The sequence below is a fragment of the Sciurus vulgaris genome (assembly GCF_902686455.1).
Source record: "Sciurus vulgaris genome assembly, chromosome: 13".
NCBI classification, from domain to species: domain Eukaryota; kingdom Metazoa; phylum Chordata; class Mammalia; order Rodentia; family Sciuridae; genus Sciurus; species Sciurus vulgaris.
Genome location: NC_136474.1, coordinates 62632717 through 63209432, shown reverse-complemented (window position 1 = coordinate 63209432; position 576716 = coordinate 62632717). Strand labels below are relative to the sequence as shown.

The following is a 576716-nucleotide window of genomic DNA, read 5'->3' as shown; positions in this document are numbered from 1 at the left end:
CTAGGCATTATTTCCCAGATCAGTCTGTTCAGTTATGTTCATATCTTCACTTATGGAATTTCCATATTCCCACGCAGCTTCTCTTGCAGAGTGACTGCATGGGCAAGGTGAATTTGTCTAACATTTCAACCAGAGTCAGTGAGTGGAATTCTGCATATAAAATTCTTATTACCCTCTGAAATTCTCCAGACTCCATCAGCCCTGCCACAGGTTCCTCTCTACAGGTGTTTGTGGACATGATAGACAGTCATGTGCTCCGAAGCTCCTCCTAGGAGGCCTGGGCCCTCTTTTGGCTTCAGGATGACCTGAAACACCCAAGAGGTTCAGTGCCACATACACCTGTCTGTTCCTAAGGATACTGGAGCCCAAGTCTAAAAACATTGAGCTCTGTACTAGGTCAGGGTAGTAGAACCCCAGTGCTCAGAAACAGATACTAAAAGTGCTACCTGAAGCTGCATTGGAAGAAGGACAGTGGCCCAATGGTAGAACTGGACCTTAGCTGGATAGACCATGCAGTGAGAAGCATGGTTGGATTCTGGATGCAGTGCTTAAAAGAGATGTTGGAAAATGTGAGAGTGTTGCAGAGAAGATGCACTGGCCCTTGAGCAGAGTCTTTAAAAGCAGACTGTATGTAGAGAGCTGTTTCTGCTCAAATTTGATCCCCTGCTGGGCCACTCACAAGCTGGCTGAACTTGAGTAAATCAGTCAACTTCTTAAGTTTTGATTCCCTCAAGATAACCTGGAATTATAAAAGCAACCTCAGAGAATCATTACACAGATGCACTTAACTGGGTGCCTGACATGGTGTTTTCCATAAAGTGTGGCTATAAAAATAGAGATTAGATAGATAGATAGACAGGTGCCCAGCAGAAGAGAAAGGGACAGAGAATCATACAACAGAGAATAAAAACATACACACAGAACATCTGTGCATATATGAACATGCTTATTATACATACTTACACATGCATGTACAATGTATGTGAGGCTCACACACTTGCACATATAAGTACCTTGTGAGCATCTACACCCATTCCCACAAGCATGCACACAAACACGTACACACAAGCTTACTTGGACATTCTGAACTTCAGAATTAATTTTGGTCTCCAAGCTCTGTGTAGCCAATAGTTTCCTGCTTCACTATGTCCCCTTCCTCATGACCTCATCAAGTACAGCTGCCTCCCCTGTGCCCAGTCTCACACTCTGGAAGAAGAAATATAAAATGATGACCTTATTGGGAAAGAAAAACTTCACCCTCCCTCCACTCCAATGTGGCAGACATAGCTGACTCCCTGACCACATGATCTCATAGGAATGGATTTTGCTGCTTGTATATAAAATACTGTCGTTCCCCCCACTCCCAGCAAGCATCCAGAGGTACTTAGTAAAGACAGTAAATTATTATTGGTTGAAAGGCCCTGATGCCCTGGAGTAATCAAATTCTCCTTCCTCACTCACTAACTTCAGATGCTGAACAAACCATGTGTTATGAATTCTATGGCCAGATGAGTTACTGTTTATTCCCACAAAACATGAGGGTGTATGAAAGAGTCTGTAACCAAATGGCATACCAGGACACAGGGAATTCACTACAGTGTGTAAGAACCAAGACAGGCAATTCAACAAGGACATGCAGTACTAAAATCCTGGAGTACTGAAATCCACAAGAAAAAGAAGCATAATAGTTACCTATAGGAGATGTTCAACCTATGCCAATAAAAATCAAACTAGTAATTGGATACTACTTACTCCTGCTGTACCCATTATGAGTGCTTACCATGTACTTGGCTCCATATTGAGGATTTTGACATATTGCTTAACTGGATTCTTACAGTAAGGCCAGGTTAAATAAATTCTGTACCCCTATTTACAGGTGAGAAAGCTGAGAATTTGAGGTTTAACTCACTTGCTCTAGGTTCTACAACTTGATCAAAAGATACCAATGTTCCAGAACAGTACTGGAGTCAAACTTCCACCTGAGAATGACTGATTTAGAGTCAGCATAATCCAATTGATCCCTTCCAAGCCAGCTCACTCCTTGTCTCCATCATGAATCTACAATCCTCCTTCTCTGACATCCTACTTAAACTTTGTCTAACAGGATTAAGTCCTTTTTCTCCAACTGGCCTGTATGTTATGTGTACCTTATGTCAGAAGAGAGTTAATAGTAGCTGCTGCTATTAATATTAGTGGGATTAGCCGTTGTGGAGAAGGTGCCATATATTTGAAGTAACCAGATAATAAAGCAGCAATTGTCTTGTCCCTCGATGTAGACCCAGTGCCTGGTCCAGTGTTTGGCACAAGGTGTGCCCAATGAAGCACATCGTCCAAACAGCAAGGCAGTGCTCACAGCATGGGTTGGGGAGAGGAGGAGGAGGTGTGGAGAAAAACAAATTCAATACTCCAATTGCCCTGGAGGAATCAACAGCAAATGTGAATCTATGGTGTCCCCTCAATAAATACCATCTATAATGCAAACTAGAGAGTGAGAAGCACAGAAATGAGATCCAGATAAAGGGACAGTGTGGGAACAAACTAGCACCAGAACTTGAAAATGCGTACCGTATTTAATGAATTTATGGCAACTGAATCCTTGGCTGTGGATATTTGTTTTTGCACTTGAAAGTGTCTGCATTGAAAATTAAAACTGATTTGATCTTGAATTTATATATTCCCTAATCATGAAAGGAGGGAGAGGGGATATTATTATTTGACTCTGATGTGATCTGTTTATCCTTCCAAATCTATTTCATTTTTCAAGTCAAACGTATCTTTCTATGGTCATCATGATTTCCCAAATCATAAATGCACCTTGAATGTTCCCTGGGATAGTTGCTCACCAGTGCCTAGGTGGGCCATTGTACTGCCCTTAAAGTCACAGAATCAATATGTCCCCCTTCCAAGGAGACATCTTGGCACTGCTCTCTCCCTTGCATCCCTGGTAGCATGTGGGAAGGGGTCATTTCTCACACTGTGCATGATTGTCTCCTGCCTTTGCCCTTTCTCTTTGCCTTGGTGCAGCCACCTGCCTCTGGCTCTGAGGCTCCCCACTGGGTGCAGCTGGCTTCAGATTTGTCTTCAGTGCGCAAGTCTTTGGCGACAGTCACTACTGCTACTGCCAGTGGCAAGAATCTAAGATTTTGGAGCCTGACTCTGGAATAGTCTCTCTCTCTTTTAATCACAACCAGCCCTTTCAGAAGGTGCCCATGGCTGTACTCTTCCCAGAGAATATCAATCCTCCAGGAACACTGAGTCAAGATAGGTTCAAGCACACAACCAAACTGCTTTCACACAACCAGACTGCATGTTCTGTCCCACCCTGACAGATGTCCCTCTCCTTCTCTCATGGGACCCCTATTTTCCTCTGTGTAATTTACTATTTTTCAGGCAAAAGGGACCATCAACAAGTTATGCCTATGCATTTCTGATCCCCAGATGGTGTGGTTGAGGGACTCCAAACAGACCATGACATTTAGAATGGTTTTGTCTGCCTGGAGCACACAGAGGCCCTCAAGAGGTAGGAGGTGTTACCCACTGCTGCAAGTTTTCCTTTCCTAGTGCCAGAGTACTATTCTGACCAGTTACTCTTGTAGTGGGACAGAAATTTCTGATATGATTGAATTATGAGGTGAACATTTCTTCGTCCTGCTACTAAGTTTTTACCTCAATGCCTAAGATAGCAGTGGGATTCAGTGAACCCTCCCCTATCAAACACAGGCAAGGTAAAATGACATCTGGGTTATTGAGAGGGTGATTGACAGAAAGCATCTAGGTAGTTGCTTTCTTTAATTCAACAATGAAACAAAATATAAACACTTTATTATAGTATTCAGAAATAATCATGATTGTTACGGATACCAATAAAAATAATGAAGTTACTCAATACTTTCTATATGGGTGCATCCTAGGTAAACTATTAGCGTTTTTAAGTAAAATCCTAAATATTTTCATGTGGTTTATCTAACTTGGGAACCGCTATTGCATGTGATCAAGTTCTTTCTTTTAAAGGACTGATGGATGGAGACCTAGGAAAAGATAAGGTCATGGAGTCAAGTCCAGCAGGAGACCACAAAAGTACCTCAGAGAGGAGCACTAAATTCAGTCAGGGAACCACAGAACTGAACTTGCTCAAGGTGGAAGAGCCAGGTCTGGGGTAGATGTAAGGCTAGAATTCCAGTTGATTTGCTGTTCAAATACAGAATGGGTTTGAAAAACACTGAATAAAACTACCCAATAATAGTCTAATATTCTTCATAAATTGTTCTCCAGCTATTGTTTCATGAACAAGAGTCTCTTGGGAATTTCTTGTTAAAATGTAAGCTCTCCATAATCTCCTCATTGCCTGTGAAGCATACTCTGTAGCACCAGAAGCTGGGAATCTATACTTCCCAAGAAATTCCCCTGGTAAACCTAACCTGCAGGTGGATGCAGGGACCAGTCCTCTTAATACTCTCAGTAAATTTGATTCATAGTGTCATTGGTCCAGGTATAGGGATATGAGAACCTAAAGCAAAATATTCCATATTTGTACCACTCTGCTTTGATCTATCATACAGTGAGTCACAACACATCTCCCCCAGTGACCATTGCTGGGTCCTGCTCCTTCTCCTTGGGACTTCAAGAAACCAGAATGTCCTTGGATCCCCTGACCAGGCAAAGCAGCCTTGGCCTTCCTCTGCCATGGCTAGCACCTTGGGTGAACTGTGAATGTCATTTTGGAACTCTTCTGAATGGTTGAAGAAATTGCAGCTGTTATTTTAAGTCTGCATCCATGTATGATATACCAGCTTCTCAACCTGGAGGCTGAGCTACAATCTCCGCCCTCCACCTGCTCCTTCTGGCTTTTCTGGTTTACACTGCTGGTTTCCCTTCTTCACCTGTCCTTCAAATTTCTTTCCCTTAGTTTCTCTGTAGCATGACTACAGATTTACAATAAAGGAGCCAGTAGAGATGCTCCTTTTGTCTTTTCCTTCCTGCCATGCTGCAGAAAGAAAAAAGGACCCAGAACCTCTTCAGACAACCACTCTGCTTCTCTCACCCACAGGAAGCAAAGCCGCAGGGCAGTAGGCAAGGGCTAGCTAGCTCCATGCCACTGGTTACAGTATTCCATTTCTTCCTCTGACCACTAGCCTTGACCCTTAGTAGTGCTTAATTAGTGTTAAAAATACACTATCATGTTTCTTGAGCCAGTATGTCAAAAATATTTGATTTGAAATATTAGGTACAAAAGCATGGAAATCAGTTGTTACATTGAAATTCTCTCATATATCACAATTTCCCTTAGGGATAGTGAAGGCACGAAAGAATTATGACTTGGTCCCTTATCCTCAAACTATCAAACCCCACGCAGTCACATCTACAGCATGCAGCAAATGTGTGTGTTTGCTTTGTCATGGTGTTTCAAACTCCACCCAGCTCCTCAAAAACCTGAAAGCCGAAGTAAAAGCACCTTACATAATTGACACTCATTTGTGCCTCTGCATTGCTTAGTGTTTTGATGATCACACATCATTTGGATCATATGCACTCACACCATATAAACATTTTTGATACAATGCAAGTAAATTGCTTGAATATATGATAAGGCACCCATTATGTTTTCATAGAATCTGTATCATTTAATGTCATCTCAGGATTACATTCACACCCCTGATAGCAACACGGGCTTCCATCTGAAATCCAGGCCCATGCCTCCTTGATTTGGTGTTCCCCCATGGAGACTGTGCACTAGATTTACACTGACTGGATTGACTTGAGCACAAATGTCTCCTTTATGCTTCGGTTCCTTCTCCTTGTACCCAGGTTTCTGACTTTGCCACTGTGATTTCCTATACAAGTTCCAGTTTCTGTCTGCAGGGTTTCTAGTCATGGGGCGCTTGCCTGTTCCTGATCTGTCTCGTTCTGACCTCCAGACCTTAATTCATTCTTCAAGGAAGAATTCAGGAAAGTAGAATGCAGGAGGCCCTGGATTGGGATGTAGGAAAGGGTGCTCAGATCCACCTGGGTTCAAATCTTGTCTCAGAAAATTACTGATCGTATGGTCAGAAAGCTATGGACTTGATAGTATCAACTTCATGGGTGGTTGTAGAAATTAAATGGGATGATATATTTAAGATGAATAGCAATTGGGATCCTAATAAATATTAATTTCTTTCTCTTACCCTTCATGTGTATTTGACATGAGGAATGAGGGCTTGTCTCTTCCTAATGCAGCTAAATGATCCCACCTTGCATTTGTAAAGTACTTTATAAAATGCAAAACATATTCAAAGGCCTTTTGCCCTCAAAGACACTCTGGAAGTGGGTGGAGTGGATGTCATTATTCTCCTCTTTCAGTTGAGGAAATAGGACCTACTGGGGTTAAGTGATTCGCCCAAGTTCCTGTACTGTGACCTCTTGAGTATAGACAATACATCTTCTCAAGGGATTGTTAAGAAACCTGAATGTCTTCTAGAATATCTTCTAGAGGAGCTACTGCTGGCCATTCCATGCTTCCATCAGGCTTGACATCCCTTCCTAAACAAAGCCTTCCATCTGAGTTTGGTGCCTCTGAGGACATGAACACAGCAATCTGACAAGTGAATTCACATGAAGGTGCCAGGGGCTGATAATGACTTACTGCACTCACATTCCATAAGCATTGACATTTTAACAAGGAGAAACTCTGGACAATGCCTCAATGAAGAGAGAACAAATAGATTTCATCTCAAGTGCTAGCTCTGATCAATTAGTAGTGAATTCCCAGCATTTCTTTGTCTGGGCTCAGAGGAAAGCCTGTCGTGATCCATCATCAATGCCTGCTGTAAGTGTGGATGGATCAGGAAAGGCAAGCTTGCCACTCCACTCATCCTCCCCCAGCTCTTACCCCAAATCCCCCAGAGACTGCCTGAAGAGCCCCCCATCTTCCACCCTCCCCATCCTCCCCTAATCCTTCAAAATTAGATCTGTAAGCCAGAGATGGCAAAATGGGGCGAGAAGAGGGTCCCTGCAGGAGTCCTAGCATCTCCTGAGTTTGAGTTTTCTTGTGATGAACACTAATGAGACACTAGATGCAAAAGCTCTTTAAAATTATAAACATTATTTAGACATGATGCAGAATTCCTGTTAGTCCAATCACCATAGCCAGCTGGAGGGGTGAGAGTCTTCCAGTACTGTAGATGTCTCCTAGAAATACAAAGGAAGAGGGTTTGGCTTTCTGGGGTCACCTTATTCTTTGCCTGTCTCATCCCCCCTCCTCTCGACCCTCAGGAGATGAGCCGAACTTGCTGCCCTGGCGGCATTTCCTCCTCCCTCCCCACTGAGTATTGGCATCATTATCTGAATATCAGCAATAACAGATAGGAGCAGCAGATACCGATGTTTCATTACCTTTGGTGCCTCTGGGGATTGCTGCCCGGATATTTGGATTCACGTGGCTTTCTCTCTCCGAGACTGACTTTGAAAAAGTGAATTTGCCTCCACAGGTTAACTACTGCAGACCTGGGGGATAGAGGCCCTCTGGCCTTTGTGCTGCTTTGGATCTCATTCTGGGCCATGCCTAGGATCACCAACTCCACCCTTAGCAATACCTGATGCATATTGACAGAATTACTATATTGCCTGCATCACTAAGAATAAAATTATCAGCCTGGGGTAAAAACCCCTACACCACCCTTACCTGTCTTTCCAAATTATCACATCTTCTCCTTGTCACTCACATTTTACTTCCAGAAAACCAGGCCATGCATCATTCTCCACAGAAGCCTGGTACATCTTTACTTCCACACAAGCCTGTCTGCTGCCCCTGCAATGCCCAGCCTCAGGTTCCACACTCTGTACTTACTTCCACCCTTTGCTCCAAGCCCACCTCAGATGGCACCTTTGCAAGGTCTATTATGATCTCCCATTCTTGGATCATCTTCTCTTCATTTCAAATAAAGATTTATTAATAGCTAACAATAATTACATACATGCACTCTGCTTAACTTCCTATCCACAATCTCAGTTAATTCTCACAATAGCCCTATGATTAGGCATGACTATTAATCCAATTTCATGGATGATGAAACAAGCCAGAGAAATCAAGGGATTTGTTCACAGTAAGGTAGCTGGTAAGTGCAAGAGCTGAGATTTGGGCCCAGCTCTCTGTCTCCAGGACCCAGGCCTGGAACTCCCATACTCCAGGGTTTACTGAGCTCAGCTCTTAGTCCTAGAAGCACCTCTTCTGTTGACACAAATTATATTCTGCTAGACATGAGAACTCATTAGGATCTTGTGTCCATCCCCTCCTTTGAGTAAAAGCTCTTGCATAATCTAGAGGAGCCCAGTCTTCCTCAACTTTGTCTCTCCAGTACATAGGAGTGCTGAGTAATCCGATGCCAGATTATTCCTACGCATCATGTCCTGAACCCACACTCTCTCAAGGTCTAATCTGCTTAGAGCCAGGCCACCCTGCAGCCTCTCCCAGACACCCTATTTCTCCCCCTCCTTCCTTATTTATGCCGTGCCATTTACTCTTTCCATTCTGAATCTCCTCTACCTTTCTAAATCTTCCCCAAACTGCACGACTCTATTCTGAGGGTCCACCTTCTCAGGAATCCTTTCCTAACCATTCTAGTCCACCTTGCTCTCTCCCTCACCCCAACTAGGAACACATTACACTCACCAGCTCCTTGGCTAATGATAATTTGTCATGCCTACCTTGTGCTGAGAATTCCATATTAGGCACCGTGGGATTCCAAAGAGTATGACACCTATGTTGTTCCTGCCATCCCAGTATCAAATATTGGAGATAAGAGTTGCCCATGTTAAAAGCTAATAGAAATGCCCAGTGACTTGTGAGAGTCAAGTGTGCCATTCAGACCAATGTATGCACTGAAGGAACTCAGAGAAGGGTAAGGTGGTATGCATTCTGGTGATTAGGCAGAGGCTAGCTGGAAGAGGTAGGGCTTGGAGGATGAGTGCCATCAGAGCAAGCAGAAAGGAAAGGGCAAGTGTTTCAGGAGGGGCAATAATGCAAGCTCTTGATGAGAATATGAGGCAAGAGCAAATTGTGGAGCAGGTGATAAGGAGACAGGCTACACAGTGGGACAGAGAAAAGCAAAGGTAATGAATGCACACCTGGAAGTCAAGCCTCCCCGTAAGATCATGGATGACAAAGACATTTCTGAGAAATAGCACATCTTAGTGTTGTGACCACAGGGCTTAAGGTCAAGAAGTCCCTGCCAACAGCCTGGTGGCTGCTGTGGCCAGGTTACTTTAACTTATTGGCGCTTGAATTTCTTCATCTACTGAGGGTGGGTGAATTGGAGAAGACAAGAAAGCTGAAGGTTATAACCAAATTCCAGGATCATGGTAACATTTACTGAGATGGTGCTCTTCTAACACTTAGCCAGTGTCTACCGCATAGCAAATTCTCAACATAAATTACTTTTTAGATGAAACGTGAATGTGATAATGCTTCTCCCAAAGGGATATGCAGTCTATGCAATTAAATAACAAAGAAACCAACACCAAGAGTTTCAGGGAGCAGGAGTCTATTCCAACTGGAATCTACAGTGCCAACACAGTGCCTGCCTGCCAGCCAGCCACAAAGTGTAACTCCTACACTATCTAGCCCAGGGCACAATTCATCGTAGATATTTAATCAAGGTTTCTGAGCTGAATGGATTTAAATTGGATAAAATTTAATTGGATCCTTTGTTTAAATTTTAAAAGTCTACCTCTGAGAAGAGGCTGAATGGAACACTTCTTGAGTTTGCAGATTTTTAATTCCAATGATCAGACTTGACCTGTCATTCATTTATTGATAATTCCTGACAGAATGCCCTTACTGTGTTTTCTGCTCAGAGTTGATTGAACATGAAATCCACAGCTGTGGTTGGGGTTTTCTGGGGGCCATTGTCAACAGTTACCTCCATGGAAACCAGATCCCCCCATCCACCTTGAAAAGAAGACAATCAGCCTCAGGATGTCAGGAGAGCCCCACTTCCCACCTACATTAAATCCAAAATTTTGCATTCAAAGGAAAGCTAAAAGGTATTTTTCCCAGGTGAAATCACTAACTCAGACCCCATATCATCAGGCAACACATATGCATATTTTTAGAACCACCAGTGGGTTCATTTATACATTGGTATATATCCCTTTTCACCTACAGAAACACATATCAGCATGCATGCTTAAATAAACATCCACACATGCACATAGTCAGCATTTCAAAAGAATCACTTACCATCTTTAAAAAATTTCTATAATCAGAGATAGCTATAGGCATACAATAAATGCCCTAAGACTCCTTTTCTCTTTTTTCAAATGTCATAGACCAAAGAAATTTTAACCACTGGAGAGTCCTAAGAAACCCTCCTTCCCCTCATTTAAAATAAAGGAATGCAGTTCAGAAAGGTGGAGTGACTTGTCTGAGATGGTCCAGTCAGTTAGACACAAAACAGAGCCTCACCTTCTGAGGTCCCTAATCACTATTCCAATGACCCTGTCCCAACTCATTGTACCACAGTCTGCCATCCAACTTCTAGGGACTTGACTGGGAGGCTCACTCTCTCCAGACAAGGTTGTATTTTCTAGACCACTCGACATATTCTCCCAGTGTACCTTGAGCTGATAGTCTGACCCATTTCCACCCCACTGTACTTCCCTCTTGTTCCAGGGGCTGAGAATCTGGAAACCATATCATTCAGAGTCTGTGGCCAGCTGCTACTAAGAGGTATTCAGTGGCAACTGGAAGGCAGAAGGTTGGGGGAAGCCATGCTTCTCCTGGCTCTCCCAGCAACCACAGGGAATTGCCAGCAACTCAATTCTCTGGCAATGTCACTGAGGATTTAGCCATTAGGGATGTGAGCTTGTGGGTTCCTGCTGACAGCAGAGGACAGTGATCCAGTGGCAGAAGCATTTGGAGCTTCAGCCTCATCAGTATTATAGTGCATGCTTTTGTGTACAATGTAAAACCACACTATCATCTTTGTCCTCCAGCCATTTTAACATATATGTAATGCATGTGTAACTGAGTACCTGTATTAAATCCTTATCTAGGGAAATGCCTAGATTTTTCTGTGTTTTCATCACTGTACACTTATTAACACAACAGAGAAAATCTATTCTCAATTAGTAAAAGTTATCAAAATAAATTTTCATTAAGCTATTAATGAGTAATGAAAAATAATTTAGAACTTCTGAGAAGGCTTTTTTGTAGACCGGAAGGAAAGTGTCTCTGAAGGTAAAAGGATTTCCTTCAAAATGAATCATGATGGGGGTTGTTTTAGCCCTTGTCGACCCCCTTTATCTGGGACAACCAGGAAAGAAACAGCCTTCTGTACAAACAGCACAAATGACCAGCAGTAAAATGAATGGTTAGCTGTTAAGAGGGCACCCTGAGCCATGGCCACACGCGTGCAGATCATGAGATGGAAAGGGAGGAGGCAAGGAAAGTTCTATAGCCTATTCTGTCAACGCTCAAAGCCAGACGAGGGAGGGGCTCAACCATCTTAGCACTACCTGACCTCTGAGGCAAGTAGGAGCCAAAGAAAGAGAGGATGGGTCTATCCCTGAGCCAAGGCTACCTCTGAGGCTGAGATAAGCACAATGCCAGAACCAACTTTAAGCACACGGTCCAGACCAATTCTGATGCAATTCATGGAAAGAAACTTCGTCACTAAACCAGAAAACTGCCCTGCCCGGGCCTCTACTTCCTTAGCAAAGCAGGACTTCAATATGTACTGGAGGTGCCTCGAAGGTAAAACTGCAGATCTTAGCAAGATCACAGTTTTAAAACGATGTGTACTTTAAAGTTATTGCTTTTTGCTTTGTTTTGTGTTCAGAGAGAAAAAAATAACAACAACAACAACAACAAATCCAAACCTTTAAGAAATCTAATTACATGTCTGAGTTATAGACTGGTTTTTAACAACAACAAAAAAAATTAACAAAAAAGGGGGCTCATTAAGAGTCTTTTGTCTCCAAAACAAGTGTGTTTTCGTAAGCCATAGAGCAAGCAAATTCTAATTGCTGGCTTCATTATACAGAAAAATCTAAGTGTAACAATCAGAAGCCTTATTACACATACATAATTGAGTTTCATTGCAACTTATGAAAACATAAACCTCTCTTAAACACACTTGCAGAAAATGTCACATCATCAAATCAACACTTTTATTATACAAAAGTAATTGTGTTTAAAGACACCAAACATATGTTACTTATACAAAAAAAATGAGTTGTACTATGATTCAGAAGTCTAAATCTTAAATCTGAGAGCAATGTTTTGTTTGCAAATGCAGGGCAAAAATAAAAGGCAAATTTTATTAATAAAATGTAACAGAGCTTTTCCTGGAAATATTCAACTTCGGAATTTCTGAATTCTTAAATTATTTTTTCAGGGGAAGTTTTCCATGAGCCTATTTGTTTCTGTGCCTGGCTCCTTCTAAATCTGTTTCTCAACTTGCATTTTCACATTTTTCCTTTTTCCATCCAGCCTAATCTCCAATTGTTTGAATTTTTATTTTTGGCCAGTTCCAGTAGTTCCTTTGTCCCTGGAAAGTTCTGACAGTCTCACCTTGTTGCTTTCCTGCCTTCCTAAATCCCACTGTCTACTTCCTACACTCCTGCCTCTGGGCAGATGGACCCTCCTGGAGGATCCCATCCTGTTCTATCTATCAGGAATGTGTCAGCTGTGTTTTAGCTGGTCCTTAAGCCTCTCAGCAGGTCCCTCACTTCTCCAGGTGACTCACCTTCCCAAGGTAGGCTACAGAATTTGTGGCTCCCAATATGAAAATGTTAATGCAGCTTCACCTGTTCAAACGGCAGGGTAAGGGCCTTTTAAATGTTTGCACATTCTCTTTATTTACTATTGAATACCTTGCTGTATCAACCACAGGGAGCCATTCAATAGCAATTCAGTGAAGAAAAGAATATGTCTTAGAATGAAGTGTCAGTCTTTTTCTTCTGTGTGGGAAGAGTGGAGATGTGTGCTCTTAATTCACATACACCCCCACCACCAACATCAACAACAAAATCAGTCCAACAAATTTAAAAAAGGGGAAACAAACAAAAATCACAACAGGTACCATTTTGTGAGCCAGCACAGTCTAAATGTTCACCTTTCTTCCCTTCAGTGCTGTGGTTCTTAATATCACAGTGCATGCCTCTGCCATTCCTTTCTTCCTCTCAGAGATGTCTGCCCCTATTTTTGGCGGGTAGGAACTTTGTAACTAATGGATCCTGTATTATTGGTTGATGCTTTTCCTCTGTGACCTCTACCCAACCCAAAACGCTGCTGTCCCACCTGTTTCTCAGAATTCTCCATCCTTGGTTGCTTGGGACTCATTCTACTTTGCCTCCTAGGTCACACCTGGAACGGTGGTGTCTCCAAGCCCCATCACTCCTCTTCGCCTGCTCTTCTGCATGACTCTCCATTATTTATAGGTATCTCATATGTATAATCCCATACTGAAAAAAAGTAAGAACCAACACTAAACCTGATATAAATCAGACACTGATTTTGTGTCCTCTCCCTTAATCCTCACCAGCTCTTCAAAATAATAGGACTAAGAAATCTGAAGTGCATGACATCTAAGTAGCCAAAACTCAGTCAGGTCTGACTGACTCTAAGTTCATCTTCCACTGCTGCCCAAGCACCATTGACTCTCTGACATGTCTGTCAAATTTCATGTGTACATTTCTGACCTAAGATTTATTTCATATACCTCGAATTATAGATATGGAAGTTTCACTAAAGTTCTGAACCCCTGAATGTTCTATCTTGGTTAATAGGATTTATATTTTAACTTGCTGTTCTATTCATTTGTTCAAAATTCCTCCAGACTCTCTAATTACCTTGGATAAAGTTGAATGTTTTCTATAGGACCTACAAAGTCCTTCATTGCCTGGCGCTTGTCTAGAAGTATGCTCTTCTTTATCTGTGTTTTCTGAAATCATTCAGGTCTACCATTTTCTTGTAACATCTCTGTGAGACACAGTTTGTGTTCACCCAGACAAATAATTTTCTATTTAATGCCTACTATGTGCTGGGCTCCATTCTGGCTACCCTAGGCTGTATCAGCGGACAAAATAGCAAAGGTCTCACCACCTCCCCGAGCTTACAGTCTAGTGCAGGCAAAAAGGCAGACAACAAAAGAGAAAACACAGTAATTTATAATATATATATATATATATATACACACATACATACATACATACACACACACATGCAAAGGATTAAAATATAGAAGGAAAAAGAAGGGTAAAGAGGAATTATGAGGGATTTCATGGTTTACAATTAAATAGCATCCTCGGTTGTACCTCATTGAAAAGGAAACCTTTGAGCAGAGACATGAAAGAGTTGAGTGTGGGATCCATCCTTATATCTGGGAGAAGCCTGTCCTAAGAAAAAGGAACAGATACTACAAGGACCCTAAGATTGGAGTTGGATTCAAAGAAGGCCAGTCATGACTGAAGTCACAAAGACTCAGCAAATAGAACAAGTAATAGCAGAGAAGTTTATAAAGGATAAAGGGTCACTTCTTGCAAGATCTTGGGATATTATGATGACTTTCACTTCACCCTTAGTGAAATGGGAAACTCTTGTAGAGAGTTGTAGAGAGGGCCTGCATGTAACATATTTTCGAAGAACTGCTCTGGCCACAGAGAAGAAATACACCATATTCAGGTAATACCTGAACAGAAGCAGGGGGCCAGACTACTGCAGTGAGCCTGGCAAAAGATGATGGTGAATTTTAAAAAGGTTAAGAAGCTGTGGCAACAAAGGTAATAAGAAGTGGTCCAAACATTAGCACATGATGTTCCACTGGTCTAGAATGTTCTTCTCCTACCATCCACACAGGTGGCAGAAACACCTGACCTTCAAAAGTATCCCCATATCTTAAAGTCTTCTCAAAACTGATATCCTTGGCTAAATTGAAATAGTTTTTTCTTTCCTTAGTTCTCCCTTTCATTTTCCATAGTACTTCAACCATTTCATTTTTAGAGTACTTATCATTCTATGTCAAAATTACTTATGTTATTGTCTGTCTCCCCACCAGAATGTGGTTGCCTTAAGACCAAGCTGCTTTACATTGCTTTGTATGTTCAGGTTGCAGTTTTCATAAATGCTCAATAAAAACATAGTGATTGAATAAATGACACAAAAGTTCACAGTAAGCTTCACTATCTGTCACCATACAGACATCAGATCAGTGTCAAGAAATACAGGCAGTGGTCAGTTCTCAGAAAAATGCTCAGAAGCAATCATCTGCACAAGAGTCATGCCCATTGGGGAGGGCTAACAAGACCAAGAGGGAAGCCCCTCCATCCTTTCCTCCACCCCTGGGTTAAGAAAAATCAGGACAGTCAGCAAGTGAAGTGTAAAGTAACTGGAAAGAAAGACACTTAGATTCTTGTTGCCTTTGGTTCATCCTATAGGTCAGCAAGAGATGCCTCATACTCAGTAACAAGAGATGGCCAAAAACATATCATCCACACAGACAAATTAGATTGTCCATCCTGGGGGAAGAGTATGCCACATGCCATCACACAGGGCCACTCAGGGAATGCATTCAGGAATAGAGAGAACAAGCAGGGACTGTGGAAGGCAAGTTTTACAGCAACAAAAGGATAAGATACCCCTGAGTTTCCCCCAGGTAGATGTAATTGGCTTGTTGGAATAATTTCATAAGTTGGACACCAGGTTTGAAAACCTGGTAGAGAATAGCTGTCCCTTCTGATAAGGGAACTAGTGGAATAGGGAGTCTTTTCCATTAAGTGGTGGTCATATCTAGAGAAAGCAGGAGAATCCAGAGTTAGACTTTGGAATTCTGTGAGGCTCAGAGATGTGAAGGCAGCATTTAATATTGCACCTCAATTCCAGATCTTAAATTATAATATGGAAGCAGAAGAGATGTTCAGACCTAAGACTGAAAGAGGAAGGATATATGTGAAGACAAGTTTAGGGATGATTTGCATCTTGGGGACAGCATTGGGATAAGTATTTTTCATTGATAAAGGATCCAGAATCTGACTAATATCAAGAGATAATATAATGACTACACAGATGATGAGTGTGTGTTGTCCACAATTCCAAGTCTAGATGGATGAACTAATTCTAAAACACCCTGGATAGCTACTTCAGGGAAGCTTGCAAATATATTCCCTGTCTTAGTCTGAAATTTCCTGAAAATCTGAGTGAAGCTGAGTTGGCAGTAGGGTAAAATGTGTGAATCCAGCTGAGTGGCTGACACAGGGATGCCTAGAGAAAATTTGTTATGTATTTTAATAATATGTTTAGAGCAATATTCACAGAACACTCAGAACTCCCACTGCCAATGCACTGATGATATCACCAATGCTTCCCCATTTCCTGAACAATAAACTATGAATTCCCCAGTCTGTTGGTGAATGCCTGATGAAAGCCAATTCTACTCACTTGTCCTCAGTTTTTATATCTCTCCTACAAGCTCCATTTTTGTTAAGTCCAACCTCCTTTGGGAAAGCCTACCAAAGTAGGCTCATAGTGATGACTTTTGGTAATTAATCTCCAGCTGTAAGAAATATTTACTGGGTACCAACTCAACGCCAATACTATGCTGTTAGTTTAGGATATGAAGAGATACAAGATAAGCTCTTGTCTTAAAAGGGCTACAAATCAAACTTGAAAGAGGATGCAATCTTAAATTAGAACAACTCACTTGGAACAAGTAATGCAGGATGAAGAGTAAGAAGTAAAAAGAAGAGAGATTGCTATATGATGTATTTGTAATGTATTTGGTTGTGGGGGTAAAGTGACCTAGGTTTTGCCTGTTTAGCTCATTATGTATGATATAAAAACAGAGGCACCACCTTCTACTTTTCCACAGCCAGGGCCTAACATTATTTCTTAGGTGGCTGACTGATTCACTGCACAATTAACTGATACATTGATGTTTGCTTGCCCCTTTGGAATCTTTCAGATATGCCTATTTCTGTTCCCTCATATCAGTAAATTTCAAATTAACTCATCTTAAAGGGTCTTATCACCCTTGGGAAATTTAGTATTACTAACTTAATATCTACCTTCTCATGCTGGGAGGTAGGTATTATTACTGCCATAATTAAGACCATATTAATTAGATTTTTTCAATCGCCTGGCTTTCATCAGACTCCAACACCAGGGGTGGTTTAACTGTCTATGTTATGGGATATGAAAGGCATGGGAGAAACCTCTGTGACCCCCCTAATATTGTTCACAGTGGGACTCCTATAATGGCTAACACTAGAAATCAACATAGTCAGATAATACAATGCTTGCCCATGCAGCAATTGTTTTTGAAATGACTGCCTATGGTACAGATGAATCTAAGTCAATAAGTACATAGGGATTTGAGGTTTTGTTTGTGACCTTGTTTAAGAGTTTCTCCAGTGTACCAGATGTTGTGCTAGGCATTTTGGGGATCAAGTGCTGGTCAAGCTTGATCTCTTCTTTTAAGTACATCACTATCTGGTTAGTTGGAAGAGGTCTGCAGTTACCTGGCCTTGCAGTGACTATTTATAGGGCAATAATGAATAATTAAATGACAATTGTAAAGTAATTGTGTAAAGAGGACTTGCTGAGGAAGAGCTAGAATATTTGTCATTAAGAAAATGTCTGTCTTTGGGTACTGTTTTCTCCCAAAGATTTGCCCTGGTTCTAATGCCCTTGGCTTCCCCTGGGTGATCTTCAGCTACAGAAGATTTTTCAGAATGTCCTCAGTGACATCAGAGATCAGAGCCTAGCACAGTGCCTGACACACAGTCAGTGTCATTATCTTAGCTCACAACTCTGTACTAATCCAGCCCAGAAGTTGAGATAAGTACCTCCTAGAGCAGGATGGGCAAAAGAACAAAAGAAAACTGGAATGTCTACAAGAACTTTGAAGAGAAAGAGGAGCATAAGATGGACTTTAAGGGGAAAGTAGGATTTTTATAAGGAACAGGATGGGGAGGACACAATAAGTGGAGTAAGAGTGAAGAGAAAGACATTAACCTTGCTTTAAATGATCATCAGACATGGCTGTTTGAATGCAATGACTTAAACTACTTTGAGGGGACATTAGCAATCATGTTATTAGAAATGATGACTTATAGATGAAACCTGTGTCATTACAGTCAAACCCTGCTTTCCATGATTGATTATACCCCTGTTTGCTAATTCACATAGAAGTAGAGGGTTTGCTGTGAAAGTCCAACAATGCATTGAAACTCTGGGATATTGATCTCTTGCCCCAGTCTATCCCTGTGGTTCATTGGCTCCTATTATGTGTGACGGTTCAGCTTAAGCTTGAGGAATCTCTTGGGACTCAGACCACAAAGACTCTCTATGAGAAAAACCATAGCCCTTAGCCACTGGACTCAGGTCTTTGTTGTTGTCTTATTGTCAATTTTATTGATTGTTTTTCAAAAAGAGATATATGCCAGAGGTAGAGACAGATTGTTCTGTGAGCATCTCCCATACCTGATGTCCTACTTGTGGTACCTCATCTAACTTCTGATGGAACCCCAGGATATAAGCATTGGACTATTCTACAGATGAGGAAATCTATGCTCTATGAGGTTAAATAACTCACCCAGGTTCCCAGCTAGGAAGTAACTGGACCAGGACTTGAGCACTACAAACAGAGCCAGGTATAGGTAAGGCAAGTGAAGAATACAAAATACAAAGTTGTAGGAGATCCTGACTCTCAGTCCTGGCCCTGCTCTCAAGGTTACTGACTCCTAAGCCCAAACTCTTTATCTTACACCACACATACGTTCTCCACAGCCAGTTTGTCAACAGTCATTCTAACCTCTTAGGAGTCCACAGAGAGAAATGATTCCTGGGCAAACCCAGCCCTAAGAATCCTAGTTCCCAAGTGCCTACTAACCACAATCCCAGATGATTCTTAGACAAAGCAGAAAAGAAAAATAAAGATGAATAAATCATCGTCAGCCAGAACTGCTCCTGGAGGTGCATGTAAGATTCACGTCAAGAGACTCTTAAGTGTGACAAAGCCTCTCCCAGAGGTAGAGGGGGATGCAGGAGCAGTAGCTCTGAATAGATCAACTTTTAGAGCATCAGAATGTCTGTAAAAGCAGTTGTGCTCTCCAATGACCCACAGACACCCTGTCCTTTTGACTTGCATAGATACTACAGCAGCATTCCCTAGGGGAAATGACCCATTGGGTCAGAAAGCTGTTAAAAGTCTCATGCAGAATGGCCACCGAACCCCAACCCAGATCCACTGCAGAAACCGTCATAGCAATCATGCCCATTCTTTCAGCATTTGAGACAAAGAGAAACTCATGTACCAAACAGCAAGTTATGGATTTTAAGTCAGACAGGAGGGTCATAAAGCCAACATTGAAGGGTTATACTTAAAAAGCAAAGCAACTCTCTTGAGGACAGCAGTAAGTCTCTGTCAACACTGACACCCAGTTGAGCAAAACATGGAGATCCAAAATGCTGACAACAGCCATGTTCAGATTCTCTAAAGAAAAAAAAAAAAAAAGACATAGAAGAGAAATGCCTTTGTTCTTTGGATACTACACATGTCTACCTGATCTCAACCCATTTCCTTCCATACTATTCTTTCCCCCATTCTCCTGATCCTGTTTCATTCCAAATCAAATCACCCATCTCACCCTCTCTTGTTCTTATTCCACTCCAATGAATCTCACTTTAGTCTATTTGATGACGACTACTTTGCTCAATATTATCTCATATTCCACAATTCTATTCAACCTGAAACTAACTAACTTATTAAGTAACTCAATGTACAGAAATCATTTTACTGCTCTTTCATGACTGATGTTCTTATGGAAAAAGAATACTCATGAATACAGATAACTTCGTACAACATGGAGAATGCCAAACCCACCTACCATGTTACATTAATGGATAAGATCAATATTAGGGTGATTTCTAATGGTTTCATTCTTAGTCTTCCTCACTTTGACATTTTTAATGACACATGAGCTGGAAGTATAGAGAGGAGATAAGGATAGGGGATAATATTTGCCAAATGTCTTCTTTCTGTTATGAGTTAAGACTTGCCTTGCAAACAGTATGACACCTTGTTCTTACTAAAACCTTAAAAGGTATTGTTGGACCCATTTTACAAATAACTAAATTCAAGGTTAAGAAACCTTGGCCAAGTTACACAGCCAAGAAGTGGTTTTAAATCCGATTATACTGACCACAGGGGGCCCGTGATCTTTCCCAAACTTCTATCTTGTGGGCTGATGATACTAGTGCCTGATGCTTGTGATCAGAGCAGTGGCAGTGTCAGCATCAATTCTAAATGCTGTCATCATCATACAAATCCTTTCCCCGTTGTTGTGGATGACATAAAACATGGAGCAAATATGGAGACTGATGTACAAAGCCGATGAAATAGCAAAGCACATTAGATGAAAAACTGGCTTGCCCATCTCTGCCTATCACCTGTTTTATTTTGTTCATGCATTACTCATTTATATGTTGATAATCTCCCTCTTTCAACTTCAAAAGAAATTTCAAGAGGGAAAGCACTTTGTTTTGTTTTGTTCACTGCCCTATACTCAGTCTTTTAAAGAGTGTCTGGGTATGTGGCAGTAAAGATGTTGCTCAAATATTATGTTAAATGACTAAATGAACAGTATAACATTTCTAGAGGAAGTTCTTGATATTTGAACAATAAGAAAAAGATGAGTTCTGATAGAGAAGTTGTCCTACACAAATATAAAATGAGAAATATATGACCTCATTCCATTTAAACTGCTAAAGCATAAATATGCTAACATAAGAAGAGAAACACCCACACTCAAGTGCTGGTCAGAGTTCACTAGCATTCTGAGGCTCAGTGAGAGACTGGAGGGTGTGTCAAGAGAGTGCTCAGGTTGGCAAGGAGATTCAGGACATTTTCCTTGAGGCATAAGAGTATTTTGTACCAGAATACTTGAATACCTCCCATTTAGGAAGGGTCACAGTCATTGTAGGCACAATTCCAAAGACAGAACAAGGGCCTGGAGTCACATAATGGTTTATAAAGGGGACGACAATTAGATCATTCTGAAGTGTCCAAAAATGAAATCGCTTAATTCTCCCTAGAAACTCTTTCACATTCTGAAGAATACTGAATCAGAGGATAAACCATCACTATATATCAGTTTTCCTGGTTGCAATTCAGACATTAGGGGGAGATTGGACTATATGAACTCTAAGATGCTTGTCAGTTGTGAACTGTGGTAGTTCTGTGATTCTCTTGCTCATGATCACTTGGGAATCTACAGAAGCATCCAGAAGAATCATCAGTGAGTCTCAGGTTTTACATCAAAGTTATCCAGTCTTGGCCATCTCCTTAAAATGTCCTGACTCTCACTTCTGCTGTGGACGCTTGAAGTACCCTGTTAAACCTTCTCTCTGCAGACTCTCACCACAAATAGCCTTCTCCTGAATCATCTTTGCCTCCTCCAGTTCGTCTATAAATGTCCTGAGTCTCTATTCCCCAGAGCTGCTCTATGCTGCATGCCCACTAATTATTTATAAAGGAAATCAATCTCTGTTCATGTGTCAGTGAATATAGACAGAATGCCTCACCCCAGTGAAAATGCACACATTTCTTGAAGGACATTTATTATAAAGTAAGCCTCAAAGAATCTCAGGTATCATCAAAACCTGTAAGGAAATATGATAAAGGGCAGTAGAAACCACAGTAAGAGTTGGGGGTTGTAATTCTGTTAGAAGAGGGTAATAGAAGAGGGTCCAGTTTTGAAATTCCAACTGCCTTGCAAGAATTCTGATTTCACTTATAATTTCTATCGACTGGCAGTAACTTTAGATATAGTCTGTGGAGATAATAGACACTATGTCTCTATGCCTAATCTTGGTGTTCCAACAGATTTGGGAGTGGGGAAAACGGATGACCCTCAATTCCTATGATCTTAAGAATATGATCAGGGTACTGCAGTGAAAGACAAGTCAGAAAGAAAAGATTAATCATGGAGCAGACATGAGCAAATACACAATAGAAAGTACCACTAAAACATTTCTTCTTCCTCAGTGAATTCCTCTTTCAAAAGTGTGAGTGACATGAATTTAGGAGTAACCAGTTGGACTATGTTGAAGAAAATGGGCACAGCTGGAAGGACTCAGTATGCAGGACTCCAAGAGTGCTCAGTGTTTCAGAAGTGAAATAATATAATCATTATTATGACTACGAGAATTATTATTTTATAATTATTTTTACCTAACTGAAACATTTGTAAGTTAGAGAAATAATTGACACATTTTCTCAGGAACCAGTGGAAATTGGCTGTGTTTTATAGGTTGTATTGTTCATTCACATCACACACAGGCTGGAGAAGGCCAGGGAGTTGCTCCAGGGCCCTAGTGGCATAGCCACCCAGTTACGCCATGGCTCAGATGGCTCTATAAACACAATGATCAGGAATGCAGGAACTCATACCACGTGAGGAAGATCAGCTTCCTGTTGAAATTTGAAACAAAAATGCAGATGTTCCCCTGGGTCAAAGAAAGAGGGGACAAGGGAAAAACCAGGTGGTCTGTGTATTCACCCCTAAATTCAAGGCTACACAGGTTAATAGGAACTGAGGTAAACTCAGGTGCCTATGAATAGAAGAATGGATTAAGAAATTGTGATATATATATATATTGCATGTACATATATGTGATATATATATGCATACACACACAGTGGAGTTCTGCTCGACTATTAAAAAAATGAAATTATGACATTTGCCAGTAAATGCATGGAAATGGAGAATATCATGCTAAGTGAAATAAAACAAACACAGAAACTCAAAGGTCAAATGCTTTCTTTCATATGCAAAAGCTAGAGTACAATAAATGAAAGGGGAAGAGAAGGCTAGGACACCAAAAATCTGGGGAAATCAGTAATGTAGAAGAAGGAGATCAAGAGGCAGAATAGAGGGATGGGTAAGGAGAAACAATGCAAAAAGAATTCATTCTTAAAAAATCATGATATGTGCATGTATAAATATATCACAGGGAATTTCACCTTTATGCTTAAGTAAAAAGACACAATTAAATATAAATAATACATGAGTGAAAGGAAGTCTAGTAGCATACAGGAAGGGGAACAGAAGAGGGGAGGGAGGACGAAGGGAAAGGGGGAGAGTATGGAGGACCATGAACTGAAATAAAATTCCATGAATATATGAGTTTGTCAGGTGAATACAACTACTATGTATTAACTGTAAAGTTCTAATAAAAAAGAGAAAGGAAAAATGGGGGCACTGAGGAAGGAAGCAGATGAGGCCTCTTTGAGGCCATAGTCCTCTCCTAATACCAGCTGATCTCAGACCCTTACCCAAGCTTCTTCAGGAAGTAGCTCAGTTCCCCTTCTCCCCCTGTTCTTTGTCAAAACATCCTGCTAGGTTCTAAGTCCTCAACATTGTTTTGATGGATGGTCAGTGATTGACAGAGGGATGCAAATTAGATGAAACAGATGATACTAAACAAATTTACGATTTGGCAAGCATTTATTAAGGACCTCCTAGGTACCCACCACAATTTTTTTTTTTTTTTTTGCTTTCATTAGGTTCTGCTATTTTGATAGCAGAATAGCAAATAAATTTCCTCTCAAAATCTATTCCTTGTAAACGTAGGGATCTTACTGATGAAGCCTGGGGGTAAGAACAAGAGGTCATCTGCAGTGTTTGGGGACCACCTTTGACACCATCCCAACCTGCTGCCATTATCACTGCTCTCATGGGAATATATATATTTTCATATTTAGAAAACTCACTACCCATTCTTGTTCTATGCCAGACAGAAGCAAGGGACTAGAGAGCTAAAACAAGCTGGTCCACAGACCTGAACCTTTGTTAACCATCCTTTAAGTCCCCTTGTTTTTGTTTTTGTTTTAACATTACACTTAATGAACCAGTTTTCAAATCTTCCTAGCTGGACTAGTCTAGTTGTAAAGCTGAGACACCCTTCCTCCCAACTCAGGGGCTTTCAACTCTACTGATTGAGTTGCATGATTCACTTTAATAAATCAGGAGAATTTGCAATGGGTTTTAGATACTTTCATTAGGGAAGATATATGTGGTATGGCAACTGTTTGGTCATGTGTTTAATTAAATTAATGAATTAATGTCTTTGGTGGTGAAAATTCCAGGCTATGCATAGACCCCTCTTATTCTTTAGCCCCTAGGCTTCACTCAGTAAGAATCCTAAGTTTAGCACTAATATATTTTGAGAAAACAGCTGAGACTTACTGCTATTCTGCCACCAAAAGAATAAGACCTAGGAACTCCAGAATCGAGGAATTCTGTCAGTTGCAACTTTTGAAATGAAATTTACACAACCACCCACTCCGTGCAGTCCCCTGACTGCATGGACCCTCCTACACCTCTTCCTTACTTCAGAACACCGTCTTTCACATCCTCATTCCTACTAAGGAGATCATTCATACTACAACTCGATCAAGGAGCCCTCCCAGTAAGAGGGCATTTCAATAAGTATTTAACCTAAGGGATGAATGGATATTACAGTCATCCCTCAGTATCCACAAGAGATTGATTCAGGAGCCCCAAGAATATCCAAATATGCAGATTCTCAAGTCCCTTCTATAAAATCATGTAATATTTGCCTATAATATATGTTCACCCTCCCCTATACTTTAAGTCATCTCTAGATTGCTTATAAATATATATAAAGTAAATGCTATGTAAATAGCTGTTCTGCTGTATTGTTTAGGAAATAATAGTCTTTACATGTTCAGTATAGATGCAATGTTTTTAAATATTTTCAAAACATCTGTGGTTGATTGAATCCCTGGATGTGGAGCCCATGGATACACAAGGTCAACTGTATGTTAAAGCGCATGTTACACGTAATAAGTACGTACAATTTTATCTGTCAACTAAAAATAAATTTTTAAAAAACTAAAGGAAGAAACACCAACATTAGTGTTTCAGATCCCATGCAGCAGGAAAAGAATATGTTCAGTGTGGGGACAGAATCCCATCCCCATAGCCACTGAGGACTCCCTTTGCCAATGTTGAGGGGCAATGAAAGGAGGGGCAGGCCCACAGGGCTGGCCTGCCTGATAGCCCCACTGACTCCACCACTGCTTGCTGGAGTCCATTACTCATGTTTTCTGTGGCTGTAACTGGTTCTGGAGTTTTGCATAAAGCAAATGAAGCTGCAATCAAGGTCTTTGTCATCTCCCACATTTGCATGGAGTAAGTGCAGCAGTTTAGGGACAGCTCATCAGTCCTCAGTTTGCTCGGAAAGTGTCTTTTTAAAAGGAAAAGAAGGAAAATAACTTAAAAAGGACCCTAAGCATTTTGAGACTCTATGATTTTAGAGACATAGAGGACAAAAATATTCTCAATCCTCCTTAGTTTACCTTGCATAATGTATTGGTCCAAACAAACTGAAGACTGGACTCACCAGCAGTGAGAGGGCATCTCTGTTTGCAATGCTACTCAGCTGCTTCACAGCTGGATTCAGGAGGAGCAGCTCCCTGAACAGTGCATACAGTTCCACAGGCAAGATGAGGGTCTTGAAATCCAGCTCCAGCAGTCATTCATGAGCCAGAGGAGGGTCCTGAAGTCATGGAGAAGTTTTGGGCCATGATGCACCACATAGGGAGGTATCAGTTTAGTCTATAAGGATTAGCTTCAGGCTTAGGGTACAATGTTGTAGAATCACCAATGTTCTGTCCATGTGGTTAGTATATTTCATAGTTTTCAAATTCTTTCTGTAGTATCACTTGTGTTTTCCAAAGGAAATATTACAAAGAATCCCTGCATACTAGTCATATGAAGAGGAAACAAAGGGAGGATCTGGGGTCTCCCCAACTGTGAGCAAAGCCCTTTCCATATCCCCCCTGTAACATCCCTATGGAACACAATATCAGTCAGCTTTGCAATACTACAATAAAATGCCTGAGATAACTAACTTAATAAAAATAAAGCTTATTTAGTTCACAGTTTAGCAGGTTCAATGGCTTGGATTCTGCATCAACTCTGTGCTGGTGAAGACCCTCCTGGCTACAGTCACATCATGGTAGAGGCATATAGGTAGAAGAACTTACATTATAAAACCGCAAGTTAGAGAAAAACTTTGATCCTACAATCTGTTCTGAGGGTGTTCCCCAAAGACCTAAAGACTTTACACCAGACCCCACCTCCCATAGTTTCTGCCACTTCCCAATAGTACTACCTTGGGGGTGGGGGGAGAAGTCTTTAATGACAACGGAACCTTTGGGGACACAATTAAACCACATTCAAAATGTAGAAGAAACTCTCTTAGGTACTTTCCGAGTCATTATGCAAGTCCCCAGATTAGCTGGAAAGGAATGTTCCTTCTAATCACACCTGACTGTATCTGGAGTAAGGAAATAATTAAAGTGGAATGAGGTTGTAAGGGTGGGGCCCTGATCTGATAGGATTAGTGTGTCTATAAGAAGAGACAACAGAAAGTTCACTCTGCCTTTTGCTGTGTGCAAGTACTAAAAAAGCCACCTGAGGACACAGTAGAAGGTAACTAGGTGCCTGTAAGTCAGGAAAAGGGCCCTCATCAGAAACCAACTCTGCCAGATTTGACCTAGAGCTTCTAGCCTTAAGAATTTTGAGAAAATAAATTTCTGTTTTTAAACTACCCCGCATGGGGTACGTTATACTGGGTAGTCCAAGTAGACAATACAGAGGGAGAAATATAATTCTAGGCTAAGTATCCAGGTTGATCTTTTGAAGAAGGCAGTATTTGCTCTGGTCTTGAGGGAAGAAGTTGAGAGCAGTTATTCATGCCATTTCCTTTACATATATTATCAATTTTTATTTTTTTATTTTAGTTTTAATTTTTTATTAACTCATAATGATTGACACATTTATTTATGAGGTATAATGTTACAGTCAGGATGAATAAGTACTTGTGTTCTATGGCATAATTGGTTGAACATAGTGAATAATAATGCATCATATATCTCAAAATAGCTAAAAGAGAAGAGTTTGAATGTAATCACCAAGAAGAAATCATAAGTTTAAATGATGGATATGCTAATTGTCTTGATTTGGCTATTATCCAATGTACACATGAATCAAAACATCACATTCTTTTCACTTTCAGTGACTCTACAAGATAAGAACGATTGTCCCTTATTGCAAATGAGGCCTGGGGAGGTAGAGAGTAGAAGGTACACCAGATCTTCAGATTGCCCTGCCTTCCTCCACCTGTCAGTGCAGATTGGATGGTGCTTGACTGGCAGAAGGGCAGGAGAGCTCTAGATGTGTGTGAGATTGCATTTTTCAGAGGCAGAATAGGAAAATGCACCTGAATGGGATCAAGAAAGATTATCTGGAAGCACTGGGAGATATACATTGTGGTAGGAAGGATGGGTGAGTTTAGATTCTACTCATCTACTAGATTCTTTATTCCATTATAGGAAGAGAGATGGAAGAATACCTATAACAATATCGAAATTACCCAAATTTTAAAATCAGACCTTGAAATTATTTCTGGACATCAGTAGGCCCTATGATCAGATATGTTTTTTTCTTGTTATCAGAAAATTGATCCAAGTCACATGCAAAGTTGTCCTCTGAAACCCTCTCCTGTTTTTCAATCTGATTTATTTCATCATCTGAACACAGCCTTGGGATCTCATCCAAGGAAAAGCAGGACTTTACATTGACTGCTTTCATATAGTCAATCTAAAGTGGTGAGGGGGGAGGATGTATGAACCTCCTTATTGTCCAAAATTATTAACCACAAAAATAAGAAAACTTTAGTGATCCTGACTAAGCCTTCTCCAGTGCTTTGATGTGTTAGAGCTGTGCATTGCCTCTACCCAGCAGCTGGCTCAGCCTCCTCTCCTGCTGCTTTAACAACCCTTTAGGTAATAACCTCTTTTATTAAGACAAAGCCCCAACTCCAGTAAGTCCCACAAGAAATGGGTTAAAATGAGACACTCCAGGTCACCATGGTAAGCTACTGAAACTTCTACACCCCATTGTCCTTTCTGTCCTGCCCTAGGCCAGGAGTTCCTGACCTGAAGACTACCCAGCAATATCAGTGGTCCATTAGCTCTCAAAATTCATGCAAAATATTGGGTAAATATTCATTTTTTCCAGTGAGAAGGTCTACAACAAAATATCACTAAATATCACATTCTAAAGTGGTCTATGTCTGCATAAAGAGTCACAGCTTGAAGGAGTACTTACCCTAAGACCACTAGAGTCCAGAGATCCAAAGTAGCTCTGGAGAAAAGGTGATGAATGTGGGTTCAAACTCTGGCTTCACCATGATAATCTATGATCTAGTCAAGGTATTGCAACATTTCAAGTTCAGTTGGTTCATGCAAGCTTCACACTCCTTTCTGTGTAGAGTTAAAGATTAGAGATAAAGTCTATAGCACTCAGTAAAACTGTCCCCACTGTAGCACACCTATCCAAGCTGGGACAAAGCAACATCATTTACTCTGAAAGCCATCTCCATGCAACTCGAAAAAAAAATATTTCAGTGTACAGTTCAGTGAGCTCTGTGGTGTGCATCTGTGGTGGTTAGGGACCACCACTCAGTGGAGAGTCTAATAGGCACCCATCATCCAGGAGGGAAAACCAAAGGAGATAGCAATGCAGTGATGGATTCATAAGCAGGCAAAGATCCACCTTATGTTCTCAAGAAATGCTGGGGAAACCAATGTTATAGGAGCTGCTATGTCCAGATTCTAGCATGAGCTGCGCATCCATGCCCTTTGAGAAGTCTTTTGATTGGTAAACTTTCTCTCTCCAGTTAAATGAGAAAAATAATACCTGCCTTGCTGTTTACATAGGATCATGATGAAGACAAAAGAGAATCTTATATGATATGAAATTCAATGATTATGGAACAATTCTGCAAATCCCAAGGGCTCCAAAAGTAAGGAATGGTCGCCAGAAACCATATTATTTTCATCATTGATCCACAAAGACATCTTCACAGGACAAAGAAGCAAACTGGGTTAGAGGCAAGAGACTAGGTTTGCCCAGATAAGCAAAATGGTCTGGCCTTAGACAGTGGGAGGCAAGCCATCTGTTCCCTTTCTCCTTTTAATTTTCCCCAAGACATAGAAGGAAATGTCATATGATTCTGTCTGTGGGCTCTCATCTCTATGACCAGTGTGCGCTGATTTCTTTGTTTTATATATACATAAAATGGCAACAATTAACAAGCTCCTTATATCTTTCCAACAGTGAAAGCCTCCTCCTCCTGCTCCTGCCTGTCTCTACTACATGCATTCCCAGGTTTCCTTGACTATCCATGATTTTTCACCTCCTCCTACCCACAGTGATACTTGGGCCCATCCTTTAACACAATCTCTGCTCATCCTTCCAGGTCTAGTTCAGATGTCACCTTATATAGCCCAGCCCATAATAGTCTCTCTATCCCCAAGAGTGCTGACCATGAAATTTGTCATGCAAACGAGAACAACTTTGAGACCCAAAGAGATAGCTATTAAGAATACCACCAGGACAATAGATATAAACAGATGTGATCATGGGGAAACTAGAATGGCATAGTGACTCTAGAGTCTGGGCTACAAATGCCGTTGCCTTGCCTTGGTGTTTCTGATAGTACTATTTTACTACTCCTTGTAGAAGTCTGCTCTCTCTAGCTAGATTCCAATGGGTCAAGATTCATCTTGCTTCTCTACCACCACTCCACTTCCATCTAGAAGATAGTCTTTAACTTGATTTCATGGGGAAACTTTCTGAAATGGACATTTACATTAGAAAGTCTATCAGTACATGCTCCCAAGAAGTCACCCTGGGATGGAAGCAGGAAGGGCGCAGAGAAATTAAACTTTGATATAAACAAAGGCTTAGGTCATCCTATAGGCAGCTCAATACTAAAATGGCCTTTCAGATTTGTCTCAAAAACAGACAAAGGGTCTAGATTTTGTATTCCTGTGTCACTCAGTCATCAGATGCAGGTTGCACTCAAGGAGAGGATATAATTTGGCTGAGACAGCTTTTTCCAATCCAAGATGATTTTTGGAGAAAGATATGGTTCTGAGCACTTCAGGCAGCTGGGGAAGTAAGAGACTTGGACCCTGTGTTAGTTTTCTATTGATGCATAAACAGTTGTTGATGCACAAACATAAGAGTATATACTTATTAGCTTACAGTCAATTGGGTCTTGTTAGCTTCTTGTGAGACTTCTTAGAGTCTCACAAGGTCAAAGTGTCAGCTGGGCTACACTCTCATCTGAAGGCCCTGGGAATGCTCTGCTTTCAAGCTCACTCAGGTTGTTGGCAGAGTTCAGGTCCTCATGGTAGGTCTGAAGTCTCTGTATCCTGCTGTTACACAGGCACAACAGGCATCTCCCAAAGACTGTCTGCATTCCTTAGAGCATGACCACCTCTAGCAGTGGGCACTTTCCGTTGGGTTGAATCCTCCATATTTTGAATCTGACTTTCTCTGTCAGTGACTAGATTTAAGGGCTCATGTAATAGGGTTAGACTCAACTAGCTGATCTCCACAACCTGATTTTAAATCTAATTACGTCTGCAAAATCCACTTACATCAGCACCCAGACTGACATTTGATTGAATAACTGGGACAAGTTATGTGTACACCAAGAAATCCTTGAAATCTTCCTAAAAATTTGCTCACCATAGATCTTAAGGAGGAGTATTGGTGCACCAAAAAATTCACTGTAACCAGTTATTATGTACCTTAGTTTCTTTTTGCTGGTACTATCACAGAATACTACTGACTGGGTAAATTATAAATGATAGAAGTTTATTTGGCTCACAGTTTAAAAGTTGGGAAGTTCAAGTTTGAGGATCCACTTCTGATGAGGGCCTTCTTGTTGCATCATAACATGCTGGAAGGGGAAGCTAGTTTGCTTGAGACAGAGAAGAAATTAGGCCAATCTCATTCTTTTTATCAGGAACCCAATCCCTTGGTAACTAACCCACTTCTGTGATAAGGGCATTAATCCATTCATGAGGGCAGTACCCTCGTGAACTAATCATCTCTTAAGGCCTCACCTCTTAATCCTATTACAATGGCAGTTAAATTCCAATGTGAATTCTGAAGACAATTTCCAACTAAAACACTGCCAACAAATTAACTTCCAAGTTAGAGGAAACTCAGGTAGGACTGCCTGTTCTCTTCACTTCATTTGACTCTCACCTGTGGGATCTTGTCTTTCATTTGTTCCACAAGAGCAGTTTAGAACCCAAGTTCTCATAAGGACTCTAAACCAACAGAGTACTTACCACACTCATACCTACTCACCTCCCTCCCCTGGAGAGCCAGACACAGATGAAGGCAAATACTCACTCCCTCAAGACAAGTTTGGTATGTTCTGACATGTTACTCAAAAATTAAAATAAAATATTGCATTCCCTAAATTAGGAATACTTTCAATAGGCTGATTTCTTACCTTAGAGTAAGAGCTAGGTGGTCAGGCCCTGGAAGAGGTCAGTCTGTGCTCAGAGCCTGGTCCACCATTCACTGTGTTTATTTGGGCAAATCATTGAAGCTCTTCAGGCCACAATTTCCTCATCTATAAGGTAGGTATGAAAATACTCCACTGGTGGGATTTCCATGAAGATGGGAGAAGGCATGAATGTGGACTAGTTCTCATTCCCCCAAGGTCACAGCAGCTATTTAATAATGTCCCTCTGCATAGCCACCTCCTTCTAGGACCAAGTAGTTGCCCTCTACCTGTCCTTCTTTGGGTTAAAGGTGGCAACTTCCTGTTACTCTACCCTGGAACATTGCACCATCCTGTGTTGTTTCCCTGCATTCTGTCCACACTTGTGTAAATTGACCCTATAGTTAGTTTTACTTATTCCTTCTCAAACATGTATAATTCTGGCTCATAGCCAACATTTGTTAACTACTAATTCTAACAACAGTGGAATTATTGGTCACAGGATGATTTGGTTTGTAGAAATTCCCTTGGCCATAGGTTACCATCCCTCTGCCTCAGCACCAGCTCATTAAACACAGCTCTGCACACAAGGTCAAATAGGGCCAGGACCCTTCATGACATTTGGAGATGTCCCTAGTATATGTCACAGGCCCTGCTAAGGTTTCCATACCACACAAAGATAACTTCCAAGAACCCTAGGTTCTTTTATATGTCCCTGTGGGCCACTTACAAATTCTTGTCCCCTATATGAGAAAATCCTTATCTGGTCTCCAGAGAACCCAGATCTTGGTTGGTAGTCCTTTCCTTCTCTTCTCTCACAGGTTATCTGTGCCCTGTCCTCAACCTACTTCTCCCTTTTCTCTGTGTCTTCCAAAACATAGTCATTAAATTTAATAGCCACTGTCTTAGTCTATTTGAGCTACTGTAATGAAGTATCATAGATTAAGTGGCTTAAAATTAAGAGAAGTTTTTCCCCTCACGGTTCTGGAGGCTGGAAGTGTGAGATCGGCATGCCAGAATGGTTGAATTCTAGTGAAGGCCATCTCCCAGGTCACAGATGCTGACTCTACACATATCAAAGAGCAAAAGAGCTCTTGGGTTACTTTTATAAGGGTAAAAATCCAATCCTTCATTAGGTCTTTACCCCCACAATCTAATTACCTCCTAAATTTCCTACCTTCAATAGCATCACATTAGGGTTGAGATTAGGGTTAGGATTTCAACATATTCATTTTATAGGCTCACATTCAGTTCCTCACAATTTACCAAGGATATTTAGGCAGTCTTGAAAACATACACAGTAAAGTCCCCAAGGCCAGTATCAAGACTGAGTTATACAAGGCTGAAAGATAGAAGAGAAGACAGATCAAACTGAACCCACAACCCTCCTTGGGCAGACTGAGAATGCCAAAGACAAGCAGAAAGAACAAAATAGGAGATGGGAGACTTGGCCCCAACAAGAGCCTATACACCCTGGCCCAACCCCAACCCCTATGGAGACAATGACCCCACTGTGCCCAAAGTCCACAGGTTTATAACACAAAGGGCCTTTTCACAGTGCATCATATCAGCCAGTGGACATATTAAGCAGGAAATCACATGTATGCATTGGGTCAGCAGTGTATCCATTAATGAAAACATGGGTTTTCTGAAAAAATGAAAATCATTAATTTACCCTGAAATTTTACTAAGAGAAATTCTGTTGTATTTGAATACAGATGGGAGATAAAAGTTGCTAGAGCACTCCATTCTTCCTTTTATTAATGAAGTAGGATACATAAAAAGCCCATTAAAATTACATAGAAGCCTCATAAGCATCTTGCACATCTTACTCAGTCACTTTCATGTCTTGAGAGCAGCATTTCTGTGACAAGGTGTTAGCCACTCATGCTCACACGCACACAGTCTGTTATTCATCCACTTGTTTATTCATTTATTACTTCAATAGATAGATCCTGAGATTGAGGGTGGGCCAGGATTTGTCCTACTTACTGATATCCTAAGCATGAATATATTGTGTCCTCCTCTGAAGTGCTGACAGTTTAATGGGGAGAATAAAAGGGAAAATAGGCAACTAGGATCCGAAGGTTCATGGGTCCTGGAAGTTCAGGTAAGGAAAATTTAACTCAGATGCAGGACAAGAGGATTGTAGAAGGTTCATTAAGACCTAAAAGGGAAAGTAGTACTTCTCCAGTGAAGAGGGGAAAGAGGAAGACAAAGATAGAGACAAAGAGAGAAGGGAGTGAGCAAGCTGTTGCAGACCAAGAAGGAGCATCCCAAGAGGATCAGGAAAGCTCTTAGTCCTTCAGTAAGACTGAATCAAAGTGTTTTAAGGGAGCAGAAGGAGGTTGGAGGATGAGGGAAAGGCTCCAGGGAAACAATGTTAAGCCATGAGACTAGAAGGGAGAGTCCAAGGCTAAAATGAGAAACCTTCCTGCAGGTGGCGAATTTTGACCTGGGAGTTGAAAGCTGTAGTTATGCCGGATCCATGCTAAGGTACAGTGCAGGTAGCTGCAGGCCCAGTAAGATGCATTCACAGCAAATCATTTATTCTACAGTTCATTCACTTGCTCATTTTTATGGTTTGGATGTGAGGTGTCCCCCAAAAGCTCATGTGTGAGACAATGCAAGAAGATTTAGAAGTGAAGTGATTGGGTTCTGAGAACCTTAAACGAATCAGTGCATTAATCCCCTCTTAGGGATTAACTGGGTGGTGACTTTAGGCAGGTAGAGTATGTCTGGAAGAGGAGGGTCACTGGGGGTGTGACTTTGGGGTATGTGTTCTGTGAGCTGAACTTAGTCCCTCTGCTTCTGGGTACCATGCCCCCAGAAGCTTTCCTCTGACACACACTTGTGCCATGATATTCCATCTCGCCTCAGGCTCTGAAGAATGGAATCATTCATCTATGAACTGAGACCTCTTAAACACTGTGACCCTGCCCCCAAACAAACTTTTCCTCCTCTAATTGTTCTTGTCAGGTCTTTCAATCACAAAAGCAGAAAAGTTGAGTAAAAGACTCATCTATCCATCCATCAAATTTTAATTGATCCTCTAGTGTATGACAATACTATATGCTAGGCCCAGCAGGGATCTAAGAGGAATCAGACATGAATCCATACCTTTGACTTATATTTAAGCCCAAAGTCAACCTTCACAGTTTTCTAAGTTTTGAAAACTGCACTGTGATTGGAGGGCAGGATGAGGGGATAGTAGGTGGGCAGACTTCTTGGAAGCACTCAAAAGCTCTCACACTCTGGAAATAGTCTGGCCTATCTACTAACCACAAGATGATCATGATCCAAAGACTAAGCCACTGCTCCATCCCCCTCTTCACACTGGAGCTCCTGCTTAGTCACACACTCCAGCCCGCAGGCAGACAGTACAGGACATTCCTGTCTTTATGTGGGTCCAGGGTTCAAATTCCTTATGTAACACTCATGGGCTGTTTGACTTCAATGTGGTAGATTAACCACTCTGACCCTCCACTGTTTTGGTTTCCAAAATGGGAATGGTAATAACCACATTGCAAGACTGTTGAAATCAAGCTTGATAAATGATTACATGTTTGTAATAATTTTTTAAAAAGAAAAAGGAAAATGTTGTACAGTGTGTGCCGAGAGTTTTGTGTAAATCCTAGTGGAGTAGATGTGAATGAACCAAGCCAAGGAAGAATTTTAGAAGAAGGCAGTTCTTTGCTGGGCCTTGAAAGTCATCAAAAGGGAGAGTCTCTTTAGGGATTGGCATACAGGGTGGAGTCTTTCCAGGCAATAATTTACATATTCTTTTAACAAATAAGAACCATCCTTGTGTTTGCTTTGACTGATTCCATTATCTAGACTCTCTCATCTTATCTTCCAACATTTCTTCTTCAATCCAATCCATCTTCCGGCACCAAACATAATTTCCCTGACCCCCACAATAGCATCACTTGCCCACCCATTTCCCTATCTCTGTAGCATGGGCAAACTGCAGCATTCAGAGACTTCACATTACACTGAGATTATTTCCTTTTTGCATATCTGACTCTGCCTGGAAAGCAATCTCTTTGACAGCAGGGATCATGTCTGCTTTTTACATCCCCAGCAATAGTTGAAGTCTAATAAATGTTTGTTGAACCAAGTATGTGTGGTGCTTTGTAGTTTATAAAAGGATCTGTGTTCATCATCTCAGGAAATTTAAGGTGCTCCTCTGAACAATCCTTACAGTAGGCTGGAAAGATCTATATTTTAAATACATTTTGGAAATTTGGAACCAAAATGAAATGTGTGTAAACTTCAGTTGCTTCCAGGAGTGAAGGTTATTAACTTATGCTGTGGGCAAGTCCCTGACCCTGCACACTGAGAGAGGCCAAGTCCACAACCTTGCATGCTGGGAAAGGCAAGGAAGGTTGGACAAGGGGAAAGTGCATAATTCATAAGAAATGAAAAAACACATGGAATGTATTTCAGATGGATCTTTAACAAGAATTCATGGAGAAAGAGAAAGCAGGGGTTTGGGTCTAAAAAAAAAGAGAGAGAGAGAGATTCTGACTCTCCATGCCATTTAGGAGAGAAAAGAGAGAGAAAGTTGACCAACCTCAAGGAGTATCTTTCCTCATTTACAAAATGAGGACAGTAGCACCTCCTTGTATTATTGTGAAGATAAATTGTAAAATATATTAAAAAGATACGAAGAATGTTTCCAAGCAAATATTCAGTAAATAGTAGCCCCCTTCCTCCAACCCTCCCTTGGAGCTACGAAGTGAGGCATCATCACACTGGAAGAGAAATAGTAAAACTTTGTGAAGTAGACACCATGTACACTGAATGTCCCCGGTCAATCCAGAAGAGATGGGAATAAGAGATACTTCTGGAGAAAAGAATGGGCTGAGAAAACCTGAGAAGACAGGGAATTATAAAGGTATGGCCCAAAAAAAGCAAAATGAGTGGATTTGTTTGCATCTGAGTATATGTGCATTTGGGTGCCTGTGTATGGTGTGTGTAAGGGTTTGTACATGTTTATATGTGCACGTGCATGTGTTTAATATATATGTTTCTGTGTATGTAAAGCAAAAACGTGAGAAAATAAATCTGGAATCATGGAGTGAGACTAGGGACCCCAGCCTGGACATAACTCACAGAACTGGGGGCTCATTCAGAATCATGCAGGGACCTTGGGGGTGAATGGTTAGTCAGAGAGGAGTTAGCACTTCTTCTAGATGTGAGGCAGAGTCACTGGTGGAATGGTGTGCCACAGAGGGATTTAGAGATCACAGGGACATGAAATGGCCAAGGCCAGTAGTCTACCAGGCTTTTTGGTTTGGGGGCAGAGGGAGGGAATTCTTTTAAAGCTATATATTGAAGTTGAAATCCTCACTTTAGAAAAAGTCCCTCTTGAGCATTCTAGCATCAGAACTTTATTCCAAAGTTCTTCAAGCCTCCTTAGTTCTTCAGAGAACTTTCGTTTGAAGGCAAAATACCAGGGAGAGGTAACACCTTGTCCTTAGCTAACCAATGGCCCAGGGAGGAGGAAATGCTCATTAGTCATCAGACCAGAAAGCTCTCAGAGGAGAACAGGCCCCTACAGAGAGGGACTGGTGTGAGAGCCATAAGAAAGATGCAAGCAACATGCGACAGTGCTCTGGGGGCGGCAGAGGAACCATCAGTGCCACTGGGCAATCAGAGACATCCCCATGAGGTCTAAGCATTTAATCTGGGGCAGAGGAGGGCTGAAAGAGGAGGAAGGGGGGTGTGCATGATGGATATTGCCAAGGACCAACCTGAGCACATCAGGGACCAACAAGAAAGCAATTCCCTTAATTCTCAGCACATTCCAAAGAGACATAAATATGGTTAAGACTTTAAGCTCTTGCTGTGATAGAGAGGCACTATCTTACTTTCCCAGAGTAAACTAGGCAGCCCCTGCATCTATTATGCCTCTTACAATCCCCCAACCTGCCAGATCATACACATCAATGTTGACACAGCACTTCGGATGATGGATCTCTATTTCTTTCATACCTTCACATAAGAGGGAAGCTAACAGTCCCCCAGGCTAGGTTCTATGAACTCAATTTGGGTGTACCCCAGTAAAACTCTCAACTGAAAGCCCTATACAGATCAGTAAATGCAAGGCTTTTGCTGATGACCATCACCATTTCCCACTCTAATTTCTCCCAGTGGGGTTGTAATTTTGTTACAAAACATGTATAATTGTAGGACCTTTAGACTCAGTTCACCATTCCCAGTTGAAAATCAAAACTCCACCATGTAAAGCACAATATCATGATTAGGACTCAGTTGGTTTTATCCTGTTGTCACATATTAGGCCTCAGTACATACAAAGTACTTTGATAAACAAGCATCCATAGAAGAGGTATGGTCTCAGTTCTTCCAGTGGGAGTGGATAAACTCATAGTTATTTATTCTGGGTTCTAAATAGTTCCACAATTTTACCTGGAGAATACTTACTTTGCATTTTTATTTTATGTTATATGGAGTGATATTGATTTTTTTCCAGCTGAAATTTTATTGACATCTATTATGAGCCAATAATAATTTTAACTGCTATGCAAGCTCATGCCAGTATTGGGCAAAACTATAAAAGAAGCAAAAGACACACAACAATGCATAGAATGGCAAATTAAGAGGGCTAGAAAGGAACTTAGTACTCTTTAGAACCTTCTGTAGCCCGTCCAAGTCATCCCCAAACTCAACTGCCACAACCTAGGACAAGTACCGTGTTCTTTCAGTAACAGTGCAAGATACTTTCAGGTAGTAGGACTCAAAAAGTTCTTCCATGGCCACTTAGAACTTCTCCAAAATTCTCTGGGCTTTTTCAATCTGGAAGAGAATATATTTTTAAAATAATATTTTAAAAGACCTAGTTTCTCTTACATTAGAGGGTAGCAACTATTACTATAACTATTCTATAACTTCTCTGGTCTCCCTAGTCTTACTGATTTCATGTTAAACAGCTACCTATACTTTCAATTTGCCCCATGGTGGAAATGCATCTAAAAGTATAAGAATAAGTCCAAAAATTTCATCTATACAAAACTGGTAGTAATGAACCATGACTTCTAATCCCAGTGAAGCCAATAGGATCTATTGTCTATAAGTGATTCTAAGTTGACAAAAAGATTCAGAGCCTAGGAGAGCCAAAAGCCTCATTCAACTCATATGTCTTTAGTTCTTGTGCCCTTTCAGCCATTTCCTCTGTGTTTCTAGAATTGGGCACAAGTACCAATATGATGTGTATATTGGGCACAAGTACCAATATGATGTGTATCTTTCTGGGGTTTTTTGTTGTTTGTTTTGGTTTTGTTTTGTTTTGTTTTGTTTTTGTTTTGTTTTTTTTTTTTTTTTTTTTTTTTCTTTGTATTATGCAATTATATATCATGTCATACTCTGCTTTATAGTACAATAGCAAAAAGAAAAAGAGGTTAGGTTGATGTCTATCTTTGTCAACTCAAGGTGCTATAACAAAACTCCATAGCCTGGACGACTTATAAACAACAGAAATTTATTTCTCACAATTCTGGAGTCCAAGATCAGTTTCAGCATGGTTGGGTGCTGGTTAGATATCTGTTCCAAGTTGCATACTGCAGAGATGTCTCCTTGTATAGAAAGAGAGAAAGGACTCTTCCTTTTAAAAGGGCACTCATGTTATTCAGAATTTCATCATTGTGATCAAAATGCCAAGAACAATTTAGAGGAGGAAAAATTTATTTTGAGTTCAAGGTTTCAGGGGTTCAGTTCATGGTTGGTCACCTCTACAGCTTTGGGACCAAGATGAGGTGGAGCAATATGGCAGAAGAGGATGGTGGAGTAAAGCTATTCAGTTCCAGGCAGCTGGGAAACAGAAATAGAGAGGGAGGAGCAAGGGACAAAATAAAATCCCCAAGGACATACACACAATGACCTACCTCCTCTGGCCACACCCTACCTGCCAGGAGTTACCACCCTGTATTCCAGTCAAATTATTAATCCAGCAAATAGATTAATCCACTGATTAGGTTATAGTATTCATAATCTAATCATTTCACCTCTTGTATTAACACAAGGACTTTTGGGAGACACCTCATATCCAAACCATAACCGTGTTAATCCCATTCATGAAGGTTCCACCTCATGATCTAATTATCTCTTAAATAATTAGATCACTTTGGGAATTAGGAATTTAATATATGAATTTGGAGGACTTACAAACATTCAGTCCTAACAGTGGTAAAATGCACCTGTTAGCTGAACTCATCTATCATTGTTCTATGACACAGACATTGCTCTATAATCAAACTTCACACATAAACTTTCCTTTCATTTGCTGATTTCTCACCTCAAGTTTTAATCATTATTCACTGAAGAGTTTTATGTCCTCTGATCAGTAGCAACAGCTTCACAATGATTATAGGAAGAGGCATCAAGTCTTCAAGATAATTGTGTTTGTTTGGAAACTTTTGAAGACTTTTCAGAGCAGGTGGTACTTTAATTTTGACAGAATGTTTATGATCGGGTTCATCAGAACTGGTCATTGAAACAGGAGAAAGTTGAGAAATGAACTTGGATAGGAACGATGAACTCACATTCTGGAAAAACTATAATATGTGAATGATATAGAAAATGAGTCTTAAGAGCAAAGATGAGGATGTATTGTATAGGAATACATAATGGGCAGGTCCTGGGCAGGACATGTCCGCTTGCAGTGGACAAGCTAAGAGTTTGACTGAGGGCTTTCACCAACATGCAGACATACTGTGAGAAGAGCCCCAGCAGACAAGGGAAAGGCTGGGGTTATCAATGGGACTTAGAGACCAACCCTATATGGAGTATAGGAGGAGATGGCAGTTAGCCTTGACCCAGTTGGCATAGATGTAGATAACTGATAGCAAGGCAAACTGATAGAAACATGTCTTCATTTGCTGAGGTTCCAAAAAGCATGTATATACAGAGGGCATCCAGAGGCAGGCTGGAAAACAAGGCCATAGACCATCCATACTTGAATAGTGTGTTCCTTTGCTTAAAAAAGAAAAACTACTCTACCATAATATATTAGTGCAAAAATAAACAAACAAAATATAATTTATAGCATCAAAAATATTACATTGTATGGTAAAGAGAAAGTGGTATATTCACAGATGTTTACAAAACCAGGCAGCATGTAAAGGATGCATACCCTCATGCAAAATGCCCATGAAGGACTTGGGTTTTAGCTCAGTGGTAGAGCACCTGTCTAGCATGTGCACGACACTGGGTTCAATCCTCAGCACCACTAAAAAAATTAAAAATAAAGGTATTGTGTCCGTCTACAACTAGAATTTTTTTTCAAATGCCCATGAAGCTGCAGTGAAGCAGATAGCTCTGGTCTTGGAGGTACATGGAACTGTTAGCTGCTGCCCCAACAAGAAATGCCGGTATAATATGATGGTAATGTTATCATTTTCTGGATGAAAACAAAGGAAAAATCTCTTGAGGAAAGAGAGGAAGCATGAAGATCAGATTTGTGGGATGATCAGGGATACAAGTCAGCGTTCACAAGTGAGGTATAAAAAGCAAGTCACAATGTTGCCAGTGCCAGTCTGCCTAACAGATCCATCCAACCTCTCCTGGAGGCAGAGGTCAAGAGTTGCACAGAAAGCTAACTAAACCTTTGAAATCTGGGACCTGTCCACCAGGAAATACAACCCAATTGCTCCAGACCCAGTTCATGATTGGGTTATTTCTTCTTTCTTGCTGGAGAAGAAGGAGCTAGGAAGGAACTGGCAGGACTAGGCAGGCTTTATGTGGGATGAAGGACGGAAAGATGGAGGCATTTTCTCCTCTATACTAAGCGTCTTTTAATGTCTGATAACATCCTGCCTCTGTAAAGTCTTGAAAATCCTCATACTTATCCTAAAGTAGAAAAGAGCTTCAGTTATTCTCTTATGTTACTATTTTCCATTTTTGTCCCGTTTTGTGTAGTTGGAGTATATTTGTTAATTCCCTCACCTATATCATAATTTGCTTGGAGCCTATTTATCCTCAAACCTCCTTCTTCATGGCACTTTGTGTCAGACATATCCGGTAATGACAAAAAGTGAACCCCGGGAAGAGCCTCACTACTTTACTGGACTTTCACACATTGCAACTTGGAAAGGATAGAGGCTCACATAGAGGGAAAAATTAGGAAAGACAACTCAGAAGGAGAAAAGGTGCTCTATCTGGCTGTCAAGCAATTAAAGTTGGAAGATACAAAAATTCTGCATCTTTAGTTAGGGAGAGTGAGAGCTATCACCTGCCTTTGCACTTGGGGACAAATTCTACACCCCTGAACTTGGCATGCAACTTCAGGTAAGAATAAGGGAGTGAAAAGTAGGGCAGTTAGAGGGACTGAAGAGATTGAAAATGATCTGAAAGTTCTGTTGGCAGGTGAAGAATAACAGGATTGAAAAGAATTTGCCCTATTCCATGGGGGAAAATTTTCTCACACATTCGTCATCGTACCCCTAGAATTTAACATAGTAACTGCCACTAATGAAAGTGATCTGACTGATCTGTGAATCATTGGGGAATCAATTGATGGATACCACAGATGGATGAATGACTTCCATTTGTGACCAGCATAGACACAGGCAGGCTTAAAGCAGAAAAACAGAGAGAAGGAGTCCTAATCACCTTGCATTTGTTCAGCCACTTTCCTAGCTCAGGAGGCAAAGCAAGAACCCAGTGCTCAACCTCTGCCATAATAAAAGAAAAGAGCCAGGCTGTGAGAGAGCTTCCTTTGGCCTTATTTCTTGGGAGAATGGCCCATTTGGGCAAAATAAAATGAAATTTATTTTATATTTTCTTTTTCTTTGCAGTGCTGGGTGTAAGGTCTCATGCATGCCAGGCAAGTATTCTACCATGGCTACGTGAAAATTCTTAAGATGGACCTCAGATCTCAGCATACATTTGAATTGAAGAGGGTGGAATGGAATGACCAAAGTCAAATTGCAAGACTGAACAGAACAGGCACAGAACAAAGTGAGCTAAAGAGATGAGATGTCTAGCCAGAAGTCAGCTTTGGCCCAGTTGGAACCAGGAGTCATAGAGATGCATTGAAATCCTCTGCAGTTTCTGTAATCCTGGAAGGCACATGACCTCAGATAAAACAGGATCCCCAGAGTCAGCTTCTTCCTGCCGTGGCCTGCAGTTCCCTCTGGTCATGTGTTATCTCAATGTGCCAAGTGCTGTTCTCTGTTTTATGTGTGAACTTCTGGAGGAAAGACATCATATTGTGTAGAAAAAATAAAAAATATCTCTCTCTCTCTCTCTCTCTCTCTCTCTCTCTCTCTCTCTCTCTCTCTCCTCTCTCTCTCTCTCTCTCTCTCTCTTTCTCTCTTCTCTTCTCTTCTTTTGGGCTCCTTGAGGGACATAACGCTTTATAGAACTAAGACAAATATTCAGAAATGGAGATGTAGTGATAACACAGAAACCCAGAGCATGCTTAAGCTCCCCTATGATCACAGGTTAAGGCTGAGGTCTTCAGGCCCAAAGATAGGTCAGGTGGAAAGCAGGAAGTAATTTAAGCAAGGGCTGGAAGAGGGGAGAGCCAGGTGGTGAGGTAGAAGTGCTGAGGAATCCTGTTCCAGGAACACGTTTGTCCTTCCCTTCTGATGGGCTATAATTACCAGGGGATTGAGCTGATGAGGCACAGAGGACCTTTTCCAATTATGTTGGCATCTTTCCTCCATAATCATCTCTGAGAAAAACATTAACTTAGGGATGGATAAATGACTGGGAAACTTAGATCATCTGCACAGTGAGTGTGGAGTCCTTGCCACTGGGCCGAGTTTAGATAAAACCTCTCTCACCATTAAAAAATCTGCCTGTTGTGTGTGCACTTCTCTCCGTACTGGGACTTTTCTCTGAGAGAAAAGATGGCAACCCCCAGCGACTGTCCCCAGACCCTACTTGGAATGCGCCCTCTTTTAGAACACAGATAGACAACATGAAACTACTTATGAAAATGTTATGGCACCCACTCAAAATAGGTTTGGGAGAAATACATCTCTCCATGAAGAAGTCATCATGGTTTGTGGGTGGGGGCAGTGCTCAGCTTCTAGTTTCACAAAAACGTGGAGATCATTGTGTCTTGTAGCAGTAGGGACAAGCTCCCTGGAATAGTTAGGACTTCCTCTGTGCCTTAAAGACTAAAAAGGAAGGAATGGAACTGGGTCTTCCAGGTGATGAGCATCACGTACTGCCTTCCACTGAGGTTGTTAGCCTAATTTAATTTTCTTACTAGACTCTAAACTGCATCATGTCTGATAATGCACCTCCCCCATACTAGAAATTTAGTATAGGTTATTTGATTTGTTAATGAGTGAAAGAAGGTCTGTTTGGACCACTTGGTAGGTAGAGGTCTGCCTGCCCACAGCTGATCTAATTTAGGTCCAGAAACTTGAAAACCTGGTGATATGAAGAAGACTAATTGCTACAGAGCCTGGCTGCTCAGCACCCTCATACAGTGAGTTTCTTCTGTTTTTCTGTCTTTTGTAGACTGAGCCTAGACCTACCTGTTCTAGCCTTCTTACTGCATTCACAGAAAATTTCCACCTATGCTCCAGAACTCATCCCCAAGCACAAACAAATGCAGGATTATTTGGTGAAATATCTTAAGAACCCAAGTTATGGCTTGGCAGTAACTTAAATATAAGTCTTTGTTGTAATATATGGAGATTTAAAAAAAAATAGAGAACAGGAGTTTCATGGTCCCAGCATTAAGGAATCATCCAAGTAAAGTTCATGGTATATTCTGTATTTATTTTTTATTCATTTCCTGTTATAGAATATTTTTCTGCCACTCTCAGCTGGCCTCAGTTGGACATGCTCCATTTGAGCCACCAACTCCATTCGACCCTCTGTGTTACCCCAGGTAACTTCCATGGGTGGAATCACCCCGTTCTTCACCGTCTGGTTTCATGAGGCCATGGCAAGAGATTGGGGTAGAAGGACAGAGCAGTTGAGACTCTGTTCTGTGAGCTTATACCTGTCAGCTCTGTGGCCTGGTGGCAGCTCTGATTCTTCACTAAAGTCTCCTCTTCCACAAAGACAGCAGCAAATCTCTGGGTCCAGCATCTGTCTTGCCCTTTCAGGTTTGAGCATTCCTCTCCCCAGGTAAGACTCCCCGCTCCCATAATCCTCACCTTCCATCTTGTGCAAGCTCACTCTCCAGTGGCTGACTTCAAGTGCACACTATTCAGTGTGTTCAGCTGTTAGAACAGCTCATCCATTTATTCCTATTGGCGCTGGGTCCATAGACCTCCAGAGGCAGGTCCCTTGCCCTTTGGGTCACCTAGACAAAGAACGAGACAAGAGGAAGATGGGGGTGGTTTAAGAAGTAGTACCCTTTTAAAGGCAATACACAAATTCAGATTATTAAAACCATCATTAACAGACAACCCTAAGAATATTGGTGATGATGGTGATTTTTAACCATCCTTCAGAAAGCACTCTTCCCTTCTTCCCTTTATAGTGCACAGGCTGGCCCTCACAATGGTGGCCTAAAACCTAAACACCTATGGAATCCTGGAAAAAAGCTCACTGGATTTCCCTGAGCTTCTGGTAAAGTGCACAAAAGGGGTGTGTTGGTGGGTGGGTGCATGCATTCAGGCAGTAGACTGATTGTCTTATGTCTCCAACAGGAAATGACTCCAAGGTAAGGCACAGAGGGAGGCTTTGCTGGCTGCAAGCTCCTGGGGTGTAGCCATAACCATAAGGGTTGAGAGTTTGGGGAAAATCTATCGCAGTATGGGAGATGTTCCTGCATTTGAGGGGAGCATTTCTTCAGGCCATTGTGGACCAATAAACAGTTCAATTTTTTCATTGTTCTAATTAATTTAATTAAGTTAACTTCCAAGGTGTGTTAAGAAGCAATGCCTTGGGTGATTAACTGTTCCCATATCAAGGTGTTTTCACAAACACATTTACCCTGATTAGTGTACACATTATTATGTAATTAAATACCTCACACAGAGGAATTTATTAGTGCCTCCTTGTCTCCTAACAAATAAAGCAGCCTCAAAATCTCTTGGAAAAGACAATTCCAGTTGCTAAGCAAGAGGGACAGACAGATGTGGAGACAACCAGAGATCTAGACTGGGAAAGAAGTCCCCTGAACTCCCACAACTGCCTCCATCACACTCTGCTGCCACTTCCAGGGAAGTGCCACCTCCCAGGGGGCTGCAGCCTGCCTGCTCTAAACTCTTTGCACATGTGCATGATCCAGAAAGTCCATGTGAACTACCAGAATGTCTCCCTTCACAAGAAGGGTAAAGAGCATGTCTTTGCATAGAAGGAACACACACTCTCCCTTCATCCAGGCACACACCTCCATGCTGCCTTCAGAAAATTCAGAGTTCACAAAGTCTCATTAGCTCCCTCCACCTCCTATGTCATCCACCATGCACCACATCCTGTGCAACCCGTTTTTGTAGGACCCCCCCTCCCTGTTGCATGGGAGGGGCACTCCCATATTTTGAAATATGAAAGTGAGTGAATGCTGGGGTTTCTAGAACAGCTGGAAGAGTAGTTCTTTCTGGAAAAGCCACCATTCTAAAACCTTTCCTCTCACGGGCACCAACTGTATTGTCTGTATGGTCAACCCTATGAATTCTAAGTGTGCTAAGTACTTCTGTTCTTCACCAAATTTAATCCTACAGCTCCAGGAAGTAGGTGTCTTTACTATCACTTTTTAACAGATGAGGACATTGAGGCACAAGGTACAAGCTAGGAAGTAACAGTCCTGGAAACACACATGGTCATCTGACTTGAAAGTCCCCGCCTCTGGCCCCTGCTCCAGTCCCTGCCTCAGACTCATTGCTGAAAGCCAGAACCAGAGCACAGTGCACCCTGATTTTCAGGTCTCGGGGCCTCCAGGTCCACGCCTTTGGGGTAAGAAGCCAAACACTTTTTTGTGCTTGCCTGCTCCATTTGATGCAGGGAGGCCCAGGAAACGTAGCCATCCCAGAGAGGATAAATTAAGTGACATTTCTGGGGAATGTAGAAAATACTACTGAAGGCCAAGTGAATCAATGCTGAACGCAGAACAAAACAGTTCCCACCACTGGGATCAGACTGTTCAGGTTGGTGGCAGGGAGAGAGAATTATGTGAACCAGGGGCTAGCTCCTCAGGGAGCAGAGATTGATTCTGTATGATTGATGACGCGGGGACAGAATGCCAAGTCATCAATTGCCTCAGCTCATGCCATGGACGGCATCAAGATCACTTTTCCCAGGTGCCCGGCCTGGAAGATTTCTCTTCTGTTTGTTTGTTTGGCCTAGGGCAGGAGCCTGCCGGGCTCAGCTGTGTAACATTACCAAGGCCTTCCAAGAAAAGACAGGTGACAACATCTGGCAGGAGGGCACAAAACTTGAAGGAGGAGTGAGGTAGGAGTGTGGGGGTGGGGCCAATAGTTCAAGGGGAAAAATCTTCATTCCAGTTCCATATGTGTCCGTATGTAATATTCGACTGAGAAATTTTATCTGACAAAATGTCTTCCCACGATGATCCCAGTGGTAGGAACTGCTTTGTTCTACACTCAGCATTGATTGACTTGGCCTTCAGTAGTATTTTCTATGTTCCCCAATGGCATTCCTTCTATCTCATTGGGATATTAGGAAAAGGCAACTCTCTTCACAATTTGCCCATGTTTTCCTTGACCTTTATCATGATTTCTTGGAAAAATGTATAATTTACCTTATACAGCGTCATAATTGCAGCCTTCAATTGCATACTGTTGGATGTCCCACTCTGGCTTTCTCTATGAAACAGCTACCTTCCATTAAAATGGGTGCTTTCTGAGGATAGAGACAATCACAAGCCTAATTCTCCTGATCAGTTATATGATATTATACTATATAACCCATGTCACATATATAACACACATCATGTACAAGCTTATGCATATATAAAATACATGATTATAAACTTATGCCTACTAAGCATTTGTCTATAGATTATAAATCACAAGAACCCACATAATTGGTACCAGAAAGACTGCAGCTCAAAATAGAGTCAAGATGTTAAAAATTTCCACAAAATTATAACAAGTGTGATTTTGGGAGACCTAGGGGAGTATAAGCCTATGGTCTTTTGAGGAGTAATAACAAGTTAAGAGATAGTAGTAAGAAATTTTAGTCCTTCACTTTCTATTTTACTGTTTCCTCTGACAAATAGTAATAAACTAGCTTGACAGGTAGAATAATAAGGTTAGGAGGGAATTAAACCCCAACTTAAGTGAAAGGGTGGTGGGTAAAGCACATATCCACTTTTTTAAAATCCCTCTGTCTCTTACAACACAGGTAATTCATATATTTAATAAAGCAGTTGGGAAAAAAAGAGAAAGCGGCGAAAGATAAAATAATAAATATCCATGAATCACCATTCAGTGATGATCATTATTAAGTACTAGTCTTATTTTCTCCATCTGTGGGCTTGTGTATATGTGTGCATTTAATTGGAAATTTTATGATGTAACCCCTTTAAATTAGTTTAGGTCTTCAGACTCAGGCTACATTCTACTCTAGGGTGAAGAAAGCATTGGAATTTCCTATATCACAAACAATTGCAGACAGCAAGGAAGAGTTAATGAAAGAATAAAGACAGAAAGAAAGGGAAAGAGCAAAACTGTTTCATTTCTTCTTACACTAAAACATATGTTAATTTTTGTGAATGAATTACAAAATATCTTATGATATGAAGAAAAGATGGAGAAACAGAAGCCAGCATATAGTCTAGGGATACAGGAAAGCAGATTCATGATGGAACGTGTTGACCACCTCTGCTCTCCTTGACCTAGGCATTCATTCATCTGTCTGTTCATACCCTTCAACGATTACTCACTGAGGGCCTTCCCTGCTCACACACAGTCCTCAGACTGCGAGGAGATCTTGAAGCCTAAGATACAGCCAACAGTGTGAATTCACACCAAAGTGATCTCCTCAGGTGTCTGCCTGAGCTGATTCTAGCAAGGTACAGCTAGGATGAATAACAGAATCCTAAGCCAAAGACACAAGCCGACAATGGACAACACTGGGATTAGCAGGGTTTCCGTGTAAGTTTTAAAAATCAATGTTTAGGGGACGGGGTTGGAGAAGAGATTTGAGAGCTATTTACATAAAGAAAGAACATGTGCAACCCTAACAGCTGGGTGCATATACCAACACAGTCCTGGGCTAGTGCAGTGTGACCCTTCCATCCACACATGTGGAATGCCCAGGTCTGGGCACTCATGGCATTGCACTCTTTCTGGGCTGGAAACTTTAGAAAGGATCTTAATAGGCCAGATGTGTATATTCCAATGTGACACAGAGTAAGAGACTTAGAAACCACTCAGGAGAGGAAAATAGAACCCTGAGATGTTTAACTAGAATAGAAAAGCCATCTATTGATGGGAGTATGTAGCAGAGGGGGACAACATGGGTAGTTCCCTATAACCCCCTTGGGAGACCATTTCATGGGAATGACAGATTAAGGCTGCAAACCAGGAGAGCAGGTGGAAATTGCTGAGATCTTGGAAGTTTAAAGTTATCACAAGGAAGGATTTTTACTTATGCAAGATACCCCATAATTTGGCTAGTTTTGATAGTGAGACAGTAAGCTCCCCCTTGTTAATCAAAAAATTGGAGGGAAGCCATTGTTTTGATAGAATCCTGAACTTCTGCACTGGGCCCCATCAAACAAGAACAAGTCAGAATGGGATTGCTTATCCCATGTGCCACTGCATTAACCTGAACTTCAAAAGGGACTAGTTGAAAAAAAATAGGAGATGCAAGCGATGAGTTGAGAGGCCCACTTCACCTGAATAGGCATGACAGGGAAGTCTGTGTTTCAGTCCTATAAAGAAGTACCTTGGAAAAGACCAATCAGTTTTTATTCATTGTTTTTGCTTTCTTCAGTTCTTTTCTACCTACAGAGCCAGACTCCTCTGTTCGGCTCATGGGAGCCCCTGTTCTGTTTTACACATTGAAATATTGCCTTAACTTATGAGGCACTGATAATAGCCAAGTCGATATTTCAACTAAATTGGGTGAATTTTTGTCTCTTTTTGTTTTGTTTTATTTTGTTTTGTTTTGTTTGCAGTGCTGGGGACTGAACCCAGGGTCTTGCTCATGCTAAGCAAGCACCTTATCTCTGAATTACAGCCCCAACCTGAAATTTTGTCTTTTGATTACTTCTCTCTTTCAAGAGTATATGCAAAACCAGGATTACTAACTGTATTATTTTGTTCAGAGATTGAAGTTCATGCCTTAGTGGGCCTTTCTGTTAGTGAATCTGTGGTTCTGTGATTGCTGCAATTTGGCTATATAGTGGGAACTAAAAAAGTTTTTGCAACTTTCAGTTCTTTCCCAAACCCAATATATACTACTGGCTCAAGAATCCTTGACAAAACTTTTTCTCATTTACTCAATAAGTGAAAAGTGTGTGTGTGTGTGTGTGCACTGTCTAGGGAATCATCCACAAGGCCATCAACAAACAATGGGGTTAAAAACTAACACCTATAATCCCAACTTCAGCTGATGGAATGCCAATTATTAGACATAAGCGGGCAGGATTATTTGCCTTGTGGTGCAGTTAGGACTTCCTGAAATCTAGGCTGCACCTATGGTTAAACTGAGCATAGCAGAAATACAACTTGTGTTATCAAATCTCTTGTGACTGTAACATCTGCCCTCTTACCATTAGGCTTTTTTTTAATTAAAAATCATAAATTTACATAGGGCAATGTTGTTTTGATTCATTCTGTTATTTTTTCCCTTCCCCCCACCCCTCCCACCCCTCTTTCCCTCTATACAGTCCTTCCTTCCTCCATTCTTACCACCCTCCTTATCCCTAACCCTAACGCTAACCCCTCCTACCCCCCATTATATGTCCTCATCCGCTTATCAGCGAGATCATTCGTCCTTTAGTTTTTTGAGATTGGCTTATCTCACTTAGCATGATATCCTCCAATTTCATCCATTTGCCTGCAAATGCCATAATTTTGTCATTCTTCATGGCAGAGTATTATTCCATTGCATATGTATGCCACAGATTCTTTATCCATTCATCAACTGAAGGGCATCTAGGGTGGTTCCACAATCTGGCTATGGTGAATTGAGCAGCTATGACACTGATGTGGCTGTATGTCTGTAGTATGCTGATTTTTAAGTCCTTTGGGTATAGGCCAAGGAGTGGGATAGCTGGGTCAAATGGTGGTTCCATTCCAAGCTTTCTTAGGAATCTCCATACTGCTTTCCAGAATGGCTGCCCTAATTTGCAACCCCACCAGCAATGTAGGAGTGTACCTTTTTCCCCACATCCTCCCCAACACCTATTGTTGCTTGTGTTCTTGATAATTGCCATTCTAATTGGGGTGAGATGAAATCTTAGGGTAGTTTTGATTTGCATTTCTCTTATTACTAGAGATGTTGAACATTTTTTCACATATCTGTTTATTGCTTGTACATCTTCTTCTGTGAAGTGTCTGTTCATTTCCTTAGCCCATTTGTTGATTGGATTATTTGTATTCTTGGTGTAGAGTTTTTTGAGTTCTTTATAGATTCTGGAAATTAGTGCTCTATCTGAAGTATGAGTGGAAAAGATATTCTCCCACTCTGTATGCTCTCTCTTCACATTACTGATAGTTTCCTTTGCTGAGAGACAGCTTTTTAGTTTGAATCTATCCCAGTTGTTGATTCTTGCTTTTATTTCTTGTGCTATGGGAGTCCTGTTAAGGAAGTCTGATCCTAAGCCAACAAGTTGAAGGTTTGGACCTACTTTTTCTTCTATAAGATGCAGGGTCTCTGGTCTGATTCCGAGGTCCTTGATCCATTTTGAGTTGAGTTTAGTGCAGGGTGAGAGATAGGGGTTTAATTTCATTCCTTTGGCTTTTCAGGTCATCTCCAAACTCTGAAGCCCCATTGCTTTTCTGATACTCAATCAGGTAATCCCCACCTGGCCTCTAATGATGAATTCAGTTGAGGAAAGAATAACATCTGTTTCCGAGCAGTGGTACAGCCAAATGTGGTGCTCACACTTAGTTTGAAAACCTAAAGCCATGGAGTAATAAAATGAAAGAGATCAATCAGTGTGATCTTTCTTTAACTCCTCAGATAGGGCATTAATATCCAGGATATAAAAAGAACTCAAAAAACTGAACACCAAATAACCCAATCAATAAATGGGCAAAGGAACTAAATGGACAGTTCTCAAAAGAAGAAATAAAAATAGTTAACAAATATATTTAAAAATATTCAATATCTCTAGCAATTAAAGAAATGCAAATTATAACTGTATTGGGATTTCATCTCACTCCTGTCATAATGTCAATTATCAAGAATACAAGTAAATAGTCAGGAATGGTGGCACATGCCTATAATCCCAACAGCTCGGGGGGCTGGGGAAGAAGGATTGAAATTCAAAGCCAGCCTCAGTAACTTGCCCGAGTTGACAGCTAATTAGCAGTGGACATAGGGTCAGTCTCCTGACCAGCACAGTAGTCATATTCTACCCATGTATATGGTCACACTAAGAGAATTGGAAAGACATATCACACACCTAAAATGAGGCGTTTTCTTCTTAACACATCTTTATTAAGCAGATCAGGAATTAGTTACCTCTCTTCCCCAAAACATAGTCCATCGTGGTGAAAATGAAAAAAAGAAAAAACAATTGGGTATAAGAGGAGGAAAAAATTCTGCTTTGGCAGACACAAATGCATATATTTTGCAAATTTGCTTCCAGGCATGAATTTGGCTTTTTCTTTTTTCCCCAGGAATGTCAGCATTTTTAGTCTCAAGAACAGCTTTCTCAGCAAAATAATAGATTTTGGTCCATGAAAGTTGCCCTCCCCCCCGCCAAAACAGAAGTTTGAAACTCAATGAAAAATTGAGCATCTGTACCATCTCCTCTCTCTGTCCTGGGTTTCGTTGTCCCAAACAGGCTTTGCACCAGGTTTTGTAAAGCAGAGGTCTGTATCCAAAAGCAGGAGAGGATTCCCTCTGCAACTCCAAATGGTCCAACACAGTGGCTGTCTGCCTGTATGTTTTCTGTGATCCAGAGTTCAGATACCAGATGAGATACCGTAGGAGAAGAGTCATTCCATTCTCCCCAGACCCTGCCTAGGTGTCCCCCAGTCCATAAAATCTCTGCCTCGTGTCTTAATGCACTGCTGCATCAATTATTCAAAACTTACCCTCATCTCTTTTTATTTTCTGAACTGTCTTCACAATTGATTTTCAGTTCCCTGAACAAGAAAAAGTTTTAAATATTCCGTATAATCGATCACAGGGCTGAGTACATAGTTAACACACATAGAACAATACACAAATACTTTAAAAACCAATTAAGGTCAAGGTCACCACACTGCCACTACCATACTTCCTCATCTTTGTTCACCTCTTCCTCTCCTCTTTCTCTGAAACAGTGTGTACAACTTTGGGCAAGTGATCTCCTCTGAGCCTTCTTTCTCCAACAGCACATGAGCGTGAATATAGTCCAACCACAGGCTCCTTGTGAAATGAAATAAGATGATGTAAAAGAGCAGGGAAAACAATCCACAAATGTTCCTTTCCTTCATCTCTCTGAGATACATGTCAGTAGAGTTACATATAAAGGCTTGCACTTGTCCAGTTTAGTGAGTAAATATTTGTCTCCCCTTGACAAGATATATGTCCTTGTACTCCTTGCTGTGTCTTCACAGAGGTGTCTGTTTAACAGAACACTAAGCATTCAAGCCTTAGGAGTTGGTGAAGGGAGTAGGTGGAGAGACACAAAGGCCAGGAAAGTCTTACTAACGTACAACCCAGGCACCATTTGTGGCTATTGCTTCAAAGGAACAAGTATGGAGTTGGAATCCACCAAACCATGCACTCAAAGAAATAGAGCTCAGGACAGCGTTATGTCAGGCCTATGAAGACATGTTATTTTTTTTAAAAGTGCTGAAAGTACAACTATTGGAGGAAAAAGTGGTTGGAGCACTGAACATTCTTCAAGAACTAAGGGAGCATATGCAGCCAGAGAAGGGAAACCCTGAGTTAGCACAGATGGCCATCCTTTGGATAAGCCCGGCACCCTCTGAAACAGGTCTTAACCCCCTCCCATACATGGAGCATCTTTAACCAGGCTCAGCTAATCATAGCTGTTCACCAGCCTGGTCACATCAGCCCATGTTTATTATTGTCTGTAAATGCTCTTCATCATCCCAAATAACCATATGAGAGAGATTCTAGTATTAGAATTATACTATTATTTAATCCTATTCAGGGTCTCACAGTGCCTATGTAGCATGCACCCAAAGAGGACTGTTCCAAGTTTTTCCCTGAAATATTTCCAGATTAGATGTTATGGTTTGAATATGAGGTATCCCCCTAGAAAGTTCACATGTGAAACAATGAAAGAATGCTCAGAATGGGAATGATTAGATTATGAAAGCTAAAATCCACTTAGTGGATTAATCCACTTGCATGAATTAACTGGGTAGTAACTCTAGGTCAATAGGGTGTGACTAGGGTAGGTAGTTCATTGTCACTGGAGGCATGCTTTGGGGGTTTATACTTTGTCCCTGGCACCTTCTCATGAACTGAGCAGCTTTTCTTTGTCGTACCCTTCTGCCCTTCTGCCATGATGTTCTGCCTCACCTTGGGCTCAGAGATATAGAGTCCATGTACTCCATAACTATGCTTACCATGGACTGAACCTTTGAAACTGTGAGCCAAAATACACTTTTTCTTCTCTAAATTGTTCTTGTTGTGTACATTGGTCATTGACACAAAGGTGACTAATATGGAAGTTGGTACATAGAAGTGGGGTCATTATTGTGACTAACTTGACTGTGTGCTCTGAAATATTTTGGAACTGGTTTGGGGGAGGAGTTTGGAAATGCAGGCTGGAAAAACTGTGGAATGTTGAAAGCAGAGTTTAATGAGTGATTCCGGTGGGAACTCAAGATCAAAATGCCAATAGAGTAAATACTTGGCTCATGAGGTTTGGGAAGTTGGAGTAGGGTCATTCATGTTACATTCTGGCAAAGAAGTTGTCTACATTCCCTCCATGTCCTTAGACTTTCTGTGAGGTTGAATTTAAGGTGATGGACTAATTAATCTGTCAGGGAAAATTTCAAGGCAGCACAGCATTTGGGCAGTGGCAAGAATATTACTTGTGACTCTCAGCCAAGTTTACTGTGATAAGCAGGAGCAGAAAGCAGAGCAGAAAGATTTGAAATCCTTGCAGTATGGTTAGAAAAATGTCAGTAAAACAGGTGCCAGGGAAGCTGTGTTTACTAAAGAGATTATAGCCACCAAAGAGATGCTAAGCACATTATCCAGAGACAATAGGAACAATGACTTGAGGGCATCTCAGGAATTGGCAAGACAATATCCATTACAAGCTCAAGGGTGTAAGAGTAAAATTCCTTTGAAAAGAGACCATGAGGGTACTCTGCTTGCATGGAAGCGGTAGGGGGTGCTAGAAAGTTGTCTCACCATGTTCAGGTGCCCCAGACACTCAGAGGCTATTTCAGCAGTGGTCCCAGAAGGCCTGGATACTGCTTGAGATAGTAGCAGTCTTTGGCATCATCGACATGATGCTCATTCTGCAGGGATGCAGGATGCTAGAACTATGGAGTTAGGGAGGTTTCCACTGAAATTTCAAAGGAAGGCTTGGAAAGCCAAAGTGTAGCTGGGTTGGAGTCCCACAAGAAGCCCCTGAGAGGGCAAAGCTTGAAAATGTAAGAAGGAAGCCAGAATTGCTGTGGAGAAACTTGAGATTAGAGATGCCAGTATTGAAAGACATCTGCTGGGGAAAACTGCAAAAACAAGCCAAGATAGAGGCCATGTAAATTGCAAACAGCAAGGTCATAGGGGCAGAGCTACACAAGTCCTTTGAAGAGAACATTATGATGCCATATACCCCAGATGCTGGACATGGGGTATAGGATTTGTTTGCCAACTGGATTTTAGTCATACCTTGGAGCCATCCATTCTTCCTGTGCATATTTATACTTTTCGGAATGGAAATATTTACTTTGTGCCATTGTATATGGATATATGTGACTTGCTTTTTTTTTTTTGGTACCAGAGATTGAACCCAGGGGTACTTAACCACTGAGCCACATCTCTAGCCTTTTTTAATGTTTTATTTTGAGACAGGGTCTTGCTAAGTTGCTTAGGGCCTTGCTAAATTGCTGAGGTTGGCTTTGAACTTGCAATCCTCCTGCCTCAGTCTTCCCAGTCACTGGAATTACAGGCATGCACCACCACATCTGGCCTGTAGCTTGCTTTTGATCTTTACAGGAGCTTATAGTCAAAAGTTTGCTTTGGTCTTAGATGAGAATTTGCAGTTGAACTTTTGGCACTTCCAGAACTATTAAGACTATGAGGACTCAAGGAAATGGACTAAAGGTATTTTGCATTGTAAGATGGGCATGAACTTCGAGGGGCTATAGGTGGAATGTCATGGATTGGATACAGCATCCCTCAAAGTCTAATATATGAGACAATACAAGAACACATGGAGCTGAAATGGTTAGATTACAACCAAAATCAGCAGATTAATCCACTTAAATGGATTAACTGAGTCATATCTGAAGGCAGGTGGAATGTAACTTGATGCATAACTTTGGGGTTTATATTTTGCCCCTGACACCTCCCACCCCTCCTTCCTGTCATGTACTAAGTTGCTTTCTTCCACCACACCCATTCAACAGTAGGCCTCACCTTGGGCCCAGAGCTATGGAGTCAGTTGACCATAGACCAAACTTCTGAAATTGTGAACAAAATAAATTTTTCCTCCTCTAAGTTGTTCTTGCTGACTATATTGGTCACAGAAATACAAAGTTGACTAATACTTTAGATAAGGGAAAGGAAATTGTGTGTGATGCACTGCCCAATGCAGGGAGTACCATTGGGACAAATGGTACCTTTCTCTTCCTTTTCTGCTAGTCAATCCTGCATGATGCAAGTCAGTATCTACCTCATGCTATAGTTCTTACCCTTAGAGAAAACTTTTTGGGCATCAACCAAAACTAGAGAAAATGGAGAGCCCCAAAATGGTCTGACCCCAGGAACTACCATTCCTGAGGTGGGGTCTCTGTTCCAAGCTTGCCTTTCTTTGTAGTCTGGTGATATAAGCCAAAAGAGGCATAAGTCCCCTTCCCTATATACATATTTTATTGTTGACAGATGCTGATTTGAGTTATTTGAGATGCTGATTTTCTGTCATTTGAAAACAGAATCCTAATGATTGCAGGAACTCAGAGCTCTCAGACTCTAACTCAGCCATTGTTAGCCCCCTCGCTGGTTACACACATTCAGGGTGAAGAATAACCTGAAAACCTACCTGGCATCTGAAAACAGTAGACTGAGTGATGTGTAGGGGGCTAGGGAAGACTTCCTATAGGGGAACCACACTGGGAAGTATCTCTGACAACTAGGAAGGAAGCAAAGGACCAGAGTAGAACCTTTCTTGTGGATGGCCCCATTCATTCCCTCACACATACCTGCTCCAGATTCCTTCTCACCACTAACATCATATTTATAACCAGAACACCCACAAGTACTTTTTGATTGAAGACCCATGGGCACTTTACATTTGAAGGAATTTAAAGTTCCAGGCTATCTAGAATGAGTTCACTCAAAGCAAGAATCCCTGCTCTGGCATCTGTGATAAAGGGTGATTCCACTGTTTTTTTTTTTTTTTTTTTTTTTTCCTCTTTGAAATTTCTACAACTTATTCATTCACTACCTCTTTATCCAAATTGTGATATATTTCAGAGAAAAATATTTTTATTCTTCACCATCCAGGTCTACTATATGTTAATATCTTGACATATTTTCTTCACATCATTCTTTGTCTGAAAAAAATAGATGACTGCTGATACAGCTAAAGTTCATTTTATGCTTCCTTCTAACCCCAGTTACCCAAATGTATCCCTAGATATAACCAGATCACCCTCTGGGACTTGACTTTTACTACATGTGCATAACGAAAGAAACATATCATTTGCAAGCTCGCCATCTGTATGTATGCAATACAAGGTGGTCCATTGTATTCAGATTGCCTGATCCATTTGACTGCAATTGCTATAGAGATGAATAGGTGAACATACAATTTATGAAAAATATACAATTTATTTATCCACTCTTACATTGGTAGACCCATATATTTCAATCCAATTTGCTACCACAAACCATGATAGAAATAAACATCTTTGTAGACATCTACTTTGGCATATGGATCTGAGTCTTTCTGGAATATACGCTACAGAATAGAGTTGGGAGGTCATAAGATTTAACATTCTCAACTTTAAAGTACACTGCTAAATTACTCTCCAAAATCATCATTACCAATCTATTCCCCTTGTCAACAGTGCATAAAAATCTGTCTCTCTAGATCTTTACCAGGACTTCAAATTATTCAACTTTTTGCCTGCCAAGTGAAGAAAAATTTGTTTCAAAATGTGTTTTATTACATCTGATGCATTTCAGCTCCTGTTCATATGTACTAGCTATCGGAGCATCCTATTCTATGAATTAACGGTTAGTTCATTTTCCCATTAAATTATTCATCTTTCACTACAGGTTTGTAGAACTTTATAGTTTCTATAACTATAAAGAACTTTATAGTTTCATTCCTTTGCTGAATAAAGTTATTGCAAACATCTTCATATTGATGGCTTGTCTTTAAAATTTATATATGGTCAATTGAATATTTATGATTCAATGTTACAAATATAAAAAAAAGTTCTATTATTTCTATTTTTAATCAAGTGCAAAAACCACATTATTTTAATTAGTATAACTCTATACTAACTTCTAATCTCTGAAGGGCAAAATTCACAAATTCTTTTTAAATAAGAATAAACGTGATTATTTCCATATAAATTTTAAGAGCACCTTGTCAAGTTCCATGAAATAAAACTTCCAAAATTAAAATTGAAATGGATTTGATTCTGGAAAATTGGAGAGAATATTGATGTCTGTATGATACAGACTTTCTATGAATGTCTTCTATTTTCATTTGATTAAAGTTTTGATAAAATTGCTTCCATAAAAGTCTAAAGTTAGTATCGCTTAAGAATTATAATTACTTAGTATTTGCTTAGAATCTCTTTTTGCATTGTTTAGTTTTGATTATTTTTGTTTATTTATATTTAAATAAGATCTACTTTCCTGATACTTGAAAGTATATCTGAAATTGTGTCTTCCTACTAAATCTAGTTGTATCTGTTTTTAATAAATTACAGATGATCAGTATACTCCCCACTTATCTTCATCTTATAATTGATTTTAAATCTATTTGTAAAATATAATTATGACTAAGTTCTAGTTTATTTCTTTCATTCTTTTTGTATTTTTTACATGACAATCTTTTCTAGTAAGATTTCTTTTTACTTTAACTACCTTCTACTATATGATTCTGAGTATTTTTTTTTTTTACCATCAGGAGGTATTAATGTTTTATCTAGTCATTTAAAATATATGATTTCTATACTCAAATTTTTACCATAATAATTTCAACTGGTAAAATTTTTAATATTAATCTAGCCTTTCATTTCTGGTATGGCCCATACTTGGTCAAAGATGGTTATCCTTTATGTATTTTGTAATATTTTATTTGTCAATATTTTGTCAAAACTTTTTTGGGTCTATATTCCTTAAGAACATTAGTCTGCAGTTTTTGTTTTTCATAATGTTCTTCCTTGATTAATTTTTTTAGCAGAGTTATATTGTCCTCCTTAAATGAATTAGAAATTGTTTGCTTCTACTTTCTAAAAGTTTGTAAAAGTTCTTTAAAGTATGATACAGGTTATCAGAAAAGTCACTAAGCCCAGAATCTTCTTGTTTTGCATTTGTTTTTCTTTGCTTATTCTTAAAATAGTCTTTGTTTTCTAGAACAGTTTTAGGTTCACAGTAGAATTGAAAGGAAGGAACAGAGATTTTCCATATTCTCCACCGCTACACATGCATAGCTTTCCTCAGGATCAAGATCCTCCACCAGCTCAGCACATTTGTTACAACTGATAAACCTACACTGACATGTCTATAGCACTCAACATCCATGGTTTTTGTTAGGGTTTATTCTTAGTGTTTTACATTTTAAAGAGTTGAATAAATGTATAACAACATATATCCATCATTATTGTATCATAAAGAGTAGTTTAACTATTTCAAATATCCTCTGTTTATTCCTGCCTTCTGGTTAACCTACAACCCCTGATCTTCTTACTGTCCCCTTCACAGAATGTCATGTAGTTGGAATCACACAACCTTTTCAGACTGGCTTCTTAGTAATTTGCATTTACGTTTCCTCCACTACTAATCATGGTTTGATAGATTACTTGGTTTTAGCGCTGAATGACATTCTGTTGTCTGGATGTGCCACTGTTCATCTATCCATTCATCTACTGAAATAAATCTTGGTGGCTTCCTAGTTTGTTCAATTATTTTTAAAAAATGCTATAATCATCCATGTGCAAAGTTTTTTGTAGAGAAAAATATTTCAACTCCTTTTGGTAAATACCAAGGAGTGCAATTGCTAGGTCATAAGGTAAAAGCATGTTTGGCTTTTTTATCCCTTTTAATTTACATTTTATAATAGTACTGTACATCACCCTCTTGTTAACTATCATCACCCTACTCTACAAGGTTAGTTTTACAAGAAACTGCCAAGCTGTCATCCAAAGTAGCAGTACTATCGTGTAGTCCCACCAGTGATGAATGAGAGTTCCTGTCACTCCAAATCCTCACTAGTATTTAATGTTGTCAATGTTCTATATTTTGGCAGTTCTAAAATATATAGTGGTGTCTCATTATTGTTTTAATTTGCCCAATGATGTTGTAGCACTTATATGCTTATTTTCTGTCTGTAGATCTTTGGTGAGTTTCTGCCAAGGTCTTTGACCTAACTCAGGTAGGATAGAAGAAATGAGGATTGACAGAAAGGATACAAACAGGAAAGGAAAAAGGGATTGTGGCTTTAAATCTAAAAACTCCTTGAACACCTTCACTTTTGCTCCCAAATCTGTTTTCCTTCAGCCCTAAATTCTTAAAAGTTACAATAAAACTTAAGAGTATTCTAAGTCCAGTTAGTTGGTGTCTATATACCTCGTTAGCTTACAAAATATATTTTTAGATGGTTTGAAGGAAGCCTGCAGAGAAATCGTTAGAGACCCACCGTATGGGTACAGTCCAAGCACTGTATATTAACTAGATGACATCAACCTAAAGATTCTGAGAAGAACCAGATCACCATGGCACCCGTTATACTCCATGATCCAAAGAATCTGAGCTCATTAAGCTGACACCACCCCACAGACCTCTCATTCTCACCATTTGCAAAGTTTCCCTTAAAAGAAGAAGAGTAAGACCCCCAAAGGAAGACCCCACTCTCAAGCACCTACACTCCCTCTCCCTGAAGGCCATATCCTGCTCTATTGCTTACTCTCCTGAATAAATTTTTTGTTTTTTTGTCCTTCTTTTTATGTTCTGGAAATGTCTTTAAGTCAAGAACCTACCAGGGCAGAATCAAGATCTTCAGTTCACTTCCGGGCACCTCCTCTAGTGACACACCTTTTAATCAAGCTGGTTTTTCTTTTTATTCCTTACTGTTGAGTACTAAGCCTTCCTTGGTTTATACCCAGAGGACTTAATATTAGCATACTACAGTAATGCAGCCACATCAATGTTTATAGCAGCTCAATTCACAATAGCTAGATTGTGGAACCAACCTAGATGCATGCCCTTCAACAGATGAATGGATAAAGAAACTGTGGTATATATAATACACAATGGAATATTATTCAGCCATAAAGAAGAATAAAATGATGGTGTTTGCAAGTAAATGGATGGAATTGGAGAATATCATGCTAAGTGAAAAACAAACCAAAGGCCAAATGTTTTCCTTGATAAGTGGATGATGATACATAATGGGGGTGGAGGGATGAGGGTAAGAGAAGAATGGAGGAAATTTAAATTATGTAGAGGAAAATGAGAGTGATGAGGGGGCAGGGGCATGAAAGATGGTGGAAGGAGACAGACATCATTACTCTATATACATGTATGATTACATGAATGTTGTGAATCTACATCATGTACAACCATAAAAGCAAAAAGTTATAAACCATTTGTGTACAGTGAATCAAAATGCAGTCGGTAAAAATTTTTAAAAATTATTTGTCTACTTTGGATAATAATCTTCAAGTCAACATGCCTTTTGCAAATATTTCCTCCTAGTCTGTGGTTTGTCTTTTCATTCTCTTGATGTGGAAAAATTTTTATTTACAAATTGTAAATATTTTCATTATTTAAAATACAAATAATATTTTTAAAAAGAAAAATAATATTTTAAAATTGTAAATGAAATGTTTATTTTTTTACAAAATAAAAATGATAGTTCAGACCTTTAAGGTCCTCTTATGCTAGCTTTTAAAATTATGGTTTTCAGGGCGAGGTATGTAGCTCAGTGGTAGAGTGCTTGCTGAGCAAGTGCTGGGTTAGATCCTCGTACTGCCAATAAAAAGAAGTTATGGTTTTCAATGAATTTATCTAAGTTGTAAACATTGTTGGCATAATACAATTCAAACTGTCTAATTTTTTTAAATATTTGTGGAAACTATTAATTTCCTTTTATTCCTAATATTGGTGATTCATATTTTCCTTCTTGAACAGTCTTGCTATAGTATTATAAAGTTTACAAAACCTTTTATGGAATCCAATTTTGTTCATTTTCTGTCTTATTTGTTCATTTGCACTTTGTTGATATTCATTTTTATCATTCTTCTATTGACTTTGGTTGTAATTTGCTTTTCTTTTTCTAGTTTCTTAAAATGGAACGATAAGAAACTGCTTCTTACACAGTTCTTTGTCTCTAATACAGACATTAGACTTACAAATATCTTTTAATGCTATTTAAGCTATATCTCACTTATTTTGAGGTATCAAATTTTTATTGTCAAAATATTTTTTTAATTTTTTGAGATTTATTCTTGAACCTATGAATTGTTTAAAAGTATGTCATTTAATTTCTAAATACTTGCCTGTCTAGATATCTTTATGTTATTGACTTATAATTTAATGTGTGGCCTTCAGAGAACACATTCTGCCTGATTTCAATTCTTTGAAATTTATTGAGACTTGTTTAATTAGTTAGAACTTGGTCATGCCTGGTATATAGTTCATCTGTGATTGAAAGAATACATAATCTATTGTCTGCTTCAGGGTTCTATAAAAAGTACATTAAACCAAATATTTGACAATGTTACCCAAATTATATCATTAATGCTTTCTTTCTATTGATTTATCCTGTCACTTTTTCTGACTATGCATTTGTCTTTTCATCAATTCAGTTCTGTTCATTTTTGTTTCATGTATTTCCTAGGTTTTTTTTTTGTTTTTTTGTTTTTTTGTTTGTTTGTTTTTTTTTTTTTTTTTTTTGAGATATACACATTTGACGAACTGACCTTTTTAAAATTATGAAGTTTTTTTCTGTGTCAGTGGTATTAGAATTTTCATCTGGAAGTCTATTTGGGGATAATATCTTGTTTAAGACCATTTTCAACTGGTCTTCTAATAAGATGGCCAGAGTAGTTTTAGTTTTGTTTTTGTCGTTTGGGATTGCTTTGTTGGTTTGGATTTTACTTGATGCTTTTTTGCTATATAGTCTCCATTCTTTTACTTTCAACCTGTCAGTGACTTTATATTTAAAGTGTTCTTATTACACAACTTATTGCTAGGTCTTTTTCAGCCATGCAGTATGACAATCTCTGTACTTTTACTAGGATTACTCCATTTCTAATTAATATAATCATTGTGTCTAAATTTAATTCCATTTTTTGTTCTTTTCTTCTATTTCTGTCATCTGATCTTCAACTCCTCTTTTGCTTGTTTCTTGTTAATTCAATGTTTTAGAATTCTATTTTATTTCCTTCACTAATGTTTTAGTTATGTTTCTTTATGTGTGTGTGTCTGTGAGTATCTGTGTTAATGGTTGCTCTACAGATTCATTACTTATCTTTTACTAGTCGGAGCCTACATTAATAAAATATTCTACTTCTTCATGAAAAGTTAAGAATAAAGTTACATTATTTATTTATCATACTCCTGCCTTTCATTAACTTGGTGTGATATATTTTATTTCTATATATGACTGTCCACTGGACCCATTAATTTCTTCTACTCCATAATTATTCTTCTTTAATTTTTTCCTCTCTCTTCTGAATCTTCACTTTTTATTTCTATTGGATCTTTCTCATTAGAACACAAACATGGTATTGCTTGTTCCACCATTTTAAAAAAAAGGTTTTGACACCATATCCACCTCTATGTTTTACATTATTTCTCTGCTCTCCTTTGCAATAATACTTCTTGAAAACTTTCTGTCAAGTATTTTCTCTCATTTGTGTGAGTATACAATAGTTAAGATTTTACCAATTCTTGGAAAAATGCTTTTAAGTATACCAGTGATGTCTGCTTTATCAAACACAACAAATGTATGGTTAATTCTCAGTTCTTATCTTAGTTGATCCACCAGCAGAACTAGACATACTCCCTCCTCGTTGGAGTATTTTCTCCTCATGGTTTTCTTGTAGATTAATTTCTACCTCACTTACTTCACTTTCTCATTATCTTTTTTCCAGTTTCTCCTGAATTCTATGCTCCACCTTGAGTTACCTCTCTTACTTATTTATAATCATTATCTTGATGATCTCACCTATTCTAGTGGCTAAATTCCTAATTTACATCTGCATTCTAGAACTCTTGACTGAATTCCAATTTCATGCACATAACCAACTCCTTGACATCTTCTCCTTGATGCTAAAAAGATGTTTTAAAATAAAAAGGACATAACTGAACTCTTAATAATTCTCCAAAGTCCTCCAAATGTACTTCTTCTACACTTTTGTTCCATATCAGTAAATGAAAATTTCATTCATCATTTTGTTCAACTCAGAAAACTTGGGATCATCCTTGTCTCCTCTTTTTCATTTATACACCATATAGTCAGAGAATACTGCTGATTCTACCTTCAAACTATATTCAGACTATGGCTACTTTTCACTATCTTCACTTTGTCTGTCACCATCTTAGTCAGAACTATCATCATCTCACCAGTTTCAATCTCCAGACCTGTCTACCTAATCGTATCCTTTTTACCCTCCAATCTATTCTCAGTTTTGAAGCCCAAGTGATCTTGTAAAATCATTCACTTACTCAAAATTCAATAGTTTCCTACCTTACTCAAGGTAAAATCCAATGTCCTTATAATGACCCTGTGTGATATTGACTCCTGATACTTCTGTGAACCCCATTTTATTGCTCTTCTCCTTACCCATCCCAATTCATTTTTATTGACTTCTTCATTGCTCCTTTGGTGTGAAAGATATATTTCTATTTCTGAATCTTTACACTTGCTCTTCTATCAGCGTTGTTTGTTGTTGTTGTTTTTTCTGATATTTTCTTGGATCATTCCCTCACTTCCTTCAGGTATTTGTTTACAAGTTTCCTTCTCAGGGAGATCTTTCCTCAATACCTCATCTATTCCCACACATTCTCACTTCTTCCTATATCTGTCCCTGTCTGTATTCATCAGGGATCTGCCGAGAAGAGAAACAATAGGATGGATGGATGGATGGATGGATGGATGGATGGATGGATGGATAGATGGATGTTTAGATAGATACATATAGATAGATGATGGATGGGTAGATAGATAGAGAAATGATAGATAAATTGATTGATAAAGACGATATCTTTGTGAAGATTGGATCATGGGATTATGGGGGCTGAAATGTCCCATGATAAGTTATCTATAAGCCAGAGTACTAGGTAACTTGGTAACATACCTCAGTCTGGTTCTGAAGCCCTATACATCAAGGAATTCAAAGGAATAACTCAAAGCTCAAGGTTGAGAGCCAGAGCAACCAGAGGGCTACTAGAGCAATTCCCAGAGCCCAAAGGCTACAGAACCTGGAGTTCTGATGTTCAAAGCCAGATAAAGAAGGCTATTACTAGATCCAGAAAGAGAGTTAACTTACCTTTTCTCTGCGTTTTTCTATCCAGGTCCTCACCTGACTGGATGGTGCCTTCCCCTATTAGGTGGAACTTCCTTACTCAGTCCACTGATTCAAATGCCAATTACTTCTGTAAATACCCTCACAGACATATTTAGGAACAATGCTTTACAAGCTATCTTGGTATCCCTTTTTTAAGTTGACACCTAAAATTAATCATCACACTTCCCTTATTTCCTCCCCACATAATTGATTATGCATTGTCATCTCTCTCAAGAATGTAAATGCTAGGAAAGCAAGAATTTTTTTACCTGATTAGTCCATTGCTGCACTTCCAAGGCCAAGAGTGTACCTGGTAGATGATGGACATTGACAGACACGACCTTAATCCCTGTGCATGCTTCACCTTGGTCAGTTTGGCTTCAAGTTAAATAACTATATACATATATTCAAGTTAATAACTATATACATCCTTTCTTTCTTTAGTGGCCAACCCAAGACCTTTACATAAATGTTACTCCAGGGAAAAAAATGAGTTCATTCAACAAATGGTCTACTATCTACTATGGGTAGTGTCTACTATGTATCAGATATTGTGTTAGATGCTTATGACCCGATGAATGGTGAATTATACAAGGTTCCTTCTTTAATTAGTAAATAGACATATAGCATCTCTCCAAAGACTGAACAAGTAATTAACAGAATAAACATGGTTCAGAAGTAAGTTGTCAGTGAGTAATCAAGAAAATAAAATATTTCATTTAGAAATGTTATTCAATGGATCATATTATAAAATGATCAAAATGAGTCCTGTGACTCAATCAATAAATTTATAAAATTTAATCTATATGTAAGGTCCTTTTCTAAATGTTTTAAAACTTTGACCACCCTTTGCTTAGTCTTGAAATCAACCATATAGCACCAAATCATCATGTCCTTATAAATGACAATCCAGAGAACATGAAGCTGACACCCCTCCTATGAGTCCTAAGCACCTACTTTGGGGGTGGGAGGATGGATGCCATAGTTTGGATCTTAATGTCCCCCAAAGCCCATGCATTAAAGGCTTGATCTGCACAGAGTGCTTCTGGGAGATAGTGGAGTCTTTGAGATTTTATGGGAGGTCCTTAGGTCATTGGGGACATGACCCCAAAAGGGATTGTGGGATTCCCAACTTGTTCCCTCTTTTCTTCTTGGTCACAAGGTGAACAGTTTTGCTCTGTCACATCCTCCTGATATGATGTGCTGCCTTGCCACAGGCCCAAAGCCATGGGGCCAGTCAATCTTGGATTGGAACCTCCAAAAGAACAAACCAAAATAAATCTTTTCTCTTTATAAGTTAATTATGTCAGATCTTTTAGTATGGTGACAGAAAACTAACAAACAAGATGTCAACACTTTACACCTATTTTATTTTGATTCATTTACCCCACACTGCTGACATAAGGAAGCATTCTGAATCTCATTTCAGAGCAAGTCACAACGTATCAGAAAATAGTCTTGCTTCTAGAAATTAAGTGAGGATTCAAATACATTATAGTCATTTTCCAAACCCCACCCCTTCAACAAGTCTAAAAATCTCCTGCCACAAATTTCCTAGGCTCATGTGTTTTTTTTTCTCATCAGAACTAGGCTGTCAGGCTCCACAAGGAACATTACAAGTCCTAAGGACTTAATACTCAGCATGAGTGCGAAGTCTAGAAATTTGTTTCTCTATTCTCTCCTCTTTCCTGCCCCCACCCAATCTCCTGCCATCCTCCTTACCTTTCCCTATCAATATCTGTTCCCTGCAGTCTTTCTTTCTCTCTAAAATACGGAGACTGACAACAACTGAAAATCCAGTTTCCTTAAAGGAAGGATTGGATGTGCTTCAGAATCTTAAGCTAACATGAAACAAGTAAATAAAATTTACTTATTCACCTGCTGCATGAGAAATGCCCAAGTATTGACTAAGCTTTCCCAGTAGTTCCTAAAATAATTCCTCAAGAGAAATGTGGCACTGGAATGGACTCCTAAGAAGCTCTAAAAGAGCTCTCTGATAGCAGTACTGTGGCAGGGATCCCTGTTATCCCACCTCTTCTCCCTGCAGTTTGGCAAGACGCAAACAGGCCCTCAGTCCATAGCCCTCTAGTCAGTGTTTTCCATATCTGAAGTCTTAAATGAGTCATTGTGAGAATTTAGAGGTGGTTTCTACAAAATACTCGCACATAATAGGCACTGTATAAATGGAAGTTGCTTCACGGTTTTCTCTACTTCCCCTAACTAAGGTTTTTGGGTCTCCTGGTCCTTCTTTGAACCTGCTTAATAAAGCCAAGGAACCCTTTGAATTAAAAATGGTGTTGGAGTGTATTGCCTAATTAACTAGGCTAGTAATTAAGTTGCAATGGAAACAGCCTATATGCACTTAACTAGACATTTATTATAGCTTAATAAGGTAACGACTGTATGATAAATACCACTTGATTACAAGGAATAGATAAATTCTTTGTGTACTAACAAATGCTGGTGACAAGCTAAAAGTATTACAAAGTTTGTGAAGTTTTTTTTTAAGAAAGAAGCGCATTAATTCCCTTACCTACTTCTTCAGTTTCTTCCTATTAGAAATGTTCAATTGGTTAAACAAAAATGATGAAATAATCTGTTAATCTGTTTTGCCACAGCTCATAGTTTTGTGGTTTTGTGATCGAGCACAGTTGGAGTCAGATGCCACATGGAGAGGTAAAAACGTATCAGAAATGGGAGTGCCCTCGGAAGACAGCTGGTTCACTCCTTCATAAGAAATCTGAGGCCAATGAAGAGGCATGCCTTGCCTGAGGTCATACAGTCAAGAGGCTCAGGACACAAGCCCTGCCCTCCAGGATGTCTTCTCACCTGTTCTTCTCACCCTGAAATGTGGAAATGGACTTGTGGAAATCATTCTTCTCGTCTTCCATGATATGTCTACCTGCTCATTCACAGAAAAAGTCATGTTTTTCTTCCACAGTGGAAAAGTACATTCTCTAAAATGGGGAACTAAGAGACAGAAGTTCACAGAAAAGTATAAATGACTGATGAAAAATCTTATTCAGACCGTGGTTTTTTGACATAGATGGTAGGAAAAAAAAAACAGACAGCATTAGGGCCAGTGGTGTGCTAGAGTCAGCTCCCACCAGATCAGATTACAGGAGCTGAAATTGCATATCTTCCCTTGCTTCATGAAGAGTTCAAGTTGGCCACCTGAAATCAACCCTTGTGTGGTATTTACACCATGGATTAACAAAATACTATAACTTGGTTAGGGCTTTGGGTGTTGGAAGGGAGTAGGTAACAAGGACTGAGGGAGCAAGTAGGAGGTTGAGTGGGGTTGTATTTGATGAAGGCCAACAGGGACCATTTTCCAGTTTTGCCAACAGTTGTTCCTGGATACAGCTTCCATCCCTGGAATCCTTCTGATCCAAATCCATGTGCACAGACATTTTTTAATTAAAAGGAACTGAACCCACAAAGGAAATAAATAGGGCTACAGAAGAAGATAATTCGGAGTACACTCTTAATTGATTAAAGTGATTGGCATTCCAGATAGAGATAAAGATATATCTGAAAAAGATTCTCCATTGACTGGGTATAAACATAACTTTTTCTAAAAAAAAAAAAATCCTTATAGAATATTTTAAGCTTTGTAAAACTTGGGTATAAAATGCTAAAATCATGGCTCTCATAATCACCTGTCACTTAATTAAAATCTAATAATGGCCTTATTATATCAAAGAAAATCCTTCCTGAATGCATACAGCAGACAAAAGAAACTGAACTCAATATTTTTTTATTGAAATTATACCATCTGGTTCTTTGTTATACTACAAGATGAAAGAACATAATAGTAGCATTATCCCAATCATGTGAGCCAGCATTGCAGGGTAGGAATTGGAAATTAAAGGAATATTTTATCAAATAAGAAATCATGTTTAAATCAATTACTTACCCAACCTTGTTGCTAATACACATTGAAGCAAAGGAGATTTAGAGAGCATTCAGCACTGTTTTTCCTTCATATTATTTTCAGGCTATGTTTGAAGGTGAGTTCCTTGGAGGTTGAAGCAGCTTCTCCGCCTCCTATGGCTCTACAATGAGATTTACTCCTAAAACAGACCTGGGAGGTGGTGGCCAACCAATTCTAGAGCCCTAGACCATGATTCTTCTGTAGAAAACAGTGTGATGAGCAATTCCTCAGGAGAATCTAAAATCTCCAGTTAACTTTAATGTGTAGCCAGAGCTATGAACCACTGCTCCTCGCCATTATCATTCTCATCCTGTCTCGCCTCTCTTCCAGGGTGAGTAGGCCTCCCCTTACTATCATCAATACACAGAATAGCACAGTTGTCTCCTCCTTTTTTTACCACAACATTTACCTACTAAATGTTCTTTATCATATGTCCCATTATCTCAGTCCAACCTCAAAATCAATCTTCCAAGTAGGTATTATTGCTCCTTTCTTATTATAAAGAAGGTGAACTGTTTTACTCACACTTCTGGTGAAATGTGTTTGCTTTTTGCACTAAACAATTCTCCAATTCTTCAGACACAAACTGAGTGTCTTACAATCAATTCAATTCTGACATTAACTCCCTGGAGTTAGTACACACCCTATGAGTAAAGGGCTCAATCCCATGAGACCAACCCCTCTTCAGATACCAGTTGCACATCCAGGTTTTCCACCTGTACTCTAATTGTCTATAGTACCAGTTATAGTACCAGTTTATCCACTGGCTATAATTGCCGCATTATATAATTCTATGTTTAAATTTTTGAGAAATTCATATACTTTCTTTTACAGTGGTTGCACAATTTTATATTCCCCAAAGCAATAACAAGGGTTCCAATTTCCTCCTCATATTTGATAATGTATTAGAACAGTTCACAGAACTAAAGAAGGCACTTTACTTTTTATAACTGAACAGCCAAATGGAGGAGATGCAAGAGCAAGGTATGAGGGATAGGATATGAGCTACCATAACCTCTCAGCTCCTCAGCGTGTTCACCAACTTGGAGTCCCATCACTTAAGGTATTTATAAAGGTTTTATTACATAGGCATGATTGACCATTGGTAACTGAACTCAATTTCCCACTCTTCTTCCCTCCCTAGAGGTTTAGGGATAGGACTAAAATGTCCAGTCTTCTAATCACATGGTTATTTCCTCTGACAATCACCCCCAGCCTGAAGTTTTCTTGAGATTCTTCAAGAGTCTTCTCATTAATGTAAACTCAACTACTATTGAAACAGGATTCTCCTGGATTACAAAAATTTTCTCATAATCCCTATCTCTTAGGAAATTCCAAGAAATCTAGAAGTTCTGCATCAAAACCCTAGAGCTGAGACCATATATATATATATATATAAAATGCTGATGCCTGGGCCTCAATCTCTAAGATTTAAAATTATTGGTAGGTCCCAAACACCACTCTTTTTCTTAATAGTTTCAAGGGAGATTTTAATAGACAACCACCACTGATAAGCATTCGATTGGAGAATATAGTCAAAACATGGATAAACCCAATGAGTACATGGAAAGATGATCAACATTCCTAACCATTAAAGAAATTAAACTCAAAACCATAATGAGACATAGCTTCACATTGTTGGGATAGCTATTATCAAAATTAAAAAAAAAAACAGGTGTTCACAAGGATATGAAGAAATTGGAATCTTGTACATCACTGGAGGGAATATAAAATAGAATACTATATATAGAGAGTCTATGTCTACGTGTATACATCTATAGTCAAAATAATATGATGGTTAATAATTAAACTTAGACTGATATAATCCAACAATCCCATTTCTTATATATACCCAAAAGAATTAAAAGCGGACTCAAGATATTTGTACACACATGTTCTTAGCAACATTATTCACCAGAGACTAAAGAAGAAAACCACCCAAGTGTTCACTGACAGATGAATAGAAAAACAAAAGATAGCATATACCTACACACAATGTTTTTCAACCTTAAAACATTTTTGTGGCACATGCTACAACATGGATAAACCTTGAACACTTATGTTGTGAAATTAACCAGTTACAATGATAAATATTGCATGATTCCACTTACAGGAGGTAACTACATTTGTCAAATTTACAGAGGCAGAGAGGAGAAGGGTAATTTCCAGCAAAAGGAAAATAGCCCAGCTGACTCCTCCCAAGAGAAGGATCCAAGAAAGCTCTTGCCCTCCTACAGGGAGCTAGGTAAAATCACAGGGCCTTGGCCAGCTGCAGCATGGTTATGCTTTAGATATGAGTTGTCCCCCCAAAAGGTCATGTGTGAGATAATGCAGGAAAGCTTAGAGGTGAAATTATTGGGTTATGAGAGTCTTAACCTAATCAGTTCATTAATCCCCTAATGGGGACTCACTGGGTGGTAGAGTGTGCCTAGAGGAGGGTCCTTGGGAGCATGCCTTTGGGGTTTATATGTTGTTGTGCTGAGGAGAGCTCTCTCTCTCTCTCTCTCTCTCTCTCTCTCTCTCTCTCTCTCTCTCTCTCTCTCTCTCTCTCTCTCGTTACCAAGTTCCCAGTTGTTTTCCTCTGCCACACTCTTCTGCCATGATATTCTGCCTCACTTAAGATCCCAAAGAATGGAGTCAGCCATCTATGGATTGAGATCTCTGAAACCATGAATCCCCAAATAAATGTTTCCTTCTCTAAAATTGTTCTTGTCAGGTCTTTTGGTCACAGTAGTGAAAAAAATAACTGAAACAAAAATCGACCCACGTGGCCCCCTTAAGAGGTGTACCAGCCAAGGCTGAGTACTGGAGGGCCTTGATGAAGAGCCATGGCCTGTGTTCTGTGTTCTTGGAATCTGCAGTGGTCCAGGTCAGAATGTTTTGACTGATGAGAACATCCGTAATTGTTTTTCTCATGTGAATTCCTAGAATCTTAGAAACAAAGGATTAGTTTAAATTCAGTCAATTGGGGCTTTGGGTCAGAATTTGGTTAGGGTTTTCTTTTAAAAATCAGCACATAGCCTTTTTCCAGGTCTGTCCTGGGACTCCCACTATCAAACTAGGGAAGCCTCCACACTTCCTGCCAGGGATTCTGTCTGAGGTTCCTCCCCTACCCTCTCTGTCCAACAACAAATCCAGGAATTCAGAGGAGCTCAAATGTGTCCTTTAGCCAGAAAGGAGGCTAATTACACAACCTTATAGACACCCCTTCCTTAAAGCCTTTCTCTTCCAAATGCAAACGATATATGAAGGTTAAAACAGTTCCCAAAACAGTTCCCTACAGGCCTGTTTCATAACTCTGAGGACTTCTGACCAAACAAAATATCCAGGTTGAAAGGGGATATAAGTTCTAATGAATTTTCTAGAATTTTCCTCAAGAAATGCTTCAAAAATTGTACTGTAACCCCCAGGTGCAGCGGAGTGGGATCCAACATACCCTGGCTGTAGCTTTCCCCTCACTAGGCTGGACGGCCCTGATCAAGTCCAATTACTGCACTGAGCCTGTTTCCCTTCAGACAAAACAGGTTAGAAAGTCCTTATCAATCCCAAAGGAAAGTCTGTATGTTATTAAACAAATGTATCTTGTGAAGGTATCTGGAAAAATCTCACACACTGTCCCAATGAAAAGTGTTTTCACATTTTTGGTACTTGTATTGCCTTTCATGTAGTCACCCTGTCTGTCCTAGGGGGGAGGGGGAGTGAAGAGTGGCTTGTGGCATTTGGTAACAATTTACACCACAGATAAATACACCCACCTTGACATTTTCAAAGCCTGGCTCAGAAGAAAAAGTCCCTTTTTTCTCTGAAACATTAAGAGAAAATGTGCATGATTATCATCTGTCTGAAAAAAAAAAATGGGGAAAGGAAAGAGGGAGGGAAAAGGAATACAGCTGAACTGACACTGAGAAACTCACCATTTCATTCTGCACAATTGAACTTCATTAATCATAGAAAATCAGAGATGGAAAAGACCTATTAGGTCACCCCATCTATCCCTCTGAAAGCATTAAAAGCTTTCAAATGAGACAGAAATCGGAGGTCCTGATTGCTGATGGTCATTAAAGATGGTTTTTGTGAAGAAAAATGTTAACCTTTGCGTCCCTGACAAATTACACTCTTGGTGGTTACGGCTGCCTTTGCCAGAGCGCCCCAGTTCTGGGGTTGAAGGTCACCACCCCTTAGCATGAGTGCTGCTAAGTGGCTTCATCAGGGGCCCCTATTCAATAACCACCACTCGCTGATGGAGGGGCCCCACAGGAGAGGAGCTTGGCCTAGTTCCCTGTTCTTCCCCTGTTCTCCCTGTGGAGAGGAAGAATGCAGTTTCCCCTCTAAAGACATCATCTTCCCTTCAACTTCCGCTTTTGCCAAGGAGCCTTCTCAATTGTGTGCCCACCCCAGCACACACACACAGTGTGATCCCCTTGGCTGAGCCTCACACCTATAAGTTCTGGGCTTCACAGGGCAGCCCTCACCCACAGGAGGAGCACCTGCTGTTTCAGACTTCTTTGCCCCTTCCTCTGGTAAAAGCCTCCACTCTTACCCCATTTTAGAGAGTTTTCTTTTTGCCATTCTGTGTGGTTATAGCGGGGTAGGACCAAAACTTCCAAAGAGGTCACATACCCAGGACTTCCCATAATGGTAGCTAAAGCCTCCAGTTGGCATATGATCCAAGCACATGATCCAAGTCACACTAATCTAGGTCTTTTGCTGGAATTTTACATCAACACTGGAAGAAAGGTGCTTTCTCTTTCCTCTGAGGTCTCTAAGGTTGTATGGTACAAACCCAAAATTGCAGTAGCAGGCACCATATTAAAGGGAAGTAGCTCACCTAATCAGGATAAATTTATGCCAGTGACTCCTGTTTCTCTCAGTTGCATAGACAATAAATTGAGTTTCTTCATTTAAGCACTGTGAGTTTAGTTTCTTTTCCCAGGAACCCATGGAGTCTTGACTACTAAATGCCACCAGGTTCAGTCATCCTATGCTTGTTCATGCATGAGAGCCCTGACTCCCCTGCAGAATGACAGATCCAGAGGGGCAGAAATCATGCCTTCTCCTCTTCAGTGCTATGGCCCAAGCCCCAATCAGCTGGTCATTAAACATTTAATTGGCTTGGAAACAAATGCCTTTGCCAACAGGAGCTTGCCTTCACTTTTCTTCAGGGACTACTGGTAACTGAGAAGCATCATGAGTCATACCCCCCAGGTTGACGGGTTGAGTGACCCCCCCAAGACGTGCATCCTTCTCCAAGGATGTGATCACCGTGACTAGGCTGACCAAAATGTCCCCGCCCATCACTTCCTTCACAGCATCCCCTTCCCTGGGGTTACTGATGCTGGGGGATTTGGTTGTGGGCTCTGCATTTTACATATTAAATGTGATTCATACTCATGAAAGACAGATTCCTTTATTGCCTTTCTGTCACCTCTTCTTGCTGTCATGGTCATCAATCGGGCCCAGTTTGGGAATGTGACCTTCAGGACTAAGGACAGAGTTTGGGGGGCATGGATTTTAATAAAAGCCAAGAGGGCAACTGTCATCAACAAACCTTCTGCCCAAAGGCAGAAAGTGACAAGAAAAAATATAGAATGTGGCAAGAAAAAATGAGTCTCAGTAAAGAAATAACTGAAGTGAAGACCTTAAACAAAATCACAAAACTTGCATTCCTTCCTCCTCCTCTGCAGCATCAGTCTCTGTCTGAACACTTCTGCAGTGTCCCACCTCCAAATGGTCACCTTCTTCGTGTGTCCTAGAGAGTCCCAAAACTTTCATGCAGCCAACTCAGATAAATATCAAGAAAGTACCTAATAAATGACAGTTTTTATTAATCATCCCAGGGGTGAGCTGTATGTTTAACATGTGTTTTTTAACATTGAGTCCAGTGAGAGTGATTGCAACACACATGTATAAAGCATCTCCTGGAGGCCAGGCACTGTTCTGCTTTACAAAGATTAACCCATTTCATCTTCAGAAAATCCTTAGAGACAGGAACACTATAAGCATCAGGGAGGCTGGGAAATTTGCTCACATTCACATGGCTGATAAATGACAGGGCCAGAATTGTTTTTTACAAGAAAATATCTATGGTCAACAGAATTAAAAATATGCATTATTTTAAATTGGAGATGAGTTGGGGTATTGACAATTCAGTAATAGGATATGTAGGAGAAATGGGAAATGACAGTTAGAAAGATAAATCACAAAGGGCAAGTGATTGGGACGCATCTTGTAGAAGTGAACAACCATAGAGAATTTGGAGAGGCAGTTGGAGGTTGAGAAATTTGGAGGCAAATGATACTAGTGCCAAAGTATCCAGCAAGTCCATTGCTAGGCAATCAGCCCCGGGCACAGCAGCACAGACACTGGATACTCCTCCTAGGTGTTACATCCTCAGGATGACCCTGGGTAGCCACGAGGGTGGTTGATCCCACCAAGAAAGGCTCAGACAGGAAATAGAGACATCTATCCAAGCTCCAATAGCTAGAATTCTTCTGGACTGGAACTTTGTCTCTATAGAGAAATAGAATCTGAGTTTCAAATAGTAATGTGTGTAATTGAATGTGGGAGATCTACATATTATAATAATAAATTATTTTGATAATTTTAATTATTCTTAGTAAAACAAGTGATTTATATTTAATTGCTTTACTGTAATGAAATTAAGTGATTGCAACTATAATTTTTATATATAAATAAAATTTGCACTCTAAAACAATTCTATTATAATAAACAAATACATGAATTAGTTAACAGTTGCACATTGCAGATGTTTGACCTGAAGGGCTTTACCATTTGTTTTTTTTACCTCCAGGTTGATTCTAAGGTTTCTGAGATGAAAGTCTATTTTGTAAAATTCTGTACTCAATTGTCAAATCAGAATGGACATAGTCCATCCTGAGTGATAACTATGTTGACTATCATACCAGCTTCAACTGAGAAAAAGCTTACCACCATTTTAAAGCAACTTTATTAAGCTATAATATACCCATGATGGACTGCACCCATTTTAACTGTGAAATTCAATACACTTTTGACAAATTTGTGCATCCATTTAATTATCACTAGTGAATTGAGTATGAAGAAATGCAAATAGGTACAATTACAGACAGTGAAGTTTCCTGATAAGGAATGGGATAAAGAAATTCTATGCAAATCAACACAGAGTTGTTGATAATGGGTTCACAAATACTTAATGCAATGATGGCACATTAGGCTCAATATAAAAAAAAAACAGAGTAAGTCATCAACTATTCAAGAAGAGATATAGGACTCTGCCAGAAAGGAATGGGAAACCAAGTAGACTTTACACTGATTTTGAAAATTTTGCTCCAGATAACCCTAACAGTCAAAGTGTTGGAACAGAACAAGTGTGGGATAGACCATGTATAGTTAAGTCTAATAAATCAATTAAGAAGCTTTGCCTCAATCATTCTACATGTGATCATTCTCCATCACTGACTGAGAACTCTCTCCAAGTGAAAGCTCTCTGCATGTGTTATCCAGCTTTCCATCACTGTGAGAAGATACATGAAATAAGTAACTTATAAAAGGAAAAGCTTTATTTGGCTCACAATTTCAGAGGTTTCAGTCCATGATGGCTTAGCCTTGTTGCTTTGGGCCTGTGGCAGCACAGTACATCATGGCAACAGTACATGGCAGAAGAGAATTGTTCATCTCACAGCAGCCTGAAGCAAGGAGAGGGAGGAGCATGGTTCTAATATCTCCATCAAGGACAAGTTCCCAGTGACCTAACTTCCTTTTACTATACTCTACCTTAGAAAGGTTTCATAGCCTCCAATTTTACCACCAAAGGCTGATAACCAAGTCTTTTTTTCCCAAGGGCCTCTGAGGGACACTGTAGATTCAAAATATAGCACTTCACAACCTCTCATTACTTTATCATGGATTTAACCTCTGGATTCTCAGAGGTTAAATCTTCTCTGCCATCACCAACGTGACTGCAAAAGAAACCCAAATTGTTGAGTACAGTGGGATTAAATGTCTATTAGCCTCATGCATTCGATTCTTTTTCTCAGTACTCTTCAATTATGGGAAAATCTTAACCCTGTGGTTAGGGTTATTTTAGGAGCCAAGGACATTTCCTGCCAAAGACCAAGAGTGATATGTACCATTAGGATCCTACAGTTGAGTGCAGCTGTTTTCTGAGAATGTGTTTCCTACAAGATGAAAAAACAAGCTGCCTCTCTCAGAAACCCTGGTGCAAAAAGGGCAAGAGGGTGATGGGCAGTTCAGGCAGCAAGCTGAGATGCTGGAATCGCAGGTCCACTTAAGGCCATTCAGACACCCTCAGAGCCTGAAGAACCATGAAATTTCTTTCCTTTAGTCAAGCCAACTCCACGTTTCCACTCTTTAAGCTGTCACCTCCAAGTTTAACTCCCTGTCTCTCAGAAAGACTGAAACCATTTTAAACAAATAAGTCAAAGTGCATTTGTTCCTCCAATGTACACTGGCACCCTGCTCTTAAGAAATGGACATTTCATTTGGAGAAAAACAAGGCATACCTTAATGAAAATATAGGCAATGAATGATGGGGTCCAGCCAGGACTGAAGGAATGCCAAGGTAGGTAGTATTATGAGTGGAAAATTTATTTTCTTTTTAATATTGGATTTTGGAATGAGTTTAGGATAAGACTTCCTATCTCCTTATAGTGAAGAGAAATTTAAACTTTTTATACCCTACTCAAATTTCTCATGCTTTAATTTTCCTTCATAGGGCCCTCCATGGGCATGGCAAACAGCCAATCACCAACCATCTCATAAAGTTCACGAATCACTAGGAATGAACTTTCCTTTAGAAAAGAAAGAAACACACTTTTTAAATGATCCTTCACTGTTGTTTTTTTAAACTCCTCTTTGTATCCTTAGTCCCTAAATGTGGATTTCTTCAAGGTTGTTGTGCTCTATACACTTTGCTTACTCTTTTCTGGAATTCTCCAAACACTCTTACAATGTTAAAAGGATAAAAGATCTTACAGTTCTATGGAGGTGTGAGACCATACTGTGTTGCTGGACACCAAACTGAGACCCATAAAGAAAACTGACTTTCTGAGACCATATCACAGCTTAATAAAATATCTGCCTATAATAGTAAAAATCAAACAAGAAAACTGACTTATATAGGTTTTCACTGCTTTAACTGAATTGGTTGATAGGATGTTTTAGGATTATAGAGACACATACTCAGTGCTCTATCCCTGTACTGTTATAAGCAAGTTTAGTACAGTGATCAGATGTTCAAAGATGAGTATCTGCTTCCAGAAGAACATATTTCTTCTTGGGTCATCTAAGATCAGCACCTCTGAAAATATACTTTTGGAGTTCTTTCATTAATAAGGAATACCTTCTTTGGCTCACAATGTCAAACATAAATCCTCTGTCTGTTCCTTTCTTTTTGCAGTGAACTAAGAAGAACAATATATTTGTCAAATTAAAGAAAAACATATTGCCCTGCGTTTTCTCTCCCTTTTGCTTCCTTCACCTTCTCAGACAATGCCAAGATCCTTTGAGAGTGGATAAGAGATCTGAAAATGAAAAATGCCACTAGACTAGTCATTTTACCCATTATTAACTCACTAACTATGTAACCATTTTCAGTCCACCTAACCCTCAGGATTAATCATCAAACACACCCCTTCTGCCTACAGTGGTCATTCTTTCTAAGCCAAATACCTTCATATATATGTTAAGCCAAATACCCCCATGGGTGATATGGTGCCTCTTTCCTTCTTCAGCTTTCATAACAGATGTTACCTTTATTTACTCGGGTATTAAAGACAGTGTTTTAGTCAGTTTTTCACTGCCGTGATCAAAAGACCTGACAAGAACACTTTTAGAGGAGAAAAAACTTTTTTAGAGGCTCATGGTTTCAGACTTCTCCATCCATAGGAGGCCAACTTTGTTCCTCAGGGCTCACGGTGAGACTTAACATCATGGCAGAAGGGTGTAGAGGAGGAAAGCAGCTAAGAACATGGCACCAGGAAGCACAGAGAGAGAGCTCCCTCAACAAGGACAAAATATAAAGCCCAAAGACATAACCCCAATGATGCCTCCTCCAGCCACACCCTATCTGCCTACAGTTATCATCCAGTTAATCTCTATCAGTGGACTAACACACTGATTAGGTTAAGGCTCTCATAACCCACTCATTTCACCTCTAAAACCTTTCATCTTGACTCACACATGGCTTTTGGGGGTTGCCTCATATCTAAATCTTAATAGACAGAAGAACCGGAATTCATCTTAAACAAGTCCCAAAATCTATTCTGAGAACCTATTTGATTCTTCTTCCATGATATGTTGTTAAGTCTTGGTCCTCTTTACCCATTTTTCCTAATTTAGACTTTTTCATGATTAATCTGTATTACTCCAGTGGTTTCCAGTTGGTCTTTGGAGCTCCCTCCCTCCTATCTTGAACAGTCAATTTATTCTCCACTATTACCAAAATAATGTTTCTAAAATTTAATCTGATTATATCATCATGTAGTTATTATCCATCAATTGCATTGCCTTTATAAAAATATTCACAGTATTGGGTAACATTAAAACACCTTCACAACCTTGCTTGTGCTGATTCTTCTGCCTGAATTTTTTGCTTTGTTCCTTCTTTCACTCTGCCCTTTCTCACCCCACATCCTCACAGACTCTATTTTCCCAACATTGTTCTTATGGCACAATATCCCTACTGTACTTGCCAAAATAGGTATACATTCTTCACATTCCCAGGGTAGTGTGTGTCAAGAACTATGAATGATCTGAAATGTTATCCTAACAAACTAACAAATTAACTACCTCAGTTTTGTGGATGCTGGTAGAAGACATAAGATGCTTGAGTTAAGATATGAGGGACAAGTCAGGCACAGTGGCAAATGCTTGTAATCCTAGAGGCTTGGGAGGCTGAGGCAAGAGGATCATGAGTTCAAAGCCAGCCTCAGCAAAAGTGAGGTACTAAGCAACTCAGTGAGACCCTGGCTCTAAATAAAATACAAAATAAGTCTGAGGATGTGACTCAGTGGTCAAGTGCCCCTGTATTCAATCTCCAGTATTCCCACCACCACCAAAAAAAAAAGATATGAGGGACAAGTTATTTCTTATAGTATTGCAGAAGTCAAAGTATTATCATGTATTCTAGTTCCCATTTCCTACAAGATAAATCAAAGAGGACTAGAAGGCATCTTTAAACATAGTGGGTGATGCTATTGGACAGGTACTCTGAGTTAGGGAAGCCAGTCTTTTATAATGGGCAATAATCCCACCTGCCCTCTACACAAGAAGAAATTATCTACAGCTTTTAAGATTGACTGTTACACTAACATCTTTGAAAAGATAGTCCAAAACAAGGAACAATTAGCACCTCACTAAAAACATGTGCACAAAATTAGAGATCCATGGAGAACTGTCTTCCAACACACTGAACATTATGCAATCACAGTTTTTGTAACACTGAGTTTTTTTACCCGTATAACAGTCAATCTTCATCACTAGATTTTGAACTTCTTGACAGTAGAGACTGAGCCTTGTTATTCTGGGCCTTGTATAGTGTGTGTTTTAGTCAGCTTTTTTGCTGCTGTGACTAAAGGATCTGACCAGCACAGTAATAGAGGAGGAAATGTTTATTTGTGGGCTCACAGTTTCAGAGATCTTAGTCCATAGAACACTGACTTCATTCCTTGGGGTTCAATGTAAGGCAGAACATCATGGTGGAAGAGCATGGCAGAGGAAAGCAGCTTGCATCATCAGGAAGCAGAGAGAGAGAGGGAGAGAGAGAGACTCCACTCTCCAGATACAAAACATATACCTCATAGATACCCCCCAATTCCCACCTCTTCCAGCCACACACTACCACTTCAGTTAATCCCATCAGGGATTAATTCATTGATTGGGTTAAGACTCTTACAACCCAATCATTTCTCCTCTAAACCTTCCTGTATTGTCTCACTTGGGAGCTTTTGAGGGACACCTCGCATTCAAACCATAACTGTGTGACACATAGTTGGGATCTCAAATACACTATTTGAATTATGTCAGAATTTGATCAAGGAAAGAAATCTTAGATGCCCATTATTTTGTGTACCCATAAACAGAATTTGTATAATTTCAATTGGATAAAATGATGTTGTCTACAAGGTTATAATGAAATATAAAAAGTTGTTTTAACAAGTCTTGATATGGCTTTTCTCAAAATGACTTTTTTTTCTTGTTTTCAAAGTGGGGTAGTTGAATTCTAGTGTACATTTATTATTTAAAGCCTGACCTATGGGTCTCCATTTTCTTGAATATCTTGGAACAATTCCTAATGGAAAACATACCCCCAAACCCTCCATCTTCACAAAAAGATTTCTGATCAAACTGGTGATTATTTCTACTTCCATGAACTCCCCTCGGTAAAGGGAACACACATACATACCCATACACACAAACCCCACAAAAGAACACAAGGAAATATCTGGAGGTGATGCATATGTTTATTACCTTGATTAGGGTGTTGACATCATGGATTTTTTTACATATATGCAAACTTATCAAAACTTATATATGTGAAATAGGTTTAAGTTTATATATAAATTATACCTCAATGAAGTTTTGAAAACTTGATTGTTTTTTAAAAAACTCCTATTTAACTTCCATACAAAGACTCAAGACCCATGTTTGAGTTAGCTTTTTCGTCACTGTGACCAAAAGACCTGACAAGAACAATTTAAAGGAGAAAACGTTTATTTGGCTCACTGTTTCAGAGATTTAGTTGAAGGTCTACTCTCCCCTGATAAGGCAGAACATCATGGTGGAATGGCATAGCAGAGGAAAACAGCTCAGGTCATGAGAGTCAGGAGGCAAAGAGACAAAGCTCTGCTCACCAGGAACAAAATAACCCAAAACGCAGGTGATCTACTCCCTCTGGCCACACCCTCCCTACCTGACTATATTTACCACCCACTTAATCAATTCAAGTAGATTAATCCACTGGTTAAGCTATAGCTCTCAAATCTGATCATTTCACCTTGAACATTCCTGCATTGTTGCACACGTGGACTTTCAGAGACACCTCATATCCAAACTGAGCAACCTCTCTAGCCAGATCCTCCAGGTCTGATTTCTCCATCTCTTCCCATACACAGCCATTCTAGAAAGTTCTTTCTTCCTGATATCCAAGAAAGGGTGGTATTGTTCCCTGATGGCCAGGCCCATGAATGGATCTAGAATTCTCTAAAAGAAATGAAGATGTTATTCTGGATGTGTAGAGAATCAGGGTGAGGAAAGGTGGTTTGGAGATTGGTGCAACACTAAAAATAATTTCTCTTAAACTTCCCAAGAGTGACCAAGCTCAGAAACAGCTCTATCTGCAGGAAATACAGTTTTTGGTATAGCCTAAATGGTTAAAACTGAGCTGTTATTTTCTACTTGTCTCAATACTTGGCCCATTCATGATTTAATAGGTCAGCTATGCTATCTCAAGAATATCATTGTGACAGCACAAATATAATTCAAAGGGAAGAAGGAAATAAGGGGAAAAGGGCTCACCTGTAATGGTCTTTTGCATTTGCACATCATTAAAACATATATGAGTTTTATTTTATTTTATTATCTTAAATGGGAAAAATTTAAGCATTTATATTTATTGCCATAATTGATGTCCTTAGGCTTTAGCACTTTATTTTATAAGACTTTTTTTGGCATTTCTTTAATTTTTGTCTTTTGCTGAATTATGTTTCAGCTCCTTTTATTTTCTCTAGTTATTTGGAAAGTTATAAATTCATACTTTTAATTGCATTAATGGATTATTTTAAATAGTTTTTTTAAGAATAATACATACCAAGAGGGGGTACTATGTATATCTCATATTTTCAAAAATACAAATCTATGAAAACAACAAACATCGAGAAACAGATAATTGCTCATATTTCAGAAACAACCCCACCCTTGTCCTCCATTTTAGTCTCTGGTGCTCCAAGCATAACTGCTCCCCTGATTTTTAAGAGCATAGATTGGGTCTGCACTTTATATAGATAGAACCACCCAGCATGTATTCCTTCATGACTGGCTTCCCTAGCTCAACATTATACTTATGAGTTATATCCATAGTGTCTTAGGAAGTCAGAGTGCCTTCATTCTCATTGCTACCTATCAGACCTCTGGGTGAATATGCCACTGTGTATTTGACTTGTAATGAACATTTTGGTAACTTCCAATTTGGGAGTATTAAGAATAGTGCTACTTCTGGCTTCTGCAGGGGAAGTAGGAAACTAGAGAGAGCATCTTTCCCAGTCTTGCAGCAAAAATCCTGTACAACCCACAGATTCATGACTTCACTTGAACCCAGCAGAGATCTGAGCTTGCAAAACAAACAAATCTGAAATATAAGTAAACACAAGTGTCTACAAAGAGAGAACACGAGCACTTGCTTACCTAAGACAGATGCTGCCAGACTCTGGAAAGAAGTCAGCTAAAATTGGTATTGAACCATTTGGGCCAAGTGATGGATCTCAAGAGAATGGAGAATGCCTGAGGGTTCGGATAAGACAGGAATTTGCACCTGCTGGCTGGTTTGTCTATATGCACCTCACTGGTGATCAGAAAAGATTGGTGAGAGTTCTGAAGGTATAGCACCTTATATTGCAAGCCTGGAGGAAGAGACCAGCAGCTGTAACGGAAAATTATAAAACTCCACCCACATTCTCCTTGTCTACTCCTCTTCAAAATAAAAGCAAGGGGAAGTCCCACAAGCTAGTCTCACATGTGGGTGATTGTGAAAGCCTACTGCCCTGGGGGAAGAGAATAGGAAGCATTTGTTGGAAAACCCTACTCTAGACAGTGTCGGGAATAGGAACTAGGCTGAGGATTGCCCCCAGGAGAGAAGCAGGAGCACTGAGAAGACCACAGCCCTGTATCCTAGACACAGTACCTGGATGAGGCGGATGCTTAATTTGGAAAGAAGAGAGTACACCTGCTCCCCCCCACAGGGCTCAGAAGCATCACATAAAAAGTAACAGCTATTAGAGGGACAAGATCAAGAACTCAGCCTCCAACACTCCATGCAATGCAAGGTGTGTGTCTTTCAACAATAACTTACAAGGCATAGCCATAAACAATAAGAACCAAGGGCAGAAGAAAAACTACTGCAAGACAATGCCATCAAGAGAACCACATGACATATGTTGAAACTGTCAGACAGGGAATTCAACACTTGACATGTTAAAGGTGGTAATGAAAAGGAAAACGTTCGGCCTCCCTGATAAGTGAATGATGATATATAACGGGGGAGGTCGGGTAGGGGTGAGAGAAGAACCGGGGAACTTTAGATTATGTAGAGGGAAATGAGAGGGAGGGGGTATGGAAAATGGTGGAATGAGACAGACATCATTACCTATGTACATATATGATTACACGACTGGTATGAATCTACATTGTGCACAACCATAGAAATGAAATGATATACCCCATTTGTGTAAAACGAATCAAACTGCAGTCTATAAAAAATAAAAGAAGTCTAAAACTGAGTTTTCAAACATTAAATTATATTCAATATTAAAAAGAAACAATGAGCACCATGGCATATCAGATAGATAATTTTAACAAAAAATAAATAAATAAATAAATAAATAAATAAATAAATAAATAAAAGCTAAGAAAAAAAAAAAAAAAGAATCAGATGGAAATCCTAGAAATGAAAACAGTAACCAACATGGATGGAGACACTGTCCCTGGTCTCAACAGTAGACTCAATGCAGCTGGGGACAGAAGCAATGGACTTGAAAACAGATCCATAGAAATGACCGAAACTGAAACAGAAAGAAAAGGAAATAGCAGGAGGAGAGCAATAAAAGAGAGCACACCAGGCCAGGAGACAAGCAAAAGTACAGTGGACATTCAGAAGTTGAAGAGAGAGAAAGACACAGAAGAGGGGCTGGAATTGTGGTTCAGTGGTAGAGCAGCTTGCCTAGTGTGAGGACTGGGTTCAATTGTCAGCACCACATTGTAAAAAAATAAATAAAACAAAGGGGTTGTGTCCATCTACAACTAAAAATATTTTTAAAAAAAAGAGACAAAAGAAATACTTGGGGAAATGAGGGTTGAGAATTTAAAAAAAAAAATAATAACCATCATTATGACACCAAGCAGGACAGAAATAAAATTGAAAAACTGGGTACATTATATTCAAAATGCTTGAAAACAAAGACAAGGAAAAATCTTGAGGTCACCAGACAAAAATGATGCCTTACCTATAGAGAAACAAAGATAAGAATCATAGTAAGCATCTCAGCTGAATCATGCACACCAGAAAAAAGTGAGATGGCATTTTGAACTATGGGAAGAAAAATATCTGTCAATTCAGAATTCTAGACCCAACAAAAAAAAAAAAAATGGTCTTTAAAAAGCAAATGAAAAAATACTTCATCATACAAAGAAGAACTAAGAAAACTCACTGTCAGAAAACCTCTACTACAAAATACACCAGATAGACCATGCAGAATCTGATTCTTGAGAAAATGACAAGGAGCCGGGCATGGTGGCACATGCCTGTAATACCAGTGGCTCAGGAGGCTGAGGCAGGAGGATCGCAAGTTCAAAGTCAGCCTCAGTAATATGTAGTGAGGCCCTAAGCAACTCAGCAGACCCTATTTTTAAATAAAATATTTAAAAAGGGGCTGGGGATATGGCTCAGTTGTTAAGTGCCCCCGGGTTCAATCCCCAGTACCAAAAAGGAGAGAGAGAGAGAGAGAAATGACATGACCTGGTAAGGGATGGAAGCTGCATTAATGAAGGTAATGTAAAATTTCCTTTATTTTTTTTTTTGTAATGGCTCTAAAAGATAACTGTCTGCAGAAAAAAATAGTTGCAATGCATTGTATTTATAACCTACATAAGGGTAAAATGTACAATAAAAATAATAGAGGGTATAAAAGAGAAATTGAACATTTATATCAATTAGCAGTGTCTGCTATATTTACCAAAAACTTTAACTCCATACTTTCTCATCTATATATGGGATTTCTAGGGTGGCCAGAAGTTCACTGAACATGGAAAGACAGCTGGGAGACTCCCTGACCCCATCAGTGCCCAGAGAAGACAGGTGAAAACCTGATGAATCCCAACAAGTGAAGAGAACAGAGATCCCTTTAGAGTAAGTTTTAGCAGAAAGGAAGACCAGCTAATTTTATGTATTTCTGCTGTATACTTTTCTTTAAACCCTGGCAGATTTTTCAGTCACTTGAAGAAAGAACCTATTCATACCTTCTCTCCTGGTTATAATTCACTTTCTGTTTATTCTATTCTATTCTATTCTATTCTATTCTATTCTATTCTATTCTATTCTATTCTATTCTATTCCTGTTCTTGGGACAAAAAGACTCTTTCTGTGGCAATGAAAGTCTTCAGGCCACACTGACAGTGGAAAAAACAGTTCCCTTGTGCCCCACCCCGCTTCTCGTGCTCTCTCCTACCAAACCAAAGGAGCCCACTTAGAAGCAAATTTACAACACAAGCTGAAAATCCAATCTCTCAGGCAAGAAAAAGCTGGATTTTATAATAACTCAGGAAGGTAGAATTTGAGAAAGGAATCACTACACTTTTGATGGTGTGTCAAATCCGCAACGGCTGAGCGAACTCCAGGAGAGGCCCGGTGCTGCCCAGCTCTCGGGCTCCGAGCTGAGCTAAAGAGGTTGGCAGGTGGTGATGGAGACAGGGCAGGCCTGGCGTAGGCAGCTGCTGACAGGAGCAGGGGGCAGGCTGGGGATCTGACACAGACCCAGCTCCACCTCCATGCTGCCTGCACCATTCTATCATGATCCAATAACGTGTGAACCTGGAAAAGCCACCATTTGTAAGCAATAAGCAGTTACTTGTGTAAGATCTGAACTGGAAACACACAGCAGACCCAACTATCTAACCTTGAACATGCAGCTCAATAGTTAGAATCCCCAAGCCCATTAAGAACCCCCATACATTGTCTAATGCTTCTGTGCCAGTCTCAAGGGAAAACATCTTCTGTTCAGGCAAACTTAATCATTCTTTAAGGTCAATGTTTTCCTCCACCACAAAGCTTCTCTGATCATGTCCTATAAGGACTTTGTCTAATGCTTAGATCTGACATTTTACCTAACAAATCAGGATAGAAGTGCCTAGTCCTGGAAAAACTGAAGGGAAAGAAGGCATTCACACATGGACTTGGTGGGTATTCACAGGTTCATTCTCTGAAGACCAGGTCAGTGATGTGTATCAAATGGAGACGAGATACATCCCTGGCCTTGGAGTTCCTCTTCTAAGAATTTTAACAATGGGGAACATGTGTGTACAAGGGTGTCCATTGAAAGCCAATTCACATAAGGTGAATCTGAAGGCGTATTTCCTTACTCTGATTCCTGGTTCTGCCACATTGAAGCTCCAGAGCTTTCTGACTTTAACTTTTTATATCTGCAAAATGGCTTCACATGGGGCTGTTGTGAAGATAGGAAGATAAAATGCATGCAACCAACTCGGAGAATAATGAAACCCAGTAACTTTCCATTTTCCTTACTTTATTACATAATTTTATTACTTACATAACCATCAGTAGTATTTGATTAGATATGTTATGATAAATACTTGCAATAGAATATTGTACAAGCTTTTAAAAGAATAAAAGTTCTTGAAACATTGAATCAAAACAAAAAAATCGGATTTCAGAAGAGCTTGTATATGTGTTTGTCTGCCACTTTGTGTGTGAGTCCTGTGTTTTCTGTACTGGCAGTATACACGTGTTTGAGCTCCATGTGTAACCCTGCATGGTGTGTCTGTCTGTGGTGTGTGTGTGTGTGAGGCATGTGTGCATCTCTGCAGTGTATCTGCAGTGAGTTCTGCAGGTGTACATGGGGAAAGCATGTGAGTTGAGTGCATGTGTGATATATTTGCATGTGAGTTCTGTGTGTGTCTCTGGGTATGTGCATCTTTGAATGTAGCCAGTATCCAAAGATAAATAAGAACTTAGGCTCTGAATGAGGGAAGCCTGAGTTTGCTTCCTGCCCTATATTTCACCCTGCAAAAGTTACCTCTTGATTTATTAAAAACCATCACTTGCTTCCTAATGGACAAATGAAAATCAGCTGACCAAATGTATGGGAAGCATAGTCCTTGGTCTGGCACATAGCAGGTATCCAATAAAGTTTAACAATCATTCATCACTGTCACGTTTACAGAGAGGTGTTAGAAAGGATGTCATCTGACATCTTAACCCAGGGATAAAAATTATCGTGCTTACAATTTTCCTTTATAATTGTCTATTTTGTTTGACTTTTCGCATGCATATATATTGTCTCTGTAATTTGAAAATTCAATGTGTTCTTTGCAACAAAGGCCTGGCACTGTCATCCCCAGTACAAACACCCCTCATCTCCCGCTCCAGTGCCATGTAGCGCTATCTTTCAGAATTCATCTCCCTCTTCTCCCCAGACTTTCCATCCTCCTTGTAGCAATTCTGGATTAAAAGTTGAGACTGTGATGTTATGTCCAGAAAGCCCTGCTTTAAATTCCCATGATACCTGGGATTGGTGAGTTATTGGGGCCACTTTCTATCTTAATCCCACTGGAATTGATTTCTTCAATCAGATTAACTTGTTACTTTGGACGGTTGTGGTGGTAAAGGGCAGAGGTGTCAGTTGCTGTCAGAGCATGAGGAGGGGGAGCCCAGAGTGATGCAGATAAGTCCTCAGCTGGAGAGGGACTTCAGAGGACACAGATGGCATCATGAGTTAGGGTTTGGTGGAGGGTTGGAAGCTCAGCATGAGTGGGGAGTCCATGGTCAAAGCAGACTAACGGGAAAAAAAAAAAAAAACCTGCTTTCTTTACAATTTGGCTCAGGTCAGGTTTTCCCCAAGAGCAGAGTTCCCATTCATCGTGTTTGCAAGAATCACCTTGGAAGCTTCTTAAAAATACAGGTTCCAGGCAAGATATCCCTGTTCCCTAAGAGATCCTGATAAAGGGGTGAGGGGGACAAGGGGTGGACATAGGCTTTCCAGGTGAGAACTAGACTCATTACTGTGAAGCAATGATGAAGGTCCTCAGGGTCAAAATCTCACTGTTAAAGGTCAGGTGCTCTGCCACTTTCATAGCTGTGTGGCTTCAGTTTAATTACTCAACTTCTCTGGGCTCTTCATGCCAGTGAGATAAGGGCGATGATCCAGAACAAAATGATGATGAAGCTATTAAGGTCCGACGTTTTCTAAGTGCAGAGAGAAGCTCGTTTGTCTGAAGCTAATGCACAACCCTCCCGTTCTCTGAGAGGAGACCCAGTGAGGGTGATTTTTGACCCTAGGGTCGCGCCTGGCGCTTCCCCTGCCTCAGAAGCTTCTGCAGACACTCAGGTCCTGCAGCGCGGCAGCCTGCGAGTGTGCTCCACTGCCCCCTGGTGGTCCTATCCGGGAAGGCGAGTCACGTCTCCGATGTTCAGCTTGATTCAGGCCCCTGAGCAAAGACACACTCAGCCTCCAGGTCAGAGGAAGAGAGCCCCAGCCACTTGGAGGGTTTCTGAGACTGCGGGACCTCAGAATGAAGGAAAGGGCTCTTCTCCTGACCACCGCCTGCCTGCTGGTGCTTCCCCTGGGTGGAGGTGGCTGCTGCAGCTCAAGGGTCTCCTCAGCCTTTCTGGACAGGGAGACAGGGGAAGGGGATTCACCTGTTGCTTTTGGAGCTCAGAGGTAAGTGTGGTTCACGAGATAATTATACGTGGAGTTGAGGTAAGAACTAAAGAAATAAGAACTAAAAGGATCGCAACACCAGCCTCAGAGAGCACACTGTGCCCTGGTATCATTCAGCTTCAGCCTTTAGAAGGATCCTTCTTTAGAAGGATCCAAAGGCTGAATGAGAACCCATCTGAACTGAAGGTGGTTCCAGCAAACGTCTAACCCTCAGGGAGGCTCTGCCATCTGCAGGGCTGCACTGGCCAAAAATGGACAACAAAATCGAACAATAATCTCACCCTCCCCCGCAACCCCGGGAGCCCCAGTGCCACAAGGCCAACCCTTCTGACTTTCATTTTCAGGCCTTAGGCTGCCCCACACCAGAGGCCAGGCCTACCAGCAAGCCCTCCCCCACTTCTCCTTGCAATGAAACACCCGACCTGTCCCCCAAACACACCCCTGGGAGAGGCCTTTGGGCCGGGGCATCCCAACTTGCAGCTTCTCAAGGCAGAGCCCTACCTTGGTTATCTGATTCCTTAGTGGCACTGCTAGCATCAAGGATTTGAGACTGAGCTAGGGAAGAGGCCATCAAGGACCGAGCACCACCCCCTAACTAAAAAGCACCTTGTCCAGACCTAAACCAGTCACAAGAAACAGGTATTTTGGGATGTCCACCATGGCACCATGTCCCTGTGTTCTAGCACAGGCACTGGGGCTTGAAGGCTGGCAAGCTCCTGGGCTCAGGTCACTTATCGGGGTGTCAGCATGGACAGAAGGCCGAGCTGGGCTCCCAGACCTCCTCACCTGGCAGTCAGCCTCAAAGAGCATCAGGAGGGAAAGAGAGAGAGAACATAATTTCTGAGCCACCTTCTCGCACTTGAGGAAATGAACTAGATCTGCGAAGAAAGCTGCTCCGACTTTGGACCCCACTGTTCTTTCCATCAGCAGGCTACCTGGAGGGATGGATTAGGAGCTGGTCTTCTTCAGCGAGGAGCTGTGTAGGGCGCCCACTGCAGTCATACAGCTCCCCAGGAGGATGGAGCTCGTCTGCGTCATCACCGGCACCCTTGTGCTAAAAGCAATCTTCCTGGGTTGCAGTCGCCTTCCTTGTTTTGCTCTTAAATTCTCAGAACACCCACCAACCATAGACCACTTCCTCTGTTCCTTATATTTTTCCCCCTGGAGAAAACAAGCCCCATGTCTGTTTTAATTTAAATAGAGAGATAGCAAAAATTAAAAACATGAAAATGAACACATTGTACTTTTAAAATGAACCAGTCTCCATAAATTGTTTTTAACAAAACTGAGCCCATTTAGCTCTTACAGAAGCCCAGATGAGACAGGGATATACCCAGTTTTAGAGACAAAGAGACAAAGGTTCAGAGAGGCAGAACGAGGAAGTCGCAGAAGCTAGATCTGATCCCCATTCCTGACCTAAGTGTCCTTACTTAACAGGAAGGTGCTGGTCTTCTCATGCTGTGATTCCCAGTGGGGTTTCTTTGCCTCCCCAGAGGACCTGATGCCATTTCCCCTCTGCTCTTTCACTCTGGAGGAGGGGCATGTATAGACAGGGCCACATGGGACCTCATTACTAGATGCTGGCAGCCCAGGGAGCAAGGAGTACCCACCTCATCCTGTTCAGATGGCCTGTTCTGTACTCAACTATCAGTGTTTCCAATACCCCAGTCTCCCTCTTCCCCGCACCCCAACCCCGCATCCATACCTGCTCATGACATGGCAGTGTCGGTCCTCATAGGGATTAAGGCTCAGACCAACAACTCTCTGCTTCTCTCCCGTCCCTCTAAATCCTGCTCCAAGTTCCAGTGGAAACATACTGAACAGGCTGACAGATCCCAGGAATAGTTCTTCAATGTGACTGTCAGCATGCCAGGCCCCTCATTTCCCGCTGCCTCTCTGTCCTCCCAGTCTTCTCCTGTGCTGGTCCTTCCAACCTGCAAACTTATCAGGACCCAGGGCTCAGTCCCTTCTCTTTGTCTGTTTTTCCTCATTCTCTCAGGATATCACTCAGCCAAGGGGACCTCTATTATCATGTACATCCCCCTGAAAACTCCTATTCTAACTACATATGACATCTCCACTTGGTGTCAAGCAAGCACATCCAAGGTGACATAGATAAAACCAAGCTCTTCATTTCTTCCCACACCTGGCACCTACTGGCACCTCAGCAGAGGCAACTGTGTCTTCTAGCTTCTCAGAACACAGTCATGCTTGACTCCTTTCTCTCAGGCCATCCATCCAATCTTCTAGTAAATTCTGTCTGTCCCACAGTTGATGTGTACCTAAAATCCAGGCACTCCTCCCACCTCTACTGCCCCTTTTTCTCCTGCCTGGATTGTTGCAGTCACAACCTGACTTGTCTTCCTGCTCCTGTCCTTGCAAAAGACAGTAGCTTGGTGATCCCACTAAAACCTAGGTCAGACCGTACTTAGTCCCCCATACCTGGCCCAGAAGTTCCAAGGCACCTCAGCCACTTACAGGGAGAGCCAGCCCCCCTCACTGACCTTCATGAAGGTAACCATGCACCCCAGCCTATAGGGGGTTCTGTGGTTTCTGCCTTTCTAGGATAATTACTGAAAGCACTCCTTCCACTAGCAAAGACCCCTGACCATGCTGTGTGTCACGCTCGAATGCATTGCCCTATGGCATCCTCATCCTCTGTGCCCCCCCATGCTCCTTCTCTCCCATCTGTTATATATTGTACCCCCACTACCAGCCATGATCTCTGCCTCTATCTGGATCACTCCCCCTACAGAAAGCCTGTCTCCTTGCTCATTTCCTTTGAATGTTCAATGTCACCTTATCTGCTTACCCAACAATGTCTCCCCATGTCCCCTCTCGGGACAACATGCTGATCACTCTCTGCCAGGACCCTGCTGATCCTTCCTCACAGCAGGCATCCCACTTGGTGGCTGTACCTTCCTTGTGTTACTCTTCTCAGTAGAACATAGTTTTCTGACCCCAGGGACTTTGTCTTGCTGTCCAGAGCTCCAACTCCAGGGCCTGGAATAGCCCCTCACACATGGGAGGTGCTCCATAATTATTTGTCAAAAGAATGAGTGAGTGACTGGCCAGGTTCAAACAGAGTCACAAAATGTGGAGCTTTTCTTTTCCTGCAAACCTTGAAAACCTGTTACGTCCAGTTCCAGTGCATACAAAGGGCAGCTTGGATCAATGGAAACTAAATAAATGTTAGGAATCTATGTCAGTAACTCGCACGCTGGTCAGAGGTTTGGAAGACTTGGCGTTTGGTTTGGACTGCATCACTTTGCAAGGCCTCCCAGAGCTTCAGTTTCTTCATTTTAGAATGCAACAATGTCTACAACTCCATGTCTTAGGTCCCAGAAAGGTGCAAAGCCACAAAACCTGAATTATCAGGAGAACAAGTACACTACTGCCTTTCTACCCCCGCCAGGGACCCCCAGTACCACCCACCATCTCACACACTTACCCACCTCATGCCTGCACTGTAAGCTCTGGGGCTCAGACAGACACATGGACAAGGATGTGCTGCCCTATAGATTGCTGTCCTACCAGAAGGCACTGACCTCGGAATACTAATCGGCAACTATCTATTCAACTACCTGTCAGCAATGTGCCTCAGCCCTTTTGTGCACTTTAGCTGCTCCATGACCAACTAGAGAGCTCAAGTTGTAGAAGAAACAGGAAAATCAGAAGAAATGCATTTGGGGGAGCAGGGAACACAAAGTGGCCTTCATGGGACCATTGATAGGCTCCATGAGAATAGAAGCAGGCTTTGGACTGCACCCTGACTCACAGCCTGCCTCCCTAGACCAGAGACTCCTTCCACTGTGAGCAACACTTGAGTGGATACCAGAAGCAGCTCACAGAATCAGGTGGGAATTCGGAAGATCAGCCCCAGATTTGGTCAGCCAGGATTCATCTCTTCAATTTCCTTGATAAAGAAGCCCTGTTCTCAGGGTAGCTCTTATTCTCAACAGCCATCAGCCCTGTCCAGTGCCTTGACTGTGATGGGCACATAATAAATATATGCTGAGCAAATTAGTTTGCTAAATGAATGAAACACACACACACACATACACACACTTACTCTCCTATATCTTATACCCTCAGAACCTAAACTCTGCCTTGGGTTACTCTCTGCCAGTTCGTCTTCTCAGAGATTTGGGGGCAAGGCTGACTCTGTATAGTATCAGGTTATGGAAATAATTCTGAGGTCAGCATTCTGTTAAAAAATTATTTCCCACCGGGGCTCCTCACCCTCGGTCACCAGCACACTCCGTCTCCAAGCTCTGGTTCACAGCATTACACATAAACTGAGTTTGTAATCAGAATCTAGCAGAATCTATTTTAAATACATGGGGACTACAGTACATATGAATATGCTAATCAACTAAGCTTAATAGTCCTCGTTTGTATTAATGCAAATTAGGCAGCTGCATTTCCCACCAAATATTTTCCTTGGTATTTACTGACGAAATCAAGGTCCTTCTAATAAGTTCTAATATTTAATCTAAAAGCTCTAAAGAAGGTGCTTTAGTTGAGTATAATCTAATTTCGCTGAACAAAATTGCATCTAAAAGCAATATAAAGTTACAATTTGTTCCTTGTCAAATAGTAAAAATGGCCTTTAAATTTTACATGGTTTTGACCTTTGGTTTTTGCATTTCAATTAAACTTCCCTCAGAGCCCAGAGGATCAAATGTTCCCTGAGTGTGAATTAGGTCCTAGCAAGAGAGGTGGCTACCAGCTCTCTGTTTCTTTCCTTTTCAAACTGATGCCTGTCCCCCTTTTGACACAGAGCAGAAATGTTCTCCCTCAATGCCTGGAATGGAGGTAAACAGAAACACAAGGCCAGACCAATATCTTATCTTCAGACACTTGAAATTTCTATTGGTCAATCTTCAAAATTCATTCCCGCAGACCATTCCGCCAGACTCCTTGCAACCAGACTGAGGATGACCCCACCTCTCCTCCACTTCATTTTAGAGCAAGGGTTTTACCTTTGCAACACCCATTGGCATCTTTCATTTCACTCATGCATCATAAAAACCAAGGACCCAGAGGTGAGGTTATCATTTGATTTCTGACAGAATCATGTGCTCAGGTTTGAGAGGATGTAACACCACTCCGTATCCATTTTTCCCTTCTTTCTTGATAATGGAGTTATATTTTAGTTCAGGTTAATGATGCCCCCGGCTAAATAATATGTTGACCAGTCTCCTTGCAAATAGTAAAATGAAAAGATTGTAGAACCACCGTATTATCTCTGGCTAGTACCTCCAAGCATCTTTAGGAAGAAGTCAAATGTGTTTTTCTGTTGCATGCCTCTGCATCTAATCTTAATTATTGTGAGATTCAACTGTGTACCACAGTTACTGGCACAAAGGTGCAAAATACATTATAGCGATTAGTCAAGCATCAGATGGATGATTGGTCCAGATGACACATCATGAAAACCAACAAAACACAGAGAGAGAGAGACAAAGGAGAGGGAGAGGGAGAAGGGAAGGGAAGGAGAAAGGAGAGGAGAGGAGGGGAGGGGATGGGAGTGGATAGAGAGGAGAGGAGAAGAAGAGAAAGCATTTTAATATCTTCAAAGACAGAGCATATATTGAATATTATATATATCACTATCCTAGTAGATTTTGTGTTGCTGTAACAAAACACCTGACACTTGGTACTTTGTAAAGAAAATAAATGTATTTAGTTCACAGTTTTAGAAGCTAAGAAGTTCAACCTTGGGTGGTTACATCTGCTGAGAGTCTCATGCTGTGTTCACAGCATAGTAGATGGCTTCACATGGCAGGAGTTCATACAAGAGCAGCAAGTGACATTTGTGGAAGAGAGTAAACACAGGGTGTCTTACTCTATGACAACTCTATAACATTTTATGACAACCCACTCTTGAGGTACCTAATCCATTTCCACAAGCCCTGACCCACTCCCTCCAGATGGGTATTCATACCTTCCAGGGATGGTGTGCCCATGACCTAATTGACTCCCATTAGACCTTACCTCTTAAAGGCTCCATCACCTCTCAGCATGGTTACTTTAGGGACCAAGTTTTCAGCACATGAACCTTTGGGAGACAGAACATAACAAAACCATTGCAATTACTTAATTAAGGAAGAATAGTATTTACTGAATTTCTAGGCACCAAGCACTCTTCTAAATATATCTAATTCCTCTGTATTACCAGCACTAACAAAATTGTGAGTCCCCAGTAAATGGGTGTTAGAGATACAGGACACAAAATCTACATTTTGCTCATCTGAACCTAAGCCTGCCTTACTAATTCTTCTGGGCATGATCCAGGTCAAGTGACACCCAAATTCTTTGGCCCAGAGATAATATATCTCTGTGTCCATGATATTCCCAAGGTCAGTATCATTTATCTTCAACTTACTGGGTAATCCTTCTGTGCAAGGATCATGTCTCTGTCCTCAAAGAAGAAATTTCATCAATACATCTCCATCCTGGGATTTGCAAATTTATTGTACTTTTAAAGAATTTGCCATCTCCCTGACCCAGGTAGTCACGGGATGAAGATTTTGACAGGGCTCAGTACTGAACATGGAAGGGTTGTCTGCTGTATCATAGATCAAGGCCCAAGCAGAGAATTCTGAAATTTCTATAACAAAGCACTAAGAATCAAACATCTGCACAGTTCATCTTTATAATGGGTTCATGAGCCCATGGGTTCCAATACTACTTCAGGCAAAGCACACTAAGAATCACTTCCTCCATCATTTAAACTTACTGAACACCTACTATGTGTCAGACATTAACTTAGGGGACTATAAGAAGAAATATGGCATATTATGATAGACATAAAAATAAGTAAAAATCATGCATGTGACTCATGATACTGTAATGAAAGTGAATATCAGATAGTCTAACTAGTCACAAGGAATGTGCTATCAGAGTGGGGCAGACGGGAAGCCAGGGGAAGGCACTCTAGGAAGAGCTTAGTGAAACAAAAGGTGCTAAGAAAGCTGCATCTGGAGTCACTGGAGCTCCAGTATGATGGTTTCGTTTGTGTTAACTTACTGTGGTAGGCGGAACTCCCTTTCCCAAAATTTCCTTTCTTGTGTTTCTAGTAAGGAAAGCGACAAAGGAGATTATTGAAAAGAAAGTGGAACACAGAGAGGCAGAAATGAAGCAGCAGCCATTTTATAGCACACACATGTTGATTGGCTGATTCACTCCAGTGGTATGAAGCCGTCATGGAGTGGACAGTTTCTCTCCCTTTCCTTGGGTGTCTTTCCTTTCCTCTGGCTCTTGGGCTAGGTGTGTATGTTTAGCTCCATGGTGGAGGGTCCCAGCTTCTATAGGATAACCTGTCACCAAGGTGAGAGGCAGCAGGCATGAACACAGGTTTCAGGTTGTGTCCCTGGAGTGCCAACTGGTGCTTATAGATTCCTGCCTACTCCTGATCTCCCCTTCCCAACCGCCTACATTTGGACTCCTACCTTGAGTCTCAACCACATCTAATTTAGGCCTTGAGTCAATTACAAAGGAGAAGTACATGAACATGGGGAGGCCAAGGTTGAATTATGAAGACTGAATAGTTGCATCCCTTCCAATTACCTGTTGAAAGTCTAATCCCAGTGTGATGGTATTTGGAGAGAACCTTTTGGAAGTGCTTAGATCACCTAGGGATAGGACTAATGCCCTTATAAAAGAGGCCTCATAGGGATCCCTCACTCCATCCACCATATAAGGCCATGGTGAATCAGGACACGGTCCCTCACCAGTCATTGAGTCCACTGGTGCCTTAATCTTGGACTTACCTATTTCCATAATTGTGAGAAATAAATTTCTGTTGTTTACAAGGCACCCAGGCTATAGTTCTTCATTACAGTAGCCTAAGTGGGATAAGACAGGCCCTATACGTCTCAGTGTTCCAAGTTTAGCAACGGGTAAAAGAGATTTTTTTGTGGTTGGAGTCCTTGGTGGGAGAATCAGGCTGAATGATCAGTTAAAGCAGACAGCAGACTTTAGCTCTGAAGTGAGAAGGGCCTACTTCAGGGCAGCTCCTGACTTGGCCTTACACTCTCTTTTGATTGATTCCAAGGCAAAGGATGACTCTAGTACTGCCATGCAACTAATCTAACCATAGCAGAGATAAGGGACCTCCACAGTGGAAGCAGGCCCTTTCTGTGCCAGTGGAGATCACCGTAGTGGAAGCCAAGCCTGGGCATTTTGATAGAAAGTCTCTTATGTCATAGAGTTTGGGTTTCCTTTTTTTTTTTTCTTTTTTAACCTTCCGGAAAAAAAAAAAAAAAAAGTAGTCAAGAGGCTGTCAGGCAGCTCAGCATCTCCATTAGAATTCAGAGTATTCCACGGTAATTACAAAACAGCTGTAATGGAAAATTGGTAGTCAAACCCATTTTCCAGCGACTAGAACGGTGAATGGGCTCCATTATGTTCCTAATTCTCATTAACTTAATTTGCATAGGAAACAATGAAGGAATACAAAATGAGGTACAGTGGGCCAGCAGCCCAGCCCTCAACCCCACAGTGCTGGGTTCAACTCACAATGACCCACCCCAAAGGAGGAGAGACCAAGAGCACACTCTGGGATGGAGCCCATTCAGGGATCTGAGGCTCACAGCCGAAGCTAGTGCAGATCGGGACTTGGTAGAGGACGACTGCATGCCTGGTGCTGATCCAGGATCCTCTTGCCTCAGTGCACACAGTGCAAGTCCCATTTCTTCTCCTCATCCCACCCCGTTGCTTCTGGTAAGGCTGAGGAAGTAGAGCAGAAGGAGGGGGGTCTTGCGTTGGGGTAAGCAATTCCAAGCTTAGCTGTGTGTGCATGCCTGATTCTTCCTAAAAATCTGGTTTTAATTATAATTGGTCCTGGAAAAAGGATTAGATCAGCAGCTGGGAGCTGGGTAGGGTCAGGGCACAGGGCTGAGTCTAGACTGGGCCCTGGGTTCCCTTTGGGAGATAAAGAGAGTAAGGCCTAGTCCCAATTTTCACCCACTAAGCAGTGGTGACCATGTCCGACTCTATAGACCTCTGCTAGGAGAGGAATGGAAGGGAAGAGAAAGTAGGGATAGATCACAGTCAAACTCAAAGCTCAACAGCTAATTCCTAACTCTTTCTACCAAAATGTGGGAGCAGTGAAAAGTCAGAAGTTGCTTGCACTCTCGACTTAGCACAGAAAATTACTGCACTTCTCCCAAACAAGAGTGACATATTCAACTCACAGTTTGGAGTATCAATATATAGGACACTCTACTGGACTGTTTCAATGAATCTTTATAGCAAAACTATGAGGAAAAAAATACCTATTTTGCTCATGAGAAAACTGAAGTTCAAATAATTTGATATGCTAAGCAAAACTAAGGCTGATCATAGCACACACAGAAAATGTTATTATTTCTATGGTACTTGGAATAATAAAGAGGGAACCTGAAGCCTGGAGAAAGCTGCTCCATCCCCCAATTCAGTAAAACCACATGGATTGGAAAATTCAGGTCTAATCCATTAAAATTTTTTTTTTAATTTAAAAACATAATAATAGTGCTGCCCTTGTAGGAAAATCCAAGAACTACCAGGAAAGTGACTATCCCAACAGTGTCTCACTTGATGAGACAGAAATGTCTGAAATGTCACTATTAGTCGAGTTAACCCATTGCTCTCCCCATATTCCTCTTATCAAATACATAATCTTTGTGGATGATATATAACATTCATTCCATAAAGAAACACAATGCAAGAAGCATTTAATTTAAAGACCTGGATTTGATTCCTAAATTTTCCACTTAACAGTTCAAAGACCTTGTGCAATTCGATTTAAGGAAGTTGGACCAGTGAATGATGCTTATTTTAAAACTCTGTAAATGTATCCATCTTAGGCATCCCTCTTGAGATGGGAATGGGCCAGTAGTACACACATGCTAAACAAAGAAGGAAACAGGCAGAGTGAAGGAACAGTAGCCAACCATGCTATACCAACTCTATCAATCCCGCCATCTCCAACAGCAATTTTCTGAGGACCTTCTGTTTTAGTTATCACATATATGTATGTTCACCATGCATTTAACAGCACTGTGACATGGGTTTCATTATCACCATTAGATGAGACCCTTTCATGACAAGAGGATAAAGCTAGAAGTTTTGGTATTTGGCAAGATCTGCGTGTCCAGCTCTATCTCATCTACCAGCTTGGGTCCTCTTCATTTTCCACAACAACCTGCTACTTTTCCTTTAGCAAAACTCACTCTGTACCTAACATGGAGGGCCTGATCTTCAGCATTTTGGTGAACTCTCTAAACTCAGGGTAAATTTGGGAATTCAGTCATGTCCCATTTCATTTGATCCGCAGATGTGTCCTCAGAGAGTCTGTCTATATCCAAGAGACCTGAGACCATCTAAGCAAAACTCTTGATGGACTGGACCAATTGGATTGGTTCTTCAGGTGTCCTGAATGTGCAGCCCAGATTACAGCACCCTTGAGAACCAGCACAATAATCTCTTGCATGCAAGACCAAGGAAAATAGCTAGTTCACATTCACATAGACAGAGCTTCTACCTTGCTGTTTGTACCCACCAGAAACAAATTCATGCAGTGCTTAGTCTACGTTGATGAACAGATTGACTTATTGCCTTTTTAAGTAACAGGGAAATATTTAATAAGTACCTAATATATGTCATCATACCAAGAGTTGTAAATAATTTTGCACTTCACCATTTTGTAAAACACATTCAGATTTTCTATCTAAATCTTACTATTATTCCTCAAAACTGCTTGGTTGGACTAGACACTGAGAGATGTTCATCCTTCTAGATGCTAACATCATGACTTAAGAGTATGTTATAGAATGTGACACACAGGAGACCAAGAAACAAAACCCAGTGTTCTATGGTGTCTGTCTTTTCCCCTTATTTTAAGGACAAATAACAGCTGGCCTATTTAACCAAGCATCAATTTCAAAGCAATCCCCATTCTCAATTTAGATTGGTTTTCCTGTATGTTCTCCTAGTAGTTTCTCATTTCTGCCTAGACAAGAGAAACGTTGAGGACATGCTAGGAAAATTTGAGGCTGGATTGTTTGTTCCTTTCCTGGGCTCACTCAATGGTACTTACACACTGACAAAAACCCACTTGTGGCTGAAGTTTCCCACGCAGAGTCTCAGGCACTCCGAGTTCTCTCGGTAAAGTGCGTGTTGCTGCATTCCCAGGAACCAGAACCGCACCACACAGCTCTGCCAACTGCATCACTTTTAGATTCTGGCTTTGAAACCAAATAAAAATTGATATGTGTGTAATCACATTTGTTTAATTAAAGTAACACATCTGTGCAGTAAATATTCCAGCACGAGCTGGTCAATAGCAAATCCTCGGCATGTACAGTAATAATTGACTAATGTAATTAAATGCATGTCAGAGTTTTAAAAGAAAATATAATGAGATTTCATCATTTTATATGTACAGGTAATTAGTTCTTAGGAATGTGAGTAAAAGCAAATTATCTACAGATTTGAACTATCAGCAGATAATTCAAATGACCTAGTTTGAGAGAAAATGCTATCTAAAAACTAGAGAAATTCAAACCAAAACAAATGTTTTTTGCTATTAAATCTGAAAGCTGTGTTAAGAAATGAGCATACTTAATTTTGCTCAACCTGTTTCCATCAAGCTTTCCTTTTGGATGAGGGAGGGTTCCAGGTAGAAGTGAGTCCCTCCCAGCTCACACTCCTCCTCCAGCTGTCTAGGTGTCCAGAAACTTTCTAGCACCAAGCTCCAGGTCACTGAACAAATATTATGTTTGCTTTGCATTCAAGGTGCCCCACATCCTGCTTCTTAGCAGTTCCTGTTTCATCTGAACATTCTCATCCTAAATTTTGGACAGCATGCTCCCAGTCAGAGATGCAGGAAGGACGTTCCAAGAGTAGGGAACAATATATGCAGATGCAAGGAAGCGGGAAAACACATAGCCTGTTTGGGAGGCAGCAAGAAGCTCAGTGTGACTGGAGAAGATCCCAGGAGAAGAGAAGATGCGGCTGTCAAAATGGGCTGGGATATGATGGGCAGAATTTTGAATATCAGCCAAGTAGTTTCAGCATCACTCTCTGAAAGCAATACAGAGTTGCTGAAGATGTTGTTTTTTGCTACTTTACTCAACACTAATCATGCCAAATGCTTCAAAAATTCCAGCATTCAAATATAAAGCAGCTGCTGACCAAGACAGTTGAGTGGCTATCACACAAGCTTGGCTATTCTGAGATTAGGGTCCTTTCTCTGCAGGATGGAGCTATCCAGAAGCATCTCTTACCCTCAGGGTGATGCCTCCACTTCATTCCCTTCTTTAAACTCCTACAAGTGATGAAACTAGCCACCTTAATGGCCCAGGTTGGTGACCATGGCCCTGGATTGCATTTGCTGTCTTACGTGAGTCTTATTACCATAACCAGACCAAGGGTAGGCAGGGAGAGTGTCATCCTGATCCCTGAATATAATTATATTTTTATGTGTATACCAGGCGGTTTGATTTCACCTTTGCTGCCATGATCCTGTGCCATGAAACAGCAGTGAGAGGACAGAATGAACATGACAAACAAACACTTCAGCATCGTTTGATATGCAAGTGATATGTTCCTCACTAATTGGAGAGCAGAAGCTTTCCCTAGTGGCAGGGACTATACTGAGAGACACCTTCACCTACTCCGTGGCTTATGTCCTTCATGATCAGAGCCTTCCTTTTGTAGGAGAGTTTGTGCTGGTACATCAGTGGCCAGAACTAAAGGTAAGCATGGCCCCACATTTAGGGCTTAGTAGTTGACGATTAGTAGTTTCTAAAATAGAAACAAAAAATACAAAACCAATAATAATAAAGGTGAAACTTATAAATTAAAAGAGATAGACATATATTATTTAACAATAACAAAGTTCCTATTTAACAAGCAATAAAGAACTTATTTGGTTCAAACAAATTGGAAGTAGCTATATAAAGCAATTGAAGAAATATGAACATGTGCTAGATATTTGTGCACAGGGAATTTTTGTTTAGTTTTAGATGTGATAATTGTATCATGGTTATATCATGATCTTTTTCAAAATAGCCCTTAAGTTTTAGAGACGCAGACCAAAAATACATACAGATAATGTGATATGACAAGTTCTATATTTCCTTCATAATAATCCAGGAGAGAGAAAAAAAGTAAATAAGGATATGAATGAAATAAGATGACCACATAATTGCTGGATTTGAGAGACAAGTACATAGGGCTAGTTTCTTGACAACTGCATTTAAATTCAAATATTTAAATTTTTCATCTTACAAAGGCAGAAATTTTCTGCTGCTGGTTTGTTAGCTCATGGCCAGAGTTTGAATTTGGACTGAAGCTGTAGCTCTGAGTTCCATTTATGACTAGGGCTATACCTTTATAATTTTTCAGGTGTGGAGCAATCTATGAACAAGAAAAAAGGTCAGAAGTAGTCAGAACAAGGTAGAAACTGTATGGTCATGGCTATGGAGTAACTTTGGATCTGGATTTAGAATCAATCTGTGGCCAGCTTTAGGGAAGTTGGAATTAAGAAGAAATTATCTTAACTTTAAGCCTGTTGATATGGTGAATGACATTTATTGTTTTCCCGATGTTGAACCAACCTTGCATCCCTGGGATTAAAACCCACTTGATCATGGTGCACTATCTTTTTAATATATTTTTGTATGTGATTTGCTAAATTTTGTTGAGAATTTTTGCGTCGATGTTTATTTAGGATATTGGTCTGAAATTTTCTTTCCTCGAAGTGTCTCTGTCTGGTTCAGGTATCAGGGTGATATTGGCTTCATAGAATGAGTTTGGGAGGGTTCCCTCCTCTTCTATTTCATGGAATACTTTGAGGAGTATTGGAATGAGTTCTTCTTTAAAGGTTTTGTAGAACTCGGCTGAGAACCCATCTGGTCCCGGACTTTTCTTTGTTGGTAGGCTTTTGATAACCTCTTCTATTTCATTGCTTGAAATTGATTTATTTAAGTTGTGTATGTCCTCCTCGTTCAGTTTAGGTAACTCATATGTCTTTAGAAACTTGTTGATGTCTTTGAGGTTTTCTGTTTTGTTGGAGTATAGATTTTCAAAATAGCTTCTAATTATGTTTTGTATTTCACTCGTGTCTGTTGTGACATTTCCTTGATCATTCCAAATTTTAGTAATTAGAGTTTTCTCCCTCTTTCTCTTTGTTAGTGTGGCTAAGGGTTTATCAATTTTGTTTATTTTTTTCAAAGAACCAACTATTTATTTTGTTAATTTTTCCGATTGTTTCTTTTGTTTCAATTTCGTTGATTTCAGCTCTGATTTTAACTATTTCCTTTCTTCTACTACTTTTGGTGTTGGTCTGCTCTTCTTTTTCTAGGGCTTTGAGCTGTAGTGTTAAGTCGTTTACATTCCTTAACATTGTAAAGGCCATCTACGCTAAGCCCATTGCCAATATCATTCTAAATGGTGAAAAACTGAAAGCATTCCCCCTAAAAACTGAAACAAGGCAGGGATGCCCTCTTTCACCACTTCTATTCAACATCGTCCTTGAGACTCTAGCCAAAGCAATTAGACAAACCAAAGAAATTAAAGGGATATGAATTGGAAAAGAAGAACTCAAACTATCCCTGTTCGCTGATGACATGATTATATATTTAGAGGAATCTGGAAATTCCACCAGAAAACTCTTAGAACTCATAAGTGAATTCAGTAAAGTAGCAGGTTACAAGATCAATGCTCATAAATCCAATGCATTTTTATACATAAGTGATGAATCTTCAGAAAGAGAAGTTAGGAAAACTACCCCATTCACAATAGCATTGAAAAAAATAAAATACTTGGGAATCAATCTCACAAAAGAGGTGAAAGACCTCTACAATGAGAACTGCAGAACACTAAAGAAAGAAATTAAAGAAAACCTTAGAAGATGGAAAGATCTCCCATGTTCTTGGATAGGCAGAATTAATATTGTCAAAATGGCCATACTACCTAAAGTGCTATACAGATTCAATGCAATTCCAATTAAAATCCCAATGATGTACTTTACAGAAATAGAGCAAGCAATTATGAAATTCATCTGGAAGAATAAAAAACCCAGAATAGCTAAAGCAATCCTCAGTAGAAAGAGAGAAGCAGGGGGTATTGCAATACCAGATCTTCAACTCTATTACAAAGCAATAGTAACAAAAACGGCATGGTATTGGTACCAAAATAGACAGGTAGATAAATGGTACAGAATTGAGGACATGGACACAAACCCAAATAAATACAATTTTCTCATACTAGATAAAGGGGCCAAAAATATGCAATGGAGAAAAGATAGCCTCTTCAACAAATGGTGCTGGGAAAACTGGAAAATCATATGCAACAGAATGAAATTAAACCCCTATCTCTCACCCTGCACAAAACTCAACTCAAAATGGATCAAGGACCTCGGAATCAGACCAGACACCCTGCATCTTATAGAAGAAAAAGTAGGTCCAAATCTTCACCTTATTGGCTTAGGATCAGACTTCCTTAACAGGACTCCCATAGCACAAGAAATAAAAGCAAGAATCAATAACTGGGATAGATTCAAACTAAGAAGCTTTCTCTCAGCAAGGGAAACTATCAGTAATGTGAAGAGAAAGCCTACAGAGTGGGAGAATATCTTTGCCACTCATACTTCAGATAGAGCACTAATTTCCAGAATCTATAAAGAACTCAAAAAGCTCTACACCAAGAATACAAATAATCCAATCAACAAATGGGCTAAGGAAATGAACAGACACTTCACAGAAGAAGATGTACAAGCAATCAACAGATATATGAAAAAATGTTCAACATCTCTAGTAATAAGAGAAATGCAAATCAAAACTACCCTAAGATTTCATCTCACCCCAATTAGAATGGCGATTAACAATAGGTGTTGGTGAGGATGTGGGGAAAAAGGTACACTCATACATTGCTGGTGGGGTTGCAGATTAGTGCAGCCACTCTGGAAAGCAGTATGGAGATTCCTCAGAAAGCTTGGAATGGAACCATCATTTGACCCAGCTATCCCACTCCTTGGCCTATACCCAAAGGACTTAAAATCAGCATTCTACAGAGATACAGCCACATCAATGTTCATAGCTGCTCAATTCACCATAGCCAGATTGTGGAACCAACCTAGATGCCCTTCAGTTGATGAATGGATAAAGAAACTGTGGCATATATATACAATGGAATATTACTCTGCCATGAAGAATGATAAAATTATGGCATTTGCAGGCAAATGGATGAAATTGGAGAATATCATGCTAAGTGAGATAAGCCAATCTCAAAAAACTAAAGGACGAATGATCTTGCTGATAAGCGGATGAGGACACATAATGGGGGGTAGGAGGGGTTAGCGTTAGAGTTAGGGTTAAGTTTAGGGTTAGGGATAAGGAGAGTGGTAAGAATGGAGGAAGGAAGGACTGTATAGAGGGAAAAGAGGGGTGGGAGGGGTGGGGGGGAAGGGAAAAAATAACAGAATGAATCAAACAACATTGCCCTATGTAAATTTATGATTACACAAATGGTATGCCTTGACTCCATGTACAAATAGAGAAACAACATGTATCCCATTTGTTTAAATAATAAAAAAAAAAAGAAGCCTAATATAACAAATACAAGTAAAGGAAGAACCACAAAAAAAAAAAAAAAAAAAAAAAAGAAAGAAATTATCTGTAGTCAAGATGGAAGGTAATTTTTTTTTTTTTTTTTGAGATGAAGATGGTCTTTGCTCTCACTTAGGAATGTGTGTATTTCCAGAGCGAAAACTCAAATCGATGAGCAAATGGTGAAGTTTTGGGTACACTGTGTGGCAATATGAGGTGGATGGCATGTTTAATCTGCTTGGGCATCATATCAACAAATAAGAACTAGAAACCAGCATGTGGTTGAAGTCAGGATCAATAAGCACTGAATGGTTTCAGGAGCTTGTTTATCGGAAGAATTAAGACACTCCACAACTTCAGTTCTCCTAAAAATTAGGAGGAAGTTTTGTGCCCTAGACTGTAAGTCAAGGTTTCCTATGGGGAGTGGAGATAACAAATGCCAGTATCCAGGCCCCAGCTGAACCCACTGATCCTGGAACCAGGGTGGGAAGCACTGAGTTAGGGTTTACCAGACCAAAGGACTGTTTACTGCACTAAGGGTTCATTTGTATCTGAAGTTCAATGTGTTCTGTGACTGTAGTCCCAAGTATAAGGGATCAGACTGTAGCTAGATAATAAACAAAAGGAACATGGGCCTCCATGACTTTGGTGCAGCAAATTTATTTTATTAGCTCTGTGTTCTAACTTAAATGGTGGAAGGAGGAGAAAAGCTGGGATGGATCTCCCAACTTCTCTTTAATCCATAGATACTTCCTTGAAGGGGTAACATACCGCAATTCAGTACTCTGTTCTGTATTTTATTTGATGGGTCAAGGACACCCATCAAATAGATGGTATACCTACTCTTTGTGCCTGAAAATGTGTCTAAGTTATGATCTTGTTCAGAAGAGGCTTGCAGTGTAGGATAGCAGGAGCTTAGGATCAGCTAGTCAGAGAAGACATGGGAAATAGCCAGGCCACAACAACTAGTGTTGTAGGGTAGATGACCCCTGTCTGCTTTAACAGCTACTCCAACATCCTACCTAGAAAAGCCAGTCAATATTTCCCTCTTTAAGGGTCTCTGGTACATGGAACTTGTCAGAATGTCTCTTTCTCTGTTCTTTGACCACATACAGGTGTTGTAAAACTCCTTTGAAGTGGCCTATGCTCTGTTGAGATCTTGACCTGGGTTCTGGACACATGGGAGAGCACAGAGATGAAGCCTAATTGGGATGAAATGTTCTAGAAGGAGGATCTCAAAGAAGTGGGAGGTAAGGAAGGTTTACCAGCATTACAGGGGTTGGTAGACACTGTAGTTGCCTATCAAATGCTAAAGTTTTTCCTTCCTACATACAGAATCCAAATGTAATTCAGGGAGAAAATGTGTCCAATTTTAAAGACCATTTCCTGGCATTCCTTGCTATTAGAGATGATCAAATGACACAATGTAACTAACGAGATATTAGTAAAATTCTCCTGGAGGAATACATAAAACACCTCTTCTTTGTTTACTCATACTTTCCAAGTTCTAAACAATTATTTTCTTGCACAAAGGATAAAATTTTGAAATTATCATTTCATGTAAAATAACATCTGTAGTCCTGTCCCAAAATTGAATACATTCTTCTGAATCATTCTTCCCCAGCTATGGACAAGAGAAGAAACCCATTTTATGTAGAAACCTGTCTTAGTCCATTTGGGTGGCCATAACAAAATAACATAAACTGAATAACTTTTAAGCACTAGAAACCAATAGAAACCCATGCTTTGTGGTTCTGGAGGCTAAGAAGTCCAACATCAAAGTACCAGAAGATTCATTGTCTTGCAGAGGACCTCCTTTTTAGATGTGGCATCTTCTCATTCTACCTCGTTGACCTTTTTTATGAGCGCACTAATCTCATTTGTTTATTATCTAATCATCTCCAAAAGATCCCACCTTTTCTTACTATCCCTTTGAGGGTTATGATTTCAGACTGTGAATTTTGAGTAAACACAAATATTCATACCAAAACAGTAATTAGTAAGCCCATGCTGGAGTCTGGGGTGGTGCTGTGGCCATCTCATTCTAGAAAAGGCCACGGTTCATTTCCATCCAGGCAGTTTCTACAAGAGGGCTGACAGTCAGAAACATCATATTGCCCCATCGCTTCCCTAACCACAGCAACACCAGGAAATTGTCCTGAGCGACCCATGCCTCACCTCACCTGTGAACTTGTCACAGTGGAAAGGTGAAAGTGTGCACAGATTATCTGTAAGAGTTTCTTTGGAATGGCAATGGCAAGAGCTAGGACATCCTGGGTTCTGGATTTTGAACAAAACTCTTCCATCTTCTTTTTGAATCAGGTGATTCACCCACAGTAGACTAACAGGGTCTAGAAGTCATAGCTAGACTCAGAGCATGTGACAATGTCTAATGACATTCACCAGACCATAAGATTAAAAGATAGACCATATACCCTAAAAGCGTCTTCTTCAGTCACCCAAGGGGAGTTAATCCAGCATGGGATAAAACTAGACCTCAGATTACCAAGGTTGGACTCAGAGAAAAGCTTTCTGTTTCTCTTTCCTAAATAAGCAGGAGCCAAAAACTCTCATCCAAGCTGGGTCACTTGGAAAGAAGAACTAGGAATGGAGAAAACCAGGTGACCTCTGATAGTGAGAAACAGAGCAAATGGAAATGAAGTCTGCCATTTTAAAGGGTAATTAAGACCAGCTGAGTAAGGACAATAAAGTCCAAATGAGGAAGGAAGAATGAGACACTCCACAGACCAGGGGCCCCATCAGAGAGCAAGCAAGGTGGAAGACTAGGTTCCCAAGGAGGGAGCATTTCCTAGACTTGGTTGGGAAGATACTGTAACAGTCAGGTTCTAACAACAACCACCTCATGTAACCAGGATTATTTTTACTTGACAAGTATCATTATTACTATCCATTAATGCAGATGAGGAAGCTAAAGATCTGCAAGATATAGTCAGGCACACAATAAATGGCAGAAAGAAGATCAAAGCTGGATCTTAAACTCCAAAGCCTGAATTATTCTCTTTATTCTTTTGTGGTCTTGATTGCATGATGAAACAAATTCAATGTGTGTGTGTGTGTGTGTGTGTGTGTGTGTGTGTGTGTGTATAGGTGCACACACAAAGAGAAGGCAGAGGGTAAGCCAGAGGAAAATGATGATAATAATGGAAAGTCCTGAAGGCCTAACTGAGAGATTTTCAGTTGATTTGACAGTAAAGAAGATCCATTCTAACGTCTTGAACCAGGGCACAAACCATAAAAATGGTGTTTGGGGATGCTCACTCTTGCAAGGAGAATTGAAAGATAAAAGCTTTGGGAGCAAGGCAGTCAGGCTTCAAGGATCAGGGTTACCCACGTTCCCCTCCTTGGACACTGAGTCACAAGTAACTAACTAGTTTCCTTGTCAATTTCTCCCTTCAGGCTTGTTTTCCATTTCTAAGAGGAAGTGGAGGTCAGCATCTAGGATTGTTGTGTTGGGATTTGCACCCCTGAGAACTGTTTTCTCCTTAACAACACAACAATATGTTTAACCCTCAGTGTCCTCATTTCATATAAAAGAAAAAATGTCACCAGCATCGCACCTCATCAGCTGCCTTCTGGGGCTGAGAGGAAACTCTTAACAGGGGAAACCCCTGTCAACAAAGTCAAGCATAGCAGGTAATTCTGTGTCCTAAAAGACAGGACTTTTTTGGATAGGAATTTGGAATTGATGCTGCCAGAGACTCCTCCAATTTTGTGACTTTATGAGGATGAGATTCTAATTTTTAAAAATGTGTCAGGTCCAGCCTTCTGCCTTTCAGCAGACCTGCACTCCTGGAGGAAGCTCAATTCCTGGAGCTTGCCAAGCCTTCTGCATTCCAGGGACTTGGCACTTGCCGTTTCCTCTTCCTGGATGGCTCTTCCTCTTGCTCTTTGCAAAGCTGGCTCATTCTCTTCCTCCAGGTATTTGTTTTAAATGTCTTTTGCTCACAGAGGGCTTTCTCAAACACCTACTTAAGAGGATTGCCTTGGTTATTGTTTTCTCATCTTGGAATCCTGGTTATTTTTTTACATGAATCTTACCACACTCTGTTAGCTTTACATATTTGTTTGCTTTATTGATACTTTTCTCCCCAACTAGAATAGTAAGTCCACAGATATTTTTGACTACTGAATCGCCGGCATATAGGAAGCTTTGTGTCTGGCAAACAGTGGGTACACAAGAAATACTGGATAGATAGAAGGATGCTTGGATATTTGAATGAATGGATGGATGGATAGATGGATGGATGGTTGGATGAATGGACAGATGGTAGATGGATGGAAGAATGAAAAATATATTAAGTATGCCATGGGAAAAAAGTTCTGAGGTCAAATGGGTTGGAAAAATGTCTTCTTTTCCTTTCTTGGAACTTCACATGGTTCATTAGCATTTAAAATGGTATGAAAATTCCCCAGTAAGAAAAAAACTTACTTAAGTTCATTTAACCCAGCGTTTCCTAAACTTAATTTAACTCAAAATATTCGTCTTCATGGTATGCTTACTTAACATCCTGCCAAAGAATGTTCCTTGAAACACCAGTTTGGAAAATCTGCTCCTTTATAACCATTGCCACATTGAATAGTAATTATTTTTTCAACTCTCCTTCCAGGTTGTGTGGTCCCTAAGTATATAGACTGAGACTTACTCATCTTCATATCTTCTGTATATAGCACAGGATCAGACATAGAGCAAACACTCAGAAATAACTGAGTACCTGAGAAGGAAGGAAAACTGAACGAAGCAAGGGAGAAAGTGGAGAGAGGAGGAAGGAAGAATATAGTTGGGTAAGTCAGTGAATAACTATTTTCTGATATGAACTTCTATTGACTTTGAGACATACAGTAAAATCTTAGTGATTATCTTACTATGTCAGAACTCAGGATGGCATAAATTCTAAATTAACAATTGACCTAGGGTTCTCATTAGATTAATTTACAATAAATGCCTCCCAACCCCTTGCCCCCTAATATCATACACATAACACACAGAATTCTCATGCCGATCTCTCTCCTATGTCTGAGGATCAGATAATTCCTATTTTTAGAGAGTTTTAGTAACCATATTACCTACTGGTTAAAAGTATAAGTTCTGAAGTCAAACCCAGACTCTACCACTTACTCGCTGTGTGAACTTAAAGCATTTAACCTTCTGGAGCTCAGTTTCCTCCTCTGTAAAATGCAAATAGTGTATAATTACAGAGCTGTGAATATTAAATAAGTGTGCTATGGGCTTAGGACTCTGCCTGGCATGAAGCAAGAAATTATTAACTACTACTACCTTGTGGGTAAGGACTCCCTTTCTGATGATAACTTCAGGAGTTAAGGCATTTCACCCCCTGGGTGAATTGCCTTTAGAATACCTACAGAACTGCTTAACTCAGAAGAGCAGAGTTCTGATTGTAAGATTTCAGGACCATAGAAGGACAATTTCAGGGGATATGGCTCTTCAAATCTCATGCCAAGATTCTATCTTCCCTTTGAACACCTTGTAAAATTGCACACAATCCGGTTGCATCTAGCACTTCGTAGATGCTCTCTGCACCACAAGACTGGTGGGAAACCAAAAATAAGCAGATTTTCTCTAGAGAAATTTCAACCCACATCGGCTTGTAGAAATGCACCTGGAACCAGATTTGTCCCTCATTTTCCTTATCATCATGTAGGATTCATTTCTTTTTTTCTCCACTTCTCTTCAGGGTTTGTGAATTACAAACACAGATAACTTCTCTCTGCACAATGTTTATGTATATACACAGAGATGGGAGGGTTGGGAGGGACCACAAGAGGCATGGTCTTGGCCTGAGATGGAATGGTGGAGGGGCAGACTGGGAAGCAGGTGTAGTCAAAAACTTGCAAGTACCCAGAGTTGAACACAAAATAAATACATGCAAAGATTCAGAAATGTATTTAATACAAGAATGCCACCCAAGAATTGTTATATTAAAAAGGATTTAGATTCAAAATAAATACAAGTCTCCCCTTCTGACTTCAAATGTACTCCAGTTATGGCCCCAATAGAAAAGTTACATTCTCAAAAAACTGAAAGGAACTCAGAGCATACTATAATCCCCCTACCACTGAACAAGATTCACCTGAAATCAGTTCAAATGGTCTTTACCTCTCTTTTAAATAAACTTGAACTCATCTGAATAATCTCAGACTCTTAGAGGTGGGAGAGAATTCTTCCTGAAATCCAACATCTTTGACAGATGGCTGTACAGGCTTGGAGGGAGGAGGGGGTGAGTTCAAGAGCTGCATCCCACATCTCTAATCTTTAGAAAGTTAGTTCTCGTGTCAAGCTGAAATCTGCTCCACTGTAACTTCCATCTGCTGTTCAAGTTCTGCCATTTGGAGCCACACAGGACAGGTCTGCTCTCTTCCACTTGACATGCTTTCATTTCTGACCCCCACCTCCCACCATCTCCCTTTGCACTAAACATGCTCTTCTCATTGAATGTCCCCAACATGCTGTGGTTTCCTTATCACTTACCATAATGGGGACCTTCCGATGAAGCCAAGGTTTGCTTATTCTGTCTTACAATATGCCTTCTACAACTGACTCCAATGTCCTAGTTTTGTTGAAGCCACAGAGAACACTGAGACACTCAATGGTCAAGAAGAACTTCGGCAGTCAAGGTAAACTCTCTGAACCTAAGTTTCTCCATCCATAAAACAGACATAATTGTAAGGCTTTCTAGAGCCTTAAACGTGTAATAAAGCATTAGGCACAATACTTGGTACATGTTTAGCACAAAAAATGTGGTAACCACAATGAATGTTGCTGCTATTATTGGCCATGATATTCTATGACTTGTTTAAAAATTTAACAAGTATTCGAACTGCTAATTCACAAGTCGAACAAAATATACTTTTTCCACAAATTATTATCAAGCTAATATCTCCCCTACCTTGTATTTGTGCAATTTATAATGTGAATCCAAATTCAGAATTTGTCTGTAGCTGTGCTTATCTTCTGACTGATTTCCCCAACACACAGATATCTTTTATAGGTTAGAAAAACCCTAAAAGACCCTCCCTTATCCACAGACTACAGGACTCGACTGCACACAAAATCTATGAGCATTTCAAACATAAGTGAAACCCCCATGTAGTTATGTTCATATTTCTTCATGTTCACTTTCCCCACCTGGGACTGATGAGTCCAAATTTTCACCATTAGGAATTTAACCTAAGAGTTTATTCTATAAGTAAATGCATGTTTGGTATATGTCCTCTCTGTGACAAATGTCTTCTCTTGGCTGGGGCTTTGTAGTGGATGAAATAGGCAAGAGCCCTTCTCCTGTTGAATATGCATTCGAGAAGGGGAGATGGACAAGAACAAAGTGTTTGAGTTGATTTTCATTCCTGTGACCAAAATATCCAACAAGAACAACTTCAAAAGAGAATGTTTATTGGAGGTTCACAGATTCAAAGGCCTCAATCCATAGAGAGCCAACTCCATTGCTTTGGGCCCAAGGTGAGGCAGCACATCATGGTGGAAGGGCCCAGTGAAGAAAAGCTGCTCAGCTCATAACTGGATGAGGAAGCAGCGAAAGAGAGAGCAGGAGGAGGGAAGAGGCTGAAGAGAAGATGCATGCTTCCTGGACAACTTGGGGTGACTTCCCCACCTCCCAGCCATGCACATCATGCCTACAGTTATCACCTAGTCATTCAAACCAAAGGGACTGAGTAAGTTATGGCTCTCATAATCCAATCACTTTATCTCTAAACATTGCTTCTTTTAACACAGGAGCTTTTGTGGGGACGCCTCACCTCAAAACCTTAACACCACCAGATAATTGTAGACTATGGTAAATGTTATAAAGAAATAAGGAAGATAGCAAGAGTGTAAGGAATGTGGGCCTGGCACAGTGGCACATACCTGTAATCCCAGTGATTTAGGAGGCTGAGGCAGGAGGATCACAAGTTCAAAGCCAGCCTTAGCAACTTAGCGAGGCCCTAAAGCAAATTAAATAATTTTTTTTAAAAAGGGTTGGGGAAGTGGTTCAACGATTAAGCACCCCTGGCTTCAATCCCAGGTACAAAAAAAAAAAAAAAAAAAAAAAAAAAAAAAAAAAGAAAGAAAAGAAAAAAAAGAAAAAGAAAGAAAGAAAATGATGTGGGGTGAAAGAGCACCATTAGACCCACCACCTAAAGCAAGGCTACAAACTGACAGACAGCAAATGCCTAAGTCAGCATGTCCCTGGTCTGTTCTGTAGTTCCTGTCTTATAAACATGAATGACACCAGCATGCATATCATACAAGGTAGTAAATTACTCTGTCTTCCAAACTTCTAAAAGCCTGGCTCAGGTTTCTATCCGCAGCAAGTTCCTTGGGCTCATGAGACAGAGCCTCCTTTGCAGTTGCCAGGAACGACAGCAGTTTAGTGTGGTAATCTGGAAATCACACGCTTTTCGGAAGTTATGGGAGCAGTTAAGATGGGAAAACATGTTCTTACTAAATTGGCTCACTTGGGAAACAAAATCTTATGGAATCCCTAAGAAGCTGGTTACAGAAGGCTGACTTGGGAGAATCATTTCTCTCAATTTCAGAGCACAACGATCCCAAGCCCATTCTCTGAAATCTCTCTAGTTCAGTGTCAGAACACCACTCACATCAAAAATCAGATTTCTAATAAAAAGAGGACTTCTTTCTTGTCAAAAAATTAGAGGTACACTGGGGAAGGACTTGTTAATTAAGCTACAATTTCCTGGGGTTCCAGATGACATGCCCATTCATTTCAGATTGTTCTACTTTCTATCTAAGATAGCCTTTTGCTGTTTAAGTACAAGACTTCCCTTTTCCCAATGCCCCATTGACAAAACTGGAAAATTCAACAGCACCAAGTAATGGATACTCTTTGATCAGACTCTGGGGAGAGTCTCCACTAGTTCCATGAGCTAAAGTGGGGATTAAGTGGGCAGGTGAGCCTGGTGAGGAGAATAAGGCCACAAATTCAAGATGGTTTCATGTTTTCCTGTAGAGAAGGTCCTCCTCATTAGACATCAGCCTACTTGCCTGCTGCTGCAAAAGGGGTTTCTTTTTGAGGTGACCAGTTTGCGCTGAACTTCTCCCCAAACTCACCTCCAAAACTTATTACTCATGCCTTCAGTATATATTCTCAGATTACTCTTTTCCTGTAATAATGCTTTATGCCATTTAGTTGTTAAGTATAGAGGTTTTTCAACTTATGGTGAGGTTGTCTTGATAAACACATTGTAAACTGAAAATAATCTAAGTTGAAAAAATTTTAATACACTTAACTAGCCAAACATCATTACCTAACTTAACTTAAATATTCTCAGAACACTTACCTATAAGTGTTGCCTATAGTTGGGCAAAACCATTCAATACAAAGTCAATTGTATAATTAAGTGTTGAGTACCTTCTGTAAATTACTGAAAGTGAAAACAGAATGGTTATGTGGATACATTTCACACAATAATAGAGTTGAATAATCATGAGTTGAAACATAGTCAGGAACTATTTGTATATGTATATATTCACAGAAAAATTTCTGTAAAAATTTATATAAAATGTTCACAATAGTTATCTCTTGGGAGAGAGTTTGAATTCAGGAAGGGGTCAGCAAAGAGAGTTTTTTAAAAATCTGTATGGTGTCAATATTCAGAGAGAAGACATTTTCAGGAATTACCTGAACAATGGAAATTAATAGTGCAAAGAAAAAAATCACTACCAAAATCTAGGTAGAAATGAACCAGAAAGATTATAAGGTACATATTTTTATAAAATTAAAAAAAAACAGGCTTAAATTTCTACACAGCACTAAATATGAGAAGACACAGAAGTATAGAGTATTTTTAAGAAAATTCTATAAATAACCAAGTGATTATTATAGGAAAACTATACGAAAAAACATATCTTTAGAATAAAATTGCCCCTGAACATGTCAGTTAATCTAATAATGAATTGTGGTAAATAATTTAATAAAAAAGATCAGGGTTCAAAAGGAATAGTGGTGCATACCAAAAGCATTTAAACATAGAATTAAGTCTAAATGGTTGAAGGAAATGTGGATTCAAAACAAATGAAAACATTTTTAGTTGAATGAATACACATAATGTAAGAATAATTAATTATTAATAATGCAGTTCTGAAATTCCCAAGTAACCACAAAAAACAGGAAGTGAATGGATAGCTAAAAGCATGCCATGAAGTGAAACTGTACTAATACCTTCTCCTGCAGAGTAGACAACTGACAGTTTCTCCTTTACTTGGACAAGTTTCTTCAGCTTTCTGAATTTCTGAGTCTTGCAGTGAAAACTAAATGAATGAACATATATATACATTGTTGAGCACAGTAGCAAGACATACATGAGAGGCTCAATAAGCTCTATATTGATACTGATACTTCTAAAACTACAGGCTTACATATATACTAAGCTACTCAATCTTCAGTAAAATTAAAAATCAGATGCATAATTAGCAATTCATAAAAGAAGCAAAAGCACATAAAATATGGGAAAAAAATACAAAACATGAAAGAGTTTAAAAATGAACATATTGTGTTAGTTAGGTTCTCTGCTACAAGTAACTGAAACCCTGATTTAAATTGACTTAAACAATAAATAACTGCCTAATCTTATGTAACAGGAACATAAGATGTAGGACAGCCTCAGGGCCATTTTTTCACAAGATCAGGGAAATCGTCAGGAGACCTGATTTTTTTCCCCAACTGTTTGCTTGACTATCCATGTGACTTCATCCATAAGCAGGCAGCAAGATGGTACCTATCACATTGCCAGATTCCAGTTCTGAGACTCAGCAGAAGACAAACCACTCTTTCCAATGGTTTCTGTAAGGGCAAAACAATTTTCTCCAGAAATGTCCCAAATCCATTTCCCTTCTCAGTATTTTATCTGAAATTAAATTCCCTGCCCATTTTTAGCCAATCACTGGTACAAAGTAGCATTATACTTAAACTAATCCCCCCACCCTGGAAGCCGAGCTGGAGTTAAGTTCTCCTGATGTTTCAAGAGTGAATTCCTGCAAATGCTGGTTTCCCTTAAGACAAAGTAGGAGGGAAAAGTTTTGGGGCAAGGAAGAGCAGTGTCCACTACAAGCATCAGTTTTGAGAAGCACCATCCGTGTAATTAACTCCCTCATTAATAGACAAAGGCTTTTTATGTTTGGTCAAAATACAAAATACACAAGCTACACTCAAACAAGGTCAGAAATAAGGGTTAAATGCTTAGCCAAGATGTATGCACACAAAAAGGAAACTGGGATAAAAATTGCAAACAAAGCATTAAATAGGCCAAGAGGGGCATTTTAGATTGATTACAAGTGTAATCCACGATTAAGATACAACAAATGCGCACCCTCATCTAACATTATAACAAAGTCTCTGACAAACAAGAGAAAACTGAAAGCCATACAGTAGTCACAGAAAATTGGAACAGATTTCTTCCAGGTTTGGGCTGATCGTATTATAAGAAAAGCATATAGGATGCTGAATAATATAATTAATAATGTTATTTTAAATATTTCTAATTTAAATGTCTTCTAATCTGGTTAGTCTTGCCTAAAATAAAATTCAGTGAATGGCTCCAATTATGACCATTGCAAGCACCCACCTGACCAGACCCACAATAAAATGCTCAAAGTGCCTCCCTGATGTTCTTCACTGTCCCTAGGGCCCCTCAGGTGCAAGCCTGCCTCATCAACACCAAGGACCAGGCCCACAGCCTCTGCTCATCCGCTCCCACTGCTTGGGAGAGAACCTGGTGAAGGTCAGCTCAGGTGCCAACTTGCCGTAGCAGAGGACTCATTCCCCTCTCTGCACAGGTTTAGAAGAGACCTTTCTCTTAAGTACCAGAGCAGGCAACCATCTTTGGCTAAAGAATTCATAGAGTGAAAGTGAAAACAAATTATTTTTTCAACAGATGCACCCACTTCCAGCAGTTCCAGACCCAGGCCAGCCCTGGTGCCCCTCCAGCCACCCTCTTTAACTGTACTTACTCGATCCCCAGGAGTCACCTCCCTGCCCAATCCTGCCCTGGTGTCCTCTCCAAACAAAGCTTGTCCTCCCAGGCCTTGACCCCTATTCCAGGCACTGACTGACAGAGGGAAGGCCCCTCAATTAGATGGAACCCTCTCCTTCTCCAGTGACTATACCAGTGACTGTTCCCACCAGTGACATTGGACAGATTTTGTCCTCTGTTGTTTTTAAAACTCTTAAGGCTAAATTTCATCTTGAGAATCTCTTCACAAACATATACCTCACTACAGATAGTACCAACAGAGAATTCTATATCTTTTCAAACACACAGGAAGCAATACAAACTGCATTCTAGGCTAAGCCAGAATACAGATCTGAATAAATTGCAAACAGGATAACCTTTGTAAATGAATAGCAAAGAGCAGAAACAATAAAACACAACCACTTGAAAAATTAAAAGGTATTTCAAAATCACACCATGATTAAATCTTTTAAAATAACTTTTTAAATGACTTTTTAGAAATTATAACAAATAGAAAATGATATTTAAAAATTTTATGTTAACACCAAGATGTTTTCAGTATAAATCTAAAGACTTACTCACCTATAAAATTTTAAATGCAATACAAAAAGAAATGAACAAATTATCCAAATTGGTTATCAGAAGAAAAATTAAAATGTGAATTAGAAATGAGGAAATTGGTAAATCCTAGAAATAGGTCTTTAAAAGAAAAAGTCAATTAGCTAAATATCTAGCAAGTATATTAAAGTAAGTAATAAAAAAGACACAATTACAAAAAATTAGACATGAAGAAGCAAATATATGCACAAGCTCTTTTTAAAAACTATACAATGATAAAATTTAGGAAAAGAAAATCAAAACTTAATCATGAAGAGAAATATTATCTAAACTAATCAAAAACACTGAGAAAACTCTCAAAATGTAGATATTACCTCAATATAAATGGCACAGATAAATACAGGAGTTCTTTAAAATGCTCAAGGAATAGAAAATTTCCATTTTACATAAAATGTACTGAAGTTCATTTTATAATGGACATTTCTGGGTTGTTTTCCACATATATATACCAAATTTATGAAGATAATTCACTTTTAAAAAACACAAACACATACACACAAATTTACAAACATCTCCAGATACTACTTACTGACAACCCAAATGCAAAAATTCCAAATAAAATATCAACACAAATGCAAATCCCATAGACACTGAAAATGTACATCAACATACATAATCAGGTAAATGTAATTTCAGAAATTCAAGGTTGGCTTTGGTTTCAACAATCTATAAATAATCTACCGATTATTAAAAGAAAACTATTTTGATTAAAATATTAAGAAACATTCCTAGTTAGAATTTTAATTATTCATATAATTATATAATTAATGTGTGTATAAATAAATCATATACAATATCATATATTATACATAATTATATAATTAAATATATCATGCAATTATTTTATTTAGTATATAATTAATATATAATAATGATGTATTAATATATAATACTGATATATCACTTATATAATGATATAAGTATTAAATATATAATAAAGTTTTTTTTTTCCTGTTCAATAATGAATTCTTAAATCTGGACATTTATTTAAATGATGAAACACTGGAGAAATATGCATTACAGTGAACTTCAATACAAATCATGCAGAGCATCACTGTTTTTTATATAATACTTTGAAAGTCCTAACTAATGCAACAAACAAGAAAAGTAAATAAATTTTATATATTTGAATAAGGAGGCAAAAGGAAAAATTAAAAGAAGTAACAAAAATATTATTGGCCAAATACAAAATAACACACACACCCACATACACACCCCACTATGGTTTTCCCCAAAGAATACCTGCACATATATGTACTATCTAACAATAGATAAAGCACTTGATGAAAAGAACTGTTATTTTACTAAAGGACATAATACAGCCTTAAGTAGAAACAAACAATATTCTTGAACAGGAAGAATTTTTTTTTCAAAAGAAATTAGAATTGTCAATGTATAGTTTCCTCCAAAATAATCCATATGTTTCAGTTAATTTTTATTAAGGTGACAATATTCCCTTGAAAAGGAATAAAAATTCCACATGAAAGAATAAAAGAGAAGCCCCTCCATCCCCACCCCCATGAAAGAATACCCAAAAGAAGACTAATGCTACCAGATAATAGCATTTACTACTTTATACAACTCAGTAATTAAAGCTATGCGTTGCTGGAGAAAAATTGTCAAATGGATCAATGTTTCCAGAAATAGACTCTAATACAAATTAAAGTTCAACATTTGACCAAGATCACATTTAAAATCAAGGGAGAAAGAAGAGAATATTTAATAAATGGTTCTTAGACAACTGATTACATATTTGAAAAGAAAAATGTTAGATTTCCTTCCTGCACCATACCCAGAGGTACTGACCCACTAATTATAAAATGAGAGAAAGGAGGAAAGGGAGAGAGGAAGAACAAAGCAGAAGAAAGTTGATCTGAACCTTAAAACAAAATGAGAAATCATTAAAGGATAGCTAAATTTTAGACACAAATATCAGACCTTTCTGTTTGTAGGGGGAGAAATCATTAATTTTTTTAAAAAAAGAAAATATCTGGGGAAAGTATAGCTTATATCGGAACTCTACAAAAAATAAGAAAAAAGTATTTACAGATCATTAGGAAATAGGCAAGAATATGAGCAGGCAATTCACACAGGGGAAACAAAAAATAAGCAATAATAACAAGCATATATTTAGTATTTCATGCAAATTAAAGGAACAGTGTGATTTCTTTTTTGCGTGTTTAATCAAAATAATACTTTTCCTTTTTTCTTTAAATTACCTTGTTCAATGTTAACAACACTGCAGTAGAAATATGTACCTCCAAATATCATAAATGGGAGATTAAACTGATTTAGACTTTCTGGAGTATATATAAATATATGTATCAAACTATTTAATATTTTTAAAAAATCAACACTTAGCGATATTTCTAAGAAAATAATTTGAAATGGGCCCCAAGATATGTGTATTAATATGCCCACAAATGCTGTATATTTAATTTTATAACTAATAAAGAACAACTTTTGTGACTTAGAAACAGGGTTAATATGCTTCTAAAAGTTTAACAAAGTTACTTATGATGTCATATATTAATTGAAAAAGAAAAAGTATAATTTTATCATATATAATAATGTGAATGTGAATTTAATTTTGTAAGACAAAATAAAAATAAATGAGGGAGAAAAAAAGAGATAAAGAGAATAAATTCACCAATTGTGAGCTAAGTGGTAGGGATACAGATATTTTTTTTCTGTTTTCTTATATATTCCTGGGAGTTTGTTTTCCAATTTAATGAATAAGCATTCCTTTTAATGAGAAATATGATGTCATTTTAAAAGTAGACGTCATTGCCATCAGAATCCTTATTTAGTTGGATGTATTTAGACCAGAGTCAAGTCTCTTTGGACTCCATTTATGCCTTAAATATTTTATCCACAAATGATCGTCACCATCTTCATCCTCATGAAAATGCTTCTTCTAAACCCCTCTTCATTTCAGGCAAGTGGTGTGTACTAGAGACACAGCCACATAGTGAATTCACCAGCTTCAGGGAGTTCGAAGTCCAGATTGGCCTTGTTTGTAGAACCGATCCACATTGAAGATTTAACTTATTTTGTACTTCTTTTATATTTCTTTGTCTGGACTAAAAGTAGTCTTAGTCTGCCTTTGGAGGATAAATCATAACTGAGGTGCAAAGATGATTCTTTCCTTTGCAGTGGCCAAAGAGCATATCATCAAGGCACAGTCTAGACATGGACCACTTGCATCTATGCTTCTAACAAAGAGGATGTGCCTCATCCCTTGGTGGTCCTGGAAACAAGATTCCGTGCTGACAACATAGCAGGAGCCTCAGCCCACAGTGAGGAATGGGACCAAACCAGGAAGTAAAAGAACTGAGGCCCAAGGAACTACATCAAGAAGAAATCTTGACTTAATTCCCCACAAAAGATTCTGGTGTAAGACTAGAACCCTCCAGAGTAAATTGAGAAAGAAAAGTATGATCATCTTAACATACTATGTGAAAAAGACTGATGTATAACTTTATCATGTATAACATGATTAGGAGCTTAAACTAGCAAAACAACAAATTTCCCTCTGTACCATAAGTGAACCTAACTAAGGAAGGGCTTTCAACAACATTGAACTGCGACAGGAAGAAATTGCAGGACCAGCAGAGTAGCCTAATTCAGAACCAGCACACTTCCCACATAGCTCATCCTTTAAGGATGACACCTCCTCCCTTTGAATTTTGTAAACCCTTGGGATTTCATTTTCTTAAAATGTAAATGTATACTCAAAGAATGGAGAAGAAATCCCAGCAAAGAACTACATAAGCAAAAGTGAAAAACTGGTAATACTATTGTATCTGTAAGAAGCAATAAAGACTGCATTTTCTTTCAATGTGTATATTTACAGTTTGTGTCTGCTATAAGTTTAAACATTGTGGATCACTCTTCACATCAGGGTGTATCTAAAAAAAAGACATAAATTGCATTTACCCCACTGGATTTGTCAACACAGAAATCATTTTTTTCCTTCTTTCCTTTGTTTTACTTGAGATATTTGGTCCTCCCACTTGAATCCCAAATGGTAGAAAATAATAATCAACGATTGATTTATTTGTGTGGACAAAATGATTTGATGCTGCTTCTTGTCATTGACAGAATGATCTGAGTGGAATTGCATTCCATTGATAAAAAACTGTGATGAAATGTTATTCGTTGGATGAACAAAGTTAGAAGTCAAGAGAAATTGCTTTGGCTCACATGATATTTTTTCAGCTGTCAGTCATTTCTTGGCATTTGATCATATCATTGTCTCTGTTCCCATCATATTGACTTCGTTGTCTGTTATTAATTGAAGCATGACTTTTCTTTCAAAACTACAACCAAAGCACAAACTCTAAAAATGGAATAAGTTTCACTTTTACTTTTCCTGGCTTCTTGACTATTTAGTTCTTCCCTGCATAATTCACCTTCCTTATTGGTACACTTCAAATATCACAAACAGGTATGTCCTGCTTTCAAAGATGTACTCTATAAAAGAAAACTTCCTATGAGTTGACTTTATTTAGCACATCTTCAAATGGCCCCGTGAAGATACAAAATTTACAATAAAACTCCACATGGCACTGAGAAATAAAGAACTGATAATGCAAAACAGCATGCTGCATCTCCCAAGCATGGTGTTGAATGAAAGAAGCCAGGCACAAAGGAAGCATACTGTAAGAGTCCATTTATATAAGGTTCAAATTCAGACTAGACTAATCACTGGTGTTAGAAGTCAAGAGAATGATTACCCTTGGGGTCAGTGGCACATATGTGGCAGGTAGGGTGGATTTTTTTAACTGGATGGTAGTTACAGAGATATAGACTACTTCAGGGGGAAAAAAATCCCAAAATAGAGCCCAATTATGCACTTCCTGCATGTATGTAATACTTCAATAAAAATTGACTAGCTATAAAAATAGGTACTCTAAAAAGGGGGATTTTGGTTATTAACTGGTCAGATATGAATTTGAAAGAAAATGAGACTGCAGGTTGGCCTTTGAGTTTCTTTCAGGCACTGATTAGTGGGTGAGGAGATAGACAAACACAGAGAATAGAGTAGAAGGTCTTTTGTTGTTGTTGTTGTTGTTGTTGGGGTGTTGGTTCTGAGAAGTCCTGCTGGTCAGGACTCCCAATCTGAACTCAGAATGGACAACAGAGAATGCATTTAGGAGTTAACAGTACAGAAACAGTAACTACAGGGTGTGAGGGGATGGGATTGCTGGGGGAAAAAGAGAAGAGAAGGTCTGAGGGAAAAGTAGGAAGAGGCTCTTGGGCTATATATTTTCACCCCAGGGGACATGGGCAGGATGGACTTCCTGGACATTAAACTTCCATGGACCTGGCCTCCACCTAAGGCCCATCCCACTCAACAGGAAGTGGGGCAAATCGAGTGCCAGTTCCTTTCCACAGTGACCCAACTCACTTTGACCTCCACTTTCCATATCCATACACCCAAGCTTCTTGCACATGTTTGATGAACGAATGAATGTTTCATAGACAAGTCCTAAATCATAGCACCATAGGCTAGCTTTGCTGATAGACACCTCAAGTGAATGAAACTACTATGTGTGTATCCATAAGATGAGGGGTGCAGTTTTTGCACATAACAGAATGGGAATCAGAGAGCATAGATAGAAAAGTTTCATGTCAAGTTTGAACAGAGCAGCAGGAGTTGAGATAGGGATAATTATTAGCAATTCTCTCACTTATAATTCCCTGTATACTTCCCCCAGTTAAGTTCAATAAAGATACCCATAAAGTAAGTTCTCTTCCTTTCTATCAGGAATCAATATTATTTGACAACAAGCAGGTCAGCAAAAATGTCAGTTCTATCTGCAATATGGAAATTACCAAAGAAAACCATTGTTTGTTTTGAAATAAATGCCTCTTGAAATCAATAATACATTGGAAAATTGATATTGACTACACTGTGTTTGTGGGTGGCTTTCAACAGGGATGGAAGGTCCAATAGCTCCCTTTTTACCACAGTAGTTAAGTTAGCAAGTTACTGTTATAGAAGTTACAAGATTTCTGCCCATCCCATGCTTATAAAATATACCCAAGACCAAACAAAAGTTTAGGGAATATTTGCACTTATTTATCAATTGGTGTTTGGGTATTATGGTTGTCATTTGTTGGTTGAAAAAAAAAATTACCATGAATTAACAACATTAACTCTATGAAGAATTTAGTGCATATTTCAATGCTTGCCTTGGGTTCAGTTTTGTGCTATAGACTCTAAAGAAATTAATAAATAAAGCAAAGTCCCTCTCAAGGTTAGAATCTAACTTAATCTTAACTAAAAGGGTGTGAACAGCATTTATGCCAATGATTTTGTTTTTCAGATGAGGAAATTAAGACTCTAAAAAATAAAGAACCAAGTGTAGAACAGTTATGCTGAATCTCAGCTTCAGGTACACTTTAGAATCCAGTCTCTTCTGTACTTGGAGTTTTCATGGCTGCATCAGAAAAAAACACAAGAAAAAAATTACAGCTATAAAAAAAACTAATGTATTCATAGTTTATGGTTCATGCTTTGCTGGTGACAGTGTTCAGACAGGGGAGGAACCTCAGAGTCAGTGTGATATAGTGGAAAAGGGTGGTGTTAAAGGGTCATGGGTTCAAATCCCAGCTCTGCCACCTGCTAGAAGGATGGCCTGAGGTAAGCCACCTAACTCCCACGAACTTCTTTAAAATGAAGATAAAATGCCTACCTTAGAGGTGGCTCTCAGGAAAAAATAAAATAATGCATGGAAAACAACTAACAATGCACCTGGCACAGTAGACAACATATGTTAACTTCCTCCCTTTTGGCGTTCCTGTATACAAAGTAGGGTACACACAACACTCACACACAGAGCTTCACACAAGAACATACACTCAAGTTCTGCCCACACATATGCACACACATACCTTCACAGAAAGACCACCACAACTTTGCACATCCCCGGGTCTACCCAGGTATGTACACCCCTCTCTTCTTTCTCTGCTTGCAACACCCATAGAAGGATAGTTGGGCTCTAGAATCAGAACAGAATTTGCATTCCTGTTCTAACTTCTTCCACTCAAGAGCCATGGACCATGGGCCAGTCATTCAACCTTGTAAACCTCTTTGCTCATCTGCAAAATGGGAGTAATAATGGTTTCTACCTCGTAGGCTTCTTGTGAGGTTTAAACGGGATAATGTATTTGAAGTACTTGGCATACTGCCTGCCAAACAGTTAATGTTCCATAAATGATGTACGTAGGTATTATAGCCCCACAATCCCATATTCACAGTCTCCAAAAAAGATTTTAAAACCAAAAGACTTTTCATAGCCTGACCTGAACTGACGTAAGGCTTGCCATCAAGCTAATTCATTCGTCTAGCTTCAATACTTAAGTTTTGCAACTGAACTCTTGGTGGGTTTGGTTAGGATACTGTCCCAGTTGCTCCCAGGGTTTTGCTTTATAAGCAAAATTTATCACTTTACCTTTGGGATATCTGAAAAATTCCGATTTAAAACAAGTCTGGTCCCAAGATTTGAACAAATAATTGTAGACCAGTATTACTATCAATAATATCATTAATTTCTATATTAAAAATAAGAATAAATGGTATGTAATAATAGCCACCACAGTATGATTAGATTGTAATGAAATACTAGCTCTTGTTTCATCTTTGCACCTATCCTCTCTGACTCTTTAGCACATACAACCAAGTGCAAGCCATGGTAGTGAGTTCACTAATGGGCCCATCTTCCTTTCTTTCTCAGACACCAAACCACTTTATCCTTGCATCATTTCTCCAGTTCAGGAAAGAAAAGCTTCTCACTCTGCCAGAAGAATGGGCATTTGGGACACCAGGGCAGCAGTCTTGCTCCTGGCCAAAGTCTTCCTTGGTTATTACAGCACATACCAAGTTGTCTTCCCAGCTCTACCACCTCACACGTGACTGGACTCTCAAGTACCCAGTCCAGGGTTCAGTGGAGACAGTGAGTGTTTCAGAGATGACTAGGCTGGGGAGGAGGTAACATCTACCCATAGAAGTACTATGAGCCCCTAGAGAACAGAGGTCTCCTATCTTACTTCCTTGAGCCTCCCACACCTAAGGACCAAGACAATCAGAAATAATTAGTAGATACCAGTGCAACTGAAACTCTTAATTGGTTTTTCTTCCCTCTCAGAACCTGGAGCACACTCAATGATGGTTGGCTTTCTCTAAGTCCCTGTGAGATGAGACCTCAGGTCAGACCTGCAGCCTTCTGCCCTGGTGGCTCTGAGGCCCTGGTCCTCAACCTGGAATATTCCTTAGATACACCTGGGGAGAGTTTTTTAAAATTCCTGTAGGTAAACTGGTCGAGGTGGTCCATGCCTGTAATCCCAGCAGCTGGGGAGATTGAGGCAGGAGAATTGCAAGTTCAAAGCCAGCTTCAGCAAAAGCAAAGTGCAGAGCAACTCAGTGAGGCCCTGTCTCTAAATAAAATACAAAATAGGGTTGGGATGTGGTTCAGTTTTTGAGTGCCCCTGAGTTCAGTCCCCGATACTCCCCCGCAAAATTCCAGTAAGTGGACTATACCCCAAACCAATTAATTCTGAACCTCTGGGCTTGAGAGTCAGGCTACAGTGTATTTCCTTTGAAGCTTTCCAGATATTTCCGATGTGCAACCAGCACGAAGAATTACTGCTCTCTGGGCCTCTGGAAGGAAAACCACACCAGTATATGATATTAAGTCCCACCACAAGATGTTCCCTGTGTGATCCTGAGAGCCAGGGTGTCTGGGCTAAGTATTATGAGGAGGAGAATCTTCTCCCAAGAAGCCTTGCGTGGTCTGCCCTGGAAAAGGAATCAGGAGACAAAGCAGCACCTGACTCCTGAAAGACAGAAGACAGCCCTGGAACCAGAGCTCTGCTTAAAGACTGTGAAAGTTAGGGTTGCCAGGTAAAATACAGGGCACTCAGCTAACTTTGAATCCCAAATAAACAACAAATAATTATTTCAGTTAAGTACCAAATATTGCATAGGATATACTTGTGATAAAAAAAAATTATTCTTTATCTCAAATTAAAATAATCTACACATTCTGTATTTTTATGAGTAAAATCTGTCAATGTTGGGAGGTGTGTCATGAAAGATTGTTTATGCAAAAAAGAGGGAAAGCAGTCATATTACTCCAGACAACATCCACTCCACTTGCCAAATAAATAGAATTTTCACTTTCTTTCTAAAAAAATAAAATTAAAATAAAAATAAAGCTTGTTCAGGTGTCCTTTTCTTTTTCTTTCAGAAATATGGTCCTTCATATTAGGTTAGCCCTTCTAATCTATAACACAGGGAATTCTGGGATGTAGGCCCTTTCTGTCTCCATTGCTTACAGACAGAATTGTGTATTCCCCTGGCTGAAATCCTCTCAACTGCCTCCCACCTCTCTGTATTCTCCATGCTCCCCACAGAAGAATCCTGGGTTCAGGGTTCTTGTCTGCCCTAGCCTGCAGAACTTCACTCAGAGAAGGAAGGGCAGAAGGACCTGGGTGACAGCAGAGACAGTGCTAATTGGAGCAGAAAGATTTCACCTAATGGAAATAGTAGCTGTGGGCAAGCTCAGATCTGATGAGCCCTGTGACACAGGAAGCTCTTGCCTCTAGCCTGCTTCCCATGGGGAGGACAAGACTAAATCCCCATTGAGGCAAGACAGAAAAGGCTTAAAATGAACTGATAAAAAAAATAAGAAAATAAACATCTGTATTTTTACCTTATGTCTCTTTGTGAATGCTATAATCTTATTCTAAGAGGAGAAATATTTGCTCCAGAACCTCAGGACCTGCTGGTTGGGTTGGTTCAAGCTTTACCGTTGAAAGGCTCATCAAGGATGGACTTGGCCAGAAGCTCTCACCTTGCTTTCTGCAGCCCGTTGGAGCTGTGTTAACCGCTGAGGTAAGGAATTTGCGGATTCCTCTGTTAGATCCATCTGCTTCAAAATTCCACATTTTCCCAATCTCAGGAGTCTCCCAGACAAAATTACAACCCACCTCTGAACCCCACTACACACTGCTACACCCCTCTCATGTAATCCAGCACCTTCTAACCAGCATTATTTGTATGTATCAACCATACCAGGTGCAAGAGGTAGAAGGACAGAAAATGTACACCCCACTGTCCTGTTAACCAGGCAGTGACTACTCTAGTACTTGACTGTGAAATATTTGTTGGATAAAAGAATGCAAAATAAATTAGGAATGGCAGATACCTCCCTGTTAAATATGAATGGTGGATATCTTCATCTTTCCAGTCACCTCATAAAGCCAGAAGGGCTACAGTTATTAAGCTTATTGCTAATCTAGAAAACAAGATTTGGGAAAGAAAAAAAAAAAAAAACTTTCCAAAATGTGTTGCAACTCTTCCGTGGCAAAGCCAGAGTAGGTGTTCCCACCCGAGAGGTCCTGTCTCAGGGCAAGTTGGGTCACCATGCCCCTGGTCAGCATGGCACTTCCTCTTCACCATGCTGCTGAAGGAAGGGTACGTGCAGGATACAAATCTCTGAAAACTTGAGCGTTATCAACAAAGACATGAAAACCAGATGGGATCCATCTCTTCTTTTATAGATAAATAAATAATTAGAATGTATAAAAATATTAGAGGAAGGACAGAAACAACCATGTACATAATTTTTATTTGTTCTTATTATTTATACATGATGTAGACTGTATTTTGACATATTATACATATATGTAGTATAATTCCCATTCTTCTGGTTGTACATGATGTGGAATTACATTGACTGTGTATTCATATATGCATATAGAAAAGTAATGTCTGATTCATTCTACTATCTTTTCTATTCCCATTCCCCCTCCCTTCCCTTCATTCCCCCATGTTTATCTGGGTCAAAAGTACAGACTGAGTCCTTTGGAATAAAAATTGTCATCAGCTAGGACTCCTTTCCAAGGAAGGAAATCAAAAAATTTCAAATCAAGCAGCATCTCTTTCAGGGTCCCTCATTTATGTACTCATTAAATAAATACTCACTGAGTGCCTACTCTTCACTAGTCTTAGGGGCTGGACTCTAATGGGGAAGTGAGGCAGAAAGGCTTTCTGCCCTTGAGAAGCCCACATGCAAGTGGGGAAAATAGACAATAAAAAATAAACCAAACAAACAAGCCTCATGGCACCAGGGTCTGATAAGGTCTGTGAAGAAGCTAAAGCAGGGTGGTATAACAGAAGGTAGTTGAGGGGCTGCATTACACTGGGTGTTAAGAGAGTCTCTTGGAGGAGGTGACATTTAACGGAGACCTGCCCAAAGGAAACAGTCATCTTTGCAGAGGTGTAGGGCAGGGCCACCCCAAGTAGAGGAAGCAGCCAATGAGAGGAACCAAGGTAGGGTCCAACTTGGGGCTTCTGGGTCACCAAAGGTAGAGTAGGGTAAGCATGGAGGCAGCAGGGTAAGCTGACATCAGAGAAGTGGATAATGGCCAAACCCCAGGAAGCCCGACTATGAGACAACTTTGAGGGCCAGGGTCAGGTGTCTGGGCTTTATTCTCAATGTGAGATACTGTGGGGTTCTAAGCAGAGGGGTGCATGATTTCATTTATATTCCAAAAAATCTCATTTGGCTTTGTGAAGAATGGATATAGGTAACAGGTGGAGGAAAGGAGAAAAGTTAAAAGAAAGATGTTAGGATATTCTCAATTGTGAATATTATGAATTGTTATGGGTTGAAAGAGAAAAATTTAAAGGGACATAGAATGTATTTTTAGGCAAAGTCAGTAGGATTTTCCAAAGAAAGATATCCAGGGTCTCAAGGAATGAGATAAATTAGGATTAGATTTCTGCTTGATGTAGGCAATTAGATATATGGTAGTGCCACTTACTGAGACTTGAGAAGTAAAAAAGAAAGAGAGAGAGAGAGAGAGGAAATCAAGATGTTACAGGTCTGAGATCCTATTAGATCATCAAAAGGAAATGGATAGAGTTGGATCCATGAGTCAAGATCATGGGGAAAGCCAGGCCTACACACTTGAATTTTGGAGTCTTTGACCTGGGGTTAATAATTAAAACCACAGGTGAAGAAATTTCCCTGAATTGAAAGTGTAATTGAAGAAGAAAAGAAGACCTAGGCTGATGCCTCGAATATGGCAAGATTAAGGCAGGTAAGTAGAGCCACAATGGTGATGAGATGTGGATGGTGAGGCAGGAGGTGAATCAGGAGAGTGAGGGTCTGAGAGTACTGCCGCCCAGAGTCATCATGAGAACCCTCCTGGGGTGATTTGTGTTTAAGCCCAGACTTGGAGCTGGGTGGGATGTAGACCCATGTAAGCAAAGACCTGGACTGGAGTCAGCAGTGAGGGCCTGTGGAGATGAGGGGAAAAGGAGAAGTGGCAATAATACTAGGACCATATACTGGAGGCCATAAGGTTAAGCTAAAGCAGGTTCTGTGTGAAAGCAGGAGGGAACCAGAGCTGCCCACGCCTTCCATGGCCCATTGCCTCACCTGGGCTCCATACACCTCAGATACACCAGGGGTCAGTCCCCAGTAAACAGCACTCTTCCCCCCACCAGCAAAGGTCATCAGAAGGGTTGTCCAGGACCCAAGGCCCTTTTTTCACCATGCAACCAGCCCATCAGCTGCCCTGGATCAAACCCGTCTTTTTACTGCTATCTGCTTTATGAGAAGGAAGCCTTGGGGAGTCTTTAACCCAAGAATTCAAGAATTCAGGAAATTAGCTCCACTTTAAGTTCCACTCTCTTCAGCCAACTTTCTGCAAACCCCTGTCTGCCTCAAATTAAGGTAGTTGCTTAATTAAGGTCATCTCCCAGTCCCTCTGTGAGTGAAGGTACCTTGTTTCCCAACTATCCTCCTCACCTGCTTCTAAAAGTTTGGTAGACAGTCTCACTTTCTCTAGATTCCTCTCATTTTGTAGAAAACATATATTCTACCCAGACAAGAAATCTGGGTTCCAGCCTGGGCAAAGCAGACCCATCTGCGTGTCTCCTAACACCTGTCAAAACGCTTCTCATCCGGAGGCCAAAAGCAAGAAAGAGTCTAGAGCTGGGCAGGAGATCCAGATCTTCTGAAGGGGAACCTATTCCCAGCAGGGAAAGCCTGCCAGGCAAGCAATGAGAGGGGGCTGCTTTGGTTCATAGGAAAAGCTTTCTGGAATAAGAGAGAATGGATTGGATGATCTTCACATGGACATCTTCAACTTCATCCCAGCATAGAGGAAATCTCCACAAGTGTGTGTGTACACACACACAAATATGCACACACTGCACACACACTCATGTTCATAAGTCATGAATCTGTGTACACCCTTGTGATGCTGTCAGAGGACATTCAGACATGTCCCCTTGATGATACTCACAGTTTCACACATTGTGCACACAGTTGTATAGTATTCACTTTCACCTGCTTTCAAGAAGGAGGGCACTGAATTCCTAATATCTAATAGCTACAATGTGCCTGAGGCTGCCCAGAGCTACTCCTGTCCTCACTGCCTCCTGACTTGTCTGTGGCTGAGGGGCTGACTCCACGTGTTCAGAACATCCTGCTCTCAGCTCTGCCTCTTTGTCCTGTCTCCTGGCTCCAGCTATTCAACTGTAACCATTTGCACATGCTAATGTCTTATTTGTGTCTGTTCTTAGGCCTTTTAAATATGTATGCGTGTCCTAAATACTGGCCCTTGGCAGAAACCACATCTCTCAAATTAGGCCAGGAGGCCTGGGGCTCCCCAGGGTACAGATTGTTTGTCTTCCCCCAGACTTGAGACACCTGGTGACGATGTGCTTGTCAACCCATTTAAGCCGGAGGCTGCTCAAGAGCTGGGGCCTTCACTTCTCTTTCACTAGGGCCATCTGACTCAGTTCAGGGATCAGCACACAGAGCATGCTCTGCAGATGGCACGAAACTGTCTGAGGCTAGTAGAGAAATGGGCCCACTTCCTCCTAAGCACCAGTATACTGGTCAGTCCTCTTTTCAATCAGGGTGCACAGCAGGACATTTTTCAGAATGACCCAACTTGTGGTACTCTACAACCAGGTCTGAAGGCACAGGGCTATGAGTCCTTTGTGTGCATAGGAGCACTTTCAGGAGCATCAGAAAGACTCCATGTATGTTCCTACATCTCACCCATCTGTGGGTTTGTTCCCACTTTCTCTCCATCAATGGTGATAAGACATAAAGGACCAGTCTCCTTCAGAAGATGACATGTTGACACTGACATTATTCCCTCTTATAGGTAAGCATCTGATTCTGAAGGCTCTTTAAGGGAAGGGCTAAATATGAGAGCCCTAGAAGTGTAACCATGGTGATAGTATAGAGGAAGTGGCCTCCAGAGAAGGAAGGTGGAAAAACACAAGAGAGATGCAAACTGAATTCTCATGTTAGTCTGCACTATTTAGGGATCTCAGGAGAAATGGAACCCATAGGAGATGGCAAAATGGATGGTGAGAGAGAGAGAGAGAGAGAGAGAGAGAGAGAGAAGGATTTTTATGAGAATTGGCTTATGCAATAATGAAGACTGAGGAGTTCCACAATACACCACCTGCAAGGTAGAGAACTAGAGAAGCTGATGGTGTAACTCTCGGTTTTGAGACCAAGACCTGAGAAACTAGGGGAAGGTTGATATAAGTCCAAGCGTCCAAAGACCTAAGAAACTGGACTCCAAAGGCAACATATCAGAGAGAACAAATTCACCCTTTCTCTGCCTTTTTGTTCTATTCAACACTTGGTGGATTAGCTCACTCATAATAGTAAGAGAAGATCTTATTTGCTCAGCCCACTGATTCAAATGTTATTTTTTCCAAAAAAAAAAATTCACAGATGTATTCAGAGGCATTTTCATCAGCTCTCTAGGCATCCCCTAACCCAGTCAAGTTGACATCTAAAATTATCACAATTTTCCTAACTACCTTAATTTTTACACTTTTCTCCATGTTGTTTCTCCTCTACTCACATCTTTCCCCACCTAAAGTGTAATAAAGAGTATCTAGAAGATGCAAGATTGTGAAGGAGAGCAAGAACACCTGCTTTTTTTAAAAGGTGCTCATACTCTAGGAAAGACTGATAAGAAAGCTCAGGAAATATAGAGCAGTCACCTTGGCTAACTCCTGCAGCCAGAGCATCAGCATCCCCTCTTAGGTCCTCCCACCCGACTCTAATCATCCTGCAGTTACAATAGCTAAAACAGGGCATTGGAGTTGGCTGTTGACCCTTGGCACCTCCAATGGGTGACAAACAACTTGAATTAGAAACTAAGTCTTATTTGCCTTCAAATTTCAGGCACTTAGTACAGAGCCCAACATTATAAGCACTCAGTAAGTGCTAACAGAATAAATATGAAGATGGGAGAAACTGTCATAGATTGAGTTCCCCAGAAAGCAGATTCTAAATAAAGCTGGACACATAGAGGTTTAATGGGAGAGTCCTTGGAATCCATCTCCTGTGGGGAAATGGAAAAAACAGGATTGGGAAAAGAGAGGAGCTGGACTGTGAGGTAGTCACTCTAGGGAGTTCTGGATCTGAGAGAACCCTTCAGAGTTATCCTGTCTTTATACACCATCATCTAACAGTCTCTGCATGAGGACTGCCCCTGCACACCCACACTCCTAGCAGCTGGAGAAGGAGTACTTCAGAACTGAATGAGGAATCAGGGGCACCGAAGCACACCAACCATGGAAACCCTGATGCAGTATCAACATTTAGGGAAAGGACAGAAATGCCCTAGAAGAAGTGCCATGGGACCCAAATCAGGAGCCACAGACTCTGGTCCACACAGGTCTTCTGATCTTGGACAAGTCATTGAACCTCTCTAGTGAATAGTTTCTGTATTTAGAGAATTAGGATGTAGATTGCATTCGTGTTTATGATGTGCTGGTTGCATGTTAAAATTTCCTGAATTTTAAAATATCACCCAATTGTTGTTCACCCTTCATACCAATTGAGTCAGAGCCTCAAAATGTGAGGATCCAGACATCAGTGTTTATGAAAACAGGGACTTGTAGAAGCCTGCTGTCCATGAAGCCTGCCTGATTGACAGTATTGGCCATTTATTCTATCTTATTTTACCAAAAGCTCCCATCTCAACAAATAAACAGAGAGTATTTGCTAGTCTGGGCTTGAGCTGAATGTTCCTGAACAAATATTCCTAAATTCCCCTCAAAGGGAGGGTATCTTAGTCCATCTTCTGTTGCTATGAAGGAATGCCATAGTTGGGGTACTTACAGAGGAATGAAATTGGTTTCTCTCCATTCTGGAGGCTGGGAAGTCTGAAGAAGTCCTTCTTGCTGCATCATAACATGGCAGAAAGGTGATGAGCACACACAAGAGAAAAAAACTCAGGTCAAACTTATTTTATCAGGATTTCACTTTTGAGGTAACTAACCCACAATAATAGTTTTAATCCTTACCTGAAGCTGGTGTTCTGGTCACTAAACAGCTTAAGAGATCCCACCTCTTTATAGCACTACAATAGAATCCAACTTCAACATGAATTTTGAAGGGGCATTCACACCAAAGCAGAGGTCAATTGCTTTAAGTGTTTAAAAAGCAAAGAATAAAAGGAACTTCTGACCAGTTTTCTACCATAGGTAAATACGGTTTCCAGCTCATTCCCTCAATGACCTGAAACGTCCTGTGAGTGCAGCACTGTATTTCCTAGGAGAGTTTCCCATGGGAATGCAGACTCCTAGTCCACTGTTTTGCACAGACAGGAAAAAAATATGAAAAATAAAAATGTTCTAAGCAGCAGATACAATTATTTTAGCTTCTTTTCTACAGGAAGAATAAAAAATCATCCTGCTATAATTTTCTCTTTACTTCACTTCCTCATTCTCTTCTCCTCTTCTCCCACTGTTTAATGAGTCCCAGAATGTTTCTCCAGAGAACTTTTCCCCAGCATATCACACAGCTTGGGAAATAAAAACTGGCTCCAGTTGTGTGGCCTGAAAGAATTGGGTGGGCGAAAGGAACTGTGTTCACCATAAGGGAGCAGAGCAAGTCTGCATCAGAAAGCCTGGACTGTTTCTACTTTATATCCATTCCCTTGTTCACGTGGTTCCCACTTAAAGAAAACTTTCTGATACCTACTCTGGGTTCTCCCCTAGTATTTGGCCAACAGAGAACATAGAAAGGGAGCGTTTTCAATGCCCTGGGCCTCAGTACTGTTAGCTTTAGATAATGTGAACCAGCCCTTGAGCCCAGGAACTCTGATCCTGGCCTAGATTCTGGCTATTACCATCTTGCTTGTTCCTGTGTGTGGACCCTGTCTTCATCATCAACACTAGGAAGTGGCTGATCTTGCTTCCAGACCACAGCTACCACCATGGAGGCAGCCCTGCTGTTGACTAACCCTGTGCTTGCTGAGTTTTCTTAAACCAGATGACTTCCAGGTTCCTGAGTTTCAGGTGACCTACCCATAAGGCCCCATTCTTCAGAGAAGTAGTAGTAGGATGTTGTTAAGAGCGTGAAATCTCTAGTTAACTAGAGTGGGGTGGTGTTGATGGCACCAGCTAGGGCTGTCATGGCTACATTCTGACTCTACTTCCTCATCTATAAAAGGAATATGAATATTACCTGAAAGAAGGAAAGGAGTTAACACATGTAGAGAGCTCAGAACAGTGTGGGACACCAGACATATTTAGAGACTATTGGCTTCTTCATAGGTGATTTCTCACCTTAGGTTGCTTGCTGATGGCCACTACCATTAAGAATCAAACTTTCTATCTACCAGGTTGGATTCCTCCTAGTCTCTGTTCCATGTGACCAGGCCAATCTAATTACAGAGCGGACACCCTCCTAAGCCCAGCCATAGCCTCATCTAAAATTAAACAGCTCTGAACACGCAAAGCATTTCAGTCAAAAAGCATTTATTGAGCACTTACTATGTGTTTCAGGCACTATAGTAGATGAGGAGGAATAAAATGAAACAACTTCTATTCTCCTTTCTTTTCAAGGAGCTGAGAGTCAAATACATTCATAGAGTGTCTCTCAAAATCACAATGGAAATTAAATCAAGAAAAGAATTCCTACATTCATCTGAAATGTGACCAGTGCATACAGTTAGATTGCCCCCAAAGTTTACGTCTGTGATTTTTTCATGGCTGAGTTCTCTTGGATGGGATGGGGAGAATTGGGTCACCTATCCTAGTATCCTGTTGAAGACTTACATTATCTGGGTTGTGGACCAAATGGATCTCCAGGGAAGGCCCCTGGAGAGGAGGCCCTTTCTCCAGTTCCTAGTTATAAAGACCTCATTGCCACCAGGAGATGCATCTATAATGGCTAACCTGGGACACAGAATCTGGTTTTGAAATTAGAAACTTGTCAAGTTGATGATCCCTGCCCCTGTTCCAATTCATCCCATCTCTGCACTCCAGGCTTAAATATCCCAGTATGTTCATGTGTGCTCATGCTTATTTTCATCCTTCCCATCAGGCTCAAAGGGTATAGCAGTGAGCATAGTTACCCTGTGGGAGGTCTTTGGATGTGTTTCCTACACTGGGGTCTTCAACCAGCATCAATTGAGGGCTACCTCAGGGTCCCAGTGCAAGGAGTAGGACCTGAACCAGACTTCAGGGTGCTCACAAGCAGGGTGGGCCTGTGAATGTGGTGACTTGGGAAACAACTATAATATGTATAGAGGTGGGAGGCACCAGGGCTGCAGCATCTCAGTCAACAGATCTTAAAGGACTGCCTATTTGGTGCATTAATCATGGTCCCCACAAGGCATCCTGGGAACCCTGAGGCAGGGTGTTGGGGAGCTCAAGAGAACTTCTCAGAAAAAAGCAAATGTGTAAATTAGACTCAAAGAGGTTCCCAAAGAGGGCGATGTTTAACCCAAATGATATAATGTTAAGCCAAGCAAGAAAAGTACCTCAGGCAGACTTCGAGACAGCCATGCTAGAATGATGGGGAGGGACACCAAGCAGAGAGACCTTGCTGGCGGCCCTGAGCCTTGCCACTAGGAGACTGCACTCCAGGGATATTTAAGATGACTCTGCAAACAGAGGTTAGATAAACTGAATGGAAAATCCGAGTACTGGATACTAGATGCACTCCATGAGGTGGATTTCCCAGACCTCAGCCTCCAGGCTTTCCCTGGTGAGTTACAGCCAGGAGTTCCCTTGTGTGGCCCTGGAGGCAAGCTGACCAGCCTGTCTTCCTGCCACACACTCACCACTTTCTCCAACCTGCCCCTCAGTCAGGGGCTTCTATCAGGCAGGGTCCTTGCCTGGGTCTACTCCAGGATGTGTTTTCAGGAGGCAACAGAGGGGACTGAGACTTCAGAGCTTCATCCTGCCCCCACCCCCCTTTATCTTTTAATGTCACATTAAAATACATCTGTCCCCAGGAAGCCTATTTATGCAACATCAGCATCAAAAAGCCATTTTCCCACTTCCCTAATGCTTTTTCCTGAGACACACCGTAACTCACAGGGAGGAGAGCCAAAGCTTTTCCTCCTGCTTTCTGTGACTTGTGTATCTTCATGTCATCAGCACCACACCGCAGAGACCAACTACAGCATGGAGTCCCTTCCAGGGTCCCTTCCAGGAGCCCCAAAGCTCCCCCAGCCCACCTGCACACACCACAGACTCTCCTGAGGGCCTCTCAAATGTGTTCTTCCTCCCTTTTTTTCCTTCTTTCCTCCCCCGCTTCCTCTTTCTCAACACCCTTCTCTATTGACTGTCACCCTCATCATAGGTATGAAAAGTATCCGTTTCAATGGAAGGCTCCCCCTACACCTATCTCAAGACCTGCAAGCTGCACAGAGGCAGGCATATAGTTGCTCAATAAATACCAATTACTTCTTTCCTTCAATCACTCTTCTTCTCAAAGAAGTCTTGTTTTCTGAACACACCCAATCCAATCTCATCACTCCAGCCCTCTAAAGCCTCATAGGAATTACTTAGACAGTTTATTCCTTTCACAAAGTGCCTCACTGTGTCTTTCTTCCCCTTTGGTCTTGACCTGCCTTTATCCAGCACTCCTTATATAATTCTGCATGTAAGGATGCTCAGGTAGGCTGATGGCACTTGCAAAAGTCATTTGGATGTTTTTCTTTAAAAGCATGACTACATTTTTGTCCTCTCCACCTCCTCACATCTTACCTACCCCTGTCCCAGATCATCCTCCCTCCTAGAGATGGCGCTCCCCCTTCCCACCCATTTTCTGTCCTCCCACAGTATTGCCTGAGACTCAGCAACCACACCCTGAGAGCCTGATTATTACAGTTCTGGGTATAAGGAGCTGTTTTCCTGTACCTAAGGGCCCCTGAGGTAGGTACAGTGTTGACTTCCCTATCCAAACCCCCAAAAGGAGGTGTGCTGGGTTCCTTATGTACTCCAAAAGTACTGGTTGGTCTGACTTGAATCAAAACTGCGGTTTCCTTCACAGAGGCCACTACAAGGGTGCCACTCCTGATATCTGAGAGCTCTGACCCTTGGTCCTTGACAACCACAGGCCCTCCCCAGCAAAGACCTTAATCAGAACCAAAGTCAACTGAGAAAGTCATTGCAGAGCAGCTGGGCTCCACCCAAGCAAGAACTCAGTCTGGTTGGACACATACAAGTCTTACCTTCATTCTGCCCAAACTGTAACGTAACCAGATTCAGGAATAATAGAAGGAGAAGAAGCTAAGAGGTCATGCTCCTGGATAGTCTGACAAACTCAGATGGTAGTTAGGGGCAGCAGAGCTCAGGGTTGGAACATGACCTGTGACTCCATAACACAGGCTAATTCAAGTGCACAGAGACGCCTTCATGCTCCCTGCAAGAAGGCAAAGCCTGATAGCCCCAACCCACCAAAACTCCCGTTTCCTGCAGAGGATCTACTTTGCTGCAGTCAACACTGGAAACCACTGTGCCCTACAAAGGGCATCCAGGGTGTGTCTTGCCCTATGACCTCGAGGAACCCCCTAAATAATATAATAATCAATAAGCCAAACATTATCTAAGACATAGGAGAATGTCATATATTATTTTTTTCATTTTATAATTTTCAATAAAAAGAATATTGTTTCTCTCCCACTACTCCATCAATAGAGATTACAGGTAAATCCAAATTACATGAGGACAAGCTCTACCATGTGAATTTAATTTGAAAAAGGAATTTGAGGTCACTGGGCAGGAGACTGACCATGACAAAGTGACAGAACCAATAGGATGCCCTAGTTAGTCTAGTTAACTGATTCAGGCAGATGTGCTAACAGACTGGGACCAGGGAGCCTCCCATCCTTCACAGCAGCATCTGGATAGGTGAGAGGCCATCTGGAGGCCATCTTCGGCTGATCTGAGAGCAGAGGGAAGCACCAGCTGGTCTAGACCCCAGGTCCCCTTGGCTGGAACACACAGGGTTAGCCTTGGAGCCCTAGAGGAAGACTCAGGGCAAACTATATAGGAAGGACCTCTTACTCCTCCCACTTTACACATGTGACACATGGATGAAAGTCAAGGGCAGCTTGATCAACACAACTGCGAGTCTGTACGGTAGCTCAGACGTAGAAGAGGGGATATCCCAGGTGGGGAGAAGTGCTAGACAAGGGTCTGTGGGGTGGAATGATTGCATTTTGTTCTGGGGCAAGAGGAGAAATCAGCTGATTGGGAGAAAAATGATTATTAGGACAAAGAAGATTGAAGTTTGTTTTTTGTGTTCAATTTTTTCCCATATCTTTTTTTTTTTTTTTTAAGAAACTAAATAGAGTTCACTAACCTCCCACAAAGAGAGCCAGTCCTTCCCTTGGAGAACTTAAACTCTATTAATGGGTAGAAGATAACATTTTTAATGCAAGTCTGAACACAAAAACACCACTGGACTTGAACTTGGACTTGGAGGGGATAGTTTCTAGGGACATCAGGAAACACCACCTCTTAAGAGGGTCTTGATGTCATGATCACATCAAAAACACTTGCCCAGAACTTGAGACTGCTGTTCCAGGGAATAGCTCCTCTGTGTTTGGTGCCCAAAGCTCCATGTGTTTTGGAGGAAGCAGGGACCCCGTTTGGGGGAAAGATATGCCAGCAGTCACTGCTTCAGTAATTGTGCAGGTGGGGACTCATATTTTTCCTGTCTCGGTGATTTATAATAAATACTGGGGGTGCCTGGAGCCATCTCTCTGCATCACTAAGTGTGTGGTTCATGGCTCTTTGGGGAGCTATGGGATGGCGATCCAGGCTTCCAGCCCATACAAGAGAGTGGGCGGGGGCTGTGAGCTACACAGGATAAGACTGGAAAGAGCTTTTTCCTCTCAGTTGCCAGTCTCTTCCCTTCATATCCCTCTTTTGCTGCCCTCTGAAGACCCCGCACCCCAGACTTGTCCTCCCTAGTCAGGGAAACAGGAGAAATGGGTGATGAAGGAGAGGTGGGGTTCAATTTCCTGACACCCTCCTGCTGTGAAGTGAAAGAATAAAAGCTTGAGCCTGTATTCTACTCAGCCAGGAACAGGACCTGCCTGGGTTGGATGCCACAGAGACCCCCCATCCTGAAGAGGAACAGTGCTCAAAGCTGAGTCTTGTAAGTTAGCAGTATGGCTGAGACTGAGATTCTTTGTCCTTTTCAGAGGTCTGTTGTGCCCTAGGTGTCTGTCTTATTGGTTTTCAAGGATGCTCAATGACTTGAACTCCTACATGAGAGTGCCTTCCCTACCTACTCCAATCCCTCTTCCTGTAACCAGTCAGTGCTCAACCCTCAGGGACCACTGGCAGAGACATCTGGACATGCAAAGACCTTTGTGATCCCACAGATAGATATTGTGTCAGGTGACTGTTCTGCATTGACCTTTGGGGACCCAGGGCAAATGTCTACATTTTTCTCAGCCTATTTTCTCATCTGAAAGATGGATATCAGAGTGCCTCTCTTTCCAGATAATTTGAATGATTGGAATTGGGCACACAAAGCCTTTAATTGGTATATACAAATATACCAAGGTGAATTTCACCTTTATGTATATCCATAATGCAATATTTTAAAAATAAACTATAAATAAATAGTAGAAAGCCCAGTAAAGTAGGGGAAAAGGAACAGGAGAAGGGAAGAGAGTAGGTAAAAGGGAGGTACTGAGGACCAAATTGGAACAAATGATATTCCACATTTGTATAATTATGTTTAAATGAACCCAATATTATGTATAATCATGATGCACTAAAAAAAAGCTTTGTGAGAAAAAAATAACTAATTGATAAAATTAGATCTTCCTTGACACCATTTTCCAAAATAAAACCAAAATAAGTAAGACTCATACTTTTAAAAAAATGGAAGGAAATATTAGAAAATGTGTTTATGATGTTGCAGATCAGGAAAGTCTGCTCATAAATAGAATACAAAAGCAAAAATTATCAAGAAACAAGATGGTGTAAGTGGGCTAAATAAAAACTAGCACAGGCAAATGACAAAAAGCAAACGACAAAGGGGAAAAGTATCATCACTAAATATAGCACATGAAGGATTATTATGTGTGTATGTTTTAAAACTCAAAAAATATTAAGAAAAAAGAAAGATGACTCCATAAAACAATAGGCAACAAATACAAACAGTTAATTCACAAAAAAGAAACACAAATGACCAACAAGCACATACAAAGGCTTGACTTTATTAGGAATGAGGAAAATTCGTTTTAAAAATCGATGAGCCTCCACATACATACGTGATTACACAAATGGTATGAATCTACATTATGTACAACCATGGAAACGAAATGATGTACCCCATTTGTGTACAATGAATCAAAATGCAGTCTGTAAAAACTAAAATAAAAATTAATTCATTAATTTTTTTTAAAAAATTGATGAAGCAGACACAGTGTCACATGCCTATGATCCCAGCGGCTCCAGAGGCTGAGACAGGAGGATCTCGAGTTCAAACCAGCTTCAGCAAAAGCAAGGCACTAAGCAACTCAGTGAGACCCTGTCTCTAAATAAAATACAAAATAGGGCTGGGGATGTAGCTCAGAGGTTGAGTGCTCCTGCGTACAATCCCTGGTTGCCTCCCACCCAAAAATATCAATGAAATTCTGCAACTTTTCATGCCACTTGGATTGGAAAAATTGGAGTTTGGAAATATGAAAAGATGGTGAGGGACAGCAAAACATATTATCTGTACATAATTGATGGAAGTGTAAGTGTATACAACAACCACTTCACAAAACAGGCAAAGTGACACCCTTAAGACAGACACCTTTGAGATGTATCCATACATTGAATTACCTTCAGGAATCTTGATGGCAGCACTGTTTGTGGTCAGGGGACATTTTAAACAATGACTAAATTAAATGTGATATCCCTGTAATATGAAATAGTAAAAAAATCAGAAAATGAAGATAGTACACTTCCCTATCATGAAATGAAATAATCTCTAGAAGATGTTGAATGAAAAAGATACACATATACTAGATAGATTGATACACAGATATATATATAAACTCTATTCTTTTCTATGACAATATATGTATGCATGTGTGTGTGTGTCTATATATGTATACATATATTTCTTTTTAAAAATTAAAAATTATAATCAGTAGTATACCAAACTGAAAACTGATAAATGCTGGAAAGAGGTTGGGAATGGGGTAGTCAAAATGGAATGTAGCTTTCAGTGTAATGTTTTAATTTTTTACAAGGAGAATGTATTCATGAATTTCTTAGTAATTAGAATTAATTTTTAATTGAACAAATAAAATGCAATAAAACCTATGCCTCATCATAAACTTGAAATTCTGATCTGAGGGCTGTATTGTAACTGCTGGTGTTAATTGAGAGACTATCAAATACCAGACAGGCCCTGTTTTTAGTGATCTCTATTTATAATTTGTATGTTCACATGTAATTACACTTTCTGTTTTCATTTTTATCCTCAGAACACAACCACGAGGAGGGACTGATCTCATCCCTCCTGCAGAACGAAGATGTTGGAACAACAGGAAGATGAAATGATCTCCTAAGGTCATCACCCCCCAGTAGTTACAGAATTGGAATTTGCCCACTGCCCTGGTTGGAGGAACCTGCTCTGCAGGTCCCTGCAGAGTCTGGCCCCAGGGGATGGGCAGCCCTCACAGCTCAAGGCCCTAGTCTCTATTCTCCAAAACAAAACAAAACACAGTTGGCCTTCACACAGCTGTCCACGCTGGGAAGATAGTTTGCTGGGTATCCACAGAGGAGGGTGACAAGGGTGGACGTGAAGAGTAAGGAAAACTGCAGAGTCAGTACAGACACCTGGGACAAAGAGCAAAGGTAGCCCAGAAGGCCTGAGTCAAACATCTGTGGCAACAAAGAGAGGCTGGGGCAGGGCAACCTCCCAACAGCCTGGCCTCTGCCTCCTGAGAAACCAGGCCTTCACTTGTGGATTTTCTGCAGCAGGAGAGCATGCCATATTTAATCTTTCTAAATAGCACAGGAATTATTCAAAGAAATTTAAAAAGAAGAAGAAACCTTCTCTTCTAGTAAATGTAACTCTTATGGACTCTAATATCTGGTGATTAAGAAGGGCCAAAATGAAGCACTTGTCACAAGCAAGAACAATAAGTGAAGCAATTCTATTGAGACAATTTCAGTCCTGACTGGAGCCTGAGGTCACCAAACACCAGGCATTTCTCCAGATTGCTGCCCACTCTTCAGCCAGAGGTAGACCCCTGATGAAGTTTGCTAATGAAGGTCTCCTCCCAAGAGCAAACCTTTGCACAACTGAGCCGAGGCAGCAGCATACATGTGATTCAAGAGCCACCATGATGCACAGCCAGTCCCAAATACACCCCCACACTCAAAGCTTCTGTGATTGTTAAGTCTCCAGATAGAACCCCACAAGGGTTGAAGTCACCATTTCAGGAAGACCCATGAAAGGGTCCCCAGCTTGGAGACCAGAGAAAGTGGTTGCCCTGGGCCATTCCTTAGAGAAGTTTCTGGACTAGTGATTCTTCGAATGCCTACCTCAGACTAATATTGGGTGGCACTTGAGCACTGAGTGTCTGCTAAGCGTTATATGCTTTACACGTATTACCTAATTTAACCCTTACTGCACTATATAAGACAGCTATGAAAGACACTGAGGCAAAGAAATTGGGCAACTTCCAAAGTTTGGGTAATTAATTTGCAGGTTCCAGAAGAGGGATTGGAACCTGGGGGACCTGATACTGGATCCGAGTATGCCCTGTTTCCTCTAATTATGTAGTATTGAAGCAGAAACTCTAGAGAGGGAACCAGGGAATCTGCATTTTAATAAGCTCCTCAAGTGATTCTTGTGCACCCAAATTAGAACTTCAAAATATCATGTGCCTCAGATAAGCTAATTCCTTCTTTGGCCCTATCTCTTTTACTACCTTATCTCACCAGATAGATTTTGTCTTCCTTGGAAGAGTAATACTTTTCCTACTTGACACTTTTAACAGGTATGAAATTCAGTAAGCACTTACAAGTCCACGGAGAAAGTTCTGGACCCAGAGTCTGGAAGCCAAAGCTTGTGCTCCAACTCTGCCATTAAATTAGCACGGGTGGTCTCTGCAACAAACTCAGCCTCAGTATTACCATCTGGTCAATGGAAATAATGTCAAAAAAGAGATTTTCAAGTGATAATAATGTTTTTAAAGGAACTATGTTTTATTAAGTTCTCATTCTGTGATGAGTTCTATGCTAGGATCTTCGGCATATGTTGACTGTGATCCTCAGGATTCTGCAAGGTAAGTATCAACATTCCTGTGTCACAGATAAACAGGGTTTCAGAGATGAGGCTAATTGGTTAAGACCACACAGTCCACCAGCAGTGATGGGAAAAGCCTTCTTACGCAGGTACCTTTGATTTCACATCACTCGCTCTTTCCCCAACACTCCCCAGCGTGATCAGCCTTTTCTCTGTCCCATGGATGTAATGAGTCAAATGAGATCACAGATCTATCAGTCAGGATGGACCAGGCTACACTGTGATTAAAAAACAGCTCCAAATCTCATTGGCTTCAAACAGCAATAGTTTATTTCTTCTTCTTGCCACATATCCCTCAGGAGTCAGCAGGGCGTTTCTGTGCAGCTCAATTACTCAGGGACCTGGATGGAGCAGCTGCCACCCTGAGTGTGGCTCAAGAGAAGCAGGGACAAACCACACAGGCACAGTGAGAGCTTCTGCTCAGTTAGATGAGCTGCAAGTCACATCCACTCCTATTTCCCTGACCAGAGAAAGTCTTGACCAAACCCAGAGTTCATGGGGTGAGAAGGCATTCCAGGGCAGAGAGGAAAAACAATAATTGGGAACAAATCTGCATGGAAGACATGGGTGTAAAGAATGCTCTGGAAGGTGCTCAAGTGAAACAGCATGAAGGATGCTTCTCCCCATGGAGGATTGGTGGCACACCCGTGCTCCAAGCTGAGCCTCCACATGCTGAAATCCATGAGGATCTCTTCTGTTATCAGGAATCTAATTATTACTCTGCTTTCTGCTCAATTATTAAAGACAAGGCAGTGAAGAGCCATAGAAGAGGGGGAAAGTCTGTTTTGCAGCAATGACAAACCATATTTCATATGCATAAAGGGGAGAAATAAAAGAGCATTGCTTTTACTCTTATAATTGCAATTTCCTGCTCGTTTCCTTTTCAAATTAGTGAATGTAATTGTTTGGTAATAAAATATCAGCATAATATATTAGAGGCAGAGAACAGACGGGCTTAAGGGACAGTTGCCAAGAACAGGAGGGAAAGAGAAGATTGAAAAGAATCAGAATGTACAGACCTTGTGGGTCTTCTGCAAAGTATACATTAGGCTCTTTTCTGGCTCTCTCCTTGCCCTTCCTTCTTGGCTTTTAACTGAAGCGAACGGAGGTCCACCAAATCAGTATTCTCAGCCCAGCTTAAAATTCATGTCAGGCCCAAGTTCAAACCAGAAAAAAACAAGAGAGAGAAAGTGAGCAAGAGAGAGAATTCAGTAGTGGCAGAATGACTATGGTATAGGACAAGAGTCTGTCGCTCACACTTGGGTTTAAAAACCAGTTTCACAATAATAGGCTGAGGCACCTTGGGAAGATCATTGCCCTTTCTGAGTCTGCATTCATTCATTTGTGAAATTTAAATTAAAAATACTTTTGTCTCAGGAGGCAGTGTTCTATAAAGAGTAGATATTCACATTGCTAGTAAATTAGAGTAAAGCTTTAAAATTCTGCAGAAGGAACTGTGATGTCCACAGGGGTCACCTTTGGCAAAAATGTCAAAATTAGGAAAGATCTATGTTGACTCCAATTCTACCATCACCTTCCCTTTCCTTTCTTCCAGCATTCTTCTCCCTTAACTGCCACTACTGAATTCTCTCTCTTGCTCACTTTCTCTCTCGTTTTTTTCTGGTTTGAACTTGGGCCTGACATGAATTTTAAGCTGGGTTGAGAATACTGATTTGGTGGACCTCAAGGCCTAACCCATGTCCCCATGTTGCTCACAGGTCAATGTTACCTCATGTTGCCGTGATATTAATGACAACCAAGGTGTTGTCTGATAAAGAAATTCTAAAAGAGACCTCGTGGAGGAACGAAAGACTCTTAGATTGGGGACATGCTGCCACCTCTCACAACAACTGTAAAAGCAGCCACTCTCTTTAATGTCTGCCCTAATTGAGTGGTTGGACCCCATAGGCGAGCCCTAAATTGGGAGCCATGGGAGGTTAGAAATTAAACAGTAGATTCAGTCTATAACCTCAGGAATCTCACAGAAGGATGGAGGAAGGAAAAGAAACCAAGACCAGCATGGAGGTTCTGTGCCCTGCTATTTGCTGGCATGAGCACACTGGGAAGTCACCTGGCACTGTGAGTTTGGGGATCTGGGAATCCTACACCAAGGGAAAACTTCTCCAGGTCCTCACAGGAACTCACCACAATCAATGTGCTGTATAGTTTCTTTATACAGATATGGCTTGCTCCATGAAAGTACCCTCCATGGACCCTGGATTTCACTTCCTGATTCCAAGGGGAGGAAGAAGCTGACCAACCTTCCAGGTGAGGAAGGTCACAGTGAAGGGAAGCATAATGCAGGATGCTGAGGAGAACTTCCTGGTCCCACCCCGAGAGTGCTCCCTGGGGAGGTGAGTCACACCAGAAAAGAGGTCCGGTAGGAAGCAGAACAAGGAAGGGAGAAAATGACCCTCAGTTCCAGCTAGAGAAATTTAGCATGCACTTAAGGTGGAAACTTCTGGCAATTAAGAACCAAGACTGTGAAGTTGAGAATTCTCTGTCACTCTAGCCCCAAGGCCACCTGAATGCAAATTGCCCCTCATGGCAGCCTGATGGGACTTCTAAAGCAAAGATTGACATTTGCCTCTAGAGGAAGAGAGGCTATGAAATAAATCCCTCAAAGAAAGCCCTTAAGATAATAACTGCAAAAGGGATATTTGGGGGAAAGTGCCCAGAGTGATATTTGGGGGAAATGTCCCAGGGGACCTGGGGCTTGAGGAGCATTTCTGTTCTATTAGGAACAAAACTTGGCTCCGTCTTCCCTGACATAGCCTCCTGGGCCCACCCCAGTCAGGATGAAAGCAAGAGGTACCTTGTATCAGCATGACCCCAGCAGTTCCTTTCCAGGTTCTCATTCAATGCACCCACCAATCCCTAGAGAAGACCTACTATGTGTCAGGACACATGCTAGACATAAGATGATAAACCTAGCATTAAAATTTGGAAAGTACTAGACTTCTCAGGTGTAGGAAGTGATGTTTCAGAAGCCCTTTCAGAGTTTTGGGACCCTGGACCCTTCCAACAGCATCTCACATGATCAAGATCAATACCTATACCTTCAGGGTAGCAGGTGCCAGGGAACCAGTTCTTAGAGAGGTAATGAAGTTTAGGGTGAGACAATGTTTGATTCTCAATTTCCTGTGACGTTTTCCTGAACTACAACAGCAGGAAGTCATCTTTTCTTTTGACTAGGTATTCTGGTCTTCACACTCAGATATGTTCTTACCCTGTCCCCAGTGGTAAGTATAGTAAGTATATCAGCCATGTGCCTCTCATGAGTTGAGCTGAGAGATTTTCCTGTCTCTCATAAGACCTGAAATAGTCTTGAGTGATATGATGCATGGTATATATATTAACATATTGAATATATTTATATATTAAAGGAACAAATGATTGGATGTCTAAATGTATCTGCAAAATGAATTCTATTGATCCAAATGTGTTTCTTCTCCCATTAATGAGTATCTCAGGAGGTTTCTGGAATTGGCCAAAAACACATGAAGGCTAATAGAACAAGGTTCATATGCATAAGATGCTTAATGTAAGTGCTGAATTTCATCATCCTTAGCCCCTCCCTTCAGGAGTTGCCTGGACCCTAGATGCATTTTCTTAGCCAGTCATTCCCAGCCAGGAAAATCCTCGAAGCTTGGCTCATCATCTCAGAATGTTTGAATCTTGAATTTCAAGCAGGAAAGCAGTAGACTGCAAGAAGATTAAAATTGAATGTTTTGAACACACACACTTAGGACTCCATCCCTTTTCCCCCTTTCCACTAGCCACCAAAACCCTAATCTGCCCACAGTGTTAATTATCTGTATAACTGGGGATCAGGGATAATTGGCTTTGAAGATCCATTTTGTTGTTCTTTAACCTTTTGATTACTTTGCTTGATCACTCCTATAAACAGTAAGGCCCTTGTGAGAGGGAAACATGTGCCACAAGATGGGACACTTCCTGCTTCATTTTCAACCCTTCCCTACCCCTTTATGCAGACTTTACAAAGGAAAAGGGATTAAATAGATTCAACTTTGGGATCCATTGGTTCACTGAAGAGTTTAGGGAGAGTGGAAAAAATGCTATCTTCTCTCCCTCAGGTCTAATGAGGAGTTCTTCAACAGGAGGATTTGCAGAAATTTGAAATGTATTTTTGCACTTTGAAGACACAAAGGACTCTCACCTGACCCACACCTGAAAATGTTAAGGGGGCTGGAACCAGGAATCTGACCCCTTCCTGGAAATCTAGAGTAGGGCCAGAGTCGTCATCAACTGCTCAATATTGAGTACTGCTTCACCAGCACTGGACTTCACTCCTGTATACAGCAAGAGACACATAAGTGTTTTCATTGGACCAGACATGCAACAAGTGGAGAGAGACTACCCATGACCTATTTGAGCCCCAGCCAATGAAAGGAACTGGGCTTACACCACTGGATGCCCATGGTGTGCTCTCTAAGACTGCTGATGGGGTACACAGTTGCCCTTCCATGCTGGATCCTTCCTACAGAAACTTCCCCTCCCTTGGCCAAAGTGTCTCCCCAGGATCACCATGTTCAGTGCCCCCAGACAAGCCTCTCAGTAATCCTATATCATTTTAGTTTTGTCTTCTGAGAGTCTCAGCTAGCCTGAGAATGGAGCCCTGTGTAACAAATATTTTCAGGAAAAACTATCCTGCCTTGACCTGAACAGAAAAAGAAAATCTTCAAAAACCAAACCAATCAACCAAGCTAAGAAAGAGGTTGTCAAAATAGTCTGTCATTTGGTCTGTTTTGACATTACCACCACCAGCAATAGCAAAGCAGTTATTAAATAATTATTTTTAAATTTTCTTTTTGTCATTTTTGACATTGTAAGAACCCAATCTGAAGTCACAGTTAATAGAGTAGCCTTTCCCTGCTCTTAGCATTAGTTTCAAAGGCTGTCCCCTTGTAATCCTTCCTCAGATACCAAATCCTCCTTACCACCCCACTCAAGATTCACTTTACACACAAGAAGATGAGATTCGCACGCACAGGGGATTTGTGCAGTAAGTCACTATAACTCAATTTCCCTGACACTCATGCGAAAGAAAAAGAAAAGGAAGAAAACGAAATGACCAAAAGAAAAAAAAAAAAAAAAAAAAAAAGCCCAATGAAGTTGGCAACTTTAAAGAGAAATTCAATCAATTGACTCAGAAGTTGAGGGAATCGGAGGCTCTATAACTAAATGCAAATAGACTTTCAGTAGAGGAACGTGTGTGGGAAGCACTGTAGGAGTGGAGAGAGGAAGGAAGACAGAGATTTCTTTGGTACTTACCTGTATGGCATCGACTTCAAGTCGTCTTTAAGTGGAACTGACGGTATTACAAACACAATAAGCACTTCTAGACAAACTGGAATAGCAATCACTTCAGGAGCCAGGAAGCATTCACAATTTTGCTGTTGTCAACGCTTTCAGTGGCTTTAATTTTCAATGGTAAGCACAACTTCTATATAGTGTTGTCAAAACCGCAATGAAGTTATGTCATTGAATATTAAAGGCCCAGCCTGCGGAATGCCAACACACAGATTTGAATTTCATGCTCGCTCCTAAACATCAAGACAAATATGTCTAATTTCATAAAAACCTGGCCAGCCCCAGGGAGGCTGACAATCATATCTATTGTTACCCAAGTTCACTGGAATAAAACCTGGCCCTGCTCAATGTGTGAGGCCAAAAAAGAGGAGGAAAAGGAAAGTAAGAGAGAGGGGGAAAAAAAAAAGAATTATAAGATAAACAATGAGAGCAGACTGACTTTCTATGGCTATTGTCAAATATGCAGATTCCCTGGACAGTTGATGCCAGCAAGTCTCATTCTGCAGGTCTGGATCTACACTTAATGAGCATCTTTTCTTAATTTTTTTTTTTAGCTGTCAGTAAACTTTTATTTTATTTATTAAATGCAGTGCCGAGAATCAAACCTGGCCCCTCACAAGTTAGGCAAGTGCTCTACCACTGAGCTACAACCCCAGCCTTTAATTGGCATCTTTAGGAAATCATATGGTTAGATTATGGAGTGGATATAGGGAAACTTGCAGGAAGTAGGAAAACTGGAAGGGACAAGGAAGTAGATAGTCAGGGGCCTTCCATTACATGTCAAAGCACTTGGACTCTATCCTGAAGGCAGTAGTAATCCCAGTAGGATTTTAATCATAAGTAAAGTCATACTTGTTTCCTAGAAAGATTACTTTAGTTTCAAAGGAAAAATTGGATCAAGGGAGGTAAAGCTGGAAACAAATAGAACAGTTAAGAATCAAATGCCTGGTGAGTCTCTGAACTGGGGTAGTGCTCAAGAAAACAACAAGAAAATGGGCAGCTCTGAGAGGTAATCAGAAGATCAGGATCCTTGGCACTGGACTCAATGAGGCGGGGAAGAAGGAGCAATATGGGATGACAACTAGGTTTCTTGCTCCAACAATTGAATGGATAACAATTCATGTTTGTGAAGTGTTAACTATGTGCTAAGCACTAATTCAGTGTGGAGGCACAGCAAGTATAATATGGTAAGATGCCAAATTATGAAGTGGTAACTCCAAGATTTAAAAGCTCACACCCATGTCAACAGGGTCTAGAGTTCACTCTTCCAACCACTGCACCATACTGATGGCAGAGCTTGCTCTGTGATTAAAAGAATGAGTCTGAGTTTGGAAGCTTAATTAGGGAAAGAGCAGAGGAAGGACAGAGAGTGGATGAGATATGGAGAGTGGTTAGAAAGAAAGAATAAGAAACCACAGAGAAAGTGTAGTGCTAGAGGCTGCAAGAGGAAAGATATTTACCAGATCTTGCAGGAAGAAGATGTTGATGCCATAAGTTGCAGAAAGCAAGAGGAGAACTGGAAAACCCTACGGGTTCAGTCATCTAGAGGTCATTGGAGAATTCACCTGGATTCCATGAATTGGAAGGAAGAATGCAGGGACTTAGTATGGAAATCAATGAGAGGAGTGAGAATCTTCAGCATGAAAGGCAATATAAAGGAAGACAGATGAATTGTTCAGATGCTGAGGGTACAGAGGCAGCTAGATATTGAAGAAACTAGTTGGGGAATGATGGAGAAGGTGGTAAGGATATTTGAAAGATGGAGGTAGGTGATTGACTCAGAGGTGGCAGTGGGCAGCAAATGTCTAAAGAAGAGTACACTAAGGGTATGCAATGCCTTCTTTAAGAATGTGGGAGTATCCGGAACATACCAAGGGGTGGGCCAGGTAATGCAGAGGCCCTGGTGAGATTGTGGCTCCACCATTAGTGCAGGTGTGGTGCCCACCAGACTAGGAACAAGTATATAGCAGGGTCCACAGCTGAATATTTGCAGGACAGTTTTATGTGGATGTATGATTAGGAAGGACAAGAGAACAGTGGACAGATGCATGAATCCAAGTAAATGACTGGAGAAGTGGGTGACTAGAGAGATGGATGACAAGTTCTTATGCTTGACCCCAGAGAAACTGTTCCCATCAGACCAACATAAAGCAAGGAATGAGGCAAAACAGAAGCTCACAGCCCCCATTCTGAGAGGAAATCCAAGCATGAGCTAATTAAAAGTTTTAAAGAACCTTTAAGTGCAGGCAGCTGTGCCTTAGGAAAGCTAAACTCTGTGACTACACCCTCGATCCTAGCCTAGGGCAGCCCAGACCACCTGAGGGAGAGTTGTGGCTTAAGTGGCCTCTTCTTGACTCAAGTTGGGAGTCATTACTTCTGGAAGCATCCTGCACTACTGTCTGTATCCTCATTTCTCTTTTTCTTTTTCTGCACACATGCTCATTTCTTTCCTTCAAGATGCAGATCAGATCTTGCCTTCTTAATGAAACCTCGCATGTTCCACATCAATCTTCCTGGGTCCAACCTTCTATCCCACATAGTTTAAGCTGTGTCCTATGTGATCCTGGATCATACACATTAACCAGTATGATTATCTGTTTCATAAGTCAGTATAGCATAGCTGAGAGAACTATTGTGGTTGAAGCCAGAAAGATATGGTTTTAAATTCCAGTTTGAAGACTGTGCAGCAGGTCCCTTGGTGACGAGCTTCTTGTCCATAAAGTGAGGGTTATAATGCTTATATCACAAAGTTACAATGAGAATTGGAAATAATCTGCCATACAACCAATTTTCCAATGCCTGACACATATTAGGTGTTCAATAAATAAGAATATTGTTTTCATTGTCATCAGTAATATTGTTTTGCCCACCTGCGTTGCCTCAAGCCTACACAGTGGGCCATTATTGGTAGATGGCTTTTATGTCCATGCCAGAGGGTGACTGTAGTTAAAGTCCTCCAACCAAACTGTAGAGCAGGAAAGGGTAAGGATAGAAACCCTGGGAGATGAGATAATAGAGTTTCCAGACTTATGGCCAAATTCTGTCCCTACAGAGAGAACTGTTCATTAATGAGGGCCCAGAAAGAAATGGAAGGCACCCAAGCTGGAGTTTGGAAAAGAATTTAATGATGAAACTAGCTGCAGGTTTTAAAACGCCAACAGAGATGTCAAGGCACCCAAGGATTAGTACGGCAGAGGGTGTTGCCATTCTAGGCCAGAAGGGGAAAGAGAAAGAAGAAAAAATGGTGTCAACAGAACCTGATGAGAGTTAGAACCCTGGAAAAGGACCCGGCTTTCAGAAGCTGCAGGTGTGGAGAAATTGCCACAGCCACGACTGCTGCTGAAAGTGGGCAGAAAGGAGGAAAGAAAGACCTCGACCTTGCTCTCTTCCCTCTGCCCTGAGAACCCCATCCCCCTTTGGCTGAACCCAACAGGAAGACAAACACAGAGCTGCAGGGATCCTGGCAAATGTGACGTTGCAGGGGGCTGCAGCCCAGGGCAGACAATGGTACAGTAAAATGCAGAAAAGGATGGGACAGGAGTGGCAGATGGAGTGTAATCAGCATGATTAGCAAAGGCAGAGAGGCATGTGTGCAACATATTCATCTGACCAAGAGTTAATATTCTCAGAAAGAACTGGACACCTAACTGGTAAGAGGTGAGCTCTATCACTGATTTTTAGTGGTATTGGGGATAGACTGGAAAACCAAGAGCCTATTCAGACAGAGTAGGAGCAATGCCAGCAACATGCTGGGATCTCCTGACTCTGTATCTTAAGCCAAATTAAGGGATGATCATGAAATCCTCTTAGCCAGTCCTGGTCTCATATCCAGATATTACCTTCATATGGAAATAAAATATAAATAAACTGAGGCCTGGCCTAGGGAAGAGAAGCAGCCCTAACTATGACAGGCCTAAAGACTGATCAAGTAGATATCAATCAACTAAAAGAAAATCCTCCTAAGAATGACAGCAGAGAGTGGTCATCACTCCAGGGTCACTGGTAGCATGACACAGGCAGAGGCCACAGAAGCTCCAATGGCATTGACAAGAGATTCTGATGTAGCTCACAGACCAGCGGTTATTTTCTTCCTGGAAGGGAATGCAGTCTGGGAAATAAGCTATGGTGCTCAGGGGATTAATGGTGCAGCCCCTGCCAGGAGCAGGTGGTAGCTCAGCGGGCTGGAGAGACTGGAGCCCCATATCCCTTCCCTACAACAACTGTGAGTTTTATTAAGAGATGCTCAGATTCCATGAGAATGGGGATTATGCGGAACTCATCTCACCACACATTTGACTCTGTTGATTAAGTTTCTTTCCCTAAGACCTGTGATGTGAGTGCTTAGAAGGCTGATAAGGGGAAAGCCAGTCCCTAAAAACCCCATCTGGGGACAGCAGGTTCACAAGGACTCTAGGCGCTTTCCACCTAGGCCCTGTACCAGTGATGTCCTTGTAAAAACGACATGAGGGAGCGTTTATAGTGGTTTGTGATATAACAAATAAAAAATTTTCTGAAAAGGCAAATATGAGATATTATAAAATGGGCCAAGAAATATATCCTCATATGCAAATGAGACATAAAGCTAAATTTTCCTCTTCAAACTAAAATATGCATATTTATAAGGTACATATATGTATGTAGTACATATTTGTGCAATATATATAATACATAAAAATATTACATATATGTATAAACACAGTATGTATATGTGTGTAATGTGCACACACACACACACACACACACACTACACATGTGTGTGTAGCTAAACCACCTTCCCAATTGGCCCCCTGTTCCAAATACCATCATTTCTCTCCTGGGTTACTGTTTCTGTCTTCTAACTGGTTTCTGAGCTTGTACCCTTGCTCTCTGCAGTTAGTCAATTCCCAACACAGGTCAAGTCGTGTCTGTTCATAATCCATTGCGGATTCCCAATTCAATCACAGGTAAACCAAAGTCCTTCAATGATCATAAGCCCTCATGATGTAGTCCCATCACCTCTCTGAAGTCATCAGCTCAACTCACAGTCTCTCAGTTCAGTCAAACCATACTATGGTCCCCTTGTTCCTCAAACATGTTACATTGAGGAGGTCTCAATACAGGCTGTTCCCTCTTTCTAGATACTCCTCCTACAAATACCCACCTCGTTAACCAACTTCTCTACTTCTTCTCCAGTGTTGTTCTGACCCCCCCCCATTTAAAATTCTTTTCTCCCCAACCCTCACAGTCTCTCTATCCCTTTCTCTGCTCTAATTTTTTCATTGTTTCCACAATGCATAACATTCAGCCATACTATTTCATTTGCTTGTTATGTTTGTTGTCTGTTATCTGTCTCCTCTACAGTGTAAACTCCACATGGACAATGATCCACACATTGTTTACAAATACTTAAAACAGTGCCTGGAATGTACAGAGCTCTCAACAGGTATCTTTTAAACAAATGGACAAATGAATGAAAGGTCTGTGAGATGCCACACTTTAAATTGAAGGTCTTTATTCCACTCTGTGCCTAACATAAATGTTGTCACAATTAATGTTTCATAAGGGCTGATTGATGATATCATATATTCAACCAACATTTATTATGAGCTTATTTTACCTAAAATACCATGGGAGATGCTAAGAAATATAAGATAGCCAAGCTGTCCTCAAAAGTTATTATTTAATTAACAATGAATTTGACATCACAATGGTCTCCAATATCCAATTCTCCTCCTCTTCAGGAAACCTGGAAAACTACATTTTTAATTGCCCTGGCGTTGGGTGAGGTTATGTAACTAACTGGTCAATGACATGAGCAGGAATGATAAGTGTTGCATCAGTGAAAAGCACAACCTACCCCTGGAACAGTGACAAAGATGTCCTGTGCTCCAGAGGAAAGTTCCCGGATGGAGAAGACCTGCTTATCTTACATCCTGAGTCCCCACATTTAGGTCAGTTACTTGGAGAATTACCTTGACCTGTAACTGTAGACTATGTGTATAAAAAATAAATAAAACAGAAGTGCTGAGCAATTGTCACTTAGAGAGTGTTTGCTCCTGCATAACCTAGTCCTTCCTGGTTCACATGGAGACTGGAAGAACCTTGAAACTGGCAAAAAGAATAAGAACCCAAGGAATTGCTTTCATGAAGCCAGACATAGAATGTGACCAGTAAGAGATACAATCACTGGAGGATCCATTAAGAGGCAGGAGTGTTGGAGGACTGTTGGTAGACCCCGTGGAAGAATTGAGGGTGATGGAAGGATGAGTAGGATTTAAATAAGCAGAAGACAGAAAGAACATTTTTGTTGGGCAAGTGGCTTGAAGAAAACATTTTAATGATGATGGCAACCATGACAGTGGCCACTGAGTAGAGCTCGGTCAGAACTGAAGCCAGCTGAGACTGCTGGGACAGGCTTATCAACTTACCAGTCAGTGAAGCCTGCCTCACAGAAGTGTCAGCCTTGGTATGGGTCCCAAACAGGTAGAAGCATGCTTCACAGGAGTAATGTTACTTAAAATTCAATTTACCCTTTTTTGTTGATTTAGGGTGGCTGTTTAATTAGTTTTTAGCATTGCACATTGTTTATGCTCATTGTTTCAGGAGAAGTTAAAAGCAAGAAAGTTTACCTGCCCTTGATTTGTAGACAAAATAACTAACTGTTCCAGATTTCTCTCCTGTCCCCTTGCCACATTGCTGATTTAACAGTGTTTCTGATCTGGCAAATTGCTTCTAAATCATATCACTGGGTTTCCTGAACTTCTGTTCTGTGCAACTTCTCCTGTAAGACACCCTCACCAGAGTTGAGAAAACACATCTCTCAGTGTTTCAAGTGATAGGTTTCTAACATCAAATGCAATAGACCAAAGGAACATTTGTTTTCTGGAAATGGCATCTTCCTCAATAAGGAAACTTTCACAAAAATTTTAAGCTGAGAAGTTCACTTTGGAGTTAATTAAGTGTGGTCCCTGAGCAAGCCTAAGACCAAGCTTGGAAGGGGTGGCATAGAAAGCCATCTTCTCAGTATGGGCCTCTAATTAATAAGCACCTGGTAATCAAATATGGACACTATACTGAGTGCTATGGAAGATGTCATAGGAGACCACAGTCTACCCCACACTACTCATAGCTCTATAAAATGAGCACACATGATCAATTCTCATGGAACTGTAACTAACAGTGGCCTAACTAGGGCCATATTATTCAGGTTGTGTTCCTCCTGCCCCCAGCATCTCAGCCTGCTTGCCCAAGCACTTTCTGTGAGCCTAAAAGAAAAAATTATTTCTGAGAGCATTCAAAACATAGACAACTAACAGAAAGTAAAGATTACCTAAAGTTCTAAAATTGAGACAGAGATGGGGTTGATACAAACATAGCATATGAAGGAATGGTCTATTTTAAGAACATTCCTATTTGTGGGAAGTGCAATAAGTAGTTAGAGAATGTGCTCTTTGAAAAAGAGGTTTTCCTCAAAGCCATCAGGATTCCACTTCTAACTTTTCTTCCTTTACTAACGTGAACCATCTGCCCTCTGTCCTTCCAGGACAGTGTCTCATTGCCCAAACACACACACACACACACACACACACACACACGCACACACACACACACACACATACAGGGGCAGAGGGAGTACAGTGGTTAAAAACTTGAGAGATTGGATGCTGGAACCAGTGTACCTGGTTCAAACCCAGCTTTTCCCTTTGTAGATACCTGAACCAAACCACACAGTCATTCAACCTCTTCGTGCTTTGAGGCCCTTGTCTTATAATGTGACAAATCATGGTGTTTACCTTTAAGGGTACTATGAAGATTCATTGGAATGATATGTGTAAGAAATTAGAACAGCACCCAACTTTCTATTGATGTTCTTATTGTGTGCATTTCAATTCAGTGGGTGGTTAGAGCCGTCTTATGAGATGCTAGCACTATGAATATAAGCAAACTATAAGCATCTGCAAAATACTCCACCCTTGAGTTTGTTCTATTCTGCTTAGGAAGAAGAAACACACATACAGAGACTAACTAGAGACGATTCTAGAACCAAGGGTGCTTGTGGGCCAGATTACAGGTCCTGAGTAGTTACTCACCAGACATATGACCAGCTCTCAGCCCTTACTTTCATGTTTGACTTCCTCCTCACCTGAGTGTAGTGGGTCAAACAAGTAACTGAAGTCAATACATATTGGGGTGCCACAGTCTCCATGGAAACTTGACCTCATCACATATTTCCCTTTCCACAACTTGGTTCTAAGGAGTAAAATTTCCTATGGTGGCCTGTCGTGCCAGCAATGTAGAAAAGAGGGGTTGGCAGGTGCTTTGCTCTGTTCTCTGAGGGACTATTTCTTAGACAGCCAAGAAGCACCTCTTTAAATGCCCTGACTTGCTGCAGCAACTTCTGGCTTAGAATCTGGAGCCAGTTCTCTCTGCAGGAAGACCATAACCCTGCACAGAGGGTCTTGTTTCTCACCCATGCTCAAGTTAGAAGTGAGAAGCAACTCCGCCATTATGTCTGGCATTGTTTGTTAGAATAATAAAGAATTTTAGAAATAGAACAGTAACACTGTCCCATATTTGCTCAAGTGTAAAACAATTCACAGCCCGGGTGGTGGTGGCATAAGTGTAATTCCAGCTACACTGGTGCCCAAGGCAGGAGGATCACAAGTTCAAGGTCAGCCTTGGCAACTTACCAAACCCCATCTTAAAATTTAAAACGTATATATATATATATATATATATATATATATATATATATATACATATATATATGTTTTAGTTGATAGACAAGGTGAGACTGGGATGGACGACCAGCAGAATTTAGCAGATGCTGGAGAAATGGTTCAGATTCATATTCAAGGAGATAGTCAGAAATGCAAAAGTAGTCGGGTGCAGTGACACCTGCCTGTAATCCCAGCTGCTCTGGAGGCTGAGGCAGAAGGATGGAAAGTTCAAAGCCAACCTTTGAACAGCGAGGCACTAAGCAAGTGGGTGAGACCCTGTCTCTAAATAAAATACAAAATAGGTCTGGGGAAGTTGCTCAGTGGTTGAGTCCCCCTGAGCTCAATCCCAGTATCTGCCCAAAAAAATAAAGAAATGGCAAAATTACATTGGGAATAAGAATCTACGAAGTGCAACAACTACAATTGGTGTGGTACCTGCTGAGGACAGTGTTGCCATTACTGCAACACACACATCAGTGTGCAAGTCAGAAATTCACATGTATCTATTTATGTTAGAGGACATGTCTCACTACAAGATATATCCATGTGTGTTGTTTCATTGGATTTTCATAATTAATCTGTTGAATTGGTCAGTTATAATATGATTCTTCACATCACGGAGGAGATTCAAGCTTAGAGAGAAGAAACTTCTTTATTTCTTAAAATTGATAAATGTGGAATTTAGATTTCAATCTGCAAATTCTGATTATATAAGTTTGGTGAGTTTTCCAGATGCCTGCTCCCCTCTGCACTTTCCCCTCCTCTCCTCTTCTTTTTTCTTCTCTTTTCTCCTCTTACTTTCTACCTTTTTCTCTGTCTCTCCATCTCTCATAATCCAATGCTTGGAGAAAGGCTGCATATGTAAATGGAGCACCTAGAATGTGTGAGCTAGCCAAGCCTCTTCCTCCCTTCAGTATTACTCATAAGGAATGAGTAACCTCCCAAAGGTTAGCATGCTTACTGTCTGTATGTGCCATGCCATCTCCCTCCTGCCAGAGGACCAGAGTATCTATTTACATGTTCTCTTACCAAAGGGGAGCAGTGTGAACCCAAGGTGCAAGAGACTTCTTCTCAGAAGTCCCATTGGCTGACTCATGCTGCATCAGGTACTTGATATCTCAGCATAAAAGCATGAAAAGGACAGAAAAATGGGGGAACTGGGACAATAACCAACTTTGAAAGAAAGAAAATGCCTGTATGACTGTCTGGGTTACCTGAACTCAGGAATCTAAATGCATATAGGGAGCTATAGCAACAAACAAAAACAAATAGAGAAAGAATTGAACAGTATGGAGGAAAATGTCAGTTGCATATGTAAAAGTCATTGTCAGAGAGCCATTTCTGGCCAGTCAACTGGCCCAATGATGGATCACAACCCAGAGACTTGACATGTGCAGTAAGACAGCATCTGGTCTCTGAGGTCTTCCTTTTCCAAATGATCTCTAGAAAGTTCCTTGGTTTGGGGTTCCTGTAATAATTCTAAATGCTACTCCAGATGCTCTGCCCTGACATCCCCCCATGCATATATATCTGTACATCCTATCCAGACTTGCATTCATCAAAGAGATCCTGAGCCAATAACCTCTCTTTACTTCAGACTCTGACCTCCTCCAAGATGCTCCCGTGGAAAGATTGATAATCTCATTTCAAGATAAGTGACAATGCCCATGAAAGTGGCTTCCAAATCTTTGTCCTGGTAATAGCCATGGCTTAGTTCACAGAACGTGCCTTCAGAAGAAGCAGACTCTCTGGACTAAAGTGCCTTGTAGAACACACACCTCATTTTTCTCCAGTGCTCAACATGGGGCATGGAGAGCAATGAGAAGCTCTATCCTTGGTTCAGCCTAGGTTTAGAGTGCTAGGGACAGGAATAGAGGGGTCCTAGACTCTGGAATTCCCACTTCAGTTGATACTCCAGAGAGCTGAGATCCTCATGTGCACTCCAGAGGCAGCAGGAAGGAGTACTTTTCCAAGTCAGTGAGCACCAGCAGGCCTCGCCTATCCCAACTTCCTCTCCTGAGCTTTAGATCCTGGCTCCCCAGAGGCCTCAACCCTGAGGAAGGCACACCTGCCCTTCCTGGCTCACCTGCTCTTTGGCATCCTCCCCAGTTCCTGCAGTGAGATCCCTCAGAGCCCTTCTGAGAGTCATCAGAACCTTTGAGTTGGTATTGGTCCCCTTTAGGAGAACAAGTGCCATATGATCATTTCTCTGTCATACAAATTGATTTGTGGTTAAGTCTAGGTATTTGAGAAACAAGTCATTGTTTTTCCTCTCACACTCCTGCCCCATTCCCAACTCAAGTTTATTCATATTTTTTTTCTTACCCTCAAACTTACCTTCTAAATTTTCTGGACTTTCCCCCTCTGTCCCTCCAGGGGACCTGTTGGTGCATAGTTACAAACAACTTTTTCTAGGCCAGTGAGACTGGGACCTCTCTGGTAAGGGGGTGAGGTTTGCTCAAGTGGGACAAAACCAGGAATCAAGATTAGTAAAGACACTGGACAAAATTACCTTATTGAGAGAAGGACCTAGACATCCTGGCCTTGCTTTAGTCAAAGATTTGAGGAGAGAACATGAGATCTGGGAAGAGTTTGCAAAACACAGTGATTGACTAGGAGCTATAAATGAGACCCAGATTTCTAAGTTTTGCCTTGGAACTCTGACTCCATCAGAGAACATTGCATGGGAATGGACTTAATGACTGGAGGTATTTATGGTCAGAACATTAACACTTGCATCTGATCAGACACTGCTTTAAGTTTTAACAATTGCAGATCGCACTCCTCCTTAAAAATTTCACATATGTGAATCTTGTCTTCAAAGAAACTATTAGCTCTCTAGGACAAGAACCAAATCTCCCTTTGCATTGCTCTCTGTCTTTGCCACATCCTTCACCCAAAGTATAGGGATAAATATGCAGTAAGGAGGCCATGTGCTGCCACTTTGGGAAAAGCCACACTTGGATGCAGGAGACCCAGGTTTTCACCTTGGACATGTCTAATTATCTTGTGACTTTGGAAAATTCATTTGAATTCTCTGAACCTTTACTTTCTCACCTGTAAATTGGGGTTAACCACACACTTGTGCTACTCCAGTCTCAAATGACTAATCGGTGTTAAAATGCCTTCAACTAATATATTCAATTCCAATCTTGAAACTTCAGACCCTATCTATCATTCACAGATTCTATTATTACATCTTTATCTACTTGGAAAAGACCTCAAAATCCTATGATGTAACAGAAAGTCCCATTTTGTCAGGATCTGTTGTCCATTCCGGAAAAAATCAGCCCCGTGAGTGAGCCGACCGGCTCCCGGCTGTCCTCCTTCCCAAAGGCAGCACTTCTCCCATTTTCAGGCACCACACCTCATGAGGAATCTGCAGGTGCAGAGCCAGTTATTTGTATCTCTGCACCATAACTTGTTAGAATTCCTCCCGTTACCACCTTCTGCCCACCCTAGTCTATCTGATCTTCCTTGGGCTCTTGCAATCTCTAACTCGTCGGTTTACTTCTGCCATAACCTCGGTGGACTATTCTTAGCACAGCAGTTGGTATGATCCTTGAAAGTCACGAGACACATATAGTGTTTCTTTATTCAAACTCTCCTATGTCTCTCCAATGTCCCCATCAGACCCAGGGCTCTCTGAGGGCAGACTACTGTGCCCAGCACACAGAGGGCACTGCGTAAACATTTGTATAATGAGTCAGTGATCACTGTACTGCGTTTGTAGAGAAAGGGAATGATACATGACTGTTTTTCATGCATTTGAGATTCACAAAAGCCTCAGGATATAATCTCACAGATGTCAAGACTTTCCCACACTACAGTAGTAAATAATCCATACATATTTAATTGTATATGGAAGTGAATTGAACAACACCTAAATCCACATTTCCAGACAATGCTCAGAATAGGTGTACAAATAAATCCATGATTGTGCAATGAAGCATGAGGTTAGCACACAAGCAACCCCAGAGAGGGTGGGGTCACATGAGAGGGTGAGAGCATGACACCCCTCCACAGGCACAGGGAGCCCTCCTGGGCTGGCTGGGGCAGGGCAGTTATCACTGCCTGCAGGGGAGGGGCAATGCACCCGGTGACTTGCTGAGAGAATTCTGTGGAGTATGTTAATTTCTGTGGGACTTCAGAGGCCCCATAACTCTTGGAGATTAATAAGAATCTGGGAAGTATCTGTCTTCGCCGGCTGCTTTCATTTGCGCAGTAATAAAGCTCGCCTTTCTTGTTTAATAAAAACAATGTGGAAACAAATGGTTCTGTGCACAGAGGAACTTTAGAGAAATGAATTCGGTGGCACGGAGGGAAGCGTTTCATCACGCTGCCGGTTCCCCAAATCTAAAGAGAAGCCATGTTTCCTTTTTCTTCCTCCTCCCCACGCTCAAAAATGCCGCCCATGTTTTGGTAGTGCATCTGGACTCGCCCTAGTGCACCAGGCAGGATGGAAAGTGTCTTCACGGACCCTCCACTGTTCTGTAAATAGAGGAGGATGAGATTTGGCTCCTGAGCCCCAGAAGCTGGAAGCAGGTGGGTGGAGGCCCCAGACTGAAAATAATACACCAAGAAAGAACTAGCTTTCCTGTCCTGAGAAACTTTCCCGGGAAGAGGAACAGGCCTAGGAAGGATTCCGGCCATGAATGGCTAACGGACGCCAGGGTAATGTTGGGGTCCCATCTCTCCTTCATTTGTTCATCATGCATAGACAGAGTACCTGAGGAGAGAAGACAGTCTCCACGCAACTGCCTCAGCCCCTGAGCCCAAGCACCAGCTAAAGCCATCAGTGGTCAGAACTTCTTTTCTCAATTGAGGACACTGAACTCCTAGAAGATATGGTATAAAAGCAGCAGGCTTCGCTAGAAATGTTGGGGGGCTTCCTCTTTGGGGTCCTGTGTGACCACCTAGTAAATGACAATAAGACTGGTGAAGACCTAAGAGGCACTTAAATAAGGAGAAAGACTCATGAAGCACCTCCCCACTGCAGGAGAGCTCAGAAAATACAGGATTTATTAACTTCCTACTATGTGCCCTGCCCTGCTGGCCACCATCCCCAGGGGGACATATGAATCACAGTAATGAATTAGAACCTCATTAAATTAGACAAGTCGGGGGTCTGGCCTATCTGCATTAATGAAGATCTGATTTATTAACTATCTTTAAAGAAATGCATTTTTATTACTTTCAAGTATAAGCATTGATTCATATCAAGTGCCAACAAGCATTGCCAAGTGGAGGTCCTGATGGCCCTGCCTTAACGAAAAGATAAGATTAATTTGTAATTAACAGCATCCATTTGCATGGAAACAATTAATGGGCTAAAGCCCTCATAAAAACAGTGCAATCTATTAAGTAGATTAATAATGCCCCCCTTAGAATCTAGGATAACTTATTAGTTTTTTCCAGAAAAGGCAAAGGTCAGATTTCCAGGGGCTTGAGTGCCGTGCTGAGCCCAGAGAAAATTATAAAGATGTCCAAGCTTGTTTGCAGTGTCCCTGGCTCCCTTATCTCTGTTTTATTCTCAGTTTCTTTCAGCAGGCACTTATTAAGGGCAACTGAAAGAATTTTAAAGAAACTAGTATAGGATGACCCTTGACCTCAAGGAAATTCCAGGCTGGCTGGGAAGACAAGACACTCACATGTTAAAAGATTAGGGTGAGATCCACGTACAAGAACAAGGTAATGTATAACTATTAAGTAAGTTCCAACTGTGGTGAACTAGTTGTGCAAGGCACTGTGGGAAATCCTTGAAACTGTATTTGTTAATTCATAAGCAAAGCTCCAAAGCAGTCATTACAACTTCCTTTCCCATTCCACAAACAAAAAAGCAGAGGCACTGTTTGTCCTGTATCTTGCCTCCAATCACACAGCTGATAAGATCTGAGGATGGTTGTCTTCAAAAATGCCCCTGCAATACCTGGATATTTCCCTCCTTAAAAAAAAAAAAAAAAAAAAAATGGTCACATAATGAACCACATCCCCAGTGTTCACACCACTGTGTAGAACTCTCTTCTTGGATTTGGACTGGTTCTCTGACTCACTTTTGACCAAAGTGGAAGGTCAAATCACTGTGGAAGTGATATCCTGTGACTTCTGTGGCTAGATTATGGGAAGCCCCACAGCATCTGCTCAGGCTCTTAGAACACTTGCTTGGGGTAAAACCAGCTGCTGTGTAAGAAATCCACCACCCTGAGACTAGCATTCTGCAAGGAAGCTCACAACTGCCAAATGGAGAAGCTGTGTGAAGAAAGAGGCCTGAACAACTCTACCTACTCTAAACATCTTCACTGAGACACCAGACATTTGAATAAAGACTCCCATTTGAACTTTTCATTGACTTCAACATCAGTTACCAGGTGAATACAAGTGCAAGAAAGATCCCAAACAAAACCTACAACAACCTATATGACTGCAGCCAATCCAAAGAACCATTATTTTGTATGATTCTGTGCAACAAATAACCAGAACTATCTGGTAAGATGCTAATGCTGGAGTTAAAAGCTTAGCCACTGTGCCTTACCAACTGTGGGGTATATAGACCACCACGTGATAAGGACTTGTCTTCCCCCCCTTATCTTCCTTCTTCACACCTTATCCTTCCTTCTTCCCTCAGTTGAATAGCATCAAACAGTCCTGCTCCTTTATTCTGCTCCATGTTCTCTGAAAATGGTATTCAGGTTGTGAGTAGCCTCAGAGAAGCCATAATACTGCCCAGCCTCTGTGGACCAGCATCCATGAGACAGGTGCCAAAACAATGGACAGAGGGCAGAATGTACACATCCCTGAAACACATTTTCATGCCCTACTTGTGGCTGATGTCATGAAGTTCTATCCTGAGTAACCCATTCAACCTATTGCCTTTCTGGTGTGAGTCCTGGGTCCTGGTCTCTGCTTTTAAGCTCATGTGCCCCACCTCCAATGCCCTTCTGCCTTTCTGAATCCACGGAGTTTGTGCTCTTGAACTCTGCCAGTGACTAATTTCACTTGGGAGCTAGGTAGGTATTTTTCTGAATTCAAGTGAACTTGTCCAGCATTTGACAAACCCCTGGATATTGATCAACACTGGTCAATCTCCCAGTAATGAGTTCTTACCTGAGTAAAACACTTGTGACCTATTCTGACTTTGGGGTCTTTTTTCCCCAATACTCCCAACCAAACAAGCTGAGGTCCATAACCAAAAAGGAGGACAAATGTCTATAGCTGCTCAAAATGTGACATTGCTACTGACTACCACCAGGGAAGCTATGTTTTGTCAGTGTTGAGGTCTGTAATTAATAAAACGAAGCTGTTATAAAATTGCTAACAGCCTTACATTGTGGGCTAAATAAATTTCATGAGCTTCTTTTCAAAATCTCCAAACCTCCCATCAAGTCAGATGGTCACTTCTGCCATATACATGGCTGGACCCTTTCACATTTGTTTCTATCCTTGAGATGTTACTTAGGATCCCTTTCATAACTTGGAAATAAACTGGACTTCAACAGGAGGATGAGGCCTCTCCGCTGTCCACACTACTCAGCCCCAAGGACTCTGAAAGAAAGCTCCAGATAAGAAATTTGCCTACCAAAGAGCATGGGACAAGAAAGGACACATCACAAGTGAAGGTGTCTTTCTGGAGACACATCTGACTCTGGCAGAGTCCACTAAGGAGAATGACATGGCAGGTCTCAGGATCCCCAATCTGGAGACAATACCTTCATGTAAACTCGAACTATCTCATTTCCTGACTTTGTGAATGGGAACAAGTTTCTTACCCTCTAAGACTAGTATCCTCCTCTGTAAAATGGGATGATTGGTACTTATTACATAAAATTAGGTTAGAAAATAATTTCAAAACTCTTATATGTAATAATAGTAATATATATATTATCACTAGTCATAAAGATGAGGGTATTCATATTTTTGAGTCAACTTATAATTTTTCAATATTTAGCTTCAAATCATGTCTCCAAACTTAACCTATATGAATAGAGTAAGTTGGTTTTGTATATCATATTTTATTAAATTCTCACAAAACCACTGCCACACAACTTTATAATAAGAATGAGGTATGGAGAAGTGCAGAATCTGAAGTTTAGAATAAGCAAGATTTGGCCAAGGTGGCACAACTCCTTGAAAAGAGAAGACCAGATTTAAACCCTGTCTTGAAACTTTAAATGGACCACCAGGACCTTGGGAATGTAATGATTCACCTGGCCATTGACAGGCACTTGCTTAAGCAGCTACTTTGTACCTGTAATAGAAGAGATATAAGATCAGAAGGGGGAAAAAGTACCCAGGCCTTCTTCAGAAGAGGTCATGATCTAGCAGAAGACACAGAGGAAATATAAGCATTAACATTATTTTTAATAAATAGAAAAAATTCTGTGCCATGATTAAGAACTATAGGAGCTCTAAAACAAAAAGAGAGGCTAGCACCTGGGAGACAAATACAAAAGACTGTCAGGGTCTCTCCAGGAAAGGATGGAACCACTCACTTTTGAAGAAATACATCAGCCCAACCACTGAATACATGCGTATGAGAATCTGGGTTGTGGCAAAGGGAAGCACTCCCCAGAGCTTGCATGCAGAAAGGAGCTCTTATAAGGGAACTGGAAGAATGTGTTTCATACATTTTCTTCTCCCTGGTCTTTATTTTTTGAATCACTGTCTCTCTCTGAAGATTCAGCCTGCAGGGGCCCAGGAGAGTTACATTTCCCTTCAATGAGGGTCTAGTTCCAGGTTTACACTATCACCACCCCTTTATCTTGAACACTAACCCAAGATGTTTATATGACAATCATTGGAGGGATCCTCCACAGGGCAGAAAAGAAAGGGGAGGAACCAAACAAGCAAGGGTTCCAACACACAGTTGAGGCTGATCCAGTCAGCAAATCTGCTGCCCTTTTCACATCTCAGGGATTCCTCTCCCCAAGTCCTAAACTAATAGTTAGAGGGTTAATACTGTCCACTAGCAATGTAACACCACAGAGGCATCCCACCTCATTCACATTTGAGTCAACTTGAGACCTTAACCTGGGGTGTGTCCATTAAACATTGATGGAACAAAGAATGAAAAAAAAAGGGCAAGAATAATAGAAGGAAGAAGGAGTCTCAAATGGTTAACTTCAGGGGACTAATCAGCAAGGATGTCCTTGTTGACCACCTATGGCTCCTCCAGCACATCATAGGACACCATTGAAAGACAGGAAAAAGAACATAATCCAGATAGGGGCAAGACAGTGCCAACAGATGGTCACCAAGTAGAATCAGTAAAGAGCAGAGTGAAATAACACATAACTAGCCATAAATGTGAGAAGTGGATGTTTGAAAAGTGAATATGGTGGAGTGAGTGGATTGAAGTAGGGGTGGTCAACCTGAGTGGCTTGAAGGATAAGATGAACAATGGAGGGAGCTTTCCCAGGTGAAGGGTACAGTTTGGATGAAGGACAGGCGAGCAGAATAAACAAGGTACATGTCCAAAACATTCAGGGTCCAGTATTGCTAACGTGTCTAGTTCACATTACGAATACAGACACATACACACACTCAGGACCACTCAAGGCAGGGGGTATTTGGAGATTATAAAGATTCCATCTCTAGCAGCTACCAGATCAGGGCCAGCTCTGAGGACCTAGGAGGGTGAGAAACCATCTAGACCAACTAGATCTCTCACCCCTTCTGGAAATCCCAGGAATGCTGGCAAACTGGATGCTGCTCCAACATCCCGGAGAAGGGACAACACAGGGTCGCCTTTATCCACTCTTCATAGAAAGTTTATTCTGTAACAACTTAAATCATTCTCACAAAATGTTTTTCTTGTGATCACAATCATCCTTATGTGAATGTGCCTCTCAGTTTCTCCATGTCCTCTCCTTTCTGTGGACTCTTTTCCAGTACACCACAGGATGCCGCAAGGGTGCTGGCGGCATTGCCCTCCTGGGAGGACCCATGTGGATGGCCTCTGCTCTTTCTCTCTCAGCAAAGTGCCCAGGGTCAGGCTGCCGCTTGTTCCCAGAACCCTGGTCTCTGCACCTTGGCCATGAAAGAAGGTCCATCTGAGTCTCCAACCCAACCATGTGGTACACGTTTCTGGACATTAAATGGCAATAACTATCATGAGAAATGTCAAGTTGAATAACACAAGAGACCCCACCCACAACTATTCTCCTTCTCTCCCTATTGACACAATCCTTTGAAATCTGTGGGAAGTAGGAAATTGCTCACTCTGTTTTAATCAAGGACACTCTTTAAGATGCTTAAGTACAATACTATTTAAAAATGGGCAGTTTTATATAAAGGGAAGAAGAAAAAGTACAGCAGGAATATACAGTATATCAGATTGAATTAGTTTTTCATGCCACAACATGTAAACAAATCTGTTTAATTAGAACACCTTGTTTTTATTGCATTCTGAGCAATTTTTCAATGATGAGGAAGAAATAAGACAGTGGGAAAGGGATTCTAAACTTCCTCAGGCACCCTCTTGAGATTTTCTCTACTCCCCTGATGACCTAGACTCCAAGAGTGTTCCCTTGTATTCCCCAAAACTGTCGCTGCCACCCCTTCTTTGTACTCACCCCACTTCTCCACCTGCCTTCAAAGTAATGACCTTCATTTGCAGATTTCAGCAGATTTTATGCACAGAGGGGAAATGAGATAACGTCTCTGACATGACGAAAATGTGATACCTTGAAAAATGGAGGGGGCAGGTCCTGAAAAACCTACAAGTCTCCAGCCAGCAGAGAGAATCAAACTCTGGACCTGAGTCAGAAATCTGGTTTGCCATAGAACTGAAGGCAGGTAGCAGGTTCTGTCCCCTACTCAGGCCTCTGCCTCCTCATAAGGCAAGTTCACATTTTGTAGGTAAGAGCTTGATGGACCCACACTGAGATTCTGACCCTATGCATCAGACTTCAATGGTTCCATACATACCCACCTATGCAGAGAGGCCTGACATGATCTGGGAAGAGTTTATAGGAGGCAGCTTGTTGCCCCTCACCCCACTTAGAGCCAAGAGGAAGCCCTGAACTTGCCCCACATTCCTGTGTTGGCTCTCTCCTCCCCATAGAGAACTCCCTCAGGTAAGTACATGTACCTATTCTTCCCTCCTCACCCCCACCATGGCACTCACACCTGCAGGAGTATATGTTTGTATTTTTGGTTTCTGGTTGGTTTCCTAACAAGCAGAAGATTTAGCTTTTAATCCATCTGTTGGGTGCAAAGCATAATATATTCTGGGAGTGGATTAGGGGACTAAATTTGGGAAATGTGTTGTCAAAATGTGGGTTTGCAATGCAAGCTTGTTGATGAGGGTGTCATTTGGTGTCTGAAGGCCTTTTTGGAGTCGCTGCAAGAAGAGGGTTGAGGACTAGGAGAGCAACAGGTGTGCAGAACTCGCCCTCCTCAGAAGGGTAGAGATGGAAATGTTTCTGTGAGGGATTCTCAATTACTACTGTCTGGGCTCTCCTCTTCCTCTTGCTTCCTCTCTCCTACAGCAGGACTCCTCCATAGTACCACCCTCAGCGCACCAACTTATAATTAGTCACACACAGGAGTGACTACTACTAATAAAACATGAATCTCAATGTCCTTCTTGGATACATGCATTTCAGTGATGATCAACACCCTATGTTCTCATGTGGTGGAACTGTGGGCATCAACCCACAGTTGATTTAGAGATGTCATTGGAATGAAGAAGCAGACTCCCATCTCACAGACCAAGAAACAAGTGCCCACTGGACCTCTCACTTGCGTAACACCCAAGATCAGCATGGCCATTAGGACACAGCTTCCATCGTGAACATGGAAGTGATCAAAAAGCCTTCAGTCTGTTTTCTTCCTGGTACTATTCACTGTAATACTCCCATGAACCCTAGGACCAGACTGAGGCAATAGGCATGTGTAGACTAAAATTCAGGGGTCAGCTGCATATTTGGGACAGTAAAGCGAAAGTCATAAGGTGACAGGGTAAGGTGGTAGGTGGAACTGAGGGATGCACAAATAGTGGAGACCATTCCCTACCCTTCCAGGTAGGGCTGGAGCAGCAAAGAATAACAACAGGCACCTTAGTGAAAGTTGGTAACAATGAGGAGGGCTGTCCAAAGCATTTTGATTAGTCACTACCAGACTCCAATAGATTATCTGCAGCAAGGGAGTGCTCATGGCCTTTCAGAGAGACTGACCACCCTGCTCTGGGCATAGACTGACTATGCAGAGTGGAGAAGACTGACCCCACACCAAGGCAAAAATAGATCAAGAAGATCAGATTCCTGTATCCAAGGATACATTTGATACAACAGTTTGGGACTTCACTGCCCTTTTCCCAACTGACTTGATGATGAGACTGAAAGCTCCTCAGAAAGCTGGCTTTGCTCTTGGCTGACCACACCATCTCCCATCAGTGAATCACCAAGTATTATTGCCACCCTGCTCTAGGCAAATGCTAATGCATTGGAGCATATGAAAAGCACAGTCCTTGGCTTCAGGAAACTCACAGTTCACATGGGGCTGGGGCAAGAACTTCACCTAGAACATAGAGAGCAGTTCCAAATAACCAGGAGTAGGGGGAAGGCCCAGAGTGGAATGTGGATATTAATAAAGTTAAGAAGAACAGAGCAGGATCCTTTAGTGGGAAGCTGCAGACACTGGAGACCCTGTTCCTCCCAATACCACTGCCTATACCTTTGTTTGGAGCAAACAACTTTCATCAGACCTATATTTGTTAAAACTTCCAAAGCTATCCACCAAAATTATCTTCTTCTCCCATGGTCAGTCTTAGTGTGTCTCAATAGGACCTCAGCATTTCAAAATAGAGCTTGTCTATATTACCTCATGGACTAACATCAGGGAATCCAATTTTGCTTCCTCATGGTCATATCTGGGCAGCAAAGGAAATGGTTCAGGGTTTCATATTCAGAAAATAAAAAAATTCCCTGGTCTACCATGCCTGAGTGGAAATGATAGATGACAGGAGAGGAAACACTAATGCTAATTGTGGGACTGAGACTGCCAATGGGACTTGATGCAATCATTGGACAGGAGAAAATCATAATAATGTAATGAATGTCCCAACTGGTGTAAGGAATACCAGGAGTAAAAGCCGGAAAAGCTTCACCAGTTCCTTTGGTGGTTTCCATATCACTGTCCTTTCTCCTTTTCTCCTCTGTATTATCTGTTTTCACTCATATGGATTAGAACCATCAGCACATAAACATACCATTATGTTTACCATTACATAAAGCTTCTTGACCTCATATATCTTTGTAAGTATTGACCTATTTCTTTATTCACCTTGCACAGACCTCTTCAAAGGATCATCTACACTCTAAAATTCATCTCCTTCCTTTCTCACTTGAACCCAGTCCAATTCACTTTCCACCCACACCTCTCAACCTGAAATGTTCTTATCATGAGCCCTAGTGACGTCCACATTTCTGTATTTGCCTATCAATTCCTAATCTTCATTATACCTGACCTATGACCTACCAGCAAGATTCCACAATGTCATCTGCCTTCCAGGATTTCTTTTACTCCTCTCTCTCTCTCTCTCTCTCTCTCTCTCTCTCTCTCTCTCTCTCTCTCTCTCTCTCTCTCTCTCAATATCTCTTCAATTTCCTATTCAATCAACACTCATCTCCTTGCTGATATGATCAGCATCAAAGATTCTAAATACTACCATGGGTTAATAAATCCCAAATTCATATCTTCAGTCTGAATTTTGATCCTGAATTGGAGATGCATTTCTTGGACTGCCTATATGACAATCTCCACTGGGTGTCTGAGTTCTCTCAAATACTTGTCCAAAACTGAAAACCTAACTCTCTACTGCCCCAGTCCTTCTCCACCAACAACCTTTCCCATTTCAGTCACTCAGGCCAAAAATGTTGACTCCTCTTTTCCTGTCATACCCCAAATCTCATCTGCCACTTGATTCTGTTGCCTCTACCTTCAAAACACACCCAAATCTGAGATGCTCACTAGCTCCATCATCACCTTCCAAGCCCAGTGGACCATTACTTCCTCTCTACATTGTTCATACAGCCTCCCTTGCCTATTTAGGGGTGCTCTTAGCACAAGGGCCTAGCAGAAGCTTTGAAATGTGCTTCTTGTCATTTGATATAAGAATCCTGTCATGCATATGTTTAAAACCTTCCATTGCTTCTCTGTTTCACAGAAGCCCTCACAATGTTCTGTAAGACCATCCCTCCCCATGGCCTCTCTGACCTCAACTCCTGTTACCCTTCCCATCACTCACCATCTCCAGTTGTACTTTCATCCTTGCTGCTCTTCAAATATACTCTGCTAACTTAGGGTCTTTACTCTGGAGTTAATGTGTCTAGAATGTTCTCTCCCAAAATGTGCTTGGCTTACTTGATCACTCTTTTCAAGTCTCAACTCTCACTTTCTCAGGAAGGATCACTGACCACCCTATTTAATCCTGCAACCTGCCTGTCTCCATATCCACCTTGCTCCACCCTCTTACTGTGTTCTTTCATAGCACAAAATCAACATACTATATCATTTATTTGCTTTTATGTGCATCTTCCTCTACTAGGATATAGGATCCACATGGGTGAGAATCTTTGCTTTATTCTCATCTATAACCCATGTACCTATGAAAGTGTCTGGTACATAGGTGCTTAATAAATATTTCACAAATTCCCTTGTCAACCACTCAAACATAGCCTGCTTCACTCACTCCTCCAGGCTAAGGTCTCTGTGATGCTGCTCTTTAAGACAACAAGTATCTGAACATCTGAAAAGAGTGCTTACCATAGCTACCACAGCTCGGGTATTGCTTACAAGTTATGCCACCTACCAAGCACATGTGCAGGGCTCACAATGTACCAGATGCCACAGTAAACTCTTAACAAGAACTATCTTTTTAAATTTTTTAATCTTTCAGTAAGATAATATGGCAAAATGCATAATGTGGTAAAAATATTTCACTACCATCTCATCTGCAGCATCCATGCTTTGAGGTGCCCCTGAGTGAGCAAGGAGGTACTTCCTCTCCTCTCCCCTTTCTTTTGAATGTGGTCAATGTTGTATGAGTGGAAATGAAAGCATCAAGTTCCAAACCTAGGCCTGGGAAGCTCTTGCATATTTCCTCCAGCCATCTAGCACTTCCGCCATCCTCTTGAAAAGAACATGCCCGGAGTAGCTCACTGAATCTGGATCAGAGCCACCTCAGCAACACCCAGAGACACCCTTGCTGATCCCTTGCTTGTGAAAATGATGGTTGTTTTAAGCCACTGAGCTTTGAGGTGGTTTACTATACAGCAATGGTTAGGTCTCCCATTTTAAAGATGAGGAAAATGAGGCTAATCAAAAGCAGTCATGCACCTAAGATCTCACAGCTGCTGAGCAATCAAACTAGGGCCTAACTCAGGCCTTGTGACCCCAGTGCCTATAGTTTAACCTATAGGCAAACCACCAGCCCCATGCTTGCCTTTCTTGCTCTTCTGCACAGACATTGCCTGGATACACTCTCAGTATCTCTCCAAATGAATTTAGGTATTCATTCATTTGTTCACTCATATTTTTGAAAAATAAAAAGTCGATTGAGTATCACATTGTGCCAGTAACTTTAACATTGCAGGAAATGCTGAGATAGAATCTGAGCTAGATAAACAGAAATGCAGCAGGAAGGGAGAAAACTGAGAGTTTAGCTGGAGAGAGCTATGCTCAAATGAAGTGGAGAACAATCACAAAATAGACAGTGCTGGTGACAATTGCTGAAAGGGTGCAAGGAGGTAGAGTTTGGTGTGGCTTGGAGCACCCAGCTTTAGGGAAAGGAGCTTGAGATGGCTGGACAGTTTTTACCTGTGTACTCTGTACTCCTGGAGTCCCACTTTCCCTCCTCATGGATACTCCTAACCTCCATGACCTTATGCTCCTTTCTCCTCTTGGAGTAGATAAGAGAACCTAAAATTATTCATTACTGACACTCAATGATAAAAATAGACAAGCCTTATTCAGGCTTCACCAAAACAATATCATGATGAGTCACTTATTTTCAGGATTATGAATATCTAGAGAATATTAAAACGTTCTCAAAAGGGTGAGGTAATTCTCATTGCATGCAAACGTGATTCCTTATAAAATTCTTGGTTTGCCTGGTGCCATGTGGTCAATAGGTGGCATAATTAAAATAAGAGCCAGAGTATTGAAGAATGTAAGGAGAAGAGGGACAGGTCATTCTTTGACCTTGGTTAAGTTAGTTAACATTTCTGAATCTGTTTCTCTATTAATAAATTGAAAGTGAGAAAAATTCATAAGGTGATAGTGAGTTAGGTTAAGAAATGAAGGGTCTAACATGGTGTTTGGCACCAGTCTGCAAGTAGAAATAAAGCACCATGCCATCAGTAAATATTCAGTGAATGATTCCACATGTGCCAGGTTCTGTGCCATACCATGGGAATGTAAAGCTACATAGCATGGCCACATGCCCTCCCTCATGGAGTTCACAAAATAGTAAGAGGGCCAGACAAGTAAAATTGGCAGACGCAGCACAATGAGCCACGTGCTATGTACAGGCGCAAGAGGAATTCTCACCGATTTGCAGTTTCTGACTCAGAGTTCCCAAACCTGAAACCTTGTCAAAACCTCAGAAGAGGTTTCAAATGGTAATGCAAAGAACATTTCATCCCTGTAACAAGATGAGAAGGACCCATTCCCAGCACCCCAATGAAGCAACTGTGGAACACTGACGTCCAACCCAGAGGGAAATGGCCCTGCCCTATAAAAGCCCAATGAAACACACTGAACCGCATCCAACCAAGAGCTATGGCTGTCCTCATTCTGCGTTAATCCCACTCAGACACTGAATGTTTGCTTCACAGCTTCATGTAATCCTCATAACATTCCTAGAAAATGAGTGCTATTATTTATCCCTTTTTCACAGATTAATGAACCGGTGCTTAGAGAAATTCAGTAACTTCAAGGTCACACAGGTGGGAATTGACAGCTAGAAACCCACAGGACTGGGACTTAAATCCAAGAGCTCTTAAGCAGTTAGGGTCCTTCCTTCTTAATAGGTCTGTCTGATAAGGCAAAGGACTCAACAGACATTGTTCAGGGTGCTCTTGCAGACCTAAGCCTATTTATGATTGCTCAGCTGCCAAGAACCACAGGACCAAATTGGGGTTATAAACATAAGGGCTATGGACAATCTTGCAGCGTGAGTTATTAGGAAAGACTGTGAAATAGAGGTAGAACTTCAGTTCGTGCCTGGGTGGAGAATAAAAGCAGCATCCACTCTGTAATTCTTTTGATAAAGATGCATGTTCTGTGCACTGAGCTGCAGTTTATTTCTTATTCATCTGCTTTTGTTCTCTTTCTTAGAACATCTTAGATGCATAAAGAAAGAAAACAACTGAGCTTGCTCTATTACTGTAATTACAGCATGACACAATAGTGATTGGAGAGTAAACCACCTCAGGGGCTGTGGAAAGGAGGGACAAATGCCAAGAGAGCTACCCATGCCTGTAGGAGGGCAGGTCACAGGGCTTGCAGACAAAGAAAGAAACTTCTCGTGACACAGGATTCTTCTCTTCTCCTCCTAGAAAACCCAGCATGACCCTTAGACACGGTATTAGTTCATGATTCTGTTTCACCCTCCCGCTAGGAATAATTCTCTCTTCTCTGACTTCCATAACAGATTAGCTATGCCTCTTTGGGGCATCTGGTCCTTTCCATTTTGTATGAAATTATGTATGTGCTACTTACTTCTTTGCTCAACTTTAATCTCTGTGAGACCAGGGCTCTGTTTTGAGGTATCTTTGGTTCCCTCACAGCCTATACTGTAGCACATGTGCCCATGATACAGTTCATAAATGTTTATTGAGTGTTGAAGATACAGTTTCATTCCCTGAGGAAAAAAATCTCCCACATCACAGGGGCTTTCTTCAACCGTCTGGATAAGAAAAAGGAAACTCCATACAGTTCTCAATTCCTGTCTAAGAATATCTGGCCCTTGGAAAATTCTGTTTTTCTAAGATCAGATGTTGAAGACCATCTAAGATTCAGTTGATGAAGATCATAGCTGAGGCCTGAGAGGAACATCAACTATTCAGATGAGAGACAAAGAGAAGACTGCAGCCCAGGGGGCTCCCTGCTCATCTCCCTGCCACTGTTTGTTCCCATCCTCTGCTCACCTCTCAAAATCATCATCATCATCCCCCACCCTGACCACCACTTCAGGACAGGTCCTCACTACTGTGTCCTCCAATATTTGAGAAAATTCTGACCCCAATCACTCCTTTCTGTTTTCTCACCTGTACAATATCACTGGATTAACTTTCTGAAACTCTTTAATCTCACTTTAATCAGAGTGAGAAATGAATAAGCATTGTGGTTGAAAGCAGAGCTCTGGAAATAGCCAGATTTGGACTCAGTCCCAGCCCTACCACTTATGAGGCCTCAATCATCTCATCTGTAAAATGAGGATAATAATAGTACTGCCTCGTAGTCCGTGGTAAGAATTAAATGAAATATCACGTCCATTTACCAGACTACCTGGCTCCTAGCAAGCCCTCAAAAGATGTTAAGGAACAGGAAAAATAATTTTCCTACTCCCAGACCTGAAATATCTCTCAGTGTCTATGAGTCACCTCCCTTTGCCTGGCCTTCCCAGCCCTCTGGATTGCAAGTGGAATCACCTTGCAGCTCTGACACCCCCAGTCCCCATGAGGAGCCCTCTGCTTCAGCCATCAACATACACACAGGCCAACCTCTCCCTCTGTTGATCTCAATCCTGTCATCCCACATGTGGGCAAATACTTGGGTAGCAATCTTTAAGAGAACTTCACTCAGAACATATTTTCAGATAAGTCCAATTTAATTCAAGAATGAAATTCATGTGTGTATGTAGCGAAGGAGAAACAAGGTTAAATTATCTGTGGTTATTATGGCTAAGGCCTTTCATGCACAAGAACAAAAGAAAAATATACAAATAAAAAAGATTGCTAGATTTGGCCACACAAACACTAAAAAACGTCCCTACATCTAAAAACATGCCATAAACAAAGCTGGGAAACAAAAGACCAAATCAGGGGAAAAAAAAGTTTGCACCATACATGCTAAACAAAAATTAATAATTTAAAAGGGCTGTTACTAATCAATAGGAAAAAAAATACCAATAGGAAAAATAGGCAATGGACTTAAACTAGCAAATCACAGAAAAAGAAACCCAGATGGAAAAGAAACATATGGGAAAATACTAGTCTTCTAATAATTAGATAATATCAGAGTAAAACTGCACTTTGTTTTCTCAAATAGGACATCTTCCTATTGTGGCCAGTAATAATCAATATTGTCAAACCTGCAAATAAACATGTTTCTTACCCTGATGGGACAGTGAGCACAACCTGCCTTAAAGCCACTTAAATGAGATACATAAACTGTTTTATGCATAAAAGATATACACTTTTTCTTTGTACTAGGGATTGAACCCAGGGTGCTTTACCACTGAGCTACAACCCCAGCTCTTTATACCTTTTTATTTTCTACCTAGGCTTTTGCCACCATGCCTGGCAAGATACAAAACTTTTGACCAGTAATTTTGCCTTTAGAATTTAATCATAAAAGAATAATCCTAGATGAGTTCCAAGATTTCTGCATAAATATTTTCTTCATACTGTTTTTGGAATGGAAACAAAAATAATACAGTTTAAATTTTCAACAATAAAAGGTTGAAAAGTAAATAATAGTATATTCACATGCTAGAATGCTATGCAGCCATTCAAGATTATATTTTATACGAATATTTAATAGTTAAAAAATTCAAAAATTTTTGTAAGAAAAAAGTTAGGGAAGATTCCAAATATATAGTTTCCAATATATTCCTGGGGGAAGAAAATCTGGGGGTGGGGGATACATATGGGAATGTTAAGTAGCTGAATTATCCATAATTATAATTTTCTTTATTATCATTTCTTTTCTAGGAGCAGAGAAAATGCATATAAGTTAAACATAACTAAATGCACCCTCCCCAGTCCACAAATGCAGATCAAGGTCCTCCATGAGGTCTGCTCTGACCCTCCAGACATCACTGAACTCTTCATCCTTCTTACTCTTTCTGCCATTAATATCCATGTTATATAATCAACCATTCGATCGATGCTTTACTGTATTGCTGACTACCATAGGCTTGAAAATATTAATCCCTCCCCAAGATTTCATTCAAGACTAACTGACAACTGGATCCACCTTACCAGCGGTAGATTGTATTTCCCAAAAACGCCACAACAAATTCTGTCATCCCACATGCCCTGACAATAATACTTCCCCTATAAAGAGGCAGGGTCTATATTCTCTGCCCTTATATCTGAGTGAGCCCCTACTGTGGCAGAAATGATGCTATGTGACTTCTGAGGCTGAGACATGAAAGAGTTTAGTGTATCCATCTAGCTCCTTGGGGTGCTCTTTCTTGGAACCCAGCTGCCATGCTGTTAGGAAGCCCAGGCCATGTGGAGAGTCCAGGGATGTTCTGGTGTACAACCCTGGCTGAAATCCCAGTCAACAGGCAGCAAGTGGGAAAGACTGTAAGATGACACCAGTCCCACCTACTATGTGCTTCCAAACAAATTAGAGACTGAACAAGAACTGCCTAAGTGAGCACAGTCAATTCCCTGAATTTTGAGAGCTGGTAGCAATAAAATAAATGCTGTATTTATGTCATTACATTTGGGGGTGTTTCCATTTTGCAATTGAAACTGGAAATTACACTTCCATTTTTTCTTCTTAGCTCTACTTCATAGATCTCTCCCCTGGAAAATTTTCAGTCCTTGACCCCTTGGTCTTATAAAAACTAATCCATGTAAGTTTGTTATATAAATGAATGAACGAATGAGAGTTCTAACTTTCACTTCATTCCTTACTTCCAAACTTGTGCATACTAATAAGTCTTCTTAACAATATTTTGACCAAGAGATCCAGCAGAGCAAATTCTTTTTATTCGTATTCTGAACTCTATGTTTCCTTCTGTATAATTCCTTTCAATTGCACCTCTAGCTACTACCCAGCATGCAGATATGTTAGTCACTAAAAAAAGAAGAGTTAATAAAATAAGAAGACCACTAAAGACCTTGACAGCTCTGGGGTTGTACTTTTTTCTGGAAGCAGCTTCTGTCCTGGAATAGTCAGGGGCTCTTTGCTAACCAAACCGTTAATACGATATTATCTTCACACCTTCACTAAATGAGAATGAAAACCACAGAATTACAACCTCGAAGAGCAGGCATACCCTCTGACATTATGCCCATAGCCCTGGCACCAGTGCCACCTATGTGGTGTGAATTGAAGAACAAAGAGCATGTTGCATGCAAATCCACCATTTCAGATCGTCTCCTCGTGGGCTAAGCATTTTCCTCTTCAGGCTCCTTCATTAAAAAGAAAATCCCCTGGGGAGGGAGCAAATGCTCATGGTGTGACAGAATCAGCAGCAGCACTAGCATCATTCTATTCAAACATCACAGAGCGAACGTGTTCATAGGATTTGGTCCCTGAACTGGGGTGGGTAACTGCACAACCAAAGCAAAGGTCTGTGGGTGAGGGTGCCCACAGAAAAGAAAGAATTCAAAGAAGGAAAGTCTAGGGACACTAATACCTAGCTTCTATGTTCTACAACTTCAACAAAATTGTCTGACCTTCTGTTCACTTAATAGGAACTGGTTAAATCTGGCTCATCATTTTTGTGGATGTTTTTGGTAATCTGTGAATTGGAGTTTCCTAGAAATAGTATAGTTCCCCTCTTTCAGTAGGCCTTGGAGGCTGTAACTTGTCCCTTCCTTTTAGGGGTGCCCTCAACATCATAAGCAAGAAGAGTCACCTGGACTGCAAGACTCCTTTGCCTCAGTGCTGGTCATCTTACCAGCTGGACCCAGTGACTCAAAAAGTTAAGAATGTCACGACTCAAAGGATGAAATAGGGAAGAAGCAGGAGCTGTTCCAAGCACAGCTTTATGTGAAATGCTCTTTAAAGGCAGTGGGATCCTCTCCCAGCCTGAGGAAGAGTTTCATGATTGACTTCCTCACCATTTTTCTCTACACACTGTTCAAAGCAGGGATGTGAGGATGATTGGCTCTTCTTATGCCTTTACAAAACATTTTAGAAGTCACTGATTTGTGGCCACCCATATCAGCTTGGGTTTGCACTTCAGTGTGTAATTCTGTGGGCTCGGTGGACACCCCACCAGAAAGCTGCTGACGTGGGATTTAACATACTGGATACCAAGTATTTGGTTCGATAAGAATCAAACACAGGAAAAAGGTATTTTCTTTTCTCCTTTCCCAGAGGCTTATTTGTTTGTTTGTTTCTGCCAATAATCTTTGCCAGACAAGAAGTGAAGTTCAAGTTAAGATTAGTTCCCTACATTTCTCAGCAAATTTCTAAAATCAAGCTGCCTGCCATTGTCATCACCATCACTATTCCCACTCTCACCATGTCGCCACGTATTCCGTCTTTCCTAGCACCTAAACAGGTTGACCTCATTACTTTCACCATCTCCATCACTAGTGCCAATTAATCATCACCATTAACATCATCCGAATAATGGCCTTAGCAAACCCCAACTGGGAGAGGCCTGTTCCCATCGCTGCAGGAATTTCCATATTAAGACTTTCAAGCTCGAAAGCTCTGGAATACACTAATGGAGAGAAAGCGTGTTGGAAAAGACCCCTGGGAGAAACCAGGAGGGAAAGCATGCCCCAGTCGCCTCTCAAAATATCCAGCAAGCAGCCATCGGGGAGCATGTGCCCGTTCTTTGAACTCCCTCAAAGTACCTTTCCTCTGTTCTAAATCCAGGACCGTCTTTCTACAGGGCTTGCTGTTTCTGGATTAATCCTTGGCCCTTGTTCAAGCCCTGGACTGTGTCACGATGTTCACGGACCCCAGCAGGCAAGCCCTGCTAAACGAGCCTTTCCAGCAGGACCCCTTTCCTGTGACACGGATTCCAAGCCCCAGCCCTGAACGTCTGTGCTCCACAGTATGAGAAGGCAGCTGCGTCTCCTTCTCATTTCCACTCCTGTCTTCCTGGAGGAGGACCCCACACCTCCACCGTCACAGTCATCGGCTGCTCGGTCCTTTCCTGAGGCACTCTATTTTCAGCTTCATATCATATCACGGACTCTCCTTCCCCATGGAGCAAGCTGGCAAAACATTTTTCCTTGACTAAGCATTTGCCTCATCTCTGACTCGAATCTCTACGCTGGCAATGAGGGGGTGAGGAAGCCAACAGGGCACCAGGAGGGAGGCCTCTGCAGATACTGCACCTCAGTCCACGAGCAACTTACTGTGTGAGGCTAAGCTTGACACCTCCCTTCTCTGAGCCCCCATCTCACTTCCTGTTGTCGGAGAAAGGGTTTTGCACCATCTGCTTCCTTAGGTGTGGCAGGCGACTAACACAATTTTCCTAAGTGCATTTCCAAAATCAAACACTTTCTCAAGATTTTAATCCACAAAGGAACCTTTATTGAAATATTTTACTTTGTAGTTCTGAACTAGCAGGGCATTCCTTCACATCACTATGGATGTCATCAAACGTTATAGCCTTGAGACTGCAGTCCCCAGGATCTCTTTAATGGTTCCAGATAGTTTTCTAGCTAAAGATGGGTGCTGCATCTGTTGGCAATGTTGACATTATCAAAAATGATATTTCCACTGTGCTTAATGTTTTCCTGCTTCTTTTTGTCTCTGTCTGGTTCCTTGCAGATTTTGATGATGAAGGGAGAGACAGAAGGTGCCACCTAAATGTGAACCTATCTGTTTTGAATGGCCACCATAATCCTTAGACTCTTGCAATCACTGGTTGCCAAGGCAATGCCATCACCCAGCCATTTTAGGAGGTAGACCCAGGGTCTAAGGGCAGGTATGGTGCTGACTTCCCCATTGGTGCCCCTCAGGCACAGGGCTTTAATCTTGCTGGGGTCTAACTGGAATGGCATTGTGGATGTAGTGGGTGTCAGATGAACCTGGATATGAGAAGACCAAGGAAAAGAATACCTTGGCTTCATCAAGCCAAAAGCAGAAAGCTCCCCCTGACATTTGTATAAGGATTTCTTTCCCTCTTCATTGCATTTTCATTTACTGTGTTATCTAAGTCGCAACCAAGTCTGTGAGCATAGCAAAGGGGTGTTATTCCCATTTTATGGATGAGAAACCAGACCCTGCACAGAGGAGTATCTTTTAAGGTCTTGGCTATCTGGATATTTGGAGCTAGAATCCCAGACTGTTGGCACTTAACACTATACTTCCCACCACTTCCCTGGGTAGAATGAAGTCCAAAACAAGCCCGAAAACAGCCAAAGGAAGCAAAAAAATTTATGAATTGATTTTGAAATGGTAGTACACGGAAAAAAGCAACCCTTCAGACCTGTGCCAGTGAGGATACAGAAGGCCCAAAGTCACTCAGAGCCACAGACACCCCAACGAGTCATCGTGCTGAAACAGGACTTGGGGATCAGCTCATGAGACACCTCCTGCTTGTAAATGAGAAGAAGAAATCACTGCAAGGTCACTGGATAGTCAAGGCCACCCCAGGACTCAGCTCATCTGTTTCCAAATGCTTTCGCCTCCGAACTTTTCCCTCTCCTTCCACAAGAAGGACATGACCTCCTCGCAGTGGTAGAGGCTCCAGCATTTCACTGTGAGCCAGGAGAGTTGGCCCTCAGCCATGGACACAGGCAGGGTAACTGAACACCCAGCCAAGGAACTTCAGAGTAACCAGGAGGAGCATGCTATGAAATTGTCTCTTCGGCAGGCTGCCTCAGGGCCTGAGCTAACACCACTGGGTACCTAGTAACATGGAGTATGACATGAAGGACTCTAGTACAAATGTGAAAATACCACACAGTACTGCTGGTACCCAGAGCAAATTTTAGTCATTGATACTGGGGTGTAACTCAATCAAATGTTCAATGGAGGGGGGCAAGGCTCTGAAAAGACAGACCAAACAACAAATGTGTCTTGACAGAAAGAGAAGGGTTCCTGGCCTGAACATGGAGATCTGGCTAAGGAAATCTTAGTCTAAGCTCTGACTTCTCCATCTGGAGACCAGCCTTAGATACTTGGGATCCAGAGGAAGGGAAAAGTGACAAAGACATATGGATAGAGAAACCTACTGAACCAAATAGTCAAACACACACACACACACACACACACACACACACACACACACACACAAACTGGTTATCCTCATCTATTTTGTACTGCTGTAACAGAATGCCTGAGACTGAGTAATATATTAAAAAACAGATTTATTTCTTACAATTTCAGAGGCTGGGAAGCCCAAGGTCGAAGGCTGCATGTTGTAAGAGCCTTCTTGCTGCATTATCCCATAGCAGAAAGTAAAAGGGCCACGTGAATACATGTGCTCATGTGGGGCAGGGAAGAGGGTTAAATTTATCCTTCTATCAGGAACTCACCACCACAATAACTGATCCATGCCTGGGATAATGAACTCACTCCCATAATATCAGCATTAATTTTTATCACCTCTTCAGGATCCCACATCTGAACACTGTTGCATTGGGGATTATGTTTCCAGCAAATGAACATTGGGGGACACATTTGAACCATTTTTTTATAAAAGGAATGTGTTGGCGTACACGTTGAAAGGAGTTCTGGGCCCAGGTCTAACTAGCTCTCTTCTCTGCCTGGCTCTGACTTCCTTCAGTCAGTTGCATTCTCGTCAAAAACAGTAAGAATTGTTCAGGACATCTCCAGACTCACAGACCAGCAGCTTGTCACCTGCAGCACAGAGGTCCTTCTTCATTGAGTACAGGTATGAACTCTGATGGGCCAACCTAAGACCTTAATGCTTCCTAGTTAATCACTGAGCTCTGATTGGTCAGATCTAGACTACAGAGATTTCCAAAGCACCACTGGACTGACAGCTGAAACTGTCAATCAGGAGGCTGGATCAGTCAGGGCAACACTGTCAGCCCACCCATTCCCCATGATATTGCTGTATGATGAAGGTCCTCAGAGACCAGACCCCAATTTGGGATCACCCCTGCTGAGGGACTCCCTGGTACTGCTACTACTGATGCCACAGTGATGGACTCCATGTGCTCCAGGGTCTTGAGACCCACACAAGGGTAAAAATTTCTGGAAGAAAACCCAGGGCATTCCAGGACTGAGTATCACAGTGTCTCCAGAAGGAAAATTATCAAAACATCAACCCAAATCCCATCATGTCTGTCTATTGTTTGTTGATTATCTTCTCCAGTATAGATATTAGCTCTGTGAGATCAGAGACCTTGAATGTGTTCTTGCTTGTTGATTCCCAGCACCAAATATGGGTGGTACCTGGTACAACTTAGGGACTCAATAAACACATTTACATGGCTGGAGCCCAGAACGCTCCTGAGGCTGTCCACTGGGCTTCATCTCTACTCAGTTCTGATACTACTGCTGCCTTTCTGGGTCGCAGGGATGAGTTCTGACCAACCATGAACAGATATCACTTCCATGGATCACCTAAGCACAAGGGAAATTTGCCCAGTATAGCTCTCTCCTTCACATGTTGCCCGTACAGAGGGGACTCCTCCTCCCCCTACTAGGGCCTACAGATGCTTTGCTGAAGTTAAGCCATGGGAATCTGCTCCTAAGATCCTAAGATGATGCCCCTAAGCAGGTAACGGCTGGTCCAGATTACCCAGGTCTGAGTGAGGCAGCAAGATGCCAAAGCTCCAGAGGGATGCTGGGGTCTGCATGGAAGGAAGGCCCACAAGTAGGGCAGGGAGCAAGAGAATAGGAAGGGGACATGGAAAATAGCCTGAGCAAAGCTCTGCTTTCCTTGCCCAGACGTCCCCTTTCCTCTGTCTGTGGGAGATGAGAAGGAGTTGGGGAGGCGGCTGTCATCTTTGTCTTCCTTTCTGCTCAGACACCTGTAATCACAGGCTCCATCAGACTCCCTGTCCCTATGTGGAAGCTGCTCACCACAGCGAGAACCTCAGCCCCAGACTGGAGTTGCCTAGCAACTCGGAGTCCTGAAAAGAAAGCAGAGGAGCCAGACAGTAAAGGGCAGAGGGAATGGGCCTGTCAGAGGCAGGAAATAGGTGCCAACAGCCTTAGGCATAGGCTGCAAACAGAGGGCAGCTTCACAAGACCCAGGGCCCTCTACCCAGCATGCTACTAATCCCTACCCTCAGTTAGGTACAGCATTCCACCCCTGGAGATACTTTTCCTTTCAAACCACTTACTTTCCTTCAAATTGCAGATCCCTGGAGAGGATCTGACTACTGGGCTGTCCCATGGCAGTTTTGCAGGAAGTATATCAGACCCTTCTGAGGAAGGAGAAGGGAAAATGGGAGTTGCATTATAATCCCGCCCTAATTCATCCTAGTCTTTCCACCCTTCTCTTTCTATTCAACCCATTCCATTCTTCTCAGTTCATAATCTGTTCACCAGAATAGGGCAAAAATGTCAGGTTTGGGTGTTTGACAGCCATCTGCATGACACTTAGTGACTGCTTCCTTCAAGGAGCTTCAGCTTTGTCTAAAGTAATCTCCATTCAAGAGTTGTTGTAAAAGTTAAGCAAAATATTGTATTTGAGATATCTGTACAACGTTTGGCATGTAGACAGCACACAGCACATGCTAGTTTCCCTTCCTGCAGATTGAAATCCTAATGCCATAGTCCCTGGGACCCCTGAGGTCGATGAAGCCCCTCCCTCTTTGGTGCAAACTAACCAGACTCTAATTTTGCAAGTGAAATTTAATTCCAAGACTACAGAAATCCCTGGAAGCCAACCTTGACCTCCATCCTTGCCCTTGGAGAATGCATTACTCAGTGGGCAAAGCAGACTCCCGACTGCCAGACAGCAATGGAAAAATGGCACAGTGTGAGACTCCTATGTTAATCAGATGTTCTGTTGACTTTATTTTCCGTCACTATTGGGGCCATTCTTGCATCTAGTTGCCTTTGATGGGTTATTTCATTTACTACATGGTGATACTTATGGCTCAGTCTACCTATCATCATGAGAGTGGAAGCCTAAGACTTTATCTGGAAAAGGGTTCTCTGTCCAGTGTCAGACCTCTGGACAAAATCAGGGGTTCATTGCAGACGCTTGGGTCAGGGTTTGAGATCAAGAATCAACTAGCAAATAGATCTGCTTTGTAAACTAACAATCTTGTGTTTATTCATCCATCTATCCTCTACTTACCAAGTTGGGCTTAGTTCTGCACTAAGTATAAGGGACACGTGGAAAAGAAAGAAAATGCCCCAGACTAGTTTGATGCCCAATAAAAGAAAATTTAAAAATAGCACATTATTAGAATTCAAATAAAACAGTTCCTCTTGTCAGGGCAGGAGTAGTTCAGAGAAATTGCTGGAAATGGCCAGTCAGGAAAAAGTGTTCCTGGGGCAGAGGGCACTTTTTGAAGCTCCCTACTTCCACCCAAACTGGTGAAAAAAAAATTTTCAAAAGTAATTTGGCCTTTTCCAAATTTCACATTCCTAGACCCAACTGAACCCTGGAAAAAAGTATACCTAAGGATGGAGAGAAAAGTGACAGGCAAGCAAGGACCCCAAAGCTTGAGGGATATTAGAACTGATGGCGAATTGACAGGAGAGAAAAGAATAGGGGACAAGTGTGCCCCTGGTGTCATCTCCACAGCTGCCTGTTTGGGTGTCTGATTAACAATCTTATACATCCACTTGGCCTTGAGTCTTCATTCATCCGTTGCTCTCAAATTAGAGCAGTTCTGTCTACCATATTGCCAAGGCTATTTTTTGAGTGTGTAAGTGTGTGTGTGTATGTGTGTGTATGCATCCACGTGTGTATGTTGAGGGGATTTCTGTATGTGCTGCTGAGAGAAGGAAGGAGCACCCACAGTGCATGCAGGTAGAGTACAATTGTATGTATGAGTGAAGCTGTGTGGATTGATGATGGGAAGCATCATGATCTCAAAATAAGAACTGGCTTGAAAGCCTAAAGCCATGGAATTTTTGGAAGTGTCTGACCATTTTATTTCTTTCAGGGTCTCTGTCCAGATTAATTCCTGGAACAAGGTTTTGCAGCAGAGATGATATAAAATAAAACCCCCTTTCTCCCAAGCCACCCAGAATCATCCTGGGGATATCAAGCATCCCGACCCTGGCTCTGATCATACTTTTCTCAAGTAGTCTGATCTGTGTAGGGAGCAAGACAGAAGTCACACACATGGGAATCTAGCTCTCCTAATGGCTAATTCCTCGGAAAAGATGCTGCAGGGAGGGAACACCATTGGCCAACCCTCCTTGATGCTCACTTCTGTCCTGCTTAGGAGGTTCCTTAATATCCACAGAGTATGGCCTCTCCTTCCCACTTCCAGCCTTTGATGCACCATACTCTGCTCCAGGAATACTTTTCCCCTGCTCTGTGACTATTCAACACCTCTGTATCAGTTAAGCCACCACCACACACTTCCTCTACTGTCTCCTCTCATATGTCTGAGTTTTGTCTCCCTAACTGGGGCATCTCTTCTCCAGTCGAAGACCCTGACTTAGAACTGACTCTTAATAAAACCCGCCTCTCCTGAGTTGACTCTGGAGCAGCAATGTCACGAGACTCTGGAAGGGGGTGCATTTTACATGAGCAGAGGACTTCAGTGTTTACACAAAGCCACTTCCTGAGAAAAACACAGTTTGAGACTTATGGTACTCCTTGATGAAGAGCAGGAAAGAGCTTAATATCCCCACATTACAGAAAGGAAAAGAAAGGTTCAGAGAGATTCATGGTTGACTCTAAAGTCATCTAGCCAGACTGGCAAATCCAGGCAGCCAGTCCAATCTACACTCCTCGCCCTGCAGTAGGAGGGGGATGGTCAAGGCAGTTCCTTGATACCAGTCAGATCTTCATTTCAACTGTTTGTTGCCTTAATGCCTTTTAGGTGAAGTGTCCAGCTGCCTTCCAACTACACTTGGTATACAAACCCACCAGCAATGCTAAATCATTAGTCCTATCTCTACCCAGCCATGTCAGAAAGAGGCTTAGAAATTCAATCACTGTTGTTAAAGGTTGATAAGTGATTAAAAAATAAACACTTAAAAGGCAATTTGAGTGAGATGGGTACTAATCCCTTAATCCACTCCCCCAACCCCAATGGCAGAATTTCAGAGGAGGAAGATCATTTGGACCCATACTGTTCAATATGGTGGCACCAGCCACATGGGGCTATTAAGCATTTGAAAGCTAGCTGATCCCAATTATGATATGCTTCCAGTATAAATAAACATGGGCTTTCAAAGAAAAGTTTGTAAAATAGCTCATTAATAATTTTAATAATCACTATGTTACAATTAGTAAATTTTAGATATATGGAGTTAAATTTTTTTAATTAATAAAATAAATTTCACCTGATTCTTCTTACTTATTTTAATGTGACTACTAGAAAACTTTAAATTTTATCTGGCTCATATTTTCAGGTTTTATTATATTCATATTGAACCACATTAATGTGGACAATAAGATCTTTCTGTTACTTCAAAGAACTCCATGCAGGTAGTCATACACTCAGATTATGTTTGAGGTCCTATTATTTGCAGAAATAAGAGTTCAGAGCTGAGTCCTTTAGAAAATGGTAATGTTTCTTCTCCCAAATCACCCCCAGCTGTCAGCTTCCTAAGCTTCCCAAGGCTGATAGCAGCCCCACCATGGAAAGAGTGTCCCCAGCTGAGCCCAGACTCACTGCCCAGCTTGAGAGTTTCTCTAGTATCTTTGTCTTTCACTATACCCTAACCTGGCCCCTAAGGGAGGACCCTAAAGTCATGCCCTAAAGTTCCCCAAGCTTCCATGGGGCACTGAGGAGCTATGCTCTCTAGGGAATCTCAATGTCTTTTGAGAGGTTGCTGGCTTTGATCAAAAGATATAAGGATTAAAGACTGTTTGAATCAAGGTTAATGTCATTTGGTTAGAGTGGAATCCAGGGCCTTCATTGATTGTGTCCTTTGATTGAAGGGAAAAGCTATTGCCCTTAAATAGTATAATCTAAACCTCCCAAGCTGGCCCTGAAGAGAGAATCTATGAAAGGCAACTTCTGCCTAGGGTCTCAACTGTGCCTCCAAAATTCATCTTTGCTCAAAGGTTTAGACATTTGTACCAACACACTGACCCAAGGAAAGCACTACTTCCCCTTTGATACTTGGAGACCATGCTATTAGAAGCAGGATGAGTTCAGGGGCATAGACAATGAAGCTAAAGTCAATGGTCAAGTCCTGGACAAGAAAGACAGTCACTTCTTGTCCATCCTCCATGGGATTGCTCACATGGGCTTTTACACTTCGACCGATGGGGAAAGTCAGGGGGACCATAGCTTGCCTCCAAAGATTCCACACCAAACAAAGAAGGCCACCATCAGAGGCCATAGCTGGCCTTGACTCTTGCAAGAAGCTTTGAGTAAAGCAAAAAAAAGAAACACATCAACAGCCATTTTCCAATAGAGCCAAACCTCGAAACCCCTGAAACATGAATCCACAAAGCTAAGAAAGTCTGAAGATCCCAGGCTGCCCCCTCACTCCATGGGTGGGGTAAGGGACACATAACGATGTCACTTCATATGATTAAAAATATATTGCATAAATAGGACCAAGAAAATAGAATAAAATATAAACTAAAAATAAATGGTTGAGTCAACTCATCTTTAATGCTTTTCCGTGTAACATCTATTTTGTATAATGGAATACGACTTTCATACTCCGACTGCAAATTTAACCTTGGCCACAAGTTATGATGTACATTACAATACACTTTTATTATGTTACACAGTATTGTGGTGGTTTTTTTTAATCTATTGCTAAGCCCCTAACAGTATGTCTGCGTCAGTGAAGCCCATCTGTCACAACCACAGTGGAGACATTATTATGTAAATAGTTCTAGGGCCTCCTTTTGGGGGAATTTAATATACTGTCCTAATATCCCAGCCGGAAAAAAAAATGTTTATGAAAAAAACCTTTTTTTTTTTTTTTTGGTTTGTTTCATTTATAGAGAAAGGCAGGTCGAGTTGCTAAGGGTTGTATTTTTTTAAAGAGTCCAAATCTCTTTTCTTCTGTCTCTCACTCACAATGTCTTTAAAAGCTAATGATATGGCTCCTAATAAAATAAAATAAAATACATGAGAGACTTCTTTTAAACACGCCAGCTGAAGTATAGAACATTAATATCACACAGCCTAGTGCATTAGCCATCTTTTCTATATTACAGTCATATTTCAATAAACTAAGTTTTCTTAGCAGGTGCCATCTTGGATTATTTCTTTATTAGACAGACTTATAAAATATGCAGAAAGGTATGCTGAATTTTTTGTTATTTATTACCGGATTTAAACCTTTGCTAAAATTCATACATCTAAATCTTCCTCCTTAGGGATACAAAGGCAACACCTGGAAGGACAGACAGGCACTTGTGCTTACAGGGTTGAGATCTGGGTGGCAGAGGAGATGAGGGTGGGACTGAATGGAGTGTGTCTGCAAGCAGAAGACATTAGTTTCCCAGACTTCTTGTTGCATCTTAATTAACCAAGATGGGATTTTAGGATAGCTCCGTATCAGCCAGAACCCTGACTTTAGCCTCCTATCACAGGCCAAGTAGTGAGTCACAGGTGCTAATTATACACTCAAGAGCATTCAATCTAGATAAAAGAGAACAACTTAGAGGTAAAGTGGTCCCATGATTATATAGGTAGTTTATACCAGGGGCTATAGGAATCCAATAGGGACAGTTCCCATGCAGGACTGAATTATAAGGGAAGCTTCCTGAGGAGGTGGGGGCGGGGATCAGTTAAGCCTTCAAAGAGCAATCAGTTTGTGTGGTCGGAGTGGAAGGAAGATGCTCCCAGGTATCAACACTCGGCCATGCCTTCATTCTGCTGTCCTCAGCAAGGATTCAGCTAATTCTTCCTGGAAGATGGAGCCTCTTGAAGCTCTGTGCTCCCTGTCCCTGCCTCCCAACAAAGCTAGTTCAAGTCAGAAGGCAAACAGGAGCCCAGATAAAGTGCCAATAGCTATGGTATTCATTCAGTGACTTCCTCACCATAGACATAGCAAGGTTGTCAGGGAACAAGACGAAGAAAGATCCCATCCAAGTCAGCCAGGAACCCCTAGTCCAGTCAGGGGACAAAGTTCAGAAGGATAATCAACGTGCCTGGTTCTTTCTGAGTAGCTTAAGACAGCCCAGGAGAGGAGAGCATTTGAGGAGGAAGAATAGGGGCTTTCCTGGAGACTCTGAGTCTGGCTTTGAAAATTGATAAAAAATTTGACCTGGGATTCATAGGAGGCCCACTGGGAGCAGTGATGTTCTCCCTCCTGTCACTCCCCAGAGCAGTCAGGATTCAAGCATGTCAATTCCCCTTATCCAGGTCCAAGTCTCACGTCTACCTGCCATTTATACTGTGTGATCAAAGGCTATTTTCATAATCTTTCTGAACCCTCGTGTCCTCATTTGTGAAATGGGACAATGAAGCTTACCTGGTAGGATTGTTGTGAGTGAGAGAGGAATTATCAAACAGCACAAAGTAAGTGTTCAACAAATGGTAACCATGCTCCTGCCTTGCAGGTGTTTGGGATTTGTATCCATGAACTCAAGTACATATGTGCGACACCTAATAATATTTCAACTTGTGCTCTCTCCTGGGGATAGCAAATTCCACACTCCAATCCCACCTCCACAGTCTCCCACAGAGGGACCTCCCTCAAGGTTCGGACACACTCTTCTCTCCCAGTTAGAACTTCCTGGGTCATGTGGCAGCTTCATGAGATTAATCTGTCATCTGGGAGGCCATGGGACAGTTGGTGCCCATGGGTGAAAACCAGATGTAGGGGACCCTGGAATGGACTTAGAGATATCTTAGAAGCCAGGAGGACTAAGGACATGCTTTTCCTCCTTGGGCTAGAGAGGTTCTTGTACCTGAAGACATCTGACAAAACCCTCCAGGATGGGGAGCAGTTTAGCGACCCCCTCCTATGGAATCCATCAAAATCCTGAGATGCTGCAGAGAAAGGAAAGACAGGGAGGATAAATAATAGCTTCCTTCTTTCATCTGAACTTTTTGTATACCAACTCAGGAATCAGATAACAAATAATACTAAAATAAGATTGCATTAATTATCTTTTCTTCCCCAATCATCAGGAAAGCACTCCAACTCTTTATTCTACAGATGACAAGATTGACACTCAGGACCAACTTGCTAAGGATCACACACCCTAACCCCCATTTCCATATTCTTTCCTTAGACCCATAGATATTCAGGTAGAGGTCAGGGCAGTGTTGGTGCAGCCAGTCAGCTGCTCCTGATCTGGAGTCATGATACCCAATAGTGAATGCTTCATGCCCCGGCTCACCCCATGGTTGGCCAAGTCCAGAGCTGATTTAGCTGTTGGCACCAGTGGTTGATTAGTAAGAGGAAAAGTAAGCACTGTGGGAGGGGCATAAATGGGCAGCTATTGTTAATGTGTGGGGGGAAGTCCAGGGAAGAGGCAGCTCCATTTGGAAACACCCCCACCAGGATGCAGATGTTCCAGCAGCCGGCTGGGCAGCAGGCCTGGCAGGAAGCTGATCTGGCTCTGACCTCAAAATCCATACCTTGCCCCAGCCCCCTTCTTGCCCTTTCACTCTGCTCTTCTTGTTCCCTCCCCCACTTCCTTCTTCCTTCCCCTTATACCACTCTCTCTTTCTTGCTGCCTTTTCTACCCCTCCACCCTCACACTCATGTCCCTTTCTTTCCCTGTCATTTGTGTTCTCTCTCCCTCTCCCTCTTTCTCTCTCTCTCTCTCTCTCTCTCTCTCTCTCTCTCTCTCTCTCTCTCTCTCTCTCTCTCTCACCACTCTGGTGCTGAGTACCTTATCTGGGAAGATTAGCCAACCCTGCAGTCAGTGTCTTAGTTTCTTTCTTCCGGCCAAAACCAGGGAGTGCAGACACAAGCAAAATGTACCCATGAGGAGAGGAGGAAGGGAAGAATCTTAGGGACATGTTCAATTTCATATTCTCTCTCTATGATGAAAAAAGAGAGAAAGATAATCAGGCTGATAAATACCCAGAACTCAAGAATTCACTGACTGCAGACATGAAATGATTTGCTTCATCCTTAATCTCTGTTTTCAAACAGGCACAGTCAAATCTCCTTCCCCATTCTTAATGACAACCCAAGAGTATCTCATTGCTGTCCAGTCACTTTCAATTATTAAAAAGTACAAATGAGCTAGCTAAACCTTGTTTAGAACTTGAGAACTCCCAAGTTCCTTTTTGGCTTTCAATTCTATGGACATCATACACATTTCTCTCTTCCAATGGAGTATTAGCCATGTCTATGCAGGCAGGGACTCAAATCCCCTTCTGTATCCATCCAAGAGTGTCTATTGAAAGGAGGGGATGAGGGACTCAGTTATCAAAGCCCAATCCTTTTGTGGATTCATCATGTCAATGTCACTCAGGACTTGGCTGCACATCCAAGCTGAACTCTTCCCTGAGCCTAGGAAGAGTGGGGATGGACAACTCAGCATTGCCCAATGCTAGAGACCAGTTACCCAGAACATGCTACACCAAAGACAGCAGGACTACTATCTGGACATCTGGAAACAATAATTTCTTACTGTGATATTTTTGTTTCCTGAAATCACAAACCACACATCAACCACACAAGCCAATTCTAGGAGATGGGTCAAAAATTGCAATATCATTCTCCTACCACATTCTGGGGAATTAAAGAACAGAAAAGGAACTGCTTTTTCTCAAGGTCACACAGTGTCTGGAATCAAAACTCTTTGTCCTGTAATAGGTCTCCTGGCCAAATTGCCTTTAACACACTTTCTCCCACTCCTGGGGCATCCCTTAGGTTCTGCCAGGGACAGAGACAAGAGACATGAGACTTTGGGGGTATCTTTTACTTTGTTCTTTTTCCAAAATGGTCAGATTCTGGGAGCCACTGAGACTCAAGGGAAGAATGCATCTTGGAAGATTTGAATGACAGTAGTTCAATGCATTCTCCACTTTTCCTTGGGTAAAGATAAGGCCCAAGATTCCTGGGATACCAAAAAGAACTCAACAAATGTGTTGGGATTTCCCAAAAAACCCTTGCAAAGAACATGTCAACAGCTTTTTGATGAGTTCAAGGTAAAAGCATCAGAAACAGATGGATTAAGTTTGCCTTCAACTCATATGTGCTGGAGAGTTGCAGCTGAGAAAATGCTTAGACCTGTGCATTTCCAGGGACTGGTCCATTCCAAAAAGAGTGAGATGTTTTGCTGAGTCCCAAACACTGGCTTCTCCTGTCCCTAAAAATAACTGAGCTGTCCAGCTGTTGGATAGGGATTTTCTCTTTTGGTTTTGTTTCATTTGATTTTCTCACAAAGCACCAGGGTGATAAATGACTTCAAAATCTGGTAGAATGTTCTAAGGGAATCAAGCAACCAAAAAAAAAAAAAAAAATACTGTCACAATCACATCATTGCCCTCACCAGACATTCTGTCCCTTGAACATTACCTGTCATTACTTACCCATCTGTCAATGTCAAGCCCAATACCTACTTTCTCTAGGAACATCTCAGGATTATTTTCATCCTTGTAGATACAGAAATCAATCATTGAAACAATGTTTTGAGCACCTATTATGAATCTACAATGTTTTGAGGATTCAGTGACTATGTAAGGCAAGGCCCTTGTCCACAGTGAGTTTACATTCTAATTAAGAAGTTTCTACAAAGTCAGGAAGCTATTAAGAAAGAACAAGAGTACTCATAGGTCAAAATGAAGCATTCAGTGACTAGGAATTCAGAGAACGCTGAAGGTACCATGCATATAAAGAGGCAAGCAACCTTGACAATAACATTCATTGCTGCATTTTAAGGACTTTTACAAATTTTTTTTTTTTTTTTTTTTTTTAGATCTTCACAAAATTTCTTTAACACAGACTGGGATTGATTTTACAAATGGAAAACAGAGACTAGAGAAGATTAAATGTCCTGTTCAAGGTCACACCCCTATTAAGTGGTGAAGTAGGCTAAGAATCCAGACTAGTGGCTTGTAACCTAAGCACCTGTGCCTTATGTCACATCACTTCTTGGAAAGGTGTGTTAAACTCAAATAGGTAGGTAACTGTGACCTTACCTTGAAGGTAACTGGATTCTCCTAGACATTTCTAAATATGTTCAAAGTACACCAGTACCCTCCCACCACCCCATTTTCTTAATGATTTGCGTCATTTGGAAGATTCTCCTCTTCTCTCCTCCTTTAAAGATTCAGTACAAATTTGTCTGTTGGATTTCCCCAGCCTAAATGTTTTCCTCTTTGGAACAAATAGAATTATGTCTCTCACTGGTCAAATAATTATGCATGGGGCTGCATATCACTTCTACCCCTATCTTAGACTTTTACCTAAACAAACTTTGATTATTGTTTAGTACATTAGTGTCTCGTCTTCTGCAAAGATTAACTGCTCCCTGAGGAGACTTTTATACCTTATACATGGTCCCAAGTGTTCTGAGAGAGAGTTCCATGCTATGTTTAGTAATTGTGTGTGGATAGATGTAAAATTCCTGCCCCATGATAGTGACTCCCATATCTGCAGCCTAGCTCCCATAGTGCTATTACTGCATGTTCCACATTCTTCTCAAGTTCATGCGTTGAAAATGCTACCATCTTCCCCTAAAACCAGTTTCTCTTCCAGAGGTTTCTCTTGCCAACAGAAGTAAGTCTAGCTCCAAAAGTGATCATTGGTTTTGATTTTTGATGCCCTCGATGGTTGTTGATTATTCGTCTGAAGTTTCTTATAAGTAAAAGGTGCCCTATCTTGGGCTGGGTGATCTGGAAGAGATAAAAGAAAGAGAAGATTCCTGCAAGAATCCCCTTTCAAAGAAGGGACAAGTTGCACAAGGAGATGACTAGATAGCAATGCAGGCCCCCTGCATGATTGGTTCCCATTGTCAATACCATACTTCAGATGTGGACACCATGAGCTTGGGTTATCGTTAACCCACAGATGCTGCCTGGAAGAGGATTCCAGAGATCTTCAGAGTTTGGAAAAGAAGTGGAAAGCTCTAAAGTCAATCCTGTGGTGATAAATGAGAAGAAAAATGCATCATGGTCTGTGCTCCTAGGCATCAGAAATCCTCCAAAGGGAAGAAAAAGTAAAACTATACAAGGAAATATTTGAAATCCAAACAAGGAATATGTCATGTCCAATTGGACTAGCTCAGGGAGCTAAGAAAAAGATTCCAGAACCACCATTCAGAACCTGGACGTCTTACTGCTCTTCCAGAACAGGGCCTGGTGGAATCTCCCCACGGCAGGATTCTGGGATTATTCTTTCTTGGCCATTGTGAATGCTGTCTGCAAGGACATTGTCAGGAAGGATCAGTATTCAGTGTGACTTCTCCACACCACCTTGAGAACCTTTCCACCTGCCCCCAGAGCCTTACTTGAGGTTCTCCTATAAGCAGGAGCCTCAGATGCTTAGCATCTCTGCTCTCCTCTTTTTCCTTGCTATGGCAGCCATGAGAGTAAAATTCCACCCACACCTGCAACCCATTGGGATTTACTACTTTGGTTTATATTTGTTCCCTTCTGACTCTCCTAAAGGCAGTTGCTCCTGAGAGAGGGATGTTGGAGACATATTCATAGCAGCCATGAAAATGCTGCCATGGCAAAGAAAGAGACTGGCAGAAGCATAAATAACTGAGGACCCCAACTCCTAAGATTTAAAATTCATCACAGCAACTCCCATGCACTGCTCCAAATCCATACCTGAATGAGGCAGGGACACCAGACAAGCCTGTTCCTTTCTGGTGGACTTCAGTTCAGGGACTCCTTGTGGCTTTGTCAACATTCCTTGGACTGAGTAGAAGGCTTCCATGCAATCTTCTTCCTCTCTTCTTCAGATATACATCAGATATACATCAATATCTGATACTTCTTCAGCCTTCCCTCTCTCCCTCCCTTTTCCTTGTCCCAAAGGTAATTTCTACCTAACTTCTCCCTGTGCTTAGAGAACAGGGCAGAAGCATGCCAATGACCTCATTCTCACAGAGGTGCTAAATATTTAATATGTTCCCAACATCCCCCTTTCAGGAACAATTGCCTTTAGGAAAGTTTAGAGAGAACAAATATGAACCCAAGTAGTAAATCCCTGTGGGGTGGCAGGTGTGGGTGGAGATTTCAGATACTCTGACAGGTGGGTGAAGAATTTGCATTCCTTAATTTCCCAAGGCTAAAGGATACCGACTCAGAATTCTCAGCAATCACAGATCTGCCTACATCTACCAGCAGGTAGGTAATATTTTTTAATCCAAGAAAAATGTAGCCCATCAATATCATCATTAATAAGAGATATTTTTAAAATCACAGCCAGAGTTTATTCACTGACTTTAGAGCTCCCAACCCCAAAGAATATTACTTCTTCCACCTCCACAACTGCAGAGACAATCAGAATATGTAGCATACTACATACAGACAAGCCCTGAGGTTTCTAACAATTCCAGTCAGTTCTTTCTTAATGCATGTCTCTCAAAATACTTTTCTTTGGAGAATAAAACAGCAAAATAATAATAATAATGGGGAAAGATGATTTTTTTTTTTACATAAAATAGTTCTAGGAGCTATAGACCTGGATGATGTTCAGGAAGAAGAAGGAAGAAGAGACAGGGAGGAGGAGAAGGAAAAAGAGGAAGAGGAGGAGGAGGAGGAGGAGGAGGAGAGGAAGTAGGGGCAAATATTCTTTGTCTCTCAACTTGGCTCACATCTTTGGTATTACAAAATTATATCACATATCCAGAAAAGGACCTGAAATACAATCGTACACTATAATAAATAACTTTTAAATGAGTCCTTGTATAACCTATACAAGGCAGAGATAAAACATGTTGGGCCTCCTCAAAGCCCTCCCACTGCCCACTCAGTCAACCTCCAAAGGAAATCACTATCATAATCTTAACAGCAATCTCTTGCTTGCTTTTCTTATCTAGTTTGCATTCCTAAACACTATAGTTTATTTTGCCTTCTTTAGAATCTTATATGAAAGGAATCACACATGTTCTTTTAGGTTTTGATCCATTTGCATAATTAATTGTGAAATTTAACCACCTTCTGCCTGTAGCAGCAGTTGGCTTGTTTTGGTTATTGTATAGTATGCCACTAAGTAAATATACCAACTTTTGTTTCACCATTCTACTGATAGTGGATATTTAGGTTATTTCCAGAATGGGCTACCATAAATTATCTCTTGACATATTTGTGCTCAAATTTCTATTGACTGTGTTACAAGTAATGAAACTGGTTAGGTCATAGGGTATGGATGTCCTCACCTGTGGAAGCACAAACTTTTCCAACATTATTGTGTCAATTTACACCATCAACAGTAGTGCATAAGAGCTCTGATTACTCCACAGTCTTATGAAAACTTGTTAAAAACAGACTTTTTAAATTAGCAATTCTGTAGTTATGAAGTATTATCTCATTGTGGATTTAATTTCCATTTTTCTCATGATTACTGATCACTAGTGAAGGTGGACACATTGTCCTAGAAACACATTGTCTTTTTGTAGAAAATCTCTCAATCATTTGCATGTGTTTCCATTGGACTGTCTTTTCTTCCATTGATCTGTAAAAGTTCATTATTCTGGAAGCTAGATTTTTGTGAGTTGCACATATCACAAACATCCTCTCTCACAATTTGCAGAAATCTTTACTCTCTTAATGGTTTAAGTCTAGAAGTTCTGTAATCAAAATTGAATATAGACAAGATATCAATCTTTTTCTTTATTATTAGTATTGTTTCCTGACTTAATTTTTTTTCTCTCTTCTGGTAGTCTGAAGATATTATCTAGATTGTCTTCCATAAGTTTTATGATTTGCCTTTTATAATTATATTCAAAATCTACCTGCAATTGATTTTTTTAATAGTGTCAGGTAGGGATTAAGGTTCATTTAAAATATATTTCTATAAGGAGATCTATGTTGTTCCCTAAGCTAAACAAATCTTTGCCAAGTGCAACATATTTGTCCTACATCAAGTGCCCATATTTCTGTGGGTCTGCTTTTATTAACTTATTGGTAAAATAACACTATTCCGTTTTAATTATTGCAGCTTTAAAAGAAATCTTAATAGTCAATGGAATACATTTTTCCTCATTCTTTTTCAAGAGCGAGTTAACTATTCTTAGCATGATTACATCTTGCACATCTTTTTCTAGATTTATTCTTGGGATTTCATTTTATATTTTTGATGCTATAATAAGTGGTATGTTTTAAAATTTCATTTTCTAATAGTGTATGAGTGGTATTTCAAAATCAATTGTTTTTTTAATACAGAGCTATTTACAGAAAATGTGTTAAACTTACTTGTAAGTGCTAATAATTTATCTTTAGATTTGTTTAGATATTTTCACATACAAAATAATGCAGCGTATGAATAAATACTTATAATTTTATTTCTTGCATTCCAACTTAAATAACATTTATTTTTTCACATTTCTTTCTGCATTTACAAGAATATCTGGTGTAAATATTGAATAGAAATAATGATAGTGGTCACCTTGACATTGATCAGTATCTCAAAGAGTCTGTCAACATTTATACAAAACTGTTATTGAAGACAGAGTTTTTGTAGATACCCTTTATCAGAAATATTTTACTTCATTATAATGAAGTTATATATCTATGACTTGTTTATTCACATATTTTTTATAAATTTTATCAGTTTTCCTGTACCTACTGAAATAATAAAATATTTTATAGCATATTCTATTAATGTGGTGAAATCCAATAATTGATTTTTAAATATTAAACAAATTCTGTTCTCAAAGAATAAACTCACATCAGAAGTGACAAATCACCTTTTCCTATACATTGCTGGACTTGAATTGCTAATACCTTATTTAAGATATTGTTCTAAATGTTTAGGAGAGGCATTGACATAATTTTCCATTCTTTTTTCATAGTTTTAGTATAAGATTTATGCTAGCCTCATAAACAAGCTGGAATATGTTTATTTGTTTATCCCTCTCTAGAAGTTTGGTTAAAATTGGCAATTTTTCTTTGGTATACACGTTGTAAAATCTGTTGCTGAATCTTTGGTTTCTTAAGTTTTCCTGTTATGGAAATTACAAATTAAATTCCTTTATTAATTCCAGAATAATTCAAATTTTCACTTTCTTTTTATGTTACACTTAGCAGGTGTGATTTTTCTAGAAGTTTGTCTATTTCAAATAAACTTTACTTAAGAATGACCCCAAACACAATAATAGTAATGTAGGCAACTCAGATAATGACAAAGAGAAGCTATAAAGTGCTTTAAGTGCAAAGGTGAAAGTAACACTTTTTTAGAGTATATTTTTATAACTTTCGTTTTATTATTAGTTATCACTGTTAATGTCCTACCATGCCTAACTTATAAGTTTAATTTCATCATACGTATGCATGCATAGGAAAAGCTGTGTGCATATGCATGTATATGTGAGTGTGTGTGTGTGTGTGTGTGTGTGTGTGTGTGGTGTATGATTTGTGATTATCCATGATTTCAGACAGTCCCTTAGAGTCTTAAAATATATCCTTCATGAATAAGGGAGACAGCTGTGCTTTTGTTGTTGTTAGGTACAGTGTGCCTAAATAAAGTAAACTTTATTCATTTTTAAAACATATATCTGACCCAATTTTTTGTTCTCTTAGTTAATGAGAGAGGTAAGTTAGTACATACGTATATTGACAGTTGATTTTCCTTTTTTAGATTTCTCCATTTTTACTCATATATTTTAAGGTCATATTTTTAGGTGCATCCGCATTTAAAATTGGTATTTCTTCCTGTACAGCTGAAACCTTTAACAATGAAGAAATCCTTTCTACATTTAGTAATGATCTTGCACTTGTCTTCTCTTGATATTTTTAATATAGTATATTTTTGTCATATTTTACTTTTAGTTTTTATTAGCCTCCTATTGTAGTTGTGAATCTCAAAAAATCTAATGTGATGACCTTTGTCTTTTTGCTAGAGTGTTTAATCCATTTTCATTTATTGCTTAATGTAACCAACATGTTTGTTTAATTTCACCACTTTATTATTTGCTTATCAACTATGTTTAAATGTCATATTATCATGTTTTATACAACCAATGGTCACTTAGATTTAGTTGCACATTTATTTTTTGCTCTTCATTTCTTCTTGCATCATCATTTTTCCATATGAACTTCTTTTTCTTCTACCTGAAGAATGTTCTTCCCTTTCTGTTTAGTGTAAGATTGCTGGTGACAAATTTTCTTTATTTTTTTGTCTAACAATAACTTTGCTTTACCTTCACTCTTGAATGGTATTTTCCCAGGATATAAAAATTTTAGATGGATTGTTATTTTTTTTCAGCATATTACATTATTATTTAGTTTTTTGTTTTCTCTTCTTTATTTCCTATGGGAAAATTAACTATTGATCTAATTGTTACACTTTAAAGATAATCTTTCATTCATAACTTCTTTTTAATTTTTTAAATTTTGAATTCTGAAATTTTAAAATCATGTGAAACCTGGGGTTTAAATTTTTTGCATGTGATTCATGCCAGTTTTAAATCTTGTCTTAATATCTTCTAAAATTTTGTTGGACATTTCTCAAATATTGTATTGTTTCTTCAAATCTCTCTCTCTCTCTCTCTCTCTCTCCCCCCCCCCCCCCCCGCCACCCCTGCACACCTCCCTCCCTCCTTCCATCCATCCCTTCTATTTCTGGGACTTCATTTAAAAAATCATGCTTTCCTCTATTTTCATTACCTCATTTCTGTTTTTCCACCTTTCATTTGATTAGTCTTTCTTTTGGATATTTTCTTTTGACTTGTATTCCAGTTAATTAATTCTCTCTTCAGCTATGTCTAATCTTCAGAGAAATCATTTCATAAAGTTCTTGATTTAAAGTATTATATTTTTATTTCTATAATTTCCATATAACTAGCTTTTTCAAATTTGTTATATCAGTTTATAGATTTTTAATTCTCTATTGAAATTTCCAACTTCTTTTTATTTGCCTGAAAATAGTTCATATAGTTGCTCTAAAGCCTGTGCCAGATATTTTTAACATCTGGAGATTCTGTGGGTATTTCTTGGGGCAAGTTCTTACTCATGTTGTTTTTGTCTCTTTATATGTGTATTTATCTTTGTGTTGCAGGCAACATATTTGAAAAGATATTTATTTATAGAAATAATTTAAAGTATAGAATGATATTATCTTCTAACAGAGGTGATTTTTGCTTGCTGTTGACAAAAAAATCTTAGAACAATAACAATCTTGAATAACCTTGACACAATTTTATATATTGAAAATTTCTGGGTCATGCAATGACTGGAGTCAGGCTGGTGTCTTGAGAGTTCTTTTCTTCTTGTCTGTCCTTATTCCTATGATACAGCCTTCTGGAGTCCCACTCTGGGTTGAGGGTGATTTATCCATGCTCACACCTCTAGATTTGTATGTTCTGAGTAATCTTGACTACTCTACTAGCCTCACAGTGCCTTCGGGCTATCTTTTCTAGTCCTAGGCAGAAAAGTGTTCTGAAATCAGCTAGTCTACCAATTCTGATACCATCCCACATCTGATGCATTCAGTTCTACCTTTTAACTCCAGAGAGACCTCTGCCTGCCCCCGCCACTTCCTAGAGACAAACTGCTAGCAATGGAAATAGAAAGAGTTATAGATTCTTACCAGAGGACTTAGTTTTAATTTGTCTCTGTTCCAGTCTGGCCTTGACTTTGTGCCCTGTAGTATTAAATGGATTAATGTCTTATTTCTGTGACCAAATAATGCCCACTTCAATTCTTGAAAACTCATTATGTCCTTTTCTCTTCGTACCTAAAGAAGGCCCATCTCTATGTAGCCTCCAGGAATGGGAATTTTTCATCTCTTCCTGTGTGGCAGTAGTTGTGTGTAAGCCACATTCCATCACCTGCCAATGTTCCTGTGATGCCACCTGCTGGCCAGGTCATCAGTTGGCAATACCTGATACCCTTCTCTTTTTGAGATACTCTGTGCCCCTCCTAGGACTTCTCTATGACTAATCATTTACCAGGACAACATTAGCATCCTCAGTGAATGCTCCTCAGCACTCGCAATGAGAGTTTCTCCTGAATAGTGAACCTTTTCCCTAACCTTGTTCTTTGGTTTGCCCACCCAGGGCCTTGGTGGCCCTGGCTCCACCAAAACTCATCTCAGCTTCCTTCTTGGCACCTAATCCCACTTGGAGGCAACCTGGCTACAACATGTAGAGAAGGACCTGAATCATAATGAGGAGACTGTACAGCATTCATTCACTCATTCATTCATCCATTGACTCACTAACTTCCTTCTTCATGACCTGGAATTCCAGAGTGAGGGAAAGAGTATAAACCTTGGTAAGAAAGTAAAATATAACTGTAAACACTTAATTGCCAGTATATTAATTACTCAAAAACAATTAGTCTTATTATCAGGTGGACTATTCAACACTCTCTAGATCTAGGAGAATAATTTGTCTAGAACTTGGCTAAAAACTATAAAACCTTATTCCCAGGATAATACCTGTTAGTAATGAACATAGTACTCATTTTTATGTAAAAAAAAATGTTTCTGTGGAAGCCTTTTCTTTATTTATTCATTGATAAAATATTTACTTAGGCAGGCTCTGAGCTGGGAAACAGAGAAAAGGGACCAGAGGCATTGTCCCCAAGGGGTTCCAATCTACTGAAAGATGTTTACATTGCATTGTGCTAAGGGTCATGATGGAGAACAGCATGCACAAAAGGGACTCTGAGCCCGGACAAGGATTAGGAGCAGTGGGGAGGGGTCCTTCCTGAGCATTGGTACTGGCCAGCATGGCAGTCAGCAGCCAGCAGTTTCCTTTCTGACTCTGTTCACTGACTTTACAGATAACATTTTTCAAGCAAAAGCAAAATTCTGCTCTTGTGGGTCTGAGTGATTGCTAACTCTAAATTAGTGGAGTTTGAGTTAATGAGGTTTAAAATGGTCATTTTTCCCCTATAGAGTAAAATGAGTCCATGCTCTGCTCCTGAGGTCCCTAGAAAAAGACTATTTTGTGTCCTCAATTTTTTGTCCCACCTACCCAGTTTCCACATTCAAAAGTCCAATTATAAATATATATTATTACTACTAGACAAACTAGCCTAAAGTCCTCCAAAAGTCCCTATTAGGAGAGCTGGCCAACCCCACCCTCTGTTATGCTTCTCTGTTTATTTATCAAGCATTAAATCAGTAAGTACTTAATAATCTCAAACTGTGTACCTGGTCCTTAGGTGCTATATACTTTTTATATAAATTTCCTATTTTAAATATACTTAGAATCTAGATGAGTTCAAAAAGATATTATTGTGATCATCTAGGCAGTAGGCACTTACTTATTCCACAAATCATCGCTGGATATTGAGGTTGTGCTGAGCATTGTGATAGACATTATAAGCCCTCAGTCAGTAGGACAGGTACACCAGGCAACAGAAAACTACAGTATTAGACACAGGGAGCCATCTAAGATTTCCTCAGTGGCAGCAGGCAGATGACCACAAAATCTGATTGCTATCAGAGTTGCCATCATGTTCAACAGCATATGGGTCAGCCTGAGCTACAGGATGCTTTTCATATTGACCACTGCTTCCAAGGACCTTCCCATGTGGGTCTCTCTATCCTCTACCACATCTGAATGGATGAGATCTGAGGTATACATATTCATTCAAGAAAAAAATCAATCTCTATGTTGACCACCAACCTTTGAAGGGGTAGCCACCCAAAAAGTGACCAAATAGGGACAATGGTAATCAAGTGAATACATCATATTCTCTCTTTTTTTGTGTGGGGATAAAGTGAGACAGTTAATAATAAAAACCACAGAAATTACACCAAAAGTAGTCAGTTTGCAAAGATCTTGAGTCTTCTATTTGCCCAAATGAATAGAAGTTACAAGTAAACAGAAATTCTTAAACCAAACTGAATAGAGGAGGTGGCTGGTCATTAGTGGAAGAAACAATAAGCTCTTTTCTCAAAGGAGACATCAAGAAAACCCAGGCACTAGAATTGGCCTGGATTCTGAAAGCCCTCCCAGGCCCAATTACATCACATCTCACATGGGCTACTCCCCTGAGTTCCTGTTTCTGGGGAATCCAGGCTGTGCCTGGTCTGGCCTCACTTGATAGAAATCCCAGCTCTTGATATTAATGGAACATCTCACTTTCACCTTAAAGATCCTGAATTCTGTGATGGGAAAGGCCCAGTTCCCTCCTGGCAGGGATTCAGAAGGCCACATTTATACATGTCCCTACATCCATGTTTCTTTGACACAGTGTTGTGGGCTGAGTCTCCTCATGCATGCAGGCTGTGCCTACTGCAGGTTGCTGGGGGAGATGTGGATCATCATCGTTAGAAGCAAATTAGTCATAAAAAGGAAGGTGTTGCTGAGAAGGTGCATGTCTGCATGTGAGGGCCACTAAAGTCCTGGGAGAGGAAAAGGAAAGCCTCTCCCTGAGGAAGGAAGGACTTGGACCCTCCTGGATGACCCAGAGGACAGAGCCATTCATTCTCACCTTCCAACCTCTTCCCACGCTCTGGTCCATCAGATCTGGGTCAGGACAAGTGGGTGGGTGAGAAAGAAGAGAGGTGTGAAGTGACAAACCTCAGGTGACAAACAGGGAAAAGGCCACAGGACAGTTTGCTCCTCTAGGGGACACTGCAAACTGTGGCCACACTTTATGCAAATAGGTCCAAATTTATGCAAATACCCCAAAAGTTCTATTAGTTGCCAGAGGCAAAAAGTCAGCTAGAAGGTTTAGGGGAAAAGCTGTTGACTGCCACTCTCATTCAGGTACTCTCTCTTTCCTGGGCTGAAATGCAAAAGCAATATTGGCCTCACTGCCTTCTCTTTGAGTAAAAGGGGTTAAGAAAGAGGCTTCGAAGGTTGATTCTTTAGGAGGCTAACCCAAGTTACAAGCAAAAATGACTTTCTTTCTTTATGATCAGAGTTCCTCTAGGATAGCCAGATTCATGACATTTAGACACCAAACCCAGAAACCCCATGACCTCTGTGTCCCTTGCTGGCTCCATCCTGGTCCAACTTCCTAGTGCTATCTTCCATGCTACCCACCTCCTTCCTTCCCTACTCTCCACCCAACTTACCCTACCTCAGGACCCTCAGAGATGACTAATGCTGACTTGATGCTTATATCATGCTACGACAGTCAAATTCATGCGTATTTCATGAGGTACCTTCAATGCCTTAATCCACAGGGATAAGTATCTCATGAAGGACCTCCAAGCAAATGTTTATTTTGAATAGTGGTGTTATAGTTTGGATGTAAGGTGTCCCAAAAAGCTCACATGTTAGACAATGCAAGAAGAAATGATTGGGTTAGGAGAGACCCTTAATCCAAACAGCGAATTGATCACCTGATGGGATTTATTGAGTGGTAACTAAAGGAAAGTACGGTGTGGCTGGAGGAGGTGGGGCATTCGGGGCATGGCTTTGGAGTATATATTTGTACTTGCAAAATGGAGTCTCTCTCTCTCTCTCTCTCACTCTCTCTCTCTCTCTCTCTCTCTCTCTCTCTCTCTCTCTCTCTCTGTGTGTGTGTGCTTTCTGATCATCGTGTGAGTTGCTTCCCTCTGCCACATTTTTCCACCATGATGTTCTGCCTCACCTTGAGCCTCAAGGAATGGAGCCGGCTATCTATGCACTGAGATCTCTGAAACCATGAGCCCTTAAATAAACTTTTCCTTCTCTACGATTGTGCAGGTTGGGTCTTTTAGTCGCAGCAGCGAAGAAGCTGAATAAAACAAGTAGAAAGTAGAGGTCTCCTTTGGGCTTCCAAAGTCAACAACACAAGCAATCCCTCCCCAAATGCTACTGATGACAATTAGAACTTGACTCCATGCTGAGGCCACCACCTCATGCTGACTCCTTCCTTTCTGGGACTCCCTAATTCTGCATGTTAGTTTCTCTTTCCCAATAGTTATGCCCTCTAAGGTAACTCTTGAAGGAAAGAAAAAGGCTGAGTTTTTAGGAAATAAACTTCCCTGGAGGCATGGCCAGGGCTGGTTTCTGGAATTCATTTTCCAGCTAAGCATTTTAGAACCATGTTCCTTGTGGTTATTAGCACTAGTGACAACAGCCTTTTCCTCCCTGAGCCACGCAGATTAAGGAAACCTAAGACTACATTTCTAAAATTGTTTCCATTTCAACCCACAGAGAATCAATACAAGAGAAGAGCATCGCCTTAAACGCTAATGTTATCCAAACTCAAATTCATTTTTGATGGATTGGTGGCTGTGCTTTCTTAAGGCCAGATCAGGATAAATATACACAATTCTTGAGATTCTTTCTTTTTCTCTCCCCACTCCCATCCCCCATCCATGGCAAGTGTAGTGAATGACACACTTACACCCACCCGTCCCTTCAGGACACAATCTGTATGGGGGAATTGGAAACTATTTCCAGTGAAGAGGTCCTGGGGCTCTGCTGAGGCTGTCAGCCAACACTGACTACATGATTCAGGAGTCCCCAGTCTGATAGGAGTCATAGTACAAACTGCAGATAACCTCCAGCACAGGGATGCAGATGCAGGCATCAGGACTATCTACAGCCAGTGGACCCATCCCCACCCTCCTCTTCCACATGGCTAGTGTCCTTTGACCCCCATCACCTCTGTGTGTGTAATAAATCCCAATTCTGACCCTGGTACTCAGGACCAATCATGACTTGAAACAGGAGGCGTTGACAGAGCCTCAGTTCCATGTTTTCAGGTTTTATATCCAATCATTATTCCTCAGATGACTACCTTTTTCCCTTCCTACTTTCAGAATGTCCCTTCCTCCCCTTCATATTCTTTAGAACTCAGTTCTGGACTACTTCCTCCAGGAAACCCCTCTTCTGTGGCCCCCTCTCTGAGTCAGATATCCTCTTCTGTACCCGCCTTTACGTTCTCAGCACACCTCCACTATAATGTTGGTCACCCAGAACAGCAAGCGGCTGCTTATTTATTTCCCCCACCATAGTGTGACAAACTGAGAACAAGGTCCACATCTGATTCAAGAGAAGATACAACACAATGCCTGATGTGTGGCAAATTGACAGAAGAAGGATAAGGAGGAATGAATGAATGAATGAAGCCCCAGTTAGGCCCTGGAACCCAGTTAGCCAACAGAGCTTCTGTTTTTATTTCCAAGACTATATTGAAAAATGGGGATCCATATTGTTTAGTTGATAATCTATCAGCAAGTGGAATGTTCTGGCCTTTGCTTCAGAGCTCAGCCATATGACTTGCTTTGTTCAATTGAACACTAGCAAGCATGACACAAGCAGTAACTTGGCAAGCTCTTGCTCAATGGAGCATACCCTCTTTTGTGTCCCGGAATCCTCCAAGACCATGAATAAGGCTGGACTTCCTGTAGAAGGTTGAGAGCCTCTCCCAAACCTTGCCATGCTATATTTGGTTGGCACTGTCAACTGAATTCCTATTCATAAGTGTCCCAGGTATCCCATTGCTGGTCCAGCTCTTATTACAGAAGTGTAGGCTCTGATTATTGTACCAGTGGCTCACTGGGCTTCACCCACAGACCTGACTCTCCTTCTAGTACTTTCAGACCTGACTAGGGTAGGTCAGTTCCTCAAGGGCTCCGATCTTACTCCCTTCATTGGCAACTTTATCGCTTGGTTGTGCACTAGGTCTTTCTCATCCCAATGTGCCCAGGCTACACCTGGATAAGTCTTCAGATAAGTTACTAATAGAAAAATAATCCAAAAGAAATTACAAATATGATACACAGATAAACCAGTTCTATACCCAGTAGGTAGGGCTGAGACATTATTGACATTTTTGATACATTGGAGTCATTACAAGCTACCCAAAACTGCAGGTTGGAAAATCACCCAAGCAGTGTTCCAAAGCAAGATAGAAAAATAAATGTACCACCACCCCACCCCAACAACTACCATGAGAAATTGGGGAGTAGCTCAATAAGGTGGGAAGCAGAGGAAACAGTCAAACATTAATCAACAAAGACAAGAGGGGACTTACTATGGGTGAACCCTGAGATCCTCATCTGAAAAATGAAGGTAAATACCAAAAATTAGAATAATCAGCAATTAATAGAAGCTCCCTGTGATGCTGTTCCTGATTACATAGCTTGTATGGGGGAATAAGAGAGGCCAGTGAGATGGGACTATAGCTGGTGGTCAAGGTTTGCCATGAGAAGGATGTAGTTAGGGTGACTGGGTTGGTGGTAAATACCAGAGTGGCCTGACCCAGGATGGGAAGGAAGCAGTGACATGTGGTGTGTGTAAAAGAAGAGAACAGTTCAGAGTGGATCCAGTGGTGGTCCTAAACCCTAATGATAACTAAATATGATTCAACCACAGCTCTTACTCTCTGGGGTAAGGGAAATCTTGGTTTTAACCAAAAGAGAGCTTCCATGCCCCCAACAAATAGAACTTAGGATCAAATCCATGCTGCCCCTGCATTTTCTTACTTGGTAAGATTTCATCTACGAGAAATGTACCCAGCTTTCCTATTTCCCCCAACTCTCCATATTTGGGCTCCATGGACAGTTATGTTCTTGGAAGTTGTCCCACTCAGCCTAAGCATTTTCAATTCAAAACTCCTAAGACCTGCCCTCACCTCCTAGACTGGGACTTTGCCATTTCTTCTCCAATATAGGCCTTGCTGTCTCCACTTCTGTCCTACTGGGTTTTTACTGGATCATAAAATTACCACAAGGTTCAGCACTATCTATTTTATCCCCCTTCTGATCACCAGATAGAGCAGACTGATGTACTGTTACGGTTGTCATCATCATTATGGTGCACGGGAAGTGGTTGCCCTGCCTTTCCAGGCACAGTGGTGACAGTCAGTCTAGGCCATTGGCATGGCCATTTGATGGGTGGGAAAATATTTGAGTGATGACAGTGCAAAATGGAAAGTCACCTTCTTGGGAGTTTGGCAGAAGTTTAAAGATTCCATCTTTCTGGTTGGACAGAAACAGAGAGTGGGAAAAGAACAGATTATGAAAGCATCTTAGTGTTGGTCCCAATCCTAGATTTCTCTTACATGGCTGGCTGGGAGCTGAGCCAAGGAATGGGACTCTTGATTCAAAACATGGCTGGAGCCCAGGGGAAATCTCCAGAATGAAAACCGTCCTGCAGAGGCTGAGAACCCACTGATGGGGACTTTTATATAAGCTATGGGACTGCATTATTCAGTCCCCTCCCAGAGCTTTTGGAGATGGTACAAGCATAAGCCCATAGAACCCCATGGGGACACAGAGTCATGGCATCCCTCCAGGAGATCTTGGTGTTGGTGTTGTCTTGGGAGCCCATTCTCTATCTGACCTTTGGCCTGGTGGAAGGGCTCATGGCCATGGAAATTATTCAAAAGGGTCAGAAATGGCTAATCCTCTTTGTCAGTTTGCTCACCAACTGGAAGATGAACTCTAGGGGCTGTGGCAATGACATTTATTAAGGAAATCAGAGTGATAAGTCTTTTGGGTGACTAATTTTTATGAAAGACTACACCTAAAATTTCTGTTCTCTGAGGGAATTCCTCACAGTTTATATTACAAAATTAACCATTAATTTTATATTCTCAGAGGACAAAGATGACTTCTTTTTGACTTGGTGGTTGCACAGTATCTAGCCATATAAAATGGAAAAATTTGAGTGAGGTTGTGTCAATTTTCCTTAGAGAAAGAGAATAGAAGCATTTATTAGTAATTGAAAAGTAGTATTTGTTGCAAAAATATCCTTTCCTTTCCAGTTTCAAGTTTGTAATAAAGCAATTTTAGTTCCTGAAAAATCAAAACCAGAACCCTAAAGTAGCTCAGCTACTCAAGACATACTCAAGACTGTTTAGGGCTTGTTTATTCATTTATTCCAAACATTTATTAAGCACCAGCTATGTGTAGACAGAGCACTATTCCTGCCCACAAAGTTGGTGGAGGGATTGGGCCAGAGTTAGAAAATTCAGAGATGGATCTTGCTAAAAAATGAATGAAATTAGGCAGTGAGGTGAAAAAAGAAGAGTGAGGATTCTCTCTGCATCAATATCACAACCAGTGAATGTTTCCTTATATTTAACAGGAGCCTGTTCATTCTCCAGTTCCTGTTTTCATTCTCCAGTCACCTATTTTCTCCTTCTGCAATATTAATTCCATACTGTTTATTCTGATATCTAATCATATTAACCTCAACTGAGTGATTCCAAGAGTGAAAATCCAGTGCAGATCTTCACCCCTCCAAAGAGCTAACCTCAAAGTCCTTCAAACCCTGCTTCAGCAATATCTGTGACACATGGTCTAACTCCCAACTACAATTGATCTCTACCATGTTGCATTATTTCCTGAGGAGAATTCTAGGTCCCCAACTACTTCCTCAAGGAACCAGGCCTTAGTGTCTCTGTATAGAATAGAATATACAGTTGTATTAAAAACATTCCCAAATGAGTAAATTAAAGGGTAAATGAGTAGATTACTTATCCTAAACCAGTCAAATTATTGTTTCAGATATTAGAAGACTTGTTTGCTTAGTAACTGAGTCATCTGAAAGTTAATATCTACCAAACTATAAAGGGTTAATATTTAAAACTGTCATTTCTTCCAGATGACATTTGTACTTAGGAAACTTCAGAGTTTTAAACCAAAGAATTATGTTAAGTTGGCCATTAAGGTAGAGGAATATAAGCCAAACTCATGAGGCTGCATCCAGTAACCTATTGGCATGCTCTAGTTTCCCTTCACAAAATCACCACTGTCCCCAGTGGCATCACAAGAAGATGCCTGTTTGTTTAATGAGACCTAAGGTCAGAGGACATATCAGCAGTCCAGTCCCATATTAGCAAACTCTGACTGCCTGGGCACCCAGGTAATGGTGAGAAAGCAACTATCGCCAGTAGCACTACTATCTGCACACACACACATTTTCTCTCTCTCTCTCTCTCTCTCTCTCTCTCTCTCTCTCTCTCTCTCTCTCTCTCTCTCTCTCTCTCTCTCTCTCTCTCTCTCTCTCTCTCTCTCTCTCTCTCTCTCTCTCTCTCTCTCTCTCTCTCTCTCTCTCTCTCTCTCTCTCCCTTGCTCTCACTCTCTCTTTCTTTCTCTCATGCAACCATCCCTGGAAGTCTCACAATTCCCTCAAAGAACTGCTTCTCTCAGGAGAGAGTGGGTTTTTAAGATAAACTCCTTTAAAGGTTGTGTGCCCGCCAGCCACAGATACAAGAAGCATAATTAAGATGGAAAACAACCAAATCCTGCAAGGAGCAGAGGCAGAACAAGACTGGGCCAACTCGGTGAAAAGGCCTCTCTCCCCTGTGGCTCTGTGCTCAAGAGCTCTCCACAAGCAGACAAATAAGTGAGGGTGGAGAGGAACACATGAATAAAACAATAGGTACATTTATGGAGCTTTGTCGGGCAACCTCTACACTGCCCCCTGCTGGCTTGACCCCTAGGGTGACTTTCTAGTCTGAGGCTAGATCACCATGTGTCACTATATTCTTTCCCACTGGCCCTAAATGTTGTATGTTAAATGAATTCAGGTGGGAATCATGCTGAGTGCTCAAGAGCAGGGCAGATGGCAAAGGGAAGAGGCCCAGAGGAGAGATAAGAAAATTGCAAGGACTACTTATCAGTGACCAAGAGCCCCCAAAGAGTTATAGTGAAGTCAGCCTGGGTTCCAGCAGGCCCTGAGAACCCTAGAACCTCAGCTCAGGGCATGGGAGGGACAGCAGCTTGAGCCATATGGCAGGTGTTAATAAATTCAGATGGGAACATCATCATGGTATAGGTATTTGGTTCATTTACAGCCAGAAACCAACATCAGCTTGAGAGGCAAGGAGAAGGTCCAGGTTCACAAAGTCTAGGCAAAAATGTGCCAAAGAATTAAGGCCAAACATAGGTGACCTGGAATTCAAGACAGCATCTGTCCCTTCCAAGGAATTAGATGGCAAGACAGAAAAGAGCAGCAAAAAACCAGTCCTGAGAATTGTACCATTAGGGATTAAGTGAATTCGTTTTGGAATCAAGTAGATGTGGCCTGTAGATCCAATCTGTTCTTCATTTTGAAAAATGGGACACACACCTCCCTATGGAATTGTTATGAAGACTGACTGAAATAATGAATTAAACATGATTAGTGCAGAGCCTGGCATGATGAAAACGGTGCTAATGGCAGAAACGGAAGTGCTGGTGTTGAAGGAAAAGTCATAACAGTGATATCTGGAGTTACAACCACATTGTCTATTTCAGGCTCCACTGGTTTTGGGTCTGAGGCACCTAAAATCTAGCCTGCCAGGATCAATGCAGAAACTGAAGAGCTATAAGCAGAAAGCAGTACAAGCTCCAGTTTGCTGGTAGAACTGGTCCCAAGTTGGGCCCAGGAGCACAGCTCATCTCCACTCCCAGGAATATCACCACTGGCTCAGATTATAAGGTTGAAAGACATGTTAGCAATCAGTCAGCCCATATCAGACAAGTGATCTGCACAAGATTACTCAGCTGGTTTGTAACAGAACAAGAACCACAACTGAGTTCTCCTTAGAGTCTAGTGTTCTTGCCATCCTGCTGGGGCTCCATCCCATGATGATTTGTAGGAAATATCCATACCTAATTCCCTCCTACCCTCACTGGCCCCACTATCTGCAGACATACCTCTCCTTCTAGAGTAGGGTAGCTCTCCCCATAGGAAACAGTGCTAATGAAAACATCAGGCGTAGAGAAGGAACACTTCCCTCTTCTTGGATATGGAAGCCACCTGCTCACTGAGGTACAGGGAACAGGTATGGAAGCCACGGTGAGCACATCATGAAAAAGGCCAGCTTTCAGGAAAGAGATCCTGCCCTCTTTTCTGCCATATCTTTCTTCTTGTAATGAGAAACTGACTAGTGTATTCTAAACATGAGACATGAATCAGAACTAAAACTGTTTCTTAAATTCACAATTAAAAAACAACAGCATTTACATGAGATATTTTTGTCTAGAATACAAGGGTAGCCTATGAATAAAATACACACAGTTGGAGAGGAGAATATTCATCTCATAGCTCTCTGCCAACTCAAAGGCTAGTTGACACCACTAAAAGAAAATCCCGTTGACTTTATCCATATTGTGCAGTTTTTCGGAATAGATACATACACCCTGAAAATCATATATATTAATCATATATGGATCAAGCACACAGTTCTGTCCAACCAGAGTTGTTTAATTATTGTTTAAGATATTGTATCCAGCTCTCACATGAGCAAACTTGGGGTATTAGGTTGATTCAAGGTGGTTAAATTGAAATGAATTAATCTAATTCCATGAATTGCTGGGTAAAAATGAGTTATTTATAGTAAAGTGACATGAAGTGAATCCAGGTTGGTCATTTTTAGATTAGGTTACTGGGTTTTTAACACTGTGCTGGTGGTCAATGGATGTGGGCATGAACTTTAAGTAACTGAGAACTCTGGAAAACTGGCACCTAGACATGACCCCAGGGGATAGACATTGCTGGTTTCTGCAGGGTAGGCCCATTTGGGTGAAGGGAATACAAATCTGACATCAGTGAGTTCACTGTGCATCATCCTAAAGCCCATAGGCCAAGGGAACAAAGGGCCCAAAGGTACTCCACAGCTTGGGCAAGCCTATAAAAAGCCCATCTTGATCATTCCCTTTTGATTTAATGCAATCTTCTCTATTACTATAGAATTCAACTTTTTAATCTCTAAATTAAAAACCATATGGGTGTAGAGCTGCTTAAAAGAAAACCCACTTGGGGTGTACCACACAAACCTAGAGAATATTTTAGGCATTTCCTCTGTGTCTTCTACGTTCCTTTCATGAATCAAATGTGTCCTATATGGTGAATGTTCATGTCTTGTCTTCCCCACCAAGCCCATGATTCTACTTCTATCAATTCTTCCTTCCAACTCCCATTGTTATATAAGCTGAATGTCTTGGAAATAGACATATGTCTTAAAAATAGGCCTCTGTATATGATTTAGCTGTGAATGTGGTATTCAAGCAGTCTCTAACTTAAGAGCAGGCACTGTTCCAAAATTTGAGTGTATGTCAGTTTTCTAGTACTCAAAATGCAATTTCCCATAGAAACCATGTTGTGCATGGTGGTTAGGTCCCCAGCAGCCCACGGAAGCCTGCTGAAGCCTTTGTAAGTAGAGCACAATACTATCCTAATACTATCCCTAGACCCCAACATGTTTCTATGGAGAGCAAACACGGAACTCTAATCTGAGGTTGGTAGAGCATGGGGTGAGAGTAGCCACTCTGACTGCCTCCCGGGAAGGCCTTTCCCCACCACTACCCCTTCCTGGAAGACAGGACAACCTGGTTGGGAGTCTGTCTAATTTCCTGCTTTGCACTGATATATTGTAGAGAAAACATCACTTGAGTGCTAACAGGCAAGATGCGAAAGAAAAAAAGAAGATTGATGAGTTCCAGAGACATTGTTTGAAAATTGAGATGCAGCAGCCATCTCTCTGAGAGTGTGGTGAGATCTGGACACTCCTATAACCAGCAGGAGGCACAGGATCTCCCCAAGTCCTTGGTGATCAGTGTAAAAGGAAAAGGAAAGAGAGGCCCAAAGAGAGTAAGCAGGAGACTCATTTTATTATCTTAAACCCCACTAGTGCCCAGACTATTAAACACATCCAAGAAGCAGCAAATCAGGTTAAGGCAGAAACAGACAAAAAAACTGATGTATGTATGCCCCTTTACACTGACAATCATCTCTGGGTAGAAAGAAAGCAAAACTAGACAGAATGAGAGAGACGCCCAGAGGAGGCGCCCAGTGGGGATCAGGAGCCTATGAAAACTTGTTACTCTCACACCAGACACTGAACTGAAACCCCCTTGAGCTCTCTAGCAAAGTGACTTCTCATTTGCTCCCAACTATAGTTTTTAATTTCACATTTTGTGTTGGGGTTTTAGCGTTTAGCCTGAAGTCATCTATTCAATGAAGAATTTATATAAATAATGTTTGGAGACATAGAATCCTTTCTTTCACTACTACATGAACATCCCTATAGCAGACAACTCATCCTCACAGTTCTCACTAAATTCCTTCTACCCCCAGATTGCTCTGCAGGACTGGAAAATGAAAAATAACTTCATTAGCAAAGTTATCAGAGCTTTTTCTAATTGTCCTGAATTTTCTTTCCCTATGATCTGTGAAAGACCTGACCAGAACAACTGTAGAGGAGGAAAGTTTTATTTAGGGGCTTAAGGTTTCAGAGGTCTCAGTCCATAAGTGGCTGACTCCATTCTTCAGGGCTCAAGGTGAGGAAGGACCACATGGCAGAAGAATGTAGCAGAGGAAAGCAGCTCACATGATGCAGAGAGAGACTCCACTTGCCAGATGCAAATATATACCCCAAAGTCACACCTCCAATGCTTCACCTTTTCCAGCCACACCTCACCTGACTTCAGTTACCAATAGGTTTTTAGTTTATGTTATTAACTCACTGATTGGGTTGGTTAAGGCTCTTGTAACCCAATCATTTCTTCTCTGAACCTTCTTGCATTGTCTCATACATGAGCTTTCGGGGGATACCTCACATCCAAACCATAACTGAAGTCATCACCACTCATCTGTGGGAGAGAAAATTTATTGGTTCTTATTCATCAAGAGATATATGAGGGGTAACTGGGCCCACATGGCATCCCACAATGGCGCCTTTGGGCCTTATCACCTAAATAAATATAGACTTCCACCATTAACACAAGAACCTGGTAAACAAAATGTGGTATGTGTGTATGGGGTAATATTCAGGCCTAAGTATGGAAGTTCTCACCAATGCTATAACATGGATGAACTTTGAAACTTTTGTTCTAAGTGAACTAAGCCAGATATGGGAAGCCCAAACAGAGTGTGACTCCATTATATGAAGTACCTAGACTGGTCAAACTCAAAAAGACAGCAAGTAGTACAAAGATTGTCAGGGGTGAGGAATGGGGTTATGGGAATTTATCTTTTAATGAATTCAGAGAATAAGTTTGGTGTGATAAAAAAAAAAGTTCTAGTAATGAATAGAGGTGTGATTATACAACAACATGCATGGGCTTAATGCCCGCTGAACTTCACAAATAGAAACAGTTAACATATGGAGAATGTCATATATTTTTTAGCAAATAAATATGTATAGACCTTCAGCTTTTGCTCAAACACTCCACCTTATCCCAAAAGCAAGTATCGAGGCATGACTATGTGCCAAGCATTGTTCAAGGTGTTTATTGTGGGGAGGGTTGCAATTTTAAACCTGATCAGAAGAGGACTTTTCACGAAGATGACGTCTGAGCAAAGACTTGAAGTGTAAGAGTGAAGGTGCCATGCCAGTATGTGGAGAGAGCATTCCTGGCAGAAGGATCAGCCAGTACCAAGGCCCTGAGGCACTTTTATGCCTGGACATGTGGGGAACAACAGCATGCTGATGCAACTTCTATGGGTTCATGGTTGTGACTGCAGTAATGCTGGAATTACTAAGTGGAGTCATTTTGCTGACAGGTGAGCTAGATTAATAAGTGGTTAGGAATGTATATAACACATTTAGGTCTCATCCACAAGGGAGTAATGAAGCTGTGACCTAGACCATGAATGATCTTTACTGAACTACTGTTTTCACTAAGACACTACATTCCACTCCTTTTGTAACCAGTCATTTGAGACTCTATGGTGTCACCTATTCGTAAACTAAATTCCCCTTCTGCTGTCATGGTGAAGCTGGGTGCTGGAGGATCTGGGGAGGGGGACAGTGGCAACTCCTCAGTCAGACTTTCAATAAATCCTCTTTTTAGACCACTCCCTTTGAAGCCCAAACCTTTCCCTCACCTTCTTGGAGTCCTGGCATCTTTATTTCCTTTTTATTAAATGAAAAAGAGAATAAGTAAATAAACAGTTTACATCAAGCAACAGAAAATCTGGTGCTAGGGTATATAGTTATGATTCCAGAGGCTCTTGGAAGTCAGATGAGAGAAGAAAATCAGGAAAAATTTGGAAGTATAAATCAGTGTCTAAAGACAGAAACTGCTGCAGATGGGACACATCATGGAGCCAAGGCCAACTGTGGAACATGGGATCGAGTGAGGATCCCTACTGAGAGCTCACTCTAGGAATTGGGGTGAAAATACAGTCTCTCCCTCTCTGCAGTTGTACGTAAGGGTCTCATCAAATTCTAAGACTTTTGTCCTTAAATTCATACTTTCTTGTTAGAGTCCTATTGGAGTAGGAATTCCTAAAAATTTTTGCAAATTCTCTCTACTCTGGTGAGCATTTTTGTTATGTAAAGTTGTATTTGTGCCCAGGCTTTCGAGACATTTTGAGGACATTTCCAAACATTTACTATATTGTGTTTCCAAACCATACCTGACCCTCCTCTTAAAGACCACAGCTGGGCTGGGGTTGTAGTTCCATGGTAGAGTGCTTGCCTAGCATGTGTGAGGTGCTAGGGTTCAATTCTCAGCACTGCATATAAATAAATCAACAAATAAATAAAGGTTCATTGACTACAAAAAAATATTTTAAAAAAAGAATACCATAGCTTCATCAAAGGAATAAGTATGTCATATTCATCTTTGTAGCCCACTTTCTCAACACAGTCTCTAACCCTAACAGGTGTTCAGTATCTGTGGAATATATCAATGACTGGCCATGAGCAGTGTACCCATTATAAAGTTTCAGTTTTGAAATTTGTCTCCATATCCCCATTTTTTCCCTAGTATACTTCGGAAGACCAGTGGGAATGGTTCCATTTTGCAGAACAGAGTCATGAAAGATCGGATAGTTTATTACTGTGTAAAAAAAATTACCCAAAACCTAACAGCTTATAAAGATATGCATTTATTCTTTATTGTTATTCTCTTTTTCTGTGGTCAGGAATCTAGGCATGGCTGAGCTAGGTCTTCTATCTCAACAGATCTTACATGCTGTCCCCTGGACCTACAGACATCTCAAAGTTTAAATGAAACAGGATCCACTTGCAAGCTCATACAATGACTGTTGCAGACATAGCTTCTTCATGGGCTTTTGGGATGGAAGTCTGAATTCCTCGCTGACTAGAGGCTACACAGTTTCTTGCCATGTGGTCTCTCCACCATGACAGCTTGCTTCATTAAAGCCAGTGAACCAAGATGGCAAGAGAAAGAGAGCCAGAAAGATGAAATCCACATTCTTTTATAACTGTTGTGGTTTGCATGTAGTTTGTCCCCTCTAAACTCATGTTAGAGTTTAATCCCAACATTACAAGGTGCTCAATAGTTCTTAATGCCATCTTAAATGATAGAAATTTAATCCAACTAAATCCAACTATGGTATTTAGAAGTGAGGCTTTGGGGTGGTGTTTAGAATTAGATAAGGTCATCAGGGTGATGCTCCTATGATTGAATATGGGTGGCTTTATAACAAGAAAGAGAAACTAAAGGATACATGCATGTCCATCTCTCACACGCATGCCCTGAGTTGTCCCAGAACTCTGCCAGGAGAAACTCATCAAGGAGACATAGCTCCTTGGTCTTAGACTAAAACCATGAGCCAAAATAAACCTCTTTTCGTTATGATTTACCCAGTTTGTGGTGTTTTGTTATTAGCAACAGAAAACAGACTAAGATAATAACCTTATCTCAGAGGCGACAGCCCATCACTTTTGCAACTATGAAAGCATGTCATTGGGTCTAGCTATGCAGGGTATGAACACTGTGGGACAGGGATCACTGGGAGTCATTTCAGAAGCAGCCTACCACAAAGGGTGCTGAAGTTACCAAAGTCCTTCCAGACCATGCAGTGGATCTGTGATCTAGTGGATTTCCACTTCTCTCCCTCCTCCTTTCCATCCTGAATGAGTGTTGTGAGACAGAGCTGGTAGAACATGGACAGGTGGATTAGGAGGGAGGGAAACAGAGGAAGGAGGGAGGGAGCACCAATACATTTACCCAAATTTACTCCAGAAGAGAATTTAAATTTTTCAAGTTATCAAACAGTTGACAAAAATGAGAAGTGACTGCAGGTGTGGATTTATCATCACTAATGCCAAAGCTGTTCCTAATGTTTTAAAGTACTTCTATGTAATATATCTGTTCAGTTTAAATTTGTAATTGGGATCTAGAAAGAAGCACAGCACTTGCTGGTCAGGGAGTACTCAAGTGCTGAGTTTGCCTGGCACTTTATATGTAGGGTTTTCTAGTAGGAATGTTGCTTGCATTGAGTCTGGTCCAGAAAGCATTGCTATCAGGGTCTGCTACTGACAGATCCCTCACTTGACCCCCACCCCTGCCTTCTGATGCTGTTCAGCAGCTTACCATCCACTATGGAAGAAGAGAAAGGGCTTGGGAAATAGCAGTCATGGGCCAGGGGAACCAGGCTTAAGCCAGAGAGGCTTAATTCAGATGATTCTGGACCCAAACATCTTCTCCTCCTCCACCCACAGTGCCCTCTACCTGAGTCCTCCCCACTGCATCCTCAGTTCTCTCCTCCTGGGGGTTTCATTCCCTTCCTTTTTCAAGCCAGGCTTGAACCAGGAAGGCGGAGGCACCTACATACCACCTCTGTATCTATCCAGTGGGTGGGGGGCGATGAATGGGGGAAAGAGAACTGAAAATAGCAGCAATTTCTTCCAATCCCTTTAGAAAGAAATGGAGCATAAAAGGAATGGTTTAGGTGTTGGCAACTGAGAAAGTGAGGGGAGAGGCATGGGGTGGAAGGAATATAGAATTACACACCTGGTACACTTTTTTCCTAAAGTTGGGCTTTCCTGTTTGTTGCCCAAGGAGATAGGTAGCTTACCCCAGGTAGTATCAGTGGATACAGAACACAGTCCCAGTGTCCTGACTGTGTGCTGTGGGATGGGCACACACCAGACACAGCAGTTCATCTTTCTTATGATAGAGAAAGACAAATTACACACATGCATACACACATAGTGCTGTGGTTTGGAAGTGTCCCCCCAAAGGCCCATGTGTTGAGGCTTGGTTGCCAGACTGTGGCACTATCAGGACATACATGAACTTTTAGGAGGAAAGTCTTATGAATGCTGTTGAGTCATCGGGGCATGTACTCTTGAAGGGATATTAGAACCCCAGCCCCTTTCTCCCTCTCTCTCTCTCTCTCTCTCTCTCTCTCTCTCTCTCTCTCTCTCTCACTCCCTCTCTCTCTCTCTCTCTCTCTCTCTCTCTCTCTCTCTCTCTCTCTCTCTCTCTCTCTCTCCCTCTCTCTCTCCCTCTCTCTCTCCTCCCCTACCACCATGAGGTAGAAGTTTCCTTTGTCATGTATTCTCATCATGGTATACTGCTGCCACAGATCCAAAGCAGTAGGGCCAAGCAACCATATAATAAAACCTCTGAAACCATGAGCCAAGCCAAATCTTCCCTTATTGTAAGTTGATTACCTCAGGTATTTTGTCACAGTGATGGAAAGCTAATTAACACACATAGATCCATGTGTGTTTAGATCCATGTATCTATTTCTCTTCTTGTCTCAATTTTTCCAACTATTTTATATCAATGGTTATCATTACAGGAGGCCATTCCCAGGTGTACAATCCTGGAGTGCATCATAAGGAAAGCCTTTCAAGGGACTAGAGTTGAGAAGCAGGACCCTCTCATGGAACCCAGCTTCATTAACCTTCTTCTGTACCACTGTGCTGTGAGCAGAGGACCCCAGACTAGAAATGTGTACTAAAAGTGAGGCCTTAAAAGGACAGAGAATCTTTGAAGCCCTGGAAGAGGCTTGTGATTATTGGGGAGGGAGTCTCCTGAGAAGCTGGAATCTGCCTACCACAGGGCCTCAAGAGACACTTAGGCCAGAGTCTGGTCATGTAGGGACCCCAAGGGAGTAGGTAGCACTACCTCAAGGGAAAGCAGTCTTTCCAGCTCATGGCTTTTTGTCAGGAAGAAGGAGGAATTTTAAGGGGCAGAAGTCAATTATAGCTAGTGTAGTAGAAATAAAAATGTCACCTGGCAAAGGTGTCCCAGGAGGCTCTGACTATATTCCCTTCTGTGGCAGGAGGTATTAAGGTCACTGATGTAAAGAATGTGACTAATCAGTTGACCTCAAACTAGGGAAGCCCTCCTTGATTATGCAGATGGGTCCAACACAATCACAGGGGTCTTGAGAAGAGGAATAAGAAGACCATAGTAGGGCATCAGAGAGATGTGATCTGAGGAAGACTCGGCCAGCCCAGAGTGGCTATAACGATGACAGGGGACTGTCAGCAGAGGAATGTGGGCTGCCTCTCCAAGGTGAAGATGGACACGAAGGAGAGGAGTTCCCCACCAGAACCTCCAGAGGAATGCAGCCTGCCAACTCCCTGGTTGTAGCCCAGTGAGACTTGTGTCAAATTTCTGACCTCCAGAACTGTAAGATAATAAATGTGTCTTTAATAAATTTTAAGCTACTAGGCTTATGTCTATTTTTGAGAGTAGCCATAAGAAACTAAGAGGAAATAGTGCAGGTTTATCCAAGTGCAGAGAGAAAATCTGTGGAGTCCAAAGAAGTGACCCAATCCCTCACCTGATAGGGGCTGGGAGTTGCTGAGAACTTTTCCAGCCCTGCACAGCTTGGCACTCAGAACTCTGAGGGAAAGACTGAGCAGGCTCATTTCCTCTCTCAGTAATCAAGGGCTATGAGGGAGGCCCCCGACACAGCCAGAGGGGCTTTGAGCCCCCTTCTTGGAAACCTCTGGAGTCATCAATTTTAGATAAAATGCAGGAATCACCCAGAGTCACCCAGGGACTCTGTTTCTCCTCACAATCTCTGACCTCTTCACAATCCATGCTGTTTTGTTTATTTTCCCCACAGTGACCGGCAGGTGGACTCTTAAAGGAAAGGACCTTGTGGTTTGTTTTGTGAACAGCAATGACAACCAAAAAGCAAAAGAAAAGGAGATGAATGAAAAGAAGGAGAAGAAGAAGGAGAAGGAGGAGGAGGAGGAGGGAGGAAGTAAGGAAGGAAAGAAAAGAGAAAAGAAAAAAGGAAAAAAGGTGGGAGAGAACTTCTTCATTTTCCCATTTTGCAGTCAGCTGGGGCTGCCGGGAACCTAAGCTAGAGAAACAGGTATTGTCACGAGGGGAGAAGCAGAGACCTGATGCAGCCCTGAGGCAGACAACAAGAGGGAAAAAGCCTGGGAAGGCCATGAGAAGGTCATCCACATAGGCATGGAGCAGGACCAATGAGAGGACGCAGGTGGGTACTTCCCCAGGGAAGCCACTCTGCTTAGGGTGGAGCTGGGCTTGGCATGGAGTTGGCACTCAGCAAACGAAGAATGTTTTTCTCATTATTACTGCTTAATAAGGAGTCTTTTTGAAACAGATTATCAAATTGCCTCTCCATTAAAAAGATGACGCCACATTGCATTCTTTCATGCCAATTATGTTACCTGATTCTTCCATAGCTGTGTTGACATGATAGGACAGGAGGCATATTTCACAAATTTTTAAATGTTAATTTGAAATCCATCCTTGAATGGATTTGGGGAGCGAGGAGCTCAATGAGCAACAAAAGACACCAGGCCAGAGAAGATGGAGACAACGGGAGCAAAAGGGGTGGTCTCAGAGCATCTGGGAGACACACTCCATGACTTTGCTGAACATAGAAAGATTCATCTTCAGATGTTACGGGTGGCCATTGACTTAAACTCCACTCCAAGGTCTTTGTTTAGGTCCCACCACAACTCTGTTCTGAGTTTTCCTAACTGCCTTGCATCCAGCTGAGTGGGTACTGGGCAGTTGAGGGACCAGTCACTTGGCAGAGTCTTCACCCACCGAGACTCAGGGCCACACCTTGGCAAAGCTTTCAGCCATTTTTACCTCCTTCCAGTTCCAAAAGGGAAAAAAAAAAAAATACTGATTGTAAACATCACTTTAAAAGCATGCCATCCCACAGCCGGCTCTGCTGCAATACATCAGCCTGAATTGTACTCATTTATGGTGAAGCATTTTATATTAATGTTTTCATTGCTTATCACAGACACTGGCTTTAAAGTGCTTAAGCCAGCTGTACTGAGTTATTTATTAGGCTTTTCTTTTTTCCAAGTTGCCTTTTCCTTAAATAAAGTGTTTGTTTTACTTTCATACATTTAAGAATCCCTCTTGTCTCCTGCCTTTCTTTTCTGATGGCTGGTGTGCATACACTCCCTATTTCTCTAGAATACACTTAGTACTATTGGAAGTCAGGTGGACTGGGGCTAGTGATACGCATGAAAGCACAAGCTTCTAGCAAGGCAGAGCTGTCTCTGCAGAGCCACTGAGTTTTCCTTCTGCCATGTCTTTCTTTGTCTCAGAAGTTGGATTCTACTGCCACTGAAATATTAAAGATCTTCAATGGTGGCCTAAAGTCAACTGATTTGACATCTGGGCTATCATCAATGCTGTTGATATCCCTCCCTTCCACGTTCTCCTCCTGCCATTCTGACCATTGCTCTGTCCCCTTCATTAACTCTACCTTCCTCATCTTCCATAAATGCAGGTAGTCTAAGAATTAGGCCTCATGTCAGCTCATTTTAGAACCAGCATCTATAAAAGTCAAGTCCACTGAATTGTAAGACATCCACTGCCTTCACCCACTGGGTTCCCAGAAGGTTGACAGCAAGACAAAATGTTGGCAAATTTTTCAATAGAGGACCAAACTTGTGACTCTAGAGTTGTGAGTCCAGAGTTGTGAGTTGAGTAACAAAATTTTAAGCATCCTGTCACTCCCTCAAGGACCATCAAGTAACAAGCCCAGCAATAACCACAGAATCCCAGTCAGCAACATGGTCACTCACTCTAAAATATGAACAAAGAACCAACAGACATTTAAGAAGAACTCTAACCAAAAGAAAAATGGAAATAAGGGACACAGAGAAAGCAAAGGTAAAGCAGGAAGTAAAAGAAACTTAAAAACTACAGTTAGAATTTTCAGAAAGAATTAAGATAGGTATCCATGCAAAAAGAACAGAAACATTGTAACAGAACAATTGGGAATATTTTAAGAGTGTGGTTTTTAAATTTGGGATAACCAAATAATACAAAAAATCACAGACTTCTAGAAGATAAATATAAACAATTTCTTAGGAAGTTGAGGAAAAAAATGATACAATGGAATGTGTGAAAGAAATAATAGAAAAATTAAGGCACCCATCAAGGAGATCCAATGGTCTCTCATAAAAAAATTTTAATGAGAGAGCCAGAAAAAATAAGGAAGGCAATTACAAAAATAAAAATCCCCAAAAGATTTCCAGAACTGAATGGTTTGAAAGTCTAGATTTATAGGGTCCATCAAAAGGTCAAACAAAATTAATGAAAAACAAAAAAACGGGCATTGCAAATTTTTAAAACACCAGGGATGAAGAGTAGGGCTGAACACTATGAAAAGGGAGGAAAAGAGGTCACATACCCAAGAATGAAAATCAGGAAGTCATCAGACTTCTCAGGTGCAACAAAACCTGGAACACTATGGAGCCAAGTCTTCAGAAGCCTGTGGAAAAAAAAAAAAGTATTTCCATCCTGGAGTGTTACATCCAGCCAAATGCTAATTCAAATGTGAAGAATGAACTGAGACATATTAAAATATGCCAGAGTTCTAAAATTTCACCCCCATGCATGTTTTCATGAGAAGCTACTGGATGAGGATCTTGGCTAAAGCAAGGGGGCAAAGCAGAGGGGAGATGAGAGCCAAGAAGGAGGAGATCCATCCAAGGAGAGCAGCTCAAGGGAGACTAAGACAGAGGTATACAGCAGGCCCCCAAAAAGCCTATTAATATCCAATGAAGCAGGAAGGTGAGACCGCAGGAGGGAAAGTTCCAAAGAAAACCAGTGCTGCTCCATCACCCAATGGGCTTGACTAAATCTAATGGATCTTGATAGCTCTGCTAGAGAGTTTGTGAAAGAATCAATGTTAGGTACATATAAAACTGACAAATTTTCAAATTTCCACTTCCCAAGAAATTTTAAGTTTAAGAAAGAAAGTAATCATATTTGCATTCCTTGGTAAAGATTTTCATAGAAATAAAAGTAGGAATCCTAAAAGTTCAATTAACATAAAAATGAAATATACTCCATCAGATGGATAGAAGGAAGAGAAAGAATGGTATGTTAGCCTAAAAAAAAAAGAAAGATTAAACTTCTGTGAACAAAAGTTAAAAAGTAATGTCCTCAATATACAGCAATATTATAGCATAACTTAGAAATATGAAAGTAAATGACAGAAAAAAGTTCAAAAGTTGAAAATGGTCTTTCTGGGCACTGAGACTCAGAGTTGAGGAAGGGTGAGCAAAGAATTGCTATTTTTTTCTAAGTCTATAGGAAATTTGGATTTTGTATACAGGTACCAGAAGAAATTTGGCAAAAAGTGAACATTTAAGTGTATAAACTTAAAGGTTTATCCATAGTTATGTGTTATGGGAAAGGCAAGTGTCCAGTCTGAGCAAGTGTACAATGGTGGATGCAGAAAAGACATGCTCCCTGCCCTCTTGGGACTCTCTCTAGACATGGCATGCTGTATTTACCTCTGGACCCTTTATGTAGTTTTTCCAAGACCACTTGGCTCTCTGGAAAGGCTGATTCATTTATTAAGGCATCTTTTACAACTTTCTCAACACCCCCAGGCAACCAACCTTCTCCTGGGGCCTACTGCCCTTTGGGCAAACCTCCAGTGCAGCAATCCTATCATTGGATTGTGTCCATTTATTGGCAGGACTGTCTCTTAACTAGTCCATATGTTTCTGAAATGCAAGGACTTCATTTTACCCTTAGCATGTCCTTAGGGCCTAGTACAGTGTCCAACTCCACATCAAAATCCACTAAGTACTTGTCAAATAAGCACAGGCATGATGCTTGCATAGATGGATCTGTGGAGAGCCAGGTTGTATTTCCTTGTCACCCCTTGAAAGGAACACTAATACTGGATGGTTAAATAAACAAAGAAGTCTGAGAGAACAGGAAATATCTAGGGAATTGATTGTACCATCATCCCTGGGCCAGCATATAGATTGCCCAGCAGGAGCCCCTAGCTCTTCAGTGGAAACTAAAGTACTATATGATTGCTTCCAGAGTACTTGGGACCTATGGTAATCCAAAACAATGTGCATGACACAAGAAGAAAGAAAGGCAGTAGTATGGAAAGGGAAGGCTAAGCCCTAAAGACACACTGTCTTTACTTGAGATTTCTAGCGAGATGATCAAAGAGCTCTCAGGTTTGCCAAAGGTTGCTCTCAGATAAGTGCCCATGAAGGAAGAAACCAGGGCACCATCCAGTAATGACATGCCATGTCTAATACAAGGGACAAGATGGGTAGCTGGAGCACAAGCCTCTAGGTGCCATCAACACTGTCTACACAAACCTTTTTCATTCTTTCCACAGAGATTCCTAAGAAAGATACCCCATCTCTGCCCCATCCCAGACTGCCATTGCCTGAACTGGGTGTCCCTACTTCATAGTCTGAGTCTGAAGGGGAAGGGCCCTTACCAAAGACTCAGAGGGCACTTCAAAAGACCTACTGATTCCACTTCCTCCCCACCAAAAGGATCTTTAGCAATTGAAAGTGAAAATGAATTTCTCACACATTCATCCAGGCCAAAAGGGTTGCTGGTCAGCTTTGTGGCATGGTTTAAGTGTAGACTAAAAAGACCACATCGCCTCAAAATATCTCCCCACTGGCCTGAAATTTATTCCACTTCATAACTATGCCTAAAATTCCACCAATTAGAAATTCATTTACAAGCCCCTCTTGTAAAATGTGCAAGAGTGATTAGCTTTATTTGCTGCTGCTCTAGAATCTAAAATTAGGACCAAAGCCTGGGCCTAATAAAGAAAAATTGATGGGCTTTCGTTTGACTGAAAAGCATCTTGTCAGTTCTTGCTCTTCATCAGGGGACTGGCAACTCCCAATGAATAACAGATAGATGATATGTAAGGCAAAATCTTCTCCTTCTTGGACAGCTCTAAAGGGGTAGAAAGTTCTTACTTCCAGTAGATTAAAATTTGTTTCCTGAAACTCTCAATGGTTTGCCCTAAACCTGCCCTCAGCAACACAAAGTTGAAACATTTGCCCATGTCAGATATTCTAAGCCAGGTTTCCTCTCCCTGGAAACTCCTGCAGTCCTTCCCCCATGTGTAACAACTGGGTACTGTATGTACATGATATGATTAAATAAGGCAGAGCTTTAGAATTCATTGTCTGCCCCCCAGAAAATGGTCATTAGTTGTTTAGAAGTCGTAGGGTATCTGTAACATGCAATAATACCTTCATGTTTTCTGCTTTGCACTGACTAAGCACTCTGGCATATACAAGGGCATTTGGGGCTGGAGCCATGACATAGGTACTATGATACCAGTCATGCATCAGGTCATAGGCAGGGGAGTCAAGTAAAAGAGAGGGACTCAAGAAGGTAACTCCACCTGGACTTGTGGTTCTGGAAAGACTTGTACTACGGTGCAAGAGACCTAGGCAGTGCACTTTGAAAAAGCCAGGGGCTCTTTACTTTGTACTTAATTCTTGAAGGCTCAATACCTGGCTCTTTGTCCTACATCAGCCTCTCACCAATGAAACTTTGAGCAGGCTTATCAACTGCCTGTTTTCTCCATCTACTAAATGAGAACTTTTCTATCTGGTCACCTCATAGTTTTGTGACAATGAGATGAGATGATGAACTTGAGAATGCTTTGAAGACTGTACAGCCAGGAGTGGAGACCAGGGTTGACTGGGTTTGTGGGGAAGGCCCAGGTCTCCTTCTGGGAATTATGGCCAGAAGGAACACCAGCAGGCTGAATGAAGCACATTTCTAATTAAGGCAGAATCCAAGGGCCAAGTATTCCAGAAGCATAATCATCAATTTATGGCCTCCTGTGCCTTTTTATAACAAAACAATATCTGATGAGGCAACAAAACAATATCTGATGAAACTTTCTGCATAGTTTTATCTTTTTCCCATATTTACTGTTGTATAATTGACAAATGAAAATTATACAGATTAAAGGTGTATGTTATGATTTAATACACCATATACATTGTGAAATGATTACCACAATCAATTTGATTAACACATCCATCATCTCACATATTTACTTTGTGTGTGTGTGGTGAGAACACTTGAGATTTGTTCTAACACATTTCAAATATGCAATACAGCATTATAAACTATAATCACCATACTGTACTTCAGATCCCTAGAACTTATTCATCTTGTAACTGAAAATCTGTACCTTTTGATCAGCATTTCCCCACTGCCCTCACCACAGCCACTGAGACCACCATTCTACTCTCTGCTTCTGTGGTTTGACTTTTAGGTTCCACCTATAAATGAGATCATGCAATATTTGTCTTTTTGTGTCTTTTTTTTTTTTTCTTTTTAACTCAGCATAATCTCCTTCAGGTCATATTTTCCAACATATTAGGAAACGTGGATGTTGAGGTTGGTTCCACAGCATGGCCAGTTTCATGGAGGTGCCTTATTGGCCACACAGGTACACAGATATGTAGGAAACACATTGGGCTATGAGCAGAGACATTGGTTTGGGCTATTTTCCAGCTGATCCTAGAGCAGATCTTTATATTTATACATAGATTGGAGCCAGAGGTGAAGGGGAATGTGGAGCTTCATATGGAAAGTAGAATCAGAAACATGAAGAAGAAACATGTTTAAATCTGTGAGTAGACATTCCAAGGTGGCCTTAACTGAGATGTGTCTATTTGATGATCTAATTCCTGTGGAAGTCAAAACAGGGTAGTCTGGACTGAGTTCCTACATTTTCATTAAGTTTGGGTGCAACTTAGAGGTTCTCCAGGCCTCCCTTAGAAGGATCTTTTCCTCTAACTTCCATTTGTACCCTTGCATTCATTTCCCTTCCACCCCCAACCATGGCCAACTCCCGCACATCCTTCAACATTCAACTTTAACATTGCTTGCTCAGAAAGATCTTTCCCATTTTTTCTTGCCCCCTTTGAAACTCTGCAAGAACCCTGTGCATAAACCCAAGTTAGCTTACTATAAATTAAGAGTGCCCATCAATAGTCATCCAGCCAATTTCTGGCCAATAGCCTTCTATCTTCTACACATGTGAGTGAAGCCACCCTATATCTCAAGGCACCAGCCAACTCATCAGTTAACCAGACACCTGAGAAAACCTAGCAGTGACCAGCTGAACTAGTCCCAAAGAAACAAACTGCTCGTAAAAAACACAAAATCGTGAAATAGTTGCCATTCTTTTTAAATTTTTTTTTAATTTTTTTTCTAATTAGTTGTACATGACAGTAGAATACATTTATACATTTTGATAGATCCTACATAAATGGAGTATAATCTCTCATGTTTCTGATTATACATATTGTAGGATCACATCAGTCATGCCGTCATGTATGTACATGAGATAATAATGTCTGTTTCACTCTACTATCATTCCTACCCCCATAGTTGTCATTCTTAAATGAACTCAATAAATGGTTGTCATTCATAGTATCATGTAGTAATACTATGATATGACACCAGCTAACTTATACAACTTCCCCTTTTGCTATTTTTGTTTAACTTAGCAGGTCTAACTTTTGATGAGAAGCACTGAAGGCAAAGGATAGAACCAAGCTGTTTTAGTTATATTAGGAGTCAAGGATCCCTTTGGGAGAGATACAACTTGATTCTAATCCCTGCAGCATAAGTCTCAGGATAAGGAAACCCATCCACATGCATCATAGTAACCATGATCAGTCATTCAAAGTAGATAGCAGTTAGTAACATCTATAGTACTCAATCTGTGCCAGATACTCTCCTAAGAGAAACTTTACATCTAGTATCTCATAGACTCTCCTGTGAGAGGAGAAATTTTTAATTTCCATTTTCCAGATGAGCAAACTGAGGCACAGAGATGATAAGTTATTCTACCAAGGTCACACTGGGAGAAAGAAGTGAAGCTGGAATATGAACTGAAGAAGAGTAACATTTGGAGTCCTTGCTCTTACTCAGGATGTAAACCTTCCAATTTGTGGCAAGACAGAATGACTGTCTTTTGGGCGGACACAAAACATGATCCCCAAGAAGAAAGAGGGAATGTGAACTGGTGACCTGGGATCAGTCCTAAGACCCAAGAAGGTTCATGGCATGGAATATGTTAGACGCTGGAAGAAGCAAATCATGCTGGAAAAGCACTTTGGGGAAGCATATGAGAGTGTGTGAATGAGGACACAGCTTAGGAAACCCTAGTAATATGTGTCTGGACCCTTAAGGTCTTCATCAGGGCTCCAGGCAGAGACCCAAAGACAACACAAGTCTTACAGACCAGAAAGCAGCACACACTACCCTTCAAAGAGCAGTGCCATGGTTAACGGAGCTGGCAGTTTCCTCTCTGCTTTCAGGAGAATGTGCAAGGGGGAAATAAAATGAGGAATTGGACTTTCTAAGAGCAATTGATGTCTCAAGTGATGAATCTGGAAAATAGAGGTGACCATATCTGCACCCAAAGCAGGAGAAGTGGTCTTAGTGACTTCATAAATAGGACTGCAAGGTCTGTAAAGTGCTTCCAACTACTTTATTTGCATCTTACAACAACCCTGCAAGGGGAATGGAACAGATGCCATTGTATCTGCTTTTCAGATGATGGAACTGTGGCTCAAAGCAGTCCCAGAACCAAGAGGAGGCAGAGCCGAGGTACTCATGCATAGCTTTGCCCTCCAGATCCCCAGTTCTCTTGCTCTGGGCTATGGCTCCTCTCCATACACATGACAAGTGAGGTTAACAATCAAAGAAAAGTCATAATTCAGAACAGAAACCCAAGGATGAACACTGGTGACTCATCAAAAGAACAGACTCTCAGAGAACTCCACAGAAGGTCACTGTATCCCAAGGTAGTCAGCATGGCTTCCAAGAAAAAGAGGGGACCTGAGCTTGATTTAATTCATTCAAGCAACTCTTTGTTTCACAGACAAATTGTTCTTTGAAAAGTTGCTGATGAATTCCATCCAGTCATTTTTTAGCAACAAGTTGCTTGGGGCTGATCTGCAAAATACTCTGTGACTTGATGTAATCCATTTTTACCCAAACTATTTTATGTGCTAAACAAATTGTGGTGATTTTTTTCATGTTCACTTGTTTGCTAGGTTAAAGCAGAGTCTTTTCTAAGGCAGCAACCCCAGATCTCATCCCCCAATACCTGCCCACGGTGGGCCGATTACCAGCTGGTGCTGCTTCCATGGCAAACACAGCTTTCCATTGCTGACTGTTGAGCTCCTGGGAAAAGACCTAAGTGAGAAGAGGACCCCTGGCATCAGACGTCTGCACTCTGCGAATGATTTTTTATTGGGGAGGGGAAGAGAGAAATCGCTGAAATGGGAGGAATTATCATTTCTGGAGTCATCTTTGGATAACAAATTGCTGAGGCCTAAATATCCACAGATTATTCTATCTGAGTTTATCTTGTTGCGACAGATCCGCATGCTGTAATCAATCACGCTGCGTATCCATAAAACAGCTTGATAGTACACATGTATTCTCCTCAAAATAAAGTTGTAACATTTACACATAATAACTTATTGGGCTGCAGGCTTTGCCTGACGTATGCTCAATATCATCTGACGTTTTATTGGATCCCACACAAACTTTTGCCTAATACAGTCATTCTACAGAGAAAAGTTAATTGAAGTCTTGACTGTAATGAGGAAAATTAGAAAGAAAGAGAAGGAACTGAGGTGACCTATTGGGGGCTTCAGTGAGGCCAGGGAGACCGGAGCATTGGGAGAGAAGGACAAGACAGGATTTGGAACCCCCCAACTTGTGGACCATGTGCTCTGGAACAGACCTCAGATGACTCATTTGCAAAATATTTGGCATTACCAAAGGCTAAAATGTAATTCATACAGAGATAGTGAGAGAGGTGGAGGAGGATGGAGAAATGGCGACAGGGAGTTCCTGAGGGGAAACTAGGCATAATTGGACAGTGTGTCACAGAACACGGAAGGCCGCCTTCCACTGACTCTGTATGGGGGTAGGTGCTGGCAAAACAGTGGGAAGAGTAGCTTCAGGTTTTCTCCCATGACTGGCACTCCCTGTCACAGCTATAACCTGTTCATTTCTCTCACAACGCTTCCTACCGTCTGTATAAATATTGCTTCCTTGTTGATTTATTTAATATCTGCATCTCCCCATCCCAGTTCCATGAGGTAAAGAGAGGCTGTCCTAAACACTGTGGTGCCCACAGTGCCTAGCATGTAGAGGACCTCATCACATAATTAACAGATGACAGAAAAGTAAATGAACAAATTAGGCCAGAATTCATCCTTTCTGACACTCTCAGAGAATTTGCACATCTCTATCCTGGGCAACCTCTCAGGCCAGTCTAGCCACCTCAATCTGAACCCATCTGTCCTGTTCCCATACTCTCTGCAGTGCAAACAACCTAAAAAGTCATGTTGCCCATTGTGGGTGGTGTATGAGCCCCTCTGTTCTCTCTCCTGAATAGGACATGGGGGATGTAGAAGCCGATCTGGGGACACACCTTTTGAAACCCCAAGAGCTAAGAACTACTGTATAAACATGTAATCCTTTCCTTACTGAAGTATCCACTGGATTGAATGGAATGTAGGACTGTGCTAGTCATTCTCAGAGCATCAACGTTACCTGTGGAGCTTGGTTAACTCTCTACCCTGGGCTCTGCTGTTGATGTATGGACAGCATGGTTCCTAAAGTTTCCCAGATGATTTTGTTATTTTCGAAAGTTTGAGGCCAGCAGAACCAGACAATGATTTAAGTCTCTTCCTGCTCCAATTCTAGTTACAGTTTGTAAATGTTTTTTGAGGGAGGTGAAAGAGGGAAAATGAATAAATGACTTTTTTGAAAACTCAGTAAGTCTTGGATAAAACAAGTCACTCAAATAGGGAGAGCTGAACATCTGGCCCTTCTAGTTTAATGAAAATAAAATCAAACTAGAGTGCTGTCTACTGAGGATGTCATGTTAATTCTCCACCCAACTTTGGTTTATATAATTTTTTAACCACCAAAATTGTGATAGTTGCTTCCTCTACAGATTTTCCAGGTAACACCCATTTGTTCAGAAAAAATGATTGGACATGGTCAATAATGTGAAAATCAGTTGACAATCGGGCAAAGAGCCTGCCTGGGCCCTGTCTCTCTGAGAGCTTGGAAATTTGCATGGATGGTCCACTCATTCAGTCACTTATTCACTCATCTATCAGGTGTATTGGACCCTGTGCTAGGCATCAGGAACTGAGCTAAGTGCTAAATATCAAACACATAAAACAACATGGTCTTTGCTTCATGCTTAAGCATCATTTCTTAAGAGCAATTAGCAGTTCATAGGTGAGTGATTTGGGAAGCCTGTAGTATGGACAGTTTATAAGAGTTTAAGAAGACATAACTCTCACAAAAAAAGAAAAATCCTAGGCACTATCCTGATGATTGATCCAGTCAATCATCCAAGGCTTCATTTTCACACCCTAGTGGGGTGAGGCTACTCTGCCCCAGCAAAATACACAAATGAGTAAGGTGAGTTTAACTCTAAATTAAGGAAATGGATGTGGTGCCTTGGCTCCTCTGTTGGGCTGGCTGGACCTTGCCAGAATTGGGCTGCAGATCTCCACAAGCCCACGTGTTTGACTGGTTACCATGGCTGTGAGGGGGGGGAAGGAGGCCCAGGAGCACGCTGGGCACAGGCAAAAGAAAATCAGCCTAGTGAATCCGTGCTGCTGAGATGATCACAGATATTAGGGGTCAGGAACCTTCTCTTCTTCTCAGGTCAGTTCTTGTTCCTTGCACAAAGCAGCTGGAAATGGTTTTCACTGGCCTGAGCCAACCTGGGTACTAAGTTACAAGTACAAACTCAGAGATTAGGATCATTTCACATGGCATTCCACACCTGTTCCCAGCCACATGGGCCTTAGGTTTGTTCACCCTTCTTTGCACAGGCCATCCTATCTCTCAAGAATGATTTGCACAGTGCCAGGAAGTCCCCTAGGGCTGGGAAATGCCTCCTATCAAAAGAAATTCATCACCAGCAGCATTCAGACTCTTCACTTCTCAGTTCCTGTTGCCAGCAAGTCTTGCTCTCCTGCCCAGGACCTCTGCTTTGCTCAGGATGCAGAGGACTCCTGACCTGCCACACTGCACACACCCTTCACTTTAGTTAATCTAAAGTCGGGCTAGAACTTTCCAAAGGAGCTCTTATTTTAAAAAAAACCCTGGGAGCACAAAGAAGAGAAATAGATGAGTGCAATAATGCAACACATTTGTATAGCACTTTGCAGTTTACAAAGCACTTGCACATTCATTACCTCATTTACCCAGCATGGATTCTTTTCCCTGACTTAAGTAAGGCCTAGCCAGAGACTGGCAGGGGCTCCCCCAGGAGTTTCCTTCATTTCTGCCACTCCCTGAATCCATCTGAACCTCTAACAATACTGGCAGGTCGAGTGAGATCCTAGTGGTCCCCCCAAAAATCCAGTTCCTGGCCCCAGTTCTGATTTTCCCCTTCCCCAGCTGGCCCACCTCCATCCTGAAGGCTGCTTCTGGAAGTATTCCAACTAGCTGCTAATGGTGATTCTAAGCACTGAAGGAAGCCGTTTCTTATTTCCGGGAGAGTACTGGGTTCGGTCACTCTCAGCTCCGCTGTGGAGAATAACAATACCTAACAATCCCAGAATACTCTCTGGGTGCCAGGAACTGCATTTTGCATGTATTTACTAATTTCCTCCTCCTAAAAACCACACATCAGGTGGACAGTATGATCTCCCCTTTACAGCTGACAGAAGCTTTGTAGAGGTAATGAACAGATGGGGTGGCATGCAAACAGGAGACCAAGCCCATTTCCTTCACTGAGTCTTTGCTTGGTGGACACATTTGTTCGAGACACCTTTCCCAAGCTCTTCCTGTATGGCCAGCCACAGCCACAGGATGTAAGAGTGAATCAGGCTGGGCTCTGTCATGGATTGGCAGGTCACCACCAGCCTGCTATTGGTAATATAGTGTAATAAGTGATCAAACAAAGGCCAGAGCCCTGGTTAGGGCCTGAGAAAATGCCCAGAGGACATGACATCAGTGAGGAGGACAGGAGGGTTGCCCAGTGGACAGAGCAACAGAAACAAGGGTTTGGAAGTAGAGACCAAACACATCTGAGAAATGCAAAACACTCAATGTCACTGGTCAAGTGGGGCACAATTAGTTAGGTATCTGTTTAAGAGAACTGGGATTTATCCTGAAATCTCTAAAGCACTACTGATAGGTTTTGAGCAGAGAAATTATACAAAAGAGACTTTTCCTGAAGTTAACTTTTAAATTAAGTCTCTGCTTCACATCTTGTTCTTCTGTGGTTGCCTCTTTCCAATAAAAATGAGTTCCAGTAGAGAACTCATTAAGTAAATCTCTCTGGTTGCTAACTAGCTCTGTATAGCAAGAGGTGAGATGATTTTTCCCCATCCATGTTCTCTCTTCGTCCCCGTACCAGACTCGGGGAGCTTCAACTGTTTGGACCCAATATGCTGATAGCAAAGTCCAGGCCCATGTCTCTGAATATTCATAGCTTCATTTCTTCTGGGTGTACCTTGTAGGTTGTCCACACACAATATCACCTGCTGTCCACACAATGCTGTCAGAATTCATGAATTACACACCACTGTCAACAGCCTGTTTGTCAGGCTCTAAAGGGCTTGTGTCACCACTGACCTTCTTGCTGCCTACACTGAGTCTGTTTTTCCCCACACCAATGGGAAATTCCTGGGGGCAGGAGCAGGGCCAGGCTTGCAGGAACCTAGACACTGGCATCCCCTTGCCCTCAGGAAGAGCTATTTGTCAAGTTCAGCATGCTCATCTGTAAAGTGCAACCCTGCAGAAGTTCCCTGAAACTCTGACCTCAATGGGGTCGGCCAGAGGTTGACACAGGCACAGGCATGGAGAAGTGAGGGAGGAAGGGGCCTTGGCTTGCCAGCCAGGCCCACCAAGTCAACCGTGGGGATTGATAGGGCTGCCAGTGGCATAGCTAGCTCCTTCTTCTACTGGGACTGTGTCTCATATTGGTTCAACCTGTCCATAGCCCACAGCTTGCAGCACATACGTGAACATGCCTCTGGCCATCCTCCTCTTCACAACCAGAGTCCTTCTTCATTTCCACAGATGGGCAAGGGCTCCAGAATTGGGCTCTGAGCAGTCTGTGCTATTATCTGGCCATGAGACACCAAGACAGTGAACATGGCTTCTTTGGGGTGGAAAGTTTGCCCCTGTTCCAAGATAGGCTGAAAGAGATTCTGCTGAGAACCATGTACAATTGTACAGAGTGGGTGGGCATACTGCTTTCATTAGATCCCAGAAGGAATCCACAGTCTCCCAAAAGGTTAATAAGCCCTGGTTTGGAAGGTGATGGCTAATGTGCACACATCGACCCTATTGCAAACCTCCCAGTCCAAGGCCAGCCTTGCCCACAGGGGGTCTGTCCAATCATATCCAGTTGACCCAACTAATGCAAACACGGCAATAATTTATTTCAGTTCAAAGAAATGCAAATTGGGTTAATATCCCTTTCTCTGAACCATCACACATTCAATGTAAACTAATTCATTTCCACAGCAGCGAATTTTTCTAGAAACAAATGATACTCTGTTCTGCACAATTCAAACTAGCACATTTTTTAATGCAACAAACATTTATAAACCACCCATCCCTCCCCCTTTCCCTCCTTCCTAAAAATACCCATTGCAGCACTGACTTCGAGCCTACAGCCTGTCATCCCAAACTGCTGTATTGTATTTATATAATGGGACTGTTTCAATCCCAGTCATCAAATTACTCTGTTTATTATTATCCCCATTTTACAGATAAAAGAACTAGGACAGCGGGAGGTCAGCTGACCTGACAGCCCCAAGCCCCAGAGCAGAACTAGAGTGGAAGAGATACATTTCCAGGCTGCCACAGCCAGGGAAGAGCAGAGGCATCCTAGCTGGAAGAGCAGAGGCAACCTAGCTGGGTTATGCATCTAGAGAAAGCAAGCACTTTAGGGGTGACAATGCAGATTGTTTCTTACCACAGGCGAGGGCCATTGCAGAGATAACCCTGCCAGGAAACATGGTGAGGGGCCGTCTCATCCACTCCCTGATCCCCTGTCATGCTGGACAGGCTTGTGTGACCACATGCAAAAGCAAAAGGTAGCTTCTGCAAAGATACAGTCACTCAGGACTGGCCTGAAGATCTGGAGCCACTGGGTCTTGCAACACTGTCAAAGAAGTCTAAACGCTCCCTATACAGGGCTTGTTCTCCCCCAGAGAGCACCTTCCCAAGGGTCTCTCCCCTCACCAGATATCCCAGGCCTCCCACTGTGGCCTGTGGGTTCTGCTATGGACAGCAGACTCAGCTGATCCTCACTGGCAGCAAACCTTGTGGGCATCACTCAGATACACAGATAAACCCCAACTAACAAAGGTTCAACTTGCCATGTTTCCACTTCATGAAAATGCAACAACAATATGCATTCTGTAGAAACTGTATTTCAAATATGGAAATTTGATCTCTTCCTAGCTAGCAATGTGGGTCCAATTGTCTTTCGATGCTGGGTGGTGACAGCTCATAGTCAGCCATGGGAGCACCAGGGAAAACAGCCCACACAGCAGGACTTTGTGTGCCCTACTTCCTTTATCTGTAAAATGGGGGTTATAATCAACAGGATAATCCAATGACTGGGATTGAAACAGTTCCCTTACATAAATACAATCCAGCCTTTGGGGATGACAATCTAGGCTGTCTATAGTGCACTGTTTTGCTAAGAAAGAATGCTCACCATTAAATACACTTTTGTATCACAATATCAAATGCATTTTGGACTTATAATATGTCCAACTTATGATGGGTTTTGAGACAAGCTCCATCATAAGTTAAGGACAAAATTTTATTAATTTATTGAGGGAACATAGATCTTAAAGAACTAAACCCAAAGAGGCAGGATTATTTGTGTCCCCTTCCAACACAATGAGAGAGGAATTTGGAAACTTCATTCTGCTGCCTGTCAAGGTGCCACGTCCAGTTAAGTCCCCTACCCAAGAGCTCTCAGTGAGCTGTCCAGCCACAGGTTTCAACTTCCTTGGACCCCACATCTGTACCCAAGTGCAACCCCTGCAGAAGTCCCCTGACACTCTGGCCTCAATGGGGTCGGCCAGAGGCTATGCCGGATCCACCACCTCAGCACTCTCCCGCAGCAGGACGCATTATTAATAAACATGCTGCTTCGAGCATTTGCTCACGATTGTTTGATATTTCAGTTTTCAGTAATTTTCTCAGTTAATAATTTATTAAATGGATTATTTGTCATTTCAATTTATTAAAAATTGATAAAGGGCTCATTTCTTTTTTCCTAAGCTAGGACATAGGGAGAGCTATACAGGCCAGAGTACAAATTAAAGACTCCCTGCTCCCTTCTCCTGTCCCTGCCCAGTCACTGCCCAGTGGGCACCCGTGGGTTCCTTCCCTGGCATCTCCACACCCAGCTCATGTGATGAGACTGGAGAGGCAGGTCTCATCCATGCCCAGGTGCTGCCACCACCGTCTCTGAACGGCAGTTTCTCATTTCAGCTAATCCCACAACCAAGCAGAAAGCAAGCTCAGATCCGACTACTGCCTCGCTCAGCGAGAACATTTCACCAATTCACTCAGCCTGCTACAGACTGCATACTCCCTGACCTGAGGTGGGGCTGCATCTTAAGGATGAGACTGGCATGTGGTGGGCCTCCAAACACTGTGATGGGAAGAAGATGGAGGTATTTAAGGCAGTGAAAGAACTTGCTCAACATGGCTTCCTCCTCTCCCAGTGGGCAATACCAACTCTGGCAGTCAGCTCCTTTTTCTGCTATTAATGATTTCACGGCTTCTATATTCTGATCATGGTCTGCCTGTGTTTACAGAACAAGCACATAGAGACAGTTGAGGGGAAAGACATAAGCAAGACACTCTGCTGATCCTTCCCCTCTCCTCTCTCCTCCCTGTCCTACTTCCTCTGCCTCCACTGTAGCCCTCCTGCTTTATCTGCGCCTCTCCCTCTCCCCGCCCCTCTACTCTCTCCCCATATCCATAGTCCTTCCTATGTTTTTGCCCTCTTCCTCTTCCTCCATTCCTTTTTCCCTTATACTCTCTCCATTCTCTTTCCCCTTGTCTTTCTCCACTTTGCTTCCTTGCTTCTCTGGCCCTTCTTTCCCCAAGGCCTTAAGGTCCACAGGCTGCTTGAACACCTGGATTCCACTATCTGTGGGCTTGACAAGGGGAGGTCTCACCGAAGCAGCTACGGAGCCTCGTTACCAGTGTCCTGGGAACACTTTGACTCTGCAGTTGTTTGCAGGCTGATTTAAGCCCTGGAGCCATCCCACATGAGTGGGTCTCAACCTCAGCTCCCAGGTGCCCACCCAACCACAGCCTAAAAAGAAAAACCAACATCAGTGTCTTCAGGACCAAAGATGGTACAAATGAAGGTCCACGCAGCCCCCTGCAGAACCACCAAGGGCAGAGGGAAGAAAAGAAACCACAGCAGGACAGGTGGGTGCCTGGAGGAGACGCGGCCCTCAAAGTCACTTTAGCCAAGAGCATGTGGTCATCATTTTGTCATTTCTGTCTGGCTTCACGGGCTCCTTGAGGTCCCATGTATCATTGTTTTCCAGAGCACTTTTCCCAGGATGAGTTTAATGGCCTTATAAAAGTCACATTGTGCACAAATTGGGAAGTTTCTGAAGCACCACACAGGCTCTCATGCATATACACTCACAAAGTTCCCACTGCCGAGCGGGGAAGGCAATTCAAGGCACAAAAACATCCTTGGGTAAATTACTTCCTATTAGTATGTCACATATTTCTTAGATACGACTGTAGTTCCAGGAGGTGACAGCAGCAGTTGACAATAAAACTTTGCACTCTTTTTTATTTATATTTTCCCTGCCTTTCTATTTTGTTTGTTGTATTTTTTTTTCTTTCCCCTCTAAGTTACATAAGAACTTGAGCTTGTCGTACCCTGACTCTGGCAAAACAATGCCCCCAGGATTTGTCTGGACCCCCTCTCTGTGAAGTTGTCCAAAAAGACATCTAACCTCAAGTATCTTGGTGGAGCTTCAGAGGGTGTCCCAGCATCAATTAGATAAGAGGCCTGGAGAGGGGCTCCTATAATCCCCATTTGATTCCCTGCCTAGCTACAGCTTCCTGCCTCTCTTCAAATTCATACTTCTCCACTCAACAACTGTCATGTGCCTAGATCAGAGCTGGATGATCCAAAGAAGGAGAGAGAAAAAAGGAGTTCATGGTCTAGTTCCTGAGTTCCATCCGGTAAGACAGTCTCAAAAGAAGAGAGTACATGGTAGGTGAGAAAGTGAGCTTGTTAATCTAAACATGCTGTAGGAACTGGGCTGGAGGGACCAAGGTCAGGCTCAAGGAGGCTGTGACCTCAAGTTAGGCATTCATGGACAGATAAAGGACAGTGCCAATGCAAGTAATAGGTAAGATAGACATGAACAGTGGGAACATGAGGTTAAGGGGATAATTCTATAAACTGGGCCTTCCGTGTTAACCCCTACATGCTTCCTTTTAAAAAACAATTTACTGTGGCTTTGCTTGGCTTAAGCCAATAGGATACATTCCTCATCAAACAGCCTGTTCATTGCAGGAGAAATACAGGTCCGAAAGCTTCTTCCCTGCCAATAAGAAAACAAATAACCATGAAGTGGGTGGGGGTAACTTTTGTGAACTTTACACAGACCAGATTATAGACTCAAGGAGACAGGATAATTAAAAACAAAGATTCCCCCAATCATAAAATCTGTAAGAACAAGTTCTAATAAGAACTGGTCAGCATGAGTCAAAGTGATCCAGAGTTGCCTTGGATCTTTACCATATCATTTTAATAGTAAAATCTCCCCTCCATGGGTTATGAGCATGTTCAGTAGGGACTTGAAATCCTGATGCAGCCCTGCTGTCAGTCACAAGTCAAGTGGTGGACCTGAAAAGAACTCTCTTGGCAACTTCCCTGGGACCCCGAATAAAATTGGAAGACAAGAAGAGTAGGCCATCCCTTCTACTAAGAGGACCTACTCTTTCCCTTGAAAATGCCCCCCTTTTCCCTTTTCCTAAATAAACTCATGACTGCTGCTCTGAGCAACTTGTATGAAATCTTTCTGGCATGATCACAAGAACCAGTGAGTGAGGACATCTACGGTTGCTTGAACTCTGCAGATGACCTTGATCTGCAACACTAGGAAGGGATTCCATTTCATCTTTGGAAAAATTAGGTTTCCCTTGTGCCATTCTTTGCAAATACCATGGCACCTTGGCATTTATCAAATTTATCTGAATGAAGAAGGGAATCTCTGGGGAGAGTTTCCAGCAGGAAATTGAGAATTCTGAACAAAAATCTTCTCTCCAATGGTCCGAAGACCTTAAAAATTCCTCAAGCTCAAGGACTGTCCAGTTTTCCAGCCTTTAGCCTGAGAGTGGAACACACAGGACCTCTAACTTATGCTAAAATCCTGAACATTGCACCTTAGCCCCTCATCTCCTGCTCTAGACCCCATTCAAGGAAGACAAGAAAGCCTTCATGCTCCCAGGACAGAGCTGCCCCAACCATTAAGACGATGGCCTTAGACATCTCTCTATTATCCCAGGAGGGGCCAAACATTCCCTGCCTTTTCGCCCCATAACCCATTTCCTTCTCCCACATCCTAGAGGATTCAGAATGCCAAATGCTTCTTGGGGTATGAAGCCTCACCTGGCTTCCTCCTCCCCTTTGCTCTCCAACCCACAGAGCCTGATTCCTGTGGTCCACATCCCCAAGCTCACAACACCTGAACAAATGGCAGTGCCTTCGCCTACTCCATCCCCAGAGTACCCTGTTCATTTTCATCTTCAAACTCTTAGGTCTAAACAGGCCTTCTGCTCAAGTTTAGGACTGAAGAAGAGATTTCCTTGTTCTGCCTGGAGTATTCCAGCCCTGCCCCTATAGAAAGATGAGCATCCAGACTCTGAAAGAAAAAAAAAAAAAATCAGAACCAGAAAATTCAAATGGAGTCCATGACTACTGATGAGGACAGTGGGATAGACCTTTGGAAGCAGTCACTCTATATTTATAGAAAATGAGGTCATTTGTTCTATAACTGGGCAAAGAAACAGTGACAGATTAAGGAATAAGGGTCGGAAGAGGGAAGGGAGGTTGTTTTGTGCAAATGCTATAAGATTGGGAATTCCATTATTTTTAACTTTTCAGCTAAAAGTTTTGACACTATCATAGAAGTCATTGAAAGCATGGAGAAAATATGCCACTAAAAAGTAAAAACATTGTCAGATCAACTCTCTAATTGTGAAACTGTGCATTTTTTTTTTCTTTTTCTGGTCACTGTACATGCATCTTGAATATTTTAGGATTCTTTGGACCTCAATTCTCTACCACTTATAATTCAAAATTGCATCTGCCCCTGCCTTCTCCCAGGACTCTTAATTTCTCTTCTTTCTCCAGCATTATTTATTTAAGCCTCCTAACTGTATTATTTATTTTAACACCATATCTGTATTATTTATTTTACTGTAGCTCCATAATGATATTATTTAAGTCTATAAAATAAAGCTTTCTCCCTTGAACTCTCTGAGCAAAATAAAATTGTATTGTACTGAAACATTCTTTGAAATGCCCTTCTTTTCTACCACTGGATAATAATAATAATAATACTTTGCATTTATACTGTACCTTTCATCCTGGGATTATTTAAGTCTGCAAAAGCAGTTTGTCTGAATTCCATATGCAAAAATCAAGTTGTATGATGATATTCTTTGAGATGCTCCTTATTTTTCACCACTTGCTGGCACGAAAATGCTCTGTCTTTGTGCACAACTCTTACCTAGGAATTCCAAAGTGGCTCTCTCAATGATGCTCATCTACTTAGAAATGGCTACGTAAATACCACCCCCATTTTCTTAGTGTTGAAAGGGGAGCAACAAGATGATCCCCATAGGCAAGAAATATGTATAAGTGAGAGGAAAGATTTCTACCATCCCACAAGACTCCTCCCTACAATTGGAATAGCTCCATGAGTCCCCCACTTCCAGTGCATCTGCTTATAACAAAGAACGTGGATTGAGCCCTGGAGCTGGAGCTAGGGGTTTAAATCCACTTACTCCTGAGTGGTACATCTTGGACAAATCCCTTCCCTCTTGAAGCCTCCATTTGTTCATCTGTACTCAGCTTCTTCCCACATGCTGGGGAAGTTCAGGCCTCTCCCAAACTGGTCCTTTCCACTCCTAGCCACTTGTCCATCCTTCACTGATTCCAGGTCCATCTCTGAGAAGAGAATCTTAGTTGGTTCAGGCTAATGGACTTGGAGTCTTATAAACATTTATTTCTCCCAGTTCTGAAGGTTAGGAAGTCCAAGATCAAGGTGCCAGCAGATTCTGTGTTGGAAAAGGGCTCATTTCCTAATTCATAAATGGGTGTCTTCTTACTGTGCTCTCATATGACAAGAGGGGCCCTGATTCCTTCAATTCCCAAGAGGTCCTACTTTGCATCACATTGGAGATAGGATTTCTACGTGTCAATTTTGGGGTCAAACTATAGTAAAAAGCAAATAATGACTCCTTACTTTCTCCAGTAATGGCAGCCAGTATCTGTCCTTTTCTTTTTAAACAGCCTTGGATCTTAAGTTCCAGGCCACATATCCTGGAGCTGGATCACATGTTATTTTTGTCATTTTTAACTGCCTCTTGTGAATGGAATTTTATTTATTCTTTGATTCATTCATCAAATCTTTATTGAGTATCTACTATGTATGGAGCACTCTTTTCGGCCCTAGGGAGAGAGCCATGAACCAAACCGTCAAAAACAATCTCAGAGCTTAAAATCTTGTGGGAAAATATATCTACCACTAGATCTGTAAAACTAAGCTGTAGCATGACTCACACCTTCTGCCTCTGAAATCATTGAACAGAGCTGAGCACACACAGCAGGGGAGCTGAAGAGACTTTCCACCTGATTTTTAAAATATTAATGATAAGGAGATACACGACTTCAAAATAATTTTAACAATTTTCTCTAGTTTCAAAAACCATTTTTAGAAAGTTGCCTTTAGCTTCAAACTGGTTGTTAAGTCCCTAACTGTCCTTATGATGTTTTATGCAATCAATGTTACTCTTTCCAGAAGTACATCACTCTGAATGAGACCCAGACTTCAGATATTCCCCATTAGATGGGCTGGTGCCTTTTGGTGTTCTGGGGGAAGCAAGGAGAGTCACTCAAAGGGTAAGCTCTGTACCTAGCCAGTAACGGCAGAGAACTAAACCACACAGCAGCATCCTTTTCCTTCTGGGGACTCTGGTTCTACTGTCATGTGAGAGCTGAGAGACTGAAATACTTGGGCTGATGTAAAGAGCTATCTGACTTTTCTGGAAAGTTCCCTCCTTGAGAAGACACTGGAGCACAGGGCAGAGAGCCTGTCTCTTCTGAGATTGGTGTACTATCCCCAAGCACTTTGCAGCTTTGCCAGAGGCACTGCATGCCATAGCGTTGAGTTCTGGCACCCTTCTTTATACACATAAAACATTCCACCTTCATTTGTTCTCTTAACCTTACTTCCCCCTGCCAGCTATTATATTCTCTGAATGCTCTATATTCTTCAAATATTATCTACTGCATGATTCAGTACTTTGCATTCTTCCTCAGGTTGTTTCACCTTAATTCATTTGCAGGAAAATGTTGCTCCTTGCCTTATCCACAGGAAGAAGTGTAGTAGATTCTCAATAAATGTAATTTTCATGTCATTTGGTTTGATCATGCAGGCTGGATGAAGCAGCTCTAATTAACCCTCATTCGAACAGATCAGAAAGAGAGATTGGGCCAGTCCTAAGCTCCCCTGATTTCTAGCTCATCCTCTGCAAAGCTACACATTGTGTGTGGTTCCTGAGTACCTTCTCTGTGTCTATAATTATGATGAGTATTGAGGATACATTAAGGAAAAAGTCACATTTTCCTGTATACAAAGACCACAGTCTAGCTGGGAGAGACAAAAAGAAACAACCAAAAAAAAAAAAAAAACTATGTGGAAGTTTCATAGAATAAAGTCAGGGCCTCATAGAGGTTACCTAAACCAATCACACTAGGGCAAAAATGCCTTCTTCCACAGTAACCCTGACAGAGCTTGAAAAGACAGGGGACATTTGGGCAGAAGAAACAGTGCAAAAGTCCTGAGGCAAGCAGAGAATGTTCAGAGGATTAGAACATTCTAGAGTTTCTAGAGCCAGGGCCAAATCCTGAAGGATCTTTCAAGTCCCACTAAAGAGCTGCAACATTGTTGTAAGGATACCAGGAAAACTTTGAAACCATTGCAACTGATTAATCAGAGAAGTAACTTGACTTCAATTAGGGTGGAAGTGGATGCTAGAAAGGAAGTCAGGGGAATGAGAGATAAACCCCCAAACAAATTAGAGGGAATTTTTTGAAGAAATATTTGATAAAAATGTTTCTAAACTGATCTTATAGGTGGAAACCCCTACAGAAGTCCACAAAAGCAACTGAAAAAACTGATATATGAATTCAGCAAAGTTGCAGAATACAAAATCAACACACTTCTATACACTAACAATGAACAATCAGTTACACTTCTGTACTAACACAGAACAATCCAAAGAGCAAAGAAGAAAATAATCCCATTTGTAAAAGCATCAAAAAGAAGTTTTTTAAAACTTAGTTATGAATTTAACCAAGAAGACAAAAAGACTTGGGCACTGGAAACTACAAAATATTGCTGAAAAAAAATAAAGAAGACTGCAACAAATGGAAAGACATCCCATATTCATAGATCAGAAGCCTTGATATTGTTAAAATGTGAAATACTATTCCAGCGTCTATAGATTTAATATGATCCCTCTTAAAACCCTCAATAGAATAGCCAGAATACTGTTGAAAAGGAATAAAATTGGAGGCCTTATACTCACTGATTTCAAAACTTACTACATAGCTGCAAGAAGACAGCACATCTTCCTGAAACATCTGAATATTTGCTCTGGATGAAAGGGGAAGTGAATGAAGGAAGTTTGTGGGTAGTCAGTGGCCCTCATCAGCAGGTTGGCTGGTGGGGCTCAGTCTCCTCTTTTGTTTTTGGATGCAGAGATTGAAGGGAAGTGCTAGGTCCATTTGAGTAAGAACATCAGGGAGGAAAGAGATGGAAATCTCCAACCCCCTCTTGTTGAAGTACGGAGTTAATGAAACACACCAATGGACTAGAGTAGGTCTGGCTGAGGCCAGTGGAATAAAAGGAGAGCAAGGTTCCTGGGGAAAAAAGCAGAAGGACTCTATGAGAGTCCTGAACTCTATTTTAGGGCTGTATAGGCTCAGGGGAGAGTACTTCGGAAGAGGAAGGGCAGCTTAGTCCTCCTGCCAACTCGTTCTCCCTGATGTAGACACAGGGGAGGAAAGCCTCCTGATTGTGGGAAAGAAGGGTTGTGACTGCTGGGGCCTAACTTCCTTGCCATGGGCTTCCCCAGTCTGCCTGGTGAAGAGGTATTCTGACTCCCACATCTGGGTAGCCCACCACTGGGCAATCTTAAGAGCCCACTGTGCACGCTTGCGCTTGGCAGAAGGAAAACAGCAAGGCAGACTGCTTCCACCCTCCAGAGTTCCAGGGAAAGGCTGAATCTTTTGTAAAAAGCATAATTTGACACTGCTATTGAAAGCAGCAGAGCTTTTCCTGAAACCCTCCAGATGCTTCAGGAAGATAGGCCATCTTCTCCTAAGGAGAAAGCATAGCTTTCCCTAAGCCTCTTGGCCTAGCCTGAGAACACACCAGCCTCTGATCTAGCAGTGCGGGTCTAATAGCGGGAAGATCAGAATACCAGTTGGTCTCTTTCTATGGTGCAGCCTCCACCTGATCCCAGGCAGTGTGGACCTTTAACCAATGAGAGATGTTTTCAGCAGATCATTATCCCTAGATGATGCCACTGCAGAAATCCAATCAAATTCCTTTCATGGCAAATAGAGAATCCTCTGGTACCAGGAGTAGAATCAGAAAACATGACACATGGCAGAGAGTAAAAATATGGATCTTTTCAGTGCACTTGTGAAGTCTTAGCACCAAGAAGACTCATGGTGTGTGCTGCCAGATTCTGAAACCCAGCAGACAAGGGCTGGCTGCCAGTCGGGGTCACAGGGCAGCTGAGGCGTGGCTTTCTGAAGAGCTGGGTTCAGAACTGATTAAGCAGCAGGGCTATTTATTGACCACTTTAGATTCTGTAGAAAAGGAAAAAAAGATAATCCACCACGAAAATGAAATCCTGTCAGTAACCCCAATAGACTTGCCCACCAACTAACGAGAACAAGGTAAATTTGAGCTCAATTTACTCAGATGGATAATAAAACTTTCAATTATGGTTGCATTATTTGTTGCTATATGGTTGAAAGATTAGGTGACAATATGCAAAAAATAGTTTCTTCATATTATAATATTTAGTAATGTCATTTTATTTTTTATATGTTTCATTAAATTGTTTTGTGGCTTTATTATCTACCCAGATGCACAGCCCAGAAATACAATTATTCAGATTTAGAAGCAATAAAATTTGGCATGCATTTTCTCGTATTCAGAATTCCTGCATGTTAAAAAGAAATTATAGCATTCTTCCCACATTGCACCGCTCTGAGGCCCTTACAGACCCATTCATTAACCAAAGACATTACAGAAAGCACACCATTTAGGTTAAAGGGCCCTTCAGATAACAGATATGCATGCATGAAGCAAATATTTCACTGTAGCCCCGCCTTTTGATTATGACAATAATAGAGGCAAACGGATACGCGTTTGCTGTAATGTGCTGCTCAATGATGGATCCATTGAGTGGCAAAAACTCTGATTGCAAAGCAGCACACAGAGAAAGCATTATGACAACAAAACCTATCTTTGTAGCTATCGGGAAGTGGGAGTTTTACTATTTGGAGAAAAATAAAGACCTCCTGGAAACTTGTATCTCAGATGAGTTCTGTAAGATGTAAGAATCCTGAACATACTTGGGCTGTCCATGGAGTGGTGGGGGTAGACAGGTGTGAGTTAAGGGACTGTGGCCCCTCTGCCCAGAAATATTCTTCTATTGACAAATCACAGAATCACAAGCCTGAGGATCCCTCTGTTAAAGTGCAAAGATGTGTCTTAGGAATATACATTCACCCTTGGGCCCCTAGCATATGTTTAACATACAATTACTTGAGATCATTCATCGAAACAGAAACTGCAGATACATCAAGGGATTTCACACAAAGCTATGTCAAGAGTCAGTTCTGTTCTGGAGGTGGTTGCTGGTGTTAAGAGGAAAGAGGTATCAAAGAGGGATAAGAAGGTATAAAATTTGATGTTATGCACTAAATATAGGAAAAGATACATTGCAAATTAGAAAATATGTATGTGAAGTATATACAGGTTGAGCATCCCTAATCCAAAAATCTGAAATCCAAAATGCTACAGAATCTCAAACCTTTTGAGCACCAATGTGATACCCCAAGTGGAAAATTCTATACCATGAATCTTCGTGTCATGCACAAAATTATTAAAAGTATCATATAAAATTATCTTCAGACTGTGTGTTTAAAGTGTATATGAAACACAAAAAAGTTTTGTGTTTAGATTTGGGTCCTACCCACAAGATATCTCATTATGTGCATGCAAATATTCCAAAATCAAAAAACATCCAAAATTCAAAACACTTCTGACCCTGAGTATTTTGGATAATGAATACCCAATCTGTACATTCCCTGCCTCCCAAAAAAGGGATCAGCATGAAAATCAAAGAAAGAATGACCATAAATCCATAAGAAAGGAGCAAACCAAATGATAGAAAGGGACATAAACCATGAGTAACTAGAAAACTCCTATGACCAATAAACATTTGAGGAAATATCAGGGAAATGCACAATGAGATGTCTTCCATGCCTATTTGATTGCCAGAGTTAAAGATGATATCATTGTATTAGTTTTGAGACAATACAGATACACAGAACTGCCAGTAGGGAAGAAAGCTGGTGAAACTGCATTTGAAAAGAATTTGACATTATAAATTTAAATAAATAAATATCCTATAACTTCCATATTCCACTTCCAGGTATATACTGAGGAAAAACTCCTACATATATGCACCAGGAAGTCCAAAACTATTCAAAACAGTATTTTTTCTAATATCAAAAATCTGGACATATTCCAAATGGGTAAGTTCTAGTGTACTCCACAATAAAATATTGTGAGACACTCAAAACTAATGAAGTGCAGCTCTACACGACAATGTGACTGACTCCTGGCAATACAATATTATTGAAAAAAGTCAATTCCAGGAGACTACAAGCAATGTGCTTTTTTCTTTTCTAAAATATTAAAAATAACTAACCAAGCAATATAATGTCAGGAGTACACACCACACACACACACACACAGTAAAACTTTATTTTAAAGCAGGTGATGAGCACAAGATTCAGAAAAGTGACTCGCTCTCCTTGAGGGTACAAAGAGATGAGCTAGAGAAACCTCAAAGAAGAATAGGCAAATTATGCCAAGGCCTGGTTGCTGTAGCAGACTGTGCCTTTATGACATAAGTACCCACACACAAGGCAAAAGGGGCCACTTACATACAGTGACAGGAGTGTGCCAGGGACCAAAGATTAACCCAATTCTAAGCATTAAAAATACTACATAATTACTAAGCATTCAGGTCCCTTTGGCATATATGTATGTATGTATATTTCATCCAAACACACCAAGAAAAATAATGAGTTATTTCTGAATGGGCAAATAAAAATAATTGATTATTGGTGAAATGATAAGAAGCAACAAATTAGACATCCTGTGCTGAAATTTTTAGTTATCAAAAGGACTGGGGGAAGGCAGAATAGGACAGGGGTATAGAGGAATAATGACTCAGCTCACATAATTCACTTGCAGGATAAGGTCCCCATGGAAGGAAAGCCACAGAAGGTGAGGTGAAGGCTTAAATGAGAGAGGACATCATCCAATGTGACGACCCTCAATCCCAACTGTGCTTGTTGCAGAAGGCATTCAGGTGAATTTAAAACATCCCCAGGTGTTACCAATGTGTCACCAAGGCCCAGAACAGGTGATGCTGTGGAGTCAGAGTACCCCAGGGTGTTCTGTTTCCACCTCTTTCCATGACCTAGAGATACTTCGGCCTAGTAAATCTATCTCCCTTATCCTCCCTTTCCTAAACCTTTCTTTCATGAAGTGCATGATGTCCCCAGTAAGAAGGAAGGGCAAAGACTCCCATAGCGTAATTTCTTGATCTCCTCTCCTATTTATATTCTGAGCAGGAAAAAGGGTAATCTCAGCAAAAAGGACTGCCCTGGCATCAAGTCATCAGTTTCATGGCTGGATGATTAGCTGTAGCCTGAAGGCAGTACAGTCTAGTGGTCAAAAGCAGGATGCTGGGGAACTTCCAATCCATATGGCTCCATGAATTCTCACTCTTAAAAACTCTCTCTTGTATAAACAGTGAAAATTTTGAAAGATTAAAAAAAAACAAAACCATAGCCAATCTCCAAAACAAGGTATCAATTTCTATAGGCCAGAAAAAGAATAGAAAATCAAGGGGATTGAATAGACCTGTGGCTCTCCTGGACTCCAAAACTGAAAGCAGGAGTTGTAGTCCTGAAATTTAGGTTCTGCAGGTTCTTGGATTGACAGAGATCCAAGAAATCCCAGATGAGACAAAAGACCAACTAGGATCATGCATGAATCCAGGGCTGGGGCAGTGTTCCCATCTGCGTGGAAGGAGGCCAGGGGAAAGCAGTAGCCTGCAGACAAAGCTACAGCCCTGGGAAGAGACTGCCCAGTGAACCAAGAGAGAAAAGAAAAAAAGGCACAGACTGTGGCTATTGAATCTGTAACTGACTGTGAGATACCCAAGAGCCCCCAAACATGCATCTAGCTGGAAGCAGTGCAAAATGTACATGAAGTGGAATGTTTCCTAGAAAAACATGAATAAGCAAAGTTGACTCAAGAAGAAATAGAAAGCCTGATTAAAATAATGACTTTTGAAAAAATTTGTTTCAGTTATCAAAATCTCCTTCCCAAAAAATCAGCAGATACAGACAGTCTTAAAGGTAATTTAGCAAATTTATAACAGATAATTCCTATCTTGTTCAAAATATTCAGGAGAAAGCAAATGCAAGGAAAGGTAGCCTATCTAGCTTCATTGATATCAAAATATGACAAGGACAGTATAAGTAATAGAATTATAAACATTCTTGTGAATACAGATATAAAATCCTAAATAAATTGTGCGGAAATCAACTTTGAAGTCTGACCAAATGTTTTTATCAAAGAAATGTATTGATGCTATACAGTAAAAGATAAATATGATAAAATTTCTGTATAGGGACACAAATAGCATTTAGTATTCAGTATTACATGTCCTGGCCAAGTAATAATATCAAGATTTAAAAAATAAGACATAAGAATTAGAATGGAAGATTCAAAAATAGGCTTATTTGTAGTAATATATTTGTATGTGTGTAAAGCTAAAAGCATCTATCAAGTAGAACAAATAATAAAGTTAAGCATGCCTTATGAACAAAAGTAACCTTTAAAAAACTAATAATGATTCTATGCATCAAATGCATGAATAAAAGAATCCCTCTTTTAATAGCAAAACAAACTATAAAGTTGAATAAAACTAAAATATCTGGGTAAGAATGGTACAGAAAAAAATTTTAAATATTATCTAGAGTCATAAAATAAACCTAAATAAATGAAAAGACATGCCATTTCCATGCTTGGGAGGACTTACAAATTAATACAGAAATTCAGCATAATTATACAATGCAAAATTTGACAAGGTTTTTCATGGACTACATCAATGATCCTAAAATGCATGTGAAAGAATAAAAGGCCAAAATTACCTACAGACAAAATTGAAGAATAATGTGAAGAGATGTGCCCTGCCCACTGTTTTGTAATAAAGGAATACCGTGGTACCAGTACAGCCATGCACAACAGGACAATGGAACAGAACACAGAGTTCAGAAAAAGACATTTCACATGGTACAGAAACAGATCATAAACTGAGTGCCATGACACATGCCTATAATTCCACCAACTCAGGAGGCTAAAACAGGATGATTGCCAGGTTTGAGGCCAAGGCCAGCCCCGGCAATTCAGCAAAGCCCTAAGCAACTTACTAAGAACCTGTCTCAAAATAAAAAATAAAAAGGACTGGGGACATGGCTCAGTGGTAAAGCACCCCTGGGTTCAATCCCCAGTTCTCCCCCAAAAAAACTTGCAATCCTCCTGCCTCAGCCTCTGGAGTTGCTGGGATTACAAGAGTGTGCCACTGCACTCAGTACATTTTAAAAGGACAAATATCTCAACTTTTTAAAAATGGAATATGATGGAAAAGCAGCAGAACATTAAGATGGAATAAAATTGGATGATGAGTACATGGTGTATGTTGTTCTCTGAAGTTTTATGTGGTCGAAATATTTCAAAATAAATGTAAATAAAAATAAAAGCAAAACTTAGAATCAGATAGGCCTGCTGTATCAAGTTTTAGTTCTAATACTTACCAGCAACCATAAATGAGACCCTTGAACTTCCCAGCTATGAATCTCACTTCTCTTATATGGAAAACTGATAAGTTATAATAATATACACCTGTGGGGTCTTTGTACAGGATTTCACAATAGCTAGTACCTAATAAGAGCTAGTTTGTGTTAATAATGTCATTAATTTCATTGTCTCCTATTCCTCTCTCACAATTAATATATTTAAAACTACCCAAAACAGGAGTCATATTGAACCTTTGACCTAACTGACACAGCACATGCTTTTGAGTAGTATGTGCAATGTTTGTTTCTAAGGAGGATGGGCAGCTATGGCCTGGACTACTCTAAATGATGGAAGTAATAAGGACTTGGTGCCCACACATCCATCAGAGTCCCCTAACAGCCCTAAAGCATCTACCCTCTGCCTTGACAACTCTGCTACTTCCTCCTTAGGTGTTAACCGATAATAAAGGTGCTAATGAACATTCCTGTGTTTGAAGAGAGGACTCAGAAACAAAATATCCTTCTGACTCAAAGTACTGATATTAATGGCAGATTAATTCTGCCCTAAACTCCCTCAATCACACCAAGTAGGAGTTTCTTATAAAGTAGGACTGGAGCTGGAACTGCAAAAGCCATGTGCCCTCGCTTCTAAACCAGCAATTTTTGCATTTACACACACACACACACACATATACACACACACACAATTTTCTCACCCACCTCTGCTTCTCATAATAAGTAGAGCAATCTAGAATAGGCTGATAATTTTATCCTAATATCATGTTGTGGTCTGCCTGATAAAGGTCTTGTCCCTGGAAGTACACGCAGTCTCCCTGGAGAGGGACAATCATCCCTAGAGTCAATTATCCAAAGAGGTGGCAGGTTCCCGAAAGGCAGGCCTCGGGCAGGGAAGAGAATCTTATTTCTCTCGGAGTCTCATTTTATAGGCACTGTTCTTCAAGGAGTCAAGATGCCTGGGGTAAGCTCCTGGGTAATCGATGCTGAAGAGATACCCACCCCATGGAGACAGGCTGGCAGTCAGGACGAGCTGAATCCCATCAATAAAGACCATGCCACAGCTTCCTCCCTGGGTGTGCTTCTCTGGCTTTGGCTATGGTTTGAATTCAGTTTTCTCCTCTGAAATTCTTATGAGTTTAATGACCATTGTGAGATATTAAGAGGCTAAAAACTTACTCCAACTACTGTTTAAAGTGGGGCCTTTGGGACATGATTAAGATTAAATAAGGTCATCTGGGTAAAGCCTCCATGATTGAATTTCCATGATTGAATAAGAAGAGAAAGAACAATCAAAGGAGACATACACATGCACACTCCCTGCCTCTTGCCATGTGATGTCCTGTGCCACACTGGGACTTTGCCAAGAAGAAGATCATCACCAGATATTGCCCCTCAAACTTGGGCCAGAACCATGAGCCAAAATCAACTTCTTTTCTTGATAATTACAAGTCTGTGGTACTGTGTTATTAGCAACAGAAGATGAATGAAGACAGCTTTCTTCCAAAGTCCTCAGTAAAGTATTGCTAGAGCAAGCCAGCCCTCTCATCCTGTGCCTATATTTGTCTTGTTAATGTGCATTTCTGTGTAGTAATTAATGATAGGTCCTCAAATACAAGCTCATTTTTATGTTTTTAACTCATAAAGTGAGACCAGGATCATAAAGAATATTTAAATATAGAGTTACCTGTCTTCCTATAATTCATGCCCACAAGTTCTCACCAAACATCCCCCCTTCCAATGGAGAGATTTTTTCCTTCTGTTACCAACTAGATCAACTCTGTCCATGTAACAAATCACTTCATAATTTAGTGATTTGAAATAATGATCATTTATTATAACTCCTGATTATGTGGATTGGCAATCTGGGCTAGGTTCAGCAGGGTAGTTCTTCTACTGGACATCTCAGAGCTTACACGTATGGCTGCACAGGTCACAGGTAGGATCGGGGCTGCTAGGTCTAGGATGGTCTCATTCCTATGGTTGGCAGTTGGTGGCTGGCAGCTGGGGTGACAAGGGTGACTAGGCCATACATTCCCAGCAGGTTAACCCCAGTACATCGGCATTGTGGTAGTTGAGGGTTTCCAAGAACAGCAAAAGCAGACAACAAAGTACAATTGTTTATCAGTTCCCTGTTGGAATCTCATCTGGTAAAGTACAATTGACTTAAAAAAGTAAATGGCCAAGTTCAGAGTAGAAGGACATTTATACCAAGGGATAAATATGAAGGAAGGGATTATTTCCCCCATTTATTCAAACAATCTACTACTCCAGACTTTAATAATCTGCATTTTATTTTATGACACAGGGAAGAATTTTTCAGAGGCACACATGTCCACAGATGTTCACACACTCACATCCACACAGGCACATAAAGGTGAATTACAAATTCTCACACAAAAGTACATTCACCTCACAGTCATAAACACACCCTAATGTGGACTCACCCCTAAAGAAAGAGATACACACAAAATCATTCATGTGTATAGGCACCAAGTCAATTCACAAGGCAAGGTCTTTGCTGCCCACGCTCTCTTTACTTTAACTCTCAGCTTTTCCTTGAGAAAATCTGGCAGAGCAAATTCTGGAGAAGGAATCTGCTATTACACACCATCCTTTGATATGAAGGGTTAAGTGTTTAAAGATGACCCAGGCTGCCAGCTGCAGGCCTGTCTCTGTGGTCTGATTTCTCAAGATGATACAGCTCACTTCCCAGCAGTGATTGCAAGATTTAAATCTAAGTCAGGAGAGAGAAAAATGCAATTCTTGGTACAATGTTAGTTAGGGCACAGCTAGAGACAGCATAACCAATGAACAAATGGAGTTTCGCAGAATTGTTTAACCATTTGACTAGATGGAAAATAAGGAGATGTATTTCTGTGGAACTTCAGAGCTCAGGGCCTTCAGTGATCCCCTGGATATCTAATACAGACATATGTTCTAGAAATCATGTGGCTTTTTTTATCTCATTTTCTACTGAAAGCATATGACTTTGCTCTATGATTTCACATCTCTATGCATATATTATCAACAATTTATAATTAATAGGTGTTTACATAATATTGTAAGTAACAATATTACTGAAAAAATGTTAAAATAAAATTATATACATTTCCATTTCTCCCACCTTCCTGATGGCTTTGGAGTGAGGGGTAGAGGGAAGGAGACACTTTTTTCCTATAGGAGCAAAATTTCTTTAGAATTTTATCTAAGGAGTCAAAAAGAGTTTCATATGTGGAGAATTCTTATAAGATCACCATATCTTCCTGTAATCTCCCAGTCTAGGACTGAACAGCATAACCTCCACTACCACCAACACCACCATCTGAACCACCTTTTAAAGCTAACACTCTAACCTCTTAATGCTTCCCCAGATTCTAGCCAAGTGCAGTCCCATCTCCCCTGCCCAAATTCATTGACTGCTGGGTCAGACCCATACAGTGCAGAAACTGTGGAAGCTTGATACAGGTGGAAGATGACCACTTTGGTTTCAGAAAATGGGATGTGATTGGCAAAGACAGTAGTTTGAGGTGCAACTCACACCTCTGGCCTGTTAATGTAAGAGTACCCACAGAGACTCATGGTGCAGAAACTTCAGGGCTACAAACTCAAGTGTGTAGAGGCCCAGACAGGAAACCAAAATTGAGAAGGCAGCTGGGTACAACAGGAAAGTACAAGATGCCCTCTCTGCTCAACCCAGGAATCAGGGCCTAACACGTCCATATCTTCTAGTCTCCCACATCTTAAATGTGGCCAACTAACTCAAACTATGTCTATTTGCAAGCCAGAATACTCAATTAATTAATCAACCAATCCAGAAAAAAATAATATATACTTTTCCAAAGCAAAAACTATGATCTTAAGAAACCCAGTTATACAGGAAAGAACAGGACTGAGCATCAACTCCCATTTTCCTAAGATATCTTTGATCTAATTCCAAAGGGACTCATCTCCTAATGTAAGCTCTTGAGCAGGGTCCCTTCTGCCCCTCCAGCTTGGAACCTGAAGACAGACTTTTATTTCACAGCTGGAGAAAGCAGCTATAACCACACACAATGCAGAGTAAGAACACACACCCACTGCCCAAATTAAATACTGTCCTGGTTTAAACTTCTAAGTCCTCCAGCATCCTGCTCTCTAAGTTCTGCTTTATTCATAACTGATTTTTAATGTAAAGGGCCAGGAGTCACAAACCTCTTGACCAATGTGCCTCAGTCATTTCCAGCTTCTTTTTCAGTCAAGAGAAACCTCCTTAGTGTGACTCCTCAAACTCACATATTAAGATATGTATATTCAATGTCTCAATTTTTTGTTTATTTTTTACTTTGGAAAAGGTATTCAAAACAAAAGAGGTCCTGGCTTTCTCAGTTCAGGGCATCATCTGTGGCCACATCTCCTGCTCTTGGCAGAGGATGACAGATAGCTATTAAACACCTGCCCTGGGATCCCAAGTGATCCATTCCCACCCCTGACACCTCCCTGCAGCTCTGGAGGAGCCAGTGCTCCTGATGAGTGTGAACCTGGCCTAGGCTGCTCCACAGTGTTGCTTCCAGTCCTATTGATCACCATCCATTGTTCTGTGATCATCTCTGTAGGGCCTGTACCAGCACTCCCCCACGTGAATTATCCAAGGACAGAAGACATGTCTTGTTTTGTCACCAAGGATTTTACAGGGTACATCTGATAACTTCATCCCAAATGAGAACATGAGCACCTTCATCACCAACTACTATTCACCTTGTGACAACTGCAAAAGAGCAGGATTTGATGTGGGGAATCAGGATCCAGACAGGAAGCACACCTCAGGAGAACATATTTGCTTCTTCATCACATCAGTAAAGCTGGGGCCACATACAGGCTAAACTGGCCAGGACTGAAGAGATCCAGCCACCCAGACCAAGGTGCCTGAAGAGTAATGATGACAAGTTAGATGTCGTGCTATTTACCATTAATTTTGGGTGCTTATGTCCCAGGTGCCACAATAAACATTTGGCAAGTATGATCTCATTTAATCCAAACAATAAAACTGAGAAATAAGTCATGCTCATCTCAGCTCCACAGGCATAGACTGTGAGGTGCAGAGCGGACAAGCAAATTGCTGATGGTTATACCATTGGCAGGTGGAAGAGTCAAGTTCAAATCCAGGTTGCCTACCTCAAAGCCCGTTCTCTCAATTCCTGTGCTATAAGATAAGAAATCATGCTAAAACTGCAGATCCACTTGGTGGGAAAACATGCTTGCATTCCAGTCTGTGCCTCAAATCCTTTTGGATCATGAGAGGGCATTAAATAGCAACTTATAAATAAGTAAGAATCTTGATAAATTCATCTGCAAACTGTTGCTTAAAGTTAATCCTGCCTCTGAGCTAGAGTCTCCCCTGGGGGGAGATGCAGGTGCCAGACTTCAGAAGGGGCTGACATCGCAGAACAGAGGATAACAAGAGAGAAGGAGAAGCACAGGTTCCCAGGGAAAACCACTTTGAAGGCCCAGAATTGCAGACTCTATCTTCACAAAGCCCCTCTGTCCTCCACAGCTACCACGGAGTTCAAGAGCCTGCTAAGCCCTACCCAATCATGTACGATTGACTCACAAGGATTCCCTTGGCTCCCAGCCCCTCCATCCTGTCAGCCCTCTCACCAACATCAGCCTAACTTCCTGAAGCACAGCTCAGATCCTGTCGTGTCTTGTCCCAGCTCCAATGCATTCAGGGACTCCCACTGCCTTCCGATTGAAGTCTAAAATCCTCAGCTCAATTCAAGGACTTTCACACTCAGCCTCCAACCAACCACCAAATTCGTCTCCAGCTCCTGGCTCAGACACCCAGGCTTGTGCTTCAGGCCCAGAGCACGAGTCACTGCATTCCAAATGAGCCCTGCCCTCCTACTCTCATGGGTTTCACTCTTTCCCACTACCTAGAATACCACCGTCTTTTCTCAGGTTGCTGATGTTGTGGCACACCTCCCGGGTATTTTGCATCTGGCTTTTAAGATCAGACCTCTCCTCCAACACTCAGTCCAAATGCTCCCTTCTGTATGAGTTTCTCAGCCTCCTGAGGAGAGGTAACATTATCTTTCTCTAATGTGCCCAAAGACTTGGCCTTGAATCCTAGGTATACATCTGCCTCCCCCAGTTCTACAAGCTCCTCAGGGTCAGGGTGTGGCAGTTAGTTCATAGATGATGATGGTGAGCTTTGATCCAGTCAGTCCTGGACTGATGGACTTCAGAGTTCCTGGATTATCATTTCCCATTGTCATGTAAACCACGACAAAGAAAGTATATCATCAAAATGATCACCAAAATATCAAGGAACGAATTCTCTGAAGCATCTAATTGTTACAAAGACATAATAAAAATTGCCCAGTCTCCTGGATAATTTTGATTTATTTAACGTTTTCCTACTGCAAACCTATACAATTAAATAAACTATGGAAATCCATAACACTTTGTGCTGTCAGACAAGGACTGTGCAAGTCATGATAAAGAGGATTGAAAATACCCTGCTCATTCTTGGGCATAGATTCTGACCTCTAATGTTAAAAATAAAAGTGGGTATCAGGCTCAAGACCTATTCATTCAGTCAGCCAGTTGGAAACCATTTATTAAATGCCTGCTGAGTGGAGCCTTGCAGTTTAGCTACAAAGTAAATAGACAGTTTCTTCCTTCAGGTGTTTCTACTCTGCTCTAGAACACAAGACCTACTCAGATAAAAGAGCCAAACTAAACAATTCCTATGTAAAAGTCAGGTCATGTAAATTATTAATATGAATTCTGAGGAAAAACCAAAGTAAAAAGTAAGTCCAAAGAAGTTGGAAATCACCAGTAAAGATATATTTGAGCCTTCTTACTTCTGGGTGGAGCATAATTTTCAAACCTCAGATAAGCTCTGTATTAGCTATCTTCAGGGGTGAGGTCCACAGAGTTCTTACAGATTAAGTAGATCCAGTGTGTAGGGCATCTGGTCTTTTAGGTCTTTTATTTATTCATTTATTCCTTAATTCACATACTAAATAGACATGTTTTGAGGGCTTACTATGTGCCAGGCCTTTTGCTGGTGCCTGGAATACAGTGGGAAACAAGAGGAACACAGTCCTTATGTACTAGTGGGGTTTGGAATGTAACACTCGAGAGAGTCTCTTTTACACTTGAACTTCGTACATTCAGATGGAGGCTGCTATTCAAGTGAATTGAATTTCTAGGTATGGAGTGGATGAAGGAAAGGGAGAACAGGATAGATTGTAGGTCTTACTGAGAATAAACACCAGTCATCATTGACAACGTGTCAAGGTTTAAAGGCTTAAGATGGGAGGGGGGAATCATATGACCATCATGGGGAAAAGGAAGGAAAAAGGCCCCTGCCCAAGAAAAGGGTCAACCCTGCCCCCACCACTCCCAAGCTAAGACTTGGCATTGGTGCCATAAACGGCAGAGCCAAGAAGTGAAAAAAAAAACAATGAAATGGGCCTGCCATCAATGAGGAAGCATCGCGCAATGCCAGCACTTGATTTGGAAAGTATTCATAAGGCTTTCTTGGCTAGGATATTTAAGACAAAAATAGAAATATTCTCATCAATGATTTATAAGATTTCTTTAGAGATGGGGCAGAACCCAGTGTAACAAAGAGCAAAAAAGGCCTACCCCTACTTGTCACTGTGCTAGAGAGCACCAGTCAAGGGACACAGAGCCATGTGAGGGTGCTCTTTATTCCTAACCCAGAAACGAGAGCTGGGCAAAGCTACCAATTTGGCCAGTCTGTAGCTCAGAACTTCAGTCACTTTTTAGACTCTTCCAACCACAATTTTATTCTTCCCCAGGGTTGAACCCTCTAGATATGACATCTGCAAGTTGCATATGTATTGTAGAGACCAATAATAATTTAACAAGTTAGCAGCCAATCAGATAAGAACTTTATTCTGAACAGAAAGAATCCTCTTCTGAATTCAATCCTTGGGAGAGAAGGGAATGAGACCAAGGAATGAAGTAAGAACACATTCAGAAAGAACAGAAAGGAAAAGAATACCTCCCCCAATAAGGGAAGGTCATTTCACAGCTATGGCATGAGTTTATTATAAGCCCATTCTTGGATTCTGTTCATTTTCAATTATGCATGAATTGAATTGCCTCCATCTCCTGGAGTCCATGGAAAACATATGGGATGGGAGTGGGGAAAAGCACCTCAGCCCTGTACATTGCCAGGCTTCTGGTCCTTGGCACTACCTGCCTCCAGTCTGTCCTGCATCAGCTCCCCAGCTGATCTTCCTCAACCCAAAATGTAATCAAGCCACCATCATAGTGAAGGTGATCTTTGACACCCTATTACCACATTGTTTTAGTCATCTTTTCATCACTGTGGCAAAATACCTGAAGAAGAAAAGCAATTTGAAAAAGGAAAGATTAATTTGGGCTCATACTTTCAAAGGGTTCAGTACATCATCACCTGGTGTCATTACTTTAGGCCTGAGATGAGGCAAAAGAGCAGATGAGAGCAGTTTACCTCATGGAAATTGGAAAGCAGAGAGAATAGGAGAGTAGAAGGGGCCAGGGACAACACACACCCTTCCAGAGGATCTCCTAGTGACATATTTCCTTCAACTAGGCTCTGCCTCCTCTATTTTCACTACCTCCCAATAATGCCATCAGATTATGAATGCATAGGACCCTCATGATCCAATCACCTTCACAAAGGTCCTATCTATGAATACTGCAGCACTAGGGACCAAACCATCAATGCATGAGCCTTTGGGGAATTTTCCAGAATTAAACTACATTCTGATCCACTTTCAGATCAAAATCTGACTCAGACTGAGGTTCAAAGCTCTCCAGACACCCAGACCAGCAATGTGCCTTCATTGTGCATATGGAGTTCCAGGACCTAAGGATACAGAAGTGCATAAGAAAGGCAGGGTGCCACCCTCAAGGAGCTTACAGTCCACTGGGGCAGAGGAAGGGGAGGAATCAACAAGTAATGAGATGATTGCAACTGTGCAAATGGCTGTGAATGCAGCCTGTACAGTCAGAGGAGGAAGACCCGCCCTGCCTCAGTGATGTTCATAGGCAGAAGGGAAGCTGAGCAGCAGTTAACAAGAAAGGAAAAGAGGATTCCAAAAGGATCGCAGAGAGGACAGAGAGGATGAGGATGAGAGCCACGCATCCAGGACATGGAAAAGGAGGAGGTGACGGGGAAGGGTCCAGAAGGGAAGACAGGTGGGACACAAGTGGGTTATGAGGATCGTTCGATACCAAACCAACAAGAATGGGCTCTATCCTGGAGGTAATGGAAGTCAGTGAAGACTTTTAAGGAAGAAAATGACAGAGTCAATCTATGTTTTAGAAACTTCATTCCATGCCCAGAGCAAAGTGCATGTGGGTCAGAGAAAAGCAGAGACCAGAAAGCAGACTATGATAACAGTGTAAGTGAGAGAATGAGGGCTGACAGGAAGGAGGTGATGGTGGAGAACTAACAGGACTTAGGAACCAGGGACCTCTCTTGGATAAGGAGAAGACATAGTCATGAATATCCCTGTCCTGATTGAGATAACCAGATGGATGATGGAGCTTTCAGCCAAAACAGGGACTTCAATGAAGGATAGGCTTTTTCTCTTGGGCAGAGAGAAACTCTGAGTCTAAGGCTGTTCTCCATGGAGAGTTCCAGAAGTTGTAAAGAAGGGGCTAGCTCAGTAAGACAGAGGTGACCAGTAGAGCCCATCAGGGTGTGGAGGAGAACTGCTGGTTTGTACACACATGTAAGGCCCCTGGAAGATGATGACGCCTAAAAAAATATTTCAAAAGCGGGACCAGGGTAATCCCAGTATCTAAGAACTGCACCAAGTAAGAGACTTAGGAAACTAAGGGGACACAGGAGGTGGACAAAGAGAATGATCACCTCTTGAAAGAAAAGGAAGAGACTACTAAGAGGAAGTGGTTAACAGCATTAAAGCAAAAAACTAAAAGTAGCAACTGGATTTGGCCACTAGGAAGCCATGGTTGAAAGACTAGCTTTGGTGAGGTAGGAGAGGCAACACCAGATCTAAAAGAATTACAGACCAAAGAGAAAAAAGTAGGGAGGGCAAGAAGAGGTAGCTGCCTATTTCAAAACCTTTGGCAGGGAAAAGAAATTAAACAAGGGATGTCTCAGAAGAAAGGCATGACAGGACTTAAAGAAACTGACTTCAACAATGCACAATAGTTAAGTTATGGAAACAGCCTAGTGTCCATCAACAGATAAGTAGATAAAGAAAATGTGGTGTATATACACAATAGAGGTTTATTCAGCCATAAAGAAGAATAAAATTATGTTGTTTGCAGGAAAAATGAATGGAAGTGGAGAACATTATGCAAAGTAAGATTAGCCAGACTCAGAGAGTCAAGGGTCATATGTTTTCTCTCATATGTAGAAGCTAAAGAGGAAAATGGAAAGTAAAGGGACCTCATGAAAACAAAGGAGAGACCAGTAAACTGTAAGATGGGAGGGAGGAGAGGACAGAAGAAGAGAGGAAAAGAGGGCTTATGCAGGAATGAAATAGACTGAATTTTGCATTGTGTATATATGAATATATCACAAGGAGTCCCACTATTATATATAAGCATAATGCACCAGTTGAAAAAAGTTACAGAGGGCTGGGAAGATAGCTCAGTTGCTAGAGTGCCTGCCTTGCAAGCACAAGGCCCTGGGTTCAATCCCCAGCACCGCAAAAAAAAAGAAAAGTTACAGAAAAAAAAAAAAAAAAAAAGAAGAAGAAGAAAAGAAAGAACCTGGCTCCCTTGTGAAGGAGTGAGCTCCCCATCTAGGAGGTAGCTAGGCAGACCGGAAAAGCTTTAGGGATGCTAGAGAATGGATTCCTCCAATGAATGTGGCCATAAAAGAGAGGACACTGAAGGTCCAATCCAAACCCAAGATCCTATGCCTTCATGATAAATAAGATTAGTCAAAACAGTGGTTTCCACAGCCTATTTAGAATTGAAAGCCAAACTTCAGTGTCAGGACACCAGTTTTGGAAGAGGGAAGAACACTTACCTGTGCCTTTTGGATGTAAAGCAAGTAGCATGTACATTTTCCCTAAAGGATTATTTGAACTGGAGGCTACTTGACTTGGGCTACAGGAAAGAACTCAGGAAGGAGGAATGCCATGGAGGTTACCCCCAAGAGAAAATCAGCTCCCTGGAGAAGGGAACCAGGCAAGGAGAATCAGGCTGAAAGCAGACTGCATAACTGTGGAGCCAACCCTTCCTTCCTCCTCCCTCTTCCCCAAGGACTGAGGCACTGCTCCTTTGAGTTCCTAACAGATAGCAAAGCCAGGGCACCTGCTGGGCCTCCACCACCCCAGCACACAGAGACCTCTGCCTGGACAGCATCCCCACTGCCTCTGTCACCCTGGCCCAGGAACACAGAGCAGAAAGGAGAGGAGGAAAGAGAGACAGACAGACTGATGGGGAAAGGAACCAGGGACAGAGAGAGACAGAGACTGAGAGACAGAAATGCTGAAGAGTGAGGAAATTGACATCTGTTGATATAGAGTATGTTTGTGATATGAAAGAGAGAGAGAGAGACAGAAAGAAAGAAAGAGAGAGAGAGAGAGAGAGAGAGAGAGAAGGAAGAGAGAACAGAAAAATCCAGAGTCTATATCTGACCCTGATCACTTCATCTCTCTGGACATTTAGTTGCCAAAAGTGTAAAATAAGAAAACTAGATTAGAAGATGTCTAAAAGTTTCCTTTCGATTTGAAAATCCTGTTTCTCAAATTCTGTATCTGTATATATAGAGCACCCCCAGAGGCCAAAAGCATTATTAGCACAAAGAAAACAGAATGAACCCCACTGAAGGAAATGTACTCACACAAACACACCGTGCACTCATAGTGCATGCATAGGTGGGCGGGTACTGTGTGGAAGGGGTGCCTATGTGGAGAAAAGTGGTTGGAACTTCCACACCTCAATTTGCCTGCTCAGTTCATATGCACATCTATTCCAGGTACTAGTAAGTGCTAAACTCAAGCTAAACTAAATACTTCACAAATGAATCATTTTAGATTGTCAAGCTTTCTAGGTAGCTAAGGATTTACTCTTCAAATGATCAAAACTAATTTTAAAAGCCACCCCAGAGAGAAAATTTTTATTATTATTATAAATATTTTAAGCAGACAGCCGAACCTGACTTAACTGCCAGCTCTCGACGGCACTTAGTTTTCTGTTCTTTCAGCACATGGGGCCACAGACCATGGCAGAGCAATTAAGCTGCAGGACCATCCTCCAGGGCCCTGGGCATGGGGGGGAGGGGCACAGACCTGCAGAAGCTTCCTGATCCTGAGAGAGAAAACGGAGAAGGGCAGGCTTTCTTGCTGCACACCAGCCACCTCAAGAGGGAATCTTACACACCGAAAGGGTGGGACAGAGGGGAGAGAAAAAGGGAAAATTTTTAAAGGAAGTCAAAAGCTGTGGGGCTGGGCTGACTTTCCTGTTTGGGTGGCTCTGGGCAGCCTAGGGCCACCAATCATCAAGGGTAGTAAAAGGAGAGTGGATCTAAGCAGAAAAATGGGTTTAAGCATCTTTCCGGGTCCGGTAGGAGGTAACCCCCAAAAGCCCTGAAAAGTTAATGTAGGAGACAATACAAGAATGTTCTGAAGTGAAATGATTAGATTATGAGAGTTGTAACCTAATAAGTGGATCAAAGCACTCATAGATTAATTGTGTGGTAACTGTAGGCAGGTAGGGTGTGACTGGAAAGTAGAGCACTAGGGGCATAATTTTGGGGGTTATAGTTTGTCCCTGATGAGCAAAACTCTCTTGGCTTCCTGGTTGCCATGTCCTGAGCTGCTTTCCTCTACCACATCCTTCTGCCATGATGTTCTGCCTTACCTCTTAGGCCCAGAGCTGTGGAGTCAGCTGACCAGGGATTGAACCTCTGAAACCAAAATGTGATCCAAAATACACTTTTCCTCCTCCAAGTTGTTACTGTCAGGTCTCTTGGTCACAGTGACACAAAGCTGATGAAAGCAGTCCCCTGTTCATCCTACCACCTGCCTGAGGTGCAAGAGAATTTCAGAAGCTGTTTACCTTCTTGGGTGGAAACACTGGAGGAGAACTGGAGTCAGGGTCTGCCCCAGGGCCTCTGGACAGAGGTCACTGCAGAGGTTGCAGGTGGGTAGAGCAGGAACTGGGACCAGAGGCTACCGGTGAGACAGCCAGCTGGGCTCCAGAGATAGAGATCATGGAGATAACTGCTGCTGCACTGCACAGAGCTCATCAGGGCCCCAGAGGACAACCCAAGACCCTTCCCCGACATGGGATATGTACACTTCTTCTCTCTCAGATGTCCCCTGGGCTAGAGGGAAAGAGGAGCAGGGATGCCTCCAACGGCAGAGAATTTGCCCATACCAGACTGGGATACCTCCAAAAGAGAGCTAGGGACCTGAAACCAGCAGGTTTGCGGTCTTCTTCTCCCCTTGGCATGGGTGAGACTGCACACAAGGGGCAGGAAAATAAAATGGCAGCTAGAGAAAAGAAAGACCACTCTTCAGTGCAAAGCTCTCTGCTGCAGCTGGAGGTTCTGTTTTCACCTTCGCTGCCCCTGCTGGGGGATGCTTCCCAGCCACTTCCTAAGGAATCCCATCCAGGGCTAAAGGCCAGGAGCCCAACAAACAAAGTGGAGCCTGAGAGAGCAGGGCAAGCACAGGGGCAGAGGGCACATACAGTCATAGGGACAAGGGGAAGGCTGGGGTCACAGAAGTACCAGCTCTTCTGACTCCCTGAGTACCAGGGCTTAGGGAAGGGCCCCTCAAACTCCTCTGGTAGCATAGGACAGGGAAACGAGGTGCCTTATTTAGGAGTCTTGGAGCCCCTTGGAATTTTACCTTTGGGCCAGCCTTGAAACCTAACCTGTCAGATGTGAAGGGCCAGAGAAAGCCTCAGGATACCCCAAAACTGTTTCCAACAAAGCTTCCTTTCTGAGAGTCATTTTCAAAAGGAAAGGCCGACACATCAAGTGCTTGAGGAGCTGCCAAGCAGAGGGTGGGTGCAAAGAGAACAGTGAGCGAGGAAAGGGAGGGTCCTCTGGGCTGTGCTGGAGAGGGGACTGGTCTGGGGATGAATGGGGGGGTGGGCCCTCCAAAGACTGGGCCATGGGCTCTGCTCTTCCTCTGCTGGCAGCCCAGAGCCCAGGGGCATTGTCAATAAGACAGCAGCAAGGAGGACCCTCCAGACATGGTGCCCTTCAGAGACTGACTCTGCTCTCAGTCTGTGGGCCTCCCTGGCATGACAGTCTGGGGGTCACCTGGCTTTTCTTGTCACAATTCCCACAGTCCATCATCAACCCTGTGCTCTGGACCATGTGCATGCACACACAGATACTTGGTGACAACACGGGCACACACACACACACACACACACACACACACCAAGATACTCAGCCCTCAGGACAAAGACCTATTAGGGATTGGGCACCCTCTTTTGTCCCTAGTCGTTTATTAGATTTAGAATGGTGTCAAAATGCTGACACCCTCAAATTCTGCCATCCCCCAATAAGGTACAGGACCTGCAGGTTTTTCACAACCTAGAAATCTACTTTTGTCATTGCCATCATCACCACCCTTGCCACAGGCAGAGCCAGGTGATGCTGTAGAGATAGCCCAAGTTTAGACCACAATGAGGGGTGACACCCTGGCGAGGAGTGGTGGGGGTCAGGCTGCAGGAGAGAGGCTCATGAGAGCAGCCTCAGCATTCCAAAAGGGAGAGCGTGGGCGATGGCAAAAGCTCAGCCGTATCCAACTTGTGCACAGAGATGCCTTAGCAATTGGAGGACAGTAGAACCCACGCTCCACACACATAGGACCAACGATACCTGGTGCCAACTCAGAGGTTGTAAGATCTCAAAGTAAAGTAGGCCAGTATCACCACAGTGGTGGGGAAAGCTTTACAAGAGAGGTGGGATCAAACAAAAGCCACCAAGGTGGGGCAGGGCATGTCATGAAGAAAAGAGATTGCATGGCATAGGATTTTAAGAAGTAAGCCTTGGAATTATTCCACCTAATTGTGAACATTCACTGTCAATTCTTGGCTGTGTAACCCTAAGAAAGACACCTAACCTCTCTGATCTTGAGGAGCCTGGTATTTAAAATGCTAGTATCTCCCTTAAAAGGTCACAGAGGGGAAGAACGTAGCCTATAAAGAGGCTAACCTGTATTAAGCAACTAGTAAGGAAAACAAAGGCACAAAAGTCAAATGAGGGTATTGTGTGCACAGGGGCAGGAGCTAGAGGACAAGGAAGGCTATGAAGAGACCCCCCCCCAAAGGGGACCAGGCTCCAGAAAGGCAGAGCTCACAGGCTGGACGAGGCTGTGACTGAAGAGGCCATCTGGAAAGTCCCATCTCTGAGGAAGCTGCATCCATGAAGGTAGTGGCCCTGCCAAACACATCGTCAGTCCAGCCCTGTCAGGGGCTCTCTTCCCATTGGTGGTGACTCTTATAGGGAAATCAGCAGGCCAGCCGCGCAGTCCTGGGCAGCGCAACAGACAAGGCCCTGGGGACAGCTTAAGTGGACAATAATTGCAGGTTATTATATACCGGGCTGCAGCCAAAAGCCAGGCGGCTATTAAGTGTGATTGGGAGAAATAATCTGGAGGAAGAGGATGGATGTGAGGACCAGGCCGCTCTCTCTGTTCTCGGGGCTGCTCTGAGGCCGTGCACTGTGCAGACACAGGTACAGGGTGGATGCGGAGAGGAGTTTATTTATAGCACAAACACCCTGTACCAGGGAAGCAATCTCGCCTCTCATCCTCTCCCTTTCCCACTAGGTGTGCAGAGTGAGGATCAAGGTCCCCATTCCACATCTAGGGGACTGAGGTACAGAGAGGGGAAGCAATGACCCAAGAGCACACAAGTCCCCACAAAACGCCTTTGGGACCTACATGGAGCCCCTTTGTTATCTGACGGCCAGACACAGCAGCAGCCCTTAGCAAAAAGTCCTCCCAATTTGGCTCTGGCCTTGACCTTGGTAGGTAGACATGAGACTGAGCATGGAGACCTCAAAAATGGAACTGGGAGCAGCAATCAAGGCCCCAAAATGGCACAGATCCCACTATAAGGTACCAGGTCAGCAGACAGCATCAGGGCAAGGAACTAGAAATGGGGGAAATAATGCAGTTCTCTGTCTTCATGAGACACCACTCTGGCATAGGAGAATTTCACATCCACTTTATAGATGAGGATACACCAAACAGGAATAATTACATGACTTGTGGACAGCAGGGCACTGTGACCAGTGCTGGTCTAGGAGACTGAAGAACCCACCCCAGATCTGTCTACTAAAGACCTTGTCAGAGGTGACCTCTACTCCACTCTGCCACCAGACTAGGAGGACTTATGGTTTGTTATCTGCTAACCAGGCTTTCCCATGTCAGTAGGCAAGATGAATCTCTCTCTGGGATAAGGATGGCATAGGGTTGAGCCCCAAGTGGTAACATTCCTCCTATACAATATATGGATGGAAGATTCCTCCTGCTCTGATATTCTCAGCTCTTCCAAGCCTGCAACTCATTTTGGAAGTAAAGGCAAGGCGCCATCAATTCAGAAGCACAAGCCATGGGCTTCTTAGAGGAGATTCTCAGAGACAAAATCATGCCCTTCATTATTCAACAGAAGTGTCTTGTAGGGAGTCAGCCGTACCCTGATGGGGAACTTGATGGAGGCCAATGAGGGAATGTATATGGTGGGTGGTGGACTAGCCCCACCACTTCCAAACACAGACTTCCAGGAGCATCCTATAAAAGACTCAGGGCCACCCTCAGGTTCTGCCAGCCTGCCCCTCCCTCCTGGGATGGACTCCCTCCACTCCCAACCTGTGTGGCTTCAGCCTAGCCCAATGACTCTGCTTTGCATCACATGAGAGCAGAAACCTGGCTCGAGGAAGGATCAATTACACTGTGACTCAGGGAAAGGGCACAGGGCCAGGCAATGAGTCACAGCAGCTCACCCACCCACCAGGGTGGGGGCAGTACAGGCCTGTGTGGGAGCTTCCCTGAGTGTAGGTGTGCAGGAGTGTATACAGGCTCATGTCCAGGTGTGTGCTTCAGTGTGAGCACTTCTCTGAGCCCAAGTGCAAACGTGCATCATCAAGCTATTGACACGGGATAGCCTCATGGGGGACCCACCCTGATGTGAGCTCCCCCTGCCACACACACACATTCCTACCTGGAGACTTCATCCTCTTGTTCCAGTTTATAAGGAGGTAGGCTGGACTCCTACTATGGATCCTTCTCATCTACTCAACAATGCTGAAAGGACCACTGAGAAGCAGCCCCAAGTATCTTTTCTTTGCAAATTTCCATGTGCCATTAAGAGATTCTAAGTGTTATTTCTACAACAGTTTATGCCTGGAAAGGAGAGATTTTGTTTACTTTTTAATGAATACACTCTTAATAATCATAGCTAACATTTGTTGGGCACCTGCTACGTGGCAGGCACTACACAATTATTTCCTTTCTTAATGTTCACGACAATTATATGCAGTATCATTATGCCTGTGTTTCAGATAAGGAAACTGAGACTGAGAGCATGACTGTCTGCTCTCAAAATCCATACTTTTTGTAAATCCAGTGCATGCACGTGTATACTGAGAGAAATTAAGCCTTATATATTCTTTTTAAGTAATAAATGTTCAGTTGTATTTATATACTATATTTCTTTAAATTGTACTCTTTAAGCTAAATTTATGTTTAATGTGTCTGTTTAATAGGGGACCAGAATTTTAAAATACGACTCTACATGTACACTTTGGAAGACTTTAAACTTACTAAAAGAAGGCAGCCATCTGGAAAGTATTGGGGGGCGTGATTTTCTTGAACCCCTGTGGCATCTTCTTTGAAATATGGCATCAAATCCTCATCATTCGAGAATAGAAATGACCTATAGAAGATGGGCCCTGTATGGTGACCCTCCTCAGCACATGCGTGTTGGGGAAGAGGGGTGATTTCCTACTTTCTTCCCATTCTTAAACATCCAGGCACCTTCCTTATTTGGTCCTGTACCATCAATTACACTCTTCTGTGTTGTCAACTGTCAGCTTGTGTTCATTGAATGCCACCCTCATTCTTCCTAAGAGCCAGCCCAGCTGCAAACCCCCCATCCATGACCACCTGCCACCCTTAGAACATAAGCCTGCCTCCATCCAGGGCCTTCAGCCCGACCTGACTACATAAGCACCCTCTCCATCCTCAGCCTCTGCCTTCTCTTTTCAGGCTAGGTAGCCACATCCTTCTTGTCAAAATGTCGTTAGCACCCAGCTTCAGGGTGCTTGAACAGGAGGGCTCCACCCAGGTGGGAGTCTGAGGTCCCCAGATAACAACCCTTTGAAGACCTGGCCTGTTATAAACACCCTGCAGTCTCTTCTCCCTGAGATCCAATCCAGTTAAGGTCCCCTGGTCCCAACCAGCCACCTCACTCCTTCGTGTCACCTTTACAGCCTGCAGATTGTGAGTCCCTTAACCCTATAAAGGGTTGCAGGCTGGACTGCAGGAGCCTAGAGACAGTAGGGAAACTTAGCATTAAAGAGCCCAGTTAGAACTGGTCAATCCAGTGGCATTATCAGAGAAGTCATGGCCATGCTAAAGTGACATTTATCCACAGCATTGTGTGTGTAATAAATACAACTTACTATTCCAGTTTCTAAAGTGAGCCCAGTGTCTGAAAACCTCAGGGCTCGTGTACAATAAATTAACATAATTAAAAACTAATTAGTAAAACATCACAATTAAAAGGACTTGTTGCAGCAACACCTCTCAGGTAAGAAGGGGCCAGAGTGCCAACAGACAGTACACAGGGAAGGGTCCAGGAAGAGGGAGGCAGCCATGGGACCTTATGCCCCAGCAAGGCCTCCATCCCCAAGGAGTACCTCAAGAAACTGTCCTGTAGCATGAAGGACATAATCAGCCCAAATGTCTTACTCAAGTCTGGGTACCAGACCCAACAGGCTGAGGGATCCACCCTTCTCCTCTACAAGAGGTGAGAGGGCCTAAGCCAGAACCTCAGCCCACCGTGGCCTGTTAGTAATGCTCCGATAATATCAGCTGACCAGAAATTGATCTAAGCACTCTACCTGCACTTATTCATTTAATCTTCAGGACAACTGTATGAGCTAGGTTCTGTTATTTTACAAATGACAAAACTGAGCCAAAGAGAGACTGAATAACTTGCCTAAAGTCACACCACTAATAAGTGGGAGAGGAAGGACTTGAAGTTAGGGAGGCAGATCCCGGCCACAGACTCGACCAGCTTTGTCAGAATGCAGCCAAAGCCACTAGTTTCTATTGAACTGAAAACTGTCCTTTTTATAAAATATAAATTCTCTGGGGAAGATAAGGAGTCAATTCCTAACCTTTCAATGCAATCAAGCTCATCAAATCTATCTACCTCCATCTAGAGCCCATTTATGCCCTCAATTCTCACTCACTCACCTATAGTAATTCTTTACATGAAAACCACGGGTCAACCTCACAGATGTGCCACTGTCTCATCTTCTTGCATGTGATGTGAGGATAGAAAGGAGAGTGGAAGGAAGGGATTGCAGTCTCCATTTTACAGGGGTGGGGGAAGAGGGGAAGCCAAGATCTAGGGAAGAGGCTCAGGTCTCTTGTTGCCTTCTGGCTCTCCCAGCCACACCACACAGGATCTCCCTGCCTGACTCCCATCTCCCTTTATTCGCACTCCGCCCTTCGGTTTGCAGCATGTCCTCAGCAAGTGAGGCAAAGCTCTAGTTTGGCATGGAAACCTGAAATAGAAGTTGATCAAAGACACAGAGACTCCCAAAGGCACTGCCAGCCAGGCCTTGGGGGCAGGGAATCCCTGACCAGACCAGGGAAGGGTGTTCCTGGGGCTCAGCCAGCAAGGTAAATAGCTCAGAGGACCCTCTTCTGCCAGACTTAGCATTTGTCAGAGCCCCTGGAGACAGCCTTATCCTTCTGGGGGAGATCCTAGATATTTGCAAACACCTAGCATCTTCTCTCCCATTCTCTTCCTCCCCCAAGAAGGTTTTCTTCCCTGGTCAGACTCTCTGTGGGCTCTGGAAAGGACCAAGAGGTCCTACCATTGTCTATGCTGGGTAGCAGGCTACTCCCAAAATTAACTGAAAAGTGGTAGGGATTGTTATTCTATTTCCTTCTCATTCCAGTTGTACTTTATACTATGAAGTCTTCCCAAATTATTCAAAAACGGAGAACCCTAGGATTATAGAGAAGACTAGAGAGTGCTGAGGCTGCCTCAAACCCCACCTTACCAACCCACTGGTACCCACATGGAAGTCCCTCTTCATTGTCACTGAAGAACCCATAGCCTGCTGCTCACTCCAGGCCTGGCAACTCCAACATGCCTCAACCTGCCAGTCACCTCCCTTCTGTCTTCCTAAGCTAAATTGCCCCTAACTGCAGGAACAGATCATGGCCCTCTCCTCCAGAAAGCTTTCTGTGAGTACCACTGTCTACTTGAGCTCCATCTTCCTGGGGGCTCATGTCCACTGAGCCTGTGCCTTTCACTCATTCCCTTGGGTGGTCACTGGGCTCTCTGATCCAGTCTCTTTGCCTAAACTTATGAGCTCACTCCAGGGGAGACCAGTATCTCCAGGCTGCCTCCCTGTCCTCTGTAGGTCTGGAGAGAGCAGCTACTCCATAGAGACATTTTCCTGGAGGTCTGGACTCTTCATGAGGGGATCCCAGTTTAGATGGCAGCTCAATTTTCAGCTTGTTCTCCTTGTAACCTTGGAGAACATCCTAGACCACATCTAGGCCATTAGCCTGTTCTCTGGCAGCCTGGTACTCTCTGCATTTGTTTTAACAAGTGCCCTTATTTCCTCAAGGCCAGTACCCACCTCACAGATCATGACACCTAACTTGGATTGTTTTCTGTTTTCTATTTTCTCCTATCTGGAACTTCTCACACCTGGAGGACATTTAACCATCTGTTGCCATTTGCTGTTCTGGGGCTTTTCACTTGATATGACTTTGGTCTTTCTAACTAGACAGTGAGTTCTTTGTCCTTTCTCTGATGTTTCCAGTGGGAGATCAGAAGGACTGAGTTAACACAAGAATGACTGAGTGGTGATGCCTCCAAGCCAAACAGCACAGACTTACAGAGGCTAAGTTGCTCTGTGTCATTTGAACTGCCTGCTTTCATCCCCAGTCTGAATTCCTTCCCAGAATGTCAGCCTGGGCCTTCAGCTTCCCATCCTTGGGGCCCAGATGAATTAACAAAGTGTTGACCCCTGCCCCAGTCAGATTAGCTGTTGGAATCTATAAAAGCCATCCTGAGGACCTACTGTACACCCATCACTGTAAAAGAACTTCAGAGAAGGAGAGACCAGATCACTAGATTCCTACTGTCCACAAGTTCACCATCTAGATGAAGAGAGAAATTAACAGGCAAGAGAGCCAAAGCACATCTGAGGGTGTGTGGCCACAGCCAAGGCTACAGAATGTGGTTCAGGTGGTACCAGAGGGAGAGAGTGATGAGGGCTCAACTAGAGGAAGCAAAGCACAAAGGGAGTTCCCCCCTCCTTCCTTGAAGGAGAGGAGGAAGAGGAGGCAATAGCAAGGACTGAGTTCCTAACTCTCCAACCCAAGACCCCAGTCCCACCTGGGGAATCCTGACACTCGCCCAGAGATGAATCAGCAACAAAACTGACAAACCCAGATAGAAAATGAGAAACACTTGCTCCCAGCTCCCATTTGCCAGTCTCCTCTCCCTCCCCTCCCCTTTCCTCCCCTCCTCCCTTCTCTCTCTCTCTCTCTCTCTCTCTCTCTCTCTCTCTCTCTCTCTCTCTCTCTCTCTCTCTCTCTCGAATAATTGTAGCCATGAAGTGGCACTTGGAGAAAAAGTTTTAAATCTGCTTAAATGTCACAGTGAATAATACTTTGCCCCTATCTTTACCTAATTACATTTCTCTTTGATGATCTAAGGTTAAAAAAAATTAACTCAAGTCTTCCTAGAATATCAAGGGCAAGGATGCCAAAGAGCCAACCTAACCATGTTCCATACTATTTTCTCTGGGGTCCTGCTCCTTTACTGCATTCATTTGAGATACCTGTCTGCTATTTTATCCCCAAAGCTCTGCTGTGGCAGAGAAGAGGTGAGAGACTAAGGGATTCAGCTCTGTACCTTTAAGAGATCAATGCCTTGGCAGAAGCTGCTTCTGCTGCTGTTTACACAGGTAGCTCAGTTATAACCGAGGGTGTCCTGGCCTGGCTGCTTCTGCCTGAGCAAGCTGGGGGAAGGTGGGACAATTCACCATATGCCTGCCAGAAAGCTGAAAGGTGAGGGATGTGCAACTCCCCTAAAAGGAGATAGTCTAATCCAAAATGAGCCAACATCAGGTGGGCTAGAAGGGAGGGTGGGAAACTTGCCTAAAAAAGAAAATGCTCTTCCTGGCCTTGGGTCTTCATATGAAGAGACACAGCACAGAGGAACAGTCTTGGAGGGGGCTGGAATGGGCATCTGAAATAGCCAGGTGCTCCCATTCAGTAGCAACCCCACTCCCCCATTCACTCCAGCTCAGGGACTGCCTTTATTTATGTATTGGCTATTATTATTAATAATAATGTGAATAATTGAACACCTATGAATGATTTACTTGGCCCTAGAGGTGGTTAGGGTGATGGCAAGAAGAACAGGGTAAACCTTGACCCTCTCCTATACAGCCCTTCCTTTTCCAGCTGCCTTCAGCTGTCTTCCTTCACTTCCCATTGTCATGACATTTCTTTGAGGGGGTGGGAGGCAGGGAGAAAAAAAAAAAGATTTCAAGTAGGAATTACTCTCCCTAACTCCCCTGTGATGGCAGAAAATATATTCCACTCTGCTGTGAGATCCTTGCAAGCACCAGCATTGCAAGATGAGGTTGGAAGAGATATTTTGGATAGTTATTAGCCTCTGCTGATGCGTCCTGGGAAAGAGGGTTCTCAACCTGGTAAGCGCCTGCACACACACACGCATGCGTGAACGAGCACAGATTATGGATACAAACAGCATATGTGCACATGACCAGGCTGCATCCACAAGCACACAGTTGGAACAAGACATATGCACACACCTCCTGCCACACACACAAACCCTCCATGTGCTCATCAGGGACATGCCCACCTTACTACAGCACATCGCAGGTACACCAAGCACGCAGCCATAGCAGGCAGACTCTATATGAGTTTCTGTTTCATTCCATCAACTTGGGTGATTCTTGGACCAACATAAAATACTGGAAGATGTGAGCCCGTGGAAAACGAGTTACAAAATCAACTATACTTACACTCGACTCCATCAAGCAAAGGCAGGAGAATCTAAAATGAAAGGATGAAGTTCCAGAATAGTACTTGCTCTTTGGTTTGGGCCCCCATCCTCAGGGAGAGGTTTCCGGAGAGGACTGGGGCCCTGGGGCTGCGAACTTCGGGGCATGGGAACCTCCGGGCCTCGGCCTCCTCCCGCGCTGGAGAGTACAGCGTTGTGGTTGTACCAAACGGGCTGGGCCTGGGTTTTCAGGCTGCTGGGGTTTCATTTGTTTAAATAAAATGTTAAATATATCGCCTAGTAACGTAATGTAATTCGTGGGTAAGAATAGAAAAGCTCTGAATACCCGAAAGTGGCCAGCCGGGACTCGCCGGGGTTAGGCCAGCAGCTCCGCCCAGCCGTCCCAGCTCCCCGTCCTGCAGCCCGCAGGGGATCGGGAGCGTTATTTTAATTGGCCCCGCTTCTGAAGCCGAAAAGAAAAAAAGCTGTCCTGGAAAAGCAAATGTAGAAGACGGGGTGCAGGTAAACACCATTAAAATGAAAATCTGCTGCCCCAGCCAAGTTCATCACCAGTCTTCGCCCCCAGAGGCGGGGCTGCTCCGCCCGGCTTCCGCGCCTGCCACTCCCTCTCTCGCGCAGCGGGTGTTCCAGCCCCAGTGGGCTTCGTGGGGAGTCCAGCGGGAAACTGGCAGGGCAGCCGAACTCTTGGCTTTATCCCACAGACGCGACTCCCTGCCTCGCACCTCTGGAGCCGGAGGTGCTGCAAACGAAACCCGCAGGGGCAGCGCACGCCGCGAGAGTCAGAGTCCGGCTGTAGCCCGGTTAGACATACAGCGGCTTTATTTCTTTGATGGTGAGTTAAGAAAAAAAAAAAATTTTTTTTTTTTCCCAATTTGAACCAGTAAAGCAAACGAGGGCAAAAATCAAGTCGGTCCCCCGCGCTGGCTCACCGGCCACCGCGCCCAGCGCCTTCCTCGCTCCTTGGCGGGCGAGCGGGCTGGGGCGCTCCACTCTTATCTTCCTCCCACCAGCTGCTGGCTCAACCGGCCGCTGCTCTCCGGGACTGGGGAAGGCGTCCGGGACCGAAACACCCACCTCCCGCCTTCTGTGGCGGGCCGGGGCGGAGGACGGACCTAGAATCTTTACTCCCCGCACCCCTGGCTCGGCCCGACTGCTCCCCAGCCCCATCCTTCCTGGTGGCTCTAGTGGCGGTAGCTACCAGGTGAGAGGGAGAAGATTTGGGGTTGCTCTGGAAGGCTAGGGATGCGAGAAGGAAAAAAAAGCCGAGATAGACACAGACAGGGAGAAACAGGGAGAGAGAGCGCGCGAGAGAGCTCTTGTCTACAGATTTATCCACATAATATATATTTATGTAGCTTTTTTTCTCTCGACACTGATCAATGCGCACTCGGATCGCTGGGCGGACTCCCTCCAAGCCAGCTCGCTTTTTCTAGTCTAAATAAATAAATAAATGAAGCCAGATGGGAGAAAAAAGCGCCCATTCCACCTCCGCCGCCGCCTTCGCCGCCGCCCCGCCCGCCATCCATGCCTTCGCTTCGCCCGCCTGTCGCCCTAATAGAGCGCAGCTCGGTGGATAACTCCCCCCTACATACCCACACGAAAATGAAAATCAATGTTTTTAAAATAGAAAAAGTTGCACCTGCTGCTATTACAAAAAGAAGCCTCAAAAGGCAAAGAGAAGAGGCCGGCAGCCTGGTTCCTAACAGGCACCCGCTGCCTGCGGCCGCCGGGCCCGGAATCTCAGCGCCTCCCGAAGAGCCATGCGCCTGGCGCTATTTATAGCCGGGGGCCGTCTCGGACTGTACCACCGCGGCTCGGCGGGGCTGCCGACAGGGGAGGCGCGGCAAGGCCGGCGCCGCCCCATGCCGCCCTGCCCCCGGCCGCCGCCCGCCGTGGTGCCGGCTCCCCCCAAGCAGCGCGCCCACTCCCGGCCCCCCGCGCTCCCCTCCTCCGCGCGCGCACACTCGCCGCCCCCACCCCTGGTCTGGCTAGGAACTTGAACCGGTCCAGCCTGTTTAAACGGAAAGGACAGTGATCCTGTCTGTTCAATGTAAAAAAGAAAAAAAAAAAAAAAAAAGAAGAAGAAGAAGAAGAAGCAGAAGAAGAAGAAAAAGAAGAAAGAAAAAATCAGATCAGACCGAGAAAACGAGAGAGAGAGAGAGAAGAGAGGGAGGGAGAGAGAGAGGGAGGGGAGAGGAGAGAGAGCGCGAGCGAGAGAAGAGAGGAGAAAGAGAGAGAGAGAGCAGAGAACGAGAGGAGAGCGAGGTGTAGAGAAACCGAGGGGGAGAGAACCCGAGTGTGTGTATGCGTGTGCGTGTGTGAGCGCGAGCGAGCGAGTGAGGGAGAGGAGCGAGAGAGTGCGAGCGAGAAAGAATAAAAGGAAAGAAGATTTTCTCTATGTATATAAAGATGGCCACGTTAGCAAACGGACAGGCTGACAACGCGAGCCTCAGTACCAACGGGCTCGGCAGCAGCCCGGGCAGCGCCGGGCACATGAACGGATTAAACCACAGCCCGGGGAACCCGTCGACCATTCCCATGAAGGACCACGATGCCATCAAGCTGTTCATTGGGCAGATCCCCCGAAACCTGGATGAGAAGGACCTCAAGCCCCTCTTCGAGGAGTTCGGCAAGATCTACGAGCTTACGGTTCTGAAGGACAGGTTCACAGGCATGCACAAAGGTGAGTGCACCTTTCCCTCCCAACTTTGCCAGGGAGAAGGAGCGGACGGGCGGCCGATCGGCCGGCGACTGACGAGCGGGAGATGGGCGAGAGGGAGCCGCGGGCGGGCGCCGAGGAGGGAGGCGCTCGGGTAGCGGAGACCAGAGCTGGGGTGCGTGGGGAGCTGCTCGCTGGGGCAAAGCTGGGTTTTGGGCGAGAAGCTGATAGGAGCTGTGCCATGGGGAGAGCAGCGGGCGCAGAAGATGAAGAGAAAGAGAGGCTGGAGGGGGAAATGGGGCTTGGGTTTTTGAGTAAAGCGACTTGAAAGATTGGGATGGGGACTGCTGCACCGGGCGAGACCAGGACGCTGAGCGGACTGGCTGGCGCTCGGCGGGCCGGGGACCTAGGGTGCTGTCCATCGCCGTGGTGCTGAAAATACTACAGGAGATGGTCTCCTCATTCTCCGCTCTGGGCCAGAGTAGCAGGAGCAGAGCCGTCTAAAAGGGAGAGAGGTGACAAATTCAAAGAGATATTTTTATTTTGCCATCAATTTAACAGTAAACTCTCCATATCGAGCTGTGTGCCTCAGTAATCCGGTTGTTGTGTGAGTGGTGGTGTGGAGAGTAGGGGGAAGGTGATAGCTTTAATGTTTGAAGGAAGGAGTAATAAAACCTAAGGCAAGAATTAGCAAGGACCCTGTCATCCCCTGGGTGGAGTGGGGGTCTTGGAAACCTGTATAGTCCCTTTCTCAGGAAAGCTGGGCTTTGGGGAAAAATCGTATGTGTGCAAGATATGTCTTTTGAAGGGTGCACCCGAATTTATCCCAAACTCACCATGCAGAGAGCTTTATAGTATGTTATTGCTCCCTTGAAGCAATTATTGCTAGTGAGTGCTTGGGGGAGGGGAGACAAAATAATCAAAGAATTAAAACCTAACAACTTTTTAGGAAAGTGGTCATGGGAATTGTCTGCAGTCTGCCTGTTTTCTCCTTGTTTTATTATCTTTAAGGCAGAGCCCCAAATGTGTTCAGTTGTAGAATGTGTGTGGGTGGCTGGTGGGTGACGAAATTAGCCCAGTGCTCCGCTCCCTAACAGTAATGTATAGGATGTGCAGCGGGGATTAATCGGTGCTGGAGCTGTGTGGGCAAGTTAAATGCTTTCTGAGAGAGATTGATCGCCAGGCAGGGAAGGAGCACGGGGCTAAGGAAGTTGTAGGGGATGTGTATGGATGTTCCGTTTTTAATAAACAGTAGTGTGGAGAACCACTGAAGATGCTGTGTTAGAGATGGTGGTTTCAAAGATGAAAACACACACGTACACCCACCCCCACATAGAGAGCAGCCTCATCCTTGGCCACAAATGGGCTCTGAACAGAGCTGATCCTCTAGCACATTAGGTGCAGGGCGCAAAGCTGTCTGGCTCTCTAAGCAGCAGCGGGTTTTCACTACCACAACCACCCTCCTTCTCCAGCCCTCCCTTCATCCGAATACTAAACAGAGCTCCAAACTCTTCATAGTTGGAGTCCCAGAGAGCAGTTTTTATTGGCTTTAGCATCTTCCAGCTTGCCTGCTGAGGAGTAAATCTTAAAGTTAATGGCATGTTGAGTAGCACAAAAACACAGCAGAATGGAAATATACTGGGTTTGTTGGGGTGGGGTGATGGTGGGGGCTGTAATGGAAAGAGAAACCAACCTTTATCCAATATGGAGAAAATGCTTGTCTGTTCAGAAGACAGATTGAAAAGGTGGAGTGGGGAGGCATCTTTGAAATAATAGTCAAAGAAAAAAAAAAAAAAACACTTTCCCCTCCCTCTCAAGTGAATCGTATCTTTGTAGTTTTTCCCTTTCCAATCAAGCTCCCTAGAAGCTAATCAAGGTTTGTATCAAATCTTTGTCATTCTAATACACTCCCAATTTTTAAAATAGTAATAATAAAAATTTTAATAGCATAGATAGGAAAGTCTCCTGCCCGTCTTAACGATCAGTTCTTGTGGTAATTTAAGATTTCAAACTTGAAAATATTTAGAACCCACTAGAGGCAAAAGACAGTTGTGAGGATCTGGGTGTCCTGTGGGATCTGGATTGGAGCACTTCATATGCTTCTGTATTTCAAATGAAATAAACTTTAACAGTATTTCTTGGTTTCTTCCCAACAATCGCTTGCTGATATTACTTTGTTTCTGATGTAAGGAGGACTCTCTGGTATTATAATAAAGAAGCAGAATTTTTATCATTTGTATCAGGGAGATAGAGAAGGTTGTTATATGTATATATCATATACATAACTATATGTATGTATCTATAAATAGATATGTGTATGATATATATACATATATCATATATACATATATATATAATCCGCCAGAATTCTTAGGACAAGGAAAACTTCATTTTCTAAATAATTCTTCTCCCAAACTGTCTCAGTCAGTGACAGGCAGGCCCGTTGGCTTCAGCACACTGGGTGCTTCGTTGTCGCAGCTCACCCGTCAGAGCCTGAGCATGTATCTTTCCCTATGAAACTTCCTGCCTTTCCATACCTTTGATTTTTCGAGTGGAGGTTGGGGCACAATGTCCCTAGCAGTGCCTGAAAGCTCCCGGAGAGCTGAATAAATGAGACTGTTTCCAAGGGCTGGTTTATTCAGTCCTAGTAGAGTTTGAACTCCTCCTTCAGTGATGCAGCCTGATTTATTATCTAATCCTTTATAAAATAAGTCTCTGGCCACCTTAAAAAATTACATGCTTGCCATTGGTGATTAATTACTGTTAAGTCAAAAAGCACGATGAGGTTTGAAGAATGAGGATTGCATTTGGCTTCTAGATTTTCCCCATTTGTACATTGACAACGTGAGTGTAGGGTAGAATCATGCCTTTGTTAAGCCTGGTTTCAGGGCATGTTTGTGGCTCTTGCTCTCTCCTTCTTGAATGCCTAACTTCTAATGAATCATACTGGGTTAAAATTGAGAGATGTAACAGAGTACTAGCCTCTAGCATGGATGGTATGTGCATGTTATTGGTTTTTAAAAGCAGTAAAAACTAAATGAAATGCATGAGATTTCAGGTGGGTATCCATTTGTTGGGCACCTGCCATTTCAGGTAACTAAAAAGGAAGGAGTTCTAAGGGTTAATGGAATACCTGCCATGCGTAGAGTGCACCTTAAAAGGCAATTACTCCAGTCAAATTGGGAGTCTGTGGAGGAGGGAGTAGGTGGGTGTTGTGGAGAAAACCCAGCCATGTCTGAGAAAGGCTGTTGGGCCGGGAAGTAGCAAATAGCAGCTCTGGACCAGGGTAATTACTGTAAAGGTGTATTTACCCCCTGGAGACCAGCAAGCAAATGAGGGGAGGGGGATCTGGGTGCTTGACAGAGACAGAAAGGAAGGAAAAAAGCCCCAACTCAAAATTCAAAGAAACAACACCTAAGGAAGAAAAGCCACTTTAATGCAAACTCTCCGGTTAACTCAGTCTTCTTTTCTCCCCTATTGGACGCACTTTTGAAAAGATTGTTTTTCTGGGCTGCAAAGAGAAAGACATTTTACTATTGATTAAAGAAGAGCGAGGCAAATTCCCTGGGTAGCAGCAGAAATGAGCTGAGGACCAATTTTGCCCCTTTTCGTAGAATTTTTCTTCCTTGGAGAAGGGAACAGATCACCCATTAGTGTACTTCTCCTCTTCTCTCATTTTTAATTTACTTCTCTGTTCTTCTTTTTATTTCCTGGAGAATAAACAGAGGCAGTGACCAAAGATACATATATACAAATACACATACCCATGCACACACACACACACACACACACACACATGCACGCATACACCGTGGATCACACATGAATAAGCCGGCAATCCATTCATAACTTTGGTCCTGTCTAGCAGGATAGAAAGCAGCAAAGACTGAGTTACTGGGAGACATAAAGACTAGTGCTCTCTGGATAGCCATATTATAATGCATTATCTTTGAAGTCATTTAAGTCCAATTTAAGTGGTATTTAGTATAATATTTATGAATTAATGTAATATAAACATAGGGCTGTCCCCAAAGGTTTAAACAGCCTTTACTACTGATGTGTGCTTGTTCCCAGAGCCTGCGATGCATTTTAATCTAAACAGCCAAGTCCCTATCATAGTCCCTCCTGTTATCCGTTCAGAGCAGATCTGTGCCTGGGTAACTACTCTGCTTTGAGATTTCCCCCACTTCATGGAGGAAAATGTACTCTACTGATAGTCCTGGCACGGCGGGGGTTCCCAACCCAGGAGCCTAGCTGCAGGGATATCAGCCCCTCGGACTTTCACACTACATCCAGAAGGAGGGTGGAGACAGAGTAAAGGAACCTTCTGTTGGATTTAGCTCCGGAAAGTGTATTATTTTCAGATATGCTCACCGTCAGCTGCACAAGCTCCTATTTCAACTGTACCTGAGTAGGAAGTGCCTGAAGCCCCTTGATTTGGGGTGTGACTGAGAGAAAGAGGAAAGACAAGGGGTATGATTATGTTTTGGTGATTTGTGACCATCTTCATAAAATTACATTTTATGTTTGCATTTAAAATGCAACAATTTTCAGAAAATTGCATTTCCACCTCTCGACTTTAGCCGAGGTAGCTCATAGGTGAATTAAAACCATGAGACTGTATCTGATTTCTGTTTTCCAATGAGTCTAAGAGTGAAGTTGAAGTATCAGCACAGGCATCAGCTCAAATAAGATGAACTTTTTCTTAATTACTTTGGAAAATAAAAAGTCAGTTTTGTACAAGGAAAGAGACTAACCAAATGACTGGTTACACACCTATAGTTTTTAAAAGAATGATTTGCATTGCCAGAGATAGGAAAAATAGAATAGCCAGCATATGAAAACAAGCAAAACACTTTCAAAAAATAAGTTTTACCAAATAAAATGATCAGTAGCAATCATTGCAATACTAAAGTATATCAGAGCAACAGCCACCATTAAAAAAAAAAAAAACTCCAAATTCCAGATGTTGATGTGTTCTATTTAAAAGAAAAGAAAAAATTATTAGGAAATTATCGGTTTATTTAAGAGAATGATGGATATTTTTATTTGTGCATAATTTTATTTATCTTCAAAACAGACTTTCTTAGAATCAACACAACAGAAATAAATTAGCAGGCACCTGTGCACTTATATGTATTCGTGTACAAACATGACTAAGTACATCCCACACATGCGAAAGCCAGAGCTGGCCTAGATTTCACTGTAATTCAACAGAGAAATATTAACACTTTTGACCTCCACTCTTAGGCTGAAAGAAGCCCCTTGGCATACTGTCTCCCTCCATCACCTGTTCCGGTTGACTGGATGTTTGTGGCTTCTGGGACACAAAGCAAAATAAAACAAAAACAAAAGCTTTTCTTGAATGAACTCATAGCTTGAAAAGAACCCAAAGGAAAGCAGTTACAAAATTGTATGCCATTGCTGTACCCCGACACACAGTCATATTGTAAATTGCTCAGAGTTCTTTCAAAGAACTGTTCCGTGGGGACATTCCTAATGCCCGGTGACCTCAACACTCCAGCAACTTGCTCATGGCACTCATCACTAATATTAGTACCATTGTCCTCATGATTATAGCTTATAGACCAGGAGGGAGAGGGGCTGCCAGGTGAGAGAATAGCTGAGGACACCACCTCATTGGTTGAGAAAAGAGCTGGTCCCAACTTTGCCTGAGATGAATTTGAGGAAAACACTGCAGAGTTCACATCTTCCACATCATCAAGAAATGGTTAGTTTCCAAGTTGACCGAGAAGGGATTTCGGCAGAAGAGGACATAGGGTGAACTGCCTGTAGAGGAAAGGGAGATGTAACAGAAAATGAGGCCCAACCTCACAGGCAGGAAAACTGAAAGTTGTAGGGTCCACATGCCAGCAGGAAGTTGGATGTGCTGATTGGCAGTGGCTGAAACTGCAGCAGCTCCTGAACTTGGAAGGGAAATCCCAAGTGACATGCAGAGAGAAGAGGTAGAGAGTGTAAAAACCAGTGTGTCTGTGCGTACCAGAGGGTGGAGGGTGGGTGTTGGTGTAAGTGTGTGTGTGGGTGGGTGGGTGTTGGTGTAAGTGTGTGTGTAGGTGGGTGGGTGTTGGTGTAAGTGTGTGTGTGAGAGAGAGAGAGTGTGTGTGTGTGTATGTGTGCATGCATGCACTTGTGCATATAAGTGCACAGGGAAGAGATGAATGCAAATGGTGTGAAGATGATGTTAGGGGCAGTTTTATTGTTGCAAGGTGATATGCAGAATCAGGGAGAAGTATGAGGGAGGAAGGGAGAATCTGGAGGGAAGGACACTGTCCACAATTTTACATACATTTTCCAGCTTGGTACTCGTGGCTGGGGTTTGTCAACGGTCCAAGTAACAGTGTGGAGGTGTGCTCTTTTTTATCTGCCTGATTTTCCTACCCAGCCATCCAGGTTTGGGAGAGAATCTTGTCCTCATCCCCCACCCATTACCCTTTGAAGTCTGGCCTGCTTTTTCTCACCCATTGACTCATTTTAGAAATGACCTTCCATCTGGAATCTGAGTGGCCAACTACAGAGCCCAGCTCTCTGCAGGGCTAACTTTCACCACCCACTGCCTCCCTACCCCACTCACCAGCCCCTAGCATCACAGCCTATTTTCCTTGCAGTGTTTTCTCACACACACACACACACACACACACACACAGGACTTGACAGGCTCAGTCAAGACAGGTTCCAGCAGAGTGCTGCATTTTCCCTAAACACAAGCAGGGTGTGGCAGACACACAGCCACACTCCTTTTGGGCTCTCTATAATAAGAGAAACACACTTACCCCCTTTATTTCTGTCTTTTCTAAGACCTTTAAATACACAGCCTCTCCAAGAATCACAAGAAAGCATTCTATGCCACCCAAAGAGCCTAGGGGACTGAACTAAAGCCTTCCTTCCAACTTAGCTGAGGTCCCTTTTATCATCACTTCTCCTTCTTTTCTTTGCCAAAAAAGATGCCCACCAAAACACAAGAGTGGGGCCTGAAGAAGGAGGGAAATGTTCCAGTTGGTCACATAAAGGTGCAGTTAAAGGTGCTAAGGCAGAAAGACAATTTACAGGGATAAAAAAGGCGGCAGAGGGATTCCCTGAGTTGATGTACTCGCCCTTAGAGCTTCCTCCACTTCCACCCATCAAGTTCCCAGAGGCCCTTGGGTGGGTAGAAAACCCGAGCCATGGGACTGCCCACAGGAACCAGCAAGGCTGTCAGTGGGAAGGGCCATGGGTAATTGCCCTGATTTCTGAGTCTCTCAAGAGTAGAAGAAGATGATTTTGGGATTATGCATTCGCAGTTTCTCCCCTTCCACTTGCTCCACATTTGGTTTCTCTTATCCTTCCTTGTATCTCCCCTCCAGCAGGAGCTGACTGAGGCTCTCAAACAGAGCATTCCCAGCAGTCCAACTCAGGAACAAAATCTATGTGGCCATCTGCAAGATGTAAATAAATGGGTGCCTTCATAGAGACAGACATAGTCCTGGTTCTGTGAGGACAGAACAGCCAAAAATATTGATCAAACTCAGGAGAAAAAAAAATTGATAATGAACTGGCCTCCAACAAGAGTTTAATTGACAGAGACTTCCAAAGCCGGCTGTAGACAGTGCATAAACTGACCACGATTTTACTTTACTGCAGTACATTCTGCTTTAATTAATTATCACCTTTGTTAAAAGTAGCTACAGATCAACAGTTTCTATATACTTAATAATATTAACAAAACCCCTGATACCTTAGGCTATGCCACAGCTGGCCAGTGAGACCACCAAGTTTCTTGTTTTCTTTCCTCTTGGCTGTTGACTTCCTTCTCTTTGTTAAAGACCGATTGTTGTTGCCGCATAGCTGCCCTGTCCTAGGACCAGGATTATAAGCTGCATAGTCTGCTGAGGGCAGGCGACTGCCATTCAGCATCTATTTCTAAAATAACAAAATTAAGACGTGGTCCACCTTAGAATCTATCTGATGGAAATGGGGATTGTGTCAATAGAAGAAAAAAAGAGTTTGGAAATGGGGTTTATAGAGGTGTGTGTGTGTGTGTGTGTGTGTGTGTGTGTGTGTGAGTGTGTACATGCACCAGGGACTTTGTGCACATCCACATAAATATTATGGGATCGATACATTTCCCATCTGCTGCCCACACCTCTTAACTTCTCCCTCCCGTCTCCTGAGCACCTGTGCCACCATCGTATTTCATGCTGAGAAATGCACGCAGCTGAAGCATGCATAGATGATGCTGTATTGAACCAAGTTGTTGTTTGGATTCAGTTGTGAAGTCTTCTTGCCCATTGAAGGACCGTTTGCCTGGGCTATGAGGTACCTAGAGAACATACTTCTCAAGATATGATGGAAACTTCACTCCCTGGAGTCCCCCAAACCTACAAACTGACAGGTGACTTACTTGAAAGCAACCCGTGGAGTTGTTCTAGGCAGATTTGAATGCCATACGTGGCTGTTTGTTCATTATTCTAATTTAATGATGCAGTCACACCTAATTAATCCATGTCTGGTTTATTCATACACTATGTCTGAGGATCCAAAAGATCTCTCTAGCTAGCCAGCTTCCCTTCACAGGGACAAGCAAGGGAGCACACCCGACAAGTGAGCACGTCTGGGTTCAAATGGGATAGGATCATTGTAGAACCAGCCAATAGAGGCACGGTCCCTGATGCCCCTGTCTGCAGATAGGCATGATAGCAGCCACAGAGATACATAGCAATGAGCTCCGTGTGCCTGTGTGCACACACATAAGGAGCACACAAGCATGCCTTCTGCCACAGAATTCCACAAGCACACTCCCTTCTCATAGGCAGCACAGCACACCCCACCATGCAATCAGCAAAGCCTGGTGGCATGTCAAGCATCATTTTGGGAGAACTTTTGGTGCAGACAGTCGAGAAGTTGAGCTGAGCCAACCTCCCTTCTTCTGGCCTTATGAAAGTGGAGTCAGATTAATTGCTGACAGTACACACACAGATAAAGAGACTGAGGCTGGGAGTAGCCTGCCTCCCAAGTCCAGCCTGTAGCATGGCCTTCAGTGAACCTTCCAGTGACTGATTCTGGCCAGACAACTCCCAGCAAATGCTGTCTCTTGCCTGGCAGGTAAATTGAGAGAACGAGGCATCAACCTAATAATATCCTTATAAAGCCAAGCCTCCTCCCGCAAGTCCTAGGAGACAAGAGGCATCCAAAGATCAAACACTACATCACAGTGTATTTGTAGGAATTCTCTGATTCTGCTACCTCCCTATAATGCTCTAATTGACTATTTGATCAGCTCTAAAAGGGCCGGTGTTCAAGATAGACTTATTCACACACACTCATACACACACTTATATACACACAGGTACATATGACCAAAACCGCATGCACACACACATACACTCACTCGCCACAAAAATACATGCACACAAACATTCTCTTGCACACTACATGCCATTGTGTTCATACCAGCTCATCCAACATGGGTAGATTTTCACAGGAGATGCTTGAAGGTGAGTGGAAAGCACACACCTAAGATTGTACACATCCTTCCAGTAATGTGCTTATCAATACCTTTTAAAGAAATGTGACAGGCAGCCCAAAGTGATTCAGTTGTGTGGACAAAGGTTAGCATATAGATATCCATTATTAATAATATCAATATCTTGGTTGACCAATATGACCAGAAACTGTATCATGTCGCTGCTGATGGGCGAGGCTAGGAGGACTCCGCAGCGATAGCAGGAAATTACGCCCATGTAAAATTAATCATATTGACTGGTTCTAAGAATATACGGGGAGGCAACGATGTTGGGAGTGGTTGCATGGTAGAAGAGGGGACCTTGTCCCCAGGGGCTTCATGAGCTCCTAGGAGGAGACATCGGGGATGGAGATGTCCTGTGTGACCAGTAAGAACACTCTCCCTCATCAGGCCTCTGCTTTCCAGCAGGGTGAGGTGGAGGAGAGGTGTTCTCTGAACAGGAAAAGAAAGAAATCGGATCCCCTAACCATTATCCATCCACCTTATCTATATCTTTCTGTCAAATCAATACTTGGCTTGGCTTGGTCTCACCGGATGAGACACGGAGAGCATCCTTGCCCCTGCTGTGGGAAGAGGTCTATCTCCAAGGGAGTGGTGAGAGCAATGTCCCTGTTTACATGGTAGGATAGTGGCCCTGGGAGATGTCATTGTGAACTTTGCAGATTGGGTGTCCCAGAAAGAAATGCACCTAATCAGATCACCATGATTGCATTCTTGGGACCAGAGCCTCAGGCTTCTGTTCAGTCAGCATTGTTCTGGCCTTTGGATAACTGCTTCTCACTGAGGCTCACCTCTCATCGTAGTGATTCCAGTGAGAAGGAAAGGGAAGGCTATGTTTCCTTTTCCTTGGAAATCCCTTGGGGATCGCCCCAATCCCTCATTCCCTTGCCCACTAAAGCCTCAGCTCAGAATGTCCTTAACCCTGTATAATACCTGAAGTCATCTCAGAATGGAAGAGACAACACTCAGGGAGTGTCTCCAGGGACAACCAAATACTCTATAGGCTTTCTGATAATTCCTTTTCTATGTTCCCAGAGTCAGCAAGGCAGCTTGGGGGAGCCTGCTTTAGAGGTCAGGCCCATGATTGGATGATGATAAATACAAGAGGGGTTGCCAGCCCAGAGCGATGGCACTTACCTGTAATCCCAGCCACTCTGGAGGCTGAAGCAGGAGAATCACAAGTTCGAGTCCAATCTCAGCAACTTAGCAAGACTCTGTCTTAAAATTTTTACTTTCTTTTAAAAGGGTTAGGGGGCTGGGGATATAGCTCAGTTGGTAGAGTGCTTGCCTTGCAAGCACAAGGCCCTGGGTTCAATCCCCAGCACCGGGGGAAAAAAAAACATGCCCTAAAAGAGTTAGGGGTGTAGCACTTGCCTAGTGTGTGTTCTGGGTTCCATCCTCCAGGACTGCAAACAGATGAGGAGAGAGGGGATAGCGTTTCGAGGAGCTAGTGGAAAAGCCTTTGCTTGGAAAGGAGGGCAAGAAAACAGATGCCTGTGACTGGGGTGGGAGATGGAGACCTCTTGGGGAAAGGTGCTTCTTTTCCACAAGGAATGGTGCTCTGCTGCAGCAGACAGGCAACATTGGCTCCTCCTCCTGACTTGCTCCTACCCACCCAACCCAGCCACCCAGGGGCAAGACTCCTGGCTGCAAGTTCATTCAGAGTTCTCCCTGGTTCTTGCACCCAGCGAGGAATCAAGCGCCCTGGAAAGTCACTGTCATTCCCTCCCCAGGGCATACTACCCAGTCTCCCTTGCTGAGCCCCAGCCAGTTCCCAGAGCTTGGCTCCCCGCCGGGAGTATGGGGAAGGTGCATTCTGGTGCCAGAGATCCGATCTTCCCCAGAAGTGTCCTGCCCCCTCTCTAGTCACAGGCTTGGATGTAAGTAGTTCCAGGAAGAACAAACGGGAGTGTGGAAGCCCTTTAGACTCTTTCCATACATTGGGGAGGAGCCCCCAAACTGTGTGGGGAGAAGGACTCCTCTCTCCTCTGGCTGTCGCCTGCCCTCTGACGGTGAGAGGAAGAACTTCCAGCGCACCGCCGCGGGCCCCTGAAACCAAACCGCCCTGACCTGCCGCAGTCCAGGCTCCGCCCCAGCTCTGGAGCTGTAGGTCCACACCGGTCCGCACCGACTCCCTCAGGTGAGGGTTGACTGCCCCTGAAACTGGTCCCGGCATCGGTGGGTGACCTGGGACCCTGGGTCAGTTCCCTCACTTGCCAAGTCAGGCCTGGGCCTAAGGCTCCAGCAAAAGCGGACACACATAAGATAACCAGAAAATCCAGAAAGTGTTGTAGTTTCTGTACCTATGTGAGAGTGGTTTCATTTTTAAAATTAAGAATTGCAGTCCATGGTTTAGCATGAGTTTTATTCTGAATTCCATATGTTGGGGAGGTACCATATGTCAAGGGAGTCACCAGAATCTTTTCCATACTTAGGGCCCCACATGTTCCAACTCCAAATTGCTACTTCCCTCAACTTCTGCATAAGAATCTCCAAATGCTCCCACAAGAGGCACAGGGGCAAACACTGCACCTGAAGAAAAGGGTAGGCCTTGGTGAGGGTTGATGGTCAGTGGGCATACACACCACCCAGGTCCTGCTGAGGACCCATTACAACCCCTGTAGCCTGCCTGTTCCTGCCTGTTCACCATGGAAGTGAGGGACCCCAGGGAAGGAAAGTCACCATGGTTTGGTTTGGGGTTCTATTTTCTTTTCCAGTGGTTTTATTGAAAAATAAGATCTTCCTCTGTACTGACATCTTGACTATTCCAATAAGCAAATTTATTTTACAGTAAATTCTGTTGGAATTCTGTTAAGCAAGTTTGGAAATCCCCTGGAATAAGGGGTAAGGGATGAAGCCTGGGTTCAAGCAGCCAAATCAGGACTCCAGGGAAAGGATGGAGTCTGTGTGGAGGGAAGGGTGTGGGTGGGCTGCTGTGAGTGACCACTGGACAGACCAGGACATGGTGTCAGCTCAGAAGGGACTGTTCTTCTGAAGGGGAGATCTCCATGTCCAGGGGGCCCAGCTGAGACAAGTGGGAAGTAATCAGGAAAGGCCACACATGCAGGCTACCCCCATCCTGCTGGAGCCAGCAGGAGCCTGACTTCTGCTCCCTCCTGGTGTGACACCCTGTCTGCTCCCTGTGCCACCTCCAATGCCCTGGTTTGTTTTTCCCTTAGTTTCTTAGGTTTCTCTGCAAAACATTAACTCTGAATGTTCTGTCCTCATCTCAACTGAGCTAGTGATTAGGAGGGCTGGTCATAGCAGAGGCCATGCAGCCAGGAGAATGTTCCACAGACCAGCAGAACAGGAGGAGGGGCCTGCTGGGCAAGAGGGGTGTCATGGGTCTAACTGCCTTTGGCCTCTGGGATGCCCTGAGGATCCCCACTCTCTTCTATGGTGCATGGGCGATCTTTTCTGCAAGCAGGAACAGAGAATGGAGAAATGTGTCCTGCCTTGCCCCAGGACTGAGGGGGAGATAAAGTCCTCTCTCAGAGAGGCACAGATTCATAACAGTTCTGTCGCCGTGTGTGTCAGGCCCTGACCTCCGAATGTGAGGGACACAACCTTACCACCACGGAGTAACTGGATGCAGTAGGAGGTGGCAGCACCACAAACACAAAACTGTCACTTCAAATGTCCTGGGGGGGGGGGTGTGTGCAAACCCCCAGAAGATAAGTTCTCTGGTAGGGGGACTTAGGGACTTGGAGCCAGTTCCCCAGGTAGAGAGGGACAGCAAAAACCCAGGCAGGCAGATGGCAAGAAGATCGCACAGGAGACTGGAGAGCTGACAGGTCCGAGTGTTTTGTTTGGTTCCATTATGTTTTGTTTTTGTCCCACTGCAATGAAGTCTCATTCTCCGGCTGGTGGACAAAGAAGTATCTCCTTTTGAATAAATCCAGACCCCGTGCCAGCCTGGCTGAGGGAGAAGGGAGGCAGTTACTTCCGAGGAAATCAGTGACACACACAGGACCTGCCAGGACTGTCCTTGCTCCTCACCTGCTTTGGGGCTGCAGTGTCCTTCAGCTGTCCCAACTGCAGCCCACTTGGGCTGAGAAATTACTCATAGAATATTTAAACCGTGGCCATGTTCCCTGTCACTGAGGCAGGCATCCAGATTGCCCCTACAGGCTTACTCAGATGAACGTCCCTAGCGGTACCCAGAGGGGTTCTGGAGTTGGAATCTTCCCGCACCCTACGCCCTTCCTCTCTACCCGCCCCAGTGCAGGAGTGGCTGGATGGCAGCCAGGCAGTGACGATGAAGCTGGGGACAGAGTTTCCTGGGGTGACCCTGGTCTTACAGCTGTATGAATCCTGGCAGGTCCTGGGAAGAAGTGCTCCTGGAATGGACGGCACACCTGGGCAAGAGTGCCGAGAGCTCCTGGGCAGCCCAAGCACCAGAGGAGAAAAGTCAGGTGCCTCTCCCATTTTGAAGAGAGAGAGACAATTGATGAGGTGGCCTTTGGGTCCAATTCTTCAGGGGATAGAGACTCTCCTAGTGTAGGCCTCCCATGGACCTTGACCCTGGCATTTTCCTAACCCAGGGATGTCTCCAGGGAGACCAGAACTGGGCTAGTCATAGAGCTGGAGTACCTGTAAGGCCCAGCTCCCTGCAGGGAGATGCAAGTCACTAATGGTGGTCTCCCAGCAGCCCCCCACAACCCCCAGATACCCATCCTCCTTGACACTGCTTCCCCAACCTCAAGCCCCAAGCCCCAAGCCCAAGTCTATCAAACCAGGACCCCTGACTCTTAGGCAGTGAGCCTTAACTAGAACTAACCTCCTTCTCCTATCCTTTCAAGTCCAGTCCCTTGCTGATCTGACAAATCACACAGGGCAGATGTGCCCCTGGCAGCAAGTAGACATTAATGTGTCACCATCTCTGTGGCACATGCCTTTCAACAGACCTTTCAGAGCCCAAGTCTTAACCCAAAAGAGCATCTCCAAAATTGGGGGAGGGAGGATTTTTTAGCACAGTCCAGGCCAGGGGACACTGAGAGACAGGGAGGCCTGTGGGCAGCATGGACCTTCAGACCTAGAACTCCACCTGCCATGCTGTGTCCCCAGAGGGACCCCAACACAGAGGGGCCAATCACTTAACCATTCTCCCAGCAGGGCCAGCAGATCCACAGAGGCTGGCATGCTAGAGATTTAATCAAGTATTAAATATGGTCTGTAAACTTAAACCAATGTCATAGCTGAAGCACCAAGTCCCTCCCAGGGAGCAGCCATCCCTGCTAGGGAAGTTTTCAGTGCTGCTTCTCCTAGGGGCTAAGATAGGGGGTTCCTCATTCATGACCCGGCTCTGGGGGCAGCCAAAGGGAAGAGACCCAGGGACCCTGGCAGGTGAGACTTGTGACATTCCTCCTCCATTCTATTATTCATTTCCTCTGATTTTTATCTAATCTCTCCCTGATTGTCCTGGTGAAACTTAATAGACAAAGTGAATTTTTATTACATCATCAATATAATCGCCAGCTAATCAGCAGACACAGGGGCCACCGCAAGCCCTATAGCTCCTCATCTGGCTTCATAAATAGCGGGAACAATCACTGACAAGCCCAACTCCTCCACCACCTCCCAAGAGGGCCCCTCCCTTCTGCACCCCTTGCCCAGACCTAGCCTGGGGGTTTCTGTCTTCCCACAGATCCCCCGCCCAGTGGACCACATTGCCAATGATGGTGATATCTTCCCCATTAGTATTTTTAGTTTTCTTCCTTCCAGCTTCAGCTGTTAAAATCACAGATCTGGGGCTTGTGTTTCGAATGCCAAAATAGCCTAATGTCGACTGATTTTGATTCTACTTTCCTCTACATTGGGAATATGATATGTCATAAGATATTACATAATCCTCTGGATCGCAGTACATACTATAAACTACATCATGTGCCAGAATAAGTCATATGTCCTACTGTACATCTATAACCTATGTACGAAGTTGTTTCCATCAAAGTCACAGCATGCATCCTACATACCCTATCATAGATAATTCTGTATCTCATTTATATTATCACATGCCTCCCATTTCTACAGCATTTTAATATGTAAAGTATTTTCTTGTATCTTACTTCTATTTAGCCCTGTCATAACCAGCTGTAGTTGAGACCTTTTTTATAAGGAAAAAATGGAAAGGGAACAATGAAGGAAATTACAACCCGGTCAAATCCTGCCAGGGTATATGGAGCCGCTCAAGTTTGGGACCGTTGTTAGTGAGACAAGGCAAGTGGCCTGAGTGAACCGAGCCCAAAAGCATGACTGCTGATCAGGCAGGCAGATTCCTGGTGCCTGGCCTGCTAGCAGTCCTTCACCCAAGGGCCCCCCTCATTTAAGGAACAGCTGCCCCTGCCAACAAACCTATCCTAAGATAAAAACATAACTGAGTGCACCACTTTCCAAAGTAAATTGGGAGGTCAGGCTCATTCAGTAACGAGCACACCTTCTCCCCTGCTGTCTGGAGTCCAGGCCACATTGCTCGATAGTGGCTTGGATTTGGGGAAATCAGCAAATATCACTTAGGGTTAAATCCTGTAAATATGGTGAGGAATGAACCTAATGAATCTGATTGGGGGTGGGGGGATGTCTACAACACCATTGACGATTTGGGAGGAGAGAATCTGGTTCTCACAGGCAATCAGAGCCAGCTTTGGGAGTGACCGGCCACCCTTCACAAGAGACTCCCGTGCAGAGTGCTGGTTCCACCACCTCCTCGGCTGCTGGTCTGTGTGTGTCAGGGTCCATACAGAGCCTCCTTGCAGTCAAGCAGTGCTTGGCTCTGGGCATGACCTGCTGCAGGGCAGTTGGTGTGCCAAGAATGTGCTGCACCCAGGAACCAGATGCCCGAGTCTTTGCCTTGCCTGCCCTGGGCTCTCCTAGGAATCCAGTCCCTTCTCCTCTTCTACATCCCTGCAATGGAACCTGCTCCACTTATCTCTCAGGGTCATTGCGAGAGTCAAACGAGAAGGAAAAATGCAGTGTAAATATTTAAATATCCAGGCTCATCATCATGGATTAAGGGCCAGCACCCCCATCAGACCACAGAGGAAAAATGCTCAGACCACTGAGCAGCTCTGACAGTCTTGCCCACTCTCAAAACAGGATGCAAGGGACTGGGATGACACTAGGGCTCACGGTGGACAGGAGAGAAGATTGACAATGCACCTACCAGGTGACACACGTAGCTTCTCACCCATTTTATCTCATCAAATCCTTTTGACAAAACTTCCACAGAGATGTCACTGTGCCCCTTTGAATGTGGAAGAAATGGAAGCTCTGAGAGCAATAATTTAACCAAGTTTCAAGCGCCCAGATCTGTCGTATTCTCAAGCCCACCACATTTCCATGACTGCACGCTTCCTTTGTGGAAATAAGTAAAAATGTCATCTCTTCATTCGCCTTCATTTTGCAGACGGGGAAAGTGAAGCCCTGCGACGTTACCAGCTAATGTGTTCTTAGATCGTTGCACACCATCTTGTATGGAGGATCTGAAAACACAGACACACACATAGGGACATGCACACTTGAACAGGCACACACAGACAACTCACACAGACACACCTGCACACATATACACAGTCACACACATACATAGAGACTCACAAATAAATATAAACACACACAGATACGGGCACTCAAGCACACACGCACACACACTCTAAAATGCAGCTACACTCACAAACACCTTCACAGACACACACATGTCGGAAACAGTCTGTCATACGCATAGACAACCATGAAGACACACACATAGAGATACACCCAGGGACACACATGCATACCCTCACACGCACCCCTCCTAATGACAAGGCTTAATTAACCACAAGGCCTTAGATACAATTGGCCATCTAACTCAGCAGGAGAAATACAGTCAGCTTGTTTGGAGAAAGGGGTGACAAGGGCCCAGAACAAAGTGGAGACAGAAGCAGAGAGGGCCCTTCAGCTAACCTTTCAGCAGAGGCCAAAGGTCAGAAGTTCTTTCCCTGTGCAGCCCAGGGGTGCATCGAGGCTGAAGCCAAGTCTTCCTTAAAAATCATCAAATCCACAGAAGGCCTTTGCCGAGAGGCACTTCCTCTACTATTCCCCTACAGTGACAACCCACAGGATCCCAGCCAAATTTCTGTTCATCTGGCCAAGGCCAAAGACAGGTCCTGGAGAGATGTTGGGCAGGACTTCTAAGGACCACCCAGCCCCATGAACTGGCCAAGGGCAGCTCTCAGATAGTAAGAGGGGACCTTTGAGCAGAAAAGCTGACTTCCAGGAGGTGGCAACTGAGAAGGCAGGAGAGGACAGGGGAGGTCTATAACCAGAGGTTCTCCTGGAGGTCAGCTCGGGCTGCCTCTACTGTGGCCCAGAGCAAAAGACAGTCTGCACACTCCGGCCTCTGCCATCCACCCAAGTCTGTTTCCAGTCCTCTGGACTCCTATCAGTCCAAGGAACACACTCGACAGAGAAAGCGGCCCTCTTCAGCTAAAAACACAAAATCACTCTCAAACGTACACACAGACATACTGAGCAAAAGGCTTGACAATGGCAAGAAATTTGTCAAGGAACCAGAAACCACTGGTTTCTTTTCTTTAAAACAAACTCCTGACAATATGAGGATGAGGTCACTATGGTTTTTCCACCTGATGGATGAGGGGACCATTTGAGACTTTCCAGGAGTGAAGGGGCAGGCTGGTTTAGTGGCACCAACTTCTGCTGAACACTGGACAGGAGATGCGAAGGGCTGCCCTGCTCTGCATGGACACCCTGTGCCAACAGGCTGCAAGGGGCGAGACCCAGTGGGCTCCACTGGGCGTATTCTTAGGCTTTGCATCTACCTTGTGTACTGTGTATTGTGTGCACACATGTGTGTTGGTGTCTTGTATGTCAGATGTGAGAGAGCTGTGTTTTCTGTCCTGATTCTGGAAAGAGAAGAGGAAATGCACAGGAACTCTCTCCATTCCTCCAAGGCTGCAAAGATCCCTCATCCAGGGCTCTTTGGTAGAGCCCCACCCCTTCTCTCCCAGCTCTAGGGCCAGGAGTATCCTCATGATACCAGCACCTCTGTCCCAAGCCCGAACCTGTGGCTCTCAGCAGAGCTGCAAGATCTGGCGCCCCTAGCTGTGACTGCAGTGAGAACCACACAACTGTGTGTGCATGTTTGTGTGTCTGTGTACATATGTGGGTGTGTGGTATGTGTGTGCACATGCATGCATGCCACCTCCATGTGAGTACACTCCAATCTCAGCCAGTGAGACCCAGGCAGGGAGATGTGTGGACGTGTGTGCTCATACATGCCGAGTTTATGCAGGCGTGTGTGGGCTGTGACGGCTCAGCTGGGCCAATTTTTAGTGACAGATTGTGTGTACGTCTATGACTACAGTTTCTACCAAGTGCATGTAAAAAACAGAAAAGATGAGTCCAACTCCCTGGGTGGGTACTCCTGCAGTTCTCTGTAAATGTGTGTGAGTGTAGGTGTCTTCAGGGGCCTCTGGCCAGGGCCTGGGGAAAGGTTGTAGGGAAGAAGGGTCCTGCACATGTGGTTTTGTGCAGCCTAATTGGGGGACATGGAGTCAGACAGTGTCCTCCAGAGACCTAGCTGCTTTCCTGGATGTGCGGCTGGGCCATCTGTGGCATTTTCTCACACTCTGCCCACAGATTCCCTGGGAGACCGGAAGAAGAGGGGGTCGACTCCCCTAAAGGTGGCCCTGAGAGCCCATGTCCCTTTGGAGACAACTGCAAGTGGAGGGCCGTGTGTGTGTGTGTGTGTGTGTGTGTGTGTGTGCACGCGCGCGCGCAAGCACAAGAGAAACAGGCAGCTAAGGGGAGGGAGAGGCCCCCACCCCACTGCCTCCATCTGGGCTGGAGCAGATGGTTGCTCAGACCAGACCAATGAGGCCAGAGGCTGCGCCTGGAAGCTGCATGTCCTAAGGGAAGGACATTGCCCAAGAGGGCCGGGGGAGAGCCCAGGAAATGCCTTCAAGCTGAAAGCATCTCTGTCTCATGGGCCTCCCCTTCTGTCCAGACACGCTGCCCCAGAGCCTAGCTACAGGTGTCCTGCTCCTTCGCCTCCACTCTGGGCCCTTGGAAGCTGAATCCAGTTGCTGGGGTATTGACACAAAGGCAAGGCCTCCAGAGCCTGGCCCAGCCCACCCCTGGCACCAGCACAAACTCACTGCTCCTGGGCAGCTGGAAGAGGGCAGGTCTTACCTGCCAGGCATCCAGGGATCTCAGGCACACACCAAGCAACCACCTCACCCGTGGATCTGAAGGCCCCACTGTTCTGGTCCCTAAGAACACACCCTCTTCTCACAGCCAGGGTTTTCATCTCTATTTCTTCATCCGGCTGCTCGGGGACACACAGCACACTTAGGTAGACGAGCCCTTCCTAGGACCCTGTATCAGAATTCCCTGGATGTCTGGTGAAAAGAAGGTCCTGGCCTCAGCCCCACACCTTTGAATTCCCTGAGGATGGGCCCAGGGAATCTGCAGCTGGACAACAGCTCAGGAGTCTCCCTGAGCCTCAAGCCACCTGGTCCCCGCAGTCCTCCAATCAGCTCCCCATCTAGCTTGTTGGAATGCTCTGCCTTCCTCCTGCCTCAAAGATGGACACCTCCTGGGTGTCCCCTAACTTTCTGTGCCCTTTTTCCTGGCCAACAGGGCTCAGCCTTCTTCCTCAGAGGAATGAACTCCCACATATTCATGACCATTTGCTTACACCATGAAACTCATTCCTTAGGCTCCTACCATGCTGCCACACTGTCATAGGGATGTGTCTTTTCCACCTGCAGGAAGTGGGTCCCTGATCTCACAGTTTCTCCCTCTCTCTCTCTCTCTCTCTCTCTCTCTCTCTCTCTCTCTCTCTCTCTCTCTCTCTCTCCACCACCACCCCCCACACACATACATGTCCTCACATGCCCAAGATCTCTAATAATACATTCTGTGCGAGTTTACATTGGTGAAGTTATTCTGCCCCAGCTCTATGGGATCATTCCTCTGCAGCACAGCTTCCTAGGCCCCCATAAGTGGGAGGCAGAGCTCAGAGGCAGTACAGAGTTGGGCAGGCAGCACTAAGCTCAACCCTTGCTGCTCCATTGACATACTGTATGACGTTGGTCGAGTCACGTTGCCAACCTCAGTTTTTCTGTTTAACCAATGGGAACATACACATTGCCTAAAGGAATTTATTGGGAGTATGGAATGCAGTAATCTAGGTAGAGCGTTTGGCACAGTTCCTGGAACATGGTGAGCCTGCAATAATTGTAACTGGAGAACAAATGAAAAAGAAAAAGAAGTCAAAAGAGTTCGAGACCCAGGCACCCCTGGCCTGGCATCCCCTGGCCCTTCCTAGGAGCTTAGTTCCATCTCTGCAGCTCTGTGCAGGCTGCTCCCCGACCTGGGGAACCTTCTGCTTCCCCCAACTAAAGCTGGCTTCTCTGCAGAGCACTGAGCCTCCTCCAGGAAGCCTCGGAGTCCCCGCAGCTTGAGTCTAGCAGCCTGAGGCCTCAGACACACTGCCCCACCCAGCTACGCGTGCCCATCAGGCCGCCTCTCCTTACACTGGAAGCTCTCGGAGACAAGGCCCTGCCATGGCACCACACACCCAACCCACCTCCCGGCAGGATCTGGCTGGGCATGTCCCAGGTTGACACACACCTCACAGCAGCTCCTCCACTCACCTGGAGACACTAGGGGAAGTTTTTGTTGTGAATGTTTCCCTTCACTGTCAACAGTACATGTCACAGGGAATGTAAAGAAGAGGGGAGGGCAGGGAGAAGATAAAGGCACTCATGATCGCACCTCCCTAAAGACAGCTGCAGTGAGCATCTTGGTGGTCCTCTTGGGTTGGTCAGAGGCCTCACGCTGTTGGGCTCCTGCTCTCCTGCATTCTTCCCAGCATGAGAGGTAGACGCAAGAGTCACCGTCCCTGCCTGCTGGGGAGGCTTGTAGACTCTAGGGGAGGGGACACTCAAAAAAGCGAAGCCCAAAGGACCATCAGCCTCCTCTCTGTGCAGCCCTGCTTGGGAATACTCTTCCCACCCCCTCACCTGTTCCCCTCACGAATGGCAGATGGTCATTGAGGCGCCAGCGTGGAGGATGCAGGTCCGGGCGTGCAGGACTGGGAGCCGGGTGGAGCCCTTTGAGCAGGTATGGGGCCTCTCCAGATCTCCACTTTTTCACCTGGGAATGCGATGAAATGAATCACCTAAGGGAAGACTCTAACCCTATGATGTAAAGGATTAGAGGCGAGGGTGGCACAACCATTAGGGACTCTGGGAGGATGGGATGGGAACAAGAGTGGATAGATTTGAGGAGCAGCTCAGAGACCGTAGTCCCAGGTTGAGGCATCTAGAGAGGCTGGGTTCATGCAGGCAGGGGAGGGGAAGATTGTGACTGGGGCTTGCAGGTGGGTTAAAATGGAGACAGGTATGAGGCTTGGTCCTCACAGCACTAGGCCCTAGCCATGAACCCAGGGAGGCAGCCATGGTGCATTGGAAAAAGTGCTGGACCCAGAGTCCAAACTCGGGTTTTTATACTTAGGAGCTGCAGTAAGACCATGGACAATGGTTTTTATTCTGTGAGCTCTGAGCTCCTCCTAACCTGGAAGTCAGGAATAACACCAACCCCATGAGTTATCATTGCAATTAAATGAGAATATGTAGAAACATCTTAAGCAGTCTTCAATCATTCTAATAATCATAATAAGAGAATTGTTAGCACATATTGATCATTTACCATGTGCAGGCATGATGCCAAGCACTCTATTATGCTATCTCATTTAATCCTTGCAGTTTTCCTAGGAGGAAGTTTTGATTCCTATTTTACAGATAAGGAGACAAAGGCACAGAGAACATGAGTAACTTCCCAGGGCAGATGCTACGCTGAGCTCCCGAGAGCCGTGCACTCGGTTAGGAGTGCTTGCTTGTGTCTGTCGTGGTTAAGTACATGTGCCCAGGGCTGACAGAGGCTTTCTAGCTGGGTCTCAGCCTTCACCCACATAAACCAGGATGGAAGATCAGAGCAGCCGGCTCGTGAAGTTCAGTGGGTGCACAGTAAGCACTCAATAACGAGTGTTTATTTATTGCTTCTGTTTACAGCTCTATTCCCAAAGTGAATTGTTTGTTTAAGTAAGGAGCATTTACCTTTATTACAGTCATTGGTAAATAAAATTATATTTGCATTTCCACAAATATGTATGAGTTTAATTAGTCTTGCAATTCGTACACAAGAGCCAGTCCAGGAAACACATTCATGAGCTCACACTTCTACCCTAGGCAAAAAGCCTTCTCAGAAGAACACCATCAGGATTAAATAATTCATTCATTCACAAATACTTATTGATCACCCACTCTGTGCCAGGCACGGGTCTAGCTGCTGGAGACACCACAGTGACCTAGGAAGATAAAGTCTTGGCTCTCCTGCAGTTTACATTTTCATGAGGTGTGTTAGATAATAAATTTAAAATAGAAATTTAAAACCTGATCATAAGTGCTCGACTGAGAATTAAATGTATGAATGAGGTATGAAGTGTACTGGGCCAGTGGGAAGGGGTCTCCTGAGACACTGAGATCCAAACAAGCCCACATGGTGGGAGAAGCGCTTCTGGCAATGGGAACCGCAAATGCAGAAGCCCCAAGGTGGCAATAAGCTTCATGCATTCAAGGGACAGAAGAAGGATTCATATGTCAGTAGCATCATGAAGGTGGTGGGGAGAGTGGGGGTATAGGACCCTGGGGGGTAAGGTGGTGTCAGGCCCAAAGAATGGAGTATATGAGTTGTGCTCTGTCAATAGGGAGAAACATCAGAAGAGGCAAGTTCTATACATTCCACAAAGATCTTCCTGGCTGCCGTGTGGAGCCAACCTCTACAGTAAAGCAGATATGGAGGGGGGCCGCCAGGGGAACAGTGGTGGAGCATGGACCAGGGTCATCGGTGAATGTTCAAGAAGTACAGAGTTCAAGATATGTCGGTAGACTGAGTGTGGAGTGAGGGGAAGAAGAGGGGACCAGGACAGTTTGTGCCACACAGCGGTAATGTGGCACTTATTGGGAAGAACATGCTTTAGGGGTGGGTGATCAAAATTCTGCTTTGGCCATGGTGAGGCCGGTTAGATGTCCAAGCAGAGATATTGAGAAGGCAGGTGGACATAGACCTTACAATGCAGACTGAGGATCCAGGCTGGAGGTATAAATTTGAGAGACCCAGCATGTCATGATATTTAATTCCACTTATACTAGAACAAGCTAAATAAGACTTTATAGATTTTTTCCACATTTTTTGCATTATATTTGTGGATATTGATGAGACTTGTTGTTATGTATTTGTACATGCACACAATATAACAATAGAGGTGATTTTTTTCTTCCCCAGTATGGACTAAGCTTTAATTAGGTCACGGACTGTATAATATGCAGTGTGAGGTCATGCATGCCTGGGGCCTGAGAGTCCTCTCCTCCTGTGCCCCTGGCCCCACTTCCAGGCAGGAACTCACTATGCCATGATGCTAATCCCACGCTGTTAGTTATGTGTGATCCCTGCTGCACCATCTCACAGAATTCAGCCTGCATCTGTCCTTCCCATGGTCCCCCCTAAATCCCTCATGCTGCAGCTTCATTCCCTCCAGCTTTTGCAAGGGCCGCTGATACTGCCGTGTCTTGGAGCACCCCTTTCCCAGGATGTCAAGGTTGTGTCCCACCCAGCCAGGAAGGCAGGAGCTGTTCTCCAGGGGTGAGTCAGCCAATTCACAGCGGAGATGTAGGTCGCCCAGCTCCCTCCTCCCTGCCCTGCTGCTGTGGCTCAAACCTCCCACCCTGTCTGCCCTGCCACCCCTGCCCTTGTGGCCCACACACTCCTACCCCTGCCCCACTGGCCCCCAGGCCTTCCTCACCAGCTTCATTCCCTTGGGACTTTCTCTTTGGCCCCCAGAGCCACCACCAAATTGCCTAAGGCAAACCGCTGGCCCTTTGTTCTTTTAAAGTAATACACACACACACACACACACACACACACACACACACACACGAGCACACACTCATACACTAATAAAAGTGACATACAAGGAGTAAAGGTAATGTTTTACTTACGCATTAGAAATCCACTTGGTCAACCAGGGACCCAGGCAGGCTCTGGGCTGAGGGACAGAGCCTGTGGGCCAAAGGCCCCCAAGGCCACAAGCATCCGCCCTGCCTCTTGCTGGCTGCAGGCAAATGAGAGTCTCCACCTGAGTGTCACCCTGAACTGCTCTCCACAGACGTCCCAGAGCCATGCCTCCTTCCTCACCATCAGAGACACAGATCAGGCCCCTCTGTGGGAGGGTGATCTCCAAAAACCCCTGTGAGGAATGATGGGTAGCTAGAAGGAAGGGCAGGTGATGACTTGGACAGCTACGAAATACACACACACAATCACATGTCGGGTCGTAATAATAAAAGTGCATCTTTTAATAATAAAGTGTTTAGTGCGTAGACATTCCATGCCTGACTATCCATGTGACAATATCACCTCTCTCCATCCTCAGGACAAACCCATAACTTGGCCAGTTTAATAGCCCAGCACAATTAATTTTATTTAAATGTAATTAAAAATGTGTGTCCCTCAGCCTCACTGACCATGTTTCCAGTGTTCAGTGGTTGAAAGAAACACAGATGCTCCCCAACCGACCATGGGGTTCCAGCCCCATAAATCCATTGTGAGTAGAAAATGTCATAAGTAGAAAACGCATTTAAAACCCCGAAAGGGCTGTGGCTTAGGTGCACCATCATAAAGTCCAAAAACCCTTATTCAAAACATCCTACGATGGGGGCCATCTGTAGTGGCCACCGTGCAGTCAGCACGAGTGACATAGAATGTTTCCCTCACGCAGAAAGTTCTGACAGACGGTGCTGCTCTAAAATATTGCAAGTGGGGAAGGCACTGGGAACATCGTGCTAGCAGGAGCACACACATGGAAACACGCATGTGGGCCTGAGGGGCATCACTAGGATGTTCACATGGGCACGGCATATGGGCCATTGTGCGCATGTGCTTAGGCTGCTGTGCATGTGCCTTGGAGGTGCCTAGCCCTAGTCCTCCACCCCAGCATCCTTCTGTCTGAAGGAATGATATGAGCATGAGCTCCAAAATCTAACCATCTGGGTTTAGAGGCAGGCCCTCTCACTGTCTAGCTGTGTGACCTTAGGCAAGTGGCTTAACTTTTCTGTGCTTCACCTTTCTCTTTATAAAATGAAGATGATAATGGAGCCATCAAGGGTTATTAGGAACATTACATGAGATAATACGTGCAAAGCTCTTAGCGAGCCTCCAGCACACTGCGAGCTATTAATAAACGTTAGCTGTTACTGTCGTTTCCAGAAGGCAGTGTGTTTGCTACTCTGGGACAGCCTTGGAGAAGAGTCTGCATGTCGGGGAGGGCGTGGGGAACACTGATAAGACACAAGGATTGCTTCATACTTGAGCCCACTCACCACTGTTTAGCAAGGTCATCAGGTGGGGCTGAGCTGCTAGGCGCTGCAGGGACACCACCGGCCCTGGGTGAAGAGTTTGGGGCAGAGACAGTGCTGGCAGGATGAGGTGCCAGCACAGGAGGAGGCTGGGTAGAAACGGAGGAGGAACTCAGCCGAGGCGAGGCGTGTTGTTTACAGCCTAGATCTTCCGCTCGTGCCCTCAGAAATGTGCTGCTTGGTGAGGAACAGTGAGACAGCCACGTGCATAACTGTTTCACAATGTCAAAATTGCTTTCTATATTCAGCAAAACACCAGGACAGTTATTCCCTCGCACTTGGCCCTCTAGGATCTAAAGTCTCACCTGGGAGATGAGACCAACCCACAAGCGACAACTGGAATGAAAAAGAACCTGAGCAGGCGAAGCACCTGAGGGAATCTCTAGTCCAAGGCAGCCGTTAGAACACAAATCAGCTCAACAGGTATTTGTGGAGTGCCTGTGCTGTGTACAGCCAGCATCGCGAGGGATGCAGGGAGGTTCAGAAAAGAGGAAAGATTAGCAAGAACCCTGCCCTCCAGGAGTTGAGGGCCTGGGGAAGAGCCCCAGGGCCTCTGCAGCCTAGGTGAGATGCACCCCAAGAGACATGGGGTCTTGGATGCGAAGATTGTGAATAGAAACTGGTATTTGAAAAGTGCTCGAAGGGTGAATGAGACCTTACAAAGAGCAAAACAAGGTCCACAGAGGTTGGGCAGCTTGCCACACAAGGCCACACTGTGAGTAGACGAGAGCCAGGTGTGAGGTCTGTTCACCGTGGAAAGATAAGGATAAAAGAAACCAGGCATGTGCATGTGGAACTCGGAGCAGAGCCTGGGGACAAGAGGCTGGCATCCCCTCTTCAGCCAGCAGGTCTAGCCTCCAGGAAGGTCCCACCCAAGTGCAGGCTAGAGATTGCCTGTGTTTTCAGATGTGGCCAGCAGAGGGCACCAGGGCTACTGCACAGCCCAGACCATAGAGTTGGTCGCAGAGTTCCGCGTTCAGAGCCTGGACTCAGGAGTACAGAGCACTCACAGACCGGTATGGGTGAGCCCTTACGTGACAGCAGACAGGGGAGCTACTCAGGCAGTTTCCACGTGGAGGGTGGGAGTTCACGGTGGCATGCTTGGGTGGACAAGAGAAATCTCATGGCCCTTCCAGAATCAGGCTCGTCCATCAAGTTGAATAAAAGAGGTCTCCCCCAGGAGGAGTTTGCACGTGGTGTGACATAAAATGGGTGTTTTCTTCTTCAGTTTCCACACAGGGAAAGCAAAGGGAGGGGATGCTCCATCTGGCACCACCTCTGGGGTTCATCCCCAAGCAGTGGAATAACAAAACGCTCCTGTCATGCTGTGTATATGGAGTCACAGTGGAGACATTTGCCTGACACAGTCCCCAAAGACCTGCAATCTCCATGTCCTTTTGCAGACACATGACAGAGGAACCGTGTCCTTTGCTACAGACCTGACCAGGAACTAGCCTCCTGCCTTAATGATAAGGCCATTTGCCAGTAGCACTTGCTTGCCCTTTCGCAGAGAGACACCCCCAAGGACATCTCAGGACTCTTTCCCTTGAATAAAGGGCACCATTCTCATCTGAGGAGCCCAGGCCTTCTTCAGCTCAAGGCCACTGCAACCCAGCCTTGGCAAAATTCCCCAAATTCCAAAAGATGGGGTCTGAATTTGGCTTTTCTTCTTACTCTGAGAATCAGCATTTGTCAGGTTTGGACAGAGACCGTTTGGAGACGCAGATGACAGTAATGATCAAGATGGTGATAACTGAAAAGGAGATGCAGGGAACGAAGAGGTGAGGAAGCAGAAGAAATTACAGGCTAGAGCTCAGTGGCCACAGGGTGTAAGAAAAGCTGGGCTGAGTGTGGGTGACTGGCAGCGTCAGCCAGTGCTGCTGCTGAGGGGCGTCTCAGGGGGTGGACCCCACCAGATCCTAGGTGTACTCATTTTCATGGGTTGTGAATCTTGTGAAGCCAGCCAACCAGCCCAACCTGGCCAGGAGGGGTGCCTCCTCTTCCCCCTTCAAGGCACACAGTGATGTCAGGAATGTGTCATCCACCTCTTTTTCCAGGCTAATGGAATTCCGTGAGTGTATGTGAGAGCCAGGGCCTGAGCACCCACAGGACCTGTGGCTTTAGGAGGCAGGAGTGATGGTGATGGCCAGGGACCTGGGGGAACAAGTGCAGACTGTGTCAGGACTGACCTGCTGGAGGTCAAGGCCGGGGCTGCTTCCTGACTCTGCCACTCACTCACTGTGCCAGGGTTCCTCTCCACCAGGGTTCCTCTCCGCATCTGGGGAGTGCAAGCCGCAGGCTCCGCCTCACCTACCTACCTCACGCAGGAGTTGTGATGTTCACATTAGGCAAGAACATGGAGGCAGGTGCCCTGCACAGGCCTGTAGCTCGGAACACCACACTCAGGGCTGAGAAGATGGCTGCTGCTCAGTCAGTTCCCTTTGGGGAGGGGGAAGGGTAGACAGGAAAGTGCACAGAGAGAGTCAGGCTCTGGGAAGAGAGAGTTCCCACTTGTCCTGGTTCCAGCCCACCCTGATGCCTGTCCCCAGGGATTCCTGAAGACCATCAGCCTCACCCCACACCACACTGGCGGTGGGTGCTCAGCTTTCTCTGGGAAAGCCTATTTGCCACCCCACCCCTCCCAACACCTCTCCAGGGAATATCCTCCCACCTCCCCCATTGCTGAAAACAGCTGTGATTCAGTCATTTCCAAGGAAACCAAAAGAAAAAAGAAAAAAAAAAAAAAAAAAAATCCCAACGTCAGGGGAAATTTCAACCACAAAGCAAGTGGTTCCAGAGGAGCATCTACAGCACCCAAGACACAGCTTTGGGCTCCCAGCGTTGTCAGCACCATCCTAAAGGAAGAGACGTGAACAGGACATATGTGCAGGGCAGGAGGAAGAGGGAGATGGATGCTTCCCACTAGTGGAAATTCAAGCTTTAACATTTGTTGTTCGGTCACAGGCTCTTGCCACCAGAGGAACCAAACAGGAGTGAAAAAGTTAGCAAGGGCCTTTTCCCCAGGGAATGGATCCTGCTCTTCTCTCCGCAGAGGCAGTCTGGATTCAGATAGGGCCTGGCTCAAGCAGCCCTGAGCTGGTGACAGCAGGTCTCATCTGTTCAGCCCTCTCTGGTGGTGACAGCCCCACCCCCCCAGTAGTTCTCAGAGCTGGTTTGGATTCCACACTCAGGACCTGGTCACTTACTGTTTTCTCACAGCTCAAACCACATAAGTATTCACTTAATAATACACCTGAATAAATTATCTATCACCCTCATCTGCGCACACAGGAAGGTGCACCATGCTGAGCGACAGAGCACACTGACTGCACCTGTGTCCCTGCTGTCACTGTATGCTAACACAACAAAGTAAGTTGGATCCAGGGTCTCGCCATGTGGATTTTTGAGTGGCGAAGGCACTGGAAGCTGGTTGGAAAGTCAGCCCTCAGAGCCAGGGACCACCCTTCAGAATAGGAATGACTGTCCTCAGAATTTTTCCAGATGGTGGCATTGGCCTTGTTTTAACATTCTGAGATGATTGACTTGGGACAACACCAAAATAAAAATTACAAATCAAATACCCTATGTACACACTCATGTCATCTAATATAAAGAGTCTGATTCTGCCTCATCCAAATCACACAGAGATGTTACTTTAATTCTAGAGTCATCAGTTGGATAACCCTTCATGGGAAGGCTTTCCAGCATGGAGTTCTACACGTGGAGAAGACCTGGGTGCAGGGAAGCAGGCCACCCCTCAGAGGCCACATGGCAACCGGGTCCCCAGGGCTTGCAGAGCCTTCAGGCAGTTCCAAACATGAGGAAATAAATACAGAGGGCAGGTTTCACCAGCCTACAGTGTAGACAACATGAGCCTCCGGGACCCACCATCTCAGATTCCCCCAGTCTGCGGAGGGCGCTCTGTAAACACCCTACTCCTTGACTCTGTGAGGCATGTCACCTCTTCTCCAAGGCTGAAGCTGTGCACACAATAGGCCGGAACGGGCAGTGCCTGCATTCAGACCTAGTCTTCTGCCTTCTCTTCCCTCTCTCCCCCTCCCTCTCTTCCCCTCTGGCCCTGGGGATGTATTTTGCATCCTTTAAATGATCTTGTTTATTCTATGTGTCGGAATATAGTTATCTGAATATTAATTATGGCTTGAGTGAAGTTCATCGGTTGAATGCAGGAATTGAGAATTCCTCCTTCACTTTCAGCCACCTGCTTTGATTTCTCTGTTTATCTGCTTGACTGAGCTGAAATCAGTTTCTGTAAGTGAAAGTCGGCTGCTTGGAGCAGATGTTAATGCTCAGAAATAGTGTACGGTCTGCTATTAGCATAAGTAGCATGATGCTAATAAATAGAGGTGCGCAGGGCTGGTGGCTGTGGCAGTGACGGGGACTGAGGGACAGCGACCTGCTGGGAGAGTGAGCCCGAACCCTGCCCGGAGGAAGACGGAGAGCCCCGGCCTGGGTGCTGGGCACCTTCTGTCCCAGTTAACCCCGCCCTCCCCCAGCCCCAGCACCCAGTATGCAGCCGGCTGGGGGCCGATGATTAATGACAGCCAGGACTGTAACCAAATTGTAGTGCCATTAGCACCAAGTCACGACTGACAACTAGATACATCATCTCTGAGGTTTCTATCCAGCTAACTAATTTAACTATGTGAATACGGGAAACGCTGCACTGATGCCATAAGGCAAATATTGCCAAGACCCGGGAGCCCGTCAGTAACTAATGAGAGATGGGGAATCCATCAGGGCCCGGCGGTCAGGGTCAGCAGATCTGTCTTTGTGGTGTTTGGACTGTGAGGCTTTGGAATAACTCCATCATACACCCCAAGGATGCAGGACCCAGCAAGCAGTTAAGCCAAGCCTTTACCTCCAGGACCACCCCCTCTCCTTGTCCTTGATGTGGAGATGACAAGGTTTTCCCTCTAAGTCAGGGAAGGACAGATCTGATCATGGCAGTGCCTTTTCCCCATCCCCCAAGTGCCTCCCTGTCTCTGCAGCTCCCCACTCTCTCCAGGAGAGGGACTTGCAGGCGCTTTGTGAGATACAGGTGGGCCTTGCTTCTCACAGGAGCTGCTCCCGAAATAGTGAATGCAAATTGTTATTATCTTCTTTTTTGTCATTTTTTTTACAATGAATCTTATTTGAAATGTGCTGTGTTTGCTCATCAGAAGAGCCTTATAAGGAATCCTTTTAGAACTGAAAGAATCCTTCTGCCTTGTGAATAGTTGCCCTTTAATTCATCTGGTTTATGAGCTTGGGGGTCCCACATGGCCTTGTTTCTTAAGGCCAGTCCCTGTATTAGCTAGTGATTTATTCTCTAACTCAGAAAGTCCCCTACTCAGGTGCCCCTGCCCACACACTACTATGTGGGCCAGTGTCTAGGTGGCTAGTGGGTAGGGACATTGACTCCATGATAGAAACCCCAGATTCCCAAGCTTCTCACCTGCCTTGCTGGATGCAGAATATCACAGAATGACTCTTCCCCTATGCGGGGTTCCCAACTCACATCCAGGGAATTGAGGACAAGCTCATAGAATGGTTTCTGAAAGCAGACATTGAGGAAAAGTCAAAGCCCTTGAGCAAGGGAAAGAGAACTTTGGGCATGAGCAAATGAGTAGTTCCACCATGCACCCACGGCACATACCTGACGCCCGAGTACAAGGGCATGGACCAGCTGAGCCAGTTTGCTGGAAGGCTCCCATCTGGAAGTGGCCGCCCACACCAGTAAGCTCAGAAGACACTAATGGCAACAACCCAGATCATTCTGGGAAATTTAGCTTCCATGAGAGAAATCCAGATAATGGAGATGGGAAGAAAGACTTTGGCGCCTGAACAATAGTGCAGCACCCTCTTTCCAGAGAAGGCACTAAGACAATACTTCAGGTCATTGACAATTACCTAAAGGAACAGTACAGCCTCGTGGATGGAGCATTTTCTCCTGGAAGCACTTCCTCCTTTGCAAAATTCTCTCTTTTATGTGACATTTGTAACCATCTTATGAGTGTCATGAAACGGTAATTATTATCCCAATTGACAGATGAGAAAACTGAGTTTGAGTATTTATGAATACGGGGCCATTATTTCCACGCAAGAAGCTAGGTTCATTTTTTTCATAACATTAACACCTTATTTCCTGACTTTTTTTTTATTGTTTCAGAAAATAAAAAGGCAAATTCTGAACCATGTACTCTAATCCATTTATGTCAGGCGCCTAAAAGCATATATTCCCTTTTCCCCTCAAAGAGGCTATTAGCGTTTCCCTTAAAAGTCTGCTCTGTAATCCAAAAGCTGCTTCAGATGTACATGGGTACAGTCTCCCCAAATGATAACGTGCATCCCTCAGCACATTATTTAACAACCCTGGACAGGGGTTACAGAGGTGACTGAGAGGCAGTCCCTGCCCTCAAAATACCTACAAAGAAATAAAGTACAAAGCTGCATTTTTCCCACACTGTCACAGGAACACACATTCAAAGTGCTGGGGATGCTCAGAAGAAGAAAGGCTGTCTCCTGAGGGGATGACTTGGGGAGCTGCCGCATGGGGTGTCCTTCGATCTCGGCCTTGATGAATGGATATGATTGTGGAATGCAAAGATCAGCAGAAGTGCCCTCTGGAAGGATAAAGCCGTTTGAGTAATGGTAGAGAGGTGCTGGGGAAGGGTGCAGGACTGGCAGCGCCCACCGCAGTGGTCCCCGTAGTGCACACAGCAGAAGGCGAGCCAGCCCATGCTGTCAAGGGCCTGGACACTGGGTCAAGGAAGGTGGGCTACAAGCAGTGGGTAGGGGACTTGTGCCCAGCTCTTACTCGAAATCTCCAGGGGTGGACTTAGCCTGTAGAAGAATTAGGGGAAGGCCTCGGTCACTCACTGCTCCATAGTGACCAGTGCCCTGCCCTCAAGGACCTCACCTGTGTCCAGATCTCAGGATGCAGGGGCCTGGCTCCCCACACTGCATCCTGTCTTAAGAACCACAATGGAACAGCCTCTCTATCTTTGATTCAGGGAACACCAGTTCCACAACGAAAGGCTCCACTCCCAAACTTCTCACCTCCAAGGCACTTGGCTCTTTCCCTCCTCTCCTACCCCACCCCAAGTGTTCCACTGCTTTAAAGGTTTTGCTTTAAAACAAACTGCTCTTATTAAATAAATAATTGATTCCCTTTCCCATTTTTTATTAATCAAAGGCTAATCAGAGCTGCAGATCGGCATGCGGCAACCAGTGTCAGCCACACGGAGTGGATAATTCTTGCTAAAAGCAGCGAGGCGCTATTTTTATTTTCCCCATGCAGCCTCATCAAGGGGACATGTGCAATTTCCAGTAGGCTTTGTGACACAGTGAGAGACGGCTGGGGACTGGGGACTCCAGGTTGGGAAGATCAGCCAGAGTTCACACTCTCCAGATACCTGGGCCCCGGAAGAAGGCCGTTTGATGGCCAGGCTCCTGTACTGAGGAGACACTAGCTGGGGTAGACCTGGGACACAAGAGACTCTGGGTAAACGAGGTCAAGCAGCCCAGGACTCAGAGAGCCATTCTGGGCAAAGATTCAGGCTGGCATCTGGCCTCGGGCTGAGGGTCCTTGGGGCCTTCCCATAAGCCTGTGACCTCACTCCACCCGACTGAGATCCTGCCTCACTGTCTCAGCCCCAAGCCTGCCCTCACCCATGACACCCCTAGGTTAAAGACGGTATACTGGTAATATCAGGGTGCTATGCCTAGGCCAGGTTCTTTCAGTCCTTTTTACGTTTTCTTTAATCCTGATGATTTTTTTGTCTTCTTTCTTCCCCCTTCTCTCTCCCTCTGTATTTATTGATCCCAAACGTGGAAAAAGTCTATTAATCCTAAACCCAGAGAAGATTAGAGATAGGGCCGAAAGGGCTTGTCAGGACGGAGCCCCACAAGCATTATCTCCTGGGAAGGTGACCACTTCAGGAACAGAAAGAGGAAGGGAACAAAGAAAAGGAGCAGAGTGTGGGAAGAAGAGTGGCCATCCTGGAAGCCGTGGATCCCTGGTGTCTGCCGGTGGAGCTCTTCCATCTCAGTTTCTCAGCAGCCTCCCATTCCTGCAGCTGGAGGCTGGGTGGGAGGTCAGGGTGGGGCAGGTGGGAAACTATGAGGATGCTCCAAAGCCACCCCCTTCTTAGGGCCTCTTGAAAATAGGCAGGGGCTTGTACATTTTCTTCTCCTCTCAGGTCACAGAGATGCTGGCTCTTGCCTAGGGTCTCCCACAATCAGTGAGAGCAGCCGCTAATGACCCAACTCCGTGCAATATGGGAAGCATATTTCTGGCTGCTGGTGTGGCACTCAGCAGGGGACTGAGGAGCTGGCTGACCCACCATAGACCTTAACCTTGCTCTGCTGTTTCTTCCCTCTGTAAAATCAGTGCAATCATGATAAGGCCCTTTAAAGGTTGTGGTAAGAATTATATGAGATCATCTGTAGTAAGAGCCTGAGAATGTGTCAGCCTTATTATGAATAAACAAATATAATTATACTTTCACCAAAAGTATGGGAGTGCTGGCCAGGGCTGGGAGATGGTCTGGCTAACTCTATTCTCAGAATGGCCTGGGGAGTAAGGACTTTGGGGACAATACAACAGTTAAGCCATGTGTCAATGCTGATATAGCCCAAAGCATGTGGCTCTGTGTGGTGGGTGTTCTCCCCATGCTGTGAGTAGATGCAGCACAAACTCAGGACCGCCCACGGCATCCTCTTGAGATTGAGAATTCGTGTCTCATCCCCTCCAGATCCCACTCTGCAATGACAGGATCAGAATCCTAGTTTGGTTGTGTCTTTCTTTATCTGCTTTCATGCAGTGGGCTTGGCATGCTACATCCAGCCAGATCTGAGCTCCCTGGAGTCAGAGATAATGTCTTCAGGGTCATGGGCCATCAGGGACAGAGCACTGGACAAAAGGGCACCCCTGTGTCCTGCTCATAGGCATGCCTTTAGGAATTAGAAGAAGAGATCAGGGTCACCCATCCAAACACTTCTGAGGACCAGATACATTCACTATCTTATCTGTTCTCCCTAGAACTAAATGTGAGAAAGCTGGTACTACTCTATCCCCGTTTTACAGAAGAGGACACTATATCACAGAGCACCTGAGGGACATGCCCAGGGAATATCCAACTTGAGAGCCTGATTCTGAACCCTTAATAACACCACCTCCATCTGAATTGTCCCACACAAGTAACCCAGTCCCTGAGGAAAGCAGTAATTTGGAGGTTAAAAATTAAAGGAATAAGCTAAGAGCAGATGGCTTAGTTGTTATTATCTGCCTGAAATTATGACCCTTAGAATCCGAGTTACCAGTTTACAGAGGAGTAACAGCAAAAGAGGCAGCCTGGTACAATGGAGGGAAATGCTGCCGAACTAGGAGACTGCAGTGTTGAGGTTTTCAAATTATTATTATTATAAAAATAACACATGCACACGGTAAAAAGTGCAAAGGGGTACACAATGAAGTGTGATTTTCACTCCCACTTGAGACCCCCATCCCGCTCTCCAGAAGGCTCAGCTTCCTGTTCATTCTTCCAGAAATATGTCAAGTATAGACAGGCACACGCAAACACACCCACATATACTTTCTGTTGTGGAAATTGGAATATGTTCTCTGAGCTGCTGTGCACCTTGATTTTTGGCTTTGCAATGTCTCTTGGATCTTTCCAAGTCAGTTACAAATGAATCTACCTCATTCCACTTGGTTATACATAGTAATCCATTGTCCAGGTTGTCACAACTTGTGCAGCTGGGCCCCCACTCCACTGTAGACATATCGGTTATTCCTAGTCTTGTGCATTATTTTATTTCAAGTCACACAAAAAGATCCTTGTGCACATCCATTGCATTCATGTCCAATTCCACCTGCAGAATAAATTATCAATGAAGTTATTTCAACAGATTCAAGCATTCTACATTTTGAGTGATATTTGTCTCCAAAGAGTTTGTACCAATTTAAGTTCCCATTATATCTCCTTAAGGGAATTTCTATTTTCCCAAACTCCTTATTAGCATTGTATATTACCAGAAAATATTATTTGCCAAGACTTGGGTTTTCAATCTCCCTGACACTAACTATCTATGTGGCCTCAAATAAGCCAGTTTGCTCCCTGGCCTCAATTTCCTCCCCTGCCAACTGAGGTTTAGACTAACTAATCTCTAAAAACCCTTGTAGTTCCACCCGTCTGTCACTTGAGTATGTCCCAAGTGTCTGCTGGGACTCTTGAGTTCTCCTGGCCTAAAGGAACTAAAAGTCTGGTTGGGAATCTAGGACATACCAGAGATTTAAGGAGCAGCTTGGGACAGCCTGGAATCAAGTACAAAATTGTACAAATAAGTCCATGAACTTACAGAAAGTCAGAGAAGCATAATCAAATGTTCAGGGGCCAGGGGCCACTTGGAGAAGGTACCTGCATGGAAGGAGTAGGAAAATGCAGAGAGGTGGCTAGTTGGAAATGACAACAGGAAATGTGTTGCCCACCCTCAGTCCAGAATTTGGAAAGCCAATCCAAATTCTGTCTCCCCCACCACCCCACAGTCTGCTTGTTTCTCACCACGGACTGAAACCGAGTGAAACATCAGGTTTGTCTCAGAGCATGATTTCATGTTCCAGTTCAGTAAGGATAAGTTCCCGTTCCAGCAGCTTCCCTAAGTACCACATTCTTTGTGGAAACATTACTTCAGTTTACTGTTCTGGGGGGAAAAACTACTACACATAAACCTTGATTAACCCAACTTCTCAGAAAATGGTGGGTTCTAATTAATTTAGTTTTCTGGGTAATGGAGGGTAAAAGAGGTTTGGAGGTTCAGCTCATCTAGAGAATGACTTTATGAGGCTTGAACTCCCCACCCACTTGGGTCGGTTTGGGCTAGCGACCCTTCTCTAGTGTTGAATTCAAACTAGAGACCAGAGCAACTCAGGTGGTGCTCATGGTTGCCAAGTTGACACTGAGGACTACAGTGGTATCTTTGGCTGTTGGTCAGGTTGGGTCAACTTTCCAAAGCGTGGGGCTCGCTATTTTCTGCTTGATAATTGTGTTCATTTGTGAGTGATTTGGTCCATCTTCCTACAAGAGGGATAGGGCAGTAGGGAAATCATTGCAATGGGATTCTGCTACATTGATGATATACTGTTTAGGGTTTATATAAATTAGTAATATTAGCTAGTTTATTGCTGCTGGAGAGGTCCTGACCTAACCTCTCACTTTACAGGTAAGGACACTGAGTCCCAGATATGTGGAGAGGCTTGTTCCAGAGTTCCCAGAGAATCCCTGTGCTGAACATATCCTACAAATCGAGGCTCTTTGATATCAGGTTATGCGACTTGTCCAATATCCCACAGCCCCAGAGGGGCAAAGCTGGGGTTTGTATTAGGGCCAGTGAACTCCTGAGTTTCTGCAAAGAGGTTCCCAAAGCCTGGAACCTCCTTCTTCCTGGGCTTTGGAATCTCTTTGGCTGTTAAGGCCTCCCCGCACCCCGCCCCTGAGTCTGCATTTGAGAGTAACTAATGCCAGCTCAAAGCTGGTTGTTGGTGCAGATGCTGCTCTACAAACAGGCTGACTTCTCCATGAAAACAGTGCTCCATGAAAATACCATTCTTAGAGAATAGTCCTACTTTTCTGCAGGTGGCTATACCACAGGCAGCCACCTCCCAAGCCCTGCGTACCTGCTGGAGGAACCTCAAAACCCAGAACCTTTCCAGCCCCTGGAGATCATAGGTAACCTCACAGCCAGGCTAATGCACATTAGCTCTCCTTTAAGAGTTACTTGTATTGAAACAAAATGTACCCTCTACCGCCCTTAAAGGTCGCTGTATTCTGAGACTAGGAAATAGTCCTAGCCTTGGCCCTGCTACCATCTGGCCATGTGATGTGTCTTTGCTGCTGCTCCTCTAGAGGTAGAAAGAAGATACAATAATTTCCACCCCACCTACCTCCCAAAGCTGCAGGGGTAATTGAGGTCAGTGGTGGTGAAACTTCAGTGTGCCTCAAAATCCCCTGGAGTCCTTGTTAAACGCAGATGGCTGAGACCCACCCGGGAGTTCTGAGTCCATAAGTAGCTAAGCAGGGCCCATGACTTTGCATTTCTAACAGGTTCCCAGTGATGCCCACCAGCCCATCTTGGCTAAGAATGGGACCACATGTCATGAACTGATGCTCCAGAACATTGTGAACGAGGAAATTTTTTATGCCATTTTTATTATTTTAATTTTTGAAAATGCAGGGTCTTTCTTTAAAATGAAAGAGTATCATTTCTTCCCTTGAATTCCATGTCTGATCAATTTGAATGTTCACAAATCTCAATGCTTGTCCAAGGACGTTTGGAAGTTTTAGGAGATGTTACAGAAAAGTCAGTCAGTCACCAAATGAGCCTAACATCATCATCCTTCTTTCATTTTCCCTTCCCATCCCCAAGAATGGTCAGCACAAGAAATCACAAGGGTCTCCCTTAGAAGAGGAGAAAGGTTAAATTCTCACGCCTCTGCCCTACACTCTCACCTTTCCCTGCACAAAAGTAGTCACAGACACAGAAGCTACGCCCATACAATCAGCCAGGTCCTCCCACTCCCCTTGGTGCACCCCAGTAACCCACCCACCAGAGACTGTCTGCCATGAGCTAGCTGGTCCTCAATCTGGATATGAGGTCCCACTTCTACCAGCGTTGTTATCTGGCGTTAGAAGGAAATGATTTAAAAATGGAAAAGACGCATAAGTCATTAACCCCACATTAGGACCTGTGACGGGTGCCTATTGGTGGAGACAGATGTTAAAGCGCAGCACATCTGAAGGGAGGGGCGCGCCCTCGTCCTAACAGGCCGGTCGCGCTGTCCCATCGGTCCTCAGCGCTCAGGAAGGGAATCAGGAGCCACCCTGTGGCCAGTTCTGGAGGAAGGGAGAGGGAAGAACCAAATAACAGAAGAGTGGTCAGACGAGCCAGAGGCACCTAGGAGAGGGAGAGGTGGTTAACAAAGAGAAAAAGGAGGAGGGCTGGAGGAGAGCGGGAAAGGGGAGGGCTGGAGGGCGAGAAGCTCCGGGGAGCGGAAGGGGGCGCAGACAAAGAGCAGAGCGGGAAGCCGCCGCGGGGTGCGCGGCCGCCCGAGCCCCAGCGCCCCCGCCCCGCCCGGGGCAGCGCGGCTCGGGGCGCCCTCCTCGGCCCCCGGGGTCTTCCTGGCACGCCGGCCAGGTCACTGCCACGACCACCGGGGAGCCACGACCCGAGCGCGCAGGGAGCCGAGCGGGGAACCCGGCGCAGCCCCGGGGTTGGCGACGGCGGGGCTCTGGGTGACGCCCAGCGGGGGAGCCCAGTCTTTTTCCCATTCTCTCCCGCCTCCCCGCCCTTAATGGCTCGGTAATTGATTGGCCCCGCGTCCTATTTTCACCGCGGGCGGCCGGCGCCAGAGGTCGACTAATATCAATATTTCCCGCGGCTGCTCCGCGGTGTAGATCCTCCTGCTCCCGGCTGCCCCGCCGGCCCAGAATTTACCTTTGGTTTAACAAGAAGTGGGAGCTGAGTCAGGGATTAGGGCGCGTCAAGTCAAGTCAAGTCAACACAAATAAAAATTAAAAAATAAAAAGAAGAAGGAGCGAGGATGGGGACGGGGAAAAGACATTCGTAGGCGCGGGAGCATTGAGACAGCCTGGGGTTAATAGTGGGAAAGAGCAGGGGAAATGAGGAGGCAGAGGGGCGGGGAAGGCAGGGATGATTGAGGAGGGGAAAAAGAAGGGGGGTTATAAAGACCCTGGAATCCTTATTCCTGGGGTTGACATTTGAAGCTCTCTGTAATCGGCCATTTTCCTTCTCACCCACCTTGTCACCCACACATACACACGCACACCCCAACACTACTACCAAGGGCACCCTGCAGCCTGGGCCACCTTACCCTCTCTCCCCCATGTTATTATCTGGTTCAGTTTTAAGTGGCCTTTCCCCGCAACTGGATGTGATTCATTCAAGTCAGGGAAAGAAACTAACATTTCGGGAGGTATGGCCTGATGCTGGGAACTCTGCCAGGTGATAATCAAATATTATCTCATTTAACATCCTTCATAGCCCTAGAAGATAGAAACCGTTGGAGCTGGTCAGGGTGTCTTTCTTCAGGTCGTGTCCACAGCACCCAGGCAGCTCATGAAACTCCCTCCTCAGGGGAACAATCTGTTGAGAGACAGAAGCTGCACAAAGGAAAGGCAGTAACGGTACCTAGGGCAGATAGTAGGAATGCTCAGTGAGCTGGCACAAATTGTCCGAAGCCATATCCTCTTTTCTCTCCGCTACTCTTTCCATCTTCACCTCTGTTGACTAATTATAGATGGATTCATCTGTGGTTATTTTTTAAAGACAGTGCAGAGACCCGCTTCACACTAAAACAAATAACCAAAAGGGGCTGGTCACTTGAGAATGTGTAAGACCAAGGGTTGAGAAACCAAAAAAGCTCTGTCAGTGGGGTGTCCATTGGTCTGGACCCCTCCCTCGACCCACTCTGCTCCCAGCCTGAGCTGCAGTGTTCAACTGATGAGTAGCCCATGATGGGCCTGAATTTCCCAGCATCAAACCTGGGAAGGCACCTGTGGCGTGCTTGCTCAGCACTGGTGCTCCCCTGGAAAGCCTGATTCTCTAAACTTCTTACCATTGATCAGGACTGATAGTGCATGGCCCAGGAACCCACGACTGGGGACAGTCCAGGACTGGGAACATTTGGCAGTCATCCAGTGGTGAGGAGTGCAACTTCTTCCTATAGCACCCTGAGCACCTGTGTAGAGGAGATTGGGAGTTCTGCATAGATTTCCTGATGTCACAGAACAACATCTGGGGTCCCTCTAAGCCCTGTTCTGTCCCCAAAGAGACCTGGAGGAGCATGAGACTAGATTCATGTCAACTCTCACCTTGAGAGAAATGCCCGATGACAACCTCTTAAGACTTCTCCCGGTCTGTGTGGTGTCTGGTCTTTTCCTCATTCGATAAAGAACGCTGCAAATCAAGACCATCTAAACATTTCCCAGCCACATGGTGAGTCCTTAGGGAAACAGAAAGAGGAGGCAGGGCAGTGTCTACTCCCACCCATAAGTCTAGTCGTGGACAACAAGCTGTCCGGTGCTAAACAATTACAGAACAAGGGGAGGAAGTGTGATGGCATCTTCCTATGGTTCTTCACTCTGGAAATTCTGCAGCATTCAGAGACTGGGAGCATGCATGTGTCTGGATTGATATGGGATGGGCACCCGGAGGCCGGTAGGACCGGAGGGGAGAACACAATGCCAGAAACCTGAGCCAGAGCAAATTGACGCGGACACTTGGGATACTGAATATTGCCCCATAGGGTGGGCTCAAAGTGGACAGGAAAAAGTCAGGGATCAGAGATGCAGTCCCAGGGTGACCCTGCTGCCCCGTTAGCAGGTGGGGGGGGGGGCACAGAGGTGGCCTGGAGCTCATTTCAGACCAACAAACCTGCACCTATTGATAACTCCACTACATCCTCCCTCAGCTCTTCACTCCATCTCCCTGTTAATGTAAGAAGGAGGAGACATTTCATAGACTCAGTTTGCCCCCCATCCAACACACACAGGCAAGCCCATGCACACACACACACCTTATCAGTCAGACCTGGCAGGATCTCATGGAGAGTTAACTAAATGTTCCCCTTAAGCTTAGTTCCTAGTTCTGATCTCAGTTCCTCTTCTCTCTGAGCTCCAAATGGGTCCTGGGCTGAGGCTGGGGTCAGAGAGAGATGCATGGTCCTTGTCATCTGTAGCTCACAGGTCAGAAGAGAGAAAACTCCACAATGGTCACTATGCCAGCTGTAGATTTTGCTGGATGGAAGGGGGGGATGGGGGATATGGGGACAAGAAGAAGCATTGCATGTTGCATGGGTCAGGAGGCAGTGGGACTCATTTAGAAAATAATTGAAGAGTTGCCCTTTCCTGAGGCATTACTGTGTGTCCTGGGCACCTGGCTCCCATTATCTCATTCAGTTCTGGAATGTCCACCAGGAAGGAGGCCCATTTCTCTTCTCTACTTACGGATTCAGAATAGGCTACAGGAAGTTATTAGCAGGAGCTCCTAACTCTTAAACTCTCTGGGTGCTGAGTGATGATATCCTGTCGTAATCAGGTGGGATGGAGGAGACAACAAAAGTTCCTTTGAGACTTAAGAGAAATGAAGAGGGAAGCTGGATTTTCCTGTGCCTACCCAGAGGGTGCATGCAAAGCTGTCCCCTGTTCTCTATAGCTGTCACTCCTCAAGCCCTCCTGCCTGCTTGGCAGGATGAAGGACAGGCTTTCACAGGCAGACGGGAGAGGCCAGGGTCACCGCCGGCAAAGGTTCACCCAGCACTGCTCCTACCGCCCAGACGGCTGCTCTGATCCTCCGCTGAAAATGTCACACGGGAGACAGGCACGCTCTGATCTTCAGAGAGCCGCAGTGCATCTGTGATGACATGTGGGCATCAAGATTTGCATATTTATTATAGATAAGCTGTCAAAATGTATGTTGTCAATTTCACCTTATACTCCAGATTTAATGGTGCGCGTAAAGGACAGAAAATCTTTAATATTAATATTAATATGATTTTAGATTATAAGACCGCATTGTAGATATCAATCAGCCAACCCTTAAGGACATGTCACTCAAGTTGATATAGTTTATAGAAAATTAATGTAATCTATCCTGTATGATCTATTACAGGGGGCACGAGGAGAGAAAAGACTGTGGGTGCATGGGCGGGGGTTGGGGGCCCATTACAACTAGCAACGGCTCTCCATACGTGCTACTTTGTGTTCGTGCCTGAAACATCGGAGAAGGGAATCTGTATGTTTTAGACTTGGCATGCATCTCGGAGATCAGCCACACCAACTCTTTCTCTTTGCTGTGCAAGAAAGGGGGTTCAGAGAATGGAGTAACAGGGCCCCAGTCACTCAACTGGTTCGTGACAAGGGGAAGGCTCCATGCCTCTCGGATACACTCCTTCTCTTTCCCCACAGAGGCGTTCCGTTTGTCTGTTTCATAGGATCCCAGGGACTCCTCCCCATGACGAGGGGACAGGAGGACCTTGGCAGTACAGAGGGTGTGCAACTCTGGCATTGACTCTCTACTCACTGAAATTGTGGACTGATCATCTTTATGGACATGAAGTATTATGGTGGCAGCCAAGAAATGCATGACATCATAAGACAGTTCCCTCTAGGTGGGAAGGGATTCCTCTAGAAAGTATTAGGACCTGGGCTGAAACCTCTGCCAGATGCCCCAGCAGAGTTTTTTGAAATGGGCTTTTTAGTTGCAGGGAGTCATCCAGGCTGGCCGAGGCTGAACAGAGGGCACCGATGGCTTTCAGACTCCTGGCTCTGTTACAAGGTCCTATTATCCCCCTACCCAATCACCTGCCCACACACAGCTTGTTTAACTTATATAGAAGGGAAAAGACAACTCTGTTTTCCATACAGTCACTCAAGAGTCTTTGGCCCTCTACCAGTCAGGTCAACAGATAACTCAGGAACCTCCTAGACCAGAGAGACCATCTCCAAAACCTGCTCTTAATGGCCCAGCTATGACAGCTTGGCCAAGATAACTCCTCTCTGGGCCTTCCTTGCTACACCCATAAAATAGAAATGAAAAACACCCTTACTTAGCCCACAGCTCACTATGAATGTGCTCTGTAAAATGTCAGAAGTGCAAAGCATTCCAGTGTGGTCCCTGCAGTTCTGGGCCATGCCCAAGGGCTGGGATGTAAGTCAGGGCCAAGGTAAACTGGTATCTATTCCTCTGGAGTCTGGCTCAGTCAATTTAGGTGCCCAGTCCTTAGGGTAAGAGAATAGAGGCCTGGCAATATGAAGAATGGTCTCCCTAATCTACAGGCCTCATTCCCTCCTTAGGGATCTTAAGTATACAGAAAACTGGAGTCTTTCTCAAGGGCTAACAGTGATGTCCTGCTGCCTGAGTGACCACAGAGATCTTCCCCCTCCATTCTCTTAGGTCTTAACAAGAAACACCTTGTCTGCCAACAGTGTGTCAGCTCAGGATCCTGCCTTCCTCTCTTGGTCCCCTCTTCCTGCTCGGGTCCCCAGGCCAACACTCCCTACAGAGGACAGGAGCCAGGAAAGCCGTGGTGGGTAGTACTGGCCCCCAGAGTTGGTATACATCCACCCTGCATATCTGATGCAAGACAAGACTGGGTGAGCTATGAAGGTCATAGGCAAGGCAAGGCCAGGGCCACTGAGGTGGTGCTGCTAACTGGGGGCTCCTCGGTGACTCCTGATTGGCCCAGTCAGGCAGACTTGACCTCAGCTGCGCACAGATCTCAGCATCTTATTTACATACTGCTGCAGACTGAGGAACACCTGAAGCATTTTTCATCCTGTACAAACTACAAAAGCCTCCTCCGGTACTTCTATGTTACTGCTTCCATACAATGGCAAAATGCTGATAGGAGGAATTTTTTTTTTCTTTTTTAATCTTCCACCAAAGCCTCTAAGAAAGATGACCCACAGCAGAGGGAGGCGGGTACAAACAAAGCCAGACAAAACGAGGAGGGCACACCATCCTTGAGCATGCCTCTTTCTCCCAGGAGGGTTTCAGTCTGGAAGAACAGAGCCATCACCCACCCTGAGGGTCCAGAAAATCCCCAGCCCACCCCCACACCTCTCAGGGAGGCAGCTGATCCCCAGCCACCATCCTGGGTCATGGCTTATTAAATGTTTAAAGCTGGTAACACAGGCCAATGTGTACAGGAAAAGAGTAAAAGAAGCAGGTGGGGCCGAAGGGGCATCGCCAGCTGTTGGTATGGCCCAGGGAATTGTCCTTCATCTTCAGACTTTCAGAACCTTCAGGTTGAAGTTAGGGACACAGACCTGTGTTTTTTACCTAATGCTTTTGGTGCCCTAGAGAAAGGGGATCCAGGACCAGTTTTTAGGATTCCAATGGCCCTCTGAATCTTTAAGTGAAATTGCTTTTGGGTACATGTGTGCATATATGCGTGCACATACATAAGGGGTGCATTTTTCCAGTGTTCATCAAATTTTCAAAGGTCAAAGAACCCCTCGAAAACATTAACGAACCTCTGCGCTACTCCTGTGGTGCTGAGCTGTAGAATCCAGGGCCTCGGGGAGCATGGACTATAAGGTGGAAGAAGTGTACAAACAGGACTCCTTGCTTGGGAAATCAAAACTCTACTGGGACCAGAATGTCTAGTGGGGAGCAGTGGCAGGGGCTGGGGTGCTTTCTGGCCCCTGCCTCATGCCCTGAGAGGGAAGCCAGGAGTGCCCAGGCTCCCTGTGAGGCTGAGTCATGGGTTCTTGGAATCTCTGATCCTCCATTCTCTGGTGCCCACCCAGAGATTGTTTCCTCCCCCTGACCCTATCGCTCTCCAGTTCACTAATATCTGTGGTTATGTATTCTCGAGTTCCCTTTCCTTCATTTCCTCCATTAATACTTCTTGTTCAGGGGAGGATAAACAGGGTCATCACCGCACTATAAAGTGCGCCATGGGCTGCGTGTCGCTTATTGCCCAGGGGTCTGCTAATTGGAATTTATAAAGTTCAATAAAAACGATAATCCAATAAGGGCTGGAGCTCTTCTTCATTTATCTTAGGGGTAATATTGTGCCTGCCCGCCTGCCCACCCTCTTGCCTGCCATCCAGCACTATGAAACCAGGGAACAGTCACCAAAAGGGCCTTTCCTAGGAGCCAAAGAGTTCCTGAGAGTAGCCAGTGCTGAATCAAGCACCAGGAAACCAGATGAGGGGCGAGGAGGACCTACGGCTGCCAGCAGAGTCTCCCATTCCCGAGTGGACAGCCATGGTGACTGTGCATTGAGGCCTGGAGCAAGTGTGTTAGGACCCAGACCAAGCATCATCTTTTGCACCATTACAGGCTCACCACCAGTGACAGCCACTATCCCAGCTCATGCAATGCCCTCACACACACCCGTCCATGCATACCCTTTAGGAGAACTCAGGTGATCTGCTATATGGTACCCAATGTAAGCATGATGGACCCCAAACCTGGAAAGGAAAGTGGCTTCCTGAGTCCCAGAAGGTCTCACAGAGTAAGGTCACCTAGATACACTTTGGCCCAGGCCAGAGCTGTCTCAGTCACCCATGGTGGTGCCTGATACCAACCAGGAGCCCTTTCCGAGGCTCCACAGTGAGGGATGCAAGAAGGTGGAAAGAGGGGTGCTATATGCTGAAGGGCCCTGTGCTGGAAACAGTTACAGAACTGTGTTAGACAAGGGGGTTTCAACTGCCTTGTTTTGCTCAGAACTGAGGTAGTTCCCAGACATGTGACTTTTGGTGCTAAAACCTGATGAGTTTGGCAGAAGGACCCACCCATGCAATGGGTTGGCAGTAGGGAAGGTGGATGGAACTCAATTTATCCAGGAAGCTCCTGGAGGTTTCTGCTGTGCCAGTGCCTGGCAGTCACTCTGGGAACATCACTTTATACCAAATACCTACCTGCAAAAAACCATGTCATTTCCCATTACTTTCAGGAAGACCTCACTTGAAAACTAACATAAATGCCCTCTGGCAGGAAGGTACCCCAGTCCCAAATGCAAACCGCTGACCCCTTGCTCAGAGCTGCCAGGGCTCTGGGCACTCTCTGAGTGGGAGGATATCTGGACATTCTGCTAGTCCAACACCTGCCTTGTTATAAGGGCAAGGAGAGGGGCCAATGGACCCCACCACGTCCCTGGTTTACCAGGGCTAAGAGGAAGCAGTGATCCAAAGCCAGCTGTTCACCAACCCTCCTGTTTGGATAGGGGGTATATATGTGGTGTACCCATGTGTAAGAGCTGTGCGATACCAAGAGTAGAAGGCACAGTCCCCAAAGTCTCTTAGGACTTCCCAGTCTGGCAGAGAAACAGAATATGGGCCATGTTGTCTACTACAGATTCTGGGGGAGGGGAGTTTGGTCAAGAGGTGAAAGAGGAGTAAACTACTTCCAGAAATGAGCCCCAGCAGTGAGAGCTTCACAGCTAAGGGCAGACCCCTGCTGCCTTACACCAGTGGTGATGTAAACCACCCTCTCGGAACCCAGAGCTCATGGCCAGTCAATGTCATGGAAAAAGCTAAGACTGGGGAGCCAGAGCTGCCTGGATTCTAAATCGGCTTCCTGCCACACACATGGCATTTAGCCTTGAGTGAGTCATCCATCCAAGCCAAGTCCCTGCTTGAGGAATAATGCCATAACTTATATAAAGTGCTGACCATGCTGCCTGGTCCACAAGTAGTTAATTCTAGCCACTATTAAGCATCATTTATATTTTGTGTGAAACAACCAAATGGAGAAAAGGGTCAGACTGTGGCCAGGGGGAGGGCTCTGTCTTCCCCAAGCTCCCTTCCCTAGCTAGGGGTAGGGTTAGCAAAAGCTTGAGGATGGAAGTCGGTAAGGACTGGAGTCAGACGGGCACCTCACTTGTACTTGGGGGTCAGGAAGGAGTTCCAAGAGGAATTCCTCAAAATGATGAGAAGGGTGGTCCTGGTGGATGTGGGGAGAAGAAAGAACATGTGCACAGGCCTGCATGGAGCCAGGAAGGAGGCCTGAGGGGGAGGCCAGGCCCACCAGGAGGCAGAGATGGGTTGTCAAGGTCCATGCACAGGATGATGGAAAGTCAGTTAACAAACACTTTTGCCAGAAAAGGCAATTTGCAATCTGGAAGAGGAAAGGTCTAAAACCCCAATCCCTCTCTAACCAGTCCATTCAATTCCTTCCTCCCCTCACCATTCATTCATTCATTCACTCACTCACTCCACCAAAGCCAAAGCACATCAGGTGCCTTCTTGTACCCAGTCTAAGATGCTGCCTTCTCATGTTCTGCCTGGGCATCTGCCTTTGCTCTCCATCCAGTCCAGTCTCTTAGGGCCTGACTGATACCCCCAGCCCCCTGCAAAGCTCCATCTGTTCTTTCCATCCATTGTCTCTTCTCTTTTCTTTTCTTTCTTTCTTTTCTTTCTTTCTTTCTTTCTTTCTTTCTTTCTTTCTTTCTTTCTTTCTTTCTTTCTTTTTTTGGTACCAGGGTTCGAACCTATGGGTGCTTAACCACCAAGCCATAAACCCAGTCCTTTTATATATTTTATTTAGAAATAGGATCTTGTGCTGATGATATAGCCTACCTCGTAGAGATAGGATCTTGCTAAGTTGCTTAGGACCTTGATAAGTTGCTGAGGCTACTTTTGGACTTGGGATCCTCCTGCCTCAGCCCCTGGGAGTACAGGTGAGCACCAGTGCACCCAGCTCTTTGCTTTTCTTGATGGAGAAACCAACAGGCCAAGAGCCCAGGCCCACAGCTCAGTGTCCCCCATATTCCAGTTGGAGGGTAGCACCAGACCTTTTAACGCCCTCGCCTTATTCCCAAGGCACAAAATCCACACCATCTTTCCTCAGGGGATTCTGATCCATCTCCCTGTAAAACTGTGAATGCCACAAGTCTGGAGTTCCACTAGCTAGAAGAAGACAAAACGTGTGCTGGCTTTGGTTTCTACAAAGTCCCCAATTCCTACTGCTTGTGTTCAAGAAGCTTGGTATGCAAGAGAACAGGACAAGGGAGAGAGACTTGGATGGGCTGGAATCCCCCAGGAAGCTTGCACTAGAGGATGGTCTGCTGAGGACAGGCTTGAGGTCGCATGGGGGGCAACTGGGAGAGGAAAACTTGTTGCACAAAGGAATGATGAAAAGCAAAAAAAATCAAAAACAAAAACAACAACAGAAAAAAAGGAATATGGAAAGCCATTGGTGGGGTAGCAAGATGCAATACAATCCAAACCTGCAAATCCCCCTCCTCCGGGCTCTGGAAGGCTTTCCCTCTACTATAAAAACCACAGCGAACAGCAAGCCTGCCTGATGACAAAGGGAGATAATTGGCTCTCATGCAGATTTAAGCCCAGAGTTATCAAATAATAATAGCACGCAGAAAAAGACACAGGCAAATGGGCCTGGAGAGCCCACGTCTTCCAAAGGATGAGGATTTGTTAAAAGTATCTAAATTACGCTCCTGCAATGGAACAGGGAAATGGAGCATTTTTTCAAAAAAAGGATTTTCTTTTAATGCTTGGATACATTTTTAAAAGTTCCTTTATGATTAGGGCTGTAATTTATATAATTTATTTTTAAAATATCCTTTTTTAATTTCCACCCGGTCCAGTTAAAGTTGAACTGAGAAGCCCACAGTAAATGATTTTTTTAATAAAACTGTTTAAAGGAGCCCCGACCTGAAATGGAATAGATATGTGGATTTTCAGAAGTGGGGGGGATCATATATTGAAAAAATAAATTTCCTAACCCATTTTATACCCCAGATTTTATTACCACCAGAAGGATTTTAAAATTCTAATTCCCTTTGCTTTCCTTAAGCTGTTTGTTTACCTCTGGGGGCTCCTTGGGCTTGGGACTGGGAGTTCAATGGGTCAGTTCTATCATGAGTGGCCAAGGTGGTTTCACTTGCCTTTGATTCCTTGTATGTTCTGTCTGCTCTGCTGCTGTTAGAGGACTGTGAGCTCCCTGAAGTCAGACACCATGGTCAGGGAAGAAATGTCCTCTCCCTCTCATCAGCATTCAGCATGGTGCTATGCATACAGTAGGTACTTAATAAATGTTTCCAGTGATGTGCCATACTGTGGAGTAGACCTAACCCACCAACCAAGCAGATGCCCTGGGCCAGGATGCATTGCTAACTTCACAAGAAGCTTTGTCTCCTGTTAAAACACCCAGGTCCCGGGAGACAGAGAGAAGAGACAGAGACAGCTGTTAATCAAGGATTCCTCAGGAGAGGGAATAAAGAAGGCAAGGAGATGCCTACCTGGAATACCAGGGCAGATAGTACAAGGGTTCTGGTTGGAGAAAATGCACAGTTACCAGGGGATACTTCAGACTGGAGACATCTGTCGCCCTCTTTCTAGGGATTTGCCCCAAGCATCTCTTATGTTTGCAAAGCCATAACCCTAGAGTGAGTCCCTTCCGCATCTGTTGGGAGGTATGCACACCTATTTGCCCACATGGAGGAGAGAGGCATACACTTAGGGACTTGGGAGCCAGTCCAAGGACAACTCAGGAGAGGTAATTAAGACCGTAGATGCTTCAGCAAGACAAGGGATGGGAAGGTTCATGAACACTTAAAGGAGGCTCGATTAGGAGAAAGCATTTGAACTTGGCCTGAAAGTACAGGTTGGACATTCACTAGAATCAGTGTCAGCAAAGGCATCAGTGTGAGAATGAACAGGATATATTTCAGGAAGAGGGGCTTAGCAGAAGCTTAGCAGGTGAAACTGGGGGGGGGGGGGAAGATTGGTACAGATTAAGGAGGGCCTGGAGTGAGTGTAAGAATGGAGAATATCAAATCCTTCAAGTAAAAATGATCTCTGTCCCTACCCAGTGGTTCTCCAAACCTTTCTCTTTGGAAAATAGATTTCAAACAGGAGGAAGCCCACATTGCTGTCTGTCCATGGACACATTTGCTGAACATCTTCTGATTATAGAGAAGTTCATAGAATGAGATTCACTCCTATTCTGATCACCCCCAAGTGATCACTATAGGCTGTCTTACCTCCAGGATGGCAGACATACTGAAGAAGAGGGTGTGGCAGGTGGCAGAGAAGGAACAGGCCATTCTAGATGGCATAGCCAAAAAAGGCTTCCAGTAGGAGGAGATACTGCAGCTGGTCCTTGGAGGATGAAGCGATTGATCTTAAGGCAGGGAAGGGAGGGCCATTGCTCTACTCCCAGCCTCCACTGCAGGACCACATGTGAACCAGCCAGTTTGTTAGCAGGCACCAGGGAATGTGGAAGCTTATCCCCACATGGACCTCTGGGAAAGGCCCTTTTCCCATTTTTATCTGGGCTTCCTGTACCATTGAGATCCCACCCCTTTCCTGGCCTCTAAGTCCCCCTCCTCCTTGGAATGCCCATCCCCTCAGTTTTCCATTCCCACAAATACAAACCAAGGACCACAGGCTAGCAGCTCCAGCCAAGAAACAAGGGAGAAGGGCACTCAATGATAAGACAAAGGTTGGGAGGAAGAGCAGAGAAGTCAAAAGAAGAAAAAGAGCAGGAAGAGAAGAAGGTAGAGAAAAAGAAGGCCAGGAGAAAGAGGATGAAGAGGAGAAGGAGGAAGTCAAAGAAAGAAGAAGGGGGAAGAAGGGAATCAAAATGAGAAAGAGGAGGAAATGAAGGAGAAAGAGGAAAGGAGGAGAAGCAAAGGGAAAAGGAAGAGGAGAAAAGGAGGAAGAAAGAGAAGGCAATGGGGATAGTTTAGCAGCCTTAACAAAGGGAGTTTTGAGGGGAAACCTGGCTTGGAAATCATCTTGGAGGTGGCTTGCTGGCAGCACTCCACCATGCTTACCACATAGAGGTCTGGCTCTCCCAGCCTAGGACATTGTTTGGGACATTATGAACTGTAACCAAGAGACCAATGGAAAGTAAGAAAGGTGGATAAGAAGTGACTCGAAAACAGATCCTCTTCCAAATGCCACAGGAGCGCGCGCACACACACACACACACACAGAGCAATCCCTGGCCTTCCCAGCCCAGGGAGGATGCTGGAGCATGGGCCCAGACTGCTTCTCTGTTACCAAGGAGATGGCAATTACTCTGTGAGTTGTGTAGGATTGTTTTTTTCTGCCTTCCTTTCTTTCTTTCTTTCTTTCTTTCTTTCTTTCTTTCTTTCTTTCTTTCTTTTTAATTCTGGACCTGATGAACTGCAGTCAGCCTGGCTGCCCCCTCCTCCACCCTAACCCCCAGCAGCCAACTCTGCATTAAAGGTCAGGAGGGCTGTAAACAGTCGCCTTCCAACATGACAGATGCCCCTGCTTAGGGTAAGCATAGCAGGAGAGAAGCCATTTGTCAAGTATTTATAAAGTGGGTGGAGATGCTGAAGTTGTATTCCCTCCAGGTTTAAAAAGGAAGGAAGGAAGAAAGGAAGAGGGCAGAGGGCTGGGAAGGAAAGACTAACCAGCAACACATCTCACAGGCCAGTTTCCCTTCTTAGCAACTGAGATGTTTGAGTGCCAGTGCTGCAGTGCATGCAGAGGCAGGTAACCCTGTGTTCCTTCCCTCTGGGAGCTCACAGCTGGAGGAGACTCACACCTATGCAGTCAAATGACAGTGAGAGGGTCACGGGCTGAGCTTGGAGAAGCAAGGGTGAGTATGCATGAGGAGCAGGAGAGTCTGGGGTATGCAAAGGCCTTTGGGTTGACAGTGCTGGGATATAGGACGCAAGGAGGTGGGGAGACCCAAGCATCACCCCTTGGAGCTTGTTTTGCCCAATAAGTGCTGAGTTGAGGCTCACACACTCTCCCAGGTAGTGCACAGCAGGGCCAGCCAAGCACCATGCCTGCAGAATGCAGCTGCCATGTGCCCATTAGAAAGTGACCAGGATTCCATTTCAAATGCACAGGGATTTCAGGTGGGTGAACCATCCTGATAGAGGCTATCCATGCCATTATCTACTGGTTATTCACTCATTTAACACATTATTATAGAGCAGGCCAGATCTACACCCACAAGTGGTGAGTGTACCCTGGATAAAGGCCTAGAGGCTGCACAGTTTTCTCCAGGTGAGACAGAAGGAACTAGAAGGATGAGAATGACTGGCAAAGTGAAGCCCACTCCAGCAGGCCACTCCCTGTCTCCTTAGGCATAGCCCCTGGGTCTTCTCTGCTTGTTGAGGTGTCTCCCCCATGTCTCTGTGATGCAGTGGAGAGTGCCCCATGTGTACAAGCCAGGTGAAGACACCTGGAGAAAAAGGGCAGTGTTTCCTAAGAACCCAAAGGGACAACAGACACCTAGGAAAAGACTTTACCATTGTACCCAGCGCAGGGAGGGACTTTGGCAATGTGAAATCTACCACCTCAGAGCACCATATGTGCAGGAAGGCCAGGGTCAAGGGCAAGTCAGACTCATTCTGCAAGGATGGGGCTGGCCATCAGCACCCAGTTCTTCATGGGGCTTCATAAGGTCCTGGTGGAGTAGAGAGCAGGGGAGCCCTACTAGGTATGATGTCTCGATCCTAGGAGTGAGGGATGCTTCTGTGGCCAAGGGAGGACTTCTGAGGTTACCAAGGAAGCCTGGAGGAACAAGAGAGCCCAGAACTGAGGCACCCAAGTGCCAAGGAGGAATCTGGACAGCGGGCCAGTGTCAGCTTCCGGGGAAGAAGGTTAGTATCTCTGTAGCAGGGTAACCAGCTGAGTCCAGATAATGTCCATCAGGTTGGGGCAAGGACATGAGTGGCACACTCTAAGGAAATATGCACTGAGAATCCTGGGATGGAATATTCCAGCTCATATGGGGATGGGGCAGTAATGCTTTTGTACTTTAGTGTATTCATTTCTCTTGGTGCTTTCTTTTCTTTACTCTCTCTCTCTCTCTCTCTCTTTTAACCATTAACAATTTTAAAGTGTACAATTCAGTGGCACTGAGTACAATCTCTGTGTTGTACAACAATCACCTCCTTCAAGTTCCAAGACTTTTCCATCACCCTAAAAGAAAACCCCAATATGCATTAAGCAGTTCATTACTCCCCATCCCCACCTTCTCCCATTGCTGGCAATAATTAAACTCCTTCCTGTCACTATAGAGTTACCTATTCCGGATGTTTCATATAGTATGTGACCTTATGTGCCTGGCTTCTTTCACTAAATATAATGTTGTAAAGGTCCATCCATGTTATAACCTATGCCAGAATTTTCTTCCTTTTTATGGGTGAATAATGTCCTATAGTACAAATACCACACTTTGTTTGTCTATTATCAGTTGATGAAAAAATGGGTTGTTTCCTCTTTGGGGCTATGGTGGTGTACAGTGTTACTGTGAATGTGCACATAAGAGTATTTAAATACCCATCTTCAGTTCTTTGCAATGTGTATCTAGGAGTGGAATTGCTGGATCACATGGTGGATACCTTTATTGTTTATAAATTTCTAATCTAACTGATCTGCCTCAAGTTCTCTAATTTGATTCAGCGTAACACTTATTGAGTGACTGCTGTGTGTCACATGTGCTCTTATTACCCTCGGAGTCATCTTATCGGTTACATTTTATCATAGTTCTACAGTTGATGAAGCTGAGGTTCAGATAGAACAGGCCTTGGATACACCAACTGATGGGTGTCAGAAACTCAGATGCCAATTCCACATATGGCTCTTCCTTGAGACCAAAGTACCCAGTGCCTGAATGTCCCAACTTCATGATGCTTTTTGAAGAACTCAAAGCATCTAATACTCTAAGTACGTATTCCATATGAGAGCAGTATCTTCTAAATTCTACTAAAAACAAGTTGTCGTGTTAGTGATTTTTAATTGGAGGGGGAACATAAATTGATAACATTCTCCTAATGAATTAAGTTTTTATATATAAATTGGAGAAAGATAAACTGAAGTCCACTTTGATCCTGAACCCTGAGTCCCACTGTGATCTCAGAGCAGTCCAGACAGGACTCCAAGATGGCAAGATCCATCAGGGCAAGAGCAGTGTAAGCAGAAGTCTGAGGAGGCAGAAGAATGGGTTAAAGCTGACGGAGGTGACCCTAGGGACTAGCAAGCTATAGAAAGCAGAGGTCACCTTCTCTCCCTAAGCATAGAGATTTAAATCTCAAGGATGTATTGGCATGTACACAGTTAAGCTGCCTTGACTCAGAGGGAAAGACCCTCTCTAGCTCCCATGCCTACTTCCCCAGCCAGGTAGAGATGGTTAGCTAAGGGCACCAACTGGTGGCAGTGGGAGGGGGTGATCCCAACCCCCAGTCCAACAGATCACTTGAGCTCACAGCATGACCTTGAATAGCACACACAAAAATGTGATGGGAGCAGCTGGCTCGTGTCCCCTGCAGCTGTACCTGTGGCATTAGTCAGCCTGCAGGACAGGCATGTCCTACCTATCATCTATCAGCCCAGCAGGCAGTGGGTGTCACTCCATACTCATGTCCCTAGCCCTCCACCTGACCCCACCCTACAGAAGACCTCAGCTGTTGAGGGTATGATAAGACCACAGCTTGTGTCCTGGATACCTGCCCTGGAAGTTTGCAAGGCAATTAGCACAGCAAATGGGCCCAAAGGGGCCCGTCTCTGGGGAGTCACTCCCGACTCCAGACGTTCTCCCCAGGCTCATCCCATGTGCTGAGTCCAGGCTGAGGGTGTAGATATACATGTCCCCTGCTGTTTACCAGCCAGACCCTTCACTGGTTGCCATGTCAGGCTGACCTGCCAGGGGTCTTTCTGCAGCCATGGCAACACAGCACCAGATTTCAACAAAATCAGGGGAAAGAAGTAGGAAAAAGAAGGAGAGGTCCAGATTGGGGCCTGACTGGGAAAACTGGGGGCTTATGGAGGTGGCAACTCTCCAGATATGCAGGAGGGACAAGCTCAGAAAGTGATGGCAAGACAAACCTGGGCAGAGTCAGGGACAGGGGCAGGGTGGGGAGGAAGAATCCACTTTGGAGATGACTGTGAAGTAGATGAGGAAAGAGGAGAGATGTGGATCGCCTGGGTGTCTGGCTTGGGGATGCCAATACCCAGTGTAGTGAACCCCAGAAGGATGGGCAGGTATGGACAAAATTATGAGCACCCCTTTGCATAGGTTGAATGCAAGTGGCCCTGAGCCCTGCAGGCACAGTGCTCAGCAGGCAGTCCGAGAAATAAGCACCAGCCAAGCCATGGTGGCTTAAGGGCCATTTGGTGGTCACTGCTTCCTGGCAAAAACAGCCAAGCAAGGGAGAGACAGCCAGGTATAAACTCAGGCAGGCTCTCATAGTCATCTTGCTGAGGAGCCAAGATTTAAAGTGATCCCTTGAACACTGAGATTTGACTAAGGGGTATGACAGAGAACAATGTCACACAGAGACAAGTCTAAGAAGCATGTACTGATTGTAGAAGAAACAGGAAATCACAGAAGGTTTCAAAGCAAGGAAGTGGCAGTTCAGAACCTGGCCTTAGGACAATCACCACTGGCCTGAGACTGAGAGGCTACAGGCCAGGGGACAAATCAGGAGGTGATTGTAATGACCCAGACAAAAGAAGATGAGTGAGGATATAGCAGACAGGCACTTACAGGGAGCCAAGCAAACTTTTGTCCTGACGAACAGCCTCGTACTTCAGTTCTAGACAAATATAAATGCTCCACATCTAAGAGGAAGGGCACGGGAACTGTGAGAGGTGGCCATGGCCAGGCAGGCAGGGCCACAGAGGCCTCCTGCCAACCCTGAACTCGGCATTCATTCAGATGAGCAGGAGTTTCTGGGGAGCCTTCGGCAGTATCTGAGAGGGACAGAGACCACCGTGGTCAACCTGGATCCCTGATGGATGCCTGGACACATCAGGCCTGTTGTCCAGCAAGGTAAGGAGGGCCTGAAACAGCAGAGGACAGAGAGTCAGACGTAGGTCACCCCCAAACCCTTCTGCTGTTACCTTAGTCCAGTTATATCCTCTCCCGACCCCTCATTCTTCCCTCCCTCACAGGAAGGTAGTAGATGCTTCCCTCCTTTTCATCTGTCACATGAAAACAAAGTCTCTCGACCCTCACCTGCCAGAGAGTGAGGAGCTAATGATGTGAAGGATGAGAGGGCTCTTAGGAGGTTGAAAAGTGCCCAAGGAGGAAACGAACTTTTCAAAGTTAGAAGAGCCATAAAGTGCGAGGCGCGGATGCCTGCCCCCATTCCAGGGAAGCTGCATTGTGTTTAATGATGCCCAAGCCGCCGAGCTGACGTGCAGTGGGCGTCTGTTGGGGCTGGAAGTCTGAGAGGCGAAGGCAGGCAGGCGAGGGAAAGGGAAGCTTCCAGTCCTGCTGAGTGTGGGGGCCCTGCAGGCAGCCTCCAGCTCAAGCTCAGCAAGGACACCATTCCCAGGTGACCCACCCTCCCTCCCCATCTTCCTTCCTAGGATGGCGTGACATGGGGATGGGTGTGTTTGGGAACTCATTCTACACTCGGGAGGGCTCCTGTCTTGGCTACAGTGCGGGCCAGCCCATCTTGGAGGATCAGGGATGGGGGAGTGTGTCCTGAGAGGGCAACCCAAGGGGTCCTTCCAGGTACCCCATTTCTAGGCTGGTTCTATAGGGAGCTGGTCAGTCTGTTCACCTCTCCCCACATGGTGGGTTTTTTCAGTCGACTGTGTTTTCCCCAAACAAGCCTATACAATTAGTTTCTTCTTGTTTCCTAAATTATTTTTGCCACTGCTAATTATTTCACACTCCATATACAAGAGTTATTGGGGTGGGTAATGGGAAGCAAGGGATCACTTCGCGGGAGCATCGCGGGCTCGAAGACATGAAGGCAACTTTGATTTGTTTTTCTGCTCAGCCGCCTGCCTGAGAGAAGGAAGAGAGACTGCCCAGAGAACAGGGGGGCGGCGCCGGGCGTGGAAAGGGAGGGCAAAAGACAAACGTGGGCTGAGGCCCTGAATGGCACAGCCTGTGCACTTCTCTATCCAAGCCCAGGAGAGGTACACACCCATGGGGCCATGGCCATCACCCTCCTGGCCCACAGAAGGATATGGCCCATTGCAGCTCAGGAAGGGCTGGGCAATCCAGAGGATGCCTTAGCTCCATGGCATCATAAAAGGGACACATGTGGGACCTGACACTGCACCGGGAGCTTTACATGCATCACAACAGGCCTGGGACACAGTGAACAATCTGGAAAGTGGGGCTTAAGGAAGTTAAGGAACTTGCCTGACTTCACATAGCCAGGAAGGAGTAATGCCCAGACAGGAACCCAGGGCACCTGACACCAACGCCTATGTCTCTAACTTCCATGATCCCCTGCTAACCTCAGTAAGGTGAGGTCACAGAGTTTAGCTTGTGACGTATCTGGAAGTAGCTGAATGAGGCCAGCCGTGTAACTATGGAGACAGTCATCTCCTCTACTCCTCCTAACAAGGGACCCCTATGCACTTCCTGTGCCTCCTCTAAGCTCAGCCCTGTGCACTCAGCCCTCAGTGGCCTCAAGTGATCCCTTGAACACTGAGATTTGACTGAAGTGTATGACAGAGAACAGCGTCACACACAGCACCAGTCATCCCTCTTACCCCTCTTGGGCTTTCTGCCCTCTGACCCAGGCCAGGTGGTCACCAACCTCACTGGCCCTCAGGCCAGTTCCTTTGTGAGGAAGCCTCTCACTCCTGCCAGATACTGGGAGTTATGGACATCGCCTGGCAACAATGCAGTTACCAGGCAATGTCCATAATCCATGGCAGCACCCTGGCCTTGCCTCTCGAAGCACTGTCTCTTGTTCACAGACAAGAAAAATGAAAATAGAAATGGTGGACTAAATGAGAAAATGTGTGCACAGTGCTCAGCTACATCCCTGGCACGTGGCAAGTGCTCTGTCATGCTGGCAGTGACTTGTGGTATCCACATACCACAAGGAGCTAAAACTGGCCAAGGGTGTGTGTCTAAAATGCAGGCACTTTCTAGAACTTGGCTTGCATGCTCCCATTTAGCCCTCAGCACCCCAAGAAGGGAAGTGCTTACACCTCCATTTACAGATAAGGAAAACCAGAGAGTACATGGCCAAGAAACTTGCCCCAAATCACACAGGTTAAAGGTGATAGTGTCACACAATATGCAAGCTCTGTTCTTCACCACACCCCACACCATCCTTGTGAAAGGCACTCTGCAGATCAGCCTATCCAGCTTTACCTTATAAATAAGGCCACAGACATCCAAAGGAGGAAGGTGGCTTATCCCTGGGCATAAGATCCATTTTCATGATTTCCAGACTAGACCTCTTCTTAGAGAAAGCTCTCCCTAGGACTCCTGTCCTTTCCCTGCCCCAGGAAGGGCCCTCTGGAAGCCACTGTCTCAGCCTACCTGGCAGTTCTCTAAGTCTGGTTGACTCTTGCTAGAAATGAGAACTGAGCTCTATCTTCCTCACCTACCCTGGATGGGTCAGGATGGAGACAGGAGAGTCTAGGGTGACCAAGAAGCAGTATAAATGGAACAGGGCCCTTGAGGGACACTACCTGACATTTAAGTAGCTCTCGGTGCTTCTTAATACCCACACCACTCACCCACTTGGAGAGTTAGGGCAGGAATCATCATGTCCATGATATAGATGGAGAAACTGAGTCCCAGAGGAGTGAAGGGATTTGCCAAACATTATTGGCATAAGTGGCACTAGATCTATTTTAGTACTTTGCTGGGAGTATATCCTGGAGGTATGGGTCTCAGAAAATGGATGCTAGGATTCTAGGAGAGGAGATGGAGAGCTGGGGCCTGGTGAGGAGTCCCGAGGCACAGGGGTGGGCACAGGATGTGGAGGGGGCTCTGCTGGAGGAGGGAAAGGCTCTCTGCCAACCAGGCAAGGATGGTACACTGTTCCCGACCCCACAGCGTCTCCCAGGGTCACTCAGGCTTTGCTGGCTGGAAAGCTGGGAACCTGGCAAATGGCCAGTGGTCATAAGAGCTTGCTGAGCCTGCCCTGGGCCTTGATAAACCTCCTGGGGAAATGAAATTCTCCTGTTCTCTGGATGCAACTGTTCCTGGCACAGAAGCTGATTGCAGAGCCCTGGTCTGACCTTTGAGGCAGACAGTGGCGGCAGAAGCAGGCACTGCCCCAGAACGATCCTGGGGGAGGCTGGGGGAGAAAGTGCAGCATCTGGCCTTTGGATTGGGACACAGGCTTTCAAACCCCAGCCCTGTTCTTCCTAGGTTCTAAGGGATCGAGAACATTCCGTGTGACCTCTTTGAACCTCAGGCTCATCCTCTCCAAAATGAGGAGGGCACCTATTGACAGGTGTGTGGTGATGTTCAACCCCATCTGACACCATGAGGTTCCTTCCCTCTAGTGCCCACCCACCAAGCCCGAGGCAGCTGATACAGATTCAATTAGGGGACAAGGAAGGCAGAGCCAGCTCCAGCTGGGTGCCTGGCTTAGCCCTCTAGCATTCAGAAGGGAGGGAACCATGCTGCCTGGAAGAGGTGAGAAACTACATGGGCCCTGACTGATGGGTCTGAACTCACCAGGCAGAGTTCCCTCAGGCCAGTCGAAGGGAGACTGGCATGGGCCAGACCTGCAGGGCTGTGAGGCAAGCTAGGGTGGAAAAGGAGGGAAGAAAACCTGGAGTAGTCAGGAGGCTGCCTCTGCTGCCCAACAGGGCCCAAGAGGGGACCTGACCAAGCTCAAGGAACCAAGAGCAGGAATTGGCCTTGCCGGCGGCCTGGGCCACTGCGCTCTTATGAGTCGCCCCATACCACCTTCCCAGCTAGAGATGATTACATCCTTTCTGAAAAATAAAGAACGAGAGGGAGAAACCCTCCCCACCCTCCCTCCTCCCACTCTCCCACACTCCTCCCTCCTTCCCCACCTCCTGCCTGCTCTTGCTCTCTGTTGCTAAGTAGATGGTAGGTTTATTTGCGGCTGTCGGTTCCCAGTAGAAAAATTTCGTCTTGGAGAGCCGCCTGGATGGAAATGGCTTCAGCACGGATTTCATGGAGAAGGTCTGTACGGTAATTAGTGTTCATGAGGGAGGAATTGGACTGGCAGGCTCCCAAGAAAACTACTCCCCAAAAGTTAGCTTCAGTCCAGAGGGCTACATCAAATCCAATTCCAGAGTGTGCATCTCGATTGCTATATATAGACCTGCAGACAAAAACCAGTGGCTCCGTGGCTGGAGGTTCATGGGGGACTGGTGGTGGGAGCAGAGGCAGCTTGCCCAGGCTACAGGACCACAGTGCAGTGTGCATAGAACCTGATTCCGCCAGGGCCACTGCTTCTCACCTAGCTCCCGGCTTGTCTTCCCCTTCTTCCTGGTGCTTGCCCTGGAACAGAACCTTGGTGAGGGAAGAAAGGAAAGAAGGAGAGAGAGGGAAAAGAGGAAGGGTGGGCTAGCCCCCATGCTGGCCCGCACTGGAGTGCACTCCTAAAGGCACACCCTACCCTGGCAAGTGTCCTCTGTCTTTGGGTCCCTGTTCTCTCTACTACTTGGAGGGCCCTTCCTTTTCCCTTCCTCCTCCTTCTCACCATTAAGATCTCAGGTGGCACTCCCTACCTCCAGAAAGTATCCCCCATCCCCATCTGTCCCTGGTTTCCTCAGAACTCTGCAGTCAGAGACTTACTTGGTCACTGGGCCAAGCACAATCCTACATAGATCCCAATGTCCCCAGCCCACCCCTTACCCCCAGCCTGTGGGAATTTCTTCCTCTCCTGTCCTCTCTACAGACCAGGACTGGCCAAAGAGCAAATACCCCTGGGCCCTAATTGAAGGAAATGAGGATAGCAGGCCTCAGGAGCCTGCCAGGGGCTCCACCTGGTCCCACCTGGTCTTCAGGCAAAAGGAGGATCAAGTGGAAGCAGGATTAAAATCCAGAACTCTGATTCTTGCTTCCTGTTTTCAGTTGCTGGAACTTTTTCAGACTGACCTCCCACTTAGATTTACAAACAAGGAAGCCAGTATCTCCAGAAGTCCACAGGCTTGACAGAAGGACCCTATTCTGGTCTCTGATCTAGAGCTACCACCTCCAGCGTGGTGTCTGTTCACAGTTCAGTGCTGCAGGACCTCTGTGTGTATATCCTCGCTATTCCCCCTTCTTTCATGCAGCCTGGACCTTGGGCTCTCGGCTGGCCTGGCCTTTCTGCCAAACCCATGTTCCTGGTGCCACTAGGGACTTCTGAGGTGAGCCCCACACCCCAGAGGTATGTGATGCTAGGGTGGAAGCCTCTGCACCCAGCCTCAGGTGAGGCTCACAGCTGCCTGGGAGTAGAAATTCCAGGGAGGAGAGGCCAGGCCCAACCCTTCTTGGCCTCAGCCTCCCTAGCTGACTTTGCTGGCCATGGGGTATAGTCAACTTAGCCACGACAAAGAAAGAGTCTAAAGAATATTTGCTAGGAGGCCGATAGAAAGGATAAATCCAAGGATACACAGCAGAGACCCCATCAGCTACAGGAGTCAGGACTATTCAGGAAGTCATAATGCCAGGCGCTGGTCTTGCGTTCCTACAAAACCCTTCCAAGTCCCACTAATTCCCACTCTCCAGAGCCTCTTGAGATCAGTGAGGACAGTGTATATAGCCCTACACACGTCTAGAAACACACAAACATCACAAACCTGTGCCTGCCTCCCCCAAGTCTGATGCACATTACCCAGCTAGGCAGGGGAGAGGCCCCTGGCTGGACTTGGCCCACACCACCTCACACAAATGAGTTCCCCTGTCCCCTTCCTTTAGATATAAAATGGTGGAGACAGTCTTATAGTCTGCTTCCTACAATTTCGGACCTCTCATATGACTCGGGAATCTTGCTCCCTCTCCTCAGGGCTGCACTGGGCTTTTCAGCCTCTTCAGAGACTTGCTCTCCTCCCTCGTCCCAGGACACCAGCAGTGGACCTGACCTCTAGTTCTCTCATGACTGGACAGGTGGTCTTGGGTTGATTGCTTAATTTTGGCCTGCACAAACATTCTTTCCCCAGTCTGTAAAAGACAAATGTATACTTCCTAATCTTCCATCTCACTCATTCATCTCACTCATTCATTGAGGACCCATTTTATACCAGGACTTTACTGGACACTGGAATCAGGTTCACGGTCAGGGAATATCAAATCCATACCACAGAAAAGGAAACTGAGGTCCAGAGAGATCCGTTAACTTATACTGGAGGCCTCAATTTACCCATCAAGAGATTGCTGGAGGCCTCCAGTCAGCAATCTCACACAAACCGTTGTCCACTCCTCACCCTATGCTTCTGTCTGCATGCCAGGCCCTGTGGCAGGAGCAGGGCAGTCAAGGGTCCTCAGCAGATGGGAATTTCCTCACCATTGTGGGACTCAGAGTCCCCTTGAGGACTCACAGGTAGCATGGATGAGGATGCTCAGTTCCCATCTATTCTCTTCCCACAGGGCACATATTCTTCCTGCCACCTTCTGGGACTCCCCACCCTGCCCAGGTGTCCCTTCTGGAGGCTGCCAGCATCCTGCTCCACTCCTGAGGGGGAGGAGGTCTGTCTCGTCTAACCTGCCCTGAAACCCCCAGTCCCCTGTCTCCTCTCCTTACAGCCCACATTCCCAGGTCCTGATAATTCTTTTCACAAAAGAAACAGTCGACCCTGTGGTGCCTCTTTGGGGAAGCATGAAGCCAGCTCTTTGTCACTCAGGTCCCTGCCAGCTCATTACTGCCTCCAATCATTAGCATATTAGATACAAGAGGTAAACAAAACACACTCGCATCTGAGACTCTGAATACAAACCACCAATCACTCTGAGTCCCACACATGCCAGCCCGAATTGGGCAGGAAATACAGAGAGAGTCTCTGTCCTGGGTGAATGTGTATGTGGGTGGGTTATAATCCAGTGACATCCATTCTCACAAAGGGAAGCAGATAGCACCAGACAGTATAAAGGCATTGTCCGAAGTTTTAAGCATCACATCACGACTATTACTACTGACCATTAATTGCATCCACCTGCTCGGCTAGACAACCACAACCCCACCAGGTGTCATTATCCCCCTATGCCAGGTTCAGGTGAGGCCATTTAAGCTACCCAGAGGCCCCTAGAACAAGGCAGAGGCTACTATCAGAAGCTCCCTCCAAGGTGGCAGCCCTTCCTGCAACTCCAGACATCCTGGGGATGGTAACAATCAAGGCACAGAGTTGAATGGTTTTTCAGAGTCCCTAGCCAGTCTAGGGACAGGAAAAATGGTGTAGTCTGGAGAGATCAGGAGGTGGATTAAATAGATGGACAAGATATAATATGGTGTTCTGGTCATGAGGCAAGAATGCGAGAAGGGAAGGGAAGAGAAGTAGAAAGAAAAGGAAAGGAGGGGGAAGGTAGAAAAGAATGGAAAGGAAACAAACAGGAAAAAGGAAGGAAGAGAATGAGAAGTGAGGAAAGGGGAGCGGGGAGCAAGGAAGTCAAAGAAAGGTGCCAAGGAAGGTGTCTGGAGGCGGTTTGACAGGGATGGCATTCTTCTCTAGCCCTTCCAAATCACTCCAGGGGCCCCAAACTCGCCTACTTTGTATTTACATCCGTTTCCTAGCACATCCTTCCCTCAGGGCTTCTCTGGGTTGGGAATTCGTTTGAGAAACTCTTGAGTTCTCCCCTAGGCAGAGCTGAGTAACCTCCTGGGCAAGGTCTCAGGGCACAGGGTTCAGAACATGGATTCTGCAGGCAGCCTGCCCTGACTCACATGCTGGCTCTACCATGGACCTGGCCACTGAGGCTGGCACCCTGATCACATCTGCCTACTCCTGTGCCACAGGCCTCAGGTCAAATATTACTAAATGACTTGAGATTAAACTAGAAATTAATGTTTTGGGCAAAGCCCAAAGTCCAGCTAGAAAAGTGGCTTAAATGGTAAGACCATGAGAGAAAGATGCCCTCCACTGAGAGCTGAACACAGCCTGCCAGGACTGTGTGAGATTGTTTTTCTGCTTTTAAAAAGAAAATCACATTTTCCAAACATTGATCCTATAATACAGGACTCCTGGCTATTGGTCTTTTCAAAATAGCCTGTCGTGGATGCTGAGGTTGGAATTCCTTGGTTGGTGTGTATGTGTGTGTGCGTGTGTGTGTAATTTTTGTTTTGTCTTGTTTTGTAATTTTTGTTTTGCATTAGGGTGTGTCAGGAGGACTCCAGAGAAGAGAGGCAAGATTTATTCACCTCATGGGGCAGGTCCAGAGTGCCCCATGTGCCCAGATCCATTGCAATCAAAGGGGTGTAGGCACACCCTCCCACTCTTAATTCTGATCTGCTCAATCCTACTGCCCTTATGAAACCCCCATCCTGATGCCTGTAGGAGATGTGAGAGAAGAGGTGCAGCCACATGAGTTGTGGTCTAGTTGGGGAAACGCGATTCCCACAAATTAAAACAGCAAAGACGCTCTATCAGGTGCTGATTTGAGTGTTTCAGCCATGAACCTGGAAGGGCTCATTCATAGGAGAATCGGTAAAAGCTAGGAAGCTAGGGAGGGTTACATTCAGAAGTTACATGTTTCTGAGCTCACAGGGTAGGAGGACCTGGTAGAGGACCCAGGAGCAGGCAAAGCATGGGGAGGGAGGGAGGGAGAGAGGGTTAAGAGCAAAGGCTCAGGAGTGACATGGACACATCCTTTTGGAGGACCATGGCAGTGTGAATGAAATGGAAGGTCCATCCCACAAAGGAACTCATGCAAGTCCATTGTCTTGATGATGTGATCTATTCTATTCTTCTTACATGGGAAAAAGGGACCAAAGAAGCCAGTCCTCTCCAAATACACCACCTCCCTACACACATACAAGGACATGGATATGACCAGGAGTTTGGGGCTTGTGGATAAGAGTGTCAGCCTCAGGAACAGCCAACACATATATTTCCCTGAGCTTCCCTCTGCCTGGGGAAGGGGCTGCTCCTTGGAAATGAGCCCAACCTCCACTTAATCAGTAAAACCACCATGGAAAGCTCCAGCAAGGAGAAGTCTACACAAATCAGGAAGTATTTACTGAGTTCTCTCTGTGGTTCTAAGACACACATGCTGCCCAGCAAATGATGCAGGCCACTAGAGTCTCAGAGGAAGTGCCATGTGGCTCCCATTCACTGAGGACTTCAGCACATCAGATAAGAGCCAAACTGTGTGCCAAGTTCATTCAGTGAGACTCTAAAGGTCAGTGCAGAAGGTAAAAAGAAGAAGAAATCCCAGGCATGGTAGGAAGCCAAGGCAGGAGCTTAGAAGCTATCTGAGATGAGGGAGGTGATTTCCCTGCCCAGCCCAGTTAAGGCACTGTGGTCAGAGATCCTGCTTGCCGCCCATCTCACAGGTTTAGTGATGGGTTCAGACACAAGGATGCCTCTGAGAGTCAGTGGGCCACTCCCACTGAGCCATGCCTGGCTTCTCTCACCCTGTTCTTAGAAAATTCAAAATGGAAAGATTTGAAATTCTCCAACAGGTTAATTAGAAAGGAACACAGTTCAGTTTCCAGGCTGTAGAGAAGAATTATCTTGGCACTGGTATGAGTACCGAATGTATTTAAAATCCAACCTTGGTGCTCAGGTGGTGCCCGCTGTGAGGTGCTCATGGAGTGCCAGCCACTGTGATACAGGAAGATCAGCCACCATCCCTACTGATTCCACCAGTTCCAGCAGGATGAGATGAAATCACCCCTTATCCCCTCACCACAAGTAAATGCCTGGGGTGAGGGGAGGGAGGAGAGGACATTTCCTCCAGTGACCCCAGTGTTCTGAGGACCACCTGTATTTATACTGTTCTCAGATACTGCTCAACCCCCTAGAGTGGATGACAGGACCTGAGTCCCAAATGAGCCATCAGAGGCATCAGGTCTCTGCCCTACCAGCATGGCCATGTTGCACAGCCTCTCTCAGACTCCATTCTGGGCTGTCAAAGGCAAATAGCACTCTCGTGAATGCTCTGAGGTGTAAGAATGATGAAGTCATGGACGTGACAGTCCTTTGCAGAAGAAGCACATGAAGGGATCACCCTTGTGCTCTCCTGGAGACCTGTGGAAGCTGTCAGCCCAGAGAGGCAGAGCAGACTTGTGCCTGCCGACAAAACCTCGCACATGCATTCAGCTGAGTAGATTTGGCTTCTCCCATGAGCCTGGCATGGGAAAGGCTGACACTTTCCCTGAGTCCATCCCCCACCTCCCTGAGCCTCATGGGCCCATCAGCCCTGGCCAGAGACTGAGGAGTTCTTTACTAAGAGGCCACCCATATGTCATGTCCACTTTTTGTCCTTTTTCACAGTGCTGTAAAGATGGAGTAGCTGACACCAGACATGTAATTCTCGAGCATTCAGGGTGTAAACAAGGGCAACTGGCAGAGAGAGATACTTGGCAAAGGACCCGTGGGCTGGTCCTTTAACCTTGTAAGTTCCTCAGCTCCTTGTCCAGAGCCAATGCGTTCCCTGAATCTGAACTTGCTGCCCTGTAACAGCAAGAAGAGAAAGAGAAGGCAAGCTCTTTTCCCTGGGAGTTCCCGGGCTAGGTCAGGTTAAGCTGGACTGTCCTGGATCTGAGTGGTCTGTTTTATGGACACTAAGAGCAGGAAGGCTGTGTAAAGGAAAAGACACATTCAGAGTCCTGGTAAGGCCTGTTCACCTTCCTGCAGCATGCAATGGAATTTTTCTCTGCTGAAACTCATTTGCACACTTGTTCTTTCTGATTTAAAGAGAGCAGGCTCTGGAGGGCACCGCAAAGTCTGAACCGTACAGCCGGCGGGTGAGATTTCAGCACTAGGAGAGAGCCTGAAGAAGAAACTGAGGGAAACATCCATTTTCCCCTCCCCTTCCTTTGGGGCCTGTCACCTCCCACCCCAGGCTGCCTCTTCTGAGGAAGATGGACAGCTCCCACCAGTAGGGGCCAGAGCCCTGTGCTAAATTCCCCAGACCTCCTGCCCCACCTCCTCCACACCTCACCTCCCCTGGAGCCAGCCATTCTCCCTCTCACCAAGCAAAAAACAAGAGTGGAGATTGTAGGCTGCCTACCCCTGTGGGAGAAGGGCACCCCCAGAGTTAGCAACTCCTATACAAGAGTATTTTAACTGTGGGCAAACACATACATGCAAGAGAGACAAAGATGTATTCTAACTGCCAAATAAGAGATGATGAGGATGGTGCTGTCTAGGAGGGTTTCTTGAAGGAAGGAGGGTGTAGCCAACCCTGGAAGGATGTGTGGACCCAAAACACAGAGGCATGGGTCAAGCCACAGAGGGAAGGGCAATGTGCTTAGTTCAGTAAGTGAGTAGGGGATCAAGAGTTACATTCTGTGGGTTGGAATCACTGTCCCTCTCCTATGGGACAGCAAGAGGTTAGAATTGGTAGAATACCAGCAGGGAGACCAGGGAAGGAGGAAAGGACTCTGGCAGCAGGGCCAGCCAGGGAAATATCCTGAGAAGACAGCAGGATGGCAGTAGAGAAAAGAACAGAGGCACAGCCCATGGCTCCTTTCTCCCATGGACTACGTTGCCCTGCTGAGTCCTAGGGGTCCCTCCTCCAGTTGCTCATAATTGAGATGTGACTCAAGGCTCACACTTGGGGACAGGCTTGGACAGTGGTCTAGGGTGAGCCACACAGGAGTCCATGGAAAGTGAGTCTACAGTGGCCAAGGCAGTGATCAGGGTTTCACTGAGGAGCTGGATCCAAGAGGTGGATCCTGAAGGAAGTGCAGACTTGAGCAAACACCCAGTCAAGAGGAAAAGCATGTAAGCAAAGAACTTTTCTGTAGTTGTCTCTATCTCTAGAGGCAGACAACCATGCGCTTCAGAGGGTATCAGGGAGCTTCCCTTGCACACCCAAACCATGGGGGACAGAGGCTGGATGGGGGATGGGTGTGGTCTCAGAACACCAGGAGCTTTCTCTCTAGGAGAGCTGACAGACCTGCCCTCCTTCTCTCTGTCCACCCCAGATGCTGCCTTTACCTCTCTGCATCTTCATGTTAAATCCTTCAGAGGGTTCTCAGATGCAGCCTGAGGTGAAAACACTAAGGAATGATACTCTGGGGGTGGATTTCAGATGCCACCCCCAGGTCAGTTGGTAGAGATTTGGGGCAGAGGGGTCTGCCTTCCTGGATCTCCTAAGAAGATCATGTCAATCAGGTATGCTTTAAAGTATATATCCTGCTTTGAAGGAGACCCTTGGTAAACATGCTCCCAAGGCCAGGTGACGAGTGTGCAACCAGTGCACCTGCTGCACCCCTAGGTCTGGTTAGTGACCTCTTGTTTCTACTCCCTCCCACCCCCCAGCTTTCTGCCACTTCCTCCAGGCCAGCCCATTCCAGGGCCTAAAGGATCTGATGTTTTATTAAAGTCCAGATCTTCCTATTCTAAGGCCACCTTCCTCTGGCTAATTCTGTAATTCAATTAGTAGGAAGTCAAGGCCAGGCTGGGGTGGGAGGAGGGAGCGCTTCGCATCGGGAGCCTTCCCTTCCAGGATGATTACACCCCAGGCTTCAGCCCTGTTCAGAGTTGGGCAGGAAATTGTACTTCCTTCACTTCACAATGACAAGGGCCTTTTATCCCCGCACACGGGGGCTTTGTAAATTACTGCCATCACCGTACAATTAATTCTGCTGTGCTGTGCTTTTTCCCCACGTGGGAGAGGGCCCCGCCCACTGTCCCAGGCATCTGCAGTGCCCCTTGCACCATGGTCTACGGGCTGCTAGAGCAGTCTCCGCCGCCTCTGCATACTCCTTCGACTGACAGTGCCCTCCCCCACCCACTCTGCCTGCCTCTCCCTGGCTGGGCTGTCACCTGCCCTGGCCACATCCACCCCCTCCTCCCTTCCTTCCCTAGTCTGTCCCATGGCTCCCGATCTCCCTTCAGTGCCCCAATCCTGGGTCTCCTTCCCCCTCCCTCGTGGGTCCTCTTGGTCTCCCAAGGCCTCTGATGCCCTGAGCTGGGAGCTTAGCCCTCCACTTGGCCCTAGAGAGATGGAAGATGCTGAATCCAGACTCATAGAGTTGACAGTCTATTCAGAGACCCAAGCCATGAAACTGGTAAATAGAAGGGACAAGTAAATAAGAACGGGAAGCATGAAAAGGTTAAGTGGCTATATAAAGAAATGTGAATGCAGGCCCGTGTTCTGCACACACAGTAGAATTGTGTCCTGGAGAGGCAGGTCCATCAGGCCAGGGGAGTGAGCCTGGGGGGTCCACCTGGTATGCAGGAAGGAGGAGCCCAGTGATAGTGGCAGCCCTGTGGTGTGACTTCTCTAATTATGTCTTCACTCCAACCCCAGGTAATTGCCAAAGTCCACTTCTGCTGAGATAGGTTGCAGTTCGGTTCTGCTCCATCCCATGATTTAGGAGAGGATGAGAGAGCATGCTAACTTATGAGGGGTGGGACACCGAGGTGATGAGATGGTGCTGGGAAGAATCACTGGAGACACTGGCATGGAGAGGCAGGGACTCAGGGCAAGGTCATAATTCACCCAGAGATCCCCTAGGTCACTTGCGCAACTTCTCCCTCCAGGGTCCTGCCATCTGTGTCACACAAATGGAAGTGCCCATTCTCCCAAGTTTGGGGATAGTGTTGGGAAGGGTATCTGTTCCATCATGGATTCCATTTCCCAAACACCAACTCCTGGAACTCAGGGTTGTGGCCTGAAACAATTGACATTTACAGCTTATTGGATGGAAAGAATCTGCATCAAACCCCAGAGCTCCACACCCAGTTCCAGCTCAGAGGAAGTTTTGAGGTAGAGCACAGCAGACCCACCAAGGACAGTTCCATTCCCCTCAGGTAGAACTTTCCAGGCACCAATGCCCAGTCTTTTTCTGTCTCCTCAAAGTCAGCTGCAGGTCCCACATTCTGTCCAGTTCACCCTCTTTTACCACCTTCTTTTTATTCCATTCTCCCCTTTTAGCCCAGTTCTCTTTTCCTTCAAAGTTAGTTTTGCAAGTGATATATGAATACATTCTGGGTCTAAATGTGTCAAAGCAAACAAGAAATGTGAAAGTCACGGAAGATGTCCCCTTTCCCCACCCCATGCTCCCTGCTTTCAACTCTATGTGACTTCCACACTTTATCCTTTGCGTGTAAATACAGACGTGAGTGCATATGGAAGGAGCATGGCGTGCCTCCATGTGTATGCGACATGGAGTACTTTGCAACTCATTTTTCCCATCTGATGATGTGCTTTCCATGTTGGTACATTCAGGATCATTTCATCTTTTTAACTGCTGTAGTGTATTCACAGTTTTAAAATAAAACATTCCTTCCCTGATGGACATTTAGGTGGTTTTCAATTTTTTGCCATTCCAAACAGCCATAGTGGACCCTTTTCCTCACCTCTGTGAAGACTGCAAACTTTAGGATCAAGGCTTAGGGGGACTGGTAGGGCCATAAGGCAGGGAGATGCTTCTGTGCCATGGGCCTCTTCTAAAGAAGGATGCTCCCTTCTCCCGCCTCCAAGTTCAAGCCTTGTGAGAACCCCCTCCCACACTGTCCTTTGCCACTACCCAGCAACTCCCTCAGAGTGTCCTATAATGTCTCTCACCTCCACTATGAGATCCCAAAGGGCTGCAGCAAGGCTATCTCTGAGGATACCTCAGTGAATCCTAGGAGAGTGACTTTGATAAATTCAGTGGCTTCCAGGCTGAGACTGACATGAACCTTCTTCCCATCTTCACACCTTCCAGCTGCACCAGCCCCATAGCTCAGAGCCCCGGCCTCAACCCTAAGGAAGAATAGAGAGCCACAGGAGACCAAAGCTAGTTGCTCTGGGTGCCTCAGCCCCTGTCCCTATACATGAGAGTCCAAGGACATCTAGTGATTGAGACCTGGGTACCTTTCCTTCCATGACCACGCTGAGTCCTGCCTCAGCCTCTGCCCCAGGCTCGCCATCATCTAGGGCACCCAGTGATGTTAAGCTCTCCTCCTACAGTCCCCAAAATGCCAGACCCCCAGGAGTATGCCCTCAACCAGGGAGCAGACTAGCCTCTTCCTTCACACTCTGGAGTCAGAATTAATAACTGCTTATCCGTATTTGCCTTTCTAAAAGAACCTTAAGTGAGACAACTGCTCTCTCCGAATGCATGTCAGATGCACATCTGACTGCTGAAGAGAGAGTTGGAGAAAGACCTGGGGTTTGGCGTTTGCCCAATCTGCCTCTGTGTAAAGCTGGTCCCTCCTCACAGAGGGGCAGAAGGGACAAAGGAAGGGGCTCAGCACCTGTCAGTCTGCTTCACAAGCCAGAACTGAGATTGACAGCATGTTCTGCAGAGGCAGTTAATGCTCACTGGCTAGTAGGTCTCCCCATGAATTGCTACCTCCATTTTACAGTGAGGAAACTGGGGTTCAGAGAGAGAAATCAATTAGTGGCCCATGGCTAGTACGGGGCTCCCCTGGACAGAGTCATGCATCAGCCTATTCATGGGACAACTGAGGACTCTGGAAGGCAGGGTAAGAATGCACTCTCAGACTAGAGGGCCTGAAGAAGTCTATGGGACAAGAGCCACTGCAGCAACCTCCCTGTCAACCTCACAGGCCCCCTCAGGCCCTGCTGCCACTAAGGAGGTCCAGCAGGCCTCAGCATCCATCGGGCCTGATCTACTCTCAGCAGCCCCTGGGCACCATTCTGTATCCCCCAGCCCACCTATTGCTCTTGGTCCCATTAGCTGAGGCCTTCAAGCATTCAATGCACTCATCCAGTATGTGTAGAGCGCCTGCTGCTCTTCTGAGCACCGAGAACCAAGCAGAAACGGAACAGAATCGAGTTCCTCACCTCATCCAAGCGTGAGGAGACTGCCAATCATTGAGCAAATATATATTAATATGTCAGGGAGTGGTGGATGCCAAATAAAAAGGAAACAGGGCAAGGGATCATAGGGTATGTGTGTACTGGGTGTGGAGGGTTGTGTTAAATAATGAGGTCAAGAGAGGTGACTCCAAGACGTCACCTAAGGGAAATTAAAGAGCAAGCCATGCAGGTAGCAGGGACTGGATGAAGGGTCAGTCTGGACTAAGAGCCTAAGGTACAGTATGCCTGGTAGGACTGAAAAAGAGGAAGGAAGCCAGGCAGTAAGCAAGAGGAAGATCTGGAAGACATAAACTCCGGGGTGGAGATGGCAGGAAGGGGTCACTCAGGGCTCAAGGTTCCCTGAAGATCCTAGTACACATGGAGTTGTGAGCTCTCTCAAAAACTGTGGCAGAAATTCCTGGAAGCTGGACAAAAGCAACAGATTCTTTTTTTCTGTGGAATCCTTTGCTTGCTATCCTGGGCCTTGGAAACAATGTAGTTCTTTCTTCCTCCTCCTTCTCCTCCTCCTCCTCCTCCTCCTCCTCCCTCCTCTTCCCTCTCCAAACCTGCCCCTGACCTTGTCCCAAGCTGCCTTGCCTGTGTGCAGCTGAAGCGGTGGCTGCCTCTCAGTTGCAGGCAGAAGACAAGGCCAACAAGGGGACGAGGGGACAGGAGAAAAGACGCCCCCGGGAGAGGCAGGCGGCAGCACGAGGGACGACGTCACGGGGGCCTCTGACCGCTATTCATTTCAGTTCCCATGTCTCCATCAATAACCGTCTGCCAGTGACCAGGAGGGAGGAGAGAGGAGGGGTGAAGTGGAGGCTGGACGATGGGAGGGGTGGAATGGCAGACAGACTCCTTGGCTCTTCCTCCCAGCCCAGGGCAGAAGGTAGAGCAGACACTGGGAACTGAGTTTCTGTTTCCCCGGCTTCTTTCCCAGTTTCCTTCTTCCATCACTACGTCCCTTTCACACATATTCCCTTTCTATCCCTTCTGAAGCTGGGAGCGAGAGGGAGGCAGGACCAATTTCTACATTGAAAAAGGAAGAAGATTTTTGTTGGGAGCCAGTCAGATGGTGGATGAGTCAGGTGCTGCAGAGGATACTGGGAATCTGGCACCAAGAGGCCAGAGCAAACCCAGTGACCAAGACTGGTGTAGGCACCAGACTGCCACCACCAGCCTGCAGGCCTCAGGAGAGAAAGACCTACGCCACTGGGCCTGGCACAGAGCCTGGCACAGAAAGGACACTCAGGAAATAAACGGCCATGCGAAGAACCAAATGACTGAGTGTGGGCGGTCAGGAAAGATCGTTGCTTGCAAATGGACTACAGCAGTCAAGGAGGGCTGCCTGGAGTAGGCAGAACTTGACCAGATCCTTGAAAGGTAGATAGGGCTGGGACAAGTGAAAAGGGGAAAAGAAGGCATACATAATGAACAGACTTTGAGCTCAGGAATGGCAGCCAGGGAGGCTAGAAAAGACAATAAGAGATGGAACAAGGGGGGGGGGGTCATTTTGCAGGGTGCTTCTCGGGGGCTAGGTGTGACTCTGCAAAGTCTGAAATGACTGATACTCAGAGGACTCAAGCCTGCTTGAACCAAAGTGGGTGTTTCCATCTTCACCATGACTTTCAGCCTTACAGGCCTCCCCAGTCACTCCCAGCCATACCTGCAGGCAGAGAAAGAGGCCCCTGGCACTGGGCTGTTGGAGGAAACTCCCAGAAGGACTGTCCCATCACCATTATTCTCTTTGCCTTGTCATAGTGCCTGAAGGGCCAGTATTAAAACATTCCCCCTCGCTTTAGCAGATTGCTCTGTCCCATCCAGATTCCCTGGTAAGGAGAAATGGTGTGGCATTGTTAGAATCACTCAGTGGGAGAACTAGACTGGACTTGGGAGGTAATTATCTCAACCCTCTTAGTTCACAGATGAGATTACTAAGGCCAGAGTGGGGACATAAGCCGAGCACCAGCGTCGCCAGGAAGTTAGAGGCAGACACTGTGACTCAGTGGGCTGGGCAGCAAAGAGGCTGTCTGTCTGGGATGGGTGTGAAGACCCTCACTGCAATGTGACAGCAGGAATTGGAAAAGGAGACACAGGATATTCATGGCAGCCCCATTCTTTTTATTAGCATAGCCTGACCCAGGGTCTTCCTTACAGAGGGAGCCTTTATTTGGAAGGTCTAGAGAGTCCCTCATCATCTCTGACGGAGCAGTCACCTGCACTCCTGAGGGGCCAGAGCAAGCGTCCATGGTCAAGTGTGGTTAGAGGCGCAGGGGGTGAAAGCTGTCCCTTTTAGGAGGTAGGGGCTGGCGCTTAAACATACAGCAAAAGCACCCAGCACCCTCAGGGAGCAGGGAGAGGGCCGAGACGCCTGAGGCACCAGGGCACCCGGACGGAGAGAGACCCGTGGGGAGAGGGGGTGTGGTGGGGGGAGACTCCGCGGCGGGAACAAAATAGAAAAACAACGGGAGGAACAAGAGGCAGACAGACGGGCACACGGAGAGGCAGGGAAGCTCCGAGGAGGGTGCACACCGGCGAGAAAGAGGTGGGGAGAGCGACCTGGAGCAGGGAGGGGCGGGAGACTGGGGGCGGGCGGCGGGGCGCGTCGACGGGCCGGGGGCGCCCCACTGACCCTTCTCGGCGCTTGCTTCCCTCCCCAGGCTGCGCTTTCCTCACCTACTGCGAGCGTGAGTCAGCGCTGAAGGCCCAGAGCGCGCTGCACGAGCAGAAGACTCTGCCCGGGGTAAGTGGCTCCCACCGCGGCGCGAGCGACAGACGCGCCGACAGGGGGCGACTTCAGGAAGCCGGGCTGCTCCGCGGCGGGCGGGGAGACCGCGGGCCCTGGCGCCCGCCGCCTGACTGCGCCCGGGAACTCGCGCGCCGCGCCGCGGGGCGGGTGCGAGGGCGTGCGGACGCCGAGCTCGGGGTTCTGGGTTCTCCCTGCCCGACGGAAACTGGGCGCGGGGTGCACTTGGCAATGGCCTCGGAGCCCAGGCGCGGCTCCTGCGCGCACTGCCCGCACCGGCGGTGGGGAACGCAGGAACGGCGCGCCCGGGACCCCGGAGCCCCGAGCCGCCTCCTCGGGGCCGGCGGGGCCACGGTGCGATCCGGCAGGCCGAGCGCGTCCTCCGCCACCGCTGTTTCAGCGGTGGGGGCTGCGATGGGAGGGGGCGCCTCCCGGCCCGAGCTCGGCGCCGCGAGTGAGATCACCGCGGTTTATTTAAGGAGCCAGCCCTCGTCTTTGATAAACTATCGCGCCTCGGCCCTGGTTTATAGCTTCTGTGCGGGGGAGAGGAGAATTATTTATGGCCCCCCTAACTGGGTGTGATATCAGCCATGGCTATTATCGAGGCTAGTTCATCACCATAAAATAAGAAGTGTTCCTCGGGTCAAGGGTCTGCGCGGTCTCTCCTGTGGGCTCAGAGAGATGGGGCGGGGGGGAGATATACGGCTGCTGAGTATCTAAAGATAAATGGAAAGATGTGTGTTTGTGGGCATAATTTAAAGAATTTATAAATATCCGATGTTTAGGCTTATACAATGGACGCTGCGGGGAAGCACGTGTGTTCTCTGTGTATGCACTGCCATCCTTACACATGCATGTTTACATTCTTACCAAGCAACCCGTATGTAAACACACGTTTCCATTTCTGCCCCACAGCGGGAAAGGTTAACCAGGTAGACCGAGAGAAAATACAACCCGGGGCGGGGACAGCCTTCCTTTGCATCAAAGATCTTTTTTTACCCCTTCAGGGTGGGGAGTGCTGAATTACATGGGCCCTTTCTTCCATTAAGACAGCCTTTGTATTGTATTTTGGTATTTGTGATTGCAAAGCACGGGGCTGAGTCATCTTAATAACATACCCGCGGATGCAAATGTATGGAAATGGAGCGCCGCACAGATTTTGTGTGGAACCCAGCTCTGGCAGGGTGGCCATTCCCAGTTGGTTTTTTAGTGGCGAAGCTGCATGCACATATATTATAGTAATTACTTTCTGGGTGCCCTCTGTAAGATGGCAGAAATATGCTCCACATCGCCCCACGTTATGTGTGAAGCATAAAGCCATATTGTAAGATAATCAAAGGCTTCTGAGAAAGGTTTGTGCTGATTAATAAAGTGTTTATGGTACTTTGTTTTGGGGGAGATTGTGATAGATATTTTAGAGCCACCCAAATGGAATAGAAAATACCACATTGTTATGGGAGGCCCTTCATCAGTTTGAGAGAGACTGCTGGGGAGTTTCATGATGGCTAAAAGCTGGAATCAGATGAGGAAACGGAAAGAGAGAAGGTGGGAGGAGGAGGCTTAGGATTCTGAAAGGGGAGAGAAGCCTGGAACTGGTAGAATTTCAGCTGCCAATGTGGATTGTTCAGGATCTAACATTAACTTGTGGTTGTTTATTTTACATATAATAGAATAGCTAAATGATGGAGTGTATTAGTTCTTTAATAATTTATAGAAATACTTTGATGTTGCAGTAATTACATTAAAGGTCACATATCAAAGGTAATTTGGTTGAGCAGCTGTGATGGTTTCTCAGAAGCAATCAATATCACTGTCCGTGGTGCTGATTTCACCAAGGGGCCTGCCAGATTAAAGAAGGCTTATTACCAGGCAGAAAGGCCCAGGGGAAATCAGGAGCACATTGGAGTGACGCGCCAGCCCCCCTTCCACCAATAATTAACACTGTTCCCCATAATCTGTGCTAATCCTTCATACTGGGAGATCCAGTGGCATTTTTTCTGAAATCACAAAGACAAGTTGGGCAAGTTTGAGAGGAAGGGCAAAAAGAAATATGAATGTATGTTGGAAAAGGGGAGGGGTGGAGATGGAGGCCAGTGGCAGGGCTGAAACATAGCCTAGAGTCCCCAGCCGCAGCCTGGAACACCGTCTTTTCTTCAAAGGCTTCTCAGGGAGACTCATGGCCTCAAAAGCCTCATCACACAATTCTCAGGGCAGGCACAGACCAGCAGGGGAGATGGAGGGGAGGGACAGGGAGAAAAGATAGAATTGCAGCTCCAAGTTCTGAGGGCACATTGTCCCCTCACAAACTCACATGCAGAAAAATGAAAAAAAAAAATGAACGAGTAAAATTATGCTTTAAAGTAGAGTCATTTTGATTCCAGAAAACACAACTGGCATTATTATTGTTAGTTGTTTCTCTCCTTTGAGACCAGAGAGAGTGTACCACTAGCAGATGCAGGGAAAGGACCAAGCAAAATGCTATTGCCCAACCCAATAATACCTGCTCCTGCCTGCTGGTGCTGTGCTCAGAGCTGCCTGTTTGGTTGAGGGGGAAAGGGGAGACCTCTTCTTGTCTGGGGTGACCACACTAGGTGCCCCAGTGGGCACACTCCACATCTGACTAAGGAGAATGAAATTGAAAAAAGAACCTGGAAAACTGGTAAGCTCAGCAATTTAGGCACTTTTCCAGACTTCAAAATCCATTAAAATCAATCCATTAAAATCAGCCCTCCACTTTCTCACAGAAGAGAGAAAGAGCAGGGAAAGATAGTACAGGTAGCATTATCTGTTTCCCAGCAAGTTACAGAGCTAGCATCCTGTTGCCAGCAAGAAAAAGAATATTATTGTTGTCTGCCTACCAATACATACACCCCCACTACCAATAACTACTGCAAAGCAATGGACACAGATCTGAAGGTGCCTTAACAGGGGCACTCTTCTGGGGACTGAAGAGGGGCATTAACATTTCTCTTGGGATAAGCAGAAGCTCAGGAGCGAGATCACAGTGGTTGTTCTAACAAACCAGAGGGGTTTCCTTAGGAATCAGCCTAATCCAAAGCTGCTCCAATGACTGATGGAGCCATCCTGGACCAGCGTCACAAATGGATTATTATTTTTCACTTTTTCTTGGTTTTAGTAGGATGAGATTACTAAAGCATGAAGGTTCATTAGGGTCCTTTTGAGCATGGTCTTCTGCCAGAATCTAGACAGGTGGAATCCACTTTTTCTAAATACCCACACACACAACTTTCCAATCTCACTCCTTCCTGGTCTCCTAGCCCCTGCAACACATTCCCTTCTGTTTCCGGTGTTTGTGCCACTAGTGAAGGGGTACAGTCAACCTGGAACAATTGTGAAGCTAAGTCCATCAGCAAGTCTTTCCTGAGTGTGTATCAGGTACTGTGCTGTATCACATAGGAAGCAGAGATCCAAACACATCCCCCTTTCCTCCTTCTTGCAGTTATACATCATGTCAGGGACAGAAGCCACAACAAATAAATATAACTAACAATACAAGACGGCGATATAGGTAATGTGTAAAAATAGGTAATGTGGACAATTGCTCAATAATCACAATTAATATTGATAAGCATTTATTATGTGACTGGTATGAAGCCAAGCACATTACCTCCACTGCCATGTTTTATTTTCACAATCACCTTTGAGGAAGATATGAGTCTTCCTCAGTCTTCCTCACAGATGAGAAGACCAAGGTTTGCACAATTGATAAACAGCACTGGGTCTGCTAGCATCACCCAGGATGCCCATCTCTGTTAGCGTCACGAGTCATCTGAGGAGTTTAGCAGGGATTGAGATGACTATGGAGTACAGGAATTGCCCAGAGTTTTCCCTCGGGACCTGGGCAGCTGGGAATACAAACCTGGGAGTAGAAGGAGTATGTCAGATGAAAGAACTGAGAAACTGCTCAGGGATGGGCATATGCACAGGCAAGGAGCCCTGCACTTGCCTGCCCACCTGAGCCAGAGATGCTCTGGGCAGCAGAAGCCTGCTTGCTCTGAGAGCTACCTTGGGCCCAGTGTGCACAGGAGACCTTGTGAAAGATTTGTGCTCCTTAAAAATACAGTCCTTATACTAGGTCCAGCTCCTCCAGCCTTTAGGACTTATCAGGGAATTGTCTTCCAGGAAAAGCCCATCTGTTTCCAAAGCTGGGAATACAGGGCCTCAGGGGGGGGAGGCTCTGATTAGAGAAACCCAGAAGATATGACAAGTGGTGGGCAGCACTTTGCTCCTTTGGCAGCAGAAAGTTCTCCACATTAGGGCTGGCAAGGGGAGAGCTGGGTCCAGTTAGTAGGAGGCCTGGAAATGGTGAGAGGCGGGGCCGGCCAGGGAGAGGAGCTATATCTGCTTGATAAACATTAAAGTTCCAATTCACTAGTTAAAGATTGGCTTTTGTGTCCTCACTCTGGCAACCCTAGAATACAAAGCAAACTAACACAGTCTTCCCTGCTGCCTCCCGCCCCCACCCCTCAAATCAGCTCAGCAGACATGCAGTGTCCCTGCTATCATGATTCCCGACTGACTCAGGTCACCACAACTCAAGATGGGTCATTTCCATGGAAATTCAGTACACGTTTCTTTGAGTTTACCAGGAAAGATGTTAAAATTCAAAATTTAAAAAAAAAAAAAAAAAAGAAAGCTCAATTGAATTCCCAGCACCCCCATCTCAGGGTGTCTCCTGTCATTCTCCTTTCTTCTCACTTTCCTTTACAATCCCATTTTCTCTTCTTTCTCTCTCTTTTTTTCTTTCTTCTTTCTCTGCCTGTTTTCTCCTCTCCTCCCTCTCCTATGGACATTTTCCTCTCCCTTATTTTCTCTCTCATTTTGAATCTTTTTCTTTCCTCCTTCTCACTGTCTCTCCTATCTCCTCCCCTCCTCCTCCCCGCCCCTTGCCCATGCCTCCTCTACCTTGACACCCATAGGGTACTCTAGTGGGACCTTTCCTAGCTTTCAGGGCTTCCCTGACAAGGCCCATCTCCTTTCCTGACAGCCCTGCCATTGAAGGATCCATCTCATTTTATGTACAACTGTAAAGATGAATGATAAGTAGAAAGGATGCAGGCAAGAACAAGATGAATAAATTATAAAGGGCAAATGATGACAAGACAGGGGTCCCCAGAGACAGTGATATGATAACAGAAACTAAAGACGAATTTATGATGGATGTAGTTAGCATGTACGAAGGCTGTTAATTCTTCGGGGTAGTTTTACAACTTCTAATGATTGGCTCAATCAAAGCGTTTCATTTTAGAAACGTGATGTATTTATTTCCACTTGTCTGTCCTGTTGGGTTTGTCTCTGTACAGTGAGACTGGGTCTTGTCAGCATCTGCATGGAGTCTCCCAGTTCCTGCCTCCCTCTGTGTTTCTGCCTGAGATCATGGTGTCACAGCTAGCTCCACATAGTCCTCCAGTTCCCCAGTCCTGCTGTCCCTGCCAAGTGTTAGTTATGGGAATGTTGCAACAAAGTGCCACCAACTAGGTGGTTAAAACCACAGAAATTTATTGTCTCACAGTTCCGGGAGTTCAGAGTTCCAAATCAAGATGTCAGCAAGTCTGGTTTCTTCTGATGTTTGTGAGAAAGAACCTGTTCCATGCCCCTCTCCTGGCTTCTGGAAACCATGGGCATTCCTTGGTTATAAATGGTGTTCTCTCTGTTTCCTCACATTATCTTCCCTGTGTACATTGTCTACTCTTTCTTTCAAAACTTCCCCTCTCTTAGGACAACACTCCTATTGGATTAGAGCCTATCTAATGACTTCATCTCAACTTGATCACCTGCAAAGACCCTATTTCCACAAGGTCTCATTCACAAGGACTGGTGGTTATGATTTCAGCATCTTTTGCAGGGGACACAATTCAACCCATAATGCTGAGTTTCCCTGTGACTCTTCCATGATAAAGGGAAAAAATTCTTCAAGGGTGTCCTGAATCATGGGGATCCCACCAGCCCTTGCTCTGTGATTCCCACCTGGCCTCATGCTTTTTTCATTCTCTGTTGAGAAAATAAGTGACATACGATATTTCTTTCCCATATTGCCTAAAATGAAGCATCCATCTGTCCTGTAGGGGAGGGAATATTTGTACCCTAGGGGACATTTGATATTGTCTGGAAATGCTACTGGTACCTGATAGAGACAGGCTAGGAGTGCTGCTAAATAGTCTTTAGTGCACCAAACAGTGTCACCCACAATGATCTGACCCCAAACATCAATAGTGTTAACTAATAGTGAAACCCTGTATTCAGGGCCAAGAATGGGGTGGAAGGCAGGACAGAGAGGCCCCAGAGAAGAATGTTCCTCTTCCTCACTAGTTCTCATTCATTTGGGGGACAAGCACAAGGGTCCCTACAGCATGGGGTAAAGGAGGTGTGGGCACACAGATAGTGTGAGTGCAGAAGGAGTTATGAGCAGTAGAGAGCAGCAGCAGAGGGCAAAGCCACCTCCGGGCAGGAAGGCTCCTTTCTGGCTGCCACTCACACCCTCGTATCTCCATCTGCAGGGCAGCTTTGGCCCAAGGGCCACCAGCTTCAGCACCAACTCCTGGTCAGTCCTCTCCTCTGACTCACTGGAATCTGATCTGCCTGACATGAGTTGGGGATTCGCTCATGACAGAGCTGGGACCAGGACATTTGCTTCCTCCAAACCCACATGGGGGATGCCCCAGCCCCTCCCTTTGGAAGAACCCTGGCCCAGACAGATCTGGCAGACTTGTATCCTGCCCAGCCCAACAGCTGTCCACCAAATGACACAGGCCTGGGGCCATAATCCAGAAGGGAGCACCAAGGGTCCTGGGGAGAGGTCAGAAGGGTTTTAAATCCAGAGGCAGGGCCAGCTTGGCAGAAGGGCTGCTGCTGTGGCACCCACAGATCTTGCCTTTCCTCCACACGGGCCTGCACCTTAGACCCAGGGCCTGCAGTTTCCACTGAAGCCTCTTTGTTCCCCTCCCCAAAAGATGTCTGGAAGTCATCCTCCTCCTCCCCTGGGGCTTTGCCCACACTGTCCCTGACTACTTTCTTCTTCTAGGCCTTATTCACACTGCCTGGGGCAGGTGTTGGGGGGGTACATTTGTCAAATGAGTAACTCTTGACTCCTCTAGGGACCCAGTCTTCTCTGTGATCCTTCCAACACAGCCCAGGCCTGGACATGGCCTGTGCTCAGTGAGGCTCCCTAATAAATCTATCTGAAAAATCCAGAGAACCCCTGTGTCCACAGTCAGGTACTTGAAAGAAAGAAATAGCAAGAGAGCACTTAAGTTTGTGGAGCCAGCCTGGCTGGGAGTGAGGGTCCAGACTACCAGAGCAGGCTATGTGACCTTACTCGACCTGGCTCAGCCCAGACTCTCCCTGAAGCCACCTTCTGGGATAGGAGGGAAGCAGTGGGCCCCATTCCTCCTGGAGCCCTTCTAGCTTTGACACAATTTGTACTTCAAAGAATAATAGAGTTCACGTCACTCACATTACTTTAGAAGACAGGGAGATGAGGGAAGAATGGGAGAATGAGCCTGATTGTGTCTCCTGCTCTCCACCACCTGACGCCACTGGTGACAAGTGTAATAAAGAGGGTCAAATGTGTTCCTCCCTGAGGCACACCAGCCACACCACCTGCCTCAGGCTGGGGCCAGACTTCTGGTGTCAAGCCCACTTCTGCCCTCTGCTCAGGTGTCTTTCTAAGGACACCAGGCAGGCATCTCACCTCTTTGTGCAGTGGGGCTCCTGCCTGGTTGAATCTCAGTCACCACGGGAATCAGCCCAGCACCATGTGTGGATAACCTGCAGTTTACAAGGCAGAGTGTCGGGCATGGAACGTAAGCCAGTTGCTGAAGTAGTCTGTAATCTGGTTTGGGAGGCAAGTGTGAAGACAACTCACGGCGCAGAGAGAAGAACCTTTAGGGACGAAAAATGGTGGTGATACAAAGTGCCTAGGACTCTGATGAGGCAAAGCAGGGTGCCCTGAAATTGTCCAGCCACCCCGTTGATAGATTCCACATAGGATGGCCAAGCTGATCCTTACGAGATAAAGCTCTCACCTGTCACCACGGCCTTCACCCAGCCTTCACCCCTCCCCCGGTCACAAACCTCCAGACCCACGGTGCTCTTGCCCAAGCATTTCACCTTCCTTCAAGTTCCTCTTTCCCATGCCATTCCCTCTGCCTGGAGAGTTATGTTCATCCTCGGAGGCCCATGTCCAAAGTCACTTCCTTTGGATGAACTCTGCCCCCAGGGAGCTCTCCAATCCCCAGAGGGCATTCTGGGCCACCCTGTGCTCCCCAAGCTGCTCTGTTAACTGTAGATTTTGCTCTTGGGAGTCCCAGACCCCAGTGCTCGCCTGTACCTGTGCTGGGGACTGGACCTGGTTCAGAGCAAGATGGGTAGACAGGTGGCAGGCAGCCTTCTCTCTGCTGAGTGACACTGCTGGCCTTGGCACCTCCCAGGGGCATCCTAGCAAGTCCATTCTCACAGCTCCTCCTCTATCTGTATCATCACCAGGCACCCCTGGAGAGTTTCCAGTTTTGCTCACCTAGCAGGGGTACATTTGAAAAGAGAAGACCTCCCTTAGTGGCCATAAATGTGTAAAGGAACTGCTGGTGGATGTGCTTGGGCCTGGGCAGCTGCAGCTGGTGCAGGTGTGAGCGTGGGCATGCATGGAAGGTGTACATCCTCAGGAGAGGGAGCCTGAGGTTACAGTGAAGGCCATGCCTGTATGAGTCCATGTAATGCTGTTAAAGGACTTCTTGACCTTTGCAAGAAAGCAAGGCTAACAGAATGTCTATGTGAGTTGCAGCTTCCAGATTGATGTGTTTGGGGGTTGATGGCATTTCTTCTACAGAGCATGTGTGGGGGCCAGCATAGGGCCAGAAGTCTGTGTTGCTGACCAGTGGGGCTCTGTAACTGTGGGCTGTCATTTACCATCAAAGAGGAGCAACCCTAGGTGATGATAGCAAAGACAGTATTGTTCTTTATTCTTCATTTCTTATGAAGAGAGTTGTTGTAAAGGAAAAAGTCCCAGAGTTCAAAAGAATGAGGTCTCTCTAGGGTGCCCCAAGTTTATTGTGCCTCAAGTGCATGTGATTGTCCAAGGCACTTGCTGTATGTCTTCATATGACCACCAGGGGGCACCATGCAGGTAACTTCCTCTCCTGGCCGCTAAGTGGGCACAAGGCTGATGTGTTGAAGGTGATCCTGTCACCCAACTCTACGCCCTGCCCTGCACAGCACAGAAGAAGCAAAGCATACTCAGCTCTCCATTTGGCCCTTCAAACACTGGTCGACTGCACAGAGGGCACCAACCTGCTGGATGACTTGGGTGTGAGTTTTCTCACTTCTAGTGGAAATCATATGTATAAGCCCTATGCTATGGATTGCTATAAACAAGCCAAGTGGGATTTTTAATGACAAAACAATGATGTGAGTGACCTCCAGGTTCCTTTGCCAAAATAAAAGCCTGTGACTATTAATTCATATACAAAATAATTAGAGAATAATAAGAATATAAAATGGCTCAAATATGCATCTTGGACTATAATGCCCCATTGCATTTCAGAGAAGGAAGAGGCTTGCGAATAGTAATAATCAAAAGGGACTACACAGAAGGGGAGGATAGAATTCTGTGTGTGTGAGGGATAAGGAGTTGGAAAGGTAGTGCATTTGTCAGTTTTCCACACTGTGATAAAATTCCTGAGATAATTAACTTATAAAGAGAAAAGTTTTATGTTAGCTCACGATTTTAGAGGTTCCAGCACATGATCAATTGACCCCACTACTTTGGGGCCTGTAGTGAAGCAAGCACATCATGTTAGCACATGGCAGGGCAAAATTGCTTACATCATAAGCTAGGGAGCAAACATAAATAGAAAAAGGGATTCACAATCCCCTTAAGGGCATGCCTGAAATTCCCTGATATCCTCCCATAAATTCATCGCCTAAAAACTCCACCACCTCCCCATAGAGGCACCCTGAGAACCAAGCCTTTAGCACTTGGGTCTTTGGGGGACTGTCAACAATTAAATTGAAGTAGGTTGTAAGAGGAAGAAGACTTTGGGGAGCCAGGGAAGCCTGATTTTTTCTTCTGGAGTCACGGATGAAAATCAGGAGTGTGTGCTTAATGAGGACAACTTCCTTACACTACAGTGCTTCAGAACCTCCAGCTTCTTACAGTCTACACATGCCAATCAACTCCCAGAAGGTCTGTCATCCCCCAAATCCTTCACACAATAGGTGTGGCTTCTGCCCATAAAGTCTTCAGCTTCCCTTCTCCCTGGAAAGGCCCTGCCTCCTCCTGCCTACCTACCAGAATCCTCCCAGGGCTTCAGGACCTGCCTTCCTCTGCAAAACTCTCCTCGTCTACCCTCAGTGACACCAATCTCCCTCCAGTCTCAACCTCCGTGAGTCGGCCCTAGCCAAAGCGTGGACACTGGGCCAGCGCACGAGCTTCCTCGGGACCCTGTTCAAAATGCAGTCTCAGGAGCCACTCCAGACTGTCTGAGTCACATCACCCAGGCTGTACCCTCTGCATTTGAACAAGATTGCTAGGGAATCTATGGGCATGAAAAAGTTTGGCGGCCACCAGCCTAACTTTAGGCACTAGAGGACATTGTCTTAGTTTGAATGTCCCAGACTCTAGGCAAGCATTTGAATGCAAGTGGTGTTTGCTCGAATGGGCTTTGGACAGTGACCCCAGGAAGCACAGTCAATGGTGAGAAGTGCGACAGGGAAGAGAAGAAATCAATAAAGGGCATGTTATCAGGCAGAGCAGCCTCCACTGTGAGAGGAGCTTAACCCCACTGGGGACTCCAGAACCAGTGTCAGGCGCACCACCCAGAGTCATACCTCTCAGGGTCCAGGGAGCTGGGCTACTGATACACCGATTCCCACCAGGCTTTGGCTGAGCATGTGCCCACAGGTCATTAATTCCCCAGCTCTTCTGGCTTGCTTCAAAATTAGTTTCACATCCATAGAAAGTTCTGGAACCAGAAGTGTGAGCTGGAAGTCAGGTCACTATCATCGAGGTGGGGAGGGCAAGAGGTCATGGGCAGGACACTGCCTGCCTCTGCAGGTGATCAAGTCTAACACCATACTCCCCAGGAGTATGGAAAGGAGGGTAGAAAAAGGAATCCTGCTTCTCCAACCAATGACAGCTGCCATTCACCAAGAGCCAGACACTGCACAAATATTATCTCATTTAATACACTATCACACAGGGGCTCTCAGCTAAGCATTATCTGTGTTGTTTCACAGAAGAGGAAGCTGAGGTACAGGGGCATGCCCAAGGCCACAAAGCCCAGGAGAGTCTGGCTGAAGAGCTCACTCTTCTCTCATCATCCTAGAGAACAACCCTAGGAAGCCACAACCGCACCAGGGTAAGGCAGTGTCATCATGCAGGGTAATGGCTCCACAGGCATCCATGCACCTGACCTGTCCTTGGATTGTGGAAGTATTGTTCTGCATGGAAAGCAGAACCAACTTCAGCCACATCTCTGCCTGATGCCTTACTGACTGTGTGTCCCAGGAAGACCACTTAACCTCTCTGAACTTCAGTTTCAGTGACCCCCATGTTGGTGAGAAATAACATTTGGCTGCAGTAGCGTCAACAAATGGAGCTCTGGGTTTTTTTATTTTTGCACATCACGGAGTCTGGGGTCTGGTGTTAGCTCAGCAGCATAACAATGTCAGGGTCAGAGTCTTTCCCTCACAGTTATAAAATGGTTGCCCCAGTCCAATGCATCACATCTCCAGTAAAGCAGGGTGGATCCAGCTAACCCCTGTCCCTCTTGTCAGGAATGTAAATAATAAAGATGCCCTCCCCAGTAGACATCTATGTATGTCTCACTGGGCAAAATTATGTCACAGGGTCATCCTAGCTGTAGGAGAGACAAAGGGAATGTATTCCAAAGACTAGGCACCTATCTGCCATGAACAAAATTGTGCTTTGTGCTTCTGCTGGTGAAAAAGACGAGGGGTGAGTACCACAGGTAGCAGGGACAGGCACGGGCTACAGAAGAGCAGGCTGGGGGGAACAACAGCCCCACCCAGACCCAGGACCTGTGCGCCTGCCCTTAGACCGCAGCCAGGCTAGTGGGAGGAGGCTGAGGCTCGAGAGAGTAGTGTCAGATGCGTTGCTCTTCCACACAGCGCTGCTCACTCAGCTGGTGTATTCCAACTCCTGACATGGCTTCTAATTGCGTGGATCTCACAATGGGGAGGGAATAACACGTCAGCCCTTTAGGCACCATATCTGTGCCATCTGGACTTTTTTTTTTTTTTTTTTTTTTTTTTTTCAGTATCAGGGATTGAACCCAGGGACACTCTTCCACTGAGTTTCATCTCCAACCCTTTTTATTTTTGGTTTTGAGACAGGATCCCACTACGTTTTTGAGGCTGGCATCAAATTTGCCATCCTCCTGCCTCAGCCTCCCAGTGGCTGGGATTACAGTCATGCACCAGCACACCGGGCCTAGCTGTGTCTTCCTTGAACTGTGTTCTTCTGCACCTCTGCATATGGCTTAATTATTAAAGCCTGAAAGGCCAGCAGGCCACCAGACACTGTTCCCACGTCACAGGCCTTCCACAGGCACTTCCCCGCTCCCACTCTTCAATGGTTGCACTGGTGGGCACACACCCTCTGAAAGTGGGTCGTCCTGCTTCCAGGGCCTGGAAGTGGTGCCAACCTTATTTTTCAGAAACTGCCTCTTCTGGGCCGTGGTAAGAGGTGTGGAATAAGGCACTCCACACACCTGCTTGAGAAATGAGCCTCAGCCCTCCTGGTGAGCTTCACCCAACTAACCCAGGAACTGGGGGGAAGGAGCAGAGAGGGCATGAGGCTGTCCTGTGCTGCACTCGGTCCCTGAGTCCCTTCCTCTGGCCTTTACCTGCACCATGAGGAAGGCCTGCTAGGCTCTCCCCAACCTCAAGGGGCATGTGCTGTCCCAGCAAGCAGTGAATGTCTGGGCACAGGTGTGTTGAAGCATAGTCCCAGTCACCTGTGCAGGTAGAACAAAACAGACAGTTATCACATTGAACCAAATCAGTGCTGGGAAATGAGCCAAGGTTCCATGATTTCACCCAAGTTTGATTTGCTTTCCTATCATAAAAGACCCCACTGGGTCAATCTCTGTCCTCAGCCCCATTCAAAGCCAGGGGTCCTACATTCCCCAGCCTCCATCCCAGAGATGCCCTCATGACCACTCCACGCTTTCCAGGGTCTTCCTCCTCAGAGAACACTAAGGACCCTCGGGTCAAAACCCCATCCATGCTGTTGGGTGGGCTCAGGCCCTGATTCATCCAGTCTGCTTCCAGTCCCGGCTCTGCCACTCTGAGCTGTGTGACCTTGGGTGGTCACTTCATTTCTTTGTGCCTCAGTATCCTTATCTCAGCCCCAGGATGCCAGTGGCACTTTCACACAGGAGTCTCTTGTGGATCACACGTGGTAGCGCATGCAAAGTGCGGGGCATCCTGCTTGCATATAAGAAACAGTCACATTCTCTCTACTGCTGCCTCTCTTGCTGCTGTGCATCTGTCTCCTCAGAGGCAGTGAGTCTCCCCACCTGGCCCTTTCTGGTCCACGCCCATCCCCTGACATCCTAGGTCTGGAGGACAGCTGACCTCAGTATGTAGCAGCAAACCTCCTAGCTGCATAACCTAGCGCAGGACTGGCCAGCCCCTGAATGGGGGCCAGTTATGGAAGTGGCAGGAGCATCCGGAGAGACCCCTGGACCTATTCCTGCCAAGCCCAGCTGTTCGAAGATGGTTCAAGATCATTCCTTTTGTGCCCCAAGGAAAGCCATTAGTTATGTCTATTCTAATGGTTTTCACGATCCCCACAGGGGACCTACATTCTTGCTCTGCACTCTTCGTTCACCATCTTTCACCCCCATAACAGGTAGCACCCCTGGAAGCTACATGAGGGGAGCCCCAAAGCTTAAGAACCCTAGCCAGCGAGAGCAAGAATAAGATCATGCCCCAGATACCCATGTTGTTTAAAAACAGTCCAGAGGCCCTTCAAGGCAGGGAGACAGAGGCTCTGAAATGAATATGCATTCAGTCTCTCCCAGCCGCCCTGACAGCTGGCATCCGACAGCTGGAACCGCTCAGAGCCTGAGAGAAGGCTTTTAATTCAATTCGGTGTTTCCTGAGCACCCACCAGGAGCATGGCCCCGCACTAGGTGCTGCTTGGCAGGTGGAAGTGAGGAGAGGTCAAGGACCCTGCTGCCCCTTGGGGCTTCCCTCCTAAAGAGGAGAAAAGGCATACATGCCATACAATTAGAGGACAGCAGATCGAGACTCTGGGCTGGAATCTGGAGCTCACATAGCTCGGGAGCACAGCAAGGTGATGGGTATTCATGAGTGCCCTCCAGGAGCCACATTGTGCTGGGCATTGGGGCAGGGTCCCCAGGGATAGGCAGGATGTGGTGGATGAGAGGGACGAAGACTGAATGTCGGTGAGGTGACAGCATGAGCAAAGAAAAGGAGGAGGAAGGAGAGGTTGTGGTGAGGACGCACACTGCCTGGGGTTCACTAGGACGGGGATTGGGGGTCATGAGTCATGAATGGGTTGGGGTCCCTTTGAGGAGGGCATGAAATGTTCCACTGAGGAATTTGGTCACTTCTGAATAGGAGAGTGACTGCCTCACTGTAGAATGCAGAGTGTGTGGATGGGGAGGCTTGAGCAGACCAGTGAGGGGCTGGGCACCATAGGAAGCCTTCCTTGATTTCCTTTCCCAAGAGCAGCCTCAGTGGGCAGACATGGCATACCTGGGGCCAGGTTGGAAGTGTACCTGGTAGAGGCTCTCCCCGTGGTCCTGGTTAAGTCCTGTTGGCATGGGGTTAAGGAGAAATTTGGCTCCCTCTGGGTCCCTGAAGCTGATGAGGGAACTTGGCATTCTCCTGAGCACTTGGAGAGCTTTTTCTACCAGGTGAAGAAAGTCTCGGCGCAGGGCAGGTCACATGGTACAGGAGAGATTCCTAAGCCACCTCATTACTGCACATCGGAGTTCCTTGAACATTCAGATTTATGGTAAATGCAAAACAACAGAGAGGCTCATCCCCTACACACACGTACGCACACGAGGAGAAAACACCAATTACTTCTTTTGTGCTAGAAGAACTCGATCCATAAGGAGGACTCTTCTCTGCCACTGTTTCCCTCCTGAAGGCCAGGGCACCTCAGAAAGTAGAGTGTGAAGGGGCCTTTGCATTACCCATCACCCTCCCTTGCACGCCCTCCACATTTTTTACGTACCTGTGACAGTCCAGAGGCAGTTGGACACAGCTCTGCTGAGATGCTCCCTTTGAGTCCCTGCTCTTCTGCCATGTGGTCTTTATCTCCAAGAGCCTCCATGATTGACAAATCGAGGAAACCTGCTGTAATTCAGAAGTGCTTGGGAGGACACCCATTTCCATTAGCATCCATATTAAGGGGCGTGCTCAGTACACTTTTATTACTTCAGAGTAGACAATCCAACACTGTTTTCAAGTTAATGTCCTGCCTAGCCTGCTTTAATGAACAGATACAAAACATGTGTAATTAGCACAGTGACGGTGTGACTCTGAGTACTAGTAAGCCACTTGGAAGCACTCTTCTCTTAGATAGACGACATATTCCTGCAGAAAGTAGTTGTGTCTACACTCGAATTCTTTTTTGTACGCTGGGTTTAGCAAAGACCAATTTTTCCTAAAAAACACGTTACCCTTTGCTTTGACTTGGTGGGCTTGAACTAAACAGACTTCAACCAACTCTTTAAGAATTCAGCGTCTAACAGATGCAAGGAACTTTCAGTAGCAAAGTCATAGGGAGTCATAGCCCCTCCAGAAAGTCTTCCCTGTGGGCATGAGCACCCATTCTCTAACAATCCCCAGGGATTCATCAGGTTCTGCCCTGCATTATGAGATGGCAGGTTGGGAGAGATCCCACTGACACCCCTTGATTCTCTCAGGCCTGTGGAGCTTTGCTGTTTGTTGTGTGCTTCGGCCTCCACCTTGTTCCTTGGACACTTTCTACTCCCATTAGGTCACCCAGCAAGAACCCCATTCGTCCCCAGTCGATCAGTCAATGGAGGCAAACCTACCAGTCGGCCACAGTGTGAGCCCTCCCTCACTCCTGCCCCCAGGTTTGGGGAAGACTATATGTGCCATCTTCCTGTAGTCTTATTAAACGATTTATTTGGGAGAACTTAATATTTTCTTTTAGGATAAACTCAGCTAATGCGATGTGCTTGTTTTAATTTGCGAGGTTAACTGATCTAATTATCTGCAGCGTTTAGTTAAATCCTTGTGCCTGGGCCGGCTGCAGGTGTGGGCTTTGAATCCTGCCAACAGGAAATCTCTTAAAACGAGCTGATCTAACACAGCGGGTCTGCTGGTATGAGGGATTTTCTAATAATGCATGAATTTATTAACAGCCAAAGATAAATAGAGGATGTATTTACATTAAACAAGTTCACAAGGAACTGTCTGCTGCTTCCTGGGCCCCCGCCCCAGGGCATGCATCCCCCAATTCCACGGGGCTGCTTGTGCTGTGCAGGTTGAGCAGAGAGCCACCCTGGGTGGGGGAGGGGCCCATGAGAAGACACACAGATATTGCTGTAATGCAACAAGGCTGAACTGGTCTGGCAGGGGTTAAAGATCTGGAGTTATAGTTGACCCTAGACCCTGAAGGAGCCAGAGGTGATGTTCAACTCCCTGAAAGCTGATCCAGTCTTATAAAGTTTATTAACTTCCCTCTAAGGAAGGATGGTGATGATTTCATTGTGCTTGGGCTGGAAAAATGGTCCCTGGAATCTGTGTTTGGAGTTGAAGTATGTCCTGGGAAAGTGACAAGGGCAGGAGAAAAAACCCTTCCATCTCCAGTTAGTAGAATGGCTTGAAGGGGAACAAGCTTGGCAGATATGACATGTGGCCAGATCAGAGTGGCAGGAGAAGGACCTTGTGAGGCAAGTAGAGGGAACCTGGGTTCACCCATCACACATGGGTGTCAGGAGAGCTCCTGGCTTCCTGAACCCTCCTGGGACTCTAGTGAAGCTTGTGAGGACAGACCGAGCAGAAGCGTGCCTTCAGATATGCCACCCGACAGACTGTATTGTTTGAAGCATGATCAGGCCGAGCAGCCAAAGCTGCATTTGAAATGCACTTCCCATTACCTGAGGCCCAGATGCCCTGACAGCCTGAGTCACTCAGCGCTGACCTGTTTTCAACCAGCGCGGAGTCTCCTCTTCCATATGAGTGATCCTGGGTGAAATTGCACATGCAAAGGCACAAAGTAGAACAGGCACACTCATGCAAAGTGTGCACATGCGCTCACAGATACAGCTAGCTCCATGTACACAATCATCACACACATGCATGCACACATGAACACAGCAGGATGCGTGGCATACATGTGTACACAAAGGAGCGTACCCATCACAGATGCACGTGCACATATAAACACACAGATGCCCTAACCACGCCCACATATAGGCACAAAAATCCACATGTGCGCATGAGCTCCCTTCCCCAGGCTCCTTTGGAATTGGAAGAGAATGTGGCTCTGTAGGGACAGCTGAAGATAAACTCTTGATTTCTGATTTCCAGAGCAGTTTGGACAAGGTCCTCTGAAATGCATTAAAATGCTAATCACAGCGTCTGTCTGAACCCTGGCAGCTGTGTGACTTGGGGGGAAATCGAAACAGAATGGATTCCAAAGCCTGGAGCTCCTCCTTGACTCTCCTTCCCCCACTCTCCCCTTTGTCTCCCCACACCCCTCCCCCGTCTGCTTCCCCACTGGCACCACTGACACAGCCTCTGCAGTCTTCAATCTGGTCCACAGTGGCCTTCAACTCTGCCAGACAGCTAATCTCAAGCACATGGCTCTCCAATGCTCACAAAAAAAAAAGGTGTCGCCCTTCTTATAGTTCTTCCCAAAGTTCTGTCTGGTGGCGGTGCCCCAGATCATGCCCAAGATGATCAGGGTCAAGTTCCTCTGCATTCTCTACATCATGGAAATGTCCTCCCACCCTCTGGGACCCTTGCTCTCAGACCTCCCAGCCCTACAGGCCCCAGATCCCTCCTTCTAGATGAGAGCAGAGAGCTCCTGCAGTGTCAAGAATGGATGCTAGGAGTGTTCAATTTAACCCCCAAACAGAGCTGATGGTAGGATTTCAGGCACTATAGAGAAGATATTCTCCAGAGCAGATTTCTGATGTCCCCCAATGATACTGTACATAGGAAACGAAGTGGGATCAGGTGGAAGTCCCTGCCCCCTCCCTCCAGCTAAATACCCTTCCCTAATTCTCCACCAGCCATAGGTGACATCCACGTCCTACATCAGGCCCTCATCCATCCATCTGTGACCATTAGCCCAGCTTCTCTTCACCAATGCCTGACAGCACCAGGATCTAGGCTGCACGTACTCGGATGTCCCCCACTAAGGTGCCAGGGGCTCCAGACTTAGGTATCACCCTTTCATTTTCCTTGCCTGCCATTCTCCTAGAGCCCAAGCTTCTTTTGCCAGGCCAGGCCTTGGTTAGCATTTCAAACTCAGCTCAGAGCACCCCTTTCTTCTGGAAACCTTACCCTGTCCAGAGAAACCTGAATGAGATCCACCCTCCTGTATTTGCAGAGTGTCCTTAAGTATACCAAAGTTTGACAGAGTTTAAGGTGACGTCTCTGCCTTTCTCTTCCACGGAATGTGCACTCTTTGAGAGCAGGGGCTGGATCCTACTCTCCCTGGTGGACCCAGTGTTGGCACAAGACTGGCCTGATAAGTTCTCAGTAGCTGTGACCATTGGAATATGTGAGTGAGAAACTGAACCTTTGGGACCAGATTCATCTTGCAGGGCCCTGAGCAGCTACACTGGGGAGAGTGTGCCCTCTCTACTAGAACCTAGAACAGGCTCTCCAGGCTTTTGAAAGTGCAGGCATTCCACCAGGCTCCTGGTGCCCCCATCCCTCATCCCCATCCCATAATATAGGAGCTCACAGTACACCACACTTCCATTTTTCCTCTTAAGCATCAAACTGTCATTTCACTAAACACCATCTGGAGACTCCTGGCTTCAGTCCTCACTTCTCCCAAACCCTTATTAATGTGATGGGTGTTTATTCCTTCTTCTCCTCTTCCACTTCCTCCAGAGCATCTCAGCCATGTGGCCTACAGACATCCATCTCATCTTTGGGGAGCTCAGCTCTGTGGTGGTGGGTCGCTGTCTCGGGCTTGGTTTTAAGCAGCTGACCAAGACAAAGAGCAGGCAGAAAGAGCTCATTCGAGTTATATGGCCCCTCTTGGAGCCTAGTCCCAGCCAGCCTGGGAAGGGGAAAGACAGAGGTGAGCTAGGGAAGGAACATGGTTAACCTTGGTCCACAGTGGCCTTCAACTTTGGTAGGTTGATCTTTCCAGAACTCTCCAGAACTCTCTATGACTCCCTGGTGCTACTAAACAAGCCTCAGATCCCTAACCCCAGCACGGGGACTACCATCTTTCTGTTGCCAGCACACAGTGCTGCCTTCTCTCCCTGCCTGTGCCCATGCTGTGACTCTCATCTGAACAGGCCCCAATGCCAATTCTTGCTTGTGGTGTGCATGTATTTTCCCCCCATATTTTTATTGGTACTTTATAATTATACATAGCAGTGGGATTCATTGTTACATATTCATCCACACCACGCACACGATGTAACAATACCATTTGTTCCAATATCATCCACAGTATTTCCCCGTTCCCTCCCCTTGGTCCCTTTCCTCCATATCTTTCTCCTTCACACAACCTTTCCTGCCCCCCTGACCTCATCATCTTCTGCAGCACTTGCTGCACAGACCACCTACTCCACTCAGTGCTCTCACTCACATTCACTGTGTTTCCTATCATGAATTCTATTTCCCCAAACAGACACAAGAGTCCCCTGATGGTACCCACAGACCCAGTCCAGCACCAGGAGCATAGTGGGGTCCACAGCTAAACCTTCTGTCCTGAAGCAAAGTGCATCAGCAACAATGACCCCAGTGAGACAAGCCCCAGCTCCTTGGGGGTGCTCAGTTGCCATTGAGGGGCTCACAGAGAGCCCTCCCCAAGTGCCCAAATGAAGGGCCACCCATTCCCATCCTCCACCGTGGTCTGGGTGCTCTCAGAGGCCAGCTTGCTTCCCTTGGTAGTGCATTATGCTAATGCATGTTGTGTCTCATTAGTGCTGTTCTGTTTGTGCCAGGGCCAGGCAGTTTGATGGGTAGTTGATTGGCTATTCTGCTTATTTATGGCAGGAAAATCATTCTTTACTGAGGACTGGCCAGCACATTTCTGTCCCCATGGCAATAAGATCTTCTGGCAATCAAGCAATTATAAATTAAGATTAAATAAATAATATGCAATAAGCAATAAAGACTGCACGCCTCCATGTAGAGAGCTTTCCTGGGCAGACCATGGCATCTCCTAGGGACAGGCCTACAGACGAAGCAGAACCCCACCCTGGGAGACACCAGCCATCCCAAGCTGGAGACTGGGATCCACACCCACAGTAAGCTTTAGCCTCCTTCCATGGGCCTCTGTCAGATCATCTGCTGCCTCCATAGGAAACCCTTCACCTTCTGATGTGGTTAATCTTCACAAAGCTAAGGAAGGGAGGTCAGGTGTTTTTATCCCCAGTTGAGAGGTGAGGAAATTAGGTAAGGCCTGTGGAGGTGAGACCTGCCCAGAAGCAGTGCAAGGGGTTCTTGAGCATGGTGGTGTCCTAAAGGACGTGTGAGGGCCCAAGGGGAGCCCTGGTGGACCTGTCCTTCACCCACTGGGATTGCCTATAAGGAATGGGTCCTTCCAGGACCTTATCTGACTGCAATCAAGCTTTCTCTCACTGTCTTCCTGTGCAGGGTCCTTGGTGGGGGTGAGGGCTGTGAGCTGAGTTTCGAGGTTTGGCGATGTCTTAATAGCCCCAGACACATGTTCACCCACCAGGGCAAGCGGCAAGGGGATCTCCTTATTGGCAAGGTGTTTCCGGTGGCAGGGCTGCTCTGTGACCCACAGAGAGCCAGGAGCTCTGAAACTCTAAGGGCTGTGGTTTTCAGCCAGCCTGTCTGCAAAACACACCTCCAATCCCAGAACAGTGAGCCAGACAGAGCAGAGCACCGAGGCTCACACCAGGCAGAATCCTGAGTCATAGAACAGACAAAGCTCAGGTTTCTCCGGGAGGGTCCAAGAGTGGTCCTTTTCCCCTCTATGTGGACCCAGTCAAAGGCCTGGAAAGGCCAGCCTCAGTTGTCCTGCAGTCACAACAATAGGAATGGGGAGGAGTGAACTGGACTTGGAGGGGAGTCTGCAAGGACTCCAGCTGTAGTCACTGAAAGGTCCCACCACACGAGTGGAGTTTTGCTGTATACAAATGCCATCTGTGCCTCACTCAGCCGGGACTCCTCTCCACCTTCTCCCACTCCTTTTCTGCTCTTCCTCTTCATCCTCACAAAAACTAATTGTCTCTCTCACCAGCCTGCACCCTGTGCTTTCCAGAGGTTTATGCATGAAACTAATTATGCACCGCTAATTTGGAAGCTAGCAGCTTTCCCGTTAACGTTCATTTGATTTGGGTCGTTCTGCTGAGTGGCATTTCTGTAAATATGCCAGGGGGCTGGGGGCCTGTCAGGGAGGGTTACCCAAGTTTGGGGTCAGGAGGAGGGATTTGGGGGTCTGGGGGTGGCCTGTGTGATGCGAGCTGGCTCTGTGTGGGGGAAGGGACAGGAGGACGACATTACCATAATCCAGAGGAGGCCTCATTAGCGGCCCTGGATCGCCCTGCTGGGAGGTAGGAACCTGACAGTAAAATGTCACACTCGGTTGGTTGGGAGGGGGCAGATTGGAAAACTGCCCTCAAAGGTAAAAAAAAATACCAGGTTGGCAGGAGCACTCAGTGGGTGTGGGCGCTGCAGAGCAGAAGCTGGGATCTCTACGGGACAAGAAGGGACTGGGCAGGGGCACTAGGAATGCAAGAGGTCCTTGCACGGGGAAACACTCTCCTAGGAAAGATCTCTGGCCCAAGTCGGTTGTGGTGATGTGACCCTGGAGGGCTGGAGTTCCAGGTCAAAAGAAGGAACAGAGCAGACAGAAAGGAACATTTCTCTCAAGTCTGAAAACTGTTTGTTTTCCATTTCCACTTGTGACTCTTTATGTGACCTTAGGAAGACAACTTAATCTCCCTAGGTCTTAGGATCCTCTTCTGAAAAATAGAAAGAATAATTTTTTTTTCAAATTCATGGGGTTCTGCAAAGGCCCCATGAAATGACAGGCTTAAAATTTTCTTTGTGAATTATCTGACATGGTCCACCACATGAAGGCCTAGTGACACCCGGGGTCTTCCTTCCCTGACCACTGTAGCCAGGGCCAGTCTTATGGGCATGTGTCCTGCTGACTCCCACAAAGTCCTCACACTCAGAAGACATCCCGCTTGGGTTAGTGCTCCACAGCCAACACCATCTTGAAATTATTAATCATTTTTTAACCAGAGGCTCCACATTTTCAATTTGCACTTGCAAACTAGGCTGCTGGTTTTGTCAGACCCACAAAGTCTCACAAGGACCCTATCTAAGAAGAAAGTTCTCTAGGAATGTCTATGAATTTCTGCAATTCCTGCAAAGGAGCTCCCTGAGGACAAGGACTTGGTCTTCTCCTCCTGTTTTCCCCTGGGCACAGACTGGGTTCCACCTTGCACTCAGTAGAAAACTAGGGCATTTCAACTGGATCTTATTCATTGTGAACCTTGCACTGCTTGGTCTGTATATCCTGCACACTGCCCCTTTTCTTCCCCTTAAGGGGCCTGAAGAGCATCTCCCTGCATCTCCCCTCCTCTCTCAGCAAATATGGGGGCCCCAACAATGTAGAAGAGTGGACATCAGTGCCAGCCACAGCATTGGCCAGTAGATGAGGTCAGGCTCGCTGCTGACTCCAGTCTTTGGTGGTTGGGAGCCTACCCAGCAGACCACTCAGAGATCTCAGGGATTAGCAGAGCAGTTGGTGATGCCTGTAGGCCAGTCAAACAGGATAGTCTCCAAGGGAGCAGAGGTGTGGCTAGAGAGAGGAGACAAAGCACCCAGAGCCAGCAGTGGGAACCCCAGTTTGTTGCCTGAAGGGAAGCTGGACAGACTGTTCCCTGGGGTCCACTGAACAGTCCAGGAGATCAGCAAGCTCTCTTCTCCTTTTTCCTGCCTGAGGCCTTCAGGCAGTGATGGAGACATCTTTCTTGGACAGAGACAGTCAAATGGATACAGTGGGTAACCCTAATATATCCTCCTACCTCTGCTGGCTTCTTGGGTGTTCTTCAAGGGACCAACAATGTTGTGGTAAGAGAAGAGCTCGTCATTTTCTCTGCCCTCTTTCCACTTGCTGAGAACCAAGCATTCATCACTCACTGGCTCTGGGACACACTTCTGCTCTGGTAGGATGAACTCAGCACTGTCAGAGGTACCATTATGACCATTCCTCTCGATAACCCCTAGTCATGCCTGTCCTTTGGAGTGTCCTCACTGACATACAGTCAGATATACCAGGTTCTAACTGTACACCAACCCTGGGGCCTTGGAGCTAATCTCTTACCCTTGCTGGCCTCCATCTTCTTATTTGCAAAAGTACATGACGGTCCCTTCCTTCACAGGCAGTCAGAGGACTAGGCAATGGCAGCCACTCAGAGAGCCAAAGCTACTACTATGACTTGGTGGCACTGATCACTGTGCTGCACAACCACAGCGCTCATGGGAGGTTCTGGCTGTGATTCTGGCCTTCTGCTCAGCTGCAGTAAAATCTGTGACAGCAAGACTCAAATCCCCACCTTCTGCAGGGAAGCCAGATAAACTCCTCCAGGACTAGCCACCATACTTGCTGGTAGCTAGTTGCTTCTGTGCACTGGGTCTTATCTTACAAGCCACTTTTCTCAACCTGAGCCCCTAGCTCTCCAGGCCCCCAGTAGACAGCCAGGGAAGAGCTGTTGAATGGAAAGAACACAGTGCGTGCGTTACACTCTCGGTCTTCCGTACATAGAATGCATCATATTATATGGCATGTGTTGCTGGCTTTTCCTCCTCCCTGCCCCATGGGATCCAAGTGTCATTTTCCAGCAGGATTGTTCCATTCCCATGGCAAACCTTGGGAGACCCACCTCCCACTTTGAATCAACCCACGGCTGTTACTTGCTGTTACTTGTTGTTGATGCAAGTTTCTGTTAGTTTCTAAGGCTGGCTGAGAGGCAGGCCTCATGCTGAACCATATTGACCAGCCGGCTGTGGTAACCAATGCTGAGTAATGGTTCAAATGGTAACCAGCATTAGCAAATAGTTCCTGTGATAATTGCAGCCTAATTTGTGTGTGTGCACATGAATTAGCATGCATCTGTATGCCATTAGCACTCTGAATTATCTCCTGAGCAGCAGTTCTCGCCTCAGGCCCTGTGGACAAAGCCAACAAGGAGACTTATCTGGAGCTCCAATTTCTTCTAAGAACAAAGGACAGAAAAATGGGTTTTTTAGAAAGGGAGAGAATTTGCTTCCAGCTCCGTCTGTGGATTTACTCAATAAACTGAGCCTCTGGTCATGCAAAAGCACGAAGACAGGGATAGCTGGACATATCCAGACTCTCACTATCAGGAGCTGGCCCAGACAGAGTCCTCAGCTGGGACTTCCAGGGGGATTCTGAGGAATAAATGAGGGCAATCCCAGCCTTCCTACTCAGCATAGAAGCTGCATTCCTAGCTGGGCTACAGGAAAGAGTATAATCCATTTTAAATGTGTCCAACGAACTCCTGTTATGAAGTGAGAAACTATCTCCTGACTTGAGTTTCCGTATTAGACTTCCTGAGAGGAGAAACCTTTTGAGTTAAGATCTCTGCATAGACCAGTTCATGTTCAAACATGGCAATTCCTAGGCAGTGGTGATGCTTAGGAAAGTTCCAGAAGAAGCACCATGTCATCAGGTTAATATCCCTTCTATTCTATTCCTCTTAGCCAATACTGCTGGATCATTCTGAATCTGAACTACTAAGAGCTACACGGAAATTGCTAGCCAATCTTCCTTGTTGTTTTCTGAAGTCTTTCAATATGACAAACCACAAACCATTTCATTCCAACCCTGTCTTTTAGAGACATTTATTTAGAAGATTGTGTTTCTACAAATAACACTCAACCCAGCAAGTGTTCCTAAGTTGATGTGGGATGAGGGACTGAATGTATCCAAAGGTGACCAGGATTGATTGGGGTGCACCAGCTGTAGCCAAGAACTGCCTCGCATAAGTGCCAAGGCCCCTCCCCACTTTCTCATGGGGCTGAGCACAGCCCACCCAAAGCAAAGGCCAATAAGGCAAAGCAGCCAAAGATAATCATGTGAACTCCTGAGTCCTGAGGCCAAGTTCACATAGCCCAAGTCACAGAGTAGGGCTCACATGTATCACACATTCCTGTCCTGTTCTGTCCTGTCCTTATTCTCCCACTGCCAAAACATCACGACCATGAACTATACAGGTGACGGTGAATATGGAAACACTAGGTCTCCATGCTGTGGACAACAGATGGACGGAAGGACATGATATCTTATTGACAAAGGTCAAGAGAATCTAGGTCCCTGCCTGGGAGAAAGAAAACTCAGACACCTTGGCTTTAGAGAAGAAACTGAATCTAAATATGGAGCCAGCATCATGAGGACCCACTAGGACAGAGAGAAAAGATGTAAATTCTGAACTCAGCAGCCACCTTGGAAAGAATCCAAAACCTGTGTGCAAGAAAACACTTCAAACCCCAATGGTATGGTCACGCGTCCTTGACAATTCATCACAAGGCAGAAAGTACAGGCAAAGAAAGTAGAATCAGAAAGTGTCCCAGGGCTCCATCATCAGTGGTGCACCCTGTAAGCAATATCAGACTCGTGAATAGAAATGACTGCTCCAACTAAGAGGAGCTGGGCAAGAAACGAAGGTTCTCCACGAGCAGAGCCATCCAAGCTCCGCAGATAGCAACAAGCTTTGTGGATACTGATGAGCTCAGCCTACAAAGCCAGCATCTGCAAAAGACAATGGATTCTACAAACAGTAACTGGTTCTAAAACCAGTGAAGAACTAACTGTGCAAGCAAAGTGACACAGCAAACAACAGGCTCCACGAGCTGCGATGGGTTCTGCAAACCCTAATGAGCTTTGTAAGCAATGGCTCTGCAAACCCCAAGAAACTTTACCAGTGGCAGCAAACTTTGCAGATGGTGATGAGCTCTGCATGGGATGCCCAGTTCTGCAAGCAACACACTCTACAAACAGCACAGCTTCTAAAATCATGGACAAGCCCTTCAAGAAACAGCTGGCTGTGCAAACAGCAATGGTCTTTACAAATGTCAGCCAGCAGGGATGAGCTCTGCACGTAATCACAGAGTAACTGCAAACTGTAACAAGGTCTCCTATGTCTTGGTCCCCAAAAATAGCAGACAGAAGAACTCCTGTCCATACCAAGAAATGGAATACATGGTCATGCCGCCTTCCTTCCGCATAGGCTTTTCAGGGATAATAAGGTGCTTCCTTCAGCAACAATTGGATGAGATGGTCAGTCTCCTCTGTGGAGAAGTCTCCACTAATGGTACATCCTAGTTATGTCAAAGAAGACTCCCAGTGTGGGAAGTTCCTGTGTATGCTTAGAACACTTTCAGAGGTGGTACCAGGCATGGGTGTGGAGGTGGCCAAAGCAGATGCTCAGAAACCTGCTTCACGGAAGCAATTGGTCTCTAATGGGAGGAAGTGCTGCCTACCCACCTGCACAGAAGGCAGCTGCCCTTACTCCATGAACCCCGGGGTTCACTGGGAGGACTCCTTGCCAAAAATATCCTGCATTCTAACCTTTCTTTGGTGCGGTCCCACCATCAGAGCTTACACTGTTGGAATTCAAGCATGACCCTCATGAAAATGAAATCATCACCCACCGCCCACTCTCCCCACACCCTCTGCCTGACACCTCGGTGTGAATCAGCTCATCATATCCTCTCCCTGGTGATAGACATCGAAGAGCAGCGTTTGAAGGTGTGTGGGAGCCAGATTATGCCTGAATCCTTGTAGCATTAGATCATACCCCGATGGGGGCTGGAGGAGGAGTGGGCAGTGGTGGGAGACAAGAAGACAACTTGTGGATCGGGCTTCAAAGCAGAGGGGTCATGGTTCACAATCCTGCCAGGTCACAGCCTCCTGGGAAAGTTGGGATCAGAGGATGGAGTGGGTCATCCATGCCTAGCAGGAGAATTCAAGGGGAGGGGGGCTAGAGCTGGTCTTCTACTGCAGGATGTGAGGTCTGCTCCCAGGCCGAGCTCCCAGACCTTGTCAATAGCAGGAAGCCTTGCTCGGTTAATTAATGAGTTATTCAGGCTGACCCTTGATCTCTGAAGCAAATCAAAAGCTTTGTATGGCTCCTATTAACTCCTTGGATTTTTTTTCAGCAGTTGCCGGGGAAGGAGTTGATAGGAGGCCCCTTTCCCACTCTCCACTCCAAGCACAACCCCAAAGACCCAGGAGGACTTTCAACCTGGGGCGTGAGGGTCCCAGAGAATATCCAGAGAGGGCTTTTAGGAGGAGGTGGTGTATCTTCAGGATAGCACCCAGAGGAGAAGGGAGACCTGGTGCATTCCACAGAGGCCCAGGATACAGCAAGGGGCCACCATGGGCTCTCTGCTGGAGGCAGTACTCAGCAGACTCTGGAGATGACAAAGGCCTCATGAAGCTCCTCACATCAAAAGGAGAACCCGAGACTCTAAGGAGCCCGACCCTTGTCCAGGTCCAGCCCAGCTTCTGCAAGCACCCAGCTCCCTCCCACTCACTTCACCTTGGGGACGGGGACAGGTCTTAGAAGCTCCCTTAGGAGAGACACCCCTCAGGAGGGATGCTTCCCGAAGGGCCAGTGGAGAAGGTCTAGAAGAAAGTGCTGTGTACCAGATTCACATGGTGTTCTCTAAGGATGGAATATGGTCACATCCAAGTATGAGAAAAGGGGCAGACAAGTGTGTTGAAGCCTTGATCCCCAAATCCGCAGCCTTGGGGCTGGAGGAATTCTCTGAGGTATGGTCTCAGGCCATGACCCCTGCCCAGAAAAGATGATTGCTAGACTGGTAGCACAAAGAATGGTATATGGGTCATTGGGAACAATTCTAGAGTGAGTGTCCACCAGAGGGCACAGCCCTGGCTCTGCCCTTCATGACCATCTGGCATCTGATTACTCAGGCCTCAGTTTCCCTAGCTATTAATGAGGACTAAGAAGACCCACCCTGCCTTGACCCAGAAGAATCCAATTAGAAGATGGGAGCAGAAGCCCTTTGACCAAGATGCAGCCCTGTGGATAGGGAATCATTTTCAACATGGAACTAAGTGGCCCTGATCCCTGGTCCCTTAGGGACTGCATGTTGTCAAAGGTGCAAAGCACAATTCCACAGGGGAGAGGTCAGGGACATCTGGACAGACAAACAGGAAGTACGGAAGCAGGATTGAGGTTTTGGGGTCCCCTCTGCCACAGGGAACCAAGAGCTATTATGACACTCCAGGTATTTCCAGAAAAGAGTAGAAGCCAGGGGGCCCAGGCCCAACAATGACAACTCATTCGTTCTTTTATCATGCTAGTGACAGAGTGAAGGAGAATCGCAAGCCCAGGCAGCTTCCCCAAATGAAGAAGGCCACAGAGTATAGGGCGGAGAATGCTCTGACCCTCAGTGGTATGGGGCCTCTCTGCAGAGCACTGGGGGAGTGGGCTGGCTTCTGGGATCCTAACCTCAGCCTATCCCAGCTCTGGGTTTTTGTGATCAGTTATTCTCTGAGACAGAAGCACTGTGGTGACCCAGCAGCCCCTGTCTATGCTCTGAAATCCTGCAACCCAGGAATCTACTATTGCAGGAAACTGTCATCTACCCACCACTGCAAGTCCCTGGATCCTCAGATGCTGTGTTCGCCTTGAAGCCACAGGACTGGGGCAGAGCGCTGGGCTCAGACCAGTCAGACTTGGTCCTTCAATTGTGGGATTAGATAGAGAGGGGCTTCAGGCTTTGGGAAGCCCCCAGGCACATTCCTTCCTGCAACCCCCAGCCCAGACCACAGCACAACTCTCAGCTGTGCTTTCCCAGGGGGCTGAGGCAGTCCTGAAAATGCAGGTCAAGTGGACACCTGCAGAAACCAAGGAGGAAGGAAGCAGGAACAGAAAAATAAAGAAAATGGGAAATCTCACAAACACATTGAGTCAATTCAATCCTAAACCTAAGACAGAGGAAGGAAGAATTTATTTTTGCCCAGATACAGAATGCTCCATACCAAGCATGGTTCATCCTTCGGAAGGTGTGAGCAGGTAGGCCTGAGAAATTCTCCACCTCCCCTCCTCCCACCTCTCAATGTGTTAAACCCATAAAACTAAATGAAAGCAGCTGCTGTTTTAAGGAAATAAAAGCCTCTCATATTCAAAAGCCCAGATTTTTGAGTGGAAAAGGAGAGAAATGTATATGAATGTGGATTTTTTTTCCCCCAAAGTGCCACTTAGTAATGTAAACCCTGGGCAGCTCTGTGGGAGAATGCTCTCACCAGGGAAATGGAACAGGATCGAGGCCAGGCCAGAGTCGACTTGTGGGATGGGGTCCATGACCTAGCAATACAATCACTGGGCACATCAAGGAAGGGGCTGTTAGTTAACTGTTGGACACCCTCCTCGTTGGGGTCCTTAGCACACCCGGAAGCACTTTCCTGAGCCTGGTAAAGTGGAAACAATCTGTTTAGCTGACTTGTTAATTCCCAAGGTTAATCATGTGATTTAAAAAAATATCTTTTAGTGTGTTAACAACCCCCATGGAGATAGTTAATTAAACAAAGCATGATGCTGAGAGTAAAGTATCCTTCGCAGGCCTATTTTCTTTCTTTTTCCTGATGTCTGACAGACCTTTCCATATTGATGGATATCTACAATCCAGCCATCACTTATATCAATGTGTTGTTGCCCAATGCCTTGCTTATTAGTGAGGTACCAGCAAAGCTATGGGTAAACACAGGAAGATTAAGGCACATTCCTGCCTCTGAGGAGCTGATAAGGAGGCAGATAAGGTCAGAGAATAAGACCAAGGACACTATACATGGGGTTAATTGTTCTGAGGTAGGTGCTATAGGGTCAGGACAGAATTTAGCTGAGTGGCAGGTGCTCATCCAAGATGGGTCACCAGAGGAGCCTTGTTGTATGACTCGGATCACTTGAATGGAGTGAGCTTCACTGGGCTCCTGGGTCTTCACCATAGAACCGATTCCATCTGCCACCTGGCATGGGACCTGTGAGATGTTCAAAGTCGAAATGCATCCTCCCAGGACCTTTCAGAGTAATGAGAAGCTACATTCCTACCTGTTGAAATGCAAGGGAGAGTGTTTTGTCTGTGTCCCAGGGGACAAATCTTTGCAAAGGAGTTTCCAGTTATTTTTTTGCTGAATTGTGGTTTCCCCTTTCAGAATGTGATGGGTTTTGTCTGGAGGCAGGGTTTTTGGTTGGAAAGACAGAAGTGTGGAAAGGAGTGCCTAGCAGGAGAAGGTGAGAGGGGGCCAGGCTGGCTCATTGGAGAGCTGCCTGTCAAGGGCAACCTAACCAAGTCCAGGCAAAGCCCAAGGGCAGCCTGAATGACAACTTGGGTTAGATCAGATGGGAGTAGAAGGAGGAAAGGGGAGGGAACCAGCCCCTGACTTTGAGAAGTTATGATTTCTGCTTTGGTTCTCTATCGCTGGCAGAAAAGATGTGATAGAATCCCTATAAGGGAAGTGTATTCAGTTCTGGGGCCACGTGTATTCCTGATTGCAGGCTGCATCTGAGGCCCTCCACAGTCACTGCATCCTTCCCTCAGCTGACCCGACCCCACATAGACCAGACCCCTTGCTGTCATTCCTGATACCCGTGCTCCATTCCCTTGCCCTCTCTCCATCTAAACCTTTCCCACATTCACTAACCCCTCCTCTGAAATCCCTCCACTCCGGAGTCTGATGGTACTCTCCAGCCCCAGGGAAGACTTGTGGCAGGGACCAGTCCTCCAGGGTGGCATTCATTCCCTTCTCAGTGGAGATGCTATCTCCAGCCAGAAATCCCCTCTTTGGGAGTTGCAGTTACTGGGCCCTGAGGTCTGACCTGGGTTGCTTCAGAAATGTTCATGAGAATTAGCATTGGGCTGAAGGTCAGGAAGGCCCCGGACACACAGCCTGTTTTCCCTGAACCGCTGTGTGGTATCACCTGTCCATCCGGCAATGGCTACAGCACAAGATCAGTGCCATGGTTCTATAAAAACAGGGCAATGCCATCGTGAGCCAGGGAAGGGCTTTCTAAGGGGAATGGCAAATACATTGAACCTTAAAAGGAATATTGTACAGAGAAAAGGAAGGAGAGCATTCCTAGGGGAGAAAACAGCAGGGGCAAAGGCCAGGCATCGAAGTGTGTTCAGTATGCCAGAGAGGGGTTTGAGGGGACACTGGGTTGGAACCTCCTCGGGAAGGCCAGGAATGGCCTAAAAGGCCAGGCAGCGTTGCTCTGGTGGTTCGGGGACATGTGCACCCAGCACTGACACACCCACTCTGTGTGTCATACCCTCTCAAGGTGGGAGGTGGCAAGGAGCCAACTCAAGTCTCTGTTGGGGTCTCAGATTTTGCAGAGGTGAAGAAGCTGAATCCTGGAACCATTTTGAGGTTAAGGAAAGGGGAAGTCGGGATAAGAAAACTATTGAAAGAAAATAAGAAACAAAAAACCTATTCAACAAATACAATAGAAAGCCTTCTGTAGGATCTCTGGGAAAAAGGATGACTCCATGGGCAATGTCCAGGAGACTGGGTGTCAACGGCGGGGCAGGGGCTTCCATGGCAGGGCACCATTGACATGCACTGCAGATTCCCTCCCAGAAACAGCTGCTCTGCTTCCAACATAGCACGTGAGGTGACATGCAGCCCCTCAGACCTGGGCTCTCCCTGGACAAGAGGTGCTGAGTCTGACAGCCCAGGGGAAGCAAAACTGCTCCCCAGGGCCCAGGCAGACAGACATGGGCCTCCTGATCACCCCCAGGGTCCCAGAGTGTGGTCGCCAAGAGTCAAGCAGCAGGGATTGGGCAGGCGTGGGCCATCTGTGTGGAGATGACAGTTGTGGCCTCACAGGTATGAAAAAACCATGGCATGGTGTGTTAAGAGTTCTGCCCACAGCACCTGGCACACGCTGGTCTCTTAATAAACAGTGGCTGTCATTACTCCTGCTGCTATTATTACTATTATTATATTACCAAGCCGTGACTTGAGGTGATATGGTTCAACTGCCACCATCCCTGCCCCAGAGCAGGGGGTCAAAGCTGCTTCGTTCTCGAGTCTTGGCCCCCACCCCACAGTCCCTGACTCCTGGTTGATGGGCAGGCAGCAAATGACAGCCCAGAGAAGGGCCCACAGAGACAGGCAGAGCACACTCAGTTTCCGGGCAAGGAAGACAGGAAGCAAGTCCTGGGGGACCCACCCCTCTCATCCCTGGGTTTGCTTGGCAGGGAAAGGGCCTTTGAGGGCCCAACAGATTCAGGAGATGAGAAGCCCACTGTATCCCAGGCCTCACACATGGAGGGCTTGGAGTTGGGCCACCCAGAGTGTGCACGAGGGACCGAGCCAGCCGCAGGGCTTCTTGGGCTGCTCTGTGCTGTCCCTCTTCATGTCTGATGGCTCTTCAGGGTACGCTCACTGGGCGCTAAGTAAGTTGCCCTCCCTGAGACCCCTGTCAGGAGCCACTGAGCTGTGAACGCACTCCAACAGGCCCAGCTCAGATACCAGGGAGGGCTGGAGGTGCAAAGCAAGGATGTGGCCAGACCCCACACACATGCACACATAGACACACCACACGCATAAAACACGAGCATGCACACAGGTATCTGTGTGTGCACCTATACATGCATAATACATGCTACACACACACACACACAGGGGACTCACAGGCACACAACATGCAGAAACACTAATGTGCCCACACACACACATACATACACATGCTGTCTACACAAATGAACACAGGTATCTACAGAGATGCATGCACAGCTTGATTGATATTCCTGGACTATGTTGGACCTGCCTGGGTCCTCCAGGCACCAGAAGGTATTTTTGTCCCCAGTGGGATTTTCCTCAGAGTGTCCTTCCTCCCAGGATGCCCACTGGCTGCCTCGTGCCCTTCCCATGTCTTCTGCAGTGAAGCAGGGCCCTTGATCCTTCTGACTGCCCTTTTACAAGAACCTTGGCTTCTCTGGAGCATTCCCTCTGCCAGGGCCACCGCCCCCTCCCATGCCTGGTGCTCCTTTAGAGAAAAAATGCATCGGTGGGCTTCTCTGTGTTGTCAAAAGGCTCCAGTGGCCAGAGTCTCATCCCCATGCCCCTGTGGTGGGTGTGACTGTGGCAGAGCCACAGGTGAGGGGACGGGGCCAGAGCACAGCTCTCTGACCACCATCCCTCCTTCTACTCCCAAAACCTGGGCCAGGATGAGGCCAGGGGAATGCCTGGTCCCTTTCCAGGAGCGTGTGCAATACTAGACCCAGGAAGGTCCCAGGAGTGACTCAGTGAAGGAAAGCCTGCAGGCCAGCAACAGGATTGCAGTCAGGAGGGGAAGCGCTGGGGGAGCCCTGGTGTAGCAGAGGTGGTGAGGTGAGGCGGTGCTGGTGGGGTCAGCTCCCAGGCCAGCAAGGCTGGGCTGCCTGGAGGCCCCAGCAGGGGAGATTGGGAGGGCAACATTCCAGCCACGAAGATCATCAGGGATCGCCATGGCAACGGGGGTGCAATTAGGCCCGTTTCAGCTGGGAGCAGCTGTGTGCACTTTATCTGCCTTGAATAAGGAGCTGGGAGAAAGAACCTGGGGAGGGAAGGGGGCGGGGAGGCGAGGCAGGGAGTCGCAGGCAGTCCTTCCCAGGCCCCTTCTTGTGATGAGAGGGAGGAGGGGGAAGAGGAAAGTGGAAGGCTGGAGAGAGACCTGGGCATAGCGAGGAATCCAGGGAAAGACATTCCTACAGACAGACCCAAGCACAAAGAGAGAACAAACTCAAGACACGTAGCCTGAACCTCACCAGCCCTCTCCCCTTCCCCATGCATGGATTTTTACCAGCCGTGACAGAGCTCCTCGCCTCCTCCTTTCTGCCAATGCACGCTCACCCATCCACACACATATGTACACACAAACCCCTCCAGACTCTGAGGCTTTGAACACACAAGCCCCTACCATCTCTCTGAAGGCCTACATTCTGGGACCCTCCAGGAAACCCTGTGTCCCCCAACTCTGCCCTAGGACATCACCCCCACAGCTATGCATGAGTTGGGTTTTCTCCTCCTCAGGGCAGGAACTTGGGTGCCCCTGATATCATAAGCTGCCCTTTTCCTGGCCATGAGGAAAGCATGGAATCCCTGCTTAGGGCCTCCTGCTTGTGGTAGACTAAACAGTGGAAAGGGAGTATAGGCAGAGTAAAGGTCCTTGAACTAGAGACACACCCTGAGGTTGCAAATCCAAGGCCATGGACTCAGCAGGCTCAGTTCTAGAACAAGCAGACCTTCTTTGTATACCACATCCACCTTCCTACCTCAGGGCCTTTGCACTTACTCTTACCTCTGCCTGTAACGTTCCTCTGGTTGCTCATTTCCTTCCAGTTTCTTTCCTGTATCAGAGTCCTTCCGTAGCCATTCTAATAACTCCCCCAGGCCCTAGAGCCAGAATCGTCTCTCACCTTGCTCTGCTTCACTCTTTCCAACCACTTACACTCTGATTTGCATGTTGATTGGTGTTAGTCACCCCCCCACACCCACCAGACTGTGTGCTCCATGGGGACAGGGATTTTCTTTGCTGCCATATCCCTGGATCCTGGAACAGGACCTTCACGTGGTGACATTGGACTCCTTACTGAACCCTGCAAGACTGAGTGAATTGGTGGCAGAATTTCCCCCACCTTCCTGGAGTTATGTAGCCAGCCTCATGGCAGAGTTGAGACTGAGCCCTCTGCCCCGCCTCTGTGCCTTCATGTCCCTCTCCCTGGGCACCACAGTCACAGCCCACTCTCGCCGTCTCCCTGTCTTCCAGTTCTGCTGTGCTGCTAATATCTTTCCATTCGCTCACTCGAAGGCAACTTCTGCGTCCCGGCGACTTGGGATGAGGTCTCCTCTTTTCACAAGTCCTAGGTTTCTCCTGCTCACATGGTTCCAATGCCTCCTCCTCCCTGCAGCCCTCCCTGACTTGCACACTCTGGAAGCCTTCTCTTTACAGTGATCTACTGAGCAGGGGCAAGGAACTGCAGGCTGGTGGTCTGACTCCATTATTGGCTATCTGTGACTGGGCAAATCGTCTCCTCTCCCTGGCTTTGTTTCTTGGCCATAACAGGGCTTCCTGTTCAGACACACCCAATTGAGGGCTTGGGAGGTCTGCACTGTTCAGTCACCCCGGGTGACAGTTTGCTGGCCCAAGAGGGCAGGGTAGTGTTTGCTGGGCCATGTTATGGAAATGTGACTTGATGCCTTCTGAAAAACCAGGTCCCAGGGCCAATCTAAGTTTTCATCCCTAAGGAACTGCTCCTTAGAGCAGGCTGAGCACTCCTTGGGAAGCTCACAGAACCTGGAAACAGGGCACTCAGACTGCCAGACCTGCACAGGCAGCGGGGTGGCCACATCTATTCCTGGCAGTGCCCTTGAAGGCGGTCAGGGCAGCTTGTGGCAGTTCCCGCCAGCCTCCCAGATGCTGGAGCCCTGTTGGGAGCCTAGCACTTGTGCAGGAGAGAAAGGGTGCAGAGGGTTGCCACTCCCTTTCTCCAGCCAGGCAACAAATGCCTCGTAGTTGGACAGCCCCCTGCCAAGGGCACTGTGGGCCCAGTTGGGGAGGTGGTGACAGAGGGCTGTACCATGGGCGGGGGGTGACCAGCAGGAGGCTCAGCCACTGAAAGGGGCTGCTGTCATGGAAGCCTCGGAGAGGAGGTAGGCTGGAGCCAGGTCCCAGAGGACTGGTGACTGTTAGGCAAGGGGAGGACTTCCAGGTCCTCTGCCAATGCCCAGGACCCCAGCTCAGAAGGATCAGGTAGACAGTCCAGTGACCTCCTACCCACCCTTCAGCCTTCAGTCATGGCCCATGGACCTCAAGGCCTCTGGTCACAGGAGACTCACTCACTCAGGTTCAAGGTGGAAGCAGATGGATCCAAAAGCTACCTGTACTAACCACATGTGGTTCTGCAGGATTAGTCATTCGACTGCCTCGTGGTGTCGGGTGATTTGGTCTGGGAACCACTAATACCACCACATCCTAAGGCTTATGCCAGTGTGACTCTAGGAGAGTGTGTTTCTGTCAGCAGAATGGAGGTCAGGCAGGCCCCAGAGTCTCCAGAGAGCAGCAGAAGAAAAGTAGAGGTGCCTGTGCCCAGAGGCAAGGGATGTGGCCCGAGCACCCAGGCCACCGGGTCTCAAGTCAGAAGTTGTAGCGCGAATGGACAGCAGTGGGAAGAAGGGCCGAGAGTGAGTGAGCATCCCACAGAAAGACAGCGTCAGTAAAAACTCCACAGCACCGGTCCCAGCCTGAACACCAGGGCGGGTACAGATCAGAAGGGAAGGTCACACCCCAGAGCGGCAGCAGGTACAGATAGTGACCTCCGCTAGGGTTGTGGGACAGAATAGCTGAGCTGTGAAGGGGACACCGAGCCTTCCGGCAGCCAGGGCAGCTCCAGAGCTCCTAGGTTGCTGGGCAGTGAGCCTGAACAGAGCAGGAAACAGCCAATGTCCCCAGTCCCGCTGCTGGAGGGGAAGGCCTGGGCAGGGACTTGAACCTGAAAGGAGTAATGTGCACCAAGGCCTGGAGCTCTGGTCCCAGCTCTGACAATCAGTGTCGGGGACTATGAGCAAGTCATTCTCTCTCCCTCTGCAACACCCAGGGCCCTCTGAGGGCTGTGGATGGGATGTGATAGATAATGCATGCAGGTCCCTTCATAAACTGGAACGGGAGAATGAGGCCCAGCAGGACAAACCTCTCCATGATACGCTCTGGGTCACGTGAGTGCAGACTCTGTGGGTCTGGTGACCGGCTCCTGAGCACCAAAGCCCATGGACTGGACGCAAAAAGAGGTCCCCCTGCCATTTCAATGGCCTCACAATAACAGGACCCTGTTTTTTGTGAGACTGGATTTTTCTTTTCAGTCCACCTCTAACACTATGGCAGGATTGTCCTGTATTTCCTGGCTTCTGCCCCTGACCCACATTGCCTGGTGATTTTTAATGGCGAGCGCACAGGTGCGAGAGTGAAGTCACTCGTGCACCAGCCTTGGCACTGCTTTCTAATGGAAACTCCTTGAGGGAAAAAGAAAGACAATCATGTGTCAAGTCGACCATGGGGTTTTGAACATGGTTTTGAACCTGGCCATCCCAGGAGTGCTGACCCCTAGTGGACCATCAGCAGGTTTAGTGTGGGGAAAGGGGAAGGGACTAAGGAGCAAGGAGAAGTAGGGAGAAACGAACCAGTGACCATCTGAAAGATTAAAGACCTGTCTGCTAGAATTCAGTGCTTCTTGTGCGCCAGCAACTGTGCTGGGACCAGTACATGGATTGTCATGGAACCGTATACCCTGGAGGCTGGGACCACTTTACAGGTGGTGAAGATGTCACAGAGGTCAGCAGTGCTGGCCAAGGGAACGAAGCTCCCGGGTGGCAGAGCAGGACTCTGACATGCACCTGTGGAGTCGGCAGTCCCACCTTTATTTCCTCTGCCCGCTCACACAGGAAGCCTGGCAGCCTTGTTGCATCTGGGAGCAACAAGAGGTTCTCTGTTCTCAGTTCCAACTGACTCCTCATCTGTGTCTCCCAGAGGAGCACCCCCAGGTGAGCACCCCGGAAGGGTGGAGCTGTGCAGACCAGGGCTGAGGAGGAGCTGCCTGGCCGCGGACCTGCTCGCTTGCCTGGGAGCCCCTGTTCTGTGCCACAAGGTCTTTGCTGTCCAGATTGATTCCGTTCTTGAATGTGAACAGTAAGGGTCAAAAGTGAGGCAGGGTTGTAGTACTTGCACAGTCCCCAGCACCCCCTGCAACACACACACACACACACACACACACACACTCATACCCTCACACCCTCCCAGCCCCCTTGGACAGAGCCTGACCGCCCTGACCTCCCATGGGCCTTCTCCTGCTGCAGCAAACCTCCACGTGTGGAAGTTTCTCTGGAGCAGCCACAGTGAGCAAGGGGAGGACGGCGCTGACAAAGCCGGGGGTCACAGTCTTGGTTCTGGCAGCTCGCAGCCTCCCGTTCCCTTTCTATAGATGGAGATAGGAATGCCTGCCTCGAAGGCGCCCTCTGAGGATGAAAGCTGCGTCCGTGTGGTGCCTGCATAGAACAGACACTCAAAGGGTGGAGAATAATGAGGAGGAGGAGGAGGCGGCCGGCGTGGTGTGGTGATAGGAGGACTGAGAGACCTGCAGGCAAACAGGCGTCCCTCCGCCACCAGTCCCTGGCTGCTTCCTCTGGGCTCTTTTCTCCTCTTTCAGCTTCTCAGGGGAAGCTCTGTGGGAGACACAAAATGAATCGGACTCCTCCCTCCCTTTGCTCTCTTGGAAAGAGTTGCCTTCTCTCCAAGTTCTGGACGGTGTGCCTGTCCCTCTCCTGGTCTCTCTGCCTCTGTCACCCTGGTGGGCGGCATTGTCTGCCTGTGTGCCTTTCTCACCGTCTCCCGCCCCTCCCTCCTGACTCTCTCCTTTGCTTAATCATCTTAATCAGTCTGTCCTTGTAACTCAGCCCTGGGCTGTCTGGCAGCAGCACTGCCCCGCGAGGTGACAACCCTGAGTTACACATTTGGATGCCAGCACTGTGACATCCAGGTCCCAGTCCCCTTCTGAGAAGGCCCCAAACTCCCTCGTGAGACTCAGCCTCCCAAAACACTGATAAACCTCCCAGGCTCCATTTCTGTTCCCCTAAGGGAGAATGGAGAAAACAAGCCCTCTCTGTCTCCGGCATGCTCACTGGGGCAGGATGCCCAGCTCCACAGTCAGATGGGACCCTCGGGGCTCCTGGCTCCTCCAGGCCTCTGTCTCAGTGGGAGCAGCAGAGAGGAAAAGACACCTCATTCTCCCCCACAGGGCCTTTCCCAGCCTGTCTTAGGCATCAGGCCACCTAAGTCAGCCTGCGCTGGAGGGCCCTCCAGGCTTACTGCATTTTTAACAAGGGATCCAAAGTCACAATTACACTGCCCCTCTGCCTCCCGACCAGCACAAGCCTCTGCCTGTCCCTGAAGCCCAGCAGGCTGCACCCCACCGCGGGCCCAAACCCAGGAGCCCGTGACACACACGCTGGATGCTCCAACAGCACCCTCTCCTGGAAACTGCTTTCATTTTCAGGAGAGTATAGCTCAGGCTGCTCTTGGTAACCATACCTAGTGTCTCAGAACCTTAAGGAAGGAAGAAAGGCAGGAAAAGGGAATGGGCGACTTCATCAGGGGGGCCCTATCCTGACCCTGTGTGACTCCAGAAAGTGCCAAGATGGGATCAGCAGGTCTGCTGCTGTCAGACCACCCTGAACCTCACCCGCTCCCTCTCCCTCCTCCTCTGAGTGTGTGTGTTTGTGTGTGTGGGGGGGGTGGGAGGGAGGGAGGGAGAGAGGGAGAGTTTCTCCTGGAGAAGGGCAACTTTGTTTATTATGGCTGTAACCTTGGCTTTTGGGTAGAGCAAGGCAGTGGGAATCTTTGGTGCCTGGAGCGAAGAATTTAATATTCATAAGTGACCTCACCATAAATGGAATCCAGCACCCTAAAGGATTCACAGACGATGCCCTCTGCCTCTTCCCTCAGTCCCCTCTCTCAGGGAGTCCATAAAAGCCTCCAGCATTACTCCTGACTGACTATCCAAAGTATCCCCAGACCTGCCCTGGACTGTTGTCCCCCAAGCTGTGATCCAGACAGGGCCTGCCCAGGGATCTATACAGGTGTGCAACTAAACACTCTGGAGATCAGGGGATGGGCCCAGGCCTCCACACACAGTAGAAACTTGAGCTGGGTGCACACCTGTAATCCCAGCAGCTTGGGAGGCTGAGGCAGGAGGATTGTGAGTTCAAAGCCTATCTCAGCAATTTAGTGAGGCCCTAAGCAACTTAGCAAGACCCCGGCTCTCAATAAAACATGAAAGGACTGGGATGTGGCTCAGTGGTTAAGTGCCCCTGGGTTCAATCCTCACTACCAAAAAAAAAAAAAAAAAAAAAAAAAAAAAAAAAGAAAAGAAAAAGAAACTTGAGAAATCACTTTATAGTAGGTTCTGGCCTAGCATTTTATATATGTATATATATTTAAATATTTTTCTAGTTGTCAATAGACCTTTATTTAATTAATTTATATATATGCAGTGCTGAGAATCGAACCAGTGCCTCACACATGCTAAGCTCTACCACTGAGCCACAACCCCAGCCCCATATTTTACATATATTGGCACAGCAATCCATTTTGCAGATGAGACCATTGAGGCAGGGAGAAGGGAAATAACTCATGCCAAGGGCTTACAGCCACTAAGTGGCAATGACAAGATTCAGGACCAGAAATTCTAGAGAATGGGAAAGCTCATAGATACACACAAGTGTGTACTGTTGAGTCTATAGTCAGTAACCTCTACATTTTTAGCATCTATTTTAGGGTTGGACACTTAGAATACACACATTGAATATTTGTTGGATTGTCACTTGCTGGGCATAGTGTGGTAGGTAGTAAATGTTTGGTGAGTGGTGGTTAGATGAATTGAGTCCAAAAGGAATTGCATTTGTGAGCTAAATAAGAAAGTCAGGATACCATGCTGGTGACACCACATGGCCCAGGGTGAGGGAGAAGGAGCTAAGGAGTTGGGGCCCACTCCCCATGGGCAGTCTGAGCCTGGATCCTTTTCCTGAAGGCTTCTGGGGACAGAACCTTGCAGCTACTCTCCAATCCTTCAGGAACTAGTTCTCAAGCCTCGCCACCATTCACACTAATGATGTCATAGTCCTACTTTGAGATATTACAGCTGCAACCTCTTTGATAACATAGCTTGGTACAGGCATACACTTTAGGGGACTTCCTCAAATTTTATAGCAGATGACAAGGGTCCCTTTCCTGGCAGCTCAGAGCCTCTGTGCAGAGGGAATGTGCTAGAATTGGTATGGGGTGGGGCAGAATTTGGGAGATCCTCCCTAGTCTCTTTTGCTAACCCGGAAGGCCACCTCTTGCATGCACTTTTTTTTTTATCTCAGGGATACTCAACAACTGAGTCACATCCCTGGGCCTATTTTGTATTTTATTTAGAGACAGGGTCTCACTGAGTTGCTTAGCGCCTCACTTTTGTTGAGGCTGGCTTTGAACTCACAATCCTCCTGCCTCCGCCTCTGGAGCTGCTGGGATTACAGGCATGTGCCATCGTGCCCAGTCTGCTTTTACTTTTAAACAAGCAGAATATTGTCTGAATATTGGTTCAGACTTTTTCTTCTTCCACTCTTACAAGCAAAGGAAGTAGAAGAAAGAAATCTAGGAGGCAAGAGGCAGAGACAGGATGGGGCTTTGCCCCTGGCAGGCCCTACAGTCTAGGTCTAATTCACTAGGGACTCACCACACCCCATGGCTCCTCCAGCAGGCCACACTGCAGCATGGTGTCGCCTGGCCACTGAGAAGCAAAGCAGGTGCTCGATCTCCTGGAGCTCTCGTTTGGGAAGACAGGAGCTACATACATACATGAAGTGTAGCTCTTCATGTTTAGCCACAAAAGCAGAAGTTAGCGAAGTCCTGAGGAGGAGGTAGAGAACTGAAAGCAGAGGGGAATGGGACGAAAGGGACGAGGAAGACTAGCTGTGAACTGACCCAGGAGCCAGGTGTTGAAAGAGGGCAGACTTTAGGGAGCCCTGCCCTCCACCAGGGGCCCAACAAACTTCCAGGACCCCAAGCCAAGTGGTGGGTGGGAGGCGATCTGGTTGCCCCTTCCGAAACCTTGGGTAAGTAGTTGAACTCTGCCATTTTATCTGCCCCTTCCACAAAATAGAGTGACCTTGTAAGATAGGAGGCTGCAAGGGAGATGACTGGGCTCAGGCTTAGAATTTAGCGATTCTAGGGTGTTTTGATCCTTCCCGTGCAGGTAGCTAGGAGGCTTCACGGTTCTTCCGCAGTCTGTGCCACCGGCGGCTCAGCCACGTTTTAAACAAATGACCAGAGGAGAGGCGGCAAGCTCTGTTTCCTCCTGTTTGGAAAAGCGCCCTGTCGACTGAAAGCAGCTTTCCACACCACGTTGTGCTCCTGGCATGAGGCCCCTTTGAGCAGCAGCAGACATTCTGATCCCTCCCTTCCTGGGGTATTGACACCAACTATCCCCTCTCCCTTCCTAGAGGGTCTCTTGGCCCACCCAGCCATTAATTTGCAAATGGACCATTTTCTGCTTCAAAGGGCAGATTTTACTTTTCTAAGATCTACAGTTTTTAAGTATTCTCAAATGACTAGCCAGAATCAATCTGAGATCTAAGAGCTCAGTGCATGTTGAATGTACATTCTCAACTTCCATCTTTATTTCTTTATGGCAAGATCCAGCCAGCAGACAGATGAATGCAGACCGAGGCAGGGGTCCCCACAGAGGCCATGTTAGTCATTTTTTTATTTGTTCCTTCCGCTGAGTGGCTGCAGCTGATTTTTATCCTATCTTCCCTCCGTGCACTCTCCTGAAACCCCTGTGTAATTCATTCTCTGTTCACAAGTCTGGCCGGGCCCAGCAGCATGTCCAACCCTGTGCCAGTCACCAGTGGGGAGCCAGAGAAGAAGCTCCAGATGGAGGGCGACACAGCGAGTCGGGGTCTTTGCAGTTCAGATGTGGAGCCATGGGTGTGATTTCTGTCAGTCATCAGGAGGGCTTCCTGAGGGAGGGGGCTGAACAGGGCCTTCCAGAACGGCCCACTTCTAGGACTACAAGTCTAGCAGTGGGCCCAGAAGCAATCTGGATGTCACTCCAGAAACCTTAAGTGAATAAATGTCACCTGCTATTTCATGTGCACCTTCCCCAGGAAAAAAAAGTGACCTTGCGATATGGCCAGGTTCAGAATAATGGCCCCTGGCTGCCACATCATCCCTATGGGAGCTGGACTAGCTGCCCCAGCCAAACCACCCTGCCTTCTACTCCCTCCTTCCTAATTGCCCCATTACTGTAAATAATATCTTCCCATCCAAACAATTAGCCTCCTAATTTTGAAGCTCCCAGTTTGTTCTTTCTGGTTCTGAGACCTTAGCATTGAAAAACACAAACACATCCGGCATCTGTCTGCGGTCTCCCTTGCAACCAGCCGGGCCATTAATGCACCAGCAGCCCCCACAGGCCTACTCCCCAGCCCTCCTCCCCCAGTTTGTTTGTTTTTCCTCTCTGCTGAGTTCTGGGAGGCTGGGAGGAGCCGGCTCCCTGCAACTGGAAAACCAAGAGGGGGCTGGCTAGATGCAGCTTTTACCAGGATCTGCCCCACCCTCCTCAGCGGCTGGGAGGAGATCTGTAAAAACAAATCCCTATCAACCCCCAGCAACAACAACAAAATCCCAAGCCTGCCTTTGGTGGATGTGCAGAGTCACTGGTCCAAGGGGGAGAGAGTCTGAAAATAACCTCAGGAGAGGATAGGCTAGAAATCAGCAGCTGCAGACATGGGCGTGGTAGTAGTAATGTTGTCAAAAATACAAGACACCACTATCTAGGATTTGTATTCTTTGCACTAATTCACCGATCATCCTCAAGCTCATCCCATCCTTTGAACAAGTTCAGGAGATCAGGGGAGACTTCTTATCTCCATGTGCAACAGGGAACCAAGGCCCAGAGACTCTGCAGGGTTTGTCTTAGTCCTTGGAAGATAAGCAGGTGAATGTCTAGTCAGGCAGGTGGGTAGTTTGGCGGGCAAGTAGGTGATCGTGTACTTAGGTGGGTGGGTAGTTAGTTAGGTTGACAGAAAGACTAGATGACTTCAGCCAATATCCCGTGTCTTCCCTCCAGGCCACTCATCCCAGTAATCGCCAGCCCGCAGGATGCAGTTAGTTGTATTTTAGATTGAGCCAGTGACATTCACTAATTATTCCCTGCGGGTCTCACCTCCTCCGTGGAAGGGGAAACAGCTTTTCCTCTGTGCCTCCCATTATTCTGTGACAGTATTTTTGGAGCTAAAACTAAGGACATCTGGTCTGACAAGGAGGAAACGCTCCTCAGACAGTAGGAGAAGTGAAATCAGGACTGCCCTGGGACAGCAAGGTGAGAACGAATGCTGCTCTGCAGGGCCCAGGACGAACTGGGCACCCAGCCACGGCCAGCAAGGCCTGGTGGGCTGAACGGGAGACAAGGACATGACTGCCCTTCCTCCTGAGTTCTCTAGGATGTCCTCAGACCTCCAGGGGGAGAGCGTAGCCCAGCATCCATCCCCTCCTCCCCACTTGGTTGTTAGTTGCAGCACGTTCCCCCTCACCAGGGCCCCCCAGCCAAGGCTGCCTGGAAAACTCCATCGGGAGCGTGTACAGGACACCTTGGGTCTGATGTAACATTTAATGGCCAACTCTCCCCAGGTCCCTGCATTAATACAAAACTATTTTACTGGTTCTAACTAGACAGAGTCCTACTGCTAATGGCTCCAGGGCCGAACCTAGGCAAGAAGAAGGTGACGAAGGAGGCAGTAGCCAGTAGCACTTTGCTGTGGCCTTGAGTGGCAGGGCCAGAGGTTTATATTCAACTTCTGAGGGCAGGACCCTGCAATGTCATCTCTACATCCTGAGAGCCTGAGGCAGGGGTGTATACCCATTAGGCAGTCAATGCATGGTGGCTGAATGAACATGTGAATGAATTTGCCACGGTGGGTTCGAAGTTCAGGGACCCTGGGGATTTCTCCAGAGACGTGCAAAAACATACATATGCCCCTTCTTCAGCATGGGCCAGAGATGATGTGACGCTGTTCAACCTGGGAATGGGGTCCTTTGCACCGTACCTGGGAGCACCAGGGATTTGGAGAACAGTAAACTCATGAAAGAGAACTTCTAAGAGAATATGGGCAACAATGGAGATCCTGAAGGAGTCCAATATGATCCTGGCCCCCAAGGCCCTTAGAATGGTCATGAAGACAAGACTCCTTCAGAGAAAATGGCAAACCATGCCAAAGAAAATAATGTCAACTTGATGTTGATAAAAAGGTTATGGATATCCAGGGGTGGTGGCACAGCCCTTGCGTCCTCCCAGTTATTACCACCAGACCACGTATATACACACACACATGCATGCACACAATCAGAAAAAGACCTCCCAACATTGCCATAACGTGAACCTGCTTTCTGTTTGTGGAAACCCCATTTCTCTAGACACCACAAGGCAGGAGATACTGTCCCCCAGTCAGCCAGCACTTCCAGGTCCCATCCACATCCTCTCTGCCCCTCTGAAGGTAAAATGGGGCTACCCTCACTCCAGTACTCATGGAATCAGACCTGGGGTCCAGTCCTGCTCCACCTCTGGCCAGATGTGCCCCCTTTCAGCAGTGCCCTGGTTTCTCCAAGCCTTAGTTTCCTCATCTGTAAAATGAAGAGGCAGGCCTAGGGAATCCCTGAAGCCTCTGCAGCTCTAGCATCCGGGCTTCGTGAGCTGCTGGGCTCTCAGGTGGAGGCAATTTCCCAGATCACTGAGCCCCACCTGGCCACCATTGTGTGATGGCCTCCCCTGGGCATTAGCCGTCTGGAAACACCGCCATCCATCTTTCTGAATATCTGGTTAAAACACTCACCTAATCCTAACCTAATCCTTTCAATTTGGGGAGAGAATTGAAAAAAAAAAAAAAAAAAAAAAGCAAGCAGCCTGAAGCCTGAATGCTAACAGATGGGTAAAAAGTATGTATAAATTACACCCGCTGCTGTCAATTCAAGCTCTCCAGATAAAGTGATATGAAAGGTGTTTCATTTATAGGGGAAATTAATTGCCAGCTGTATGACTGGATGGTGTGAAGAAACCACAGCCACACGATGTGTCCCATATATTTTTCCTGGCTGGATTCAGCACCTTCTGTGCCAAGGGCTCCTGTTCAACTCCCAACCTGGGAGGCACCAGGGTAAACATGACCCTGAACCAACTGTTCCCCAAGTTAGGATGCAGCTGGGGAGCTTTGAACAAGGTTGGGTGCATGGCATTGGGTGATAGGGTTCTGGCCCCTCCCCATCACCAGCCTCAGTTTCCTAATCTGTCAAGACAGCTGCTTTACAGTGTGTCTACTATATCTGTGGAAAGATGCCTTTTCTGACCTGTGCATGCCCGGGCACAGGACCACAGCACAGTTTACTCTACACCTTCACCCTTTCCTGCTAAGCACCCCCACCATGAGCCCTCAGTCCATGTCAGTGGAACCAACCCAGTCTGCACCCAGAATCAATGGCTTGACCTCCCAGACTTCTGTCTTCACATCTGTAAAGCATGACTGTCTTAGCTGGGGCTACCATAGCAACATTCCATAGACTGGGTGGCTTCAGTAACAGACCTTTATTTCTCACTTCTGGGGGCTGGAATTTCAAGATCAAGGTGCTGGTAGATTCTGTCTGGTGGGGGCTTACTTCCTGGTTTATAGATAGCTACTTCCTTGCTGTATTCTCACATAGTGCGGAGAGAGCAAGCTCTTGTCTCTTCCTCTTCCTAAAAGGGCACAAATCCCAGCATGAGGGCCCCACCTTCATGAGCTCATTTACCCCTAATTACCTCCCAAAGCCTCCTCCAAATGCTATCACATTGGGGTTATAGCTTCAACATATGAATTTGGGGGGATGCAAACATGCAGTCCATGCAGAGGTGCTTTGTTGGAGGCCCACAACTCAATTCCTGCACAAGGACTATTTTCTAGAAAATAGGAAAGTTTCCATTATCCCAGGCACCGGCTGTGGAGATCAGGAGGCTGAGAAGAAAACTCTGCAGGGAAACGGAGGCAGCAAGAACGAGTCCTCCAGCCTGCCTGAATGAATCCTCACCAGAGACCCTTTTCAGAGGAAAAAGTGTGCACCACAGGCAGAGGTAGACTTGCCTTGGTCCTCAGGACCAGGTGCATTGGGATGGGGAAGCAGAGTGTAGACAAAGGCCAGACAATTTGGAACCTTGTCTTCCATGGATCCTTCCCAACAACTAACACCACCAAAAGTATTCTCCAGATCATTGGGTGAAGATCTTATTCCCAGAACCATTTCTGAGAAGTCCACACTGAGTCGCTAAGAGCCTTCCCAGATCACTCCATTCCTAACAGTCAGAAGCTAGGCACCATTGCTCTTATCCAGCCCCGTCACTGGTCACCTGGCAATAGGGAGGAGTGGTCACCCTGCTTCCTGCTTTCCTCACCTTTTTCTCTCTTTCTTTCTTGGGCAGAAGGTGGGACAAGGGGTGGGGCCTGCATTGAGAGCAATTGGGGTGTAGTGTATGTTTGTAGCTTCCTGAGCACCCCCTTGGGGCCTGGAGTGAGGCTCTCTGGCCTCATTGCCTGCTCCCACCCTACCAGCTGCTGACCAGACCTGCCAGGCCTGTGGGTAGAGTCTTTCCATTCTGTCTTGGGAGGGGAAAGTGGGAGGATTTCCATCATCTGTCCGCCCCCACCCCCCAGCATTTATCAGAACTATTAAGACAATGAGCTAATATTCTATTCAGATTTAAATAATAAATGCATTATACTGAGGAGGTTTGAGAGAGACTTAATTATCTGGTGTACCTTAGGGTGGAAATGAAGGCTGGGGATCCTGCTGGGAATTGGCAGTTACCCGCATGAGCACACTGATGCAGAGGCTAAGTGGTCAGACCCCTGGGCAGAGGTGGGGAAGTGGCCCCACTGCCCTCTAGCCCCAGAAACTCCTCCAGCAGAGGAGGAAGCCACCTGCTCCTTTTTTTTTTTTTTTTTTTTTTTTTTTTTTTCTCTTGTTTTGTTTTGGGTTGGGTTGGGTTTTTGGTCTTTGATTGCTGGGGATTGAACCCAGGGGCACTTTACCACTGAGCTACATCCCCAGTCCTTTATTTTATTTTGAGACAAGGTTTCACTAAGTTGCTGAGGCTGGCCTCCAACTTGCCATCTTCCTGCCTCAGTCCCCCAAGTTGCTGTTATTACAGGCATGAGCCACTGCTCTGACTGGGTACCTTCCTTTTTGACCATCCCTCCACCAAGTGGGAGGAATGCAATGTCTCACATGGCCTGTCCTCCTGAGCCCAAGAGCAGGCAGCAGCCCTGAGGGTGGGGGAGGGGTGAGAAACTGGAGCCCCTTTATATTTGCTGGGGAAGTGTTGGGGCTCCAAGTTCCCACCAAGCAAATGGAACTGACAGAAGGTCTGTTAGAGGGCAGACAGCCGGCACCTGACCCTTCCACCGTGCTCCCCAGTTGTTCTACTCTTGGCAGCCTAACTGACTTATCTGAGCCTTAGTTTCCACATCTGTAAAATGTGGGTAATTCCAGCTGTGTCCAGGGTCCCTGGAGGATTAAATGGGGCCAGGTATGGAGCTTTTAACACAGGAAGTTAAGCAGGCAGCCATCAGAGAACACAAGCAACCTGTCAGTGGCAGCTCAGATGGGGGTCTGAATATTGTGGACATAGAGGGTTCTGTGACTTGCTCATGCAAGTCCCTGGTGACTGTCTTAAAGGAACTTAGCAGCAAGCAGCACTAGAGGTTTGACACTGGCGTTCTTCAGTTAAGCCAGCCAGTGCCAGGCCCGTGGTTAATTTTTTTCCCTGCCTGGTTCCTGCCACTCCCTGGGAGCAGAGCTTTTCACACCCTGAGCCAGCCTGCTGGAGAGAGGACTATTTTCAGCCCAGCAGCTACAGCAACAAAGATGTGAAGTCACTCTCACTGCCTCCCGTGTGCCCTGCCTGCCCCAGAGGAATGAGTCTCGGCTCAGCCCCAGAGGGAGGTGAGCAGAGAGGCGGGGCCTGCAGCCCGCTGGGAGCACCCCTTTCCTCCTATCCACTGGTCCCCCCACCTCCGCCCCTCCACAGACACTGTCCCGGTTTGGAGTAGGTGGGGCTCTGCCTGGAGGAAGGGGTTCCTCTGTTTCTGCCCCTCTAGGGCAGGCTAACCTCAGGTATCTAGTGAGGCTGAACTGGTAGGGTGCAGCCTCTTTTGGGAGCCCCTGGGATGGGATGAGGTGGGGCAGGCAACTGAGTGATGAATCATCGCAGAAAACCCAGCAAAGTGGGTGTTGCTGAGATGCTGAGCTGACAACTTGGTCATTTGTTAAGTTCAACCCATCAGTTGTCTTCCTCAGCTCTGAAAAAACAGGATCAGAGACCTTTCTAGGCAAGAGGGAGAAACTTGGAGGCCAGGGGAAAAGACAAATCAGAAGAGAAGAGGTGGAAATCAAAAGGACCACCTCCTCCCAGACCCACTAGAGCCATAGACGGTGGGACAGTGGCATGTCACACACACACAAGCCAGAAGCACTCCCCAGCACATCACACACATGCACACGCTCACACACCAGCCAGGGTGGGATGGGGCTGTGGGCTGGTCACTGGTCAGCCAGACAAGCTCCGGGTCTCCATGAGATACATAATCACTGGGTTTCTGGGTGCTCATGTTTTTCTCTTGGAGAAAAAGTTTAGCTAGGAAATTCCACTGTCTCAAGAAAGGGACCTTGTTCAGTCAAGTCAGGGTGCCGGATCCTAAGACTGGGCTATTGGTAGGGCAGCACCTCCCTCAACCCCAGGGGGAGCCCAGGGAAGTTCAGACTAGGACTAGGAGAGAGGAAGGGGGGCAACCCGAGGCCATCCGCTGCGATGCTCCCTCCTGTGGCTTCAGAGTTGTGTAGTGTGTGTGCTTACCCCCACTGCAGGGATAGAAGCACCCATTTTCCCTGCTCAGGTCTTCACTGGAAAGAATTCCAGGTGGGGTAGTGTTTGAGGGTCACATAGGGCTGCACCCCAAACCAAGCATTGGAGCAGCTTGGGGAATTGGTGAGGAGCAGTGTCTTCTCCTGGTCCCTGCAGTAGAGGCCACAGGCGTTCATGGAATATAGCTGTGGTCTCCTGGCATCAACAGACCACCTGCTGTGAGGTCACTACTTACAGGGACAATTTCCCAAGACTTCCAAAATGCCCTGGGCTGAGGGTTCTGCTGCTCATTCAGTCTGCTGGGTAGGAACAGCAGCATGCTCTAGGCCCACTCCTATCTCCCTGTCACACCTTACTGGTGTAATAGGGCACCCAGTCCTCACCCTTGGAGGAGGGTAGGGCAGGGAGAACCATGGCAGAGCCTTTTTTTTTTTGTCAGGTTCTGCCCTTGGAGGCAGAAGCACCGAGGCCCTCCATGAAGAGAATTGGTAACAGCACCCACCACCAGGAGTAGCAGAATTAACTCCAGGCTTTTGAATACTTAGTGAGTTCTGTCAGATGGACCTTCCAGTCAAGTCCCAGTGGTCACAATTGTAGTTAATAGACTGCAAATACCAGAAACCAGCCTCTGGGGCTTTCCGTGAGCCCTGTAGCCTGAAGCGGGTTCCTCCTCCTCAGAGTAACCCAAGGCCTTGTTGTCTGTACTCCTCATTGGGCAGCTAATCGTGTATGGCCTTGAAACGTTGCTGCTCTTTTTATTCCGAACTATTAGTTAACTCTTGCATTATTAATTTACTTTTTATGGTTTATGTTTCAGAGTTTATGTGCAGCTTCCCTTCTCCCCCCAAAAACAATAAGCTCGATGAAGCCTTGCCGTCCTTGGTCTTACCTTTAGCACCTTGTACACACCCTGGTGTCATGAACACTCAACTAAGATCTCTATTTTAAAGCTTCCAAAGTCCGCCTCTTGCAGGGATTGCAAGTCCTGAGCAATCTCAAAGACTGGTTTCCACAAACAAGCCATCTTCCAGGGCTCCAGACATTGTTCCCCAGTCTACTCTTCCACATTTCTTTCATTCTCAAGTGACAGAATTATAAAATCTTAGGATGAAACTAACTATGAGCTCTAGGAATCATCTCCCTGCATCTCATAAATGGTCAGCCATCTTTGTTTGCACACACCTCCCACCATGCCGTTCCCATTTTCCTTGATGGTTCATTCCACTGTTGGCTAGTGCTCACAAGATACTCCAAGACAAAGGTAGCCATGGTGGCCAAGACATGACATTTTGAGATAATTTCCAAAAAGAAATGTTCAAACGAAGATGGTTCTTGGGTTAAAAGCGTCACTGTTTGCCTATTGTGTCTTCTGTGCTGGACATTAGAGAGGCAGAGATAGTGGAAGATGTGGCCCCTATCCTCAAGCAGCAGTTGGTCTAGCTGGGGTCAGAAAAATATCCAATAGAAGAATGACGAATCCCACAGAAGAGAAGATATTAACTGCTGCTTTATAGTCATAGAGAGACAGAGGGGTGGCAGCCCACTCAAGGACACAGCCCAACCCAGTTTTCTTCACCCCTCACCGCCAATTAGCAGCTCATCTAGTTCATTCAGTCCTTTTATTGGTTTTGTATCATGTTGGAAATCGTGACAGTAGGATTCCTGGGTTGTGCACACTTCAGGCTGGAACAGGAAACGCAAAAAAGAAACTTGCAGTCCCAGCAGGCTCCCCTCTCACCAGGTGCAAGTAAAAGAAGCATAAAATTTCTGGTAGGGAGATGCTGAGAGAAGGCTTCTTACAACAGGAGCACGTTGAGGAGGGTATAAAACAGTGATGGTAAGGTGCCTATGGTGTCTCTGAGAACTACAGTCATTCCTTCTGTGGTGCTTTTACTAACAGAGCCTCTTCAGGAAGGCATCTAGGAAACATCTAAGTCCCTACCTTTAAGAATGCCACAGACCCTAAAACTGTAAGTGGCTCCTCTGGTTCTAAGTACAGATAGATAGGATACATATTGAGGATCTTTGTAGGGACATTTTTGCCAAGCCAAGTCAGTGAGAATATGCTGTATTCATCTAGACATTTTGCATTTTAAATATGCTTGCTTTACATTGTATAGCACTTTTCAGGCCCTCTGTGCTCGGAGCCTTTCCCGCCCTTTGTGTGTTGTTTATAAAGCTGAAGGACAGCGGAGCCATATGTGGTTTCTCTTATTTGTTGTTCAGTTATTTCTTTAATTAGATCTTTTCAAAGAAGTCATTAGAACAATTGCCTCCTTCCCCATGCTACTCCCAGCTCTGGACCCAGACAGGATGTGCTGGTGGGGTGGGGGGTTCCTCAGATGAGGACCAGGCAAGGCAAGATCTAGAACCTATACCACCCACATTGTCAGATGACCCTCACAATAGCACCCTATCTGAGTTGAGAAGGTGGGGGTCCACCTTCAGGGCAAAGGCCTTCAGTGTTGGCTGCTTCTCAGCCACTCTGTGTGACCTGGAATTTGGGGTGAACCCAAAGAGAGCATCAGATGGAATTCAAGACTAAAGCCTCCACCCCAGATCCTGAGATGATGGTAGATAGGCATCCTTCATGCCCCTAATTCCTTGCAATCAGTGGAAAATTAAATGTTCAAGGTGAGAGACCTATTTCATGCTTTTACAGTTTTTTCATACAACCAAAGCTTAAGACTCAGGAGGCCTAATTATGGGGACATGGATCAGACACCTCCTGGGACCTTGATTTCCTCATCTGTAGACTGGGCATGATGGTACCTGCCCGACATCCTTGCAGATGTGTTAGGGGGATGAGATGAGAGGTTTATTAAGATGGCACTTTGAAAAATATAAAAAGCTGTGCTCAAATGCCAGGGAAATTTACCAATTTAGACTTTATTTTGGTGTCTATAGTTTACTGAGGTTTCACCTAATTTAAAAGAGAGAAAGGAACTGCCTCATGGAAGAGACCACAAAAATAAGCCCACCAAAAAAAAGAAGTACAGGGAATTAGCATAATGACTTTTATCAGTCAATTGACTTTTTTTTTTTTTTTTTCCTGCCAGTTCTATTGTTTCCTGCAGTGCTGGGAATCCAACATTGCACATGCTAGGGCTACCACTGAGTTACACACCTATCCCTAATTAGTCATTTTAATTAGCACCTACTGTATGCCTAGGAGTGAACTAGATGGTGTGCAGGTGACTACTAAGGTAGTGACCCAGGACCATGACTGACCCAGCAGCGAGGCCTCCATCCCCAAGCTGAGGGAAGCTCTCTAGAGTCAGTGTTGAAGAAGGAAGCAGCTGGCAACAAGAGGGCGGGAGATACCTCACCCAGAGACACCTGCAACTATAAAAAGCTCTGGCCCCATCTTGGGTCTAAGTGAGAGCTGCTAATGTGAGTGCCAAGATCCCCATGGGGTGAGGAGAAGCAGCAGACACCTCCCCTGGGGAAGAGCGCCCTGGAAGTACATGTACTGTTGCCCAGCCTAGGAAGCAGTAACCAGAGGGAGCCTGACAGGCCACCCCATTATCTACCAGGATGAGAGGCCAGGAGGTGCTGTGAGACAGGGCACCAGACCCCTGACCCCCTACTCAGTATTCCTCCCCACCTGCTGGCTGGAGCTCCTTGCACTGACCACTTCTGCAGCCTTTGTCTGCAAACTGGCTCCAGACCCTGGATATCTGGGTCAGTTTCTGAAACGCTGATTGTGTGTGGCTTCAGGTTTTGTCTAAAGGCCCAGCAGGCTGGAAATTATCCTGCTACACCATCTTTGCTGGCTCCAACCTTCCCTGTCCCAAGGTGTGTGGGGAGTGGGGGCAGGGACCAACTGCAATGCTATTACAGTATTTGCATTTATATGAGGCACAGACCCCAAGACTAGGTCTCTGGGTGCTTTTACAGCCCTGTGTATACATAATTTATTTTTGTTGCTATTTAATCAGTCTCTGCATTGAGATGAAAAGTTTCCAGGGGGCCCCAGGTTATTATGCAACTTCCAATTCTACCAGTTTCCACTGAGTAGATGGGGTCCCCAGTCCCTGCTCAGCTGCAAAGGTGGGGAGCAGGGAGTAGGCAGGGGCCAGCTCAAGCTGAGGCTGGTGGTTGAGGGCAGGTTACTCAGGTCAAGTTCCATCTCCTGAGGGGGTGGCCAGGAGAGGAGTGGGCAATGAGAGCCACCCTGATCCCAAGGAGAAAGGTTAGAAAAGGAGGGACCTGAGAAAAAGGGAATGATCAGGGACAGGAACAAGAGACAAAGAGGGGCTTGACAGGAATTCCAGAAGGTTATGGGAGGCAAGAACTGCAAGGGGTGGACCTGACTGAAGAGTCAGGGAAAGAGGAGGCCCAAATGTGGGGTCCTCAGTAGAAGTTAGTCCATTGATAAAAATGAAGCTGTGCTGGCTTCCCAAGGTAAGCCTCAGAGGACAGTCCCTGCCCATGACCAAGGGCAAGCCCCAGGGTCTCTAGATCTCCACTTCAAATCATTTTTGGAATGAGGTGAATTATAAATAAATAACCAAAGAGACCGTGGTGTGAACTGTAGTTCTTACCTATGTCTGCTAAAGCTGAGACCCAGGAGGAGAGGATCGTGTGCACTGCCCCCTGGAAAGCTCAGGACACACACACACACACACACACACCACACACACAAATGCATACAGACACATGCAAAAGCACAAAAATACAGACCCCATAGACATACGTACACACTCAGACATGCATACAACCTCACAGACATGCACAAGCAAACACACGTATATACGCCTACAGACACAATGTCAAACACAAAGACAGACACAAATGTACATAGAGGCATATACATACACTTTCATGTACACATGGACCTTCCTAGCTCTCCAAGCCCTCTAGCTTCCCTCTGTGGTGGTCACACCCATGGGGGAGGGGTCCATATTAGAAGAGAAGGTATGTTGGAGACGGAGTAGTGGGAAGGGTGAGGAAGCATGTTGTCAGGAAACACAGGTGTTGGGTGGAGGGGCAGAGCAAGTCCCCAGAGGAACTTACCCAAGTAGCTAGTGACAGCTCAGCCCCAGTTGTAAGAGAAGCAATGACCATGTGGTACAATATCCCTTACAAACTCGGGGCAAGAGGAGGGGGGATTCCCACCATGATGCCAAGGAGAGATACTTGGGCACCCGTGCCTCCTCAAGGATGCTTTTATTCCAGGTCCTGGGGACCCAAGTGACTAAGAAACTGTCCCACGCCTCAATGGGTTGAGAGGATGCAGAAAATAGGAAGCCGTGGCCTCAGCTATGGTTGAGCCTCAGGGTTATGAGCTTGGTGGGAGGCATCAAGCCCAAAGCCCCCCCAATGCCTCTTCTGCCAGAGCACAGGCAGAACCTGTTTGAGATATCACCTTCAGATCCTCTGGCCCACCAAATCCTACCAACAGTAGAGCTTCCTTTGAGTGCGGATTTAAAGTTGGTGCCTACATAACTGAAAATTTGGGAAATTAGTTGATCCTGATTGGAAAAATGGAAGTAATGAGTCCTTATAGAGGCTTATAGGTCCCATAACTGTCCTAGAGATGGTAAAGCTGCTCTGTATGTGTGACACTTTGGATGATGGCCATGCCCAAAGGATATGCTCACAGAGGAAACCCCTCAGGTCAGCACCCTCCTGCTTAGAGTTAGAGGAAATCCACTTGAGAGCATCCCCAGAGGCCCACCCTCTCATTTCACAGAGGAGGGACTGAGATCTGGAGCAGGAATGTGACTTTGCCTTCTTCAACCATCTTCTGTCCACCTTGGGCTTATTGCCCAAATGACCACTGACCAGATTCAAGCTCCAGATCCATGTGGCTCCCTCCTTCCCCTCTCCATGCATTCCTGAGGACTCAGTCACTGGCCAAATCTTTTATTTTCTTCTCATCACCCTGATTATTCCCTGTTTAATTAAAATTTGTTTCAGCTAATAGGCCTTAAATTAGTATTTTCAAATATTGACATCTACAGGACCCTCATTCATTATTTTCGAAAGCTGTAGGGCTAATTGCTTTATCACCCACCAATTAATTACTCATTCACTGGACAGGTAGCCACTGCCCCCTGAACATGGATGGACACACTATTAGGTAGGCAAAGCGCACATAGGACAGAGACACACAAACAGGTGCCTGCACATGCGTGCACACACACACATGTACATACACACATGTGCACACACACATACACTCTAGGCACTTTCCCCAACAAATCAGACCTTCTAGAGTTCAGTTGTCATATAAGGGGGACCAGGAGGAAAGCAAAGCATGGAATTATAGGTCTTTGACACAGCACCTCCCCCAGTGGTGAGAACTCTGCAGGGTGGGGCTCTTCTGGGTCGACTTCTCTTTGCTCTCCCTCATGCTCAGGAAGCTGTGACTCTGAGAGGAGATGCCCATGGCTGAGGAGGGTCCCATGGGTGGCAGCTACACTAGTGACTCAGGACCTTGAGAAGGGAGGGAGGTCCTTGCAGGCTGAATGAGGTGGGTAGGGAAGTAGCCAAGAGAAGGTGAGGTCAGGATCAGAGGAGAGGCTGCAGAGAGGGACAAATTGGGACTGCAAAAATCAGGTCCATGTTGGCTTCCCTCCACAATTTCCCAGAGGGACCCAGCTGGGGACATCAGTAGATCCAGAAAGGGGCTGCAGCAAATCTTCCATGCAGCCCTGGGAAGAGCTGTGGAAGCCCATCAGGATAGGGTCCCCTATGGCTTACAAATATAGGCCCCTGCGCTATTGTCTGCATGGGTCTTAAGATCTTTAAAGAACAAAAATGTGTCCAGAATGCCACCCAAGGACCCCTGCACCTCCACCCCATCCTGTGATCCTGTTTGACTGCTTTGAACTGGCAGAGGAGAGACCAGCTCCAGCAAAGGGAGGGAGCCCCACCTAAGAAAGGACCTTCCCTCACCCCCAGGCCTCTGCCAGACTATACTAGGCTGCTGGGACTGTGAATGTCACCCAGGGGTGCCCAACTTCCCCGCTCTGTCCCTGCCTCTGCCAAGCACTTGCAACGCCGAGCCTCTGCCCCACAAAGCAGCTGCATGGGCACCGTGGCTCGGGCTGACGGGGCTGGGAGAACAGCGTGGCCCCTGCCTGGTACTCGACACCTTTTTTTTTCACTCCTTGTAAACAGTCTGGAGTGATTGGGATTAAAGTCTCTGCGAGTCACTGGTATCGCTTTTCGGGAGAGCCGAGTAATCCACAGGGATTAAAGAAGCAGCCGTGCTCATCTCCCACAAATGAATATCTGTCAGAGGCATTGACCTGTTAAAATAATGAATTTAATGTGCAGCAAACCGCACACGGCAGCAGCGACGCAACACGGTCTGGCAAATTGTTTTCCACGTGTTCTAATGAGACTTTTAAGGGAACAGGGCCCCCTGAGCAGGTTGAACAGCCCCCCGCCCTGCACATCTCCCACCCTGAGCCCCCTCCCCAGATAAAGGACGCTAGTGCTGTAGAAATGATCCACCCTGCCCTTGCCCACGCCACCCAGAAAAGAACATCGTCCCACTTGATTTTCTGCAGGTTTATCACTGGCTTTGTGGCTTCCTCCAGTGGCTGTCCATCAGCTCAGACCCATCAGTAAGGCCCAGTATGGCCCTGGGCCTTTTGTTAGTCTCTGTCTTAGGACCCTCAGTCAACCTAGAGTTGCAGGGCAGACAGAGGACCAGTGTCCTGATCCTCTGTCCCCTGCGCCGTTCTATGTCCACTGCCTGCATCTGCCTACATTGAAACTGACAGTCTGGGCTGCCATGTGACACCTGGAATCAAGTCTTTCTCAGAAAAATCACAGAGTCAAATCCAGGAGATAGAGGTGTCTCAGCAGCTGGAGTGAGCACCTGCCTCCCTTCCCCATGGCCAGGACCTCAGCTTGTGGCCAGGTCCTGATAGGAACTGAGAAGCCCATCATCTCTCTAGAGGGAACAGGCATGTAGCCAGGGTCGAGAACACACTGACACAAGGGCAAGACTGTGGCAGGGCCACGTGTTCTGACAATAGCCCCCAATGGACACTGTCTTTCAATATGCCTTCAACACCCTCAACCACCGTCCACTGAAGCTCATCCTGCCTTCGCGGCATCCTCTCTAGGGAATAAAGGCCATGCCTCCAGCACCTAGCAGAGAACCACAGGGGTGCAAAAGTTCCCTTCCTGCTAGTGTCATGCCTACCTTCCACAGTGCCTCCGAGATGGTGAGGACAGCAGCCTCACCAAGCAGATTTAGCTTTGGCAGAGGCAGGTAGTCAGGCCTATGCAGGCAGCAGGATCCTGGTCCTCATGCTTATCTCTCAACTCTCCCAGGGCTTCTCCCTGCCATTAAATAGGTGATTAGAACAACTCAGTGAAAAGGTGATACATTGTCGTTTTTTCTTCCTCTTTTGTGTTTTTGTTTTTTTTTTTTTTTTAAAGAAATCATTTGATGATGAGTTTCCAGCTCTCAGGTATTCTCACGTAGGATGTATTCACACACCCACAGTTGGTTGCAATCTGGAAGACTGGAGGGCTTCTTGCAGCAGTGTTTCTGAGAGACCCCCTGAGTCATTCTCTCTGGGACTGGCTCCCAGATCTGGCACACTGTTCTAGGTAAGAACACTGGAAGGGCCTCATCCTTCTTGTTCCTGAACAGAGACATTAAAGGACGTGCACACGGCATCCTCAGTTTAACATGCAGGCTTGTGAACCTGTCATAAGCATGCCAAATGGGACAGGTGGCATCATTTCAGATGATCCATCATGGCCAAGCATCTGCAGGTTACCCAGCCCTGGGTTTGGCAGGACAGGAAACACAGAGAGTTGGAATAAGTTATTTCTGTCCTCCAAAGTCCCAGAGTTCTCCAGGAGTCACAAGTTCACACGTGACAAATTGGGTTCCATGGCAAGATAGGATGTGGCCAAATGCCCAGAGAGGGACAGAGGCTTTGAGAAATAAGGAGTGTCAGGAGCAAGAGCCTGGCCTGAGAACAACCCTGGAGGGGTGGCCAATGAGGATGGCTAGGACCTACAGCAGAGCAAGCGACAGCAATGTGGTAGCAAGAGCATGGCAGGGTCCGGAGCGTCCATAGACCTAACCCCTGGACCTGGGGAGTAGGTAAGGAGTTTCTAACCATAAAAAGGCCAAGAGACATGAGAAAGGTGGGGAGGAACATAGCCAAGCTAGGCTGGATCTAAAGCTGGTCCAGCTGGCCAGGACCCTGCTAGAAAGGGCAGTTATAGTTTCTCAGTCCCTTTATCCAGTCTCAGGAGAAATTGACCTCCAGGGTAGCCCTGGGCATTGCTACAAAGCAGCTGGGAAGCCTTAGCCCTGGTCGCATCATAACTGCACAGACCTCAGGGATAGCACAGGGAATACTAACGGCACGTGCTGACTGATGCTCCAAGTGCCTGCGGCAAGAGGTGCTTGGGTCTGGAGCCAGGCCAAGATCCTCCAGAGAAGGCTAGACAGGGTCTGTAAGGCCACTGGGTGAAAGAACAGCACTCTCTCTCCTCCTTCAGCTCCCTGGGTGCGGCTGACAATCCCAGTACCTGACAACCTGAACCCTGCTCCAGGTTGAGTCTCCTTAACACCCCTTCCTCCATGGCAAGCCACTCTTCCTCCATTGCTTCTAGGCTGCCCTCCTCCCCCAAAGCCTCCATGATAGTAGCTGATCCTTCTTTCTGCACATCTGTGTCCATGTTGGCATTTGGTCTTAGAGCTTGTCACGAGGTCGACGCCACCACCAAATGTTATATAGGCCCACTAGGGCCAAAGCCAAGAGCAGCTCACTCCTGGGCTCAGGAAGCTACCAGCAAATGAGACCCTTGCAGGAACCAGGTTTTAGAGGAGGAGAGCCCTCACTGCAGGTTCATGACCAGGAAGTTGTCTCAACAGGCAAGGCAGCATGAGTCCTGGAGAGCTTCTCCAGGGAGGAAACCTCTCCCCAAGACTTAGGAGGGTAGAAGAGGGAGGGTTTCGGAAATCAGGAGGAGATGGCATGGCCGATGGCCAGTCTAGAATCTGGCTAGGCATGTGCTTCTTGGGGAAGGTGAGCTTGATGAATTCCAAGTGAAAGGTTCTTGAGCCTCCCAGACAGGGCCAGTCTCCCTAGTGCCTCCCAAAGCCATTCTCTGGAAGGTTTCAGTGGAGACAAAGAGGAAGGGGACAGGCAGCCTTCCTTCTCTTTCCCAGGGGCTTGGGTATGAGTGAGGGGACGGCCTCAGGAAATGAGGGCAAGGCCGTGTCAGGACTTTGGCACCCCCGACTCTCTGGGTTTCTCACACTTGCAGGTTTGTTCCTAGGGGAGGAAAACAAGAAGGGTGGCTTGAGTAGAGTAGAGAGTGACCAGGCTCTCTGTCAGGGAGGAATTCAAGGTGACGCACTTAGGCCCCACCTTCTGCCAACATGAGTTCCACTGTAAGTCGGCCTCCAGCCCCACCTCCCCCAGGCAGCCCCTTCAGAGACCACCATAACATTCTGTTGAAATATACCCCAAGTGACACCCTTTGTCCCCAGCCCACCTCCTTGAAACTCAGTATGGCTTTGGGACAGGGGCGTTCCTTGATGAACCAGCCTGGGGAGCAGAGTCCTTTCTAACTGGAGGACCTGCACAGTTATTAGGGAGCACAGATGGCCTCCTCCCCTGCCCAGCTCAATCCAGCACCAGTGGCAGTGGCTTTGGAAATGAGGTGAAGGGGCAGGCACAATGCTGGTCCTCAAAAGAGAACAGAGGTTGCAGGGCAGGTAGTGCCCGTGGCAGAAATTGGCTGCCAAAGCACCATGGGTCCATTTCTGGCTGGGAAATAAGGAAAGGGGGGACTCTGGAGCCTTTTCCACTGAGAAAATCAGGAAGGGGGTGGTCTCCAGCCTGTTTCTTTGGCAGAGTTGTTTGTGCCCAGGGCAAGTGGACAGAGGTGGTGTCCCTGAGACCCAAGGCTCCCTCGCTGTCACTCACGTGTGGCACATGCACGTGCAGACACATGCTTGCCTGCTCTTTCACACACTCGCTCCCACACACATAGCATGCACATTCGCTCTCTCGCGTTCTTCTTCAGGTACAGCAGCTCCCTCCTCCTCTCCTGGCTCCCCACATATTTCTGACACCTGCAGGGCTGTTGTGTCTCCTGGGTGCTGCATTAATAAACAAGGGCAGGGGTTTGGCATCAAAGCTACAAGGAGCATGAGGCAAAGAGGGAACTTGGAGCCAACTGGGAGGCCTCCTCCTCCCTCTAGGATAAAGATCTTGTTTGTTTACTGACCAGTGCCCTGGACTAGCAGGGATGGGCAACCATTTTGCTTAACTGAGTACAAGGATGGCCACTGGCTGGCTGTTCTGGGGGCAAGGCAGGCTGCCACCTCTCCTTGCCCTGCTCCAGGTAGAGGAGAGAAGGCTAGAAATACGGAAAGGGGCCTGGAATCTGTTCCTGCTTAAGTCCTGACCCTGACCGTGATCTTGGGGGAATTTCCTATCCCTAGACTCAGTTTCCTCTAGTGTCTAACAGGAATCAAAATTTGTTACCCCTATCATGGCAACTGAGCAGCATGCCTTACAGCAGAAGGGATTTCGGTTAGACGCAAAGGACTGGTTTTTGAAAGGGAGAGTTCTTAAGAACAAGGCTCCAGGAATATCTTTTCTCTGTGTTTGCTCACATTCTGCAGCTTTCTAAAAAGCCACTGCGTGGGTGACCAGAGGGAGGTGTGAGGATTGCCTTCCCAGAAGAGAATCAGGCCATGCTAATCCGTGGCTGCGGAAGGCTTGAGTTCCTGTCAGATGTTCATGGCTCGCACTTCACAGGTTGCACGTGACAGTCCTGGGGCTGCTGGACCCTCGGTTTGTTCCATTAGCCTGTTCTCTCCCAAGAGCAAAGATCGGGCTCAGTCTCTCTCATGCTTCAGTCTCCTATCCATTTATTATTTGGTGGCTCCACTGAGTCCCACTGTGTGCACAGGCTGTGGGCACTCCAAAAAAGTGGTCAAGCAGCCACGGCGGCAGGCAGCAGGTCACCGTCTGCCTGGGAGACATGACTCACGTATGACACAATCGAGAGCAGGGGTGGCCGTTAATCAGAGCAGGAGGCTGGGGGTTGGACGACAAGTGCCTCCTCCATCACAGGCAGAGATGCATGTGATCTGATGGAAGGAAAGAAGAAAACTGTGGGGCCCTGGGTGGTGGCAATGAGACCACCCTGCCTTTAAGAAGTCTGAAGAGCCCCCAGCCCCAACAACCAGCCAGTACCCAGGGAGGGAGAGAAGGCAGCTGAACAGGGAAAGCATTGGCCTTGGAACCAGGAGATCTGAGTTCTGCTACAACCCCACCTGTAACACACTTCACCTCCAACACCTCGAAGCCTTAGTTTCCACCTCTGCCAACTGGGGATCCAGAGTAATCCCTCCCCAGACTCCCTAAGCAATGAGCTCTGAGATTTTTGGCAGAATGTAGGTGGGACTGTGCCCAGAGAGCTAGGAGGGAGGTGGGAGGGTCAGGACCCTAGATCCAGCAGCTCCTACACTCAAGTCATGTATCTGGGAAGGGGAAGGAGAGGGAAGGGAAGGGAAGGAAGAACCTTGGCTAAGGAGACTTGGACATCCCAGGTCAAATACAGGTCTTACTTGAGTTGAAACAGAACAGTAAGATATGGCCTCAGCTCTTACTGGGGAAAAATGAGATCATTTGGTCCCAGGAGACTCCCAGGTTGACCAGAAGGCAGGCCCCCAGGGAGCTGGAAGTCTGATCCTCCAGGAGGGAGGCCCTGGAGAGTCACTCTCCCTAGTCGGTGGGTGTGCCTGGATTGAGGCTTGTGCTCAGAAGTTTCTCTTCATGGGATTCCTGAAGCTTCTGCTCCTCCCATTTGGAGAAGCAATCATGCCATTATCCAAGGCCCAGCCCCCATGTTCAGGGAACAAGCACCTGTCCTTAGCTCTCCACCAGAGTCTAGGCTGCCCTGTGGTCACTTGCATCCCCTCCCCACCATGGCCTTTTGGACGGAGCATCCTTACAGCCAGGAGACAGACACAAGGTGCCCCCACCCCCGCCCCAGTGTCCCCAGCGCTGTCCCACCCCCACACTCTTGCTCACACAGTGCCATGCCCATCCCTTTCTCACCACCCAGTTCAAGTCCACCTCCTACACAAAGCCTTTCCTGAGGATCCCGTTCACAGCCTTTCTCTCACGCTGTATTCACTATTTCATTCACTCCTGGGAGGTGAGAGCTGGCATCCCTTTTTACCAGATAAGGAAACTGAGCCACCAGACTGAAGAAACTGCTCAGATAACCTTGGTGAGTGAGGGGCGAGGCTAGGGTGTACACCCAGGGGTCTGGCCATAGGGTCTGCACCCTAACCATGAGGCCACTCTGCCTCGGCGGGACTGCCTGTTCTCCAGCCTTGGACGTGAGTGAGCCCTGAAGCTCTTTCTATTTTGAGGTCTGGAAAGCCACATTCAGGGTAGGGCAGGGCTTGGATGGCTTTGGTCCACCCTCCCCACCCCTAAGCCTCCCAGCAGGGTGTCAAAGGCTTATGGCTCAATGTGTTGCTGGATACAAGAGCAGATGGTTTGCATGACGACCGGATGCAGCTGCCAGAATCCCGGAGTGGCCATTTTGTGAGTCCTTCGCAGAGGACGACCTGCCCGCCAACCCTGTACCACCACAGGGCTTGGTTCCCCACCAGGGTCCTCACTGGGAGGCGGCCCAGCTGATGACAGACTCAGGAGGAAGAGCAGATGGCTTCTGAGCCCAGGCAGGACTGCCTACCTCTTGGTTCTTAAGAAAGTCCTACAGGAACCCTCCAAATGTGGAGTGGAGCCTGGGTAGATTCTTTGGGCACCTGAGGGTGTTCCTGAGGCTCTATGGTCTTCACCCAGCCCTCCAGCTGACCCCCTGAGCAGCATGGCAGAGCACACCAGGCCTGCCTCCCTCACTGTCTACCCTGACCACCCCTGGAGGCAGCACTTTGGGTCTCCCCAGTGAGGACCCCCTGACTCCTTCTCTTAGGATGAATAGGGTGGGGGCTCCAGCCATCTTCAGGAACACCGTATCCATACTCACCTCACACCCCTACTCAGACGTGGCCCCATTCCACTCCCAGCATTCTGAAGCAGGTGCCAGCTGAGAAGTGTTTCTGGGGTCACACGCCTCAACTCTGGCCCCATCTACCCCGTCTCTTTCCTAGCTCACAAAGTGCCAGTGGCTCCCTGAGAAGAACATTCCATCAGGACTAAACCCCCTCCCCAGCACATCTCTCTCAATTTGTGACCACAGAGATACGTCTGGAACCTTTCTAAATAAATGCAGTTTTATCATTTAAATGTATGATTCATTTATCAACCCATGTAAATGAACAGAGAAAAATAAAACCTATATTGATTATCAGTTGGCTTATACATCCTATAGCATTAATTGAGCCCCTCCTGGGTGCTAGACTCTGCAGTAGGCACTGAGGAAATAAAAAGGAACAGGGCATCAGCCCACTCTTGAGGAAGGCAGGGACCTACGCCTTATGAGCTCACCGCTGGGCCCTAGAGCTACAGTCAAAGGAAGCCAGCAATCCCTCCCTATTGTACCCCCAAAGTACAACTACCATGTACACCAGCCTGTGCTGACACAAGAACAGCATGAAGTGTCATCTGAGTATTCCATCAGGAACTGTCAGGCACCTAATCTTTGTTCAGAAAGCCCAGTGCTCCGGGAATACGTGCTTACCAATAGCAGGCGCCCCAATCGCCTCCCCGTGATTTGAGAAGCTGTGGGCTTCTGGCCAGTTCCAGAATTTCTTGGGGCCTTAATTTCTTCTTTTAAAAAACTGATCAATGATCTTCTTCCTGTTTGAGTGGTGCTTGATAATTTTTAAAAAATATTATCCTCAGCAATTCTATGAGACAGGGAGGGCTTGTTATTTTGGAAATGAGGAAAATATAAGAGGGGCCAAGTAACTTGACCGGGATCACACAGTGGAAGGAACAAGAGCCAGAAGCCACATCTTCTGGGTCCTTCTTTGCTGCTCTTTCCAGGGTTGGGGTAAGTGATTTACAAAGCCCCTTTCACTCTGAAAAGGCTATGAATTTGCAGAATTGAGGGAGGGGGCTGTAGACAGAGCTTAAGTTCCACAAGACGCTGAAACTGCAGTTGGAGGTTCAGAGGGGACAGGGTGGTCCTGAGTAAGAGAGAGCAGGGCCACTGGGGGACAAGCACCAAGAGCGAGTGGCAAGGACATGCTGAATTCTGCTGCTTTATGACCGTGTGTAGATCAGACCTGCCCGTACTTGACCAAGGTTGAAAACTCTGTGCTGCATAATAATTAGATTTTTTCGACAATGTTTCCCCTCTGGTTTATTTATCCAGCAGTAATTACTGCCAGCGGAACTCAGTACTAGGACTGCTCTGCTTCCCAACCACATGGGTTTCAAGCTTGGTGGAGAAGGAACACTGTTGGGGTATATGATCACACCACTGTTTTTTTTTTTTAAGTTCTTGATGGGCCTTTATTTATTTCTATGTGGTGCTGAGATTTGAACCCAGTGCCTCACACATGCCAGGCAAGTGCTCTACCACTAAGCCATAACCCCAGCCCTCAGACCACTTTTGTCTCAAAAGAGAGGCAAAATTTCTGTGATGCCTTGAATGAGTTGAATTTCCAGGGCAGCAGGCTCACTGAGGAAGTGGGCAAGTGTTAACCTTTGAACTGAGGGCTGAGAACAAGGGTTCAGGAACTTAGGGCTCAGTTGGCCCCAGACATCCTTCGGACCCATAGCTATCAACCATAAGACTCATTATGAGCAGGTAACATTTCTTACCCTACCCCTCTGTGGGTGATGGCTCTTACTGGTCATTGCAGGGAGATTGAGATGCCCAGAGGGTCTAAAGCAGCTTCAGGACATCTGGGTGGGGTTAGTAGAGTTAGGAGGGTGGCCAAGGTTAGACTCACACTTGGTTCTGTGGTCCCAGTGAAGGTGGCATTTGGAAGCCTACTAGACAGGTGCTGCTAGAAGCTACTGCTAGAAGCACTCCTCTGGATCACTGCAGGACCCCACAGGCTGCCAAAGGAGTCGTGAGGCCACGTGGCCATCAAGGCACTTCTCTGGGCTTGCTGTATTTTACTAGGAAGAATGCCAGGAAGATGTGGGGAGTGACTCCAAATCTGGGGGAAAGAAGACTTACCCACAGGTTAAGCCAAAGAAATAGGCAGGCAGAAAGAGGAGAGCCAGGGGAATCCAGGGCAATGGCCCTGGGCCACCAGCTGGGAAGGAGGTGTGGCTGCAGATAGGTGTGGTCCAAGTAGTCGCTGGTTTGTCCTCCCCACACCTTGCTGGCCAGCCCTGTGGGTGGGTGGGCATATTTGTCCCAGACCCAGCTCCCAACCAGCAGCTTCCTTCTTTTTTTTTCCCCCCGTTTTTCTTCCTTTCTTTCCTTCCTTCCTTCCTTCCTTCCTTCCTTCCTTCCTTCCTTCCTTCCTTCCTTCCTTCCTTCCTTCCTTCCTTCTTCAGTATTTGTCTTTCACTTTCTTTCTCCCTACTCTCTCTCCCATTCTTCTCCTCCTTCTTCTTCTTTCCCTCTCCCAACTCCTGTCCTCCCTTCTCTTCCTCCTCCTCTCTCTGTTCCACAGGGAGATGCTGCCACCCCTAGCATTTCCACCTGCTTTGCTCTGAGCCTACCTGATTGCAGAGCTGCATTCCTGCATCCTCAGTACAGAGCACGTGCAACAGGGAGCATGGAGAGGGAAGAGGGAGGAGGAGGCCACAGCCCATTAGCTGGAGTTCCAAACTCCCTACTCCGAACTTCCTAAAGGCCCAGGCCTGAGTTTGAGGCATGAGAAGACAGAAGGGCCTCCCAGGCTGGCTACGCAGCATGCCCAAGGTTTGAATCCTCTTGTAAAAGGATGATTTCAAGACCCTAGCCCCAGGGTTCTGATTGAGGATGGCTGGGGCAGGGCTCAGGAATCTCCCTTTGTAAAGAGCAGACCAGGTGATATGAAGCAGGTACCCAAATTTTCTGGGGGCATCTTGGGCTAAGAAGACAAGATACTCCCATGAAATCTGTGTGCAGTTCAACTAAAGGTTGTGGAATTCCAGGATGCAGGCCAGAAAGCTGGAGAAGCAGGGGCAGGGGATGGCTCCTGGAGGTGAAACACTGGAGCTGGCTTTGACAGGGGAGGATCTGCCGGGGTTGTGGGAGAAGGGAGGGTTACGGGCAAGAAAAACTTAACTGAGTCAGATACTTCGAGTGGCAGGCAATAAAGTGGATGGATGGATGGATGCATGCACGGAGGATGGATGGATGGCCAGCCTCAAATGGCCCCACAGACTGCTGGGTCTGCACTGCTGTGTGTATGGCATTTGCAGAGCTCTTAGGGGTATGAGACATACCCCAACCCAACCTCTTACCCTCTTGCCACCAAGAGGGCTGTCCTCACACATCCTGGAAGCAACCAAACAAGCAGATGAAGGTTAAATCTGTCAGTTTCCCCTTCCCTGCCCCACCCTGGGCTCAACATTGAGAGAAGAGTTAAGTGACAGAGCCTCGTTCTCCTGTATGAATTAATAATTGATTCGGTAACAAATCACTAATATTGCAGTAGTCGTGGTGAATAAGATAATGAATGTGTTCTGTCCAGGGAGTGTCGTGTTGTGAGGATTCAGCTGAAATTATTCATAAATGTGCTACTTTTCCTCATCTCCAACTGCTGCTAGTTTAGCTCCTCTTTTTAATCTTCCCAGCCTGTCACATTCGATGGTGGAAATCGTCAGGCTCCATATACAGCAGGATATTAAGGGGGAACTGCCGAGGCATTATGTCAAATTTCAATAGGTAATAGAAACAAAGTGCTTCGAGACCCTTTCCCTTTTTCTCAGGAAGTTTAAAAACAGAATTTCCCAAAAACTTTCTAGAGGAACTCTGTGTCCCATCACTGGAAAGAAAACCCCAGGTCAAAGGAGACCAAGTGTTTGACCCATGGCCACTACTTTGCCACAAACTTGCTGTGTGACTTTGGCCCAGGTGCTCAACCATCCTGGACAGTTTCCCATCGGTTTTCTCCTAGGGATAATGAGAGAATTGCAAGGTGACAGGAAGGAAAGTACTCAGCCACTAAAAGGCAGCCAGGCCTTTTTTCATTTTTCTCTACTGCCAGTCCTTGCGTGTTCATGGGATTTCGGTCAAGTCAGGGGTTCCTGTTCTTTAAACATGCCTCCCCCGTGCCCTCCCCTGGGAAGTCCCTGCCCGGTCTCCTCCCCCTCCTTGTCTACTTCTTTCTCCTTCTGACCCATCTCTTCACTGGGCTCAGTCAGCCATGTCTGGACTCATGAATGGTTCTTGCTCCAGCCTGTTGGGTGTGATTCCTCTTGCTCTCTGACCCTCTCTTACACTGCTCTTCACTACATGCCATCTTCCCTAGAAGGGTATAGCCATTTCAAGAACGGAAGGAAGCTGCCAGATATGGCGGCACACACCTGTAATCTCAGCTACGCAGGATCCTAGGGCCGGAGGATCCCCAGTTCAAGGCCAGCCTACCAAGCCTTTCTCAAAAGTAAATTAAAAAGAGGACTTAAAAGAGGGTTAGGGGTGTAGCTTAGCATGGGTGAGGCCCTGGGTTCAGTGTAGTCTCACACATACTTAGAAACTGTCTTCTACATCTTCGAGTACAGTAAGAAAGAAATATTTGTAGAAATGATTTTTTGGTGGATGGATGGATAGGTGAATGGATGAGGCGATGGACGGATGAGTGGATAGATGAATGATTAGATGGATAGGTGAATGGATAGGTATGTGGCAGAATAGGAAACTTGAAACTGTAATCATCCTGTTTTCAGACAATTAGCAAGTTTTTTCTGAGTCTCCTCCATACTTTGGTGTTTATCTTTGCTGTACCAAGTTGCAAAACAGAAGAAGTATCAATAACCCGGCACTGAGTGTGCTTGAAACAGGAGGACAATTATAAGACTAGGTTGGAGCAGAGATATCATGATATCTCAGCTGACAGATGTGGAGGGCTTAAGATGGGCCTTCTGGAAGCCTAGTATGGCCCTCTACCTTATGAATAAGACCTGGGGTACAGAGAGTAAAGACGCAGCTCAATCACATAGCTGATTCCAGGCAGGACCAGATAGATTCAGGTCTCCAGACCTCCAGATTGTTGTTCTTCCTGCACACCAGAGGACACCACACATGAGGAGGGTGAGGGGACCCTTAGAGAGGAGGACTGGGGCTCTGGAAGGCTGTGAGACTTGGAAGAAAGCACTGTACGTAGGAGTTGATACTGGTTCTGCCAAGGGCTGAAAGGGGGTGAAGTGCTTTCTGAGGACCCAGCTGGCTTCAATCAACTGGCATGATCCATGGAGTCATATGGATCAGGGTCCCAGACTAAAAAGGGACCCCCAGAGCAGATGTCCACAGGAAAGAAGAGCCATGAAGGAGTGGGAACAGGAATTGTTTTATTTCCCCTGTTGTGTCCACATGTCTTCAGTATCTCTATACAAACACATCCCAATCAAATCAGACCTTTCCCATGCAGCCCACAAATACCCTCCCAGCCTCCACCAGAGCTCCAAGCAAATGCCGACACCGCCCCTCCCTATAACCCCACAGATGCTCCTGACATAGGTGAATGCACCCACAGACACCCACATAAATGCAGAAATGCACCCCATAAAACACACATGTCTACATGCACATGAACACATGCAGGCACAATCATGAAGAAACACACGTGCTCATCCAAGCCTTCACTCTGAGTAAGTTATTAAAAATGTAGACATTGCTGGCTCCCAGGGTCAATATGTTGTTTTTAAATTTAAACATGAATTTCCATTTCATTGAGCCTCCAGGGCTAACAAGATGTGCTGTGACAGGAGCAGCTAGCTGGAAAAGGCATGATTGAAGAGCGAGCCAATAATGTGTGTGCACAGCCTGGGTGGGGAGCGGAGCCCCTCTGCCCAGCCCCCACAGCCTGGTGTGAGCCATGGGCAGCAGTGAGGGTCACTACCACCACTCAGCACTGAGTTCTGTCCCAGTTGGCCAAACCATGTTCCCAGAGATAAAAGAACAGAGTGTGACAGCAAAAGTGACATCTACCCATTCATCCGTCCATCCATCCCTACACCTATCCATATCCTCTGAAACCCTAGAAATGGACTAAGGACTGTGGGGGTGCTGGCAAGAATAAAGTGCTGCCCCTCCCCCTGGAAGCTTCCACTGATTGGAATAAGATATGGGTCTTTGTGGATTTCTGCTGGAGGACCCTCTGTATCCTCAGACAGTGTCACAAGCTCTGATTTATAACCATGCCATAAACAATCTCCCCCTCCTGGGGCTTTAAGTTCTGTGGCAAAGTATCGTATCTGTTTTGTCCAGCAGGAGATTCTCAATGCCTAACCTCATAGATGCCCAAGGAACGTGTGGTGAACCTGAATGGGAACCAGTGGAAATCCGGAAGGCTGACCCAGAGGTTCTGTGGCCTTGTAGTCTTCCTCACCCCAGCGCCTGGCTGGCAGCAGTGCCAGTGGTGCATCCCTAGCTTGGGAGTGAGTGAATGGGTGGATGAAAGAAGACCAACACGCAGCAAGAAAGGGGTGCTCAGTGGCCAGGAGGTGGACAAGGAGGAGGCTGCCCTCTTGCATGCCAGGTGGCAGAAATAGCGGCTAAGGGAGGAACCCTTGGTCAAGGTTTCTGGCTATAAGGAAGGCAGAATCACCACCTTGACCTAGGTCTTGGCGGGGCTGGCGAAGGTGAGCAGGAAGTGTGCCACTTCCCACGCTGCTCCACCTCTCTCCTCTCAAGGGCTGCCTCCCCTCAATAAGCTCTGGGCTACTGCTCATCTCAGATCCCTAGGGGCAGCGCTGTCTGGTGTTGGCTTTTCTTTGAATCCTCCAATTGGACTGGACTTGGTGGACTCTGTAGGATTTTAAGCATCTTACATGTCCTAAATGCCAAGAGATACCTAAAATTTTTCACCCACCGGAAGGGTTATGGGGAGAAGGAAGGAACAGTAATGCCTTTCATGGACAAGTGGCCCCACAGCCTCATCTTCTGGTGATGGTCTGCCCAAAACTGAGCCACCATTGTCCCTCATGCCATGCACACACATGTGTGGGCACACACACACACACACACACACACACACACACGCACACACACACACAGGTGCACCTGAAACCAGAAGCCACTGTCTAATATGGTATCAGATTCTGTCAAACTCACACACCTCACCAGTGCATTCAAATGTGCTCTTGAATACACACACACATACACACATGCACACGAGATAATCTTTCCCTCACTTTTAGATTACTGAATTCAAAACAGATCTCAAGATTCTCCCCATAAAAATTGAGACACTCAGTTTCTATCTTTGAGAAGCAGCCCCTCTCCCTGTCTCTGAACCTCATGGAAGGAAAACTCCAGGAAGGAGGAGCAGTAAGCAGGAGCTTCCTGCTCCCCGTCAGGACACAAGACAGGCTCTGCTCCGACCTCCAGCTGAGGATCCCATAGGCCATGCCCACCTTGGTGGCTTGCATGCTCTTCTTGTATCTCCTTCACACGAAGTGGGTGTGCGTGCCTGGCTCACTCAGTCATGCATAGCCACACATGCACACAGAGCAACTGCTGCCTGTACACTAAAATTGCACACACCATATCTGTCTCCCCGAGCAAGCATGTGCATGCCAAAATTGTATACAGCCTGTGTGCAGAGACAGTTCCCACGAGAGCACATGGGCATGATTGTACGCCTGTGCGCATGCACACACACGGAGACAAGCTGGCACGGCATGTGCAGGGATGCCCACGCGTATCCAGGAGCACCGAGGCATGATGTCAGTCCCCATCATCCAGTTTGCCAGCCTGAGGTTCTGGCAGCACAGGCATGGGGTGGGAGAGAGGGCAGGGGCTGCCCACCTACCTGCAGCCCAAACCTTCATGTGTCCGGGAACAGAGGCCCGTGCTTCTGGCCCTTTAAACATCCATTTAAAGTCTCGCCTCTCAAATAATTCAGCAGAGGCATCAGCCAAAAGGGCACACTCTCCTTCCCTTGTCTTCAGGAGCAGGAGAAGGAAGGAGACAGGGGAGAGAGTAGATTAATTGGAGCTGGAACACGAGCCAGGAATTGTGTAAGCCTGGGCTGCCAGGGAGGTGGGGAGGTGGGGGTGTGGGGGTCTACGTTCGATTCTCTCATCATCTCCTGTTTCTGTCCTTTATATGTCACTCTCTCCTGTAAACCCCACACACATCTGAATGGGGAGGGACAACCCTGCTATCCAGTCAACACCTGAAAGTGGCCTGGGGCCGCCTCTGCCTTAATCATTCTTGCTGGCCTTTCTCACCTCCATGTTAACAACCAACCAAAATCTTACAGACAGAATGGCTTTCAGGCTGGGCCCAGTGGGTGTGCATGGCCCTGAGGCACTGCATGTGAGGGGTCACTTTGTAAAGCCAATTCTGTCTGTGGTGCCCAGAGGGAACTCAGATGGAGGGGGGGGGCCTGGACAGGGTAGAGCAGGAAGCGGATCTGTAATTCCTGCAGAAGGTAGACACCTGGGGTTCCTGCTCTCCCTGCCCTCTCCCCATTACCTCACTCCATCACCCCCACCAGCTACCCACTCCAGGTATGCCCCAGGGTGGAATAGGGAAGCTGAGGGGGAGTGCTGCCCAGGACCCACTGACCCATTCACCCATGTGCTCTGACCTCCCCGAAAGTGCCCTCCTGGCTTTTCCCTGACTCCCATTCCGGGCTTTCAGATCCACCCCAACAGAGTCTGGGCTGAGTCTGCCTGGCCCCTTTTCAGGGTATCCCCGAGGGGGCCAGGTGTGAGAGGGATGAGAAGCAGGCTTCGTCTCAGTATGAAGACTGGAAGAGCTCACCGATAACCAGCATTATTCCACAGTGTGGCAGCTCCTGTGTGGGGACCACTGGCCTCCACCGAGCATCCCCGAGGGATGAGATGCCTTCAGAGTTCCTCCCAATTCCAACACAGCCTTCAAGACCCATTTGGCCCCTAAATGGAAATCAGTGCTTCCCTCTAGAGAGGCGCCCTTCCCCAGTGCCTGCACCCCAGCTCCCGGTTCTCAAAAGAGTCGGGGGCAAGAGGAAGTAACCCTATTCCGGACTTTAGTCCAGTCCTCTCTGAGAGCCACTGGGAAGTGTTTATTCATGTGGGAAATCAAATCGCTGGGGAGAACCACATTTCCCAGCACAGGAGTTATGTAGGTCAGGCTCGGGTTTCTTCCACATGACCGCCCTTTGGACATCTGAGGAGAGTAGGCGGGCTGGGTCCCCGCCCTGGCCCCCTTGCCTTCACTCATAGTCACTGAACCCATAGGCCCTGAGCCTGGGTACAGGGGATCCCACAGAGATGAGGACAGACTCTCCCACCTGCAGTCTAGAGACTAGGCCATACAGGACCAGAATGTGAGCAGGTACGGGGATAGGAGACAAAGACCCACACACATACCACAGAGCAGGACACAGTCGGGACCTTCCACCAGAAGGGGCGAAATATGGGATCTGGGGAGCAAGAGAGCCTGGAGGGGGCGGGGTGGCCACAGGGTTGGCTAAGGGCCTGAGCCCAGGCTCTCCGCTTACAAGCTGTGGGTCCCAGCCTCAGACTCCTCAGGTCTTCCACGGGAATGAGGATGATGCATGCCGGCAGCATCTGTAGGAGGGTTAGTGCCACACTCCTAACAGAACCTGGTGCAGAGTTGGGATTCAACAAAGGGTAGCCATGGAAATTTTGAGGAGAGCCGAGTAGAAAGGCGCCTGGAACCTAGGGTGGGAACACTCTGCCTCCACATCTAGGAAGTGGGAAGAACCATAAAGAGAATGTGGGGAGGCCCTTGGGTCTGCCAGGCCTACATGAAATCTCCATGCTTCCTCCTCTCACACCATCCCCATCCCACCCCCTAAAGAAAGCTTTCTTAACCTTTTTCATGAAAAATGTGTGTTTAGTCAGAGTGGCTGAGAAGCAGCAGTGTGAGATGAATGTTGAGGAGTGAGATTCTTGGGTGCCTGGAAAGTTGGGCACTTGGCCCCTTGTACAGTTCTTTGAAAGATGTGGCTCAGAATCTAAAGGCAGTGGTTTCAACTCCACGGAGAAAGCTTCCTGAAGGGCCACACCTTGCACACACTTACCATGCATTGGAAAGAGTTTCCATGAACAGTCCTGCTTTCAGATAATAGTCACGGTCCCCGAGTACACTGCTCTAAGAGCTGAAGACCCTGGGATGGGAGAGAGGGAGAGGAGAACAGTGGGGAAGAGGGGAGGCAGGTGGAGCTAATGTTCCAGAAAGGTGTATCTTATTCAAATTCCACTTTCTGCCCTCCAGCTACATCCCAGCCATTTCACCTCACTGATACTCTGCAGGCCCATTTTTAGTATAGGCAGGGATGCCAGTGTAACCGGGCCTTTAAAAAACCCTTTACTTTCAAATCAATGTAAAAATATTCTGCGGTACAGAGCAGATTTGATTAAAAAGGGAAAAGGTTGCCTGAAATATGCCCCCAAAAAATTGAGCTAATGGGAATCTCATTCATTATTTAATCTCCTGCTTATCAGAACAGGACCAAAATGGAATCTAATATGGCATGTGTGTGGTGTTGTCCTGGAGAGCAGACAGAAGGCAGGGAGCAGAAGCAGGGAAGGACGGATCAAGATTTGCCATTTCACTTCATAGATTAAACTAGGCTGCAGGCTTTGAACCAGATTAATAACAGCAGTGGACCCGAAATATCCCAATAAATGTGTGCATGCATCTTTTACACACAAACACACACACACACACACACACACACACACACACACACACATTATATATATTTATCTAGTATCCATTCTCATACATTACAATGTGATTCATAAGCTGCCGCACTACTGAACTTTACTAAACACAAATAAAGCAGCCCACAAGGTGGTGGAACCAAGGAATGACCAGGCAGGCACTGTGTCTTGCTCACTTATGCTGTGCTGGCAAGATCTGCCTTGTTCTAAAAGGGGCCTGGCAGGAACTAAAGAAAACACCAGTAGCCCTTTACCTAGAGTGATCTTTGGAGAGGTCCCCATGTTCCCGCCTTTCTGTATACCTTGCCTTTAATCCCCACAGCAGCTCTGAAGATAGTATCCTTATCCTATCTCACATTTAAAGAAACTGAGGCACAAAGGTGTAGGAAAACTGATCTTGGCCCAAAGAATAGCAAATGGCAGGTCTACTGGACCGTGTGATGGGTGTTCTTTCACTAAACCATGACGCCTTCACTGAGGTCTATCAGAATGCCATTTCACATTTATGCAGATGCTGATAGACACACCCCAGCTCTCCTGAGCTTTTGTTTCATTGACTCTAATCTCCTCCATCACCCCCAGCTATGTCCACCTTGAATCCACAGTGCACCCCATTTCCTCACCTTCCCATCCACCATAATACCTCTCCCTGCCTTTCCTCCAAACCCTCTTCCACCTTCCTTACCTAGCCTGCATTCCCAGAGGTCCACTTACTGAGCACCTACTGAATACCAGACTGCCAAAGGCCAATTCCATGTGCAACATTAGCAGGTTTCCTTTTCTTTGACCTTGCCCCACAATGGATGATATCTTCTTCTTTCAATATACTTCATGGTCATAGTGACTAATAAGTCAGGTATGTTGAGACATTTCCCAGCACACGGACACCTTTGGAGTGGTCTATCTGTGAATTATTTATCACTCAGATCCTTGGTGGCTCCGCTGCCCAGGTTCCCAGTGTCCAACAGCCCCTTCCCCCCATTCCCTACAGGCCCATAGTGCATGATGGCCAGCCTCGACCAGAGCAATTGGGACATATGTGGGTGGCAAGGGTTCTGTCAGTGGGAGGTGTGTTTCCAGTGACTATCCCGTGGGTTTTCCCTGGAGCATCTCCCCTTCCTCCCCATGGTCCTACCTGCCAAACCTGGACCAGGACATGGTGAAGGCATGTGTAGTTCTCCTGGGGTGGAGATGGGATTCGTATTGCCAAACCTATTAACTTCCTTTCCTCTTTTAATGACAACCAGGGACAGATTTCCTTTACTCCTCATCTTTGTAATTCAGTTGGAGCTGTAAGGAAATTTAAAAAACAAAATCAGAGCAGGCCACCAAAACAGCCTACAGAACAATTCAGTCAGGCGGTTTCTCCAGCAAACCCATGTCTTATATCTTCTGTGACAAAAAGATTTATAGCAATTTTTTATTAAAAGAGAGAGAGAGAGAGAGAGAGCTGTGGATAATCAGATCTGAGATGCAGAAATGGGAGCATGGGGTGTTACACATGTATGTTATTTTAAAATATACGTTAGGTACCTGATGGATTTTTCCACTCAGTGTGGGAGGGAGCCAGCCTGGCACCAGACCACCCCCATGCCTGACCTAAAGTGGTGGAACTGATGTGTGACGGGAACAGACCAGGACCCCTATTCTAGTATTTTCCAGACACTCTCTCCAGCTCCCTTCCTAGCCACAGTCCTCTTCCCTCAACAGGTAGAGGAGGGACTTCTGCCTATTAGAGAGGACACAGCCACAGGCTCTTAACAGACATGAGTTTAAGGAACCCCTTCCCTGAGTTAGTCTTTCCACCTTGGTTTATAAATGATGCCAAAAGTGGTTATACAGAGGAAGGCTCCCCCTGCGTTTCAGAACAGAGATGGGCCTCTGCAGCAAGGTGTACACACCTGTGGTTCTCAGGGCCTTCTCTGTCTACAGAGTCCTGAACCCCCTTCACAGGAAAGGGAAAGAAAGGAACTGGCTTGTTCCCCACAGGGAAAGAAGTTGGCCTGACCCAGGACAGGCAGAGTCAGTGAGGGGCTTACCTACCCCTGAGACTGGGCATGACTTGGAGGCTGAGATCTGAACTGCCCAGAGCTAGGGAGGCTGACACCAGGAGAGGCCTTCCAAAGACCGTCCGTTCTGTGGGACAAATAGCAAAGGCAGTCTAGAGGGCTCAGCAGAATGAGTGATAATGCTGGGGCAGGAAGAAGCATGGAGCAAGGTGTAGGCAATGCTGAAACCCAAAAGCAAAGGCACAAGGTAGTAAGTCTGCCAGTCATGCCAACAGGGAAGATACCAGAAGTGCAAGAGCTTTCCAGGTGCTTGGTGGCATTAAGACAGCCATACCTCCTCCCTGACTTTGACCATAAAGTATATGGTTTCCATCCTAACTTTTCAGACCCTCTCTGGACACCTGAGTACTCTGTAAGGTGCCTCACCCAGAACTAGAGTGTATAGGAGCAGAGGGCTGAGGCCCTGTCTAGGCATAGGCACAGCCCAGGTGTGAGAGGCCCTGTGGGTTTAAAAGGGCTCTAGACGCCCATCAGGCATGGCCTGGACTCCTGCTTTGCAAGTTTCCTTCCCCATCTTCCCTCCCCAGGACTCATCCCACCTCTTTGTCAGCAAGTTAATAATCTGAAAAAAATTCCAGAGGTGCCCTGCTCAAAGCAGCCATAGGAATTAAAAATGGAATGGATTGAGGGAGGGGACCTCCTTTTTTATGGGGTATGATCTGGAGAGAGGAGGAGACTTCCACTACATTGACTGAGACTATGCTTCCCCTTGGACTACAGACCCAACCAGCTGGAGCTGGGCAACTTCGTGTGGAGTACGCATGCCTCCAGAGTGTGACTTCTTCAAGTTGTGGTTGTCTTACCTGTGAAATAGTTGAGAGCACCTGCTGATGGGGCTGTCATGGGAAGGACCAAAATGAGGAGTCTTATGATGGCCTGCCAGGCCCTGGGCGGGGATCCGTAGATGGTGGTCACTTCAGGTGGAAGACATTGGCTTTCAGCCATCCCACTGCCTGGTAAGGACTCTGCCTCCTCTACAGATGACTTCATGGCAAGGGGCAAGGCCAGTCACTGGCACCTGGAGCCAAAGTGGACAAGTGGGCCTCAACACATAGGAAATGGGAATTGGGGCTGAACTGGAGGCAGCTGTGTAACCAAACACTATTTCTTGAGAGCAGCCCTGTCCCGGTAGGTCTCTGTGCTTTTCTCACTGCCTCAGTGTTGTCTGTCCATCTGTCTCACACACATGATCCCTCACATACCATTTCACATGCGTTTACGGAAACACCGGCATGTGTCACCCCTCCAGCCAGAGCCACGCTTCTGTAAGATGAGAACTCACACAATAGAACACACCCCTGCACTGTCACACCTGGCCACAAGCCCCAGCCCTGGCCATACATCTGGAGGCCTGCACACACCATCAGGGGCAGGTGATCCAGGTCTGACCATAGCGCCTTTCTCCCCTTCACAGGATGTCACATGCAAATGGTGCTACCCTGTCCTTCCCCTCCAGCCTCCAGCCCCAGTCCTTCCTGTGGGCCTTGCTGAACTGGGGGAGGGGTGTGCAGAGCAGCAGGAGAGGGGGTGGCCTCGCCTTGATGGAGGGTGACTCCTGGCGTTATTTTTAAACATTCCCCTCATTTGCTAAATGAGGCTTTTGCTCGGCTCCCTTTGAAGCGGCTGCTCCTCTCACAGCGGGGGGCAGGGAGGCAGTGCCCTGACAGATGCTTAAGAAATTATGGGTGAAACTTGCTGACTCAGGCCCCAATTATTTGCTGTCCCGGGACTGTATTTAGTCCAATAAGTGCTGCTGTGGCTCACCCTATGCTTCCCCTCCTCTCCTCTTTCTTTTCTCAGGGCCTCTCTCCCCCTCCTCTCCCTGCCTCTCCCCTCACTCTGGCTGCCTCTGCCAGAGGAGCATCTTTACCCTCCTCCCTCCGCTCCTGAGTATCCTTCACTCCAGCTGTCCTCCCCTGAAGCTAGCCAGCCTGCCCCGTGCGGGAGAAGACATCCCACCCAGACCTGAGAGACACCGGCTCCAGGGCCAGGCCCTGCACATACCACCCAGGCAGCACAAGGACCATGGGAAGGTCTGGGATAGGTGCAGGGACAGGCAGGGGGCGGAGGGCCTGGAAGAGGGGCAATGGTGAGCTAGGCCTAAAAGAAACCTTGAACTTGGCAGGTGGCAGGAGACCACAGGGCTGCCCGGAAGACACAACGTAGCAGCTTTGGCCAGTCCTAAGGGCAATATAAGCCCGGAGTGGGGGTGACCAGGAAGTTCTGTTCAGGAGGCAGGAAAAAATCTTGAATTTTAGAAGTTTCCTTTGGCTTGAATTTTTATGTATTCTTTTATTTATTGCCTTTCTTCCACATCCAGACCCTGGCTCTTTGCCTAAATTAAAAAACGACAAAAAACTTCTACCCCAACTGTCCCCCACGCCCACTCCCCATCTGCCTCCTCTGAGATGGAAGGATTAGGAAGGAGAACATAGGACAGGAGGGTGGGGTCCTGTGGAATCCGGGTGGAAGGGGTCAGAGAAGGGGCAGCTATTTGGGGGGTTCTCTGATCCTGAAACCCTGGAAGGAAATGAGCCCATGGAGGTGGGGAGCTGGTGTACACTTCAGACTTACACAGTAGAAGGAGCATTTAGAAGCGGGAGCAAGAATCTTTGGGGCCCAAATGCCTCTTCTCCCATGTGGGCAACCTTAAAGATGGATGGTAATTAAACTTGAATGCAAATTAAAATGGTTCAAACCAAACACTTAAAGACTCACCTTAGCAGCCTCCTGGCTCATTCCCACATGATCATTTGTTCCACAGCTTCAGCACCAGAAGGGGCAGGTCCCCTCCAGGTGGCCCAGGCAAATAAAAAAAGGAAGGAAGCCCAGAGAGGAGTGCATATGCCTGGGGATCCAGTAGGAGAGCTGGAGACCAGAGAAGTACACCAATTTGTTCCCAGCAACCAGCAAATTGCTGGCATATTCAGAGCTAGATTTTCAGGCCAGCAGTCTCAAGGAGACAGAGGCTGTGGCCAGAGAATGATACACCTAACAGGCAAGAAGACCTAGAATCCAGCCAAGGTCTCCTTAAAGATCACTCCAGGCCCCACGTCAAGCCAACTCGAGACTTGACATGCAATGTCCTCATATCCTTATTGGGTTGAGTAACACCCGGTAGCCCCCAGGGAGGTGAAAGCCTGGGTCTGTGTGGGTGTGATCAGGTGGAAAGGACACCAGATTGCTTCCTTTTCTTTCTCTCCATTCAAATAAAAGCATCTCAAAGGCAAAAGACTTTCTGGCCCATTACAGATGCCTAGGAACTCCTGCATCCATGTCCCATCAGGGGAGGTGCACTGCCTGAGCTGAGCTCTGTGGTTCACTGGCTAGGAAGTCTTGGACAAGCTCCTGAATACTCCTGTCCCCTGGTTGCATTGTCGGTAGAACTCTTATAGGGCTATTCTGAAAACCAAATGAACTGATGCATGAACAACCCTGGACCTCTGCTCAGTCAATAAGAGTTAGTACATACAACCGTCAGATGGCACAGTGAAAGGCACCTTCCTGAGACCGTTCCCTATAGGTGCAGAGCTCACTCTCTCTTCCATAATGATGCTGTGCTCATCACAAGCCTACAAACAGGCCTTTACACAGTAGGCATTTGCTCAGATGCTGGACACAGCCAACCACCCCAAAGTTTTTGCCAACTGGCCTTGTGGTTCCATTGGAAAAGAAAGCGTTGTCTAGTGGGAGAAGGGAAGTGTAATGAACATTGCCCTCTCCACCACACTTCCCTTCTCCCACTACCATCGCTAAGGGCTCCAGCAGGAGTTCAGTAAAGCCCAGGTGTCCTAGTGACCAGTCACAGTCCTGGCCAAGGCCTGGCTACACAGCCCTCTGGGAGCCAGTGGAGCCCAGCATAGGCAGCCAAGAAAGGGTCCCCACCACCCTCCCTGTGCCCAGAGCCAGCCCTTGGGGCCCCTGCCAAGCCCAGCCCTGTGTCAGAACAGCCCAGGACCTGCTGGGATCAAGCTGTTCCAACAGTGGAACACAAATCAGCCACCCTCAGCCCTGCCATTTGCCAGAACCAAATTCATGAGCCTCTGATAAATAATTCAGGCTTCTCCATCTGTAGAAAAGTTGGATTTGGCCTAATTTCTCTCATAAACAAAGAACATCATCTGCTCAGAACAGTAAAGTAGACACCGGTCTAGTTTTTCAAAAAATATAGATTCCAGTGAAGCTCACCCAATCCAGGCCTGAGATCCTGAAATCCAGATTGTCTTTATTAATCCAGTGGACATGGTGGGTTGAGAACATGACACCTAATTTGAAAAACCGAGGCTGGGCAGTCACTTGAGTGAAGAAAAGACTGCATTTCAAGGGCTTCAGTCAATGGTTTGGAGACAGAGGAATATATTTAACTGTGAGTGATTCCTCTCCACTTACTGAAATCAGACGACCAACCAGTCATATTTCCTGGAAAAACATGAAGGCTACAAATACATTTCTTTGGAACTATATCTGAGCCCACGTGTATCAGTCAGGATTCTCAGAGAAAGAGAAGAAATATTTAGATGGAGGTAGACATTAGATAGGTAGACAGACAGACAGGTAATAAATTTCAAGGTATCATTTCACATGATTTTGGGTAACCAGCATGTCCAGAATCTGTAGGGTAGGTCAGCAAGACACAGTCTCAGGTCCAAGTTGATGCTGCAGTCTTGAGGCAGAATTTCTTCTTCTTCAAGGAAATCTGTTTTGCTTTTAAAACCTTTCAACTGATTGGATAAGGCCCACCCACATAATTAAAAATGATCTCCTTTACTTACAGTCAACTAATTATACATGTGAATTGTGGGTGTTAACTCACCTACAAAGTTCCATTGCAACAACACCTGGGTCAGAGTTTGAGTGAATAATTTGGGTGTCAAGAATTAACCCAGCTAATGCATAAAACACCTCACCAGTTGCTTACCCGCTGGTGTCTCCTCTCCCAGGGCCTGCATCAGTGATAGTCACTGGCATGGGGGAGAGGCAGAGCATCAGGGAACATCTGAGCCAGAGCAGAGCTGGAAGAGGATGTGCTTGGGGACAGTGAAACCATAAGAGCTGAGTTGGTTTGCCCAAGAGCACATTGCTGGCTGGGTGGACATGTGTCTTTGTGAGTCAGGACTTCAGTGTTCTCCCCTGTGCAGGAACTAAACCTTCTCCTGCCTCCAGACTCTGAGCAAGCTTCTGTGCAGCTCTGCTGCAAACCAGCTCTGCACTTGTGAACAATGACTGGTGGGGTCAGTCTTGGATGTTTTGTGCTTCTGTTTTTTGGGATCCTCTAGACCAACTGTTGTCCAGCCTATCAGTAAAAGAATACCCGGCATCATGCTGGTGATCAAGTATTTCTGAATGAAAAACAACTGTGAACATCTGTGAGTTTTGGAGCTTGGGAAAACACATCCTCCAGGATAGTGCCTAATGTAATAGAAGCTCCGGAAATGTGGATATGAAAGGGGATTTTCTAGAGGGAAGAAATGGGCAGGTGTTACCTAGGTGGGAATATAATGACCGTAACAAAGTAGTACGGTATGGGCAGTTTGAAATCTACAAGTTCACTCAGGTCTCTGCAAATCCTCCCTGACACCTGAGGGCTGTGGACACCCCCATTTTACAACTGAAGAGCAGAAGGAACTTGTCAAAGGTGTCTGGGCTCGTGGTGGGTTCTCCTGTGACTGTAAGCATAATGTTCCACCTGCCAAACTCCACCCCTCCATTGAGTTCCCACACGTAGGTGACGGAGGCCAGAAATTCCATACAGGTTAGTGGCTGTTGCACATTCCTGGCCTTCTCCCCTATGGGTTTCCTTGAGAGGAACCCAGAGGGCCTGGGAGGAGGGAGAGTTAGCACAGCCATGTGTCCCAGCAGAAAACCCTCTTGGGAAGTAAGGTTCCTGCTCCTGGACCACAGCAGGAGGTTTTCTCCACTAGCCTGGAGCTCGGTTCTTATTCAGGCTCCTTGTGTTCCAGGGTCAGGCCACAAAACAGCATGTACCACAGGCCATTCAGGGTGACTTCTTCTCTCCAAAGGTCATTGTCTGAAATAGAACGGTTTCCTCCTTCATGACGCACCAAGCCATTGTACCAGGTCAGAATTTTCACTGTCGTTCTGGCTTTCTTTTGCCCACATTTCCAGCCCCCTCTTGCTTCTGACCTCTAAACTCCAGAATTTTAGAGGAGGAACTAATTTGACCTGGACTGTTATCCAAAGAAAAAGAGATCTCACAGGCTATAAAAGCCCTCCTGGGTCCCTCTTCCCAGCAGTGGGTCCAGCAGCTCAGGTCCCTTCCCCTGCACACCTGTTCTCCCTGAAGCACCTGCCCTTCACACTCTAGATGGGCCCAGGGCCCCTTTACAGCCTCCCTGCCACTGCTACTGCTGCTGCTGCTGCTACTACTGCCAGCCTGGCCCAGACCTGGGCAGGTGGACCAGGAGGGAGGAGAAAGCATGATCAGCAGAAGAGAGCAGCGCAGAGCCCCTGCTTGAAAGAACAGAGCCAACCTTGTGTCAGAGCAAAATTCATCCAAGGGGACTAGACCCCGGATTCGGGGCAGGTACAGGGTTCTGAGAGAAAGACAGACCAGGGTTCAAACTGGGTTTCTATGATTAAAAAAAAGAAAAAGAAAAAACAAAGGCAGTGACACTGCCTCATGGGGTTCTTCTGAAGTCAACATTATTTACAAGTAGTGTGCCATAAATTAGGAAAGAGTCATGGATCAGGCAGCACTGGCCCACCCTTGGCCTGACTTGGGGGCCGTATGCTTAGGTAGCTGTAGAGAAAGTGCCTAGAGGGGCCTCAAGCCCAGACTGCCCAGCCTCCTCACCGACTGGACTCCCCAGGGCTCCCAGTGCACAGTTTGCAGATCCCAACCAATTACTTCAACCTGCAGGTAAGAAAATCAAAGCCTAGAGAGTCCTGGCCATCCTAGGGCTACCTAGATGGTCCTGCCCTTGTCAGCTGCAGTTTAGAGTGAAAACTGAAGCTGTTCTGTCCGCGGTTCTGTCCAACCCAGCACTAGGAACAGTACGGGACACTGCAAATCTTCCTCTACCAATGAGGAGTCGCCAAGCTCTCTGTATGCAAATGCACCTGGGCTCTTTAAACGGAGAGGCGAGGGACTGGGTGTGCCAGCACTGCAGGGAGTTCAGAAAGCAGAGCCAAGCCAGGAGCACAGAACAGCTGCTCTATGTCCGCAGAGAGGAGGGTGTCAGGCCTTCTGAGGTCTGGGAGGGGTGAGGTTTGTGGGAAGTTGGGGGTGATGCGTCAGTGGGAAGACAGGTGGGCTGAGCCACAGTCATCAGGGATCCCAAGCTCACTTCCCTCTGAGCCCCGTGAGGCCACGAGTCCAGCTGCCAGCACAGGCAGGCACACCAACGGCACAGCCAGAATGAAGACATCCAGACTCAAGGCTGCACCTTCGGAGACGGAATCCTGGCTCTTGCTACTTTAATTAAGAAAAACAAAAGACATGAGCAGGTCACATTTGCCTGCTCCATGCTCCGGAGGTGGAGTAGATGGGTTCTTGGCTTCCTCTAGGAAGCTGTCTGCGAGGAACATATTTGATGATTCAGTGATGCTGTCAGCAAGACCCCACAGGAATGGGGGAAAACCAAATCCCTCATCCCAGACTGACCCCAGCTACTGACTCAGTGACCTTAATTCTGTCCAGTCACCTGCCTCATCCATGCTCTGTATTACAAGGGGCCCTGGCAAGGCAGGACAGCTACATTCACTCCACCAGCCTTCACCTCTGACGTGCTGAGCTCAGTGCAGGGAACACAGCAGGAACCATGCAAGCTCCTTGCTCCCAGGGCTGCTCACTCCACCAGCCTATACCCACAATGCACCCTGCTCCTTTAGTTGTTCATGTTTGCCTGTTTTTGATTGTTTCAAAAGCCTATTCACAGCCACCATCTTGAGGTATGTTCTCAATAGCCAAAAATTTACAGATGGAGAAAGGGCAGCAGAGCTAGGACAAGAATTTGGATCTTCCATTCTTAAACAACACATTCTTAAAGCCTCGTGGCACATGGTGTACTGACATGGGCTGGCAGGTTGCCCCCTGGGGGTTGCACAAGGGATCTGAGGTCAGGTATCGAGTGGTGTTCAACTGTTGCGGGGAACTGGAAGAGGGAAGCAGAGGAACTTCCAACCTCACATCCCAAAAGGCCACCCAAATTTATCTCCGCAGGTCAATGTAAGAAGTCAGAGGCATTGTCATCTTGTATTTGTGAATGGAGAGAAAAAACTCACCCACACAGACAAGACAGAATAGAGCCATGAGATGGATTTACCTAGACAGGCAAGAACAGGGAGAAGTATCCAAAGGTGGACTTCGGAAGAACAAAGATTTCCAGGAAGTGCAAGACAAAATTGCTGGTGTCCACGAAGGGAACAGGTCAAGAGGACCGCAGAATGTGGGTTGGAGCAGGTAGAGTTAGATGGGTAAGACTGACTGGAGGGGGCCAGGAGGGCCTTGGACCCCAGGCTGAGGGATTCACACTTGGCACCCTGTGCCCTGGAGAGTTTCAAAGGCAGAATGATCCATGCAAGCCTCCATTCACATTGTGCTGCTGGGGGAGGGGGTGTAGACATCAGAACTGAGTCTGGTCCTGTTGTGTGCTATTTGGAGTCCTCACACCCTGGTGAGCAGGTCTGGCCCCAGTCAATCAAGAGGTCAATTGGATTGGCCTTCAGCACTCCTACTAGTTGAGTCGCCTCCCTCACCCCAGGCAGGAAACCACCAGGTGACAGATTCACACTGTGAGATAAGGACTCCTCACTGACCCAAACCCTCAGGGGGCTTGGTGTTTTACAGGAGGAACCCAGAGAAAAGCTACTAATCTCAAAATGACAGATCACTAATGGGGGACACCAGGACAGTCACTCACTGTCCACACCTCTCCAAAGAACACCCACCACACACAAAGTGACCACAATTAGAAGGGTGCAGAGCAGTCCCCACAGGCTTCAGCCTGCAGGAGCCTGGAGGGAGTGGAGGGGACACAGATAGTGCTCACATCCTGATTGATGGAATATGGGAAGGAATGGTGGGGAGAGCGCTCAAAAAACAACTCTACCCAGGCGGAGGGTTCTAAGCGCCTTAAGTGAGGTGCCAACAGGACTGCAGGAGGAACTGATTCTCTGCCTCAGAAAGAGTAGACTGTCCATGGGAGAAGTGGCATGGCAAGAACATGTTAAAACCAAGAAAGAGTGGCCCAGGCCCACGGAAGGTATGAAAACTCTGTAGCCACGCTGGAGGGTCATTTTCCATGATGCGGATTAGCGATGGGCAGGTGAATTTGGGTCTGCAGATGCACTCTGATTCGAGGAAGTCGAGGTAGGGGAAGTCAAGGGCATGGCTGGGAGCTGCTGGAGTGAGGGCCACCAGTCAGGTGTGCCAGAGAGGGAACAGTGCTGGGAGGCCACCCTGAGCCTGGGAGGTGGTGGCAGCTGTCACAGCCAGGGCGGAGCTGGAGGCAGATATTTGGGGCCTGGAGATGGAAACCCTGCTGGGCGTGGCAGCCCTTCAGCCCCTCACCCCTCTGCCCCCTCTTCACATCTGTCTGCAGTGAAGTGGAGGGGATGCTGGGGCTGCCATGGGAGGGCCTGGCATCGTGTTATTAAGACATCTGTGTCTCTAATGAAAAGTTACCCGTTGCTGGGCAGGGGAGAGACACAAATCATTATGAATCAATTTAGCTCTGGCCAGCCATCTGCCCGGGCCTCACGTGGGGGTAGCGGCCGCACCGCCGCAGGGAGGGGCCCGAGCGCTCTCCGCTCCCAGCCCCGCCTTCGGGCTGGGCTCGCGGCCTGGAGGGCACCCTGCTGCCCACCTGGCAGGGCGCGGGGCCCAGGGCAGCCCACGGTCTTGCCGGGGCCTACGCCCACGGTGTCGCGTCATGTGCCCGAGGACACTGGCCAGGTCTAGCGGCAGGGCGACACAATTCCGCGCCCCGCCCGCATCCGTCAGCCTTTTCTGCGCTCCTCCGGGCCCCTCGCGCTGACCCGAGCGGGTGGCAAGCGGTGGCTGAGCCTCAGCTCGGGCAGCGGTCGCGACTCGGTTGCTATGGAAGCCGGCCCCGCCTCCCGCCCCCGCCGGGCGGTCCCCGAGCATCTGCCGCGGGCCCCTCCCGCGGGCCCGGAGCCGAGCGCCGCCCGGAGGAACGCGCCAGTTGTCGCGTGCGCCCTGCGGCCCCCGACAAGCTGGCAATTTGTTGTTGTTTGTCGAGTGCTTTTGTCATGCAAATCCCAGAGCCGGCCGCTGGCGCTCTGCTCCGTTGCGAGGAGGTGGGGTGTTTTTACCTTTTTTTTTTTTTCTCTTGGCCTTTGTAGTTGCAGTCGTTGGTGTTGCTTTAAAAAGGAAGAAGAAAACACACAAAGGAATATCTCTTATTTAATTCCATGTGGTTGTAGCATTTGTGGCTTTCCAGTGCGACACCCCCACTCCACCTTCACAGGGTGTGGAGGTTGGGGCAGGGGTCTGGTTAGGAGGTGAAGGAACCTGCCTGGGTGGGTGGGCAGGCATACACCACACACACACCGCCACCACCACTCCGTAACGTCGCCACCCCGCAGGGGGTGTGGGGCCTCTGGCTACTGGCAGAGGTTCCCCTTAATGGGCAACGTGTTCCCCTCAAGATTCTGGGCACCCCCAAGTGGCCCGCCCACACTGACCTGGGCAGTTGTGTCCAGAGCACTGGTTTGGAGATCAGGGCTACCTCCTCCATAAGTGCCTGTACAATCCCTTCTGATGATGAAAGATGGTTCCTAACTGGTCATTTTGTGCCATTTTGTGAAAGGCAGGAACAGAGCTCATTCTCTAAAGGCAATTTTAGTGAATTCTTGGCAAAACCTACTAATCCCTAGAAAGCAAAGACTGTCCCCTCTGTGTAACCTTTGCCCAATCTCATATTTGCATGGTTCTGAGTGACTTCAAGCAAGTCCCAGGTCCAGGGTAGGTCTTTCCCAGTGGGTGCTGGATCATGCTGAGAAGCCCTACATCAGGAGGTAGCAGAAAGACTGCAGGGTCTTCTGGAGAAGAACAGAGCCACATTCCCAAGTCCTGCTCTATCCTCCCAGGCGAGGTGTGTGTTGAAAGCACAGTGCCTGAGTGTCTGCTTGGGGCAGGACCATGTTATCTCAGGGGAACCACAGTGGACAGACACAATATCTGTTCTTGTGAAGAAACATGGGGAGGTGCGGGGGGGGGGGGGTAATCCACAAATAAGCAAATGTTAGCAAGGTCAAGTGCTGATAAATGCCTTGAAGGAGAATGAAACTGGCAACCAGATAGGGAAGAAGGGGGCTTTTGAGATGAGGTGTCAGGGAAGACCCCTCTGAGGTGACTTGAATGGGACCTGCAGGGCCCCTGAAATGTGCTCAGTAATACAACAAGCTGGTTCTCCCCTCCCCTTTCTCAAGGTTTACCTCCTTCACGAAGCTTTCTCAGATGTACCAATATGAACCTCACTCTCTCAGAGAGCAGACATTGCAGTGTGTGTGTGTGTGTGCACATCACTGTAAAAAACACAATTGGCCTGTACAGTATTAATTGCCAAACACATTTTTAAGCATTCAAGTCAGTATTCTGGGTACTGAGAATTAAGTGGCCCACTAGAGAGAGCTGCCATCCCACACCAGGTAACATCCTTCCACTTTGCCCAGGCCACAAAGATTTCTGAAGTACAGGGAACAGCCTGTCATTTTTAGGAAAGGATGACTGACTTTGTGGTGAGTACTTTTTCCTCCTTCCTCCCTCCTCTCAGCTCTGGGTTCAGATTTGCCATAACTTGCACAGAGTGAAGGCCAGTTCTCTACATCATCTTTCATAGGCTGTGCACACAAATATGAATGGCTCAACAATGTTTTCAGGGGTTTCCCTTATGCAAAACGGGGAGCCAAGTATGCATTCAGCAGTGGAAGCTAGAGCAGGCACGGCTGTGGGTGGCACTGTTGTGTGGGTATCCTGGCACCTAGCTGAGTGACCGCATGGGTCTGGGGCTGGAAGAGTCTGGAGCTGTTGCTGGACTCAGGTAATCAGCTCAGAGGGCTTCCCTAGATCCGGTTTGTCTGGGGGTGCCTTTCTTTCTCCCACTTCCGTCATCATAGCGATGCACAGATAAAGGTATAAGAAGCTGAATCATCGTCATAGAAGCCGTCCTGCTGAGGAGGAGCACATGTACCGAGCTCTAACCGCGCTCTGCTTACTGCACTTGGACTCAGGGCACTGAGACAACTAAGGGAGGTTAGGGTGTATGGGGCGGTGTGATGTAGGGAGACAGATACATAAACAGATCACAGCGACATGGGGGAAGAGGGCCAAGGACCCAGCCTAGAAGACAGGACCACGTGAACACAAAAACTATTCCATACATGGGACCTGGTCAAGCACTGCCTGCAGCCAGGGACCCACCCTGGGTTCAAAGCCCACAACACAGGCTACGGATGCTACAAGACCTTGGAGTAAAAGAGTTGCTTGGTGGAAAGATGCCAGGGAGAATCCCTGCAGGCATGGCATGAGTACAAATCCTTGAAGAGGAGCAGAATTGCCTGAAGATGTGTCTGTGTGTCCTAGGTGGTTAAGGGAAGGTTTGAGGTCCCCCAACCCTCTGCCCCTCTCAAGAAACAACTACAAATTCAAGCATAGTGACCTTTTTTTTTTTTTTTTAATGTTTTTGTTGTAGATGAATGCAATACCTTTATTTTATGTATTTGATGTGGTGCTGAGAATTGAACCCCTGTGCCTCATGCGTGCGAGGCAAGCGCTCCACCACTGAACCCCAGTCCCAGCTCCCCCATAGCGGCCTTTTGCCTTCTGCTCATGCTCAGTTCTTGACCACCTCCAGGCCATGTTTTAGAGCCCTCTCCCCAGGTGGCCTGCCCCCCCAACCCCCATCCTCTCCTCACTTTGTCCACTCTCTGGTGATTCCCAAAGCCAGCCACCAGCCCAGACATGACTGAGACAGGCATTCTTGTGCACTCAGGCTATTGTACCAGCTGATGAAGTAACAAGGACATCAGGGAGGATGGTGGCCTGCTCCCTGTGGCAGCCATCCCTCTGCTCCATTCCATTAGGATTGATCAGGCTGGGTCAGGGGTCGCCCAGGCCTACACCGGGCACCTGGAGCTTTCACAATGACTGATGGCAGCATTGCCCTGGCCAGTGGCACCCCAGCGGCCCTCACTTCCCCCCGGCTCCCTCCCTCTCATGCTGCTTGTTCTAACTCTTCTGGCACACATTCACTTATTCATTCATTTTGTATTAGCTGAGTCCTCAGAACTGCTGCATCCTCTGCCCCCTGCTGGATCCTGCTCATTTTTATCAGGGCTCCTCCACCCCAGCATTCAAGGCAGGTTCTCCTACTCTTCCTGAGTTGGGATGGCCGTTGCCAATAAACCTTGCCTTAGCCAGTCCCCCACGTGCCCAGCAGATGGAAAAAGAGGAGAAAACCCAGCAACTGCCCATAGAACATGCTCTGTAACAGAAGAGAAGACCCACATGCATGAAAGCTCTAAGAGATACCGCCCAGCCTGGGAATGGCCAAGAGATGGCCCGAGTGACAGGGTTTCCACTTACCAAGAATCTGGGAGACCTAGGTTGCCAGTCTTCTCATCCCCTGAGGCTCTAGGAGATATCAGGGATGTGGTGGAATGAAAAAGAGGAAAAATCAGGTGGAAAGCTGACACACAGCCACCTCTTTTGGGGACCTCCACGCACTAATGCTAGGGACTCCCATGCAGCACACGCCTGACATATACCACCTACTAGAATGGAGGAAGTGGGGACTATAAGCTCAGATGAGCTCGGTAGGCTCAAGGGCGGGACCAAATGTGAGCTCAGCAGTCTCGGTGGACACAGTTAGCAGCCAAATAAAATGGGACAGAAAGTGGCCAAAGCAAGCTTTATTGGGATTTGGCTCTCGGGAGAAATTCCCAGACCCCCGGGGGTATAGGGACCCGGAGAAAATCGCACGTGGCCCTGGCTGCCCAGGGTTTTTACAGACTAGGATGGGAGAGGGTCCTGTTGAGTGACAGGTGGGTGTGAAGGGTCAGTGGAACTTTCCATCCACCTTGCTTCGAACTTTCTGGTCACCTTTGGCGGGCTGGTCTTTATTCCAGCCGCTCAGCTTTGCCCCCTACAGTCACCTAATTTCCGACCTAACAGGGACCTAAGTGCAGATCAGCAGGGACACAAAGGAACAATCCCAATTCTGACTGGCAGAATGCTACTGTTTCCTTCCTCCTGGGTGAACATGGCAGACTGAGGCCTTGAGACAGGAGGGATTCTGGGTCTCACCATGCTCCCTGGGTCCACTTCTGAAGGATCCATGGTGCCTGAGCAAACATGAGGCCTGGGCAGTCTCCTGACAGCCTCTTGGTATGAGGTAGCCAGCCGTGGTTCTTGCCTGTGTGTCTGTGAGCAGGGTGGATTCGCTGTGCATGACTGGGTGTGACAGATGAGGTGTGTGTGTGTTGGGGGGAAGCATTGTACTGGTGTCACGGAGCCTATGCCTGTGAATGTGTCTGGCCACGGGTGTGTGTATGTACACGTGCATACCACAGTGCACAGCGTTGCACTGTGACTCTGTGGCTGTAGGGAAGAGCAGGGTGCAAGGTGACCACTCTTGTGAGTGTGTGGGAGTGAGCTCTGCATTTCCATGGACACACTTGAGGTCCAGCTGCTAGCAGGAGTTACAGCCCAACCCCCTCTCATACACACTTTTAATCAATTTGGCACTTTCTTGTCAAGAACACAAGCTATTTGCTTCCTGAGGATCAGATGGTGATGGATGAAATATAGGGAATAATTAAATTAGCAGTGTAATGGTGGTGCAAGCCTCAATTAAAAAAATATTTCCATTGTCATAAAGTCTAGCCATAAATTTTAAGAGTCCTATATTCTGGTGTCCTGTACTGCTCCCTAGCTAGACTGGCTGCCCTGTGGATGTGGGTTCCAACCAGATCTGGGGAGACCCAGAGCAGCCTGGGCTGCTTGACAGAGATGCTGGCATTGACAAATTGAAGGCCACTGTGTGCCACGCCCAGTTTTCTATTTTGTCACATCTAAGCAGGATGGTGTCAAAGCTTCATCTGGCACCAGCCTAACACTTCAGGTGTGTCCCCAGCTCTCAGCTTTGTTGCTGTCTCTTCTCACTTTAAACTGACCATCGGGAACTCCTGGCCTACTCTATTGGCACAGGGGGAGGCCTCCTAGCTGACACCTCTGTGCCTGTTCTGGAGGTGCTGGGTGGGGGCCTCTGGAAGCTTCAGGGCCTCCTCAGGATGCCTATCAGGAAGAAGTCACAGTGCTTGGGTCACAGGAGCACCCAGGAAGTATCTGGTGACTAAGCAGCTGATGGAATGGACCAAAGTCACACTCCAGGGTGGTAGGGAAGGTCTCCTGGACAAGAGGGTCCCTTCAGGTGACACGTGTTTCAAACAGAAGCAGTGGGCAGTGGGGGGCACGGCTGTTAGACAAGGCCAGTGACGGGGCAGAGGGTAGAAAGGCTGTGATAGGGAGGCACCCTAAGTGTTCTGTGGGGGGGCCCTGTATGAGGGACTCACTGTGTCTCCCTCCCACTGGCACTTAGTGGGATAACTGTTGGTAACGTGACCCATTATGCTAATGAATCACAACAACAGACCTAAAAGTGTTTCGTTGCTGTCTTGAACTTCGTTGGTAACAGAGAGGGGCCCGATGCATCAGGAAAATAGAGAGGGAATGGTGCTGGATTAAGTCCAGGCCAGGCCGCTGCCAGTGCTAGGAGGAACAGAGGGAACGGTAGTGGAGAGGAGGAAGGAAGAACAAGAAAACGGAGGAGAAGGGGAGGATGAGGAAGAAGGACGCGGAAGAGGAGCAGGGGAAGAGGGGAAGAAAAAAGGGAAGGAAGAGTTCAAATGGCATTTGGAAGTTGGAGGTCAGCCAGTGGCCTATCTGGAGAAAGGGGAAAGTACCCCTACCCCATCTTTGTCACCCTTAGGATTAAGTCTCACAAATGTGCTGAAGTTGACGTTGGACCACTCATCAAATAAAGACCCAGACTAGACTCCTGGAGTTCACAGTGTCTCTGGGTTGGCTCACAAAGATTAGGAGTAACTGCATCCTGATCTCTGGCAGGTAGAAACTGCAAGCTGGAAGCTGGCAGGGGCTCCTGATTCCTGGTGGACTCCCTGAGGGGAGAAGGAGGTGAAGGAAGCAGTGGGCTGGTTGTGGTTTCAGGCACTCCAGCCTCATCCATGGAGGGTCAGCCAGGTCCCAGAGGCAGGATCTGAGGGTCCCCTGCCACCCTGTGGTGAGGGTAGCAAGGCCTGACCCAGAGACCTGGACTTAGCATCACTGTGGGTCTCAGATGGCCCAGACTCACCCTCTGGAATGCCCCTGGGTGCCGGCAAATGGAAGATAGTTGGATATGGGGAAGGAGGGGCAGCTTCCAGATTTTTGTGAGAAGCCTTAGAAACAAAGTAAGGCCCAGCACAAGGAATGAGACCACCACTGGCTCATCTTTGTCCTTCCAGTGCTAGAATCTATACCTTGGACAAGGATCAAACTAATACACACACATCCCCAACTGGGACCAGCCAGGCTCGCAAGCCCAGTGCAGCAGACTCAGACCTGGGAATACAACCTTCCTAATGTACTCTTTCCACTGAGAGCTGAGAAAACCCAGGACCAGATGAGAGGCACAGTCTACAATTTTTTTCTGTTGGTGGTTTCTTCTTCAGGTCACTGAGAGTACAAACTTATCCTGTAGAAGGTAATAAAAGCTTTTTAATGCGAAGAAAATTCACAGAACCCCACTCTGTACACACCCTGCGGTGTGAGAACAAAGTGAAGAGGTGAGCGTGTAGTCAAGGGCTTTTTCTTTGAAACCCTAGAGGGGAAACTATTTAGAAACAGAGAAACTATTTAGGACCATAACAGTTAAAGATTATTGAGAATGGGACTGAATTGTACCTAGGTGTTTTTTTCTTTATGGGCTTGTTTTATCAGACTTTCCAATCTCTTGTTTAATGACACCATGTTCAAGTTAATTTAATTCAATCAAAAGTTCTATTTTGACTTTTTCTAAGGATAATTAGTGGGGAAGCGTGTGTTCCCTCTTTTCGTTAATGGTGTCATCATCGACACTGTCTCCAATTCAGGACAGCTCAGCGTCATCAGCGCCCCATGCACCTCACTGTTCCTCCTCTAACCATGGGATCCACCCTCTTCCTCTGACCTGCCTCTCCTCCAGCTGGGCCTTCCTCCATGCCTCCCCCAGACCCTGCACGGCCCTAGCTTAGGGCCCCTACCAAAGCCAATGCTCTGTCTTTCATCTGCTCTGCTTCAGAACAGCCTCTCTAACCGGGAAGTGCCTTTTTCCTAGGTACCACCCCTCAGCCTCTCCATGCTTGCTGCATGCCAGGCATTGGAGCCCCACCATGTCTTGGCCCTGGCGCTGCTGAACAGTCCCCAAACCAGCTCTTCTTTCAAGAACTCCCTCAGCCAAATGGTCTCTTATCCCTCCCTTGTCACCACCTCTGGTTTTTTGCACTTCCGTCTTCTTTCCTCAGTCTGCTGAGGGTCCATCCCTTCCCACCCACTTCCAACAAACTCTTGTGTTCTCCTTACTTACCTCAGTCTAATATCACCTCTTTTATGAAAGCATCACCTTCTGTGAGTTAATTATTTTTTCACCTAGCTTCCAGAACACTTGATTTCAATACACACACATGATAATTGTCATTCTTTGTATATCTGTAGGTCCCACCAGAGCAAATGCTCTTTGCAAGGGGTCAAAGGGGTGGAGGAGATGTGCTTGAACCTAAGAGCAGTTAAATTAAAATAGTAGAAAAATAGAAATATAGAAAGATAAATAATCAATTCATGGTCTGGGGATAATACAGCTACAAGTAAAAGTATAGCTACTACACCTAAAGGTATATGTAATACACTTATAGTAGAGCCATACACCAAGGCACATATCACCACCTAGTGGCCACATTCAGAATTGCAAGCTTAGTTTATTTTGAAGGAATCCCTAAATTTAAACTTGAAGTAGTAATAAATGTTACACTTGAGCTCTGAGTGTAGTGTCTAGAAGTAACAGACTGCTCACTTCTTAGGCTTTTATAAAGGTTAAATATGTGAAGTTATGAAAATATTTGGAAAATATCTATTGAAAACAGGCCACAGGTTTGGTCCCTGCCAGGTACTGTGGAGAAAGCTCTGTATACTGGGGAAAACGAGATTCACACGTGAAACAATTAGAGAAGTAAAACTGTAGGTGTGTGGCACAATGTCACAGAAAAAACATTCTGAACTGGATGTCAGGGAAGTCTTCATGCACAGGGCAAGGTTTGAAGAATGCCTGGGATTAGAAAGAAGCCAGTAAGCAGGAGGTTGGGTGAGTTTGAGGGGAGAAAGGGGCTCAGTTGACTACTGGCCTGACTAACTACTTAACAGTTAATTAACAGGTTAACTGGGAGGTGTGGACAAGCTAAGTTGGTGGGAGCTATTGCATGCAGCAATTGTCCTTCTCTCTCTCTCTCTCTCTCTCTCTCTCTCTCTCCCTCCCTCCCTCCCTCCCTCCCTCCCTCCCTTTCTCTCTTTCTCCTTTTCAATTTGATGCTGGGCATCAAACCTAAGTCCTTGAGCATGCTAACCACACACTCCACCACTGAGTTACAACCCCAGCCCCAATTCTCCTGCTGTCCCCATTGATGCTGCCACTACCTCTGCAAAACTCATTGGAAGTGATCATGTTTTCTTAATTTAAAAAAGACACACAAGTGAAAATTATAAGTACATAAACCAAGGGAGAAAAGTTTTAGAATGGAGATTGACCTAACAACTCTGAGATGCATGGCTCTGTTCCCATTAGTGAGTTTAATGGGGGTGAGTGAACTCATGGAGGAGGGCTAGTGGCTGTGGGACAAACAGAGAGATGGGGTCACCTTTCTGGGTAGCCTTTGCAGAGGACAGGCTCTGGTCCAGGAAGGACTGAGTGAATCAGGAGGTGCTCCTCAACCCAAAAGGTGTCCATTACTGTGAGTGGAATGCACGTGGCCACTGTGTCCAGCCAGTGACCATGACATTCCTCATTTGCTTCTCCTAGCATCTTTGCTTACTCTTCTTCCTGGCACCACCATCCTCTGTGGGCTTAGGCATTCCTTTCCTTATGAGAATCCCAGTGTGGCTAGGGGACCTCCAGGTGACAGCAGGGACCATAAGCCGACACTGGGGCCTGTCTTACCACAGACTGAACCTGCTCAGCAAGGCGACTCCCAGTTCCTCCAAGTCAGGCTGGCTTGGAACCCTGCCCCCCTTGTCAGGGTACCCCTCCCCACCATGCCCTACCTGCATCTTCCCTCCATAGTCCCTATTCCCAGCCTCACCACCTCCCTCTCCAGAGCTGAGGCCAGCCTGAAGACAGATATTAATGTGCAAATTAGCACAACCCGACTGGGTCCAGATTGCCACTTAGAATTTGCATATTAATAAATGTTTTTGTGACAGCATTTAGCAGCTCAGGAAGGACAGAGAGTGTCCCCTCCCCCACCCCTATGAGCCAGCTAACAAGACTGGGGAAGTCAAACTTGTCCCCCTCCCACTAGCCAACCTGCACACTTCCTCCCATCAATCTCTCCTCTCCCCCCACCCACCAGCCCTCAGCACCCACCCCCACATTGAGCATCTCTGCCCAGTCTCACAGTTAGCCACGGAGTAGGCAGAACAAGAAGAGCAGAGTATGTCAGGAGGGAAGCTAAGGAACAGCTGGATCCCCTGGCCAGGAAAAAGTGGTAGGTTTAGAAAGAATTCATGCTTTCCCATATACCTGAGGGTCTATCACCTTCCTAGCTAGCAAGAAGAGGGCTCAGGAAATCAAAAGTGCCCTGGACAAGATGTCAGGAGGCCTGATCCTGTCATGAGTCTTGGTCTTAACTTATAGAAGACATCACAACTCTTTGGGCCTCTGTTCCTCTTGTAAATTAGGGTTAACACCTGACTCCCTGCTTCTCAGGACTATCATGGGAAGCAAACAAGAGAACAGATATGAATGTGCTTTGCAAAACAAGGAGTGGCTTATGGATGCCACATGGCATTTGGCATGGGAGGAAAAGTCCTGGGGCTGTATATTACAGACTCCTGTATTAAACATGAACCATCTGGAAACTAAGCATTATGTGTAATAGAGTTTTCAGCTGGCTGAGAGTTGCCTTCTTCAAGCATCAAAACTTTTAAACTTTCATTTTAACATATAGGCGGGAACGTCTTCCCAAAATGCACTCTGAGTGCTCCGGATTCTTCCTCAGTATGAAAACTAGTGCCCCCAACCCCAGTTTGTCCTCATATGGGGTGATGCTGTCAAGAACACCCAGGAAAGGGAGTGCCATTTTCTCCAACTGTCTTCATGAGCTTCTCGCTTTCTGCAATAACGGTTGCTCAACTGCCTGCCAGGCCTTGACCTCTCTCAGTGTTTCTGGGCCCTTCTGATTAAATCAGTGACCAGTCAGCTCTGAAGATGGAAAGCAGAATCACTAAGCTTCACCAGGTCACCCAGGAGCGGGTGTGCGCCATGCTCCAGCTGGCCCAGGATCATGGCACTCACCTCTCTGCAGAGGGGAGCGGGATGCCAGCACTGTTGGTAAACCAGCAGTTAATAGCCCTAGAGTGGGTTTTCTATGAGCAAAGTACACAAGAGTTTTAATACATGGACCGTAAACATTTTACATTTGTTGAATCAATGAAGGGATTAATAAGCCTTAGGGGCCTTTATGACCTACTTCCTGCTTCTGTGTTCAGTTGTGTTCTAGAGAGAGGCAGCTTGCTTGCTAGTTCCATAGAAGGAAAAGGCATTACTCCTGCATGTGCATGTGCATGTGCACATGTGTGAATTCACCCAGCTTTGCCCACTTGGAGGGAACAAACAAAACCTCTGGAAACTGTAGGCCAGAAGGTGCTGCCTTCTCCTCACACACACATCTAGGGTAGAAAGTGTAGGAGCAGGAGCCCCAAGACTGTGGTTGTCAAGCATGAGATGGAGGCTGATTTGGTTATGGACCGGCTGTGGGGCCAGGGACAGAGCAAGTCTGAACCTCTCTGGGCCTACCTGTCCCAGTGCCTACAAAGGGCTTCTGCCAAGAGAGGCAGAGCCAGGGAACGGCTGGAGAGAGGAAACAGCTGGGTGGGCTTGACTGCTGATCCAAGCTCTAAGGCCTGGACAAGCTTCTGACTTTCTGTCCATTAACTTTCCCATCTATAAAATAGGAGGGAGAATGTCCCCACCCCATCTATATGAAAATGACCTTTGTTAATCCCAGCACTTAGAACAATCAGTGCCAGCACATAAGTTCTAAGTAAATATTTGCTGACTTTTTATTAAAATATAAAATTTTGTCTATTTATTTGACTGGACATACCCATTACTATACTTTTTTGGTGGGGGGTGGTGCTGGAGATTGAACCCAGGTCCTCATGCAGGCTAAGCACATGCTCTACCCCTGAGTCACACCCCCTATCCCTCTGTACCCTTTCAAAAATAAATGATGTAGTGTATATTTCAAACATAAAACATGATGTCATAAGAAACATATATAGTCAAATGGTTACTATATTTGAACAAATGAATGTATCCATGCTCTCACGTGGTTGCCCTTTATCCCCTGCAGCAAGAGCAGTTATAATCTACTCATTTAGCAAAAACACCTGCATACAATATTCTATTATTAAATAGAATATTGTACATGAGATCTCTAGACTTGTTAATATTTTCCTTTTGCTGTGACTTTCTTATCAGGTGGATAGAAGGACCAAAGATTTAGTGTGAAGAATGGACTGTAGGTTGGAGGCTCCTTCTCCCAGGCCTAGAGCCATGGAGGCCCCCTTTGTGCTCCCCTGGGTGGCCACTCCCCATCCTCCTCACCCCCTTTGGGCCCATCAGTGAATATTCATTTAGTCTGCACGTGATGAAGAGCTCGCCGGCTGAGCACAGGACAAGATAGGGTCTGCTGTGAATTCTCTGGGGGTGCAGAAAGCAAGCCAAGAAGAGGGAGTACTGGGGACCAATAGGAATCTGAGCCTTAACCCTGATGGCAGCAGGGGGTCCATGAGTATCTCCCCAATCAGCAAATCAGTCGCAAGCCATCTCTCAGCTTAGCCAAAAACCTCAGTATTCTAGTCCTGGTCTGGGCATCAGGCAGAGATGAGGAGGAATAGATGGCACCATCCTGCCATCGGAGACCCCATTCTAATGCAAGGTGAGACCCTCCTCAACTTCCTGTTCCAAAGTCATTCTTGCATGGTAGAGTATTCAGTTCTACCCTAGGGCACCTACAAGACTCCCGTCTAAGGCAACCCACTGGCCCTACAGAGCTTCCAAGTGGTGTGATACAGCCTTAGCATTCCAGGAGCCCTGAGCCAAGCCAGATGGAGGGTGAGGGCCTCATCCAGCTGTCCTATGGAACTCACCTTAAAGAATACCTCCTCCAGGAAGCCTGACCCCATCTAGTAACATAACTGCTAATAATTCTCTACATTCTTTGCTCTAACATGGCTCCCAGAAGCTAGGAATGAACTTATTCAAGCACTAGCCCAGGACCTAGCATCAAGTAGTCCCTCAATACTGGTTGTTGGATGGATAGCTGGATGGATGGATGGATGAATGAATAGGTGGAGGAGTGAATGGATGGATGGAGGGAGGATGGAAGGATGATGGGTAGATAATATGTGGAAGAATGGCAGAAGTAGTAGAGGCCAGGGTACAGAGGAGGACATGCTTGTGGAATTGGGCAAGGACACCATAGGCATGAGCTTCATGGTAACAGGGAGCAAGAGCTTGCACACAAAGTTTCAGTCCCAGACCAGTGAGAGAAAGTCTCAGCACCACATGGGCTCTGGGAATACAGAAGTTTCCCCAAAAGGACAGCAACAGAAAAGTATGGATTGGGGGCATGGTGTTTAGCAGCCGTGAGAGAGATGGCAGCTAGTCCAAGAGGAGGGAAGGACAGGGGAGCTTCTTTCTGCATCTCCAAAGTCACAGCAGTTCTCAGCCTGTCATCAGTAACTCGGTCTTGGGTTCAACCCAGATATAGAACTGGGCCGGAGTGGAGGCAATAAGATGAAGGGCATCTGAAATTCTGGCTATGGCTCAGTGGAAAATGTGGGCACGAGGCCCGGCCTTGAAACCGCAGTTCCCTAAAACTCATCAATGCTTTGAGTGGGCGGGTAAGTCCCAGGGGGCAAAGGGCCCCAGAGCAGGACAGCAACTTGGTCTCCCTAACAGAGGCTCCCTGAGAGCCAGACATTAATCCACCCTCTGCCTCTCTCCATCCCATGTGCTGTGCCCACAACAAAGGAGGTGAAGGGGACAGCCAGGAGCCAACCACAGACCTCTCAGGCATTCAACCACTCTCTCAGCCCTGCTCATGCCCCAGCACATGCAGAAAGTCCTTCTCTGAGTCCATTTTTCATCCCTCAGTGCATTTGTGAGTAGAGAAGCAGAGAAAGCCCAGTTTGAGGTCATCGAGGACAGTTCTTAGAATTTCTTAGAAGTTTTTAGGTGAGAAGACATTGAAGAACTTTTCTGACTTTAGTGGGACCCCAGATCTTGCTAGTTCATTCAGAAGCAAAGTACTATATATTTTTTTCCTCATGGCCTCTTATTTGCCATGCCAGAGCTGACCATTATGGACGTGATTAAATTTAAAGACACTGCAGTAAACTCCAGCCTTCAAAAGGCAGCCGGCCTCATTAACACGTAATTGGAAGCTAAGCTTAATGAGGTAAGAGAGAAAAGAACAAGACTGACAGTCCCTTCTACGGTGCAGGCCCACCTTAGCCTTCATATCCTTCCTCTCTAGCACCAGCCATTGGCTAGGGATGGGAAGTGGTCACAGAAAGCCACTCCAGGGCCAAAGGAGAACATAGGGCGAAGGCAGCCTCTGCCCCAAGGAGCCTGCCCCCATCCAGCCAGGCTTTCATCCAATCCTCCATTCAGCTCACAGTCACAGAGCGCCTACTAGGTGCCTGCTATAGATGAGGCCCTGGGCACAGAGGTGAACAGCTGGACAAGACCCTGTCCTTCCTGGGCAGACATCTAGCTCAAGTCTGCAGACCAGCAAGTCTCAGCCAGAATGGGACAAAGGAACACAGGACCCCATGTGATATCAAGCAAGTGGAGCAGGTGTAGGTTTAACACCAAGGCAGGAAGACCCCGGAGAGTGGGGAAGAGGGAGCTGATTAGTAAGGGTGGGGATGGTCTGTCTCTCTCCTACTGCTCCCCTCTGTGGGCAGGAGGGAACTATCAACCTTGCAGAGTACAGAGGGTGCATTGATGCCCAGAACCATCCTGGCCTTTCTGGTTCCTTCCATGCTGCCCCCTAGGCCCACTTGGGGGGCAGTGCACCCCACAGCTGCTCTTCCCGTGCCTATATGGCCCAACCGTGGTTGACATCAGGTGCTCCTCTTAGACCTCCTTTCCCAACATTTATGGGTTTCAATAAAACCCTAAAAAATAAAAGTACACTCACCCCAAGTGCCATTTTCCCTTAATCTGGGGTTATAATCTATCTGTGTTTACTCCACAGCAACGAATGCTTCCAAGGGACGTGCTCGTTGTGAGCATCGTCTGATTTATTTCCTCTCTAAGCTCTGGAAGAATGCGGTTGTTAATAACAATAATGCCGCCCATCTCACAGCGCTCTCTGCTTTTCGGGGCATTTTAAAATCCATTATCCTATTTAATAGAATTGTAGACTCACAGGGAAATTGTAAAGTCAGGGGAATTTGTCCTTGGCCACCCCTGCAGCCCTCTCAGTGACTGCCTCCTCCCTGTCCAGGCACCCCAGTCTTGCAAAGTCAGGGGTCCCTCCCCACTTCCTGCACCCCAGCAACAAGCAGGGGTGGCCAGGGAGGGGGTGGTCATTCTTCACAGCTAGTATCTGGAAGAGGGTGAAAAGAGCTGACCTCTAGTTTATAGAGGGGAACAGGCTATACTACCTTCTTCCCAGAAGGAGCCTCCTGAAGTCCAGCTGGTCCAGATTTGGGGGTGCATGAGAAGGGCCCTGCTCCCTCCTCTCAGGGCCTCTGTTTTCCATTGCCCTGGGATTCCTCCTGCTTCTTCACCTTTTCTGTCTGTGGCTCTCCTGTCACCCCTTGCCCCTCCCTTCTGTGCACACTGCCTGTCACCTCTTTCTACTCTTTCTAGACTCTGAGCTGCCCTCTTGGTACAGCTGCCAGCCCCACTCCAGGTAGAATGAGTCCAGGCCCATCTGTGCCAGGAGTTCTGAGTCCCCATCCAAGAGGAATCAGCCAGTTCCCTCCCATACTGGAAGGGACTCTGGCCTCTCACCCAGTCCCCAGAGGCAGAAGTGCCATTGAAGTAACCAGCACTTCTTCAGGAACGCACCTTTTTCTCAAAGCCCAGCCCTGGGAATCAGGTCCTAAGCCAGATTTGTGTACATTCATTCCATTTTCCCTGCTGTCTGCTTTCTCTCTCTGTTTCCTCCCACCCCCCACCCCCACGTGCTGTGCAGTACCTCCCTCTCCTTTCTGATGCCTTCAGAAACAGCCCTCAGCTGGCACCCACCCAACCCCATTCAGCATCCAGCGCTGGAGCTTTAAAATCACCCAAGGAGCTTAAAAACAATTCCCACGCCATGGTCCCACGTGCAAATTTTGGTTGAATTAGTTGGGAGTGGGGGCTGTTTCTTTCTTTTTTCTTTAAACTCTCCAGATGGTCCTGAAGTGCAGCCTGGGGTGGAACTCACTGAGGTGGCTTTGTGCAGTGGAGGCTCAGGGCCTTAAGCTGGGGTGGACAGCCTTGGAGAAGCTGCGGGACTGTCCTTGCTCTGCCCAAGGGACCATCAGCAGGAGCCAGGCAGCGGCCAGCACACGGGTCCTGCACCCTGCCCCTCCTAGCCTCGCTCCCTGACCCAGCTCCAGACTGACCTCTTCCTCCTAGCTTCCCTTACCTTCCTCTCTCCTCCCACCACCTCCCCAGGATGCTCCCTGCTGGGCACCCAAGAGGTAGGGAGGGACTTTGTTCTGCTTTCAAACTGAGCAGAGCTTCCACAACAGAGCCCATACCAGAATTTGTCCACCAGCATGACTGATCTCCAGCATAAACTGGACCCCAACTCTTGCTCAGCCAAAGGAAAATAGAGCTGCCCTCCCCTGCACCATGGGAGTAAGCCAGCCAGGCACTACAACTGCTTTGCAGATCCCAGGGCCTAGCCACTCAGGTGAGCCAAGACTCCAGTTCTCCACCCAGAGCCCCAGGCTCCGGGGGACAATGCATCATTGAGGAACAGAAGTGGAGGGGGTCAACTACAGCAAAGTATCTTCACGGCCTTCCTGAGATTCTCTAGTCCCCAACACTGTGGGCCGGAAGCCTTGAAGGCCAGAGAAAGACTGAGTAGTAGCAGAAAAATGGGAGAAGTGGAACGTGCACCTGGGGAGTGTCAGAGCTGCAGGAGAAAGCAAGGGGTGGGAATGGGGGTAGTGTTTGCAGGGACAGCGCAATGGCCAGGTTGGGCGACAAAGGAGTCCCAGCTAGGGAGGAAGAACAACCAGGCCAGAGCAGGGTTTGGGCAGATTACAGTGGCCTCATGGGCCAGGAAGGATCTTGATACCATGAGGATGGGGAGCCAAAGGAGCTGGTGTGTGACCCTGAGAGGGACATGGCCTGAAGAAGTGGGAGAAGGTCAATTGCGAAAGGATTGGGCTGGGCATCGTTCTCATGGGGAAGGGCAGGAAGAGGTGGAGGCAGCCTGGGATGGATGCTTCAGGTGCCCTCCTCATTAAGAAGCCTGTCTCTGCTCCTGACCAACCTGCCCACGAGTCTGTGTTCAGTAAAGGAAATTGATTACTTTCCATTGCAATTAACATCTGGTCCCGGGTCACATCGTTAGGATAATTTGTTACAGGAAAAGCAAAGGAACTAGCTACCCAGTAATAAAGTTCTTGTGGACCCAATTAAAGAGGTCTCCTCCAGCATGTGGGGAGGGGCCGGAACAGGCATGTTTCCCTCAGGCCCAAGACTGGGACCTGAGAGGACAGAGGGAGGATCATCAGAAACAGATGTATGCGGATGGGTAAAAGAATATGGAAGCTTAACAGTGGTCTCAGCTGCATCCCACATGCTTGGGCCTCTACCTCCCCGAGAGCTGAGTGGGTGCAGTGTGGTTCTGGTAGGGGACAGGACTCTAGTCTCTCAAAGACTCAGGTTTGCACCAGCTCTGTTGGGTAACATGCATTCATCCTATGCTGCTGCCATAGTCCAGACTGTGAAGGTCTCTACTAGGTGTGTCCGCCCCCGCTCACTGATGGGACCAGCCCTGAAGGCTGGAGGTGACCCAGCTGCTAGCACCTGTCCTGGAGAACTGTCCTGCCTGCTTTGACACATGGATGCTTGTTTTCTTTGAAGTTCTTCAAACCCATCACTGAGCACTTTCCTAAAACCCCCCAAAGTTACCTTTGCAATTCATTTCTTTGCCAGGAGGGCAGATTTATGGCAGGTATCTATATAAATATTTATACTCTGCGGCAAGGAGGTTTTGGAGGACGCGTGAGTACACACACACACACACACACACACACACACATGCACACACAGACTCTTGTGCCTCACTCCACCCAGTGCGCAGTACCCCGTAAACAGGCCAGCTGCAGCCAAAGATGAGTGATAGCTACTTCACAACATGCTCAACCTGAAGAAGACACGCATCAAAGACTGGAGAGGCCCCCACACCACAGATACATCCCTCACACAAACCAAAACAGACCCACATGCACAGTGCTCCAACTGCAGGAGTACCCTGTCCTATCAATGGCCCCAAACAACACAACACCATTTCATGTGGCATCTCAACCACCTGCCAGCTGGCTCCCTCCCCTGTGCCTGAAGGCGGGTAGTGGCTCATCCAGGGCCACCAGTCCAGAGCTGGGAACTGGTAAGAGGCAGAAGGCAATTTGAACTCAGCACTGGGTAAGAACAACACTTCTTCACCCTGTGCCTTCTTCCCAAGAGGGATCAGCCTCCACAGGGAAAGAAATGGGGCAAGAAGGGACACAATGACCTTCCTGAGGCTTTTCCATCAGAACTGATTCAGACAATCTTCCCAGGGTTGACGAAGCACCTGGTAAGTGCCACACCCTGAAGGCACTCGGGGCCAGACCCAGGCGCTGGCGTGTCATTGAGCTTACACAGATCTTACCAGCTCCCCGGATAGGCAGTATCCTGCAGTCGCCTGAGAAGGTGTTGCTCAGAGCAGATGGCTCCTGAAGGGGAGGAAACATGGCCCAGAAGGTAGGAGCTGGGGCTCACTAGGGACGAGCTGAAGAGCCAGGGCTGAACCAGGACAATGAGCTGCTCTCAACACTGAAGCAGGGCCACACAGGCCCCAGAGTACCCGCTGAGGCCCCACAGTCTGACCACTTGACTTTGAAAACTTCTCTTGCTGAGGTTTTAAGGGCAGAGCGGGGGGTATGAGGTGGGAATTTCTCCCCAGGTGTGGCTTGGCGAGCTTGCCATGGTGAGCCGGACAAATCCGAGCTGGGAATGGCCCTCTTTCTAGCCTATAGACTTGAGTAAAATCCACACTCCCGGGCCACCACTCGCTTCCCATGTCTCCCTTTGGAGCTGAGGTTTGGTGGCTCATCACTTCCCAATATTACTGTTCAATTAAGTCAGCTGTTAAGACAGCAGCTGTAGGTCATTGGCATCTGGGAGGCTGTGGGGAGCTTACACCCAGCTAGAGTGATGGGGGTTGCCCCCTACCTTCCCACCTGGGCCTCTCCTGGCCCTGGCCAGAGCACATAGGTATGGGTCAACCCATGCTCTGCATGGACTCTCTCCATGCCCTGCCTGGACAGCCTCCCCAGCTCCTCCTCTCTGGCATTTCAGCCTCTTCTCACTGTTAATTGGAATGTCTATTTCACCCTGGACAGGGAGGTGTTGGCTCTGGAGCTGGGTGGCCCTGGGCACACTACTGACCCTTGTGCTTCAGTTTCCTTATCTGTAAAATGTGGGTTCTCATGGGCTATGGTGAGAATGAAGTGCTGCCTGATCCCAGGTAATGCTACTGAGCACCTGTAGGGTGGGTCTCAGCACACAAGGCTGGGCATAGAGAAAGCTCTCCCTCAGGAGCAGCTTGCTGATGGGCTGGCCAGCAGAGCACCCAACATCCAGCAGTGAGAAGGGGCCAGTCTCCCCCTATCTCATACTTTAGGTCAGCAGGGGCAAAGAGCAGGGAGAGGAGCAAGAAAGGCCTTGTGACTCTGTTACCACTCACTGGGTGGGGTCCACTCTGACCATAGTCCCTCTGGGTTGCCTTGGCATCCGCCTGTAAAATGTGGGTTGAATCAAGACCTCTCAGTTGAAACCCTCTTCTGGTAATTATGACTGTGACTTGTCCCGATCACATCTCCTACCTAAGCCCTCAACAGGTCTCACAACACACATGCTCAGTGTCCTGCCGCAGAAAGAATGCTCCTTTTTCTAAGGCTCTACTGTCTGTGTTACTGTCTGTACCAAGTTCTAACTGCACATTGAAAAGAAGCCACACAAATAGAGAAAGGTGCACTTAGGAACTTCTGAACCAAGGCCGTCCCCACGTGATGGTCGTCTAACCTCTTTTGGAACCCAAATCAAGCATATGCCTCAATCAACCTCCTGGCCACCCCAGGGCATGGGCACTGCTGCCAACCCTCTCTGACTCTGTTTTTATCCCATCCCAAGTTAGTTCTTTGGTCACACTCACAGGTGTGACTGCTCCTACCCAGCTTCCAAGAGCTCAGCTCCCAGGAGCAAGACTGGGCCTCTTCTCTCCTTTCCTTACCACCAAACCATGAACCAAGAAAACCTCCACTAGGAGCCTGTTGCACAGGGAGCTTATCTGTAAGCTGGTTGGGAGATGCCTGGATCCTTTCGGTTCAAGGCCTCTGTGAAAAGGCAGAAACTTTCTATCAGGACAGGTGTGTGGTCACAGTACTAAAGAAGGCAAGTGCTGGACAAGATAGCCACATAGAGCCCACCCCCACCCCAAGGATTCACGTGCATCCTCACAGGCCAAATCCCTGGCCTTCCTGCAGGTAGTCAGGCCCAGAGAACCCACAGAGCACCCTGGAACCTCAGCAACCTGTGAACTGCTCCAGGGTTTGCATGCTGAATCTTTCAGCTTTATACTGAAAGGTTCAGTATAAACTTTATACCTATTGCTAGCATGATTGATCAGTAGATGGTTGTTGGCTGAATTCTTGGCTAATGACCTTTGAGGAATTCTGGCAAATGGGAACGGTGTGGTGAGGCCCCAGAGAGGCAAATGTAAATCTGATTTCTACCAGAGAGGTGTCTTCCCAAGAAAAGGACAAGTGAGTACCTGTCATCCCTCAGCAAGTCTCTAGAGTAGAGTGTGTGAGTGCTCAGAGAAACAGGGGTAACCCTCAGGGTCTACCAGGGTCTCCCCAAGAAGACAGGCCAATGGCTAGTTCCCTTCACAGACAGGACAATTTGAGTTCTGAGATCCTCAGCAAGTTTACTTAGTTATCTTATGGGTAACTAAGAAAGAATGTTCCAGAATGACAGAATAATCAGTTTCGACAGTAATTGGTTGAAGACCTATTCCCAAGATGTAGTAGCAATTAGACAGCATCAACCCAGGGAGATGTCTCCAGAATTAAGAAGCAGCCTCTTTCCTTGGCCCTACCATAATCCACGTTATCAATGACTTGGCTAAAGATATTTTGGTCAGAATGACCACATTTTCAGATGATTTAAAGCTGAGAGAAATGGAGCATCCATTAAACAATAGAATAAAAATGCAAAAAGATCTCAACAGATGGAAGTGATGGGTAGAATCCAACAAGATGATGTTCAACAGGGAGAAATATTGGGCCTTTCACTTGGGGCTGAGAATCTGAGTGCAGGTGCATAGACAAGAGAAAGCATGGCTTAAAAGCATCTGCTGTCACCCAGGGCCCGTGCTTCTGCTGACAGATCAATAGGAACCTCCCACATCACTTGGCACCCCTGGAAGCTGATTGCATCTTAGACTGGTTTAAGACAAGTGAGATGTCTGGAATGAAGAGGTGTTCGTCCCAATCTGCTTTATGGTATTCCAACCAGTTCTAAGCAACATTGAGGCACTAGGTAAAGACCACACAAAACTAAGTTCAGAGGAGCATTCTTATGACAGTGATTATTTTATGTGCATGACACATAACACAGGTCTTAAGGGACCAACTGAGGTGGGTGATCCAACTGGGAAAATGGCCATTCAAGGATGGTTCCGAGGAAAAGGTTTGTTTCCTTTGGCTCCAAAAGGTGACATCAGGGACACTTATGGAAACTACCAGATGTCAGTTTGGGCGTAATCAAAAAAAGTATGATAAATTCCGTTGCTGTTCAAGAGGTACTGGACACTTTAGTGGAGTTGTTACTGCAGGTGGATGAACCTGGCATCTCAAAGCAGGAATGATTTAATTGGGATTAGGGTCCAGGATGAGGAGAGGCTGGATGGCCTCAAAGTTCCCTTGCAAATGCATCTGGGTTCCATGAGAGGTGTGGAGAAATTCCAGGGGCACCTCTACCCTGCCATATGCCCTCTAACTGGAATGACTCCAATAGCATCCGAGACCACGGTGAATGGGGCTGGTGGGAATTTGGAGCTCCTACCCCATTTCTGAGCAGCAGGACAAACCTACTAGTAATATAAACTGGGGAAGATGGCCCCATAAAACAGAGATGCAGGGTCTTCTGCTTTTCCTTGGGCTCAGGAAGGTAGTGGTTAGATCCACAGAAGGAGGGGTAAAAGGTGCTGGGCCCAGAGATGCTTTCTATGATAGGCCCTATTGGATTAGGAGTAGGGAGCCCTTGTGGGGCTTTAGTTTACAAGCCTTGGGAGTTGGGGGTCAGGGTCTCTCTTGCTTGCTGGCTTTCTCTCTCCCTGTCGCTATGGTTTCAAAAACATGTGCCTTCTGTTTTAGAGGAACACTAGACTGAGGCAAGCCAGACCTTGCAATCTCAACTCGATGGTGGTGAAGAGAGCTGTGGCTTCCTGTTTTTTATGTACCCCAAGGCCCCAGGGCAAGGAGGACATCGGGGGCACAGTGCACTGGTCCTTCCCTGGGCGGCCTCTCTTCAGACTTGCTGGGGTGGCTGGGGCCTCAGAGATGGGGACACAGAAGGTGCGAATGGGGTTAGAGGAAGCAGTGGTTCTGGAAGAGCCACTGGAACCAAACCACAGAGGACCATGAATGCCTGAATGAGGATTTAAAGCTGGACCTTTTAAATTGGAGAGCCATTGCATGTCTTTGAGCAGCTGAGTAGTGGCATAAGGAGCAGAACTAGGGCAGTGGTAGTGATGCTAGAAAGGTAGGGGCAGTTCCAGAGTGTTCAAGGAATTGCAGATTCCTTCAACTGTGCCTGAACCTTGAGTATAGCAAGGAGAGAGAGCGTGCAGGATGCTGCTGAGGTCTTAGGAAAACACACTCATACTCCTAGGAAAGGGACCATCCCTACATTCCTCTCCCATCTGAGCAGAGATTGACATTCTGTCCCCAGAGCTACTCACAGATTTCCCAGAAGGATCAGAGAGCCAGTGCTCTAGAAGACACTGTAACTACAGTGAGTCAGGGAAAAGGAGGCATCTGGGGTCAGAAGGGGCTTCAGGCAATGGGTGGGACAGGTGTGGGTCCTTCCAGAGCCTGAGACAGAGCCCTGCTTGCCACTGCCCCCCAAACACTTCAGTGTTCTGGGAGAGAAAGTTCTGCAGCCACTGGTCACATGTTGGGATTGCATACAAGGAAACGGGGGCGGGGGAAGTTGGGGCCACCGGGAGAGACAGGGGAGTGGAGTGGAGGTTTGCCTCTTCCTGAGTTGATGCCAATCATCCCAGCTGCCTTTTCCTTCCCTCCCTCTTCTGGAATGCATCCCAGAGCTGCCCAAGCAAACACTCATCCCCCAAGGCAGACGCCCCCGAGCTTTGCAGGGCCCATGGACTGACATATGCAGACCTATGGGCACCAGGAACGCACGCCCACTCCAACAGGGATGCCCAGGTGTTCGCCCAGGTCCTCACAGACGCACACTCCTGCTCACACACAGATGGCGCATACCCACCTGCACAGCCATAAGGCCCAGAGCATGCAGGTGTACCTGGGCAGCTCATCTATGTGTGCGTGTGACTGCTCCACCAAGACACAGACCAGACAGGCCTGGGCTCCCACACTGGTGTGTGGGGGCAGTACCATGGTTGCCTGCTCCCTCCATGCCAATGTGGCCCCAAACCCTGGGGTCAGGCTGGAAAAATGACTTTGCTGGCTGAAAGTGATGGGGGCAAGGTGCCAAAACAGAAGGAGGAAGTTTATAGCAGAAAATTGGATTTGAAATCAAACCAGGCCCCTGGGCAGAGGGATGGTCAGAGACTGCGGCGGCCAGGATGGGACGGGAGCTTGGCACAGTCAGTGGGAGGGGAGGCCAGCCAGGAGCGGAGGGGAGGGAGACAGCACCCTCCTCCGTCCTCCCTGAGGAGCCAGCAGCCCCTGCTGCCTGCTGTCTCACTGTTGTGGGGAAGATGAAGGCCAGGGGCCCGGCAGGTAGCAAAGGCTGGAGGAAAGATTCGGCAAACACAATGGGCTCTCTGGTTATGAGCGAGGGAGCTGGCAGGGAAGGGCAGAGGCTAAAGCTGAAGAGGAAGGTAGGATCAGAGGGTGGGTTCATCTGCACTGGGCACGGGGAGGGAACCAAAAACTCACAGAGCTGGGTTGGAGGTGAGGGAAGGATGAGTTCTCACCTGAAAGACGATGAGCAAATGAATGGATGCCCACGTTCTGGGACAGATATTAGAGTCATCATACCCGGAGTACAGATGGAGTCACTGATGACCCACGGGCTGGGTTCTGACTAGGACAGGAACTTAGCTCTGTGACCCTAGGACCAGCAGCTACCCACAGCCCTGCCTGGGCACCAAGCCCACCCTCCCCTGGCCCTGCTGGAAGACTGGCAGAGTGTGGGGCGTTAACACAGCCAAACAATTAACTGGAGTTGCACAAAGGGGGTGGGGAGGAGGCTGCTCTTGGCAATGTGGTCCGTTGGCGTAAGGAGAGATGGTGAACTTTCCCACTTCTCGGGCGCCACGAGCTGACAGTAAATATCAGAGGTAATGATATTGACTTTAAGGTATTATGGCTCCAAATGTCACTTGTGCTCTCGTTCTCTTTCTCTCTCTTAAGGAAAAAAAAGTCTCCCTGATTTGATTTACATTTTTTCCTTCCCCTGCTTCCATGTTTCTAGAACAGGAAAGATGGAAACAGCCCTGCACCTCGTTCCTGCTAGGCGCCAACACCAGAGCTCCTATGAAAGCCATCTGTGACTCCCCTGTCCCTTTTGTCCTAAGTGTCTCATGCAGGACAAGGGGACGTCCCCAAAGCACCCTTTCCCTCCCTCCCTATTTCCTCCACCCTTCTGTGGAACACATGCAGCCCCAAGTCTGGGAGAATTAGGAGCCATAGGTCCTGTCCCTTCTCTTTCTAGCTCTATCTCCCTCCTCCCCTAGGTCTGTCTCCTGTGGGCTCTTCCCTTCCACCATTCCCACCCACACTTTAACTCATGCTGCTCCTTCCTCACTACATGTGCCCCCCACCTCCATCTCTTGGTCACATCTCCTCCAGGAAGCCCCACCATCTGAGCCCTATCTCCCTCTTCCTGCTGCAGAGACCCCAGCACAAGACTCTCCCATATCCCTCCTGGTGGGGGCGGGGCTGGTCCTGCAGCATCCCAGGTTTTCCTCTCCCAGATCCACTTCTAAAGCCAGGTGAAGGCTTCTGAAAGGCCGGAATCCCTGCTCCCCACCCATGGATCCCACAGAACTTGGTAAACACCTCTTAGATGAAAACCAGGAAGGGGTCTCCCAGAGGAGCACCATAGGGCATGGGGGAGATGGGTGGGGGCACAGAGTAGAGAGGAGGGTAGGAGGGGAGCAGGGTACAGATGGGATGGATTTGCCCAAAAAGGAAGCTCAGGGTAGAGTAGGAAGAACAGAATAGGGAAGGTCTGAGATTAGAGCCCAGAAGCTCTGTGACCCCCACAGTGCTGTTCAGCCTCTTCAAGCCAGTCTCCTTCTCCCTCCAAAGATAACAAGGCCTCCCTACTTGATCCTCCCTTCTTTCCCCATGGAGATCAGGAGCTTCATAGAGATGAGTGCCCCCACCCTTGTCCTCTGCTGGCTCCATCTCCACAGGAACTGAGCCTCAGGTCCCACTGAACCAGAAAAGGGCCAGGCAAGGGTCCTGAACAGGAGTGTGGGGAAAAACAGGGTCCAGGTCAGGCCCAGCCCGTCTTCTGGCCCCATGACCCATCCACCTCCCAGTCTCAGTTTTTTGCAAGCTGAAATGGGAGAGGGAACTATCCCGTGAGTCTTGTGTACGGTTGTCAGACATCAGGTAGAAGTCAGGTGTAGAGGGCCTGCGACAAACAGAGCTAGCATCCAGATGTGACTTGGGTACAGTCATGGATGTTATGCATAACTGTGATGATAATGAGGACCTGGCCTAGTGATTGCTTTGTACCATAAGCAGACTTGTGAGTCTCCCCTGTGGCTTTTCCAGTCCAAGCCAGACCCCACTGTGTACTCAAGATCTGAAAACAGAGACCATGCTACTCATCATGGTCTATACAGGTATAAGAACAAGAGGAGAGAGATTGCCTCACCAGGACCTCTTCTATGTGAGCATCCCAGTGAAAGGAGCTCATAATCTCTTCAAGGTATTCTGTCCTAGTCTGGGGATGAAGCTCAATGGCAAAGCACCTGCCTAGCATGTACAAAGCTCTGAGTTCAAATCCCAGCAACACACACACACACACACACACACACACACACACACACACAGGGCAAGTTAAGAAAAAAAAAAAGGATGTTCTGTTCCAGTCTTGTGGTTTTTAAGGGTTAGAAAGTTTTTCCTTTTTTTTTTTTTTTTTTTTTTTTTCCTCTTTTTGATACCAGGGATTGAACCCAGGGGTGCGTAACCACTGAGCTACATCCCCAGCCCCTTTTCATTTTTTTATTTTGAGACAGGACCCCACTAAGTTGCTGAGGCTGGCCTCAAACTTATGATCCTCTTGCTTCAGTCTCCCAAGTCGCTGGGATGACTGGCGTAGGCCACTGCACCCAGCAAAATTCTTCCTTAGGCTATGCTAAAACCTGTGCCCTCTAAATTCCTACTGGAACTCGGGGCCAGAGGCAGAGCAGAGGAGGGCACGCTAATGGGAAGGAGCCTGCTGGTGTACAGTTGGGCAACCGGGAGCCACCCAGGTCCATCCACTGTTGGACAGCAGGACAACTGCAACCTCGGTTATGAAGAAGCTAGAGTAAATAACTTACCCACAGTACAGGTCTCTGATAACCCACACCTTTTTTAATACCAAAGTCTTACTGTCCTTCCCATTATCCTTCCTATTAGGAGACAGGAAGCTGATGACTTCTACTTCTTTTAGTGTAATTCTAGTGACACCTGCCACCTGCCACAATAGCCTAACTGCAAAGAGCCTGAATCACCAATACTGTTAAGAATTCTGCCTAAAGTAGGAGTTACAGGGTTCTCAGAGAAGACCTGCAAAGATGTCCCATGTGAAAAATGTCTGTATTTATTTTCATTACGTTGATTTTGGATACCTGGGAAAGTGTTTCCTCCTTCCTATTTCATGTTCATGACCTGGTAGGTGATAAATTTCTGTACATAAAATAATGCCTGCGTGGGAAGTTTCCTTTTTCTTGGGCGGGGGGAGTTAGGAAGCTACTAATGGGTTTTTCAAGGCACAAAAGCACAGTTGGCACCATCTAAGTTCACTCAGCCCCTCCCCACCCCCAAGAACCCTTTGTGAAGGCCCCAAAGTGCAGGGTGAACCTCTAGATTCCTATTCCCACCCCTACCCCTGCAGGCAGCTGCCTGAGAGGTAAATTCCACCCTGCACAGCGGAATGCCTAAGAAGGGAAGAAGTTAAGAGTTTCAGGAAGAATTGGAGGAGAAAACCAACAGAGAGACAAGAAGAACCTAGAGAGAGACTACTGTGTGCCAGACTCTTAACCTTTCCTAAGGGTGCCCTGAGTGAATACCAGTTCTATGGTCCAGACAGGAAAGCGACTCAAACTGCCCCAAGACACTTAAGAAGTGTGCAGTGTGAGAATGTGAAACCAGTTTTGGCAGGAAGAGGGAGGGCCCAGGAGGCAAATCCAGAGGGAATGCCCAGGACATGAGCAGATGGTAGGCAAGAGGTGAGGGGAAAGACCTGGGAGGCACAGGGCAAGCAGGGGGTCAGAGTGCTCAGGGGGGCAGGCAAGGAGAGCAGGAGCCCAGGGGCCTATTCCGACCTGCTGAGAAGCCCAGGGCCGGTTTGTTCCCTGGGCTGTGGCACCCCATGGCCCTCCCTGTGCCCTAGCTGAAAGATGTCCTGTCAAGTCCCACTGCACTCCCTGACCCCAACCCCTTCCGTGGGCCATGCTCTTTCTTAGGAGCCTGCAACTGATGGGTTGGCCCTAGGCCCTGTGCACACAGGACTGACAGAGTCACCAATCCCAGATGAGATGGGGGCTGCTTCTCAGGCTAGGCCTTGACCTTCGCTGCCGCTGGGGAGGGGTTTGTCTGCAGCCCTGACTTGATTAACATTTAAATGCCATTTGGTGTGAGGTGGAGGAGAAATGGGGCTGGAGCAAACAAACCTCGGAGCTGGAGCCAGAGCCGGAGCTGGAACTGGGGCTGGCATCTGGCCGGGAGGCCTGCTCATCTGATGCCAATGGAAGATCTGTCCTAGCCCTTGTGGGTCTGGGCGGTAACAAGGCTGGGGTGTGGCCAGGCCTCTGTCCCTCTTCATGGGCCTCCCGTCCAGCCCTGCACTAAGCCCTTTGATCCTTTCACCAAGACTGAGGGACAGTTCCCCTCAGGGTCCCAGGGTTCCTCTGACTGTCACTTCCTGCTTCTGCAGCTGGTTGGCCAGACCTGGCCTCCTATCCCCCAAGGCACCTCTCAAGCTCCCTAGAGCCCCCTCCTGCCTCTCCCTACAGGCTGCCTCGTGGAGCAGAGAAGGAATCCCGCCCTTCCCAGCAGGTATTGCTGCACAGCTACTCTAATGGGCCAGGTTGCTCCCCTGGCTGGGCATCTCTGAGGGGAGTCTTTCCACGAGATGTGAGAAAGGCTTTAAAAGCCACTTAAAGTTTCCTTGATGAGCAGCAGTGACCCCTTAGGAGGAAAAAAGGCCAGAATAGACCAGGGAGCTGAGAGGAACTACAGGGTACTTCTGCCCCCTGCCCCCACTGCACTTAGGTGGGGCCCAGGTCCCTCCCCAAGCCAAGTAGGGGAGCTGTCTTAAGCTAAGCAAGCTAATTTTGTTAACAGCCTCGGCTTGATTTGCATAACCAGGAGTGTTGTCCTCGGAAGTCATTAACACAGAAGTCTAAATAACTTCACTAATGGGGCGGCTGCAGCCTTTACTCACGCTTGCCTGCCCAGGCAGCCAAGCTCCTCCCCAGCTTCCTGGGAGGAGCAGAACCGGGAGGGCGAAAGGATGCCCAGGGCAGAGCACCAGGGGAGCCACAACCCCAACTAGAAATCCATTAGCAATTTAAATTCTGGAACATCCTTTAACCCTCCGTATCCCAGTTAGTTCTTGGCTTAACTCTGCCCTTTGGAAGGATGAGTTTGCCGAGCCAGATCCAGGGCAGGAACCTTAGACGCCTCCAAACATTAGCATCCCAGTGGAAATGGTAAGGTAGCTGTACGAAGGATAATGGGCTTTCCTATACAGCTGCCTTCCCAGGCAGAATTTTTCAAGGCTTCAGGTGTGTCCAGCATTGCTGGGGGCCCTGTAGGGGAGGGCTGCTCATACTAACCAGAGTTACTAACTACGGGTCATGCCTGTGCTAGGCCCTAGGACAGGACATGTACCCTCACTGATCTGATCCTCGCATCTCCACAAGGACGGTGACAACATTGATAACATTCTCATTTTACACCTGACCCCACGGAGACTGAGCAAGCCCAGGTAATTTTTCACAGTATTGGAGCTGCCATTCAGTTCCAGACCTGGAATTGAAACCCCCCGACCCGTGTACCCCCTGTAAATGCCGAAGGACAGGAGGCAGACCTCAACAGATTCAGAGAAGCCTTTATTCCTTTGCAGACTTGGGCGCCGTCGGGACCCACTTTCCGGATGGGAAAATGGCTGTCAGTTACAGAGGATATTTTGGTTTTATAGGGTACAGTGATGTAATCATTGGAAGCTGTGTATGTGCAGTTTTGACCGTCAGGGGTTAGTTGTACAGGTTAAAACTTTTAACTTAGGTAGGTGGTTGTAAAAAGGTTGAAGCTCATTTTTTTTTACTCTGGGATCCATTGTTTCCCAGAGTATCAATATTTGCTGTGCCTCCATTTAGGGCTAATTTGCGATGGGGAAAGGTCTAAGTTTAGGGTCCATTGTTACTAGGGAAGGGTGCGCTGGGTGAGGTTTAGTGTTTGGCCAGTTTCCCCTCCCTACTCCCGAGCCACACTGTCCCTTCATTTTTCTTGGGGAGTTGTCTTTTAGGAATATTATTTTCCATAACCCTTCACCCCAAACTTACCGATGGTAGGGGCAGGAAGGTGTGCTACCTTTTCTCACCCCTCATAAAGGTAACAGACAACTCCTATAACAAAAGACAGGCTGACAAGAGAAAAACACTGCAAATGTATTTAATCCAAGTTTCCTGTGACATGGATGTGTCCTGAGGACACTGACGTGGGGAAAACCACTTTTGTGTTAGGTTTCGTGAGGAATGAACAGTCATGTAGAAATGTGATTGGACAAAAAGGTATTATTAATGGAAAGAGACTGAGAGGGGACCCAGCAAACCATCCGCTGAGATTTTTCTTGGTCTGTGAGCATCCCTCTGATAATGGTCTTGAAAATCAGGATCAGCTCCTCATTCCCCTGGTGTTGAAGATTAAGCACCCAAGAAATGCCGAGGCAAGAGCAAAAAGTAGATTTTATTTAAGAAACAGGAGGGAGGGAGGGAGGGAGGGAGGGAGAGAGGGAATCCCTTCACAGATTTTCGGTAGGGGGTGATTGCTTGTGTTGAAAAGTGCATCCTCCCCCTCCCCCAGAGGCTATTAGCAACCGATTGACAGGGCAGTGCTATCTACCCATATCCTTTTCTTTGATAATCAGCTACCTGTATTTTGACCTGGTCTCACCTCCACCACTGAAAATAGGGCAGGAAATCTCTGGAATGAGGGTCTTCAAGGGAGAAGAGAGTGTCCCTCTAGGTTCTATGGCTGGCTTTGCGGGAGAGGGATTCTGGTGTCTGTGACCCACCTTGGGAAAGAGGAATTCTGGTTTCTATGACTCACTTTGTGTAAGAAGGAGAGTGATAGGAGGACAGTAGAAGGCCAGAGTGACTTTGCTTCTGAGTCCTTCAACGTCCTTCAGTTCAAAGTACACAGTGTGCCAGAGTGCCATGGTTTGGGTATCATTTTCTGAGCCCCAGCATCATAGATCAGCAGATGCCTGTCCAGAACACAAATATCAAGCCAGCAGGGAAGCCATCCCTCCCCAGGGAGGACATTGTGGTCATAAGGAACCAGGACCAGGAGCAGGACTGCCTGCCTCCAAACAGGGTCTGAGCTGCCCAGCTGAGCTTCTTTGGGCAAGTGCCTTTGCATGACTGAGCCTCAGTTTCCTCATCTGTCTTCATCACAAGGATAACGTTAGTAATACAACCTGTTGGTTATGTGAAGGGCTAAAGCGGAACCTGGCTCACGGTGAGCACCCACTCCTGCTGTAATTAACCTGGGACTCCACTGCTTCTCCATGTGAAGGGCTCTGTGAAGGACTTGGTGCAGGTGGGACTTGGCAAGCTGGGTTCCGTGCAGCTAAGGGTGTCAATGTCAAGTGAGGTCCCTGAGCCAGCAGTGATGAAATGGTGCTTATCTGGAGTCCTTGGTCTCTGGAGCCACCTGAGGCTCCATCCCCAGCAAGAGACCACAGTGGGGTGGCCAGAAATTAAGAAAGGACATTGGGCAGGAAGAGCTGAGCAAGTGGAACAGACAGCTCCAGAGCAAATGGAATGCCTTCACTGGGATCCAGATGGCCCTCGGCTGCTTGGGTCACACCCAAAGATAGCCACTGACCAGCCCTTCCCAGGCACGTCTGAGTCCTCCACAGGGGCCAGGCTTCAGGTTGCCTGGCCTGATCGGCCTTTTGCTAGTTCCTTGAGGGTTACCATCCTTTTATTTGCTTTACTACTCTCTGCTTTGTGTTAGGCCACAGGGAACAAGGCAGGCACAACACACACCCTCCAGAAGTCTGTGGTCCTGAAGCAACTGAGTCAGCTCCTGGGAACTTGAGAGAGAGCCTTTAGCCTGTGTCTTCATACCCCACCTGCATCATGCCCCATGCCCACATTCAGTGACAATTCACAGCCAGACGGTGAGCACACCTGGGCACACTCAGGAGAACACAAGATAGGGCAGCTTTGGGGGTCCTGTGTCCCTCCCAGCCTCACCCTAGCCTGCTGGCCTCCCCACCCTGCTGCTGCCATGCGGTACACAGTTCTGCCTTCCCAGCCTTCGTCCTCGCTGTTCCCTCTCCTGCAATGTGCTTAGACTTCATGGGACTGTGGGCCCCAACTTAAGCCTCAGCTTTTATGGTATCTTCTGCTCACACACTCAGACTCTCTTCTAGGCTCCCACCAGCTTTTGCACAAACTTCTGTGTTCCCCATGGCATTTCCGGTTAAAAAGTTGTCAGCTGTCCCACTCCTCGGTTTATACCAGAAGGACTTAAAATCAGCATACTACAGTGGTACAGCCACATCAATGTTGAAAGCTGCTCAATTCATAATAGCTAAACTATGGAACCAACCTAGGTGTCTGTCCTTCAACAGATGAATGGATAAAGAAAATGTGGAAATATGATGGAATATTACTCAGTGTTAAAGAAGAATGAAATTCTGGCATTTGCTGGATAGAGTTGGAGAATATCATGCTAAGTGAAATAAGCCAAACCCCAAAAACCAAAGGTCGAATTTTTCTCTGATATGCGGATGCTAATTCACAATAAATAAGAGAGGGGCACTAGGGAAGAAAAGTTACTCTAGATTAGGTAGAGGAGAGTGAAGAGAGGGGAAGGAGTATGGGGGTAGGAAAGATAGTAAAGTGAAACAGACATTATTCCTCCTGTACATATATGACTGCATGACCCATGTGATCCTACAATATGTACAATCAGAAAAAATGAGAAATTATACTCCATTTATGTATGATTTATCAAAATGTGTAAAGGCATTCTACTGTCATGTATAACTAATTAGAACAAATTTTTTAAAAAAATTTTAAAGTCATCAGATCCCAGACATGCACAGATGGAGCATGTGCAATGGGGGCAGGTGGAAGGGTGACTGGGAGGGCCGGAGGACCTGGGGTTAGGAAAGGTAGGGCAGGAAGGCCTGGGAGGGTGCCCTCGCCGCCTCGGGGAGCTCAGCAGAGGCTGTGGGGGGATGCAAAGGAGAGTCAGGGCTTGGACGCCTGAGGCTGAGCAAGACACGCATTTCCTGGCCTGAACCTGGGCCATGGTGGAAAGATCTGGGGCCACATCAGAGAAATCAAGGTGAGAACATGGCTCAGCTGGGGCCTCAGGCAAGCTACCAGAGCTCACTGCCCTGGGTGTTTCCTGTAAGACCTTTCAGGAATATGAGAGGACGTGGTGAGGACACAGAGAAGTGCCTGGCCGGCCACTGCCCATGGTTGGCACCCCCCACCCCACCCCCAACGGCTCCCTTCACTCTCTGGGGCCCACAGTGTCTTGGGGTCCAGGCTGTGTCTCCAGCCACTTCTTCTCCTTCTGCCTCTGTCCTGCAGGATACCTGCTTCCACGTCCTCCTCTCTGTCCCCATCCCTGCTATGTGCCTCCCCATCCTGTCTCCCTTTGCTGCCTCCTGGCCCCTCTGTCACTCTCCCTTCTATTACTATAACACAGAACAGAATATTTTATTATTCTGTGTCTTTATTAAATCAAGTTTTATGTTCTCTGTTTTTCATTTTTAAAGTAGATGAGTGCCACACTATATTTTCCTATTAAAAAGCATAAAGGCGACCGAGTAGCTTTGATGGCCCCATGGTGGTTTTGTCTGTTGGTCAGTGATTCTTGGTAGAAAGAGAAGCTGGGGGTTTTTCCTTGGCCATGGGGCTGCCACCTGAACTAGAACAAGGGGTCTTAGCCCACTCGGAGAACCATTTCCAGAGAGACCCTGAGGGCCAGGCCCTGGGCAGGGCTGACTGCCTGTGGCTAGGGAGAAAAAAGTGTAGCCCAGGCCCAGAACTGAGGCCTGCATGGCACTGAGGCCCCACCCAGCTCCCTCTGCAGCCCCCTCTGCAGCTCTCGGCAGGAGCCTCCTAGGCTCTGCTCAGTGCTGGCTGGTTTAGCTGCAGGGGACTGTGTTAGCCAGAGACCAGAGGCCAGCCTGTATCTAGGAGAGGAGAAGGTACCTATTGGGCTCAGAAACCACCTCCACCAGGGAGCCTGCCTGGAATGATGCCACCCACTCTGCTCATGGCCATGGGCTCATAGTCCCTTCAGGCCTATATTTTCAGCTTAAAGTTTGTAGCTGATCATGTTATAGCACACACACATGCCAGTACACCTTAAAAGCACTGCATGCCCTCCTGGACACAATTCCTCTTCTTGAGCACATTCACCTGTGCATACTCCCAGACCTGAAGACACCTATAAGAGGCACACACTCACAGATACAACTGGTCACTCTTGTATACACCTCTTACACCCTAAGCACACACCCTGTCTCTCTCCCAATTACATACAAATCCCATCCTGCCCAGACACGAATCAAAGATTTCCACGCTCACGCATGCATGTGTGCACACACACGCAAGTACAAGAGCACAAATGCATGTTTGCGTGCATGTATACACACATGTACATGCAATACACACATGCACACACAAGTACCAGAGGACACATGTGACCCACTCTCAACCCCAAGGAGCCCTGCTGAGAAACAAAAGCTTCCTCCTTATTGGAACATACGTCTCCACAGGTCGAGGCCTCACTGGAGCCTAAATGCTATTTTCCTGGTTCCTATGGAAACCAGAATCACCACAATGCTCTGAGCCTGAGGTAGGCACTTAACACCTTCACGGACATCCATCAGGGCCCCTGGGAGGCTGGGAGGAAGGCCTGGTGGAGGCCCACGGGGCCCTTTCCCTCCTGGGCCTGGGTCTCCACTTCTCAGGGCTCAGGGTGAGGAGTCAGGGGAGTAGGAGCCAGAATGGGCCCATCCTGTCCCCGAAGGTCTCCACTGAGGGTCACTAATTATAGACCCTGGCCCAAAATGCACAGGGGATTGCTGAGAGAATATGTGTTCCCTACCCACGGGGACCAAAATGTTTTCCAGTTTACATCCACATGTGGCTGAGCAGGGCCCACCGGAGAACCGCCCCGCTGCGTACTCACAGAGGCCTCTCAGTTCTCCCGGACGCCCAGGTCAGGGTGCCCCCCAGCAGGACCCATGGTCTGATGTGAGTGCACTTCACTTGTCTCCAGGGGAGCTTGTAGGTCCGGCAGCTGCCGGCAAGGCTAAACTCGCTCTCACGCTGTGTGACGTTGGTAGGTCATTCATCAAGAGTGTGCTTCTGTGAAATGGGGGTAGTCGTACCTCTGGCACAGCTGTTGGGAGGGAGATCAGCTCCCGCACACCACCTAGAGCGTAGCCGTGCTCACTGTGGGTCAGCTCTGCCCCTAGCATCTAAGTCCTTAGGGGGAAAACTACGAACTCTCACCTCTGTCTCTAACTTTCCTGCTAAGAGCCAGTCCCCACCACCCCACTGGGCCATGTGACATTTCTACCTGAAGTCTGAGCAGTCAAAAACAAACTGTTCATCTCTTACTTCCTCCTCATTTGTCCACCTTCTTCCTGCTCTGAAGTCCTTATCACCGTCAGCATCACCACAGCCATCAGCCTCTACGTCCCCTCGAATGGCTCCCAGTCCCTCCATTGCCATAACTGCCAGCTGCCCCCAAGCCCCACCGGCCCTGCGCGCTCCAGACCCTGCATCTGCCCACCATGTCCCGCCTTCCTCCTCACACCATCCTGTCACCACAGATCCTTCTTCAGGGACCACCCTGATCCCTCTGCTGCCGTCTCCAGGGATTGTCCATCTGGCTTCACTCTAGAGTTTCACTCTGGGAAGTCTTCTGTCCAAGCAAGCTCACCCCTCGTCCCTTAGCCCCCAAGAGAGGATCCTACCTATTCCTTCTTGTAACCCCAGCCTCTGTGACAAGGCTAGACACCCTGAAGATTAGGCATCATTCCACGCCAGTGTGATGGCCAGGCATCGTTCTGCCCAGTCCCACCCCTATGCCTTGGCCTTGTTTTTCCTGGTATTCCCAGGTGCCTCCTCCCTGGAGCCTTTCCTACCTGGGCCACCCCACCCACCTCGAAGGGGCAGCTTCTTGGTCTGTCTGTGCCCCCTCTCCCTGCCTCTGATGCCGACTTCCAGACTCTGACCTGTGCTTGGCCACTGAGATGTGCGTTAAGGTAGTGCTGCTCTGGGTCAGGCTTTCTGAGCTCCTGACCAGCACACTTCTTTTCCGCAGAACAGGGTAGAAGTGACGGTGAGAATGGATGGGATGCTGTGTGTAAACTCTCGGGATAGTCGCAGCATGGGGGCAAATGCCCAGAAGTGGTATCCTTCATGGTCACCTTGCTGGGTGGCTTGCCCAGGAGAGACACCTACAAAGCCATAGGCTGGGCTCCTGCTTTTGAGCACCCAGGATAACAGTTCACAGCTTCTGGAACATCAAGATGTCTCAGGTGGAAAGAGGACTGCTGGCCCCACACTGCAAATACACCTATGCGAACAGTGGTTTGGACTGAGCATGTAGTATTTCCTTGCATATCCACCTGAACTTCCCCTGCTGGCCATTCCTGTGGTTGTCCAGAGTCACCTCCCTCAAGTAGTGGAAATTATTTTTGAAAGCTTTGTCTCTAGATGCTGGCTCAATATCAGAGCAAAACCAGTTCCCTTCGTATCAAAGACAACCCATTGTGGGCAACAAGGAAATTGGAATTGAGGACACATGTGACCAATTGGAAGCCTGGGCTGGAGGCTCAGGGCTGCTGGAGTCATCCCAGGATATTTTGGGCCAGTGGGCCCGAGGGCACAGGCAAGAAGAGAGGGGAGAGGCATTGCTTCTTGGAGAGGAGGCCGCATGTACATAATGTGTATAAATGTATATAATAATCATTAGCAGCGATTCAGCTGTCTGCCGCTGGTTTGCAAGATAAATTGCATTAATCAACACGATGCCTTCAGAACTTTTGGTGAGCCGTTTCTTATGCTAATTGGGCCACTTAAAGTAGACTGTCATTGCACCAGGATCTCCGGCTGTCAAGACAATTACTGGCATGTGCAAGCCCCTCCCTCCCAGCCCCCTCTCCCCCACCAGCACCTTTTCTTTTTTAAATATAATATTAATGAGAAGAGCTATGCTAATTACCTGGCCAAAAATAAAACCCAGTTAGAAGAAGGGGGGTAGTGGGTAAGAGTGTGATGGACAGGGAGACTTGGGTCACCTTGAAGGTGAATGGAGAGGCCCTCTGGGTGGGGCTCCCCAGAGATCAAAGATGGGACCAGGTTAGATCTGGACCTGCTGCTGCTGTGGGGTCCTGACTTGTACCCCTTCCCCTTCGTGACCCTCAGGGCTTCAGCTCAGATGTACCATGAAACCTGAAACTAGGGTTCCCAGAAATCTAGGGCCATGGGTAAGAGAAACCTATAGTCCCAGGAGCAGATATTTCAAGACTTCTAGGGTGAGAAATAAAAGAATCCTTAAAAGAACAACTGATTTCAGCTTGACCAAAGTCAAGTTCATTGTCTACCTCAGTAGGAGAGTGCACCAACCACCGTGGTAGTCTTCATGAAGTCTTGAAAGGGGGAGGTGTAGGGGCGGAGGGTCTGATGGAAGGTAGATCTTGATTGGGACTGAACAGAGTCCATGACCTGCTGGTTTAGGACTGGTGGACACAGCAGGAAGGGGGATTTGAGCAGGTGAGGATGGTAGACAACCACAAAGGCAGCAGGTGTGCCCAAGTGAGTGACCTTTTGTCCTGGGAAGGGGAACTTGAAGGGTTGATTGTTCTGAGACATGGATTTTGGGAAGTTTCTGAGCAAAATTATTTGCCTCTTTCTCTTCTGGGGGAGAATTCCCAGGAATAGTCCAGCCATATTCCTGTGGATGGTCTTGGTCTTTGCCTCCTGAGCCTATGACTGCAGGCTGACTGTTCTCCCTGTTTGCATTTGTTCAGGTGGGGACAGGATTTCTGTCCCCTTTGGATGCCTGTCCCTCATTGCTAAGAGTCCCTCATCTACCTAAAACTACACTAAATTCTCCTAGTTCTGTCCCATGTCCCTCTCCTAAATTTCACTATCACATCCTGACTTCAGGATCTCCATGGCCACTCCCGCTCCTTGTGGAGGCTACCAGAGTGGTCCTGCCAAAGAGCAGATCCAGTGATCCAGTGACATCACATAGGTACCAGTGACCACACTAACGGGTCATGCTTACATCCCTGGGCTTGACAACCAGCCACCCTGGTCCCGCCACCCCGTCTCTTGTCCAAGAGCCTGTCCAGCACCCCTCCCTCTGTGCACACCCCAAGCCTCCGCTCCTCTCACCACAAGTTTCTCTGCCTCTGAGCCTCTGCACCTGCTGTCCCACTGCCCAAAACCCCTCTCAGCCTGTGCTTCAGGCAGGCTTCAGGAATCAACTGCAGCAGCAATCCTAAAGAAAATCCTAGGCTGCTCACTGCTTTGTGCTTCTGATGGGCCAGACCTGAGCAGCTGCCTGGGTCTCAAGTTCACCTCCTGCCTTATGGGTTATAGTTGGACCCTGTGTCTTCTTCCAGATGCGTCTTTAGCACAGTGGCTGGTCCGTCATTCATGCTCAGCACTTGTGGAGTAATGAGTACATCTTTCCATTGCCTTCTAAATTAAAACAATAATAAAAAAGTTCTTCCTTAGATCAAATGCATCCCTCCTGCTTTACTTTAAGCCCACCCCTGGTCATTTCAAATCGTCTCTTGTTCCCGCATCTCTCCTTCCTCCATAAACTCACCAAGGACCCAGCCATGATAGGGCCCTGCGGGCCTTCCGAAGTAGACAAGGAAGCTTCAGTTTTCTCCAGCCGCCTCCACCCACTTCTTTCAGGTCCCATACAGGTAGCCCCAGAGGAGGAGGGATGTGATGGCCCTGTGCTTGATTCAAGTTCAGGTGCAGAGGACAGGACCCACCTCAGGAAACTGGAAGCAGTGCAGAAAGTATTCCCTCATCTCAGAGATTTCTGACTTTGTTTCCATGAAATGTGAGTTACGTTATGTCCAGCATTTCCTGCTTCTGATGGCCTAGCAGTGGCATGATGGTCTTCTCCCAGGGCTCTTTTCAGGTCCCTTGGTCACATGTCACACTTTATTCCTGCCCAGCTGGTTCCACCTTGGGAGAGGTGCATTGGCCACAAGGCAGGTGCTGTCAGGGGCCATTTCCATCAGCCGGCAACCTCTTGCAGACCCACTGGGATGGTGTCTCACCAAGCACTCCCAGGGTAGCCTCATGACCACTCTCCTCACCTTCAGAGGCAGAGGAGAGGGCTCTACCTCACCTTAGAAGGTATGTGATCCCAAAGGAAAAGAAGGCTGAGAAAGAAAGGAGGGCGGGTCGCCAGGCTGAGCCGTGATGGTTTTATGTGCTGAGAAAACCTACAAAGACCAAGACCAGAAGAAAGGAATTTTGCCAAAGAGACTTTCAAAGACCATAATCCTATCCCTTGAGCTGCACATCTAAGCAGATGGAAAAGGGGGACCTAATCTGGGCCCTCTGTACCCAGAGGCCTGTGTAACAGGGCACTAGGGGGTTACAGAACAAGAGGCTGGAGCCTCATCTGCAGTGATGTGGGCCCCGAGAGGACTCAGCATGGGGCATGGCTTTGTGGTGGGGAAAAGGAAAGAAACAAAGACGCCAGGTGAGCTGGGGGTGATGGCACAGGGTGATGTTCAGGAGGGGTGTATATCCCTTGAGCCTCACTGCATGGGTAAAAGGTGCTGTACCCACTTAACAGATGAGCAAACTGAGCCTTAAAGGCTGACCTCAGGTACTGGGCCCACCGACCTCCCGTCTTAGTGTCTCTGAAGGGTAGGGACAGCGCCATCTCATTGGCCCCTTCTGAGCCAGGAACATTTTGAAATCAGCTCAAAGGAACAAAGGGAGCCCTGGGGGAGGCCCTCATCTCTGATTGAGCCTTGGTCCAAGAACATCCAGCTGACCCCTGTCCCTGCAGGAATTGGGGGCGGGCATTCACTTCCTGCTTCCTGCCCTTCCCCTCCTTCCAGAGGGCCTTTCACCGGCTCCTACTCCAGCACAAATGCGCAGATACACCAAGTCCTCAACAACACCTTGCAGTTGGGGTCCTCCTGCCAGGTGCCCTGGGCAGGTGCAGGGCTGGCTGGACTCCCCTCAGACTGGTGCTCAAGACAGGGAAGCAAAGGGCAGGGCGGGCGGAGGGTGTGCAGCCTGCCTGCAGACCATAGTGCAGGTGACCCCAGCGGCCAAGAGGCAGGGGCCTCTCTGGGACCCTTTCCAGCATAATAGCGGACACTCAGAGTACAGTGGTGGGGGATGGGCTCGCAGCCTCCTTATTAATCAATGAATAACAGCAGCATCTTCCACATGAGGGCCACAGATAAATCTTTCCTGTGTGGCCACTGCCACCAGCCCACCTGGCCAGGGCCGGAGGTGACAGGGAGACCTTGAAGACGGGTGCTCCCCCTCACGCTCTGGGCCCCTACTTGTTTTCCAAGCAGTGTTACCCTGGACTCCATCCGACCCGCCCCGCCCCAGGCACCCGCTAAGTCTCACAGAGGTGGAGCACTGCTTCCTCTGACTCCACCTTTGTGAGCCTCAGGCCCTTCCTCACCTGCCAGGAGCAGCTCCTCCTTAACTCCCAGCCCCACCCCCTGTCCTAGCGGCCTCAGGGCCTTAGCATGAGCACCCTCCTGTCTCTCTCTCCTCCCTCTCCATCGTTCTGTTCTACAGGGCTCGGGTGAGGTATCAACAGTGATGAGGAACTCCAATTTCCCTAGCTGCCCCACAGCTGCCCCAGCTTCCTCATCCCGGCCAGGCTCAGCCCACTCGCCCTCCACACCTCCACGCTAGCCTCTCCCATTGTCCAAAACTACCTCCCGCTTGCTCACTGCCACCGGCTCCCTGTCCTCATCTGCAGAGACACTGTCTCCAGCTGTCCCTCCCACAGCCCTCCCCCAGTTGGTCACCATCACCATAGGCTTTGTTGACGGACACATGGTTGCCTCCTGCCTGGGTCAGATGGTCCATCAGGACAGGGCCCTTCGGACCTGGCACATAATAGGTACGCACTTAACCTCAGTCATCTGATGACCAAAACCAGTTAATTCCAGAGTGCCAGCTATGAAATTGGCAAATCTGTCATAGCTGTTTCCTACTTTATGTTCATTCTCTGCTTCTTCCCTAGGGGTCTAGGCCTATTTTCCCTGGATTCCCCCATGAAAATTCCCCACTCTGGCCTAATGCTGTTCTGAGTATATCACCTCCCAAAGGGACCTGGAGAAGGGGACTTGAGCCTCCTTCAGTGGGTGGTGATCTGATGCTGTTACAGCAGCGGCAGGGGTGGTGGCTTGGAGGAGGTGAGGAGGCACAGTTCCTGAGTGGAGGGGACCCCCTCCTCCCTGCCATCCCAGGACTGTGGGATGGCCCTGGTCCATGCCCCAGAGATGGCATCCATGGCAGACCAGGGGGACAGGCACAGCACTGCTCTCCCCAGGAAGGCGCCATTTGGAGCAATTCGTTTTTTAATTACTAGTAATTAAACGTGTGTAACCTGCCCAGCTGCCATTCTAAGAACTGGGACAGAACTCCAGGGGCACACTGGGCCAGGCGCACACTGGGAGTGGCAGAGCCCCCTCCAGCCACCTCTGCGCTGCAAAGACAAATGGATGGGCAACCGGGAGATGCAAGTCCTGGCACCAGGTGAGCCCGGGAGGTTGGAGGACCGGCTGCGGGGCTGGAGAGACCGCAGCCTCACAGCGGGCTACCTGCATTTGTGTCTCAGGGGTCCCCATCCTTCTGGGGGCCTGTTTCAGTTCTCTCTGCAGCTGGGAGCAGCAGGCACCTTCCTGGGTCTTGCTTGCAGGAGTCCCACCCTGCAGTTTCTTCCTGTTTCAGCCACCCCCAAGGGAGCCCTCCGTGGAGTCACCAGACCTGAGTGCACAGGGCAAGGAGCCTGCCCCGCCCAATCCTCAGCTAAATATTTGAGCACTGACTGCTCTCCGGCTGCTGCACAGGGCTCTTCCCCAGGGAGCCGTATCCACCCAGTCCACACAGCTGTGCTGCGGCCCGGCGGGCTCCTGGCCACCTTGTCTTGCCCTCCAAATGCTTTCAGTTCCTCCCTTTGTTCTGCCCTTGGCCCCTGACCTCTGCCTTGCCCGCCCTCTCATTCTGTCCCTCTCCCTTCCTGTCCCCTCTCAACTTCATCCCACTCCCAGGCCTCCATCCCATTTTCTCAGCTCTCTCCCATTTAGGGTCCTTTGTAGAACAATTAAATCAAGACAGAGGCAACCTTGCCGTTTTGCAGTTGGCATGGAGTGGTGGGGCCACCCCTGCCAAGATGCAGCCTGGCTTAGCCTAGCGATGCTTTAATCAAACTCCGCTCTTCCCAGTGCTACCCTCCCGCTCCCTCTTACATCCTGCAAACTTTGGTTTGTGTAGCTTTGAACAAATAGGATGAGGGAGGCTGGGGATGTGGCTCAGTGGTAGAGTATATGCCTGGCATGTGTGAGGCCACAGCAACACACACACACACAATGTTTTAAAAAAAGATGAATAACTTAATAACTTATTTTATTTAAGGCAGGAAGAAGGTTCCAGCAGATGGAGTGGAATTTGGGGTTAGGGCTCCAGTAGGGTCAGGGAGCGTCTCCAAAAAGCAGGGAAGGGTTTCTGCACACATTCCTAGAGGACCAAACCCTGAAGGCTGCAAGGCTACTAAGCAGGACTGCCGCAGGGGCACATCCCCTGTCTCTGGAACAACGTCTCCCTCATCTGTCAAACAGGAATGGTGACAGCATGTCCTCAGGTTCACAAGCAGCCGTGTGCCTCTGAAAGCCCTTTGCCAATGTGTAAGGGAAGGTTAGGACACAGATAGCAAGACACAATGGAAAGTAGAGAACTGTGACGTGTGCACAGGGATAGTGGCTTCTTTTAACTCTAGGGGAACAAAATTTCATGGTTCATACTAGAAACTTTCCTGGCATTATCAAGAACCAGTTCTGCCAGAGTCTACCTATAGTTCCTCCTGCTGCATCCAGGGTATAGTGCCACTTTTCCATAACTGCCTCAAAAGCAGGTGGGTCTTAAAAATACCATAGGGAGCCACTGTACTCTGCATTGCCTCTTTCTCCCTGGTCCCTTGCCTCTGCCTCATAGCACCCCAGTGCTCTGCCATAGCTTGCTGGATCTTCAGAGAGTCACTTGTCCTCTGGCACTGGCTCCTGGGACCCTGAAGGGCAGGCAAGTTGGAAATGTGCTCCTCGATGGCCAGACTCTTACTTGAGACTTACTCTGGGTACCCAATGCCATGCTGGGCTCCATCCTACCCTGCAGGACGTCAACTCTCTAGGAAGATTCATGAATGAATCCATTGAGTAGACAGTTGCTAGAGTGTGGATCCAACAGTCCTGGAAGGGCTGGTCAGAGGAGGAGAAAATGGGGTCAAGGGATTGTTGCTGGGATACACCGTGGGCTTCCTGGATCAGGAAGCTCTTCTATAGAAATCTTTGAAGAATGGGTCAGACTTTGTTTGAAGAGAGATCATTCTGGGCCAGGGGTATCGAGGAGGAAGATGTGAGGCAGGTGAAGGGGAGCAGTAGTGGACAGGCAGACTGGCAGGAGTGAAAGGTGCAGGTTTGGAAGTGGAGGGGCAGAATGAGTTCCATCTCACCCACACACACATTCCTGGAAGACCAGACTTTGTAGGGCATGGAGCATGAGCAGCATCTAGGCTCCCAGGTGGTCACGGCAAGGAAAAGGCAACGGGCACAGACTGGTCACCCCAAATGTATGCACGGGTGCCCAGCCCTCAGTCAGGTAGTTCCTTCCTGCAGAGGACATACACAAGCTCCCACACCCAGCCACGGAAGGCTGGAGAGGTGAAACAAAGCCCAGCCCAGCCCAGCCCAGCCCACGAACGGTTCTCAGCCCTTAGACTGCACCCCGGGCGCCATCTGGTGGTCATATGGAATACTGCACTCCCTAAGTTTTCCCCCTTCTTGGTGTCTTCTTGGCAGAGACCAGCATCCTCCCCATTGCTCCCTGTCTACACACGCGCGCACGCGCACACACACACGCACACACACAGTCATCAATACCCAACCATGACACAAGGGCCCACACAAAGGGCCTCACAATAGAACTCCTCTCCAGCAGGTACACATGAACAGATTCAGTCTTACCCATTCACACTTCTTTTCTACTTCTCACCAAATAAAATGTAGGACATAAGGACTGGAAGCAGTGTTTTTAGTACAGCATGAGAGTAACCAGCCAGCATCTTCTATGTGTCCCTATTGGCAGGCCTATTTTCAGCCCGAGTCAATTTCCTCCTGAGGTCACAATGTACACCTGATTTCAGGTTCCCACATTTCAGGTCCTCCTCTTCAGTGTAAGAACTGGGGTGCTCAGCAGGCAGTCCCCACCTGTGTGCAACCTCCTATGACACCACATCCATGGGGACCATCAGGGACAAGACACTGTGGTTGCTCTCCGACGTTAGAACTCCAGGGCTTCCTTGCACTTCCAGAACTGGTAAAATTCAACATTCTTACATTTTCAGTTTTGTCCCACGTGGTTCACAACATATCTCTATATACATTAGCTCAACATTAGTTATTATTTCTACCCACCCATTATTTCCCAGAAGAAGGCACTGAGGTTCAAGGGCACACAACTGGGACCAGTTGTAGGGATCCCAGGCATCCTCCCGGTCCAGCTGGACTCTGGCCTGTGGTCCCTGAGCAGAACTGAAGCCCTGATTCCAGGCTGGGGTGGGTGCAGTTGCAGAGACTGTGCAGGGCAGATGCCCACCCCTCCTCCTGTTATCCCTGTCTCCAACGGAGCTGCCTCGTCCTCTGCGTCAGGGACCCTTCCCCACCAGGCCTGCAACAATAGAAAACACAACACGGGTCACTCGCTCTGACCCCGTGCTCTCAGGCTTTCTGACCCGTGGGTATTCCAGGCTAGTTCTGCTCAGAGAAGGTTGCTTGCTTGACTATTCTGTGTGTGTGTGTGTGTGTGTGCGCGCGCGCACATGTGCTTGCTGTTATTTTTCTTCAGTCTAAATTCTTGTGTTGAGTCAAAATGGCTATAGTTCTCCCTGGTTAGAATTGCTGGGGATGGCTCAGGCCAGATAGAGGGGTCCTGGAGGAGGAGGAAAGGGGAAGGGGGTGTACCTAGGATGAATTCCTTTCTCTGCCTTCGACCTTCCACTTTCCAACACTTTGGAGACAATGCGAGGCTTTACCCCTGCTTGGTTGAGAGGCCCCATCTCCTTCTTCCTACTGAGAGGAAACTGGGACTTAAACACAGGCACACCACACCACACTGAGTTCCACAGACAACAAAGCCTGCAGACACCCATTTATGTATAGCCCACAAACAATGATAGTGTGCATGCCAGTCCTAGCAGAGATGCAGATGGATTAGAGAAGTAGGATTAGTCATGGCAGACTTCCTGGAGGAAGTGAGTCTTGAGCCCAGTGGCATCAGAGAGCCTTAAAGAGATTAATGCCTGGGATGAACAGCTTCGTATAAATATCTCAGTTAGTACTCAGCATCCAATAGTTGTAGGGTTTATAGTTTCCTTTTTATGTATAAAGAACCTGAGGCTCAGCAAAGTCAAATAACCAGGTTAAGGCCACATAGCCAGTAAGTGACAGGGCAGCAATTGAGACCTTCACCTTCTCAGCTCCTAGGAACACTATCTTTTATCATAGTGTAATCCCAGAGTCAGAAACAACCTAAGTGGTCATTGGTCCCAACTTCACGTTAGGCAGTGTCCCCTCTGGAGCATGCCAGAAGGCAGCCTGCAGGCTCTGCTGGATGGAGCCTGGCCACAGGACAGAGGACACTCCACAAGCTTCAAGGTGGTCTGCACTCTTATTGGAGCAAGAGGAACTTCACCTAAATGGGTCTACTCATTTACAACGCACCACCATGTCCTGCTCACAAGCCAGGGGCAAACTCCTAACATCTCCTACGTTCCACCTCCCAGCCCTTTGGAGACAGCACCATGCCCCAGCCCACTTGACTGAGTGACTCCATATTCCATCTCCTCAGCCCTCCTCATGTAAGGTAGCACCCAAGGACCTCCCTTAAAAAAGAACAGACTTCTATCCAAATGGACATACTTCTGTGTCTGAGCACACTACATGATGGCTGCTAATTTCTCAGACCAGAACCCAGAATGCTCCCCTGTAAAGCCTTCTGGAAGACACCCAGCCAATCTACAGACTCTAGTGATCCAAACCCTAATGGATCTGTTGCCTGCAGGTTACAGCCAAACTCCTACAGAAGCTTAGCTTCCCTTCAATGCACCCCATGAAGTACCTCAGTAAGTCTCAAAGATGGAGCTTTTGCCTGCCCACCAAGTGGCCCTCACCACCAGTTGTCCTGAGGAAGAGGAGTTGGGCATTTCCTATTGGCTCAGACTCCAGCTTGGTATCAGAGGAAGTGCTTCTAATAGAGACAGGTGACTCACAGGGGTAATGAGCATCCCAGGACCAGAGGCATTCAAGCAGGGGCTGTGGGAACCCTGGAGGTACGCAAGGTTGTTGCCAGTGTGTTGTCGGTTATGGGGTTAGAACCCTTTCGTCTTCTTTGAGTCTGTGACTCAGTCACTATCGTCTCCATCATCATGAACATCCTGTTCAAGAATAAGACTCCTTTAATTTAGCTGTCTGAAAAAAATCCAACAGACCCCAAAGGTCTCAGTCCAGCAAAGCCTGGCATAAAGGCAGACAGGGCACTGACCACAGGGGTCTGCTCTCAGGCCTGGGTGCTGGGAGATAAGAGAGGACACTCGGCTCAGGAATACTTGTTAATAGGATCAATGAGTGAATGAGTTAATAAATGAATAAAGAGTTAGCCACAAGACCATGTCCCCACTGAGGGCTCTTCCTGCCCCAAGGCTGGCCCCCAATTCAGAGAATGTGTGAGTTCTCCATCCTCTAGTGTCCCAGCCCAGAGCCAGTGAGAGATGCCATAATGCCACACCTGGGACCCCGGTGTCTTTGTCACCCACTTGAGGGACTCCAGCTCAGTCGGTGAAGAACCCAGCCCAGCTGGCAAAGGCATAAGCCAAGAGTTCAGAGCACCATGACTTGGCTCCACCCTCCAGCAGATGTGTTAAGGTCAGGATGGGTGCCCAGCCTGGGTGTTGACTGCGCTTTAGGAAGAATTCCTGAGGCTGGGGTTTGTAGGGAAATGGAGCCAACACCCATGCAACCCTAGCCTGGGCGTCCCTGTGGAAGTCAGGAAGGTGGGAGACCCCATCTCAACTCCATGGCAGGGAGCCACTGAAGGTTCTTGAGGAGGAAAGGGCCTGACAAGTCAGGGCTAAAAAGGTTCACCTGTGACAGCATGTGGGGTGCGCTGCATGGGGAGACAAGGGAACTCACAGATCCCAAGTCACTGGGAATCCTGAGGCTGTGGACAGCCACACCCTGGGAAGCTCAGTGCGGACCTTGACCCCTTGCCCTTGCCCCTGCTTCCTCTGGCAGGGCCAGGACCACATGTCCACACACAGATGTCCTAGCAAGAGGCCTTCCAGGCCTTTGCGCACACATGACACCGTGCATGGGCACGTGTGTGTGCTCACACGAACGTGCCTGGTTACCCCACATGTGGATCCACACACCTGGCTCAGGCAAGCACACTCCCTCCCCGCAGTCCCCAGGAAGTTTCCACTTCCAGCCAAAAGATCCAGTTGGGGGACAAACACTTCCCCTCCCCACACAGAGAGAGGCTTGGCATCAGGGTAAAATTTATCATCATTATCCTAATATCATCTCCAGGCTCAGCAGTGGCAGCAGCTAAAGAAAATACCAAGGCTTAACTTGGGGCGCGGGAGAGAGAGGCAGGAGATAGGAAATGTGATTTATGATGGAAATCAACGCAATCATAATACTCTGTGCTTATAAAATTGGGCTGTGCCTCCTGTGGCCCACACAGGCCCACTTTAGCCCTGCTTGTCACAGGAGTTTGGGGGGTTAGGACAAGGGTGATGGAAGGTCCCAAATGATAGACATTGCCCATTTCCTTTCCAACCTTTCTCAGGGGCAGCGGGCATGCAGGCACTATCCAAAGAGGAAGGCAAACATGGAGCCGGGCTCGGGCACTGCATTGGTGACTTGGCCCCTGTGGCTTGTTCTACTCTCACAACTACTCTGTGACGTCAGCTGATATTTAATATCTATCCTGCGTGAAGGAGGAGCACAGAGAGCCTTGGTGATTAAGTTAAAGTCAACCGCTAGTCATGGCCGAACTAGTCATACTGTTCCCATGGTATTCCATGGTGGCGCCCAGCCTATCGCAAAGTTTGTAGGTGGCTGCCATGCCACAGGGTGTGAGGGTCCCCAGGAAGGCGCCACCCTACCCAGAATAGCCCCACCCGCACCAGCATACACGATTCTGCCAATGGCGATACCCTTTGAGTTCAGCCATAGCCCCTGCAAGTTATAAAAAGTGCTGGTGGTGACAATGATGGTAGTGATGAAGGTGACAAGGGTGCTGGTAGCCGTGGTGGTGGTGATAGGTGGTGACACTAGCCATGGTGACAGTGGTGGTTTTCCAGATAATGTGTGTGGCTCACAGGGCCGGTCAGGGTAGAGCACAGACGCATTGTGAAGAGAACTGGACCTGAACTTACTTCTGTTTTACAGATTTTTCAGAACTGAGCCAAGAATTCTGTACCCTGCACCATGGCATGGGAGGCCCTGGGGGTCCTTCTGTCTGGCATATCTGGACATAAACATGCTTTGTCCCTGTTTGGCACGTCCCTCCACTCTGTGACAGTCCTTCATGCTAAAGTTAAGGGAGAGTGAGTTATGGGAAGCAATTTTTGAAGATATCCTCCAGCTGAGGACACTGCCCACCTGAGGGGGGAGCCCAGGAACTGAGGACCCACTTGTAGGGGCATTTCCTCCTCCGAGGTCCTCTTAGAACAAGGTGGGGTTCAATCAGTGGATGAATGAATGCCATCGAGAGTGGCTACCTCCCGAAGGCACTTGCTGAATTCAGTAGCAGCCATTGACATGGGGCCTGGGAAAGAAGGGCCTGGCAGGGAGAGCTGGGTCTCTCAGAAACAGAGGCTGGGGACTGACAGAGAGGCCCAACTCCACCCTTGGGAACCTCTGAGGCCAGACGTCTCAGGGCGAGTCCTTCAGCTGGGCTGAGGTGGAGGAAGTAAGGGGAGAGTGTGAGCTCAGAATGTGGAGCCTCGGGCTTCCAGTGGCTCCAGCACATCCTCCTCTCCCTTGGCTTGGTTGAGGCCACACAGGCTCAGGCCAGCTCTGCATCCACTCTCAGCTTCCTGTCCCAACACTCAGGCAACAGGGCCGCTGTATGCCCACTTCCAATGGCACCTCTGAGACACTGAGGACACAGGCTGAGGCCATGAGTGGCCAATCAGGAAGGGCTATAGGAAGAAGACACATGGGACAGACCCCAGACAAACCACCAGCCTGAGAGCAAAGTGCCAAGAGCGGCAAGCAGACAGAGGAGGAACAGACACAGCCAGGCTCGGCAGAGACAATAAGATGGAGAGAAATGAAGCAGGATGTGGCCCAAAGCCTGGGGTTGTAGGGCCACCAGGCGGCTTGGCCAGGGGTCGGGGTGTCTGTGCTGGCATTTCAAAGGGCACCCCAGGGCCAGCACCTGCCTTGACAAGACCTCAGGAGTTCTATAGACTTTCCAAACCTAATTAGTGTTTAATGGTCTGGAGAGACGCCGCATCCGCCGTCACCACCGCGCAATGCCGTCCAGCTTCAGGTTCTTAATTAACCTTTAAGGAGATGATCTGCTAGTGGCCACATCAGGAGACCACATCCATTCCCACTTTTGTGAACACAGGCTTGAGGGGTCTGGGAATGCGCTGTCCCACATGTGAGTCTGAGGGTGACCCCAACTGCCCCCACTAATGCTGCCTTTTTGGAAATGCACAGGTGAATTCCCACTGGGGTGCGGGACTACTGGCCCAGGACCAGTGCATGTTGAGGGGAGGCAGTGCTAGAAGCTACCAGGATAAAGGGAAGGAAAGGGAGACACAGGCATCTGCCACGTGGTGAGGAAGTGTGTTCTGACTGGGAGCCCTTCCCCAGCAGGAAGGGACAGTGAGTATAGCAGGAAGTGGGTGGTCACCAACCCCAGGAGAAGGGTCTCAGCCTGTGCACAGAGGGAATCACTGAGACCTCAGGGCTGCCCATGGCTCAGAAGCATCCTCCAACATGTCGGGCAGAGCAAGATCTAGGACAATCCAGGCAGAGGGTAGCAATTCCTATAAGAGGGCTGGTTCCAGCCCAAAGGAGCAGGAGATATTGCAGAGTATGAATTGGGCCCCTGGGCAGTAACCATGATGACCCTAAAGCCAGGGGACCAGCAGGGTCACAGAGGAGACTTCAGGCTGGAGGTCATGCCAGGGAGAATGATCAAGAGGCACCATTAATGCATCAGGGAGAGAGGGTAGCGATGGCAATGGGATTTTGGAAATATCTCCATAATAGTACAAGTTGGGAGGAATCTCTGGTGGTGGGGGACAGGACAAGGGGCCAGTGGCACCTGCCAGAACCTCTGTGTTCGGGGACCTGGGGAACCTGAGTCCATCTGGCCAGAGGCAGAACAGGGAAGAAGAGGGAATTCGGAAGAGAACTGGAAGAGGACACAGTGGAGACGAGGAGGGCATACCAGCCCCCTATATACCTGAATGCACACCCCCGACCCATGCATCCAACACGCACATTCACGCCATACATATGTGCAAGGGTGCCCCCACATAGCCACACATGGTGCACGTGCATACTGCTCACTAACATACGGACACACCCACTCATACGTACAACACCCCCATAGTCACCCACTCACCCACCCACATTCTCGCACACACCCTCACCCATAGACCCCTTACCACACGCTCCAACCTTCAGGCACACAAGCTCACACTCGCATCTACACCTGACACACGCGAAGGCAGTGCCCGTGACCCGGAGACCCTGGCATGTTCCAGGAGGAGGGCTGTGATCGATGCTTATTAATGAAGCTGCCCCGGAGATGGCTAATTGATGGCGGTGTGCGGCTGTTGTCTGGAATTTAACCTGATTCATCATTTAGCCTGTTGCAGGCTGGAGAGCTGTGTTAATTAATGCCAGGAAAACAGACTTGGACGGGCTGGCGGTGCAGGCTCATATTAGGAGTGGGGAGGGAAGGAGAGAGAAAGAGAGAGAGAGAGAGAGAGAGAGAGAGAGAGAGAGAGAGAGAGAGAGAGAGAGAGAGAGAGAGAGAGAGAGAGAGAGAGAGAGAGAGAGAGAGAGAGGGAATGATTAAATCTAAAGCCCAGGGACAAAACAAATTCCAAAAAGCAAATGTCGGTGCCATTTCTAGGATGACTCAGGCTCGCGCTTGGCCAGCATCATCAGGCTGTGGCATGGGGATTAAGAGCAATTTCCTCTAGATTTGTCATTTACTTGGTGTGGGCTTTGTTTTTCCTTTTAACATGCCTGGGGACTCTCTCTCCAGGCCTCGGACTGAGGGCCAGGAGCCCTGTGAGGGAGGAGGGTCTGGGTTGGGAGTGGGGAGCTCAGGACCCCTTTCCTGGCAGTGGAGGAGGCTCAGCCTGGCAGCAGGGTATGGAGCCTCAGGGACAGACCTGCTGGGGGCATGGGACCCAGGAACATACTGGCTAAGGGAGAACTGTGAGCAGGTGTAGACAAAGACACACAACCTTGAGCCTGCAGAGCCACTGGGCTGCTGGGGTGGCCTCTGGAGGTAAGCCCACCTTGCCTCGTGGAGCTCTGGTACAGACAGGTGAGATGAGAAGGAGGTGGGTCCTGGCTGGCAACACCTCCTTCCTCACTACCAGAGCTGACCAATATGGTTCCAGGACACACACGCAGTGGGGACCCCAACCCCTACCAGTATAGGGGTGTGAAAAAATACCAAAGAACCTAGGTCAGAGTGAGGAAGGGACTTACAGGTGAGTGGGTAGCTGGCTCCTACCAGTGCAGGGCCACGCACTGGGCATTCAGGGAATGCACAGAGCCGGGCTGGGGCTGGGAAGGACAGACCTGGACCCAGGCTCTTCTGGAGATGGGGTAGAATCCTGGGGAGGAGGACTGTCATGCAAGGTCCTGGCGTGCAGACGCTCAGCGAGCACTGGGTAGGTGGATGGAGCATCAGCGCAGGGGGCTGCAGAGCTGGGGCAGGGCTGGAGGAGAGGCTTGCGGAGGCAATGAGGCACAAGTCGCGGAGGTCAGAGCAAACGCTGCCTCTCAGTCACTCCTGGCCTCCCCTCTCCAATCTCAGCTCGTCCCCAGAGGCTGTCCAGTATTTTTCCTTCAGTGGAGTCTGAAAGAGAGCCAGGGGATTTAAGAATGGAGGGGAAAAGGAATCAGATCCCAGATGAGGGGCATTCCTTCCAATATAATGGAGAGAGGAGGGGGAGAAGTAAGAAGAGGGGAAGAGGAGAGGCAGAGACAGGGAGAGCAGAAGGCGGGGGAGGAGGGAGAGAAGAGCTGTCACTCACTGGGCACTAAGTGCCAGGCACTGCCCTAAGAGCTTTCCTGGAGTTATCCCATTTAATCCCCCAGCCCCAGGAGGGCATGCCTCTAAGAAGCTAAGGAACTGCCCAGCTCCCCACTCTCCCCCAACTAAATCGGGGCTTGTTTCACCCAGAATCATCTATCCCCTGCTGCTTTTTCAAACATCACACACCCCAGCCCTGAAGAGGGTTAGCGACCCAGCCCAGTCGTGCAGGCTAATGAGCTGGGTTTCCAAGGCAGCAGGTCTTAATTAAGACCACAAGGATCCTCCCACCTCACCAGCACAGCCCTGGCGTGTTGGTGGGAGTGGTAGGATGGACATGGGCTTGGAGACAGAGCCGCTGCCATTGGCCATGTGGGTCTCAGAGCCCTGGCTGGGAAACGGGGGTGTGTAAGCCCAGCTGCTTTGGGGTGCGGACCCATCAGGTCTATCTTGGCTGTGTCTCGTTGTGTGTGACCTTCCACCTTACCTGCCACTGCTCAGAGAAGCATTGACCCACAAAGATACCTGCCAGTGCAGCAGAGAAGGAGAGGGCAAGGGACACCAAGAGCCAGCTGAGAGTCCCTTTCTCCTAGAAGCAGCCATGGGTTTGGGGCTGGAACACTTGGAGGACCTGTGACCAGTAAGGGGCACCCCTTCACTTGAGCCCTCTGAGTGAGGGGAAAGCCATCTGTGAACATAGGTTTTAGAGAGGAGGAGGCTTGAAAAGGAGGAGAGAGAGGAAGGAGAGCAGAAGGAAGGAGCGTGGGCAGCTGGGGGCCACCCACAAATAGGCTCCCCAGGGCTGCCCACTGCAGCCCCCTAAATGTTGCGGAGCAGGGCAGCCCTGTTGCATAGCAACTGCTTGGGCCTGTTGGTGGGGGCTGGGACCAATGAGGATGTGTGGGCTGCAAAGGGGGTTGCCCGGACTGAGGACTCTGCATCCTACCCCTCATCTGCTGCATCTCTTGGCCAGGCTCATGTTGGGGAGACAAGTCACTTTAGAGTCAAGATTTAAAGTCAAACTGGGAAACATTTAGTCAATTCACGGAGTGTCTCTCTGCACAAGCTTGTCTTCCCACAGGTCGGGTACCTTGGGCCAAGTACCAAGATAACGCTGCTATTCTTGGTCTAGCATTTGCCAGGCATTTCTCCAGGCCCCCTGACCTAGCTCCCCTTCCTGTGCACGTGTGCCTCTTCGTTCTTTCTAAGCAAGTGCTGTGGGATATTTTCCCTGCCTCAAACTAACAGGGGGCTGCACTGCCCACTGCAGAGTTCAGGCCTTGCACTACCATACCAGGTTGCACCTGCCTCCACCTGACCTACACATTCACTCACTCTGGGGCAACTTCCCTCAACTCACCTCCTGCCTCTGAGTTGTTCCTGTTATTCCTGTCCCTGGATGCCCACCCCCTTCTGCATCCTATAATCCCACAAGTTTAGGTTTCAGGAAGGATTGAAGGACACAAACCCTGTCGTGTGGTCATTGCTAAACTGCAGCATGGCAAAGACTTTCTAACCTCACCTGCTATAGTTCACCTGTGCTCTGTCCAGGTGCCCACAGGCCTGAATTCTCATGCCCTGACCCAAAGCTAGCACACCCATGCCTGGGCTGGGTCACAGCCATGCTATGGAGACAGTCAGGAGCCTGTGCTGCTTCTCAGTGGTCTTCCCTCATCCTCTTAAAAGCCACTTTTGACAGCCGCAGACCAAAGTGAGTCCAGAGGCAATGACTCAAGAAGTGACAGGTGTAATGGGGTGGACCCAATCACAAAAGGCTTGCTGGAGGAGGCAAAGCCTTGGGACTTCACTTTATAGGCAAATATGAAAGAAGATGAGGGATAAAGGTGAAGAGTGGGAGTCAGGGGCCTTGCAGCCAGCATGGAAAGGCAGTGAGACGTCTCTGGGTATGACCCAGAGGCCACCTCGCATGCTTTGCCCAAGGGATGAGCTGGAGGCCTTGGGTGACCAGCCAGCCCCATCTTGGGCAGCTCAAATGAGGAGAGGGGTGAAGAGCAGACAGGGCCTACATGCCGGATGTGTCCTGACCCGACAAGCATCAGATGGCCTCCTCAGAGCGGGCAGTGGGAGCAGAAGCCAGATTTATTAAAAAATCTTATCTGGAGGGTTTGCATTTCAATGGGCTCTGGATTTGCATATTTTAACAATAACCCCGGTACTTCTGTCTGGTCGGTGCTCACTGGCTGTCTCTCTAAACGATGATCGCCGCTTCAATAAACCCTTCCTAATCCGAAGGTACAACAACACCACTTTGCCGGAGGAGGGAGGATTAAAGTCCTTTCCCTTTGGGCTGGAAATAAGACTGTCCGGCTGGTGACCTGCTTCTGGCCTTTGGGCACTCCTGCCACAATGGCGCAGCAGAGGGAGGAGGGAATAAGGACAGTGGTGGGGCCTGGTGGAGGATTTGGTTGTGCATTGGTCAGTATTTCTTGGACACTCACTGTGCACCATGCTGGGTGACTTCTGGGTGTACATCAGGAACAAAATAGGCACTGGCCTTCCCTCACAGAGTGAAGACAGACATTAAACAAATAAACCCACAAATCTGGGACTGCAATGGTTCATAAACCATAACAAGGCAATGAAGGAAAGATCAGGGTGCTTGCAAGGACGCCTGATTTAGTTTGCAGGGCTAAGAGTGGAAAGAGACTTTCAGGAGGCTAGGAGATGACCAGCAGCAAGGGGCAGGAGCAGCTGCACTGCCAACCTTGGGGGACTGCCCTCTTGTACCTTGGAGTGCTGTTGACAACTGGCCTGGCCAGGTGGGCCTCAGCGTCTGGACTATGCAGGGGGGAATCATCCAGGTGCCACTCTGCAATAACCTCTGGGGGAGTCCATAAGTCACAGCTTTATGAGGACAACAGACAGGATTTCTTGAGTCTCTAGCCCCTCTCTATGGAGAGAACCATATGCGATTTATTAAGGAGGTAATTAAAGCACTAATATATTTACAACAAGCTGCAAAAAATGTGCATGCCTCTGCCATTCCCCCATGGTCCCAGCCCACTAGGGACAGAGATGGCCCTCAGGCAAGGGCTCATTCTTTCCCTCAGCATTGTTGAGAGCCTACTAAGCGCAGTCCAGGGAATTTGAGGTACCGTATGATGCAGACCCTGCTCTGCTGAGGTTTTAAACAAATAATTTTGTCATTAAGTAATTTGTCAGTTGTAATTTTTTAAGTGCCATGGGGGCAAAGTTCTCATGGAGGACAGAGTCTGGAGTGCCACCCGCTGGGTTCCCTCAGAGCACATTTGTGAGTTCACTTCTCTGTCCATAGCAGCAGGGTTGTGACCACATCACCAGTCTTTTATGCCAATAGCTGAAAATTCTCAGCCTAGTCTTTCAAATTCACCCAAAGTTCATCTTTAAAAGTCACATCGTTAAGTAGCAGTCCCACATTTAGAAGGGTCCCATGCTTGGGGTTTAGTGCTTAACCATCACCATCTTAAAATTCTTAAAATTTTATCTTTGAATTTGTATTTAGTAAGTGAAGTTGCAAGATGAAGGAGCACAGGACAGGGGCTTGGAGCCTTTGCTAATGCAAGACTACGTCCTTCCACCTGTCAATCCCCCACTCTTGGGCCTCTCCTGAAATCATGGCTATTCTCTGTGCCAACAAACAGTGGCCTAGGGACAGGGTAGAGGTATCAGGGTCTGGCACAGTCACCCTGTGGTACACCAAGCTATAGAGCTGTGGTATGGCTGGTCAGCAGACAGGGTCAGGTCTCAGCAGGCCAGGCCTGCCACCCAGATACCTGTCATGACCCTGGGGCTGTTTATAATACCCTCAAGGATTGCCTGTCCACTCTGGCTTAGGCGAGGGGCTCATAGGAAGGGGCAATATCTTCCTCAACTTCCCAGGGCCCACCCCCAGCTGGGGCATGACAAGTATTCATCCCCCCTCCCCTTGGCAGTCCTTGAGCCCAAGCTGCACCCTAGGGTCCCAATGCCTAAGAGAGACATCCCTTGGCACCTGTTCCTGCCTGGGGGCCCTTTCTTTTAACCTTCTTGAGTCTGCCTTGTGTTTGTCTCTTTAAACCAGCTCAAGACACCCTCTAGACACCAGCCACAAAATACGACTTTGTATAATTTCAGTGATTCTGCATAAGAGGTAAATGCTCTGGTATTTGCATTTAAAACTGGCATTGAATAAAATAAAGAGGAATAATAAAATTCATGCTAATAATTTATCATTTATATTTTTCTTTACTTAAAACAGCATTAAATAGCAATAAAAAAAAAAAAAGACTAATAGAGAGACCATAGAAGAAAGGAAGAGCATTATATTTCAATAACTTTACAGATTTTCTTGCTCTTGGAATAAGGGACTCTGCCAATTATGTCTCTGTTGCCAGAACAGTGATGCTGCTTGGGTCAGGACACAGACACCCCAGTGAGCCCCAACATGTCCTGTCTACCGTTTCCTAGTGTCCATGGTTGTTGTGTGTGCTGGGGACAGGGGTGCAGAGCATAAAGCCTGAGTGCTTGGGAAGAATAAGAACTGGAGATACCCAAAACAACAGAGGTGAGTGAGTAGAAGGCTCCAGGTCCACACAGGTAGACCCATAAGTGAGCAGACAGGGCTGCTGGGAATGGTTCAGGAACTAGGAGGACAGAGCTGTGCTTGCTACGGAACCAGGCAACATGAGAATCCAGGTCTCTAGATTTCATGGCTCAGGGGAAGACGAGACCTTCTGTTGAACCCAGAGCAAGTATCACTAGGTACTCATACATCCCACCAGGAGACAGAAACTGAAACCTCTGCTTTAAGGCTTGCAGACTCACTCTGAAATTATACCCAGGGGCTTAGCAGCTGACCAGAGAGCACTCTGGTCATCCCCCCAAGCCACCACAATAACCTCAACTGCCATCTCATCTATCCCGGGCTCCCTAGCAACGCTGGTCCACTTCCTGAGGCATTTCTGGTCATAGATTGGGAAACCCTGGAGGCTGATCTTGTTGAAAGCCTGCTATGCATTGGGCACTGCCCTAGAGTATTTCCTTCACCATCTCTTTTTATCTTAATTCCCCTCGACCAAAGGGAATTCTTTCAGAATGTCTGATGTCACACAGCACTAATCAAGCCTGCTTGTGTGCTTGTGTGTATGTGCACACGTGATCCAGGGAAGCTCAGTCGTGAGATTGAGTCTGGAGGGACGAGCTCCCAGGAAGGGCCTCATGATTCTGTGGGCAGTGACGGCTTGGGGGAGAGGGAATCATGGTGAATATGTGAATGGAGGCCCTAGAACCCTCTCCAGCTCGGGATTTAGGCAGGTGTCGGGCAGCAAGAGAGGGAGAGAATCTCAGGCCCAAATCTCCATGCAGGCCCTCAGCAGAAGGTTGCAGCAGAAAGGTGCCATCTATTTCTTTGGTGGCAGAGCACAGTTGGGCATTCAGGAACCACTGAGGCACCCCTCCACAGGCTGGCCCTGCCCTGATGGGGTGCTCATTCCAGCTTCCAGACACCCCTGGTAAGGTAAGGGAGTGAAAGTACACATGGGAAAATGACTTACATAAGCCCAGTGAGCATAGCCCAGGTTTTACCAGGAGGTCCAGGAAAAGGAATAATTGGAAGCCGAGCTGTTCCTCAGAGCCATCTTCCCAGAGGAGGATGAGGGGCAGCATCCTGGTTCTCAGGAAGCAGGAGGCAGAGACCCGCAAAGACCCATGGGGAGCAGACATGGTGAGGGACCTCATTGGAAGAGGTGAGGTCTGGCTCCCATCAGAGAGCAAAGAGGAGGCAGGGAGCGGGTGGAGGAAGGGGAGAAGGAGTCAGAAGAGAGGCTGGCCTGTCTGTCAGTCTGTCTGTCCACCAGAACAGGCTTCTCTTTACGCAGGTAGCCACGACTGGACAGGTGAAGCCTTTCGACCGGCTCAATCATCGTATTTATTCTAATTGTATCGTAATCGTCCCCAAGGAGCCTGGTTCAAATGAGCTTGACATTATTAAAATTTTAATGCCCAGTTTTCATAGCTGAATGAATATTTAAAGGGTATGTCCCAGCTTAAGTTATGATGATGAAGAAATTAATGGAATGTCTTGTTTAATGCATGGATATGTGTTGATGCAAAAAGTGGCAGAGGGCTGGGGAGGGGGAAGGGCGGCACAGCCAGAGCGGAAAGGGCTGGGGAAGGAGCCACCTGCCTGTGCACCCTCTCCTACAGCAGGAAGCAGAGATGGCTCCTCTTGGGGGAGAGGGGAGTGCTGGCTTGTGGGAGGGGAGCTGTTTGCTAATGGTGATCCCAGAGGACAGGCCCTAGAAGTCTCCAAGGAGGCTCAGGGGGCCATCTCCGACCCAGGGAAGGCAGCTCTACCTGGGCAAACCCCCTTCAGACACCTGGAGACGAGACCTAGACTGATGGCCACAGGGCCTCTGTGGAAATGCTGATGACATCTAAGAAAGAGAGTCAGAAAGGAGCCCCTGTACCCAACCAGGCTCCTGCCAGCACAGCCCCAGGGTCCTCTCAGGGCACACTGCTCTGCAGGGAGGAATGGCTGCACAGGAATGGGAGATGGGGAAGACAGGCACCAAAGGAGTCTGGAGGCCATGGCTAGGGCCTGGGAAGCAAAGTTACAAGAGAAGGGTAGGGAGGTGGCCATTAGCGTCATCCCGTTCTCCTTCTTGACTCTTCCCTCACTCTTGGCTCCTCCCAGGCCCCTTCATTCTCCCTCTGCTCCTCGGGCATTCTCCTGGCCTCCCCCACTCCTTGGCAATGCTCCCTTTTGTCCTCTCTTCCCATCTCTGAGGCCTCAGCCAGCCTTCTCTCCCTAAGCCAGTAGGATCCACCCACATCTCTCTCCTCAAAGTAGAGTCAGGGCTTGGCAAGGCTGGACCAAGTAAAGTCAGGAACAGGGGAGGGAGGTCCCACTTCAGACCAAAGCCTCCTGTGTAACTGAGAAACCCTCCCACCCCAGTCTAACAAGTCATTTCTGCTGAGAGTTGAGAAAGCACAGGGTGGTATTTTATCTCACCATCGAGACCAGTACCTCTCTGACAAGCCCTGCAAAGGCTTTCTGGACACTGAGCACCCTCAACTCAGAATGGGACATGAAAAATCTCCCCAGGAGGCCCAGCACCATGAAAACCAAGTCAATTCTGCTCCTCTGGTCTGCTTGGAGCACCCGTGAGTGCCCAGCAATGACTGAGGGCATGTTGGAGGTTGAACACTGTCAGAAATCCCACAGGGAACCTGGAAAGAAGCTAAGGGACCTGTGTGTGAGGAGGTGAGCCCAGCAGCTGGCCGTGGAGGAGCTCTGGCGTGCTGTCTAGAGCTGGCAGGAGGGTTCCCAAAGGGCAACCCTAAGATAGGAGCATGGACTGAGCATCATAAGCACCCAGATACCAAGGACGGGGGAGAATAGAATAGCTGCCTAAGGGTGGGAAGAGCCGAAGATTCCATGCACATGGAAGCTTCATTGCCTCATTAAATTTACCACAGAAAATGGGGCCAATCATATCAGAAATAGTTCTACCCAAGCCCCTGCCAAGCAGCAGGACTCACCCTAATTGCTCCCCAGCCCATCAAGAGGAGACTGGTGGGGAACTCAGATACAGGGAAGGTGTCTCCTCCAGCAGCCCAGCCTTCCTCCCTACATAAGCCCTAAGGATGAGGGATCTTCCTGAGCACGCTCTGATCCCTAATGGAGCCTCCTGCACAGCCTCACTCCCTTTCTCAGTTCCACACACTGATTCCAGTTGGGATTGAGCAGCAGAGCCCAGCTGGGCCTAGTTCACACACCTCTGCCTGTCCCCTCTCAACCAGACGCTCCTCTCCATGCTTGCTGGAGAAACAAATCCCCCATTAGGACCCTGCTCCCCTCTCCCTGCCTTCTGCAGTGAACATTGCTGGACCATCCCCAGGCCCACTGTGCCCAGCTTTCAGGCAGTTGCCAGGAGTTCTGGACTCATTATATCACCACTTAGTGCCTAAATGCTAGGGTTGATTTCTTGACCTCTCCAAAACTCCATTTCCTTGAGTGAGGTTAAAGATAATCTATTTGCATAAACCTACCTGTCCATGTCTCAAAAGTGTTGAATACCCTTTGGGGGGCTTGGCTAGCCTGAATCCCTCACCCCATGAAGGTCAATCCCCAGGCTCCAGTGTGCCTACTATATGGAAAAGGGGGCAAGATTCCCTGAGATTTCCTTCTCCCCCTGGGATATCTCCAGGCTTCATGGTCTAGGGGTTTCATTCATCTCCTGGGGCTACCATAGCAAGATGATTAGGTAACTCAACAACTAAAATGTATTTCTCCATTCTGGAGGCTGGAACTACGGGATCAACCTTTGGGCTGGTTGGTTTTTGGTGAGGAATTTCTTTCTGGTTTGAAGGGGGTCCCCTTGTTGGCTGTGTTCTCACATGACCTTTCCTGTGTGCATGTACCCCTGGCATCTCTTATGTTTCTTATAAGGACACCAGTCATGTGGAATTAGGGCTCCACCCTTATAATGCCATTTATCCTTAGTTACTTTCTAAAAGGTTCTATTTCCAAATATAGTCACATTGGGGGTTATAGATTTACCATGTGAATCTGGAGAGATATGATTCAGTCCTTAACAGGGACCCTACAGACTAGCCCTGAAGAATGAATAGGCCGTCAAGAGGAGGAGGCTGAGTTGGGGCAAAGTCGGCTGAGTTGCAGGCCCAGGGAAAGGACTTGGAGGAGAAAGAGCTGGAGGTGTGGGCAGGAGTGGTACAAGAGGACCAGATATCAGGCTGAAGAGATGTATTCAGTTCCATGGCACAAAGAACTGGGCCCTAGGGCTGGGATATAGCGCAGTGGTGGAGTGTTTGCCTAGCACATGCAGGGCCCTGGGTTTGATCCTCAGTACTGGAGAGAGAGAGAGAGACAGAGAGAGAGAGACAGAGACAGAGACAGAGAGAGAGAGACAGAGACAGAGAGAGAGAGAGAACCTGGCACCAAACTATCCTCTCCATGTGAATATTTTCCCCACTGACATCCTCCTTGGGCCCCTCCTCCAGAGCAGCTGGGGTCACTGATGGAAAATACAGGACAGCCAATCATATGACATCGTTAGCACTGCACCTGCCCCTCCTGGCTGAATCCCAGTCAGGTCTCCTCACTGGTAAGATGGAGATAATAATTCCTCCCTCAGAGAACTGTAAACTTATGTAAGCAACAAGGCTGTAGAATTATGTGCCAGAGAATATAATGACCCAAACAGTGTCCAGGCCAGACCTGGGGACCCTCCTGGAATACAGGAGGCTTGGGGGAAGATAAGTAGGAAAGGAGATCCCAGGGAGAAAGGCTGAACCTAGAAAAAGGATGGGATGCTACATTCCAAAAGGCAAACCTGAAGTGAACTGGCTGCCTGCTGAAGCCCCTGTCCCTTAGCCAGACACCTGGTGGGCCTTCTAGACCCTTTCCTCAACACCTGGAAAGGAGGTGTTTACAGGGAAACCAGAAATATCTTCACATCCCTCTTCCTTTCTGGGTATTGGGGTTTGCTGTGACATGACAGTTTCCTCTGCTGCCAGAGCTTATATACAAAGCACACCCCCCCACCCCAACTCCATCAGGAATGTCAAATGGGGACCTGGTAGCAAATGACAGCCTAGCCCCTCTCAGTGGACTGGCCCAGTGCACTCCTTCCCTGTCTGCTGCACGTCCTGTCTCCTGCCTCTGTCCTTTCTTGCCATGGCTCTGCCCTTCCCCTGGCCTCGGCTTCACCTTGCTGAGTCACAGGCTCCTCACTCCCCAGCCCCCGCCACCACCGTTGTCTCGACACAGCCAAAACTCACTTTGAATCCTAGACGGGAAGGCAGGCGGCAGATTGTGACTGGCTGGCCCAGCTTCTGTTCAGGAGGGGAATTGGCAGCCCAGTCTTAAGGTGCATTAGGAAGCACAGAAACAGCCTTGGCAGACCTGGTTCCCAGCCTCCTCCTGCCAAAGGCAGAGTAGGGAAGCACATGACCTTCTTTCTGCCTCAGCTTCTCCATCTCTAAAATGGGGGTGTCTTGCTGCCCTGTCTGCCTCTTTGAGTCTGTGCAGGTGCTAGAAATGCAAATGCAATAAGGGATCGGGAGGGACATGACAGACAGAAACACTGGCAAAGACATAAAATACACGCACTGGCATGATTTCTATCATTTTTATCGTCTGAAATACGATGAGAACTCACCACTGGAGAACCCACCCTAATACAACAGGCAAGGACTGAAGATGGGCTGCGGAGTCAGGATGCTTGGAGTTCAGAGACCCCTAGTGGCCCAAATAGGGCATTGACGCAGATCCCAGGGAGAGGCCCGCAGCCAGCTAGCCTGGGGAGTCAGTCGGCTCCCTAGTGTCCTCCCAGCACCTGGGCAGCACCAGAGACAAGTGGCTGTGCCCACTCCACACATACCTTGAGGGGATTACCCTGGCTGCAATCAGGAGCCCTACCCCTGAACTCTGCCTCTGTGACCCCTGTCCCACAGGTTACGTCTTCCAGGGTGAAGTGAAGCTCAATGCTAAGCAGGGGCTCTGTCTGCAACCAGAGACCTGCTGTCTTGAGTGACTCAGGGCTGGGCCACAGATTGGCTTTGGGTACAGGAGAGCATCGTGGGTGTAGGAGATGAGGCAGGCATTCCATCAATCTCGGATTCTGGTATCACCAGTTAACAAGAGCTGCTCAAAGTGGAGGAGCCCCACAGGTTCTCCAATTCAGAGAAACCCCCTGAAATGTGGGAGCCACGGAACCGTGCTATGAGGGGAGATGGGCGGAGCTTTGAAAAGCTGTGCCTGTTTGCCTCAGCACGTGGTCAGTGGGTGTGGTCTGTGCCCTTACACCTGTGTGCCTGTGAGTGTGTGGTGCTGTCCCCTCTTCCCCAGGCCCACTCTAACGCACCCCCTGTGTTCTATTGCAGATGAACCGGCCAATCCAGGTGAAGCCCGCGGACAGCGAGAGCCGAGGAGGTAGTAGCTGCCTGCGCCAGCCCCCTTCACGTGAGGGCCCACTTGTCTCTGCCCCTCACTTCCCCTCTTCCCTTCCCTCCTTGTCTGGGTGCAGCGACTCCACATCACCTCCTCCTGTCCCTCTGGGGACCTCATGGGTGGGGTTGGGGACAGAGCTTTGGAGTTTTGGGTGACTGGTGTGGACAGGCAGTTGGGGAAGGGGAGACTGGAGTCAGCTGGCTGCTGGTCTATGCCTCTAAGAAAACAAGTCACTTGTCTTAGGGATTTTTCTGCCCCCTCCTGGACACTCAAAAGGGCATGCCCACCTCCATGTTGTCAAGAAAAGCCCTGCTGGATATTCTAATGGATGCCTGGCCAGGAGGTGGGCAGTGGATGGAGCCGTGCCCTATGAGTATGCAGGCTGGAGCGGGTATATCTGTGGTGTGGGTGGTGTACACACAAGGCTGACAAAGGGGTAAAAGTCAGCTTGACACAAGCAGCAGACAGAGGAGAAGGACATAAATGCTTGCCCCAGAATGTGGAGGCTGACAGCCTGGCATGAGTTGGCCAAGCCCCACTGCAGAGACCCGGTCTAAGGAACTGCCTCTCCCTGAAGCTCTGGGCCAGCCAGGGGCAACTCTGTCCCCAGGTGGTAAACTCTGGAATCACAGTGCCTTTGTGCCTGTAGCACTTACCCTCACCTCAGTTCCAGGAGTAACGTAGGTCCACCCTGGGTACAGACCTGTCCCTACCACCACCACCATCACCATCCATAGAGTCCAAACATACTCCAATTTTAAAAGAAGATAAAAGGAAAGAAGAGGACAAAGAAAGTATCTCCAGCACCAAATGTCAAGCCTCCACCACCCAGGTACTGGTTCCTCCTGCAACAAACTGCCCCATGGTGCAGAGCCTGTCTCACATCACCTGATAAAAAGAGACTTACCAGCCCAAAGCAAGGAAACCATTTGCAGGCCCCTACTGGGTCTGCCCTTCCTGGCCTGCCTTCTCGGGGAGAAGGGTATCATTCTTCCTGATCATTCAGTCTACCTGCTGACCCCCAGCCCCTTGCCACTTGTACTGGACCTCATGCCTACTGGGCTCTGCCCAGCCTCAGCCCCAAACTGTGCTCTCAGCTCCTTCCCTGAGCAGGAAACTCAGTCCTGGACCAGGCCAAAGACCTGCAGGGGTGCTCTTTCCTGCCCACCAGTGAGGAGCCCCTATCCCAAGTACACATAAAGGCCTACTAGATGGTAAGCTGAGCAGAGCCTCCTATAGAACACGAACTACCTAGAAAGGATCTAGAAAATCCAGAATATTCCATCATACTCAGAGAAGTGTAAGGAGTTGTGACCTTTCCTACCCTGAAAAAGTGACATTGGATACAGACCCCCTAAGGTCTCCCAGCTTATCTTTTCCCCAGGCAGGCCTGGTATGTCCAGCATGAGGGCCCAGATAGCAGGACAAGGAAACCAGTCACAGCTGTTGGCTCTCTTGACCAGGAGCTCCTGGCTTCTGCAAGCCCCCACCAGCCTAGGCTCTAGCCCGTGTCCATGTTCACCACCCTCCCCAGGCCTAGAACCTTCTACCTTTTGACTTTCTGCTCATTAGCCAGCAAGGTACTAAGGAATTTCTCTCTCCCTCACCCTCCACCCCTACAAAAATTTACCAGGGTTAAATTAAGGGCAAAAGATGAAATAGGCTAATGCTACTTATAATTTTGGAGAATTAATTGTTCTTGAGGGAACTGTAGTTGATTGACCACAGGTGGCCTGCTTGCTCCTCCCAGAACACTCCCTGATACCCTCCAGCTCAGACCTGCTCACCTAGGCACAGGCCTCTGTGGCTGAGGTTCCCTCTTTGCCTGGTCCTGAAGGTCACATACCAGGGCTTGGCTGGCATCTTTGTGCTGCTTGAAGGAGCCATACCCCAAGGCACAGACACACCACCCCAAGCCCACTGAGTCTTTCCTGTCCCAAGGATGCTGATAATCCATGTCCAGTTGTTGAGGGGTAATGATGGCTTAAGTGTGAGGGGCCTGAGTGAGCAAAGCCCACCTGGCTTAGGATGCCTGCTCTTGCCCCTTCCTGGGTGACAGGAGTACCATCCTTACTCTGCCTCACCCAGGGCTCATGAGGCCAATGGCAGAGCAAGGGGCCTCTCCTGGAAGCCATCTCCAGCAGGCAGGCATAGCAAGGCCAGGGCCCCTGGTCACCCGGGGAATGCAGTGACTCACCTTCAGTACCCTTTTCAGGTAGCTGCGCCAGGATGCAGCGACAGAGGGAAATCTCAAGAGTAGGCAGGTAGTGTGGACAGCAGATGCCACCAGTAGTCCTAAATGGGTGCCCCGAGGAAGAGACAGCTGGAAGCCTTAGAGGAGGTGACACTTGAGAAGGGTCATTTCTGGCCTTGAAGGATGGGGAATTCCACACCTAGAACAGAGTGAGTTTGGCATGACCAAGGCCCCACCCCAAGAGACCTGGGTGGGGAGTCCAGCCTGCACCTGAAGGGGGTGGGCAATGTCCTCTGCCCAGTGGCCCAGCTGAGTGCACCTCCAGCCCTTTCCTCCCTCACTTGCCTGGGAGGCAATCGCTCTCTGACTCCAAGTTGCTAACCTCATCTCCTTTCTCCCATATATCTCCTGCCGCTGACACTTGCCCCAAGCCAGATTAATCAGCTCTTTTATTCTTCCTGCAGTAGAAAGGGGAGAAAGAGAGCCAAACCTAAACATCTATCTATTAATTGCATATTCAATATTAAACAGTGAGATGGTCCTGAGTCAGCACTATCACCAAGCTATTTTTTTTTTTTTAAAGAAAGTTGGTTTAAAATAATTTAATATCCATTAAATACTTCTTGGGAGGGGTATGGGGAGGAACACATGAAACCGATGAAAATGGATTAAAGAAGCAGGGAAAAGAAGGATGTGGAAGGATGGGGGGCGAGTAGGGTCAGGGAGGAGGTTGTGAGAGGGAGTGGTAAGGAGGAGAGAAAAGAAGAAAGAAGGAAGTGAGAGCAGTTATGAGGTGAGGGGGAGAAGCAGAAGGAAGAGAGATACACACCCTAAAGAAAATGGGTTGGGGAAGGAGGATACAGAGGCAGGAAACGACATGGCCCCACAGAGAGTGGGCCCCAGCCCTGCTCAGTGGTGAGTCCCGTCCTCACCCCAGCTCTGGGAACTTTCTTTTCAAACCAAAGACTTGAGGACTACATGTGCCCCTGTGACTTCCACCCAGCTCCCTCCGGTAGCACTTGATGCAGGTAAGCAGCATTTTCTGCTCAGGAAACACGGGGCTCTGGCCCCATGAAGCTTCCCCTGCCTCTCCACACAAGAGGCTGCAGCCCACTGCATGGTCACATCAGGGCCCGGCTTCTCAGCCCATTCTTATTCTTCTAGAAGCGTCCCCTGGTCACATCAGCCCACACACATGAGGAGAGGAGGTCTGGGAATGGGCATGGATGGATATGGCAAAAGATCTGACCAAGGCTGGCAGGCCACTGTCCTGGCAGGAATGGTTGGGAGCTCAGTTCTCCTCCAGTATGAAGTTAGATCCCACCACATGACAGGCAAAGGGGAGGCCCCGTCCAGCAGGGTCTCAGGTAACCAGACCAACTCTTGGTAGTTGGCTGTCTCCAAACGCAGGCTTGATGTGGCAAGTCTGGCATTAGGGAGCCTCTCCAGAGGGAACACAGCCTTCCAGCCACCATCACGGCCCTCCCCGTCCCCACCATCCAGGAACTGAACTCTCTCACGCACAGTACACATACCGCTGGTCATCTCTGTGGCAGAATCAGGCCCAGTTGCTTAGAGACGCTGCCAAAAGCAGTCACCAGTCCACACAGACCTTTGACTGTGGCAGATAAGACCCAAGCTAGAGGGAAGGATAAGCCACTGAGGGACTCCCAAGTCCCTCTCTAGCCAATGAGGAGTGTTCTGGGGATGCCTTTGTCAGGCTCAGGGAAGGGAGGCTGAGAATCTGGAAGGAGGCCTGGTAAGCCAATGGCGGGGGTCAAGTGAATGCAGGCCGGGGCTGAGGCTACCATAATGAGGTCCTATTTTTTCCTGACTATAGGACTGGGGGTAGGCTGGAGAGGGACCTGTGGGGAGCAGTCTTGAGCTTCAGCCGTGGAGGGAGCCCCAAGAGCTATTTGTAGTAAACCTCTATTGGTCAACACCCCCGGGAACCTTCTAGAAGGTGAAGAAACCTCTTTTATGCCCCACCTACCATCCTCAAGTCCTCAGAGTAGCCTGGGTCTGCACAACCCCATTGTTGTTTCCATTTGCTCAGCGGGCCTCGTTTCTAGAGCTGGCACATTTCCTCTCTACCAGCCTGGGCCCATCTCTCTGTGTACCTGTCTCTTGACCTGTCTCTGGTGGGACCTGGGCAGGGCAAGGAAGACATCAGAGAGTTAGGGCAGATGCAACAGCCGTGAGTTACTCCATTTCCACTTGGACCCCCGAGACAGGTGCTGGCCAAGTCGTTTAGCCACGGTCTCATGGACTTTTGCTGTCCCCAGTCCATTTAACGGCATCTTCAGGGCACCTTCCCCTCACTGCATGGCACTGGTGTGGTGGCAGAGTCCCGCTGGGCCGGCTAATGAGGTTGGACACAATGCATGTGACGCTGCTCCCAGGCCCTCCCGGAGGCCACGTTCCCCACCATAAACCCAGGCCGACTCCCTCCTCCCAGCCCCTCCACCATCTGTAGCCCCATCGGGTCCTGTGGCTTTTTAAATCCTATTAAGTTCCTCTTCTCTCCTCCAAGCATTATTTTATTTCTAAACAGACAGACCTCGTGCTGTCCACAAGAGCTCTGAGGGGCCATTGGGGACCAGCTGAGGGGTGTGGGCCCAGGTGGGGCAGCTGCATGCTCCTGCGATGGTCCTAGCCCAGGGGCATGGCCTGAGAGTCCCATGGCTACAACTGTTGACCTCCCAATGCTGTATTTCTCACTTCCAGACTTTTTAGCTATTCAATTCTGTACACTGGAAAGGCAATTTAGCAAGCGTTCAGATGAAATGAACGTGCAGGCTGGTCCCGTTTTATCCAAACGCAATATACAAAAGTGTCTATTTTCCAAACTATGGAGGCAATGAATGACTGTCTGGACAGGAGCTCCTGGGGGAGTTGAAACCCCTCAGGGTTCTGGCAATGAAGCCCTCAGGCCAGGCAGGAGGGGCTTGGGAGCTTTGGAAAGCAGAGGGCCAGGTGAAGACTAATCTGAAATTATCCTGAATCAGTAAGAAACAAAGGTCCTGGCCCAGCACATCCGCCTGCTAGGGAGATCCAGGGTGAGCTGAGCTAAGCCAGACCAGCCAGCCCAGTCCAGAGAAATGAGATGTCTGGTGACCAAGGTCCCAGAGAGGCCACTGAAGAAGAAGACACCTATACCTGGGAGTAGAAAACACCCCACCCTCACAAATGTATGTGTGCAAGGAAATGGATTTCTTCGTTTCCCCACCAAACCCTGTTCCAGACCAGGGCGGCCCCCACTCGTGGGACAGTACCACCCTCCTTCTCCAGGGCTATTTCTTTGCCCTGGGACCCTGGGTGAGGCATCTTGACAAACCAGGGGGACCTTGGCTGGGAGAACTAACTGTCCTGACCTTGGCCAGGACGGGAACTTGGGAGCCGCCCTAACCCCACCCACAAGTTTGCCTCTCACCCAGCCTCTCCCCTTTTTTTTCAAGGAGCAAAGCCGCTCACAGTCCTTTCCAGTCCTCTTTTCTAGGAATAAGAACTCCTGTTTTCTCTGCCTATCCTGTTCTGTTTCCACGGGGATTTCTCAAGTTGCACCATAGGTTATGAACCAGTCCCATGGTCCCTTAACCAGTCCCAAGCCCATGTCCTAGCAGATCTTTTGCATACTTAATTCCTAGATTTATTTTGGACTGATATTTAAGGAAAGACATTATAATATTCAGTCTGAGAAGTTCAGGTCAGGCTTAAGACAGCACAGCCCATATAGTCTGGTGTACTCCAGGAGTGGCCTGGGCAAGAAGCCACTGCAGGCCGGGTCAGATCTGAAAGATTCGGAAGCGCTGAAGATTAGACACTTCGTGACTAGTCCAGGTTGCCCACCCAGGGCATGGCTACCCTGATGGTCAGGAAGTTCTATCACATATCTGACAATAATCCCTCCCATTTTTTAAAGCATTTCCAACTGTTAAGTTCTCTACATCATGGGATAGCATCCCCCTGCCCTAGGGTTTTGTTCTCAATAATCTCTGTTCTTTTTAACTTAGACTTAAAGGAATCTTTGGCTTCTTTATCAAGTCCCTTTTGAAAATAATTTTTTAAAAAATCCAGGAAGCCCCTGCAATTTACACAACTGGACCCAAATAGCAGCTGCATGGAGCTAGGTCTTTGTGTCTGGGGAGGGAAGTTGCTGGTGGGGAAGGGTCCCTAGGGAGAGCCAAGGAGGCTCTGGAGGGGCAGACAACACATTATAAATACATCTGTAATTCCTGCCATAGGTGCGAAAATATAATTAACTGCAAACCTGCTGAATTTAAATGGACTTTGGGTTTTCAGCTGGGGGAGGGGGTGTTGATTGATCTGCATTTTGTTGTTGAAGTTTTTTTTAATGTGTTGGGAAAGTTGAGTTGAGACTCGCAGCTCCTCTACAAATTCCCTCTGGCCCTGGCTAATTTAGCAAAGGACTGTTTCAGGGGAAATGGGATATTAATCATAGCAAATGGCCTTCTGGATGATATTTAAAAACTGCCTCCTGCCTGTGTGCCCAGGAATAGGAATGACAGAGAAAGAGGACCAGGCCCCCTCTGGTGTCCCAGCCTATCGCCAATCCTGTGGCGTCCTGTCCCCAGTACTGTGTCAGCAAGGAGGAGAATGATCCCACTTCTGAAAGATGGGTTAGATGAGAAAGTTCACAGCTACAACTTCCTGGGCCAAGCTGTCCTCAGTGCTATATTGAGTGGATGCTGGCATGGGTGACATGTGTCCAATGTCCTCCTGGCCCCCAGCACACCGTACTGGATACAGCCTGATAACAGCATGGGCATGGCAAGGGGATGGGGGAGTGGGAAGAGACAGAGTTGAGATGAAGTAGCGCCTGCCTGCCCTCAGAGGATGCACCTCCAAGAGCAGAGCTTCCAAAGTAGGAAAATGACCTGAACCAGGGCAGGTGTGGGCACCTCCAGAGCCAGAAAGGGGGTCTAATTTGGGGAAAAGAGAAGATATGAGAACACTGAGGCCCAGAAGCTATTTTACATGGATGCATTTAGGCAAGGGAGGCCATCTCAGGCCTTTGGGCAAGGAAGTGACATGCTGGAAGTGATGTTTTAGAAACAGGAGTCTCGGAACTCTCAGTTACCTGGCAGGAGAGCCAGAGTAGGGAGGTGGACAGTCACAGGACTGGGCTTCAGAGCCAAGTTTCTGGATTTCAATTCCTTGTCCTTCCTGCCAGGCTGCCCAACCCTGAGAGCTGCATCCTCCTATTCTAAAGCATTGTCATCCCTCTCCTGAGCCACTGTAGGTGGAGCAGTCTGAGAACTGTGGCATCTCCCCTTATGGCAGCTGTTGCAGTTGTCATTTTATTTTTAGAGTCCAGTTCATGGGAGAAGAGGGGAGTTGGTAGGGTGGGGAACTCTGACAAGGTTTGATGAACCAAGCGCAAATAGAATGTATGTGCCCAGGGTCAGAGCTGAATTGATCACATGGATTTCCAGAATGGGAGAGGACAAGGAAGCTTTGTGCCTTCCTGGAGGTGGTGATAATGGAGACAACAGGAAGCATTTGGATTCAGTATCATGGGCAAAGTCATGAAAATAGAGACAAGCAAGACAAATATGTGGCATCCTGACATTTTTAAATATCACAGAAGAATTGATGTGGCTGGAGAGAAGGGTCCACTTTCTGGAAAAGAAAGACCCAGATTTGGTGCACTGTGGTCTGCTGGCTCCTGCATTCCAGGGAATGCACAATTACACTCACACACATGCAGTCTGATTCTGGGGATCCTGTCTCTCCTGGCCTTTAGCCCAAACATACAGGCCCATCTTAGGGTCTTGTTTCTCTATTCATGCTCCCTCTCCTTCCTCCAGATCCGAAGACCCTGTGGGACCTGCTCTACCCAAGCCAGCCCAGGGCAGACAGAGCACAGGGGACCAGTGAGTACTTCCAGAGCTCTGGAAGTAAATGGTTAGAGACAGAAAGTCCTCAGTTCTGTCATTTGGTCATCCAGAGTCTCAGCCAGTGTGTCTTAGCCTTGCAGTGACCCTGCACAGGTGACTGTGCAGCACCCCATTTATGAAGAGGGGAAACAACGGCTGACAGAGGAGAGGTGACTTCATCAAGACCACATAGCCAGTACCATTTTTGATGCTTCAGCCCTGGGCAGGCCTCCATATCTTGCTGGCTTCCCACAGGACTGGGCTGGGTTGAGCTGCTGACCCCCACAGAGAGTTCTCCCAGCATTGGTGCTGATCATCAGGTCCACAGAGGATGAGGCTGGACCACCACGTGCAGGATGGGCTCCTACCACTCCCACTTCTCGCCCATGCCCTGTGGGAGTGGGGGCTGGGGACCTGTGCAGATGCAGGCCATGGACAGGGAGCCAGCGTACCCTGAGGGGATGGGCAGAGGACATGATAATTAAGCCATAGGTTGAAGAGACCTCTGTCACTGTGAAATGCAAACCTCAAAGCCACCTCTGCCCTGCCTATTACCTGCTGCCTTTAGAACACCAGGCCCATACTTACCTGCAGATGGTCCTCTCCAACCCTTCCCAGCCAAACCCTGGTTGGTCCACCTCGCTAGGCTGTCTGCTTAGCTCTTCCCACTGGCTTCCCAGTCAGAACCTCTTTCCTGCCCTCCATGCACCATAAAGTCAAGCGTGGGTGTTAGTTTCTCATCTGTTGAGACTGTGCCCTCCTTGAGGGCAGGCACATCTGTGGTCCCCAGAGGCCCACTGGACACCAGGCCTCACACAATGCCAGTTGCCTGCCGCTGACTCTAAACAGGAACCTGTTCCACCATGTGGGCTCTCTGAGGGTCTAGAAGCAGCCCTTGCTTTCTCCTCCCCACCCCCCAGCCCCACAGGCAGGGGTGGGGGTGGGGGTGGGCAATGGGGCTGGTGCCACTGACATTGGCATTCTCCTTGCAGCACATCTTAATAATTTAATGGCTATTAGCAGGGCCGCTGTGGTGGGGGGAGAGGGCCGCGGGGGGAAGATTTATAGAGAGAATTCACTCCAGGTTGGGGTTTTGTCTTCCTCTGTTTTCCTGGCATTTATCATGCATGTTTTAATTTGGATCGGAGAGTTGCTACCATCTGGCCATTATCGCAAAGAAATATTCATTTTCGCTGAGTGACACGGGCTCCATTCATCACGGAGTGTGCTGATTGCCCTGCGAGTGTGGGCTGCACTTTCTCCTTCATTGGAAATGAACCTTGAGCTGCGAGCGGGTCCAATTTGCCAGGAGCAGAGCCACAGGGTGAGCAGCCCCCACTGACCCTCCCAACCAGGCAGACAGGGTGCACTTCAGAGGACAGCCATCACACTCTCCTGCCTCCCTAGCCTCTCTCCAAAGAGGTCTTGGGGTCCTCCTCAATCTCACTCCAGGCTCCTGACAACCAGTGCCCCTGCCAGTCCCCATGCCCAGGATGGTCAGACCACAGAGGTAGCAGAGGGGGCCCTCTGCCTTCTCACGAGGCCCCCATCTCTGACAGGTCATTGGTGCTATCCCACCAATGGGATGGACTGGGCTTGAGCCATCTCTCTCCACCAGAACATCACTCCAGTGGTGTCATTTGAGGTCACGGCCACGTGGGAGACTGCAGGGCCTCCTTCTCCTCTCATCACATGTGATGGCACCATCAAGACTGGATCCATAGGAAGAGATGAATCTGCCTCCAACTGGGACATTTCTTTTTATGGGCCTGCCACTCATCATAGCATGTTATCAGGGCCTACTGAAGGTCTCTTGCCACTTGTGGCATAGGCCCAAACATAAGGCTGAGACTCCTTGATTGGGCTGGGCCCCACTTTGAACCCACACAGGAAGTAATCATCCAGGTCTGCAGAACAGAGACAGGAGGAGAAAACTCTCTCTTCACTGTAGGTAGGGAGTCGGGGCTGAGAATTAGTTGGGCCCCTCTGGGTTGAACGCCCTATGGGAGGAAGGGGTAAGAAGTACAATTTGACACAATCACCGTGAAGTCAAACACAGGATGGAGATTCAAATTCATAGGAATGAAGACTTGAACAGAGCAGTGTCCCCCACCCCTGCCAGCATTAGACACTCCAGGGAAAGGAATGAATCAGGGATGGCGCCACAGGGTAATATTTGCTTTGCCAGAAAGGAAAAGCACGCAAGACAGCTTTCATTTACAGAGTTCCTTTCCTCCAGGTCTTGGCAGGTGCCCAGGGACTGATGGACTTTCCTTTTCTTAGGGTTCTGAAACCAGACCCTAAGCCTGAGGCCCTAACCCCCAACAGGACCCAGGACTGACCAAGGCCCAAGGGACAATGGCAGGCCTGTGTGAGATTTGGAACCTCTTCCCCGTTAGGGCAGAAAGTCACAGGCCACTACCCATTTAGTCCCAACACAGTGACTGTTCTGAAAGCCCTGAGTGAGAGTTCATTTCTGGTGCTCCAAACTCCTACAGAGACAGATGCCAATGAGACTCTTGGCCATGGGGAATTCACAGTCTGGCTGGGGACTCGGGTAAAATCAATGAAACAACCAGAACACAAGAAAAGGCAATCGATGCACTGAGTAGACCATAAGGATTGTCACCAGGTGCTAATAGGAAACCAGCTGACTTTCACAGCCCCCCACCCCCACCCCCAGGGGCCAGGACCTTCCTGTGAGTACCTGTGTTTCTCCCCCCCCCCCCTCCATGACTTAGGTATTATTGCTTCATTGTACAGATGAAGCCAATGAGGCTCATGGTCCTGTGTGCTGGGTCATCAGCTGGTAGATGGAGAGGTTGGAAGAAGTATAGGCATCTGATTCCCAGGCTACCTGTCTCCCAGAACCCCCACCCCCTCCACTGTGCGTCTGGAAAATCATGAATGACTTTGTGTAGGAGACTGCATTTCTACTGGTGGAATAGGCAGTGACCACTGGCCAGGACCTGCCAGGACCTGCCAAGAGTCCAGGAGGCCAGGAGGCCAGGAGGGGAGCCCTAACATTCCCAAAGGGAACCCTCATCCCCGTCTCCAGCCCTAGCTTTCTACGCTGGCAGTTGTTGAACTAAATTACAGTGCCTGCCAGACCTCTCCTCCTCCTCCCTCCCAGCAGCCTGGGGTGGGGTCTCCACTCGTGGTGGAATGCAGAGACATTCCTGAAGGTGTAAGGGGGTGGGGCTGGGCCCCCCACCAGAACACTGCCTGCGCCTCCTCCCCTGGAACTCATTCAGTGACACCAGCAGCTCTGAAACATCTGCTCCTCCATCCCGGACCTGCAATTTGAATAAATTACCCCGACGTGGCAGCAGCCTGTTATTAATGGCTCGAGTTTTATAAGATGCTTTAGTTTAATAACACTGTAGCCCGCCGCTGCGCCTCTCCCGGATATTTTTATGTTTCGTCCCTTCCCCTCCCCCTGCCCCCTTGCACCCTGCGGCCGCTTCCAGGGCTCAGTCCCAGCCACACCCCCACCCACCCACTCCATCATCCCCACCCTGGCGCTCTTTCTGCGACTTCCGCGGCCACCACCGGCCCCCAACTGCGCCCGAGTTCTCCCTTCCAAGTGACGCTTGCGCTCCCCCACCACGCCGCGCCACCTGTCACCTTCGCGGAGATAGGTGGGGGACGCCAAGTTGGGTGTCCCACCTCCCTTAAAAAAGCCCAGGACGACCGGGTGGCTGAGGGCGGGGCGATGCGTAGAGAACACTGTCCCCAGGCCCTTTGGTTCTGTGCTCCTCACTCCACCGCCAGCGCGCTGCCGCCTTTGCGGACCTGGCAGAAGCTGGGGAGAGGGCTGCCCCTCCCCAGTTGGACTGGCAGAGTCACAGCTTGAGGCCTGAGCTACAGTTCATGGTTCTTCATCCTTTTGTTGGGTTGTCCTTGCGCCCGTCTCCCTGCTTCTGCAGGAAGCTCTCCCAGATTACAGTGGCCAACACCTACAATGGCCCTTTGGGCTCCTCCTACTGTGGCAGCTATACCTCTTACAACCCCAACCCCCCCCCCCCCCCCCCCCCCCCCCCCCCCCCCCCCCCGCCCAGCTGTCTTTTCTTCCACTTGCCTTCTCATGGACTGCTCTGGGGCCTGAGCAGCCCCTAATTCTCAGCCATCCCTTCTAGAATCTCTAATTAACAGTAGGGTCTCACACGTGTTTTCAGTGTGGCGTCTTCAACAAGGAGACCCACTTTCTGCAAAGGTGGATGCGCTCTCAGAGAGGGAAGGAGGCCAAGGGATGGGGTAGAGAGTGGGTCAGTTGGGGATATAGGATAGAAAAGGTTGCTGTTCAAATAAATAGCCAGTGTATTCATGTCCTCAACCTGTTCCAAAAATGTAATCCACAATCACCCAGCAAGAAGCACAGAGACAGAACACAGGCTCCTTGCAAGCTCCTTGCTGGCCCGTGGCTGGCACCCCATGGGAGTTGGCCCCAAGTTGAATTGGGGAGCCTGCTCCCAGGAACACCCTAGAGTGACTATGTCTGGAAGCAGAAGGAAAGGGCATGGCATGGGGGCTAACATGTCCCCTCAGACAGGAGGCCAGACACGCAGACTCTTCCCGAGGATCTGATGAGTCCCAAGAGCCCAGATGTGGCAAGCCCCAGAGAGGTCATGGAGGACCCCTCCATGCCAGGGTCAAGTTTAACAGTGTAGCTCCCTGTTCCTGGGGACTCAAAGGTGAGCCATTCACCAGCTCTGGAAGGATGTGTGATGCCCTCTTTCCTCCCTGCCCCATTCCACCACGTCCAAGGGCTTCCGGAGACCCGGGTTCTGGCTGCTTCCCATTGGCTCTAATGTTACTGCGGGACTCTGTCTTTTGCTAAGAGCCCCACCATTATAACATAATTACTGCCGAAAATGACCTTTAAAATATGTTTTAAATTCAAAATGTCTTTAAACCCTTCACTGAGCACCATTTTTCAATTTCAACGACTGTTTTCCTTTTTGGGGTAAGTGAGGAGTGGGGAGTGGAGGAAGGAGCCTTCGGCATGGATTTCAAATGTTAATCTCTCCCCATTGCAGAGGAAGCTTTGCAGGGGGCCTAGGAGGGCAGGCGGAGGGAACAGCCCGCCCTTGCTGACAGTCTCAGTGTTAGGGCCTGAGTCTCCAGAGGCAATAGGCTCTGCCCACAGCTCCACCCACCTGTGCCTCTGTCCCCCACCTCCATCCTGAACTTCTTTCAAAACACAGTCAAAGGAAGTGCTGCGAACAATAGAGCTTGGGGTAATTCCTTCCTATCCTCTTCCGGTTTTGCTTTCTCATTTTCCCATCTTCATGCAGTGTTCAGTTTGCCACCTGCCAGCAACCTGCAAGACCCCCCTCCACTCTCCACTGGCGCCCCCTCCACTCTCCACTCCCTCGCCTCCATCTTTGCCCTGGCCTGACTGGGGCACCCTGTCCCTCAGACGGCTTGTGCTTCTTGCCACTTCTGTCCCTTCTGATGGATAATGGACCAGGAGCACAGCTGGTAGAGGAGGTCAGGTACAATAGCTGCAGCTGCCCAACCCCTGCTCTCCTGGTGGCTCCCACCAGCTGGTATGGGAGGAGAGTGTGACTTGTGGATACACCACCAACACTGACAGTGCTCAGGTCCACGTTCTCTGACCTCATATTCCCTAGGAAACTGTTCTGCCTCCCTCCTGGAAGCATCCCCAAGCTTCCAGCTTCACTAATCCATGCCCCACCCCCGCCCCCTCTTCTCTACCTCCAGGAAACCTGCTACCTGCGGGCTATCACCCCTGTGTCTTCAGGTGTGGTCTCTGGTTTGTCCCCTCCTTCCTAGAGCTTTTCATGCCAGGCTTCCCTTTGTGTAGCAGGGGCCTTCCTCAGAAGGGGGCTCCCAGGGACTTGTCACTGGCAGGTGATGTGAGGGATAATGAGGCGGTGCCTGCCAGTGATAAGGGGACAGACAGTGTGAGGCCTCCTGGCTCCTTGAAGTAGGTACTTCAGGGAGTTCAAGTCATGCTGATGGTGACAGGATCTCTATTCTCTCCTACTGGGATGAAGCCAGTTTGAGCCACAGGGGAGGATAGAAGCAGGTGGTGTAGTGATGAGGTGGGGGCTTAAACCCCTAAACTCATCCATTCCTACCAGGGAGGGGTGGCTAGTGGACCTCAGATAGTTCTTTCAGTGTATTCTTTCAACTTTTCCATAAATGACCCCAATTCCCATATGTATCCAACTTGTTCACTCCGTGAAAGTCAGCATACATTCCAAAACCAAACCAAAATGACATGAGCTCTGTCCAACTCTTTGGATCCCCTGAGTATTCAGATTGCCCACCTCCCCGTCTGCCTGCCCAGGCCAGGAGCAGGAAGGAGGATGTGGCAGAGGTGGCCAGGACAGCAGAGCAGGGAGAAGGTAGAAGTCTGAAGAGAGCCCTGTGTGCTCCATGATATATAGGAACAAGAGAACACATCATTTCCCCAACTGTGTCATAAATATCGGGTTTATAACATCAATTAAATGTCAGTGACTTAAATCATTTATAATGGTGATACAGCCACTCAAAGAATCATTAGCAGAGCCAGTACCTCTCGCTCTTAGCAGGGGCCAACAAAGCAGTGGCTTCAAGCCCCTCCCAGATGGTGGCTCCTAGGGCTTAAGGAACAGGAGGAAGGGACAGCATAAAGCAGGAGAGCCCACGCCACAGGGTGGAGATGAGCTGGAGACGTCCTCTTGCCCAATACCCTGCCCTGCACAATGCAGCCCCAGGACAGTCACCTCCAGGAGCATTGTTCACCGCAGGAGCTTTTCTGCAGAGGTGAAGGTACCAATTCCGGGACTGAGGGACGCAGTGGTCTTTGCTGGAGAATGCTGTGGTGGACACTGGGTCCCCACAGGGAGCAGTGCACCCATCTCTGCCTTCTTCCTTGTCTGGATAAAGACAAGGGTCAGGCAGGAATAAGAGCACGTGTGGCTATCAGAGGCTATGGGAGATACCTGCAGTGCCGCCTCCCTCTAAGTGGGGCGGGACTCACTGAAATCACAAAAGGTCACAGTGGAGTCCTCTCCCGCCCTCACCTCCCACAGCCTTGTTCCCCCGCCCCTCTCCTCCATCCCCTACCCACTCTGAGCCTTCCTCCACCACTTGCACACAGTGGCCCCATCATAGGCTCTGATCATCTTCACTGAGAGGGAAGCTTGCACCCTTACCTCAGTCCTGCTGCCTCAGTGAGTCCTTGATCACTTGTTCCTGCCTACTGGCTTTGTGGCTGTCCCTGTCCCACCCTTGTACTAGCTGTTCCCTCTGCCAGGCCTCTCTCTCCAAGATGCCACTTCTACTGGCCATGTCTCAGTTCCTGTGCCTCTCTCACCAAGGCCTGTCCTGACTTCCAACGTAATGCAACCCCAGCCAGGGGCTCCATCTGCCACCTTGTTTTTATTTTGTTCATAGCACATACTACTACCCTGATCTTTGCTGGTTATCATTCACCTCTCCCAATTTAGAAATGAAGCCCATGCACATAGGACCTCTTTTTGTTTCCCTCTGTAACTTAGCACCTTGCACAATGGCTGGCTCAGAGCAGGGGCTCAGGAAATTAATGGCTGAATGCACAGGACAGGGATTCATGTGGGCAGTTCTGGGGCACACAATCCAATGTGATGCAATCAGGCAATGTCTGTTACATATACCAGGGTCAGAGGTGAAGGGAAGGCTCCAACTTCAAGAAACCTCAAGAAGCATGGGGGAGCTCCAGGCTCAGGTGTGCTTTGTGGGCCTGGGAAGCTGGGGAGACTTCCTAGTGATGGGGGATCTCACAGTGGACCCAGAAAGCAGAGGATCTGGGTGATGAAGGGTTATGGGCTCCAAGCTCTAAGCCCTGGATCTGAGGAGTACAGGCTGCAGGAGAGTGTGCTTCAGGCCACTGGACTCCAGAGGGAGTGGAGAAGGGGGAGGGGGCACTGGATCACAGGGCTGGGAATGTGACTCACTCAGCCTGGCCAGCTTCCAGAAAATTCTGTGCAATCAAGCAGAGAAACACATTTGAGAAAACAGAATTGTGAGAGTAACTTTGAGGCCTCCGTTGCCATGGGAACATATCTGCAAATACTTAACTGCAAACATTAAGTGACACACAGGGAGGAGTGAGGCAGAGTGCTGGCTGGCACCGTGGGAGACAGCCCAGTCTGCCGCTGCCCACCCTCCATTGCAGCCCAGGTTTCTCAGCCTTGGAGTCCCTCCCCTTCCTCACACCCTCCTTCCAGGATGGAAGGGTTCCAGTTCTCTGCCAGTGCATATCAGGCCTCAGTGACCAGGTCCCTGGCCACTCCACTTTTCACCCCTCATTTCTAAGGAATGGACACAGTAAAACGACATGCCAATCAAGCAAATCTATGGAACAAGTGAGTTTGAGAGACCCACATGTTTTGCCTTTAGGGACACCTGGCCCAGCTCAGTGACTCAGGCCCCTCCTCTGGTCTGCTGTGCTCAGATCTCTCACAGCTTCTCTGCCCAGGGCACCTAGCCAGTTCCACCTCTCCCATGGTGATGGCAGAAGGCCTGGGAGGGAGCTCCTCCCAGAGCACTCTCTCCTGGCCGGACACCAGCCTGCCTGCTCTGGTCCTGCCAGACCTTTCCGGGTCACAGACCTTTTTGGGAAACCAAGAGTGGGTTTGCATTCATCTGTTCAAGTGTTCCAAAAAGGTTAGGCACAGCTGTCTGCCAGGCCCTGTACTAAGAACAGAGTGACCCTTGTCCTCCTGGGACATATGAGTTAGGGAAGGGAGCAAGTAGTGCTCAGGGACCTCAATGGGAAGAGATGATGACAGCTTGTCAGTCAGTGCTCAAGGTTGGGAAGAGGCTCAGCATGTAGTAGGACAGCAGGGAGGGAGGCAAGGGATGGAGCAGACCCCACATAATTTTGTATACCATTTTAAAGACTTGATCTTATCCAGAGTGAAGCAAGGAGCCACGAGGGGCTTAAGCAGAGCAGGGGCATGTGCTGTCTGGCTCTTGCAGCTGTGTGGAGACAGAATGTAGTGGGCCAGGTGGAAATAGGGGATGGGAGGCCACTGCCCTTGGACAGTTTTATTCAATTCTCCAGATGCTCCTGGACGTAAGGCTCAGCTGTAGTTACCCTGAGTCCCATAACCTTAGGTTTAGACCCCAGCCTCTCAGGCCTCCCACCCTAGCTCTAGCAGATACTGCTAACTTTTAGCCTATTTGTGGAGTTGAGGCCCAGCACCGGCCACAAGAGGGGACAGTTAACAATAAAGCCATCAGCAGCAGTACTTCTGACCAGAGGGATTCCTGCCTCCAAAACACCCAACAGGCTCCACTCAATACCTAGACAAGGCAGGCCGCTGCTCACCTGGCCTGGCTTCTGGTCCCTTGGACGATCCAAACAACCTAGAGGAATCTCATAGATGTCAGACTAAGTGAAAGAAGCCAGGTCAAACCGATACATCAATTAATGATATTTCAACATAGGCAAAGTGAAACACTGGAGGAAAAGTGCAGAGATGGTGCTTTGGAGGAGGTTGGGATGCTACCTGGATAGGGTCACCAGGAACCTTTCTGTGGAGAATTTTCTGCTCTTTGTCTTCATAAAGAGGGGTGTGTGTGTGTCCACATTTTCAAAACTTTTAAAAATATATGTGTACTTTTTGCATATTTCACTATTTATAAATTTTATCTTTAAAAAATAAACTTTAGAAGTGTGGCATGTCCCAGACAGAAGTAGGAGTCAACTGCCTAAGAAGACTTCCCCACCATGGGGAGAATGGTTCCTTACCCTTGTCAGGTGCTTTGAGGCAGTGGCAGGCAGGGGGACAGCTCTGATACAGGAGTATGGGTAGAAGGGTTAGAGATTGATGCTGGGGTAAAGTGACTCTGCATTTTACAAGAGAATTCTGAAGAAAGGAATACTTAGCTGCAAAGAGATGGCACACTGATGGTGAGACTGAAGACCCCTGGCAGCCAGCAGGCAGGGGCCTCCTGGTCCCTGCCAGGTGCTATACCTTGCAGATAATCTGCTGTGTGTCCATGATGGGCAGAAGAGCAGGTCAGGGAGGGAAGAAACCCTATTCTTATCCCACCCCTTCCAGCTGTCTCCCCACATGGCTGCTTGGCCTTTGCCTCCCCCTGTTCCTCTCTTATCCACCTTGCTGTCCATATCTCCTTTTGTGAAGCCCTCCAGGTGAGCTGCCTGGAGAGTCTGGTCTCAGTCTGGTATGTTTCTTACCTGGCCCAGACCAGGTCCCTGTGGGTGGGAAAAGGCTAAAGGGAACACTCTGCTCCCTGATTTGGTCCTTGGGGGTGGGGGGGCACCCCTTCTGTTTACTGCTGACTTAACCAGCCCCAGAACAAATACCTTGCCCATCTGGACAGTCTGACAGCCTCCAGTGGGAAACAGGAAGAGACAGGATGATGCCCTCTCCTGGGTGGGACATCAGTGTGGGCTGATGGAGGATCAGCAGGGAGGCCATTAGGCTTTTGAGATGGAGGCGGACCGCTGCCAGCAAAGGGAAGTTGACAGTACAAAAGTAGAATGCCTGAAAGTTCCAATATGCCACCGCAGGTCCGCAATCGCCTGTTGTCCTCAACTATTAATAATGTTTCCCTTTAACCTAACAAAAGTCCCAGTTTTGGATAATCAATGATATGGTCACTCAGCACATTAAAAACAAAAAAGAGAGTTGAATGGCAATTCCAAGAGGCAAGTGTGCCCATAAGAATGCCAAAAGCCTGGCCATGAGAACTGTTGAAGGGGACAAGGACAAAGGAAGGAGACAACAGGAAGTGAGGGAACCAGGAGTAGTGTGCCTGCTCATGCCGAGGGCTCCAGCGGCTCCTTGTAGGGTCTATCCTCAAGTGAGCCAGACACAGCAATCTCACAGCCCTGCCTCTGCAAAAGAAGTCAAAGACCCAATTAACTGACATTAGTGGGCACAAGCTGCAGAGCTTGTTTAGTGATGAATCAGGACAGATGTCACATCCCAAGCCTGAGATCCTCTCCCAATGTCCAATGCTAGTAGGACACAACCCTGGGTAAAGGGTGACAGCTGGTTGTCCCACTTCTGTAGCACTCCTCTGGCCCACCCTAGGATTTCAAATGGGGACGTGGTTGGATCATGTTCCAGCCACACTAACTGCAACTGGGTGAGCTTCTCATGGGTCAGTTTCCTCCACTGTAAAATAACAATAAAAATAGTGTCATTTCTGATGATTAGCTCAGTGCAGGAATTCCCAAAATAGACAGAGCCCTCTCCTGAGTCCAGTGCTCCTAAAGCAGGGATCTGGGATGGGCTAAGCCACCATCCAGGAGAGACCCCAGAACCAGAGCTTTCAGGACAGCCCCTCCTAGGGGAGGGTGAGACACATGAAGAAATGCCTTTTCCCTGCCTTCAAATCAGAGCCCCAGGGACAGAAAGAGGACTGCTTTTCACCACCATGGCCCCAAAAGATGGACACCCACAAGATAGAGGTGGTACCCTTGGGATGTGTATTGGTGTCTTCCTGCCTGAGTCCCACCAATTATATCTTCTGGGGAAGCAAACTCTAAACTATGTCTAGGCAAAATCAGAGGAATTTAACTTATATATTTCTTCAATCCTCATCAGCAAAGAGACTGGTTTTCAGGATGAGAAATGTAGATAAACATTGCAAAAAAAAAAAAAAAAAAGAAAATTAGCATCTAAACAAGATAAGGAGATCAAATCTAGCCCTGTAAATTATCTTGTCTCTCCAGGATAGGGCAAACTCTGAGCACAAATGAAACAGGCCTCAGAGAGGGACAAAGGTCCAAGTTTTAAAAGGTGAGGGGACTGAACTGAAACAAAAACAAAAATAATCAGCAGCCTGGCAATGTTGAGTACAACCTTCAGCAAAGTTCTAGAATAAATATTTCAAACTGGTGGCTTGAGAGCACTTTGGGAGACATTATGGTAACTTAGGAGATACCAGGGTCTACTCCAAGTGAGCCAAAGCAAGGGATCTAGGCATCTGTTTTGATAAGCAGTGCCCCACACATACACAGAGGAGCAGGGCCTCCCCTGGCACTGTGTCACTTAGGGCACATGGCAAACTTACCCAGGTAACTTAAGGCTGGGTTGGCAGGGAGGGAAGTCCTTGGCCTTTGTCATTGTCACCCTCCTATTGCACATTCTTATCAAGGTCTTCATGGAATGGGGGAGTACAGAAGCTGATCATAAATGCTAAAGACCCACAGCTGGTCTGGGGGACGAGGTGCTGGGTAATAGATTCAAAATCCAATAACATCTCCCAGGTGAAATTCTTATTCCAGTGGCAAAACAGGAGAGTGCCTGTCTTTCCCACCCCTCCCCCTGAGCAGAAGTGCAGATTCAACATTTCCCTGCTAGCACCCCAAACCTGATCCCAGGGATGGAGGGTATCAAAAGTTTTCTGGAAACTTTGTCAAACTGTGTATCTACGAGGTCTTTGTCAGTTAGTTAGTCTGTCAGTTACTCAGTTTTTGTGATCCCTCCCTCCCTGACCTCCACATATTTTGTGTGATAATCAGAGGCACACTTTGGGGTCCCAGTCTCCTTTGAAAATCTGATGGAAGCTATGAACTCTTTCTCCAGGAGAAATGCCCAGAAATATGAAAGGGTGCTGACCATGCAGGTGTCCAAAGGCCCCCTTGTAGCCCATCAAATAATTTCTTGGGAAACCAGGTGTTTCCAATAGCCAGCCCCTGTCCCTGCAGCCTGTCTGGTGGTCATTAGTAACAGTAGCACTCAGTCTGTTCCTTTCTTCATGGGGGAAGAAGGGCAAAGTTCATGTAACCCGTAGTTCCCATAGTGGGTTGAATAGTGTCCCCCAAATTCATGTCTACTCACAACCTCTGAAAGTGAGCTTATTTGAAAACAGGGTCTTGGCAGTTGTAATCCAATTAAGATGAGGTTATACAGGATTACGTAGGTAATTAGGTAGGCCCTAAATCTATGTGATTGGTGTCCTTAGAAAAGGAGGAAATTTGAACATGAACACAGAACATACAGGGAAAGCGCTATGTGACAGTGGAAGCAGAGATTGGCATGATGCAGCTACACAATAAAGAAAGCCAAGAATTTCTGGCAAACACCAGAGGGGAGGAAGAAGCAGGCAAAGAACCGCTCCTAGAGTCTCAGAGAGAACTCAGCCCTGCTGACACCTTGATTTCTGTCCTCCAGCTTCTGGAACCATGAAAGAACAGATTCCTGTTGCTTTAAGCCAGTTGTGGTAGTTTGTTTTGGTAACACTAAGAAACTAACACAGGGCTTGAAGGAAACTGGGGCAGGTCCCCCAGGGGTTCCCATGAGCCCAGCAAACCTGAAACTATTCCTCATCCCAGTCACACTTCATGGGGTCCTGCTGGTCCTGACTGTTCAACTGAGACACTGCCACCAGGCAGCCCCCAAGTTTTGCCAGCAAGAAGGTTACAGGCCACTTGAAAAGAAGTTAGAAATCCCAGCACATCCATCTTAATAAGTCTTATTACAGCCTGCCAGTTTAGACTAATGACTAATTTACTATATAAAATACCAGCAGCATTTTTTTATTTTGTTAATTAATTATCTCAAACAAAGGTGAAATTTATAAAAGTGTCCAGAAATGGTGCACATTGTAAAATCGCCTTGCAGCAGGAAATGCAATTATTCCTAAGCAGGATCAAGTTATTACTATATTGACTTAGTTACTTTATGACTTTGTAATGGATTTCTTCATTATTTTCTTGGGATTGTGGCATTCGTGATTGCATTAAAGTCTTTTAATCTATGCAAATATCATTAGGCACCACTAATAACCTCAGCAACTTTCCTCCATTCCAGGGGATGTGCTAAGTACTTGGCCTGCATAGGTCACTTCCGGAGGCAGGAAGGAAAGCCAGACAGGACATTCTCTTGGGAAGCCCTCTCCACTCAGTTGGGCCAGAGGCAGAATGGGTGGGTACCTCCTTGGTGTGGTTTGAGGCTCTCAAGAAGGTCTCTTTGCTCCTACTCTCTTACATCTCTCTCCCACCAGAGGGTTGGATATGTCACCATAAACCTCCATTTTATTGAATTAAGGCTTTGAGGGTCTTGTTTAGATGCATCCTTCCTGGAAAGAAATACTCATTGACCTAGCATATATCATGGAACTGATATGGTGTTCAATGAGTGTCTTAATCTGTTCCAGCTGCTGTAACAAAGTGCCAGATACTGAGCAGTTTATGAATAACAGAAACTTATCTCTCATAGTTTTGGAGGTTAGGAAGCCCAAGATCAGGGTGTCTGATAACCTCACTTAATGGAAAAGAGACAAAAACAAGCTCTGTCAGTCCTCTTTTATGAAGATCCTAATCCGATTCACATGGGCTGTGCCATGAACTAAAGCCAAAGGTCCTAATACCATCACCTTAGGAGTTCAGACTTCAGTGCATGAATTTTAGGAGGACACACAATACTCAGATCGCTGAGGGGCACGTAAGGCCTTGCTGTGATGGTACAAGGGACTGGTCAGTTTTATAAAGGCTAGAAAGAGCATAGGATCTGGTTGTGGGTAGTGTCTGAACAGAGTTGGCCAGAATTGGTTGTTCTAATGATCACCTGTGGACCCTAGTGACTAGGAGAGATATCCCCAGTATGATAAAACAGAGGAGCCTTTAAGTAGAGGTAATCACCCTTACGCAGCCACCAAGTCAAAGGGACACATCATGGCCTCATCAGCCAGGTCATCAGGCCAGTCCATGACTGCAGACTACACATTTTCCAACCAAGGTAGGCAGTGAGACCAGTTTGAGCTCCTTTCCTCAATCCCAAAGCTGGTCACAACCACTGAGAAACCAAATCCTACCCCTAACCCCTAAATCCAAGGTGGTTTCTGATTTGTTTTTTGCTGGAGATGGACCCTGATCACATCAGGTGTGGGTGCAAAGTACTCCGTGTGAGTCTTGGCTCCTTTCCCAACCTGGAGCTTGCTCAGACTACGCTGCACATCAGTCCACGCGTTACTGTCACTCTTCATTCCAAGAGTGCTTGTGGAGCTTGCGCTATGAGGCCGGCACAAAGCCAGGCCCAGTAGTGGAAAGACACAAAGCTCCCACCCCCACATCAGTGGAGATGCTGACTCATGAGTGTTAACCGGAAACTGTTTGGGGACACAGTCACTCTGGCTGTCCTGGTGATTATCGTTTTAGCTGCATGGAAGGATGAACTTGAGGTTCAGGGTCAGAGTAGGACAGAAACTGAACCCAGCTCTCAGTTTCTGGAGTGCAGGGCTAGAGGCCACTTTACTGCCTGCATGTCTAGGGTGGTCCCTGCCCTCCACTCTCCTTCTGTGCTCTTGTGGGTGAGCTGGGACCAGACTGGGATTCATTGTGCTGCAGGACTTGCTCCTCCTCCCCAGAGCTCCCTCTGCCCTCCTTGGATCAGCATTCCTGGGCTTCTCAAGGTTAAGGAGCCATTTTTAACATCAAAAATGCATCAGCACCCTCCTTGACAGATGTTGTACTCTGAGTATCCATTGAGAGAATGCAAAATGACCAAAAGTTACCTTGAATTGGGCAGTGCTTTCTAGTGGATTCGTATTTTTTCAATCGCAACAGCATCTACATGCATTTGAAAAATGATCACAACTATAGACGAAGTCATTTCTAATGCAGTAGGCAGACAAGCTTGAGGTGCCTGAGACTTCAAGTTCAGGCGTCTCTACTACTGTTCTAGGATGTCCAGCTGCTGTGCCATGGGCGGAAAGGAGGGTGGGGACAGGCAGGGGCACTTCCTCTGGCCACAAAGGGTGGACCCAGACTTAGGGCCATTGTCATCCCTTCTTCTCCTCCTTCAGTTCTTCTTTCTTTATCAACCTCTCCAACCTCCTCTTTCTCACCTAAGTCCTGCCTTGGGAGCTCCTCACCTGCTGTCCATGTAGTCCCAGCCCTACTATGTATCCCATTATTATTACAGGCCCTGCCCTCTAACCCAGGCTGCCCCCTCTTTGACCTCCCCAGCAAAGTCCTTCTCCCAGTCACCAGGCTCCTCCTTCCCACTCCTGACCACCCTTGCCGCTAATCCCAGTCCTTTCCTTTCAGGATGCCTCCTCCCCTTCTCTTTTTCCATGCAGACACTACAGGGTTGAAAGCTTAGCTAGTCCTTTTGATCATAAAAGACATTTTCTGGCAAAATATGTCATGTTGAGGTGACAAGAGCCACCACATTTCAAAGGTCTCCCTGGAGAGGGCAGTGCTGTATCCAAAGGTGTGGAACCCCCAAAATGGAATTCCAGGTGTGTATGATACTTTATTGCACAGGACAGAGAAGGCCCAGTGCAACTGTCAGAGAGGCTTGGCTCCAACCCCACCCACACCATTTACTGCCTGTGGGTATGGACTTCAGCCTGTTATTGAGCCTCTGTTAACTGCTGATCTGTCAAATGGTGATCCAATTGCAGAGAAGGAAGCATGGTAGTAAGAAGTGAATGGAATGTGTGGAAATACCCATCTGGCCCAGAGATGACTGTCAGGACATGCCAAAGGGCAACCACAGGGTTCCCTACCAGAGTCTGGCTGAATCAGAGTGGGAGGATGGACTGGGGTACCAGCCAGTAAGCCAGCATCCTCACCCACTTCCTCAGCCACTTCCTTCACTCCCTGCTTCATGCACAGTGGCCTCCACAGTGCTTGTCACCCAGAGTCACCTCTCTTGAGACCTGTCATTGGTAAGGTCATGTCTTGCTTTTCAAAACCTGATTCTTCAGCTTCTTGTAGACAGGCCCTTGAGCTGAGTAAAGCTCTTTGCATTTTCTCCTATCACCAGGTTCCCTTCCTTCTCCCTACCTTGCCTCAGAGATGGGAGGCAAAGTGGCATGTCCTCAGGGCTCATGGCCTCAGCCAGGATGATGCTACATCCCAGCAAACTCTTCATGTGCCATGATGTATTGTGCCCATCCCTACTTACCTGATTGTCTGCATCATGCCCTGCCCTTCCACTGCTGGGTCATTCAGACCCTAATTTGGAAGCACTCATTCCCCAAGGGTCAGGTCTACTTCTGATTTGTCCTAACAAATATACATAGTTATACATAGTTTGTTGACTGACAGCATGGCTGATTAGTGAATAATTGGAGGGATCCAGGGCAGCCCAGAGCAGATGTCTGAGACATGAAAGATACCCTTTCTTTCACTCTGTAAACTAAACTTCCTGGTAACCAAATAATGCCAACCAGAAGGCCACAGGGGACCCCCTTTGATGACCATAGCAGGTTCCTCTGTTGTTAGCAATGCCAGCCACACACCAACAGTCAACATGTTGCCACCCTTCAAAACAGTTTGTTCCCTCGAGAAAGGTGACACTCCCCACTCAATCTCACTAGTCATTAGACATAATGCAAATCATGCCATCTCCAGAGCCGCATGCTTCCCTGAGATCACCAGAGCCTCGTGGCTATCTGGCCTAGTGAGCAGGTCCTTCTGCATGGTAGAGGAGAGCTCAGGCACCAGACCACATGAGTTCAAATCCAGGCTTTGCTGTTTATTAGCTCTGGGACCTCCAGCAAGTTGTCAAACCTCTGGTGCCTCAGTTTCCTCATTTGTAAAATAGTGTTAACTATCTCAGATAATTTAAGTGCTCTGAATATTGCTTGTTCTGTAGTGAGTGCTCAGGAAGAATTTGCTATCCTGTTCTCTTTGAAGGCATGGTCCTTGGCTGCAAGAACAAATGGCTGAAAGAATCTCTGTGCACACCATATGGACTGACACCTGCCCTCTCACTTTAGGGGCCAAGTCAGGTCTGCTACACTCCAAAAGTCAACCCTCTCTGTGGGGATGGAAGCCATGGCTTTGGCCTTTGAGGAGCAAGCACTTATATTGGATCCATCCCTCCCCACAGGAGGGGAGGTCCTCATCAAGTACAGTGGGGGCTCCGGAGATGGGTGTGGGCTTCCTGTAGACTCAGAGAAACCAAAAGAATCTTCATATGTCTAGAAACATCAACTTGATTGCAACCTATGGTAACCATAAACCCACTAGAAAATGTGGCGGTTCAGGGCCTGAAGTTGAAAGAGAAGTTAGTTCAAGATAGGTCTGGAGCTTAGTAGGGTTCCTTCCTCTTAGAGTTGGTACCCAAACAGGTGTGGGTGCCCACAACTATTCTGACCATTTGCATTTAGACCCCATTATCCAAAGTCCTCAGAAATGCCATCCATCCATTCACATTTACCTGTCGCCATTTATGTGCCATCCATCATAAATCTATCTGCTTTCGGCAATCATTTTTCTCTCATCTGTGTATCTATCTATCATCTAACATTTAATCTGGATATCTGGCCTTTATTAATCATGTCTACCATCCATCCATCTCTGTGTCTATCTGGAGTCCATTATCAGTCATGAGTTAATACAGTGTGTACTTATGCATGGGCCTCCAGTTCCCATGGGGTGTGTGCCAGTGACTCCAGGAGGGTTGGGGTGACTGGATCAAAGTGAGAGAACTGATGAAAGAGGAGTCCAAGACTTCCCTCTCAGTGTCAGACTGGCCTGATGGAAGAAGCAGGAAGAAGCAGGAAGGAAAGAAAAGAAGAGGAAGAGGAGGGGACTTGCAAAACCAGTCTGAGGATTGCTGACCTAGAGAACTGCCCGTCATGCCACCTCCCCAAATCAGAGCAATCTTTCAGGATGAGTCCTGTGAGTGACGGGAGGGATGCCCAGGCTCAGGCACTCGGGCATAGAAGGTGTGTGCTGCCGTCCCTTCCAGCACAAACAGGACTCAGAATCCTGCAGCCTGAAGGAATGCACTCCTACAGGCAGGTGGAGGGCGAGAGATGTGGTGCCCACCAAGGGATGACAGCTTGGAAAAGACCCATCGCAGTCCTTCCCAGCCTATCTACATGTTGGTATCACCTGAATAGCTTTCAAAAACCAGAACCGAAAACACTGACACCTGCACTCCGCACCAATCAATCAAATCCAGATCTCAGGGGTCAGTCCTAGGCATCTGTATTTTCCAAAGCCTCCAGGTGACCTTCATCACATCCAGGACTGAGTACCACCATCTTACAAGATCCATGACAGCTGGTGCATCTAAGATGGCCTTCTTCAGGGCTGTGTCCTGGGTCTTGCATAGGCCTGTGGGGCTTCTGCCAGGGTGTTCAGGAAGCATCCTCTCACACTGGATCATGATGGAGGAGGCAAGGCTAAGCAGCCTCTGAAGATCCCATGCCCCCTCAGAATTCCCAGATGTCCTTGGCACAGTATCCAGGGGTAGGGAGGAGTTGGGAGCTGTGGCCTTTAGGCCAGTCTCTTGATCTGTGGGACTCCTGTGTTAGATAAGGATCCTGCACTGTGAGGTGCTTGTGTCTCTGCAGGAAGCTGAGCAGGAAGCTCCACAGGAAGCAAGGCCCCCACCCTCAATATTAGAAATGGGCAGTGGGTCAGAGGGGCAGGTGGTTTGCCCTGCATGCTGCATTTTGTCTCTAATGGTGACAGGGGCCTCAAAGCAGCCCCTGACTACCCACACTCTAAGTGCAGCTCTGGGAAACTGGACCACAGCTCACATGAGCATCAGCCTGTGACCAGGCACAGAGGGTCACCTGCAGGCATAACAACCAGCCCTATGACTTTCAGACTGAGCAGCTGCCCCTTTGAGCTCACCACTCCCTGCTCCACAGTTAATAGAGACAAACAGCTATGAGAGGGTCTTCTGTTTCTTCCCCAGCACTTGTGGTCACCTGGAATTGATTTTTTTGCCCTGTCAGTGAGATGCTTTAGACACTAGCCCTTGTCTCTCTGCCTGTCTCTTCCTCCCCCGTGGACCACCCTGGCCCTACCCTGTCCCTGCAGTAACCTCCTCCCCTAGCTGGGATGAAACCCTGCTTTGTCTGTCTCCTTGAGAGCTGAGGACAAACTGGCCATAATTTATGCTCCCGCATGATATAAAGGAAAAAAAGGCCCCATTATGCTATAAATTATCCTGTGATGGGTGAAATGCCGTGAGTGTACCAGACGCCAGCGGAAACCCCATTAGACAACAGGGTTCTGCTGCTGAGAAGTCCCCACAGAGCTCCGGGCCGTCTGTCGTGTGCGGTGCGCCTGGTAAGGATAATGTAGCAGATCAAATGTATAATCAGTTACCTGGAGAGATGGCTGCGCACCAGCGCACCAGAAAAAGGTGACTTCTACAAAGAGCTTCCACAGTGTCTCAGGCTCCTGCTGGAAGGCATGATGCAGACTCACAGGTGGAGGGCTAAGGGGCCTGGAAAGGACCAGTGAAGGAGTGGGTATGACCTCCAGACCCCACAGGGCCCAGCTCCTGCCCATCTCAGGACCCATATGCCAAGGAATCATCTCTCAGGTCAAAAGAGACAAGTGTGAAGGAACCATTTAGAGCCCCCTCCCAGAGGGTGGTGACAAATCTCAGGTTTTAGTTCTGCCTCCACAAACATGCTGTAAGCCCCCTGAGAGAACAGAGCCACCCCAGCAAGCCCCCTTTTCAAGAGCCATACTTCTGCCCTGAGCAGGGGCCAGAGAGGGGCTTTAGGAGCTGGAGCAGGGAGACCAAGGTTAGGGGTGATCGTACCAGCAGATTAGAAGAAGAGAGAGAGGCCCCTTCCAGCCCAGATCAGCAGGTGGGAAGGTCTGCAAACTCCAAAGGAAAGAGATTTACTTCTTGGGCATCCAGGGAACTTCAAGACAACCAGGCTCTGGGCAGAGGGATGGGTGAGGTGGGGAAGGGATTGTGAGGCTAACGGGATCACTGGACAATCAGGGATGGACAAGAGCAGTAGGCTACGGACACCCTACCCATCCACTCTCTGAGTCAAAGCCCTGGCCCTCACAGAACAATGTAGTTATTGGGCATTTTTCCAGTTTCCTGAACCAGAAGGATGAAGAGGGCAGAGTGGGAGCTGTGGACAGCACCGTCTGTCACCAGGAAGGGGACCCTGTGAGCTTAGCTCTGTTCAGATAACCTGGGTATGAGGCCTAACTTCGGTAAAAACAGGGTGACAATATTTGGGAAAGATTCTTCTCTGTGCTTCAGTTTCTTCATCTGTATAGTGGATATACTAAAATGTCCACTCACCTCAGGGTGTGGAGCCTAGTAACTGTGGATAAATGAGAACCATTCAGTTCTTCTTATTGCTGCTGTTACATGTGTCTCTGGAAGTTAGCCCATCAGAGGATCAATCCTGGACAGGACACTGCAGGGCCCCAGTGAGGGAGCTGATGCTGTGGGGTCTGAGCAAGGCAGACAGACTGGAGTCAGTGGAGGCTCTGTGACATTGGAGGTAGGTCTTGCAGGCCCTTGTCACATAGAGACTGGGCAACATTGAAACTGGGTGGGCCTGAGAATCCAGTAAGTCACAGAAGACCCATGGGTACTGTGAATAAGGGAGGTAGAATGAGTCCAAGGAGGAATGCTGGGCAATGAGGTTGGGCACAGTGAGGAGAATGGACCCCAGGTCTGAGGCCCAGGCCAGATTTCCAGTGGTCAGAGGTGAGTGAGTGTCCAGGCCTAGGGCCATGGGGGAAGTGTTTGGGATCCCAGTAGGTGGAAGAAGGAAGGAAGAGGGTGTGTGTGTGTGTGTGTGTGTGTGTGTGTGTGCACTTTTACATGACATTTCTCCTTTGCTCTCCACATTCTTTCATACACCCTGCTTTTGCCCCTTGCTGGTTCCTAACCTGGGACGCTTGTCCCCTGCCTCTCTCACTTGGCAAACCCCACCTATGAGTCCTTCAGAGTCTAGCTCAAGCCTCTTAGAACCCCTGCCCCGGGCCTGCAGTGCTCATCACTCCAGACTCCAGACTCTGTCCCCATGTGACTAAATGCCCAGAGGACACTCATTTGTTACTTTTTTAAAAAATTATTTTTTAGATGTTGACAGACCTTTATTTTATTCATTTATTTATATGTGGTGCTGGGACTCAAGCCTAGTGCTTCACACATGCCAGGCAAGCGCTCCACAACTGAGCCACAACTCCAGCCCCTCATTTGTTCCTTTCTGAAGGTTCCTGGAGGTTAGCACTAGAAGCACCCATCACCAGGCCAGACCCATACTAGTTCTACCCCTGATACTCACTGACCAAGTGGATTCATTTATTCGTGTCAACAAATGTTCACTGAGCATCTACTACATGTCAATCCCTTTCAGCACTGGACATTCAGCAATAAATGGAATGGACGTGGGCACTGCATTCATGGAGCAGGGGGAGCAATGGAGCAGGGGGTGCCTTTGGAGCCCCTTTCAGGTCGTGTAAAGACTTGGGCTCGGTCTCTTCAGTGAAATGGGAGCCACTGCAGGATTTCAGTGGGGAAAAGACAGGCTCTGCCTTGGATTTTAATTGAGCCCTTGGCTGCTGTGTGGAAAGCAGATAGCAGGGGCTTGGGTGGGTGTCTGTAACTGAGGAAGCAACTCTCATGAATGGGTGGCTCCCCCTGAGGGGAAATGAGAAGGGATGCTGATCCTGAAGTATTTAGAAGGTAGAGCTGGCTAAAGGAATGCAAGTGAGGGAGGACTGGATGCTATTCTCCAGCTCCTGCCTCCTCCCACCCCTGACATCAAACAGCACCAGTCCCAGAGGGAACTGAGCAGATCAAGGCCTGGCACTGCCTGGGCCCTGGGGGGGGCCAGAGCCGGGTGAGGGTCTTCATTTGCATTCCATTGCAGGCCCCCTCCTCCGTCCCCATCCCAGCAGCCTTTGATCTAGTTTGATGTCTCCTTCAGCCTCTTCCCAGGCAGGAAGGCTTTCATCCTCAGGAGGCAGCTCCCAGCCCAGCTGCGTTGCTGGCTCTGGCTCTGGCTCTGGCACAATGTGGTGGGGGGAAAAGGGAGGGCACAGTTGTCCTCTCGACTGGTTTACTTCATGCTGAGAGTCCTCTTGATGCCTGGCCAGTGACCCCGCGTTCCAGGTGAAGGGGCTGGTTCTCAGAGAGGGCAGCCTTCCCGGTGGCATAGCTGCAGAGGGATCCAAACCCTCGCCCATCATCCTAGAGTGGATATTGATGCTGGAAACTGGCTTAACAAACCCCACAGTAGGCAATTGTTGGTTTCTCAGCTCTGGAGAAGGAAGTGCAGACATTTAACCCTGGCAGCACCTTCCTGCTTGGATGGCTGGCCAAAGGCTGTGAGGTGACTCTACCAAGGCTGGCAAGGAAGCCTCTGGATTTGAGGAAGGGTAGTCAGGCAATCTTAAAAATTGCACAGATGTAGATTCGGATGAATCAGTTTGATCCTTATTGTCTGTTTAGAGCCAAAGGTGCCTGCTGATCTGGACCTGGAGAATTTGTAGAAATGGCTTGTCAGAATGCTTAATTGTAGCTATGGGGAAAGTGTCTCTTGTTAGGCTCAATCTAGGTAGGCCAAAGAACATCTCAGTGGTCCCCAAAACACTGCCCAACCAAGGGTCAGGGCAGTGCAAAGGGAAGCGTGGTTTCTCAGGCTGGCCTGTGCTGGCATGACTTTGTTCAGTTCAGGGTCCCCAAGGGCCCTCTCTACATCCCCTGGCACGAGGAGTATCATTGTTCCACCAGCCTCTGAGGGTGAACAGTTACAATGGCTGTAACTGTCATAATGGCTGCATTTATTGAGTATTTGCTGTGCCAGGCACTGTTCTAATAGACTCACGTATCTTTATTTTATTTTTTAATTAATTTTTGTGTGTGTGTGTGTGTATGGTGCTGAGCATCGAACCCAGAGCCTCACACATGCTAGGCGAGCGCTCTACCACTGAGCCACAACCCCAGACCTTCGTGTATCTTAACTCATTTCTTTCTCATGTGGCTCTGCCCAGGGAGTATATATATGCCTTGTCTAAGTTTGCATAACCAAAACACAGCAGAACCAAGATTTGACAGACAACCTCATTTCCTTTCTGGATTAGGTATAGCTCCTGAACCCCTCCTAGGGAAGGAGTCCCCTGATCCACAGGTGAAATGAGAGAAAAGGAATGTGCTCTTCACCCCCTAGACTCATGCCTCTGGGCCCTTGGGCACCAAGAGGGTGGTCCTGAGATCTAGGATACACCCTGAGTCAGGGAAGACCCCACAGGAAACAAGCAGACTAAGAGACCCCTGAGGACCCTGCCTGGGATATTCCAGGGTTCCAGGCTCTGCCCAGCAGCTGAAGGGAAGTTCTGTGGGGTGCTTGAGTCTCAGGCTCTTGCCTGGTCCTGCCTACCCTCAGGACCAAAGCCTCCAGGGCAAGACAAAAGCCTCCAGCTCTGTCATCATGAGTGTCTGGCACTCCCAAACTGCTGCCTTTGAGTTTCCACATCTCCCAGCTGGTCCTCTGTCCACCCACCAAGCATGGAACTCAAAGTCATTTATTCCTGTGCTGGCCCCTGGCCCCAGGGTTCTCCCCAGCTCAGTCCCCTTCCCACAAACCCTCCCTCAGAAGCTGGAGGAAAGAGAATAGTAGAAGTCTATTGCAGTAATAAAAGGCATTAACCATCTGAACACTCGTCCACCATGCCCCAGCAGCCGTCTGTCCTTAAGCAGGAAATATTGTTTAGTGCCGATGGTAATGAGCGAATCAAATTTTGAAAATTAAACCGGAATTTGAGCATTAGCGCCAGGATGCTGGCATTTGGCAAGTCGAGTGGTGCTGCTGTCACCCGCCTCCTCCCTGCTCAGGGGCCACTCACCCTGCAGGGCCAGCATGATGCTTTCCATATTGCTGGGATGTGTGGGGAAAGGTGGGGGCACTAGCTAACACAGAGCCCTGAAATATCTCCCTGTGAGACCTGTCCTAATCCTGAGGTTCCACCACAGACACATCATACTTCTCTGTTTTTTGAACTCTCCTTTAAAAATGTAAATCCTTCCTGCCTGAGCCCCCTGTTCTGCCCTGACACCCCTAGATGAATGAGTGCAGGAGTCTCATCTCCCTAGTGGAGACAGAGATTCTGGTAACCACTCCACTGGCTGTCTTAACATGTGCCTATGACTTCCCAAGAGGTATTACCCAGTGAACTTTATAGGTCAGAAAACCAAAGTTGAAGTTTAGACTGGGGTTCTGGAAGAATGAAAAAGACTCTGGAAGCCAGAGGAATGGAAGATGTTTGTGTTGGTGGGAAGAAGATCAGGAAAGAGGTTGTTGGAAGAGCACTCAAAACTCCCTGGGGTCCTCTTGTTGCAAGCTTGCCACGGGGAGTAACTGGTTGGGAACAGGTGACAAGGGGAGCCAAAGGGCCCTCGCTTCCCAGCCTTGGCTCAAATTCTGCTGTGTACCTGGAGCCCTGGCATCTGCCCTCTACACAAGACCTTCTCCTGGGACCCTTCAGGGTATGGTCATATTCCCCTTCACCAACCAGCCCCTTCAGCCTGCAGCCCAGAGCTGCTGGATTTCCCACAGACCACCAGGCCTGACTGTTCTCTCTCACCTGGAGCTATGGCAGAGGCTTTAGGGCCCATGGTCCAAAGACTTTAGGTTCTCTAGGAATCCCAGAACCATGTGTAATCTCCCAACCCATTGAAAGAGAAAATTCAGAAGGGTCCCCAAGACTCATCTCAGATCTTCTGTTCAGCCAATTCCCAGGTACACAATAAGTACTCAATAAATGTTTGCTGACAGAGTGGGCAGAGAAGAGATCCAATGAATGTCAGGTGCTCTGGCCCAGGCTCTCCTGCAGTGACTGGAAACACCTCCATTGTATACTTCTATCCACTTCCCCATGAGGGTAGGATATGGAGCACAGAGCCCAGCTGCCCTCTCCTTGGTGCAGGCAGGGTTGGGACTGGCCCCTATCTTCTGTTGCCCAATCCTTCTGGGGAGCTACACTCTCTAGAGCCCCAAGTGCTACCACACACCTGTTGACACAGGTACTCCCATTTTTAAAAGAGCAGGAGTCAGCAGCAAGGACCACACCACTGAAGACCAAGAGGCTGGGATTAGTTGAGGCCCAGCTGGGGGCCCTCCTATGTACCCAGGAGCTCTCTCTCTGGAAAAGCATAGGACCTTGGCCTTGTTCCTCCTGAGATAGGCACACTGGGGGGCCAGTGTGGCAGCCCAGGTAGCCATTGTCTTGTCAAGGGACTTGTTGATTGTGAAGGGTCTGTCTCTCCATTGGTATGTCAACTCCAGTGAGCAGCTTCATCTCTTGTTCAATGCTGCAGAAGTAGTGCTTAGAGAAGTCTCTGGCACAGAGACAGTGTTTGGCAGACAGCTGCTGAATGACTGCAGGAACATGTCCCCTTGCTCTACCCCATGCCCAGGAGGAGTCCATGTAAAGACCTCAGAGTGGGAGGTATAGAGATGCTTGTGCAGCCTGACAATCAGTGTTTGCCTATGCCAGGTACTGGCCTTGGCCTTGGGAATTGGAAGGTGGCATGACATGGCGCCCTGAACTAAGCTGGCCTATATTGAGAGGACGACGGCCTCCCAATGCTAGCCTCTGGTTGCTCACCACTTCTTGACTCCCTGGGGTCTCAGTGACCTCTCATTCAGGAGCATCTTCAGCCTACCTGCACTGGCTTTGAGGGCTTTCCTCACCATTTTGGCCAGTCCCAGCAATGCCTACCTGAATAACTCTTCAGAGGAGCAGCAACCCCCTCATACCCTGATCATGGGAGGCAGTGACTCAGGGCACCCAGGAGAGGGAGCCCACAAGAGCCTCCCCATTACCCAAGGTCCCCAGCTTAGACAGCTGGGTGTGGCCAGGATCTGCCCAGCCTATATTGGGAGTTAGGGTCTGTGTCCATGTTGTAGGAAAGTGGGCACTCACCAGGAAGCTAAGTCATTCTGTGAGACTCTTGCTAATTTGGTATCAGATCCAAGACACCAGGTAAATGGTACCAGTGGTAATATAACAGAGTTTGGGACATTGCCTAGGGAGAGTAAACAGAAAGGAAGTGGGCAGAGAGAGTAGATGACAGAGTGATAATTTCTCTTCTCTGGTCAGCCACAACCCAAGTCTGGTCCATCTGTTATTTCAGGTGCCCTCTCTACCCTAAGAGGTAGATCCTATGACCTGTCCCACACTGTGACCTCTGTCTGCTCACAGCAGGGGTGGCCTTTCTGGCCAAATTAGGGCAAGGAAAGCCAAGGGGGAACAGCATCCATTTCCTTTTCCTTCTGTCTAAAGAAACCCAAGTAGTCCCCACTATGACTGCTTTCCAGGCCTTTACCCCAACAGCATCTCCCATAATCCTAGCAACTGCTGGGTGAGGAGAGTATTTGCCCCCATTTCTTGAACCTAGAAAACTGAGGCATAGATCAGTTAGTTACACAGCTGGATATGAAGCAGTGAGCCTGCCCCAGAAGGCGGTCCCCTGGGAACTCAGAATCCTTCCCAGCCCTTGGTCTAAGAGACAAGCCTTAGGACCTAAGTGGAAACAGAAAGTGCAAACTGATCACATTCAGGGATCCTAAAACAAACATTTGAGTGAGGCGAGGTTAATTCTAGAATACCTGGAAGAGGTGAGTCTAGAGTATCTTCGTGCAACCTTTCAGAAAAGCAGACTAGCTGTACTTTCCCTGGGGAAATTGGGATGGGCAGAAGAGGGGGAGCCTGGCCTCCTACACATTTAGCAAGGTCTCCAGAGGGACACAGGCCTGCAATGAAGAACTGTGCAGGCAAGGGACTTCAGAGGAGGGGAAGAGAAATTAGCAAAAAAAAAAAAAAAAAAAAAACCCACTGGCAAAAGGAAAGAGGCTGGATAGAAAGACACGTGTGGATGAATTTTAATGCAATCAGAAAGCTGTCATAATGATAATAAAGGAATACATTCAGACGTCAGGAGAGGGAAGGCAAGGAGCTGTGTCCCAGCATTTAAATCAGGCTAGGGGAGGAGGTGCCTTCTCTTCTCTTCCTTTTTCTTTCCAAGAGAGGAAATGGAATTTCTAAACAGGAGGGCCAGGGATTAGCAAGGGGTGGGGTTTCACTTCATAGTTTCTTTCGAAATTCCATTTAATGGGAGCCAAAGTCTGGGGAAAGGAGGAGACTGACTGGGCTTTGCCTCAGAGAAGTTTCAATTGCTCTACAAAAGGAGTAAAATCTCCCCTTTCACTTCAAGTGCAATGTTGCTACTGCTGTGTGCTATGTGGAGTCTAACCTCAGGGCCCCACTTTGGTCTCTGTTTCTTTCTGCCCACCTCTCTTCCCCCTGCTCTTTGTATCAAATTCCTTTTCCTGTCTCCTGCCATCTCATCTCTCCCTCTCCACTCGTAACTTCATCTCTCCCCATCCCTCTTCATTTTATCTCTTCTACTCTCTCCCTTTGTTCTTGGTTTGGAGTTGGTGAGCTTGGGAACCCCGCAGGCCCAGAGATGAGGTGGGGTGTGCACCAAATTCCTGCCATGACCCAGAGTCAGGTAGAGCAGCCAGCCTGGGGCAGGTGTAGGATTGGGGCTCTGGGCACAGAGGTTCTGCATAAGCCCAACTGTGTAAAGGGTCAGATGGGCTGATGTTGTTTCCTGCCCCAGAGCTGCTAACAGGAACTGCTAATGGGCCCTGCAGGTTACTGGAGGAGCAGGGATCCAGCACCACCTCATTACTGAGAACACAGTGCCACTGCATCTGGGCTAAGGGGTACCCACAGGGCAGTGGTTAGGGCTGTCTGTAGAGGAGGATCTGGGGTTGCTTGCTTGTCTTTGTTTCAGAGTTCTATCTGAACTCTCTGAGCAGTGAGGACTCTGGAGCAGGGGGAACCAACCACCTTGAGAATAGAGGGACATCGGGGTCTCAGTACCCTTGTGTTCAGAGGAAATCACAAACACAGGACTATTTGCAGTTTGGGGGTTAGCATTTCTGCAGCCTTGGCTGTGTTGATCATTTACCAGTCCACAAACATCTTGTGAGTGCCTGCTAAGAGCTGCCACCACTAGGACCTTGCTCCAGTTACTATGGCTGCATACCATTTTAGCCCAAAACCAAGTGGGGTAAAACAACCATTTATTATGCTCATGGATTCTGAAGGTCAGGAATTCACAGGGCACAGCTCAGAAGGCCTGTATCTATTCCAGAATGTTTGAGTCTCAGGTGGAAGACTCACAGGCCAGGAGCTAGAATTATCAGGCCAGGAGCTAGGACTCATTCACTCACAGGTCTGGTGGCTGACATTGGCCCTCAGCTGGATGCACTGGGTGTATCAGTGGAGTCCGCGAGGACTCACTCGGGGGCTTCACAGCATGGTGGTTGGTCTCCACAGAGCGAATATCCCCCAAAGAGAGAGCCAACTAAGAGCTGCTCCCTTTTATAACCTAGCCTTCGAAGTCACCAGTCACAAGTCACAGATACCACTCTGCCACTCTTCTTTTGTTTCAGCAGTTACAAGAGGAGCAGAGAGAAGGAAGGATGAGTTGGGTGGGGGAATCCTCTTGCATTCTTTTACAAGCTGCTGCAGAGCCAGGCAGTCCAGTGGGACTGCCTATCGCCTGGAGCACACAGCAGAGTTGGGTCAACAAACAAATTGACACTCATCACAGTATGGGGGCTGCTGAAGCACCTACAGAAACAGGCTCCCTGGAAGTGCCCCAGGCTGAATTTTATAGGATGAACATATAGGAAGGTCCAGACGAAGCACTGGGCATCAAGATGGAGGTAATAGCAAGTAAGACAGAAAGGAAGTGCACACCTAGGAAGGGCATTGGACATGCTTCATCCATTCTCTTTTCATTTGGAGATCGCACTGAATGCCTGCTCTGCCCTACGCACTGCTGCTGCAGGCAGCAGAGAGGCCAGGTCTTCCTCCCTCAGGAGCACACCTGGGATGGGGTAGGCAGCCCCACAAAATCCAACCACACAGGCAAGCTTTAGATAATTTTCCTTTGAAATTCGGGCTTTAGGGATAGGGGACTACGAAGACAGAATAAGAGGAGACAGGAGGGGCATGGTGAGGAGGTGATATTTTTAACAGAGACCTAGAAGAGAAGACTCCAGCCATGCGAAGAAGGAAGGAACAGAGGGAACAGCCTAAGCGAAGTTCCATGGCAGTTAGCCACTGCACAGAATTCTGACAATGTGTGTTAAAAGGAAGGAGGAAAGGAACACAGGCAGCCCGGACTACCCCTTTGCCCTAGGCAAGGGCCAGACCAGGGGCTTCGGTCCTGTGTGCAGTATGCCCTCTTGGCAGGAGAAGGCAGAGTCGCTGCCATCCAGCCCCCTCCTTCCTCCTTCCTCTCCTGCTCCCCTCGTTGCGCCCTACTCTCCTACCCTGCTCTTCCTTGCTGCTGCACTCTGGCTCCCCAACTCCTCTCCCTCGCACCCGCTCTAGCTATGCGGGGTTCTCTCCCTGCTACCTCTCCCTTTCCAGCTGTGAAACCCCAGGCCCCTCCGCCTAGTCCTCCCTCCCCTGCCCTGTTGTCCTCCACCTCCGGCCGTGCCCTCCTGCCTCCCACCCCCGGGACCTTCCCAGGCCACCTGGCCCCGGTAAGCATCTCCTAATTTTGTTCTAGAAGATAGAAAACTCTTCGTGGGCATGCTCAATAAGCAGCAGTCAGAAGACGACGTGCGCCGCCTCTTTGAGGCCTTCGGGAACATAGAGGAATGCACCATCCTGCGCGGGCCAGACGGCAACAGCAAGGGTGCGTGGGCGGGGTGTGGGCGGGATCTGCAGCCCAAGTCGGGAGGGAGTCTGGGAGCTAGGCTGTCCAAGTCCTGACCGACAGGGCAGTTTTGGGGTGCTTTCAAGTCTTCGGGCCATCCAGGTCTTTCTGTTTGTGTGCTCTGTCTCTTGGTCTCTCTCCCACTACCCCATTCTGCTTTCATCCAGGTTGCGCCCTCTCCCGTGGGCCCCTCCTTTGCCCTGCCTCAAGGTTCCAGTTGTCTCTTTGGCCCTCAGCGAGTCTCAACCTCTCTTCTATCTCCGCAGGTTGCGCCTTTGTGAAGTACTCCTCCCACGCCGAGGCACAAGCCGCCATCAACGCTCTACACGGCAGCCAGACCATGCCAGTGAGTGTGGCCCTTGGGACAGGGGCGGGGAAGCAGGAAATCTAGACACTCCCGCCCACCCCCACCACCAGGACCCCGCAGGCAGTCCGATGCTCACAGTCTCAGTATGAGACAGGAAAGCATTTCCCTTATCACTGTTTCTCAGACAAGGACACTGAGGCCCAGAGAAGTGTTAAGAAAGAACCCCATGGTGACCCAGATAGAAATTGCCACGGTTGGGTTGAGAGCTGAGACTTCATACTCCTGGGCAATGCTGATGCCCCCCATCCCCAAAGCGCCTGACAGAGAAGGCAGGGGGACCTAGGCCAGGGCCTCTGACAGCTGGGGACCAGCGCAAGGGCAGGTGGGTCTCACATGCCGCCCTGGCTGCAGGGAGCCTCGTCCAGTCTGGTGGTCAAGTTCGCAGACACTGACAAGGAACGCACGATGCGGCGGATGCAGCAGATGGCTGGCCAGATGGGCATGTTCAACCCCATGGCCATCCCCTTCGGGGCCTACGGCGCCTATGCTCAGGCAGTAAGTGGGGGCACAGATGGGTGGTGGTTCTGGAGCGCCCTCCTCCCAGAGCTCCGGAGAGCAGGGACACCTAACCAAAAACACTACTCTGCCCTGGGGAGAGAGCAGGCCAGGCATAAACCCAGGGAGGATAACCTCTCAAGTGGTTAAAGACAAGGGTGGTTGCCAGGAGAGGCTGTTGCTGTCTTTGTTTTTAGGGGAGGAGCTAGAAAAAGGCTTTCAGCTGAGCAGCAAGATGGAATACCCTGAACACCCCTCCCCTGAGCCAAAGCAATGCTGAACTCTAGGAATCACTGATGGGGAGGAGAGGAGGTTCAGGTGTTTGTTCCGCATCTGTGACCGGCCCCCATTCATGGAAGGATGTTATTAGGCCTCTGGTCACTCCTGGCAAGGGTCCTCTGATGTGACCCTAAGTGCCCCACACCTGTGTTTCCCCTGTGACTCCTCAAGGCCCCCTTCGCCCAGGCTTCTGGCCCACCAACTTCTTTCTTTTACAATGGAGCCTTCTCTGATAGGATCTCCCCAGCTGCCTCCAGACTTGTAACCACAGTCCCCACATGATGGCACTGAGGTCTGCTATGTTTTGATTCTAAACATGTAAGCTCACCTCATTTCCTCAGGAGTGTCCAGCTATGGCTACTTCCAATAGCACCACCCCCCACCCCACCCCCTGCCGCCCCACTCACCACTCATCTTTTTGACAACATTGAGGGTATTTGAGGTCTATTCATGATTCTCTTGTCTCTTCTACCCAACAGACTCCAGGTTAAGACCATTTGGGGCAGAAATCTATCGTTAATTTTACAGATGCTTTTCCAACATGTCTCTAGCACTTTGGATGTCATTTACCCACGAATGAGAGGCCTTACCCATGAAGCCGGTCCCCTTCCCTCACCTTCCACAATAACTTTAGAATCTCAAAGACACTACTATTACTTTTGAATGCAGTCATCTCCCAGGGAGGTGGCCTGTAATAGTCAATGAGGACTAGGGCAGGAATGGGGGAGGCATTAGGGCTCTCTGGATGTGGTGGCCAGGAGATGTCTCAGCTCCCTGGGGCTCAAGGCCTGGGAAGTTGGACTCTAGGAGCTGAGCCCCCTGGTGGGGAGGGATGCTCCTCTGGAAGCATGTGATATTTTTTCCACTCCCTTTGCCCCAGCTGATGCAGCAGCAAGCAGCCCTCATGGCATCAGTCGCACAGGGTGGCTACCTGAACCCCATGGCTGCCTTCGCTGCCGCCCAGATGCAGCAGATGGCGGCCCTCAACATGAATGGCCTGGCAGCCGCACCTATGACCCCAACCTCAGGTGAGCCCACAGGTACCACCAACACAGGACCTGGTCCAAAGAGAAAGCACCTGTGCCCAGGCTAGGGCCTAATTTTAGCTACTAGTGGATCATCCTGGGGCAAGAGCACATTGTACCTGGGCCTGAGCTGGCCTTGTTCCCTGGCAGTTTGTCTGAACAATGTTCTGATCAGTGAGGACTCAAGGAAAGATGGGATGTGGGCCCATGCATTCCAAGATATTTCAGGGTGAGAATATCTCTGACATTGTTTATCCATGAATTGTTAGGAATGGATTCATCTTGATCTCTATTAACAATCAATATCTGGAAAGAAATTGATATGCTCTTCAAGGTTGGAAGGAGAAGAGCGCTGCCTATTCTGTGACCTTATTCAGTCCCTAGCCCAGGCATAGGAAGAGCCCTTTTTTCATTTCACTTTAAGCCAACCTGGAGTCACTGGTCTTTTCCAAAATGACTACGTAACCAGCTAGAAAGAACTATACAGTTTATCAAAGGATGATGAGGGGTTGGAAAAAACACAATTTACAAAGCATGTTTTTTTATTGGCTATTGGATGTTGTCCAGTTCAGTGGTTCTCAACAGTACAGTTTTGCCCTGACCCCCAGGACATCTTGGCAATATCCAGAGACATTTTTGTTTCTCACAGCTGTGGGAGGGGAATGCTACCATAATCTGGTAGGCAGAGGCTGGGAATGTTGGTGCACATTCTGCAATGCACAGGTCAGCTTCCCACAACAAGGAAATATCCAGGCCAAATGACTGCAGTGTGAAAGTTGAGAAACCCTAGTTTAGTCCAATGACTAGCCTAATTCCACAGGGTTTCATTTACTGAGTTTCTCTGACTCTCTGTGTTCAAATAATAGTACTGCCCACTCTGACATCCAGGAACTGTTCCTTTCTCAGCTAAATACCAGGAAAGACTGCCATCTCTGGGCCCAACTTGCACACTGCCCCCTTAGCTTTGGTTCCCAACCTCAGGGACACTCATGAACTTAGGCAGTGGCATGTCCTCGGGTCCTCATCCAATTTTATGGTCCTCATCCATTTTACATGAAGAGGAAGGATCTTTCCAACCTTTGAGGCCTCAGTGCAATCACCATACCATCCATATCTCAGGTTCCACCTAGAATAGGGAGGACACCTGGTATTGCTATCTGATCCTGACTTTCCTTCCTTACCATGACCACCATAGCTGCTTCAACTGCAGGAGTATTGGTATCTACTTTGTATAAGATAGGGCTGAGGCTGGACTCTGCAGTTATCTCTTTCCCTCAGTGCAAGGATCCAGAATTAAGACCGTTACCTGAGTAGCAAAACTTCTTGGGGAGACAGATCAGCCCCTCATGAGTCAACAAGGACCAGCTAATCCTGACTTAGCTGGAGTTAGCAAGAGCCTCTGAAAAAGAATGAAGGAGAACTAAGAATGGATAAAGTCAAGGGCATTGAGAATAACCTATGTGCTGTAGGTTCAAGGATAAATCATCAGTGGTAAGAGAAGCCTACAAGGGGTAGGTGGCACTTGGACTCTAAATTGAAGGATGGATAAAATTGGGATTGTGAAGTCATTCCATACAGAAAGATAAGCCAAGGCATGGTTCACAGTTAAAACTGAGCTGGTGTAAGAGGTCCAAGTTTATCCCTAGACCTGGGAACCAGCAAGGTGGGGCTCCATAGGTTGGTCTTCCTTACCTTTGTTCTGCTTGCCTCCCCTCTTCACCAACCCTTCTGCATTCCTGGAACCAGGTGGCAGCACCCCTCCGGGCATCACTGCACCAGCCGTGCCTAGCATCCCATCCCCTATTGGGGTGAACGGTTTCACCGGCCTCCCCCCACAGGCCAATGGGCAACCTGCTGCGGAAGCTGTGTTTGCCAATGGCATCCACCCCTACCCAGGTAAGCACATCTGGCAGTCTCCCTTCCTCAGGAAGCATACTCACCATTCTGTCCTTGCTGTTATAAGAAGCATGTGGCTCCTGTCCTGTCTATTCCTTGGTGGATCCCTAAATGTGATCAAGGAGAGCCAGCCTCTGCCCTGCTTCTGAAAACCTGCAGCCAGAGAGAAGAAACTAAAATCCCACCCTTGGGGAGGTGTCTGTCTGATCATGACACTCCCATTCCAGTAACTCCCTTAGGGAAGAAAAGACACTGGATACAATTGTAGAGCCAGACTGAGAGTAACTGCGAATTAATTGAGTGTGAATTTGAGCTAAAAGAATTAAGGGGATAAAAGCTAAAAGAATAATCAGATTTAACATTTAGTAGGAAAAGACTCATTGGGGAAGGAAGTGGAGACATACTGGTTGGCAGTCTAGTTAGTACCCATCAGTCGGGTCTCTTGGGCACAAAAAACCCTGGGCAGCACCTCAGGCAGTGGCGCAGAACCTTGGACAGCTCTTGGACCAGCAATTCAGAGTGTGGGACACAAGAAGATCCTGGAGGCCGTTTCCTGGTTACTTTTACTCCTCTCAAACTCAGCAGTTGTCACATGGTGAGAGTATAGAGTTGACCTGGAGCAACTTCCCTTTCTTATCTGAAGGGTGGGGAAGCTGAGCTCCGATCCCAGACCAGCCGAGGACAATGTAATCAAGATATTGAAGAGTTCTGTCCTCCATTCCTGGAGGGCAGAGGGTGAGGTTTCAGAGTGCACATGAATATTAGCAAGTGTCTGGTCTGTGCTGGGTGAAAGGAGGGCCCCAGAAGGAAGTCAGGACATCATCTATCCCCTGGGAGGTGGAAGTCCAGTTGAGAACGTAAAATCTATCTATAGAGCCAAGAGACAGGAAGGCAGAAGGAAGTTGAGTCAAGAGTGAATATTCTCAGGCTGCAAACGCTGAAGGATTCAGATGATGGGAGAGTTCTGTAGGATGAAGAATCCCCAGGAGCCTCCTTGAGGAGAGGCTCAGGGCAGATTTTAATAGGTGGGCAGGCATGGGAAAGGTGAGGATGATCAAGGAGCACACTCCCATGGGGGCTTTTCCAGAGGCCCAGAGGCAGGAGGGGCCTGCCTGGTAGGGGCAGGGATGGTGAGGAGGTTGACCCAATAGGACTAACAAGTACAGCCTCACTATCCCTGCTCCTACCAGGCAGGCCCCCTCCTGCCTCTGGGTCTTGTTCCCCAATCTGGGTGCCCATCAGAATCTATTATAGAGTGTGATAAAGTTACAGAAGCTCAGATATTCTGATTTCACTGCTTGAAGTGTGGCTCAGACATCTGTAATGTATAAAAGTTCCACTAGCAGCAGAGTGTAAAGCCACTGTGCTCTAAGGACACAGAGGAGGAGAATTTTGTGCCTCTGAACTTGGAGTTGTCCTTAACCCCATTCCAGTGCTTGCTGTGCATGCACCTTCCAGTCCACAGAGAAATGACCAGAGGAATCTAGAGAGTGATGTGGTAGGGCCCAGAATATTGGAGTAGTGTTTGAAGATGAAAGCTCCAGGCTGACAGGGGAGGCAAGGAGAGGCTTGGAAAGCTGGAGGTGGAAGTAACTCCACCAATATCAGGCCCATGGCTTGGGAGATGCCACCCCCAGCATATCTGGATGACTTCATTCTCCATTCCTCCCTCCCTCCAAACCCATCTGGATCTCTGGATTCAGAGAAGCCTGTTCCTTCCCCACTGCCACCAGCATCTGTGAGCCATTTCCCTCATGGAACTTGAAAATGTTTCTTTCCCCCATTTGTAACAATCTGGCACCTCCCATAAACAATTCCAGAGCAAGAGGGAAGGATGGAAGGAAAGAAAGGAGAAAAGTGGTACATTAAAAAATTAATTTACCACCTTTAAATGCAGAGTTTAGAGCCACTGTAATGAACGAGATCCTTCAAAATGTTCACTCCTTGGCAGTTACTAATGAGGTCATTAGGCATAGAAGTAGAAAAGGGTTTCATGAATGTTTTCTTTGCTTCCTAGCCCCAGGTAGCTTCTCTGGCCTCCCCTCTTATTCATGGAGAGCTTGTTGGAAGCACATAGTGTGGCCTTTAATGAAAGGGTAGCTCTCAAAAACATTCTCCAGTAGTTCTATTTGCTGGGCACTCACTGTATTCCTGGCACTCTGACAGGAGCTGCTATGAAGTTGTGCAGGTTATATTTTGCGTGAGGGCACCGAATCGTGCCCTGAGGTGGGGCACTCTTTCTAATCAAGGCACTGCATGAGTGAGAAACTGGGGAGACCAAGAGGACAAGCAAGATGTGGCTGTTCCTCCAGAGAGCTCGAAGTCTGGCAGAGGAGACTGGTAGAGGGAGCAGGAAGCAGGAGGAGATCATTCTGCCATGCACATTACAGCTGGCGGTTCTTGCTCCAGTCTCCTCCATGAAGGAAATGTAGGGACAGGGCTTTGGGCTGGGGCAGCCCCAGGCAGGAAAAAGCCTGCCTCATGGCCCTTATTTAGTTATTCATTACTGATCAGAGCCCCAGTGGGCCAGCTCCTCTGCTACTTCTAGGGGTTACTGAGCCTGCAATCCCACTGTCTCTAGGATTCTCTGCTCCAGGCTCTTGCCTGGGCTCCCCTGAGATCTAGATGCTATTTCCTAATAGCACTTAACTGAAAGACTCAGGAAAAGAGCTCAAAAAGCAGGGTTGGGAACTCTGCCCAGTCTACAGGCCTCAAAACCAGGCATGGACAGCTAGCTTGACTGGCCTGAGTGGACAGACAGATGTGCCAGGTGGTTCTCTTCCTGCCATCCTATGCTGCCCAGTTTGCTCAAACATACTGGGGCTGGGTCCTTCATGTGAGTGAATGTCAGCCCCCATCTACATTCCTGGGCCTCCAAGGCCAGCCCAGTCCCATGTCAGTCATCGCCAGCCTTGGTCACCAAAGGTTGTGCCCACCACTGATCCATGCTTCAAGCTTTTGCCCACAGCTCCTCAGAGACAGCAAAGACCACAAGGTGAACCAAGCCTTTCCCTAGTCCAGCTTCTCTGAATTTATTGCCAAAGTTTCAGTTCAAGAGTATCAATCAGTGTTACAGGTCAGAAGGTGAAGGAAGGGCTTCAGTCCTCTGGCTCTTTGGTATCTGTGGGCAGCACCCTACTCCCATCCCAGAGAGCAGATCTCACCTTGTGACCAGTCCCTGCTACAAGAGTCTCCAGCAAAGTGAGGAGTGGAAGACCTTCATGCCTAGTGCACAGTCCTTAGGGATGAGAGAGGGGTCCCTCTGAGCTGGAGTGGGTGACCCAGGAGGACAGAGTGGCAGGGTGAGGCCCCCAGTGGCCTTTCTTTCCACCCAGATGACATCTACCAGGCTTTTCTTCATTTACTGCCCCTGACTTCTGCTGAAGATCAGTGAGGACCAACCCCTTCTGACAGCCTCCAGACCTACAGCCCCTCTTCTGTTGGGGTCCTCATTTGTCTCCCGACCAAGGCCCTGGTGATAAAGCCCTCTTCTGGCCTCTCTTCCCCAACCTCATATTCCTCTGCATGAGCCCCTATCTCAGCCACACCAAATTTAGCTGCATCATGCCTCCCCAACCATGGAGGGCAACCTAATAAGGGTCCTGGGCTTGGAAGGGAGACCTCCAAAAGGGCCCAGCACTCAGGGCCCCTGTCTCAGATGCCCTGCCCCAGGTAAGCATGTAGTGACTGGAAGGGGCAATGCACCCTACATTGTCCATGGGCATGGTGGGGCAGGGGCCAGTTTGGGTGGGCACCACTGACTTTAGCCTTTTGGCTCCCCTGCAGCACAGAGCCCCACCGCCGCGGACCCCCTGCAGCAGGCCTACGCGGGAGTGCAGCAGTATGCAGGTCGTTAGTATCCACGCGTCCCCTCGGCTCTTTCCCTGACTGCATTCATCTTTCCGCACCTGTGGCACCAGTGACCCCTTCCCACCCCAGACCTGGACCCTGCATGGGGTGGAGAGACTGGGTGGCAGGGTCCTCAAGGGAAGGAGGGAGAGAGACCCCACACACACTCCACACCCCCATCCTATCTGGGTTGCCTCCCTCTCTCAGACCTCCTAGCATCCAGGGCGGTTTTCCCAGCAGGACAGGGTATACTGGCAGTGGTGGGTGGGCAGAAACCCAGATGAGCTGAAGTTAGTTATTCATCTTTGAGGCCTAATTTCCCTTCCTCGTGATACTGCCAGGGTACTGCAGAGCTCCTCCTACCCCCTATCCCCAAAGAGATTGCTCCCCTGGGCCTCTGGCCTCATCTTTGCCCAGGAGCACCAAGCGGCACAGCACCACTGAGGGCCAGGTCAGACTTGGGGTGCTGCCTAGCATAGTCCCCAATCACTGGCCCAGGAAGCAGAGATGCCTGGGTTTAAGAGAAGGAGGGACTCTGGAAAAGAAGCAGCTTCTACCTGCCTCCTCCCAGCCAAGCAAGGATGACAGTTTGCTGGGAGGAGAAGGAGCCTGAGGTAGTGTGTGTTTGCTAAGAAGAGACAGCCTGGGGTCATTGAGCCCAACCAAGCTATCAGCCAAGCTTCTCCCTTTCTCCCATGCTGGGCAGAGCCACACACCAGTCATCCCCACCCAGCCTTGCCCTGTTGTCTGACCTGGTCAGGTTCCCTCTTCACTGGTTTTAGAGAGACGTGCTATCTCCTCTGAGAGTGAGTGGGCTCCCTGATGAGATGGGAACTTATGGGAAGTTGATCTTGCTCCTCTAGAGCCCTGAGAAAGCTCTCTCACTGGTCCTGGACCCTCCCCAGCTCTGATGTTAGGCCCTGGCCCTGAGGGAGCCAGGCCAGGCTGAGGGGTATGTTGGCCTATTCTGCCCTACCTCTGATTCTTTTGACTTGAATATAGAAAACAGCAGGCTGTGCAACTCAGCCCTCTGCCCCTGGGGCCTACCCCTGGCAGGCTCCCTGGAGGCCAGGTCTACACCCCTGGCAGCTCCCTACCTTCCACACAAGCACCCTCTGAGTGGGAGTGAAGACAGATCTTCCATGGCTATCCACTATTCCAGATTATACTTGTCTGACCCCCAAACGCACACACCACACCCCATATGCACACACACTTCTCCAGTCCTCATCCTGTGCTTCTTCGCTGGTACTGAAGACTGAAAGCTGCCTCCTCTGAAGCAGCTGAGCTGACATGTACCGTGTGGCTGGCTGACCTTTACTGCCCGACACTGAAATCTCTCTTTTCCTGCCTCTCACCCTGTCTGTCTGCATCCTGTTGTCGTCTCTCGCCTCTTCTCTTTGGCCCTTCAGCAGCCGCCTACCCTGCTGCCTACGGTCAGATAAGCCAGGCTTTTCCTCAGCCACCGCCAATGATTCCTCAGCAACAGAGAGAAGGTGAGTTTCATTCCCTCCCATCCCTCTTTCCAAAGAGACTGTTCACCTGTGTCTCTGGCCTTACCTGGGCCTCTGGCTGTGGCCTTGGTTGGAAAGACAATCTGGTCTGTGTGTGTGAGGAGGTGGGTGGGGGAAGGCAGCAGGGTTATGGGATGTGGCACTATCCTATCTGGGCATGGAGGCACACGTTTTGTGGTCAGCTCTGCAAACCAGAATGGCAACCAGGCCCAGGGCAAGGGACTGGACAGAATGCCCCAAGGGCTGGCAGGTGATGCACATGACACCTTTCCCACTCCCCTCTATCATTTGCCACTGGGATGACACAATTCACATATTGATATCTTTGTTTTTAAAGAAAAGAAAATCCCTGAGAATGGTAATTCCTTCCCTAGCAAGCCCTGAACCAGCCCTTAAGTAACCTAGCAGAGATAAGACATGTATTTTTCAGTGGAGGCCTTGCCCTTGCCCCAGGAAGCACCCAGCTTTACTGAGGACATTGTGGCCTGTCCTTGGGATCTTCATCTGAGGTCCCACCACTGTGTTCCCAGGGAACTGATAGCATAGCTGGGAGCTGAGACTCTGGCCATGTGGCAGCTCTGACAGTACCAACCCTGATAGCTGTGGATGTTGAGAAGGAACCAAGGTGGTCAGGAAAGTGAGGCTCTGCAGGAAGTGGAGTCCAAGAATCCCCTTCCCTGATATGCAGGATTTGGCCAGAGGGTAGGACAGGGAAGTGTTTGCTCATGGCTGGGGTTTCACACTCTTATTCATCCTTGAAAGGAGACCTTGTGCAATGAGTGACCAGAAAAGGAAGGTATGGCTCCTGGGTAGGACTTCGTAGGCAGGATGAGGCAATAGGCCTCACTAGCAGGCCTAGTGAGGATGGGGATCTTGGAAAGTCACACCCAGAGGCCCTGATGTGAACAGAGCAAGGCAGGTAAGGTCCACTGTCTTGGCTGGCAGGAACTGAATGATGACACTCAGTGTGTTCCCATCCCAGTGCCTAGAGATCCCTGTAAGCAGAAAGACAGGAGGCTAGGTTAACAAGCCCCTCCCTGGGGGGCCTGCCCACAGATAGCTGAACTTGAGGTGCAGGAACACTAACAAGGTCCTGTCTTCTCTTCCCCCATGGGAAGGTTCACTGAGTTTATCCCAGCAGCCCACATGGCAGGGATTTCCCAATAGCTCCTACAGCAAACTGTCTTGGAGTCATGGGAAGGATCTTACACAGAAGAACCTGGGGCATTTGCTGATCCAAATCCCTTTGGTGACAGAGGCCAACTGAAGGCCCTACAGCTTGAACAGTTGAGAGCCTGGGCTTTGAAGCAAATCCTCTGACTCCCAGCTTTGCCACCTTCTCCTCATGGGATGTTGGACAAATCTTCCCACACCCTCAGCCGCAGTGCCTTCACTTCTGGTGAAGGACCATTCCCTAGAGGGGTGTGAAGGTCAAACTTGCTCAAATCTGCCCTCTGAATTTCATGCAGCAATTATCTGTACACAGCCCTTCATATACCAAGCTGTCACCCCCCAATTCAAAAACTACAAGAGGAGTACCACCACTCCAGCTCACAGGCTGGCAGCTCCTGAGATCTGCATTATCAGGCCTCCCTATCCTAGAAGAGCAGAGCTACAGATGCCCAGAGGTAGACTCAGCTGTCATGCCTTGCTGCAGCTGAGTGACACCTGCTGAGTGACACCTGGGCCCCCATTAGTGAAGTGGGCTGGGAGTAGTCCATCAACCTTTCCTCCCTAAATGGTCCCTTCCGGTGATGGCCCTGGACCTGCTCTGCCTCTGCCATCCCCTAGTCCAGGCCTTTACCAAGCAGGTCAGAGCCACAGGGGCTAGCCCATGTCTAGAGCAGAGACATGATACTAGCCCATGTCTAGTATCAGGCCCTGATACTTTTGTCACCATGCTGGTTTCTGGCTGTAGGCAGCTCCCTGAATCACTCTAGCCTGTGGGCTCATGAGTCTGTGAATCCTGTTTTACACACACACACACACACACACAAACTGTGGGTCAGTGCCACCCTCACTGCAAACACATGAAGTTTCCACTTCTTGCTTTAAACTCAGGTCCCACATTTGTCTCCTGATCTTCTCCCCCACCCCCCGTCCTCCTCTGCACTGCCTTGTGCCTCCATCTTCGAATTCATACCTTCTCCACCTCTGAGCAGCTTCAGACACACATGCCCCTGCTCCCTAGACCAGGCCTTGTGGGATGCTCCCCACTTCAGCCCCTCCCATAGTTGTCCCCCTTTCTTCCTGGCCATGGTGCACAGTTACCCCAGGGGAGTGGGGCTGGGATGGGGCAAGATATGAACCTAGATACCAACAGAGCCGCACTCATACATGGGTGAGATGGCACACTGGGTGTGGGTTTCTGGGAAGGCTGGAAGGAGGAAGAGGCCTTCAGCACATAAAAGTGGGGAGGCAGGCATTCCAGGCAGGGGTCAACAGGAGCAAAGGATGCTGCCAAGCATGAGGTGAGCCTGGGGCCAGAAGACAGGCAGAAAGGTGGGCTACAGCCAGTAAAAGTCAGGTCCCACAGTGTTGTATGAGGCCTGGACAAGAAAGAAGGCATATTCCTTCAGCTTCACCAATGGTTGTCCTCTTATATCATGGCCACCATCCCCTGTGGAACACCAATGAATATCAGAATACACTGGTGGCTGGGGAGGACCCTCCTACAGATGCCTGAATCCCCCAAGGCCACCTTCTCCACAGATGGGACAAGGCTACCCTCAGTGGTGGCTGCAGGTGCAGTTTGGCCAGAGGCTGCACTGTAGTCAGGAGTAGTCATTTTCTTTCTCTGAAGCTCCATGTCACCATTTCTCTGGGTTGGACTAGATTGATCTCTAAAGTCCTTCCAATCACACCCTCTAGATGCTTTATAATCTGAATGAAAGAAGCAGAAGGATTTAAGTGGATGTAGGTTCATTGCTGGGGGCACTGAAGCTGCTGCCTGATGTCCTGGTCAGGCTGGGCCTGGAGGGCCATCCCTGGGTACTCAGCTATACACCATACAAATGGGACTGAGCCTGTGGCCCTGCCTCTGAAGGATTCTTGTCTCTTTAAAAAGAACAGATGTAATGTCCTCAAGAAATAGTTTGCAGAACTTAAAATGGAGTGAGGGCTCCAAGGCTAAGAAGGATGTCAACATGGGGTGGAGCCACCAGGGAAGCCCAGAAGAGTGAGGATGAGACTAGGAGGGGAGACCAGAGGAGGACATGGGCAGGAGGATGGGGAAAGGCACATGCCCTTACCTCTAGGGAGTGACAAACCTGGTAGGAGAAAAAACCTCCCAGAAAGAGCCCCAACCCTCAGCATGGAGGATGGGCTCAGGAGACACCCAAAGGGAGAGGCCAGGGGTACTCTTGAGAAGAGAAGATATGGTTCCTGGAGGAAATATTACTTAGATTGGGCCTCAAGAATGGCTCCTGCCCCAAGGGAACTTCCATGTAGCTGGGCACCATCAAGGAGTACATTCACATGGCATGCACCAGTGAGAACACAGCGTGGGGGGAGGGGACAGGGAGGGGAGGGCCAGCAGAGCTCCGGGGGGACAAGGGAACACATCTGCGCCTGGTTTTGAATGCGCCGTTCTCTGACAGAGTTCCTGGATGGGTGGGTGGGTAGAATATGGGGACCAGGGACCGAAGAGGTCAGCGGCTCAGCTGGGTGGCTTTGCTGGGTGGGGTAGTCCTCTCTATAGACTGTGGTCCTCCAGGGGGTGGAGGTAGATGTAGGAGGAAGGAGGGGAGTGGGAGGGTACAGGAGAGAAAGAGGAACAGAGAGAATGCAGAGTGAGCTCTTTGCCCCAAAACTGGGTTATCTGGCAGCCTCACTGGTCCCAGAGAACCAGGACAGTTGGTTCTGGCCACAAAAGCTGCATAGCAGCCACATTGGTGCCTTACAGCCCTCACTTTTAAGCTCATGCTTAGGTTTCCACCAGGCTCAGATCAGAACCCCAGTATTTACATAGCTTTCAAAGCAGCTGTTTCCTTTCCATCAGCCAGAGACTGGACACCATGACTGCAATGATCACAAGTCCTTCAAAGGGTTAAATGACATGTGACACATGGTATTTAAGATGGCAGGAAATAGACCATGCATCTTGAAAAGATTTCTATTTCAGAGAGTTAAAATCAAGCATTTTGACTATTTAAAAAGAAATGTGTAAATCTTTATCTGGAAATTTCAGAAATCCAAAGACCTCCAAGTATTCAGGGCATCTGGGAAGTTAAAATTTTAAGACAAGTAGAGAGAGAAGAACAAACATTGTGGAGACCACAGCCTAGGTTCATATCCTGTCTCCACTTCCCCTACCAGCGTCTGTGTTTTGGCAGGTGACTTAGCCTCTCTAGGTCTCAGTGTCCTCATCTGTGAAGTGGTGATGACATCGTAGTCGAGTCACGAGGTTGCTCTAAGGATGAAGTGAATTAAAATATACAGAAAGTGCTTAGAACAGCCTGGCACGTGTTCCTGCTGCACAAGTTGGCAGGGCTGTTACTGTTGTGAGGAGATGAAGAAACGTTCATGGAATGGGGCTCAAGGGTGCCCTAGCTAATTGTGGCACGTTGGTGTGAGGCTTTTCCTGTGTCACCCACTGGAAGAGGCAGGGAAGTCTCACTTTCTGCCTTTGAGACTAGGAGACAGCATGAAGTATGGGGTAATGCAATTGTGCCTCCATGGCCAGATGGGAAGGAGTGGCTGCAGGTCAGGGAGGTGACTGGGTCCAGGCCACCACCCATGAGCACTCCAGGTCAGTCTGTGCTGGGTCTGTGAAGATAAAGTGTCTCACTAGCACAGGATGTCACCTCCCAGGCCATTCCTTCCACCCTCCCCATAGCAGAGGCTGAGCAGAGGGGAGCCCCCAAACTTCCCTGCCCCCTCTCTCCACAGCTGACCAGGCTTTGGCATGCTCATCCCATTCTCTCATCGACTCCACCCACCCTAGCCCCACAGTTGCCAGGCCCATTCTGCAGAAAAGGCGACTGAGGCACAGAAAGGTTCAGAGACTGGCACAGAGAAGTTCAGAGACTTGCCCAAGGGCAGATTGGAGTTCAGACTTGGGGCTCAGCAACCCCCATTCTTTGGGGACCCCTTGGATCTTGAATGAAACCTCCCCTCCTAACCTTGCCCCACCCCTCCCCGCTGCGCTGCCTAACTCGCTCACCTCTCCTCTGTCTCTCTCTTCCCCCACCCTGCCATCCCTTCCTCCCTGCCCACCCCCTCCCCTCACCGCAGGGCCCGAGGGCTGTAACCTGTTCATCTACCATCTGCCCCAGGAGTTTGGGGACGCTGAGCTGATGCAGATGTTCCTCCCTTTCGGTAATGTCATCTCCTCGAAAGTGTTTGTGGATCGGGCGACTAACCAAAGTAAATGCTTTGGTGGGTAAAGATAACAAACCAATTAGCTTCACTAGGACAGGGCTGCTCGCACCAATTACAGGTGTCCAACTGCTCCTCACCTGCTCCTTCGCATCGCCCCCAGGTGCTCCTGGGCCCAGGCTCCATCTCTCAGCCCTCTTCTCTCTCCTCTTCTTTCTGCTTCTCAGCTTTCCATGCCCACTTCCACCTGGCTCCTGCCTCCCACATCCCAGCCCAAGAAATGGGTTTCCTCTTCCAGCCAAAAGGCCCAAAGCCATCCCCTGAGAAAGGGAAGGAGCTACTTTGGGAAGGGCTGGGAGAGGCAGTGAGCAGAGCCCAAGATATCCATTCTCCCAGCGGCACCTCCTCTCCTCTCATGGTCAGAGTGGCCAGCCTGAGTCCTGGGGTCAAAGCCCAGTGATCCCTGGGGCACTCAGCCCATGAGGCTCTCCCCTGCCTGCCCCTTAGCTGCTCTCTCTGCCTCTTCACCCTGCTGCCCCCTTCTCTGCCTGTTCCTTGATCCCCACCTGCCATGCTGTAAGCCCCCCACCCCATCCAAGGCCAACAGAGCTGAGAACCTGTTGAGGAGCCAGGAGGAGACGGGTCACTTTCCTCAGGAAGCCTAAGCTCTGAGCCCAGATGGAAATCACAGCCACTCAGCTGCAGTGAGTTCTGCGAGGCACCACACAAAGGAACAATCAGGAAGGCAGAGGAAGGAGAGAGTGGAAAGAAATGTGGGGCTGGGAGGGACTGGGTGAAGGGCAGGAAGAGGTGTAGGAGGCTTCTGGGAGATCAGTGAGGGAGGGTCTGTGCTGGGGAGGTCTCTGGCCATTCTGATGAGGAGGCTTCAATTGGTGTGGTAGGTTGTGGAGATGGTGTGAGAATGGAACTATAGATTTCAGGAAAACTCGCTTGGTGGCAGGGTGCTAGATGAGAGAGGTAAGACCTACAAGGATCCAGGAGTCTGATAGATAAAATGCAGGATACCCTGTTAAATCTGAATTTCACAGACAATACTGTTTTAGTATATGTCCTAAATATTGCATGTGATAGGTCCCTTGTAATATTGGTGATAACACACTAAAAAAAGTACTCATTACTGGTCTGAAATTCACATTCAGCTGGGCATCCTGTGTTTTTAACTTGCTAAAGCTGACAACCCTAACCAGGAAACTCCAGACCTCCTCATGGAATTCCCCTTCATCCCCACACCTCTCCCCTCTGCTCCTCTTTGGTCCTTCTCCCTCCTCCTCTTCCACCTTCATCAGCCCATCCTTTCAGGGCCAGATCCATTCATGAGTCCCTAAGGACTGAATAGTACAGTCCCCAGGAAGCCATACATGGGACCAGGCTTGAGTCTAGCAGAATTTCCAGATTGACCCCAGGTTCTGGGGCCGTGAGGAGAGTGGGAGCCTATGTTGGCCAGGAAACACTGGTCACAGCTTGGGGGTGGTGGAGGGGAGAGATGCACAGTGGAAAAACACCTAGAAGTCCATCTGGAGACTGGCTTTCCTGAGCCAGGAAGGATTTGAGAATTCAGGGCATATTCCCCAAAATCTGCACCACTGTCCCCTCCTTTTTGGCAGATGCCACAGAAAACCTGTGATCCTTCGATGGCATAGGGTTGCCCCAGTAGCTCATTTCTTTTTGGATATGGAAAGCTTAAGAAAGATAGGGTTTACTCCTCCACTATCTGGGATATTTCTCCTTATGAATTACAGTGATATATGTAAAAACTACCAAGTGCAAATCACTTATATTTGCTCTCAAAATAAGATTCAAATGTTATGTAAATGAGAAGAAAACAGCCAAGAGCCTGAGAAACACTAAGCTCAGCCAGGCTTAGTCTCCTGTCACATCCCGTTTTGGCATATCTGCGCTGTTCAGTGGCATAGTCTGTGTTCTCAAAGGCAGTTCCTCAGAATCTGTCCCAAGCAGTACCCACTAAAGCTATTAGCTCACTTAAGATCTCCAGGAACAGGACTTGTTTTTGCTTTTCATACAAATCATCCTCTGTATACTTCTACTCTGCCTCATTCTTTTCTTCTCAAACTCTCATATTAAATGTCTTCTGGTCTTGAGAAAGGACAGGCTCCTACCACACTGGCCCAGTCAGCTGCTCCTCTTAAGTCACTTGGGTTCTCTCACTGACTCTAGCAGTGGCAGTGACAACATAGACTTCTGCCACTCTCCCAGAGACCCAGCCTATGAGACTCCAGCACTCATCATGGGCAAGTCACTGAATGCTCTGAGCCTCAGTGTCCTCATTTATGAAATGGGGATATTTGCAGTCACCTTCAGGGATGCTGAGAGGGTTCCTTGAGAAGGTCTACAGCAGGGGCTTGGCAAGAGCAGACCCTGCAGAAGTGCTGCAGTACCTTTTCTCTTGATATTTTTGCTATAAATGTGGTCCTGTGGTGAAATGAATTCTCAAAGGTTGTAGTCACTCTTGATAAGCATCAGCATGAATTTATAAGCAGAACTTTCCTCCTTGAGTCACAGGAAGATATGTGCTCCACAAACAGTCTCTATGTTAGAAGGAGGGCTGGGGGGGATACTAGGAGGATGTCCCACTTGAGAGGCTTTCTACAGTGTCTGGGAGGTGGGTGGGCTGAGAATGGGGCAGGGGACTCTAGGGGGAAGGAGACTGGGCTGGGAATGAGGGAGAGTGCCCTAAGCTCTGTCCACAGGGGTCTCAGGTCTGTGGGCAGATGCTCCCTACCCTGAACACTAGCCAGTTAACAAAACTAGGTGAGAGAGAAAAGTTTCCTTCAACCCAGAATCCTTCCCAGGTACAATGTTTCTAGAGACCTATAGGTCTTCCAGGAAGCTCTTCCAGGAAGCTAGGTTTCTTCCTTCCTCCTGAACCTTCTCTGTGCTCTCCCCATCTAGTGACTAGCTCTCCTTTTACACCTCACCATAGACAGCCTCTTCATTCCCTTTTATCTTTCTCCCTTCTCTCTGCTTTGCTCATTTTCTCTCCCTTAAAAACATCCACAAACCCTGAGGACCAGGTGTCAAGGTAGAGTTGGTGCCAGTGGTGTGCAAGCAGAGAAGTAAGGGGTAGACATGCCACCCACAGTCAGATCATTTTGTCCTGGCAGGGACAAAAGCTTTAGTTGTAATCATCCTCCTTAGTCCTCCAAATACTGCTGTGATCTGGTAGGCACTTGACTGTAGACATCATTGGAGGGGAGAGGCCAGGAGGGGATGAGAGGAGTGGCGGGAAGAAGAAGTTCATTGCCAACTGTAGATAATCTTCAATCTTCCTTTTTACTTTGATGTATAGATTTGTATAGATGTTGGTGTTGCTGCTCTGGTCCTGGCTCTCACCAGTTGTGATAGCATTCATGTGTGTGCACTCATGTGTCCACAAGTGTGCAATTGAGACACATGCACACATGTCTTCTGCCCCCATCTTTGATGGTCTGTGGCTGAAGAAGCACATTGATCAAAGTAGGAAGGAGCTGAGAGAAAGAAAAGAGACAGATGGAGACAATGTTTGGGGTTGGGGTGAAAAGGGAGAAAGAGCCACCAGAAGGAAGGAGTGAGAAAGGAGTCTCTTTCTTGGAGTACAGATGCAAGCATACCTACAGTACCACAATTAACCAAGAAGATAGCTACTGTTTCACATAAGTTCTTGTGGTGCATCTGTCTCTTACCTATCTAATGGCCATTTGGGGACAAGCACCCCAACTAATGCACATTCCTGGTATAGCCTGTGTATCTCACCAAGCTGAATTTCATATATTTTGCAGGATCTAAGTCCATTTTACAGGAGAAAGTCATCTGAAGTTGAATGAATTCAAGGAAATAAATACTAGATGGAACAAAGCTAGAGAGGGTTATTTACTAGAGAACTTAGGGTGAGGTAGTTTTTATTTAATATTCCTTGAACTGGCCTGGAGAGTCCTGGCTTCTACTGACCATAGAAAGCTCAGTTTGGGAAATGCTGATGAGAAGTCTTACCTTCACGAAGAGATGCATTCTAAGGTCCTGAAAGTGACTTTTTAACTTACTTTGGGAACACCAACCATCCCGGTCTGGGAACTGCTTGTTTAGAACCTGATTTGTCTGGGAATGTCCAGAGTGAGGGTGTAGAATGCATTTCTGCAGTCCCCATACAAAGAAAACTTTCACTAACGCTGTTTTACCAATCATATTAATGTCTACTATTAGGGTTCTCATGACGGGTTCGTGGGGTACACATCAGTTGATGCGTGCTTGGTCAGGGAAATAGCACCTGCTCCCAGGACTTGGAATTTTACACACATGGATGGGGCTGCTGACAGCCCCTGGGGGCCAGGTGGTGGGTTAATGCGAGCCGGTCTGGATTGATCCGCGTCGGCCAGGCCAAAAGCCTGGGGCAGGGCCGGGAGTGGGACGGAGGGGCTGTGAGGACCTAGCCTCTGGCCCTCGGCCCTCGGCCGAGCCGCACTCGCGCAGGGGGCGGCCGGCAATGGCGGCGGAGAAGCTTTCTCCGAGGTGCCTCCCCTCCCGCCCCCTCGCACTCCTCTCTCTCCCCAGGCCGGCACCCCGTGCCCTCCCGCTGCCAGGCCCCCTCCTGTCAGGGAGGACAGTGTCCAATAAACTCCTCCACCCGCAGGTGTGTCCGCCCTCTCTTACCGAAGGAGAGGGCCGAGGTGGCGGGGCCGGCCGGGGTGGGGGGCGGGCGCCTCTCGAGCCCCGCTAGGCCGCGGGCGCCCCAGTGGGAAAGCGGGCGCCCCAAAAGTGGCGCCGCCCAGAGCCGACGTGTGGCCCCGCTAGCTGGGCTGCGCCAATAGGCGAAGCCAGCGGCTCTGGAACGCCCAGCCCGGGAGGGGCCCTCGCACGCGGGCGGAGGGGGGCGCGGGGAGCGGGCACGTGGCTCGCTGGGTTTGAGGCTGGGCCGGGGCGGGCCCCAGGGGGCGGAGCCTCGGGGCCTGGGGGAGGAACTCGAGCCCCGCCCCGCCCCTGCCCGGCCTTCTTCCCCCGCCCCTCTCCGCCGGGAGCGGCCCCCGGCGGCCCCGTGGAAACCCAGGCCCTCGTCCCTCGTGTCTCGCCAGGCTTCGTGAGCTTCGACAACCCGGCCAGCGCGCAGACCGCCATTCAGGCCATGAACGGCTTCCAGATCGGCATGAAGAGGCTCAAGGTGCAGCTGAAGCGGCCCAAAGACGCCAATCGCCCGTACTGAGCGCCGGTGGGAGCGTCCCCCGGGGGAGACCAGGACTCGCACAGGTAACCCGGGGCGGCCAGGGCGTGGGGACGGGAGGTCTGGGAAGGGGCACCAGACGGACCCGCCGTCTTCTTGGGCCTCTGTGGTCCTGACCCTCATTTGTGCCCTGGACCCGATGCGCCTGGCTCAATCTGCTCCTTGCCCAGTAGTCCACAGGACAGGAGCAGAGCTGTGTGCAAGGTCGTCCCCTGTTGTGGGGCCAAGAGGGACAGGAGTGAGGGAGTTTTCTGGGAAGGTGTCTAGGCCTACACTATCAGCTCTTTTTGCTAGAGCCCCTGGGGTGGGCAGATGGCAAACACAGGCCTTGCAGAGCCATGGTCACAGGTTGGACCCTTCTCCCAGACTTCCTGGCTATCCTCTCCCAAGTTCTGGGAAGAGCTGGCAGCCTTTAGACACTTGAATTCTAATCTTTCCAGTTGCCCATAGCTCAGTCAGGACAGAAGGGGCAGGATTTTTCAAAGGGAACTTTTCAAGGAAACAGAATGAACCAAAAGCTGGGGAGGGGTGGTAATACAGCACTGAGCCCCTTGCCCTGGCTGTTACTTGGATCACAAGTTGTCATCTGCTCAGACTGGGGCCTGCTTAGCAGCTGGGGGCAGTCAGCCATTCCTTTTTCAGGCCAAGCATTTGGGCAAAGCACCTTCCTCAGAAGGGCATGGGGTGGGGGTGGGGGGGTCCCAGGCCATCAAAAGTCAACCTCAGCCAGTTTCCCCAGTGCTATTTGCTACTGCAGTCCTCAACTTATTCGCAGACCAGAAATGAAGGTTATCTTTGGGTTCTACTGACTCAGGATGCTTCCCACACCCTGTTCCCCCATTTATTCAGCAGTACTGTGCTTCAGGAACTGTGTTAGGTTATTGGGATGCAGTGGTAACCAAGACCTGGAAGGAAGGGAAAGACAATAGATTACCTAATATGTCAGAATTGTTGACTACAGTTAAATCATGTGGTCAGGGTGCCTGCTGCTGCAAGGGTGACATTAGAGCAAAGATGTAGCCTTTGGGTTCAGGCATCCTCTCTATGAGAACACAACCAGTATTTAGGTCCCAAAGTGAGGTCTGGGGCATTGTGGCCAGGGAGTAGCAGGGGACCGAGGTAGGCAGAGGGGAGCTTAGGAACTTGGGCCAAGAAAATGGTGGGAGAGTGATGGATTAAGAAAGGCTGCCCACTTGGGGCCTGCAGCCCATTATATGGACTTTGGTCTCCTCTGGGATGGGAGGGGGCATTGGAGAGTTCTGGTGGAAGAGTGAGGTGGTTAACTTCCATTTTGGCAGATCACTTCAGCTGCTATTGGTAATAGGTTGTAGGGCTGAAGCATTGTCTTGCGTTAAGATTGGAATTTCTCTGAAATCTTAACAGGAAACTAAGGAAGGAAACAAAGGCAGGAAGAGTAGGCAATAATGTCATTGTGGCAGATTCACAGCCAGTAGGCAGAACACTCCCGCCAAGACTCTGCCCGGCTCAGAGACTGTCCTCTGAGTTCTTTCCTGCCACTGAGTTGGCTAGTACACATTGAGCCCTAACAGCAGGACTGTTCTCAGACCCCTAGGACTGAGGTTCTGTGGTTGGAGAAGGATCAAGCAGTGTGTCTCACTCCATGGGAGTCCTGTTTTCCAGTCCCTGGGTTTTGACTGTGAGTGTGCTTTTGCACAGTGTCTGGAGTGAGCTTTGTAGTGCAGGTGATCCTCTCTGACCTGTGCAGGGCAAAGCTGTAGCTTGGGCCTGAGACCTCTCTGGCTGGAGCCCAGCTGTTTAAAGACCTGACTTCTGAATTGGTTCGGCCAGGCCATCATTTCCTCTGCCAGGTCAATGAGTTGGAACTTCTGAGACCTGATCTAAGCTTCCCCATGCTGATCAGTGATCCTGCTGCCACCTCCAGGGGTGTGCTCTATGGGGTGCCCCAGAGAATGACTGGGAAGGGTTGGCCCTGCACAGAGGAAGCAAGTAGCCAGCTGTGCAGGGGAGGCCCCTCAGGGGCTAATACTGCTCTGAGTCTGGGGCCAAGTGTATGTGAGAGATGAGGATGTATTCAAGAAAGTTCCTCACATTTGGCTTTGAAAAGAAGAGCTGTTTGTATTCAGATTTCAGTCCCAGTGCTCAGGATGGTGCCCGGCACTAAGAGGCAACTGGGGGAGGGGAAAGGAACAAGCACAGGGAAGGCATGAAGGCCTGTGAGGCACCCAGGACTGGCATGGAGGGCAAAGAGGAGAGTTCCCAGGGTGTACCTTAGGTGCAGTTTCCATAGCTGACACCTGATGGCAATACATTTCTTAGTTCCTTAGGCCTCTTCTCTCATGCCAAAGGAATCTGCCAACTGGGCATACTGGGTGGATCCAAGAGCTTTTGGGAGGGGTTGGAGAAGCAGAGGAGAGTGGCATTTCAGGACTTGGCAGGCATGTGATGGGCCTTGGTCTAAGTGAAGGAGATCTGATGTTGGAAGAACAAAGAGCTTAGCTTGGGTGGGCAGACAGGGCAGGGGTCTGTGGAGGGAGGGAGACTGGGGAGTGCTTCCACGATAGCTGAGCTGGAGGCTAGGCTTGGGCTCCAAGTAGAGTCACTGCTCAGCTACTGCACAGCTCATCTACTGTGACATTGTAAGATCCTGGGGGTCCCTTCTACTCCCTAATGGAACACAAAGCAGAAAGTGGAAGTCTGCTGCATGTAGAGGCCTGGTGGATCAGAAACCCTGCTAATAAATCTAAGGCGCATCATCTTTGCCACAGGCCTGAGTGCACGAAGAGCAGAAGACGAAGAACAAGCTCATGAGTAACCATGGGGTTAGAGTTGGGGACCCAAATCCTAGGGTGGGGGCAAAAGATCATAAAATGGTGAATGAGGGAAAAGGCAATTCAAAGCTGAGTAATTTGATTTGTCTGATAGAGAGGGGAATTCATTTCTTAATAATTAGGGCTCCACCAGGAGAGAAAACAGTTCAGACCCAGGCAGCTAGGGAAATGAGGTGGGCTGGAAAGCCACTGGTGGTGGGGTGTAGGAGCAAAGGGGAAGAGGATGGGGTGGATGGGGCTCAGCAGAGCCAAAGTGAGAGTAGCAAGGGCTGGAGATGCAGGGCCACCGTGCTGCCCTTTCTGGTGTGGGCCCCTTTGCAATGTACCTGCAGCCTTCTGTGTGGACCTTTTATGAGTCAACTACAGAACCTTCAAAGAACTTCACACACTGTGAAGCAGCTTCAGTTAGGCCACCTTGGGAACAAATCAAAGGGTGTGAGGTAACCATGAAATGAAATTGTAGCCCCCCCCCCCCCAGGCCTACAATTTTATAGAAGTCCAAGAACATGAGTGTAATTTACTCTAAATCTCAGAATGAAGTATTGTCATTTTCTGAAGGTTCTAAGGATAAAGGTGTGAGCAAAGCAGAAGGGGAGGGGATCAAAACTCCCACGCGGGGCCCCACCCTTTCCTAGGATGGGGACCAAGGTGGGATCCACAGGCCAGAGGGCTGAGCTGCTGCACATAGTACGGTATAGACCATACTATGGTAGCCAAATGTCTTCTGGTGGCACTTGCCTTAACCAGCTCTGCCCTGCCCTGTCAATCAGGGCCAACCTGACTGGCTCCTGCTGCTGGTCCTCAGGCTGGAGCCACAGAAAGTGGGGGAGGCAAGGAGAGCTCTGCATCTGGGGGAGAAAAATCAAGGGTGTTGAAAGCAGAGAGCTTGCTCCCTGAGATCTGCTTGCCGGCCACGGTAGTTTGAGGGGCTGTTTGATTTTTTCCTGGCCCTCTTGCCAAACTGCCCGTGCCCCTTCCTCTTCCCAACGCATGATGGATGCCCTTAGTGCCCTGTGTGAGGTTCTGCTGCTGTTCACAGTGTATCATGTGTCTGCATAAACAGCCGTGTGCGTGTATGTGTGTGTGCGTTGCTGTGCCCATGTCGTCCGTCTGCGGGCTTCCTCCATCCTTTGAGTTCTTTTCAGTTCCCTTATGATTTGACTGCTGTTCTCCCATCAGAGCTTTTAGATTGATGCTGTGGTCTGGTGCTGTATAAATATTTTTCCTTTTGATTTTGTTTTAACTTCTTCCTTGCCCTTCTTCACCCTCAACCCAACTCTCCCCACCTCCCACACTCCCGACCCCACCCCACCTGCCCCTCCTCTTCCCTCCCTGCCCACACTCTCCTGTCCTTTCTCTCTCTCTCTCTTTCTCTCTCTCTCTCTCTACATATATAAATATATATATATAAATCTTTTCTTCTTTTGTCATTCAATCAAATTCCAACAACCCAACCAGGGCCAGTCAAATCCACCACAGTCTCGCGCTGAGCTAGGAATAAAGTTCACGTAATCACATGAGAGTGGAGAAAAGTCCCCCATCCGTAAGTTCAAATCAACTCAAAGTTCACAGTGTGACATGATGGCGTCATGTAACAAGGCTAAGAATCGGTTGCATGACAATTGCCGTCAAGTTTCGTGGAGGTGCTGTGATTGGAGCGTTTTTCTTGGATGTCGTATCCGTGGATGATTGGCCAGTCATGATCACACGTGCATTTTCTTGACTTTTGTGCTGCCACGATCTTTTTTGCTGTGCTCATTTTCGTTTCGTTCTTGGTGCTTGCAGTGGTTTTACTTTCTGTTGTTTGGTTTTTCTTGTTCAGCGTTTTTTTATGCTTCTCTAGATGTCACATAGAGAAAAAAAAAAAAAAAAAACCAAAACTAAAGAAAAAAAATTTAGTAAAAATAAAGATGAATTCCTGAATTATCAAACATGGGATCATTTAACTATGCAAACCATTATTTTTTTCTTAAAAATAAGGAAAACATCTTAATAATATCTATGCGTGGTTGATTTACTTGCACTTGAAAATATTGTGATTTTATTTTTTTCTAGAAATTTGGGGGCCTTTTTCAATTGACACTTTCCTAGGTCTGGTCTTTTTCCAGTTAGGCTATTTTAAATCTCACCTCAAAAGGAAAAACAAAAACTAAAACCAAAATATCTACAGTAACAAAATGATTTTTAAAAATTCTAAACCAAAAAAAAAAGAAAAGAAAAAAAAAAAAAAAAACTAGAGTACAAAGCCAGAGGCCTCTGAGAGAGAGCCCAGTAACAATTATAAGGTTTGTATTGTAGCTACTTCTGCTAAATTCAACGTGGGGAGGGGAGTGGGGGACTGGGGGCTTGGGAGGGTTTTTTTGGTTGGTTTGGAAGAAACAGTACTGACAAAAGCAAAATGCACCTTTTTGTTTACAACTGAAAAAGGGTCCTTGACAAGTGTTTTTTAATTTTATTATTATTTTATTTGGTGTTGTAATTGTTTAGACTGCTGTGTACGGTTTGCTGTTTGTTGAATCAACAGTGTGAAAAACCTGCCAGCATGGATTGATATACGCATGACGTTGTCCCCTGGACTGGGGGCTTTGCAGTTCTAACTTTCTTGATGTAACCAGTCACCCCCATGTATAAGTGGAAGCTGCTTGCTAGAATGGAGATGAGTCTCATTTGTTAATTCACAACAATTAAGCATTCGCCTTCTGATTCTAGTCAGATCATGATTTTTTTTCTTAAAAGCAAAACACCAAAAAGCCACCATTTGAAACAAAATCAAGAACTGTCTGAGTTAATTTACTGAAGTTTGATAATTAAATCTGTTCTGACCTCTTTTAGGTTCTCCCATCCATTCCCTGGAAGTTCTGAATTTCCTCTAAATTCCCTGGCATGTATGAGAAAAATATTATGTGTGTGTGTATATATGCATATACACACACACATATCCATGTATGTCCACATATGTGCAGGTGAATATATTCTACACATATATCCAGATATACATATATATACACGCAGCCTCGCAAATAGTTACTGATGGGGGAAAGAAGTGTTTGGCTGGAAACTGGACAAGGATTTTGCAAAAATTTGAGTCTTGGCTCTGTCTTCCTTCTTTTCCTCAAGCTGGGGAGGAGTGGGCTAGGTTTTTTGATTCTTACTTTCTTGTTTGCTAGGCTTCTGTATACATATTGTATCTGGGCTGGATCCCTCAGGGACAAGTTTAATTATGAATTCACATCCCACAGTCCCAAATTCTTCCCTTAGATATAGTCATCCCTCAATCCAGAACTCTAAAGGAACCCAAATCAAGAACTCTCTCCTTACAACTAAACCTCAGCTATAACCATCACCACTACACTGCCCAGTGGTTTCTTACTCTGAATAGAAGAGCAAATTTCTTTTGACTGTATCATGATCATGACTAATTCTCATACTGGTCTCTCTTCCTTCCCTCCTGCCATCCCCCAGAGCTCCCATCCTACCCCAAGGCAGGTTCCTATTGGTGTTTGGATGCATTTTGTGTTTTCCCTCTTGGCTTAATCAGCCCTGATTTTCTTCATTTTAGGGCAGGATGCTGAACGGGCTACATTAAAAAACAAACCTCTCTCTCTCTCTATTTATAATTGAGAACTGTTGGATGACACCTTTGACATATCAGCCAATATCAATCAAGCTGAAGACTCCAGACACTCTGTGACTGTAACATTTCTTCAAGGAAAGTATAACGTCTATGGAGTTCAGAGGGACCGTGTTTGGGGGAAAAATATGTATGACATAAAGAAGATGACAATGAAGAAAAATGAGGAAAAACATACACACACACAAAAAAGGCAACTTTAAAACAAAATAACATGAGACCAGACGGGGAGGCTGAAGGGCTGGGCACTGGGAGAAGACGCTGCTGCTTACCGATCCTGGGGCTTTTCCAGCCCATGGGCGCCTGAGGCAGGCGGGGCAAGCGTGTGGCGGTAGGGGCCTGGTCCCCAGGGGGCGGCTGGGAGGCCGCCACTGAGCATCTCTATCTGTCATTCCTTTAGCTATTTAGGGACCAAAGGACCAAACTTTTTATTGCAGATGTGTAGCTCTATGTTGAATAGAGGGGGAATGGAGGACTACCTCCTTCCTGCCTCCCAGCTGTTCTTGAAACAGCTTAGAGCGATTCTATGAAAAATGTAATAAAAAATACAAAAAAAAAAAAAAAAAAAAAAAACCAAAAAAATACAAAAAAACAAAAAACAAAAAAAAAAAAAAAGGAAAAAATAATGCTTCAATGCTTTTAAAACAGCAAGATAATAGTTCTTTGATACTTTGAGAGGCGCTTTGATTACCCTCATTGAAGTCTATGAAACTTTCCTATGGTTTTCTGTATTATATGTCTGGATGGAGCTGTTAAGATGCACAGATCAGTGGATATTTGGGGAAAGCAACAAAAGTATGAAAACTTATTAACCATGAAGTGTGAGGAAACAAGGAGGGGAACAAAGGATCTTCCAAGCAAGGTAATTGTTGTGAAAAGTCTGTAAATGCTTCTAACTCTTCCCCCTCTTAAAAATCATAATAGTTGTACAGAATTTTAAAAAGGAAAAGTTTAAAATACCTATATAATAGAAGAAAAAAATTAGAGGAAAGCAAAAAATAAAAAAAAAGGAAAAAAAAAAAACTATAGAAGTTAGCGTTACTGCTAAAATCCCAGATGTTGTAGGACTGTACTTTTTGTAGAGTTTAGACTGAGCATCAATCCCTTCTCCCCGCGAGTGCTGTCGGACGCCGTTGTCCTGAGGGCCAGGCCGGACTCTCCCAGACCTGCGGGCTCCCGGCTGCCCGTCGCGGTGGAGGCCGCGCACCCAGCCGGGAAGGGCCCCTCGCCCAACGCCTCCGCCGCCGCCGCTGCCGCTGCCGCCGCAGCTCGCGTCTCTCGCTTCGCTCCGGGAGCTGCGCCCTCGCTCTCCGCAAGCCCTGGACACCACCTGCTTCACTCGCCTTCCCTGCTTGTTCCAGAGACTTTCCGGGCAAGGGAGAACTGGGAACTTTCATCTTAAAACAACTAGGCAACACACACACACACAAAAACCTTAAAAAAGAGAGAGAAAAATAAACAATCTTTGAAGAATTTCTGAAACTGTTTACAAGGAATTTTGAAAAACAGGGATGTTTAAATGATGCCGGCTCTGTTTTTCTGTAAATAAATTTGCATATTTTGTAGGACTTTTAATTGTAATGATAGAGAAAAAAAACAAGGAAAACTATTTAATGAAAGCACGATATTTATCTTTGGTAAATGACTTTAGAGCAGTTAAAGACATTGCTTAAAAAACTCAGAATCAGAAAAAACACTGAATTATTTAAGAACACATATATTTTAAAGTATATCATATTTATTATAATTTATTTGCACCTTTGGGAAGACTTGCGTTGGCATTCCGCCTCCATAATTCCTCACTGATGGCCAGTTCATCCGGAGACAGGGGGGCTCTGGGACCTAACACTTTTTTTTTTTTTTTTTTTTTTTTTCTTTAGAAGAAAAAATTTCTGGTTCCTCTCAGGCCTCCTGCCTTTCCTTTCCTTTCTATTTTGTTTATTGTTGTTGTTTGTTTGTTTTTTTCATGTTTTTAATTTCTTTTTCTTTCTCTTGACTCCTCCTTTTAGGATGTCCAGATGTTGTAAAAAACAAAACAAAACAAAACAAAACAGCTGCAGTTCGGTACAACTGCTCTTTTCACACCCAACTCCCTAAAACTCCTTGTAACCTTCTGTAACTATTGGATGACGCTTTCTCCAGCTTAGCCCTAAATAAAGCACAGTTTAAAAAAAATAAGACTCTTTTTTTTATTGGTCTGTGCCCCTCCAATTCTGGAAAGCAGTGCCACCCAGTCCCAAGGCTCGCCCATGGGAAATAGTTTTGATCTTTCTCTTCCTGAAATCTGTGTGCTACACAGGCCCTGGTTGTGAACCTCAGCAGGTTGGGGCTTCTTCTAGAGGGTTGATGGGTACAATAAAAGGACATCCTGTTCCACTCGAAGAAAAGTCTCTCTTGACTGGCATGTGTCTCTGCAAGTCCCCATTACAAACCCATTATTTTGGGTCTCTGGGTATAGATGACTGCAGTGCCCAAAACTTTCTCGCTGATAGGAGCAAAGCAAGGCCACCTGACCTGACAGTACACCAAGAGTTGGGGTTGGGGTTGTGACACCTTAGGAGAAGAGATAGAGGGAAAAAGGGGCAATGATAAAAGGAGGATGTGGGCACAACACCAAAGATGCCACTGTGCCTTTGGCCCTTGTTCCTGTGCCTTCCACTGCATGGAAACTTTGTGTGGATGGAGAAAAGTGAGGATTCTACATGATGCCCTCAGGGTCAGCGTCTGGGGGAGGGGGGCGCAGAAGGAGAGGCTGGGGCTCTGCCCTGGGGACCTTCCTGGAGTGCTGCCTACCTGATACTTAGAGATATATAAACCCAGAACACCCAGGAGTGGGAAAAGAGTGTTTTAGAGGAGGAAGTACACAAAACAGGACTTGGTGAAGAGGAGGGGCAGCACTGATAGCACGGGACATGGACATACCACTTCTTCCCCCATTGGCCCATGCTACCCAGCCTCTATTTTCCAGAACCGCTGTTGCCAGAATGGCCAAATCTGCAGCTCTTCAAGGCTCAAGGACTTTAAGGACGGTGTTCAAATTATACAAGGTTGAGCCTACCTTATGTAACTGGTAGGGTAGGTGAAGGGATATAGGCATTGAGCTCAGGGACAACAGCATCAGACTGGACTGTGACCACTTGGCCATTTTACAAAATGGAGTCCATCCTCTAACAAAAATTATTAGCTACTAATGATGTATCAACTTTAATAGACAACTTCCCCCAGTCAGATCTGAATCAATGTTGATTCATTGCCTATATGGACAAATTACAGTTGATTGAAGGCATGTTCCAAAGATGACTTCTAAGTGGTACTAATGTTATATTTGGAATAAGCATGTAATTAACACCCCCTCCCAATGACAGTATACAAGTATAAGCTCCTTGCTTTAACTTGGCAACCTCCTCTCTCTACTGACCTTAAATTGAAATAAATGTAATATTTACTAACATTTTCTCAGCTACCTGAAATTTGAGAGCCTTTTGGGCTGTCACAGCTGTTTTCCCAGGACATTGACATCTGGAGAAAACCCTGATCAAATTATTAAAATCAATACAGACTAGTTCTCCATCACTTAGAATAAAGAGGTCATGTTAACCATCTCTGATTGAGTTGTGAACATGCCTCTTATCTTCAGGGTTTCCAAAGTGACTCGCCTTTGCCATTGCCTCTCTGCCTTCCTTCTTCCTGGGGCCAAACTCTGGAGGCCACAGTTGTCAGGGTATAGGAAATCAGGGAACCAAAGCTGCAAATCTGATCTCCCTTCAATTCGTGCTTTCTTCTTGGAGATTAAAGAGGGGGCCTCACAAGAAAGGCCACTGTGAGTCATTTTCATTCTTCACAGGTAAAATGTGGGCTCTGGCAGCCCAAGTAACAAGCCACTGGGTAGATCCAATATAATCACCCAACTTCTCCTGCCCTCCAGTCTTGCTCAGGGCCTTGGATCCTATTTTTTGGGTTTTATTTTTTCATTTTAAAATTAAAATTGCCTTAGGATGGGGTAGTGCATTTGTTCCCTAACTTGCTCAACCAATATTTATGGTATATGTACCAAATGCCAGCACTGTGCTAAGGATTAAAGGTGAAGAGATGAAGACAGCATACAAGTAGCCAACTTCTGGGCACAGTACGAGGTATGTTATTGTGTCATCTCTAATTCTGGAAGTAATTCTGCAAGGTTCTGCCATCAACTTCCTTTTACGGATGAAAAATCAGAAGGTTGGATAAGGTAGGTAACTTGCCCCAAATCACACAGCAAGAAAGTAAGGGAGCCAGGATTAAAAATCAGCTGTACCCATTGCCCCATATGAGATTCCTGACAAACAGAAGTCAATTCATTACAGGGTGGAAGGGTAGAATGTGCAGGAGCCCAGGCAGCCCACAGAGGGGGAAACAAGTAGCCCAGACTGGGGAGGACAAGACAACGGGGCCAAGTATTGGAGGGTGAGCAGGTAAGTGATAAGTAGACCTCAAGGTGGAGGGTGTGGAGGAACAAAGGACCCCAGACTGTCTTCAGAACTGTAGGATGTCATAGATGGGCAGGGACTTTCCTGGTGAAAGTATAAGGCTTACTTAAAACCAGTCCACTAACTGATCAATCATTACCAACCATCCCAGTTTTCTTCCTGACACCCCTAGCCCTGTGGTGCAGATGAACTGAAATGGAGTGCAGAGTCTCATGGTGAGCAGCAGAGCTGAGGGTTGAGCCCACGTCCTCCTGGTGGCAGATCTTGAGTTGGGAGTCACTATATTACCTTGGAAGAGGCTCCCTATTGAGGGCACATGCATGACTTGTGTCTCAGAAGCCTCTGCTGCATTTTCGAGCCCCAAACAAAAGTACAGTCTGAGTGCAGGACAGAAGAGCAGGGTCAAGCCTGTCATGGAAACCTGGTTTCCTCCACTGCAAAATGAGCAGCTGTTTTGACTCTTAAAGACTTGACTCAACTCCAGTGCACCCGGAACTCTCTGCCAAGTGCTGATAGGGTGCAATGAAGAGAGAAGGCAGAGGAGGTATACAATGTGGGTGTCCACAGCCTTGGCCTGCAAATGAGAGTTACTCTGGAATGATAGAACTAAGAACAGTGCTTCACCCACCATTTTATTCTGCCCTTGACTCTGGGCACTTGCTACCTTGCCCTATGTATGGTGACCCTAGTGGAGAAACTTGTGACCTTAGCACTCTGGACTCAAGTTGTTAATCAAGAACTACTTGAGCATTAACTTCAGTACCTGGCACAGAATAGCTGCTCAATGATGTTAGCTGATTACATGAGAATTGAAGTTGGGAATCCTGTCCATGAGCCCCTTCTGAAGTACCCAAGGCTGGCATACCCTTGGCAAGGCCCTTCTGTCCCACCCTTGCCCAGCTCTGAATAAGAATCAAAAGAAAGCTGGGTGGCTTTGGTCTTCTGGTACTCTGGGAGTTCCTGGGAAGATGGGCATTTGAAGTGGGGGCCTGTTGGGGCTCTGAGAGTTGGCTTATGGGCACAGATCCTCATGCTACTCCAGATTGCTCACCATACAAATTCTTAAGCCAGAGTCCAGGGTCCATCTGCTCCAGGGAAATCTACCTCAAACTGAGCACCTATTTTCTATCCTATTATCCCCAGAGTGGGGACCCCTTCACTGGGCCCTGGTTCACATCTTGTCCTACATTATTCAGTTTTTGTAGGTCCAGTCTCAGTGAAGGCTCTGGAGACACAAACTGAATTGTCTCCCTTTCCAGACTTCCTCCTAGCACTAGACTGGTGGAAGAGAATAGGGAGGGGCTCAGGAGAAGACTAAGGATTTAAATGGAATGTGCCCAATCATCAATGGATGGTGAAACTAGTGAGTAAAGAAAGGTAGGTAAGAAACAGTATTTACATAGTTTTTCAAGCATCTCTCTAGTTACAAGAGACCAAGGGAAATTTAATTATTTTATAGTGGAAAAACCTGACCACCACTACCCTAACCAGGTGATCAAAATTATACTAAGAATCTAACAAAGCTACCAAGAGCACCTGTTCTGATGCACTGAGGACACTGCACCACTTATTGCAAATACATAACCTGACTCTAATCATCAGGAAACATCAGACAAACCCAAACTGTGTAACAAACTATAAAATAAATGACTTGTACTCATCTAAAATGATATAACAAC

The 576716-nt window shown here is 46.3% G+C and overlaps 1 protein-coding gene and 1 long non-coding RNA gene across 47 annotated transcripts; one reads left to right on the top strand and one right to left on the bottom strand.

Moving 5' to 3' along the window:
- Positions 1 to 280475: 280475 nt before the first annotated feature.
- On the top strand, positions 280476 to 572749 carry CELF4 (CUGBP Elav-like family member 4; the record flags this gene model as incomplete). 45 transcript variants are annotated; one of them, XR_013758677.1, is made up of 15 exons in its annotated part: positions 280489 to 281336; positions 356111 to 356193; positions 505523 to 505601; positions 544007 to 544135; positions 544423 to 544502; positions 544875 to 545018; positions 546178 to 546325; positions 548069 to 548218; positions 552005 to 552067; positions 553483 to 553563; positions 558817 to 558900; positions 563467 to 563545; positions 563985 to 564156; positions 569773 to 569903; positions 570500 to 572749. XR_013758677.1 is itself a non-coding variant. In XM_079108575.1 (14 exons), the coding sequence occupies exons 1-14, from the start codon at positions 281051 to 281053 to the stop codon at positions 568450 to 568452; spliced, it is 1599 nt and encodes a 532-aa protein (XP_078964701.1). In that variant the 5' UTR covers positions 280490 to 281050. The 45 variants fall into 45 exon arrangements, 39 of the variants coding, with proteins under 39 accessions (XP_078964697.1, XP_078964701.1, XP_078964699.1 ...); XR_013758678.1 differs by having other exon boundaries at positions 553480 to 553563; XR_013758679.1 differs by having other exon boundaries at positions 280491 to 281336; positions 544010 to 544135; positions 552005 to 552070; positions 553480 to 553563.
- Positions 431728 to 563787, bottom strand: LOC306642781. 2 transcript variants are annotated; one of them, XR_013758684.1, is made up of 6 exons: positions 563566 to 563787; positions 548263 to 548371; positions 547629 to 547721; positions 507787 to 507982; positions 433549 to 433763; positions 431728 to 431966 (listed from the first exon to the last, which is right to left on the bottom strand). It is a non-coding gene; the product is annotated as an uncharacterized lncRNA (long non-coding RNA). The 2 variants fall into 2 exon arrangements; XR_013758685.1 differs by lacking the exons at positions 431728 to 431966; positions 433549 to 433763; positions 507787 to 507982 and adding an exon at positions 546335 to 547084.
- Positions 572750 to 576716: the final 3967 nt, after the last annotated feature.